The 576,716-nt window shown below is 47.0% G+C and overlaps 4 protein-coding genes and 1 long non-coding RNA gene across 7 annotated transcripts in view; 2 read left to right on the top strand and 3 right to left on the bottom strand.

Moving 5' to 3' along the window:
• LOC119965250 (CCR4-NOT transcription complex subunit 6) overlaps window positions 1–34,038 on the top strand; it is a 143,931-nt gene extending 109,893 nt beyond the window's left edge. For 2 of the 3 annotated variants that reach the window (XM_038795740.1, XM_038795741.1), the window contains 4 exons: window positions 14–168; window positions 7,028–7,261; window positions 28,804–29,006; window positions 30,226–30,438. In XM_038795740.1, the coding sequence (XP_038651668.1) occupies window positions 14–168; window positions 7,028–7,261; window positions 28,804–29,006; window positions 30,226–30,438 (805 nt within the window). Of the gene's footprint in view, window positions 1–13; window positions 169–7,027; window positions 7,262–28,803; window positions 29,007–30,225 lie in introns of all 3 variants that reach the window. The other variant, XM_038795742.1, reaches the window with a different exon arrangement.
• Window positions 34,039–58,229: 24,191 nt separating this feature from the next.
• Window positions 58,230–60,093, bottom strand: LOC119965248 (C-X-C motif chemokine 10-like). Its single transcript, XM_038795734.1, has 4 exons — window positions 59,956–60,093; window positions 59,643–59,772; window positions 59,475–59,555; window positions 58,230–58,977 (listed from the first exon to the last, which is right to left on the bottom strand). The coding sequence occupies exons 1-4, from the start codon at window positions 60,017–60,019 to the stop codon at window positions 58,950–58,952; spliced, it is 303 nt and encodes a 100-aa protein (XP_038651662.1). The 5' UTR covers window positions 60,020–60,093; the 3' UTR covers window positions 58,230–58,949.
• Window positions 60,094–77,708: 17,615 nt separating this feature from the next.
• On the bottom strand, window positions 77,709–80,198 carry LOC119965247 (C-X-C motif chemokine 10-like). Its single transcript, XM_038795733.1, has 4 exons — window positions 80,027–80,198; window positions 79,746–79,875; window positions 79,574–79,651; window positions 77,709–78,324 (listed from the first exon to the last, which is right to left on the bottom strand). The coding sequence occupies exons 1-4, from the start codon at window positions 80,088–80,090 to the stop codon at window positions 78,309–78,311; spliced, it is 288 nt and encodes a 95-aa protein (XP_038651661.1). The 5' UTR covers window positions 80,091–80,198; the 3' UTR covers window positions 77,709–78,308.
• Window positions 80,199–282,622: 202,424 nt separating this feature from the next.
• LOC119965246 lies at window positions 282,623–288,546 on the top strand. The gene is made up of 3 exons (XR_005460477.1): window positions 282,623–282,756; window positions 286,896–286,941; window positions 288,467–288,546. It is a non-coding gene; the product is annotated as an uncharacterized LOC119965246 (long non-coding RNA).
• On the bottom strand, window positions 284,992–559,951 carry LOC119965245 (A disintegrin and metalloproteinase with thrombospondin motifs 2-like). Its single transcript, XM_038795731.1, has 22 exons — window positions 559,267–559,951; window positions 558,489–558,847; window positions 476,762–476,921; window positions 393,132–393,331; window positions 370,963–371,046; window positions 351,219–351,375; window positions 349,585–349,690; window positions 336,389–336,532; window positions 334,030–334,162; window positions 331,698–331,811; window positions 330,172–330,317; window positions 326,984–327,159; window positions 321,852–321,985; window positions 317,041–317,164; window positions 314,713–314,793; window positions 313,513–313,676; window positions 309,080–309,239; window positions 298,862–298,994; window positions 290,349–290,556; window positions 289,394–289,523; window positions 288,446–288,550; window positions 284,992–286,034 (listed from the first exon to the last, which is right to left on the bottom strand). The coding sequence occupies exons 1-22, from the start codon at window positions 559,346–559,348 to the stop codon at window positions 285,580–285,582; spliced, it is 3,555 nt and encodes a 1,184-aa protein (XP_038651659.1). The 5' UTR covers window positions 559,349–559,951; the 3' UTR covers window positions 284,992–285,579.
• Between the last annotated feature and the right edge of the window lie 16,765 nt (window positions 559,952–576,716).

Raw genomic sequence — 576,716 nt, 5'->3', positions numbered from 1 at the left:
TTTTCTCTTGTAGATTTTGTCTGATTCAGAACCATACTGTTGAATTCAACCAGTTGGCCATGGCAAACTCAGATGGCTCAGAAGCTATGTTGAACAGAGTTATGACAAAAGACAACATTGGTGTTGCTGTACTCTTGGAGTTGCAGAAGGATTCTTTTGAACTATCCCGTAAGTCCATCTCTGTAAAGCGTGAATGCAGCTCAGTGCTATTAATAATTATTGTGAACTATTCTTCCTAATTTATTCAACATAAATAAATTCAATTCTCCACCATGAGCGTGTAAAAAGAGAATGGTACTAGACTACTACCCCTATTTTAAGAAGTTGGTGCTTTAAAATGTTGTTTCTTTGTCTCCCTCCACACTGTCTTTACTTTGCTGTACTTTAACCCTTAAGTCTTGGCTCAGTTCTCACTCTTTCGTCAAAGATATCTCGTATTTCTTGTTGTCCAACTGAGGTGCTGGATTATGACTTGGGTCTAGGTTTTTAAATTTTGTTCGGCCAGTGTATTGGAAGTAATTGGTGAATTAAATAATATTTATTTATATAACACCTTTTAATAGTGAATCATTTTGAATCAAAGTGGTTCATTTTGGCAGGAAGAATGAGAAGAGGCAAAATGAACGGAATCATTCAATTTTAAAGGAAGTGCAGAAAGACCTGGGGTGTAAGTACACATCTTTGAAAGTGGCAGGAGAAGTTGAGAATGCTGTTAAAAAGGCATACTGGATCCTTGGCTTCAGAGAGTGAGGCAAGGAATTCATGCTAAACCTTTTATAAATATTGGACCTCAAATGGAGTATTGTGGTCAATTCTTGGTTCCACACTTAGGACTGTCAAGTCCTAAGGGAGGGTGCAGAAAGATTTACCAGAATGATGGGGGGGCAGAAAGATTTACCATAATGATGTGAGGGGCTTAGTTATGAGGAGATATCAAAGAAACTGGCATTATCCTTGGAGCAGGGAAAGTTAAGGAAAGATTTGACCGTTGTATTCCAAATCATGATTGGGGCCTCACGGTAGCATGGTGGTTAGCATCAATGCTTCACAGCTCCAGGGTCCCAGGTTCGATTCCCGGCTGGGTCACTGTCTGTGTGGAGTCTGCACGTCCTCCCTGTGTGTGCGTGGGTTTCCTCCGGGTGCTCCGGCTTCCTCCCACAGTCCAAAGATGTGCGGGTTAGGTGGATTGGCCATGCTAAATTGCCCGTAGTGTAAGGTTAATGGGGGGATTGTTGGGTTACGGGTATACGGGTTACGTGGGTTTAAGTAGGGTGATCATTGCTCAGCACAACATCGAGGGCCAAAGGGCCTGTTCTGTGCTATGTTCTATGATGGGTTTTAATAAGAATAAATAAGGAGAAACTGTTTTGTGTGGCTGACACATCGGTGACCAGAGAGCTGAGATTTACAGCAGCAGATGGGCAATGAAGGGGAAATAAATTATGCATGCATTATGTGCAGCCTGAAATAGTGGTGGTTGCATGTTAAATTAAATTTCATGCCAGAGTTAGAAAGGTGCTGCTACAGAGGGGAAGGCAGGCAGGGGGCTTGGGTCTTCCAAACCTGATTTATTACTACTGTGGAAAATGTGGAGAAGGTGCGGAGCTGGGTCAGAGGGGTTGATTCCCAGTGGGTCAGAATGGAGGAGAGTTTGTGCAGGGGGTCGGAATTGAGCCCACTAGCAACAGCGCCGCTCCCGATAGCCCCGGGAAAATACTCGGGGATACCGGTAATAATAGCTTCATTGAGAATATGGAGGCAGTTTTGCGAACACTTTGGGTTGTGGGCAGGATCAAGGGAAATGTCGATTCGGGGGCACCACAGATTTGAGCCAGGGAGGTGGGTTGGAAATTTTCGAAATTGGGAGGAGATGGGGATTAAGACACTAAAAGATTTGTTTCTTATGGGGTTGGTTTGCAGGATTGAAGGAGCTGGAAGCGAAATATGGGCTGGAGCAGGGGGAAATGTTTAGATACATGCAGGTTCGAGATTTTGCGAGAAAGGAGATACAGAACTTCCCGGTGGAGCCGGCCTCCATACTACTGGAGGAGGTGCGGTTTACGGAGTTATTTTGGAAGAGGAGAAAGCACCACTGGAAGGGATCAAAGCAAAGTGGGAGGAAAAGTTGGGAGAGGATATGGAGGATGGGTTCTGGTGTGAGGTGCTCCGGAGAGTGAATGCCTCCACCTCGTGCACGGGGTTGGGGCTGATACAGCTGAAGGTGGTATACAGAACACACCTCACGAGGGCGAGGATGACCCGATTCTTTGAAGGAATAGAAGATGTGTGTGAACGTTGGGGGGGGGGGTGCTCATCACGTTCATATGTTTTGGTCCTATCCAAAGCTGGAGGATTACTGGAAGGAGGTTTTTAGGGTAATTTCTAAAGTGGTGCACGTGAAACTGGACCCGGGCCCTAGGGAGGCCATATTCGGGGTGTCGGACCAGCCAGGGTTGGAAACGGGTGCGGAGGCAGATGTTGTAGCCTTCACCTCATTGATCGCCTGAAGGCGGATCCTGATAGGTTGAGGATCAACCTCTCCACCCTGTGCCCTGGCGTGGCGGGGGTGCCTGTTGGAATTCTTGACTCTTGAAGGTGAAGTTTGAACTGAGGGGAAGGATGGAGAGGTTCTACAATTCATGGGCATTATTCATCATGCACTTTCAAGAACTGGATAACATCGAACATTAGTTGGGGCGTGTGGGTGGGGGGGGGGGGGGGGGGGCTGTGTGTGTTAATGGCGACTATGGGTGATTCATAATTCTTTTTTGTCATTTGTGTGAACATGCGTGCTAATGTTTGGTGGGAGGATGGGATTGTTGTTATTGATATGGGGATTGACATATTTGTTACTGATTATTGTTTATTGTTGGTGGGTGTAAATTTGGGAGAAAATGTGAAAAATGCAGAGTATAAAAATTATTTTAAAAAAACAAAACAATTCAAAAGGGAATTGGATGAATGTTTGAAGGGAAAATATGTGTGGGTGAATGCGGAAAGAGTGGGACTAATTGTACAGCTTTTTTAAATGTACAGTGCACTAAATGGTTATGCCCCGTATCATTCTGTGAATGTATGGAAAATGTCCCAAGGCAATTTCAGAGGCATTATCAAAAGATATAGTACCAAGAGGAAAAAGGTGCTATTAGTGATGACTAGCTTGGCCAACAAGTAAGTTTTGAAGAACCACAAGTTTTGATGGCACTAATTGTAAGCAAGTGACCTAACTTTGGGGTTTTAACTCTGAGTGAATGTCATCCTGAGTGATGCCTAGACAATCATTGGCTTCATCTGCACAAACTCTAGTATTGCCAATTCTGGCTCTGGAAGCATAATCAATGTAAGTGTTTGAGTGGGATTGATATTGTGCTGCCAATTCTAACATACTGAAGCATTGAAGTAAGGCATCAACTGAGGAGCTGCTAGTTTTGGAGGTAAAAGTTTAAGAATATGAGGTCCCGGGCAGCATGTGGCGCAGTGGATAGCACTGGGACTGTGGTGCTGAGGACCTGGGTTCGAATCCCGGCTCTGGGTCACTGTCCGTAGGGAGTTTGCACATTTTCCTCATGTCTGCGTGGGTTTCACCCCCACAACCCAAAGATGTGCAGGTTAGGTGGATTGGCCTTGCTAAATTGCCCCTTAATTGGAAAAAAAAATACAGAATTGAGTACTATAAATTTATATTAAAAAAAGAATATGAGGGCCCAATGCAAAAAAAGCCCTGATAATTCCAAAATGAGTGGGAACGATTAGATACGAGACTGTAAGCGTGATGTTGAAGAAACATTTCAAGTCCTCTCCTAATGTGGAAGTAGTTCGTCATATTTGACGACAGAAATGCAGATCCTGCAGGGGAAGCGAGGTCAAGGCAAACATGGTTGTTGTTCATGGAAGTTGCAAAGTCGTTGCAGGCATTCGGGCCTGCAAAGCAGTACTTTGTATTACTCTGGATCCTTGGTTCCATCGCATTGCAGATAGAGATCCAGGTAATATGAGAATAATAATCTTTATTATTGTAACTGCAGTGAAGTATTAGGAATACGTCCAAGTAAGAGCCTTATTTGAGCCCCTGGCCTTTGGAAGCACCTGTCTCTTAATACCATATTACCTGTGCTGATTACATTGGCCAATATGGAGAGAGCTATACTCTGCATTGTGGTGTAGCTAACCCAGGGGTGCTTGGTATGAACACGAGTTTAGCATGATAAGAATTAAACTCCCTGTACTAATATGTGTTGAAGCGCAGAATCTATTTTGAAACGGGTATAAACCATTAATCTGAATGGGAAAGCTGCAGAGTTTCCGTTCAAATTGAAATTTGATACTTTTAAATATTAATGTTTGTTTATCGGGGGGGGGGGCAATAAAGCAACTTTTATAATGTTAACGGAGAATCAAGGTTAAGTGTGGTCTTCAGGTGAAGCAGGGTTAGAGTGTAAGCAACATTTTGACTTTGGTAAGTAAAATGCCTTTTAGTCTCATTAAAGTTGTACATTTTAGCCTATAAAATCAAAGTATTATTGAAAATAAAAACAGAAAATGCTGGGCAATCTCAGCAGGTCTAACAGCATCTGTGGAGAGAGAAAGGAGCTAATCTTTTGAGTCTGGGTGACTCTTTGTCAAAGCTAGAGAGAACTGGAAATAAGATGAGATTTTTACTATTGTGGGGTTGGGGCAGGGGTGGTGCAGTGGGGCTGGATAGAGGGTCAGCGATGGGTGGAGATTGACGAAGATGTCATGGACAAAAGACAAAGAGAATGTAAATGTTGGTGATCATGATAATACGAGATCAGAATGTGTTAAAGGCAGAACAAAAGTAAGCAGTGTGTCAAAGGACAACTTGGAACAGGAAACCTGGCCCTGGTGGGGTGGGGGTGGGACACAATGGTAATGGAAAAAACTGATCAATGGAATGAAAATAAATTGATGGAAATAGAAATGGGGTGAAGGTGGGCGAGCAAGTTCACAGTCTGAAATTGTTGAACTCCACACAGTCCGGACGGCTATACTTTAAAAAAATAAATAAATAAATAATTCATGAAATGTGGACGTGATGGGAAGAAGACGTTTTGTTTCTCCAGTTTTGTGTTGGGCTTCACTGGAACATTGCAGCAGACCAAGGACGTACATGTGGACATGAGAGCAAGACGTGAGTTGAAATAGCAAGCGACAGGAAGGTCTGGATCCTGCTTGCAGACGTACTGAAGGTGTTCTGCACAGCGGTCACCCAATCTGCGTTTAGACTCTCCAGTGTAGAGTTTACCCCATTGGGAGCAGCTGCAATAGACCAGATTGAAGGAGGTGCACGTAAAGTCCTACGTCACCTGAAAATAACGTTTAGGCCCGTTGATGATGAGCAGGGAGGAGGTAGGAGCAGGTTTTCCACCTTCTGTGATTGCATGGGAAGGTGCAGTAGGATGAGTGAGGTGTTGGGTGATGGAGTAGTGGACTAGGGTATCTCTGAGGGAACGGTTCCTGTGGAATGTTGACGTGAGAGTGAGGGAAAGATGTGTTTGGTGGTGGTATCATGCTGGAGTTGGCGGAACTAGTGGAGAATTATCCTTTGAATGTGGAAGCTGGTAGGGTGAAAAATGAGGATAAGGGGGTCCCTTAGCCTGATTCTGGGAGGGAGTCAAAGGGCTGAGAGCAGATGTGCAGGAGATCAGTTGGACACTATTGAGAGCCTGTCAACCACAGTGGGTGGGAAGCCATGATTAGGGAAGAATTAAAACATGTTATCAGCACTGCTTTGTAAAGTGGCATCTTCTGAACAGACGCGACCAAGGTAGAGGAACTGGGAGAATGGAATGAAATCCTTTCAGGCTCTGGGGTGTGAAGAGCTCTAGCCGAGGTTGCTGTGGGAGTCAGTGGGCTTGTAATGGATAGAGTGGACAGTCTTTCCCCAAAAATGGAGATAAAGCGGTCAAGGAAGGGAAAAGAAGTTTCAGAGATGGACTATGTGAAGGTGATAGAGGGGTGGAAACTGGAAGAAAAATTGATTAAAAAAATTCCAGGCTAGATGGGAACATGAAGCAGCACTGAAACAGTCGTCAGTGTACAAGAGTTGTGGGATGGGGTCAGAGTAGGACTGGAACAGGGAATTTTCCACGTACCCCATGAAGAAACTGGCAAAACTGGGACCCATATGGGTATCCATAGCCACACCTTTAGTTCGGAGGAAGTGAGACAAGTTAAAGGTGAACTTGTTCAGTGAGAGGCAAGTTCAGCCACTATCACCCTTCTTAGTCTAGATCACCATGTACATCCTTTGTCCTTTTTCGTCCACAAGCTCTTTGTCAGTCTCCACCTATCGTTGACCCTCTATCCAGCATCCCATCACCACCCCCCGTCCCACACACACACAACAGTATAAATCTCATATTATTTCCACTTCTCTCTAGTTTTGGCAAAGTCATCCAAACTCGCAAAGTTTGCTCCATTCTCTCCCACAGATGCTGGCAGACCTACTGCGATTGTCCAGCATTTTGTGTATTTGTTTCAGATTCCAGCATCTGCAGTAATTTGCTTTTATGTAGAAAAGATAAACTGAATAACCATTTGAAATGTACACATATACAGTCAGTTGCAGCACAGGAGTTTCTTGAGCCTTCCGAACAGCACTGTTGCTGTACCTACATTATTTGGACTGCAGCAGTTCAAGAAAGCGATTCACCACTATCCTCTGAAGGGGAAGTAGGGTTGGGCAACAAATGGTGACCTAGCCAATGACGCCCACATTCCATGAACTAATTTTTTTTTTTTTAAAGTGCACACCGAACAACGGGACGACAAAACTAAGATATATGCAGCTTATGTGGGCAGATACTTTATAAGTGCAGACATTGGGATAAAGCTAACAAAGTTAGACAAAACTATGCCAAAGTAATGTTATACAAGTTTTAAAATTTTTAGACTTGTAGATATGTTCATTTGAGAACAATTTTAAGGCTATCAGCTTACTGGTTTTACTTATCTTGAACAAGATTTTATTTGAATCCTGACATTTGGCATTTTTTTCCAATCTTAGCTGGCAAGTCATTTCATGGTATGGAAAAGCAGCTTGTTCTTATTGCAAATGCACATATGCATTGGGATCCTGAATATTCTGATGTGAAACTGATACAAACTATGATGTTCCTATCTGAGGTGAAGAACATAATTGAAAAGGCTTCTCGCACACTTAGACCTGGTGCGGTCACAGGAGACCTTAATGTCATTCCTCTTGTACTGTGTGCAGATCTCAATTCACTGCCAGATTCAGGTAAGGATTGCTAATCCGCTTTGAGTTATGTTATCATGACTGCCAGTACTTCTGTACATCAAATTAATTGGTTAATTTCTCTCCAGAATGTTGAGCATTGTCCAGACATAAATCTTGTGAATTATGAATGAAAGTTAATTACACTTAGAATTTTAGAATGAGTGCGTCCATAGTGATGAGCTGCATATGTGTCTTCAATCTGCTTCAAAAATGTAATTTGTCCAAAGTATAAAAGTAAGAAAATTGTGACTGCCAAACTATTGTCCATTTCTGCCACCTCAAAGTTAACATTCCCCAGGCATTTACTTATATACTCCAAGGTCCTGTTTCTTCCACCTACACTCCTCCAGTTCCATGTTCATACTTTTGTTGCATTCTTCCAAAGCTGTTTTACTAAGCATCCTCCACTTTTCTTTATCTTTAGGAGCAGTTCTTTGCCATCTCCCCTTCTCAACCCCCATGCTCTCAAACTCTCTTCCTAAACCCATGCATGAAATCACTTGAGTGTCTTTAGATAGATAGGTTCTTGATTAATAAAGGGATCAGGGGTTATGGGGAGAAGGCAGAGGAATGGGGATGAGAAAAATATCAGCCATGATTGAATGGCGGAGCAGACTCCATGGGCTGAATGGCCTAATTCTGCTCCTAAATCTTATGGTCTTATTTCCCCCCACCCACTTACTTCCTTTCTGTGTCTTGGCGACCACCCCTTATCTTCGGGTTCCTAGTTGTTGGCTACAAACATATCTTGGAACAACGGAGTGAGTGGCTCCCACGTTTTGTAGAAGCCTTTTTCCGACCCTCAGATGGCGGATTTGATTTTCTCTATTTGGAGAAATTCTGACAGGTCGGACAGCCAGTCTGCAGCTTTGGGTGGTGATGCTGACCACGATCAGGGAGGCAAAGGCAAGGGCGTTGGCCCTCCTCCCCATGAAGAGATCTGGCTGTTCTGATATCCCGAAGACTGTCACTCGGGCTTGGCTCCGCCCTCACCCCCACCACTTTGGACATTGCCTCAAGGAAGGCTGTCCAGAACACAGCAAGTCTGGGGCAAGACTAGAACATGTGGGTGTGATTGGCCGGGCCTCCTTGGCACCCTTCGTATCTGTCCTCCACCTCCGGGAAGAGCCTGTTCATTCGGATTTTGGTTAAGTAGACTCTATGTACCACTTTTAGCTGCGCAACTGTGGTTGTTGCACATGGGGGCTTTGTCGGGCATTTCGGTTAACCCAAAATGCTGTCGCAGTTGATTGCACAACTGGAGTGACACCACCACCACTGTGCTCGTTGAATATTTCTTGGGTGGGGATGGGAGTGCTGCCATGGCTCGGGCCCGGAGGGAGATCCTTTGCAGGGGTCCTCCTCCATAAGCACCCATTCTGCTTTGTCTCCTTCATCAGCCCCTTCACTCGCTCTGCAGCCGCTGCCCAGTGGTAGTACTGTAAGACTGGGAGGACTCGGTCCCCATGGATCTCGTTCTCTGCAGTGCGTTCGAAAGGATCCTTGCACTCTCTCTCCCCCTCCTCTCTCTCTCTCTCTCTCTCTCTCTCTCTCTCTCTCTCTCTCTCTCTCTCTCTCTCTCTCTCTCTCTCTCTCTCTCTCTCTCTCTCTCTCTCTCTCTCTCTCTCTCCACACCCCCTCCCCCCGCCATAATCGGTTTGCCCAATGAGTTGAAAAAGGCCTTGGGGATGTAGATCGGGATGGATCTAAATAAGACGAGGTACCTGGGCAGTACTTTAATTTTGATCGTCTGCACCTTCCCTGCCAGAGAGAGTGTTCCATCTCTGCGGGTCCTTCCTCCGTCAGGCTGGTCAGGTTCCATTTGTGGGTCCCTGTCCAGTCGTGGCCGATTTCGATCCCCCAGGTAGCGGAATTTGTGTTGGGAATGTTTAAACAGCAGGTCCTCCAGCTCTGCCCCTCCCCCTTGCAGGCTCAGCGGGAAGATCTCGCTTTTGCTCAACTTGAGTTTGGAGCCCGAGAAGGCTCCAAGCTCTTTCAAGACCGCCATGATTCCTTCCATACTGCTCCACGGGTCCGAAATGTAAAGGAGTAGGTCATCTGCATAGACCGAGACTCGCCTCCTCTTGGATCCCTTTCCAATTCTTTGCCGCCCTGAGCATCATCGCTAATGGCTCGATTGCTAAGGCGAATAGCAATAGGGAACTGCTCCAGTACTCCTTGAGGCACTTCCATTCGACTCTGTTGAAGGGATTTTCTGCGTCCAGGGAGACGACCATCTCGGGTGTTCTCTTCCCCGGATGGGGTCATGATCACGTTCAGCAGGCGCCTGATGTTTGAAGTTGGCTGTCTACCTTTGACAAAGCCTGTCTGGTCGTCTGCAACCACCTCTGGCACATAATCATCTAGCCTTTTGGCTAGGATTTTGGACAGTATTTTTGCGTCTAACGTTAGTGGCGGGATGGGTCTGTAAGATCCGCATTCTGTTGGGTCTTTGTCTTTCTTGGGTATCAGCAAGATTGAGGGTTGTGCGACCGTAGGCGGCAGTGTGCCCCTCACCCTCGAGTCTGTGAACATCTGCAGGTGCGGGGCCAGTGCAGTTGCAAATCTTTTGTAGAAGTTAGCCGGGCGACCTTCAGATCCCGACGCCTTCCCCGCCTGCATGAAGCTAATACTCTCCCATGATCTCTCCCAGTTCTTGCAGTGCTTCCAGGCCCTGTTTCCTGTCATCCCCCATGTCCGGCATGTCCAGTCTGTCAAGGAATTGCTTCATCCCTGGGGGCCCGGAGGTGTAGAGCCCCTGGTAGAAGGTCGCAAAGGCTTTGTTAACCTTATCAGGTTCCACTACTAATTTGCCTCTGCTATCCCTAATTTGGGCAATCTCCCTCGTGGCTGCCTGCTTTCTCAGCTGGTGAGCCAGCAGGCGGCTGGCCTTGCCTCCATGTTTGCATAGGGTCCCCCATGTCTGGCGGAGTTGGTGCACTGCTTTCCTTGTGGAGACCAGATCAAAGTCCACCTGGAGCTTTTTCCTCTCTGCCAGGAGCTCTACGGTCGAGGCCCCAGAGTATCACCAGTCCACCTCCAGTATGGAGTCAACCAGCTGTTGCCTAGCCACCCTCTCTTCCTTGTCTCTTCATTCTTTAAAAGCGATAATTTCTCCCCTGGTCACAGCCTTCAGCGCATCCCAGAATGTGGAGGGTGAGACCTCTCCATTCTGATTATTGGTAATATACTAGTCTCAGGCCAGTGATATTCTCTCGCAGAAAGCCTTATCAGCCAGTAAGGCCATGTCCAACCTCCATGGGGGGTGTTGGGCACGGCCCGTCTCCAATCTCGCATCCATATAGTGTGGTGCATGGTCGGAGATTATGATCCCGGAGTACTCCACTCTCACCAGCACTGGAAGCACCGATTCTCCCACTACAAAGAAGTCGATCCGAGAATAGTAATTATTTACTTGGGAGAAGAAGAAGAACTCCTTCTCCCCTGGGTGGGTGAATCACCATGGGTCCACTGCCCCCATCAGCTCCATAAATAGACCAGAGTTCTTTCGGGATTTCCGCTATGGTGTTCTTTATAAATTCCGTGTCGTCTCAGCTGCGAGCGATGCGTGTACCAGGACTACCATCCCTATAGGTCTGTAACCGTCTTTGTCGCCGTGAACTTCGTCCTCTTATTTAGCAAAATGGCTACAACCCCGGCCCTCGTCGCGTAGCCGGCATGGTAGGTCTGACCGACCCAGACCTTCTTACCCTCAGTCGGTCCTTCTCCCTCGGGTGCGTCTCTTGGAGGAAGACTATGTGAACTTTCATATTTCTCAGGTTGGTGAGGACTCTGGATCTTTTCACTGGGCTGAAAAGTCCCCCAACGTTCCTGGTGGGGGATTTTGCCCCCACGCTCCTGCAGGATCACATATTACCTGGTGGACACGCCCTTGCATGCCGGGGTTTCCCATCGTTAGGGGACCGTACAGAATGGCCACGGTCACTGTTCTCCCCACTGTTCTCTCCTGCACTCCGAGGTTTCCCTTTTGTCCAGGTGACAACTAACATGGCCGCCAACTGTGCCTCGTGGGTAAGCCCCTGGGCTCCAGGGTTTCCCTTTGCCCAGAGACCCTCGCAAGTGGTTGCTTGCAGCACCATTTTGTTCCACGTCACCACGTGTGGCCTGCTGTGGCCAGTCTAATTCCCTCCATCTTTCCTCATCTATTTCTCCCTTACGGTTATCCCCCCGTTCCCTCCCGTCCTCTTTCCCCCGCCTCCCAAGTTGCTGGTCATCACTGCCCCTGCTGCCGTTTTTCCAGCCTGTGCTCTCATCTGCAGGGACTGTGAGAAAGTGCTCACAGCATTCCGAACCTTACACCGATCTTTTACAGCACAGCTTTCATTTTGTTGAATTCGGCCTGGCGCTTGACCAGGTTAGCCCCAATGTCCTGGTATATCCAGATTTTGTGCCATCCCAGCTGCAGTTTTTGGACTGCCTGGCCCAGCACAGGATTCTCTCCCGGTCTAGGTACTGGTGCATTTTCGCAATTATCGCCCTCGGCTGGTCCCTGGCTTTGAACTTTGGTTGGAGCGATCGGTGTGCTCTGTCGATTTATGGTGGGTTAGGAAAGCTCTCCCTTTCCACCAGGTTATCCAGCATTTGGGCCACGTATTTTGTGGGGTCCCTACCTTTGATCCCCTCCTGTCGGCCTACGATTCGCAAGTTCTGCCACCTTGACCGTTTCTCTGCCTCTTCAACCTTTCCTTTCAGGTTGACTTGTGTCGCAGACATCCTCGCCACCTCCTTTTCCAGGGTGACGATCCGGTAGTTCTGGTCCTCTGTGGCTTTTTCCAGGTATTTGATTGTCGCCTGCTGGGCCTCCAATCGCTTTTCGCCTCTGTCCAGGGCCAACCACATGTGCAGCAGAGCTTCGGTCACCGCAGCCTGGATGTCCGACTTTGTCTCGTCTCTATATTCCCTCAACACTCTCGAGAGCAACATTCCCCAACCATACCCTGGTATGTGGGGGGACGGACGACTTCTTGTGCTGCTGGTCGGACCCTCTTGCTCTGGTGAAGTCCGGGTTTTGCCACCTTGTGCTGGTCGGCACACCGGTCTGCAGCTTGTCCAGGCTCTTCCCACCCCTGGTCTCCGCCCGAACCCTGTGCTGGCTCTTATTTGGCATCCTTCTCTCTTCCATTGTCCTGCTCATGCTATAGGGATGGAATGCTCGGTGTGCAACAGTTTTTCAGGTAGAAAGTGCATGTTTTTCAAATTTGCAGGAGGAGAGATACGTGATGTTCGACTTATCAGCACGTCCTCATCACCGGAAGTCACCACTAGCATTTATCACTGAACCACAAAATCTGAGGAATAAATAATGAGCAGAAAATCATATAATCATATCCTCCAGTTATATTTATATCATTTAATATCCAGTACCTACCAAAAAAGAATTAAAGTTTCATAAATTCCTCAATTTGTCTTGACATTTTCCGTCATCACTTTTCATTATATGTAGCATTGTAAATGGATAAGAAGCACTGTCCTAGAAAATCACTGAATAAGCTTATAAGTTTGGTTAATTAATGTTCCGTAATTTCCCCTACTTAGTCTGTGCTTCCATCTGGAGCCTGACCTCCAGTTGCAAATTTTACATATGTCTGCAGTCGGATTGTGTGTAAAAGATGCATCTTCAGCGTTGCCATGATCTAAAATTAAGTTGCCTTTTTCGTGGCTTTAGCATCAGTTATTTGTAAATTTACTTCCTATTGCGATGGTGTACTTTTCAGTATTTTATGAGTAGAATAGTGATGCATTACCCAGAGTAAGCCACTGTGCCTGGGCAACTAATTTACAATTAACTGATGCCAAAGCAATCTAAACTATGTTAGAAATAAATGTAATTCTTATTTCAATAGTAGTATCTTTGTCAAATTGATGGGCTGAATCAAGGACTAAAATAATTGATAATCAACGGGAGTCTAGATTCCTGAGGTTCAGTGTTGACGATGGGGCAGGATTCGTGGACTTCCGTGACAGAAAAACTGATGCCGATTCAGTGACTGTGCAGGGGCTAGCACCGTGTGTGCCACATGGAATGCAGTCGCTTCCAATGAGAAACGGTGCGGGATTTGCGATTGACACTCAGGAGGCTGACGAGCTGCAGCCGCATATACACATCGCATTCCCCACAAACACGCAGTCCAGCCGACAAGATGGCACTGGTTGTGCTGGAGCTCACCCATCCTACTGATGAGGCCGGCTGGGGCCAGAGGGTACCGGAGGGGGCAGGCAGTCAGCGGCATGCGCAGCTGCATGGCTGCCTTGCAAGCTGCGGCAATGGTGCTCCGTGCCCATTCACCCTAGCCCTGCAACTCACTTCCTCCTGGTCACCCCTTGCTACTCCCCCCAGCTCTTGCAGAAGGCCCCTGGCTATCTGCACAACTGTCAGCAAACTATGGCGATGTTGGGCACTTTCCGTACCCCCCGCTCTCTCCCTCAGCAGCCACGGTGCCTGTTTTGCAATTTTTAAAAGCACAAGTGAACCTGTCGTTGGGAGGATCGCCGAGGCCCCAGAGAATACCGGTTCAGGCCCGCTAATGATATGCCAACAGCTTTTGCTGTACATGCGTTCTGGAACGCATTGACGCCACTGTCGAGGTACCGGAGAATTGCGATTTGGTGTGAAAATGGCGGTCGCCACAATTTCAGCGTAAAAACTGATTATCCGCCCAGTCGCGTTTCGCGATTCCGTCGTCATATTTCGGTTTATTGCATTGTTGCTTTAGCTCTATCTGGCTCTCTATTGCTAAGTTTCATTTCTCTACATCTCCTGTATCCAACTTTATATTTAACATTAATCTTTTCAAGATCTGTAAGAGGTGTTGGGTAGCATCACAGACTCTACGGCATGGAGACGGGCCTTTCAGCCCAAACTGGTCCATGCCAACCAAAAGTTATTTATGATCTCAATAGAATTGAGGTGTCTTTCTTTATCCCCATAAATAACTTCAGTGTTGTTAATGTCATTTCTATATTCTACATGACTTCTATTTCCCATGGAGTACTCTCCCTGGCATAGTGATTGCTTGGAACTTGGTTAATTCTGCCTTTATATTAGAAATAAACAATTGGTGACCAATGGTGGCTAGTACATCTATTTCGACTTGTTACATTAATGGACCCTTTCCAAGCATTCTGTACTATCAGCTATTCTGAACACCAAATACTTAAGACATGCGTTAAGTTATTTTGACTGTACCATATTATCCAGCTAAAAGATTAGTTGTAAGTATCACTCTTGAACAGTGCAATGCAGTACTTCATCACCAAAGCAATGTTCATTTTCTGTGAGTATATGCCTTCACTTATCCTTGTGGAACCCGTGAGGACAATCATAATGTCTGAATCATCCTATTGTTTATACATAGCTTCCATTATCCACCTATTTTTTAGCACTTGAATAATTTTACAAAATGATATTCAAATCAAGCTTTTGGAGAAATTTTAAAAGTTTAAATGTTTATCCTTTTGCCTCTAATTTTCAGTAGCATATATTCTCGACTCAATGTCTCTGGCGTTATTGGAGTAACTATAATAATTTAATTGTAGCTAGGCAGTTTTTGAAATCTAGCAAATGACTTGTATCGCTCCTCACCATAAATCAGTGAATACGTTATTTTATGGCATACAGTGTTTAAAGACAGGAAACTTTTACCATCCAAAATGCAGTAGATTGTTCTGCTAAAGAGCAGGTATGTCTTTTAAGGTTGAAAAATGTAGTTGTGTAGTAATCACCGAATGAGCTCTTGGATATCAAGACGAGAGGTTCCAGACTTTATGGTCCCAGTATCTTTCGTTAAGAATCCCACTGATGTTAAATGCAAGGGTGGGTATCCCAAAACCCAGAAGGGTAACTTGGAACACTGGTTCTTAGTGATACATTTTCAGTTTGGTGTACTGCTAGAAAAGATATGCAAACCAGGGAGGAATCGTCCAATAGTTTTTTGATCAGTTAATAAATAATATTTCTTAACTTAAAAGAAAAACACATGGCAGTGGGGACTATAATCCACAACAACAGTACACTTTACACTGATGGCTTTACACACATTATTAAATTAAGTTGCCCCTTTGTCCCCCAGCTATCTACCTTCCCTGAACTCGTGAGACACCTGTTGTTCCCAAACAATATCCAGTATTATTTGATTCGTATGAACTAAATCCAGCAGATAATCACCATGCACAGGTTATTTGTCCATGTTTGGGAAAACCGTCTTCAATTTGAGTGAAGGCGTAATCTTCTCTTTGGATTTTAACCAGCTGCCCTTTTATCATTTATTTTCAGTGGAGATTGTTCTCTGTAGCTGGGTATGGCTGTGATGGTAGCTGCCTCTACTGTCTCCCTTTCCCCAATTCTTCCCTCTTTTTTTATTTGAATGAAACGTCATAATTTGAAAGACTTTTATTTCTCAACCGTTTCTCATCAGTTCTACATTATAAAGATTTAAAGTACACATTAACATATGAAATATTTTCACACATGGTTCCCAATTTCTCTTTTACACTTGTGATAATGCATCAATGATATTTTCTCTTCCAGCCACAAGAATAATTTTCAAATTAAACAGTTGCAGTAACAAACTCCATCTAAACAACCTGGTGTTCCAATTTTGAAACCTCTCTAGCAATTGTAGGGGATTCTGGTCTATATATATATATATATATATATATATATATATATGATTGTCTCCACACAGACAGTGACCCGGGATCGAACCCAGGACCTCGGCGTTGTGATGCAGCAGTGCTAACCATTGTGCCACGGTGCCACCCTATTCCCAGGAAACTTTATCTCTTTTCTTATAGGTTCTGGAAATCCCAAATGACCTGCATTCTCACATCCTGTGGAGCCATCTAACTATGTCCTAAAATACGTCCTAAATATGAAATTTGAGCTTGAGAATATTCACTTTTGCCAAATTCATGACTAGATTAGCTTCTTTTAAGCATTCAAACAGTAATTTTCGGTGTTGCAGATATTCTTCCTAACTTAGACTAAACACCACTAATAGTCAATGTACATTGCACAGTGTTTCAGTCCCTGAATGACTTTATTCATTAGCCTCTGAAATGTTGCGGGCGTGATCTTCATCCTGAATGACAACTTTATATTGTTAAAAGTCCTTTTGGCGTCACCAATGCTGAGATTTCCCTTGTGTCTTGGACAGTGGCACTTACCAATATCCCTAGGACCAGTCTATTTTCGTGATGAATTTAGACTGTCCAACTCTTTCAGTGCAATCCCCCAGCCATGGTACAAATCTGGTTGAAACAAATCGCTCTTGATAATGACATTCACTTTCCTGTAGTCCACAAAGTTAGATCTAGCTTCGGCACCATTAAGATAGGTGATCTCCAATCATGAGAACTCAATTAAATAATATCATTTTGGAGCATATATTTAATTTCCCTCTGTACTTGTGATACCGTTGCTGGATTTAACTTGTATGGACATTGCTTTTTTGGAGCAGTTTCCCCCACATCTACATCATGCATCGTGATTTCAGTGCTACCTAATTTATATCCACAAATACATTAATAAGACTGCAGTAACTCTTCTAATTCGCCTCTGCTCTTATCTGGAAGAAAACTTAACCAGTTGTTTAAATTTCCCAGTACTTCTCCATTATCTAAATGAATTCGAGGAAGAATTCCTCTTCTCCCTGTTTCATTATTACTAAGACCTCAGGCTCGTCCTCATCTCCTCTATTCCAATATCTCTTTGAGTATGTCATATTAACATGATTAAAATTTATGTCTATCTGGTGTGTGTACTGGATAGCTCCGGTGTTTTTTTTGGGGATTTTTCCAATTAAGGGGCAATTCAGCGTGGCCAATCCACCTACTCTGCATATCTTTTAGTTGTTGGGGTGAGACCCATGCAGACACTGGAAGAATGTACAAACTCCACACGGGCAGTGACCCGGGGCTGGGATCGAACTTGGGTCCTCAGCACCGTAAGGCAGTAGTGCTAAGCATTGGGCCACCATGCCATCCTCCAGTTTTCTTTCAATCTGATATGGTCCACTAAATCGCGAGGTTTCGATGGTTCGCCTGACACTGGTGATAACACTAGCACTTTCTCGCCTACTTCAAAAATGAATCTGTGCTCTCCTATCGCTTTCATGCCTTTCTGTGCTATCTTTAAATGTTTCCTTGGCACTGCCCCCTTCAGTCCTTCTCTGAAATTCAATACGTTGTCCAAAAGCATAATCTCTGTTTTCTTACTCAGTAACTTTTCTTGGATTAATTTCAGTGGTCCTCTAACTTCATGTCCATAAACTAATTCCAAAGGACCAAATCATGTGGAATCATTTGGTGCATTCTTTATGACAAATAATAAAAATGTAATTCCCTTTATCCCAATCAAGAGTGTAATCTTGACTATACTCTCTCACCGTTGTTTTCAAAGTTTGATGCCATTTTTCTAATATTCCCTGTAACGCTGGATGATGTGCCAATGATGTGGATCGTTTTATTTCCAAGCTGTTCATGACTTAAATAATCCTGTCCTGAAATTTGACCCTTGATCCAATTTATATCTTTCGGTAAGCCATATCCAGTAAAGAACTTGGTTAATTAATCTACCACTCTCTTGGCTACCATGGGCGCGATTCTCTGCACCCGTGGAAAATCGCGAAGTTGGCCGTGAAAACGGCCGACTTTTGCGACGGCCCGACACGGCCCATTTCCCGAGGTATTCACGTCCGGGAAATGGGCTAGGATCGGGGCCACGTCAATCATGTGCACGATGACGCCGGAACGCGGCGAAGCTACGAACATGCCCACGTGACGCCGCCCGACGCTGTAAAAGGGCGTGGGCGAGCACAGAAACTGTAGGCCAGGATGTCGGAGCTCAGGAGAGCAGCCCCGTGATTCGTTGAGGCTGACGTGGAGATGCTGCTCGAATCAATCGAGCAGAGGAGGGGCATCATCTGCCTGCGTAGAGGGCATCGCCACCCTGCCAGCGCGGTGCGCCACGCCACGCCTGGCGTGAGGTGGCTGCTGCTGTTAGTGCTGTGGGGCAGACCCCTCGCTCTGCAGACCAATGTCGGAAGAAGATGCACGACCTCACCAGGGCTGCCAGGGTAAGTGCCAAGAGGGTGCCCCCGGGTCACAACCATCCCTCCCCCCTTAACTTAATCACCCACCTCCCCCCCCCCCCCCCCCGCACGGGGAGTGGAGGGGGATTGGGGCAGAGTGAGTTGAGGGTGGTTCACTAAGTAGTCACAGACCCAGCGCTCTGGCCCCCATGGAGAGATGCAATGGTCTTATTACAACTTGACCCCCAAACCGCCAGTATCTGAACGGCCTGCTGACACCTGCCGTATTGTAATGATATACCTATGCCCCCTCCCCCAACAGGACAAGACCGCTCACAACACCCGTGAGCGGAACAAGACTGGAGGGGGTTCGCCCATCCTGTGCCCCCTCACCACGTTTGAGCAGAGGGCACTGGACCTTGTTGGGGGATCTGCCACCCGGGAGATCGCGCAATGCGAGGTTGGCGGAGCTGCAACAAGTGAGACAACCCTACATGACAAACAACCCTCCCCCATCCTCTGTCCCTTCACACCCTGCCCACTGGGTCACCGTCCAGCGCCCGGCCGAGCGAATCTAAATAACCCGTTTCATTCTCTTCCCCAGGACGTGATGCCGAACGACCAGGGTCATCTGCCTCCAGGCAGACACAGGCATCTGCCCCCACCTCACCCAGGGCCGCACAAGATCAGCGGGGAGTCCCATCCTCCCCAACCGAATCTGTGGAGCAGGACGCCCAGAGGGCGGCGACAGAGCAACAGAGAGAAATGGCCCGTGAACGCCCTGCGGCCTCTCAGCGGGCCGATGACATAGAGGAGGCGTCAACACAAGACGACCTCGAGCTTGCGGCACAGCTATCTCCCACACCATCCACCATCCCAGAGACACTCACCCCGGTTGGCCTATTTAGTGATGAGGCTCCTGGGTCACAGTCTGGGTCGCACTATGTACATCACAGCTGAGCAGGTACAGCAGGTGGAGGTCGGAGCAGCCGAGGGCCCGGACTGGCGGAGGCCAGACCAGGCCCAGCATGCAGCTGGCTCCCAGACGTTTTCCGAGTTCCTGGACTTTCTCAACCCACCCGCACAGCCGATGCATCAAGAAACCCAGGGAAACAATGACGGGATACCGATGGTGCAGGGGGCAATCGATTGTGTTCACGTCCCCATGCGCCCGCCTGCAGGGGACAGGGACGTGTTCACAAACAGGAGGGGGACATACTCCATGAATATCCAGGTAGTATGCGACCCCCACATGAGGATCATGAACGTCTGTGCAAGGTTCCCAGGGAGTGTGCATGACTCCTACATACTGGCGAGTCGTTCATCCCTGCGATGTTTGAGGGACGTCCCCCCCCGGCTGAGGGGCTGGTTGCTAGGCGACAGGGGTTATCCGCTGAGGTCTTGGCTGATGACACCTATACGGAGGCCTCAGACCAATGTGGAAACGATGCCCATGCAGCAACCAGGGGTGTGGTGGAGCGCTGCCTTGGCCTCCTGAAGATGAGATTCAGGTGCCTGGACCGCTCCGGAGAGGTCCCCGCTCGGAGACTGGAAGGAGTCGGTCGCATAGAAGTTAAGAGCGACCGTCACCTTGATGGCAACCGGGATCGCGTGTCCTCCCCCCGTTCCACGTGGGGCGAAGTGCGCCACGAGGTGACAGATATGTATCACCGTCTGCCTACTCAGCCGGAGTCTCCTCCTGCAGGTGATGTCCATCATTGTTAGGAAAGAGATCCGGGCACGGTACACCCTCGGCCTTGGTCGTCGCCTCTGGCGCCGTGGCTGCACCCTCACTCTCTCCCCCTCCTCCTCCTCCTCCCCCCTCCATGCTGCTCGACGACTGGCAACTCCTCGGCCCTTCCCTCTGCTGCTGCAGCTTGCCCTGCATCCACTGCAGGTTGTGGCTGTGGATGCTGCTGCATCTCCAAATGCAGTACTGCGGCCCCAACCACTGCGCAGAACATAGCCGTTCTGTTCGCAGACATTGTGCTAACCTACAGAAGGGTGGTGGGGGACAGAGAAACGGGACATGTTAGACGGACATTTTAGACGGAGGTTAGTCGACACCTCGGCAGCCGCCTGCCACGGGATACCTGTGTGTCCCGGTGGCCTGGTCGCGCTGCTGACACGCGGGCAGCCTAACCCCTGGTCACTTTCTGCATCCAACGGGCAGTTAACTACGTCCTCTTAACCAGTGCGTCAGTGGCCTGTGGCCGTAAGCCACAGGGGAACCAGCGGCCGTGTCCTCGTGACCGCCACGCCATGGCATGGTGGCAGACATTTTGTAACGGGGTTGGACGGGTCACTCGCTCACTCTCTCAGTCTCCCCCCCTCCCCCCCTCAGTCTCCCCCACTCCCCCCCTCAGTCTCCCCCACTCCCCCCTCAGTCTCCCCCACTCCCCCCTCAGTCTCCCCCACTCCCCCCCTCCGTCTCCCCCACTCCCCCCCTCCGTCTCCCCCACTCCCCCTCTCCGTCTCCCCCACTCCCCCCCTCCGTCTCCCCCACTCCCCCCCTCCGTCTCCCCCACTCCCCCCCTCCGTCTCCCCCACTCCCCCCCTCAGACTCCTCCCCCCCCCCCCCCCCCCCTCGCTCTGGACCCCCCTCCCGTTCTCGGGATGCCTTCCCCGTTGTGGCCAGACTCCAGCAGTGCGCTCGCCTAATCGAAGCTCTCGTCAGCCAGCACGACTGGTTGACGAACTTGAAAAGCAGGTGTGTTGGCCGGCGTGAAACAGTGCGTGATGACGTCGGGAGTTCGGCCCATGCGGGCTGGAGAATAGCGGGGGGCCAATAAGTAGCGATTCTGGTCGTGTCGGGGGCGCGTTCGAGGCCTTTGCCGGGAATCCCGACGTGTAGTTTGTGCGGGGTTCGGAGAATAGCGGGAGGGCGTCGGACCTGCGTCACCGTGAAAATTTGCGCGGCCCGCTATTCTCCGAACCGTCGTGAGTGCGGAGAATCGCACCCCATGTTTCTTAGCAGTATGACTTATGGAAATCTAGTGGATATATCCATAATAGTTGATTTGTATTGATTTCTACTTTGCATTTTCGAAAGTGGTCCAAGACAGTCGACTAGAACCCTTGTAAAAGATTTGTCAAAAGTTGTAATAGGTATCAAAGGTGCTTGCTTTCTTGCAGCTTGTGGTTTCCCTATTACATGACGTGTGACTTGTTCAACAAAATGTAACTACATCCTTATGTAGTCCCAACCAGTAAAACTGTTCCTGTATCTTTGCTTGTGTTTTCTTTATTCCTAGATATCCTCCTAATTGAATTTCATGAGCTATCCTTAGAATTTTTTCATAGAATCATAGAACTTACAGTGTAGAAGGAGGCCATTCGGCCCATCAAGTCTGTACCGGCCCTTGGAAAGAGCACCCTACCTAAGCCCTTAACTCCACCCTATCCCCACACCTCCACCGTAACCCCACCTAACTTTCCTATGCTCAGGAGGTAAAACAATTTGATGTATTTCTGCCCATTTTCCACCTGCACCAATATGAGTAGGACTTCATTTTCTCATTAATATGTCATTCTTTACATAATAACATTCGGGAATACACTTCGTTTTCAATTCCAGATAAGCTGGTTTATTGTGCAATCGCTCTGCTGTAATTGTATCAAACCCTTTGAGCTAAACACATCTGCTTCTTCCCTTCATCTTTTCCATCTTCATTCAACTTTAACTAAAGATAGTAGCAGGCAACCATATCTTACTTTTCTCATCCTGTGCTCTAAACTCTTCATTCTCTTGTCTTATCCTATGTGCCTGTGATCCTGTTACCACATAATCAGAAAATATCCCAGGATCATCCATTTGCAATTTTTCTGTTGCTTGATTTTCTACCAGCTGTTCAACCACAGTGAGCATCATTACTATTTGTAATCCAGCTGTATCATTCCCGAGAATGAATTGAATCTCTGCAATGGACAATGTTTCTGCCACTCCTACGACCACTTCTCCTGTCTTCAAGCTACTCTACAAGTTTACTTTCACCAGAGGAATTTCTTTAGTCTCTCCATGAATACTACTAACCAGGACCTCTTCCTTCATTATCCCGTCTGAACAACAATTATCTTTATTCCACAATATTAGGGATTGACCCGTTCCTGTATCTCTCAAAATATTGATATATTTTCCCATTCCATTTTGTACACGTGCAAAATTTCCTTTCACATACAAAATCCTTAAACACATCAGCTAACTGCTGTTCACTCCACCCCTGTGCAAGTTAGGCACATACTTTCACCCCTATTGCTTTTCCCTGTATACAAACCCTACCAGCTTCTCGTGTCATCCAGTCTCTGATTTAATGTTTCCTTTCTTAAGACTTAGAACTCCACTGGTTTGCCATTTAACTCTCACATAATGATTTTGAATGGCCCAGTTTATTACAATGAAAGCATCTAACTTTCCTCGTATCCCTCATTCCCTCCATACCACCTTTTTTACTTTGAGACGAAGCCTACTTGAATTTTCGACCGCTCCCTCCTGCTTGACTGTCTTTTCTTGCACCTTCCCACTTTCTTTCTCAGCTTTAAGTGTGTCGAAAAAAGGCTTTGACTTGTGTGCTAAATGAAATGAAATGAAAATTACATTGAAAAGCCCCTAGTCGCCACATTCCGGCGCCTGTTCGGGGAGGCTGGTATGGGAATTGAACTGTGCTGCTGGCCTGCCTTGGTCTGTTTTCAAAGCCAGTGATTTAGCCCTGTGCTAAACCAGTTTGTAGTCCTCTGCAAGATCTGCGGCTTACCTCTCAGTTTTAAACCTTTGTTCCTCCACATAAGCTGTTCTCACTGCCGGGAATGAATCTTTGAATTCCTCCATCAAAATTAATTAAGCGTCTCATAGGTTCCTTCTAATTTAATTCTCTGACCCACCTATCAAAACTACTTGTTTAACCCTTTAAAATTCAATATATGTCTGTCCAGACTGCTTTTTTACACTTCAAAACTTCTGTCTGTAAGTCTCCAGTACTAATTCGTAAGCACCCAATATAGCTTTCACTCCCCAAGATCTTTCTTGTGACAAAGATGCACAGACATCACTAGTCTTACCTGTGAGTTTACTCTTAAGATCAGCCTCCAAATATCATGTGACCATTTCATTTGTCTAGCTATTTTCTCAAATTAATTAAAACATCCTTTACCTCAAATTTTGGAAGTGCCTGTACAAATCTGAACATCTCCCACTAGGTTCATGCCTGGATCTATGCCCTTCCTCCACCCACTCTGGTGTCTCTGCTTTAACTTGCAGCATTTTAAGTTGAAATGCTCTCTTTTTCTCCATTTCCCTTTCTGCCATTATCATTCTCCATTTCCAAATACCTTTGAAAAGCTCTCTCTTTGTCTCTTTCCATTTTTCTCTGCCTCCAATTCAATTTTCTTAATTTCTAGTTCTTTCTCTTTATCTTTCATCTTCATTTCGAATTGTTTCATTTGTAATTGAATTTTAGCTCATTCAATTTCCTCACTTTTCGAAGAAGTTGGTTTACCTTGCAACTCTTGTACATGCTTGGTTATTCTTTCAATTACCTCAGCTTTCTTAGTCCCTGCTGGTAACCCTAATTGTAACGTATTCGCCAATTCCATCAATTTAGCATTAGGTACAATTTCAGATTTTCCAAAGTATAGTGTCTACTCCCAAACAAGTCTTAGCCATTGCAAGAGTCCTGTTGCAGTCAACATATTTTAAATCACACACCTCCTCACTTGTTCCACACTTTCCTCACTATCACATTTAAGAGCCCAGGAATTATGCTTTTCAAAATCCTGCCGAAGAGCCCCGAGGAATAGCCCAGTCATTTTGAGATCAATTAATAAAGAATATTTATTTACTTATGATACTATGATACACTGCAACACAGTATTACATGAAGTTGTCTCTTTGTTCCCAACTACCTATGTTTCCTGTACTCTGAGAAACGTCTTGTTTCCAGACGGTACCCAATATTATATAACTCTGAGGTAAATCCGGAAGATAATTACCACGCACACGTGCATTGGCTAAGTTTGGGAAAACAGTTGTTTTCAGTTTCAGCGAAGGTGTAATCTTGTTCCAGTTTTTGATTTTAACTGGCTGTCCTGTTTTGGGGGATACTGTTTTCTGCTGCTGGATGTGACTGTGATGGTAGCTCCCTCTAATGTGTCCCTTTCTTCATTTATGGTGATGGATATATCATTCTTTCCCTTTGATGTTACCCACCCTGTGGCCCAGCTTTTTAGCATATAAGTGCCAATTTCCTTATCTCTCCACTCTGAAGTTAACTATTCTACACGCAATTGTTTTGGCCTTGTTACATAGGTAAACACTTGCTTTTTTTACTGGTATGCTATTTTGCAGATCAAAACCCTCTTCAGACATCTGCTCTCATCAGTTCCCCTTTTTTATTTTATCCCAATTTCATTTTTTAATCTTAATTTTGCCCAGTTATTAACACTTTGGTTGCTACAATGTGCTTTTTTTGATGTGATGTTTAACCGACAAGAAATATATCTCAGACATGCATTTTTATAATAAAACTAGCTGGTTTCACACAGCCTTGCTCATAGACAGATCCAGGCTCTGAAGGAACAAGAGGGATTATGCCAAAATGATGATATGAGCGCTGCTTTATCAGCATTTGGAGCAGCCCTGCTGATACTATGTTCTTGTGATGAGGTTTCACGGCTACTAAGCCATTGAGGGAATGTTTTTGTGTTTGGTGTTCTTTGGAGATGGACGTTCTGCTGGCATTGGGATTGAGCTTTGACTAGGAAATCATGAGGCATGGAAATTTAGAGCATTGACAATAGCATCAGGAAGAATTGGGGACCCATGTGTTAACTTCTTGGGCATTTTAAACTTACTATTTAACTTTGTTGATTACTTGTAAATTTAAACTATTGTGTATCCCATATTCATTGCTTGCCCTAACACTGCAGATTACTTACAAATTACTGCGGATGCCAGAATCTGAAAAAAAAACTGAAAATACTGCACATTTCTCAGCAGGTCTGGCAACATCTGTGGAGATAAAACGGAGCTAACGTTTTGAGGCTGGATGAGTGTTTGTCAAAGCTATAGAGAACGAGAAATGGGGTCAGCTTTATACTGTTGTGTGGGGTGGGGCTGAATAGGGGGCCAGCGATAGGTTGAGATTGACGAGGATGTGGAGGTCAGAAGACAAAAGGAATGGGAATGGAGGTGATTAAGGCTAACAGGGTGCTGATAGTGGCACATCAAGAGATTGGAATGTGTGAATGGCAGAACAAAGTTGAGCAGTATGCAGACGGACTGGAAGTGTTCTGCAAAGCGGTCACCCAGTCTGCAGTTAGTCTCTCCAATGTAAAGTAGACCACATTGGAAGTAGCAAATGAAATAGACCAGATTGAAAGAGGTGCACTTGAAAAGAGTGTTCAGGACCTGAGATGGTGAGCAGGGAGGAGGTAAAGGGGCAGGGACCTGCTGAGATTGTCAAGTATTTTCAGTTTTTATTTCATACTTTGTTTTTGCCTGTGCAACAAGACACTTAAAACATGTTTCAAACATAGACATAGAACATTTATGCAGAAGGAGGCCATTCGATCCATTGAGTCTGCACCGGCCAACATAAGCCCTCATTTCCACCCAATCCCCGTAACCCAATAACCCCTCCTAACCTTTTTGGTCACTAAGGGTAATTTAGCATGGCCAATCCACCTAACCTGTACGTCTTTGGACTGTGGAAGGAAACCAGAGCACCCGGAGGAAACCCACGCAGACACGGAGAGAACATGCAGACTCCGCACAGACAGTGACCCAGCGGGGAATCAAACCTGGGACCCTGGCACTGTGAAGCCACAGTGCTAGCCACTTGTGCTACCGTGCTGCCCTTTAAACTGCTTGAGTAACTAGATGTCCAAGCTGTCACCTCAGAGTATTACTAACCATTAAAATCCTGACATTTCATTAGTTAAGGAGATGCTATTGAGTTTGTTGTTCACCAGGATCACCAGTTCCACTGTAGACCTTGCCTCCCCATTATTAATTTGCACTTCCAGCAATTGGATTTTAAGAGTGATGGAAAAAATCCAGCCCGTGGCCCATGCAGTGTGCAAATTCTGGGTCAATTGCTTTTGTATCTGATTCTGTATATGGGTTTCCAATGAACTGCATTATGTTGCTATTTGCTTTGCACCACTGGATGGTGCTGTATGTAACCAGACCTGCATCATTGCTTTGTTTCTGTACTGTTAGTCTAGAGGTAGAATGTGTGTGGGGGACGATTTATGGGGTTTGCAGAGCTGGCTTCATCTCTAGCCACAAAACCGCTTCGTTTGAGCCTCCGATTGCCTGATGTTTTGTCATTGTTTTCTTATTACATTGCAGATCTTCTGTTATTTGTTTATGGGCCCACATGTTTTACTAATTATTGTCTAGCCCATTAGGAGATGTCTAAAAGATCTTCCTCATATGTTTGTAAAATGACCTTCAAGCGAGATCACTAGGTTTTTGTTAGCTGAAGGTATTGTGACAATTGGAAGATGTTTGGAAGATTGGATTCTAAATGCAGGGGGCAATTTAAGGTTTAAAAGCTTGGGGTTGGAGTGTGTTTTCTTTTAGAAGAATTCTGTTATGCAGGGTCTTGGTCGGTTTAGCAGCCAGCATGTGAAATTGACAAAGGAATATGTTTTTCACTCTGGGCTGATGCATAGTGGTTTGCCTGGGGAAGTCCCTGGGGAGTTAATATGCTTTGCAGCCTGCAGAGATAAGTTATTTTTCAACTTGGGAGGTGGAGCCAAGGAATTCAGATAGATAGTTTGAAAGCGGTCGAGAGACAGTTGGTGGAATAACCTGGGAGAGAGGAGTTGCCTTCTGATCGGCCTGATGCTGAGTCCACAATTCTTCCACAGTAAGATAGATTGAGATCTTGTGTTTCTTGTTGTTTAATGGGAAATTGATTATTAGTCTTTAAGGTGCAAATTGTAAGCTGTTCTTTTTGGGTGAAGTTAAAAGGTGTAATGTAGTTAAAGTTTTGTTTTAAAAATAAGCAAGCCCTGTTTCTTCAATCAATCACTCCTGGAGCGAATCATTCTACACAGTCTTTCAAATAAACTAAAATATTGGGGTTGTGGTTCAGTATCGTGGCCACTTTTGGGGTCTGGTCTGCTCAAAGAATATGGAACAACCGTGAACAAGGAGTTGAGTAGGTTGTTTGGTGGCCTTTTGTGCCAGCTCCACCATTCAACAAGAACATGGTTAATAATTTATCTCTGCCTTCTTGCAGTAGATTTGAGGATTTAAATCTTTATAAAATAAAATCAAATCTAAATAAAATAAAGGACTTATTCTTGTTCCTAAATACCTACCTGTCCTTTGCACAGTCATTCACAGCCCAGGGCAGATGCCTACTGACAAAAGGGTTCCTTGAAACATAAAGATTTATATAAATTTCCAAAGATACTTGCTGGAAAGTAATCCTTTCTGGACACCCAGTTAAGGAGAGGATTGAAAGTCGATTGCGTCACGTTGTCAGTAGTCTGCCATTAATTACCATCTTGGCTCTATGCATGGTTTTCGTGAAGGAACGAGATTGAAACCAGTAAACGTGAAATTATTGTGTTCATGAGCTGGGGTAGGGAGAGAAATTTGAATGTACTGGAGGAACAAAACTGATTGCTATTTGACATTAAAGTAGAATATTTTGTTGTTTTCTGAATGGTCAACAATTTTCAAGAACGGCTAGATACCATGTCTTGTTGCCATTATTACTATGTGGACTTACACTTGAGGACTTCATGAGGCTGAAACAACTTAAGTGCTTTCACTAAGCATTTGCTCTGCTCTCAAAGTCATGTCAATATTTTAGGTTTTCTTAAACCCACTTCCCAAGTTTTATATTATTGAAGATAGTTCTGAGGTATGTGGAGGTTTATTTAATTAGGATTAATGCCCTTTCTGCCAAACATAGAGGTCATTTTAAGAACCTGAGTCTCGACAATGGAGCTTCATCTGCCCGCAATGAAAATTGAAAATTAAGTTCTCCACTCTGCTCCCCCTGTCCCTGCTTATATGATCTAAATTTTGTAACGCTTTTCACATTTCATTTACACAACTTAAACCAGACCTGGCTGTCAATACCTTTTTTTAGCTGCTACCTATCCCAGTTAAAGATTAAAAATCTAGCTCAGATTAAGATTTTGCACAGAGTGCAGTTGAATACCAAATGACGGTAGTCGGTTATGGAGCAAAGCGCATCACCTCCCTCCACATGCTTGCTCGCTCCTGTGGTGCCTCCTGCTCATCCTCACCTGTGGCCCAACCCTCACCCCTGCAAAGCACTTTAGAATGATTTAAAAACAGAAGATGGTAAAAAAGTTCAGCAGGCCTGGTGGCATACGTGGAGAGAGAAACAGAGTTAATGGTCAAGTCTGTATGACTTCTTCCGAACAAATTTCCAGATAATAGGTGTCATCTAAACCAAAATTGTTTTATTTTGTCACTAAAGATTTGTTTGTTTTTCTGATCTTCAGGTGTTGTAGAATACTTGGCCACTGGAGGAGTTGATACAAACCACAAGGATTTTAAAGAGCTGAGATATAGTGACTGTCTAATGAAATTCAGTAATATTGGAAAAAATGGAACGCCAAGTGCAAGGATCACTCATGGCTTTAAGCTGAAGAGTGCCTATGAGAATGGCCTGATGCCTTATACAAATTATACCTTTGACTTCAAAGTAAGTACCACATTATCAGTTTCTCGTCAACTATTCGAGTCAAATATTACAACAAATATTATAATAATATTAAATATTAATATTAAAATTTGTTTTGATATTTGGTTAACTTTGACATTTGGGGATCAGTGATTTTTTGGGTTTAGTGGATTTTTCAATGTAATCCCAGCTGTTGGGTTGCCAATTTTTAATAACCTTTTTTGATTTAATCCTGCTTTATTTTCTCCCTCATGTACATTTGTGTTGTCCTACTCCCTATGGTTTAAATATTGTGTAGATTCTCGTCTCTATAATAAGTTTTGACGGCCTGGACCTCTTGCTCAATAGCCACTCTTTCCCCCTAAATACAAACTTCAGTTTGAAAATACTCCGTATAATTGAAAAAGGAGTGACAAAAGGCCATATGAGGGCTGTAAATTATGATATTCCACTGTGAATAACCAGCTTTGTTAGATTAAGCATCTGATCCTTCTGTTGCTGATGTGGGCAATCCATGGACTAAAGCTTGTCTGTAATAATTGCCTTCCATGTTGGGAGCGGAAACAAATCACACCACAGAAAATATCTGCAAGTGTGATATAAGGATTTCCAGATTCTGTGTTTTTAAAGCATATGAAGAATTCCTGTATGTGAAAACAAATTGTAAAAACAATGGGCTTTTCGAACAGATGCCCCTTGGGTACTGTCTCTGCCATCCGATCGCACCCTAGCCTGTCCAATTTCATAGCAGAGCATGGGTTCATATTTGGTCAAAGAGAGTCAGATAGGACAGCATGGATTCAGAACAAAGAACGTTCAGCTAGTCTATCCTTATTGACTGCTACCCACTTCAAGCTGAAATTCGACATTGGGAGGAGACTATTGATATTTATGACATGGAAATACTATTCTCTCAATGTTTTGCTTTAAAGGCAACTGATAGGAAATGTACTTAATAGTTTACATGGATTGTTTGAATCAAAGAATAGCTCTCAAGCTGGTCTGATTGCATTTTTTGCAAAAAGTTTGGTGTCAGCATTTTTTTGCTCTCATCAATCCTCATAATTTGTCAAATGGTGTAATGTGATGCACGTAGAGTTGTTTTCCAGTTTGATACTGATTTGCGTATTTGGTTACTTCAGGTTATATGTGGTATCAATAACCTTTTGTACAAACCAGAAGAGAAACTGAAGTTCATTGTGACTGTCGAAAGTTGATTATATTTTTTACTTGACTGCAGGGTATTATTGACTACATCTTCTACTCAAAGCCTCACATTAACATACTGGGTGTTCTTGGACCTTTGGATCCTAATTGGCTGATTGAAAACAGCATCAGTGGCTGTCCACATCCACATGTTCCATCTGACCATTTCTCACTTTTTGCACAACTGGAGCTTTTACTGCCCTTTGTGTCACCAGTAAATGGTATCCATCTGCCAGGCAGAAGGTAGTTGTGTGTGTACTCTTTGGAGGGAAGCCTCTTAAACAATCTTGTAAAATTGTAAAATCAAAGTACTGAGGAGTGAAGTATGGCCAGTAGGATTGTTGTCTAAATTATGTTCTTAATCAATTTTTAAATTTGTTTCTTGGATAGCTTGTCTCAGTAATAAACAATAGTAGTCTGGTGCTATTTACAGATAATGAAATTCTGAGCCCTGTTTCCTACTTTGTAAACAGTAGACAAATGCCGAAAATGGGTTTCTTTACAAAGCTTCTACTGCTTTTTGCTGCTTCATTTTTGGTGTAAAATGAAGCAAAATCTCCAGTCTCTATACATAAGTTATACAGTTGATTCCTATTAGAGTGGGTGGGTGGATAGGAAGAGAGGTGCGGGGGGGGGGTGGTGAGTGAGGAGGCAATTTGCTGCAATGTTTTATTTTCGTAGGAATGTTCACAGAACAGAAACTCACACTTTGAAATGCAACTGTGCACTTTGAAATCCAACTAAGTGAATGAAACATTTTACATTGTCACCGTTTATCTGAACATTTTGTAATATGGTGGAAAGTTTAATAAATAGCTACATAGGGTATAGAGTGCAATTGACTTTGAAATGGGGACAAAAGAACTGTAATCTGACAATATTTAATTGCTTAAAGGCATGTTCAATGGTGAAAGTAAGGATTTAATCTGCAAATGTTGACAAAAAAATTATTTTCCAACTGTTCCCCTGAATTTAATTTAAATATCAATTAAAATTATCATGTGGTTATCTCATCCTGGTCAGGGCAACAGTTTTTTTTTCCCTTGCCTAGATGTGTAAATATGGATTCTTTCCCCTCCCACTCATTTGAAAAAAAATACTGCCTCAATGCCTAGTAGCTCACAAGTGCGCTTCTTTTCTCTCAGTAGAAACTTGGGAGTGCTTCAAGCCAAAGTTAAACAAGAAGAAACTAAAATGTTTCAGTAATGCCCTTGTAAACCTCACAAAACTGACTGCTCTGTGGGGGTCTTAACCCTGGAGTGTTTCATTACATGTTAATTCAAAGTAAATATGCAGGTGTAAAAGAACTGTGAGTTTGGTTTTTAAATTGCCTACTTGTCAAAACAGTAAACTATTTTACTGAAGTGGAATCAACTGTGTATTGTTGCACAAAAATCCTGTCTAGCACTACCTTTTCAGGCCAGTAGTAGCCATTGAGGACCTTTCTTTCCATACTTCACTCCCACAATTTTGAGAAGTGTTTGTATAAATTTGAATTTGAATTTAGCCTTTAATGATTGTATATGAACCATAGAAGACCTGATTTAGTGAGTTTTGTACTTAAAAAGATTTAAAACAGATTTGGAAAAATGATTGTATTGTAAACTAAGGCTAAATTTTTATCTGTTTCATGCTTTAAAAAACCATTTGTAAAGAAAAAAGAAGTTGCAACAGGTTTCCTCTGCTAATATTTGCACTGTTCTGGGTTTGTAACTCGTGTACTATTACAGTTGAGGACATTGTTGATTTAAATTCAAGTATTTCACTCCTCAGGATTTGGTATCAGCATTCGAACCTTATAATCTCTGAATTTCCCCAAGTTCCTCTGATTTAATTTTTTTACATGACGTGCCTCATCAACCTTTTTTATTTTTTGAGGGGTTTTTTGGAACCAGCACTGCCTGTGCACGCGGAGAAATCCTGAGCATCTTCTTTTGAGATTTTTTTAAAAAATAAAAACTGTTAAGATTTGTGAGATTTTATGAAGACACTTTTGTATAAGCTCTGTGGCATTTTTTTTTCTTGTGGAGCAATGAACACCACATTGTTGATCAGGTTGGGTACAGTAGGGTGCAGAGTATAACTTTAGCCCATTGTACCCTAGCACTGCTTCTGTCCCTTTGCACAGTGCTACTTTTCACCAAGGAAAGCTGCATCATGTGAGACCATACACCATCAATATTGTGTGCTTTGATCTTGTAGAGAAGTAGCATTCCTTGGTAGGAATTTTAATGTTCTGAAGCAGTGTAAACTAGAACTGAGCTATATTTTGCATGCAGGTCTTCCAGACAAAGTTTCAAATCCATTATTTTTTTAAATAGTCATGATTTTGTGTTTTTTCAGCTGGACCAGAGCTATATCTCTACTCTCTGTTCATTGTGCCATTGGTAGCATATTCTTAAAGCCAAGTGTGCAAGCTTTAGTAGGTTAGCTTTTGCTGTGCTTTTTGTTTAAGGTGCTAGGGGGAAGAAGGGGAACCTTTGGAGTTAGCTTGTACTATATTATGCATTGAATGAGCCAGAGGTATAGTTTGATCTAGCTTTTTAGTTTCGACTGCAGGCAGAGAGACAAAAGAACACAACATGACACTAAAAAAAAATTGGACCAGTCTTCATTCCAGTTTACAGTTAATGTGGAATGCAGCTAAGTGGATTGTGACAAATTTTAACTTTTAAAACGTTTAACTAAAAAGACAAAGCACTTAAATAAAGATGGTGCAGACAAAACCAGGATGGAATGAACAATTTGGGGAAACTCGCTAAGTTTAAAAAATGTAGTAAATACCCATAATAGAGTAATGATGAACCCTTGTCTGGGACCTGCAGTCGTCTTTGTTTGTATAATTAGCAAACATGTCCAATTTATAATCAGTAAACTAATTACTGGTAGTATTGTTTGTAGTAGATTTAATGAGTAGCTTTTTGTAAAGTGTGAATAAAAGGTGTTTACTCATGTTTTCCTTGCTTTACCATTTTATTAATGTACATCATGAAACCCCAAACTGAAGTAAATTAGGCAAAGTGGCCAATCAGTATTGATTTCGTTATTCCAGCTTCATGGTCACTTAGAATGGATATATACAGTTCACAGTTCAAAGGGACTGTTAATTCACAGACCAATCCAAATGCTATTGTATACTTCATTTCTGTGACTGTTTGAAGTGTGGTGTCTTATTTAAATTCTGTACTGAAATTAAATTTTATCTCTTTGGTAGGGTATTTGTGGGAATTTTTATATGCAGTATTTTTTTGCATAGTCCTACAAATGTAGAGATGTTTGGATTTACAGAATGCAAAAAAAACTCAAATCGGTGCATTTTATGTAAGTTTAAAACACCCCTTTACATCTATTCAAGAAAGTAACAGACCAGGTTACTTTTGTGTACAGTCAAATTCACTCCCATGTCCAAATTAAATGTATTCCAGTGAGTCCTTGATGGTAACTTGTAGGCTACATAAATCTGAACCTTCTCCACATTTTCTTTAGTGATGATCACTACTCAGGATAGAAGGACATCTTTAGTTCTGTGCTAAACCTATTTCTACAGATTTCACTATATAATGCACTGCAGCAACTCTTGTTTACCATTTTTCATGGGTGCACTGATCAAACCAGCAATTACATCTGCACTAAGTAATTTTTTTAAAATTACAGCTACCTAGGCAGCTCTAAAGTCAAATTTGAGATGAAGTGGTAAACGAGGGCTTTTTAAATGTTATGTGAACTTTTTGGCTTGAATAGCAGTTGATAGCACGATGTTTTCCATAAACAGGGTCTGCTTGTTCCTGTGCACAGGTGTATTTTTCCTACTCACAGCTTGGACAATAAATTGTATATCTATTTCAAAGTTTGTTTGCTGTGTTTATTCACATTACAAATATAGTAGTACAAGCCCAAAATTTCTACATCCACAACCTGAAATTGTGTAGAACCTGTACAAATATTTCATGGAGACATTAGGAATGCCGGCTGAAACAAGAGCAGAAGTTAGGAGGTATGTTGGAAAGCTTGAAGGAAAAAGTTTTTAAGATTGGTGCTTTTCATCTATGGGTATACTTCCCAATGTAGCTGAAACATTATTTCCTCACTTGAAGTCCTAGTTAGGTTCTCTGATATCAAAACTTCATAAGTGAAATGATTGCAAGTAACTCACAGGTTCCCATAAGAATCAGTGTTAAAACAAAGTTTGGTTCTTTTGGGTATTTCTCACCCAGATAAACCAATATACAATAAAAATAAATAATCGCTTATTGTCACAACTAGGCTTCAGTGAAGTGACTGTGAAAAGCCCCTAGTCGCACCAGTATGGGAATTGAACCCGCGCTGCTGACCTTGGCCTGCATTACAAGCCAGCTGTTTTGCCCACTGTGCTAAACCAGCCCCAATTTGAAATACTGTCCTGTACTTTACAGTACTGTGCATTCCCAACTGAACTAACTTAAGTACAGTAAATTACTTATGGAAAAAATACTACATAAAGTCAAATGCCAGACTTTCATCAGTTTACAGGGTATTTTTGTCAAATGAAGAAATGGTAGAGAATATAATGTCTATGCGCTTTTACAGGGTTGCCCCTGTTTACGGAAGGAAGTAATAGTCATGCCATGTCAAGTCTCAAAATACTGGGCAGGATTTTCCAGCCCTGCCCGGCCCAAGTTCAGAAATTCCCACCCGAGGTCAATGGACCTTCATTCGGTCTGTCAAGTTATCCGTCCTGACATCGCCGATGCCCGCCATGACTGGGACTGGAAAATTTACCCAACTGTTAACGGTGGCTAATACTTTAAATAAACTGGCATGCTTCCAAACAAATTGTATTTTCATTAAAGCATCAATTTTCTCTTCATATAGTAAATCTTGTGTAGCATGCTTTCTTCTATGAATGAGCAGTGTTCTTTTTCCTCTCCTCCTTCCCAACTCATTCATTCCCACCTTTTGTAGAGAATTTGGAAGTCAGAATGATGCTATAATAAACATCACAACTTTAAAGGCGTGTACACTCAACGTGCAGTGTGGATTTTCTGTACCTCTATTATTGTGAGAACAAGGGATGATTAGAAGGCCAGAATCAGGAAAACAATATTCAGAAACCACTGGAAGATGCCACGGAGCAAGATTGGTATTTATAAACCAGGAAAGGAATTTATGTTTGATTTATTGGGAGAATAAAGTCAGTGATGGACCAGTGAGATTTCGTGCAAGCTAAACACAAATGTCAAAGCTTTAGCCAAGCTGGATTTTATGAGCCAAGGAGAATGTCAAACCAGAGGAGACAACTCGAGCAATTGAGCCTGGAAGTGACAAGTGTGCACAAAACAAGTACTTCAGCAGTGGAAGGGCTGTAAGACAAGCAGACACGAGTAATATTACAGTGCTGGATGTAAGCTTGGTGATGGATAGGATGTTGAGATTAAAGCTTGGCTCAGAATCAAATATTGTGCTACATCAACGTTACTCATGGCATCACTTTGGGAAAATAATTGGCAAGGCAGCAGAATCGGGAAGATTCAAATTTGGCTCTTGGGATTTAATGGTAGAATGTTTGACAGCACAGGCATTTAAAGAAGAGCGATACATTATGATTACAAAGAACAGTTTGAGAATTTTAAAGGAGGGGTGACACGTGCAAACAAAAGATCTTTCACATGCCTCTTCGATCAAGAGCGCGAAGGGCTTTGGAGATGGAAGGTGAGGAAGAAAATGTTGATGGTTATAGACTTGAATGTGCAGGAGGCAAGAACATTTTGCGGCACAGATCCATGAAGCAGTAAAGACAGTTGAAAATTCCATCAGTTCCTTGCACTTTTGTGAGTGATACTAACGGTGCAGGACGTTCTGATGAAAGGTCATCAATCCAAAATGTTAACTTTGTTTCTCTCCACAGATGCTGCCCGACATTTTGCATATTGCCGGCATTTTCCATATTCCAGATTTCTGCAGTTTTGATTGTATTAGAGCCTTTTGCATTAAAAACAAACTGGCACTGATGTAACTGATTCCCATGATATTGCATATAAGGAAACAAGATCAACTAAGCTTTAGAACATAGAACAGTACAGCACAGAACAGGCCCTTGAGCCCTCAATGCTGTGCCGAGCCATGATCACCCTACTCAAGCCCACGTATCCACCCTATACCCGTAACCGAACAACCCCCCCCCCTTAACCTTACTTTTATTAGGACACTACGGGCAATTTAGCATGGCCAATCCACCTAACCCGCACATCTTTGGACTGTGGGAGGAAACCGGAGCACCCGGAGGAAACCCACGCACACAGGGGGAGGACGTGCAGACTCCACACAGACAGTGACCCAGCCGGGAATCGAACCTGGGACCCTGGAGCTGTGAAGCATTTATGCTAACCACCATGCTACCCTGCTGCCCCCTAGGGTAAAGGTTCGACTGGAGACTGGGAATCATTGCTGTTTGAGTACATCAGACATATACCACAGAACCAGACCATTCAGCCCAACCAGTCCATGCTGCTGCTTGAGCTCCACTCTAGTCTCTTCACATCTTTCTTGATCTGAATCTACCATTGCAAGCCATTATTCCATTCTCCTTTGTGATTGTCCAGCTTCCCCTTAAATGTATTCACCGACGCTGAAGACCCGTGTTCGATCCCGGCACCAGGTCACTGTCCGTGTGGAGTTGGCACATTCTCCCCGTGTTTGCGTGGGTCTCACCACCACAACCAAAGATGTGCAGGGTAGGTGGATTGGCCATGCTAAATTGCCCCTTATAGAATCATAGAATTTACAGTGCAGAAGGAAGCCATTCGGCCCATCGAATCTGAACCGGCCCTCAGAATGAGCATCCTACTTAAGCCCACACCTCCACACTATCCCAGTAACCCCACCTAACCTTTTTGGACACTTTAAGGGCAATTTTTTAGCATAGCCAATCCACTTAACCTGCACATCTTTGGACTGTGGGAGGAAACTGGAGCACCCAGAGGAAACCCACGCAGACACTGGAAGAATGTGCAGACTCCACACAGTGACCCAAGCCAGGAATCGAACCTGGGGCCCAGGAGCTGTGAAGTGACAGTGCTAACCACTGTGCTATCGTGCCGCCCAACAAGCTGCGTATCGAACCTGGAACACTGGCACTGTGAAGTAACAGTGCTAACCCTTAATTAGAAACATTTTTTAAAAAAGCTTTCACTTCAACCACTCTGGTAATGAATTCCACATTCTCACCACTCTCTGGGTAAAGAAATTTCCTATTGGATTTCTTAGTGATGGTCTTATTGATGACCTCTAGTTATCCTCTTTCCCACAAGAGGAAACATTACATGTATCCACTCTCAAAATATTTCACAGTTTTACATATCTCCATTAGGTAATCCTCTCAGCCTCTCTTAAAGAGAAGAGACCTAACCAGTCAATCCTTTCCTGATGCGTATGCCCACACTTTTCTGGCATCGTCCTCCTCTAAGCTTAGTTATCGGTTTGTTAATTGGGACGATGAAAGATGTTAGGAATAATTGGATAATAAATATAGCGGGCAGGACTTCCGGTGGTGACCATGGAGCGACCGGTCACACATTTGGTGGCTTCTGCTCAAGGCAGATATCTTCAGTCTTTTCCCTGCCCGAATGGCAATGTATTTGCGTGCAAGAAGTGCAGGACTGCCTGGGGAAGGTTTTCCTTCTCTGGTGTGGCTGGTGGTTGGATCCACAGACTAGGAGTGGGGCAAGAAGGAAAGAGCTGCTGGAACAGGAGAGCCTTTGTGGTACACCACAAGATAAGATGGCGGAGGGCTAGGGAGCTGCTCTGCCCGCCTAATGGTCAACCGAGCAGTTAATAGAATTCCTTAATGGAAAGTTCTTCCAGTAGAGGAAAGAGGCCCTGCAAGACCTAGCAAGGTGGTGGAACCGGAAGTCGGGGATTGAGAGGGTGGATGATGAGGAGGTTGCAGGCGGGTGAATCACCAAGGGCGATGGTGGTGCTGTTGGACCACTTTCTGGACAAGGAGAAGATTCTCCGATGGGCAAGACAGATCAGGAAATGCACCTGGGAAGGGAACGAGCTGCGGGTGTATCAAGACCTGGGAGCAGAACTGGCGAAGAGGAAGGCTGGGTTCAACTGGATCAAGGTGGCCATCTTTAAAAGGGGGTGAAGTTCAGAGTATTGTACCCGGCCTGTCTGGATGACATCAGAAGCGAGTACTATTTCAGAATGCCTGAAGAAGCGAAATGAGGGACAATGAACTTGGAGGAGAGTGAGGACATTGAACTTTGGAGAAGTTTGTGTTTTTTCGAAGCCTTTGATGGTGCGTTTCCTGGAGGGCGGTATTTTATGGGGGAATAATGAGGGTGAGTGCACCCATAGTTACTCTTCAGGGGAGTATAGTTAGAGGGATAGTTGGGGGTGGTAGGGAAGTTGGAGGCCTTGGGCGGGGGTCCACCATGCTCGCTGGGCGGGCTAGTTGACGGAGTGAAGTGCATTGCCAGGAGGCAGGCACGGGGGGGTTAGGATTGGTGTTTTGTTCAAGGGTGGAGGGGGGGTTTGCTGACAAGGGTATGGTTGATGTGGCGCAGTTGGAAAAAGATCAAGGATGGTGGGCATCCAAGCGTGGACCTGGAGGGTCACATGACACAGACGGGGGCTTGCTCAAAAAGGTATGTGGCTGAACAGCAAGGAAGGGGGGGGGCAGGGCAGGGAGCCCCCTGACCAGGCTGGGCACATGGAACGAGAGGTGGCTGAATGGGCTGGTCAAACGGTCACGTGTTCGTGCACCTGAGTTGTCTGAAGGCGGATATGGCCTTTCTGCAGGTGATGCACCTGAAGATAAGGGACCAGACAATGTTGAGGAAAGGATGGGTGGGGCAGGTGTTCCACTCGGGACTGGACATGAAGACGAGAGGGGTGGCAGTGTTGGTGAATAAGCGGTTGATGTTCGAGGTGGGGAACATTGTGACAGGTTCGGGGGGAGGTTTGAAATGGTAAGTGGAAAGCTGCAGGGATGCCGGTGGTTTTGGTAAATGTTTATGCTCCAAATTGAGATGATGTAGATTGTGTGAGGTGCATGTTAGGAAAGATTCCTGACTTTAACTAGCACCAGTTGATTATGCGGGGATTATAATATGGTTATAGAACCGAGCTTGGACCGGTTGGGTCCCAAGTGAGCGAAGGAGTTATGTACATGGTGGGGGTGGTCCCGTAGAGGTTTGGGAGAGGGGGGTGGACCCGTGGAGGTTTGGGAGGGGGTCGGGTGAACCCGTGGAGGTGTGGGAGGCCGAGGGCGAAGGAATTTTCATACTTCTGCCATGTGCACCAGGTGTACTCCCGGACTGATTTCTTCGTGTTAGACAAGGCATTGCTGGTGGGGATGATTGACTCGGAGTATGGCAAGGCTGGTGGACAGGATTTTGAGGGTAGACAGTAGGTGTTCGGGGACTGTTGAAGGAGAGGCAGAGGCTATGGATGGAGCTTGGGCTAGTGTCTACGGGGAAGGCGATGGGGTAGTTATAGATGGCCGAGGGGCAGTGTATGAGTATAAGGCGAAGGCAAGCAGGATGTTGGCCCACCAGTTGAGGGAGCAAGAGGCGGCGAGGGTGATTAGCAGAATAAGGATGATGAGGATAGGGTGGTGTTGGACCTGGAGGGGGTGGACTTGGGGCCACTGCTAGCGAGGACGTATAATGAAGCAAGGGAGAAGGGGGAACTCCCCACTACATTGTCGCAGGCTTCTATCTCCCTGATATTAAAAAACGACAAGGATCCGGAGCAGTGTGTGTCATACCACCTGATATTGTTACTGAATGTAGACGCCAAGCTGTTGGTAAGAGCGTTGGCCTTGCGAATCGAGGACTGTTGCCCGGGGGTGATGGGTGTTATTTTACTGGGTCTAATAATATATATTGTTACTAGTTGCTGTTAATGCAGATGGTCTGATGGTGTGAACCTGAAGAAACCATGAGTCTTCAACTGAAGCAAACTAATTTATTAAAGTAACAATTGATTATATCTGAGTTCGACACTGCGGAACTAGCTCTAGAAATCAAGTAATAAAATATGATTCAATTAACTGATTCACAACTAAAAATACTAACTACACTGAGAGCTATCTGTCATGCACTACTGCTTACTAAACACTCCTGGGTAGAAAGAGACCAATATCGTTTAGGAACTGCTATTTATACTTGTAATGGCTTCTAGTGGTAGGGTTACAACTAGATGTTATAATTAACCCTTTAGTTACATATACGTATAGATGTCATTACAATAGGCAAAGATCAAACGGGGTTTGTGAAGGGGAGGCAGTTGACGGTGAAGTGAGGAGGCTGCTTAATGTAATCATGATGCCTTCTGAGGGGCAGGACGTAGTGGTGGTGATGGACGTGTTCGATCAGGTGGAGTGGGGATGTCTGCAGGAAGGGTTGGGACGGTTTGGGTCGGGCAGTGATTTGGACTGGGTCCGGTTGCTTTTCATGGCGCTGGTCGCAAGTGTGCAGACGAACTGAGTGAGTTTGGGGTATTTTGGGCTGCATTAGGGACGAGGCAGGGTTGCCCCCGCTCGCCGTTGCCTTAACGGTTGAGCCGCTGGAAATGGTGCTTAGGGTATCGAGGGACTGGAGAGTGATTGAGCCAGGGGGGTGGGGGTGTGGGTGGGCGTTGAGTACAGGGTCTGTCTCATTTAATGCAGACAACCTATTCTATATCACAGACCCGTTGGGCCGTATCAGCGACATAATGGGGATTTTGGAAGAGTTTTTTGCCGGTTTTCCAGGTGTACGTTGAATATGGGAAAGAGCGAGGTGTTTCCGATTGAGACGAGAGGTCAGGAGGGGAGATTGGGGGAGCTGCTGTTCAGGGTGCTGGGGGCGAGTTTCAGATATTCGGGGTTGGGTGCAGCTGCACAAGTGGAACCTTGCTCTGCTGGGGGAGCAGATGAAAGCGGACTTTAGGAGGTGGGATGTGCTGTTGCTGGCGGGGCGGGTGCAGACAGTTAAAAATAACGGTGCTGCCAAGGTTTCTGTTCGTTTTCCAGAACCTCCCAACTTTCATCCCGAAATCATTTTTCAAGAAGGTTAATGCGCTGACCTCTGGGTTTGTGTGGGCATTAGGAGGGTTTTTCTGGAGCGAGGGGGCTTGCCCAGCTGATTGTGATGGACTTCTATTGGGTAGCAATTATATGGTGAGGAAATGGGTCGTGGGGGAAGCACCGAGTGCAGAAGTGGTGATATTTGGGGTGTTGGAAGATCCGGGAGTTCAGGGGATGAGAGAGGCTGATGTTTTGGTCTTTGCCTCCCTGATAGCCCGGAGTCGGATTTTAAAAATAACAACGCCCTATTTCTTCCTGCAATCACTCTTGAAGCGAATCTTTCTTTCCACACAGTCTTTCAAATAAACGAAAACATTGGGGTTTCAGTCATGTATCCGAGTCACAGTTATGGCCTAGTCTGAGATCTTAATAAAATTGAGGACTTGTCTGAGATTCTTAAAATATAATTCCTTGTTTGGCTTGGGATAATTGAAATTAAGACCGTGAGTGTGTGTGGAATGATTGCATCCTTTCAGGTTTTGGAATTTAAATAGGAATGACTGGTGTAGCCACCTGGGTTGGCCACTTCCCGATTTTAAAATGGAGATTCGCAAAGAACGCAGGGAAAATTGGACAGTATGAGAAAACAAGCAGTTTGCAGAGTTCTTCTGTATATTCGAGTTGCAGAAAGCAGACAGCATTGAAACCAGCAAACTGAATATTAATGAGCGATTCCCAGGCACAATAGCAACAGTTAGGATAATTGAGGTAAAACCAGACTTCTCGGCGCCAGCAGGAGTCCAAGACAAAAGAGGCTAACGAGCACCCAAGGACTGCCCAGCGATCAGGAAACAACCCCAATATTGGGGAATTCAAACCGATCGATTGGTACGTGATCCAATCGATTGGAGTCAGGTACGGGGTCCGCCCAAAAGGGCGCGAAGCCCCTGGGGCCTATAAAAGACAGGTCCCAAGTTCAATTCGCTCTCTTGGCAGTTTCTCTCGATAGACTTCTCAGCAGGGTCACGCAACAGACCGAAACAACATTTGACCCTGAACTGCCTTGCAGCTGCACCAACAAGTAAGTGTCCAGTCAACACACGCTACGAGATAAGCGCTCCTGACCCTTAGTCCGTGCCAGGTGGAAGCCTGCAGTCTCAGGATTAAACAAGAGGCCATTGTTCCCTGACCCAGTGGGTTCCTTTTCCAGAAGATAAGTATTGGCCTTTAGTGGTAGAAGTAGCTTAGTTTTGTAGTATTTATGCATGAGTAGCGATTGACTGTATATAATAAATGTGTTTTGATTTGAACCTTACTAACTGGTGTATTGAGTTATTGATCAGCACTTGAACTTGAACCTCGTGGTGGTATCATAAAGATACCTGGCGATTCTAGAGCAAGGTAATAAAACAGAGCCAATTGAGTGTAAAGCACACTCACCACAAATGAAGATTGCTCTTTCAGTTGCAAATATTTTCCTGGGTGTGGAAGCAATTACTTTATGTGGTTTCCAAAGGGAGACTAAAGCAAAATGTTATGGTTTGGTGACGAAGCTGCAGTTAACCTTGACAAAAAGGGTGAGGAAGGTTGAGGCAAAGCAAGCAATTGCTCAATATTTAAGTTTGCCAGAGAGACAGTCTGAATCATTAGAATTAGGTCAAATTTGATTACCAATAGAAATGAAGAAATTGGAAATAGAAGCAAAGGAAAAGGAGAGATTAGCAATGGCAGAAGCAAAGGAAAACAAAGAGGGCTTTTCAAAAGGAAATGAAAAGGAGGAAGAAATGGAAAGATTTGCAAAGGAATAAGGTAAAAGAATTTGAACTTAGAAACTGGCACTCCAACATCAACTTAAAAGGTTGGAGTTAAAGGCAAAAGCTGAGGACGGTCCAGAGGAAGAGGAAATACTTCCTCGTCAAAAGTTTAGTAGGGTTTTGTTCAAATAGATTCAAGCATTGCCAACATTTGATGAGAAAGATGTGGAAGCCTTTTTAAATTCATTTGAGAAATGGCTAAACAATTGAATTGGCCAAAGACCACGTGGGTAGTATTTGTTCAAACAAAGTTAGTAGGTAAAGCTAATGAAGCATTTGCGTCACTATCAAAGGGAGTATACAGGGATTAAGATAAGGTGAGAAAAAACATTAAGTGCACATGAATTAGTGCCAGAAGTCTGGAGACAGAAGTTTAGAAAAATCTACGGCAAGAACAAGGTCAGACGTATAGAATTAGAAAAAATGAAACACAATAATTTTGATAGGCAGATAAGAGCATTAAAAATAGACCAAACATATGAGGCTCTTAGAGGGATAATGTACTTTCACATTGTTCATACCATCATTTGATATCATAAAACATAGGAGCAGAATTGGGTCACAAGGCCCATTTGAGTCTGCTCCACCATTCAATCATTGCTGATATTTTTCTCATCCCCATTCCACTGCCTTCTCCCCATAACCCCTGATCCCTTTATTGATAAAGAACCTATCCATCTCTGTCTTAAATATCATCTTGTTCTCCTCCCTCTCAATACTAAAGCAAGATAATTGTTTAACATTTCTGCCATCTCTATGATTACCGATGGAATAATTCCTTTAATGGTCCATTCCCATTCCACTCTTCCATTTTTTTTATTGAGCTCGTAAAATCTTTTGCTCAGTTTACACTTTAAATTGCCCACTATATTTATTTACTTATTTTGAATGTTTCCCATTACCATTCTACATCTTTGTTGCTAATTTTCCCATGATCTATTCTGAGCCTCTCAAAATTAGCTTTTCTTCAAAGGATTAACTAACTTTTTGTCATACTTGTGTCTTCTCTATCATCAATGGGCAGCATAGCAGACAAAGGCGGCATGGTAGCACAATGGCTAGCACTGTTGCTTTACAGTGCCAGGGACCCGGGTTCGAATCCCGGCTTGGGTCACCGTCTGTGCGGAATCTGCACATTCTCCCTGTGTCTGCATGGGTTTCCTCTGGGTGCTCCGGTTTCCTCCCGCAAGTCGAAAGACTTTGATTTGATTTGATTTATTGTCACATGTACCGAAGTACAGTGAAAAGTATTTTTATGCGGCTGAGAAACGTACACAGTACGTGCTTGTTAGGTGAATTCGACATTCTGAATTCTCCCTCGGTGTGCCCAAACAGGCGCTGGAGTGTGGCAACTACGGGATTTTCACAGTAACTTCATTGCGGTGTTAATGTAAGCCTATTTGTGACACTAATAAAGATTATTATTATTATTGTCAGCGTAAAATGAATATGGTCACCGTAAACTAGATGTTTCCCTACATGTGCCTTCTTATCTGCTCCGGTTCATTTTCTGTTACTAGATCCGATATTGAATCTTCTCTCTATTTTATATATTGGATTAGAAGATGTTCCATGCTATAGCGATTCCATTCCCTTATATCCTTTACCTAACGCTGACCCCCCCCCCCCCCCCAACCGACATGATTATTATTCTGCTTTTTACTAATTTGTCTGCATGTTTCCTCCTCCACCTCCCACTATTGGGTGGTCTGTAGATTTCACATATTAGTTTGATTGATCCTTTATTATTTTCGATGTCTATCCAGATGGATTTTATTTGCACTTTGTTGATGCCTCCTTCTGCTATTGTTATCCTTAATAAGTACAGCTACTCCACCTCGCCATGTTTCCCATCTATCTTTTCTAACTCTATGATCTTGCGATTCTTTTGTCCATGTTTGCACCAAGGCTGTAATGTGATCAAGAAACGTGTGGCCCAAGCGAATCCCAAATTGAGCGTCCAGTGAATAGGTTGTCGCTGAGTAAGTACCACTTGATTGCATTGTCAATGATATTTTCCATTACTTTGTTGATGAATAAGACAAGACTAATGGAGGTGGTGGTGGGGGGTTGTAATTAGCGCATTGGATTAGTCTTGCTTTTTAGGACATAACTGGGCAATCTTCCACATTGTCGGGTAGATGCCAGTGTCATAGCTGTGCTAGAATAGCTTGGCTAGAAGAGTGGCCCATTCTGGATCACAGGTCTTCAGTGGTATCATCAGAATATGTCAGGATCCTCAGCCTTTGAGATATTCAGTGTCTTCAACTGTTTCTTGATATCACTTTGAGTGAATCGAGTTGGCTGAAGATCGGAATCTGAGATGCCGGGGACCTCAGGAGGAGGCTGAGATGGATCACCCACTTGGCACTTCTGACTGAAGGTGGTTGCAAATGCTTCAGTCTTGCCTATCAAGCTGATATGCTAGGTTCATCCATCACTGAGGATGGGGATTTTGTGGAGCCACCTCCTCCCATTTAGTTATTTAATTGTCCACCCCCGAAACCTTTGGAAATAATGGAAATTCCCTGTGATATCACTGCAGGTGATACACATACACATTTGTGTATATCTTTTTCATATCTTTTTAAGCCATTTCTCTTGAGGTTACAGCAGTGTCTGGGATTAGAGAGCCCCATGCAATTTACTGGCACAAGTATTTACCAGTTCCTGGGAAAGAGAAGTGGAGTTTATCTTCACTGAGTTTCTGCTAGCACTGGATATATCACACAAAATTGTTTCCAGAATAACGTGCACACCACCTTTCTAACCACTTCTGCTGGCATTTGCTGTAACATGTATTAACATGTCCTAGCCAATATTTATACCTTGACCAATATCACTTTTCTGATCATTAACACATTGCTTTTTGTGGGAGCTAGCTGTGTGCAAATTAACTATCGCGCTTTCAACTTTACAAGAGTGCTGACTGCTCACTTGAAGTATTTTCGTCTCACTCAAATGTGCCGCAATTTATTCAGAGCAGTGACAAACATCAGTGGCATATTCCTTTACTTTGTACTGTAAATGCAAATTCTGACCTATTTCCAAAACCTCCCAATGAAGTAGGGACAAGCTGTTGTCATACTGGAAATGTGTAGTATTTTGCCATTCCATCAATACTTTTGATCTAAATATTCAAACATAAGACAAACTTGTTTACGGGAAGGGTGACATCTTCTATTTCTCTGTTTACTCTGATGTCTGTGCGAAGTAACATTATGAATGCAATAATTTATTCTGAAATTTGTAAAATTAATAGTCCTAAAACTTTTTTTTAAAAATGTATATTTTCTGAGGTTTTGAATAATTCCTGTTCCAATGATTCATAATATTTTTATTAATCACACATAGTATCAGCTATCCTGTTCTGGGAACTGTTTTATGGCACTTGGTGTTCCAACAACACTGCTACATATTTTGTGTGAATGTTTTACTTGTGGGATCCTAAATATTTGTAGTCTGAAAAGGATATAAATATTCATCTGTTGGTCAAATTTAAAAAATAGTGTCGACAGGCACAACCCAAGAATCTCCACAACATTGCACGGCATTAGGTGCACAGAAACAGGCCATTCTACCAGTAGGCTCATGACTTAATGCTCTGCATGAGCCTCTTCCCAGCCTCCTTCATGTAATCCCATCAATATATGCTTATCTTGTGCTCCCTTGTGCTTATCTAGATTCTCCTGAATGCATCGATGCTAGTTGCATCAACTAATCCCTGTGATAGGTCTTTCCACATACTAAGCACTCTGAGTAAAGACGTTTCACTTGAATTCCCGATTGAATTTATTGGCCACTATCTTGTTTTCATGGCCCCTAGTTCTGGTGTCCCCTGCAAGTGGAAACATCCTCTCTGCAGACTATCAAAGACTTTCATTATTTTAAAAACCTCATATCACCTCTCAATTTTCTCTTTTCACAAGAAAATAGTTTGAGCATGCTCATATTTTAGTAATAGCTTCAGTGCAGCTATCCCAGTAAATTGTTTTTGTATCTTCTCCAGTGCTTCTACATCCTTGTTATAACATGGAGAGCAGAACTGTTTGCAAAACTCTCAATCAAACGTGGTCTAATCATGGATTTATTGGCCTGCATTGTAATTTAGTGATTTGTGTGACTGAACCCCAAGATCAGTCTGCTCGCTGATCTAGGAAGCAGACTTCCTAAATCTGCTAGGATCTAGCAAATCCTAGCTCTGCTCCCCTACCCCGTCAAATAGTTATTCGCCAAGGAGTATATGGTATCCTTATTCTCCCCACCTAAATGCGCTACTTCACACTTTTATATCCTGCATTGATGTTCATTTGCTCATTACATGTTTTTTCATAGAATCATAGAATTGACAGTGCAGAAGGAAGACATTCGGCCCATCAAGTCTGCACCGACCCTTGGGAAGAGCACCCTACCCAAGCCTATACCTCCACCCTCCCCGTAACCCAGTAACCCCACCCAACCTTTTTGAATGCTAAGGGCAATTTAGCATGGCCAATCCACAGAACCTGAACATCTTTGGACTGTGGGAGAAAACTGGAGCACCCGGAGGAAACCCACGCAGACATGGGGAGAAAGTGCAAACTCCGCACAGACATTGACCCAAGCCGGGAATCGAACCAAGGACCCTGGAACTGTGAAGCAACTGGGCTAACAACTGTGCTACCATGCCGTCCCCGGGAATACCAGGGCAGGCCGTCTAATGACATGCAAACGTTCTTTACTGTACCTGCGTTCCAGACTGCGTTGACGCTGCTGTCGAGGTGACGGAGAATCGCGATTTGGCGTCAAATTGGCGGCCACCACAATTTTGGCGTCGGAACTGATTCTCCACCCAATCGTGTGTTGCGATTTCATTATCAGCCAACGGAGAATCTTGCCCCACATGCCTGACAATTATGTTTATTGCTAATTATTGCTCGTTTTATATTTATTCAAGAAAAATTCAATGAAATACACTCTGATTTCAAGCTGCATCTGATTAATGCCTAATGTAAAAGATAAATCTGTTCTATAAAGTTTGCATAGTGGTCAATTCCAACTGTTATATCCTAATGGCCAAAAACTTATCTGGAGTTGCTCTGACTCTGCTTCCATACATTCACTGAGTACCATGGTGTAGCCACCGAAGTTGGCCATTCCCTGGATACAAAATGGAGGAACGCAAAGCATATAGGATAAAATGGACAATGTTTGCAGTGCCAGCAGGCTGCACCTAGCAGGTGTGGATTCTGTCTGCTAAGAAAGCAGACAGCCCCGAAACGAACATTCCGCATACTAATGAGGCAATCTCCGGGATAGTTTACATGTTAATGGAACGATTCCAGAGACAATGGACACAAATGGGGAAGCAACTGCAACATTGTAAAGGATACCAGACACTCGGGCACCAGCAAGGTTCGAAAACGAAGAGCCTGAAAGCCCGCCCAGTAGCTAAGGAACAGCCTCGGTATTGGGGGGATTCAAACATATCGATTGGGAAGAGACCCAATCGATTCCAAGCAGGGTAAGGGAGTCCGCTCAAAGGGGCGCGGATCCCTGGGACCTATAAAATGGTTCAGTCTTCTCGTCCAGCCCGCCTCTCTCCTTGACCAGCACTCCTCCGTGGACCAGCACCTCGACCAGCTTTTGCCAAGAAGACCTTGAGAGAGAGGAGAGGGTTCAGACAGCAGCCGCCAGCAAGTAAGTGTCTCACAACGATCGCTACCAGAGATAGACACGCCTGACCCCTTTTTAACTTATACCAACATGAAGTCTGCAGACCAGAGCAGAGCAAGAGGCCTTGTTCTCTGACCCGGCAGTTCCTTTGAGATAAGTATTAGTTTATTTAGCGGTAGGAATAGCTTAATCCTTTTAGCGTGTGCATGGGTAGTTATTATAATTGTATTATAATAAACTTAGTTGTTTGAACTTACTAATTGGTGTATGGTTTTATTGCTTTGAACTTCACCTTGAACTTGTGGCGGTATCTTAATGATACCTGGCGACTCCAGAGCTAAGTAAAGAAACAGAGCCAAATTGAGTGTTAAGCACACTCACCCAGAACTACCAACATTTAGTGGCGAGATCCGGACGGGACTCGATTAGAAGTGGCCCCCCCACTCCGAGAGAACCCAGAAATTTGAATTGGAAATCCAATTGGGAAAAAGGAAAAACCACAGGTGTTCAAGGAGTTCAAATCAATAGTCATAATTCGGAAGTGTGTTTTTGCATGCGTAACTAACAGGGCTGTAAGGTTAAACCGAGAGATTTTTGTGGCGTCAAACTGTCGGGAGTTTTATAATCGGAACATAGCGAAAGCCGTACCCATATTTAAAAGCATTACCTTATTATCCCCGTTCTAAATTATAGAGAGCATAGAGAAAGAGAAAATGGCCATGCAGGCAATGGAACGCCTCATGAACCCAGAGCAGTTCGTGGTCGCAGCGACCAGCAGTAGCAGAGTAGGCCAGTGTCCCGTATGGGAGCTGGAACTCAGGAAGTACCTCAAAGGGAAAGGATGGCCCCTTTGGAGTGAATTTTGTTTGAATGAGGAGACAGGTCCCGGGAGTATAGGACACACTTGGTGGGAGAACCTATCTCAAATTCATTAAAAGAGTTTAGGAAAAGCATGCAAGCCGATGGCAATTGTGTCCTGCTTGGCACAATTGCGAGGCACAGAGGAGGTCGTTCGGACGCTCCGCAAAGAATTAGAAGAAAGGAATAGGATGAGTCAAGTGGATGTCGGGGACATCGAAAAGGAAAACCTAGGTTTGAGACAACGACTGGCAGAGAAGGATAGAGAGGTGGATGGTGCCAAGAGGGCACATCAGTCTTGTCTAGCCCATCTGAGCAGTTCCCAAACCCAGTATGAGAAAGCCTATCAGGATGTGCAGCGAGCAGTTCTGATAAGAGAAGATTCAGAGAAGCAGGTAGAGGCACTGCAAAGGCAATGCTCTGACCTAAAGGCAGCTTTAAGAGCACTCCATGCTGCCACCACTGAGCAAAGGCAAAGCACAGTGGATCACGCGAAGTGTAGGAAGCAGATTGCGCAGCTGCAATCTCTGCTTTCCGTACAGAATGGGTTCCAAGAGATATTTGGAACCCAGTTAGATGAGGAAAATGCCCCAGATTGGCAAGAATTGAGCGAAACAGCGCAGCGCTATGTTCAGGGAACATGTGCGCCAGCAGCGCAACAGAAAAGGAAAGCGCCCCAACCCCCCACAGATCAGATAGCACCCGCACCTATGAACCTAGTCACCACCCAAAGAAAGACAACCACAGAAGGCGCACCCGAGGTCATATACACCACCCCCTTAACTGTAACATAACTCAGGGACGCGTGTGAGAAAATCACCCCGTTCCTCACCACTGCAGACCCCCACCAATTTTTCGCGAAAGTGAAGCAACAGGCTACCATGTACGGCCTGGATGAGCGAGAGCAAGTAAAGCTCAGTGTTGAGTTTAGACTCATCAGGAGTTGCAGCCCTCCCCGACCCACAGAACGTTGGAGGAGGCACATTAGAGGAAATGCATACATCTATTTTAGATGCAATAGGGTACAATAGAGGAGACCCAGTCAAAGGCCTAAATAAGTGTAGGCAGAAGAGGACAGAGCACCCCACAGCATTCGCAGGAAGGCTGTGGATTCATTTCACTGCCATTTTTGGCGATTTAGACCGAGCTCATTTAACCCGCGATAATATGGTTAAATGGACCCGCACCATAATCTCCCACGCCACAGATGCAGGACAGTCTACAGTAGTTATGACCCCTCAGAAGAGGCCCATAATGAAAAATGGGTATTGAAAAGATTGTCCCGCGCTTGGGAGCAATCCGTCCAAGGCAAGGTTAAAGGAAAGACCCCAGAAGAAGCTCAGGCTGCAGCAGATATACAGGCAGTAAGAGCGCACCAAAACCCCGCATGGGTAAATGAAGGAAAGAACAGCCTCCCACAGAAGTCGCAGGAATGTTACAACTGCGGACAGTTAGGGCATTTCGCAAGGGAATGCAACGGCCCACAGAAATCTCAGAGAGGCCAGCAGACAGGCACTCTGACCAGGAACAAAGCAAAGCCAATCCATAGTATAGAGACGCAGTCAGGACAGACCAATGTGGATGGAACGGACTGACGGTGTTCGGGCTCCCCCACTTGGGTCTGTGACAAACTCTGGGACCGATCCGGAAGACCGGTGGTCACAGCAAAGATTAGAGGGAAGCCCATAGAATTACTTTGGGACACAGGAGGGTCCCGCACAACCATTAATTCCTCCACTACAGCACAGGCAGACATGTGGCCCACCACATCCACAATTACACTCAGCGGATTTACAGGTCACTCACAGCAGGGACACATTACAGCCCCTGTATCAATTCAGCTAGGGAACATCTCCACCAGACACCCTGTCGTTTTAGTTAATCCCGCACAGCAGAACACATACTGGGTATTGACTTCATGAATGCCCATAGCCTGTCGTTTGATCCAGTCAATCAGTGTGTCTGGAGAATGGCAAAATCGGACAGAGCACCCGCAACCCACACAGTGGGAGAGTATGCGAACAGGATTAGCGCAGTAGGCGACTATTGTTTTGACCCGACCACGCTTAGCACGGACAAACAGGTTAGGGCAGTTTTGAATAAACACAGGACAGCATTTGCCAGTCATCGGCACGACTGCGGCAGAATGACTGGACAAGTTCAAGTTACTGGACCTGACCCGAGACCACAGAGACAGTATCGATTTCCCCTAGAAGCAGAGGGAGAAATTGGAAAAGTTATAGAGAGCTTATTAGAGCAGGGTGTACTTAGGACCGTAGCCTCAACTAATAATGCACCTATTTGGCCAGTGAGGAAGCCCGACGGATCAAGGCGTCTGACCATTGATTATCGGGAACTCAACAAAGTAACCCCAGCAGTAGCCCCCACGGTAGCAACAAGTCCCGAGACCATGCTCAAGCAGGGTCTCCACTCCAAATATTTCACGGTATTGGACATTAGCAATGGCTTCTGGTCAATCCCATTGGCAAAGGCGTGCCAGTACAAATTTGCCTTCACATTTAAAGGACAGCAGTATACGTGGACATGCCTCCCACAAGGATTCCACAATTCACCCTCCATTTTCCACCGACAGCTGGCAAATGGATTAGCAAAATTTTCCCGACCCGAATGTCTGATACAGTATGTGGACGACCTATTACTGCAGACAGACACCAAGGCGGAGCACATCACGCTTCTGTCCGAGCTCCTGGAAATTTTACAAGAGATTGGATGTAAAGTTAACCCCAGAAAGGCCCAAATATTAGAGAATCAAGTGATGTATTTGGGTACAGTCATCACGCACGGCAAACGCGAGATCGAGTTCGCATGGTGGTTAGCATAAATGCTTCACAGCTCCAGGGTCCCAGGTTCGATTCCCAGCTGGGTCACTGTCTGCGTGGAGTCTGCACGTCCTCCCCCTGTGTGCGTGGGTTTCCTCCGGGTGCTCCGGTTTCCTCCCACAGTCCAAAGATGTGCGGGTTAGGTGGATTGGCCATGCTAAATTGCCCGTAGTGTCCTAATAAAAGTAAGGTTAAGGGGGGGTTGTTGGGTTACGGGTATAGGGTGGATACGTGGGTTTGAGTAGGGTAATCATGGCTCGGCACAACATTGAGGGCTGAAGGGCCTGTTCTGTGCTGTACTGTTCTATGTTCTATATAAAAGAATTGAATCGATTGTCAAATTGCCCCTTCCCCAAAATGTTTCAGCCCTCTGGTCGTTTTTAGGACTGGTTAGGTACTGTCGGAACCATATCGATGGTTTTGCGACAAAGGCAGCTCCACTTCCAGACCTCCTTAAGAAAGGAGCCCCTTGGGAATGGCTTCCACAGCATACAGAGGCTGTGGAAGAGTTAAAGAAAGCCCTTAGCGCAGCACCCGCGCTACAAGTTCCAAACCAACTCTCCCCCTATGCAATAGAGGTTGCTAGCACCGATCTGACCCTCTCGGCCGTGCTCCTTCAGGAACGGCACAAGCAGCTACGACCAGTGGCTTATGCCTCACGACTTTTAGACCCCGTGGAACAAGAATTTTCAGCCTGCGAGAGGCACCTACTAGCAGTTTTTTAGGCAGTTTAGTACTTCTCGTACATTACCGGACTTAATCCCATCACCATTTTGACCATTTTGAATCGAAGATTTAGTACAGGCACAGAAGCAGGACGAAAATCTCCGGGAGATTTTCAAAGGAAACTCTGTGGCCCAGTACGATAAATTCAAACACGCTTTGACCACACATGAGGGTGTGATCATAAAAGATAAATTGTATGTGGTTCCTGAACAGGACAGGAATCAAATGATTGCCTTATTGCATGACGGCCATGGACATCAAGGGATCGACCCTACCACAATACACCATAGATAACTCTGTTGGTGGCCCAACTTAAGACAAGATGTAACCCACTATATAGAGAATTGTTTAATTTGTGCGCAGAATAACCCGGAGAGGTATTCAAAGAAGGCACAACTCAGCCACACTCGCCCCGTTAATGGCCCCTGGACAAACCTCCAGATCGATTTTATAGGACCATTGCCCCCTTGCAGGAATGGCTATAAATATGTTCTGGTGGTCATAGACACCTTTACCAAATGGGTAGAGGCATTCCCTTCACGCACCAACACAGCAAAGACAGCCGCAAAGATCCTGACCCACCACATCTTTACGAGATGGGGTCCCCCAGAAGTATAGAGTCAGATCGGGGATCTCACTTTACAGGACGGGTCATGAAGAATGTCCTGACCATATTCGGAATAAAACAGAATTTTCACATTGCGTATCACCCCCAGTCAAGCGGGATAGTAGAACGCATGAATCGGACCTTAAAATCGACCCGTAGGAAGATGGTACAGGAGAACAATTCGACTTGGGATTCAGTGCTCCCATTCGCACTAATGTTCATCCGAAATACAGTTTCATCATCTACAGGTTTCACCCCACACACACTCATGACCGGACGACCTATGAAAGGATCAGAATTCCTTTTAGGAATGGACATGACCAGCCCAGAAGTGACAGCCCTCACACACGAGAAAGCAGTCAAAGAATTAGTTGAGACTGTGAGGTCTGCACAGTTAGCAGCCGCAGTAAAATTGGGAAAAAGACGGAAACAGAGCAGGGCCTGTTACAACAAGAATGTACACCCCACAGAATTTCAGGTTGGGCAACAGGTTATGCTATCTGTTTATAACCCCAGCATGTTTTTGGCTCCTAAATTTTCCGGCCCGTACTCAATTTCGGACAAAATCAGCCACTCAGTTTATAGGATTAAGTACCCCAACGGTAAGACTGCATGGATTCATATTAACCAGCTAAAGGCTTATGGAACACAGTCAAACCACTCGCACCATGTCCTGCTCGATGCAGCAGAACACCTTGCTCCGACCACAAGAGACACATTTCCACCCTCCCCCTCACAGACCAGTTCCTCATCGGACTCGACCTCAACTCCGCCCACTGACTCCAGACCACTCCCCGGAACGCCCACAAGCTGCCACAGCAGAGACAGTAACAGTGACTGTGAGACTGAGGACAGCCACAACACTCCACCCTACAGCCCCCACTTCAGCGACTACGATCCCGACTCCAGTGACCCCATGGAGATCACTTACATTAAGAATTCAAACCCACCACCCAACACTGACGACCCCGACAACGCTCCTTCAATTCTAGACCCCACGATTTGGCACAGTGACAATTCATGGAGACTTGTCCGCAATGACGAGAGTGACCCCCGGTCACACAATGCAAAGATTGCATGCCTGATCCATACAAGGGTATGGGATCTGGGAGAAGAGGATGACTTGATGTCTGACTCCCGACACAGCAACCCCTTTGCGACCCTGTTCGCAGAGAATGATGAGAAGTGAGGTGTCCAGATGATGTAAAAAGAGGAACCGCTTGAGAGAAGCGCTGTCCTTTCTGATGGAACCTGCACGTATGTTTGTCTGTATGTTTGTTAAATGTTTGATTTGGAGGTTGGCCACTTACTTTTCAGCTGAAAAGCTTGTGACCACCTCACACGCACGTTAGTTTGTCCGCAGATATTTCTGAGAACTTGACTCATCTGAAATGTCTGGAGCCCAGCTCAACTTTTCACAAGGAGCATCTTGGCTCCTCCCGCTTTTTTTTTAGGTGCCCCTCTATTCTGGAAATAGAGGCTGCAATTCCACTACGACTACATTCTTGCCCGTTCATTTCAGGTTGCTCAGGCAGTGGAGAAACGGCATTGAGGACCCGCCCTGTCTGAGGACCCCCCTTTGGTCAGCTAAGCTCGGGTACAGCACAGCACGCCCTACCCGGCAATCCCATACAACTCTTACCCGTCGCGGCCCATACGCAACTCATTAGACCTTTTATTTCTAAAACTTGGTTTCATTTTGTTTAAGGTAGCCCTTCGGCCACCACTCCATATGCTATTTACATCCAAGAACATTTGGGATGGTAAATTGCGACACTCTGCGAGACGGCTCGCACTGGTTTAAGATAAGTATGTGTCTGGTCCTAAATCCGTTTTTGAAAAAAAAAATGAGGGAGTCACATGGAGGTGACCACCATAAAGGGAAAATTGGAACAAGAGGACAGATATACTTAAAGTCAAGATATTAAGCTGAACACTAACAGATAATATGCTTGATCCCCTTAGCTTTTGGACGTTCAGGAAAGTAACCGAAGCAACAACACAGCAAGTTCCCAAAAGAGAAGAGAAGATGAAGAGCACTCAAATTGCTATGTTTTTAGCTGTTGTGGCATCTGTGTGGTTGCGCGTGGATGCGGACCCCCTTTCCCACAGTACAACGTTTGCTAACTTCTCCCAAACCCAGACCACCCCCAGCCCAGTCAATGGTACTAAACAGTACCCCGACCTGGTGTACCAAGTTTCTGACATGGTACTCCTTGTCATATGTAATAGAATCACTCTTGGTGATGCAGCCCCATGTATCATAGTCCAGACCCTCAGGATGAGGAAATGGAGAAGGAGAGCCCACTGCTCACGTGCCTCAACAGTGTACAGAGTACAATCCCCCATTTTCGGATTCCACCAATCCCCCCCAACCCCTTGATGTATATTAAAGGATTTAATTTTGATACGATCTGTAAATAAAGATTATTGCGGATGTATTATAATGTTCTGTGCTCGACTGCCGAGTCAGAAAACAAAATGTAAAGATGCTGTTGTATGAATGAGGAAGGGTTTAGAATGTTATAGAATGTTTTAAATGTGAGATGAGAATAGTTTATTGAGATAGTTAGAGGTTCCCGATTCGAATTGGTAATGCATGTCCCCTTTGACATAGCGCCAATCAGAAACTGTTAGTTAAAATTATTTTGCTATACATGCGTCGATACGGTCTGGGGGTGTTACAGTTATTATGGGTTATTTTGTTGCATTTCATTGTTTGTCGTTATGTTTTATATTTTCTGTAAAAAATTCCAATAAAAATTATATTAAAAAAAAAAAATTATTTTGCCATAGTTGAGGAAAGATAGAAGCAATGGAACTCGCTGAGGTCAGGGGACCCAAAGACTCGCTGAGGTCAGGGGACCCAAAGACACCATAGTTAGGTGATCCTTCATGATTTCTCATTCGTCCCTCAGCTAACATTGCTATATAGCATATTACCTGTCTATTTCATATTCTGTATGCAGGACTTTGCTATATGTGGAAGCATACAGAAATTGGCCATCATATTTGCCAAACGAACAACACTGACTACAGCTCAAAAATAAAGGACTAGCTGTGAAGTGTTTTAGGATATCATGAGGTCTCAAAAGGTGCCAAAAAGGGTTGATAAGTGAATTTATAAATTGAGAGTACAAACTTACAGAAAATAAGAACATATATAATTTGAAAAGAAAGAAACTAATGTCTGTCTGATTTGTTTTAGTTCTTCAGAAGCTGGAGTAAAAGGCATAAATGTAACATGATTATTTTGTTGACGACAGCCATTAATTGCACTAAGTTGTGAAAGTGTCTGTGATGAATGGTGTCAATAGTTGCTGTAACGGTACCTTACCTTTAATACATTGGCACTTTAAGACCGGGCTTGGAACCCTGGGGGACTCTGCCTCTGACTCCGCCCCCAGGAAACGGTATATAAGATGAGGATCACTCGGCAGCATGTGATGAGCACACTTCTCGGCTGCTGTTCAGTTCTCTGTTGATTAAAGCCTTTGAATTACTAATCTTCTCTCCTGTGTCGTAATTGAGGGTATCTCAGTGTCTCACTTCATACAGTGGCTTGCTCAGAGAGAAATGTTATTAATGTTAGACGTAAGCCTGAAGGAGATGTGAATCATTGATTTTTTTTCTTCAATTTCTTCCAGCAACATATCGTTCAGCAATTTTTATCGTCATCCTGCTTCAGCACTCGTACTTTCACTGTAGAATTGCCAAAGAGATAAACCATTTTCCATAAAAGAAAAACTTGTGTATTAATAGTTGAGAGAAATCCAGTGTGTAATTGAAGACTTACTACCTGATCTTCTACATAACATGAATGCCTAATGGACAACAGCCCTTAGGAAATTCACAGGACAGGCACAGAAATTAAAGCCATTTATATTTCTGCTTAGTTACTCCATTTGAGAGCATTTCCAACACCATCCACTTAATTATTGAGAGCCACCTCAGCCATTGTTCTATGATACTATGCCAGTAGTTATGATTTTTCTATCAAGATCACCCATGCTTCACTGAAGGGGGAAATCCATGGGCATCAACTACATTCAGTAACTCACGACTGCAAAACATGAGATCTTGACTTTCAAAATTCCAGCTCTTAAAGTTTTTTTATTTTAATTAAGGCACCGTATTTATTCTATATAGTTTAACTTTTCAAAAGAGTATAAGGGGGCTGGTTTAGCTCACCAGGCTAAATCGCTGGCTTTTAAAGCAAACCAAGCAGGCCAGCAGCACGGTTCAATTCCCGTACCAGCCTCCCCGAACAGGCGCTGGAATGTGGCGACTAGGGGCTTTTCACAGTAACTTCATTGAAGCCTACTCGTGACAATAAGCGATTTTCATTTAGGGGCTGGTTTAGCTCACCAGGCTAAATCGCTGGCTTTTAAAGCAGACCAAGCAGGCCAGCAGCACGGTTCGATTCCCGTACCAGCCTCCCCGGACAGGCGCCAGAATGTGGCGACTAGGGGCTTTTCACAGTAACTTAATTGAAGCCTACGCGTGACAATAAGCTATTTTCATTTTTCATTTCAATTACAATACTCTTTTTTTTTTTTAATGATCATTTTATTCAATAGGTGAACACATTAAACAATACTACATTTGGAACATGAAAATGTGATTTCATTACTGTGCCCATCGTTCAATTCAAACTTTGATTTCTGAATGATCACAAATTAATTTAGTACATGCAAGCAATGCAGTCACTGATTTTTAAAATGGTTTAATTACAGTTATATAGCAATTACAGAAATATAGATTTTTTTTCAAAAATTATTTTAAAAAATTCCACTCATGATTTGACTTGATATAATTAATTAAACAAGTGATAAGTTGACAGTACAAAGGAATGTATCTCAGGAACATTCACAGAGCAATCCTCTTATGATAAACACGTAAATAATAATAGATAGAATTTTGACAATGAATTGATGTTGTTTTGCTTTAACAAACAATAATACCATCAACTATTATCTAACATAGCTTATTTGAGCAGAAAATAGCATAATTAATTTTGTTTCTAATTAATTAACTTGACAAATAATCTAGAAGAAAATATGCTTAGATGAGACATTGCAGATAACTTTGTTAGCTATTATTTGTAAGGGCTACAATCCCGAGACCATAATTGTAAATTTGATTTCATTCGCTTAAAAACTGTCAATCTTAAAACATCAGCTTTGCAATTCTTTACAAATGAGAAAATAATGGTTCATCTAGCTAATTTCTTCAGTTTCCTCGTTTCAGCAGTATTCACTTTTGTCAGTTCTCTTTTGTAGTTCTCTTCATGCTGTAGAGATGATTTTTTTTATTGTAAATATGAGCAGTCATGAAAAGTTGAGTAAATTAAAATTTTTGCTTTCGAAAAACCTATTTTGCTATTTTATTTTAAATTTAACTTTAACCCGAGGCTATTTTTTAAAGTCAATTTATCATCACCAGTTGATTAGAAAAGTTCTGTATAGGTGTCAATGGACAAATAGCTGGCACCTCTGCCAGTATGATTTAGAACATCTGCACCTATTTTTATTTGTGCAGTACAAGTAAACTATTATGTCCCGATTATAAAGCGCAGCTTTTATATTTAGCGCCTGTATAGATTATATAACTGTTCATCTTGTCAAGTCAGAAACAAGGTAAAGGTTTATAGCCTATCCTTGGAGCTATGCTACTGCCCGCAAACTGGTGAACAATTTAGTGCCACCATAAAGTCATATTCATTTTTCATAAATTTCTGCAAGAAGCTTTAAAAATGTAAAATGAGGAGTGAATATATATTTACTGTACCTCTCCATATAGTTAATGATATTCTTTCCAATTTCAGACTCCGGGTTCAAACAGGTTCTTCTACCATTTCTCAAGGTGACACTGCAAGGTGAGGGGCAAGGATAATTAATGAAAGTTTTATTTCATCTTGAATTCATTTTATGGTGAAACAGATAAATGATGGCTTACATGATTTCCACATTTTCACAAAAATTCTGTTTCAACAGGATTTTAACATTGCTCATTTTCATTGAAGAGTGTAACCCGTTTATAGTCTCGATGCATTTACAACGACTCTTGTTAGGCAGGCGAGGTTGAGCTGAAAAAGAAAATAAAAAAGACATTAAATAGCTACTACCGAGTCTTTGTCAACCAAATTCATTCATCTCGAGTAACAGTAATTTTTTCCACCTGAAGTTAGAATCTAGTTTAATGTTTATCAGAACTTTTCAAAATATTTTTTAAAAAGCAGAATACAAAAGTTAAATCCACACCACCTTACCTTCTGCAAATGCCAGACATAAAACAATAAAAGGCAACACATTGAGTAACACTTTGCTGACCATTTTCTGTTAAATCCCTTCTACTTCCTCTTCAGCTTCAGATGTTTTTGGTAATGAGTTGAAACCCAGTAGTTGAGCCTCCTTTTATATAGACTGTGTGGTTACGTTTGCCAAGACAATTAGATAACATCAAATGCTTACGTAATTGGAAATATGCAGTGGGGGCAAATTTCATTTTTGCAATGGAAATTCTATCATAAAATCAAAATTACCTCCATGACTAGGAAAATAGATAGTTTAAAATGAACGTCGATGATGTGATTATTAAATGCATTGTTATTTAAAAGAAATCAATTAAATAAGTTAACATTGAGGTTGGTTATGAGTTTTGTTTAATATTGTCATGTACAAGTTCCAATCCAACAAAAAACTGAACGATGTAATGGCACCCAAGTGATATGTAAAACTATGTGAGCTTAGTTTTGAGTTTATTATTAGATTATGAAACTTAACATTCAAAGAAGTGAGGAGGCAGTGGCATAGTGATAATATCATTCAACTACTAATCCAGAGATCCAGGGTTCTAATACCTCCGTGACTAATGGTGAAATTTGAATTCCGTGAAAACCTAGAACGAAAAGTCTAATGTTGACCATGAAGCCATTGTCAATTGTTGTAAAATCCCAACTGGTTCACTAATGTTTTTAGAGAAGGAAATTGCCATCCTTACCTGGTCTGGCTTACATGTGACTCTAGGTCCAATGTGATTGACTCTAAAATGCCCTCTGAAATGTAGACCAGTTAGGGATGGGTAATATTAAATGCCAGTGAAGCCCATGTCCCCTAAATGATTTTTTAAAAATTTACTCTAATTACTCCAACATGCTTTAATATGGATATATACTGTGTGATGTCGCCTAATTTAAATTTTATGAACTTTTTGAAAAAATTATTTTGGTGAATATTTAACTATAGCTCTTATTCTATCTGCAATGCCAGTCTTTTTATTAACTAGAAAGAGTTTATATCAACTATATCATGGGGTGGAATCTTGTTGCAGTGTTGGGGGTCTCGCCTGCCAGCTGGAGAGTCAGTGAGAGTCCTCCAGTGCATCTTTTTACGAAATTTGTCAAACCACATGCCAATTGGGCAATGGTGGTCCTTACCCTAGAATCAAGACCCTGGATGTGGAATTCCTACCTAGCGAGAACTGCTGGCTAATCTGAGGCTGGCAGCTCTCGTACTCAGCAGCACCACTGAAGAGGCCATGGCTACTGCCAGATGGGCATACTGGGAATCCCAGGTGGCAGAATACTCAGACCTCACAGGTAAGTATTGTGGGGAGGATTTGTATTTTTGCAGGGTTGGGGTGACTGGGAGAGGAGTAGGGGATTCGGAACCAAGAGCAGGGGTTGACTCTGTCTCCCGCCCTTCACCGTCGCAATATCCAATCTCTCAATCTGGTTGCCTTTGGGTGAAGGGCTATTCCCCCACCCCTCAATCTGAGATGACAAGTGGTCTGCACAGTTTCACCTGTTGTGCACACCACATGGTGACAAGTCATTAATTAGCCACTTGTGTGCCTCAATTAGTCGTAAACTAGGAAGGTCGACAATGGACTCTTCCCCTTAATCCACCCCATGGTCCCGCCTCCCCACCACTACAACCAGACCTTGCTTCTGGTGGAGGCAGAAAGGCAGCGGAGTTCAAATTTGTCACCATCTGGACAAGATGAATGTCCTTCCAAGTTTGCGACCAACAAAAGTAGAATATTTCGCCCCATAAAGTGAGCCTTTTAACAAAATTTGTTAAGTACAAAGTTTGACATCTATAAATTATATTTCCTTTGAAAATTATTTTAATGTTGGTTTTAAAAGCTAAGTGCAAACTTTTTAACTAAAAAATATTCAACTAACAAAACAGAACAAAATACGTTCTGAATTTATAATTTGCCGGGACTTAATTACATAACTTCAACTTTAATCGATGGCTTGGTTAAAATTATTTTTATTTTTAGTGATTGTGCATAATGTAATTACATTTTTGGTCACAAATAGCGATCATGTTTGAATTAGAGATAGCATTTTGACCCTCACAGCCAGGGGGCAATAAAGACCTGCTGCAACCAATTTGTGCAAGTTTAAAAAGTTCAAAACATTTATAAGGTCTACACAAACAACAGTTAACGTGCTTTTCAGTGCGATAAAGTATAATGATTTATGCAATTAACATTTTAAAATGTTGACATTTCTGCCTTTGCCTATTTGTTAAAGATGGGTCAAAATAATATCATTAAAAACACATGTAAATGTCTCTACCTAAAATTTATCAGGCTAAGTATAAGCCACTTGGTAGCCAAAATACCCTACGAATGTGCATCTATTCTTTCACTCCATTGATAATGCTTTCAGTTATCCAATTTTCCTTGGTTACACTGAGTCTCTTTGAGTTTTATTTAATGCCATTTGCAAATATTATACATAAAACATGCACTGGCAGTATGTTTTTTCTTTTCGATTAATTAACATTTAGGGTGTTTTGTCTATTCTTTCATGGGGTGTGGGGATTGTTGGCTAGGTGATAGAAATCTAACTTTTTAATATGTAATAAGTTTAAAGGAAGAAATGGTTTAGAAGTAAAATGGTTTATTAAAATTGTTTATTAAAGTCACACATTTCAAACATGACAGTGAAAGCTGCTGAATAGCATGGGAATGATCGGATTAAAATAGGCCAGACCGAAGCAAGGACACATTTTGTTAGTATGACAATCTGAGCAACGTTCCTGGTCCAATTTTCATGGCAACAGATAAAGCTTGGTGGGAAAGCAATATCTCAGTCACACCATATCAAAATTTGATGGTCAGACATTTCAATCGAATTGAATGAACTATAATTATTATGACCCAATCACAACCAGAAAGGAGACAGAACATTGATGATAGCAATTACCTTAAAGCTAGGTGCCGGTTTTGAACAATTCATCCCGGGATCATCTTACTTCATTTCGGAAACTATTTCCTGTGCTTGCTTTGAAAGCTGCCATTTTGTCTATTTCCAACTTCTCTGTATTGTGTATTTTGATTTGAAGAAATTATCACGAACTGTAATCTGTATTGAATTCAACTCAGTCATCTGTATTTGCTTAGACAAAACAAACTTTCTAAAACTGACCTGATCAATAGGTATTTTAAAACTGACTGAATAAAGCTACAATTTACTCCAGGCATGAAGATCTATTTTATGTTGTGTCGAATGATATATGAGTGCGGCAGCACATGGATCTGTATTTGGTTAATATATCTATCATTAGGTCAGTATTTATATTCCCATTCCTAATTGTCCTCAAAGGTGCTGGGCCACCTTCTTGAACCACTGCAGTCCACGTCGTGTAGGTACACCCACAGTGCTGTTAGCGTGGGTGTTCCAGAATTTTGACCTACCTGTTTTCCAGCTCTGTTTGAACATTTCATGTTTCTCCCATCAAATTTCAAACCATTAAGAACATTTCAGAAATCAGCAATTTCTGAAAATATGCATTCACTAGCAGGCACAAAGGACCTGCAGTAAGAGTCTTCTAATACTTTTCAGTAAACCAACAGTGAAGTGCGCAATGTTAGAAATAGATTGGTGCCAAAGATAAAACACAGATGAAAAGCAATTTATTGCAGGAAGCCTATAACACAAACCAGCTTGTTCTCTTTTTGGAAATGGTTGCCAAGTTATTGAGAAGGAAGGATTTGAAAGAGTAGGATCATTTGTATTTGAAAGGAAGTTAAGTGTATAGCTATTCTATTATCTGTATAACATCAGCGAGTCTAACACATTGAAGTGTGTATAATTGCACTTAATACCAATACAGTACCTAAATGAGTATGATGATTACTCAAATGTACAACCTGCTTTTTCAGGTGGCAAAGTGAAATCATTCACTCTTAATCAAGATTTGAAGTTTAGGGGTGAAATTCTCCCAAAAAATGACTAAGTGTCATTTTGGGCAGGAATCACCCTGTAAACCAGGTTGTGATTCACCCACACTTAGTCAGTCTCTTGGTGCTTGTGGAAGTTTTCACTGAAATATCCCACACTTGGATTTTTTCTGGAGTGGGGAACTAAAGATGCCTGCAAGACCAGCTCCTCCGAGTTCGGGGTGCCCAGAGCTCAAAGTTGAGTTGGAGGTTCCTCACAGTCCACACCACAGACATGTGAACAGTAAATTCCCCCACCCCACCGCTGACATGGGCAACAATCCCAACTCTCGACTCTATAGGGGCAATCTCCACACATCACTAAATGACCGTGTCACCAACCATCCCCGCCTGCACAACCACGCAGACACGTGGGTCACCAGCCCCACCCCCATCTATCCTCATAGATCATCCACCCTCGATTATCAGGACTCCCTATGTACACACTTCAGCCCCCCTTCACCTTCTCACCTTTCATACCCCCTTCACATCCCCTTCATACACACCTTTCCCCTCCCCATTCATATCCCTCCTCATTTACACCACCTCCCCATTCACAGGCTCTTCCCATCCATGCCCCCTCCACCCTTCGCAGCCCCCTCCACCCTTCGCAGCCCCCTCCACCCTTCGCAGCCCCCTCCACCCTTCGCAGCCCCCTCCACCCTTCGCAGCCCCCTCCACCCTTCGCAGCCCCCTCCACCCTTCGCAGCCCCCTCCACCCTTCGCAGCCCCCTCCACCCTTCGCAGCCCCCTCCACCCTTCGCAGCCCCCTCCACCCTTCGCAGCCCCCTCCACCCTTCGCAGCCCCCTCCACCCTTCGCAGCCCCCTCCACCCTTCGCAGCCCCCTCCACCCTTCGCAGCCCCCTCCACCCTTCGCAGCCCCCTCCACCCTTCGCAGCCCCCTCCACCCTTCGCAGCCCCCTCCACCCTTCGCAGCCCCCTCCACCCTTCGCAGCCCCCTCCACCCTTCGCAGCCCCCTCCACCCTTCGCAGCCCCCTCCACCCTTCGCAGCCCCCTCCACCCTTCGCAGCGCCCTCCACCCTTCGCAGCCCCCTCCACCCTTCGCAGCCCCCTCCACCTTTCGCAGCCCCCTCCACCCTTCGCAGCCCCTTCTACCCTTCGGAGCCCCCTCCACCCTTCGCTGACCCCTCCACCCTTCGCAGCCCCCTCCACCCTTCGCAGCCCCCTCCACCCTTCGGAGCCCCCTCCACCCTTCGCAGCCCCTTCTACCCTTCGCAGCCCCTTCTACCCTTCGCAGCCCCTTCTACCCTTCGCAGCCCCTTCTACCCTTCGCAGCCCCTTCTACCCTTCGCAGCCCCTTCTACCCTTCGCAGCCCCCTCCACTCTTCGCAGCCCCTTCTACCCTTCGCAGCCCCTCCTACCCTTCGCAGCCCCTCCTACCCTTCGCAGCCCCTTCTACCCTTCGCAGCCCCTCCTACACTTCGCTGCCCCTCTACCCTCTTCGCAGCCCCCTCTACCCTCTTCGCAGCCCCCTCTACCCTCTTCGCAGCCCCTTCTACCCTTCGCTGCCCCTTCTACCCTTCGCTGCCCCTTCTACCCTTCGCTGCCCCCTGTACCCTTCGCAGCCCCCTCCACCCTTCGCAGCCCCCTCCACCCTTCGCAACCCCCTCCACCCTTCGCAGCCCCCTCCACCCTTCGCAGCCCCCTCCACCCTTCGCAGCCCCCTCCACCCTTCGCAGCCCCCTCCACCCTTCGCAGCCCACCCCACCCTTCGCAGCCCACCCCACCCTTCGCAGCCCCCTCCACCCTTCGCAGTCCCCTCCACCCTACGCAGCCCCCCCCCACCCTTCGCAGCCCCCTCCACCCTTCGCAGCCCCCTCCACCCTTCGCTGCCCCCTCTACCCTCTTCGCAGCCCCTTCTACCCTTCGCTGCCCCCTCTACCCTCTTCGCAGCCCCCTCTACCCTCTTCGCAGCCCCTTCTACCCTTCGCAGCCCCTTCTACCCTTCGCAGCCCCTTCTACCCTTCGCTGCCCCTTCTACCCTTCGCTGCCCCGTCTACCCTTCGCAGCCCCCTCTACCCTTCGCAGCCCCCTCTACCCTTCGCAGCCCCCTCTACCCTTCGCAGCCCCCTCTACCCTTCGCAGCCCCCTCTACACCCTTCGCTGCCCCCTCTACCCTCTTCGCAATCCCCTCCACCCTTCGCAGCCCCCTCCACCCTTCGCATCCCCCTCCACCCTTCGCAGCCCCCTCCACCCTTCGCAGCCCCCTCCACCCTTCGCAGCCCCCTCCACCCTTCGCAGCCCCTTCTACCCTTTGCTGCCCCTTCTGCCCTTCGCAGCCCCTTCTACCCTTCGCAATCCCCTCCACCCTTCGCAGCCCCTTCAACCCTTCGCAGCCCCCTCCACCCTTCGCACCCCCTTCTACCCTTCGCAGCCCCTCCTACCCTTCGCAGCCCCTTCTACCCTTCGCAGCCCCTCCTACCCTTCGCAGCCCCTCCTACCCTTCGCAGCCCCTCCTACCCTTCGCAGCCCCTTCTACCCTTCGCTGCCCCCTCCACCCTTCGCAATCCCCTCCACCCTTCACAGCCCCTTCTACCCTTCGCAGCCCCCTCCACCCTTCGCTGCCCCCTCCACCCTTCCCAGCCCCCTCCACCCTTCGCAATCCCCTCCACCCTTCGCAGCCCCCTCCACCCTTCGCAGCCCCTTCTACCCTTCGCAGCCCCTTCTACCCTTCGCAGCCCCCTCCACCCTTCGCAGTCCCCTCCACCCTTCGCTGCCCCCTCCACCCTTCGCTGACCCCTCCACCCTTCGCTGCCCCCTCCACCCTTCACAGCCCCCTCCACCCTTCACAGCCCCCCTTATTCCCCTGGAAGAAAGCCTGTTCAGCCACAGCCGAGAGAGGGCATGCAGGTTTCATCATCATTGAATGGGGCTGCTCGTGATGACGCCTCTGCTATGTCTCAAAAAAATAGCAAAACCACGGCGGGTGAAGTTCTGAGAAAGACATTTTATTTATGGTGAGAGACTTGAAAGCAGTGCGCAAAGTAATCAAAAAAGCCAATGGAATGTTAGCTGTTAAGAGGTGGGAGCATAAGGGTGAGAAAAAAATCCTTCATTGAAACAGAACCTTGTTCAAATTTGGACACTACCTCAGGAAGGATTTATTGACCTTGAAGGGAGTATAGCACAAATTGACCAGATTTATACCAGGGATTAAAGGATAAATAATCCAGACAAATTGGACAAATCTGATTTTCCTTCCCTTCAGTTTAAACACTTGAAGGGTCTAATCAATGTCTTTAAAATGGTAAAATGCTCTGGTAGAGAAGATACAGAGACATTTTTCCTCTGGCAGAGAATCCTGAACAAGGGTTATGATCTTAGAGCAAGATCGTTTTGGACTGAAATCAGGAAGCATAGCCTTTCACAGGAAAGAACAGTGGAGGTTTGGATTTCACTTTCCTAAAGACGCAGATAGACTTTTATTCGTTATTGCTGAAAAGAGAGACACGTTGTTGAAGCTTGACAGCTTACGCTCGTCAGGACCAATGCAAGAAAGCCAAATTTCAAACTATCACAACAGTTACACTACAGGAGAAAAGAGTGCTGATTAGTTGGCAGGGTTACCAGCTTCACCAATCAATATACATGTTGGGATTTGTACAGCTCCACATGATATAAGGTTGACCTTATTAGCAATCTTGCAAATCAGGTCCTATCCATTTTTTCCCCTTGCAAATCGTTTTGCTGATACAGAACGTGAATATTGCTGAAGCTTTTCATCTTGCATTCATCAGGACAAACAAAACAATGCCAACTTTCAAATCATTACAACAATTTATACTACAGGACAAAAATGTACTGATTAGTTGGCAAGTCAACTCTGATTGACCGTGGTGTTGTCGTGGAGAAAGCAACAAGGAACTACAGGCTTCCCAAGGTGTGCAGAAACCGAGCACATCAAAGCTATCTTGTGGAACAATGGCTATCCTGATCAGACCATTATTTGTCATGTATCACATTTGTAAATGGGTCAAAGACCACCACTTTCAGGCATATGAAGTGTCTAGTTTATCTTCAATTAACCTGGAAAGGTGAAGTATGACAAAATTTGAACAAAAGGTTCAGGAAGCGGTTTCATGCTGCCATTATGCCGTGGCAATGCGAGTGACATTTTCCACTAACAGAGTGCTGCCATCAGCCTAAAATCATGTTCGGTCTACCACACAATTGAGAAATGTCATGTATGAATTTCAGTGCCTGCGAGATACCAGGTAGGTAGGCTTTTATGTCCCAACAAATGCTGATTGAATCAAGTAATATGTTCCTTTGGCTCTTCATAATAGGCAGAGTACAGATTGTACTCAACGACTTGCAAAACTCAAAATAAAACATCTACTGTTTGATGAGATCCCACTACTAGACAGCACTTTCTGAATAATCCTGAGTATGTTAATACATACACGAACAACTAATTTAAGATAATCAGTGGACCTTGCAATGTTGCTCATTTCCACTTGCTAGAAGCAACATGCATTCATACGTAGGGACCCATTCTCTGATAACTAAAGGAACATGTTCAAGCCGTGTGCCTTTTTTGAATTACCTGGGACCTTGGAAAGCCTATAGTCCCCTGTTGCTTTCTCCATGGCAACACCTCAGCCGATCTAAGTTGATTTGCCAACTATTCAGTACCCTTTTGTCCTGTAGTATAAATTGTTGCAATAATTTGAAATTTGGCATTCTTTTGTTTGTTCTCATGAGTGCAAGATGAAAAGCTTCAGCGACATGTCTCTTTTTTCAGCAACATTCAAGTTCTGTGCTAGCAAGTAAATTTGTAGATGAGACAAATCTGGGTGGGAGGGTGAGCTGCGAGGAGGCTGCAGAGTTGCTTCAGTGTAATTTGGACAAGTTGAGTGAGTGGGCAAATGGAGGGCAGATGCAGAATAATGTGAATAAATGTGAGGTTATAACTTTAGCAAAAACAGGAAGGCAGATTATTATCTGAATGGCTATAGATTGAGAGTTGGGTATGGTCAACAAGACCTGGATATCTTTGTACACCAGTGGCTGAACGTAAGCATGCAGAGGCACCAGGCAGTAAAGACGGCAAATGGTATGCTGACTTACATAGCGAGAGGATTCGAGTACAGGGGTGTGTTTCTGCAATTATACAGGGCCTTGGTGGGATCATGCCTCCAATACTGTGTGCAGTTTTGGTTTCCTTATCTGAGGAAGGATGTTCTGGTTGTAGAGAGAGTACAGTGAAGGTTTACCAGACTGATTCCTAAGATGGCAGGACTGAGAGCTTGAGTCGGTTATAGAACAGTACAGCACAGAACAGGCCCTTCGGCCCTCGATGTTGTGCCGAGCAATCATCACCCTACTCAAACACACGTATCCACCCTATACCCGTAACCCAACAACCCCCCCCCCCCCCCCCCCCCCCCCCCTCCCTCCCTCCTTAACCTTACTTTTTAGGACACTACGGGCAATTTAGCATGGCCAATCCACCTAACCCGCACATCTTTGGACTGTGGGAGGAAACCGGAGCACCCGGAGGAAACCCACGCACACACGGGGAGGACGTACAGACTCCGCACAGACAGTGACCCAGCCGGGAATCGAACCTGGTTAGAATTATATTTGCTGGAGTTCAGAAGAATGAGGGGAATCTCATAGAAACCTATAAAATTCTAACTGGACTAGACAGGGTCGATGCAGGAAGGATGTTCCTGATGGCGGGGGAGACCAGAACCAGGGCTCACAGTCTAAGGGTATGGATAACCTATTTAGGAATGAGATGAGGAGAAATGTTATCACCCAGAGTGGTGAGCCTGTGGAATTTTCAACCACAGAGCAGTTGAGTCCAAAACAGTGTATGTTTTCAAGAAGGATTTAGATATAGCTCTTGGGGCTAAGGGGATCAAAGGATATGGGGGCGGGGTTGGGGGGGGGGGGGGGGGAGGAGGAAGGCCGGAACAAGTTACTGAGTTGGATGATCAGCCATGATCATTTTGAATGGCAAAGCTAGCTTGAAGTACTGAATGACCTCCTACTCCTATTTTCTATGTTTCTCTGTTAACTGTTTTAATTAAGTGTATCAATTAATCTAAAGCAAACATGGTTAAACAGAGTTGAGGTACAGATCAGCCATTATCTAATTGATGGGTGGAATATTTTTGAAGGACTGAATAATCTGCTACTGTTCTTATCTTCCATCAATGTCAATTGCACAGTATAGTTCCTCAACGGTGGAACCAATTTTTGCATTATGCCCCTTCAAAGAGCTATGTCACACTTAATTGCCTTTGTGTTGAAACATCACACACAATTCCAAGAAATATCCCTTTGTTATTCATTATCTTCAGGGCAGGAACACATAGTATTTGAAAACTTATTCTTCAGTATTCCACTGGGTAAATGTGAACACATTAAAGCTGTAGATGCTTGCGAAGTACCCTGTGGCTGCCTGGAAGGATCCTGTGGCTATCAAGTTGAGACCAACATTGACCTTGAATATCACTATTAATAGAGATCAAAGGATTAATTATCAATGATTGAATCAGATGGTATATCTCAGTCACAGTGTTTTGGGTGAGCCTAATTCTCATAATGCATTATTCTTCTGAGATACTCAGTTGGCTCTGTTTTGGTGGATGTGTTGCTGGGATGACATGTTTTTGCCAGTTGTAGGCCTCCTATTTCCTCTGCATTGATGGACTGATTTCTCCCGCTCCTCATACTAATGTGTGCATGCTCTCAGATATAAAAAAAACACTCTGTGGCAACATTCAACTTTGGCAAGAAATGAAAAAGAGAGTTGGATAATTGTACGGTCTGCCTAATTTCATTTTTGTTGAAACTAAAGGATGAAGATCCAGGTAGGGTGTATATTGTGTGGCTGATTCACCCATTTTACAGCCGTGCCCAGGATGAATTTCACTCTCTCTATCTTACAAATTTCTGATATGGTTGATGTGAAACTTCAAAACCGTTGGTCCATAACTTCCTGACTCCCCAAGGTCGGATTTTGGGGGGGGTATCCTAAAGATGCCTCTCCGAATTTTCCAGGTAAGGCTGTACCCAGCAATTGCCCGGAAGCGCTAAATTCCCCTGGACAATTGCACTGGGCTGGCAACCATCCGACAAAGCAATTTAAATCGCTAACTTCGGATGGTTCTGCCAGTTTAACACTCATAGTTACACTGATAGAGTTAAAAGGGGAGAAAAAGCACTTGAAACTTCAGAGTAACAATTTGAAAGACCCAGACCAAGCCCCACGTGGGACCATCCCCCCCCACCCCCCAACGACCCAAATGGACCTGCCCACTCCCCACAACTCGGCCATCCCCTGCCAACCCAAACGACGCTCACCTCCCAACCTAACCCACACCCCCACAGATGTCTGACTCCCCTCTCCAAGTCAGGAAGGTCGGGTGAGGTGAGACAGGTGCTTAAGAATTTAAGCACAGTTAAGTGAATACGGGGTGGTAGGCCTCCGCTGATTGCCACTTCGAGGAAGTTATGGCCCTTTCTCACTAATGTTAGCAGTGCCAGGTCTGCTCTTGAGCCAAGAACACTTTTTTTGAACATAGTATTCCCCTCCACCTTAATCTTTGGCCTCATCTGGGGCCTCATCTACGGGCTGATTTAGCACAGTGGTCTAAATAGCTGGCTTGTAAAGCAGACCAAGGCCAGCAGCACGGGTTCAATTCCCATACCAGCCTCCCCTAGCAGGCGCTGCAATGTGGCAACTAGGGACATTTCACAGTAACTTCATTTGAAGCCTATTTGTGACAATTAGCGATTTCCATTTGAAATGAAATGAAATGAAAATCGCTTATTGTCACGAGTAGGCTTCAATGAAGTTACTGTGAAAAGCCCCTAGTCGCCACATTCCGGCGCCTGTCCGGGGAGGCTGGTACGGGAATCGAACCGTGCTGCTGGCCTGCTTGGTCTGCTTTTAAAAGCCAGCGATTTAGCCTTGTGAGCTAAACCAGCCCCATTTCATGTCATTTCATCTTTCTCTCAAGCTCACGCCAGCAAACCACCCTAAGTTAATGTCCAGCCAGCACCCTGCGCTGCTACAGTCTCATAAATTCCCCTCCCCTGCTCTGAAGGTCTCGCCCTCTCCTTGAGTCTAGCCAAGACCCCATATCCCCATTCTCAAGTTATCACCAGCACCACCCACCCCTTCCCTGCCCAACACCGCTCCCACCACCTCCCCCCCCCCCCCCCCCACCCCCAGCTAACAAGGTCCAACTAGCACCCATGAAACTTCAGAGTAACTTCATGACTTTTATTTCACCGAGTTGTTAACCTTGAGGAGACCTCTGATTTTTAAACTGTACCCCTGAGTTCCAGATTCTCCCAAGAGGGGAAACACCCTCACCACATCGACCCTGTCAGTCCCCCTCAGAATTTTATGTTTCAGTAAGATCACCTCTCATTCCTTAAACTCCAATGATGGTAGGCCCAGCCTTTCCTCATATGACAATCCCTTCATTCCAGGAACCAGCCTGCTTTGAACAGCATTAGCTCAGTGGGCTAGACAGCTGGTTTGTGATACAGAAAAAGCCCAGCAGCACGCGTTCAATTCCCATACCAGCTGAGAATTCTGAATTCTCCCTCTGTGTAACCAAACAGGTGCCAGAATGTGGCGACTAGGGGCTTTTCACAGTAACTTCATTGCAGTGTTAATGTAAGCCTACTGTGACATTAAAAATATTATTATGATGCAAATATTTCCCTCAAGTACCAAGACCAAAACTGGACACCGTACTCGAGGTGGGGTCTCACCAATGCCCTGTATAGTTATAGCAAGGCTTTGCTACTTTGGCGGCACAGTGGTTAGTGCTTTGCCTCAGCACCAGTGACCCAGGTTCGATTCCAAACTCGGCCGACTGTCTATGTGGAGTTTGCACATTTTTCCCGTGCCAGCTTGTGTCTCCTCTAGGTGCTCCGGTTTCCCGCCACAGCCCAAAGGTGTGCAAGTTAGGTGGATTGGAGATGCTAAAGGTTTGGTTACAGGGAGAGAGTGGGAATTGGGCCTAGGTTAGGGCACTCTTTCAGGGGGTTGGTGCAGATGGACTGAATGGTCTACTTCTGCACTGTAGGGATTTTATGATTCCATGTAATACCGACCAACATTCCATTTGCATTCCTAACTACTTGCTGTGCTTGCATACTAACCTCTCGTGATTCAAATACTAGGACACCTTGATTGTGCTGTACCTCAGAATTTTGCAATCCCTCTTTAACTCTTGGCCTAAATCTTCCCATCTGCATTGGATCCCCTATTTCCGGATCTCATAAGACAATGAAATACTAATTTACCAATCTCCTGATGGAGAATCCTGTGGTACTCAATCAAGCAGAAAACCTTGGAGACATTAGCAAATGGTCATTCCCTGTCCTGTGAACACCACCTAACCTGCGCATCCCGGGACACTAAAGAGCAATTTTAACATAGCCAATCCACCTAACCTGCGTGTCGTTAGACTGTGGGAGGAAACCGGAACACCCGGAGGAAACCCACGCAAACACAGGGAGACTGTGCAGACTCCGCTCAGACAGTCACCCAAGTGCAAAATTGAACCCCGGCCCCTAGCGCTGTGAGGCAGCGGTGCTAACCATTTTGCCACCATGCCTGTCGTGTTCTGATACATATTCGGCACGAATCTCCGGACATGTAGGGCTCTCGCTTAAGCCCAACGTAGCCAGTGATTGCGGGGAAAGTCCTCCAACGAGCCTCTGAACTGCCACCGTGCCTCTTTAGGTTCTCCGATGCCCCGCAAAGCGTGAAGTCGGAACCCCGCCCCAAATGAGTGGGACTGAATGATGCTCACGGAAGTAGGTCGTAAACCTACTTACGACTTACCTGAGCGGCATCCACTGGCCTCCCTCAATTCTTCGGCCTCCCCAGGGAGGCTGTAGCCGGGTGTCAATCAGTGCTGGTCCACACAAACGTGGACCAGGCGGAACGGCACTCTGGGTTGGGGGGGGGGGGGGGGGGGGGTGTGGTGGTGTGTCACCCGGGCCACTGGAGACCTGTCGTAGTCAAGGTCAGTGCAGGGTGGTTCCCTGGCCTTAACCCAGAACATGGGCACTGCCACCCTGGCACTGCCAATGTGTCTGGGTGGCACTGCCTGGGTGCAAGGATGGCACAGCCAAGAGCCAGAGAGCGAGGTGGGCCTTGCCCATGAAATGATTGGGGGGGGGGGGTGGCCTTGAAAGGTGGGGGAGTGCAGGGCAGGCAAGTAGGAACCTCCAAGAAGTTGGGTGATGGGTGGGGGTTCCTGGAAAGGAGGAGGTGCTGTAAGGGGCATTGGGGGTAGCTGAAGAGAGGGGACCCCATAGAGGGGTGTCCTCACTTGGGGTGTGTGGGGTAGTGTCCATGTGTGTGGTGGGTGAAATTGCCGATGGGTAGTGGGTGTAGCTCACTTACAGATCGGGTTTAGTTCCCCAGTACTAAAGTTGATCCCTTCACAAAGTCAGGAATATAGATTGTAAATAGTTGATGGTGCAGCATTAATCCCATTTGTTACAGTAGTTACATCATGAAAATTATCCATTTATCCTGATGCTCTGGCATGACTTTAATTCAGTGACATGTCTCACCCTTCAGCTGGAGTGCTGGCAAGAAGCCTGCATTACCTCTGGTGGGAAAGACCTGCCTTAACTCACCAGCAGCAAGCCTTCCCTGGGATAAATCCCACTCCCTGATAATGCCTCCTTCTTGTAGAGTCTTTCTTTCTCAATTGAATAGTTCTTAGTTGAGAGTCATGAAATATCTCCTGAAATATTTACAACTGCTTCATTAATCCTGTTACGTTATCGGCTTTTTTCCTCTTCCACTATGGACGACTCCTTCTTCATACCATTGTAATTGTCTTTGTTTAAGTTCAAAACTCAATTTTCAGACCCACATTGCTTACCCTCAAGTTGAATGTGGGGCTGGATTCTCCATTATTGGGACTATGTCCCCATGCTGGCGTCAAAACCGTGGCAATTTACTCCTGAAAATCCTGGATTAAAGGGACACAAATTCCCAGCCCTGCAGAGGGCTAGTATGAGACCCGGAGTAAATCCCGTAGCTTTTGCTACAGATACGCGCCCTCGCACATCTGGGTCAGAGGCCGCGCATGCACACTTCGGCTGCCTCCAGCGTCCGAGCTGTGCTCCATGGCGATTCGGACCGCTAAGGTAGACCCACAAAGGAGACCCCTCCCAATCGGCTGTGCGCCCTACCCTCAACCCTCACCGAAAATTCCCCAGCTGCCTATTAAGGCCCCCCCCAGCCTCTGATCCAGTCGCCCCTGGCTAAGTGAGTATCCCGACCGGCTGGACTAGGTTAGATGCACGGTGTCGGGACTTTGGCCGGTCGGGGGCGGAGGATGTCGGAGCGGGCCTCTGGCAATGGCCCGAGGTGACGCGGCATACTCTCCAATGACGCCACTTTTTGGTGCCCGGAGAATCGGCGAACCGCCGCCGGCCCCAATTTCTGCATCAAACTGGATTCTCCGCCTCGGCACAGTCCGCGATTTCGGCGTTGGGGTTCAGAGAATCTAGCCCATGAAATTCCATTATGTTATGATCACCTTGCCAAGAAAATCCTTTAATATGATGCTACAAAAGCTGCAATCGTTATGTTTTAAACTCTCCCCTTTAATCCAAGATGAAATTAAATAATTTGGAAAGGGGGTTGTGTCCTCTTATGAAATCTTCCCAAAGACAAGCCTATAAGACATTCTCACAACAGGGATAGGAGTCCAGGCCAAAACGTACTGAAACTAAGGTGCCAGTTTTAATACCTGTACACAGAAAAGGAGGCAATGTTCTACACACAGACACACAGACTCTCGGAGGCAGTCAGCCAGGGCGATTTGAGGAACAACACCGGCATTGCTATGCCTCGCAGAGGAAAACATTGTTTCCAGGTTAACCATCAAGCAGCATTTGAAGAAATTAAATTTGTTGAAGGTTAAAGACCAAGGAATTGCCAGAAGGTTCCTTGCTACCAATCCTCGCTTTGAAGATCGGGTGAAAGGGACTTTGTTTAAAAGAATGCTGGAAGATTCACCCTGGAAAGGCAGGGAGAAGAGATCTGTTTAAAGTCAGGAGTGTGGGATTTTAAAATAAGACTATATTGCAGCTGAGATTGCAGTTTAATTTATAAATGGTGCAGGGTTTTTGATTGTGTAAAGAATTTAATGGGACATACTTTTACTGTCATTTAGTCTATAATTTACCAACTTAATGTTTAGTCAGTGTTGATTTTAATGAGTTTTCTACAGTAAAAGTGTTGAAACACAATATCTTGTTTGTGTTGTTATTGGTGTCGGTCACTGGGATGTTCATCTCTTTTTAAAAGTTATCATTCTGTATGGGAGCATAACATAACAATGTGGTAATTAATTAATCCTGTCTCATTACACATAACCAGGTCTGAAAAATCTTGATAAAAGCAAATTACTGCGGATGCTGGAATCTGCAACCAAAACAGAAAATACTGGACAAACGCAGCAGGTCTGACAGCATCTGTGGAGAGAAAAGGGAGCTAACGTTTTGAGTCTCTTGACCAAGGTCAGCTTTGACAAAGAGTCATCCAGACTCGAAACATTAGCTCCCTTCTCTCTCCACAGATGCTGTCAGACATGCTCAGATTGTCCAGCATTTTCTGTTTTTGTCTATAAAGCTTGTTGGTTCCAGAATGTATTGCTCTAAGAAACTTTCTCAAATACAGTCAATGGATTTATCCTCTCGATCACTTTTGTCAATTTACTTTGTCCAATCTTTCCAAAGGTTAAAAGCTCCCACAATAATTGAAGTACCTTTCTTATCAGCCACCTTTACTTTTTAAATGTTTTGACTCCAGCGTTGTAGGGAGGCTTCAAATTACTCCCACCAGTGACTTACTTCCTTTACTATTTCTTGCCTCCACCCAAACTGATTCTACATTTTGATCCTCTGAACCAATTTAATTTATCACTCATGTACTGATCTCATCCTTTGTTAAGAGTTACCCCAATCATTTTTCCTTTCTCCCTGTGTTTCTGAAATGTCCAAAAAGCCTTTAATGTTCAGGGCCAGCCATGTCACTTTGCAACCATGGGTGCAATTTAATTCAGCCTGTTGCGGCAGGAACCATGGCAGCCAGGCCCACCTACTGGCAATCAATTATTACAGCTGAATTCTCATTGGAACTTTCCATCCATTTGATTCTTTTATAACCTGTCAAAAATGTTTTCACAAGCGATTCTTGGAGTGGATTTATTTTTTCTGAAAAAAGTCTGTGGTAAATTGACCAAAAACAACTTTCTGGTCAGTAGGGCAGCACGGTAGCACAGTGGGTAGCACTGTTGCTTCGCAGCTCCAGGTTCGATTCCCGGCTTGGGTCACTGTCTGTGTGGAGTCTGCACGTTCTCCCCGTGTCTGCGTGGGTTTTCATCGGATGCTCTGGTTTCCTCCCACAAGTCCCAAAAGATGTGCTGTTAGGTGAATTAGACATTCTGAATTCTCCCTATGTGTACCCGAACAGGCGCCGGAGTGTGACCACTAGGAGCTTTAAACAGTAACTTCATTGCAGTGTTAATGTACGCCTACTTGTGACAATAAAGATTATTATAAAGATTATTATTATAATTTGTGAGATCCCGTCTCTTTTAATTTTCTTGGTGCTCTTGCTAATTCAAGTTATACCCAATTGAAAACGGAATAGAAAATGATGAGTAATGACAATTTGATAAAGCATGCTGCATTTGTCAAATTGGATTGTCAAAATATTACAATTATGTATTAAATACAAGAACACCATCAATGATCATCAATTGTCCTTTAATACAATACAAACATCACAATAATTCCAAAAGTTACATAATATATTTTCTTACAAGAATACCATAAAACTGACACAATATAAAAGTAACCATTCACTTCAAAGGTCACAGCATGTCATGAACAGTGACAAAAACCAGGAAAATTCGGAACTTGAAAGCTTTTGGGCAAAAAAACCCAGCTGGAATCCTAGGGATTAATGTGAGGCTTAAACCTTTATTATTTTGTTGTACCTAATCTAAAATAGCTTATTTGTACCAAAATCTGTGTCAGCATAATTATAAACGAAAAAGTGCAGCCACTGAAAAAGACAACAAATTGGGGTTTTATAACTGCTTAAGAGGCAGCCAATTTGTGTTGCACACAGGTGCCTGAATGACACTGAGTTGTCAATCAGCAATGATTGTCCAATCTTTTCGCTACAGGCAGCTCAATTAATTAAATGTAAAAGTAAGAATTCAAAGCTTATACGAAATCAATGATTTTTTTCAAGCATCTTCTGATGAACAGATGGATTTCAAATTTCTGTGCAATTGGAGCACTCAGCCAGCAATATAAGAATTCCCATTCGTCTGCAATTTGTTCACTGGTTGATTTTCCTGTGAAGAAATGTTGGATTAGTATATTGAAAAAATAATAATTCCAATGATCGAATGTAATTAATTTTTCAGATATCTTTTCTAGTACAGTTTTTTAATTCAGTTGAAAATGAGTTGATCACCAAAAAAAAGCCTTTCCTAATGATAATCTTTATTCGTGTCACAAGTAATCTTACACTAATTCCGCAATGAAGTTACTGTGGAAATCCTCTAGTCGCCACATTCCTGTGCCTGTTTGGGTAGACTGAGGGGGAATTCAGAATGGCCAATTCACCTAACAAGCACATCTTTCAGGACTTGTGAGAGGAAACAGGAGCACCAGGAGGAAACCCACGCAGACACGGGGAGAACGTGCACACTCCGCACAGACAGTGACCCAAGCTGGGAATCGAACCTGAATCCCTGGTTCTGGGAAGCAGTAGTGCTAACTAAACCTCATTTGACTGCACCTTCCAAACATGTGACCTCTACCACTGTGAAAGATGAGGGGAGTTGATGCATGGGAGCATCATCACCTGCACATTCACTTCCCAGCCACACATCATACTGGCTTGGAATTATAGCGGCATTCCTTCACTGTTGCGGTGTCAACATCCTGGAAATCCCTCCCTAACAACATTTTCATATGGAATGCAACATTTCAAGAAGGCGGCTCATCACCACCTTCTCATGAACAATAAAGGGATGGACAATAAATGTTGGCCTCACAAGGTTCCCAAGAATAAATTAGAAATAAGGGGCCTCAGTCTCCAATTGTCATTAACCCAATTAATATGAAATTGAACCAATAAAACAAAAACATTAATACTGAACAATTTAATAGTTTCATTGGTATATTCCAGTTTCCAGTCCATTTCTTTGCAAAGTAAATACTTTATTAATATAGCGAGCTTTGAAAAAGTGCCCACTAATAGTACCGTTGAGCCAAAGAAAATGAATACAATTTTAAAAGCCTTCCTTAACTAGTACAATCATCAGAATAAGACCATTTCTTCCTGGGGTTGTGGTTAATGTTGTTGCTATGGCCCAATTTAGGCAAATTAAATCTGCAATCGTCATAAAATCGTGGAAAACATGAATGCAAGAGGTATCCGTCTTAACTCACATTTAAAATCTCTGATCTTTTATGTTGTTTTGAATGATTTCACCTAGATTGTACTGATTTTAATTGTGTAAACAATCTAGCCTGTTAAATCGCTCCTGTTTACAACATTACGCACAAATATGTTTACATTTCTTACATACTTACTTTCTCATAAGAGCAATCATTTTCCTTCCGACATTGGAGTCAGGGTTCAAGCATATCCTGCGATTTTGCAAGTTGACACTTTGGGAAGATTAAACCACAATTAATTGAAAGTCATTTCATCTTAATATCTGTTTATTAAGTACAACCGTAAATAAGAAAAACAGTGACTTACATGATCTCAATGTTTGGGCACAGACCCTGTTTAAAGAAAATTTTAACATTGGTGATCCCCATAGATGGTTGCAACTCTTCTGCATGCTTAATGCATCTGCAACGTCTCTGATTAGGCAAGCGTGGTAGAGCTGCAATAGGAAACAACAGGCTCTTAAACTTTCATTGACAATTCGTAAAACCCAGTTGTGTTAAAATACAACAGAATTGTAATCCATAACATTGTATTTTTACTGTTAAATTCAGAATTAAAAGGATCCTATAATCCTAAAAGATCCTTACCATCTGCAAACACCAGGCACAGAGCAATGATTGAAAAAACAGTGACTGAGGTTTTGCTGACCATTTTTCTACCAAGTCACTCCTACTTTCCCTTCGGTGTGAGATTCTTCTGTGCAGAAGCAAGAGGTGAGAGGTTTTTTATATACTGTCTTTGGGGTTGTAATGACATCAAGTGTTCCACACATACCAAGATTAAATTTGTCATCGGAATTTTTTTTTTAAACTACAGCAGATATCACTAGGTTGGTGATTAGAAAATATTCCAAATCCCAGTATGGGTGAGATTTGAACTCATTCAAAACCTACCCATTTGCATTTCCTGCTATTAAAATTAAGGGTTAAAATGAAATAGTGAGATTCTTTGTCACGTTGAAATGACATAAATGGTAAACAAAATAGCATTGCTGCTATGAAATTTGCTTGCCAATTCATTATACTTAAAATTAAACCAACAGAAGGCCATTGAGCATCCATAGCAATGCATGAAGTGCTGTGCGTCTTGTAATCAGGAGCTGAATTCTGGGATCCGCTTGGTGCCTCTTCTACTTCATAGCATTATAGAGCTCACAGTGCAGAAGGAGGCCATTCAGCCCATCGAGTCTGCACCAGCCTTGGAAAGAGCACCCTAATTAAGCTCAAACCTCAATCCTATCCCCATAACCCTGTAACCCCACCTAACATTTTGGACACTAAGGGGCAATTTAGCATGACCAACCCACCTAATCTGCACACCTTTGGACTGTGGGAGGAACCGGAACACCCGGAGGAAACCCACGCAGACACAACGAGAAAATGCAAATTCCACACAGACAGTCACCCAAGGGTGGAATTGAACCTGGGTCCCTGGAGCTGTGAGGCAGCAGTGCTAACCACTGTGCCACCCTGTCGCCCCTTTCATGATTTCTAATGAGGACCAGAAGAATGTGTGCTTTCACTGAGAGTCTGTGCACTTGTAATGTGCTATTAAGGCCCTGAGGAAAATGCAATTGGGGTAATAGTTGCATAATATAGCCACAGTACCTGAACAAATCTCCACTCAGCATCCTTATGAAATGCAAGCTGCCGTGATATCATGGTTGTGTTATAATTTGCTGACTGACCTCCAAGGGTCTCATTAGTATATAAATGAATGTTAGAGTCGGGTGACCTCAGACTGACTAGGGAGCTGGGAGAGAGATAGCAGTTTGTGAATGTTCATACTGCTGTTCATCTATTGTTTTATATACATTTGACCCACAGTTAAAGTTAATAAATCATTTATAGCTTTAGCTACAAGTGTTCTTGTAATATAAATCAGGCCATCCGGCTAGCTCAGTGGTCAACACTGTTGCTTCACAGCGCCACGGTCCCAGGTTCGATTCCCGGCTTGGGTCACTGTGCGGAGACTGCACATTTTATCCGTGTTTGCGTGGGTTTCTTCCAGGGTGCTCTGGTTTCCGCCCACAAGTCCCAAAAGAAGTATTGTTAGGTAGTTTGGATATTCCTAATTCTCCCTCGGTGTACATGATCAGGTGCCGGAGTGTGGCGAGTAGGGAATTTTCACAGTAACTTCATTGCAGAGTTAATGTAAGCCTACTTGTGACACGAATAAAGATTATTATTATTGTAATTATACATGGTACCAGGGTTGGATGGTATTAAACACTGAGAAAAAGCTATCAGCCTGCTATGAGGTCCACAAAGATTTGAAGATTTTGCAGTCTGCAAGAATGAACCACATGGAGCCATTGAAGCCACCAATGAGTCTCAAATGTCATGGAAATGTGGACAGCAACTGCCGTGTGTTTAAACAACAATTTAGTCTGTTTCTTACTGCAGTAAATTTAGGAGATCAATCAGAATCGTGTACCGTAGCGATGCTCCTAACAGCCGCAAGGCCCGAAGCAATTGCGTTTAATACGTTTAAGTTTGCAAATGATGAAGATAGGAATAATTTTAATGAAATATTGCAAAGATTTGATGAACATTGCACCCCCAGAAAGAATGAAATTTATGAACGCTATCTGTTTAGATCATATTTACAGAAGACAGATGAATCCATAAATCATTTCATCACTGATATAAAGTTAAAACCTGTACTCTTTCTGCGATGGAATCTTCCATTCCAGGGAATGGTTGCTGAGGGAATCGGAGCTGACCTTGGAACAAACAGTTAAGATTTGTCAGGCTCACGAACTAGCAGCATAGCATTCTAAAATGTTTCTCAGTAATGGTGATGTATTCTTGGAGGGAAGCTCTCCGGTTGCTGCCCTTTTTCATAAAAGGTGGGATACTTCCTGAAAATGGTGGGAAAGTTGCTGCAGCTGCTCGCACACCAACAAACCGGTTAAAGATCAGGACAAAATAGTTCTGTGTGAAAGATGTAGCCAAAGACACAAATTAAGACACTGTCCAACGTTTGGCAAGTTTTGTTCCAGATGCAAAGAACAAAAATCACCTTGCTCAGAAATGTTACTCTAAGTTCAACCCCAGATCAGTACCACAATGGAAGACACAGTCTCCAGTGAGGGAACATCACAAAAAATTCTCCCGCACTTAAAAAATGCAAATTGATGCTCCATTTAAAGTAAATGCAGTTGATGAGGACAAATGGCTGCTACCACGTGACGTGAACGGTACAGTGGTCCAAGTGAAATTAGATACTGGTGCCAAAGCAATTTAATCAGCATGCCTGATTTTAAAAATCAGCCAATTGGAAGAAATCACAAAATACCTCAGAGATTATAATAGTTCAAGCATTAAAGGTTATGGTGCTTGTGAACTGAGTGTGGTGGTGAAGAACACCATTTATTTTGTCCGATTCTGCATTGTCCGAAGGCTTAGATTCATTATTAAGTCATCAGTCCTGTGAAGAATTAGGTCTAGTACAGTTGGCATATAGCATCCAAAAAGGATTGGATCAACACTTCAATGATTCTGAGAACATTATCAGCAAATTCAGCGATGTGTTCACAGGTTTTAGTGCACTGCTATTCACCAACTAAGTACAATTTGAAGAAGATGCATTATCTAAAGCACCGATATAAACTAAGTATTGACATTGCTTAAGTTGTAGGTCTGCATGTCAATCTCATTTATACCCTACCACCCATATCAGATATGAAACCACAAGTTTGTCAAGAAGATAGAAGAACCTACCAATGGGGTAAATGCCATGGTATGTGTGGAACAACAAAATGGTGATACTCATATAGGCATGGATCCCAATGATCGCAACGAAAAAGTGTACATATTGTAAAACAATCATTACAGAAAGCAATGGACAGCCAATCTGATCCATATTTCATGAAATACGTTACAAAGCGTTACCATTGTCACATGGTAGATCGCCAGCAGAGTTACTCATGAATAGTAGGTTGCGTAGCACACTTCCCTATTTGGAAAAGGATGAGAATGCAGAGGTACTCCAGGAAATGCAAAACATTAAAGCAAAACAGAAACAGTTCTATGATAGGGTGTCTAGAATGTTACCACCTCTGAGTAGTGATGACATTGTGAGAATAGAAAATTCAGGCAATTGGTCGAGAAAAGCCATTGTACTTGAAGTAGCCCCTCATTCCCACAATGTACAGGCAGAGAAAGGGTTGGTTTTAAGAAGAAATTGTTGAGCACTCTTGAAAACCAGAGAAGACTTTCACAACAACGTGATGGATGACGAATCTGAGCAGCCCGGTCAAACTTTGAGAAGATCAACCAGACTCAGAGGAAAACCTGATCGACTCAATTTGTAGATTTGGACTATTTGTACATGAAATGAAATGAAAAATGAAAATGAAAATGAAAATCACTTATTGTCACGAGTAGGCTTCAATGAAGTTACTGTGAAAAGCCCCTAGTCGCCACATTCCGGCGCCTGTCCGGGGAGGCTGGCACGGGAATCGAACCGTGCTGCTGGCCTGCTTGGTCTGCTTTAAAAGCCAGCGATTTAGCTGAGTGAACTAAACCAGCTCACATATTATGTTTGCTGTTCTTCTGTGTGTATGTTTTATATATATTTATTTGTTAAACCAGATTTTAAAATATTTAAAGAAAACAATTAATACTGTTAGACTCTCAGGCTAATGATATCTCATGTAAATATATTGATGATAATATATTAATTTATTCCTTCAAAGGGAAGGGGATGTCGTAATATCACGGTTGTGTTGCAATTCACCGACTGACCACTAGGAGTCTCATAGAACATAGAACAGTACAGCACAGAACAGGCCCTTCGGCCCTCAATGTTGTGCCGAGCCATGATCACCCTACTCAAACCCACACATCCACCCTATACCCGTAACCCAACCCCCCCCTTAACCGTACATTTATTAGGACACTACGGGCAATTTAGCATGGCCAATCCACCTAACCCGCACATCTTTGGACTGTGGGAGGAAACCGGAGCACCCGGAGGAAACCCACGCACACAGGGGGAGGACGTGCAGACTCCACACAGACAGTGACCCAGCCGGGAATCGAACCTGGGACCCTGGAGCTGTGAAGCATTTATGCTAACCACCATGCTACCCTGCTGCCCCTGTGTATCATCGGTATATAAGTGAATGATAGTCAGGTGACCTCAGATTGATTAGCGAGCTGGGAGGGAGGTTGCTTGTGCATGTTCATACTGTAATTCATCTGTTGTTAAACAGGGCATGTACTTTGTTAGTTTGTTGTCAGTCGCTGCTGAGTTTGTTTCCACTGACTTCAAAATTGTTTTGAGGTTTCCAAAACTGAAATTACTCAGATTCTCCAGACTGCACCCCATCTGCTTTCTTTGGCAATTTCTCCAGGGAATAATATTGGTGCCTCCTTTGTATGAACGAAGGCTATTCCTCTGGGATTCCTCTCTTTTTGAGGGTTCTGTAGGAGATGGATCAGAGAAAGTTTGCTCAAAGGTGTGTTTAAAAACTGAAGCAATTAGGGAAGAATTATGCTGTTATCTAGTCATCTGAAAATGGCTGGAAAATCTGAAATGTTGTACGAGCTGGAGCTGCTTGAGGAGGAGGGCGAGCTGCAGCAGTCTGCAGCAACGGAGCGTGCAGCAGTGGAGCATGATGGGAGGCAACCGCTGAGGATGGAGATCTGGCTGCCCAATAGGCTGAGGAGGAGGAGGTGCAAAGGAGGGCCTCCATGAGGCCTCATGTGTATCGGCAGCCCCTGTCATTCGAGGATCTGCCGGTCCGGGCATGCCGTCGAAGACTCCAGCTGAGCAGGGGGACAGTGCGACATATCTGCCAGGTACACCTGGCACAGTGGGTGAATGGAGGAGGACACCCGTTCCCGGTGGCCACCAAGATGACGGTCGCGCTGAACCTTTATGCCACGGGGTCCTTCCAGGAGCCAAGTGGGGGCTTGTCCGGGATCTCACCGAGCTCGGTGTACAGGTGCATCTGCGCTGTCATGGAGGCCCTAAATGCCCAGAGAGCATCCATTTCAAAGTGGACGAGCCCACCAGGATACCCAGGTAGCATGGTTCGACGCCATCAACAGGATACAGGCCGGGGGGGTGGGGGGTGGGGGTGGGGGGGGGGGGGGATGATTGACGGGTGCATGTCACTTTATGAGCACCTGCAGTTGACTGGCCACTCTACACAAAGGGGTTCTACTTGACGACCGTGCAGCTGATATATGACCATCAGGTGCACATCATGCACGTCTGCGCCCAATACCCGGGTAGTGTGCACAACGCCTTTGTCCTGGCACATTCAATGATTTCCGGCCTCTTCAAGGCGCACCCCCAGCTGGGAGGTTGGCTCCTGGGTGACATGAGTTATCCACTGTTGACGTGGCTGATGATGCCTACCCGGAGGCCACAGACATACGCAGAGATCCGTTAGAATGATGCCCACGCCCCGACCAAGGGAGCGAAGGAGCAGTGCTTCGGCATCCTGAAGATGTGGTTCAGGACCGCTCTGCAGGGGCCCTCCAGTATAACGCTTAGCAGTTGGATAGCATTGTGGTGGCCTGCTGTGTTCTCCTCAAAATTGCATAGCAGAAGGTGATGTACTGGAGGAGGATGAACATCAATCCTCATTGGATGAGGAGGATGGGCAGATTATGGGGCCTGGGAAGGCAAGGGAGGCCACACAACGTATGCACCATGGCCAATGCGCACGGGACGCTCTGATCACCTTCAGGTTCACCGACTCGTGGGGGGTAAAGGCCAGGGGCAGCGGCACTGCATTCTGTGCCCCCGCCTGCAGCCCTCTCCGTGATGTATACATACCATATGATGGGGTTGCAGGTTCTGGGTTGGGAACATAACAGTGGGTATGGCCCACGGAATGGAGGACGGTGTCAACCCGCTCTGCGATGAGAGCTGGTGCTCCGCATCGATCGACCGACAACGCTGACTCCTGCCCATGGTAGCACTTTTCACCAGACAACTGGGTGGTCACTGCATGTGGGCTGGCCATTCCATCACACGGTCCCATTGAATTCCTGGGTGGGGGGGGGGGTGGATGGGGTGGAACACTGGAGGGGTGAGCACTGGCTGAACTGCGGCCCCTAAGCCCAGCCCACCCCCAACATCCAGCCAGCCCAGACTAGCCCACCCCTCACACCCATCTGACAGAGCACCGAGGCAGGTGGTAACATTGTGAACAGGTGTTTATAAATTCAAAAGATATAGGAGTCGAATTAGGCCATTCGGCTCATCGCGTCTGCTCCACCATTCTATCACGGCTGATATGTTCCTCATCTGCTACCTACAGTGCTACAATGAAATCGATTGTGTTCCACGTGGCGCTGGTGCGAGCCCCTCAACAGTCGCTGAATTGGTCCAGGTGCGACACCAGTTTTGCTGTTGTGGATGTCCACGAATTCCTCCTCGGTATTAACACTTAGTCTCAGGAACAGAGAATCCGCCCCTTGGGTTGAATGGGGTGGGGGGTGGTTGGGGGTGGGGAGTGATCGACACCTTATCGACCACTACCAATGCAAGCTCACCTGTTCCAATGAGAAGAAGGTCTTGTTCCAGGAGGCTGTATATGGCAGCAGTGTCATCCTGGGAAATCCTGAGTGTCCTGAGTCACCGGTGCTCAGAATGCAACTGGTGCTCGTGCTGATGTTGCTGCTGCTGGTATTTTTGGTGGTAGTGTTGCTTGTCATCTTGTCCCTCATCAGAGCTACAAGGTAGAGCTGCATACGTTGCTGCCATGTACTGGTGAAGGCTTGCAGTCGGGAGGTGCAGCTGAAGATAAATGAAGTTCAGGGCAGGTGAAGCAGCTTCACTCACCTGTCAAGAATTCTCAGAGAGAAAAGTGCTTTGCACAACAATCGTTCACCTGGCCATGGCTGGAGCTGTTCAGTGTAAATACAGCCTTTCAGTCTTGTTAGTTTCAGTAAAGAAGCTCTTCTCACTGTGCACTCATCTTGGTGACAAAGCCGGAGTCACTGACTGGTTGGGAAACAAGTGCCCTTGCTCAGAAATCCGTAATTGAGGATTAAAACAGAATTTAATTACCTATTATGGTATTTAAATGCCTCACCAGGCAGATGAACAGGGACTCCCTTCTGACCGGCAATCCAGCCTCAAGAAACCCAAAGTAGGTGTGTTGATATTGGGATCCAGGCCTGGTGTCACTTTTTAAGGCATTCAACCCCACAAACACACCTAAAGCTGCTTCTGTGAAAATTCCACCCCAGGAGTCCCATTTCTTCCAGTCAGTGTCTATACTTTCTTTAATTATTCAAGTGATGTGGGTTTCACTGGCTAGGCCAGTGCTTGTATTACCCATCCCTAATTGCCCTTGAGAAGGTGGTGGTGAGCTGCCTTCTTGAACCGCTGCGGCCCATGTGGTGTAGGTGCACCCTCAGCTCTGTTAGGGAGGGCGCTCCAGGATTCTGACTCAGTGACAGTGAAAGAAGAATGATATATTTCCAAGGCAGGGTGATAAGTGGCTCAGAGTGAAACTTCCAGGTGGTGGTGTATCTGCTGCCCTTGTTCTTCTAGATGGTGGGGGTCAAAGGTTTGGAAGGTGATGTCTAAGAAGCCTTGATGAATTTCTGCAGGGCATCTTGTAGATGGGATGCATTTTTGCTACCGTGCCCCTGTGATGGAGGATTTCCAATGCAGCTCTTCCAAAGTGATCAGGCTGCAGGACCATGTCCATTTTTCAGATTCTCATTGAAGTTGTAAACTTTCATTTCCTGCAATGAAAGAATTTGGAGGGTTCGGAGTGTGAGAAGTGAAACATGTGGAGAGGCTGGAACGATAACATTTGGGGAGTACAGTTGTGAGGGATGGATGCGAAATGGCGCATAGGTAAGTGTGAGTGTCAGTGTTGGCTTTTCAGGTCGGGATTTATGGCTGTGCCTGGAGACAAACGAATGAGTGAGTTTTCTGATGTGTTGAGTAGAGGAGTGCTGTCCAGAGGAATGCTGGGCAATTCAGAAAAATGTTGGTGGGCACCTGATCTATTGGCATCTTGCCAAACTAAATGAGGTCATTGAATCTTTTGTGGCACTGAATCCTGGTAAGTGGTATCACACTCCTTCTGCTCGCAGCCTCAGCAACCGTCAGTCATGTCTGCTTTGTGAGAGCTGCACACCTCTTCCTTCTGGAGGATTGGACCAGATCTTCTGCAAAATGTCAATCATTGTCAGATAGTTGTTCTACTCAAACGTTTCCTTGCCTATACGCTGCTCCGCATTTCTTGTTGGGTCCTCCAAGTCCAGCTCCTTCAGAAACGCGGACAGCAGTGTTCCATTGCACTGCTGTAGGGTTGGGTGGGGCTGGATGACACGCCCCTTTTCCATGGTACTAGCTGCCATGTGGTAAATTTAAATATCAAGTGTGAATGTTTGTGAATGGGTAAATGCGTGAAAGGGTGAGTGAATGAATGAATGGGTTGGGCGGTAGGATGGTTAGGTGGGTGAGGTAAGTGAACAAGGGTAGGGGAGAAAGGTAAGTGAACAAGGGTACGGGAGAAAGGTGAGTGAGGTTGTAGGTGGCTCGGATGCAGGTAGGTGAGGTGACAGGTGGGTAAGGTAGCAGATGTGCAGGGTTGTATGTGAGTAGGTTGGCAGCTGGGAGGATGGCCGTTGGGTGCAGTGACAGATTGGTACTAGTGGCTGATGGGTAGGGTGGCAGGTGGCTGTGATGGGTCGGAGGTAGTCGGGTTTGGCCGAGTCAGGTGAGCTAGTCAGGGTAGGTTGTGGGATTAGTCAGGTGTTTGGGGGGGGGTGTGAGGGGAATAGTCCGGTCTGTATGGAGGTGTAGTTGGGTTGGGTCAAGTGGGGGGGGGGGGGTAGTTGGGATGTCGGGTGGTATTGCGGGGGCTGGGGGGGCTCAGGAGGACTTCGGCGGGGGAGGGGGGTGCTGGGGCAGTCATTGGGAATGATTACTAGGATTTTTCTGTTTAACATTTCCTGGATAACTACTCAGGTAAGTCTCACGGAACTGTCTGAAGTATCTAACTCCAGCTCAGAGTAGGAGACATTCACGAAGGCTACTAGGGAGCAGGGTAATTGCCTGTCATAAATTCAAGTGTTCCGGACAATTACCACAGATGTCAGTATGCTGGGACCTCTGCTGGGTCCTGATGGCCACTTTAGGTCCTGGGATTCCTGGGGTCCAGTCCTGCTGTTGGATGTATGATTGGGGTGGAATCTTTAGAGAACTGATTGCTCTGACCTGACTTTTCCCAAACATTGGAGGTTGGCTGATTTGGTCTCAGTCGATGCAGAGACCAGAATATCTGGGCCATTACTTCCCTTCATGCCTCCAACATGATGTCCAGGGAAGAGTCCAAGAGTCGGGTGGGGCAAGCTTTCCCCGTTCTTGCCATGCCTGCACTTCTCACATTCCCTGAGAGTGGAGAATTTGGAATTGGCATTTTGCCATTCTCTTGCAGGAGTGGCCTTGTGGACAACCCAAAGACACATGGAAAATTTGAAAAAACTAAGGATTTCTAAGCAATTCCTTGAATGATTCCCATTAGGTAAATGGACGCAGTGACTCACACTTAGGTCATACTTTCATGTATTCCAGCATCTTGCTGGTCTACTTTTCCCTAGCCAGCGAAAAGGTAATGAAAATCTCATGGGATTTCTGTTGGAAAGTTTAATTCAGAATCACACCCCAATATTACCCCCCCCCCCCCCCCCCCCCACCCCATTACCCAACTTAAGCGGATTACTCCTAAGCTCAAAAACGTGGGATCCAATGCTTTGAAAAGTAAAAAAATCAAGTCAATCTTTATTTAGTGCCAGGTTCATCTCTGTATGACTAATTAACGCTGAATTAACTTTGTTTTGGAAGAACATGATGTAGTCATTTGGGATAGCCACTCACAAAGGGAAATATGGCCACTTGCAAAGAATCACGGGAAATATGGCCAATGCAGGATCCAGACAAACTCAGAGCTGAAGTGTATATTTGCCACCAGAGAATCAGACACTATCGAAACCCCCAGCCGATTTGCATTCTAATGGCCCATTTCCCCAGGACAAAAGACTTGTACTCAGGTATCAGATACAGATCGGCGCCACTTCCTCCACCCAGGAAGCCCAAACAGCCAAGGTCAATGAGCGTTCAGGACACGCCCAGCCATCAAGGCACCCGCCTCTTTATTGGCTCAAATCGAAGGCAGTAATCGAAGCCTGCCAAATTATTGGGTCCAAAGCTAAGGACCACCCAAAAGAGCGCAAACCCCCCCAAAGGATAAAGAGAGACACTGCCATGTGTTCGATCTCTTTTGGCCCTGGCACACCGGCACTCTTCGGCCCGGCCTATACCTGAAGCCAACCGCAGCACCACGACCGGAGGCAAGTTCAAGATCAACGATCGCTACCAAACGAATGAGCCCAGAAGAACCGAAGTTACTTCTCCAGACCCAGCCACTCCAGATCCGAACAAAGGCCTTGTTCCTCTGCCAAAGCAGGTGCTTGAAGTTAAGTACAGGTTGTTGTAGTGTTAGGTATAATTTAGCTTGTAGTGTTTTTCTGTTGCATGTGTGAGTTAATCTTGTGTGTAAATAAACTATTATTGAACTTGAACTAACTGACTGGTTGTTGGGTCTTCGATCGATATCCAGTTGAACCTTGTGGTGGTATCATTTAATACCTGGCGACTCTGAAAGCAGTATCCTCATTAATAACGGTCAGACTAATATCTGACTAAAGTAGATACCCCAGACTTGGCAACACTAAAGATTTAAATCGCTTATTGTCACGAGTAGGCTTCAATGAAGTTACTGTGAAAAGCCCCTAGTCGCCACATTCCGGCGCCTGTCCGGGGAGGCTGGTACGGCGCCTGTCCGGGGAGGCTGGTACTATCCCACTATTGGCGATGCCGGTGGGATAGTATTCCACTCATTAAAAAGAGCAACATTATTGGCGTCTCCCGTGCGAATTGGTAACAATGATTACTAAGAAGCAAAACGATGACTAAATATTCACTGGAGTTTCCCATCAATAGAAACAGCATGAATATGCATCAAGTCTGATCAACATCAGATAGATAGATAGAGAAATACAGCACAGAACAGGCCCTTCGGCCCACGATGTTGTGCCGAACTTTTGTCCTAGGTTAATCATAGAATTTTGGACACTAAGGGCAATTTTTCATGGCCAATCCACCCAACCTGCACATCTTTGGACTGTGGGAGGAAACCGGAGTACCCGGAGGAAACCCACGCGCACACAGGGAGGATGTGCGGACTCCACACAGACAGTGACCCAAGTCGAAATCGAACTTGGGACCCTGGAGCTGTGAAGAAATTGTGCTATCCACAATGCTACCGTGCTGCCCTTAAGAAGAATTTAATCTACACTCCATTATTCTACCCTAATCCATGTACCGATCCAATAGCCGCTTGAAGGATCCTAACGTTTCCGACTCAACTACTTCCACAGGCAGTGCATTCCATGCCCCCACTGCTCTCTGGGTAAAGAACCTACCTCTGACATCCCCTCTATATCTTCCACCATTTATCTTAAATTTATGTCCCCTTGTAATGGTGTGTTCCACCCGGGGAAAAAGTCTCTGACTGTCTACTCTATCTATTCCCCTGATCATCTTATAAACCTCTATCAAATCGCCCCTCATCCTTCTCCGTTCTAATGAGAAAAGGCCTAGCACCCTGAACCTTTCCTCGTATGACCTACTCTCCATTCCAGGCAACATCCTGGTAAATCTCCTTTGCACCTTTTCCAAAGCTTCCACATCCTTCCTAAAATGAGGCGACCAGAACTGCACACAGTACTCCAAATGTGGCCTGACCAAGGTTTTGTACAGCTGCATCATCACCTCACGGCTCTTAAATTCAATCCCTCTGCTAATGAACGCTAGCACACCATAGGCCTTCTTCACAGCTCTATCCACTTGAGTGGCAACTTTCAAAGATCTATGAACATAGACCCCAAGATCTCTCTGCTCCTCCACATTGCCAAGAACCCTACCGTTAACCCTGTATTCCGCATTCATATTTGTCCTTCCAAAATGGACAACCTCACACTTGTCAGGGTTAAACTCCATCTGCCACTTCTCAGCCCAGCTCTGCATCCTATCTATGTCTCTTTGAAGCCAACAACAGCCCTCCTCTCTATCCACAACTCCACCAATCTTCGTATCATCTGCAAATTTACTGACCCACCCTTCAACTCCCTCATCCAAGCCGTTAATGAAAATCACAAACAGCAGAGGACCCAGAACTGATCCCTGCGGTACACCACTGGTAACAGGGCTCAAGGCTGAATATTTGCCATCCACCACCACTCTCTGTCTTCTATCGGTTAGCCAGTTCGTTATCCAACTGGCCAAATTTCCCACTATCCCATGCCTCCTTACTTTCTGCAAAAGCCTACCATGGGGAACCTTATCAAATGCCTTACTAAAATCCATGTACACTACATCCACTGCTTTACCTTCATCCACATGCTTGGTCACCTCCTCAAAGAAGTCAATAAGACTTGTAAGGCAAGACCTACCCCTCACAAATCCGTGCTGGCTATCCCTAATCAAGCAGTGTCTTTCCAGATGCTCAGAAATCCTATCCCTCAGTACCCTTTCCATTACTTTGCCTACCACCGAAGTAAGACTAACTGGCCTGTAATTCCCAGGGTTATCCCTATTCCCTTTTTTGAACAGGGCCATGACATTCGCCACTCTCCAATCCTCTGGTACCACCCCTGTTGACAGCGAGGACGAAAAGATCATTGCCAACGGCTCTGCAATTTCATTTCTTGCTTCCCATAGAATCCTTGGATATATCCGGTCAGGCCCGGGGGACTTGTCTATCCTCAAGTTTTTCAAAACGCGCAACACATCTTCCTTCCTGACAAGTATCTCCTTGAGCTTATCAGTCTGTTTCACACTGTCCTCTCCAACAATATGGCCCCTCTCGTTTGTAAATACTGAAGAAAAATACTTGTTCAAGACCTCTCCTATCTCTTCAGACTCAATACACAATCTCCTACTCCTGTCCTTGATTGGACCTACCCTTGCTCTAGTCATTCTCATATTTCTCACATATGTGTAAAAGGCCTTGGGGTTTTCCTTGATCCTACCTGCTAAAGATTTTTCATGTTCTCTCTTAGCTCTCCTAATCCCTTTCTTCAGTTCCTCCTGGCTATCTTGTATCCCTCCAGTGCCCTGTCTGAACCCTGTTTCTTCAGCCTTACATAAGTCTCCTTCTTCCTCTTAATAAGACATTCAACCTCTCTTGTCAACCATGGTTCCCTCACTCGACCATTTCTTCCCTGCCTGACAGGGACATACATATCAAAGACACGCAGTACCTGTTCCTTGAACAAGTTCCACATTTAACTTGTGTCCTTCCCTGACAGCCTATGTTCCCAATTTCTGCACTTCAATTCTTGTCTGACAGCATTGATCGAGGGCAGATCCCCCTCGAACTGCCTTTCTGCAGCTGTTATACCATCTCTAATTAATAATACCACCCCCCCCCCCCCCCCCCCCCCCCCCACCTCTTTTACCATCCTCCCTAATCTTGTTGAAACATAAGGTTAGGTGGCTTGGCCATGCTAAATTGCCCCTTAGGGTGGGTTTGCAGGAATAGGGCCGGGGAATGGGCCTAGGTAGGGTGGTTTTCGAAGGGTCGGTGCTGACTCGATGGGCTGAATGACCTTCTTCTGCACAGTAGGTATTCTATGATTTACTTCTGCTATTGTAACAAAAGAGTACTAAAAGCAAGTGTTAGCACTATGAAGAATTATGAAGACTGTTGTCTCTTAACGTACATTTATATATTGTGGCCAAGTTTCCAGGGGACAAATCAGTGATGCCAGAAGCATTTGCCTCAAACTGGCAGTTACCTGTCACTTCTTACTCCCCTCCCACTTCAGCCTTGCCAAAGGCTACTAATGAGCTGGAATATGGCTTCTGACTTTTTACAAATGCTTTCAAAAACTTATCTCCTATTCTGCCACATCCTTGGGTTGACAAGAAATATTGGCATTCAGGCCACATAAATGCCAAATAAGACTAATTCCCATAAGAAAATGCCCAACCGCCTGACCTGACCTTCAAATGACCTTCATTGTCAAGACCCACAAGAGCAATACCTTTTGAGTTCACCACTGTGGGATAATGGTGGCATAATGGTCATGTCATTGGAATCTCAAGACCAAGGCTAATACCCTCGGGACATGGGTTCAAATTTCATCACAACAGCTGGTGGAATTTGAATTCAACTAAACTCAATTGATTAATAACAAACCTGGAGTTGAAAGCTGGTCTCGATAATGACACCATGGCTACAAAACACCCATCTGGTTCACTAATGTCTCTTCAGGAAAGGAGCTCCGCCATCCTTTCTTGGTCTGGCCTCCAGGTGACTCCTGACCCACAGCAATGTGTTTGACTCTGAAATGACCTAGCAAGTCACTCAAATCAAGGGCAGTTAAAGCTGGGCAGCACAAGCTCTCCTTGCCAGTGATGCCCAGATTCCAAGAAAGCATATTTGAAAAAGCCCAGGTATTTTAATTGCACTAACTTCATCAACATTGTGACTACAACAGCAGCACAGAGACTTGGGTACTCGGACGAACAGCTCAAATCCTCCATAGAATCCCTGCAGGGCATTTGGCTCATCGAGTCTGCACCGACACTATCCAGGCCTAGTCCCCTCCCTATCCCCATAACCGTGCCTAATCTGCACCTCTTTTGGACACTCAGGGCAATTTAGCATGGCCAATCCACCTAACCTGCACATCTTTGGGCTGTGGGAAGAAACCCAGGCAGACACCGGGAGCATGTGCAAACTCCACAGTCACCCAAAGCTGTAATCGAACCCCGGTCTCTGGCACTGTGAGACAGCAGTGTTAACCACTGCGCCATTGTGCCTCCCCTCCAGAACCTGCACTTCCTGCCTCCCCTTTGCCCACTCCTTCCCTATCCACACACCCACAACAAAAGCCTTTCCATCATTTACAAGGCTCAAGTCTGTGGAATGTTCACCACTCAACTGGATGGGTCCAGCTGAAGAGAATATCCAGAACAAAGGAATCTTCCATTTGACTCAATGTCTTCCTTCTCAAGAATAACCACTGAAGACCAATAAAGGTCACCCTTGTCAGCAATGGCCACATCATCAGAATGAACAAAAGAATTGCAGAAGTCTAGCTATGACTTTTTTTGATTATGAGTAGGCATGAATCTATTGAAATTAGTCAGTGTGTTTTTTTAACCAGTGAGAAAAGTGTTAAACTTGCTGAAATATGTGACGTTTGTTTGGTGGGTTTATATGCTTGATAACGATACAGCAAAATAAATATTTGGTTCTAAATATGGCCACAATAAATTTGAATGTAGTATATGGTCATGAAGAAAAATTATGTGAATTAGAATTTGATCTTCCGTAGAAATCTGAAGTACAGCGACTTTATTACTATTTTGGACTCCGATAATCATTTGCTTTTTCAATGTGTAACAATATTTATAAAACCGTATTACAAAAAATGTTTTGCCATCAGCAGGATCAACTGGAATTAAGCTGGTATTCAGCATCAATCAGTAATTATAACTATCTGGGAGAGACAAGTGGAAAATATTTTAGATAAATATATCAAGATGCTGTGGTAATTTTTAGCCAATGGAACAGATCATGCAGTTGCTGTCTGAGCATTTCCTTTCTGGTTGCCATCTGCAAAAAGGTGTGAAAAGCATCTCTGCTATCAGTTCCTGTGCTAATGACAGCACAACTTTTTTTAAGAACTACGTTGTGGAGAACATTTAAAAAATCTTCTCTATTTTAAGTTAAATGTACGATATGAAGTATATAGTAACACAATGTTATTTGGATCTATGTGTGCATTTTTTGCTTTCACTCCACCTTCACATATATATTTTAAAATAAAATATCCAATCTCTTTTGACCTGTTACAATTTAGAATCTTCTGCTCGGTGATTGACATAAAAATGCCTTTTGCCCAGTATTATTGTTCATCTGAGACTTTACCAGCAAAATGACATTTGCAACGTTATTTTTGTTTCAATGGTTATTCTAGAAGAATGTAGTTGGCTGTTTTGGAGGAAATGGGAGAAAACAATTCTGTGTACTGAGCACCACAAAAATGTTTACAGGTGCAACAAATGTCTGGTGTACAAGACTGTTACGAAGCTGGTTGCACAAGCAGTTTGCAGCGGCAACCACAGCAAAATTCACTGCCCTCCCAAAAGATCACCAGTAATCACAATTGTGATTCTAAAGTTTTAGTACATCTTTCAAAATGGTCTGTGTCTCCCTTAAGACCAGCATTGCTGATGGCCACACACTGACACAGTATAATCTATGCTGTGACTTTTTAAAATGTATTTACTTAAATTTTACTACCCAAGCATGTAGTACAAAGGCAGACAAAATTATATAATTGTTGGCAGCAGGGATAGGATATTTTATTATCTACTGACCTGCTAAGTTACAAATTAAATAAATTAAAATAAACAAAGTTTAAAGAAGGGAATTATGAGGCTAGTCGTACAATAGTTTGGAACATTAAAATCAAAATTGTAAAATAATAAAGAAAGTTTCTTTGGCAATCAGATATCAATAGTGAATATATGTAATCGTGATAATAGCCCTGAATTGTTTTTTTGTTTCCGGAGCTGGAATGACTTAGTATTTTTTTCAGGGAAGCTGTTCTGGTATATGATGTGGAGATGCCGGCGTTGGACTGGGGTGAGCACAGTAAGAAGTCTTACAACACCAGGTTAAAGTCCAACAGGTTTGTTTCAAACACGAGCTTTCGGAGCACGGCTCCTTCTTCACCTGAAGAAGGAGCCGTGCTCCGAAAGCTCGTGTTTGAAACAAACCTGTTGGACTTTAACCTGGTGTTGTAAGACTTCTTACTGGTATATGAGGCAGCTCAGTTCCTTTGTGATCCTGGAAGTGACTACAGCTCAGTTCCTTTGTGATCCTGGAGCTATTCTCTGATTCTCTCACTAACTACTGACTTTATTTTGTGTGCCTCTGCCTGAATATCAGTAGTGTAAGAACAGGGGTTTCCTGGACTCAAATTACTCTTGGGGTCAGTTGCACATTTTGAGATGAGACACAACGGATGTCAGGATCAACTGTTAAAGTGGAAGTGAAATATTCTTACAGTGGAAGGCGCGGATGATCTGTAATTGAATAATTCTGAAGTAGGAAATATTGAGGAAAACACTTGTACTTGTTCTTGACTGCTTCTCAAAGAATCAGAGCATGAGCAGATTTTTCGACCCTTAGACCCACCACTCAAAGACATGAGCAGGAAAGGCAAGAGCTCAGGATGTTCAAACAAGGATCTTGTTTTTTAATAAGCCGCTCCTTCTTTCAAAATAATGTGACAGTGATCACTTGGAAGGACTCAGAAATGATCAATGTTCTTCCAGAGTTAGTGGGGAATGTATTGGATAGCTGCTAAAGTCGGGTGTGTCGGTGGTTTGCAATACATGATTACCCCACACCCGATCAAAGCAATGCAGATAAGAGGCAAACTTCTTGCTATCTACTTATTTCCATGATCATGGCATGCAATCCAGCACTGGTCTGCAGTACTTGAAGCCAGACTGCATCTCTTAAAAGTGAGGTGCATTCTGAGTGCAGCAGTTTAACATCGGTCGGACCCAAAATGGAGTTGCAGGAAAGAGAGTGAGCCCCTAGGTTTTCAGTTACCACATTCTAGAGTTGCTGGTGCATGAAGTAGTCCAGAGGAGAGAGGTTCCTTTCCCTCAGGAGAGCCTCCAGGCAAGCACGCCGAATGCAGTGAGAGCAGGTGGTCTTGGCAAAGTCTAGCATTGAGGGCCTGCATGCAATACTGCAAGAAAATTAATGACTTCACACCAGTAGTCAAGGTCAGTAAATACATCTTTACATGCCTAATCCTACAAACTGCACCATTAGTCTCACACACTTGTGATGAATACAGGTAATTGCCATATTTGTAGTTTGTATTTTTGCATTAAACTACTAAAACCTAGATTAAAATGTTTCCAGACAGTATGTCTACTAGAGCTGTGATTAAAAGTGAGGTAATCAGTTATTTTTCAGGAGAAATGTTTTGCCAATAGATATTAAAAGCCATTTACCTGTTTGCAGATCGAGAGCTAATGTAATGTTGTAACAGTTTGAGCCTGGCTAAACAAATCAAGGCACATCTTGTAACAAGAGACAAAGAATGCCTTGTGCTTTGAATGCAGCTGCTGCAGCTAATGAGAAGAGTCGGACTAACTGGAAAAGAGAGTTGCTTCCAGAACTGTAAGCTGAGCAGAAAGTTTTCAACTTGGTCCTAAAACAAGGTTTATCCCTCCATTGATTCTGCATCAAGATAAGCAAGTACAACCTGGTTGTTAACTTTATACATAAGTGCTATTTGAAATATATGGGTTTGCTTAATTGGAATGTAGAGGCAGGTTTCAAGAAGCAAGTTAGGAAGTTTCATCTGTTAACTGTAAATCTATTTCTTTGTTTCTAATGTGCTTAACTCTGCATTCAAATTAGTTTGTTTTAATATAAAAGCTGTCTACTGGTCAGTATTATCACTCCTGTGATGCAGTAACATTTCTTTCCAGTTTGCAAATGCAAATAGTTGGGCTCTAATTCGGGATCTTAACCAAAATTGGGATTCTGGTCCAGACCCATAACACACTATTTCATTCACGTACCTTTCATCTTATAAACCGCAACTCAAACTTCGCATTTATATACTTCACCTCACTCTCAGCTGTTCACATTGCTGGAAGCTGCCTGTTCACATTTCACAGCTTCCACATCCTGCTAACTATTCAAATAAGGCAGGCATATCACCCAAACAGATGGCAACACATTCATTAACACTTCCCCCTCTCTTAAAAGACAAGGCAATGCCTAATAGGTGACAACAGCAGCAAGCATGACTGTATGTCATACATGCTGGTGATGGTGCTGGACATAATTGGAGCGGCCATCAATGAAGCAGTGACCAGTGACATTGCTGAAACCATCGAGGATGATGGTCTGCTCCTGCATAATGCACTTTCTCAAATCCCATTTCACTCCCATCCCACAATCTGTTATTATGCACATCTTGCATGCAGCTCTTGCATTCCCTTCTTTCTTTACCCTAACTCTGTCTTTGTGCATTCTTGCTTTCAGATACCCAAGAGATGTGACCAGACCAGTCAGTGATAGTTAGCACTGAAGACCTAGAGGGAGAGCATAAACCTCTGAGGAATATACACTGATATTTAATCAGATATCAGCAACCACCAGCTCAGATATTGGCACTTCACGTTCGTTAGTGGGTAGCTTAGAAGGGGGATCTGGAAGAGGTGAGTCACCAAATACAATGGGCTGCAGTAAGGCCATGGGGAAAGTATGGCACCTGGAGCAACTCCACGAAGGACGAGCTCACAAAATAAATGGGGCAGTGCATGAAAAAGACTAATGGGCATGGACACCAAAACACTTGGTTCATTAGGAGCCTCCCTTTTTTTTCCTTTAGTCTTTCATGGGACGTGGCAAGGTCAGCATTTGTTGCCCATTCGGAATTGCTCTTGAACTGAGTGGCAGTTAAGAGTCACCACATTGCTGTGGATCTGGACTCATGTGTAAGCCAGGCCAGGTAAGGGTGACAGATTTCCTCCCCGAAGGGGGCATTAGTGAACCAGATGGTTTTTTACAATCAACAATTGTTTCATGGTCATTAATTAGACTTGTAATTCCAGATTTTTATTGGATTCAAAGTTCACTATCTGTTGTGGTGGGATTTGGACCTGGGTCCCCAGGTCTGTACCTTGGATCTCTAGATTACCTGTTCAATGACAATACCACTCCGCCCACTGCCACCTGCTTCCAGAAAGCCTATTGCCATTGTCAAGCAGCACAGAGGATCTGGCTCCAACCCAGCACAGAGCCTGGAGTCCATCCTCTCCAGTGTGAAAGTGGTGGCCAACCCCATAATAACACTTACAAAACCAAACATGATGCAGCATCTATTGTCAATGCCTCAGTTTCTGTTGTAGCGCAGACAGAGCCACACAATGTCTAAATGCTGCAGGGAAAGCTTAGACTGAGATCACAAAATGCAAGCCCATCTTGATATCATGCCGACCAGTGAAGAGTGTAACAATAGCCTCCATTACTGGGAGCAGCTAGGTACTCAGAGGCCTTCCAGTAACAAACAACACCTATCTCACATGTAGTACTTCTCCCTACCGACTTGACCAACTTTTAAAAACTGTTTCAACAACTTCGAATTCTTACAAACTTTGCTTAAGCCAGAAGATATTAATAAGGAACTAATCTGCAATTTGGATGGATTCCTTTAAATAGTGCTGGTGATATATCCCTTGCATAGCTGAACTCAATTTACATTTTTAACATCTCCAACAGTTAAAACTTGTAATAGTTAATTTTCGGCACCAAGGGGTTATTTGGCAGAAACTACCACCTATCACATTGTTAAAGGAGTACTTAGGCAAGAATGCGCAAGACTTAATTTTCTGTGGCATGCTTAGTTCATACAATTACGGTAACTTCACACAATTCAATGCATTTTAAAGGTGAAACAGACAATTAAATGCTATTTTTGAAAAGCTTTGGCAAAATGGCACAACTTACACAAAATCTTTCTAGTATTTGAGTTTAACTGAGCATTTGTCTTTGACCTGAAGCTGCTGCAATATTTATGCATAAATAACAGTGAAGACCATGAGCTTCACCACTATTTCAACAGGAAAATTATACCAATTTGAAAAATAAATTGGCAATGGTTTCAAGAAGTAAATAACTATTCAGATTTTTAGTGGTTTGGAAGTTCAACTAAATAAACCAAAAGTAACGGATATGGTTTGTTAAACTTTAAAATTTGGCCACTAGACAATTATTGCATAGTTTGATGGTACTGATTCAGTATTAGGAACTGTTTAATCTTGCAGGTGGTTAGAACTCCTCAGAGATACCAATCAAACATTGCTTTCTATTACTTTAAGATATTTCTCATGATCATTTCATCATTTAACACTTTTTAGCTAACTCAAACCAACTTACACCACAATGATATCTGTGTTTTCCCCAGTGATGGTTTAGTTTGTGCATTGTGAAGTTATTGGATCTCTGTTCCAAGAAACACAACCAAAAAGTACCTGAGGTGCAAAGCTTGGGATGCAAGGTCAGCACGAGTGTTTTCTATAATTTGTCAGTGATTTTGCGAATGTACCTCAGTTTAGTCTTGTATTTTCTTGAGGTGCATTTTTTCTAGTGCTTCATTTAGTTTGGAAAATTTTGGTTGCATGCACTGAAATCATTAAAAGTGAATGTGGGTGCAAATAGGCAAACTAATATAGTGCAATGTTGGCTTTCAACTTGAGCAGATTGGAATGTAAAGGGGAGGAATTTATGCTTCAGTTGTATAGAGACTTGATCGGATCTCATCACACCTCAGGAACACATACTGGCCTTGGAAAGGGTATAGTACACATTCGTCATGGTAATGGAGCATAGTGGGTTCAATTAAAAACACACATTGCAGGAAGTAAAAGAAGAAACTATTGGAGATACTCAACAGGACAGGCAGCATCTGAGGAGACAGAAATAGAGTTAACGGATGGAATCTAATGGTCACAGCAGTGGGCCCATCCCGGTCTCTGGGAGCTGTGGTCAATCTCCTGGGCTGACCGGAAGCAGTGGCCACTGCCAAAACTACAAGACGCCCGAGGAGGATGTTCAGCGCAGGACAGCGCAGGATGTTCGGAAGCTGTGACAGTGGATATGGGTGTATGGGGGTTGGCATAAAGGGCAGGGGGTGTCGATCCCTGAATCACTCTATTTGGCAGAGGGAGATAGATCGGTGTGATGATCGGTATTTACCTTTAATACCTTGCCCCTTTAAGAGGCTTGGAACCCTGGGGGACTCCGCCTCTGGCTACGCCCCCAGGAAACAGTATATAGGATAAGGCTCCATGTTGCGAGCACACTTCTCTCGAATGCAGTCCTGTTCTCTGTATATTAAAGCCTTTGATTACTGACCTCGCTCTCACGTCGTAATTGAGAGTGCCTCAATTTAATATACAGACACATCAAGATGGACAGTGCTCTAAAACCGGAGAAGCTCAACCTGGACGCCAGGTCGCCGGAAGCCCGGAAATGTTTAAACATTGGCTCCGGTGTTTCGAGGACTATCTGGACTCCTCAACGACTGATGTCGACAGCATTCGCAAGCTGCGCTTACTACATGGCCGGGTGAGCCACCGACTCTCCGCCGTGATCGAAACCGCTACGACCTATGAGGCGGCGGTTGAAATATTGAAGAAACGCTTCATAAAACCTACTAACGAGGTACACGCCAGACATTTGCTCTCAACCTGCAGCCAGCGTTCCGATCGAAACGCTGGACGAGTTCGTGGAAAGACTCAGTGCGCTCGCGAGGAACTGCGACCACAAAGCAGTGACGGCAGAAGAACACAGGAACTTACATATTCACGACGCCCTTGTGTCTGGTATCAGGTCCTCATACATCTGGCAGCGGCTCCTAGAAGACGGGGCAAAGGATCTCCAGGGCACGGTAACGCTTGCCTCTTCTCTCGAAACGGCCCACCGTAACCTCCGTACGTTCTCCGTGGACCTTGCGAACCCCTCTCGATCCCCTCCAGACTCGGCCACGCTACAGGCCTGTGCCACGTGACGATCCACTCACTCCGGGGGTTCCCCATGCTTTTTCTGTGGCCAAGGCCAGCACCCACGTCAGCATTGCCCGGCCCGATCCGCGATCTGCAACGACTGCGGGAAGAAAGGGCACTTCGCGAAAGTCTGCCTGGCTGGGCCCAAAGGCCACAAACAAAACCCTCATCAGGCCCAGAAATCAAGCTCCCGGTCTCACAGACGCGTCATCGACCTCATGCGAGTCATGGGAGCGGCCATCTTGGCGGCGGCCATCTTCGAAACCCGACACGTTCGACCGGCGGCGGCGGCCATCTTGTGACTCCGGGCGGCCATTTTGTGAGTTCGACTCTGACGGCCTGCAACTAGGAGCGATCACACTCGATCAATCGCAGCTGAAACACCTGCAAAACTCAATGATGCGGGTGCGAATCAACGGCCACGAAACTCCCTGCCTATTCGACTCCGGGAGCACGGAGAGCTTTATCTATCCAGACACCGTAAGGCGCTGCTCCCTGTGCACCCACCCCACCTCCCAAACTATCGCCCTCGCCTCAGGGTCCCATTTGGTTCAAATCACGGGGTATTGTGTCGCTGACCTCGCAATTCAAGGCGCTAAATACTCCCGTTTTAAGCTTTACATCTTTCCTCAACTCTGCGCCCCCCTGCTGCTCGGCCTGGACTTTCAGTGCAGCCACCGGAGCCTGACACTGAAGTTCGGCGGACCCCTGCCCCCACTCACGGTATGCAGCCTGGCGACACTCAAAGTTGCGCCACCCCGCCTCTTCGCGAACCTCACTCCCGACTGTAAGCCCGTCGCCACCAAGAGTCGCCAGTACAGTACCCAAGACATGACTTTTATCAAGTCAGAGGTTCAGCGGCTACTAAAAGAGGGGGTCATAGAGGCCAGCAACAGCCCTTGGAGGGCTCAAGTATTGGTAGTCCGCTCCAGGGAAAAGCAACGAATGGTAGTGGATTATAGCCAGACCATAAACCGCTTTACACAACTCGATGCTTACCCACTTCCCCGCATAGCAGAAATGGTGACTCAAATCGCCCAGTATCGGGTATTCTCCACGGTTGACCTCAAATCGGCCTATCATCAACTCCCTATCCGCCCAGAGGACCGCCCCTACATGGCTTTTGAAGCAGCGGGTCGGCTGTTTCACTTCCTCAGGGTCCCCTTTGGTGTCACAAACGGAGTCTCCATTTTCCAGAGGGCGATGGATCAAATGGTGGACCAGTACGGCTTACGGGCTACCTTCCCGTACTTGGACAACGTCACCATCTGCGGCCATGACCAGCAGGACCACGACGCAAACCTGAGGAAGTTCCTCAAGACTGCCCGGGCCCTCAACCTCACGTACAACAAAGAGAAATGCGTGTTCCACACAACCCGGCTAGCCATCCTCGGCTACGTTGTGGAAAACGGGGTCCTAGGCCCAGACCCCGACCGCATGCGTCCCCTTAAGGAACTCCCCCTCCCCCATAGCCTCAAGGCACTCAAACGGTGCTTGGGGCTTTTCTCCTATTACGCCCAGTGGGTCCCCAGATATGCGGACAAAGCCCGGCCACTCATTAAGACCACGGTTTTTCCCCTGACGGATGAGGCCCAGTCGGCTTTCGACCGGATCCAGGCCGGCATCATCAAGGCCGCCATGCACGCGGTGGACGAAGCCATTCTCTTCCAAATAGAAAGCGATGCACCAGACGTCGCCCTGGCTGCTACCCTCAACCAGGCGGGCAGACCAGTACCGTTCTTCTCCCGAACCCTCAATGCCTCGGAAATTCGGCACTCTGCAGTCGAGAAGGAGGCACAAGCCATTGTGGAGGCCGTGCGACACTGGAGGCACTACCTAGCTAGTAGGAGGTTCACCCTCATCACCGACCAACGGTCGGTCGCCTTTATGTTCGATAACGCACAACAGGGCAAAATAAAGAACGACAAAATTCTGAGGTGGAGAATAGAGCTCTCCACCTATACGTACGATATTAAATATCGCCCGGGGAAGCTCAACGAGTCCCCAGATGCCCTGTCTTGCGGCACGTGCGCCAACGCGCAATTGGACCGCCTGAGATCCATCCACAATGACCTCTGCCACCCGGGGGTCACCCGGCTTGCCCACTTCATCAAGTCCCGCAACCTACCCTACTCCACAGGGGAGGTCAAGGCCATGACTAAGGCATGCCAGATCTGTGCGGAATGCAAACCGCAATTCTATCGACCAGACAAGACCCGCCTGATAAAGGCCTCTGGGCCCTTTGAGCGACTAAGCGTGGACTTCAAAGGGCCCCTCCCGCCCACCAACCGCAACATCTATTTCCTCACCGTCATCGACGAATTCTCCCGCTTCCCTTTTGCTGTCCCCTGCCCCGATACTACCTTGGCCTCCGTGATCAAGGCACTGCGCAGCATCTTCGCTCTGTTTGGTTTCCCCGCTTATATCCACAGCGACCGGGTTACATCATTCATGAGCGATGAGCTGCGTCGTTACCTGCTCAGCAAGGGCATCGCCTCGAGCAGAACGACGAGCTATAACCCGCGGGGAAATGGGCAAGTGGTGAGGGAGAACGCGACAGTTTGAAAGGCCGTCCTCCTAGCCCTACGGTCAAGGAGTCTCCCTATCGCCCGCTGGCAGGAGGTCCTACCCGATGCCCTGCACTCCATTAGGTCGCTGCTCTGTACGCCCACGAACGAGACCCCTCAATCGTTTGTTTGTCTTCCCCAGGAAGTCCACCTCTGGGGTCTCGCTTCCACTCTGGCTGACGACTCCGGGACCAGTCCTACTCCGGAGGCACGTGAGGAGCCATAAATCCGATCCCGTAGTCGAGAGGGTCCAACTGCTACACGCAAACCCTCAATACGCCTACGTCGAGCACCCCAACGGCAGGCAGGATACCGCCTCCCTGCGAGACCTGGCACCCGCTGGCTCTCCCACCGACCCCACCGACTCCCCCACCAACCCCGACATTTTCCCCACTGACCCCCCCCCTTCTACCGACGCTCCCCGCCCCGCACCGACCGCCGACTCCGACAGTGCCTCCCCCATAGCGCCCCCTGCCCCCCAGCCGGCGCCGGCACCGACCACCCTAATCACCCCTGATACCCCCCCCCCCCCCCCCCTCTCCAAGGCGGGCAAAGGCTCAGTCAACCGTGCTCCCGGATAGACCACCATCGGAACCGACCGCACCACGGCGCCACCACCGGAGCAGCGAAAGTCAGCACGGACGATCAGACCACCACAAAGACTGAACTTATAATTTAAAACACTTCACGCCCGACGGACTATGTGTTTTTTTTAAAACCGGGGATGAATGTGATGATTGGTATTTACCTTTAATACCTTGCCCCTTTAAGAGGCTTGAAACCCTGGGGGACTCCGCCCCCAGGAAACAGTATATAGGATAAGGCTCCATGTTGCGAGCACACTTCTCTCGAATGCAGTCCTGTTCTCTGTATATTAAAGTCTTTGATTACTGACCTCGCTCTCTCGTCGTAATTGAGAGTGCCTCAATGGGTCTGATTAATAAGTGGATCAGGGGTTATGGGGAGAAGGCAGGAGAATGGGGATGAGAGACTATCAGGCATGATTGAATGGCGGAGCAGACTCGATGGGCCGAGTGGCTTAATTCTGCTCCTATGTGTAATGGTCTTATGATGCCTGAGAAAGAGGGATTCCCCATGGGGCCACAGAACGGCTCAGAAGGGTTTAGCTGGCGGCTTGCCGAAATGGTATGGCCCTTGCCCACTGCTGCTTGAATACGGCAATGAAGGATGTGACTCTTAAGTGGCCATTCTCAAACATTTCCACCCCAGACTTAACTGGAGGGAACTGGGGATTTTGGGATGGTGTTGGTTGCAGAATGTGTCTCTTTAAGAAGACTTCATTAGTCTTATGTATATTAACAAAAAATCAACTACTGTTATCAACTACTTGTAGCTATATACATATATACAGTAAAGGGTACAGGCAGGGAGCTATCTCCATATCTAGGTTTTAACATGTGTCTGCTCAATATCACAGTGACCCTTGTCTGGATAATGTATATCCTTACATCACTGTGTGTGTGGTACTGAACTCAGTCCCACATTAACTCTGTGTGTGCCATACTACAGGAATGGCGTGGGCTCTCCAACCGGGGTCTTTACAACACTCCCCTACCTTCCAGCCCACTCCACTCTGGGGAAACATTAAATTCAACCCAATGTTTCCGGTTGATGACCTATCATCAGAACTGTGAAATCAGGAAGTACATTTTCACAACAGGTTAGTGAAAAACCAAAAGCCTTTGCCCCAAAAGTTAATTGAAAGTTTCAAGACTTTAGAGAATAGGGGCTGGATTCTCTGATTCTGCGGCTAAGTCCGCAGGATCCACCTGGTCTTACGACCAAAAAGTCTAGGCCGCCCCTGCATTGATGCTCCGTCCGGTGGAGGGGGGGGGGGGGGGGGGGCTAGCAACCGCACCGGGTAAAGCCCCTGGCTTTACCTGCTGATACGGACGCAGAACAGCCGGGTCCGTGGCCACGCAAGCTCACCGTGGAGGCCTGCGGCGGCTGCACGTGCAACATGGCGCCGGCTGCGTGCAGACCCAGCCTGCTAAAAACTGCTCCCCTGTAACCCCCATCACCACCCTTGGAGCATCCCAGGCCCCACCAATCCCCCGCCCCCCAACCGACTTTGGGGGCGCTGGACACATCAGGCTTATGAAAATTCAGAGGGCACGTGACCGACTCCGTTGGGAAGTTGGCCCTTGATTTTGCCGTAAAAATTTCAGCCTCCCGGGGGAGCAGTGGATTGGGTCATACCATATCTGCGGGTGGGGTGGGAGGGGGCCACCAAGGAAATCCGGGGGTTTGTTGCATCGGGCTGTGTGATGCGCAGGTTGTTGGGCTCCGGGTTGGGGCTGGGACCGGGGCTGGGGTTGGGGCCGGGGCCCGAGCCAATATGCGGTGCGGCGTGGGGAGGATTGAGCCTCTGATGGATTCTACCATCGTGGTCCTGGCGTGGTGGACCTCAGGGTGGGCCAAGGTGGCTCCCTTGGCCCACTGTGAGGTCCACCACACCAGGGCACGATTGTAGAGACCACACGTGAACTGCGCCCGCATAATTCCTGGCTGTAGGGACCACCGAATCACGGAAGGGCGGAGCATAGGGGGCTCCATTTGCATTTATTTACATGCTCCCACTAGCAGGCGGTGTGGAACTTGTTCACGCTGCCAGTGGGCGGTTCGGACGCCTGATTCACTGTCCCATCGGGAAATGCATTCCGGGTGTCCTGGGGCAGAGAATCCAGCCCAGGATGTTTTAGCAAATGAGGAAGTTAACGAATATGGTGCCAAAGCAGATAAATGGAGTTGAGGCAAGGATCAACCATGATCTATTCAAATGGCAGAACAAACTCAAGTGGTTCAATAGACATCTCCTCTTCTTTTGTAACTGTTTCTAAGGACAGTGGTAGCCAATTACACGGAGCTTTGGACTTGATTGGGATTATTCAGTCTGTGATGACATCAACCAATAGCATTCCTGAGCCTGCCTATCCAGCACCACCATGCTACAAGGAATTGTCAAAGATGTCACTGTTGCTCTGGATTTTGACATTGAACTTGCTTATGTTTGACAGCCTCTAATGTCTTCACATGAGATAGCTTTGAGCATTGGTCATTGAAAGACAAAAGATGCCAGAAGGTGAATAACGTGCTGTTCTTTTAGTTTGCATTGAGCAGGAGAACAACACCTCAAGAAATTACTTTTCTTTGTTTCCCACCATCTCACGTTCACTTGCTTAAGGTCACAGACCGGGAACATTTTTTTCTCTCTCCACAAATGCTATTTGACCTGACATGGAACATAGAACATAGAAAAATACAGCACAGAACAGGCCCTTCGGCCTACGATGTTGTGCCGAACTTTTGTCCTAGATTAAGAACAAATTAATCTGCACCCCATCATTCTACCGTAATCCATGTACCTATCCAATAGCCGCTTGAAGGTCCCTAATGTTTCCGACTCCACTACTTCCACAGGCAGTGCATTCCAGGCCCCCACTACTCTCTGGGTAAAGAACCTACCTCTGACATTCCCCCTATATCTTCCTCCATTCACCTTAAATTTATGTCCTCTTGTAATGGATTGTTCACCCCGGGGAAAAAGTCTCTGACTGTCTACTCCAGTGTTCTTCAAAGTCGGGGGCGCGACCCGCGGGTGGGTCGCGGGCGGGTGTCGGGATGGTCGCGGAGCCGTTGTCCGCGACACTCCCGATTGCGCAAATCCCCGCGCAGCAGCCGGCTTTTCAGAACGCCGGCTGCATGCGGCCGCGACCATGTTAATAAAACAATTCGGCTGCATTGCGCATGCGCGTCGATAATCGGGGACACATGCACAGTATGGCCGCTATTTTTTTTAAACGGTTGCAGCTTTTTGTTTCACAAGTTCTGTAGTGGTTTTTATTTATTTATTCATTTATTTTACTCATTTTATTTTTATTTTTTTTACAAGTTCGGGGCGGGGGTTTATTTGATAAAACTTTACAAGGAAAAAAAATCAGAATTTTGGACAGATGGAGACTCCATACTTCCGACACAGGAAGGCTTCACCTTTATCCAACAGGTTCCATTGGAGGAGTGTGTACGAGGGCCAAAGGGACCCAAAACCATTTCCTCCATTTTTGGCAGCAGCAGAAAAGGTAAGAGAAAATGGTGGGTCGCGCAGGTTGGCCGGCGTGGGTCGCGAAGGTCGGCTGGCGTGGGTCGCGAAGGTCGGCCGGCATGGGTCGCGAAGGTTGGCCGGCGTGGGTCACGAAGGTCGGCTGGGTTGGGTCCCGAAGGTTGACAGGTTGGTAAAAATGGGTCCCCGGAAAAAAAGTTTGAAGAACACTGGTCTACTTATCTATTCCCCTGATCATCTTATAAACCTCTATCAAGTCTCCCCTCATCCTTCTCCGTTCTAATGAGAAAAGGCTGAGCACCCTTAACCTTTCCTCGTAAGACCTACTCTCCATTCCAGGCAACATCCAATAATTTCTAGAATTTTCTGTTTTTATTTTGGGCTCACTTTATGTTATCAATCTACGTTATAGGGAGAAAAGTTTGGAAACATGTAGAATATGACAGGGAACCAATTTTCCCACAAGAATCAGAGGTGAATCAAGATTTGTACTGATGGAAACACAGTTTCCAACACGTTTTAAAAATGCCTTCTCTGCAAAATGCGCCACTCAGTAATTCAGTCGCACTGTGCTCTGCACATGTTTCTATGACCTGTGGCTTTGAGTCAAAAGTGGAACCTGGTGGAAGAGCAGGTAAGAATTGTGTCCTTTAAAGTTTGTTGGAGTTTTTCGTATCGGTTGGAAAGTTTCATTATTTCTGCCATATTACATCACTTCAAGAGTGTACAATATTACTTCCGGTTGCTATATACCACTCATATTTTTGCTGCAGTCTTTTATTTAAAAGTCTATTTGCAATAGTTGCTTCCAGTCGCGAATTCATTTACAGCCAGATGAATGATGGGTCAGAATACTTAAGTTGGTGCTCTAAACCGGTGGACTCATTTTAGGGGGATGTGGTTCCTCAATGCTCCCATGTAAACTTCCATGTAATTAAAAACAGAATTAGATTTACTCAGTCTAGTAAAGATCACTGGGAGACTGGCTAAAGCTGGCCTGAGGTTAGTTTAGAAATATAGAAAATAGGTGCAGGAGTTGGCCTCTTGGCCCTTTGAGCCTGCACCACCATTCCATATGATCATGGCTGATCATGCAAGTTCAATATCCCACTCCCACGTTCTCTCCATACCCCTTGATCCCTTTAGCCGCAAGGGCTACATCCAGCTACCTCTTGAATATATGCAACAAACTGGCCCCAACAGATTCTACAAGTTCACAACTCTCTAAGAGAAGAAGTTCTTCCTCATCTCAGTCCTGAATGGCTTACCCCTTATTTTAGGCTGTGACTCCTAATTCTGGACAACCCTAACATCGGGAACATTCTTCCCACATCTAGCCTGTCCAGTCCCATCATGATTTTATATGCTTCTATGAGATTCCCTCTCATTCTTCTGTGCCGAATTTCGGAGGCATGGAGGCTGCGGGAAACGAATGCCATGGGCCTGCCTACCTGGTTGAGGGTGGCAGCCAGAGCGACGTCTGATGCAACGCTCTCGACTTGGAAAGAGAACGTCTCATCGACCGCGTGCATTGCGACCGTGGCGATGACGGCTTTGATACGGTTGAAGGCATGGTGAGCCTCGGCCGTCAGGGGGAAAGCGGTGGAGTGGATGAGTGGGTGGCCTTTGTCTGCATAGTTAGGAACTGTAGCTTGGGAAGAACCCCAGGCATCGTTTGAGGGCCTTAGGGCAGTGGGGGAGGGGGAGTTCCATGAGGGGGCGCATGCGATCGGGGTCGGGCTCTAGAACTCCATTTTGCACCACATAGCCGAGGATGGCTAAGCGGTTGGTGCTGAATACACACGTACGTTAGGTTGAGGAGTTTGGCGGTGTGGAGGAATTTTGAAAGGTTAGTGGCGTCGTCCTGTTGGTCATGGCCACAGGAGGTGATGTTATCCAGGTACGGGAAGGTGGCCCGCCGTCAGTACCGGTCAACCATTCGGTCCATCTCCCGTTGGAAGACTGAGACCCCATTAGTGACGCCGAAGGGAACCCTAAGGAAGTGGTAAAGGCGGCCGTCCGCTTTAAACGCAATGTACGGTCAGTCCACCTTGCAAATGGCGAGCTGGTGGTAGCCAGATTTCAGGTCCATTGTCGAGAAGACCCGGTACTGTGCAATCTGATTGACCATATCAGATATGCGTGGGAGGGGGTACACGTCGAGCTGCGTGTACCGATTGATGGTCTGACTGTAGTCAACGACCATCCTGTTTTTCTCCCCAGTTTTCACAACTACCACTTGGGCTCTCCAGGGACTGTTGCTGGCCTCGATGATACCTTCCCATAGCAGCCGCTGGACCTCAGACCTGAAGAAGGTCCTGTCCTGGGCGCTGTACCGTCTGCTCCTGGTGGTGACGGGTTTGAAATCCAGTTTGAGGTTTGCAAACAGAGAAGGCGGGTCAACCTTAAGGGTCGTGAGACCGCAAACAGTAAGGGGTGGTAAGGGCCCGCCAAATTTCAGAGTGAGACTTTGGAGGTTGCACTGGAAGTCCAGGCCGAGTAGCAAGGCAGCGCAGAGGTTAGGGAGGACGTAGAACCAGAAGCCGCTGAACTCTACGCCCTGAATGGTGAGGGTGGCGGTGCAGTACCCCCGGATCGCCGCGGAGTGGGATCCGGAGGCCAGGGAGATTCGTTGTGTGATGGGATGCACCGCGAGGGAGCAGCGCCTTACCGTATCGGGGTGGATGAAGCTCTCTGTGCTCCCAGAGTCAAGAAGGCATGATGTCTTGAGAAACGCTGGCGGATGTACGCCGACCCTATGCCCATAACAAAAGCGTCCCTGATTAGGAGTTCGGAATGTTCAACGGCCAAAACGGCCTGGCAATCGCAGTCCCTCGTCAGGGCATGCAGGGCACCCAGAAATCTTCCACAGACTCATTGGGGAGTTGATGCCATGTGGACAGGAGGTGCCTGGCGTAGAGTTTGTTGGTCTGCTGGGTGTAGTTCTCTTTCAGAAGTGCCATGGCCTCAGCGTAGGTGGGCGCGTTCCGGATGAGGGGAATGATATCGGAGCTCAGCCGTGTATACAGGATCTGGCGTTCCTGTGCCTCTGTGGGTTATTCTGTCGCAGATCCGATGGAGGCTTCAAAGCAAGCTAGCCAGTGGGCGAAGGCAGACTTGGCGTTGTCTGCTTGAGGGTGCAGCTGCAGGCGATCCGGCTTGATGCGGAGATCCATCGTTGTAAAATCTCTGCTTAATAAATTGATGCACTATCAATTACAATGAGACGAGAGTAGAGAGTAATCGAGGCTTTATTACGCAGAGATGTCTAGCCTCCTGCAGCTGCTGCCGAAATGGCTGCAGCTCGCTGAGCACACACATTTATACTCCGCCTACTGGGAGGGGCTAGCAGGCAGGGATCTACCCCCGTACCTATAGTACAGGAGCCTTACCATATGACATCTCGTATGTGATATATACAACAGTGGTGACTACCACATTCCCACTCTCTGCTCCCTGTCTGCCAACCAATTCTCTATCCACGTCAATATATTACCCCAATATCATGAGCTTTAATTTTGCTCACTAATCTCTTGTGTGGGACCTTGTCAAAAGCCTTTAGAAAGTCCAGATACACAACATCCACTGGTTCACCCTTGTCCACTCTACTGGTCACATCCTCAAAAAATTCCAGAGTATTTGTCAAGCATGATTTCCCTTTAGTGAATCCATGCTGGCTTGGATCGATCCTGTCCCCACTTTCGAAATGCTGAGTTATTTCATTCTTAATAATTGACTCCAGCATTTTCCCCACCACCGATATCGGGCTAACCGGTCTGTAATTCCCCGTTTTCTCTCTCCCTCCTTTTTTAAAAAGTGGGGTTACATTAGCTACCCTCCAATCCACTGGAATTCTTCCAAAGTCTATAGAATGCTGGAAAATGATCACCAATGTGTCCACTATTTCTACGGCCACTTCCTTAAGTATTCTGGGATGCAGAGCATCAGGCCCTGGGGACTTATCGGGCTTTAATCCCATCAATTTCCCCAATACAATTTCCTGGCTAAGAATGATTTCCTTCAGTTCCTCCTTCATGCTAGACCCTTTGACCCCTAGTATTTCTGGAAGATTATTTGTGTCCTCCTTCGTGAAGACATTTTCAAAGTATTTGTTCAACTGGTCTGTCATCCCTTTGTTGCCCATTATGAATTCACCTGATTTTAACTGTAAGGGAGCTACATTTTTTTTCACCAGTCTTTTTCTCTTCACATATCTATAGAAGCTTTTGCAGTCAGTTTTTATGTTTTAACATAAAAACATAGAACATACAGTGCAGAAGGAGGCCGTTCGACCCATCAAGTCTGCACCAGCCCACTTAAGCCCTCACTTCCACCCTATCCCCGTAACCCAATAACCCCTCCTAACCTTTTTGGTCACGAAGGGCAATTTATCATGGCCAATCCACATCTTTGGACTGTGGGAGGAAACCGGAGCACCCGGAGGAAACCCACGCAGACACGGGAGAATGTGTAGACTCCGCACAGACAGAGACCCTGCGGAGAATCGAACCTGGTGGGACCCAGGCGCTGTGAAGCCACAGTGCTATCCACTTGTGCTACCCTGCTGCCCCTTTCTGTAAGCTTACCCACGTATTCTATTTTCCCCCTCCGAATGAAATCTTTTGTCCTCCTCTGCTGAATGTTAAAGTTCTCCCAGTCCTCAGGCTTGCTGCTTTTTCTGGCTAATTTATATGCCTCCTCTTTGGCTTTGACACTATTCCTGATTTTCCTTGTTGGCTATGGTTGAGCCACATTCCCGTCTTGTTCTTGCGCCAATCAGGGATGTACAATTGTTGACACTCTTCCATGTGTTCTTTAAATGTCTGTCATTGCCTATCCACCATCAAACCCTTAAGTATCCTTTGCCAGCTAATCCTAGCCAATGCATATCTCATACCATCAAAATTAGCTTTCTTTAAATTCAGGACCCTAGTCTCAGACTTAGCTGTGTCACTCTCCATCTTAATGAAGAATTCTACCATATTATGGGCACTCTTCCCTAAAAGATCTTGCACCAAAATGTTGCTAACTAATCCTTTCTTATTGCACAATACCAGTCTAGGATGGCCTGCTCTCTAGTTGGTTCCTCAACATACAGGTCGTGAAAACCATCCCTTATATAATCAAGGAAATCCACCTCCATCGCATTGCTACCAGTTTGATTAGCCCAATTAATATGCAGATTGAAGTCACCCATAATATTTGCTGTACCCTTACTGCATGCACTTCTAATTTCCTGTTTGATACCATCCCCAACCTCACAACTCCTGTTTGGTGGTCCGTACACAAGTCCCACTAATGTTTTTGCCCTTTGGTGTTCTGCATCTCCACCCGTACAGATTCCACATTGTCTAGGCTAATGTCCTTCGTTAGTATTGTGCTAATCTCCTCTTTCACCAGCAACACTATCCCACCTATATTTCCTTTCCTTCTATCTTTCTTGAATACTGAATACCCCTGAATGTTGAGTTCCCATCCTTGGTCACACTGGAGTCCATCTCCTTGAGTGACAAGGCATTGACATGAGAGGTTACAGAACCCACTAACATTGCCATATCATTCAACCCTGTGCTTTTAACCAAAATTTCAGTGTCCTAAGCAGCAGCAGGCAATCCTATGTGGCTACATGGTAGCCAGCTGAGATCCAAACCCTGACCACAGCATCTTGGGCTGTCACCCACATTACCCACCTGTAAGGGCAACCTTACTTTGTAAGAGCTTTCACCTTTATTTCACAGACTCCTGGGTGTTGATAAAGACGTTCCTGTGTCTGTGGACCACAGTTTGAGAATCTGTTCTCTATGCTCACCTGCCAGTACTCGTGCATTACACATCTACAAGAGAAGTAGCCCGCCCTAACTTTCGTAGGTTATCAGGGAAGGTGAAGATTGTCATTCGTAGAGCAATCTGGGATTGTGGACCCACTGAGCTGTTGAGATTTGTGAGTACCTTGCCAGTTATAAAGTTGCATTTCCCCTTGGAAACTGTTCAATTACAGTGTGCTAGGATTTCAGTGGCAGTGCATGAAATAAGGCAGGTCAGAGTGTACTCTGACTGGCGTCACATACCAAGATACCAATAATGATCACCTTTCATTTGAGTCATTGAAGCACTAACAATCCTCCTGATCTGACTCTCCTGATGCACATGTCTTTTCCTGACCACATACCAGTTTGGAGTTGGAGGGATATCACTAGTAGTATTGAGCATGAGACATTAGGTGAGCCCCAGTGCCTGAGGAAGGTGGCAGAGTGGGAAATGGGTGAGGAAGTGGCAATTACTTCCCACCTGAGGAAAAGGCTGTCAATAGCTTCAGAGTCATGAGACACAGATCTTAAAAGAGGAATGGTCAAGGATATCATGCCTAGATATAGGTTCTGAGTTCAATCTCTGAGAATGTGCGTCAACAATTAATCAGGTGTGAAACGTGTCTAAAGTTCTCATTTGCAGCCGCATCAAGGGAAGGCTTTTCATTGTTCCAGATATCTATAGAGTGTATTGCACATGATTATAATCTGCAGAAGACAAAGCAGCAAACAACTGGTGACGTCTCCACGTCTGTGAAAGCACAAATTGCTGTACTATTGCTCGTTGGGAATAAAATAGATAGCACCCTGGCATCTGGACCATGACGACCAAGATACCTTTTAAAGACTGGCTGTCTTTGATAGCTGGCATTAGATCAGCCAGTCTGCATTCAGGGAGCCACATGAAATGGGCCCATTGAAATGGGTAGAGACAACATGCCGAAGGACACAATTCAGCGGGCTGCAGCACTGAGAAACACCCGGCTATTCAACGACACTGCCATTTGTTTTGACTTTGGGGAGATTTCCTCCACTGAGGCTGCATTTAGAGGGTTGTAATGCACAATAGGGCAAGAATTGCTCTCAATTCTCACTAGCAGAGTGTTGGACTATTTGCATATCCTGATCCAATTATCGAATTGCGCTGCCAATGGAAGTGCAAATTGCACGCTTTTCAATCACGGCGGCAACGCTTTGTCTCCCAATTGGAGAATTCTGGCCGATATTTTGTACAGAATTTGGTCAATTCTTCTCCATTCCTCTTTGTTGTGATTTCCCAATGGTATTGCTTGTTGGAATCTCGCGGACACATCCATGATTGTCAGCAAGTACTGATTTGCACTAAGTGAGGGGTCCTGCAAAATCAAATAGGACCCTAATAAAAGGTTCCTCAAATGCTGGAATAGGAATTAAAGGTACAGGTTTAGTTACTGCTTGAGGTTTTCCCATCACCTGACATGTATGGCATGTATGACAGAACTTGACTACATCTTTATGCTGTTCAGGCCGGTAAAAACATTTTTTGTATTTTAGCTTGGGTTTTCCTTATGATGAGACCATCAATTCACTCGAAACACGATTGGAAGTAAACTGTGGTTTTAATAGTCTTACAACTGAGCCTGCCTGCGACCAGAAGAACTGTGGGCACGCTCACATGGCTGCAGCACTTTATATTTCCGGTAGTGGGAGGGGCCATGGGTGGAGCCATGGGTGGAGCTCTGTACAAGCTCCTCATCTCCACCTATGGGCAGAGCCGCGCAACGGCTCACAGACAGAGCCCACAAGGACATAATACAATACAATACAGTGTGAATTACATTCACCACACCTTATTCCTAAATGCCCCACCTACTGGAACTTCATAAGCGACTCATAAAATCTCCTTTCAGTATCTATTACTACCTGATGCACCTTCTCTCCACTTTTCATTTTCCTGAACATGAGAAGGCCTTCATTTCCTCATTGATACATTATCCTTAAGGTAATAACATTCGGGACCATACTTTACCTCTGTTTCTGAGTAAGCTGTCTCGTATAACTACATAATTTTGGGTCTTTTGCTGGAGGTGTGTGCCCATTTCCAGGGGAATATCAATTGCACCTACATTCTCGGATGCACATAAATCCTCGCTGTCTTCGAGGGAGAGCAGCGGCTGGTGGGATGGCTCCTTGGTGACAGAGGGTACCCACTCAGGAGGTGGCTGATGTCGCCCGTGCGGCAGCCACAAATTCCCACTGAGATTCGATACAATGAGGTTCATGCATCTGCACGTGAGCTGGTCGTGTTGGCAATCAGCCTGCTAAAGATACAATTCCAGTGCCTGGCCAAGTTGGAGACAGCCCTCCAGTACATCCCTCAGAGGGAGTCCCACATCATTGTAGTGCACTGTGCTGGGCACAATCTGGATGAGGAAGACTGGAGGAGTGCCACATCTCAGATGAGGCGGAAGTTGAGGATGGCAGAAAGATGCAATCCAGGAGCAGGTGAAGTAAGGGCGTTGGGCAATGACCAGGGCCTGAATGGAACCCAGGGCTAGGGAAGCCCTTATTGCCTCTTATGTTGGGAACAACCAGGACTAGGGTGCCTAGATTTGTTCACTAAATGGCGTGAGACCAACGTCCTTACTTTGCCAGCAGGAGCTCATCGTCTTGATCGCTCCTTTCATGTGCAGGGTGCAAAATCAGTTTGAACAGATGATGCAGGAGAGTGCTGATGACTTGTGGTGAAGACGGAGCAATGATGCTCATACCTGCTGTGAATGTCTGACTCTTGTCTGACAGAACCCTGTGCAAGACCTGCCACTGAATAGGGTGATCTGATGCCCTGCCAACTTCTGCCACTGAAACTCATGGATTCCTAAAAGTGCCAGCACCATGCAGTTAATGCCCTGCACCATGCAGCTCATGTCCTCAGCCATGGAGGGCATGATTTGAACCATGGTGTAGACATCCCCCACCATGGAGTGCATATCCTGAGCCATGGTCTCCATTGTGGATGCCACCCTTGCATTGTTGGCCTTTTTGTGTCGGAGTGGCGGCACCATCTCCTTGGACAGAAGGTGATGGGACTCCTTGAGTTGGCCTTGAAGACTGAAGAGAGTGCTCACATCCCTTCCCGATATTCATGATTCTGCCTTAGTAGCCCAGGGACATATCACCGCACTGAGTTCCAGCAGAGTCCTGGGCTCCTGCTGAGTCCACTAGTGCTGGGATGCAAATCCGGAAGCCATTCAAAATCCCTTCCCATGCATATTTATGGGAATGATAGTGAATGACCTGGTGGTTGCCCCTCCCCCCCCCCCCCCGCCCCGCCCCCACACAGTGCAATTCCAACCCCCTCCCATAGGATTTTCTGGGTCACCCCTCCTCAACAATAGAAGGGAGACCAGAGACCCCCCCCCCCCCCCCCCACAGTAGCAGAGACACCCCACCAAACACTCTCCCATGAGAGGAAGCCCTATCGAATACCACCCCCCCCTCCCCCCAATTACAGATGCCCCCACTGGAGACCGGCAAATTACAGACCCCCACAAGAGACCCTCCAAATTACAGAAACCCCTGCCTGGAAGCCCCCATGAGTGAGATCAAAGATCTGAGGGGGTTTAAACCCAGCTGACTGGTTTTCTCGTTCCAGGAATTGACAGGTGCTGCTTCCTCTGCCTGAGCCAGCAGGTATGTTGTGCAGGTGAGTTTTAAAGCAGTGATCTTTTTCACTGCCTCTATCTAGACAATGCTCCAGCTTCCAGGCAAGAGTCTCCCTTATGTGGGAGTTACTGGTGGTGGTCTCTCTAATTGGGGGATCTCTGGTGGGGATCTTTGTATTTGGGGGTCGATGTGGGGGCCTCTTTTATGGGGGGCTTCCAGGCAAAGCTCTCTGTAATTGGAGGTGTCTCTGGGGGGGGGGGGGTCTGTCTTATGGAAGCTTCCAGGCTGAGGCAGGGGTCTCGTTTATGGGTGGGTGTGTGGTGGGAGTGGGATGTATTTGTTTTATGGGAGGAGTGTGGATCGCCAATGGACTTTGGGCAGTTCACCGCGAGGTCCACCACATCAGAGCCATGCTTATAAATACCTGAACCAATTCTCGCCCACATGCATCACGGTCCAGAGAACTGGAGAGTCACACAAGCTTGGAGAATATGATGCCCAGCCTGTTAATAGGATGCTGGCACGGGGCACAAACCTTGATGCCACTGCCAGCTGGGGACTGGAGCATCGGAACAAGGTTTTTATCCGATGCTGGATTCTCCGCCGCATCAGGAACTCCGCTACCGGCGGCACGAGGCTGAGTTTCGACCCCACTATTTCACTGCCCAAAATAAGTGCCTAATTTACAGAAACAAAACGGCAAAAACAGTGACAATTCAGGGCCATTCTATTTGCTAGGCATGATATTGCACAATAAAGCACACTATGCTGGATGAGTATACTGGATTGATACAATTTGCAATCGCCAGAGTGAGATGATTAATACAGGGGTGAATCAACAATGGGAGTTTGTTTCAATTCCTTTGATCTGAATAATAGACTTTCAGAATGACCTGTTTTGATGCTCAGTCTATTTAACTTGATGTACTTTCCTTATCCAGCAGAATTACTTTGTAAGTATTTATTTCTTACTTTTGAGATACAGTTTGCTTTAAAAGACCTCTGTACTAACCTGTCTATAAAAAAAACTCCACAGTCAAGTGAATAAACAGAACTTGGGACTAAATTTCCATTGTATTTCACTCATCTCCCACTATAGCTCTTCTAAAAGGCCAGTGAAACCGAAAAAGACGACAAGGTTTTTTGCACCGATCTCCATTATTTCTGTGAGTTCCTTCCTGCCTTGAATGGAATCGCGCCTCAGTCCACCCTTGCAAGTAAAATAACAGCTCGAGGCAGAGCCGGGGATGGGAAATCCCCCCAACCCAAGCTTTCGGTTTTAAGCCAGAAAGTTTACATTTTAACTAAATATTTGAAATTCTCCTTCAGTAGTCTGACTGGATTATGGCAACCTCACCAACAGGCATCACCATGTCAGGTAGAAACGGACACAAGGACACCAAAGATGCTGGATTTGTGGCACAATTGGGTTTGGGATCTGAGGAATTTCAGGACCAGTTTCCTTAAGGTTCCCACTCAGAACACAATTACAACTCTAGATCTATTTTTTTACAACAACTTAATTGGAATTGATATTCAACACAATGCTAATTCCTCTCTCATTATGTGAGGACTTTTGTTAAGTTTCAGCTGATAATATAACAATGTTGATTTCTTCTCAATATTTCTTACCCATTCTCAATGCAAAATTCAACTTTGAGGCAGGTTCATACTTCCAATGCATTGGTACTTAATCCTGTCATAACTTACATATTGAATAGTTTATCCCTGTACCGCCCGAGCATGTAATAGCGCTTAATTTAGATTTATATTGTTGAACCATTTCAGCTTCATAGCTGCAATTTTATTTCCCCCCAGGTATGGGATGGAAGAAGACAGGGCAGTAAAATGGTTGCCATGGCAGTGACACTGTGAACGGTCCCTACCCACCTCCGCCCACCCTGCTGCTATTTCACCAGTGACAGGGAAGCGTCGGGCAGCCTGTTCACCCATGGGCCAATTTAGGCGCTTAAGTGGTCAATTATGGTTCAATATATTTGGGCGATGTACCTTTCTTAGCTCAATAGAAACATAGAAGATAGGAGCAGGAGGAGGCCATTCGGCCCTTGGAGCCTGCTCCGCCATTCGTCATGATCATGGCTGATTGTCCAACTCAATAGCCTAATCCTGCTTTCTCCCCATAACCCTTGATCCCATTTGCCTCAAGTGCCATATCTAGCCACCTCTTGAATGTATTCAGTGTCTTAGCCTCAATGACTTCCTGGTATATTTTAAATAACAACTTATCTAAAATATATATGTTACTCTTGAATCCACCAGGATGATAAAATGACCCAATAATCGTCTTGTTGAAAGATGAACTATTTAATGAATAATAAAAGAATGAACTGTGAGTTCTTTTACTCAACACTAAACTAACATTAAATAAATAAAGTACAATACAGATAACTATATAACTATACACTATTATAATAAACTAGTTTTAACTTCTCTCACTCTAGCTATTCTATGTCTTGCTTGTTCACTGTTCTGAATCATCTGCATCATTATCTGACTTAGAAAAGGCGGAATCCAGTTTTTATAGTATCTGAATGTGAAACATCTAGTGTTGAAATGACTGTACTACATTTACATACATTGATCATGTATATTGATATATGAATATCACTACACTTCTGTGGTGAATTCCACGGGCTCACCACTCTTTGGATGAAGAAATGTGTCTGATACAAGAATGGATTTCAGACAAGAAGGCCAACACTCTGTGAAGTCATGGAATTGAGGGAGATAAAGAGGTGTCCTTCACACCACACCACACCATTCTCCTCCAACAGTTCTCCATTATTGTTAAGCTGAGTGGGACGGCATTCTCTTGGTTCCACTCTTATCTAGCCAATCATAACCAGAGAATCAATTGAAATGGCTTATCTTCCCGCTCTTGCACTGTTACCACTTGTGTCCCCCCAAGGATACATCCTTAGCTTCCTGCGCTGTCCCTTTGCCACATCTTCCAAAAGCACAGCGTCAATCTTCAAATATACATTGATGACACCCAGCTCTGCCTCATCGCCACCTCTCTTGATTCCTCCACTGTCTCTTAAATTTTCAAAATGAATTATCCAACAACAATAAGGGATGAGCAAAAACTTTGTCCAACTAAATATTGGGAAGCCTGAAATCATTGTCTTTGGTCCCCACCACAAACACCCCCTTGCCTCAGCCCATTTGCTGCTGAAACTCTCAAGAGTGAAATTCATCTTTCTGTTCTTTCGCGTTGATCTTTTCACTCTCACTTGTTACTACTTATGGTTTCAGCAGGTTTTTACTATTGGTTGAGTAGTTTGGATAGGCCGTGACAGTCTCTAGACTGGTGAACATTCCATGTCTTCAGTTGATGTGTTTCTCCACTCGAGGATTGCCTTGTATACATCTGTGCTAGATTTACTTGATTTCCTGATCATCCTATTGCCGATTTTCACTGCAGCCTGTCTTTCCATTCGACTGGGGATAGTGCAGAGGTGATATGTGGTGTTGAATTTCCTACTCCGTTGTGAATCAGCTGAAACTTTCACCAGTGAACTGAGGACCATTGTCACTCATCAGTGTCTGGAATGCTGTACTGACTGAAGTGGCATTTCAAGCATTCTAATATTTTGCGAAATCAACTGGTCTTACTCCCTATAGTCAGAACAGTAGTCTACAGTGACAAGGAGCCCGATCTTCTGGCCGCGCTGTGCCAGATAAGCACCTCACCATGGCAGCGCATGGCCAGTGAAAGCGGGATACTCAACTCGTGGGATCCACCCGGCTGGCAACGCCTCGCGAGATTCAACGCAATCTCGAGTGACGTTGTAGGAGAATCCCGGCCAAAATAGGCAGGATCAGTTTTTGGCAAATCTCATGTTAGAGAGATGCAACAAACCTTATTCTAATGTACAGATTTCCAAAGTACCTGAGGCTTTGGGATTCAATCCCTTCCCACAAACGGGGACCAGACGGAACGGCACTCATGGGGATCGGAGTACCCCAGGTGCATGCCCTTAGGGCAGGCTGGTGCCTGGAACTGCTGGTGCCACCTGGATACTCTGGCAGTGCCAATGCCACTCTGGCAGTGCCACCTGGGTGCCAGCCTGGCACTACCAAGGTGCTCAGATGGCACTGTCAGCTGGCAGGGGCACCGCCACAGAGCCATGTTGGCACTGCCAAGGTGCCAAGCTGACAATTTTTGCACATGCGCAATTGGGGTGTTGGGGAGAGGGTGCAGTAGGGTGCAGGAGACCCTCCCATGCTGTGTTCGGGCTGGGGGGAGGTCAGGGACTTTTTTGTGGGCCTCGGAGATCAGGATGCTCCAACTCTCGCTACAGCGGAGCTCCCTGTTATAAAGAAACGGGGCTATTGTTCAGCCTCGTCCATGCATTCCCCAATTAGGCTCCTTATTCAATGCCGAGAAGCACGCAGCTAAACGCACTTACTCAGGGACTTTGTTCCCTTTTGGGAAGATCACGGCCAAGTTCTTTTTAAAATTTAGAGTAACCAATTTCTTTTTCAATTTAAGGGCAATTTAGCGTGGCCAATTCATCTACCCTGCACATCCTTTTGGGTTGTGGGAGTGAGACCCACTCAGAAACGGGAAGAATGTGCAAACTCCACACAGACAGTGGCCCGGGGCCGGGATCAAACCCAGATCCTCAGCGCCGTGAGGCAGCAATGCTAACCACTGCGCCCCCCCCCCTCCCCCGTGCTGCCCCTACAGTGACAAGATGATCAGTTCCTGTCAAAGTGAAACGGTCTCCTTCCAGCTACATCCATGGTCTGTCTGGGATGTTATGTGTTGTCAATGTCTCTCCAGCTTGTTCAGCTTGGTACTCGTTACACGTACTGCATTGGCTAATGTGGTCTTTAATTGCATTGCTCAAAGTTGGCCAGTAAAGCACTTTGTGATGTACCTGTCTTAGCTGAGTATCATGGCACCCCGATGACACCCAGGCAGCTTGGCACTGCCACCCTGGCAGGGGCACCTCTAGTTTTCCCACTTACCAGCTTGCCTGTGCTAAAGATTGAGCCGAGGTGGGATGAAGGGAGCTTGAGGAACCCCTAATCCGTAAATTGGGGCATTGGGGGGAATCTGGAGTTCATGGTGGGGGCTTGAGAGATCAGGGCAGCATTTTAAAAATGGTGCCCAGTGAGCTGATCTTGGGGTCATTTGCAATGTTACCAATGCTGCAGGCTCCGATTAAAAACCCTGATATTCACGTCCAAAATGGGACTCTAACTTTTTTTTGTTAAATAGTGCCCACTGTCTCTGCTGGGTTGATAACTTCCAAAGTATGTTGAGCTGCTGATTCATCTTGAATCTGGAAGCTTTCACATTCTGTTGCAGCTTACCTGAATTTTTTCATGGGAAACACTGCTCTCGACAGTAGTTATGCGATGTACATCTGGTTCTCTTGCTAGTATGTCATGTCCAAATGAAAACTTTGTAAACAAACTAAGATTCTTTGCAGTCGCTTTGGAGCAGATAGTAACAGTTTGCAAAAAATACTTTGAAGCAGTTTGTAGTTGGACTCCATTTTTTAAATTCAATATTTTAATTAAATTTCATAAACAAACGTTAACCACATTATCAACAAACCAACAACCAAAAAATAGAAATACAGAGTCCAATATATAAATTTTCCCTTGTGATTGTAGCAACAAATTAACCTCGGGGGAGGTGGTGGAGTAGTGGTATTGTCACTGAACTAGTAATCTCGAAATCCAGAGTACTCTGGGATCCCATGTTCAAATCTTGCCACTGCAGGGTCTGATGAAAGGATAAGGCCATGCAAATCTGAAATAGATCCCCTGTCATGTTGTACAAAGGACAAGACCCTCCCCAGCAAGGGAGAAAAAAGCTGACGAGAGAAATCTCAAATTTACAAATAATGAAAAAGGTTCAAACTGGGCAAGTGAAATTTGTCGGTGAGCTTTTCAAAGCTAGAAAATCCCCCCTCTAAGTAAGAATAGATTACCCAAAATGCAGAAGCCCCCTTGCCCCCCAAGACCTGAATGCTAGATCCATGCTTGAAGGCAAAAAGAAGTGGGAGGTGGGTTACCACAAATCAGGGCCAAAGGCGACAGGGAGAGAGGGTTCAAATGGTGCTGAAATTGTTCCAAATCCTGAGGGAGGAAATCTCCACAGGATTCAAGGAAAAACCTATGGGGGAGAAGGGCAGCAGTGCAGTAATTATGGTGTGAAGTGCTGAGGTGGTGGTGCACGATCAAGCCTCCATTTTGCCTCAGATCGAATCAGGGTCGCTAAGCCATTGCAGGGTTTTCTGTATTTTGGCAACTCAATAATAAAACAGAAGATTCGGGAGGGTCAAACCTCCTGATCTCCTGTCTCTTTGAAGCAGAGAGCTGCAGATCTGCCCGCCCAAATAAAAGCCAAAATCAATTTGTGGACCATAATAAAAAATGATTTGGGCAAATAAAATGGGAATACATTGAAAGAGAAAGAGAAATCCATGAAACACGTTTGTTTTAATTGCTTGGATCCTACCTGCCAGGGATAAAGGAAGGATACTCCACCTCTGCAGATCTGCTTTAATATGACTGCTGAAGCTTGAGTAATTCTATTTGTGAAGTAATGCCCAGTTATGGGCTACATGGGCCCTCAAGTAACGGAAACTAGTGTTAGGGAGGCAAAAAGGTAATAAACTATGTTGAGCTCCTCTAGCAGGTAGATTCACTGGAAAACACTCATTCTTACTTACATTTAGTCTGTAACCAGAGAAGGCACCCAATGTAGTGAATACCTTTGTTATGATATCCATGGAGGGAGCCAGGTCTGTAATGTACAGAAATAGGTCATCTGCATAAAGCGATACCTGATGCTTCACTCCGTCCCGATAAATACCACTCACCGATCAGATGCGCTCAACGCTATTGGGAGAGGCTCTATAGCGAAGGCAAAGAGTAGTGGGGAGTGAGGACAGCCCACGCATGGTGGTTCCCCCAGCGCAAGGCCTCAGTCGCAGAAAGCGATGAGCCCAGCCCAGCTCAGCGGGGACGCAAACACACCCTCACCCATCACTTTATATGACAGACTAGAAAAGTAATCAGTAGGGTGTTATCCTCTATCCCCTCTGGTAAACCCACAATGCGGCCATTTTGCCTTCACCGGGTCGCTTATTTTAACCCTCAGATTTTTATTAGTCTCGATTACTGAGAACAAGTCGGCTTTTAAGCATGTGAGCGGATCACTATGGTCCAGTAGGGCTGTTTCAATGCTTTTCACTTTGGCACTATGTGCTTCATCAATTCATCATTTTATTCATTTTTTTCTAATTTTACATTCATGTTTGCCAGAGCTTCATCAAAAGATTTTTTGCATTCTGCCACCAAACATTGCTGATGTTTTTCTCTTTTTTAATAAATTTAGAGTATCCATTTTTTTTCCCCCAACTAAGGGGCAATTTAGTGTGGCCAATCTACCAATCCACCTCCCCTACACATCTTTGGGTTGTGGGGGTGAGACCTATGCAGACACGGGGAGAATGTGCAAACTCCCCACGGACAGTGACCCAGGGTCGGGATTGCACCTGGGACCTCGGTGCTAACCACTGCGCTACTGTGCCACCCGGCGATGTTTTTCTAATTCCATCGCCACTGTACGGCCGATATCGGTCGGGGGTGGAGAACCTTACCCCGCTATTTTACTTAGTACCGAGACCTGCGCCGCCTCAGAGTCTGATTATGGCCTGAATACTTCTTACTTTGAACTCTTTTTGGCATTTTTATAAGATAAGTGCCTTCCTACGCTGAGTTGTTGGGCGGGATCCTCCATTGGCCGACGCCAAAATCGGGAACGGCGATTGGGTGGAAATAGCTTTCGATGCCAAAATTGCGGCAGGCGCCGATTTGATGCCAAATCGCGACTTCCCGTCACCTCAAAAACGGCGTCAACGCGAAGTGAGTGGGTGGGTGTGTGTGTGGCAGTGAGAGAGTGAGTGGGGGAGGGGGGGGGGTGGAGGTGATTGAGTGAATATTTACCTTACACCCAGTCTCAGGTTTCTCACCCACTCGCACCACTACACATCAACACATCCAAACAAAGTGGGTGAGGGCGAGTGAGTGTGCACCCTGAGACTGGGAGTGAGGCTGTCACACACATTCCGACCCTCTCTCACTTTGCTCATTTTTAATAAATTCTCTTTTCTGACTTAACTTATTGTTTTGACACTGCTTCATTTTTGCTCAGCCAACTGTTTCTTTTATTAACACCACAACTTTAAAGTGGTGCGGTTTAATGTACCAAACTTTACCTTTCTGAAATGTTCTTATCGGCCCTTTGAGTGGTGTAAGTGTAGCGGGGTGAGGTGGAGACTCTGAGTCCAGGGGAGAGAAATGGGAAGAGAAGTCACTGGAGGAGGGAGTGACGAACAAGATATGGAAGATTGTGAGTAAAGAAAGATAAAGGGTGGGGGGGGGGTGGTGTTGAGGGAAGAGATTGTGTCAGGCTAACTTAGGGGATCTCTATTAATGCTGAATATTTCAAGTACTGTCTGTTTACTTTCCAGATTTCCAGCACCTACAGTATTTTGCTTTGAAATGAATGTGAGTGCACTGTTTGTACTCAGCACTGTTCATGTCCTTGGTCAATAAATTCATGCAGGAGGTTAGATAATGGTGTATGATGTATTCCTGTGACAGTAATGTGTTGGCTGCGAGATCTTGCTGCAGTCACATTGATCTTTAGCACGTAATGTCATACCTGTGATTTGTAGGGAATGCAAGTTTGTTTTGTGAGGAGTGAGAGACATTTGTTTTTAATAAATATCTTTATTCTCCTACTTTTTCACATTTTCATCATATTTACAACAACAAATAATTAACAAGAACAACAAATACAATGGCAATCCCCTCGCCAACAATCCCCTCATCCCACCCACCCTCAAACAGCTCCCAACATTTTGAATACAAAACACCAATGAAAAAGAATCATCATTAACTTATACATCCGAAACCCCCCCAACACCCCCGCCCTAATGTTCGATGTCATCAATTCGTGAAAATGCATGATTAACAAGGCCTATCAGTTGTAAAACCCTTCCATCCTCCCCCCTCAACTCAAACTTTACTTTCTCGAGTGTTAGGAACTCCAGCAGGTACCCCCCACCACGCCGAGGCACAGGGCGGAGAAGCCAACTTCCACCCCAACAAAATCTGCCTTTGGGCAATCAGCAAGGCGAAGGCTAAGGCATCTGCCTTCGCACCCGCTTCCAACCCCGGCCGATCCGACACCCCGAATATGGCTTCTAAGGGACCTGATTCGAGTCTCACATGCACCACCCTTGAGATTACCCTAAAGACCTCCCTCCAATACCCCTCCAGTTTTAGGCAGGACCAAAACATATAAACGTGATTTGCGGGACCCACCCCACAGCGTTCACAAACATCCTCCACCCCCTCAAAAAGTCGGCACATTCTTGCGCCCTATACGCCACCTTCAACTGTATCAACCCCAACCTCGCGCACGTATTTGAGGCATTCACCCTCCGAAGCACCTCACACCACAACCCCTCCTCCATGCCCTCCCCCAACTCTTCCTCCCACTTTGCCTTAATCCCATCCAGTGATACCTTATCTTCTCCCAGAATAACCCAATAAATCGCTGTCACCACCCATTTCACCAATCCCCCGCCGTTAATGTCTCTTCCAACAGTGTGGGGGCCGGAAATCTCTGTACCTCCTTCCTGGCAAAATTTCAGACCTGCATATATCTAAACATCCCCCTCCTGCCCCAACCCATATTTCTCCCCCAGCTCGAACACCTTTGCAAACTGGCCTCCCAGAAATAAATCCTTTAATACCCTAACTCCCCTCTCCTCCCATCTCCAAAATTTCCCATCCCGCCTCCCAGGTTCAAATTTATGATTCCCTCAAATCGGCATTTCTCTTGAACCCGCCCACAAACTAAAGTGCTGGCGAAACTGCCTCCAGATCCTGAGCGTCGCCATGACCACCGGACTCCCTGAGTATTTCCCTGGGGCCATCAGGAACGGCGCTATTGCCAACACCTCAACCCCAGCCCCCTGCATAGATTCTTCTCTATTCTAGCCCACTGGGAGTCCCCCTCCCCCTCTCACCCAGCCCCGCACTAAATTCGGGAGACCCAACCCCTCTGACTGCCGTCCTCTCTGCAACAGCACCTTCCTAATCCTGGCCACCTTCCCCATCAAATAATTGAAGTAATCATCTTCTCTACTTCCTTAAAAAAACACCTTTGATTAAAAGATTGGCAGGCACTGAAAAATGGACAAAAACCGCGGCAATACATTCATCTTAATTGCCTGCACCCGAACTGCCAACGATAGGGGAAGATAATCCCATCTTGCCAAATCCGCTTTCACCCTCCCCACCAAACTAGTGATGTTATATCTCCGGAGCTCCCCCCAATCCCGTGCCACCTGCTCCCCCAGATATCTAAAATGCGTTACCGCCCGACGGAATGACAGCACCGCCCCCCCCACCCCTGATCCCATCCCTGGCCGGGGCACCACAAAGTATTCTCTTTTGTTCAAATCTATTTTACAGTTGAGAGACATTTAACAGAAGGATATCTGTAGGGCGTGATTTAACCACCACAGGGCACCTGGCGCGGATCTGGGCATGCCGGTTAATTAGCGGGAAAGGCCAAAACCGAGATTCAGTTTGATATTGAACCGGCGTGTTTCCAATGGCGAGTTTTGTGTCACGCCCGGGAATTAACTGGCTCCCCAGTGAGAAATTACACGGGTGTCGTTTAGCACTCCTTTTTAAAAATGTGAAGCTGGCGCAATAGCTACTGAGGGGAAATGAGGAGGTGAGTAGCCATTTCCATTTTCTGGCATGCAGCTCAAGGGCACTGGAGCTATTGCCCCAGTGCTCGGGAGGGGGCCTTGGAGGTTGGTACAGAGTAGGCGGGCAAGGGGGCAGTGGGGCGCCCCCTGCGGGGAAGAGACACAGCAGGGGGTTGGGCTTGGTCAGGGGCCTGAAGCGTTCCAGTTAGGGGGTTATCTCTTGGTCGGGGGGGGGGGGAGAGCTTGGGGTAAGGGGCTTTTCGTCTATGAGGCCTTCAAGCCTTCTTTAAATATCGTGGATACCCATAACAAGGGCAACTACAGCTGCTGCCTGTCTGTCCTGCCAAACACTTCCAGGACAGAGCCCTGCTCTTGGTTCTATGCTGAAGATGACTTTAACTCCCTTTGACCGTGAGCAGCCTCCAGCTTCACAGCTGAAGGCTATTGCTCATGAGGAATTGACCTTGTTAATCGTGAGAGTACATCAGACGTCTGGTGGAGACCATGGTGTGAGTGATCGCACATTTGATAGCTCCCATTCATGGTGGACCTTTTGAACCTTTTCCCCTGATTTATGGTGGATTTGATCGATAAAACAAGTGTATGGATTCGTGGGCCAGAAGTGGTCTGAAAAGACGAGAACGTTGGTCAGGTACGGGAGTGCAGCCTGCGACACAGGGGAATATAGCGGAAGGTCAGGGACTGAAACTGCCGGCCCAGTGGTTGACGGAGCAACTTGTGGCCTTTCTCCATGAGTAATTTGCTCAGCAGAGAAAAGAATATCTGGAAGACTTGGCCAGGGTGGTGGATGGTAAAGGCGGGGATTGATCGTATGGAACAGAGATTGGAAACCCAGGGCCAGGCGATCCAGAAGGTGGAAGAGGCGGTGGCTGAGCACACCGATCAGCTAGCCACGATGGTGGTGGAGGTAGGACTGATGAAGGACCACCAGAAGAGGCTCCAAGTTGAAGTGGAGGACCTGGAACAAAGATCGCATAGACAGAATCTGCGGATTGTCGGCCTGCCGGAGGGCAGCGAGGGATCAGATGCAGGTGCATATGTGGCGCGCATGTTTGAGAAGTTGCTGGGAGAAGATGCATTTGTTTGGCCTTTGAAATGAAATGAAATGAAAATCGCTTATTGTCACAAGTAGGCCTCAAATGAAGTTACTGTGAAAAGCCCCTAGTCACCACATTCTGGCGCCTGTTCGGGGAGGCTGGTTTGGGAATCGAACCGTGCTGCTGGCCTGCTTGGTCTGCTTTCAAAGCCTATGAACCGCCGAGGGCGATGGTGGTACAAATGCACCGGTTCCTAGACAAGGAACAGATCTTGAGGTGGGCCAGGCAGACGAGAATCCCTCTACTCCGCCAATCCCTCCTTTCCCCAATCTCCCCTCCCCATTCCCTCCTTCCCACCCAAACCCCTCGCCCAATTCCTCCTTCCCCACAATCTCGCTATGCCACCCATCCATCCTTTCCCCCAATCGCCCCTCCCTCATTCCCCTCCTTTCCACCAATTCCCCCCCTCATCCCCCTCCTTCCTACCCAATCCTCCCTTCATCAATTCCTCCTTCCCACCAATCCTCCCCCAATCCCCTCCTTCCCACCTATTTCCCTTCTTCCTCCGCCACCTCCATTCCTCGGCCCTTCCACATTGCCACTGCCCCCTTTCCCGCCTACTCTGTACCAACCTCCGAGTCTGTGTAACATCACCCCAGGGTGATGGGTCTGTGTTGGCACTGCCAGCAGGTCAATATACAGACAGGAGAATGATGATAATTCACTGTGAGGTTAGCTCTGGTATTCCTCAGTAATGGAAAATTCTTTTTTTTTTCAAATTTAAAGTACCAATTCATTTTTTTCCGATTAAGGGGGAATTTAGCGTGGTTAATCCACCTAGCCTGCACATCTTTGTGTTGTGGGGACAAAACCCACGCAAACACGGGGAGAATGTGCAAACTCCACACGGCCAGTGACCCAGAGCCGGGATCGAACCTGGGACCTAGGCGCTGTGAGGTGGCTGTGCTAACCACGGTGCCACCGTGCTGCCCATTAATGGCAAATGCTGACAACTTGCTCACACCCATCCTCTGAATGGGATCTGCACCCGGGGTGTTTGACCTTGGACCACAATGCCCAGGAACGGGGGTGTGGGGAGCGGAGGGCAACAGGGGGAGGGGGTGCAGGCACACTGTGCCAAATCAATGACCCTCTCTTTCCTTGATCTTTCGTGGTCTGCTGCTGTGTTTAGGTGTGTCCCCAGGGTGCACACCAGAGTTGGAGGTGATCTGCTGCTTTCCGTGCCCTGAGGATTTGATGCCCTTGGTGGGCATTCCCTGGAGGGCCTGGAGCTGGCGGGCCCCGGAAAGCCTACTGGTGTCCCTGGCATCGCCGTGCCACCCTGTTCTGTCTGCTACCCTTGAAATGCCCTGGTATCAGGAGGGGGTATTCGGAAGAACTGGATACCACCATCGTCTCCTTGATTGCAGGTCCCGGATTGGTCTCCAGAACTTTCTTCTCGGTGACGGTGTCCACAGGGCCCTGAGGGACTCCATGGGATGGAGGAGCAGCTGATGTGAGGTCCAGAGGCCTCCTAAGTCTTCTGGCTTCTTGACTTCTCCCGATTGTTTGCACCATGGTGTCGAGACCCTCAGCAATGTTTCTCAGTGACAAGCCATGCTCTGCAGTGCCCCAGCAATGTCCTTCTGTGTCTGGGACACATCCCTCAATGAGATGATGTCGAGGCCCTCAGCCACGGTCATCATAGACTGAGCCATGCTTTGGGCATCACCATGTTGTGCTCCAGGCTCTCCACTACGGTTGACACCCCAGCAGTGTTGGCTTAGTGCCACGCATTGTTGGTGTCATGACCTGCCCTCGAGCCTTTGCGATTCCTCCAATCGGCTATACGCTCGCTGGAATGTCGCTGACATCCCCTCGTGAATGTCACGGCTGTGTCCAATCAGCCTCATCAGCTCTGGTAGAACCTTGTCCAGAGGTTCAGCATCTAACTGGGACCCAACTGAGTCCTGGGTCCGACAGACCTCTGACTGCTCACCAGATTGTGCCCCATTAGCCTGTCCACTAATGTCGCCCACCGAGGTCTCTGTCTCTGCGCTGGTGGAAGGTGGTTGTGATAGTTGTGATGAGCTCTCCTCCGAGGTGGTCTCTTGGGTGGTAGAGGGGGAACGACTCCAGTTAGCACAGCCCCATCAGATGGAGATCCTGAGAGAAAATGGACATGTGGTCAGTGAGAGGGAAGGGTCATTTTGTCTGACTCACATGAGACTGGTCATCTCAGTGAAGGGGCAATGGATCCTCACCCCTGCAGCGCAGGCCAACCTCGCTGTCGGTGCCTGCTCTCTCCTTGGTCAACCCCGTGGTCTCCAGGGCGGTTCCTCATAGGAGGTGGGGACTCGGATCTCTGATACTCCTCCAACCGCCTTGGCCCTTTCCCGCTTATTGTGGGCTATCACACTTGATGGGTCAAGGGGGATCTTTGGTAACATACAATATAATAATAATCTTTATTAGTGTCACAGGTAGGCTTACATTAACACTGCAATGAAGTTACTGTGAAAATCCCCGAGTCGCCACACTCCGGCGCCTATTCGGGTACACTGAGGGAGAATTCAGAATGCCCAATTTCCCCTAACAGCACGTCTTTGCGGACTTTTAGGAGGAAACCGGAACACCGGGAGGAAAACCACGCAGAGTAGGAGAGAACATGCTGACTCCGCAGACAGTGACCCAAGTCGCAAATCGAACCCGGGTCCCTGGTGCTGCGAAGCGATAGTGCTAACCACTGTGCTTCCGTGCACAATCATGAGACTGTTTGAAAGATGTGATGCAGCAACACTCTTGCTTTAATTCTCTACATTAGTTCAGGTTCCATTTCCTTTCGCTGGACCACCCGAACCTTGCTGTTTACTTGTTGTTTGTGGTCTTGTCAACAATCTATGTTGCAATTCTGCTGTGAGCAGGAAACAACGACATTACATTTTCCACTGCACGTAGAAAGTAAATGATCGATCATTTTGTACAAAACCCCAAATTTATCCCCCTTTTGCTTTTCCGATGGAAACGCTTTGACATAATGGCTCCGATTTTTGAGGTTGTTCGTTCAGTTCGTTTACCGAAGGATATCAGCAATGAATTACTTTTCCACTTACCCACTGACTTTCTATGGACTTTTGGAAGGGAATTTGTGGTGCTTCAAAATCCATTTTGGTGTGGCAGCCTCTGCTTGAGATCAGGGACCAGCAAATGTGTATTTTCATAAATAATTAGAATTGAGAACTTTTTAATGTCTTAAAGGGAAGCTGTGAGTTAAAAGAGTTAATTCAAGACCCAATCCTCCATTTAGTTTATTGCGTGTGGTGCTAAAAACTTTTTAATGTCTTAAAGGGAAGCTGTGAGTTAAAAGAGTTAATTCAAGACCTAATCCTCCATTTAGTGTATTGCGTGTGGTGCTAAAACCGTAAATAAAATGCTGGTTTTGAATTGTTAAACACTTTCTTCCTGTGATATACCATTAAAACAACATTAATGTTTAAAACTCCAAAATGTGGTCAGTTTTGGTTAGAGTGTGTTTCACAAGAGTGTGGTAGCTGAATGACATTCCAAGCCAATTAGCAAAAGCAAAATCAAACTGGTCCACATGATGGCAGTAGAGCTCCCTTCTGGCTGAGGAAACCAACCTTTATTACCGATTCCAGCGCACTGGCCAGCTGAATGAATGCATTAATGTTACATTTTAAATGAAAAAAATCAATTAAAGTTTTATTGCCATATTTGGACCCGGCATAATACAAGGCTTAACTTCCAAATAGCACAATGTTTTTCATGCAATGGGGTTTTTCCCAGGAAATGATAACACTCGCTATGTTATTCATTTTACCTTCAGTGTCTGGTAGCTGACTCATTTTGATTACACATTTCATTTTTTTCTATCTTGTTTATATTTGTGAGAAGTTCTGGCACGAACCAGATTAACTTGTTTTTGGTTTCTCATAGAAATAATTCCAAGTTTAGAAAAATATTTCACTGCCTATATTCTTTTTTTTTCAAATTTAGAGCGCCCAATTCATTTTTCCAATTAAGGGGCAATTTAAGCGTGGCCAATCCACCTACCCTGCACATTTTTGGGTTGTGGGGGCGAAACCCACGTAAACACTGGGAGAATGTGCAAACTCCACACAGACAGTGACCCAGAGGCGGGATCGAACCTGGGACCTCGGCGCCGTGAGGCAGCAGTGATAGCCACTGCGCCACCCCACTGTCTATATTCTGTGGCTCCGAGGAATGGAAATTAATTTGCCCTTTGTTGTTTTTAGTAGTCGTGCCTTCAGCTGCCTAGGACTGAAGCTCTTGAATTCCCTCCCTAAACCTCTCTGCCTTTATTTCTTTAAGAGGCTCCTTAAAACTTACCACTTTGACCAATATTTTGGTCACCTGCCCTATGTCAATCTGTGTCTAATCACAGTCCTATGAAAAGCCTTGCAATGTTTTACAATGTTAAAAACACTATCTAAATTAATGTTGTTGTTGCCTGTTATTCAAATCAATCATTCTTATTGTGGAATTATTAATGGCATTTTTGACCCCAGCTGCACCACTGAAACCAGGTGGGTGTATAGTTAAAATTGGCCAGCACATACAGCGGTTCTGGAGATGCTGAGAGATGACTTGCAATTATTTTAACCTGCTTCTTCGAAGAGGTGGCATAGAAACATGCCCTCTGTTGGAGTGATTTTAACACACATTTGGTAGATCCCAATGACACCATTTTCTGTCATTAGATAACCTTGGTAATGTGAAGGAATGGGTGTCCTAGTGCATGAATCATAAAAAGCTAGTATACAGGTACATCAAGTAATTAGGAAAGTTAATAGAAATTATCCTTTATTGTGAGGGGAATTGGTTACAAAATTAGGGAGGTTATCCTTCAGTTGTACAGGGCATTGGTGAGACCACATTTGGAGTATTGTATACAGTATTGGTCTCCTTATGTAATGAAAGATATAAATGCATTAGAAGCCGTTCAGAGAAGGTCAACTGGACTAATACCAGGAATGGGCGGCTTGTCTAATGAGGGAAGGTTGGAGAGGTTAGGTTTGTATCCACCAGATTTTAGAAGAGTTAGAGACAACTTGATGAAAACCATTAATATCCTGAAGGGTATTGACAGGATGGACGTTTGTTTTGGATTGGTTTATTGTCACGTGTACTGAGGTACAGTGAAAAGTATTGTTCTGCATGCAACTCAAACAGATCATTCCATATATGAAAAGAAAATACATAATAGGGTAAACACAAAATACACAATGTAAATACATAGGCATTGAGTGAAGCATACAGGTGTGTAGTACTACTCAGTAGAGAAGATGTGTGAAGAGATAGATCAGTCCATAAGTCCATCAGTCCATGAGAGGGTCGTTTTCTCTTATGGGAGATGGAGAACAAGAGGTGACTGTTTAAGAATAAGGGGTCTCTCATTTAAGATGAGAAGAATTTTTTTCTCTGAGGATTATGAGTCTTTGGAACTCTCTCCCTCAAAAGGTAGTGGAAGCAGAGCCTTTATTTTTAAGGCCGCACTAGATAGATTGTTGATTAACAAGGAGGTGAAAGGTTATCAGTGGTAGGCAGGAATGCGGGGTTAAGTTTACAATCAGATCAGGTGTGATCTTATTGAATAGCACAGCAGGCTCGAGGGGCCGAGTGGCCTACTCCTCCTAATTTGTATGCTTGTATGTATGTTCATCTGTTTGTATGTAATGGAAATGGTGTGGCCACATTTGGAATGAAGGAGAAACTGCTCCATCTATCCAGAGAAAACTTCCGAAGAAAGGGAAGAAATATATCAGTGGGGGTGAAGAATTGGCTGCAATTTACAGATGAAGTTGGTACTTTGCACTCGGAGGCATGAAGGGAAAGAGCAGTGAGTTTACTGGAAAGCAGACTAACCGATATGGCTCTGCATAAGTGCCTTAAGAGGTCAGAAAAGAGGAGCAGGAATGCTCTAGTGGGCGAATGAAGACTGTGCACCACAGACAAGGGTGTTTCTTCTGTGACTCTGGAGTCTGAGCGATTCAACTCCTGAAGCTAAGTTAACAAAATATTATTTGCACTTGGGTTTCATATTTGCCGGATTGTTCTTTACATTTTGCGAACAGAAGGTTTGGAAAATATTGTTTCTCGTGCTCCATGTACCCTAGTGGATTTTCACAGTAACTTCATTGCAGTGTTAATATAAGACTACTTGTGACACTAATAAAGATTATCATTTTTTTGTTCCCACCTGATGAACATGAGTGAGATCAAATCAGCAATTTGAGATCACATGAAACATATGAGGAAGATCACACAGTTCATCTAACTTTATCAACCAAGAACAACCTGACACCTTCCCCTCCATTTCTCTATCTTTTAAAAAAAATTATCTTTATTGCCACAAGTAGGCTTACATTAACACTGCAATGAAGTTACTGTGAAAAGCCCCTCGTCGCCACATTCTGGCGCCTGTGTGGATACACAGAGGGAGAATTCAGAATGTCCAAATTCCCTAGCAGCACATCTTTCGGGACTTGTGGGAGGAACCCGGAGCACCTGGAGGAAACCCACACAGACACGGGGAGAACGTGCAGATTCCGCACAGACAGTGACCCAAGCCGGGAATCGAACCTGGGACCCTGGCGCTGTGAAGCAATAGTGCTACCCACTGTGCTACTGTGCCGCCTATCTCGATGTTTCATAAACATTTCAAGGATTTTTCTCTCCGCTGTTCTGACCACTCTGTGTGAAGAAGATTGTCCTGATAGCAATCCTAATATATTCACTTATAGTTTCACACTGGTGGTGATGTGATGTCGCTGTTTGTTCAGTGTGTACTGATGTCTGGGATCAAAGGAAGTGAGATACTCTAGAGGAGGCAGTCTCACTTCATGGATCTGGCACCATATGGAGTGTAAATCCTAACCTAACTGTAAATTAAATTTATAGAAAGCAGTGTTCCCGGTTCCTTACTCTTTGGATATGTGCATTTTAAGCTATTGTATATGTGGTCTGTAGCGAGGCAGAATGATTTGAATTTGAGCTGGGCAGAAGCCACGTATTGTAAATACACTGCTACCTGCTGAAACTTAGGGTGCATTCTACTGGCTGTGCTGTGGTCCCGGTCAGCCGAATGGCGGTGCAGCCGGTAGATGCATGGAGATCCCTCTTCCGGGATCTACCCGGCTCGACACGCCTCGCGAGATCTAATGGGATATTGCAAAATGCCGCAATCTAAATCCCGCTCTTAATGTGTGGAATCAGTATTTGACAAATCTGCATATTAGAGTGAGACAGCTCATCCCACTCTAACATGTGCTCGGCTGATCTACGGGGCACACAAATGGGGACCAGACTGAACGGCACTATGGGGGAGCCCCAGGGGATCGGAGGCTCCCAGGTAGTTGTCCTCTGGGTAGATTGGCACCCTGGCACTGGTGCCACCCAGGCACCTTGGCACTGCCAGCCTCGCACCCAGGTAGTGTCACCTGGGTGCCAGTCTGGTACTTCCAAAGTGCCCAGGTGGCACTGCCAGGCTCACAGGGACACCGCCAGGCTGCCAGTGCTAAGGTGCCAGACTGGCAGTTTTCCCACAGCAGGGATCGGGCCTGGGGGTGCCCTACCCATGTGAGATGGAGTGCGGGGAAGTGCCCTACCCATGTGAGATGGAGTGGGGGTGGCGAGTACCAAGGGGTTGTGTCGGGAGAGGGGGGGGGGGGGGGGTCGATAGATGGGTACGTCATTTAAAAATGGCGTCCCAATCTCCTCCTGCTCTGAGGAGTGTAGGCTAGCAAAGCTCCTCAGTGCAGAATTGGGACTAAGTGCAACCTTGGGGGGCCTAGACCCCTGTGGCCCGGGATGACAACAAAGTCCCCTTAGATGGTGCGGTGTTTCTCGGCGCTGCGAGCACCGGGCAATACCCGGCTAAACACACTGGACATGGGACACTGTAGCAATTCGATTGGATCACGCCCCGAGACTGCAGTTACCAGTCTCAGTCCAGTCAGTGTATTTTAATTACACTTTTGATGTGCCCCAAGAGAATGTTTCACCTCCAATATTCCAACATCGTTCTGTACACAGATACAAAAACATGCAGGTACTTCATTAATTTCTATATTTTCAGTGCATTATAATTCTTAAAAGTGTAGGATGGGACACTTTCCATTTTTTTTTTATTTGTGCATGGGATGTGGGTGAAACTGGAAAAGCAAGTACTCATTGCCCACCCTGAACTGCCCTTTGGAAGGCAACCTTTAAAAATCGTGTTGAATAATACATTCTGAATACTTCGGCATGTGATATGTAAAAATCCATAGACTGCAGTTAATAATAATAATCTTTATTGTCACAAGTAGGTTGACATTAACACTGGAATGAAGTTACTGTGAAAGCACCTATTCGCCACATTCCGGCGCCTGTTCGGGTACACAGAGGGAGAATTCAGAATGTCCAATTCACCTAACAGCATGTTTTGTGAAGGAAACCGGAGCGCCTGGAGGAAACCCACGCAGACACAGGGAGAACATGCAGACTCCACGCAGACAGTGACCCAAAGCCGCAACTGAATCCGGGTCCCGTGGCGAATCCAGTGTGAATACGTCGATGAGTTTCCAGCTCAGATGGGAATCGACATTCCTTCCCACAGTCCCCACATTTCCACACTTTCTCCATGATGCTGGTGTCTTTGTGTCTCTCCAAGTTCAGCGATCAGCTGAAGGCCTGTCCACACACACAAGACGGGCAATGTCTTTCCCTGTTCCAAAGTATGCCAAGTTTTTTTCAGGCTGTGTAACAAGTTAAAGCTCTGTGCAAAGTTAGTGCAGTGGAACAGTCTCATTCGGGTTTTGGTGCTTTTCCAGTCACACTTGAGGTTTGAACTCTTTGGAGGTAAACCAAACAGACAAACATTTCTCCTTCTAGATTCAAAGACCGATGATAATCGGGTCCTGATGAATTGAGTGACTGAGTCAGATCGTGACATGAGGTTTGGATTGACATGACGATCAGTAAATCCATTCTCACCTTCTCATCTCCTGTAAAAGGAATTTGCAAATGTCAATACAAGGTAGAACAAACAATCCTCATTGCTAAGCCACATTCCTTCCTCTCTATTTTTCATTCTTTCATGGTACCTGGGCTGGGCCACAATATTTTCCCCATTCCTATTCGCCCTTCAGAAGTTGGTGGTGAGCTGCCTTCCTGAAACTCAGGAGTTGGATGAGGCCATTTTGTCCATTAAACATTTTGCAAAATCCTCTCCCACTCCCTCAGCTGGCAGCCCAGTATGCGGGCACACAGTATTAAAAATAATAAGGTAGTGATATTGTCACTGGCCGAATAATCCAGAGACCCAGGTTAGCGCTCTGAATTGCACCATTACAGACAGTGAAATTAGAATTCCATAAAAATATGGGATTAAGTCTAATGGTGACCATGAAATCATTGTTGAATATTGTAAAAACCCGGTTCAATGTCCTTTTGGGGGGAAATCTGCTGTCCTTACCCAGTCTGGCCTACATGTGAATCCCGATCCACAGTAATGTGGTTGACTCTAACCACTGTGTTACCATGCCGTTTGTGCTAATTGTAACAATAGCACACACAAATGTTTACTGTAATTTCTTTCTGGTGCCTGTTCGATATGCTCAAAATAGATTCCATTAGAAAAATGATTCAGATTCTCCGATAAGCGTGGTTTTGTCACTTGTGAGGGTTTGAGATCCTGATATGATAGCTTTGCATCCCACTCATTTTATGTTCAATCTGCTTTGTCTCCAAAAATTGTTACAGTTGGGGGGGGGGGGGGGGGGGGGGGGGGGGGGTAAATATGATTCACTCTAGTTTATTTTTTAAAATTAGGAATGGATAATTACAGAATTTTTAAAAATCAAAGCTACAAAGCATAAAGAAAACTTTAAAAATTGGCACAATTTTCTTTGCACTTCCTAAAACATTTTCTCATATACTTTTACTCCTTGTATTCATTTATAGCTCAGAGGACTAGGTGACACCGTGTAATACTGAGAAAAAAAAATGAAATGAAGACTATGTCCACTTGTGGTAAATGATAATCTGTATTTCTTGATGGCTCACGTTTTCAGTTTTGTACATTTCCCATATCCTTGCGAGGTACAAAATGTGCTACAACTGAAAGGTTTTCATTTCACTCTTCAGCTGGTGAAGTCGCTAACTTAAGGAACGTGTGGCACTGTTCTGCTGTACCAGCAAACCATTTTATGTTTGTTAAAATTGTTTCTTTCTAATTGATTTAGTTCCCACTGTCTTTATGAAAAAAATGGTAAGCTATTCTTTTATGCAGTTAAAATGCAGAAGAATAAAAATATTGGGCCCAATTTCAACCTATTCAAAGCCGATCCACTTTCACAGGGTTAAAGTCACCCCAAACTGTTGTTTTAAGTGAAAATTCAAACCTAATGTCTGAAATATCACAGGTTATAATCTTGTGGCTGTATTGTGTTTTTTGCAGTTCTGACTTAGACACTATAGAAAGCTGTGGTTAAGTATTATCAACTCTTCATCAAACAGCCTTATCTGTACAACGGTGTAAGAATGTGTTGAATAATACTTTGAGAATGTCCTTTGATCCCGTATATTGAACACTGAATTCAATTTTAAAAATACATTTACCTTCATTTTAGTGTTGTTAAATACAAACCATTATACATTCATCCTTCATTTAATTAAGTGACAAGATAATATATTTTTTATTCTCTGGTGTTCGCTAATACCCAGCAGTCAGCAGCCAGCATGATGCTAGTTAAACTAGTTCAACTGTTTTTAACTATCACTGTTAATTATTTCACCACCCAAGCTTCACACCATAGTAATCACTCTGTTTTCAATATCAAAAACCAAACATTGTGTTGTGACATTTGACGCAAAGCAGTGCAGTGAAAACATTTTGTAATGTCTTAAAAATTTGTGTGGCGTCTGTAATTGTTTGAAGAATGCTTTAAAAAGTATTTTAAGAATTTGTAATCAATTGTAATTTCCTTGAAAAATAAGAAATACTGGTCAATGTGACCAAGCGACCCTTGACCTGGAAGCAGTGCCAGCAGGATGGAAGTTAGCATATGAAAGTCATTTGGCTGGCAGGCACAACAGAGTGCTGGAGGCAGAAGGCAATCAGCACACGGATACTGGAGCTCTTGGAGGCACTGTACGAGTGGGCGACAAATGTCCCAACCTGGAAAACTGTAATAAGCACGGCTATGCCAAAAGTAGGCGTTTGACCAAATGTGGCCAAATCATGAACCAGGATGTTTTCGGCTGGTCAGATGAAAAGGAACTCTAAAACACTACACCGTCAGGACTGTCATTACTCGAGGGAGAGAGGCTTTGTAGAGGTGTGCTTTGCTGATGATATTCGTACCGATGAAACCTGATGATGAAAGCTGTTGTTCATGAAGATTCCTAATCTACCCTGCGTGAATAAAGAACAGCATATTGTAGCTATGTCATATATTTGTGCAGAGATTGATGCGAATGTTTGTGAGTGATTAAGATGTATCTTTGTTTTACTGACAATTTAAAGTGAAATTATGCTTGTATTTGAAGTATCATGGGCAGGATTCTCTAATCCCGCGGCAGAGTGTCCACGCTGTCATAAACGGCGTTGCGTTTTACGACGGCGTGAACGGGCCGCTGCCAGGACTAATTCTGTCCCCTACAGCAGTCCAGCACGGTGCTGGAGCGGTTTTCGCTGCACCAGCTGCCGATCCTGGCGCGAACTGCGCCGCGGGATCCGCACATGCGCAGTGGCGCTGGCGCCAATCGGTAGGCCCCGATCGCGGACCAGGCCACATTGGAGGCCCCCCTCGGGGTTGCACCCCCCCTCCTCCCCCACAGGCTGCCACCTGGCCCTTCAATGCCGAGGTCCCGCCGGCTCAGAGCAGGTTAGAATGGTGCCGGTGGGACTCATTTTTTTTCTACGGCCGCTCGGCCCATCCGGGCCGGAGAATCACGGGGGGGGGGGGGGGGGCGTAGAGCGGCCTGTGACCAGCGCCACACCCAACCATGCCAGCACCAATGGCGCCGATTCTCCGCAGAGGATGTTGGTACTTTCTTCATTTTGAGGACATTCAGTAAATTTTAGTTATTTTAGCTTATGGTTTCACAATGGGGATCGGAACAGCGTTAAATAAATGGAGTGTGGCAAATCAGTTGTTACATTATCAAACATCCTGCAATAAAGCAACTGCATTTAAGTTGTGGTTCCATCAGAACAGACTTGCGTATACAGCAGTATTCTAAGATACTTCTTCAGTTTTCACCTTGCTGCTCTCCTGAATTAGAGAGTTCCCGAAGAATTTTTATTTTGAAGATAATGGGCGGGATTTACTGGCCATTCCTTCTGACTGTATTTTCTGGTCCCACTGATGGTGACCCCCCCACCCTGGGTTCCCCAGTGGCAGAGGGTGTGAACCCTGGGGAAACCCCATTGACAGTAGCGGGACAACAAGATCCCATCGCTGGCCACTGGCGGGTCCTCTCTGCCTCCGCAAAATATGCCACGGGGATGGTGGGAAAATCTTGCCCAATCAATTCAAAAGAGAAAAGGAAATAGTCAAAGATGCACAGGAAGAAGGCACTTGGCTGATTGCGTCTGTGCTAGCACTAGATTTCTCAATAGAATTAATGCTCTTTTTTTCTTTTCCTTAATATCCGATAGTGGTCCATAATTTACTGTGACCAGCAAAGGTGAATGCCATTTGTTAGACTTGGCCTTTTCCATTTAAACGCTTTGAACCTTTGGATAATAGGTTCCTGCAAGTCAGATATGAAAATGGGGCGCTGCTTTCTACAGGGACCTGCGTCCTATGTGATCAGAGCAAGCAAATGTGTATCTCCTTAACCAAACACCTTGAAGAAAGTTTAAGGAACAACGCAGATTCTGAGCCAGTAAGTGCAAGTTAGAATAGTGAATTTAGTATCAATTCAAGTATGAAAAGTCAAGCAAAGAGAAGGAAAGAACGATTTAATTAAAAGAGAGAGAAAAGAATCAGAAAGAAAAGGATTTTTTTAAAAATCCCTTTTCTCTAAATATACAACAATAATTAAAAGATGAAGGGTTGAGGCCCCACTATTGTTATAAAGCCATAAGACATAGGAGCAGAATTAGGCCACTTGGCCCATCGAGTCTGCTCCGCCATTCAATCATGGCTGATATTTTCTCATCCCCATTCTCCTGCCTTCTCCCCATAACCCCTGATCCCCTTATTAATCAAGTTATGGTTAATTTTAGTGCCAGGAAAACTGTTTGTCAATAGTTACAACTTACCATGTTGTTAAACAGGTAATTAGGCTGGAATATACAAGACTTAATTTTCTGTACTGAGTTCAGTTCATATTTACTGCAAAAACACAACCACTTCACACCACTGTAGTCTCTTACAATTTGGAGATAGCGCAATGTCAATCATGAAGAGCTAATGGCGGAGCAGCACAGCTTGGACAGCACCTTCAGAAAACTTGGGCAAAAGTCTCCCCTACCCGGCGGGACGGGAGGTCCTGGCGTAGCGGAGTGGCACCAACCACTCCGGCGTCGGGCCTCCCCAAAGGTGCGGATTTCTTTGCACCTTTAGGGGCTAGGCCCGCGCCGGAGTGGCTCCCGCTCCGCCGACTGGCGCCAACGACTTTTGGCGCCATGCCGATCGGCGTCGGGGCTGGCCGAAAGGCCTTCGCCGGTCGGCGTGAGTCTGCGCATGCGCCGGAGCGTCAGTGGCCGATGATGTCACCACCGGCGGATGCGTGGTGGAGGGGGTCTCTTCCGCCTCCACCATGGTGGAGGCCGTGGTGGTGGCAGAAGAAAAAGAGTGCCCCCATGGCACTGGCCCGCCCGCTGATCGTGGGCCTCGATCGCGGGCCAGGGGCGGAACTCTCCGACCCCCCGGGACCGGTGTAAATCACGCCCCCACCGTGGCCGGAATTCTCCGCCATCCGGGAAACGACGGGGGCAGAAATCGCGCCCCGCCGGTCGGCGGGCCACCCATGCCGATCGGCAGGCCACCCCGTGGCGATTATTCGGCCCGCGATGGGCCGAAGTCCCGCCGCTGTCAGGCCTCTCCCACCGGCGTGGTTTAAACCACCTCTGTGCCGGTGGGAGCAGGAGGCGCGAGCGGGCCCCGGGGTCCTGGGGGGGGGGGGACAATCGGACCTCGGGGGCTGCCCCGCCGGTGGCCTAGCCCGCAATCGGGGCCCACCGATCGGCATGCAGGCCTGTGCCATGGGGGCACTCTTTTTCTTCCGCCGCCGCCATGGCCTCCACCATGGCGGAGGCGGAAGAGACCCCCTCCACCACGCATCTACCAGCCGTTGACGCTCGGGCGCATGCGCGGACTCACACCGACCGGCGAAGGCCTTTCGGCCAGCCCTGACGCCGGGCGGTGTGGCGCCAAAGGCCGTTGGCGCCAGTCGGCGGAGTGGGAGTCACTCCGGCGCGGGCTTAGCCCCTAAAGGTGCGGAGAATTCCACACCTTTGGTGAGGCCCGACGCCGGAGTGGTTGGCGCCACTCCACTACGCTGGAACCCCCCCCCCACCCCGCCGGGCAGGGGTGAATTTTGCCCCAGGCCACCGTGGGGGCACCCCCGGGGTCCGATCGGCCCGTGCCCCCCCCCCAGGATCCCAGGGCCCGCTCCCGCCGCCTGCTCCTGCCGCCACAGAGGTGGTTTAAACCACGTCGGCGGGAGAGGTCTGACAGCGGCGGGACTTCGGCCCATCGCGGGCCGGAGAATCGCCGTGGGGGGCCTGCCGACTGATTTGGTGAAACTGTAATTGAGTTTTCATGAAAAGGATTCACATAATTTGTTCACTATAACATGGTTAATATTTTATTATTGATGAAGAGATTGTTATGGATAATTAAGTGCTTAGTGATGCAACGTAACAAATGGTGTAACTGTGCTAGGCCCACTTCAAGCCCAGTAAATACATTGGATAAAAGCAATTTACTGCGGATGCTGGAATCTGAAACCAAAAGACAAAATTCTGGAAAGTCTCAGCAGGTCTGGCAGCACCTGTAGGGAGAGAAAAGAGCTAACGTTTCGAGTCCAGATGACCCTTTGTCAAAGATGACCAGTAAATATTATTACTGTCTGCATATTTAAAAAAAAAAAAAAATTTAGATTACCCAATTATTTTTTCTATTAAGGGGCAATTTAGCGTGGCCAATCCACCTACTCTGCACATTTTTGGGTTGTGGGGGCGAAACCCACGCAGACACTGGGAGAATGTGGAAGCTCCACACGGACAGTGACCCAGAGCCGGGATCGAACCTGGGACCTCAGCGCCGTGAGGCGGTTGTGCTAACCACTAGACCACCGTGCTGCCCTCACTGTCTGCATATTTACGCAGATATTGGGCGGGAGTTTCTAAGTGTTATTTGTGGCAGGGTTTGCCGGGAGTTTTCCATCGGCTCTGTTGGCGAGCTCCCCATCACCATATAGCCACTTTTTTGGGCCCAGGGAAGTTTCTCACCAGTTTAGGCCACACTTAGTATTATTTTCATTGGGACAGCATGGTGGCAAAGTGGTTAGCATTGCTGCCTCATTGCGGCGACGACCCGGGTTCCATCCCAGCCCCGGGTCACTGTCCGCGTGGGGTTTGCACATTCTCCCCATTTCTGCGTGGGTCTCACCTTCACAACCCAAAAAGATGGGCAGGGTGGGTGAATTGGCCACGCTAAATTGCCCCTTAATTGGAAAAAAATAATTGGGTACTCTACATTTGTATTAAAAAAAAAATTATTTTCATCACTGGGGAGCTGAACTCACTGGCCAGACTGGTTCTTCAGAGATCAGGCCGCCATTTTGAAAGGGTGCTCCGATCTCGAAGTGAGCTTGAGGATCCCTCACACCCCCCCACCCATGGGCAATGTCACCCCCCCACCACACATGGGCATTACCCCACAGCCACCCAAGTGAGGACACCCCGTGATGAGGGCCCTCCTCTTCAGGCCCTCCTCCACACTCCATTACAGACCCCTCTGAGGACCTCCACCCTTCACCCCCAACCTCCCAGAGACCCCTAATTACCTTTCCTCAACCCCCCCAACCCTTCATAGCCTGCTCAGGCCTGGACCCGTGACAGTGCTACCCTGGCACTGCCATCCTGGCAGTGCTCCTGCTAGATTTGCAGTGCTACCCAGGCACCTGATAGTTCTAGGGTGGCAGTGACAAGGTGCCCGCATTCCGGGGGACGAGTACTGAATGCCGCACGGCTGGATTTCCCGGATCATGGGTAAGCACATTTAAGTACGTTAAACCCTATTTAAGTGCGCATGGCCTGCTCCCGCCCATTGTGGGCAGGATTGTGGTTGCGCCACCTTGTGGGGCTTGGGTAGATCCTGCAAGGCGTTGTGGCTGCTGGGAAGCCGGGGACGGGCACACAAAGCATCTACCGGCCACGCCAGGTTCCCGATCAGGCGCGACGCGGCCAGTAGATGGAGCCCATTAGGGGAAAATAGCAATGATGCAAAATAGTAATGATGCAAAATGCACTCCCATTATTACACAGCAACTTCTTGTGACTGCACTCTACCAGCATATTGCTAAGGGACATTGAATGTGTGAATTTGTGGATCATACCCATTAACACATGAGAAAAGGTTATGGGGTGTCCATTCAACTGTAAATGAATTTTAAGACTCCATTAAGTCTTAATTACTGATAAACAGCCTCTCTGGCTGAACATTAACTTTTATATGGATCTTTATTCTTTCAAATGTTAATTATTGTTGGAGATTCTTTACAAAATTAAGTTTTTTTTAAATACTTTTTCTTTCTGTCTCTTCACTTCCTTTCTGAATCATGGGCTGGATTCTCTGTTCCCCGACGTGTTCGGCGACGGGGCGGAGAATCCGTTTTGCGCCGAAATTGGAAGCGGCGGCAGTTTTTAAATTCTCCGCCCCTTTACGCCAAGCCGAGTATCCACCGCCTCAGGCAATTGCCTGAGGCTCGCCCTGCGATTCTCCGTTGCCAACCAGCCGAATTCCCGACCGCGTAGCTTACGTGTACTCACACCGTCCAGGAACCTCGCGGGGCAGCTGCGGACTCAGTCCGGGGCCGCCACAGTCGGGGGAGAGCTGATCGGCGGGCAGGGGGTCTTCATTCAGGGGGCCGGGGGCAATGTGGGCGGGTGGTCTGGGGCGTGCAAGCGGCAGATACGGGGCACTACTTTGGCGGTCCAGGTCCGCGGGCTGAGTCCTCCATGCAGCACGGCGTGGCCGCTGCAGGCCGCCGTAGTGCGCGTGCACCGCTTCTGAACCGGAAGTGCTGGGGGCCGTATTGGCAGCTACAGCTGTGAGCTCTATGACGGCTCCCTGCTAGCCCCCAGCGGGGAATCGGTGGCCTTTTGACACCAGTATTCCTGGTGTAAAAGACCACTGTTTACACAATGGCATCAGCACTTAGTCTCAAAATTGGAGAATCCAACCCCATATCTTTCTCCCCCGCCCCCTCCCCCCCTCTATTATTTCTAAATGAAATTATACTTTCTCAGACTTTCACATATACTGGTGTGATGTAAAAAACAATCAGAAACTATTACAATGGGCAATTTTTGAGACCACTTCCTGGACTTACTCTATTCACCTATTGACACAATTACCCACGTGTTTCCCTGTTTTAAATGGCAACTGCATTTGCATTCTACGAAAATAGAACCTCACAAAATGTCACCCACTCTAACACCCCATATTTGGTCTTAGAAAGAACAATTATACTTATTTACTTTTTAATAATGAAGGGACTTAACGTGCCATTTTTTTGTTAATTGCAATAAAGATGCATTTTTACAGAATTTGGTTTGATGTGTTTGAAAAGTAGCGGAAGCTGGGAATGTAATATTGAAACATCTTGCAATTGGGATTTGCAATCTTTTCAATCTTGCCAAAGGTGAGGGTTGACACTCAGGGAGGCCCTCTGCCAGGTGGAGTTCAGTATTGGTCCACACCAATGTTAACCAGGTGGAATGGCACCCGGGGGGGGGGGGGTCTCCATGGCCATTGGAGGCCCCTTCCTGGTCAGGATCAGGGCAGCAAGCCCCCCTGGCTATCCCCCTGGAATGTGGGCACCTTGGCACTGCCCAGCTGGCACCTTGACACTGCCACCCTGGCACTATCAAGAACCGTAAAGCTAGTAGAAGCACTCCCAGGGTGCCAGGGTGGCAGTGCCAGGATGCCTAGGCGGCAGGGTAACACTGTCAAGGGTCAGGGCCTGAGTTGACACTCATTTAGTTCAGTTCGGAAGTCGTGGATGTTTTATTCCACAATAGATAACACATACAGAACACAAGAATCATGAAACTGGTTTGGCACAATCTAATCAACTTCTGGTTACCAAAATAGATGAACACTATTTCATCTGTTGCCATTTGCCAACCCGAACTCATTTCAGTTGGCCTCTTTTACTTCATGGCTCGGATGTTGTGGGAGAAGTAAAGGTGAGGCTATCAGCCAGGAATGAATTAGACATCAAATCTGGTGCCCATTTGTGCAATTATACATAGAAATCAGGACATTGCAGTCCAATATGTCCTGCTCTTGCACTTTTTGCTGTTCTAGGAACTCACCAAGATACTTAAGATTCAAATACATGAAGGACATGATATTGTGCATTTTACCCACTAGTTACCCGGATGGACCAGTCTGTGCTGGGCCCTCGTGAGCAATGCAACCCAGTACAGAACCGAGCTGGCTGCCTTCACATCGGTTGCAATCACAGAGGTAACACCATGTAAGAGTCCAAGGAAGACAACATGAAAATGGTCCTAGTTGAGAATCATTTGGGTGCCTTATTTTTAATGCCACTATCATGTTAATGTATTTTATTGCAATTAAACTATTTATTTTAGCTGATAGGGGGCAGGTAGTTCTTAGTGGCTGGTTGCACATTAAACATGAAGAACAGACTGGATGTCATGGATCACAGTGTTAAAGTTAAAGGGATGTTGGCATGGGATGTCATAAGGCAAGGAGATCTGTACGTTGTGTGGGCTTGCGATTATGGCCACACCTTCTGTAACAGTACACCAGTGGACAAGAGTGTAGCTCCTACACTCAGGTGAACCTTGATTGTTCAGGATGCCCTGGATGTTTCTGATCTGCAGGACAATGGGCACTGGTGTCAATGGGACATATGGATGGGCATACTCTGCCAACTCCGAGGAAGCTGAGTGAACATCACCATCCTCCGGTGCTGTAAGAGCAGGTTGTACAGAGAGCAGCACAGCACAACTATAGTGAGACCCTTGTAGGGTTCTACTGGAGGACGCTCCCAGGCTGGTCAAGACACTGAAATAGCATTTGAAGCAGGCCTATGGCCTAGTTAGGTCTTGCCTTGGTTGAAGAACAGCAATGGTTGTGTCACTTGTGGGCCTCTGAGGCAGGAATCCGTACTGGTGTTGTACATTCTATCTTCGGCAGACACCCCTTGTCACCCAGAGCCACCCAGAGAGGCTGCCCTGTGGCCTGAACAGTTGAGGCACCTGAGCCTCCCTCAAGATGGAGGAGTCATGGCAGCTGCGCAGGATCCTTGCTCCAACTCACAAGATTGTGTTGAGGTGGTTGCATTTCAGCTGCTCTGTGAAGGAGTGGAATAGTTTCCTGTTCACAAATGCACCTGAGAGTTTTAACTGAGTCTTGGTGATCACATAGATACAGTCTATCAAACCGGCACCTGAGGGAACCCTTTCATGGAGGCAGAGCTGACAACCGTCTGGGCCTGACTGGTAGCACCTATTTGGAACCTGATGTAGCTCACTGCAGTCATATACAAGGCATCCGTCAGCTGAGTGCTGAAGCTATATGTGGCAGATTATGATCCAGAATGATTTGGATGGAAGGAAATTCATCACCATGGTTACTTGCACTGCTACTGGCAATGGGTGGCCACCCACTGTTTCGGGCCTCAGACCCTCCACCAGGAGGTGCAGGAGTCTGCGACCAGTTGATGTTAGAGCCACTGCCTTCAGAGGCACTCCTGTACCGAGGAGGTCCAGGAAGCTGACACTTAGCCTGTACACCTTCTGCTGAGGGTTGAGGCTTTTTCTATCTCCTGGTCCTTTTCCAACCCCTCTCTGCAGCTCAGCTGTATGTGAGTGTTTTGCTTATTACAGGTGTTGCTGATGATCCTCCAGAAGCTGTTCCTCTGTGGCTGCTGAGGTGGATCTCGTTGCTGCTCCTTCTCAATGGTCCATGCAATCGCAGGATAGCTGAAAGTCACCTCCCTACATAGAGCCTCAAATACACAAGGGAAGGCTGTAAGAAGTTTCAGCAATCTCTTTCCTCCTAACGTAATCAGTTTCAACATTCTGACTATGCTACTCCTGTAACCTTAGGTTACAGTTAACCTCAGCCTTGCCATTTCCCCCATTATTGTATTGATTACAAGTCAGTTCTGTGGCACAGCGGTTAGCACTGCTGCCTCACAGTCTCAGGGACCCGGGTTCATGCATTGGACGTGCTAAATTGCCCCTTAGTATCCAAAGGTTGGGTGGGGCTGCGGCAAAGTAGGCCAAGGTGCTCTTTCAGAGGGTTGGTGCCGACTCGCTGGGCCAAAGAGCTTCCTTCTGCACTGTAAGGATTTTATGATTCAATGTCTTCCCATGTGCTCTTACCATAGAATCCATAGAATGAATAGAATAGAATCCCTACACTGACCCTCCCTGCCCTAATCCCATAACCCCGCGCATTGATCATGATCAATCCACGTAACCTGCATCCACGCATTGATCATGATCAATCCACCTAACCTGCACACCTTTGGACTGGAAGGAAACCTGGGGACAATGTGCAAGCTCTACACACACAGTTACCCAAGGCCAGAATTGAACCCGGGGCTCTGGCATTGCGAAGCAGCAGTACTTTGCCACTGTTATTTCCTCTGAGCTCACAAATTCCACGCACCATGTGGTTCCCTGCTCTGCTGCTTTATTGCCAAGGAAAAATGGCTATTGATTGCCTCAATAGTAAGTTCAATTGGTTTCCTGCCACTACCTTGGCAAATTACCAACAGCACCCACAAGCCACCATTGGGAAAACGGAGAGGAGGAGAAAGATACTCTGAAAATCTGCCCAATACAAATTCAAAGAATTTTATCAGATGCCACTCCCACCCCCAACAAATCAAGAATCGAGGACAAATCCAACCCCCCTACCTCCGTGACTCGGTAAGTATTCCTCAATCTGACTGGTTGAATAGGCATGCTGTTGCTTATTCTGTTTACACAGGTCCCTGACACAATGACCATAGGTTGCTGCGCAAAAGCCTAATCAATGTCAGTGGGCACTTACTGCAAAATTCAGGCCATTTGCAGCCTGCTGCTGTTTATCTGATTTTCAGTTGTTTGGCCTTGATATTTTTAAAGTCTCTTTACCCTGATTCACGGAGATGGTTAGAGTTTATCTCTACCAACATGCACAATATCTTCCAATATGGCCAGACATTGCTAATCATTTGGCAATTTATTTTTAGGATTTATGTAAAACAATGGTCCAGTCTGCATTTTAATCATCCCTTCTTGTCCCTGATTATGTTAGGTCAATCCAGCCTGCCACTCCTTGGGGAGACTGCTTTCTTTTGAGACAAATTTCTGCCTGAAGTGCGTACGGTTTTAAAATCTGTTAAACCCAAGATTTCTTTTTTGCCGGCTGAAGAATTCTGAACTGTCACAGTGAAGGTTGTGTGGCTTCTTCCAAAAATCGCCTCAGGCGATCTATTAAGAAAAAGCAACAGGAGTTGGAATGTATAAGTGGACCAGCAGAAACACAGAATGTTTCTGCTCCGCCACGGGTGTCTGGGTTAACTGACCAAACAAAGGCAGAGGAAGCTGCTGCTTCTGATGATAATTTAATTTTCATTACTAAGTAGCTCTTTAAATTGAGTCAAATCAATTGTTTGCCACGTGTATAGGAACAGGAGCGAGAGTCTTCAGCCCCTCGAGTTCCCTGTGCCCTGATAACTTAGAACTAAAAAATACATCAATATCTGTTGGTACCTCGGCTTGGAAAGACAAATTGCCTTTTTGAAAATAAATTTGAGAGTGCCCAATTGTTTTTATTTCCAATTGAGGGGCATTTTGGCGTGGCCAATCCACCTACCCTGCACATCTTTGGGTGGTGCAAACCACACGGACAGTGACCCAGGGCTGGGATCGAACCGGGTTCTCAGCTCCGTAGGAAGCAGTGCTAACCACTGCGCCACCATGCCGCCCGATAAATTGCCTTAATTCAAATTTAAAACTGAATTCTAGGGCGGCGCAGTGGTTAGCACTGGCACTACGGTGCTGCGAGCCCGGGTTCGAGTCCAGGCTCTGGGTCACTGTCTGTGTGGAGTTTGCACATTTTCCACGTGTTTGCGTGGGTTTCACCCCCACAACCCAAAGATGTGCAGGGTAGGTAGATTGGCCACACTGGGTTGCCCCTTAATTGGAAAGAAATAGTAATTGGGTACTTTAGATTTATAAACAAAAAAAATAGAATTTTTTTCAGGGGCAGCATGGTAGCACAAGTGGATAACACTGTGGCTTCACAGCGCCAGGGTCCCAGGTTCGATTCTCCGCTGGGTCACTGTCTGTGCGGAGTCTGCACGTTCTCCCCGTCTCTGCGTGGGTTTTCTCTGGGTGCTTCGGTTTCCTCCCACAATCCAAAGATGTGCAGGTTAGGTGGATTGGCCACGATAAATTGCCCCTTAGTGTCCAAAAAGGTGAGGCGGGGCTATTGGGTTACGGGGATAGGGTGGAAGTAAGGGCTGAAGTGGGTCGGTGCAGACTCGATGGGCCAAATGGCCTCCTTCTGCACTGTATGTTCTATGTTTAAGATAATTTATGAATATGTCATTCTGCCTTTTTCTGATGGAATCACATTTCATTTTCATTTTCAACCATTCAGAAAGATTCAGCTTTAGTGTATCCCATGTTTCTCCAGGATGTTAAGTCTTATGTAACCATAGCAACTCAAAACTCATGGGCGCGATTCTCCGCAAATGCGGCGAGTCGTAAAGGCTGCCGTGAAACTGGTCGTGTTTCACGGCAGCCTCCTCGCCCCCTCCCGGGACCCGATTCTCCCCCCCGGGCGGGGCTAGCAGCGGGTCCCCGTGAAGCACGGCATCGCGGCCTTAGCGACGGTCGCTATAATCCGCACGCCAAGCGTCACGCCGGCTGACGCGCACAATGATGTCAGCTGCACATGCGCGGATTGGACGGCTCCAACCCGCGCATGCGCGGGGCCGTCATCTCCCTCGGCCGCCCCGCGGACTGATCCTGCGGGGCGGCGGAGACAGAAAGAGTGCGTCCGTTACGGATGCACTGCCCGCGATCGGTGCCCACTGATCGCGGGCCCATGCCCCCCTTGGCACGGCCGTGGTACTGCCGTGCCAATCGGGGCTCTGAATGCCCAGAACAGGCATGTTGCGGCCGTTTTTATGATGGCAGCAAGCAGGTGTGTTTGCTGCCGTAAAAACGGCCGTAAAGGCCTGGGAACTCGGCCCATCGGCCTGGGGAGAATCGCTGTTCGCCGTAAAAAACGGCGAGCAGCGATTCGTGTCGTGGGGCGGCCGTGGGGGGGGGGGGGGGGGGGGGGGGGGGGAGAATAGCGGGAGGGCAGGAAAAATGTCGGGGATGCGCTCCCGCTATTTTCCGACCCGTCGTGGGCAGCGGAGAATCGCGCCCCATACATATATAGTATACAAAGGAGATGACCCTAAATATATGCAAAGATATAATGGTATATAATAGACTTCATTAGAAACACAAAAGGTACTTAATAATAAGAACTGCACAGCAGTATAACAGCCACATGGCTGCCCCTTTCCCCTACTACATGCCTCCTGTCACACAACCCCCCCCCCACCCACCCAAGGGGTGAATCCCAATTGGTCACAGAAGCCATGTGACCCTTACTCTGCTGTGTTGCCCTTAAAGAGACAATCACCACAATGTATTACAGAGCTTTGATTGGTTTACATATAATCTCTACAGTGCAGAACGAGGCCATTCAGCCCATTGAATCTGCACCAACCCTCTGAAAGTGAACGATACCTGGGCCCATTACCCACTAGGGGCTGGTTTAGCATAGTGGGCTAAACAGCTGGCTTGTAATGCAGAACAATACCAGAAGCGTGGGTTCAATTCCCATACCGGCCTCCCCGAACAGGCGCCGGAATGTGGTGACTAGGGGCTTTTCACAGTAACTTCATTGAAGTGACTAAGCGATTATTATTATTACCCTGCTGTATTTCCGTAACTCCACCTAACCTGCACATCTTTGGGTCGTGGGAGGCAACCAGAGCACCCAGAGGGAATCCACGCAGACACGAGGAGAATGTGCAAATTCTACACAGGCAGGATTTGGCAGTTATCTTGTCTTTGGCCCTTATAAACACTGACCTGCCTATCAACACAGGAACTCAACTAAGGATGGATGAACGTTTTGAGTTTTGTACTCTTCTAAAAATATGGCATTAATGAATATTACATGTGAAATATATTATACACCTAGGAGACAAGTCTAGATATAAACAAATTGTTTTTAATTCAGATTGCAATCCATTTAAAGTGTGGCTAAAATGAATCTAGTTTTAACTCTAAATCAAACCGAGAATAATATGTTCAATTTTTTCTCTAGGCAATCCATGTTATTTGTGCGGTGTTATTAATTGTGCACTTTCATTCAAGTACTCCTTTAATGCTCAATTAGTCTGCATTAACTTTGATCGAATGGAACTGCCATCTTTTAATGACAGTCCTTTCTCTATGTTCCAGTTGTGGCTCACATGGTAGCCCTGTGGCCTTTCAGTTAGAAGGTTTTGGATTAATGTCTCACTCTAGAGCTTAAATGTACAAATGAGGACTGATGCTCCAGGCTGGTAATAAGGGACTACTGCATTGTTGGAGGTGCAGACTTTTGGGTGAGGCATTAACCTGAAGCCCTAACCGCCCTCTCAATTTGGTGTACAAAGATCCAATGGCACCTTTCAGCTGCAGGGAATGTGCTGAGCAGAAGCAGGGAAGGTGGCTCCCTTCCCTGCCTAAAAATGACACATCTTGCACGAAAATAGCCAGCCAAACCAGTTAAACCCTCCCCCCCACCCCACTCTCCCGCACAATGGCCTCAACTACCGAGAAATGCCCGCCAATAACTCCAGGACCCGAAAGGATGGCGAACCAGCAAAAGCCTGGAGAGGAGGAACGGGACGATGACAAATATGAGGAGCGAGTTGGAGCCTGCCACATCCAAGCGGGCTGGGTCACTGGGACCCACGCCGGACTATCCACTGATAAGTGAGTGGATGGATCACATGACTCAGGAGCTCCAGAGATGCCATCAAGCTGGAAATGATGGTGAGGGTGAAGGTGGTGCTCGCGGATGCCCTGGCCCCCTTCAAGGTGCCTTTGGAGAAAACAGGGCGATGACTGGAACCACGGGAGGCAACAATCCGGAACTTCGTAGAAGTGCCGGCCGATCAGAGTGACTGAATTGCCTCCCTGGAAACAGAAGTGGTGGCAGCGCAAGGGCCACTGAAGGGGAAGGTGGAGGACCAGGAGAAGTGGTTGCCCTGCCAGTGAGGATGTGAAGCAAGGGTAAAGAGCCAGAATGAATGGGATACATTAGTGGAAAATCACAAGTGGAGGAGCTTGTTATTGAAGCCATTGAAGGAGAATGAACTTGCTGAGATAAGGGAGTTGATATTTGAAGTCGTGAGCCGACTCATGGCTGTAAGCCGAATAGCCTTGAGAAACAAGGAGCATGGCCGGATGACAGGATATGAAATGTAGGAGCCGCTTGCAACTATAGCTAACACCTGCTAATTAAGCTAAGACTGCTACATACTCATGTGCCAATAGATAACCTCAAAGTCTGTAAAATCATGTATTGGAACTATGGCAATAACAAATGTATGCTTTGTAATGGGGGCGAGCTCAAGTGAATGTAAGGGACAGCCCCCTAATAATACATATAAAAAAAGGATGTTTTGAGCAAAACTTTGGCACTCTCCAAGGTGGTTCTCTGGAATACCTAGAGAGCGGCCCCGATCGTAATAAAGAATATTCTGAAGTACGGACGTGTTCGAGAGTACTTTCTTCCGGACTGAGAGACGAGTAAATAAATCAGATTCACACCAGAATCTTCATATCATTCGACTACCGGAGGACATCAAGGGCAGGAATCCCATGGAATATGTGGCCCAGATGCTGGGTAACCTGGTCGGAAGGGAGAGCTTTCCCAAACCCACGGCAATAGACAGAGCCCACAGGTCACTCCGGACAAAACCTAAAGCAGGGGCCGTAATAGCCCAAGATCGGGAGAAGACCTGAACTGGGCAAAGCACACTTGGTCCTGCCAGTGGGAAGGCCATTCAATCAATCCGAGTTTACCGAGAAATTGGGGCAGTCCTGCCCATATCCAGGGTTGTGGGAGTGAGGGTAGAGCCATACCCAAAAGTGACAGGGCGGAATTCTCTGCTCCCCACGCAGCATGGGAGAATCGCGGGAGGGCCTCCCGACATTTTTTACGTCCCCCTGGCGCCCCCAGTGATTCTCCCCCCCCCGGCTCGGAAAAATCGCCGCTCGCCGCTTTTCACGGAGAACAGCGATTCTCCGAGCCCGATGGGCCGAGCGGCCGGCCCTTCACGTCCGTTTCAGCACGGCAGCAACCACATCTGGTCGCTGCATTCGTGAAACGGGCGCCAGATGCCCGTTTGGGGCATCTAAGGGCCCGATTGGCGCGGGAGCACAATGACTCTGCTCGGGAGGGGACAGGCCCGCGATCGGTGCCCACCGATTGTCGGGCCAGCGTCCAAAACGGATGCACTCTCTCCCCTTCACCGCCCAGCAAGATCAAGCCGCCACGTCTTGCCGGGTGGCAGAGGAGAAAGACGGCCACTGCGCATGCGCGGTTCGCACCGTCTGCGCGATGAAGTCATCCGCGCATGCGCGGGTTGGAACCAGCAACCCGCGCATGTGCGGATGACCTCACAAATGCGCCGTTTTGCATGTCATTTCGCGGCCGGGAGAGACGGAGGCCCGCTCTTAGCCCCCCGGGTGGGGGTGAATTAGGTGCGGGGAGCGGGCCCCGAGGCCATCGTGAACCTCGGCCGAGTTCACGACGGCCTCCACGATTTTGGCCACCAGCGGAGAATTCCGCCCACAGTCTTTGGCGTATCAGATTAGCCAGAACTCTTCATGGGGGGGGGGGGGGGGGGGGGCCTGATACCCTAGCCTTTCCCTCCTGATCGCCTGCTGCGAATCCAGCTTGGCTGGCGATGGGCATCCAAGGCTGCAGACTGGCTGTCTGACCTGGTGGAATTTCTCAGGCTGGAGAAAATAAAATTTGCCATCCGTAGGTTGGGAGAAGGTTTCCACAGGACATGGAAGCCATTCACCAACTTGTTTCAAGACCTGTTCGTAGCCAGCCACCAGTCGAACAAGGGAGGGAGGGGAGGAGGGAAGACACGGGTGAGCCATGGGACAGAGAGGTAAAGGGGGTGGGGGAGGAGGAAGGGGAAGGGAGGTAGTGGGAGGGGGGAGCAAATGCACATAAAAGAAACGCAAGGGGCACGCAGGAGGGACAAAGACGCAAGGGACTGGTCCGAGTGCAATCTAAAGCCAAGCGGCACGGTAGCACAGTGGTTAGCAGTGTTGCAGCGCCAGGGTCTCGGGTTCAATTCCTGGCTTGGGTCACTGTGCGGAGTCTGCACATTCTCCCTGTGTCTGCATGGGTTTCGTTCGGGTACTCTATTTCCCTCCCACAAGTGCCGAAAGACGTGTGTTTGATAATTTGGACATTCTGAATTCTCCCTCTGTGTACCCGAACAGGCGCCGGATGTGGTGATGAGGGGCTTTTCACAGTAACTTCATTGCAGTGTTAATGTAAGCCTACCTGTGACAATAAAGATTATTATTATAATTATTATTATAAACCAAATTGTACATAAGTCCCTGTAAATATGTGTGTTGGCCATATTGGAGAATGTAAAATCTGTATGTCAACTAAAAGGGGGTCACAGCCACAGTTGTGAAGATACTCGCTTGTGAATATGTGCGTTGATTTTTGGCACGGTTTTGTAATTTATAAATTGGATATAAAATATGAAAACTTAATAAAAAACATTTAAAAAAAATCCATTGGCAGTATTTTGAAGAAAAGCAATAGAGTTGAACCTAGGGTTTTGATCAACATTCATTCTTCGATCATCATTGCAGAACAAAACGCTTACCTGGTCATTAGCACATAGCTGCTTGTGGGAGCTTGCTCTGTACAAATGGCTGCCACATTTCCTACATAACAACCATGATTTCATTTCTAAAGTATTTAAATGGCTGTAAAGCACTTTGTGACATCCAGTGGTTTGGAAGGTGATGCATAAATGCGACTTTCTTTTCTTCCCTCTAGGTAAATAAATAATCTTCCAAATAAAAAAATTGACAATTAACACTTGCTGTTCTATTTTATTGAAGTACAGTTGATTATCTTTACATCACACCCATTAGATGATCGTATATAAATAGCATAATGAGGACATACAATTCAGTTTACATGTCTTGTACAGATGAAGCAAGACTTGAGGATCTCGGGATTTTCCATTAGAATGGAAATATGTGAGAAATCATCATATCCAATCGCTCCAAGTCTGAAATCCCTGAATAATATTATTTATTCCAAAGTCCACTGCATCTTCCTATTATGATCCTGATGCATGTTGTCAGATTTGGTTTCTTCTATTATCAGCTAATATTCAACTCAATTCCTGTCTGTAAGGGGAATGTATGGAAGTCTTTGAGAGTGTTATCGGCATTGAAAAGTTAGCCTGATATATTTGTTTTTAATTAAACTGCTGAAGAAGAATAAGGGAACAGAGATTCAAATTAGTAAAGATCATTATAGGACAGATATCACAAAGTTCTTTGCACAGGGACTGTGGAATATGCTTTCAGATAGATTAGTGAAGGCAACATGATAGAATAACTTGAACAAATTAACACAATAATGAAGGGTAAATAGAGTCTCTCTTGATAGACTGAGTCACCTCCCTCATTGATAATTATCCTGTGGCCCTGCGATCAGACAATCTCCTGACTGGGCCATGTTGATGTTGTCAATACATGCTTGAGTCCATTGTCGTAAAGTAATCAAAATCGTATCCAGTATTAAAGCATGGGTCAGACCCATGTTTTGTAGAAGCTGGTGAAGTTAATGTCCTATTTTCTTTAGTGCTGCTGCATGCTGTCTCAAAATATTTCTTCTGTGTTTTTCCCTGTGGGCAGCTTCCAATTGCCCAATCTTAGCACCTTTGCATTTATCCATTGAAGTATTGTCAACTCTGAGCTAAACCTCCTCATTTATATATAAATCTCTTTTTCAGATTACCCTTTTTTCCATACTATTTGCAAGGCTACCATCTTCAATGAGGCATTTTCATTGAACTTTGTTTTGTGTCAAATTTTTTGAACCATTATGCATGTTTTCAATATCTGAACACTGATCTCTGAGGCTCCTCACTGTTGTGATATGATGACATGCACCTATAAGGGAACATATCAGGATATGATGCATTAGTCACATGACTTTGAGTCAGTCCCCGGGGGTTGGGGGAGGGGGGGGGGGGCTCCCGGCTCCCGGCTCCCGGCTCCCGATTACAGGGATCCTTGGGGGCTCCCCATTACAGGGATACCTGGGGGGGGGGGTCTCCCTATATTAAGAGAGATTATTAGTGGTTTCCTTATTACAGAGGTCCCCGTGGAGGGCTCCCTATTACAGGGGTCACTGTGGGGGGTTCTCCCTATTACAGGGGGGGGGGGGGGAGTTTGGGGAGGTCTGGTAGAGGAGACGTGGGCAGGCAGTGCATTGTTGGGGCGGGGGGGGATGTCCCTCGGATGGTCTCTACCAGCATGGCCCTGTCATGGTGGGCCTCGCAGTGGGCCAAGGGTGTAACCATTCCATTAGCATTTATTTACACACTCCCATTGGCATGTGGTATGGGCCTGCCGCCAGCCAGCAGGGTGTCGGAGCATCGCGATTGGCCGGCACCCATTGGGGAATGCGATCCGGGAATTCTGGGACAGAGAATCCCGCCCATTATATATGTATACATATATATTATTAGGCAAGTTTGTCTTTCTTGTAAATATGTAGCATCCACTGCATTCTCTCTCTCCATCATTTCTTCAAAGAATTTCAGCAGATTTGTCAAAGATAACCAGCCAGCCTCAATAATATGCTGACCCCTTGGGCTGAACTTTAATCTTAAAATGTTTCCTGAACCGCAAAACCGCCTTTAACTGCCCATTTCCAGTTTTAACAGAGGCAAGGATCCAACCTGGTCCAAGGAGGCGGGTTGCAGCTTTGAATATGAAGCTGTGACCCTCATTGTCACAGATGAATATACAAATTAGGAGCAGTAGTAGGCCACTCAGTCCCTTGTTATGCAGATTTTCAACTAAGTGTCCCGTCAACCTGGTTTCCCGAGCATTTGACTACCTGACAGCTTTATTCAGGTGAGAACATGGTGGATTCAGGAGCTGAGTGCCTTTACACTTACCTCTTGGTGCCTGAACTGAAAAGCCTCCATTGACTGGGAGCGACATCAATTATTCCTCCTGAGTCTCTGAGCCCACCATGAGGGCCCTGATTACCCCTCTCACTATCACCAAGCCCCTATACCACCTATCTGGCATCTGAAGGCTGATGCCGCCTGGGCTCTCCAACCCAATCCTCACTGTGAATCTTGTTGCGGCCTTCAGTGACCTTTTCCCTGTCTGACTGCAGGCCCAGCTGTCAATCAGACTGCCCTCTGGGCGAGGATTCAATCAGTGACACTGATGACGTGCTGTGGCATTAAAATTCCATATTGCGTTAGAGAATCCCAAATTGAGAGTTCTGACCAGCCCATTCCCTGTGGAACAGGTGAGTAAAACATCCCCCCTTTGCTGCAAGTGCGACATTCCCCCCTCCTTCAGGATGTTGTGTAATGTGTGCCTTGGAGCAGCACAAGAGTTTGGGGCTGCTTCCTAACCTTACTGTAGCAAATGCAGTAGTAGGCTGAAACAGGGGATAGAAGATCAGAAGCCTTATTCTGCACAGAAGCATTCTCATAGTACCAGGAAACAGAACAGTTTATGTTTTAAATTTAAGTGAAATAGCCATTTCATTTAATATAATAAATATTTCAATCCAGTTGGACTCGTCAATGAAATTAATCCACATAAAACTTCAAGATACTTCAAGTTTGTTGATTATTAATCAAGTGCTGGTTTTGAAAGAAGTGATTTCACAAGAACAGTTAGAATAGTAAGTTTTTGATGCAATAATCTGCTGTAAAGATGGTTGTGTTGTTCCATATCAAAAATAAAACATTACCAGGAGATTTTAAGAAATGATTTACGAAAGGCAATCTTCAAGTTTAGTTTCATGCCACGATTCCTAATTCACCTATTAGATGGACTTGTCAGGTAACAGTTGTAGAAACACCATCAGCAATGACAAATTTGGACGGGTTTGAAAGGTAACTTTTTGCAGAAGTACAGATTGCTGTTAGATTTCAGTAATTGCTGGGAGTGAGCAGGCTCCCTTTAGGCCGTCTTTCCAGGCATCTTTGCAGTGAGACAACCAATTGCTAATCATGATCTGCTTATCTGTTATGTTATTTCCTTGGGGGATCTGAGAGCCTGTCGAGGTTCTGAGGGTATCGTTGAAATGCTCCATAGGGTCCAGCTGTTTGAATCCAGCATCACCGACCGATGAAGCAAATGGTGTTTGCAGCTTTCTATGCATCCTCCGGACCATAACATTCAGAATAATTTCCCTGGATGGCTGAGGCCAGGTCCTGTTGAGCGTTATAATATTCATCTTAGTGTTTGAGACTCTCATTGTCTCTGTGCTTGGATTAGTGTTGCGTCGCCTTGAGCCTGACTTCCGTAAACTCAATTCAGGGAAGCACATTTCGTTTTGTAAAACTTCTGAGGAGGAAATTTGTGGGAAACAAAATATTTTTGTAAAATATTGCTCTTTTATTAACTTAGCGCCGTTATTATATGTATCAGATTTTTTTCTGCAACATTATTTTCTCAATGATCTTGCTGTGAGGGTGATGGATTAGACTTGTTTTGGAAATATCTGGCTGTGGTCCTTCCCAGATTTTTCTCTGCCCGCACAGTCCTTCCAAGGGGTCGGATTTGACATGGGAAGAAGTTTTTTTTGTTCTTCTCAAACATGGCGATGATATTGTTGAAGGAAGTTACATTGGCAGCACAATAATTTTTAGTATTCTTCAAAGAAACCTTAGGCGAGACAGAACGGACTTGTGAAAGCAACCTTTGGTCTTGTCGGAGAAAGTTGAGTTTGCTTACGTCCGGAATTTCGTATGAGCTTTCCTGTGGTGCATGAAATGTTGGCTTTGCTAGCTGATAAATAGACTGCAGATAGTCATCCCCTGATGCAGAATGAGAATTGCCATCGTACCTTGGAGGGAATTTTGCATTATTATCCTGCAACTCGTCCTCATCGGATTCATTAATCATTGGCAGGTGCTGAGCCGAGAGTAATCTAGCACTTGGCTGCATGGCTTCGGGAAGAACAGAAAGTTTATTTTCATGTAAAACAATCTATGTATGCACCATTTAACATTATAAAATAAAAATATATCTCTTTTAAATTAATCTTATCATCTATTTCAGGACTCTCTTCTGGTGGCTGGACACCTGATTTTTAATAATAAATACAGAAATTGCAGGAAAAACTTAGTAGGTCTCGCAACACCTGCAGAGAGAGAAACAGAGTCAATGTTTTGAGTCCATATGACTGTTCTTCAGAGCCTGATTTTTAACTTGGACAAACATCTATCATCTTGATTTTTCCCCCTTAAATAAATCTTTTTTTTTCTTTAAATTTAGTATACCCATTTCATTTTTTTTCCAATTCAGCGGCTAAATTGCGTGGCCAATCCACCTACCTTGCACATTTTTGGGTTGTGGGGGCGATACCCACACAGACACGGGGAGAATGTGCAAGCTCCACACAGACAGTGACCCAGAGCCGGGATCGAACCTGGGACCTCGGCGCCGTGAGGCACAGTGCTAACCACTGCGCCACCATGCTGCCCGCAAATACATTTTTTATTTTACCTTCCTCCAGTCTTTCCTACGGCAATTTTCTTTCTCGTGCCTGTCAACGGAATCTGGCGAGACGTCACGATCGGAATCTTGCCTTCACTGGGCGAGACCCAGATTAGCATATTTAAATAATCCATTAGGTTTAGTTAAATATGTCTGCGTCTCATTCCTCCAGGCTTCGGGACCTTCATGATCTTAAGGCATCCCAAAGTGATTCAAAGTAAATGAAGTACTTTTGAAATGCGTCATTGTTATTACATAGGGAAACACAGCAGCCAATTTGTGTGCAGCAACTTCCCACAAACTGCAATCAAATAAATTACCATATAATCTGTGTTAATGGCGTTCGTTGAGGGGTAATTGTTAACCTAAACACTGAGAGAACTCCATGCTTTTTTCCCAATGGAGTTATGGGATATAATTTCCATTTACAAAAATCCAGGTTGACATTCCAGTACAATACTGAGCTAGTGCTGCATTGTCAGATGAAACGTAAACTCCTTTTTTAATTCATTCACTGGATGTGGGTGTCACTGGCTGGGTGTGCATTCATTTACCACCCTAATCTTCCTTGAGAAGGTGGTGGTGAGCTCCCTTCTTGAACCGCTGCAGTCATTGTGGTATAGACTTACTCACAATATTGTTATTGATTTTGCCCGCACCAGGGATTGGGCTGCGAGGGGGTGGGGGGGGGGGGGGGGGGCACTCGATGACCCCATTATAGGTGAGTTGTGGGGGTCCAGGGGTTACGCTAGCAGAGTCTCGGGATCGGGGTGGCATTTTGAAATGGCTCCTCGATCTCTTCCTGCACTGGCGAGCGGATCTCTTCAGTGTAGGAAACGGGACCAAGCCAAGCTGTTCCAGTACAGCTACAACACTGGAATTTATCCAGCAATGTGAAAAATTGTCCAGACATGTCCTGTCGAAAAAGACAAATCCAACAAATTGCTCTCCTCTTGATCATTGGCAAAGTGACGGAAGGTGTTACTGACAGTACTATCAAGCAGCACTTACTCAGCGATAATGCTGATGTTAATCTGGGTTCTAACAGGACCACTCAGCTTCTGACTTCATGACAGTGTTCGTTCAAACATGGACAAAAGAGTTAAACTCTGGAGGTCAGGTGAGAGTGACTGCCCTTGACATCAAGATGGCATTTGACCAAGTGCAGCATCAAGGAACTCTATCAAAGCTGCAGGCAGTGGGAATCAGTGGAGAAACCCCCATTGGTTATAGTCATATCTGACACAAAGGAAGATGGCTGTGGTTGTTGGCAGTCAATTATTTCGTCCAAGGACATCACTGCAGGAGTCCCTCAACCCTAAACCTAACTATCTTCAGTCGCTTCACCAAAGATTTTCCTTCCATTAGACGGTCAGAAATGGACATGTTCGCTGATGATTACACAATGTGCAGGACCATTCATAGCTCCTCAAATACTGAGGCAATCTGTGTCCATATGTAGCCAGTTAGCTTAACTTTAGTAGTAGGGAAAATGCTAGAATCTATCATTAAGGAAGAAATAGCAAGGCATCTGGATGGAAATTATCCCGTTGGACAGACGCAGCATGGGTTCATGAAGGGCAGGTCGTGCCTAACTAATTTAGTGGAATTTTTGAGGACATTACCAGTGCGGTAGACAACGGGGAGCCAATGAATATGCTTTATCTGGATTTCATTTCCAGAAAGCTTTTGACAAGGTGCCACACAAAAGGTTGCTGCATAAGATAATGGTGCATGGCATTAAGGGTAAAGTAGTAGCCTGGATAGAGGATTGGTTAATTAATAGAAAACAAAGAGTTGGGATTAATGGGTGTTTCTCTGGTTGGCAATCAGTAGCTAGTGGTGTCCCTCAGGGATCAGTGTTGGGCCCACAATTGTTCACAATTTACATAGATGATTTGGAGTTGGGGACCAAGTGAATGTGTCCAAGTTTGCATACGACTCTAAGATGAGTGGTAAAGCAAAAAGTGCAGAGGCTATTGGAAGTCTGCAGAGGGATTTGGAAAGTTTAAGTGAATGGGCTCGGGTCTGGCAGATGGAACACAATGTTGATAAATGTGAGGTTATCCATTATGGTAGGAATAACAGCAAAAGGAATTATTATTTAAATGATAAAATACTAAAACATGCTGCTGTGCAGAGGGACCTGGGTGTCCAAGTGCATGAGTCGCAAAAAGTTGGTTTATAGGTGCAACAGGTGATTAAGAAGGCAAATGGAATTTTGTCCTTCATTGCTAGAGGGATTGAGGTTAATACGAGGGGGGTTATGCTACAACTGTATAAGGTGTTAGTGAGGCCACACCTGGAGTACTGTGTTCAGTTTTGGTCTCCTTACTTGAGAAAGGACGTACTGGCACTGGAGGGTGTGCAGAGGAGTTTCACTAGGTTAATCCCAGAGTTGAGGGGGTTGGATTATGAGGAGAGGTTGAGTAGACTGGGACTGTACTCATTGGAATTTAGAAGGATGAGGGGGGAATCTTATAGAAACATTTAAAATTATGAAGGGAATAGATAGGATAGATGCGGGGAGGTTGTTTCCACTGGCGGGTGAAAGCAGAACTAGGGGACATAGCCTCAAAATAAGGGGAAGTAGATTTAGGACTGAGTTTAGGAGGAATTTCTTCACCCAAAGAGTTGTGAATCTATGGAATTCCCTGCCCAGTGAAGCAGTTGAGGCTCCTTCATTAAATGTTTACAAGATAAAGGTAGTTTATTGAAGAATAAAGGAATAAATGGTAATGGTGTTTGGGTGGGAAAGTGGAGCTGAGTCCACAAAAGGTCAGCCATGATCTCTTTGAATGGCGGAGCAGGCTCGAAGGGCAAGATGGCCGACTCCTGCTCCTAGTTCTCATGTTCTTATGTTCTTATGTAGCAAGACCTGGACAATATCCAGGCTCAGGCTGATAAGTGACAAGTAACATTCGCTTCACACAAGTGCCAGGCAATGGCCACCTCTGACAAGAGAGAATCTAATCATCTCCTCTTGCCATTTAATGACATTGGCTGTATCCCCCACTATCAGCCTCCTTGTAGTTACCATTGACCAGAAACTGAACTGAACCAGCTATATAAATAAAAGCAAATTACTGCTTTTATGCTGGAATCTGAAACCAAAAGAGAAAATGCTGGAAAATCTCAGCAGGTCTGGCAGCATCTGTAAGGAGAGAAAAGAGCTAACGTTTCTAGTCCGATGACTCTTTGTCAAAGCTAAAAGGCATAGAAGGTGGTATATATTTATACTGTAGGGTGAGGGATTGAAAGATGAGTCATAGCCACAGAAGCCAGGGGAAAGCGTGCTAATGGCAGACCCAGAGAGAACAAGAAGTGTGAAAGGCCAAACATCAGGAAAACTAAAATCAGAGGGTAACTGTGACAGATGTAGATGTGGGGGAGGGGGGACATGGGCGGGAGAGAGCTATATAAATAGCATGTCTATAAGAATATGTCAGAGGCTGGTAATCCTATGGAGAGTAACTCGCCCCCTGACTCCCCAAAGCCTGACCACCAGCACGGTAGCATTGTGGATAGCACAATTGCTTCACAGCTCCAGGGTCCCAGATTCGATTCCGGCTTGGGTCACTGTCTGTACAGAGTCTGTACATCCTTCCCGTGTGTGCGTGGGTTTCCTCCGGGTGCTCCGGTTTCCTCTCACAGTCCAAAGATGTGCAGGTTAGGTGGATTGGCCATGATCAATTGCCCTTAGTGTCCAAAATTGTCCGTAGTGTTGGGTGGGGTTACTGGGTTATGGGGATAGGGTGGAGGTGTTGACCTTGGGTAGGGTGCTCTTTCCAGCAGCTGGTGCAGACTCGATGGGCCGAATGGCCTCCTTCTGCACTGTAAATTCTATGATAAATCTACAAGGCACAAGTCAGGAGTGTAATGAAATACTCTCGACTTGCCTGGATGAGCACAGCTCCAACAACACTCAATAAGCCCCATAACCTACTTGATTAACACCCAATCCACAAACATTCACTCCTTCCATCACCGATGCAGAGTGGCAGCTATTGATTAAGGAGAAACATCAAACAAGACTGCATATGGTTCAGGAAAATCAGTACGCAGTCAGTGTAAGCTTCCTGCTACTAAATTTGGATTTCTGGACCTTGAGAATAGATATTTGAAGAATGGGCTATCACGATGATGAGGGAGCGTAAGAAATCAACAGTTCAATATTTACAGTACTCTCAGTTCAAATGTAATTACAAATCATCAGTTGAGCCCTTGTGTTATATTAACACATTAAGCATTGGATAAACCATCAATCTTTTTAAATTTCATCCTGCATTTATACAATAGTTTGCAAGTCCTTCTAATATCTGACCAAATCTATTTCAGACTCATCAATATATCCTTAATTACTAAATCACTAAACAATATGGTCAAATACTATCTTATGGGAAAGTAGAATGTTCCTTTTACCCTATCGTTTATACCAGATTATCAACTGATGTTAATGTTACTAACGTGCAACGATGTTTTTGTCTATAATCTATGGCCAGAATTTGTATGATAGTGGGGTCTTGGCCAGCCAAAGAAAAGGGAGAACAGATCCCCACCAACTCCAGGAGTCTTGCTGCCATTTTACACTCTAACGTATGTTGATTGGCAATAGGGGGAACCTCCACCCCTCACTTGTGAGGGCATCCCAACTTGGAGAGCTGCAGACCAATTAGATTAGTCGACAGCACTCCAGCCTCCAGACACAGCGCTGCAGTGACCGGAAGAAACACTGCATGAAGCCTTCTGAGACTACGTCGAGAGGAAATTGGAGAAAAAGGTAAGTGTCAGGGAACCCTGTGGGGAAGTTAGTGAAGGCCTGGGGGTTTGAGAGGGAGGTGATCGGGATTTCAGGGGCAAGGAAGGGATGCAAGTCCACTGGTCATCGGGCCTAAAAGGAAGGGTGTCCCCAGTCAGGAGGAAGCATCTAAGAGATCCTGCCCAGAATGGGGAGGCAACTTATTATCTAAATGGAGAGAAACATCGGGATTCTCCGTTGCAAAGGGATCTGGGGGTCCTTGTTCATGTGTCACAGAAAGCTAGCGTGCCGGCACAGCAGATAATAAAGAAAGCAAACAGAATGTTGGCATTTATAGCTAAAGAAATAGAGTATAAAGGTAAGGAAGTATGGCTGTAACTATACAAGGCATTGGTGAGACCACACCTAGAGTATTGTGCATAGTTTTGGCCACCTTATTTGAGGAAAGATGATGTGGAGATGCCAGTGTTGGACTGGGGTGGGCACAGTAAGAAGTCTTACAACACCAGGTTAAAATCCAACAGGTTTGTTTCAAATCACTAGCTTTCGGAGCAGAGCTTCATCAGTTGAATGAAGAGGTGGGTTCCACAACCACATATATAGACAAAGTCAATGATGCAAGGTGATACTTTGAATGTGTGTCTTTGCAGGTAATTAAGTCTTAAGGAGAGAGGGATAATCACAGGTTAAAGAGGTGTGAATTGTCTCAAGCCAGGACAGTTGGTAGGATTTCGTAAACCCAGGCCAGATGGTGGGGGGTAAATGTATTGAGACATGCATCCAAAGTCCCAGTTGAGGCCATATACATGCGTTTGGAACTTGGCTATCAGTTTCTGCTCTGGATTCTGCATTGTCACGCGTCCTGAAGGCCGCCTTGGAGAAAGCTTACCCGAAGATCAGAGACTGAATGCACTTGACTGCTGACGTGTTCCTCGACTGGAAGGGAAGATTCCTGCCTGGTGATTGTCGCACAATGTCCGTTCATACGTTGTCGCAGTGTCTGCATGGTCTCGCCAATGTACCACGCCTCAGGATATTGAGGAAAGATGTAATGGCATTTGAGGCACTGACTGCCCCCAAACTCAAATCTCGACCCCTGACATGTTCCGATACCAAATATTCCAAATCCCGTCACGAATCCCCCCGAATCGACGACCACCCGACCTATCTCAAATCCCCCTATCCCTGACCCAAATCCTCCCGAACCCGACTACCCCCAGACATGAACTGCCCAGCACCAGATCTGTCCCAAAGCCCCCCAGCGAAAACCAGAATCCCCCCCTCCCAACTATTCACACATGCACGCCCCACACTTACTCACCCATTCATTTACCCACCTACTCACTCACATCGCAGCCACTCACTCACCCCCCCAGCCAATCACTCACTCACGCACCCAATCACACACTCACTCACACACTAACTCTTTCACTCACTCATTGATGTTTACAGCATGGAAACAGGCCCTTTGGCCCAGCTTGTCCATGCCGCCTAGTTTTTATCACTAAGCTAGTCCCAATTGCCCGCATTTGGCCCATATCCCTCTATACCCATCTTTCCCATATAACTGTCTAAATGCTTTTCAAAAGACAAAATTGTACCCGTCTCTACCACTGTCTCTGGCAACTCGTTCCAGGCACTCACCACCCTCTGTGTGAAAAAAGTGCCTCTCTGGACCCTTTTGTATCTCTCCTCTCACCTTAGACCTATGCCCTCTAGTTTTAGACTCCCCTACCTTTGGGAAAAGCTGTTGACTATCTACCTTATCTATGCCCCTCATTATTTTATAGACCTCTACAAGATCACCCCTAAGCCTCCTGCATTCCAGGGAAACAAATCCCAATCTATCCAGCCTCACCTTCTAATTCAAACCGTCAAGTCCCGGTAGCGTCCTAGTAAATCTTTTCTGCATTCTTTCTAGTTTAATAATATCCTTTCTATAATAGTGCGACCAGAACTGTACACAGCATTTCAAATGTGACCTTACAACTCTTGAGTCACTCTTGTGACTCTTGTACAACTTCAACAAGACATCCCAACTCCTGTATTCAATGTTGACCAATAAAACCTAGCATGCCAAATGCCTTCTTCACCACCCTGTCCACTTGTGACTCCACTTTCAAGGAGCTATGAACCTGTACCCCTAGATCTCTTTGTTCTGTAACTCTCCCCAACACCTTATCATTAACTGAGTAGATCCTGCCCCGATTTGATCTACCAAAATGCATCACCTCACATTTATCTAAATTAAACTCCACCTGCCATTCATCAGCCCACTGGCCCAATTGATCAAGGTCTCTTTGCAATCCTCAATCACCTTCTTCTCTGTCCACTATGCCACCTATCTTGGTGTCATCTGCTAACTTGCTAACCATGCCTCCTAAATTCTCATCCAAATCATTAATTTAAATAACAAATAACAGTGGCACAGCACTGATCTCTGAGGCACACCGCTGGCCACAGGCCTCCAGTTTGAAAAACAACCTTCTACAACCACCCTTTGTCTTCTGTCGTCAAGCCAATTTTGTATCCAATTGGCTACCTCACCCTCACTCACGCCTCACCCACTCAGTAAGTCAGTCACTCACCTAACGACTCAATCATTCACCCTTGCACTCACTCAATCACTCACTCAATCACTCGCTCACTCACCCAATCACTCGTTCACTCACTCAGCATCTCACACGCTGCCACTCACACCTCATCACTCACTCACACACACCCACCCACACATCTACCCACACACACACACTCACACACCCACTCACACACACTACCCACTCACACCCACTCACACACCCACTCACACATCCACCCACTCACACACCCATTCTCACACCCACACTCAAACACTCACACACCCACTCACACTCACACTGACTCACACACCCACACTCACACCCACACTAACACCCACTCTCACACTCAAACTCACACACCCACTCACCAATCACTCAGTCAGTCAGTCACTCACTCACCTAACCACACACTTATTCACACACTCACCACCCACTCACACACTCACCATCCACTCAATCAGTCAGTCAGTCAGTCACCAACTCAGTCATTCACTCACCCAATCACTTACTCATTCAAGAATCCATTCAGTATCTCACTCACACTCACCCACTCACTTGTTCACTCACACATTCAGCACATATGAACTCACCACCCACTCACTCACACTCACGCAACCACTCACTCACACATTCACCACCCACTCACTCATTTAGCAACTCACTCACTCACTCAATTCAACTGAGCAGATTGCTGAAGGTATGAAAAACTGTTTTTGCCGATTGCTGGTGACCTTATTGTACTGTTGTCTATTTAATGTTTAATGCCTGGAAGCTGTGTGTCTGCCTGCTGCTGCCTCATTTGTCTGTCTGCTGCTGCCTCTTTTGCTTCTGTGGCCTAGAGCAAGGAAAGGGAGGAAGTAAGATGAGACACTACCCAATGCTGGGGAGGGGGAAGGGGTGGCAGACTGATTTGACTGAGCAACTTGATGAAGGTATTGAAGAAATGCTTTTACAGATTGCTGGTGACCTTATTGTAATGTTGGCTGTTCAGTGTTTAATGTCTGGAAGCCATGTGTTTGTTTTCTGCCACCTCCTTTGCTCCTGTGGCTTGGAATGAGGAATGGGAGGAAGTAATTTGACCCACTACCAGTGTTGGAGAAGGGGAAGGGGTGCTCTTTCACTCTTCTGACATACTCTTCATCGGTGTGACTCTCTGGTATATTATTACGCTACACCTGAGCAACTTTCCACTGATGCGAGTCTACTGCTGAAATCTGAGGTGGGGGAAAAGAGTTATTGTAGTATTGATTGTTTACTGTTTAATGCCTGGAGGTTGTATGTTTGGATTCTGCCCCCCGTCCCCCCACCCCACCTGTGGTGATTGTGTATCAGTGTCGATGCAATACAACTGAGCAAGCACTAGAGGGAGCACGGGAGAGCTATAAATACAGAGGGACAGGAAGTGAGGACACACTTCACAGAAGGGGGACTTGGCAGCAGGACAGGCAGGCAGCATTTGAGGTAGCTGTAAGTTAAGCTCTGAAGACAGAACAAATTCACAATGAAGCATCTTCTCCAACTTTGAGACTATGACCTTTATTAAGACACAAGGAACAACACATGGTACCAAGAAGTGACTTCAGACGCTTACTACAAGACAACTCAGCTGCAGACACAGAAAGACCAAAATGGCAAGAAGAACTCCTACCGGGCATTGGACCTGGGAAGATCTCTCTTATTCGATGATGTGGGTTGGAACCCCATCTCAGCTGGACCTAACCGGTAATGAAAGTAATGTCTGGAAAAGATTTAAACAAGTGTTCGATATATATATATCGTAGCTAATGATTTAGCTGCAGCCTCAAACGAAATGAAAATAGCAATGCTCATCACAGGACATGCAGCTCGAAAAGTATATAATGGCTTTAAATACTCAAAAGCTGAAGACAGCAACAACTTACAAATAATACTAAAAAAATTTGGAAGAGTACTGTATGGAATTTGAACAGCACTGTATGCTCAGAGGCCAAACTGCACAGAGACTGAGTGATGCAAAACTCAAACAATCACTATAAGAACAGAAAGGGTTCAGTCAAGAAATCGCGAGTGAAAAGTACAGATCAATAGGAAGAATTAATTTTTCACAGAGACGAAACACTGAGGTCCAGTTCAGATCAAAAGGAAAAAGTAACATGAACTTTTCACATAAACAAAACGCTGAAATCCAGTTGAGATCAAAAGGAAGAAGTAACTTGAATTTTTCACAAAGCCAAAACGCTGAAATCCAGTACAGATCGAAAGGAAAAGGTAACTTACACTTTGTAGGAAAAAAAACGCTGAAATCCGCTGTAAAATGGCGTCGGAGCACATTTTACAGTCTCTGGGGGGACAAAGAACGAAAATCTGCGTCAGCGCATGCGCAGGAAACAGAAGCCGCGCATGCGCAGTTACAATCACCCGTTTTGCATTCTGCACATGCGCAAGACTCGCATGCGCAGTTTAAAACAGTTCTTGTTGCTGATCGTTCTGCGCATGCGCAAGCCGCGCATGCGCAGTCTCAAAACGTTTTGGTCACGGATCGTTATGCGTATGCGCAATGGACACAAAACCGCACAGTAAAGGAAGGCCGATTTGCGCATGCGTGATTGATTCCTACGCATGACGTCACGAGCGTCATGATGTCTGAGGATCCGGACCACGCCCACTTAAAAGGGAAATGCCCAAAAATTGAAAACAAGATACTTAAAGCTGTAAAACCAAATTTTCTTGCCTCAGAACACAAAAAAACGCCTGAACTTAAACCAGCAGTTGAAAATAACTCTCACAACACCCTGGAAAAAGCAGTCTGCACCACCCAAATAGAAGAGAACAAAACAAAATCCAAAACTAAAATAGATGATTTGTTTTTCGAACAATACTACTCAGTCATGGCTGAGTTATTCGGATATGCAAAAAATGATGAAGCCAATGATACCAAATCCGAAGCAAAAAAAGATGATTTGTTTTTCGAACAATACTACTCAGACATGGCTGAGTTATTCGGATATGCTAATCACAGCATCAGCGACACGGTCGCAAAGCTCAACACGACTATACTTGTGGTAGATGAATCCAACACCATGGTGCCAGGGCAGATCGTCGATACATTGGATGACAGCAATACCCAAGATGAAGACGACCCCACACAGAGAGCACAGAAAGACTCCACACAGAGAGCGATGACAGGCTCCACAGTGAGAGTGATGAAAGACTCCACAAAGAGAGTGACGCGACATGAGATCATTCTCACCATTCTCGAGACGAAACGTTCAATGTAACAGATTCCACAAAGGACACTCGCACCAATAACTGTGACAATGACTCAAATTATCCACACGGGACACTCATTGAGCACAACAAGAAAAACAACAACCACAAGAAGCAGAGCAGAAACAAGAACGACAACAGCAAGAACAAAAGCAACATGAAGCGCGATAAGAACAACAAAAATCGCAAGAAGCACTGCAGAAACAAGAACAACAGCAACAACAAAAACTACAAGAAGAACAACAAAACCAACAAGAAGCATAACAAAGATAGTGACAACAACAAAGACAGAAATGACAAAAACAGCAACAAGAGCGACAACGAAAACAACAAAGACAGGAACGACAGAAACAACAGCAATGAAACAACGACTTGTACAAAATGGTACAACTCTGCACATGAAGGACAATGCCACAGCACACTGCAAAATAATGACAAGACTACAAACGTGCCATGGGATGACAACAAATCTCACAAACTCACATCTGCTCCAGAACAAGCAAGCACAATAGCTTTCAAGGCAGATGACATACCAAATCGATACCACAAGCACAGAAAAAAGTCCATGTCAGTCAACATCAGTGGTTCAACCATGCAAACACCTCGGGATGACGTATTGGTTACTTAAAATAACGAGAACACCGACAACATTCACAACAGAGTTGCAATATCAATATCACCACGTCAACAACAAAAAAAGAAAAAAACTCAATGAACAAATTCATCAAGTTTGGACTCATAAATGTTTTTATTATGATTGGACTCATAAATATAAATTGGCTTTGTAAAATATGCAATAGCACCATTACTTGTATAGATACACATATCGTAAGTAATCTAATTGTACAATTTTCTTTAACGATGTACAGAAAATATGTGAAGAAAAAAGGGGGGATGTGGTGATTGTGTATCAGTGTAGATGCAATACAACTGAGTAAGCACTAGAGGGGGCACGGGAGAGCTATAAATACAGAAGGGACAGGAAGTGAGGACACACTTCACAGAAGGGGGACTTGGCAGCAGGACAGGAAGGCAGCATTTGAGGTAGCTGTAAGTTAAGCTCTGAAGGCAGAACAATTCACACTAAAGCATCTTCTCCAACTTTGAGACTAAGAGCTTTATTAAGACACAAGGAACAACACACTACCTTTTTTGCTTCTGTGTCTTGGAGCAAGGGAGGTAGTGAGGTGACCTGCTACCAGTGCTGGAGAGTGGGAGGGGCGCTCTTTCACTATTCTGGTGTGACATTTCCAGTGTATTATTACCCTCAAGCAACTTTCAATTGATGTGAGTCTACAGCTGGGAGCTGCAGGATTGGGAGAGAGTGGCAGGTTGATTCGGATTCTAGTGACTTCATCGTACTGTTGACTGTTTTATATTTAAAGTGGGGTTGGTTTTCTTTGTTTAAATACACTGTTGTAGTTTTGTGTTTGTACCGATATTATGTAGTGAAAAGGTGCTTGTATACATGGCACGGTGCCTTTCCCTTGTTGGTTGATGGTTAATGTGATAAATTTACTGTTACTTTGTTTATTTTTATCTTTTGTAGAAAGATATTGTTGACCGTTTAATAAACAAAATATTCTCAAGGACATTCCTTTTTTTTAAAATCATTTTTATTGAGAAATTTTGATTTTATACAACATTGACGCACCTTAGTAAAATACCGAAAATAACAATAATATTAACAATCATATACATTCGCCCCATCCCCATGAACAACCCAGCATTTTAACAACAACGCATATTAACACACTATAAAGTTACAGAATAAACACTACAATAATGCACCCCCCCCCCCCCCCCCCCCCCCCGGGTTGCTGCTGCTATTGACCCAGTTACCTATCTCTGAGCCAGGAAGTCCAAAAAAGGCTGCCATCGTTTATAGAACCCTTGTATTGATCCTCTCAGGGCAAATTTGACCTTTTCCAATTTTATAAATCCCGCCATGTCACTGATCCAGGTCTCCACACTTGGGGGCCTTGCATCCTTCCATTGTAACAGAATCCTTCGACGGGCTACTAGGGACGCAAAGGCCAGGACACCGGCCTCTTTCGCCTCCTGCACTCCCGGCTCTACCGCAACTCCAAAAATCGCGAGTCCCCACCCTGGTTTGACCCTGGATCCAACCACCCTCGACTCCGTCCCCGCCACCCCCTTCCAGAATTCTTCCAGTGCTGGGCATGCCCAGAACATATAGGCGTGGTTCGCAGGACTCCCCGAACATCTGGTGCACCTGTCCTCACTCCCGAAGAACCTACTCATCCTAGTCCCGGATATATGGGCCCGGTATCTGAACATGTTCCCCTGGGGAAGGCCAAATTTATCTTCCAGTTCCCCCAGGCCCGCAAACCTCCCGCCAATAAACAGGTCCCTCAATTTGCTGATGCCCGCCCTTTGCCACCCCCTGAATCCCCCATCCGTGTTCCCCGGGATGAACCGATGGTTCTCAAGGACATTCCTGTGGGTGCACGTGCCATCTCTCCCAGCATTCCAAACTGCGAGGCCTGGACACATTTCCTGAACCCAGGAAGGATCAGCAGCACAAAGGCAGCAGACAACAATCAAACACCCAAGAGCTGGCCATCAGCACTGCGGATATCCCGACATCCAGAGAGTGAGTGTGTAGATCAGCCTGTGCACGGTCTCCGTAATGTTCCGGTAGGGGTCTGGGGTCTAGGGACTCCTGATGTGGCCGGGGTGAGTGTGCAGAGCGAGGCTCTCCAGCATAACTGGCTCTCTGGATGATGCTTTGTGAGCAGGTGTGACACATAGGGGTGGGAGAGGCTTATGAGGAAACCAGAGGGGGACGCCAGTGACAGCCCAAGGTATACAGGCATAGTTGGATATACACGGAAATGACAGACATCATGTGCTGCAGGAGACTCCGTCTCATAAGAACATAAGAACGTAAGAACTAGGAGCAGGAGTAGGCCATCTGGCCCCTCGAGCCTGCTCCGCCATTCAATGAGATCATGGCTGATCTTTTGTGGACTCAGCTCCACTTTCCGGCCCGAACACCATAACCCTTAATCCCTTTATTCTTCAAAAAACTATCTATCTTTACCTTAAAAACATTTAACGAAGGAGCCTCAACTGCTTCACTGGGCAAGGAATTCCATAGATTCACAACCCTTTGGGTGAAGAAGTTCCTCCTAAACTCAGTCCTAAATCTACTTCCCCTTATTTTGAGGCTATGTCCCCTAGTTCTGCTTTCACCCGCCAGTGGAAACAACCTGCCTGCATCTATCCTATCTATTCCCTTCATAATTTTATATGTTTCTATAAGATCCCCCCTCATCCTTCTAAATTCCAACGAGTACAGTGCCAGTCTACTCAACCTCTCCTCATAATTCAACCCCTTCAGCTCTGGAATTAACCTAGTGAATCTCCTATGCACACCCTCCAGTGCCAGTATGTCCTTTCTCAAAACTGAACACAATACTCCAGGTGTGGCCTCACTAACACCTTATACAATTGCAACATTACCTCCCTAGTCTTAAACTCCATCCCTCTAGCAATGAAGGACAAAATTCCATTTGCCTTCTTAATCACCTGTTGCACCTGTAAACCAACTTTCTGTGACTCATGCACTAGCACACCCAGGTCTCTGCACAGCGGCATACTTTAATATTTTATTGTTTAAATAATAATCCCATTTGCTGTTATTCCTACCAAAATGGATAACCTCACATTTGTCAACATTGTATTCCATCTGCCAGACCCTAGCCCATTCACTTAACCTATCCAGATCCCTCTGCAGACTTCCGGTATCCTCTGCACTTTTCGCTTTACCACTCATCTTAGTGTCATCTGCCATCAGGAAGCTCTTCATTAACAGGAAGGGGTTCTGTTCCCTGAATGTTCAACTTGTGTGTGACCACCACTCCCGGATCATGCACGTGCATTACAGATACATCCTCAGACCTCAAGAGATCCCCAGCGTTTTCGAAGATCACCACAGGATGACAGGTTGGCTCCTGGGTGATAAGTGGTACCGTGAGGTCCTGGCTGATAGCTCTATTGCGGAGGCAATAGACCGAGGCAGAGACCCGATGTAACAAGGCCCAAGTTGTCACCCATACTGTGATTGAGAGGTGCAATGGACTGCTGAAAGTGCAGTTCCAATGCCTGGACTGCTCTTGTGATGGACCGCACTACACCCACCTGAGGGTCTCCTGCTTTGTGGTGATCTACTGTGCCCTCCACAACCTAGACCCCAGACCCCTACTGGGGACATTAGGGAGATCCCCTGCAGTGGGGCAACATGCTGGAGGAGAAGGGATTCAGAAGAACTGGAATCCGCCTTGTTCTCCTTGGTGGAATGCCAGGGTTGGTGTCCAGCATCTTCTCCCTTCTGAGGGTGCCCATAGGGCCCTGGCTGACTCCATGGGGCAGAGACAGCTGGAGTGAGCTCCAGAAGCCTCTGGAGCCTTCAGTGATGTTCCTCAATGACTGGGCCACCCTCTGGAATACCTCTGGAATGTCTATTTGCATCTGGGACATGTCCGTCATTGACCGGGATATGACGTTGAGGCCCTCAGCCATGGCCGTCACAGGCTGAGCATGCCTTGGACATGACCCAACTCAAGGCGCAGATATCGTGCTCCAGATTTTCCATTGCGGTTGCCACCCTAGTGGTGTTGGCCTGAGTGTTACATATTGTGGGCACCATCTCCTGCACCTGAAGACTTTGGTATTCCTCCAGTCAGCCTTGCAATCACTGGAATGTTGCTGACACCCTCTCCTGAATGTCATGGCTGTGTCCTATCATCTGCATCAGCTCTGGGAGGACCTTATCCAGAGGTTTGAACCTGGCTGAGATCCAGTTGAGTCCTGGGATCCAGCAGACCTCTGACTGTTGTCTCCCCTGGATTTCCAGCCTCCATCTAATGTGGGTCGGCAACTGTGTGGTGCTCACCAGATAATGCCCCCAATGCCTGTACACTAATGTCCACCCACCGAGGTGTGTGTCTCTGCGCTGTTGGGAGGTACAGGTGATAGCTGTGATGCATATTCTCCTTGGAACTTTCCTCCATGGTGTTATCTTGGGTGGCTGAGGGGAGCACGACTCCGGATGGTCCAGTTTCATCATATCGTGATCCTGCAAGACCTGTGATCAGTGAAAAGGAATGATAATTTAGTCGGAGATCAACAACTCACTTGAGACAAGTGATGTGGATGTAGCGGTAGTGGATCCCCACATCTCTGGTGCAGGCCGACCTCACTGTTAGTCAATACTCTCCCCTTGATCAAATCTGCAATCTACAGGGCCCATTCCTCATAGGGTGTGAAGATGCGGATCTCTGGGACCCCCGCCAACTTTCACCCTTTTCCTCTTATTATGGACTATCTTCTCCTGCAGGGTCAAAGAGAGGACATTGTGAACCACATGCTTGATGGGTCGGGAGGTTAGTAGCAGGTGGCATGTGTTGGCACTGCATCTAGACATGAAGAGGTTGTGCTGGTGGGTGCCAGGAGGTTCTGAGGAACAAGCTTGAAGAACGGATGTTGGAAGAGTGCATGGTGTCAGCCAGTGAACTGGGGGAGTGTGGGGGGGGGGGGTAGTCTGGGAAATTGAGGGGAGTCCTTGCAGCTCGGTGGAGGTCGTTCGTCTTCTTCCGACGTTGGACAGTGGTCCTCCTGGTCACGATGCCCAAACTCACTGCAGAAGCAACTGCCTCCCAGGTGGCACTGTTGACCTTGCTGCTGGTTTTCCAACCCCCTCAGGGGCTCTCATCCACTGTGGCATCCCAAAGTGAGGAGCAGGTCTCCGTGCTGCCATCCTTGTTTCTTGCCTGGGAGTGAGTGGCGAGGGAGCATTTAAAAGCAGCTCCCCCATGTTCGTAGCGAGCAGTTGAGGGGCAGGTTATGCGAATCAGACCCGTGAAGGAGCCAGGCTTGGCGAGATTCACGTGGGGGCTCACTTTTGGAACTAAGTGCAGGTGAATACAGGCCATGATCTCGCCATTGCAGCGGGGAGAGCAGACCCTGCCAAACTCACCCAAAATGACACTTAGAAATATTTTGATTGAATCAGGCTCAAGATTTGTCCATACATCATGTGCACCCTGAGGTGCTTCAATACTGTAAAAGAAATGTTACAGACATTTCAAAATGGTCATCACAAATGGTACAAAGGCATTTGAATTGCCTAAATAGATCAAATTTCACTCTGGGGTGCTTCAATACAATTGGGATACATGTAATATTCACCGTATACATTCAATGCGAGTCATACAGCCCGAGGGGGTTCTATACAATTCCCAGCCCCTCAGTTATAAAGGGTGTGACATCTTTACATGTGAATGGCTGCTGACCAGATTCAGTTAGTGCCCAACTGGGTGAGCGGGTAGAAGGTGTTTGTGGAGCCATGCTACAGCGTCTGAATCATGAAATGAAATGAAAATTGCTTATTGTCACGAGTAGGCTTCAATGAAGTTACTGTGAAAAGCCCCTAGTCGCCACATTCCGGCGTCTGTTCGAGGAGGTTGTTACGGGAATCGAACCGTGCTGCTGGCCTGCTTGGTCTGCTTTAAAAGCCAGCGATCTAGCCCTGTGCTAAACAGCCCACAGGACAAGTGGAGAAAATAGAGAGCAAAAACAATTTTTTTAAAATCTTGGACTATTTTAAAAGACATTCTGAAATATGAAGCATTGTTTTGATATACCATTGGTTTGAGTCAATGTTAATAAGTTATAAGTATTTCATTAGTACAGGTTTTGAATGTCATCTTAACTATTTGATATTTCGAGAAGTAACCAACCACATCTCTAACATTTCCCTCGAGTGCCAGCAGCAGAAGCAGTGGCTTGAGACTGATTGATCATTTTTTATTAATAGCCAACAGTTCGAGGTTGCTAGAAGAATAAGTAGTAATTTGCATATTTTCATCATGAATATTGCATGCCCAGGCTTGCCTGAATGAACAGAATTAATAAACCATTTAATAGCAGTTTACCATTCAAAATACCAAGCAGTGTGGCATATTTTCAAATGAGAAATGATCAGTTATCACGAAGTAAGAACAGTAAATTTTTATCACTTGAAGTAATAAAATTGACTTAATTAACTTGCGTGACATCTGCGCTGAGCACATAATCAGACCATGTTATGCAAAGACAGATTTTATGTATAAAATGAAGATAGATATGTTCCATTTTTTAAAGGCTAGATCATTCAGATTACAATGGACACTCTGGCAGCCCCATTAGGAACAGCAGACCTGTAAGAGTGCATCCAAAGTTTTCTGATATTTCAAAAGGAGGTGGTGAGAGTATGGTGACATCTTTAATTCATGGAAAGTGAATAGTGGTACACCTCAGTAAATGTAAAGTGCAAGTTTAATACTTTAGATGAGGATGTACTCATGCTAAGATATCAACAGAACTAATGAAATGTCCCTTGGATATTTTCAATAATTTTGCAGTGGATCAATGTTTCACACCATTTCCTCTGGGGGTCATATTGGGGGGGTGAAAAGGGGGTGAATAAAATTCAGTGACCTCTCCCCTTTGTCATTTGGAACTTCCCAAGTCTTCCATTCTATCCTAACCATACAGATAGACAATGGGCAGCTAGCAACCTTTAACATGATAAAATGGTCTTGCACTTTTGGCATGTTGGGAGAAATGTGCTGGGAGCACCAATGAATCAAACTGATGAAGGTTATGGTAGAAGGTCAACTTTCATGTGAAGCTGGAGAGCGCTGGCACTGTCCAGGGGTAGCAAGATTTACTTCAGGTTAGACAGGCCACACTTCCTGGGCCCAACCCTTCATACTTAAATTGGGGTCGGTTAGCTCAGTTGGCTGGACGGCTGGTTTGTGATGCGGAGCAGCACCAACAGCGTGGGTTTGTGGTAGTATGACTAGGGAGATTACGGTACCCTAGAACCAAGCTGCCATTGGTGCAGAAGACTCGCTGCACATTGGCCCAGGCAAGTCATGTGCCTCTCTGCCAATTGGCTGAGGCTAGTCATGTGACTCCCCACCGATTGGCTGAGAGGTTGGTAGCTCCGCCTATGAGGCAGGGTATAAAAACCAGTACCGGCTGGCAGTAGGCCTTTCTCTGTATGTCTACTGCCGGGCACACATCTAGTGTATTAAAGCCTGTTGTTTGGAACTACTTCACGACTCGAGTCCAATTGATGGTGCATCAATTTAATACACTAGAATTTTGAAATGGAGCTACGGATCAAGCGAGAATGTCTCAGCATCAGCTCGCATGCTGCAAATGCGTCAGCAACGTTTAAACATTGACTAGCAGGTTTCAACAGCTACCTCACCACAGCAGAAAACCGCCCGACAAGGGAACAGAAACTCCACATCCTCCACTCGTGCGTGGGCACCGCCGTCTACTCTCTGATAGAGGACGAACTGGACTATGATGCCGCTATGGACCTGCTGAAGGGACATTTCATCAGGTCAGTGAATCAGGTCTACGCGCGGCACCTCCTGGCTACGAGGCAACAATTCCCCGGTGAGTCCCTCGACGAATTCTATCCGGCTCTCATTGTCCTGGGGAGAAATTGCGCCTGCCCGCAAGTCACTGCGGCTGAGCACACCGAACTCTTGATCAGGGACGCCTTCGTTGCGGGTATGCAATCATCCCAGATACGCCAGAGGCTTCTGGAAAAGGACACTTTAAGCCTCGCTGAGGCACGGACCCTCACATCCTCCTTAGAGGTCGCTGACCGCAACGCCCGCACGTATGCCCCTGGCCGTGCGGTGGCCCCTTGGGCAACGTGGCACACGACCCCCCTCACCCCCGCCAACTCTGACCCCCTCCCAGACCTGCGCCGCGGGACGCCCTGATAAACCCACGGGCCCCCACTGCTACTTTTGCGGCCAGGCCAAGCACCCCCGCCCGCGCTGTCCGGCCCGCACCGCAACCTGTAAAAACTGCGGCAAGAAGGGCCACTTTGCGGCCGTCTGCCAATCAAAATCGGTCGCTGCCGTCCCGAAGTGCGACCGGGGTCCCCCCCCCCACTGCGCTCTTCTAGGGCCCCAAGAGGCCCGTGGACCTCGCTGCCTCCACCCCCCACCGCCACGGGTGATCCCCGGACGCTGCCATTTTGGGCCCCCGACGCCACATACGACCCTCGGGCGCCGCCGTTGTGGGTCCCCGACTCCACGTGCGACCCTCGGGCGCTGCCATCTTGTTCACCCCCCACCACGTGCAGCCGACCTGCCTCAGGAAGCCCCTGCCCATGACCCAGGACCCCCAAAATGGCGGATACCCCACGAGGACCTGAACGCGCTGCAAGGTATTCCTGTGCCCGTAGAATGCCGGGACCCGACCGGATCGCAAACATGCCCCCCTAGCAACCTCTCTACCTCAACCGGCACCCGGGACCCTGTCAGACCGACCCCGGAAACATAACCAGTGCCCTGGTCCCCGTCAGACGCAACCACCTACCTTCCACAAGGTCAGACTTCTCCCGTCGAATCCCAGGACCATCCAGCCGCAGCCGCCGACCGAGGAAGTGAGGGAAACATGGCAGTCTGCAGGTTAGACTGAAGCAACGCGGTTTCAAGACCCCTCTCCCCAGTATACTCCTGATAAACGTCCAAGCGATCGAAAACAAGCTGGATGAACTTAACGCCAGAATGACCTCTCAGAGGGAAGTGAGAGACTGCTTTGTGCTTGCTCACCTCCGCCTCACTGGACTGTGGCATATAACCTGAAGGCTTCTCAATTTACCGGGCGGACCGCATCGTCATCAGGCAAAGCGAAGGGTGGAGGGGTTTCCTTCTCATCAACACCTCCTGGTGTTTGAATGTGGCGACCCTGCTCCCCGGACCTGGAATACCTGACTGTGAAATGCTGCCCACACTATCTTCCACGTGAGTTCACTTCAGCCATTATCACAGCGGTCTACATCCCATCCCAGGCAGAAGTGAGGAAGGCGCTGGACGAACTGTACACAGTTATAAACAACTACGAAACAGAACACCCAGAGGCCTTGTTCATTGTGGCCGGAGACTTCAACAAAGCCAACCTCAAGAGTGTACTGCCAAAATTCCACCAGCACATCTCCGTCCCACCAGGGGCGACAACACCCTTGACCACTGCTACTCAAAAATCACGGGCGCCTACCGTTCCATCCCCCGACTGCACTTTAGGAAATCAAACCATAAGACGGTGTTCCTTCTCCCGGCATACAAGCAGAAACTCAAGTGGGAGAATCCAGCTAAGAAGGTCGTGCAGTGCTGGTCTGAGGAATCAGAAGAGCTTCTACATGACTGCTTAGAGACAGTGGACTGGTCCATATTTAAGAACTCAGTGACCAACTTAAATGAGTATGCCACCACCGTCACAGACTTCGTCAGCAAATGTGTGGATGACTGCGTGCCAAAGAAAGCAGTATGTACGTTCCCCAATCAGAAACCACGACTCAATTGCGAGACTGACTCCCTACTGAAGGACAGGTCTCCCTCCCCGATGAACTCAATGCATTCTACGTTCGGTTCAAGCAGGAAACCAACAATCCGCTGTTGAGTGCCCCAGTAGGACATAGCACAAATATACCCACTGTCACAGCTTCCGAAGTCAGATCGGCCTGCCTGAAAGTGAACCCTCAGAAGACGACTGGCCCGGACGGGTTCCCTGGTCATGCACTCAGAGCCTGCGCGGACCAGCTGGCAATGGTATTCGTGGACATCTTTAACCTATCCCTACTTCACTCTGAGGTCCCCACCTGCTTCAAGAAGACCACCACCAAACCAGTGCCAAAGAAGAACCAGGCAACGTGCCTCAATGACTACCGCCCGGTGGCCCTGACTTCAGTCGTAATGAAGTGCTTTGAGAGACTGGTCATGAAGCGCATCACCTCCATACTCCCAGAACGCCTTGATCCACTGCAATTCGGATACCATCACAACCGGTCCACAGCAGACGCCATTTCCCTTGCCCGACACTCATCCCGGGAGCATCTCGACAACAAGGACTCCTACATCAGACTCCTATTTATTGACTACAGCTCCGCCTTCAACACCATAATCCCAGCCAAGCTGATATCAAAGCTCCAAAACCTAGGACTTGGCTCCTCACTCTGCAACTGGATCCTCGACTTTCTGACCCACAGACCACAATCAGTAAGAATAAACAACACCACCTCCTCCACAATAGTCCTCAATACAGGGGCCCCGCAAGGCTGCGTACTTTGCCCCCTACTCTACTCCCTGTACACACATGACTGCGTGGGAAAATTTGGTTCCAACTCCATCTACAAGTTTGCTTACGACACGACCATAGTGGGCCTAGAACATAGAACATAGAACGATACAGCGCAGTACAGGCCCTTCGGCCCTCGATGTTGCACCGACATGGAAAAAATCTAAAGGCCATCTAACCTACACTATGCCCTTATCATCCATATGCTTATCCAATAAATTTTTAAATGCCCTCAATGTTGGCGAGTTCACTACTGTTGCAGGTAGGGCATTCCACGGCCTCACCACTCTTTGCGTAAAAAACCCACCTCTGACCTCTGTCCTATATCTATTACCCCTCAATTTAAGGCTATGTCCCCTCGTGCTAGCCACCTCCATCCGTGGGCCTGATCTCGAATAACAATGAGTCAGAATACAGGAAGGAGACAAAGAACCTAGTGGAGTCATGCAGTGACATCAAACTCTCCCTTAATGCCAGCAAAACTAAAGAGCTGGTCATTGACTTCAGAAAGCAAGGTACTGTACACACCCCTGTCAGCATCAACGGGGCCGAGGTGGAGATGGTTAGCAGTTTCAAATTCCTCAGGGTGCACAGCTACAAAAATCTGTCCTGGTCCACCCACGTCAATGTTACCACCAAGAAAGCACAACAGCGCCTGTAATTCCTCAGGAAACTAAGGAAATTCGGCATGTCCACATTAACACTTACCAACGTTTACAGATGCACCATAGAAAGCATCCTATCGGGCTGCATCACAGCCTGGTATGGCAACTGCTCGGCCCAGGACCGCAAGAAATTTCAGAGAGTCGTGAACACAGCACCCAGTCCATCACACAAACTTGCCTCCCATCCATTGACTCCTTCTACACCTACTGCTGCCTGGGGAAAGCAGGCAGCATAATCAAACACCCCTTCCACCCGGCTTACTCACTCTTCCAACTTCTTCCATCAGGCAGGAGGTACAGAACTCTGAGAACACACACGAACAGACTCAAAAACAACTTCTTCCCCGCTGTTACCAGACTCATGAACAACCCTCTTATGGACTGACCTCATTAACACTACACCCCTGTATGCTTCACCTGATGCCGGTGTTTATGTAGTTACACTGTGTACCTTGTGTTGCCCTATTATGTATTTTCTTTTATTTCCTTTTTTTTCATGTACTTAATGATCTGTTGAGATGCTCACAGAAAAATATTTTTCACTGTTCCTCGGTACACATGACAATAAACAAATCCAATCCAATCCAATCCTCAATTTAATCAGACGCTTTTCTCTCCATCCAACCTTGTTTAAACTAGCACCTTAACCACGCACACCCCCACCACACCCTGCTACTTGGGAGTTGCCCACCAGATGTCAATCCAGAATTCAAAGCCAGAGTTCACGATTTGGGTTTGCATCTTGCATTACCTGATTCAGAGGCACTTAATGTCTACGTAAGGGATTCATCCCATTAAATTACAATGCTGAGAGGCACCCAGGACAAGCACCAATCTTGGCAGGTTTTCCTGCATAGGTTGATCACGAGAGGCAGGACCTCCCCCCAAGGTGTTACCCCACCCAGGTTCCCCTTCCTCCTGATCCTCCCCATGGTCTGCCAGCTTGGCACTGGCAAGATCCCCAAATAACTACAAAGTTGCGATCCAGCACAGCTCACTTCCTCAAGCCCTGAGTACAGTACCGGCAGTAGTCACCTTTCCACATGATGCTACCACGATTGATGAGCTGTCGGCCTCTTACTTGCCAGCAACTCTCTGAGGTGGGCTTTCCTGACCCTGAGGGGCGGATGTCTTGCCTCCAGTCCATGAACAGTCAATTGGCCTTTAAAGACCATAGAGCTCCTGCCCTTTACCTGGGTGAGCTACCCCCCTCCTGACCTGTGAGCTAGCAGGTAAGAAAGGGCCCTGTAAAAGCCAGCCCAATGATTCTAATGCTGTGACCTCACCACATTCATTGCCGAACAACCAGATGAAAAGACTGTTGACTTGTAATTGGGTATCGGTGCCTTAAGAGACAGATAATTATTATTTGCCCCACTAGTCTAGATTAATTGAACATGGTTTATACTTAACAATCAATGGTTTGCCTGTTTCCTGAGAGATGCAAAAATACTTTTATTTTATCGCAGTCATCTAACACAGTAGAATGATTCCTGGGAGACTAGGATAACCCCTGAAACCAGGTCTACAGACATCTATTAACAATCATGACAGGGAGACTAGCTGCTCCACCAAGGCTCTCCCATACCGTTTTTGATCACTTTAAGAAATTCCTACATGGTACATGGTCACCAGGAAGATCAAAAACCCAAAGCATGGTTACAATCAGGATTACGATAGAGTAGATGAATGGTACCTTGAGAGTATACTTTAGTTATTTTAACATAGCAGAAAACATGGTTAAAGTCCGGTTTTGGGCGCATTTGGTAGGGTGTTTCGCGACGGCTTCGTTGGCGAGATCGGGTCCGTATTCAACGCCCTTAGTGTGAAAAATGAGCCCCAACGAGAATCCCGACATTACTGACTCCCTTGCCCGACTCATGCCTCAGCTGCTTGCCACTAACAAGAGGGAAACGCTATAGATCGAGTACTATAGATGGGTCCGTTTTTGTCCAATGTGTGCAGGAGGGTTTTCTGACACAGTATGTAGATAGGCCAACTAGAGGCGAGGCCACATTGGATTTGGTACTGGGTAATGAACCAGGACAGGTGCTAGATTTGGAGGTAGGTGAGCACTTTGGTGATAGTGACCACAATTCAGTTCCGTTTACTTTAGCGATGGAAAGGGATAGGTGTATACAGCAGGGCAAGAGTTATAGCTGGGGGAAAGGCAATTATGATGCGATAAAGCAGGACCTAGGATGCATAGGATGGGGAAGGAAACTGCAGGGGATGGGCACAATTGAAATGTGGAACTCGTTCAAGGAATTGCTACTGTGTGTCCTTGATAAGTATGTACCTGTCAGGCAGGGAGGAAGTGGTCGAGCGAGGGAACCGTGGTTTACTAAAGTAGTTGAATCACTTGTCAAGAGGAAGAAGGAGGCTTATGTAAAGATGAGACGTGAAGGTTCAGTTAGTGCGCTCAAGAGTTACAAGTTAGCTAGGAAGGACCTAAAGAGAGAGCCAAGAAGAGCCAGGAGGGGACATGAGAAGTCTTTGGCAGGTAGGATCAAGGATAACCCTAAAGCTTTCTATAGCTTTCAGGAATAAAAGAATGACGGGAAAGAGTAGGGCCAGTCAAGGACAGTAGTGGGAAGTTGTGTGTGGAGTCAGAGGAGATAGGAGAGGTGCTAAATGAATATTTTTTGTCAGTATTCACGCAGGAAAAAGACAATGTTGTTAAGGAGAATACTGAGATACAGGCTACTAGACTAGAAGGGCTTGAGGTTCATAAGGAGGAGGTGTTAGCAATTCTGGAAAGTGTGAAAATAGATAAGTCCTCTGGGCCGGATGGGATTTATCCTAGGATTCTCTGGGAAGCTAGGGAGGAGATTGCTGAGCCTTTGGCTTAGATCTTTATGTCGTCATTGTCTACAGGAATAGTGCCAGAAGACTGGAGGACAGCAAATGTTGTCCCCTTGTTCAAGAAGGGGGGGGGAGGTAGAGACAACCCCGGTAACTATAGACCAGTGAGCCTTACTTCTGTTATGGGCAGTCTTGGAAAGGTTTATAAGAGATAGGATTTATAATCATCTGGAAAGGAATAATTTGATTAGGAATAGTCAACACAGTTTTGTGAAGGGTAGGTCGTGCCTCACAAACCTTATTGAGTTATTTGAGAAGGTGGCCAAACAGGTGGACGAGGGTAAAGTAGTTGTTGTGGTGTGTATGGATTTCAGTAAAGCATTTGATAAGGTTCCCCATGGTAGGCTATTGCAGAAAATACAGAGGCATGGGATTCAGGGTGATTTAGCAGTTTGGATCAGAAATTGGCTCGCTGTAAGAAGACAGAGGGTGGTGGTTGATGGGAAATGTTCTGACTGGTGTCCAGTTACTAGTGGTGTACCACAAGGATCTGTTTTGGGGCCACTGCTGTTTGTCATTTTTATAAATGACCTGGAGGAGAGCGTAGAACGATGGGTGAGTAAATTTGCAGATGACACTAAAGTCGGTGGAGTTGTGGACAGTGCGGAAGGATGTTGCAGGTTACAGAGGGACATAGATAAGCTGCAGAGCTGGGCTGAGAGGTAGCAAATGGAGTTTAATGCAGAAAAGTGTGATGTGATTCATTTTGGAAGGAGTAACAGGAAGGCAGAATACTGGACTAATGGTAAGATTCTTGGTAGTGTGGATGAGCAGAGAGATCTCGGTGTCCATGTACATAGATCCCTGAAAGTTGCCACCCAAGTCGATTGGGTTGTTAAGAAGGCGTGCGGTGTGTTAGCTTTTATTGGTAGAGGAATTGAGTTTCGGAGCCATGAGGTCATGTTGCAGTTGTACAAAACTCTGGTGCGGCCGCATTTGGAGTATTGCTTGCAGTTCTGGTCGCCACATTATAGGAAGGATGTGGAAGCATTGGAAAGGGTACAGAGGAGATTTACAAGGATGTTGCCTGGTATGGAGGGAAGATTTTATGAGGAAAGGCTGAAGGACTTGAGGCTGTTTTCGTTAGAGAGAAGAAGGTTAAGAGGTAACTTAATTGAGGCATACAAGATGATCAGAGGATTAGATAGGGTGGACATTGAGAGCCTTTTTCCTTGGATGGTGATGGCTAGCACGAGGGGACATAGCTTTAAATTGAGGGGAGATAGATATAGGACAGATGTCGGAGGTAGGTTCTTTACTCAGAGAGTAGTAAGGGCGTGGAATGCCCTGCCTGCAACAGTAGTGGACTCGTCAACATTAAGGGCATTTAAATGGTCATTGGATAACCATATGGATGATAAGGGAATAGTGTTGATGGGTTTTAGAGTGGTTTCAGAGGTCAGCGCAACATCGAGCTCCGAAGGCCTGTACTGCGTTGTAATGTTCTATGTTCTAAATGCTCTCTCACCACTCACTTCCAGTGAAGAAGCAAGGATGGCAGCACACAGGTGTGCCCCTCGCTTTGGGAATAGTGACCTGGCCAGGCTTCACGATGCTGTGGATGAGAGGTGGTGGTCCCTGCTCCCCTGAGGGGTCAGAGGACGAGCAGCAGAGTGAGTAACGCTATCTGGGAGACCGTGGTATCGGCAGTCAGTGTGGACAACATGACCAGGAGGGTCGTTGTCCAATGTAGGAAGAAGACCAATGACCTCCAACGAGCTGCAAAGGTAAATTACCACCTTTCTCCTGGCATCAGTTCCACCTGCGATCCCTCAAATTCCCAACCCCACCCCCGAAATCCACTGGCTTACACATGGCACCTCCCCCAGAGTCAATCTTCGTGCTTGTTCGAGGAGTACTTTCCCCCAGGAATAGTATGTTTCTTGGTTATCAGACCCTCAGAAACAGTGCAAGATTGGGCTGAAGCAGTAGTAGACAAAAGCCTCTGCAAGCATGCAGGCGGGGGAAGGGCCAGCTTAGAGGCCTCAAGCTGACTTGAGGGCCTTTATGAAAGCTGAATTCTAGCAGCAGAGGGAAGAACTGTGAATAGATCTCACCAAGGCCATTGAAGAAGCGGGGACGAACTTCCAGTAGCGGTGATGCGGAGCTAAGCCGCACGTTCAGTGGCTCCCGCTATTTTCGGACTTTGGGGCTCTTTTAAGGGCTCGTAGTGGTGCTGTTTGGACTTTTCCCCGTGTGGGAACACTCCTTCTCAGATTCTCCACCGGTGGATGGCCTGGACTAGGAGTGGAGCGGTCAGAAAATCGGCTTTGGAAACTTCCGGTTGCGGCTATGTGGAGCTAAGCCGCACCGCAGCTCCCGCTACTTAAGGACATTTGGGCCGATTTGAGGGCCCCAAACGGCGCTGTCTCGACGAATCCCGGTGGGGGAAGGTGTCTAGAGGAGCATTCCCCATACTTTATGGTGCTCACCCGGAGTGGGGCAAAGGAAAAAGCTGCAGCAGCTCCCCAAGAAAAGCGGGGGAAGAAGGGCAAAATGGCGGCCGGCGGAACACCCGAGGACTGGCAGGAGCAGCAAGCCTCTCTTCTGCGCTGTTTTGCGGAGCTGAAGGCTGAGTTGCTGGACTCCCTGAGTGCGACTACCAACAAGCTGCTTGAGACCCAGGCGGCCCAGGAGGTGTCCATTCGGGAGTTGCAGCAGCAGGCCGCTGAGAGGGAGGAGGAGGCCGTGGTCCTCGTGGGGAAAGTGGAGTTGCACGAGGCACTTCACAAAAAGTGGCAAGACCGCTTGGAGGAGCTGGACGTTCGCACGAGGCGAACAAATTTGAGGATCCTGGGCCTGGCGGAGGGGCTGGAGGGGTCGGATCTCCCGTCGTACGTGACCACGATGTTGAGCTCGTTGATGGGAGCGGGGGCTTTCCATTTGCCCCTGGAGCTTGAGGGAGCCCACAGAGTGCTGGCCAGGAGGCCCAAGACAAATGAACCCCCGTGGGCAGTGCTGGAGCGGTTCCATCAATTTAGTGCCCGGGAGTGTGTGCTGCGCTGGGCCAAGAAAGAGAGGAGCAGCAAGTGGGAGAATTCGGTAGTGCGAATCTACCAGGACTGGAGTGCGGAGGTGGCAAAGCGGCGGGCCGGGTTCAACCGGACGAAGGCGGTGCTGCATGCCAAGCAGGTCAGATTTGGAATGCTGCAGCCTGCGCTCCTGTGGGTGACATATAAGGACCGGCACCACTACTTCGTGTCCCCGGAGGAGGCGTGGGCCTTTGTACAGGCGGAGAAGCTGGACTCGATCTAGGGTCTGGGGACACACTATGGCCGTTGCTGTTTTCGCTGTTGCTGTTCTTCAATTTTGACACGTGTTTTTTTTATGCTGGTTTTCGTTTTGCTCTGTTTCCGGGTGGGTTTGTCTGTTGGGTATGGGTGTGGGGTATGTGGGGAACGTTGGGGGTATGTATTTTATATGTTCTCTTCTGTACGTGGCTGGGGGTTGGGGTGAAACTGGATTTTGGGGAGTTGTGTCAGAAGGGTGGGGTGTGGCAGTGTGAAAGCGCGGGCTTTCCTCTGGTTTCCCGCGCTGTGGGGCGGGGGGGCGGAGCTGGAGGTGGGGGCGTGGCCTCTACTGGTTTTCTTTCCCGCGCTGAAGCGGTGCCAAGGAGGTGTGGCAAGAGAGGGATGACCCCATGCCGGGAGGAGATGGGTTTTGGCGGGAGCTGCCGGGTCAGCAGAAGTCAGCTGACTCACGGAAGTACCATGGAGGGTGCGTCGCGGCTAGGAGGGGTCCTAGCCTGGGGGGTGGGGGGGGGGGGGGGGGGGGGGGCGGTGGGAGGATACCGGGTTGCTGCTGGAATGGCCAGGAAGGAGCTGGTGTGGGCTGGGGGGGTAGAGGAGAGGCGTTATCGCCATGGGGAATGGGTCAGGCGGGGCGAGCTGGCCTGGGGCGAGCAGTCGATAAGCTATGGCTAGCCGACGGGGGAGAGGGGCAGGTTGCCCTCTGATCCGGCTGATTACCTGGAACGTGAGGGGGCTGAATGGGCCGGTTAAGAGAACTAGGGTTTTTTCTCATCTGAAGGGGCTGAAGGCGGACGTGGCTATGCTCCAGGAGACCCACTTGAAGGTGGCAGACCAGGTTCGTCTGAGGAAGGGGTGGGTGGGGCAGGTTTTTCACTCAGGATTGGATGCGAAGAACCGGGGGTGGCGATTCTGGTGGGTAAGAGGGTGGCGTTCGAGGCGGCTGAGGTGCTGTCGGACAAGGAGGGCAGATATATTATAGTGAAGGGTAGGCTGCAGGGAGAGAAGGTGGTGCTGGTGAACGTATATGCCCCGAATTGGGATGATGCCGGCTTCATGAGGCGCTTGTTGGGCCGCATTCCGGACCTGGAGACGGGGGGCCTGATCATGGGGAGGGACTTTAACACAGTGCTGGATCCCCCACTGGACCGGTCCAGTTCAAGGACGGGTAGGAGACCGGCGGCAGCCAAAGTGCTGAGGGGTTTATGGACCAGATGGGAGGGGTGAATCCCTGGAGGTTTGGGAGGCCGAGAGCGTGGGAGTATTCCTTTTTCTCCCATGTCCATAGGGTCTATTCCCGAATAGATTTTTTCGTCCTGAGCAGGGGATTGATCCCGAAGGTGCAGGATGCCGAGTATTCGGCCATAGCGATTTCAGACCATGCTCCGCACTGGGTTGATCTGGAGATGGGGGAGGCGCGGGACCAGCGCCCGCTCTGGCGCCTGGATGTGGGGATGCTGGCTGATGAGGAGGTGTGTAGGAGGGTCCGGGGAAGTATTGAGGGGTATCTTAATACCAACGACATGGGGGAGGTCCGGGTGGGGATGGTCTGGGAGGCTCTGAAAGCAGTGAACCGGGGGGAGCTGATCTCCATCCGGGCCCATAGGGAAAGGAGGGAGAGGAAGGAGAGGGAGAGACTGGTGGGGGAGCTCCTGGACATGGAGGAAGGAGAGGGAGAGACTGGTGGGGGAGCTCCTGGATGTGGACAGGAGATACACGGAGGCACCGGAGGAGAGGTTGCTGGGGGAACGGCGTAGTTTGCAGGCCAAATTTGACTTGTTGACCACCAGAAAGGTGGAAACACAGTGGAGGAGGGCGCAGGGTGCGGTATATGAGTATGGGGAGAAGGCGAGCAGGATGGTGGCGCATCAGCTCCGCAGGCGAGATGCGGCTAGGGAAATTGGTGGAGTGACGGATGGGGGTGGGAATGTAGTGCAGAAGGGGACAGAAGTAAATGGGGTCTTTAGGGACTTCTACGAGGAACTGTACCGGTCGGAACCCCCGATGGGGAGAGGGGGGATGGAGAGCTTCATGAACAGGCTATGGTTCCCAAGGGTTCAAGAGGAGCTGGTAGAGGGGCTGGGGACGCCGATAGAGTTGGAGGAGCTAGTCAGGGGGATTGGACAAATGCAGTCAGGTAAGGTGCCGGGGCCGGACGGGTTCCCGGTGGAATTCTATAAAAAGTATGCTGATCTGGTGGGCCCCTGTTGGTGCGAGCCTTCAATGAGGCATGGGAGGGGGGGGCTTTGCCCCCGATGATGTCGCGGGCACTGATCTCTCTGATCCTGAAGCAGGATAAGGACCCCTTGCAGTGTGGATCACACAGGCCTATCTCGCTCCTCAATGTTGACGCTGAGTTGCTGGCGAAGATCCTGGCCACCAGGATAGAGGACTGTGTGCCAGGGGTGATACACGAGGATCAGGCAGGATTTGTCAAGGGACGGCAGCTCAACACGAATGTACGGAGACTGCTAAATGTTATTATGATGCCGGCAGTGGAGGGGGAGGCGGAGATAGTGGTGGCGCTGGATGAGGAGAAAGCGTTTGATACAGTTGAGTGGGGGTACCTGTGGGAGGTGCTGGAGCAGTTCGGATTCGGGGAGGGATTCATCAAATGGGTGAGGCTGCTCTACGCGGCTCCGATGGCAAGTGTAGTTACCAATGGAAGGAGATCGGAGTACTTTAGGCTCTACCGTGGGACCAGGCAGGGGTGCCCCCTGTCCCCCTTGCTCTTTGCACTGGCGATTGAACCTTTAGCTATGGCGTTGAGGGAGTCAGGGAGAGGGAGGGGTCTGGTGCGGGGTGGGGAGGAACATCGGATATCGCTGTATGCGGACGACCTGCTGTTGTATGTGGCGGATCCAGAAGGGGGAATGCCGGGGGTGATGGAGCTGTTAGCGGAATTTGGGGGCTCCTCGGGTTATAATTTAAATTTAGGCAAGAGCGAGGTATTTGTAGTATACCCGGGTGATCAGGAGGAGGGAATTGGGAGACTCCCATTTAAGAGGGCAGTGAAGAGTTTCAGATACCTGGGGGTGCAGGTGGCCAGGAGTTGGGGGACTCTCCATAAGCTTAATTTTACCAGGCTGGTGGAGCAGATGGAGGAGGAATTTAAAAGGTGGGACATGGTGCCGCTATCGTTGGCGGGTAGAGTGCAGTCCATCAAAATTATGGTTCTCCCGAGGTTCTTGTTCCTTTTTCAGTGTTTGCCCATCTTTATCCCTAGGGCCTTTTTTTAGAAGGGTTACGAGCAGCATCATGAGCTTTGTTTGGGCGCATGGGACCCCGAGGGTGAAGAGGGTCTTCTTGGAGCGGGGTAGAGATGGGGGGGGGGGGGCTGGCGTTACCCAATCTCTCGGGGTATTATTGGGCGGCCAATGTGTCGATGGTGCGTAAGTGGGTGATGGAGGGGGAGGGGGCAGCATGGAAACGGATGGAGAGGGCGTCCTGTGGAGATACAAGCCTGGGGGCCCTGGTAACGGCGCCGTGGCCGCTCTCTCCCACGAGGTATACCACGAGTCCGGTGGTGGTGGCTACCCTCAAGATTTGGGGGCAGTGGAGGCGACATAGGGGAGAAGTGGGGGGCTCGATGGAGGCTCCGTTAAGGGGGAACCATAGGTTCGTCCCGGGGAACATTGATGGGGGATTTCAGGGTTGGCACAGAGCGGGCATCAGACAGCTGAGGGACCTGTTTATTGATGGGAGGTTTGCAAGCCTGGGGGAGTTGGAGGAGAAATTTGGGCTCCCCCCGGGAAACATGTTCAGGTATCTGCAGGTAAAGGCATTTGCTAGACGGCAGGTGGAGGGATTCCCTTCGCTTCCCGCAAGGGGGGTGAGTGACAGGGTGCTCTCGGGGGTCTGGGTCGGAGAGGGGAAGATATCTGATATCTACAAGGTTATGCAGGAGGCGGAGGAGGCGTCAGTAGAGAAGCTAAGTGGGAGGGGGAACTGGGGGAACAGATCGAAGACGGGACATGGGCTGATGCCCTGGAGAGGGTTAATTCTTCCTCCTCGTGTGCGCGGCTTAGCCTCATCCAGTTCAAGGTGCTGCACCGGGCCCACATGACTGGGACGAGGATGAGTAGGTTCTTTGGGGGTGAAGACAGGTGTGTCAGGTGTTCGGGGAGTCCAGCGAACCATGCCCATATGTTCTGGGCATGCCCGGCACTGGAGGAGTTCTGGAAGGGGGTGGCGAGGACAGTGTCGAGGGTGGTGGGATCCAGGGTCAAGCCAGGATGGGGACTCGCGATTTTTGGGGTTGGGGTGGAGCCGGGAGTGCAGGAGGCGAAAGAGGCCGGTGTGCTGGCCTTTGCGTCCCTCGTAGCCCGGCGAAGGATCTTGCTACAATGGAAGGATGCGAGGCCCCCAAGCGTGGAGACCTGGATCAATGACATGGCGGGTTTCATTAAGCTAGAGAAGGTCAAATTCGCCCCGAGAGGGTCGGTAGAAGGGTTCTTTAGGCGGTGGCAACCTTTCCTCGACTTTCTGGCTCAACGATAGGGTACGGGGACAGTAGCAGCAGCAACCCGGGGTGGGGGGGGGGGGGGGGGGGGGGGTGGGGGAAAGGGGAAGGGGGAGGGGAAAGGGGGGGGGGGATGATGACTATGTTTGTTTATTTAATTTTAATTTATTTTTAAGTTCTTTTGTTGTTCATTGGGGTTGGGGGGGGGGGGGTGGGGGGATGTGATACATGCGTCGATACGGTCTGGGGGGTGTTACAGTTATTATGGGTTATTTTGTTGCATTTCATTGTTTGTCGTCATGTTTTATATTTTCTGTAAAAAATTCCAATAAAAATTATTTTAAAAAAATAAAATAAAGGAGGACCCACGGTCGCTGTGGATGTACGCGGGGTAACCGAACAGGGAGAAGATGGATAGGAGGGCCTTTATGATGGTTGTCGTGGTCGGGACAGGGAATGGCGAAAGGGAAGCGGGAGTATTCGTCGATAACACTCAAGAAATATGTGTTACGGTTGGTGGAGGGGAGGGGACCCTTGAAGTCTATACTGAGACGGTCAAAGGGGCGAGATGCCTTGATCAGATGCGCTTGTTCGGGGCGGTAGAAGTGCGGTTTGCACTCGGCGCAGACGTGGCAGTCCCTAGAGACAGTCCTGACTTCCTCAACGGAGTAGGGCAGGTTGCGGGTCTTAATAAAGTGGTAAAAACGGGTGACCCCTGGATGGCAGAGGTCCGTGTGGAGGGAGCGGAGGCGATCAATCTGCACGCTGGCGCAGGTACCGCGGGATAGGGCATCGCAAGGCTCGTTGAGCTTCCCAGGATGATACAAGATATCGTAGTTGTACGTGGGCAACTCGATCCGCCACCACAAGATCTTGGGCGTAATATGAGATCTTGTGCATTATCGAACATGAAAGCTACTGACCGTCTGTGAGGAGGGCCTTTTCCACCGAGGAATGGCGGATTTCAGAAGCGTGGAGGGTTCGTGAAATGAAGGCCACGGGTCTGCCCGCTTGATTCAGGGTGGTCGCCAGAGCTACGTCAGACGCGTCGCTCTCGACCTGGAATGGGAGGGACTCGTCAATAGCACACATCGTGGCCTTTGCGATATCCGCTTTGATGCGACTAAAGGCCTGGCGGGCCTCCATCGACAGTGGAAAGGAGGTGGACTGGATGAGAAGAAGCCTAGGCAGCGTTTGAGGGATTTGAGGGAGTTGGGGAGAGGGAGTTCCATCAGGGGGCGCATGCTTTCCGGATCGGGGCCTATCACTCCGTTATGCACTACGTAGCTGTGGTGAATGTGATTCACACCGGATTATAATCTGTATATACATGTGTCTGTATTGTAAGTGCAGTTTTGTGTCCATTGAGCTGGACCATTGTCGTAGTCTTGGCGAGCGTGCGGGGTCGCGACTGGTCGAGTTTGATGGAAGCAAGTCGTGGTGAGAGTTCCAGATCCTCCTCGGTGGCGGAGTAATCGCTGGCAGGGCCTTCCGTGTTGGCCCAAAATGGTGGCGCCCAGGACCCGCACGTGGATTCGGGGTCCCAAGATGGCAGCGCCCAGGACCCGCACGTGGAGCCGGGGCCCCAAGATGGCGGCACCCATGGCCCGCACATGGCATCCGGGGCCCAAGATGGTGGCGCCCGTGGGAACCTTGTGGCGGCTGGGGGCAGTGTCAGCGGCATCTGGGGGCAGCGGGAGTGAGGGTCGGGAGGCCTGTGGGGCCGTTGCGGGGGCCAGGAGGCGGGCCGGAGAGGTCGCTTTAATTAGCAAGTTGTTAGCCCAGTGGTCGACTACAGAGAATGGCCGACCGCCGGGAACTCTGGGTACTTATACCCCGCCTCAGAGGCGGGGCCTACATGCCTCTCGACCAATTGGAGAGCGGTCACGTGACTAGTCCCAACCAATCGGACGAGAGGCACATGACCAGCCAGAGACAATGGGAAGCCAGTGCTCTGCACCAATGGCACTGCTCATATCCATACCACCACACACCCACTAGCACCCCCCCCCCGCATGCGCAGTTGCGGTGCCCACACATTCCACCACCTATAGACACCCCTGACTGATCAAGCATCTAGCTCACAATGCCCTCTCTTTGTCCCTGCAAGAGATGATAGCCCATATTAAATGGGAAAGAGACAAGATGGGGGAAGGAATCCCAAAGATTCGAGTCTTTGGGAATTCAGGACCTGAAATCAGGGGGTTGCCCAAGGAGAGAGCAGTCACTGACAGTGAGAGGTGAGGATCCACTGCCCCTTCATCCAGATATCATAAGCGAGTTGTTCATGTCAGACTAAATGATCCTTCCCTCTCACTGACCACATGTCCATTGTCTTCCAGGATGACCATCTGATGAGGCCCTCCCCCTGCCATTCAAGAGACTACCTCAGAGGAGAGCTCCGAGGGACCACCGACGAGTTTATGGAACAGATGGGGAGAGTAGACCCATGGAAGTTTGCATGGCCAAGGACGAAGGTGTTTTCCTTTTTCTCACATGTCCACAAGGTTTAATCTCGCATCGGCTTTTTTGTTCTGAGCAGGGCGCTAATACCGGAGGTGGGGGATACTGATCACTCGGCAATTGCAGTGTAGGATCATGCCCCGCACTGGGTGGATCTACGGGTTTGTGTGGAGAGAGGGCAATTCCCGCTGTGGAGACTGGATGTGGGGTTGCTAGTGGGCGAAGCGATCTGTGGGCGGGTGAACAAGTCCATCCAAAACTACCTAGAAACAAATGATATGGGGGAGATCACCGCAGTGACAGTTTGAGAAACTCTGAAGGTAGTGGTCAGAGGGGAATTAATTTTGATACGGGCCCACAGAGAAAGGGCGCAACAGGCTGAGAGGGATAGATTAGAGGAGGGGATACTCCAGGTGGACAAGAGATACTCGGAGGCCCCGGACGCGGGGCTACTGAGGGAGCGGCGGAGGTTACAGGCGGAGTTTGGGCTGTTGACCACAGGGAAAGTGGTGGAACAGTTGAGGAAGGCAAGGGGGACGATTTATGAGTACCTGGAAAAGGCAAGCAGAATGTTGGCGCACCAGCTCAGGAAAAGGGAGGCGGCGAGGGCGATAGGTAAAGAGTAGAGGTGGGAATACTGTCCTGGACCCAGCGGGGGTGAACGAGGTGTTTAAAGACTTTTATAGTAAATTATATGAGTCGGAACCCCCGGCTGGGGTGGAGGGGATGAGGCAGTTTTTGGATCAGTTGAGGTTCCCAAGGGGAGATGAGGATCTGGTGGAAGGGCTGGGAGCCCCAATTGAGATTGAGGAAATAATCAAGGGGCTGGAGGGCATGCAGTCGGGCAAGGCCCCGGGGCCTGATGGCTACCCGGTGGAATTCTATAAGACGTTTTCAGAGATATTGAGCCCAGTGTTGGTGAGGATATTTAATGAAGCAACAGAGAAGGGAGACCTCCCCCCAACAATGTCGCAGGCCTCGATTTCATTGATCCTGAAACGGGAAAAGAATCCGGAGCAATGCGGGTCATTCAGGCCAATTTCTCGACTGAATGTGGACGCCAAACTGCTGGCTAAGATACTGGCCACAAGGATAGAGGACTGTGTCCCGGGGGTGATAGGGGAAGACCAGATGGGATTTGTAAAGGGCAGGCAACTTAAGGCCAATGTTCAAAGGCTTTTGAATGTTATTATGATGCCCTCAGAAGGAGAGGAGGTGGAGGTGGTGATAGCGATGGATGTGGAGAAGACTTTTGATCGGGTGGAGTAGAATTACCTATGGGAGGCGCTGGGAACGCTTGGGTTTGGTGAGGGCTTTATTGACTGTGTGCGGTTGCTCTATCAGGCGCCACTAGCGAGTGTGCGTATGAACCGGCTGAGGTTGGGGTACTTTAAACTACACCGAGGGATGAGGCAAGGGTGCCGTCTCTCCCCGTTACTGTTTGCTCTGGCCATAGAGCCATTGGCCATGGCGTTAAGAGCCTCTAGGAACTGGAAAGGGCTGGTGCGGGGTGGGTGGGGGGGGGGCACCGGGTCTTGCTTTACGCAGATTACCTGCTCTTGTATATTTCAGACCCGTTGGAAGGGATGGGGGCAGTAATGCGAATCCTGGGGGAATTTGGCAATTTTTCGGGGTCTAAATTGAACATGGGGAAAAGCGAGATGTTCGCGATCCAGGCAAGGGACAGAAGAGACTGGGAGAACTGCCGCTCAGAATGGTAGGAAAGAGCTTTCGGTGTCTGGGAATCCAGGTGGCCCAGGAATAGGAGGCACTGCACAAGTTAAACCCATCCCGGTTGGTAGAACAAATGGAAGGGGACTTTAAGAGATTGGACATGCTCCCGCTATCACTGGCAGGGAGGGTACAGATCGTGAAAATGACGGTCCTCCCCAGATTTGTGTTTGTCTTTGAGTGCCTCCCCATCTTCATCTCAAAGGCCTTTTTCAAGCAGATGAATAAGGTTATTTTGGGCTTTGTGTGGGCGGGTAAAACCCCGCGAGTGAAGAAAGTGTTGCTGGAGCGCAGTCAGGGGGTGGGTGGGTTGGCGCTGCCGAACTTCTGCAATTACTACTGGGCGGCTAATATAGCCATGATTATGAAGTGGGTGGTGGGGGAGGGGTCGGCATGGGAGTGGATGGCAGCGACGTCATGCAAAGATACGAGTTTGGGAGCACTGATAATGGCACCTCCTCCGTTCTCGCCGGCCTGTTACTCCACAAGTCCGGTGGTGGTGACGGCTCTGAGAATCTGGGGGCAATGGAGGATATGAGAGTGGAGGGAGCATCGGTTTGGACCCCGATTTATAATAATCATAGGTTTGTACCGGGTAGGTTAGATGGTGGGTTCCAGAGTTGGCAAAGGGCAGGAATTAGAAGGATGGAGGATCTATTTATAGATGGGAGCTTTACCAGCTTGAAAGCCTTGGAAGATAAATTTGAATTTTCAGCAGGGTTTAGGTATTTGCAGGTGCGAGACTTCCTGAGAAAACAGGTGCCGGTCTTTCCGCTGCTGCCGCCACGAGGGATACAGGATAGAATAGTCTCCAGTACCTGGGTGGGAGAGGGGAAGGTTTCAGATATTTACCAGGAACTTTCGGAGACGGAGGAAACTCTGGTGGAGGAGCTTAAGGGCAAATGGGAGGACGAGCTAGGAGGAATGATAGAGGCGGGTCTATGGGCAGATGCTCTAAGCAAGGTTAATACCTCCTCATCATGTGCCAGCCTGATACAATTTAAGGTAGTCCACCGGGCACACATGACAGCGGCTAGGATGAGCAGGTTTTTCAGGGTGCGCGGGTATCCCAGCAAATCATGTCCACATGTTTTGGGCATGCCCGAAGCTTGGAGGGTTTTGGCAGGGTTTTGCTCAGGCAATGTCCACGGTGCTAAAAACACAGGTAGTGCCGAGTCCGGAGGTAATGATCTTTGGAGTGTTGGAAGAGCCGGGAGTTCAGGGGGTGCAAGAGGCTTGGCCTTTGCCTCCCTGGTAGCCCGGAGACGGATCTTGTTAACGTGGAGGGACTCAAAGTCCCCGAGTATAGACACCTGGGTGAGTGACATGGCTGAGTTTCTCAGTCTCGAGAAAATAAAGTTTGCCTTAAGAGGGTCAATGGTCGGGTTTACCTGGAGGTGGCAGCCTTTCGTCGATTTTCTCAGGGAAAATTAAAATGTCAGCAGATGCAGTATTCCGGGGGGGGGGGGGGGGGGGGGGGGGATGGTGGAGGGCCAGATTGTTGTTGTATGGATGGGATGTGCGAAGATTGAGATGGGGGGAAAATGTTTATGATACCATGTTGATGTCATTGTCTATGTTATTTTTATTAAAAATTTCAAATACCTTAATAAAAATATTTTTAAATAAGTTAAATGTTCCATCCCGGGAAACTTCTGGTGAATCTTCTCTGCACCCCCTCCAGTGCAATTACATCCCTCCTATAATGTGGCGACCAGAATTGCACACAGTACTCCCCAGCTGTGGCCTCACTGAAGTTCTATCATGACCTCCTCGCTTTTGTAATCTATGCCCTGATTGATGAAAGCGAGTGTCCCAAACCTTGTCTGCAATCTGCAAGGCACAAGTTAGGAGTATGATGGAATACTCGCCACTTGCCTCGATTAGTGCCACTCAAACATCACTCAAAAAGCTCAACACTATCCGGGACAAACGCACTTGATTCCTCCCCCTTCCCCAAACATTCAATCCCTCCACCAACGCAGTGGTAGCAGTGTGCATCATGTATAAGATGCACGGCAGGAACACACCAGAATTCCTTATGCAGCACCTTCCAAACCAACAACCACCACCATATCGAAGGACAACAGGTACCTGGGAACCCCACCTCCTCTAAGCCACTTACCATCCTGACTGAAAATGAAAATGAAAATGAAAATCGCTTATTGTCACAAGTAGGCTTCAAATGAAGTTACTGTGAAAAGCCCCTAGTCGCCACATTCCGGCACCTGTTCGGGGACTTGGAACTATATCACTTTTCCTTCACAATCACTGGGTCAAACTCCTCGAGCTCCCTCCCCAACAGCACTGTGGGTGTACCTATGCCACATGGACTACAGCAGTTCAAGAAGGCAGCTCACCACCACCTTCTCAAGGGCAATTAGCGATGTGTAATAAATGCTGGCCTAACCAGCAGAATCCACATCCCATAAATGAACAAAAAAAAATACACCATGAAGATCAAATGGTAACTGAAACATTGTGAAGCTCCAATGGTCACTAATTGCAAAGTGAAGATGTAAAGATAATAATCAGTGTCAGGATCTACTGATGACAGAATGCACTTAAGGTGTTATGGTGACTGAATACACTGTGAAGATTTAATGGTGTTATGGGCCAGGGTTTAGAGAACCCCAAAATGTATCATGGAGTTCACCTGACCCACAACTTTTAATAGATTGTGGTATGAGGAGCACACGGCCCACTCTACATGTGTGGTACAGCAGAAATGGAAAAGTATTTTTTAAAGCAAAACAATGTTTATTCTTTGAACTCAAGTTAACCTTGTTAAAACATACAGTGAACATCTTAGCAACCATCAATTCAAATACAACCCCCAAAGAATACAACACTAAGTAATCCTTAGTAACTTCCCAAACAACATCCAGAAGACAAAAGAAACACCTTTTAACAGAAGCACATTAGGTTAACATTCACTACTGAGAACATTTAGAATTCCGAATTCACCAAATGATCAAGAGATAGTCTTTTCATGGCTGAGAGAACAGCAGTACATCTGCTTTGTCTGGCTTCAGCTCCAACACAGAAAAGAAAACTAAAGCATTCACTCTATAACAGCCTAACATAAAAAATGAAAGTATAAAGCTGACAGACAGCCCAGCTCCACCCACACTCTGACATCACTGATAAACACTAATTTCTTAAAGGTACATTTCTTAAACACCCATTTCTTAAAGGTACTCTCACATGACAATGGTTGTGAGAATCTCTTGGCAGCTGAGTGCATCAAATGGTGACTGAAGAATACACTATGAAGATATGATAGTGATGAACACAGTGTGAGGATCTTACATTTTTAAAGGGGTGCGGATCAGCTGGCAGAATTCTGCATGGTTGATTTTAATATTTTCTTGTTTAACTTTGAGCTGATGTGAGTGAAGGGTTGATACCATTCCAGTGCTGTGTTCTGCTTCATGGAATATGTTTAATACACCAAATTAATTCCCATAAAATCAAAGTACTTAATCTGTGGAAAGTATGGTATAAAATCTAGGTCGGACTGGTTTAAATACATTTTAATCTCTTATCAAAGATTGAACATTAACTTGCAGGAAAATGAAATAACTCCGTGTTTGGTGTTAAATGTTGTCTTTTAAAATATAAAGTCATGGTAAAATGTCAGAATAATCAAGAAAAACTGTTTCTATTGTTACAATTTATATTTACAATAATACATGATTATCTCTCTAATTCCCTTACTTAAATCTGTAATGCTATACGGAAGTTGCTGTTTATACTCAAAATGCCTTGCACCTTGGAGTTTTAGCCTAATCGATTGCATCAGTTGGTTTTTGGCACGGCTGTTTCATTTACATAAGAACATAAGAACTAGGAGCAGGAGTAGGCCATCTGGCCCCTCAAGCCTGCTCCGCCATTCAATGAGATCATGGCTGATGTCTTTTGGACTCAGCTCCACTTTCCGGCCCGAACACCATAACCCTTAATCCCTTTATTCTTCAACAAACTCACATTTGTCAACATTGTATTCCATCTGCCAGACCCGAGCCCATTCACTTAACCTATCCCTCTGCAGACTTTCGGTATCCTCTGCACTTTTTGCTTCACCACTCATCCTAGTGTCGTGTGCAAACTTGGACACATTGCACTTGGTCCCCAACTCCAAATCGTCTATGTAAATTGTGAACAATTGTGGGCCCAATACTGAACCCTGAGGGATACCACTAGCTACTGATTGCCAACCAGAGAAACACCCATTAATCCCCACTCTTTGCTTTCTATTAATTAACCAATCCTCTATCCATGCTACTACTTTACCCTTAATGCCATGCATCTTTATCTTATGCAGCAATCTTTTGTGTGGCACTTTGTCAAAAGCTTTCTGGAAATCCAGATATACCACATCCATTGGCTTCCCGTTATCTACTGCACTGGTAATGTCCTCAAAAAATTCCACTAAATTAGTTAGGCATGACCTGCCCTTTATGAACTCATGCTGCCTCTGCCCAATGGGACAATTTCTATCCAGATGCCTCGCTGTTTCTTCCTTGATGATAGATTCCAGCATCTTCCCTACTACCAAAGTTAAGCTAACTGGCCTATAATGACCCGCTTTCTGCCTACCTACTTTTTTAAACAATGGTGTCACATTTGCTAATTTCCAATCTGCAGGGACCACCCTAGAGTTTAGTGAATTTTGGTAAATTATCACTAGTGCATTTGCAATTTCCCGAGCCATCTCTTTTAGCACTCTGGGATGCATTCCATCAGGGCCAGGAGACTTGTCTACCTTTAGCCCCATTAGCTTGCCCATCACTACCTCCTTAGTGATAACAATCCTCTCAAGGTCCTCACCTGTCATAGCCTCATTTCTATCAGTCGCTGGCATGTTATTTGTGTCTTCCACTGTGAAGACCGACCCAAAAAACCAGTTCAGTTTGGCTGGGGTGCTCTCCGTCCATTTGGGCAGAAGCACAGCATGGTGCAACTCCCAAATATGTACACCAGGTGACCAGAAGTATGAAGTCAGAAAATCACCTTTTATTAAATGTCAGAAAGGTTCACAAACTGGCTACCTTTTGAAGATGTTTCATTCAGATAGTATGTCAAGATAAAGGTATGTCTTCTAATGGACGTTAGGTTTACAGAGCACACACAGATCAACTTTGCAGTGTAGAGCAATTGAAAAGCTGGTACAAAATTAATGAATGAAATCAGACCCTCCTGAGATTCTTTATAACTCTGTTGGAGGTCTCTCCCTTGACTGTGATCATTCCTCCCTTCAGTAAATTTGTACCAATTGGATAATTTATTGCTTCAACAGTTAGAAAAAGGCTTTCCCTTCAATTTGAAGATCAGTGGAATGGGTTTCATTCCTTTAAAATCTTTTTGTGCACATAGTTTTCACTTAACTCAATGTAGGTGTTATGAATCCTTTTATCATAAATATACAACACTGCTGACGTGTAATAATTGCCTTGCTAACTAATGTTTCTCAGATGCTCTTTTCTGGAATTTGCTGATATTAGCAGGTTTCTTGGAAAACAGTCCAAGCTAACAGTAAACTGCCAATTTCTGGATCAAACTCCACAGGGCTCCTCTATGCAATTGCCCTGATTTTCATTAATTTTCTAATAAAAGAAAAGTGGCTGCTGTTGTGCTGAGTGGTTTTATTTCTAAAGATTTATGAGCTCTGTAAAAAGTAATTGCTTTTTGTTGGTCACTTCACATTTACAAAGACTATGCTGAATTACGCTGCATGAACTCTTTTCACAGCACTGCAACAGTCTCAGAGCTGAGCCAAGTCAGACAAACATACCCCAAAGTGGGGACACCCACTAGATATCAGCAGTGATCCTCAAAGTCAAATCCTATAGCAGCATGGTGCCAATGTTTTTCCCGGTTTACAGAATTGTGAATTGTTGAAATGACTCTGTTTATATCTTTAAGTTCCATTGCCTGGAACTTTCCACGGTGTTTTCCTAATCTACCCGTGGCCCTGGAGAAATGATATCAATGTTTAAAAACAATTCACATCGCCTATTTGTGGGAGTGTTGATGATTTACACTGAATTCAGGGCAGTGGAGCGAGCACAAAGATTGGAGTTTCAGGGCCTTGGTTCAGTCATGTATGGGCTGCCAGAAGACAGGTCCTCGGCTTACTACCCGCAGATGCTTCGTTTTCTCAGCCAATTTGTGTCATTGGTGGTTTTCCGTTGCCTTCCACGCTCAGGGCAGAGCGAAGAGGTAGGTTCCAAATCTACCTCAACTGGAACTATAATTAGACCCGTGCTGTGAAGCACACATTAGCCAAATAAGCTAAAGGTCCCTAACACCTCCCCACCCCCCCCCCCCCCCCCCCCCCCCCCCCCCCCCCCCCCCAAGGTTGTCCTATCATGGCAAGAAGCAAATTAGTAAACTCCCACACAATTTAACTGTAGACCCCCCCCCCCCCCCCCCACACACACAATCTGGGTACTGGCATAGAGTACAGGCACTGGAGTGGGATGGTGGCCCAGTGGTTAGCACTGCTGCTTCACAGTGCGAGGTTCGATATTGGCTCTGGGTGACCGTCTGAGTGGAGTTTGCACATTCTCGCTGATTCTGCGTGGGTTACCTCTGGGTGCTCCAGTTTTCTCCCACAGTTCAAAGATGTGCAGGTTAGATGGAATGGCCATGATCAATGCGCAGGGTTATGAGGATGGGGCGGGTGAGTGGGCTTAGGTGGAGTGCACTAGGGGAGTGTCGATGCTGACCCGTTGGGCCAAATGGCGTCCTTCTGCACTGTGGGGATTCTATGATTCCATGAAAAGCTTCCCGATGTATCATATCTTTGCCAGCCCTCATCAACCTTCACTTGACTCGTCAATTCCAAACTTAACATATCCCTTTCCAAACTCTTTTTTAAGTTCAGTTTTTATGGGATGTGGGCATCACTGGCTAGGCCAGCATTTATTGCCTATCCTTGGTTGCCCTTCAAAGGTGGTGATCAGCTGCTTCCTTGAACTGCGGCAGTCTTTGAGTGTAGGTAGACCCACTGTGCTGTCAGGGCGGGAGTTCCATGATTCTCACCCAGCGACAGTGAAGAAACAGCAATATATTTCCAAGTCAGCATGGTGAGTGACTTGGAGGGCTCCAGTGGTGGAGTTCCCAGGTATCTGCTGTTCCTGTCCTTCTGGTTGTGAGTTTGGAAGGAGCTGCCTAAGAAACCTTGGTGAGTTGCTGCAGTGCATCTCGTAGGTGGTACTATTTGTAGGTGCTGCTACTGTTCATCGGTGACAGAGGGATTAAATGTTTTTGGAAGGGGTGCCAATCAAACAAGCTGCTTTGTTGTGGATGATCTCAAGCTTCTTGAGTGTTGTTGGAGCTGCACTCATCCAGGCAAGTGGAGAGTATTCCAATACACCCTTGACTGTGCCTTGTAGATGGTGGACAGGCTTTGAGGGGTCAAGAAGTGAGTTACTCGTCACAGGATTCCTAGCCTCTGCTCCGCTCTTGTAGCCACAATATTTAAATGGCTAGTCCAGTTCTGTTTCTGGTCAGTGGTATGCCCCAGGATGTTAATAGCGGGGATTCAGTGATGGTAATTCCATTCAATGTCAAGGGATGATGGTTAGATCCTCTCTTGTTGGAGATGGTCATTGCCTGGCACTTCTGTGGTGTGAATGTTGCTTGCAACTTGTCAGCCCAAGCCTGGATATTGTCCAGGCTGGTTGTGTTTGGACATGGATTGCTTCAGTGTTTGAGGAAACGCGAAGGGTACTGAACATTGTGCAGTCATCAGCGAACGTTCCCACCTCCGACCTTATGATGGAAGGGAAGTCAGTGATCAAGCAGATTAAAATAGTTGGGCCTAGGACAGTACCCTGAGGAACTCCTGCAGTGATGTCCTGGAGCTGAGATGATTGACCGCCAACCACCACCACCATCTTCCTTTGTGCCAGGTATGACTCCAACCAGCAGAGAGTTTTGCCCCTGATTCTCATTGACTCCAGTTTAGCCGGGGCTCCTTGATGCCATACTTGGTCCAATGCTGCTTTGATGTCAATGTCATGCTCACCTCACCTCTGGCATTCAGTTCTTTTGTCCATATTTGAACAAGGCTGTAATGATGTCAGGAGATGAGTGACCCTGGCGGTACCCAAACTGAGCGTCCGTGAGCAGGTTATTGCTGAGTAAGTGCCGCTTGATAGCACTGTCGATGACTCCTTCCATCACTTTGCTGATGATAGAGAGTAGACTAATAGCGTGGTCATTGGCTGGTGTGGATTTGTCCTGATTCTTCTGTATAGGACATACCTGGGCAATGTTCCACATTGCCGGGTAGATGCCAATGTTGTAGCTGTCCTGGAGCAGCCTGGCTAGGGGTGTGGCAAGTTCTGGAGTACAGGTCTTCAGCACTATTGCCGAGATATTGCCAGGGCCCATAGCCTTTGCAGCATCCAGTGCCTTTAGCTATTTCTTGATATGGTGGGTGCAATTCACCCGAAAAATGATGGAGTGTCATTTTGGGTGGTATTTGCGGGGTGATTTGCGCCAGCTGTAATTGTGCAATTGGAACTGGTATTCACCCACACTTAGTGCAAAAAAACGAGCCCCCACGTGAAACTTGCCATGCCTGAGTCCCCAGGTGTCTGATTCGCCCGACTCGCTCCTCCGCTGCTCGCAGCTAACAAGGGGGAGCGTGATTTAAATGTCCCTCAGCTCTCGCTCCCAGTCAGGCCAGGAGGATGGCATCGTGGAGACTTGTTCCTCAATTTGTGGATGCCGACCTGGCCTGGCCTCTGGACACCATGGAGGAGAGATGGGGAACCCTGTACCTGTGAGGTGGTAGGTGAACCAGAAGCACAATAACAAATGCCACCTGGGAGGCAGTGGCAGCTGCAGTTAATGCAGACAGCGTGACCAGGAGGACCAGTGTAGGAAGAAGATGAGTGACCTCCCATGTCACCCCTCCTGACATCAGTCCAGCCTGCCACCCTTCAATTCCCAAATCTCTCCGCCTCCAACCCCGCACCCCTTCCCTTGCTGTTATAGTGCGGGACGCAGTGGCTGCTGGTTAAGTGTTATGGGCCCGTGCAAACAATTTAAATCTGTACTACTTACCCAGCAGTCACTCTGTCCTCACTCCGACAGAATTCAGTTGTAAACCCCCAACGGTAAGTTTTTAAAAATTCACTCACCTTCCCAGCAACCACTCAGCAACCACGGTAGCATTGTGGATAGCACAATCACTTCACAGCTCCAGGGTCCCGGATTTGATTCCCCGCTGGGTCACTGTCTGTGTGGAGTCTGCACGTTCTCCCCGTGTCTGCGTGGGTTTACTCCGGGTGCTCCGGTTTCCTCCCACAGTCCAAAGATGTGCAGGTTAGGTGGATTGGCCGTGCTAAATTGCCCTCAGGGCCCAAATTGCCCTTAGTGTTAGGTGGGGTTACTGGGATATGGGGATATGGGGATAGGGTGAAGATGTTAACCTTGGATAGGGTGCTCTTTCCAAGAGCCGGTGCAGACTCTATGGGCTGAATGGCCTCCTTCTGCACTGTAAATTCTATGATCTATGAACCACTGCGTCCCGCACTATTTAAGTTGGATGGTTGCTAAACCCGAGGCACTATACTTGTAGTGCCCCCCACCCTTCCACCTCCTCTAACCTAAGGGGGTGAGTGAATATCAGGTGAGCTCTTTCTTTTTCTTGTTTTTACCGCAAGTTATCTAGAGGGGATGGCAGGGAAGGCAGTGCAATGTTCCTCCTGCAGAATGTTTGAGGTGAGGGACGCTGTCAGTGTCCCTGCTGATTTCACCTGTGGGAAGTCCACCCATCTCCAGCTCCTCAGAAACAGTGTTAGGGAGATGGAGCTCGAGCTGGATGAACTTTGGATCATTCGGGAGGCAGAGGTGGTCATAGATAGTAGCTTCAGGGATGTAGTTACTCCAAAGAATGAAGATAGATGGGTGACGGTGAGAGGGACTGGGAGGAAGCAGTCAGTGCAGGGATCCTCTGCGGTCGTTCCCCTTACAAACAAGTATACCGTTTTGGATACTGGTGGGACGACGGCTTACCAGGGGTAAGCCACGGTGACCGGATCTCTAGCACTGAGTCCATCCCTGTGGCTCAGAAGGGAAGGGGGAGAGCAGGAGAGCAATAGTTATTGGGGACTCGATAGTTAGAGGGACAGATGGACGGTTCTGTAGCAATGAAAGAGACTCACGGATGGTATGTTGCCTCCCGGATGCCAGGGTCCGTGATGTCTCGGACCGTGTTTTCAGAATCCTTAAGGGGGAGGGGGAACAGTCACTAGTCGTGGTACACATCGGTACCAATGACATAGGTAAGAGAAGGGACGGGGATTTAAAACAGGAATTTAGGGAGCTAGGGTGGAAGCTGAGAGCTAGGACAAATCATGTTGTCATCTCTGGTTTGTTGCCGGTGCCACGTGCTAGCGAGTTGAGGAACAGGAAGAGAGTGCAGATAAACACGTGGCTGCAGGGATGGTGTAGGATGGAGGGTTTCAGTTACGTGGATAATTGGAGCACATTCTGGGGAAGGTGGGACCTGCACAAACAGGATGGTTTGCACCTGAACCAGAGGGGCACCAATACCCTGGGAGGAAAATTTGTTACGGCTCTTCGAGAGGGTTTAAACTAATTTGTCAGGGGGTTGGGAAAACGAGCTGTAGTCCAGAAGCCAGTGTTGAGAGTAGTGAGGTATTGAGGAAGGTATCAAAGTCGCAGGAGTGTACCGGCAAACAGGAAGGTGGGTTGAAGTGTGTCTACTTTAATACAAGGAGCATCCGGAATAAGGTAGGTGAACTTGAAGCGTTGATTGGTACTTGGGACTACAATGTTGTGGCCATTACGGAGACATGGACAGGAATGGTTGTTGGGAATAAGAGTAGGGAATGTGGTAAAAGAGGTGGAGGAGTAGCATTGTTAATCAAGGGTAGTTTAACGGCTGCAGAACGGCAGTTCGAGGGGGATCTGCCTACTGAGGTAATATGGGCTGAAGTTAGAAATAGGAAAGGAGCGGTCACATTGTTAGGAGTTTTGTATAGGCCCCCAAATAGTAATAGAGATGTGGCAGAAGAAATTGCAAAGCAGATTATGGATAGGTGTGGAGGTCTCAGGGAAGTTGTCATAGGTGACTTTAACTTTCCAAATATTGATTGGAACCTCTATAGGTCGAACAGTTTGGATGGGGCAGTTTTTGTACAGAGTGTGCAGGAAGGTTTCCTGACACAATACGTGGATAGGCCGACAAGACGTGGGGCCACATTGGATTTGGTACTGGGTAATGAACCGGGCCAAGTGTTAGATTTGTTTGTAGGAGAACACTTTGGAGATAGTGACCACAATTCGGTGTCTTTCACTATTGCAATGGAGAGGGATGGGGCCATACGGCAGGGCAAGGTTTATAATTGGGGTAGGGGTTATTATGATGCGATTAGGCAAGAATTAGGGAGCATAAGATGGGAACAGAAACTGTCAGGGAAAGGCACAAATGAAAAGTAGAGCTTGTTCAAAGAACAAATACTGTGTGTCCTTGATAGGTATGCCCCTGTCAGGCAGGGAGGAAATGGCTGTGTGAGGGAACCATGGTTCACAAAAGAGGTTGAATGACTTGTCAAGAGGAAAAAGGAAGAGTATGTAAGGATGAGAAAACAAGGTTCAGTTGGGTCACTTGAGGGTTACAAGGTAGCAAGAAATTAGCTTAAAAAAGGGCTTAGGAGAGCTAGGAGGGGGCATGAGAAGTCCTTGGTGGGTCAGATCAAGGAAAACCCCAAGGCTTTTTACTCTTATGTGAGAAATAAAAGAATGACCAGGGTGAGGTTAGAGCCGGTCAAGGACAGTAGTGGGAACTTGTGCATGGAGTCAGAAGAGATAGGAAAGGTGTCGAATTAATACTTTTCTTCAGTGTTCACCAAGGAGAGGGGCTATGTTTTTGAGAATGTCAGTGTGATACAGGCAGGTATGCTGGAGGAGGTAGATGTTCTGAGGGAAGATTTATTAGCAATTTTGAAAAACCTGAGGGTCGACAAGTTCCCTGGGCCAGATGGGATATATCCTAGGATTCTTTGGGAGGCAAGGGATGAGATTGCAGAGCCTTTGGCTTTGATCTTTGGGCCCTCACTGTCCAGGGGGATGTTGCCAGAGGTCTGGAGAGTGGCGAATGTGGGAGGTACTTTGAATATGCATGGTGGCAAATGGCAGAACAGTACTGGGGCCAGTGCTGAGGCTCCATTACACACAGAGGCACGGTTCTTAGCTCTGAGCCCCATCAGTGTCATAGAGCCTACTTTACAAGTCAACAACTCCTCCCCTTAACATCTCCCCCACTCCCTGCTCAAACACTCCCCAAGTGTTCAATGACTCTCACCAACACCCATCCTTTATATTCCCCTCACTCCCCCTTCCCTAGACCCCCTTCCAACTATCAGCCTGTGGTTGCACCAATTTTCAAGCATTGAAATGGGGTAAATGGGAAGACATTTGCGAGGTGGTGGTTTAATATTGTCCGAGCCTGATCCTCCATCTGTCACTTACTTTGATCGTCTTTGTGAAGCATATGACAAGTCTAAACCCACATCCTGGCTGAGTCAAAAAAAAACACATCCTGATTCAATTGAAAAACCTATTGTAGCCAATGGTTTATGTGAATACAGTGCGGTACCGCCAAGATCCACCATTATACATTAACACTCGTAAGGCCTTAAGGACTTGACACACAACTTTCTTCTTACAGCATTCTATATAATTGGATTTGGTTTTCTAAAGTTAAACCATCATAAGATTCATAAGGGGAGGCAGTGGTATAGTGGTATTGTCACTCGACTAATAATCCACAGACCCACAGTCATCCCCTGGGAACCCGGGTTCAAATCCCGCCAAGATGGTGAAGTTTGAATTCAATAAAAAAATCTGAAGTTAAAGTTCTAAAGAAGACCATGAAACCATTGTCGATTGATGTTAAAAAACCCATCTGGTTCATTAATCTGTTGTCCTTACCCTGATAAGTGCGCGGTGATTCATTTTGGTCGGACAAATTTGAATGCGGATTACAGGGTCAATGGCAGGGTTCTGAGGAATGTGGAGGAACAGAGAGATCTTGGGGTTCATGTCCACAGATGTCTGAAGGTTGCCACTCAAGTGGATAGAGCCGTGAAGAAGGCCTATAGTCCGTTAGCGTTTATTAACAGGGGGCTTGAGTTTAAGAGCCGCGGGGTTATGCTGCAACTGTACAGGACCCTGGTGAGACCACATTTGGAGTATTGTGTGCAGTTCTGGTCACCTCATTATAGGAAGGATGTGGAAGCATTGGAAAGATGCAAAGGAGATTTACCAGGATGCTGCCTGGTTTGGAGGGTAGGTCTTATGAGGAAAGATTGAGGGAGCTAGTGCTTTTCTCATTGGAGCGAAGGAGGATGAGAGGCGACTTAATAGAGGTTTATAAGATGATGAGGGAGATAGATAGAGTGGACGTTCAGAGACTATTTCCTCGGGTGGATGTAGCTGTTACAAGGGGGCATAACTATAAGGTTCAGGGTGGGAGATATAGGAGGGATATCCGATGTAGGTTCTTTACTCAGAGAGTGGTTAGGGTGTGGAATGGACTGCCTGCTGTGATAATGGAGTCGTACACTTTAGGAACTTTCCAGTGGTTATTGGGTAGGCACATGGAGCACACCAGAATGACAGGGAGTGGGATAGCTTGATCTTGGTTTCGGACATAGTTCAGCACAACATCGAGGGCCAACGGGCCTGTTCTGTGCTGTACTGTTCTCTGTTCTATGTTCCCAATCCACAGGCTGACACCTCGCACCCTCCCAACATCTGACCTCCAAGCTTGTCCCTCATAACGCCTTGGCACTGACCATCACAAACTCTTAATGTCTCAATGCCACCTGTTAGTAACCTCCTGACCCATCAAGCGTGCAGTTCACAATGTCCTCTTTGTGAGGACGTGGCACAGGCACCGCATTGTCTCCCTCTTGAGACGTGATCTTCTTCAGCACATGTGTCAGAATATTGTAGGACCATCGCCTCCTGTACACCCTGGCCCGCCATTGGTCTCCCCTTCCAGCCCGAAGTGTAGCCGAAAGACCAAAACATCAACATGAACAAAAACCACAAATCCCCAGCCTCCCTGGATACAAACAGCCCACCACACCCCACCTACCTAATTTTACCCCCTTATCCAACCCCCCACGCCTCCCATCCCCACAACACAATCCACCTTGAAGAAACCAATGAACGGCTTCCAACTCTGGGTGAATCCCTCCTCTGACCCCTGCAAAACGAACTTGACCTTCTTCAATTGCAGGAATTCTGCGAGGTCACTCACCCATGCCCCTCGCCTTTGGCGGCTCCGAGTCCCGACAACACAACAAAACCCGTCACCAGGCTATCAGGGGGGCAAAGGCCAAAACATCGGCCTCTCTCCCACCTGGTCCCCCGGGTCTTTCGACACACCGAATATCGCCACCTCCAGACTTGGGGCCACCCTAACATCCAGAATCTCGGACATCTGAGAACCTCTGCCAGAACACCTTCAGCTTTGGACATGTTCAAAATATGTGGATGTGATTCATGCCCCCCAACCCCCTCTACGTTCCTCCTGATGACCCCCCACTTCAGCCCCGTTAACTCGCCTACCCAGCTAGCATGGTGGCCCCCGCCAAGGGCTCTGGCTTCCCCACATTGTCCCTATTCACCATCCCAAACCTCCCAACTACCAACAAACAAAGAGAAACAAAAGGCACATCACCATCACCTCTTCCACGTCGTACCCTGCCGCAATCCACCCACCCAATTTGCCCCACAATTTTCTCAGAACTCCTCTCTAAAGTTCCTCCCACTTCTTGCACTCCATGGTCCCTCATAAAGTCTATTGCCTCTTCCAGCGAGTCAAAATGGAATTCCTGCTTTTGCATCACCCACAAGCGGGCAGGGTACAAAATCCCAAACTTCATCCCCTTCTGCCTCTGCTCCACCTACTCGATCGTCACCCTAAGTGGCTCCAACACTTTGGCCAAATCCTCTAAGGCCTCCTTCCTCTGCCGCTGGAATTTGCCATGAAGGAACTCCACCAGCTGCTCCGTCGACCATTAGACGGGCAGCGCTGCCCCTTGCCCTCCGCCACCTTCACCTGTATCACACCACAAAAACGTTCCTGCTCCAACTGCTCACTCTCTTTCGTGGCACTCCTCGTCCGCTGTTCCATATACCAACCTCACCAGAGGAGTAATTAAGGGGCGCATGATAGCACAATGGTTAGCATTGTTGCTTCACAGCGCTAAGGTCCCAGGTTTGATTCCTGCTTGGCTCATTGTGTGGAGTCTGCACGTTCTCCCGTGTCTGTGTGGGTTTGTGACAATAATAAAGATTGTTATTACTACCTTCCCTCATACATCTTTTGCCCACAACATTCGGGTGGGGAAGGACCGAAACAATCCACTCCCTTGATGGTCACCACCAGAAGAATCCCACTCATTGCAGATGTGGTGCAATCTCCAGTCTGCGATGGTCTTGGTACTTTTGGCAATGTCTGACTGCCTCGGCTACAACAAGCAGAGAAATAGCAACCTCCACGGGATCAATGCCAACATTTATCTTTGAATCTGAAAGGATTTGGAGAAGGAGAGAGACCAACACTCAGTTAGATATTCCATCCCAGGACTCTCAAATCCCCCAAGACTCCCTCAACCTGATCATGACTGTCCCGCCTTCTCTCAGAGTGCCATCCAGTGAGGCAGTTGTCCTGACAAACCTTGCTCTGCACACTCCCTCTCGGCCAGTTCAGAAGCCCCTAGATCCCTGACCTCTGTCAGCTCTATTCGGGAGGTCGGGCTCAGCTGTCATCTGCTCATCCAGACACTTACCCTTTGGCCATGAGAGGGTCCTCTGTGGTGTATCCTTGCACTTTACTGTTTGATTTTTGGCAGCTGCCTCTATGTTGCTGAGGCACCTAAAATACAGACACCCTGTTCAGGTATCCGAGGTTGCAGGACACCCAGTCGGCAAATCATCCTCTCTGACAGGGCACCGTTCTTTCGAGGAGGCACTTTAGATTTCAGGGACCTTTGAAACGCTACTAACAAAGCTAATCCCACATTTGAGATAGTTTTCAGCTGTCAAGCTAGAGGCAAGTACAAAGGTAGAAAAGAAGACAGACAGCAACATTGAAACCACAAAGCCTTTTGGAACCTCAAAGGGGGGTGGAATAGACTGCCATAATACAAGCAGCAGCATAGCTCTGTCCTATGAAGGTTTGCTGTAGGCAAGCTGCAGCTGTGGCTGGCCACGTTATGGCTCTCCACAATATTTAAAGATGGCTTGAATGCCTCATACCCATATTTATGTATGTAACAAAACAGATTTCATTAACAATTTGACAGTGAAGGGGAATCTCGCAAATTGTGACCCTGAAGTAGTTGATATTAGTTTTGAGAGAGAGAAGGAAGAGTCATAAAGTTTCAAATTAAGTGAGGCAAACTTGCAAGCAATGAGAAATAAAGTGACCACAGTAAACTGTTAACAGGTAAATCTACATGCAGTCAGTGGGAAGTATTCAAAGAACCATTTGGTACAATAGAACACCAGTGTTTACCTCTAAAAGGCTCAGCTTATGTAGCTAAGCAACCATGGTCGAAAAATGAGTTAAGAAGTGCCATGCAAAACAGAAAAAGGATAAGTGTGGAGATTAGGATAGCTATAAAAAACAGCACATTGCAACAACAAAGATAGAAAGCTGCAAATTAAAGCCTGTGTGCCTGGGACCTTTATGAACCTCCTTGTCCCTTGATGTTGCCTGGTCAGAAATGCTCGGAGTGCATCCATGATGTGCACTGAGAAGCAAGGCCTCTATCCCAGTTTTCCATGTCTCCAATACCAAGCTCATAGTATTGCCATAAGTGATGGAGCTTTACTGTTTGTGTAGTTTGCATTTCATATTGGATCAATATTTTTAAGCCTTTAACGTGCTGTTGCTTTGATATTAACCGGAATGCTTGCTCAATGGGGAATGGAGTTACTTTGCATGTAATGGTTTAAATGGTTACAGTCTTCAATTGCTATGACATAGGGATGTGATTTTTAAAATTATTTCATGAGATGCGGGCATCACTGACAAGGCCAGCATTGGTTGCCCACCCCTATTTGCCCTTTGACAAAGTGATGGCGAGCCACCTGTTTGAATTGCTACGGTCCCTCTGATTTCTGTAGTAGTTTGGTCCACGTGAGTGATTTTCTGGGCCATTTCAGAGGGCAATTAAGAGTCAACTATATTGTGTTGGGTCTGAAGTCACACGTAGGCCAGACCAGGTAACGACGGCAGATTTTCTTCCCTAAAGGGCACAGACTATTTTTAATGATGATCAATGATAGTTTCATGGGCTCCATCACTGAAACTAGTTTTCAATTCCAGATTTATTAATTCAATTTCAACCCCCCCCCCCCCACCCCTTTGGCCTTCTGGATTAATAACCCAATTACGTAACCGTTATGCCATCATCTCTCTCAGTGGATCAGAAGGATGTGATTGTGATTGCACTGGTGGGGTTGGAGAGACAATTCATCAGGATGTTGCCTGGGATGGAACATTTGAGTTATGAAGCGAGGTTGTATAGACTTGGGTTGCTTTTGCTGGAACAGAGAAGACTGAGGGGGGACCTGATTGAGGTGTACAAGATTATGAGGGGCATGGGCAGGGTGGATAGGGAGCTGCTGTTCCCCTTAGTTGAAGGACCAGTTATGAGGGGGCACAAGTTCAAGGTCAGGGGCAGGAGATTTAGGAGGGGGATGTAAGGAAAAACATTTTTTTACCAGAGGGTGGTGACGGTCTGGAATGCACTGCCTGAGGGGGTGGTAGAAGTGGGTTGCCTCATATCCTTTAAAAAGTACCTGGATGAGCACTTAGCACATTATAACATTCAAGTCTATGGGCCAAGTGCTGGCCAATGGGATTAGGTAGGCAGGTCAGGTGTTTTGCGTCAGAGCAGGCTCAATGGGCCGAAGGGCCTCTTCTATGCTGTATTATTCTGTGATATGTCAACTTCTCAAGACATCAAGAAATGGAAGAATGCATGCGTAAAGTAAGTCTAACATCAAAAGTTACCCAAACCATGAGTCGTTACTCCTGTTGGGGGTTACGGGCAGATCATTTGCAGGCACAAGGTCTGAGGCAGAAGTGATAACTGTCTCTTGGAGACTCTGGCTGGGATGTGAATTTTTTCCCCTAAATGGTTTGCCAATGGGACAGCTTTCAGTGCCCTGACTGGCTATTCAGTTCAGTGCTCCGATTGGTTAATTGGAGGCTTCCTTGCATGGGTTTATAATGGAGGAGGTACTTTGAATATGCATGGTGGCAAACGGCAGAACAGTACTGGGGCCAGTGCTGAGGCTCCATTACACACAGAGGCACGGTTCTTAGCTCTGAGCCCCATCAGTGTCATAGAGCCCACTTTACAAGTCAACAACTCCTCTCCTTAACATCTCCCCCACTCCCTGCTCAAGCACTCCCCAAGTGTTCAATGACTCTCACCAACACCCATCCTTTATATTCCCCTCACTCCCCCTTCCCCATCCCCCCTCCCAACTATCAGCCTGTGGTTGCACCAATTTTCAAGCATTGAAATGGGGTAAATGAGAAGACATTTGCGAGGTGCTGGTTTAATATTGTCCGAGCCTGAGCCTCCATCTGTCACTTACTTTGATCGTCTTTGTGAAGCATATGACAAGTCTAAACCCACATCCTGGCTGAGTCAAAAAAAAAAACACCACATCCTGATTCAATTGAAAAACCTATTATAGAACATAGAACATAGAACAGTACAGCACAGAACAGGCCCTTCGGCCCTCAATGTTGTGCCGAGCCATGATCACCCTACTCAAACCCACATATCCACCCTATACCCGTAACCCAACAACCCCCCCCCCCCCCCCCCCCCAACCTTACATTTACTAGGACACTACGGGCAATTTAGCATGGCCAATCCACCTAACCCGCACATCTTTGGACTGTGGGAGGAAACCGGAGCACCCGGAGGAAACCCACGCACACAGGGGGAGGACGTGCAGACTCCGCACAGACAGTGACCCAGCCGGGAATCGAACCTGGGACCCTGGAGCTGTGAAGCATTTATGCTAACCACCATGCTACCCTGCTGCCCTATTGTAGCCAATGGTTTATGTGAATACAGTGCGGTACCGCCAAGATCCACCATTATACATTAACACTCGTAAGGCCTTAAGGACTTGACACATGACTATCTTCTTACAGCATTCTATATAATTGGATTTGGTTTTCTAAAGTTAAGCCATCATAAGATTCATAAGGGGAGGCAGTGGTATAGTGGTATTGTCACTCGACTAATAACCCACAGACCCACAGTCATTCCCTGGGAACCCGGGTTCAAATCCCGCCATGGCAGATATATTCATAGAATTTACAGTGCAGAAGGAGGCCATTTGGCCCATCAAGTCTGCACCGGCTCTTGGAAAGAGCACCCTACCCAAGCCCACACTTCCAGCCTATCCCTATAACCCAGCAATCCCACCCAACACTAAGGGCAATTTTGGGTACTAAGGGCAATTTATCATGGCCAATCCATCTAACCTGCACATCTTTGGACTGTGGGAGGAAACCACAGCACCCGGAGGAAACCCACGCGCACACGGGCACACACAGATCATAGAATTTACAGTGCAGAAGGAGGCCATTCAGCCCATCAAGTCTGCACCGGCTCTTGGAAAGAGCACCCTACCCAAGGTCAACAACTCCACCCTATCCCCATAATCCAGTAACCCCACCCAACACTAAGGGCAATTTATCATGGCCAATCCACCTAACCTGCACATCTTTGGACTGTGGGAGGAAACCGGAGCACCCGGAGGAAACCCACGCACACACGGGGAGGATGTGCAGACTCCGCACAGACAGTGACCCAAGCCGGAATCGAACCTGGGACCCTGGAGCTGTGAAGCGATTGTGCTATCCACAATGCTACCGTGCTGCCCGGTGAAGTTTGAATTCAATAAAAAAATCTGAATTTAAAATTCTAAAGATGACCATGAAACCATTGTCGATTGATGTTAAAAAAACCCATCTGGTTCATTAATCTGTTGTCCTTACCTGGTCTGGCCTACATGTGACTCCAACTTCACATTGCAGTGTGGTTGGCTCTTAAATGCCCTCAGGATGCTGACCCAGCCAGCGATGCCCACATCCCATGAACAAATCAAAGATACATGATTATGGTAGGACAACTCTAGAGATTACTATTTGTCCCATTAGCAACACTTCATGTGGTTATATGGCATCCCATGCATTTAATTTAACAGTAATATTAATCCATTATCCTGGAGCTTACAGCCAATGATGAAGTGACGAAGAAAAGAAAATCAGGCATGTGCAAGAGGCCAACATTACATGAGTACACATACCTCAGAGGTATACCGAAAACCCAAGATTCACGGATATGAGTGTTTACAACATAAAACTGGGCCAACCATTCACCCCCAGGTCATCCGGACCACATAAAATATGAATGGAATATCTCAGTCTTGGCAACAAAGAAGTATGGGTTTCCTGCATTTGTTGGATGTAAGTGTGGAGTAAGCAGGGGAGATGGGTTTAAGGCAGTTTGTAAAGGCAAAGAGAGGCCAGAGGTTGAATGATCCTGGAATAATGATCGTAGAATAATGAAGAGTGTTGGCAGAGGAGACCAGGATCTTGTAGTGTTTCATGTGGTCCGGATGGACCTGGAGGTAAATGGTTACACCAGTTTTATGCTGTAAACACTCATATCCTTGAATCTTGGATTTTTGGAAGTGGAGTTGTAGCTGGAGCAGGGACAGAATATAATGGTTTTAACAGGGACAAGAGTAACAAAGGTGGAGGTAAGGGTATGATTCGGCAGATAGTGGTGAATGGAGGTCCAAAGGTAAGACAATGGTAAATTACATGGAGCATGAGATTGAAGGAGAATAGCAGATCAGTGAAATCAGGAGAGTATTACCACCAGGTGAGGAAGAATGAGCTGGCTCCCTATTTATTCAACACTCTCGGATGGTTGTAACAAAGGTTTGTTTAAAATTATTTTGCCAGTGGATACATTTTCCAGATCAAGAGCAGGATTCTCCGATTAGGAGACTATGGGCGGGATAATATGTTGACCGATGCCGAAATTGGGAAACGCGATTGGGCGGAGAATAGGTTCTGACGCCAAAATCGCAGTGGGCGCCGATTTGACGCCAAATCGCAATTCTCCAATACCTCAACAGCGGCGTCAATGCTGTCCGGATCGAACGTACAGTAAACATTGTTTGCATATCATTAGCAGGCCCAACCCGGTATTCTCCAGGGCCTCTGTGATTCTCCGCCCCCCCCCCATGGGCTGAGTTCACGATGGCGAGTTTCACTTGAACTTTTTAAAATCGTGATACCGATGTGGCTGCTGACGGAGGGAGAGGGGGCACGGAAAGTGCCCAACATTGCCATAGTTTGCTGACAGTTGTGTCGCTGGCTGGGGGGGCTTCTGCCCGGGCCGGGGGGAGTAACGGGGGGAGGCCAGGAATGTTGGATGTAGGGTTGGGGTGGACGGGCACGGAACACCATTGCCACGACCTGCCAGGCAGCCATGCAGCTATACATGCCGCTGACTGCCCAATGTGAACAAAGGGCCACGGGTCATATAGGTGTCCCCCTCGGGCTGCCCCCCGAGGTGCCCTCTGGTCCAGCCAACCATCAGTCATATGGGCGCGCTCCAGCACAACCAGTGCCACTTTGTTGGCTGGGATGAGTGTGTGTGGGGAGTGTAATGTGTTTATGTGGCTGCAGCTTGTCAGCCCCCTGAGTGACAATCACAGACCTGGCGAATCCTGAACTGTTTTTCATTGGAATTGATTGTGTTCCACGTGGCACACGGTGCTAACCCCTTCACAGTCACTGAATCGGTCCAGATTCGGCGCCAGTTTTGCTGTCGTGAAAGTCGACGAATCCTGTCCTGGCGTCAGTACTTAGGGCGCGATTCTCCGCCCCCCACGACGGGTCGGAGAATAGCGGGAGGGCCTTCCCGACATTTTTCCCGACCTCCCGCTATTCTCCCACCCCCCACGGCCGCCCCACGACACGAATCGCTGCTCGCCATTTTTTTACGGCAATTCTCCCCTATCCAATGGCCCGAGTTCCCAGGCCTTTCCAGCCGTTTTCACGAATTTAAACATACCTGCTCTCACCATTCGTGAAAACGGCTGCAAAGTGCCGTTCTGCACAACCATGGCACCGATTGGCACGGCCGCACCACGGCCGTGCCAAGGGTGGCATGGGCCCGTGATCGGTGCCCACCGATCGCGGGCAGCGGGTCCGATACCCACGCACTCTTTGTCCCTCCGCCGCCCCGCAGGATCAGTCCGCGGGGCGGCTGAGGGGCATGACGGACCGCGCATGCGCGGGTTGGACCCGTCCAATCCACGCATGCGCGACTGATGTCATCGTGTGCGTCAGCCGCCGTGAGTCTTGGCGGCCGGGCTTAGCGAATGTTCGCTAAGTCCGCGATGCCGTTCTTCACGGGGCCGCGATGCTAGCCCCGACGGGGGGGTGAATCGGGTCCCGGGAGGGGGCGCGGAGGCTGCCGTGAAAAACGGCCGGTTTCAAGGCAGCCTTTACGACTCTCCGCATTTGCGGAGAATCGCGCCCTAGTCTCAGGAATGGACAATACAGCCTGATGTTCCCTCGCTGGAGCAGAATCGCTTCTGTTTCACGTTGGCGCTGGGAGAAACACCCAGAAGCGGTTCAGTGTCCTTGCCATGCAAGTCACTGCATGGTGGGGATCACAGGCATTCTGTCACGAATCCCACTATTGGACTGCCATTTTGAGCAGGTGGCCTGATAGTGAGATCCGGCAGAGGCCCCCTTCAGCCCCGCAATGCAAACCCTGCTCTACCCCCAACAAATAGGGGTACCACCCTACAATGCAAATTGCTGGGTCACCCCTTCCTCAGAACGCATGCATGTGGGTAGCCCAACCCCCCTCACAACCTCCCATCAGGGACCCCAATCAGAGACCCCCTTCAGACCAACCCACCAGAGACCCCATCAGCCCCCCTCCACTAGAGACCCCCATCAGACTCCCCAAAATAGGGTACCCCATATCAGAGAGCCCCCCCATAAAGGGAACCCCCCTCCAAAACAGAGAACCCCCAATATCTGAGAACCCCCCCAGCTCATAGCAGAGAACCCTCCCCTAAAGAGCAGTCCAGGCAGCAGAAACAGTGAATAAAATCATATGGCGGGATTCTCCCCTACCCGGCAGGGCGGGGGGGGGGGTATCCTGGCACCGAGGAGTGGTGTGAGTTGGCGCATGCGCAGGAGCGCCAGCACGTGCTGGTGTCATCCCCGCGCATGCGCAGAGGGCTTCGTTTCCGCACCGGCAATGGCAAACCACTACAGCCGCCGGTGCGGAATAGAGCGCCCCCACGGCACAGGCCCGCCCACAGATCGGTGGGCCCTGATCGCGGGCCAGGCCACCTAGGGGGCACCTCCTGGGGCCAGATCCCCCCGCGCCCCCCGAAGAACCCCGGAGGCCGCCCGTGCCGCCAGATCCCGCCGGTAAGGACCTACTCCAATTTACGCCGGCGGGACTGGGAAAAAACGGGCGGGACTACGGCCCATCGGGGGCTGGAGAATTCGGGCGGCCCCAGGGCCCAGTTGCCAGACTGGCAGGTGTCGCACCGGTCTCCGCCATTCTCTGAGGCAGGTGGCGCGATTCACACCGGGGCGATTTTTGGGGGGGCCGGAGAATTCGGAGGACGGCGGGATTCATGAAGAACCTCTTCTATAGAGGTTTCTCGGATATCAGGGCTTCCTTTATGGGGGTTCTCTGATATGGTGGTGGTCTCTAGTGGGGATCTCTGGTAGGGGAGTCCAATATAGATTTCTGGTGAGGATCTCTGATAGGGGGATCTGATGGGAGTCTTTAGGAGGGGTCTGATGGGGATATCTGGTAGGGGTCTCTGGTAGGGAGGTCTGATGAGTGTCTCTGGTGGGAAGGTCTGATGGGGATACCTGGTGGGGGTCTGATAGTTGTCTCTTGTGGGGGTCTAGTGGTGGGTCTGATGGGGGTCTCGATGGGAGTTTCTGGTGGGTCTCTGATGGATCTCTGGTTTTGGTCTCGAATGAGGATTTCTGGTGGACGTCTCTCATGGGAGTCTCTGGTGGGTGTCTGGAGGGTGGCTCTGGTGGGGGGGTTTGATAGAGGTCTCTGGCAGGGCCTCTGGGGGGGGTCTCTGGTTTGGGTCTCTGGTAGGGGTTCTGATGAAGGTCTCTGGTGGTGGGGGTCTCTGGTAGGAGTCTCTGGTAGGAATCTGATGGGGGGAGTCCAGTGGGGAACCATAGGGGTGTCCCTGGAGGGTATCCTCCAGAAGGGGGGTCTGATGTGAGAGAATCTGATGGCGTGTCTAGTGGGGGGGGGGGGGGGGCTGGAGTGAGCAGGATTTGCCTTGTGGGGGGGGAGGAGGGAGCCCTCCAATGAAATTGGGGGACACGTAGCTTAAATACGTACCCTCTTGGCTCAGCATAAGGTCCACCATGTCGGGCCATGCTGGGAAATACTTGTCCCAATCCATGCCCGCGTGAATCCCGGCGCAGAAGGCCGGAGAATTTCAGAGGCATGGAGAATCCAGGGCCCAGTACGTTGATAGGATGCAAATGGGTTATTTTGACCTATTTGCAGCCTGTCACTGACACAGGGCCTGATCCTCAATGCCAGCCGCCAGCGGGAGACGGGGCATCAGAAACGGATTGGCACGCGACGCGGATCCCGTTTTTTCACCGACGTTGGATTCTCTGCCGCATCGGGAACTCCCCTACTGCTGGCGGGTGAAGAGAATCTCGCCCCAAATGTATTTTTTTTTTGAGTCAAAGAAAGAGGAATTTTATTTGTTACCAAGATCTGAGGAAAAAAAATAAAAATGCAACATTCATTCATTCACTAAGTCACTCAGTAAGGATAAACAACAACACCTCCTCCACTATAGTCCTCAATACTGGGGCCCAACAAGGCTGCATACTTAGCCTACTGCTATACTCCTTATACATACTCACAACTGTGTGGCAAAATCTGGCTCCAACTCCACCTACAAGTTTGCTGATGACATGACCGTAGTGGATCGGATCTCGAACAATGATGAGTCAGAATATAGGAAGGAGAGGTGGTGGCATAGTGGTATTGTCACTGGACTAGTAATCCAGAGAGCCAGGATAATGATCTGGGGACCTAGATTGCAATCCCACTATGGCAGGCGATGGAATTTGAAAAGCAATAAAATATCTGGAATTAAAAAGTCGAGTGATGACTATGAAACCATTGTCGCTTGTTGTAAAAACCCATCTAGTTCACTAATGTCCTTCAGAGAAGGAAATCTGCCATCCTTACCTGGTCTGGCCTACATGTGACTCCAGATCCACAGCAATGTGGTTGACTCTTAACTGCCCTCTCAAGGGCAATTAGGAACGGCAATAAATGCAGGCGCAGTCTGCGACGTCCCATACATTGACTCTGTCTACACCTCCCGCTGCCTTGGGAAAGCAAGCAACATAATCAAAGACCCCTCCCACCCAGGTTATTGTCTCTTCCAACCTCTTCCATTGGGTAGAAGATAGACAAAAGTTTGAGAACACGCACTAACAGATTCAAAAACAGCTTCTTCCCCACAGTTACCAGACTCCTGAATGGCCCTCTTATGGACTGAACTGATCTCTTCACGCATCTTCTCTACTGTGTAGCAATACACTCCGTCTGCTTCACCTGATATCTATGTCTATGCATTTACATTGTGTATTTATCTTATGTCCTTTGTTTTTCATGAATGCAACGATCTGCCTGGACTTTACTCAGAACAATACTTCTCACTGTACCTCGGTACACTTGACAATAAATCTAAATCTGACTCACTGTTACTGTCACACACACACACCGCGCACACACTCACTCTCACTCCCACACACTCTCACTCCCACACGCATACATGCTCTAAGTCCCACACACACTCACTCCCCCACAAACACACGATCGAGATGGCCTGGACTTCATACAGGAGAAGGAGCGAGCAAAGAAACAAGCCCTGCACCAGACAACGCAACGAGTTGTAGTCATTCTTAGGACTCATGAATTATTATAGGAGGTTTATCCCTAACCTGATAGCATTGCATGCGCCACTGAAGAAGCATCAAGAATAGTCATGGAGAGCCAGGGTAAAGTGGCGGCTGCAATCGTCAGGGTTGTTGACCCATTCTGACCACTCAAAGCCCCGTTTGGTCACTTGCAATGGCTGACCTTACGGAATCGGGGCAGTATTATCCCACCGCATGGATGATGGTCAGGAGAGACCGATAACCTATGCTCTACGGACTTTGACCGCTGCGGAGCACAGCTATGCCCAGATTGAGAAAGAAGGGCTGGTCATCGTCTTTGCGGTGAAGAAATTTCACCAACGTGTGTATGGGCGTCAGTTCACCGTTGTGAGACGACAAGCTAATGCTTGGATTGTTTAAAGAAGACAAGGTGAATCCGCCAATAGCATCTTGCTAGTGTATGAGTAAGTGTTTGAGCATAGCCCGGGCACGCAGATTGCAAATGCAGATGCTCTGAGCTGGCTCCTGTTGCTGACACAGCCCCCCCATCTCCACCAAGGACTGACAAAGTCTTATCGACCCGAAGCTTTACGGAACCTTACCGGTAACCTCCGCTCAGATACTTGACTGGACACAGAAGGATCCAGTACTGGCAGAGGTACGCCATGTCGTCTTATACAGGGGTCAGCAAGATAAACTGCCCAAGGAGCTGCAGGCTTTTGACACCAAGCAGAAAGAGCTCAGTGTGGAGGACGGCATCCTCCTCTGGGGAGCTCACATCGTGATCCCAAGCCAGGGCAGGCAGGCCATACTTCAAGACCTGCACAATGGACACCTGGAGGTGCCAGAAGTGGAAACGCTAGCCAGAAGCGACATGTGGTGGCTGTGACATTATACAAATGTACAGCATGTGAAGAGTTAATGTTATGTTAAAGCTAGCCACTGGATGGAGCTAGACAGTACTGTATATTGCACTGGCTCTTGGATTTCTGGGGAAATCCAGAGGGAATTCCAAAGGAGTGGATTAGAACGAAATGAGGCAAGATTCAAAGTATTGTAGAGCTAGTTAAGATATAGTTATAGTTAGTAGATAGAGATAGTGTTAGTGAGTGTAGTTAAATTCTTATATATGTGTTTACTATTTACAATAAGTGTCAAACTCAAATTTAGTAGTCTTAATAAAATTAGTTTAGTAGGGCAGCACGGTAGCATAGTGGTTAGCACACCTGCTTCACAGTTCCAGGGTCCCAGGTTCAATTCCCGGCTTGGGTCACTGTGCGGAGTCTGCACATTCTGCACATTCTCCCCGTGTGTGCGTGGGTTTCCTCCGGGTGCTCCGGTTTCCTCCCACAGTCCAAAGATGTGCAGGTTAGGTGGATTGGCCATGCTAAATTGCCCCTTAGTGTTCAAAATTGCCCTTAGTGTTGGGTGGGGTTGCTGGGTTATGGGGATAGGGTGGGATGTGTTAGGCAGGTTGGTTCGACGTTGACTGCAACTGGATGATGTGAAGATAGAAACAAACGTCTGACACAGGAGATGATCCAACACTGTTTTATTTAACTAGTGGACTGCTGTACATGTTAAGCTGTGGGTTGACACTCTACTAATCCAACTGATGACCACTTACTGGCTTGACCAGACTTACTAGCTACCGCATGGTAATAGTGCTCACTAGCTTGTGCACTCTGACTGTCTCAGTAGCTGGGTTCTGAGAGAGGGAGAGTCTTATGCCCTGTGGGCTTTATAGTGGTGGCATCCTGTCTGGTGATTGGTTGTTCTGTGTTGTGTGTTCATTGGTCATCCTGTGTGTCAATCACTGCCTGTCTGCATCTCATTATATACATGAGTGGATATTATGACAGGATGGAGGTGTGGACTTGGGTAGGGTGTTCTTTCCAAGAGCCGGTGCAGACTCGATGGACTGAATGGCCTCCTTCTGCACTGTAAGTTCTATGATTCTTCAAAAGAGCTTTATATGTCTTTGTGATGACTACGCCTTCCATTCTGGAGATCCCTCACAAAGATCACCAAAGTGGCCAGGCCTGGATGGCAAGGTTGAGCGGCTGGCCCAGAAATGCACCACATGCCAGGAGCATCGGAAGCCTCCGCCAGCTGCACCCATGGGATTGGCCAGGCCGTCTTGGGTGCGCATACAAGCTGATTTTGCCAGACTTTTCCAAGACTTGATGTTCTTGTTGATAGTGGACGCCCATTTCAAATGGCTAGGCACCCATCGAATGTCGTGCACCACTTCAGAGGCCACCGTTGTGAAGCTACGACTCGCTTTCAGCACCCACAGCATCTCAGAGGTACTAGTCACAAACAACAGTACCCGTTCACCAGTGAAGAGCTCAAACACTTCATGAAAACAAATGGGGTGAAACACATCCGGGCGGCCCTATACCACCCTTCGTCAAATGGTCTAGTTGAGTGAACAGTGCAGATTTTAAAGAAGGGTATGAGGAAACAGGTTACGGGATCCATAGAGATGAGGTGAGCACAGCTACTGGACCAAACCATACGTTACAACCAGAGTGGACCGGCTGAATTGTTGATGGGTCAGATGCTCCGAACCCATCTGAGCCTAACTCAGAGCGGGAGATAATGAGTGAGGGAGTGTGTGAGAGAAAGGGAGAGAATGAGTGTGTGTGTATGAGAGAAAGAGTGCATGTGTGTGAAAGAATATGCGTGTATATTTGTGTCGGTGTGCGAAGCAGCGATTGAGTATGTGTGAAAATAAGAGAAAGCAAGTGTGTGCATGTGAGAAGGAGCAATTGAGTGTGTCTGAGTGGGAAAGTGAGAGAGTGTGTGTGTGTGTGAAGGAGAGGGAGAGACTGAGTGTGTGTGTATGTGTGAGAGAGAGAATGTGTGTGTGAGACAGTGTGTGAGAGTCTGTGTGTGTGCGTGTGTGCGTGTGTGTGTGTGTGCTTGTGTGTGTGCGTGTGTGTGTGCGTGTGTGTGTGCGTGTGTGTGTGTGTGCGTGTGTGCGTGCGTACAGAGTGTGTGAGAGTGAGAGAGAAAAGGGTGGGATTCTCCCGTGCCTGGCGGGGTGGGGGGTCCCGGCGGGATGGAGTGGTGTGAACCACTCCTGTGTCGGCCGCCCCAAAGGTGAGGAATCCTCAGCACCTTCAGGGGCTAGGCCGGCGCCGGAGTGGTTTGCGCCCCGCCGGCCGGCGTGGAAGGCCTTTGGCGTCGCGCCAGCCGGGGCTGAAGGGACTCCACCAGCTGGTGTGGGTCCGTGCATGCGCGGACGCGTCAGCGGCAGCTGATGTCATCCCCGCGCATGCGCGGGGGGGGGTCACCTTCGCACCGGCCATCACGGAGGACCCCATGGCTGGCGCGTAGGAAAAGAGTGCCCCCACATCACAGGCCAGCCCGCGGATCGGTGGGCCCCAATCGTGGGCTAGGCCACCGTGGGGGCACCCCCCGGGGTCAGATCGCCCCGCATCCCCCTCCCCCCCCAGGACCCCAGAGCCCGCCCGCGCCGCCTGGTCCCGCCGGAAGGGACCTAGTCCAATTTACGCCGGTGGGACCTGCATAGAACGTGCGGGACTTCGGCCCATCGTGGGTCTGAGAATCGTTGGAGGGGGGGGGCACTGCGAGCAGCCTCCGACTGGCGCTGCGCGATTCCCGCCCCCGCCGAATCTCCAGTGCCGGAGACTTCGGCAGCCGGCGGGGGCAGGATTCACGCCGCACCCCGGGCGATTCTCCGACCCGGCGGGGGGGGTCGGAGAATCCCGCCCAAAGTGTGTGTGAGGAAGATGTGTGAGTGTGTGTGTGTGTGTGAGAGACAGAATGTGTGTGAGGCAGAGTGTGAGATTTTGTGTGTGTGAGACAGTGTGTGTGTGAGACAGAGTGTGTGAGTGTGTGTGTGTGAGAGACAGAATGTGTGTGAGGCAGAGTGTGAGATTTTGTGTGTGTGAGACAGTGTGTGTGTGTGAGACAGAGTGTGTGAGTGTGTGTGTGTGTGAAAGAATGTGTGTGTGAGGCAGTGTGACTGTGAGAGAGATAAAGTGGGCATGAGGCAGTGTGTGAGATTTTGTGTGTGTGAGACAGTGTGTGAGTGTGTGAGAGAATGTGGGTGTGAGACAGAGTGTGTGTGTGTGTGCGAGAGAGAATGTGTGTGTGAGACAGAGTGTGTGAGTGTGTGTGCGAGAGAGAATGTGTGTGTGAGACAGAGTGTGTGAGTGTGTGTGTGAGAGAATGTGTGTGTGAAACAGAGTGTGTAAGTGTGTGAGACAGAGTGTGTGTGTGTGTGCGAGAGAGAATGTGTATGTGAGACAGTGTGTGAGTGTGTGTGTGAGAGAATGTGTGTGTGAGACAGAGTGTGTAAGTATGTGAGACAGAGTGTGTGAATGTGTGTGCGAGAGAGAATGTGTGTGTGAGACAGAGTGTATGAGTGTGTGTGTGAGAGAAAGTGTGTGTGAGACAGAGTGTGTAAGTGTGTGTGCGAGAGAGAATGTGTGTGTGAGACAGTGTGTGTGTGTGTGAGAGAGAATGTGTTTGTGAGACAGAGTGTGTGAGTGTATGTGAGAGAGAGAATGTGTGTGAGAGAGAATGTGTGTGTGAGACAGAGTGTGTGAGTGAGTGTGAGACACTGTGAGTGTGTGTGAGAGAATGTGTGTGTGAGACAGTGTGTGAGTGAGTGAGACAGAGTGTGTGTGTGTGTGAGACAGAGTGTGTGAGAGTGTGTGTGTGAGACAGTGTGTGAGTGAGTGTGAGACAGAGTGTGTGTGTGTGTGAGACAGTGTGTGTGAGTGTGTGTGTGTGTGAGACAGAGTGTGTGTGTATGTGAGACAGTGTGTGAGAGAATGTGTGTGTGAGACAGAGTGTGTGAGTGAGTGAGACAGAGTGTGTGTGTGTGAGACAGAGTGTATGTGTATGTGAGATGGAGGGTGTGAGTGAATGTGAGACAGAGTGTGTGAGAGTGTGTGTGTGAGACAGAGTGTGTGAGTGAGTGTGAGACAGAGTGTGTGTGTGTGTGTGAGACAGTGTGTGTGAGTGTGTGTGTGTGAGACAGTGTGTGTGAGTGTGTGTGTGTGTGAGACAGAGTGTGTGAGTGTGCGTGAGACAGAGTGTGTGAGTGTGTGTGAGACAGAGTGTGTGAGTGAGTGTGAGACACTGTGTGAGTGTGTGTGAGAGAATGTGTGTGTGAGACAGTGTGTGAGTGTGTGAGACAGAGTGTGTGAGTGTGTGTGTGTGTGAGACAGTGTGTGAGTGAGTGTGAGACAGTGTGTGTGAGTGTGTGTGTGTGAGACAGTGTGTGTGAGTGTGTGTGTGTGAGACAGAGTGTGTGAGTGAGTGTGAGACAGAGTGTGTGTGTGTGTGTGTGTGAGACAGTGTGTGTGAGTGTGAGTGTGTGTGTGAGACGGAGTGTGTGAGAGTGTGTGTGTGAGACAGTGTGTGTGAGTGAGTGTGAGACAGTGTGTGTGTGTGTGTGTGAGACAGTGTGTGTGAGTGTGTGTGTGTGTGAGACAGAGTGTATGTGTATGTGAGATGGAGGGTGTGCGTGTCTAAGAGAATGGAAGAGTGTGTGTTACAGAGAGAGTGGGCGGGATTTTCTGGCGGGATTCTCCCTTGCACCGGTAGTGCACCCGCAGCCGTGAATTCCCGGTGGCATGGGGTGGCCGCAATGGGAAATCCCATTGACAGGTGGCGGGAAAGGAGACTCCTGCTGCCGGCGAGGGGGTGCTGCCCTGAACAATGGGGCTGGTGGACCAGCGAAACCTGCCCAGTGTGTCTGTGAGAGAGAGTCGGCTGGATTCTCCGTTTCTGCGGCTAAGTGCCGACGCCAACAGAGGACCCGTGGTGTTGCATCATCCATCACACACACACCGGTATTAGTGAGGGGCTAGCACCGGTGCCGCGTAAAATACCCACGGATAGGACGGAAAACGGTCGGAGAATCGCCGGGACCGCACATGCGCAGAGCTGAAAAGCTGCAGCCACGCACACCGGCACCTCCACACGGGTCGTGTCGGGAAAACATGGAGCCGGCCATGCTGGACCGCGTACCCACCCACCCCCACCCCACAGCACACCCCCTGGCCATCCCCCACCACTCTCCCCAGCCCTAGCAGAAGCTCCCTGGCCAGCGGCACGGATCTCGGCCGAATGTGGCGGCGATGGACACTGTCCGCAGCCGGCAAGCCAGGCTCACAACCACTGGGATCGGCGTCAGGCGACGGAGAATTCCGCCCAGTGTGCCTGGGAGAGAGGGGGAATATGTGAGTGTGAGTGAGGGAGATTGTGTGTGTGAGAGAGAAAGAGAGAGTGCTTGAGTGTGAGAGGGAGAGTGTGTGAGAGAGTCTGTTTGTGAGAGAAAGAGAAAGTGTGAGAAAGACATATGAAACGACACAAGGGCAGCCTCAATGGGGCATTCCTCACCGAGGCCATAAAAAACGGCAAAGTGCGGTTGGATAGCATGGCCTTTCTCGGTGCTGTGGGTGCCTGAAACAGGACAAGGAAACATTTTGGTTGAATCATGCCCCCAATCTCAGGCTTCTCAGTCACCCTCATCCCCACACACCAGCACATCACAGACGGTGAGTGTGTGAGTGAACATTCTGAGGCTGTGAGTGACCGAGACACACCAGCACATCACAGTGGGTGAGTGTGTGAGTGAACATTCTGAGGCTGTGAGTGACCGAGACACACCAGCACATCACAGTCGGTGAGTGTGTGAGTGAACATTCTGAGGCTGTGTGGCCGAGACACACACAATCTCACCCTCTTACACTCAACTGGTCATTTTTATTAATTCCTCTTTTTTTTTCTAAATGATCAATTTATTGATTTAGTTTTGTTCAACAAGTTGTTTACTTTCTTTATATTTAACTTTAAAAAAAATTCATGTCTCTTTCTGAAATCTCAGCGGCCCATCGAGTGAGAAAAAAATGGGAATGTGGCCCACCTCACAACAAAGGGTGGATAATGCTGGCTTTGAGAATTCAGCATTTCAATTGTCTCGGAGACTTTTGGGAAAACGATACAAAGGAACTCACAAGTCCTTGATCAGCACAAGAGTCAGCTCAAAGTTACTGGTGCATGTGCTCAGAATACACAGACGTGGTTGGAAATCTCTCTCAACACTTTGAAACGAAATAAATCTGGTCAATCGTGGAAACATAAACAGAAAATGCTGGAAATACTCAGCAAGTCAGGCAGCATCTACAGAGCTAATTTTAACTTTCCAGCCCACTTGTAGTGGGGCAGCTCAGCGAAACGTCAGCAAACCCGGGATTTCGAGCACCGTATTTGTGTCTTTTACCCAGTAATTCATTTGCATGTTAATTGATTGGGCACAGTCAGCGTGGATTTGCGAATGGGAAATCATGTTTTACAAATTTGTTGGTGTTTTTTGAGGATGTTACTGTCAAAAGTGACAAAGGGGAGTCGATGGGCATAGTGGGTGAGATTCTCCGTTGCTCGACGCCAAAATCGTAACGGACGGAGAATTCCCTGTCTACGACCAAATCGGGGGCAGCGCCCGTTTACAGATGCTCTGCCCCCTCCGAAACGGCTTCATCAAGGAGCACTCCACACAGCGTTGGGACGGCCTCATGATGTTCCCTGAACGGCCTCCACCGATGCTCCGTCCTCGATAACCCGAGTTCCCGATGGCGTGGGACACGTGTGCTCTCGGTTTTCGTGAACCCGGCGTGGTGGCTGCGGATTGTGTCCAGCTGACTGGGGTGGAGGGGGGGCTTCAGCAAGGGCTGGGGGGACTGGTGGGGGGTGGCCCGGGGGGGGTGGGTCCAGAGAGGCACTACCTGGAAGGTCTGGTCTGCTCACGCCCGGCGCCAACGTTGCAGTCGTCGCTGTACACATGTGCAGCCACGCACCGGCCAATTATACAGGTGTTTATATCGGGAAGGTCGTGCTCTTTACGAGCTGCTAGCCCCTCACTGGTCAGAGCATCGGTGCGAGGGCGGCGCCAACTATTTTGTCGTAAAACCAGACACTTTCTCTGGACATAGCCTCAAAATCGGGGAATCCAGCCCAGGATATTTAGATTTCCACAAGGCTTTTGATAAAGCCACCCACCAAAAATTGATTAGCAAAATAAAATAATAATCTTTATTAGTGTCATATGTAGGCTTACATTAACACAGCAATGAAATTACTGTGAAAATCCCGTAGTCGCCATACTCCGGCACCTGTTTGGGTTACAGGGGGAGAATTCAAGATGTCCAATTTCGGGACTTGTGGAAGGATACTGGAGCACCCGGAGGAAACCCACGCAGATACGGGGAGAACACGCAGACTCTGCACAGACAGTGGCCCAAGTTGGGAATCAAACCCGGGTCCCTGGTGCGGCAAAGCAACAGTGCTAACCACTGTGCAACCAAAGTACATAGGATAGGCGACAATATACTGGCATGGATTCAGGATTGGCCGACAGGCAGAAAACAGACAGTGAATAAACGGGTCATTTGCATGTTGGCGCGCTGTGACTAGTGTGGTACTACAAGGATCTCCTTGGCCTGCCGCTGTTCACAATATATCTCAATGATTTGGATGTGGGGATCAGAAGTATTATTTGCAAGGTCGCAGATGATATAAAGCGAGGCAGGAATGTGTGTTGTGACAAAGATGTAAAGCGACTACGAGAAGATTTGGACAGACTTACTGATTGGACAAGAACATGGCAGATGAAATACAATGCTGAAAAATGTGAGGTAATCCAGTTTTGTAGAAGGAATCGATGTGTAGAGTATTTCCTAAATGGTAAGAAATTAGAAAGTGCAGGGGCTGGATTCTTTGCTTTGCAACGCTGGAACTTAGATTCAAGATCAGGCGGAGAATCACGCAAAATGGAAATAATCCATTTTGCACCTGTCTCCATGCTCTGGTCCTGCAAAGACTGATATTAATGGTTTGGACACCCAATGCTCCGTCCTTCTTAGGCGGAAACTCGAGGGCGCAAGTTAGTGCAAGTATTTACAAGTCAGGACTGCTCGCCATGCCTGGGGAGGGGAGTGGGAGGCTACAAAATCTCTCGAAAAGCCTCATAATTTGTCAGATTTGCCTGGGCCGGGGGCAGTAGCAAGGAACAACTTGGTGACAAGTCCATGGACTCCGGGTGTCCTATCAGGATCGGGTGGCTCAGACTGCCTTTGTTGCAGTGTGTGCTATTTACAAGCCCCTGGCCGCTCACACTGCTGAGTGCTGCCTGTATCCTTTGAATGCTCAGAGCGCCTCTGGTCATCTGGGAGCCAACCCAGGCCGCCCCTCTGGAAATCCTCATACCCCGGCTGTTTTATCAATGGGATGGGCTTAGCCAAGCTCAATCAGGGCCCATCAGGTTTTGGCACCCCTCAGTAGCGCTGTCCCATTGCAGAGGATGCAGGGCATCAGCAGAGCTCACCCCAACCAGAGGACACCTGCACCATGACCTTTGGAACCCTCCCTGATTCGCGGCCCCTCTCAGATCAGAGGCCTCACCACTGACCTCCCCCACCTCCGGATCACCAGCTGTCTCCCCCTGGTGAGACTGACATCACTCCCTGCCTCTGCCACCACCTCCCAGGAGGGCAGGCTTAAGTCTGCAGCCCACCCTGGGGAAGAGGTGCTCCCTCCGCTCCTCACTGGCTTGGAGCTGTGCATCCACCTCAGACTCCCAAACTCTGGGTGGGGGGCAGGTCTTCTTGGAACCATCTCGGTGGCTGCAGTGAGCGTGTGGTAAGCGGAGCGCTTAAAAACAGCTCCAGACGCTAACTCTTTGGCGCTAATTCCGGCCCCAGCAGCTAGAATGCCAGCTGGGCCAGGAATTGCTCTCAATTCATGCCGGTAGACTGCTGGCCTATTTGCATGTCATGATTCGCGACCGAATAATGCCCCCGACAGAGGTGTGAATAGCATGTTATTCAGACCTGACGGGAACACTTTGGGCTGGATTCTCCCATTTTGGGGCTATGTCCGGAGCAGGTGCCTAGCTGTAGCTCTGTGGAGTGGCAAGAGGGTGGGGTGAAGACTGCTGCTCAGCTGCTGATGCTGTTCCTCCAGTGCCTCATTTGAGCACCAAGGCCGAGCCATTTATGCGCCATCCTTCTCATATTGGTAGCTGGGGAGTGCACATCAAGCCCAACAGGAAAAAAGCAGTTCAGACCCGTCTTCTTATTTCCCAGCTTTTACCATCTTTTTCCAATTCTGACTCCAAGATAGCAGAAGTCATCTCTGAAATGTTCGAAATCTACCTCTAAAACAATGAAAGCAGTCTCTCAGAACAGGTCCTGTGGGCAAATGTCTTTCACAAATGTTGTGTTCTCTATTTTGCTTTACCTGGATGGCTTGGAGGCGTAGTGTTGAATGAAGAACAGAAAGCTTTGTTAATGAACAACTATAGATTTATTACACTACTAAGATTTGTTGACATTCCTAAAGTATAAGGTTTCGCTATTAAACTATGCTATCTCTAACTAGCAGACTTTCTCAAGTACACAACTGCTCTCTATGCCTGATCCTCTTCCAGCTCTCTCCTTACTCATGACTCCCAGAATCCCCAAAGTCACACGATATATATATATACATGACTGTTCTGTGGTTCCCTCTAGTGGTAAGAAGTATTAACTTGTTAACTCTTTACATCCCAGTCAATATACATATCCTTACAACAAAGGCAAGGGAGCAGGTGTGAGGTCTCAATGTTCAAAGCATTTTTTTCCCGTGTCAATTCAGCTCCCTCTAAGTCCATTGTTGTCCCACTGCGATTTCCCATCTCGGCCAAGCTTAAGGGCGTCTGGAAAACCGGTGCACACTTGCTTAAGGTCAGCGAAGCAGATAATTAGCATTTTATGTATTTAAATAGCCGACTCACCTGGCCCACAGGGTTTTCCTCTGAGCTGCAGAGCGCTGTCAGGTTAAAGGTGAAAGTTGGCGGTTTCCTGTCGGCTTCCCGATACAACAGCAATTTCAGCACTTTCAATCTGCAAACACACCCGCCTCTCAGCTTCAAATTCCCCTCAATGTTTCAGGCCAGTGACCTTTCTTTAGAACTGGAAAATGTTACAGATGTAACAGGTTTTAAGCAAGTAGGCAGGAGAGATTAAATGACACAAGGGGTGATGCTGCTAAAGGGGGTGGTAATGGGACAAGCAGAGAGACACTGTGGGGTCTGGAGAACGTGTAAATACCAAGAGCAACTCCCACTGGTTGACAAAAATAGGGGCAGTAGGTACAATCAGTCATGAAAGGCCAGATTTTGAGAGTTTGAAACTTGAGTCAAAGACTTAAGAATGTATTAAAAGACAGAAATTGTCATTCATTGGGTGACTTTGATCACGTTTTTTGAAATAGGCACTTCACAGTAACTTCATTGAAGCCTACTCGTGACAATAAGCGATTTTCATTTTTTCATTTCATTTTTGTTTGAAACTTCATGGTTGCACGTTACTGAAATAGATTCACTTAAATGTGGATGAGTCTAAAAGGCTTTTGAAATGGGGCCACAGGATGATGCGCAAGATAAGGGCTCATGGGGTTGGGAGTGATATATTAGCATGGACAGAGGATTGTTTAATGGGCAGGAAGTAGAGGATGGAGATAAACAGAGCATTTTAAAATTGGCGGGTTGTGATGAGTGGAATGCTGCAAAGATCAGTTATTTACAATCTATTATCTAACTGCGGACTATATAATGCTATGTGGGAATGCAAGCTGTGAGGAGGACACAAACAGGCTACAAAGAGATACAACAGGTTAAGTGAGTGTGCAACGAGGTGGCAAATGGAGTATAATGTGAGGGTGTGCGAGGTTATCCACTTAGTTAAGAGGAATAGAAAAGCTGAATACTTAACAGGCACCAAACCTGTGAATTTTGATGTTCAAAGGAACTTGGGTGTACTCAAAGAAGTACACAAAGTTAGCATGGAGGTACAGCAAGGAAATAGGAGGGAATATAACATGTTAGCTTTTATTGCCAAGGGATTTGGAGCATGAGAATCAGGAAGCCATGCTACAATTGTACAGGATTTTGGCAAGACCACATCTGGAATAATGTGCACAAGTTTGGTCTCCATGTGTAAGAAAGGATTGACTGGCATTGGAGGCAATACAGAGAAGATTCATTAAATTGGGTCCTGGGATGAGTGGAAAGTCCCATGATGATGCTGAGAAAATTTGGCCTATATTGTGGAGTTTAGAAAAATGAGAGGTGATTTCTTTGATTTGATGTGATTTATTATTGTCACATGGTATACAGTGAAAAGTATTGTTTCTTGCATGTTATACAGACAAGGCATACTGTACATAAGGAAGGATGGAGAGACTACAGAATGTAAGTTTTAGAAGCATAGAACAAGAGTAAAAGATAGAATTAGAGAGTATGATGGGCCCAGCTTGCAAGAAGTCGACTCGCTCCGGCGCCATCTTGGATTTTCATTGAAACATAGAAGATTCTGAAGGGGTTTGATATGGTAGAAATTGAGAGGTTGTTTCCCTTAGCTGGGGAATCTAGAATACAGGGGGACACAGTCTCACAATAAGGGACAAAGTTAGGAACAGGAGGAGGCCATTCGGCCCCTCGAGCCTGTTCCACCATTCAATAAGATCACGGTTGATCTGATTCGAACTTCAACCCCACATCCCTGCCTACTGCCCATAGCCTTTTACTGCCTTGCTCATCACGAAACTATCTATCTTGACCTGAGAAATACTCAAAGACTCTGTATCCACTGCCTTTTGAGGAAGAGGATTCCAGAGACTCACGATCCTCTGAGAGAAAAATATTTCTCCCATCTCCGTTTTAAATGGGCGAACCCTTATTTTTAAACAGTGACTCCTAGTTTTAGATTCTGCCCCAAGAAGACACATATTTTCACCATCCACCCGGTCAAGACCCCCAGGATCTTATATGTTTCAATCAAGTCACCTCGTAATCTTCTAAACTCTAGCGGATACAGCATTTAGGACTGAGATGAGGAGGATGGTCATCCAAAGGATTGGGATCTTTGGAATTCTGAGCCACAGGGATTTTGGTTTCTCCACTGTTGAAGATATTTAAGCTCGGGAGAGAAAGGATTCTCCAATCTGCCAGCCACGTCTTCCTGGGCTGCGTGCCCTTGCTGGCATCGGGATTCTCCATTTCCAGCATCTGCCAATGGGATTTCCCATTGTGGCCACCCCTCGCCGCAGGGAGACCCCGCGGGCGTGGGTGCGCTGCCGGCGTAACAGAGAAGCCCACCGGCAGAGAATCCCGCCCCGGGTTTCTTTCTGTCTCTCAGGGACTCGATGGTTTGTTTGTGGGTGGGAAAGTGGAGTTGAGGCAGATGACTCTATTTGATAGTTTATCCTGAATTACCTCTCACTTTGAAAGAAAAATAGAATGCCAAAGTTGCGAGGAAATCAATAAGTTTGTAATTCATCAACATCCACATTGTTATTTGGCTTAATAAGAATATTGATAACTTTTACAAACATCTCTTGGAATGTGGTGGCATTATTTCTTCGGTTTAGTTACATGTTTGGAATGGCAATATTTCATTCCCATTCTTGACTGGAGATGCCTTTTCACTATCTTACACATATTTCCTTGGCTTTTTCTATTTATTTCAGACTTGTCTTGTTCAATCTTGATGTGGTTGTTCCTGGATTTAGGTGTTCAGCACTGACCAACACCGCCATCTGGTGGCCACAAGTATAGCACATGCCATTATGAATATTCTGTCCAAATAACAGGCATGTAGGGCGCGATTTTCCAACCGTGTTGCGCCAGACACTGATCTTGTTGCGCAGGGGACATAGTGGGAGAGGCAATTAAGGGGTTCTGTGCCAGACGCAGAGTCGAGTGTGATGCACCCGACACGCTACTCGGGTAAGAAGGCGAATGGAATTTTGTCCTTCATTGCTAGAGGGATGGAGTTTAAGACGAGGGAGGTTATGCTGCAATTGTATACGGTGTTAGTGAGGCCACACCTGGAGTATTGTGTTCAGTTTTGGTCTCCTTACTTGAGAAAGGACGTACTGGCGCTGGAGGGTGTGCAGAGGAGATTCACTAGGTTAATCCCAGAGTTGAAGGGGTTGGATTATGAGGAGAGGTTGAGTAGACTGGGACTGTACTCATTGGAATTTAGAAGGATGCGGGGGAATCTTATAGAAACATTTAAAATTATGAAGGGAATAGATAGGATAGATGTGGGTAGGTTGTTTCCACTGGCGGGTGACAGCAGAACTAGGGGGCATAGCCTCAAAATAAGGGGAAGTAGATTTAGGACGGAGTTTAGGAGGAACTTCTTGACCCAAAGGGTTGTGAATCTATGGAATTCCTTGCCCAGTGAAGCAGTAGAGGCTCCTTCATTAAATGTTTTTAAGGTAAAGATAGATAGTGTTTTGAAGAATAAAGGGATTAAGGGTTATGGTGTTCGGGCCGGAAAGTGGAGCTCAGTCCACAAAAGATCAGCCATGATCTCATTGAATGGCGGAGCAGGCTCGAGGGGCCAGATGGCCTACTCCTGCTCCTAGTTCTTATGTACTCCCGGTGCAATCCGGTTCACGGCCTCACTGGACATGATTCATATAATCATTTTTAAATTATGCATTAGACCCGCTTGAGGCTGCAGTCTCCCGGTAGTCACCGGCCGAATTGGCCAAGTCTCACGTGACACAAATTGGTACTCGTCTCCAAAAACATAGTCCACATGCGATGGCTACACCCGAGGGCTCGGCGGCCATTGGAGCTCCTGGGTGGTCGGCATCAGGGCTGGAAAATGCCCTGTCACCCGGGCAGTGCAACCCTGTACGGGTACCAGCTCGGCCCTGCAGGGTTGGGGGTTTTGTCCATGTCTGCAGGGTGTCACGATGTCCGTGGGTATGGTGGGGGATCTCTTGAGGAGTCGCTCTTGCCGGCGACTTTAAGTTTCCCAATTAAGTGTGGAATTTCCCAGTGAGAAACTCCCCAAGCTCCAGGAAATGGCTGTGAGGGTGAATACCGGTTTACACTGCACCCAGCGAGAATCACCCTGCCAAGGGCGCGATTCTCTGGAACAATTTCTAAGTGCGGTGGTGAGCGGGAACTGCCACGAGCTTCCTGGCTCTCGGCCTAGCCAGGCCGCCAACACTATCCAACCTTTTAATGGATCCATTTAACAAGGCTCCATGGCCTCTCGCTGCAAATTAAAGCTCGCCAGCAGATTCGCCGGTACCGCGCTTGCCAGCCCCCCCCGCTAACAAGGTCAAGCAAGGGCGGCACGTGGCACAGTGGTTAGCACTGGGACGACGGCGCTGAAGACCCGGGTTCGAATCCCGGCCCTGGGTCACTGTCCGTGTGGAGTTTGCACATTCTCCCCGTGTCTGTCTGAGTTTCACCCCCACAACCCAAAGATATGCAGACTTAGGTGGATTGGCCACGCTAAATTGCCCCTTAATTGGAAAATAAAAATAATTGGGTACTCTAAATATATTTTTAAAAAAGAAGAAAAAAAAACAAGGTCAAGCAGCACTTAAACAGCACTTGCACCGAGAGGTCCGGCTCCAGGATTCGGGGATGCAGACCTAGGGAGGCTCCTCAATGCGGTGGAGGGCAGGAGGGATATTCTGTTCCCCCGACCATGCCAGAGAGTGAGCCACAGGATGGTCCGTGCCGCCTGGGACGAGGTGGTGCCGACCGTGAGCCCTGGACCAGGAGGACTGGCCTCCAGTGTTGCAATAAGGCCAAGGACCTACGATGGCAACATGGGCGAATTGACCCCAACCCTCTGATACCTTTCTGTCCCCACGCACCCCCCAAACCCTCTATGCGGTACCGAACCATCCCTTCACCCCCCCTCTCCTTTTAGCACCCCTCCAACCCTTCCTTCACCACCACCACCCCACCCCCGTGTACCACGCGTGAGACTATGGATGCCCTCTGTGTCTCCACAGAAAAAGCTCTCCCACAATCGGTGGGAGAAATGGTGGAGGGGTGCCAGACATTAGAATTCTCACCACCTTTGACAATGGGCTCTTGAGGTGAGGGAGTGGCCAAGGACAGAGAAATGAACAATGCAGAGGTAGGCGGACGCCACATTGGACCCCACCCGGAGGATCTATCACACGTGAGTTGTTATTGGCATACCGACTGACCCATCCCTCCCACTGACCACATGTTCATTCTCCTGCAGGACCTCCAGCCGACGGTGCTGGCCCATCTGGGCAGCATCCACTTCTGACTCCCAGGAGAACACCTTGGAGGAGAGTTCTGTGGATGCCACGATCAACGTCAGAGGGAGATGTCAGCGACACTCAGCAGGTTCATAGCTACTTGGAGGAGTCCCAGAGGCTGCGGACGCAGGAGATGTCGCCGGCAATGCGTGGCACTGAGGCCAACACTGCTAGGGTGGCGAATGCAGTGGAAAACCTGGAGCACAATGTCAATAGCATGAGTGGAGGTGTTCAAGGCATGGCACAGTCGGCGATGGCCATGGCTGAGGGCCCCGGTAGACTGTCCGACTCGCTGGGGGATGTGACCCAGTACCAGGCCGACCTTAATGAGGTTCTGCAGGACATGCCCCACTCTCAGATGGGCATTGCCGAGGCGTTGCAGAGCATGTCCCAGTCATTGAGGACCATCACCCAGGGCATCGGGGAGCCACCAAGGCTGGCAGAGCCAGATGATGTAGGTGCAGCCGGGGCTTGAACCAGCTGCTCCTCTATCCTGGTGAACCCCAAGGCCTGTGGACACTGAGCGGGAGGAGAGGATGCTGGGTGCCAAGCAGGACCTGTCCCATGGAGTGGGGCTGGTGGCCACCAGCTCCCTTGAGTTCCAACCCTCTGATGAGGCCGCGTCTCAGGGTCAGCACAAGGGACAGAGCAGCACGGCTGTGTATGGGCCGTCCACAAGTGTGCCAAGGTCCCTGGCCCCAGAGCCCTCAGAGGACGCCCGCCAGGGGCATCCAAAGCCATGGGACATGGTACGCTGTTGGCTGCCTCCACCACATATGTATCTTGGGAACACACCTGGACATAGCGCTCGAGCTAGGAGGGCGAAGCACATTGAGGATCACTGAGGGCACTGGTGGAGGGGGTAGGTAGGGTGTGGGTGAGGGGTGAGTGGGTAGTGGGGAGAGTGGACCAGCAGTTTTGGGAGAGTGGGGAATTGTTGGACACCTGTGACACATTAAAAACCCTTGACCACAACCAGTATGACGATCTGTCACTTTCTACCGCAATGTGGGCTGACCTCCGAACCCTTGGCCCATCTCTCCAGGCATCCCACCCTCCCCAGGCACATCTCATGCAGGTTATGAGTGTGAGCGAGGACTCAGCAAACAGGCAGGGGTCAGACTACAGCATAGATTGAGGAGCTCCAGCGCTCAGCTCTCTGAAGGTTAACATCACCCCCCCCCCTGCCCTCGACTGTGACCCACTGACAGTGCCAACACAGTCCCAGCGCCCTGGACTGATGTGACACAGACCCTGGGAGATGGGGGTGGGTAAGGTATCGATGACGGACCAGACCAGGTCCAATGTGAGGCGGGCGAGTACGAGGGCCTCCCTGGCCCTCTGGGCTGGCTGGACATTGACACTGCTGCCCGTCCTGCAGCCTCAAGCTGGTCCTGCAATTCCTCCCTCGGATCGTCCGCCAGCCCCTGGTGGTCCGGCACCACCTCATCATCCGCGTGCAGCCCGTGGGCGCCGCCGTCCGCCAGACCTTGGTGGTCCGGCATCGCCTCATCATCTGCGTCGTCCCTGCTCGGAGGTGGGCATACGTTCGTCATCCCCAGTCTCCAGCACGTTGCCCCGCTGTTGTGACAGGTTGTGGAGGACACAGCAGACCACCAGAAAGTGTGCGATGTACTGCAGGGTACAGAGCGATCGAGGGATCAGAAATGAATTTTGAGCAGACCGATGCACGACTAAATCTCAGCCCGGATGGCCACATGCTGCTTATTGTTTCCGGTCATTTATAATCATTTATAGGGAATGAGTTGAGCCTCCACACACAGAAAACTCATATTGGATAATTTGGTTTGCAAATTTAACAGTAAATACTTGCGAAAATGAGAGGCAAGTCCTGGAACTGTTGATGTGAGTAGGAGGAATGGATACATGGTGGGATGTGAGTAGGAGGAATGGATACATGGTGGGATGTGAGTAGGAGGAATGGATACATGGTGGGATGTGAGTAGGAGGAATGGATACATGGTGGGATGTGAGTAGGAGGAATGGATACATGGTGGGATGTGAGTAGGAGGAATGGATACATGGTGGGATGTGAGTAGGAGGAATGGATACACGGTGGGATGTGAGTAGGAGGAATGGATACATGGTGGGATGTGAGTAGAGCATGGGGATGTGAGTAGGAGGAATGGATACATGGTGGGATGTGTGGTACGGAGTAATGATACATGTGGGATGTGAGTAGGAGGAATGGATACATGGTGGGATGTGAGTAGGAGGAATGGATACATGGTGGGATGTAAGTAGGAGGGAATGGATACATGGTGGGATGTGAGTAGGAGGAATGGATACATGGTGGGATGTGAGTAGGAGGAATGGATACATGGTGGGATGTGAGTAGGAGGAATGGATACATGGTGTGGGGGGGGGATTTTGCCCCATGTTCATTGTGAGCGCAAAATCTCATGAGAATCGGAAAGCGAGGTTCTCGTTGGCGACACATCTTTTCCAATTTTCCAGGCCCCTGCCGGTGACGTAACGATTTCATTAAAATTGTAATAAATTCAAATATAACTAACGAACTTCCCTACCATATAACCCCTCCCTTCATTGAATATTCATACCTTGCCGACGTAACGTTGCCCCGGTGCTTGTAGTGGCGGGTGGGAGGGGGTATTTGCCCCGATGCTCATGGGGATGGGGACGGAGGGGACGGGGGGACGGAGGGGACGGGGGGACGGGGGGACGGGGGGGGGGGGTCCCTGTGCGATGCTGGCTCCATCAAGCCCTGCCCTGCCAGAGTGACGGCAGAACCACACCCCCAGATTGTCTGCACACGGAGTGCCAGAGAACCTGGTCAAATCTCAACTGTGCAGCTGGGGAGCTACACGTTGGTTTCCTCACTGAAACCGAAACTAACAAATGATCAGAAGATTCCACCCATGAAGTTCCCAGATCTCACCGGTCCTTCCGCTACGATTGTTTTTAACAGCACGGCTTGAATGAGTGTGGTGAACCACTGTGTGCACCTGTATTAGGGGATGTACGGTAGGACCTGCATTACAGGTTCGCCGGTAGCCACTGCCGGCTAGCTCCGCCCACAAGGAGCCGTATAAATATGCGTGACCTCCTCTTGATCAGCCATTCTGCCAGCTGCAGTCGGAGGCCACGCATCTGACTGTAATAAAGCCACAATTGTACCAATCTGAGTCTTTCATACAATTAATCGCGCATCAATGAGATGTTCAGATTTTGCCTTGTTGTTGAACTACATGAAGGCACTCGAAAAGCTAGCGCTTTTCCAGGAGACACATCCGGAGTGAGACTCATCCAGAGTGGGGATTGCAACTTGGTAATTTGGTGCAGTGAGGTAATTCGGTGCAGAGTGTGAGAAGGTGCTTTTTAACCCTGGTAAGTTTCTCTTTTTCTTTTCATTGTCTAATTTATTTATTTTTACTTTGAAATTCTAGTTGTTTAAGTTTACCTAGGGTTTAAGACATGGCAGGAGATCCCAGACCCGTGTCATGCTCCTCGTGTGCGATGTGGGAGCTCAGGGACACGCCCACTGTCCCTGACTGATTCACGTGTAAGAAGTGTGTTCAGTTGCAGCTCTTGTTAGACCGCTTGACGGCTCTGGAGCTGCGGATGGACTCACTTTGGAGCATCCGCGATGCTGAGGAGGTCGTGGATAGCACGTTTAGCGAGTTGGTCACACCGCAGGTGAAAATTAATGAGGGAGATAGAAAATGGGTGACCAAAAGAAAGAGCAAGAGTAGGAGTACAGGTGTCCCCTGCGGTCATCTCCCTGCAAAACAGATATACCGCTTTGAATACTGTTGAGGGAGATGGCTCACCAGGGGAAGGCAGCAGCAGCCAGGTTCATGGCACCGTGGCTGGCTCTGCTGCACAGCAGGGCAGGAAGAAAAATGGCAGGGCTATAGTGATAGGGGACTCGATCGTAAGGGGAATAGACAGGCGGTTCTGTGGACGCAATCGAGACTCTCCAGGATGGTATGTTGCCTCCCTGGTGCAAGGGTCAAGGGTGTCAAGGGGGGGGGGGGGGGCGGGGAGGGTGAACAGCCAGCTGTCGTGGTGCACATAGGCACCAACAATATAGGTAAAAAATGGGATGAGGTCCTACAAGCGGAATTCAGGGAGTTAGGAGTTAAACTAAAAAGTAGGACCTCAAAGGTAGTAATCTCAGGATTGCTACCAGTGCCACGAGCTAGTCAGAGTAGGAATGTCAGGATAGATAGGATGAATGCGTGGCTTGAGAGATGGTACAAGAGGGAGGGATTCAAATTCCTGGGGCATTGGGACCGGTTCTGGGTGAGGTGGGACCAGTACAAACCGGAGGGTCTGCACCTGGGCAGGACTGGAACCGATGTCCTGGGGGGGGGGGGGGGGGGTTTTCTAGAGCTGTTGGGGAGGGTTTAAACTAATGTGGCAGGGGGATGGGAACTGATGCAGGAAGTTGGAAGGTAGTAAAACAGGGACAGAAGCAAAAGGAAGTAAGGGGAAAAGTGCAAGGCAGAGAAGACATAGTCAAAAATCTAAAAGGGCGACAGTACAAGGTACAGTGACTGAGGGGAGCTCAGTGAATAGGTCCCAGTAATAACAAAAGGAATAAAACTGGAGATGTTAAGATTCAAAACAGAGGTAAAAAAACCAACATAAGTGTACTTTACCTGAATGCTCGTAGTATTCGGAATAAAGTAAATGAGTTGATGGCACAAATCATCGTGAATGACTATGATTTAGTGGCCATTACTGAAACATGGTTAAAGGATGGTCACGACTGGGAGTTAAATATCCGAGGGTATCAAACTATTCGGAAGGACAGAGTGGATGGTAAGGGAGGTGGTGTTGCCCTGTTATTTAAGGATGACATCCGGACAATAGTAAGGGATGACATCGGTGCTATGGAGGATAAGGTTGAATCCATTTGGGTGGAAATCAGGAATAGTAAGGCGAAAAAGTCACTGATAGGAGTAGTTTATCGGCCACCAAATAGTAACGTTATGGTGGGGCAGGCAATAAACAAAGAAATAACTGATGCATGTAGAAATGGTACAGCAGTTATCATGGGGGATTTTAATCTACATGTCGACTGGTTTAACCAGGTCAGTCAAAGCAACCTTGAGGAGGAGTTTATAGAATGTATCCGCGATAGTTTCCTAGAACAGTATGTAATGGAACCTACGAGGGAACAAGCGGTCCTAGATCTTGTCCTGTGTAATGAGACAGGATTGATTCATGATCTCATAGTTAGGGATCCTCTCGGAAGGAGTGATCACAATATGGTGGAATTTAAAATACAGATGGAGGGTGAGAAAGTAAAATCAAATACTAGTGTTTTGTGTTTAAACAAAGGAGAGTACAAGGGGATGAGAGAAGAACTAGCTAAGGTAGACTGGGAGCTAAGACTTTATGGTGGAACAGTTGAGGAACAGTGGAGAACCATCCAAGCGATTTTTCACAGTGCTCAGCAAAGGTTTATACCAACAAAAAGGAAGGACGGTAGAAAGAGGGAAAATCGACCGTGGATATCTAAGGAAATAAGGGAGAGTATCAAATTGAAGGAAAAAGCATATAAAGTGGCAAAGATTGATGGGAGATTACAGGACTGGGAAATCTTTAGGGGGCAACAGAAAGCTACTAAAAAAGCTATAAAGAAGAGTAAGGTAGAGTATGAGAGTAAACTTGCTCAGTACATAAAAACAGACAGTAAAAGTTTTTACAAATATATAAAACAAAAAAGAGAGGCTAAGGTAAATATTGGTCCTTTAGAGGATGAGAAGGGAGTTTTAATAATGGGAAATTAAGAAATGGCTGAGGAACTGAACAGGTTTTTTGGGTCGGTCTTCACAGTGGAAGACACAAATAACATGCCAGCGACTGATAGAAATGAGGCTATGGCAGGTGAGGACCTTGAGAGGATTGTTATCACTAAGGAGGTAGTGATGGGCAAGCTAATGGGGCTAAAGGATAGACAAGTCTCCTGGCCCTGATGGAATGCATCCCAGAGTGCTAAAAGAGGTGGCTAGGGAAATTGCAGATGCACTAGTGATAATTTACCGAAATTCACTAGACTCTGGGGTGGTCCCGGTGGATTGGAAATTAGCAAACGTGACGCCACTGTTTAAAAAAGGAGGTAGGCAGAAAGCAGGAAATTATAGGCCAGTGAGCTTAACTTCGGTAGTAGGGAAGATGCTGGAATCTATCATCAAGGAAGAAATTGCGAGGCATCTGGATAGAAATTGTCCCATTGGGCAGACGCAGCATGGGTTCGTGAAGGGCAGGTCATGCCTAACTAATTTAGTGGAATTGTTTGAGGACATTACAAGTGCAGTAGATAACGGGGAGCCGATGGATGTGGTATATCTGGATTTCCAGAAAGCCTTTGACAAGGTGCCACACAAAAGGTTGCTGCATAAGATAAAGATGCATGGCATTAAGGGTAAAGTAGTAGCATGGATAGAGGATTGGTTATTTAATAGAAAGCAAAGAGTGGGGATTAATGGGTGTTTCTCTGGTTGGCAATCAGTAGCTAGTGGTGTCCCTCAGGGATCCGTGTTGGGCCCACAATTGTTCACAATTTACATAGATGATTTGGAGTTGGGGACCAAGGGCAATGTGTCCAAGTTTGCAGATGACACTAAGATGAGTGGTAAAGCGAAAAGTGCAGAGGATACTGGAAGTCTGCAGAGGGATTTGGATAGGTTAAGTGAATGGGCTAGGGTCTGGCAGATAGAATACAATGTTGACAAATGTGAGGTTATCTATTTTGGTAGGAATAACAGCAAATGGGATTATTATTTAAACGATAAAATATTAAAGCATGCCGCTGTTCAGAGAGACTTGGGTGTGCTAGTGCATGAGTCACAGAAGGTTGGTTTACAAGTGCAACAGGTGATTAAGAAGGCAAATGGAATTTTGTCCTTCATTGCTAGAGGGATGGAGTTTAAGACTAGGGAGGTTATGTTGCAATTGTATAAGGTGCTAGTGAGGCCACACCTGGAGTATTGTGTTCAGCTTTGGTCTCCTTACTTGAGAAAGGACGTACTGGCGCTGGAGGGTGTGCAGAGGAGATTCACTAGGTTAATCCCAGAGCTGAAGGGGTTGGATTATGAGGAGAGGTTGAGTAGACTGGGACTGTACTCGTTGGAATTTAGAAGGATGAGGGGGGATCTTATTGAAACATTTAAAATTATGAAGGGAATAGATAGGATAGATGCGGGCAGATTGTTTCCACTGGCGGGTGACAGCAGAACTAGGGGACATAGCCTCAAAATAAGGGGAAGTAGATTTAGGACTGAGTTTAGGAGGAACTTCTTGCACCCAAAGGGTTGTGAATCTATGCAATTCCTTGCCCAGTGAAGCAGTTGAGGCTCCTTCATTACATGTTTTTAAGGTAAAGATAGATAGTTTTTTGAAGAATAAAGGGATTAAGGGTTATGGTGTTTGGGCCGGAAAGTGGAGGTGAGTCCACAAAAGATCAGCCATGATCTCATTGAATGGTGGAGCAGGCTCGAGGGGCCAGATGGCCTACTCCTGCTCCTAGTTCTTATGTTCTTATGTTCTTATGAATTCAAAATATAATGGCCAAGATTATCATTCAATTGAGGCAAATGAAACTTACCGTTATCTCTGCGCAAACATCAAGAGGGGGGCAGGTGCGCAGTTAAACTCATAAATCCGGAAGTTGCTGTCTGAGATGAACTGCTCCCCATTAACTTCATGGAAAGGGAATCTTCCTATCTGCCACCCCTTGATAGGTATTAAATGGCACGAAGGTGTTGTATGCATGAGGCAGGTACTTGCCAATTTTTATACTGAATGCCCCGGCCAATGAAGGCAAGCATGCCGTATGCCTTCTTGGCTACCTTCTCCACCTGCGTTGCCCCTTTCAGTGACCTGTGGGCCAATACACCTAGATCTCTCTGACTGTCAATACTCTTGAGGGTTCTACCATTCACTGTATATTCCCTACCTGCATTAGACCTTCCAAAATGCATTACCTCACATTTGTCTGGATTAAACTCCATCTGCCATCTCTCCGCCCAAGTCTCCAAATGATCTAAATCCTGCTGTATTCTCTGACAGTCCTCATCGCTATCCGCAATTCCACCAACCTTTGTGTCGTCCGCAAACTTACTAATCAGACCAGTTAGGGGCTTTTCACAGTAACTTCATTTGAAGCCTACTTGTTACAATACATGATTTTCATTTTTTCATTTCAGTTACATATTCCTCCAAATCATTTATGTATACTATGAACAACAAAGGTCCCAGCACGGATCCCTGTGGAACACCACTAGTCACAGCCCTCCAATCAGAAAAGCACCCTTCCATTGCTACTCTCTGCCTTCTATGACCTAGCCAATTCTGTATCCATCTTGCCAGCTTACCCCTGATCCCATGTGACTTCACCTTTTGTGCCAGTCTGCCATGAGGAACCTTGTCAAAGGCCTTACTGAAGCCCATATAGACACTATCCACTGCCTGACCTGCATCAATCATCTTTGTAACCCCCTCGAAAAACTCTACCATGTTAGTGAGACCCGACCTCCACTTCACAAAACCGTGCTGCCTCTCGCTAATATGTCCATTTGCTTCCAAATGGGAGCAGATCCTGTCTCGAAGAATTCTCTCCAGTAATTTCCCTACTACTGACTCACCAGGCTGTAGTTCTATGAATTATCCTTGCTACCTTTCTTAAACAAAGGAACAACATTGGCTATTCTCCAGCCCTCCGGAACATCACCTGAAGACAGTGAGGATCCAAAGATTTCTGTCAAGGCCTCAGCAATTTCCTCTCTAGCCTCCTTCAGTATTCTGGGGTAGATCCCATCAGGCCCTGGGGACCTATCTACCGTAATATTTTTCAAGACGCCAAACACCTCATCTTTTTGGATCTCAATGTGACCCAGGTTATTTAAACACCCTTCTCAAGACTCAACATCCACCAATTCCTTCTCTTTGGTGAATGCTGATGTGAAGTATTCATTTAGTACCCCGCCCATTTCCTCTGGCTCCACACATAGATTCCCTTGCCTATCCTTCAGTGGGCCAACCCTTTCCCTAGCTACCCTCTTGCTTTTTATGTACGTGTAAAAAGCCTTGGGGCTTTCCTTAACCCGATTTGCCAATGACTTTTTGTGACCCCTTTTAGCCCTCCTGACTCCTTGCTTAAGGTCCTTCCTACTTTTCTTATATTCCATACAGGCTTTGTCTGTCCCCAGCCTTCCAGCCCTGACAAATGCCTCCTTTTCTTTTAGACGAGGCCTACAATATCTCTCGTTATCCAAGGATCGCAAAATTTGCTGTATTTATCCTTCTTCCTCACAGGAACATGCCGGTCCTGAGTTCCTTCAAACTACTAAAACTTAAAATAAAATAATTTTCTCCTTCTTTATGTCTTTTTTTTCTCTCTTAATCCAATCCTTCTCACCTTTTACTTCTCTGTATCTACCTGTTCCCTGTTTTGACATTGAATTCATCCACTATAATTTGCATTTCCTTCTCAGTTCCTGTGCTGTTGTTTTCGCATTCCCTTGATCGAATTGGTTAAGGTCTGACTATCTGGCTTTCCTCACTTATCAGCTCACACTTTCAATAATTTGCCACGCAGATAAAAAAAATGAGAAAAACCTAACAATGACAGATGCTTTGAGTGGACCCAGGATCGTGTCTGTACAATGCTACAAAAATAAAATATTGAAGACTTTGGAAAGCTGGAAAAAAAAATCAGAAAATGCTGGAAATACTTTGCAGGCATCTTCTATTTTCATTCTATTCTACGCATAGTTTTCTGATGCTCAGAAGTTCATTCTCACAGTGCACGTGTGAAAAATGTTAAATTAAATTGACATTTACAAGCGCAGGTTTCAGATGTGCCCATTGCCAATGCCGTTTATAGAACTGTGCTTTAGTCAGGGACTCAATATATCCAGATCAGGTCAATTCTTCTATCCGGAAGGTGAAACAGTCTGCTTTGTGTATCTTCACATGCTTTTCTACCCTTGCAGTTTGACTGGAGCATTGTAAGGATTTACAGGCTGAACAACCTGCTGAACAGCGTCATGATGTGATGTTGTACGAAGTAAATAATGGCATGATGGGAAAACTGGATACACTGAAATAAAAACTGACTTCGCATGACCTAAAGCACGGTAGCATGGTGGTTAGCATAAATGCTCCACAGTTGTTGGGTTACGGGTATAGCGTGGGTTTGAGTAGGGTGATCATTGTTCAGCACAACATTGAGGGCCGAAGGGCCTGTTCTGTGCTGTACCGTTCTAATACAATCAGAGAAGGTCAAGTTGTTCCGAAGTGCCTGGACTCTGTAAATTCTGATAAGACTAACTCGTCATAACCCAAAGCAGTCTAAATACGACAAGATAGAGTCAGGACAAGTCTCCTCCGATTCTTAAACATGCGATCATTTTCATTTCATTTTTCATCAAAAGACAAGATAATGATATGAGACCCAGCATCCTGAAGGGTCAGCAAGGTGACGCCTGTTTTATGATATTGTTTATGTTTGTACTTCTGATCGAATTCCTGACCAAACTGTAGTTACGTAATCTTGATTCTGATAATGTATAAATGCTGAGCTGATTCTCTGTGAAAGCGCAAAACTTGAGAAGGAAATAGCAGTCGTGCTGACTGCTCCCTGACTTCAAGTTTCAGCCATTTCTGCATGCAGCTGTAATTCGTAAATAAAGCTTTGTTTTGTTTTCTTAACGAGCGTTGTTGAATCTTTCTATCACAGTCCAGAAGCGGGAAAAATATTGACTTCGACAATGAGCACCCCCTCCATAGATATTTAGCCAATGGAATGAGACTTAACTGAACCACAACACCTCCATAATGTCAGGAATTAAGTTCTATCAAAATAGCATTCATAAAGATGGTCCTTATAAACAAATAATTATTGGGAAAGATATATGGAAAGTGGAGTTTCCTCAAAGCAAAGTTGCCATAGTCCCAGATGACCATAGGCTGCTTTGCCCTTTGAGGAGGAGAGCTGTCTGATGGTGGATCACCACACCTCAGATACAAGGTTGGAAATGTGGGGCCTTTATGAATAACTTTAGCCAGTACGGGAATTGATCCCACGCTGCTGGCCTCATTCTACGTCACAAACCAGCTGTACAGAAAACTGAGCTAAATTGGCCCCCAGAGAGGACTTTTCTCAACTCCCTCCCCGGAGGCAGTGCATTGTGGCATTGTCACTGGACTAGTAATCCAGAGATTCAGGATAATGCTCTGGGGGTCCCGGGTTTGAATCGCACCATGGCAGATGGTGAAATTTGAATTCAACAAAAATCTGGGCAGGGATTCTTCCCTACCCGGCGGGGCGGGGGGTCCCGGCGTGTCGGAGTGGCGTGAATTCTCCACACCTTTTGGGGCTAGGCCCGCGCCGGAGTGGTTTCCACTCCGCTGGTTGGCGTGAACGGCCTTTGGCGCCACGCCAGCTGGGGCCGAAAGGCATCGCTGGCCGGCATAAGTCCGCGCATTCGCCGGAGCGTCAGTGGCTGCTGACGTCATACCGGCACATGCGCAGGGGAGGGGGTCTCTTCCGCCCCCGCCATGGTGAAGACCATGGCGGGAGCTGAAGAAAAAGAGTGCCCCCACGGCATAGTCCCGCCCGCTGATCGGTGGGCCCCGAGCACGGGCCAGGCCACCGTGGGGGTACCCCCCCGGGGTCAGATCGCCCCGCTCCCTCCCCCCCCCCCCCCCCCCCCCCCCCAGGACCCCGGAGTCCGCTAGCGTCGCCAATCCCACTGGTACCAGACGTGGCTTAAACCACGCCGGTGGGAAAGGACTGTCAGCGGCGGGACTTCGGCCCATTGTGGGCCGGAGAATCGCCGTGGGGGACCCGCCGACCGGCGTGACCCCCGGGGGGGTCGGAGAATTCCGCCCTGGAATTAAAGGTCTAATAATGACCAATGAAACAATTGTCGATAGTTGTAAAAACCCATCTGGTTCACTAATGTCCTTCAGGGAAGGAAATCTGTCGTCCTTACCTGGTGTGGCCTACATGTGACAACAGACCCACAGTGTGATGTGGACAACTTGCCCCCCCCCCCCCCCCCCCATTGAAATGGCCAAGCTAATCCACTCAGTTCAAGGCAATTAGGGATGGGCAATGATATCCACATCCCAAAAACAAACAAAAGAAACGATCCCCTTAAGTATCAGGGCCATATTCTCAAGATCAAAGATTGTTTTCATTATTGCATCAATCTTTTGGACCTGGATAACAAATTACCGCACTTTATTTACAAAAGTAAAATATTGTTGGCACCGGAAACCTGAAATCAAGGCAGAAAAAAAGTCTGGAGATTGAAAAGGGCCAAAGTGGCAGCAAGGCGGAGCAGACTCAGCCCAGTTGGATTGAACAGCAGGATCTTATTATCATGTTTGCTTCAATTTCCCTGCCAGTATACAAGCCAACTGCTGTGCACAAAATACAACTGCAGGAGGCTGCAGCCAACTTTCTTTGGGAATAGTCCCTGCCACTCATCAGCGAGCACACTGCAGGGGCTACTGAGCGGGGAGTACCCAGCGTTGAGTACACAGCAAGGAGTACGCAGTGGGGGTACGCAGCGGGGAGTAAGCAGCGAGGAGTACGCAGCGGGGAGTACGCAGCGGGGAGTACGCAGCGGGGAGTACGGAGCGGGGAGTACGCAGTGGGGAGTAAGCAGCGGGGAGTACGCAGCGGGGAGTACGCAGCGGGGAGTACGCAGCGGGGAGTACGCAGCGGGGAGTACGCAGCGGGGAGTACGCAGCAGAGAGTAAGCAGCGGGGAGTAAGCAGCGGGGAGTACGCAGCGAGGAGTACGCAGCGGGGAGTAAGCAGCGGGCAGTACGCAGCGGGGAGTACGCAGCGGGGAGTAAGCAGCGGGGAGTACGCAGCGAGGAGTACGCAGCGGGGAGTAAGCAGCGGGCAGTACGCAGCGGGGAGTGAGCAGTGGGGGTATGCAGCGGGGAGTAAGCAGCGAGGAGTACGCAGCGGGGAGTACGCAGCGGGGAGTACGCAGCGGGGAGTACGCAGCGGGGAGTACGCAGCAGAGAGTAAGCAGCGGGGAGTAAGCAGCGGGGAGTACGCAGCGAGGAGTACGCAGCGGGGAGTAAGCAGCGGGCAGTACGCAGCGGGGAGTACGCAGCGGGGAGTACGCAGTGGGGAGTACGCAGCGGGGAGTACGCAGCAGAGAGTAAGCAGCGGGGAGTACGCAGCGAGGAGTACGCAGCGAGGAGTACGCAGCGGGGAGTACGCAGCAGGGAGTACGCAGCGGGGAGTACGCAGCGGGGAGTACGCAGCGAGGAGTAAGCAGCGGGGAGTAAGCAGTGGGGAGTACGCAGCGAGGAGTAAGCAGCGGGGAGTAAGCAGCGGGGAGTACGCAGCGGGGAGTACGCAGCGAGGAGTACGCAGCGAGGAGTACGCAGCGGGGAGTACGCAGCGGGGAGTACGCAGCAGAGAGTAAGCAGCGGGGAGTACGCAGTGGGGAGTACGCAGCGGGGAGTAAGCAGCGGGGAGTACGCAGCGAGGAGTACGCAGCGAGGAGTACGCAGCGGGGAGTACGCAGCAGAGAGTAAGCAGCGGGGAGTAAGCAGCGGGGAGTACGCAGCGAGGAGTAAGCAGCGGGGAGTAAGCAGTGGGGAGTAAGCAGCGGGGAGTACGCAGCGAGGAGAACGCAGCGGGGAGTACGCAGCGGGGAGTAAGCAGCGGGGAGTACGCAGCGAGGAGAACGCAGCGGGGAGTACGCAGCGGGGAGTACGCAGCGGGGAGTACGCAGCGAGGAGTACGCAGCGGGGAGTACGCAGCGGGGAGTACGCAGCGAGGAGTACGCAGCGGGGAGTACGCAGCGGGGAGTAAGCAGCGGGGGGTACGCAGAGGGGAGTAAGCAGCGAGGAGTACGCAGCGGGGAGTACGCAGCGGGGAGTACGCAGCGGGGAGTACGCAGTGGGGAGTAAGCAGCGGGGAGTACGCAGCGGGGAGTGAGCAGTGGGGGTATGCAGCGGGGAGTAAGCAGCGAGGAGTACGCAGCGGGGAGTACGCAGCGGGGAGTACGCAGCGGGGAGTACGCAGCAGAGAGTAAGCAGCGGGGAGTAAGCAGCGGGGAGTACGCAGCGAGGAGTACGCAGCGGGGAGTACGCAGCGGGGAGTACGCAGCGGGGAGTACGCAGCGGGGAGTACGCAGCGGGGAGTACGCAGCGGGGAGTACGCAGCGGGGAGTACGCAGCAGAGAGTAAGCAGCGGGGAGTACGCAGCGAGGAGTACGCAGCGGGGAGTAAGCAGCGGGGAGTACGCAGCAGGGAGTAAGCAGCGGGGAGTACGCAGCGAGGAGTACGCAGCGGGGAGTAAGCAGCGGGGAGTACGCAGCGGGGAGTACGCAGCGGGGAGTACGCAGTGGGGAGTACGCAGCGGGGAGTACGCAGCAGAGAGTAAGCAGCGGGGAGTACGCAGCGAGGAGTACGCAGCGAGGAGTACGCAGCGGGGAGTACGCAGCAGGGAGTACGCAGCGGGGAGTACGCAGTGGGGAGTACGCAGCGAGGAGTAAGCAGCGGGGAGTAAGCAGTGGGGAGTACGCAGCGAGGAGTAAGCAGCGGGGAGTAAGCAGCGGGGTGTACGCAGCGGGGAGTACGCAGCGGGGAGTGAGCAGTGGGGGTATGCAGCGGGGAGTAAGCAGCGAGGAGTACGCAGCGGGGAGTACGCAGCGGGGAGTACGCAGCGAGGAGTACGCAGCGGGGAGTAAGCAGCGGGGAGTACGCAGCGGGGAGTACGCAGCGGGGAGTACGCAGCGGGGAGTACGCAGCGGGGAGTACGCAGCGGGGAGTACGCAGCAGAGAGTAAGCAGCGGGGAGTAAGCAGCGGGGAGTACGCAGCGAGGAGTACGCAGCGAGGAGTACGCAGCGGGGAGTACGCAGCGGGGAGTACGCAGCGGGGAGTACGCAATGGGGAGTACGCAGCGAGGAGTAAGCAGCGGGGAGTAAGCAGTGGGGAGTACGCAGCGAGGAGTAAGCAGCGGGGAGTAAGCAGCGGGGAGTACGCAGCGGGGATTATGCAGCGAGGAGTACGCAGCGGGGAGTACGCAGCGGGGAGTACGCAGCAGGGAGTACGCAGCAGAGAGTAAGCAGCGGGGAGTACGCAGCGAGGAGTACGCAGCGGGGAGTAAGCAGCGGGGAGTACGCAGCGGGGAGTACGCAGTGGGGAGTACGCAGCGGGGAGTACGCAGTGGGGAGTACGCAGCGGGGAGTACGCAGCGGAGAGTAAGCAGCGGGGAGTACGCAGCGAGGAGTACGCAGCGGGGAGTACGCAGCGGGGAGTACGCAGTGGGGAGTACGCAGCGGGGAGTAAGCAGCGGGGGGTACGCAGCGGGGAGTAAGCAGCGAGGAGTACGCAGCGGGGAGTAAGCAGCGGGGAGTAAGCAGCGGGGAGTACGCAGCGGGGAGTAAGCAGCGGGGAGTAAGCAGCGGGGAGTAAGCAGCGGGGAGTAAGCAGCGGGGAGTACGCAGCGGGGAGTACGCAGCGGGGAGTAAGCAGCGGGGAGTACGCAGCGGGGAGTGAGCAGTGGGGGTATGCAGCGGGGAGTAAGCAGCGAGGAGTACGCAGCGGGGAGTACGCAGCGGGGAGTACGCAGCGGGGAGTACGCAGCGGGGAGTACGCAGCGGGGAGTACGCAGCGGGGAGTAAGCAGCGGGGAGTACGCAGCGGGGAGTACGCAGCGGGGAGTACGCAGCGAGGAGTACGCAGTGGGGAGTACGCAGCGGGGAGTACGCAGCGGGGAGTACGCAGCAGAGAGTAAGCAGCGGGGAGTAAGCAGCGGGGAGTACGCAGCGAGGAGTACGCAGCGGGGAGTAAGCAGCGGGGAGTACGCAGCGGGGAGTACGCAGCGGGGAGTACGCAGTGGGGAGTACGCAGCGGGGAGTACGCAGCAGAGAGTAAGCAGCGGGGAGTGAGCAGTGGGGGTATGCAGCGGGGAGTAAGCAGCGGGGAGTACGCAGCGGGGAGTACGCAGCGAGGAGTACGCAGCGGGGAGTACGCAGCGGGGAGTACGCAGCGGGGAGTACGCAGCAGAGAGTAAGCAGCGGGGAGTAAGCAGCGGGGAGTACGCAGCGAGGAGTACGCAGCGGGGAGTAAGCAGCGGGGAGTAAGCAGCGGGGAGTAAGCAGCGGGGAGTAAGCAGCGGGGAGTAAGTAGCGGGGAGTAAGCAGCGGGGAGTAAGCAGCGGGGAGTAAGCAGCGGGGAGTAAGCAGCGGGGAGTAAGCAGCGGGGAGTACGCAGCGAGGAGTACGCAGTGGGGAGTACGCAGCGAGGAGTAAGCAGCGGGGAGTAAGCAGTGGGGAGTACGCAGCGAGGAGTACGCAGCGGGGAGTAAGCAGCGGGGAGTACGCAGCAGAGAGTAAGCAGCGGGGAGTAAGCAGCGGGGAGTACGCAGCGAGGAGTACGCAGCGGGGAGTACGCAGCAGGGAGTACGCAGCGGGGAGTACGCAGTGGGGAGTACGCAGCGAGGAGTAAGAAGCGGGGAGTACGCAGCGGGGAGTACGCAGCGAGGAGTACGCAGCGGGGAGTAAGCAGCGGGGAGTACGCAGCGGGGAGGATGCAGCGGGGGGTACGCAGCGGGGAGTACGCAGCGGGGAGTAAACAGCGGGGAGTACGCAGCGGGGAGTACGCAGCGGTGAGTAAGCAGCGGGGAGTAAGCAGCGGGGAGTAAGCAGCGGGGAGTAAGCAGCGGGGAGAAAGCAGCGGGGAGAACGCAGCGGGGAGTAAACAGCGGGGAGTACGCAGCGGGGAGTAAACAGCGGGGAGTAAGCAGCAAGGAGTAAGCAGCGGGGAGTACGCAGCGGGGAGTACGCAGCGGGGAGTAAGCAGCGGGGAGAAAGCAGCGGGGAGTACGCAGCGGGGAGTAAACAGCGGGGAGTAAGCAGCGGGGAGTATGCAGCGGGGAGTAAACAGCGGGGAGTAACCAGCGGGGAGTACGCAGCGGGGAGTACGCAGCGGGGAGTGAGCAGTGGGGGTATGCAGCGGGGAGTAAGCAGCGGGGAGTACGCAGCGGGGAGTACGCAGCGAGGAGTACGCAGCGGGGAGTACGCAGCGGGGAGTACGCAGCGGGGAGTACGCAGCAGAGAGTAAGCAGCGGGGAGTAAGCAGCGGGGAGTACGCAGCGAGGAGTACGCAGCGGGGAGTAAGCAGCGGGGAGTACGCAGCGGGGAGTACGCAGTGGGGAGTACGCAGCGGGGAGTACGCAGCAGAGAGTAAGCAGCGGGGAGTACGCAGCGAGGAGTACGCAGCGAGGAGTACGCAGCGGGGAGTACGCAGCAGGGAGTACGCAGCGGGGAGTACGCAGTGGGGAGTACGCAGCGAGGAGTAAGAAGCGGGGAGTAAGCAGTGGGGAGTACGCAGCGAGGAGTAAGCAGCGGGGAGTAAGCAGCGGGGAGTACGCAGCGGGGAGTACGCAGCGAGGAGTACGCAGTGGGGAGTACGCAGCGGGGAGTACGCAGCGGGGAGTACGCAGCGAGGAGTACGCAGCGGGGAGTAAGCAGCGGGGAGTACGCAGCGAGGAGTACGCAGCGGGGAGTAAGCAGCGGGGAGTACGCAGCGGGGAGTAAACAGTGGGGAGTACGCAGCGGGGAGTAAACAGTGGGGGTATGCAGCGGGGAGTAAGCAGCGGGGAGTAAGCAGCGGGGAGTACGCAGCGGGGAGTAAACAGTGGGGAGTACGCAGCGGGTGTATGCAGCGGGGAGTACACAGCGGGGAGTAAGCAGCGGGGAGTAAGCAGCGGGCAGTACGCAGCGGGGAGTACGCAGCGGGGAGTACGCAGCGGGGAGTACGCAGCGGGGAGTACGCAGCGGGGAGTACGCAGCGGGGAGTACGCAGTGGGGAGTACGCAGCGGGGAGTACGCAGCAGAGAGTAAGCAGCGGGGAGTACGCAGCGAGGAGTACGCAGCGAGGAGTACGCAGCGGGGAGTACGCAGCAGGGAGTACGCAGCGGGGAGTACGCAGTGGGGAGTACGCAGCGAGGAGTAAGCAGCGGGGAGTAAGCAGCGGGGAGTACGCAGCGGGGAGTACGCAGCGAGGAGTACGCAGCGGGGAGTACGCAGCGAGGAGTACGCAGCGGGGAGTAAGCAGCGGGGAGTACGCAGCGGGGAGGATGCAGCGGGGGGTACGCAGCGGGGAGTACGCAGCGGGGAGTACGCAGCGGGGAGTAAACAGCGGGGAGTACGCAGCGGGGAGTACGCAGCGGTGAGTAAGCAGCGGGGAGTAAGCAGCGGGGAGTAAGCAGCGGGGAGAAAGCAGCGGGGAGAACGCAGCGGGGAGTACGCAGTGGGGAATAAGCAGCGGGGAGAAAGCAGCGGGGAGTACGCAGCGGGGAGTACGCAGCGGGGAGTAAACAGCGGGGAGTACGCAGCGGGGAGTAAACAGCGGGGAGTAAGCAGCAAGGAGTAAGCAGCGGGGAGTACGCAGCGGGGAGTACGCAGCGGGGAGTAAGCAGCGGGGAGAAAGCAGCGGGGAGTACGCAGCGGGGAGTAAACAGCGGGGAGTAAGCAGCGGGGAGTATGCAGCGGGGAGTAAACAGCGGGGAGTAACCAGCGGGGAGTACGCAGCGGGGAGTACGCAGCGGGTGTATGCAGCGGGGAGTACGCAGTGGGTGTACGCAGCGGGGAGTACGCAGCGGGGAGTATGGTAATTGATAATATGGAAAGATGTGTCATTTGAAACATGGTCTTCACCATGGCGGAGGCGGAAGAGACCCCCTCCCCTGCGCATGCGCCGGGATGACGTCAGTAGCCGCTGAAGCTCCAGCGCATGCGCAGACTTACGCCGGCCGGCGAAGTCCTTTCGGCCCTGGCTGGCGTGGCGTCAATGGCCGTTCATGCCAGCCGGTGGAGCGGGAACCACTCTGGCATGGCACAGCCCCTCAATGTGAGGGCTTGGCCCCTATAGGTGCGGAGACTCATGCCACTCCAACACGCCGGGACCCCCTGCCCCGCCGGACACTATTCCAGAAGCACAGGAGCTCCAGATCCTTTACACGCGGCTGAGCTACAACGTCTTTCCCCTCATCCAGGATGCGCTAACCTACGCAGAGGCCATGGCGCTACTGACGGAAAACTACACTCAGTGGACTAACAAACTCTATGCCAGACACCTGCTCTCCACGTGGCGCCAACTTCCCGGTGAATCTGTGGAAGATTTCTGGCGCGCCCTGCTTGCCCTAGTTAGAGACTGTGATTGTCAGACCGTTTTAGCCACGGAACACTCGAATTTGCTAATGAGAGACGCATTTGTTATGGGCATAGGGTCTGACTACATCCGCCACATCACGCCGGGACCCCCCCCGCCCCACCAAGTAGGGGTAAATTAGTAGGGCCAGATAAATTAAAAAAAATTGGAGACTATCAGTCTACAAGAACATAATTTAAAGCTAAAATCAAAGTCAAAATTATGAGCTGGGGACACAATTGGAAAACAAAACTATAGAAATGACAGGAACCAAATTTCACACCCCTATTGAAACCAAAGCATTTTTGGATATCACAAAGGAACTTTGAACATCACAAAGGAAGAATGGAATCAGATCTATGGGCTGAGGTCATGCCCAAAATGAATACTTAGTCGTGTTAGAAAAATTCAGATTAAAGGTAACTTTTACAATCCAAGTGAAATAAAAATTACTTTACAATAAAGTCATAAAAGCTTAATAACTGTTAGAAAGAGAATATAAACCCAGAGACCAGAGCAGGAACTAGCAGAACCAGAAGGAGAGAGAGAGAGAGAGAGGCAGAGAAGGAACAAGAGAAGCAAGCAGAGTAAGTTTACAGTTAGCTCGGTCATGGGAAAGGGACAGAGCCAAGTAGCCGAGCTAAAACAGCTAATACATCTAAGGAAGACCAGAATTTAGAGGAGGCAGAGTCAGCTCAGAGTCGATAGCCGATCGGTGGGCCCCGATCGCAGGCCAGGCCATCGTGGTGGCACCCCCCCAGGACTCTGGCACCCGCCCGCGCCGCCTGCTCCTGCCGGTAAGGTAGGTGGTTTAATCCACGCCGGCGGGAGAGGCCCATCGCAGGCCAGAGAATCGCTGCGGGGGGCCCGCCGACCGGCGCAGTGCGATTCCCGCCCTGGCCGAATCTCTGGTGGCGGAGAATTCGGGACCCGGCGGGGGGGTCGGAGAATCCCACCCCTGATGTTTGCTTCAAAACAGGCTAGCTAATGTTCAAAGTCCTTTTTGGCATTGTCTGCTTGAGGGTGCAGCTGCAGGCGATCCGGCTTGATGCGGAGGCTCATCTCTGAAAAACTCAGGGTAATAAATTGATGCACTATCAATTAAGCAAAGATGAGAGTAGGATGTAATCAAGGCTTTTTTACACTGAGATGTGTGGCCTCCTACGGCAGCCATTTTGTCAGCACACATATTTATACTCTGCCTACTGGGCGGAGCCAGCAGGCAGCGATCTACCCCCGTACCTGTAGTACAGGGTCCTTACCGTAAAGCACCTATATCGACATCCTATATATACAATATATACATCAGTAGTGACTACCACAGCTGTAAAGTAAAATGAGAAGGTAGTAAAGAAACAATACAGGATCCTGAAATTCTACAGGGACAGACATGTTTTCTCAAAGCAACATGAGGCTCCGACCAGAATTCCCCAGAAGCCAGCAAAAAACAATCTTTTCACTGCTTGAGGCATTTGTGTGGCATTTCAATTGATTCCTTGCTGAAGTTATGGCTGAAGACCATGGTGAAATTTCAGGAATATATTTTCTGTTGTGGTACAGACCCTAACACTCAAAAGTGACAAAGCCTCAATGCGTTCATCCTCCCAATCCAGACACCCATGTGGGGTTTTCCTCCCCTTCAGTCTGCCTCTCTGGATCCAATGCAAACCCTACCTATTTCCCAGGATCATTTGTACAGTAAGATTCCAGCAAGAGGCACCACCACCAGGAGGGAGCCCTTCAGTACCAGTGTATAAAATGTTTCAATTATAAAGAGGGCAGGCTTCTTCCGTGTGTATCCAGTCAGAGGTCATAATTGATCCTAAGATGTCTGCATTCAGAGGCAGAATGCTTCATGGCAAAGTCACATGACTATGGCAAGTCAGTGCAGGATTGCATTTCCAAAACCCAAACATCCCCTATTTCATATTTAATAAATACAAACATACCTTTTCTCCCAGTGAACAAAGACATATTTGCAAACACGATTCTGTGTGACTATGAATTGCCCAATGTACCACTGTTATCATGGATTAACAACTGTTTGGTCGACTAGTTAATCTTGGCACATACATTGCACACATAGGGCAGAATTCTCCCAAGCTGACAAGTTAAATGGTGGGCAGGGAGGGGGGTTTCCGCGGGAAGCCCAAAATTTATGCAAGAGTGAATTTACAACGGGCCCCTCCGCTGGTTCCCACCATGGCAGACCGCGAAACCCACTGGAGGCCCATGTGAAACTCATTTGCATCCCGTTAATGGGATGCAGATGAAGGCCTGCCCACCCATGTCTGATTCTCCGTGGAGCCAGCGGGAAAACACGCCAGTATGAAACACATGTGGAGCAACGTGGCGGGTAGGTATTAGAGCTCACTGAACAATGCTTGGGATTGCCTCTGGAGTTCAGGACAGAGGCTTCCCATGACCATGGGCCCTGCAACACCACAGCAGTGGGCAGGGGAGCAACTGCAGGTGGATCTCCTGCAGCCATTTTTTAAATGGCTACCTGCAAAGGACTATGAGAATTATGGTCAAGTTGGGACACAGGCAGGTACACAGCCTCTGTGTATTGTGCAAAGAAACTAGGCCTGGTAACAAACCCCCAGTTCATTAAAGATGGATCACCATTTTCCCCAAGACAATAGCATTCGCATTAAGGACCATCAACAATAGCAGACTAACCGGCGGCCTTATTTGGAAAGGCCCACGTGCCTGGGACAATGATAGCTAGGACCCACCCAGCCATCGAGGCATCCGCCCCCTAATTGGCTGAGATCGATGAAGGTGATCGAAACCCGATCGGTCCATTGGACCTGGAGTAAGGACCGTCCAAAAGGGCGCAAAAGAGACGAAGGGTAAAAACCCTGCGCACAAGGGATCGGTCTCTTTTGAAACCGGCCTGTGCGCAACCAACTGTAGCAGAACAACCAGGTTCAAGGACCCGTGACTAATCCTGAAGGACGAGCCCAGCTGAGACAAACCCAACAACTTCCAACCGACCCGGATAAAGGCCTTATCTCACACAGTGCCGGTCACTCGAAGTTAAGGAAAGATCATCTTAGTTGTTGTGTGGTTATTTGGTCAATATAAGAAACAGCTTGTGGTTCACCTAAAGGGTAAAGACAAAGGCTACACTTCCTACCATATTTGGTGTTCTGGAGGGAATCCATCTGCATTTTCAGGAGGCCCACCTTCTTTCTTCAATAGTAGATCGGTGATGTTGGGCGTCTTTTCAATATGATGCTCGGTTAGGAGATGTAAAGGGATATGATTATAGTTGGGATTACGAAGACATGGCTCCAAGGTGACCAAGGATGGGAAGTAAACATTGAGGGCCATTCAGTTTTTAGGAAGGACAGACAGAAAGGAAAAGGTGGTGGAGTTGCATTGTTCATTAAAGAAGATATTGATACAATATTGAGGAAATATAATCGCACAAATGATGTGGAATCTGTATGGGTCGTGCTGAGAAACATCAAGGGGCAAAAAACATTCGTAGGGGTGGTATACAGACCACCAAACTGCAGTGGTAATGTTGGGAGTAGGATTATTCAGGAAATCAGAGATGCATGTGGTAAAGGGACATGTGTGATCATGGTGACTTTAATCTGCATATAGATTGGGTGAGTCAAATTAGTCACAGTACAATAGTTTCTGGAGTGTATGGTTTTCTGGACCAGTATGTTGAGGAACCAACAAGGGAACAGGCCATCCTGGATTGGGTGTTGTGCAATGAGAAAGGATTATTTGGCTATCTAGTTGTGTGAGAACCCTTGGGGATGAGTGATCATAATATGGTAGATCCCTTATCAAGGTGAATAGTGAGGTAATTGATTCTGAGATCAAGGTCCTGAACCTCAATAAAGGTAACTGTGCATGAGGCATGAGCTGGCTATGACGGACTGGGAAACATTACTGAAAGGAAGGACAGTGGGCAGGCAATGATAGGCATTCAAGGAAAGAATAAGTGCACTCAAAAAGTTGTTTATTCCAATTTGGCGCAAGAGTAGAAAGGGAACTGTGGCCAAGCATGGCTTACAAGAAAAATTAGATCAAGTATTAGATTCAAAGAAGAGGCATACAAAATAGCAAGAAAAAGCAATAGACCTGAGGATTGGGAACAGTTTAAAATTCAGACAAAGGGATTGATTAAGAAGGAGAAAATACTTGGGGGTTTCAAGAAAGTTCCCCAGGTTGTAGAGGTACACCGTGCTGGAGTGACAGCTGCTTCCAGATGTGGAAGGGGAAGGCAGAATTGGAGCTCGGAGGGGAGATGAACTGGGGAGTATGGAGTGAGGCACTGCAAATGGTAAATGTGCAAGGATGAGTCTGATACAGTTCAAGATGGTACGCAGGGTACACAGGACGCAGGCAAGAATGAGTGGGTTCTTTCAGGGGATGGCAGACGAGTGTGAGAACTGTGGGTGGGGGGCCAGCGAATCAGGCACATATGTTTTGGGGCTGCGAAAAGTTGGTGAGATTCTGGGCGGGAGTGTTTGCGATGCTAACAAGGATAGGTTGAGCTGGGCCCATTGGTGCCAATATTTGGGATACCGGAGAAGCTGGAGCAAGGTGGAGGGGAGGAAGGCTAATATTGTGGCCTTCGCTTCTGTGATCGGCAGGCGATGAATTTTGTTGGAGTGGCAGTCAGCAATGCCACCTGGGGTAGCGGCCTGGCTGGGTGACTTAAAAAATTTGCACCAACTGTATAGTTGTGTGTTGGGCAGTTTGTTACTCGAACTGTGTGTTGTAACTTTTCATATGCTTTTGGAATAAAATACATTTTTTTTAAAAAGGGGAAAATACAATTTGAAGGTTAACTAGCAGGGAACAAAAAAACTGACTGTAAAAGTTTTTATAGGTGTGCAAACAGAAAAAGATTAATAAAAACTAAAGTAGGGTCTTTACAGTCAAAAATGGGGGAATTCATAACAGGGAACAAAGAAATAGCTGAGGAACTAAATTCATACTTTGCTTCTGTCTTCAGAAAGGAAGTCATGATTAACGTACTGGAAGTCCTGAGAAGAACAAGTTTTAGTGAGGAGCTGAAGGAAATTAGTGTTAGTGAAGAAATGGTTTGGGGGTCATTGATGAGATTGAAGACAGACAAATCTCCAGGGCCTGATAATTTTTATCCCAGGGTGCTCTGGTTTCCTCCCACAGTCCAAAAAATGTGCAGATTAGGTGGATTGGCCATGCTAAATTGCCTTTAGTGTCTAAAAAGGTTGGTGGGGTTACGGGGATAGGCTGGAGGCGTGGGCTTAGGCAGCCTGCTCTTTCCAAGGGCTGGTGCCCTTCTGCACTGTAAATTCTATTTTAAAAAGTACCCTAGAAATAGTAGATCCATTGGTGGTCATTTTCCAAAATTCTTTGGGCTCTGGAATGGTTTCTACAGATTGGAGTGTAGCGAATGTAATCCTGCTACTCAAAAAGGGAGGTAGAGAGAAAATGGAATTCTAGACCAGTGAGCCCAACATCGTTAGTGAAAGTTGTTAGAGTCCATTATCAAGGATATCACAGCACAGCATTTGGAAAGCAGTGATGTAATCAGACAAAGTCAGCATGGATTTACGAAAGGAAAATCATGCTTGACAAATCTACTAGAATTCTTTGAAAATGTAACTAGTAGAGTTGACCAGGGAAAACTGGTGGATGTGGTTTATTTAGACTGTCAGAAGGCTTTCGACAAGGTCTCACATAGCAGATTAATATGTAAAGTTCACATGGAGAGATTACGGATAGTGTCTTGAGATGGATAGAAAGCTGGTTAGCAGATAGGAAGCTGCTAACTAAATGGGTCTTTTTCTGATTGGCAGGCAGTGACTAGTGGGGTACCACAAGGATCTGTGTTAGGACCCCAACTGTTCACATTATATATTAATAATTTAGACGAGGGAACTAAATATATTATCTCCAAATTTGTAGATGATACAAAGTTGGGTGGGAGGGTGAGCTGTGAGGAGGATGCAGAGATGCTTCAGCGCGATTTGGACAGGCTGAGTGAGTGGGCACATGTATGGCAAATGCAGTATAATGTGCAGAAATTATGTTTTACGCTTCGGTAGCAAAAATAGTGAGGCAGATTATTATTTGAATGGGTACAAATTGAGAGAGGTGGATACTCAGCGAGACCTTGGTGTCCTCGTGCATCAGTCACTGAAAGTAAGACCACAGGTACAGCAGGCAGTAAAGAAAGCAAATGGTATGTTGGCCATCATAGCAAAAGGATTTGAGTACAGGAGTAGAGATGTTTTACTGCAATTGTATAGGGCATTGTGAGGCCACACCTGGAATATTGCACACAGTTTTTTGTGTCCTTATCTGAGGAAGGATGTTCTTGCTATGGAGGGAGTGCAGCGAAGGTTTACCAGGCTAATTCCTCGGATGGCGGGACTGTCATATGAAGAGAAAATAAATCGGTTAGGATTAGTTTCATTGGAGTTTAGAAGAGCGAGAGGGGTTTTCATAGAAACTTACAAAATTCTAACAGGATTAGACAGGGTAGATTCAGAAAGAATGTTCCCAATGGTGGGGAGTCCATAACTAGGAGTCATAGTTTGAGGATAAGGAGTAAACCTTTTAGGACTGAGGTGAGAAGAAATTTCTTCATCCAGAGAGAGGTGAATCTGTGTAACTCACTACCACAAAAAGGAGTAGCGGCCAAAACGTGGATTTTCAAGAAGAAATTAGGTATGGTTCTTGGGGCTAAAGGGATCAAGGAATATTGGGGAAAAGCGGGATCAGGGTGTGGTGATATGATCTGCATACTCGTCTGCCATTGGGCCAGAACGTCGGCTTACCAATGGCCCTGGTCGGTCATGTGCCTCTCGACCGATTGGCCGAGAGGCTTGGTTAACCACGCCTCTATTAACGAGGTATAAATGCTCAGACGCCTGACGATCGTCCCTTTCCACTGTAGACGATCGCAGAGCTGTGTTCTAGTCAATTAAAGCCAGACTTTGGTAAATCACTCGCCTCGCGTACAATCGATGGTACATCAATTTAATTGACTACGACTTTGAAGATGGAGTTCCGCATCAAGCCCGAATGCCTCCGCATCAGCCCGCAAACTCTGAACTCTGCAGAACTTTTCCAACTCTGGCTGACTTGCCTCGAAGGGTTCCTAGCATCTACAACCACCCCCCCCACCGGGGCACAGAAGCTGCACGTCCTCCACTCCAGCGTGGGTATTGACGCTTACGCAATAATCAAAGAGGAAACGGATTATGATAACGCTATACAAAAGCTAAAAGGACAATTCATCAAACAGGTCAACAGGGTATTCGCTCGACATCTGCTGGCCACCAGAAAGCAGGTCCCCGGTGATTCTCTAGACCAATACGCCCGGGCCCTCTATGCCCTGGGGAGAGGTTGCTCCTGTGTAGCGGTGTCCGCTACAGAGCACATGGAGCTACTCATCAGAGATGCTTACGTGGCTGGGATGCTGTCTCCCGTGATCCGCCAGCGGATGCTGGAAAGAGACAAACTCAGTTTAACGGAGACGCTGACTCTCTCCGCCTCCCTGGAGGTCGCAGATCTAAGCGCTCGTACCTATGACCCTGGCCAGGCCGCCTCCTGGCACGCTTCCCACCCGCCAACCGCCGCTCCCGGCCTCCCTCAGGCTTGTGCCGCGGGGCGCCCCGATAAATCCGCGGGGCCCCGCTGCTACTTTTGCGGGTACGCTAAACACCCTCGCTCGCGCTGCCCAGCCCGCTCCGCCCTCTGTAAGAGCTGCGGGAAGAAGGGCCACTACTCCACGGTCTGCCAGGCCAAAACGCTGGCTGCAGCGCTTCTGGAAGCTGCACAGCACTCTCCCCCCCTCCCCCAGGCCTCTGCGAATGGCCTGTGTGCCTCTCTCTCTCCCCCAGGGCCGCCCCAGCCGCTCCCGACTTGCGCCCCGCGGGCCAACAAGCGCACCTCCCCGGCCCCTCCAGGCCTCTGCCAGCCTGCCCCGCACGTTTCTCCCCCCCGCCCCCGAGCCCCGGCGCCCGACTGGCTCGCCTCTCCGGGCCCTCCCGGTCCCTGCCTGCCCGCAGTGCGACTCTGCTCCCCTCGCCCCCGGCCCCCCGCACCCGGCCTGCGCGCCTTACCTCCTCTCGCAGCTGCTGCACCTAACCGGCGTCCTGGAGCCGGCCTGCGCGTCCCCACAGCTGATGCATGTTACTCACCTCCTGGAGCCGGCCTGCGCGTCCCCACAGCTGCTACACCCGGCTCGCCTCCTGGAGCCGGCCTGCGCGTCCCCACAGCTGATGCACCTGGCTCGCCTCCTGGAGCCGGCCTGCGCGCCTCACCTCATCAGCTCGCAGCGCCGGCAACGCTAGCTCCGCCACCGGCGGCCACGAGGGCTTCCTGGGCGCCGCCATCTTGGGGTGCCGACCCCACGTGTGGGTCCTGGGCGCCGCCATCTTGGGGCCCCGACCCCACGTGCGGGTCCTGGGCGCCGCCATCTTGGGGAACAGACCTCACATGTGGATCCTGGCCACCGACTTCCAGGTCTGCCACGCAAGGTCCCTCCAGCATCGACTCGGACGGCGACAACGGATTTTCTCCACGGCTCGCGGCCATTCAACTCGACCAGTCTCAACCACGCACGCTCGCCAAAACGACTACGCTGATCCACCTCAACGGCCACGAGACGGACTGCCTGCTGGACTCCGGGAGCACGGAAAGCTTCGTTCACCCTGACACGGTAAGACGCTGCGCGCTCCCTGTCCATCCCGTAACACGCAAAATCGGTTTAGCCTCAGGTTCGCACTCCGTCCACATCACCGGGTGCTGCATCGCGGACCTCACGGTCCAAGGGAAGGTTTTTAAAAATTATAAATTCCTTGTCCTCCCTGACCTTTGCGCACCGGCACTCCTAGGACTGGACTTCCAGTGCAACCTGCAGAGCTTGACCTTTCAATTCGGCGGCCCTATACCCCCCCTCACTGTCTGCAGCCTCGCGTCCCTCAAAGTGGACCCTCCCTCCCTGTTTGCTAACCTCACCCCCGATTGCAAACCCGTCGCCACACGGAGCAGATGGTACAGCGCCCAGGACCGATCCTTCATCAGGTCCGAGGTCCAGAGGTTGCTGACGTAAGGGGTCATCGAGGCCAGCAACAGTCCCTGGCGAGCCCAAGTGCTGGTGGTCCGGACGGGGGAGATAAACCGGATGGTCATCGATTATAGCCAAACCATCAATCGGTTTACGCAACTGGACGCGTATCCTCTTCCCCGTATTTCTACCATGGTAAACGAGATCGCGACATACAAGGTCTTCTCAACTGTGGACCTTAAGTCCGCTTACCACCAGCTCCCCATCCGCGCGAGTGACCGACTGTACACCGCGTTCGAGGCTGACGGGCGCCTCTACCACTTCCTTAGGGTTCCGTTTGGTGTCACAAATGGGGTCTCGGTCTTCCAACGGGAGATGGACCGAACGGTCGACAAGTACGGATTACAGGCTACCTTCCCGTATCTTGATAATGTCACCATCTGCGGCCACGACCAGCAGGACCATGACGCCAACCTCCAGAAATTCCTCCAAACCGCAAAACTCCTTAACCTCACGTACAATAAGGATAAATGCGTGTTCAGCACCGGCCGTCTAGCCATCCTTGGCTACGTAGTGCGTAACGGAGTGATAGGCCCCGACCCCGAACGCATGCGCCCCCTGATGGAACTCCCTCTCCCCAATACCCTCAAATCCCTCAAACGCTGCCTGGGGTTTTTCGCATACTACGCCCAATGGGTTCCCAACTACGCGGACAAGGCCCGTCCCCTCATGCAAACCACGACCTTCCCGCCGTCGACGGAGGCCTGCCAGGCCTTTAGCCACATCAAAGCGGACATCGCAAAGGGCACAATGCGCGCCATCGACGAGGCCCTCCCCTTCCAGGTCAAGAGCGACGCTTCAGAAGTAGCTCTGGCGGCCACCCTGAACCAAGCGGGCAGACCCGTGGCCTTCTTCTCCAGAACTCTCCAGGATTCCGAACTCCGCCACCCCTCTGTGGAAAAGGAAGCCCAGGCCATAGTCGAAGCTGTGCGACATTGGAGGCACTATTTGGCCGGCAGGAGGTTTACCCTCCTCACAGACCAACGGTCAGTAGCCTTCATGTTTGATAATGCACAAAGGAGCAAGATCAAAAATGACAAGATTTTACGGTGGCGGATCGAGTTGTCCACGTACAACTATGATATCTTGTATCGTCCTGGGAAGCTCAATGAGCCTCCTGATGCCCTGTCCCGCGGTACCTGCGCCTGCGCGCAGATAGACCGCCTCCGCTCCCATCACGCAGACCTCTGCCATCCAGGGGTGACCCGCCTACACCATTTCATTAAGGCCCGCAACCTGCCCTACTCCATCGAGGAAGTCAGGTCAGTAACCCGTGACTGCCACATCTGCGCCGAGTGCAAACCGCACTTCTACCGCCCCGAGCGCGCACGCCTGATCAAAGCATCCCGCCCCTTCGAACGTCTTAGCATTGACTTCAAGGGGCCCCTTCCCTCTAACAACCGCAATATTTACTTCCTGGCGGTTATCGACGAACACTCCCGCTTCCCCTTCGCCATTCCCTGTCCCGACATGACCACATCGACCGTCATTAAGGCCCTACTCTCCATCTTCTCACTGTTCGGCTACCCCGCATACATACACAGCGATCGGGGGTCCTCATTTATGAGCGACGAGCTGCGTCAATTCCTGCTCGACAGGGGCATCGCCTCTAGCAGGACGACCAGCTATAACCCTCGGGGTAACGGACAGGTCGAGCGGGAGAATGGTACCATCTGGAAGACTATACTACTGGCCCTCCGGTCTAGAAATCTCCCTATTTCCCGATGGCAAGAGGTGATCCCCGTTGCACTGCACTCTATCTGCTCACTCCTCTGTACTGCAACTAATCAGACACCTCATGAGCGTCTTCTTGTTTTCCCCAGGAAGTCGTCCTCCGGATCCCCTCTCCCGACCTGGCTGGTCACCCCCGGGCCCATCTTGCTCCGGAAGCATGTGCGGGTGCACAAGTCCGACCCGTTGGTGGAGTATGTCCAGTTACTCCACGCTAACCCGCAGTACGCGTATGTGGAGTACCCCGACGGTTGGCAGGACACGGTCTCCCTCCGGGACCTGGCACCCGCCGGCGTGCGGCCCCCCCCCCCCCCACCACAGACCCCCCCTTTCCTTTTTCACCCCAGCACCCCACTCAGCTTCCCCATCCCTCATCCATGGCGTCTCCGCGGCCAGCTCAGGTGACGGAGACTACTCGGTCTATCGCTCCCGGACTCCAGGACATCAGCAGGACCATCAGCCGACCTGACGACAACTCCTCCACTGCGGCACTCGGCCAGGACGTCAAGGACCACCAAAAGACTGATCGAATCCTTCTAGAGTTCTACAGCCCCATGGACTTTCTTTTTGTAAATATCGTTATGTCTGGGCCAGTGGGAAGCCCCCAAATTCGATAAGGGTACGGAGAGAAAATTATTCTCCCGACGGCTACTCATATCACCAGTTCTCCCCCCCCCCCACCCCACCCCACCCTGGGTCTCGTTCACACCCCTCCCCGCCTTCCTTCTCCGTGAGGGGTGAATGTGGTGATCTGCATACTCGTCTGCCATTGGGCCAGAACGTCGGCTTACCATTGGCCCTGGTCGGTCATGTGCCTCTCGACCGATTGGCCGAGAGGCTGAGTTAACCACGCCTCTATTAACGAGGTATAAATGCTCAGACGCCTGACGATCGTCCCTTTCCACTGTAGACAATCGCAGAGCTGTGTTCTAGTCAATTAAAGTCAGACTTTGGTAAATCACTCGCCTCGCGTACAATCGATGGTACATCACAGGGTATTGAGCTTAATGATCAGCCATGATCATAATGAAAGGCAGAGCAGGCATGAAGGGCCAAATGGCCTTCCCCTGCTTCTATTTTCTATGTTTCTATGTTCCAATCGCCATCAGGCCGCTCCTGCTATGGCATGTGGCTGCATAATAATAAGGTCAGCGCCAGAAGATTTAGCCGGGATTCTCTGACCCGGCACCGTGTCAGAGAATCCCCGGGGTGGGGGGCACGAGAATTGCTCCCCTCCGCCCCGACTTCCCCATTCTCCAGCAACGTTTTTCAGGGGCCGGCGGGATTGCCGCCACGCCGGCCGGGTGCCGTTGACAGCGGACCCCCCAGCGATTCTCCGGGCCTCGATGAGCGAGGGGTTTGGCCGAGTTCCGCCGGCGTGGATTACTCACCTCCCATACGGCGGGACCCGGCAGGTGAGTATGCGGGGGCCGTCCTGGAGAGGGGAGGGCGGGGGGGGGATCCGACACTGGGGGGGGGCCCTACAGTGGCCTGGCCCGCGATCGGGGCCTAACGATCAGCTTGTGGACTGGTTCCGTGCGGGCCTACTTTGCTCCGCGCTGGGCCCCTAAAGGGCTCCGCATATTGCCCGGGGGCCATCGTGGAGAAGGGAACCCCCGTGCATGTGTGAGAATACGGCGGCTGTTCCGCGCATGCGCGGACCCCCGCGGGCCGTTTCTCGGCCGGCTGGAGCAGCGGGGACAACTCTAACAGTAACTTAGCCCCCTAGAAAGGTGAGAAGTCCTCACTTTCGGGGGCCATTGTCACTGGAGTCGTTGGCGCCGGTCTTGCCGCATTTTTAGAGAATCCTGCCCTCCATGTTCCAACCACCAACACGAGACTTAGCCCCAGATGAGAGAATTCTGCCCAGAGTCTTTAATTCGTTCAGGTCTCTTAATGGAACACCTGTGTCTTGGCATTAGCTGTTTTTCCGAGTCATGTTCTTTGTCCAGAGAGCATTGATCATGTGGCCCTTGTTGCCTTGGTTACTGTTTTTGTTCCACTGTGGTCGCTGGGGACTTGTGGACCTCTGGGATTGATGGTAGTTCTGTACTCAGTACAGTTGGTGAGATTCCTTCTGCCCCTTTTGCTGCAAAGGATCAGCATCACTAGTACATGCCTGTGCCTGCGGCTGTATATCTGGCTGAGTGTGTTCAATTCCCGCTATGACTGCTCAACTGTAGTATTGTGGGTCACTCTTTTCCCCTGGTGTTGTCCCTGAAATTTGTTTGATCAGATCTTGCACAGCTTGATTCACCAAAGACTTCAGTTTATCGTGCTTTTGCAAAGTTATAGGGTGGGATTTACCTATCAACCCACCCCGTGTCTTTCAGCAGCGGAGGCAGCCCGCCAGTGGGATTTTCTGAACTCGTCATTGGGAAGTCCATGTGCCACCGTGAGACCGGAATATCCCGTCGGCATGAACAGCCGGTAAATCCCACCCACAGACTCAGCTGGAATCTTGCCCCTCAATCCTTCCAGTTCAGCTTTGATGTGAACATTTTCCTGTGGAACATTTACCGTCGGCTCGTGTATTTCATTGCACAGTGATGGTCGGCAATCACTTTGTGGTTTACCTGAATATTGTCTTCCTCTCTCTGGAGTTTTTCTTGTTTCCCTCTCTCTGGGGTCTTTTATTGTCCACGTTCAGGGTTACCAGTCCAAGCTTTAGACTTGCTCCATCTGAGATGAGTGGCCATTGTGTCCCATATATGATCTGGAACCGGAGATCTTCCTTCTTGTCATTTAAAAAACTCTTTTATTGGAATTACTCAGGGTTACAGAGTTTGTTTTGGGCGTTGTACATGGCGGCTTCTCTCCAAGGATGTTTCCTGTCATGATATGCACTCATGCACATAATGAGATACAGACAGGCAGTGACAGACACTCAGTACAGATAGTCAACACACAGGACAGAACACAACCAATCATCAGACAGAACACTAGAAGGTGGTCTCCCACTATAAAACACACGAGGTATCAACACTCAGCATCTTTCCACTGGTGACAACTGTAGTGACAGTCAGGGTGTATATATCAGTTAGCACCTCTACACGTGGCTCAGAGATAGTCTGGTCTAGTTAGTCATAGTAAGCATGCTTAGATTAGTAGAGTGTCAAACCCACAGCGAGCTGTGTGCACTGCTAAACAAGTTCAACAAAGCGTATTGAACTAACATCAAAGTTTGGAGTCTACTTTCAAGTACAACTGCATCCAGTTGCAGTCTGTGTTACCCCAGGGTGATTAACACGACATGGTACCGGTAGTCTACTATCTCTAAGTGGTTTACCTCGAGTGATTCCGTGACGACCAGCAAATTCCTTCCAGTGGCATGGAGAAGATCCAGGCCCCTCCACAGCTACGGATCTCCGGCAATCTCAGCGCAAACTGGCAGGTCTTCAAGCAAAGGTTCCTTCTCTACATTGATGCCTCAGACCTCGAGGATGCATCTGATGCCAGAAAAATCGCGCTGCTCCTATCAATTGCGGGGGACCAAGCCATCCACATTTTCAACTCACCTAATTTTACCGACGGCCAGGACAAGACCAAGTTCAAGACCGTTTTGGAGAAGTTCGACAGTCGCTGTGAAGTCGAAACAAATGAGAGCTTTGAGCGCTATATCTTCCAGCAACGCTTTCAGGGTAAGGATGAACCTTTCCAATCCTTTCAAACTCATCTCCGTATATTAGCGCAGTCCTGCAATTATGATGCAGCCGCTGATTCCATGATCAGGGATCAGATCATGTTTGGGGTGCACTCCGATTCCTTGCGGGCGCAACTCCTCAAAATTAAGCACATGACCCTGCCAGTCGCAAACGATGTGTGTATTGCATGACCATGCGAGAAATCGGTACTCCCGTTTCAAATCGGCAGAATAAGAAAAACTTGCCTCCCACGAGGCAGAGAGTGTACAGGCCATCGCCAGGATGCTGCGCCTCAGTATCGATGAAAGCGGCCATTTGCGCGCTTTTCCTGGGTCCCACGCATGCGCAACACGAACGGGAGAACGAAGCGGCCGAAAACCTAACAGCGCAGGTGCGAACGTTGACTGACCGCACTGCGCATGTGCGACGACGCACGCAACGTAATGACGTCAACGTCATGACATGCCTGAATTGCGGCACTGCCCACTTAAAATGCCAATGCCCGGCAAAAGGCAGGCGATGTTTAAATTGCGGGAAGCCTGGACATTATGCAGCCTTGTGCAGGTCTGCACCACCGGTCAAAGGCCAGCGATCCCAATTCCAACGCCAGCGTGTTCGATATGTACAGCAAGGTTTACTGGATTCTGATCCTGGTAGCACTACTGATCCAGAGGACGACTGCCTGGAGTCCCCCTATTGTGTGGGCACCATGTGAGTATGCCTCCTCAAATTCAGCAAGACGCCTATCTATCCTCAATATGGATTCCGCGACAAATGGCGCGCTGTCATACAAGTAAATCAATGCAGCATCCAGTTCAAGCTGGACACTGGTGCTTCTGCCAAATTCATCTCTCGAGCTGATTTTGACCGCATTAAAAAACAACCCAAAATTCTTCCGCCAGCCTGCCAGCTCCTTGATTATAATGGCAATGCCATAAATGCACTAGGATCTTGTCATCTATTCGTCTCCAACAAGACCATCAATGTCAAACTCCGATTCAAAATCGTCAAGCCTGATAAGGCATCCCTGCTACGGTGCCCATGCAGGCAAGCTGCTCAACCTCGTACAGCGAGTCCATGCCATGGCTTCTTCCAATGTGGATCGTCAAGCTGACATTGATGACATCCTTGCTCAATATCCGGATGTGTTTGATGGAATGGGCACTCTGCCATACTGCGACAAGATCCTACTCAAGCCTGATGCCACGTCTGTAATCCATGCACGACGTCGGGTGCTGGCTCCTCTGAAGGAACATTTAATGGCACAGCTACAAGAGCACCAAGACCAGGGCATCATCTCCAGAGTGATGGAACCGACTGATTGGGTCAGCTCGATGGTCTTTGTGAAGAAACCCTCAAGAGAATTGCGGATATGCATAGATCCCAAAGATCTTAACCAGAACATAATGCAGGAACACTACCCGATCCCGAAGCGGGAGGAACTGACCAGTGAGATGACACATGTCAAATTCTTCACGAAGCTAGATGCATCGCATGGTTTCTGGCAAATACAACTGGACGAGTCCAGCAGGAAGCTCTGCACGTTCAACACACCATTTGGCGGGTACTGTTATAACCGTATGCTGTTCAATGTTGTATCAGCCTCTGAAATCTTCCACAGGATCATGGAGCAGATGATGGAGGGCATTGAGGGTGTGAGTGTCTACATAGATGATGTAATCATATGGTCCACGACCCCCGAGGAACACGTATTTCGTCTCAAACAAGTCTTTTGACGTGTCCATGCAAACGGCCTCAAGCTGAACAAGGCCAAGTGCGCCTTTAGCATGTCAACCATCAAGTTCTTGGGCGACCAGATATCCAAGAAGGGTGTACGACCAGATTCGGACAAGGTCAAGGCCATTAACGCCATGAAGACCCCGGAAGACAAGAAGGCGGTACTACGCTTCCTCGGAATGGTGAACCTGCTCAAACAAAAGAAACACTCCAGCAACAGGAGATCGTGACCTCTACGTGGTGCAAGGTGGGAATCGACCTTTTTGACGCCAATGTGCGTGACTATGTGCTCATCATAGATTACTTCTCAAATTACGTGGAAGTTGTGAAGCTGACAGATCTCACATCAAGAACAGTCATCAAGGCCTGCAAGGAAACATTTGCTAGGCATGGTATTCCACTCACTGTCATGAGTGACAATGGTCCCTGCTTCCACAGCCAAGAGTGGTCCAATTTCGCCAAGTCATACCAATTCACCCACATTACCTCAAGCCCACACTACCCACAGACCAATGGGAAGGTTGAGAAAGGGGTCCATATAGTGAATCAACTGTTCTGCAAGGCTGCGGACTCTGCTTCTGACTTCAACTTTGCGCTGTTGGCGTACAGGGCAACCCCTCTGTCCACCGGTATGTCTCCGGCTCAACTCCTCATCAATAGAGACCTGCGGATGACTGTTCCAGCCATACACTTACCAGACCTGGATCACCTCCCAGTGCTGCAAAAGGTGCAGCAACTCAGGAACCGGTAAAAGCTGACGTACAATGCTCACGCTACCGATATTCCTATGCTATCTCCGGAAGATGCTGTTTGGATCAAGCTACCTGATGGGGGCTGGTCAGCTCCAACTGTTGTTGTTCGACAGGCTGCTCCCAGATTGTTTGTAGTTCATATGGCTGATGGCTCCGTTGTCAGGCGCAACAGAAGGGCACTGCGCAAAATTGCCTGCCCACCACCAGATCCTACTTTTCCATTTGTTGTTATGCCTCCTCCGGACACCTCGCACCACGAGGCCACCAATCTGGCAGCAATCCCGCCTGTCAAGGCGCCGTCGTCCCCACCTTCACCTTTCAGGTGGTCGATAAGGATCAGACACAAAGTTTGGAGTATACTTTCATGTACAACTGCATTCAGTTGCAGTCCGTGTTACCCTAAAGTGATTGACACAACATATCCTTTGGATGGTTGGGTGATTTTTGGATTCCTCTGGTGGCTGAAACCTCTGTTTGGCTCCCCCATCGCCAGCTTTCACGTGGTGACAATTTCAATTATTTATTATTTCTTTGGGGGCCTACAAATGGTGTTTGTCTACCTCATCCCCAGTTTTTCTGTGGTGGACTCATAATCGAGTAAACAGGCCTTGGAGGTCCAACCAAAATGTAGAACTTTATTTAGAACCGTGTTTTTCAAACTTTTTTCACGGGACGCACTTTTACCAACTGGCTGACCTTTGGTACCCATAACGACCTTTGTGACCCACGCCGGCTGACTTGTCGACACACCATTATTGCTTACCTTTAATGTCATAGGTGAGCCTGCTTGGTCCTCATGATCTCACTTTCTTTGTCACACAATGTTACATTTCTGCTAATGACTTCAGCTCACAATTTAAGTTTTCACTGCATCCTTTGAAAAAAACCAAGAGGCTTGTCCTTGAACTTGCCATGCTTAGTCTTCAACTGCCTTTGAAGTTGAAGGTTTCAGTTGCCAGTACTTCCCTGCATACAACACACAAAGGGCGGGATGCCCCGCCCCATCGAGCCACATTTCTGTTTCACCCCGCCGGCCGGTCAATGGGGTTTCCCTTTGTCGGGCAGCTCCATGCCAGCGGGAAACCCCCAGGCTGCTGGTAAAACAGAGCATCCCGCCAGCAGAGAATCCTGCCCATGGACTTCGCATCCCGATTTGCATTGGCACAATTAACAAAGCCATACCTCAAGAAATCATCTTTTTCCTGCTTTGTTCACGATTTTGTGTGTCTCTCTAATTGTTTGTTCACCAGAGGCCCTGGAGCTCTGGATACACTCACACCAGCACTGCTTTGTCCTGATGTGGACTCTCCTGTTAAGCTCTCTCCAGCAGATTCAATTGTGAGATCCTGGCCTGTCTGTTTCTCCAGCCCTCTCTTTCTTTATTACAAAATGACCCCTCTTCAGTTATTCACACAGTTCAATTGCTTGCTTGCTGGCAAAGTGGAGGAATCTTTCCTCCGTGATTTCCCACCGAGAGCACGTGACGTCAGTATACAGAGCCCTTGACCTGCTCGCTGCCGCCGCTTCTGGTGGGAAGACTCCATTGACTTAAAAAAACTCTGGTCCTGGAACAGGGCACCTATGTCAGGAGGAGGCGGACTGGCCGGCTGAGCTCTGGGCCTACGCTCTGCTAGATCTGGCTGAGGGAGGTGCATATGCGCAGGGCAGCTGGCATTTTTGAAAGCAAGTCATGGGTGGCATTTTAAAAAGTCAGTCACGGACGTTGGGCATTTCTTTCTGCGATCGGGAATGGCACAATCGATTGGTCCGTGACCCTCCTGACACCCCTCCCAAACCTAACCGCTCCCGACCCACCGGTGGGTCGCAATCCTGAGTTTGAAAATGACTGATTTAGAAGATGTTAACACCGGAGGTTGTGATGTTAGACTGCCTGTTTGCCCACGCAAACAGCTGATGAGGTACAGCCTCGTCGCACCCAAACCAGTGACGTGTCGAAGCCACTAAATCGCCTGAGATTTAATATGTTCGGGTTGCCTTGCGAGATCAATGAGGTCTCGTGAGACATCATGATCTGGATATTGCCCTCACTGGGTGGGTCCAGATTTGCATATTTAAATGACCAGTTAGCTTCACTTAAACACGTCTGCACTGGAGTATCCCAAGGCTCGGGATCAAACGCCCGTGACTGGGAGATCTTGCTGGGACGCGATTTAGTACTGGTTTCCACAAACGTTTACCAGGTGTAATGGCACTTGGGAGGGTCTCCCAGGCGATTGGAGGTTCCCAGGTTGTTGGGTTCTGGGTAAAGCAGTACCTTGGCACCACTGCTTTTGCACTGGCAGGATGTCAGGCGCATTGCCAGGATGTCAGCCTGGCAGTGCCAAGGTGCTCCAGTGCCAGGTTGCCTGTGCCAGGGATCGGACCTGGGGTGAAGTGCCCTTATGGGGTGGAGTGAGGGGGGGGCTCGAGGACGCCCTAACAGGTAAGTTGATGTTTTGGGGAGGGCCTGGGGAGTCAAGAGATCGGGTCAGCATTTCAGAGTGGTGGCTCGATCTCCAGGAAACAAAGATAAGTGCGGCCACGTTGGGGCTTTCCTCGCCGAGGCCTGAAAACAAGTCTAATTTAATAGCCGGGTCGTTCTGGGTGCTGCAGGTGCTGGAAAACACCATGCTAAATGCACCCAAACCGGGACTCTTTTTTTTCCTGTTAAGTCCCGTCCGTCATCTCTGATGATGTCACACAATCATTGTCTTAAAGTTCTCTTATTCAGCTACAAGGCTGCTTGTGAGGTAACATTAAAAACATTCTGAATACACAATACCCCCCAATTACCCCGATACCTGCGCGTTAAATTCTCAGTGGCCTCGGCTCACACAATGGCCACTCGACCACGGCTGAAAGCTGGCAGCCATGGAGCAATGCTATTTTGCCGGCTCTGATCTTTCCTCCACACAGCTATGAAAATTCACCCCACCGATCACAGGAGATTACACCCTATTCACTCAACCGCCTAGTGTTGTTTGGTTAGTTGTTGATTTTTCTGATGACCTGTCCTCATCTCACTGTTCAAAGTGGATAAATAGCGTGATTTATGCTGAAAATCCTCTAGCAAACCAACTCCATTTATTTCATAGGAACTATTATTTCTAGTACTGACCTGCACAATTTACGTGGGTCACACACCATTTGCTGCATGCTCTTCAATCCCGACAAATTATGACGCATGAGGATCTGTCTGTAATGAAATACCAGATAAATTGCCATAATATTACCAGCACTGTAACATTGGGTAGGAACATTCATAAATCAGTTACAGTTCCGAGACAAAAGGAGCAAAATGCCACAAATGTTCCAAGTTTAATAAATATTAAAAATAAAGGTTCTAACTCTTATATACAAATAATGTACAAAAGAGAGCTGCTGTAATAATTGCAAGTGTAATTGGTGTAGGTGATGTTATCCATACATACAGGAATAAGGCCAGTCAGTAGAGCAACTACTTCATGAAGGAAAATAACATATGCCATGAAGTAAGATTAAAGCATTGGATCTCAACTCATGAACCACTTTTACATTTCAAAGTAGAATGTCAGCATTCGATATGCAATAAAATAACTGTTTGAATAAAGTGAAGCACAAATTTTGTCACACCCCTTCACAATTGGGAAGAACAAACCCTAACCGAGGGTTAAAGACAAATATCTCAAAATATGTAATCTATAAACTAGTCAGAATGAGTACTTTGCTAAACTGATAACACTGCTTTATGATGCGGAGATGCCGGCGTTGGACTGGGGTGAGCACAGTAAGAAGTCTTACAACACCAGGTTAAAGTCCAACAGGTTTGTTTCAAACACGAGCTTTCGGAGCACGGCTCCTTCTTCACCTGAAGAAGGAGCCGTGCTCCGAAAGCTCGTGTTTGAAACAAACCTGTTGGACTTTAACCTGGTGTTGTAAGACTTCTTACTGTGCTCACACTGCTTTATTAGACCAATGAATTTTAGCGAGCGAATGATGAGGGATTGCTTTCAGTGTTAGATGGCATCTGTAATATGGCATTGAATTGCCAGGAATCTTTGTTACGATGAGGTATTCTGAAATTCATGTCGGTTTGAAACTACAGAAAATCACTTCAGACTGCGTCTGGCACATGTCTACCATAGCTGTGTAAATGCACAAATCAATCAGTATCCGAAAGACAGATACAGGTTTATGTTTCAAGCAGGACTCATGTCCTGGCGTATCCAAATCACTGGTCCACATTTTCTGAGGTTCCTGGCCACCATAACCTTATCATAAAATCCCTGACCAGGCGCATATGATTTCCCGATGGCAGCAGGCAATGTTCCTGGGAAGTTTGGGTCATCAGCTTAGCTTTCTCTTTTCAGATGTTGACTGACCTGTGGTCACCATTTTTATTTCTGCTATTGCATTTATTTTTGCAAGAATTATTGTTAAATGTAGTCCCAAATGACCACAATTCCAGAGACCTACAAGTAACATTGTCATTCATATAATTATGTTTAGCACAGGAATGAGGAGTCTTTGATTACATGATTTTCTTCTTTATACTATAATTACTATTTTTGGATGAAATCTGTTGCCCTGAACTCAAATGAAGGGGAAACATAATTCAGATGACTAGGACAAATGACTATTACATTATGGAAAGTATGACTAACTTGGTGACCTAAACGCACAAGAAAATTATTCTTGAGCACAGCCATGAGAAGCTTTCACTGTAATTCATAAAAGATGCCAAAAGAATACTGTAATGAGATTAAACATGTTAAAACACTGATGTTTAGGCTCCTTTCAAAAGGTTAAAATAACATAAGTGGTTACCTTGTCAAGCCAAATGTGATGGCAGAAAGTGTAAATCTGCCAGTGAAGATGTTTCTGGGCAGTTTCAAATTTGAAGTTTTAACATTATACATAAACACATTAATTAGGACAATCACAATGGGTATACCTTCCAGACACCATCTTTCACATTAGATGCTATAGGTTGCTACAGGAATTCCTTTAGTCCCTTAAAGATCATAGGAATAGTCTTTGGAATCAAAAACAAAAGGTTTGTAATAATGTTATTTTGTAGAAAATAGTGCAAATTAATTATTTTGTGGTTCTATCCATGTGTAAACGTAAGAAATACTTTTTTGTAGATTTTACTTAATCTACAACTTCATCTGAGGAATGTCTCGAGGAAACCAGCACCGTAAATTTCAACATTTAAGAAACTCTAAGAATACAGCATCTAAAGCAAAACCTGCATAACATGCTGGTAATGTTTATCTGTAAAGAACACCACAAATAACCTTTTTTTTAAACATAATCTCACAGTCAGGAGCTAAACGAGAACCTGAGGAGACTATGTCCCCGTTAGGTACAATATGGTCCCAAGAGGAATGAATCTTATGTGCCACTAATACAGTACATTGGTATAATGGGAATGTTCAGCACCATTCTTCCAGGCAATTTACTGCAATTTATAAAGAAGTAATGCTGGTGAAAATACTATGTTAAGTGCATTATAGTGCAGCATTGAGCCACAAAGAGGAAGCCAGCAGAAGGAATCCATGGCTGGTAAAACCAGACCACTCACTATTAAGATGCGTATCTGTGTCTGTCTGCGTCTGAGGGAAGCCAGGCAAAGCTGTGAGACAAATGCTTCATGCTGACTTTTTATAAGGTAGATTACTAAAGTTAGAAGTGTTTGCATTATAACTGTGTTAACACCGCTAAAATAAATTCTGCCGCTCATTTCCAGTCCCGTTTCGGTCATATCGTGAGTGAAGCACTCGATAACATTTTTCTTTGGTTCTCCGTTGACAGATGATCTATACTCATATCTCTGCATGAGGTAAACGGTTGTCCTTTACAGGTGAAACTTTTTTGTCCAAAGAATTGTTCAGCATTTCTTTTCTCTTCTGGTCGAGCAGAAACTGGAGTCTGTGGTTACTTACTATATTTGGCCGTCTTGGACTTATAATTTCACGTTGTGGTTTTTTACTGTTACCATTTTCTGTCTTGTGCGTCTGCCCAACTGCATTTTTCTCGGCGCTGTCATTTGTTCCATTCACTTGCTGAGAGGTAACAACCCTTGGCTTCTTTGTGGTCTCAGGTAGTGTGGTTGGTTTAACATGCTTCAAGGATTCAGAGTTATTGGTCTTGTTTGCAAACTGTTGAGACACTGAATTGCAGTACTTGCAACAGAGCTTGTTGTAGCCAGGAATAGAGCAATACCGGGAAAGTACTTCCATACGGCAGAAGATTGACTTGTCCCCATGACAAATTGCTTCTGCGAAGATATTAAGGTGAAAAGAAAATTAGACTGGTGAAGGATATCATGCCATCATTTAACAGGTTTTTATTTTGCAGCTGATTCGTGCAACAGCTACTCGTAGATTTAGTTGGTTTATTGAATTTCTAAAGAGTTATGTATTTTAATAGCCAGATAAATAAGTTACATTAAAAAATAAAGTGAATGAAATGCTTTTCTGGCTATCCCTATTATAAATGTTTAAATGCTAGTTAAGGTTTTGTAATCAGATATCTGAGCTGGTTTGTTGGTTGTGCTTGTATTTTTTACCAAATAAGTAGTTTTATCATTTACAGTTTGCAAAAATACATTGTTTTTGAAACACTGAATTCACTAGAGATCTTCACTCAAGATAAAGTGGAACTCGCTGCATCCCTTGCTTACAGCTTCTTAAACTGCTTCAGTCAGTTGAATGGATTTTTCTCTCTCGCTTTTTATACACATTCTTCCTAGTTTGTACAAAGTGAAATTGCAGTCTTTATTCTCAAATATTTTGTTTCCTCAGAGGCCAAACCGAACATAAAAGCCATTTGCTTAGAAAAATGCCTTTAAAATCCAGAATATTTGTGTTAGGATCTTTTTTTGCAATGCCCAAAAATTAGTTCTGTATATGGTACCACTGGGACATATGTTTAGTAAGTCCCATTGAATGTTTCGTATTCAAGGTTAGAATAATTGCATAAAGTGTGAGTCGTTCAACATAGAAAGTCAAAAACAGAAGAAATAAGGGTAAAGATACAGGAATTTCCTGGTGACTGTCTGATATTTTCCTTTGGTAACAAAAAAATTGAAAAATAGACAATGTTTTATTTCTTGACATAGGTTTTCATTTATTTGCAGAAACTAATGACAAACTGGAGGAACACAAGTCCCCAGATCTCCATTGGTAAGAAAATGCATCTGAATGTACAAGATCACAGTTACCTGGTAACACGGTCACCAATCTTACAAAAAAAAATCGAGAATTGAATGATGGAAACTGAAATGGTACATCCTCACAGTTATATTAAATGTTTACTAAATATCAATAAATTATCCCTGATAAACCAAAGTGCTTACAGATGTAGTGCACATTACTGAGTACAATATTGCACTGTCTGTAGCCATTGAGCATGGTTAATCTAGTTAAATCTTTGTGACTTTATGGTAACAGAATTTACAATGGAGCACATCGGTACAAACACCAATTATGTCACATATAACACTTTCAGTGCAATAGTTGTGGCTCATCAGTTCTCCATGTTTGTCAGATTTATCACATCCTAAAACTTCCACTGAAATACTCACAACAAAAGCTGGTTATGTGATCACATGACAATGACATGGTCAAAGTGCTTTTCACTTTTCCCTCCCAAACTAAATAATTGAATTGTTTATATGACCATGTTTTCAGTAGTTTTATTTTTCAGCATTTAATTCCAAACCATGATACCTAAAATGTTGCATTTTTGATTTTCAATTTTTAAAAATTATCCCTGGCACTGGTAATTGTCTGCATCAACAGCGAGACATGGCAGTGATTATCATTGCAGTGTACTGGGGAAGGGCTCAGTACATGGGCTGCTTCCTGTTTTATTTCTCGTTGCCTGTAGTAGTAACAAAAACTATTACATTCCTCCTTAAATAAGGCATTTTTCTAAACAAAAGAAATTTTATGAGGTACTGTATCGTAATTAGCCCAGTCAAATATATGTGACTGATGACATTAGCCAATTAACACAAGCAGATGCTCACTCATGCACAATAACTCAATTATCAAACATGCCACAGATGAAAATGGAACCATGCACCTGCTATCTATAAATAGACCACGATCCATTAATCCCCATTCTGCACAGTGAAATGCAACAGCACAATGTCAAGCAATAGAAATCTATCTCGGACAGCAACGCATGAGAGAAGGAAAGGAAGTTACTGCAACTACTATTAATTTAGGTCATAGCACAAACTATTCTAGAAATTCTAAAAAAGTATAGGAGATTTAGAGAGGAGGAAATAATAGCACAAGAAGATGTTATTGTGATGTGATCACATTCACAATAAATTTCTCAGTTTCTGTCAAACTGAGGCTGTGTTTCATTAGAGCCTGTTATCAAACAAATCAAACAGTAAGCAAGCCGGAGACAGCTCCCATTGAGAGGCCTGCAACGTACTGTAGAATTCCTCCATCGAAGTGTGAAGTCACTCATGTGGACTTCCATCGCTAGTGCTGCACAAGCTCTGGAGAAGAGGCAGGCTGTGCACCAGGGCCCAGTAGAAGTATTAGAATCATAATGCAGTTGCTAATCAGAGAAATGCACTATGAAGAGAAAAGGACACAAGGAAGGGCAAAATCCACGTGAGAAACAGCATGCATTTAAAGCCAGGATCAGAGTTATAATGTGATTTACTTGTTGAAACTTTCTGAATAGGGTATGCTGGATCTGGACGCGAGAGCCATTGGATTAAAGACTTTCCTTTGGAGGACGTGAGTGATGTTTGCAGAGAAGAGTTTTCTAGAAAGAATGGAACATGTAAATCATAACTAACATATTAAACAGAATGAATGAAATAAAATTCTGTGACTGTTACACTTCACTATTTAAGTTGTTGCTACTCACAATAATATTTATTTTCACTTCTATCAAAACAGTTTATGCTTTTGTCTTTTGTGTTCAAATAGATATTCATGAAGCGATTCTGCAACATGTACATGTTCAACAATATTTTTAAATCATAGTGTTATTGCCAAATTCTAATACTTTTAAGGGTTAATGGAAATGTTTAAACTTTATATTTGGTGGTATAAGATGGAGGATGAATTCCCTTATTTCCTGCTCCCAAATGAAAAGAACCATAGAATCATATAATCTCTACAGTTCAGAAGGAGGTCATTCGGCCCATCGAGTCGGCATCGACCCTTGGAAAGTGTACCTACCTAGGCCCATGCCCTAAACCAATCCCCATAACCCAGTAACCCCACCTAACCTTTAAGGGGCAATTTAGAATGGACAATCCACCTAACCTGCATATCTGTGGTCTGTGGGGGGAACTGGATCACCCGGAGGAAACCCACCTGGACACGGGGAGAAAGTGCAAACTTCACACAGTCACCCAAGGCTGGAACTGAACCTGGCGCTGTGAGGCAGCAGTGCTAACCATGGGCTGACCATGAGTCAGAAATAGGACTAAAAACACTGTAGCCTCAATTCTCTGATTGATGTTTCCTGTGAAAATAGCCCTGATTGAGTGTGCAGGAGTTTGCCTTCATTACTGGGGGAAATGATCCACATTCTTCTGAAGGTTAACATTAATCACCGAATTCTCACTATAACTTCAATGTAGTCCAAGTGACTTACTCTGACATGAAGGCATTCTACATATCTGGATGGAATCTGGCTTTCCCTCTTTACAGTGGCCAATCATATTGTCCCTTGTTCGGCACACGACCTGTCTCTCCTGTGTTCCATTGCTGCAGGTTACAGAACACTAACAAAACAACAAATTGAACATTTGGGAAAGAAAACAGGAAAGCCATAACATGTACATGAGTGCTGCCATATAAGGAGAAGGTAGAAACATTTGAGCAGGTAAACATGTGCAAGTAGCACATTGATCAATAAAGAGCAACGACTTGATGAAACATTTTTAATAACGGCAATGTCTATGCAAATGGAAAATAAACAGTAGCAGAATGGGATCGAGCTCAGTACCAGGTTGGAAATTGGTGCGAGACTGTAACAACCAATTAAATTAGACTGAAATTCTTGCTAATTAACCAGTTTTTCTGAGAAATGTGTGCGCACACTGCTGAAAACACACTGCCAAAACTACACCAGTAATAAAGCACTAAAATCCAATTCAATTGGGTGCGCTCAGCAGCAGATTATTGATCTGCAAAAGCAGAATTGCTACCTACTCATCTCTTAGTTTAAAAAAGAGCAAAGCTAAAGTAAAACATTTCCAGGAATCAAGCACAAAGCTGTTTTGATCAGCGGTGTCTGCCAAGAGTCTATCGAATTGTTGACCGTTTTGCTCCTACCAAGAATATATCAGCAGGTCTCTGCCAATTTCAATACCAAAACCGAATCACAAAGCAAAGAACAAAGAAAAGTACAGCACAGGAACAGGCCCTTCGGCCCTCCATGTCTGCGCCGACCATGCTGCCCGTCTAAAATAAAATCTTCTACACTTCAGAGTGGCTTGCAAGTGGTATTCAGTAACACTGAGTCACAACAGTTCTCCAGACACACAGTGAGGTTTCTAGCGTAATCTTAAACGAGAAACAAGAAATACCAATAACCCTTAATTTACCTGTGACCAAGGTCCTATCCTCCATTGTGCAGGGCAGAGTTCTCGATTACAAGGTTTTCTGGTCTCAGGCCGATCCTCATTGCAGTACTTACTGTGCACTGAGCGGTTGGTACCATCATGGAGTGGCTGCACACACCTGACAGTACGAATCTGATATCCTGACTTGCCACAAGATCTAGTGCATGGTTCCCAATCTCCAGTAATCCATCTGCAAAATACAAATTAAATTACCAGAAAGTCAAAGCATTTATAATACCTATATGGCATGTTGTGATCTCACCACACTAATTAGTATGGTGTTCAAATTCTGCTGAGTACTATTTTTAATGAACTTAAGAAAATAGGAATTTTAAGCAATGCATCAACCAAATAGACATTGGCGGAATGTCCCGTAACCCCACTTAAATAATTGAAGGCACAGCTTTCAAAATTGCAAAATAAATAAACCAGTGAGAAAACACTAATTTAAAGTAATACACGCATGCCAACATATTCCACGATGGTCAGTGCGGATTGCTTTAGAGCGTGAATAATGTACGGAGATTGGTTGAATTGTACGGGGTGGGAGGGGGCACGTTGCTTGCTCCCGACATTAGATTTTTGGTCAAGTCAGGATTGGGTATTCTAGGGAGGGGAGAAGGGAGTAGAGTTTGAGTTTTGGAGGTCAGGCAGGGAGGCATGAAGTGAGGGATACAATCTTGTGGGAGAAGGGGGGTGGGGGTGCTCCTGATGTGCACAGGGTATCCCTCCCAAAAAGGAGAAAAGGGAAAAGGATGGTCACCCCTCTTTTCTGCTCTTTCAACAACTTTGGTGGAAGAACAGCCTTCCTGCTCCCGCCTGTCTTCCAGTGCAAGTGCATTTTGCCAGTGCAGGTGAATTGAAATCCTTAAGTAGCCATTTTAATGGTTTCCGGCCCACCTCCCAAACTATGAGAACAGGGCATGGATGGGAAGATTGTCGGCTACCCAATTGTCGTATTTTACGAGTCCCTTCTCCCCCCACCCCCACTTCCATACACTGAAAACATGCCTGGTGGAGGGAGTGGGGGGGGGGGGCTGTAATATCCCATGAGTAAAAGTGATCTATCAAACACTTTTTTTCCCTTCACTTCCAACAGCATGTAACAGATTAACAGATAGAATTGTAATTCTCGCTTTCCCCAAATTTGGACATGGTAAACAACAGGCACAGAATAATTCTCAAGAAGCAAAATTAATTCACTTATTTTGAACAGAAAAGGCAAAGGAAGACTTGCACTTACACAATGCCTTTCACGACCAAAGCCCATCGTTAAGCATTTCACAGCCAATTAAGTACTTTTGACTACCTGTTCTAATGTAGGAAACACAGCGGCCAAGTTAGGCACAGCAAGCTCCCACAAGCAGCAATGAGACATTGACCAGATAATCTGCGTAACAGGCAGAAATAAACAATTGGTGGAGCAGTACCTTCTTCTAAAGCCTGGTTCGTTTGCAGGGTCAGGAATAAAACAAAAGAAGCACTGGCTTCATCAAAAGAATGTTTCATTGACCTTTTCACCAATTGTTCAGCATGGAACGCCGTGGATCACAAGGTAACAACCTTGCTTCAGTGGTGGCAACTCTTGCCTTGGAATTGGGAATATGTGAGTATGAGAGCCATTACAGAAACAAGCAAGTAATCTAGGCTGCCACCTCAGTGCAGTTGTGAGGAAGGACTGCACTTTCAAAGCTGTTGTCCTTTGCCGTGTTAAACCGAGATATTATCTACCCGCTCACAAAGTAAAAGACCATGTTGCACTATTCAAAGACAATTGGTGGAGTATACTGACCTGCATCACTAAAACAGATTATCTGGTCTTTTGTTCATTGCCATTTGTGAGACCTTCTATTCACAAATTATAAATTTGTAAGATATAGGAGCAGAATTAGGCCCATCGAGTCTATTCCACCATTCGGCATGGAAATACGTTGCTCATCTGTTATCTACAATGCTACAGACCAAGAGCTGAATTGCGATATCTGCCAGTGCATTTCTTCTCTAGAACAGATGGAGTAGGAGCAGGAGTAGGCAATTTAGCCTCCCGAGCCTAAAAACCTTCAATGTGATCCTGGCTAATCCTACCATGGCCTCAATTCCACTTTCTCCATAACTCTTCAACCCATACCAGTTAAAAATCTGTCCTCCATAAATCGACTCACTGTCCCTGCATCCACTGAACTCTGGGGTAGTGAATTCCACAGATCCACAACACTTTGGGAGAAGTAGTTTCTCCTCAAATCTGTTTTAAATTTGCTACCTCGTATTCTAAGATTCTGGCCACTCATTTTAGAATGCCCCGCAAGAGGAAGCACCTGCTCCACGTCTACTTCATCCGTGCCTTTTAGCATCTTGTAAAGCTCAATTAGATCTCCCTTTATTCTTCTAAACTCTAGAGAGTATAGGCCTAAACAGTTCAATCGCTCCTCACACAACAAACCCCTTATTTCTAAAATCAATCTAGTGAACATCCTTTGAACTCCCTCCACAATGCCACTACATCTTTCTTCAAATACGGGGACCAAAACTGTGCATAATACTCCAGGTGCATACTCACCAATGCCTTGTACAGTTTTAACAACATTTCCTTACCTTTATATTCAGTTCATTTGCTATGAAGGAACTGGTTTAGCACACTGGGCTAAATTGCTTGCTTTTAAAGCAGACCAAGGCAGGCCAGCAGCACAGTTCAATTCCCGTACCGGCCTCCTCGAACAGGCACCGGAATGTGCGACTAGGGGCTTTTCACAGTAACTTCATTGAAGCCTACTTGTGACAATAAGCGATTTTCATTTTCATTTCATAAATGCCAACTTTTTAAGGAATTTGCTTTCCTTATTACCTGCTGCACGTGCATGCTAGTTTTCTCGTGACTCACACACGAAGATACCCAGGTCCCACTGCACCAGAGCACCCCAAAGTCTCTCCCCATTTAGATAATAAGTTGCCGTCCCATTTTTCTGACCTAAATACCAAAACCTCACACGCTACCCATATTAAACTCCATCTGCAACATTTTGGCCCACTCTCCTAACCTATCAATATACATTTGTAAGGTTCTTATTTCCTCATGCAACTTACTGTCTCACCTATTTTTGTGTCATCTGTGAATTTGGCCAAAGTACCTTCTATCCCTGTATCCAAGCCATCAATATAGATGGTAATTAGCCCAAGGAACGAACCCTGTGGCGCCCCACTAGTTATATCTTGTCATCCTGAAAAGATCCATTTATCACGATTCTCTGTCTCCTGTCCATCAGCCAGTCTTCTATCCAAGCTAATAAGTTACCCCTAACCCCATGTGATCTCACCTTGTGAATTAACCTTCTGTGAGGCATCTTGTCAAACGCCTTCCAGAAGTCCAGATATACTACATCTACAGGATTCCCATTATCCACTTTGCTTGTTATATTTTCAAAGAACTCCAGCAAATTAGTCAAGATGATTTGCCCTTCATGCTGACTCTGATGGATAGTGCTTTGGCTTGACGAATGTTTTGATATTACATCTTTAATAATTGATTCTAACAATTTTCCAACAACAAATGTTAAATTAACTGGTTCCAACATTCTGCCTCCCTTCCTGGGGCATTACATTAGCATGTTTCCAAACCACTGGAATCTTTCCTATGTCTAGGGAATTTGGGAATATTATAACCAATGGATCCACTATCTCTGCAGCCACTTCCTTTAGTAGCCTAGGATGTAGGTCATCAGGCCCGGGGAACTTGTCTGCCCTCAATCCCAAGAGTTTGTTGAGTACTGTTTCCCTATTGATGCCAACTGTTCCAAGTTCCAGCCTTTCTATTACCTCCGAATTGCCCATTCCTATCGGAATGGTACTAGTGTCCTCCACAGTGAAAACTGAGGCAAAGTATTGATTTAGCATCGCTGCCATATCTGTCTTTCCCCACTACCAACTCACCAGTTACATCTTCCAAGGGACCAACATACCGAGAACATAGAACATTACAGCGCAGTACAGGCCCTTCGGCCCTCGATGTTGCGCCGACCGGTGAAACCACTCTAAAGCCCATCTACACTATTCCCTTATCATCCATATGTTTATCCAATGACCATTTAAATGCTCTTAATATTGGTGAGTCCACTACTGTTGCAGGCAGGGCATTCCACGCCCTTACTACTCTCTGAGTAAAGAACTTACCTCTGACATCTGTCCTATATCTATCTCCCCTCAATTTAAAGCTATGTCCCCTCGTGCTAGCCATCACCACCGAGGAAAAAGGCTCTCACTGTCCATCCTAACTAATCCTCTGATCATTTTGTATGCCTCAATTAAGTCACCTCTTAACCTTCTTCTCTCTAACGAAAACAGCCTTAGTCCTTCAACCTTTCCTCATAAGATCGTCACTCCATACCAGGCAACATGCTGGTAAATCTCCTCTGCACCCTTTCCTGTGCTTCCACATCCTTCCTGTAATGCGGCGACCAGAACCAACATTGACCTTAGCGACTCTCTTCTATCTATAGAAGCTTTTGCTATCCTTCTTGATCTTCTGTGCTAGTTTTATTTTTCCTGTAATTTACCCTAGCTCTTTCTATTACTTTTTTAACGTCCCTTTATTTATGTTTGAAAGTTTCTCAATCTTCCAGCCTGCCACTGGCCTTTGCAATATGACATACCTTAGTTTTTATCTATATAATGTCCTTGACCTCCTTGTTTAGCCATGGATGGTTTTTTTATCCCTCTTACCATCTTTCTTCCTCACTATATATATTTTATTTGTGAGGAATAGAGTATCTCCTTAAACAACTGCCACTGCTCATCAGTTGTCCTACCTATTAGCCTTCCTGCCCAGTTTACATGGGCCAAATAATAATCTTTATTGTCACAAAATCTGTCTTCATGCCAATGTAATTTCCTTTGTTTAACTCCACTTTCTCACCCCAAACTGAATCTTGAATTCTACCATACTATGGTCACTACTCCAGAGTGGATCCTTAACTGTGAGGTCATTAATTAATCCCTCCTCATTGGAGAGTACCAAATCCAGAGTCGCCTCCTCCCTGGCTGGTTCCCCAACATACTGTTCCAGGAAACAATCTCTAATACATTCAATGAACTCTACCTTCGGGCTATCCTTGCCAATTTGATTCCTCCAGTCTACTTGCATATTAAAATCACCCATTATTATTGGTGTACATTTCTTGCAAGCCTCCAGTATTTCCTGGTCCGAAGATGTTCAGGTTAGATGGATTGCCACGCTAAATTTCCCCTTAGTGTCCAAAAGGTTAGGTAGGATTACTGGGTTACGAGGATAGGGTGGAGGCATGGGCTTAAGTAGGGTGCTCTTTCAAAGGAACGGTGCAGATTTGATGGGCTGAATGGCCTCCTTTTGCACTGTAGAGATTTTATACTGTGCACCACTCTTTGGGGACCTTTATATTAATAATAATAATAATATTTATTGTCACAAGTAGGCTTACATTAACACTGCCATGAAGTTACTGTGAAAAGCTCCTAGTCACCACATTCTGGCACCTGTTCGGGTAAACTCCTGCCAAGGACTTCTTCCCTTTGTTATTTCATATTTCTACCCAGACTGATTCCACATCTTGATCTCCAGTGCTTATGTCATTTCTCATTCCAGCACTGATCCCTTTCCCTCACCAGCAGGGTTATGCCACCTCCTTTTCCTTTCAGCCTATCTTTCCGAAATACTGCGTACCCTTGGAATTTAAATTCCCAGACCTGGCCTCCCTGTAACCATGTTTCAGTAATCCCCATTAAATCATAACCTTTTGTTTCTATTTACCATTAGCTCATTAGTTATTATGTTTCCCTACATGAAAACAGGGACGGCATTTCAAAACGTAATTCATCGGCTGTGAAACATTTTGATCACTCAGGACTGTGGTGAGGAGAAATTGCTTCATTCAAAAGATTGTGAATCTTTAGGAATTCACTGCCTGAGAGAGTTCATCATTGATTATTTTCAAATAAAAGGTTGATACATTTTTGAAAGCTAAGTGAATTAAGAGATATGGAGATATTGCAGGAAGGTGGGGTTGAGAAAAATAATCACACATGATCTTCCTGGATGTTGGAACAGGAATGAAGAGCCAAATTGCCTGCACCTTCTTCTAATCCTCATGTCCTTTGGTTGAGACTGAGCCGAGCCAAGAGAGCGCTGGAGTAGCAAACAATAACTGCAGCAGCTTATATTTATACAGCGACAAGAACAGTTTGTACTTATTGTTAGGAATATGGGAAATTAACAAGACTAACAATGAATTTGAGATGAAAAGAAAATAACAGACAACAAGACTAGCAGGTATCTAGAGGAATAATGAGATGCAATTTTCCCAGTAACAAGATTATCAGGAGTCGAGAGACATCCAATGACCATATTAGAAAGGTTGTTTACCAGAGATCAGTAGGGCTATACAAATTAAAATTTCTGAAGACAAGGGGCTGGAATCACTGCTGTCGGGATTCTCTGTTACGCTGGCAGCCCGGAGATCTCCCGAGGCGTGGGGCTACTCACAATGGGAAATCCCATTGACCGGGTGGCGAGACAGAGAATTCCAGGGGCGCACCGCACCAGAAATCTGGTGCGGCGGGACGAAGAATCCCACCCAAGGAATTTGTGAGAAGTAGACAGCAGAACCCACAGAGGGGAATGTCAAAGAGACTAAACAGTGCGAGCACCTCATGGGGAGAGAATCTAGTTCTCCATCTAACAGAGAGATAGGTCTGTTCCATCTGTGATCAGAGCCATGGAGGCCATCTAAAATTTAGAACCATGGCAGGTTGTAGATATTGTCCACTAAAAGAAACAGTTTTGTGCCTTTGTTGATGATTTCCCAGGTTTGGTCACCTGAGCAGTATTGTGTGGTAACTATTGACTGGATTTGACCTATAGAGTTACTATATATTGGACGTTGCTTGGGAAAAGGGATATCTCAGTGAGTTCAGGGAATGTGAGTCTATTTTAGGAACATGGGGTAATTTTAGCTGTTTAGTTATTCATATCCTTAAATGCCATAATGTATACTAGTCTTCTGTCATGTGCTTTTTCTTTTACTTTAATAAATATTCTTTATTAATTGTTTACACAATGACTGGACTGGTTCCTCACCGAGGTTGTATATTGTTTCCTCACATTATTCCAAACAAAAATACACTAATAAGTACCAGTGTTATCCTTCGGGGCTTTGAGACAGGTAGTAACAGTGGGGTTCTTAAAAAAATTGGGGGCTCTTGGCCAGGATTTTAAAAATCATAATTCCTTTTGGGTGTAGGGGATTTGTGTTTTTTTAAAAACGTAATGAGATTTACCAAATGGGAACGTGCTATTTAAAATAAGGAAACTGCAAAGTTGGCTGTTGCTCTAGCCAGGCATATTTGGAAGTAGACAATATAACCTTAGCAAATTTGAAAAGTGTACCTAAAGCTATACTGATGGAATTAGTAGGTAAATTGGATTTATGATCGTCTACAGAGGCTTAGAATACTGAAGCAATTGAAAGCAGAGCAACCATTTAATTATGCAAGCGATGTCAGACAGACCCAGTACTTTGAGAAGTGGGGAAATTTAATTAGCTAACATCTAATTACAAAGAGAAATAGAAATTACGAAATGAGAAATGCAATAAAGACACAAAGAGGGAGCATTCAAATGGAAGAAGGGGAAAGAGAGAGCTTTGGAAAGGTGGGAGTTCGCAATGGCAAAAAGAGAAAAGGATAAAGGGAGGGAACATCGAATTAAAATACCGCAAATTTCAGACAGAACAATAGAGCTGATAATTCAGAGGGGTTTACAGGGGTGGTGGGGAAGCACAGCTAGCTGGATGTCATTGGATTGCAGAACCAGGTTTAGAGCAGGGGGAAGAGTTTCACATGGGAAACCCGAAAATATTTTCCCTATGGGATATGTCAAGTCTCCTCGACAGGTTCTCTCCCTGGGAGTCAGTCTGATTGACAATCTTGGCTTTCCATCGGGAATGACGGACTGTGGAGAAGGATTCAGGAGTAGGTGTAATTTCCAGCGGGAAGGGGAGGTTGGGACCCAGTGGAGTATCCGATTCCCAATTCGGGGGGGGGGTCTTTATATGGAGGGGAGAGTATGGCGGTTAGGGGAAGCACTCCCGCACCTCCTGGCCCACAAGCAGTGTTGTAAAGGCAATTCCCTTCTCCACAAAGCTGACCTGAACCACCCCCACCCCCTTTCAGTTGCTGGGTTTAATAGCCCCCGGTTAGACATGAAACAGGTTTAAATGAGAGGCTGCCAGCCTCATTAAAGCATCTGAATTTGCAAGCTACCAGGAGGGAGCAGGTAAGCTGCAAAACACCATTAAACATGAAATGGATGGGTTTTGGTTGGCTTTTAAAAATGCTAACATCTCACTCCACCCCAACCCAAACATTTTGGGTGGATTAAAGTTCACTCCTACGTCTTCAGGTGATGTGGCCTAATGGAAGCACGTAATTAAGAAACAGAACAGAGGAGCTGGTTCTTTCTGTTCACTTACATCGGCTGGGAGCACTCGTGTAAGTTGCACATTCGACGGATTGGCTTTGGTTTTTTACTTGCATCACAGAAGCTGCGATGAATCATCTTGGCATCAGCCTTCCTGCGACAGCCGTATCTTGTAAACTGAGCACCTTCACAAAATCAATCACCTCTGTCAGAATAAAATCTTAAATACCTCATTTTCACACAACATCCATGGGTTCTTCTAGTTGCTTGGATTAAATATTGATTACCACCCAATTTAACTGGCAATGCAAACATAATGCCTAATAGCTGAGAAGCTGACATGTGCAGAGATAGAATGGTTATTGATCATGTCGAGCATTCATATTTATTGAGCATTATTTCATCTTGCAGTAGTAGCATTGCGACAATAATAATGCAAGCTTATTGAATCTTACCATTACAATGATCATTAAAGTTCACTAACATTTGATGATTTTGTGCATCACCTAGTAATGGAAAGTAAGGTTAATTTGAATTTCAGGCTTGGCTTTGGAAAGGCCACAGTTTGTGCCCTTTGCTTCTAAAGCATTAATATTAAAATCATGACATGCACTTCAAAATGATATCAGTTCTTCCTTGGCAAAAATAAACCTTTATGGAACAGTTAATCTATATCAAGGAACGATGGATTTTACCTTATCTATATCTATAAGGTCACCTGGATCCTCCATTCTAAGTTACAACCAGTAGCAGAAGGTCATTTAATACCATCTCCAATAAACCAGAATTAATCAGAGTCTTTGCTATTGCACCAGGAATCTCAATTCACAGATACTTAATTGACCAAGAACAGTTTATGGTTTGTTGTTGCGACTAGCACCACCTGTGGAAGTTATTTACAAATCATTCACTATTCATTGGTGAAATATACATGAAAGAACTCAGAGTCATGGGTCAGAGTCCAGTAGAGCGGGTAGAGTTATACAGCACAGTGGTTAGCACTGCTGCCTCAGAGCTCCAGGGACCCAGGACCAATCCCGGCCTTGGGTGACTGTGTGGGGCCTGCACATTATCCACGTGGTCTGCTTGGGTTTCCTCTGGGTGCTCCGGTTTCTTCCCACAGCCCAAAGATGTGCAGGTAAGGTGGATTGGCCATGCTAAATTTCCCTTAGTGTCAAAATATTTGCAGGTTAGGTGGGCTACGAGGATAAGGCGGGAGAGTGGGCCAAGGAGGGTGCTCTTTCATAGGGTTGGTGCAAAATTGATGGGCTGAATGGCCTCCTTCTGCATTGTAGGGATTCTATAGAAAGTTCCCATGGGAACGAGCAGGAGCATTTCAGTGTGCAGGAAGCAAAGTGTCAGTTTTCCAATGGCGGGATGAAAATTGGGAACTAAACTGGGCAGATGGTGATTTGAGTTGTAATGTCACTCGACTGGCAATCGAGAGGCCTAGGCTAATGTTTTGGGCAGACGGCGGCTGGTGGAATTTAAGTTCAATTAATAAATTTGGAATTGAAAGCTATTCTCTGTAATGGTGACCATAATGGGCAGCACGGTAGCATAGTGGTTAGCACAGTGGCTTCACAGCTCTAGGATCCCAGGTTCGATTCCCAGCTTGGGTCATTGTCTGTGTGGAGTCTGCACGTTCTCCCCGTGTCTGCGTGAGTTTCCTCCGGGTGCTCTGGTTTCCTCTCACAGTCCAAAGATATGCAGGTTAGGTGGATTGGCCATGCTAAATTGCCCTTAGGTTAGGTGGGGTTACTGGGTTACGGGGATAGGATGGAGGTGTGGGTTTAAGTGGGCTGGTATTTCCAAGAGCCAGTGCAGACTTGGCGGGCCGAATGGCCTCCTTCTGCACTGTAAATTCTATGAATCTATGAAACCATGACACTTATCATTAATTGTTGTAAAGGGAAGGAAGTCTGCTGTCCTAACCTGGCCTGGCCTACATGTGACTCCAGATCAAGAGCAATTTAGGGTGGGCAACAAATGCTGGCCCTTGCCAGTGACGCTCACATCTCATAAAATAATAAAATAATTAATTGGCAGCAGATTTAAGGCGGATCATGTTTCCCGACACCAAGAGGCGAGAACCTATTTTTAATACATTAGCATGTCATGCATGTTAAAACAGGTGGTCAGCGGATTCAACTGTATGTTTCTGATTAAACCAGCCGCAAACGAGAAACAAGTGCCTTCAAATTCATAACCTATTCAAGGTGGCATGCATCAGGCGAGATAGGTCTTCCTCCTAGTGGATTATTCGGAGTGACCTGGCGGAGAGAAGGCTGAGCTGTGACATTGAGTTTGGTAGGCAGTTGCTGTCCAGGGAGGCTGGGGCATGGCTGACATTGAAGGGGTCGGGTGGTGGCTGTCCAAAAGGAGGAAGGTCTGGTTGTGGAGGTCAAAAGGGTCGCTCAAGAGATAGGGAACATGATGACAAATGGAAGGTCAATCTCTACTGAAGGTAGCTCAAGCATGACAGAGGGAACATCAAGAGTGATTGAGGGCAAGTCAATGGTGACTTATTCCTTGTACCATCTACTGGGAATAGCATTTCTTTGTTACCTTATCTACACCTGTCTTATTCTTGTACAGTCGATAAAATCACTCCTCAATCTATTCTGCTCCAAGGAGAACAACTCCAGCTTTTCCAACTTAATTTTGTAGCTAAAATCCCTCATCCCTGGATCTCCTCTGCAGCCTGTCAAGGCCGCTCACATCTTTCCTAAAGTGTGGTGACCAAAACTGATGCAATACTCTAATCGTCGCCTTAACAGAGCGTTATATGTCTGCAGTATAACTCCCCTACTTCAAAAGCTAATTAGGCCCTGCCATTGCACGCATTCTTCCTCAGTTCCTGACTACTAATACAAGTTGATATCAGGTTGTAGACATTTTCATGTGATAGCATTTAATATTTAGATTTTTAAACTGAGTTCTTGAACTGCCATGGTGGGGTTTGAATTTACATTCTCTGTATTCCAAGTCCAAGTAACATAACCACTGCACAACCAGAGCATTTTGCCTCAGTTCAGGTAGATTGGCACGTTTTCTAAAAGATTGCGAAATGTTAGTATTATGAGACTGAACCTGATTGACTGGACAGGATATTCTGTGCACCCTACAGCGTATTTCATGGCGGCAGATGCGACTCACCATTGGCTGGTGGCTGGATCTTCTGGCCCACCAGGATTTCCTGTTCAATGAACCCCCCCCCCCCCCCCCCCCCCCCCCCCACCACCAGGATGGCTGAAGCTGGGGTGGACTATCAGCAGGACTAGAAGATCGCACCACAGGAATGGTGTAAAGGTCTTCCTGTTTAAACTGTGTTTGTTCCCTGTTTTCCCAATCCTTTAATTTTTTAATTACCATTTAGATCCATGGATTAGTAATGGACATGTTTCTTTAATGCAACCTGTATCTTTAACTCAAGCAGAAGCAATGGCCTCTATCTTGAAATCAGCAGGAAGGATCTGGAAGGCATCAGTGAAGACTCGCATTGACTTGGCCGGTGGCCAGTGAATTGGCTCAAATGCCTGTGCGCTGCCTAGTAGTCAGTGGTGATTGGTTCTGGTCCCACTGACAGGTTTCTCAGCGTTGTAAGGCTGGAGTTCATTTCACTTTCGATTCTGCAGGCTGGATGGAGGAAACTAATCAATTCGCTCCAGAAACATCCAGTTAGTTCTCACCACAAAGCCACTGTGAGAATCTGATAACTCTCCAGGGAAGGTTGATGTGAAGTAGAATCCAGAACCTGATAAATCTCTCTCTGCTAAAAAGGTTCATGTGAAGCAGAGACCAGATTATGATAACACTCTCTAAGAGAAGGTTGTTGTGAAGTCAGAGGCCTCTCCTGGCAAATATAAGATATACTGTTGAAATTCAAGGAAAATCACTGCGGGCCGTTGGCCAGAGACTTTAAAGCACACTCATACTGTGAAGGTGCTGCAAAGAACACATCATCTGAAGGAAGAACTCTTGCCTTTTGACGCTAATCTTTATTTTGTTACCCCTTTCCACCCCTCTGTGTTTGTCTGTCCTGTGTGTGGGGGTAGAGGGTGGGACAGTTAAAGGGGGCAGTAGATTAGCATGTTTGTTATCCAGCAGTAATTAATGCACATTCCATCTTTATTCATGTTAGACGTAAAAGAGTAATTGTGTTCCAGCTCATAAACCTGGTGACTGTAATTATTGGGCAGCTAAGGGCCAAATATTTCTGGAATTTTTAGAAGAATTATTGGTTAATTCCAGGAGGAGTGGGGCTTGAATTGACCGTGCACTTGCCCAGGGTGTTGTAACATACATTGGGGGCTCGAGTCCGAGTTTTTTGGAATGGTAGATGGCAAATTAGGGTTACAGTATAAATTAAAAAGAGACACCAGGTTTGTAGTAATATTACAGGATAGCTCTGGAAACTGCTTGGGGTTTTCTTAAGGTAGAAGACTTATCTCTGGTTTATTTAAAAGAGCTTTGCAAGGCCAAGCTAGTTGAACTGGTAGGTGTATGAAAAATAAAGGTACCGGCTCGAGTTAGGAAGGCAGAGATAATGGAAGCAATTTCTCAACATTTAAATTTGAAAGAGATGCTAGGAACACAGATGATGCAACATCAAGGATATTATCTGGTGGGGATGTAGAGCTGGAGAGAGTTTAGTTGCAGTTAGAGCATGAAAGGGAATTAAAAAGAATAGAAATGGAGCTGAGGCACAGAGAAAAAGGAAAAAGGAGATGAAGCAGAAATAATGGAGATGGAAATAAGGAGCGAGGAGAAGAAAGAGGAAAAAGAAAGAAAAAGAGAGAAGAAGAACAGAGTGAAATGGAGATGGAAATGAGGAAGTTGAAATTGGAGACAAACCTACAGTTTAAGGCGCTAGAAATGAGTGGGGAGTGGCCAGAGGGGTGTTTAATCCTAGAACGGAACCCAGTGGCGATATGTTTAAATTTATACAGGCCCTCCCAAATTTTGAAGAGAAGGAGGTAGAAAGCTTTTTGAAGGCTTATGAGAAAATAGCAACCCAAGTGGAATGGCCAAGAGAAACGTGGACATTACCCATGCAGGGTAAGCTGACGGGGCGGTCACAGGAATGGCTACTCTGGATGTATACGAATTAGTCCCCGAAGCATAAAGGCAAATGTTTTGGCATTTAAGGAGACAGCCAAGGCAGACTTATGCAGAATTTGAAAGGGTTAAGCAGAACAATTCTAATAGGTGGGTATGACCATTGGGAATTGAAACTACCTATGAGGCTCTCAGAGAGATCATCCTCTTAGAGGAATTTAAGAATTCCCTACATTCTATAGTAAGAACCCATGTTGAAGACCAGAGGTTGAAGACTGCTAGGCAAGCAGCAATTATGGCTGATGATTATGAGCTAATCCATAAATGTAAACCTTTGTTCCATCACCCCCATCATTTTCAAAAGGAAAGGAAGTGTGAGAGTGAAAGGAAGGCAGGTAGTCAAGATGCAGAATGGATAGCTGGGACTGCTGAGAGATCTCCTCCTCAGAACAGGGAGGAGGGTACTGAGGATGGAGGTGAGACTTGGAAGCCTAGGTATTACCATTGTAACAAGGTGGGGCACGTTCGTTCAGCATGTTGGAAGTTGCACGGAAAACCTGGGAACTTGTGGAGGTTCATAAGGAGGATTCCGAAAAGGGAACAAAAATGGAAGCTGGGATTCTCCGGTATCCGGCGGGCGGGCCATACTGGCGTCAAAGAATGGCGTGAACCACTCCGGCGTCGGACCGGCCGGAAGGTGCGGAATCCTCCAGGCCTTCGGGGGCTAGGCTGGCGCTGGACTGATTGTCGCCGCCCCAACCGGCGCCAAAGAGCCTCTGCAGCCGGCACGAGTTGGCGTATGCGCAGGAGCGCCAGCGTGTTCCCAGAACTACTGCCGTGATTCCTGCGCATGCGCAGGGGGTTTCTTCTCCGCGCCGGGCATGGCGAAGCTTTACAGTGGCCGGTGCGGAGGGAAAGAGTGCCTCCACGGCACAGGCTCGCCTGCAGATCGGTAGGCCCCGATCATGGGCCCGGCCACCGTGGTTCCCCCCCCCCCCCCCCCCCCACCCCCCAAACCGGGCCAGATGCCCCCCCCCCTCCCGAGGACTCCGCAGGCCACCCGCAGAGCCAGGTCCCGCCGGTAAGAACCTCGTGTAATTTATGGGCTGGCGGGACTGGCCGAAAACGGGCGGCCGCTCGGCTCATCGTGGAGTGGAGAATCACCGGCGGGGCCGCTACCAATGGCCCCCGACCTGCGCGATTCCAACCCCCGCCAAAAAACCGGCGCTGGAGAATTCTGCAACTGGCGTCGGGGCAGGATTCACGCCGCTCCCTGCAATTCTCCAGCCCAGCAGGGGGTCGGAGAACCCGCCCAGAGAATATTACATGGCAGACTGTAGCTTTGACTGGACTGAGGTAAACACTGTTGTGGGAGAAGGTGTGAGGAATGAGATAGATGAGAGATATGCTGGGTTTTTGTCTAAGGGGGAGGTCAACCCAATTTCCTCAACTGATGTAGCCAAACTCACAACAATTTTAAGAGAAACAGGTTACTCAAACTCTTGTATTGGGGAAGGATTTGGTTTCCCCTCCAGGGAGCTCAATAAAAGCGGAGGTATTAGTTAATGGGATAGATAGAAATTATATTTCAGTTCCATTGTATAAAGCACAATCAGAGTGTGGTTTGGTGCCAGGTCCAGTCATTGCTGGAGTGGTTAAGGAATTCCCAGTGGAAGGAATAGACATGCTTTTGGGGAATGATTTGGCAGGAGTGAAGGTTATAGCTTCACACATGATTATCGAGATTCTGATGAAGTACAGCAGATAACACATGATATGCCAACGGTAGGGCATGTGGGAGTAAGGGAAACTCATTGGGCAGTAAGTGACTCAAAGAAAGAAATGTTGACAGATGTAGATCACGTACCAAAGAACAGTGGTAGTGAACCAGATTCTGTGAATTCTAAGCACAAAGGTGCCGATAGGAATGAGGAGTCCAAATTTAATAGTAGTGACAGGGATAAGGGGCGGTATTCTCCAACCCCCCCGCAGGGTCGGAGTATCACCCGGGGCCAGCATAAATCCCGTCCCCGCCGTGGCCGGAATTCTCCGCCACCCGGGCATCGGCGTGCCCCCCATGGCGATTCTCCGGCCCGCGAAGGGCCGAAGTCCCGCCGCTGTCAGGCCTCTCCTGGCGCCATGGTTTAAACCACCTCTGTGCCGGTGAGATTGGCGGCGCGAGCGGGCCCCCTGGGTCCTGGGGGAGGCGCGGGGCGATCGGACCCCGGGGGGGTGCCCCCACAGTGGCCTGGCCCGCGATCGGGGCCCACCGATGGGCGGGCGGGCCAGTGCCGTGGGGGCACTCTTTTTCTTCCGCTGTCACAGCCTCCACCACGGCGGAGGCGGAAGAGACCCAGACGTCAGTGGCTGCTGATGCTCCGGCGCATGCGCGGACTCACGCCGACCGGCAAAGGCCTTTCGGCCAGCCCCGGCGCCAATCGACATTGCGCCAAAGGCCGTTGGCGCCAGTTTTGCAGCCAGTCAGCGGAGCGGGAGCCACTTCAGCACGGGCCTAGCTCCTAAAGGTGTGGAGAATTCCGCACCTTTGGGGAGGCCCGACGCCGGGACCCCCCGCCCCGCCGGGTAGGGGAGAATTTCGCCCAAGGAGTCAGACAAGAGTTTTGAATTCGATCTTAGTTCTGATTATGAGGTAATGATAAACAGCAACTACCTGTCACTAAATAATCTTCAATAACTGGCAAGTAATTCTTCCAAAGCTTGGTAAAGAAGACAGCAAATCGGAAGAAGAAAGTGACTAGAACTTTTCTAAAAGTAATTGGTTACTGCTTTTGTAGTAAACCCATTGCCATTCACTGCAGGTGGCAATATTTTACAGAGCATTTCTGCTTTGAAGTAAAGTACACATGTTAGCTAGGATGAGGACAGTAAGGACTGTGAAGTGATACCAAGCGAACGACCGGTTATCCCACGTCCTTTTCAAGGTCCACAGTGGCACTTTGAGATAAAAGAAGCAGATAGCAAGGGAGGTGAAATAATCAGTAATCAATTCTAGTTGAAAAATAAGAGGAAGGTGAATGGGGAACCATGCAGTGGTTCTGGACAATCAGGGAAGACTGACTACATTACATGAGGGACATAAAGAGACAGATGCAACAGAGACACTGAAAAGAGTACAGAAGGAGTTTTAGGGAAAGACCTGGGGATCTCTGTTAACTGATTATGATGTCGACATAAGAAACTTTGAACCATTAAAGCCACATTCCTCTCAATTAAAACCAAGGAGACTGGCTGTGTTAGAGGCTCAAACACAGTGCATGTTGCACATGTGGTAGAAACAAGCTTAGCCGCTGTCACCCAGTAGAGTTTGGGAGATCGACGGAACACCAAGTAGAGTTTTGGAGATCGACGGCCAAATTGGAGGACAAAGCGGTGCTGGCTGCCCCGGACCTTTCCAGACAATAATCCATATTCGTTTATAAAGAAAATTCTGGAGACTGCCTCAGTTAGAGACTGAAACACAATGCATGCTGAACATGTGGCAGAAACAAGCAAAGCTGCTGTGATCCACGGAATGCCAAGTAGAGTTTGAGAGATTGACAGCCAAGTTAGAGGAAGAACCAGTGGACTTTTTCAGACCATAATCCACTTGCGTTTATAGAGAAGTGTAAAACCAGGAACCCACGGTTATTCTGTTGGAGTTTACTATTACACAGATTTAATGTTAAAATTGTACATATTCCCGGAAAGGATAATGTGATTGCGGATACTTTGTCATACGTTTAAAAGTTGATTCATTACCAATGTGAAGACTGGGGAGGGGACTTGTATAATGGGGATGATTTAGATGGGCATGTGTTTGTGATTTTTGTCTTGCATACCTCATAATGAAAAGTCCATGCCCTGAAGTTTCATTCTTTTCGGAGAGAGGTATGCAAGGGTCCTCCTGTTTAAACCCTGTTTGTTCCCTGTTTTCTTTCTTTTATTTTTGCTATTACCATTTTGATCCATGGATGAGTAATGGACATGTGACTTTAATGCAGCTTGTATCTTTAACTTAAGAAGAGGCAATGGCCTGTATCTTGAAATCAAGCAGGAAGAAACCGGAAGGCATCAGTGAAAACTCGCTTTGATTAACTTAGCTGGTGGCCAATGAATTGGCTCAATTATTTGTGCCTTGCCCGGTGGCCAGCAGTGATTGGTTCTGGTCCCACTGATATGTTTCTCAGTGTCACAAGGCTGGAGTTCATTTCACTTTTGATTCTGCAGGCTGGATGGAGGAAACTAACCAACTCGCTCCAGAAACATCCAGTTAGTTCTCACCAAAAAGCCACTGTGAGAATCTGATAACTCTCCAGAAAAGGTTGATGTGAAGCAGACACCAGAATGTGATAACCTTATCGAAGAGCAGATTCATCAGCGGCCTCTCCTGGAACAGTTGTGAGTAAGATATACTGCTGAAATGCAAGAAAGATCATTATGGGCTGTAGCCCAGAGACTTCAAACCACACTAATAGTGTGAAGAAGATGAGGCAAATAACTCATCATCTGAAGCAAGAACTCTTACCTTTTGACCTTAATCCTTTTTTTAACCCCTTTCCACCCCTCTGTGTTTGACTGTCCTGTGTGTGTGAGGGTAGAGGGTGGGACAGTTAAAGGGAGGTTGTGGGTTAGCTTGCTTGTTATCCAGCTGTAATTATTGCACTTTAAAAAAATAAATAAACAGTAATTGTGTTTCAACTTACAAACCTGGTGACTGTAATTATTGGGCAGCTAAGGGCCAAAGACTTTGGGAATTTTTACAATAATTATTGATTGATTGACTTGTGTTATGGCTCCAGGACGAGTGGGCTGAAATTGGCCGCACACTTGCCCAAGGTGTTGTAACAACGGCCAGAAAATGAAGGCCATTATTTAGTTTTTCCGGCCGCTCCCGCCAGCTGGGTCTTCCAATCCTGCCGTTGGTGACCCCCCCCCCCCCCTCCACATTCCCCAGCGGTGGGTGGTGCTAAGAATGGGAAACTCCATCGACAGTGGCAGGACCGCAAGAATGATGGGCTGCCTCCAACACTGCAAAACACACACCACGGTGGGGAAGGAAATCCCACCATTAAAGTGTGATCAAAATTAGTATATGGTTAGGTGCTGGTCTGAAACTTCCCAAGAACATATTTATGATTTATTAATTATAACCAATAACCTGTTGGTTCACAGAAACTATATTCTTGTGTATTTTCCAGCTATGAGTTACCTCCTCCACACGGTTTGGAGCACTGAGACCATCTCTTCAAGGCCCACTCAAATGTAGCCATGTCTTCCTGTAAAACTTCATTAGTCATGGTGGCCAAGTAGTCTTCATGAATTGTGTACTTATAAGTCAGGGTGGATTTGGTATTATCACTTGGCATAATCTATTTTTAAAAAATCATAAAGATACACAAGTAATTCACATTCACAAAGCCTATTGCTGCAAATCGTCACATTTATGATGTAACAGGCAGTACACATGCACATTAACAATTACAATAAAAAATTAACTGATATAGACATGAGGGAATTATGCATTGGAACACCAACATGCCACTCAAATTGTGCTTCGTCCCTGATCAGAACAAGGAGAACCCGAGTACAAATGAAATCTCTCAATGGAAGGAAAAGCCCCCATACATGGTTTCATAGAAAATAGGAAAAGGTCTATTTCAACGCCATATTCTAGCTCCATACCCCTAGAAATAGACATTAAGTAACTTGCCCTCCACAGCCGTCTGTGTTAGAGAATTCCACCTACATGCTTCTTTTCAGTGATTAGGACACCCACATCCCTTCACACATCCACATTTCCCAATCTATCACCATTTAAACAATCACCATCTGCCACTTATGGATCCATTTATGCCTACTCTATGTTTTCTGTCTGTTAACCAATTCTCAATCCATGCCAATGTAATGCCCCCAATCCCTTGCACTTTAATTTCTGCATACTAACCACTTCCGTGCGACTTTATCAAGAGCTTTCTGAAAAATGCTCACATTTACAGGCAAAGATGAACTAATTAATAATTATTCATCACTGCAACTGTGTATAAAGGAGCAAGAATTTCATAAGCTGTACAAGGGCGGTTCAGATTAAAGAAGACCTTTTGGTCTATTTAAATATTTCCTTCCAGAAGACCAACCAAATAATGTTACCATTACAACACTTTTGTTAAAATAACAGTGCTGAGGCCTTGAAGCCAGTTAAAAATAAGGAGGAAAATTTCAAATGAAAGGCTTTCGGAAACTGGAAGTCAAGGTAGACTAGTGAGGGCAGAGGTGATGGATTCGCAGGACAGTATGCCCTACAGACAGTCCTTGGATTGATGAGAACACAATGGGTTCTTGAAAACCACTTCTTAAGTCAAAACATCGTAAGTTGGAACCGATTTCCCCGCAAGAAGAATTTCATACATGGGGAATGGTCGCTGAACCAAAATCCGATATCCTATTTTCACCAAAATAACCCAGAATTATGTACTCAATCCATTATGACAAAAGTGATACTGCAATAAATATAAGTTTTAAGAAATGTTTGGACACACAAAGATTCGCGAAGTAAAAATGCGTCAGAACAGCAACGGAGCATCGTGAGTCTGGGCGATGGGCAGCGCAGAAGATTGTGAATGTTTGAGCTTGCTCACTGGCATGGTGTCGTAAAGTCGAAACTTGCGATGTAAAGTCAAACCAGGATGTCAATTTATAAACGTCGTCAGTATCATTTATTGTAACTTGAATATCGTTAAGTCGAGGTCTGTCTGTACAATCTGTGATTACCAGAGTTTTAGATAAGCTAAATAAAGTTTATTAATGATCTGGAGATGCCAGTGTTTGACTGGGGTAGCACAATAAGAAGTCTTACAACACCAGGTTAAAGTCCATCAGGTTTGTTTTGAATCACTAGCTTTCGGCGCGCAGCTCCTTCTTCAGGTGAATGAAGAGGTGGGCTCCAGAAACACATATATAGACAAAGTCAATGATGCAAGACGATGCTTTGAATGAGAGTCTTTGCAGGTAATTAAGACTTTACAGGTCCAGACAGAGAGACTGGTGAGAGGGATAATCACAGGTTAAAGAGGTGTGAATTGTCTCAAGCCAGGACAGTTGGTAGGATTTCACAAGCCCAGGTCAGGGGGGGGGCGGGGGTGTGTGTGAATGTAATGCGACATGAATCCAAGGTCCGGGTTGAGGCAGTACATATGTGTGCGGAACTTGTCTATCAGTTTCTGCTCGGCCATTCTGCGTTGCTGTGCATCCTGAAGGCCGCCTTGCAGAACGCTTACCCGAAGATCAGAGGCTGAATGCTCTTATAGCCATTTATATGGCTGGTCGAGACAATTTCAATTTCTGGTCAATGGTAACTCCTAGGATGTTGATAGTGGGCGATTCAGAGATGGTAATGCCATTGAATGGCAAGGGATGATGGTTAGATTCTTTCTTGTTGGAGATAGTCATTGTCTGGCAGTTGCCCATCCTGAATATTAATTGCCACTTATTGGCCCAAGCCTGACTGCTTCAGTAACTGAGGAGTTAGGAATGGTACTGAGCATTGTGCAATCTTCAGCGAACATCCTCACTCCTTTTTTAAAAATAAATTTTGTGTGCCCAATTCATTTTTTCCAATTAAGGGGCAATTTAGCATGTTCAATCCACCTATCCTGCACATCTTTGGGTTGTGGGGGCGAAATCCATGCAAACACGGGGGGAACGTGCAAACTCCACACAAACAGTGACCTGGGACCCCGGCGCCATGAGGCCCAGAGCTAACCCACTGCGCCACGATGCTGCCCTTAACATCCTCACTCCTGACCTTAAATGATGGAGGGGCAGTCGTTAATGAATCATCTGCTGTCTGTGTGGAGTTTGCACATTCTCCCCGTGTTTGCATGGGTTTCGCCCCCACAACCCAAAGGTGGGCAGGTTAGGTGGATTGGCCATGCCAAATTGTCCCTTAATTGGAAAAATGAATTGGGTACTCTAAATTATTAAAAAATAAATAAATTAATTAATTAATCAACTGAAGATGATTGGACCTTGGACACCACTGTGCAGAGTATGTGCAGTGATGTCCTAGGACTGAGATTACCTCAACAATTACAACCATAACCACCTTCCTTTGTGGAAAGCTTTCCAACTGATTCCTGGTGACTTTGATTTTACCAGGGCTCCTTGATGGCACACTCTGTTAAATGCTACCTTGATGTGAAGGGCAGTGTCTCTCGCCTCCCTTCCAGAGTTCAGGGGCGAAATTCTCCGACCCCCCGCAGGGTCGGAGAATCGCCCGGGGCTGCCGAAAATCCCGCCCCCGCCGTGGCAGAAATTCTCCGCCACCAGGGAATTGCTGGGGCGGGAATCACGCCCCGCCGATCGGCGAGTCCCCTGCGTAGATTCTCCCTCCCCTGGGTTGGGCCGATGTCACGCCGCTGAGAGGCCAATCCCGCCGCTGTGGTTTGAACCACCTCTGGTGGCGGCGGGATCGGCGGCGCGAGCGGGCCCCGCGCCCCTCCCAGGATCCCGGGGAGTGCCCCCACGGTGGCCAGGCCAGCGATCGGGGCCCACCGATCGGCGGGCGGGCCAGTACCGTAGGAGCACTCTTTTTCTTCCGCCGCCGCCACGGCCTCCACCATGGCGGAGGCGGAAGAGAATCCCCCAGCGTGCATGCGCCAGTGGTGACGTCAGAGGCAGCGGACGCACTGGCGCATGCGCGAACCGGCGAAGGCCTTTCGACCAACCCCGGCGCCGAGCGGCAGGCGTCAAAGGCCGTTGGTGCCGGCGACTGGTGCCAACTACTCCGGCGCGGGCCTAGCCCCTCAATGTGAGGGCTTGGCCCCTAAAGGAGCGGAGAATTCTGCACCTTTGGGGAGGCCCGACGCCAGAGTGGTTGGCGCCACTCCACTACGCCGGGACCCCCCCGCCCCGCCGGGTAGGGGAGAATCCGCCCCAGCTCTTTTGTCCCAGTTTGAACAAAAGATGCAATGGGTTCAGGTGTTGAGTGGCCTTGGTGGAATCCAAATCAGTTATAGAAATACTTACAGGTCAAAGAAATACTTACTGAAGCAAGGGAGAGGCTAGAGTGTTGTTTTATTGGGCAGAGAAAGCAGCACTTCAGGTGATGGTGGAGTAAGGTAAATGGAAAAAGGCATGCTTTGGGGAATGGGAGAGCACAAGAAGATAGGCACAAAAATCTACGTCCTTGTCCCTGACTGCAACTCTCTGGTGCCACTGAAAGTGAATTGGGTTTTGGCTGGAACACTAAATTCTCCGTTTTCACTTGCAGTGGGTTGGCCAAGGCCACCCACCTGGGAGCGTACAAATAAATCACCAGCTGGCAAAAACAGTGGTCGTGTAAGGATTTCGGAGAAATATGAACAAATCAAAACTGCTTATATTCAAACTGTCTCGTGTTCAACTTTCTTTCTTTTTGTATTCCACATATCGTGGTTTTTCTGCCTCCAGCAATCTAATAAACAGCAGTGGGTCATCTTCAGAGTCTCTTCAGAGTTCTTGCCCTTTTTCACCTTTCCCAGATTTTGTCTCAATTCCTGTTTAGTGTCTACATTTGCTCCTGCTAGTAAGGATGTTACATTGTGTTAATGCCGCTAACCAAGTGTAATTGTGTCCATACCAGAAGTAACTGGAGTGTAATCTTACCAGTGCAACTATTCCGTCATGGAGGGGTCCAACAGTTTGCAAAGATTCCTTGTCATCATTGTTAGAATACTCCCATATCACCCCCATTTCAATGAAAGTTTTAGAATCAGGCAAATCATTCCCTCCATTCAAAATAAAATGTCCTGTGACTTGGTTCTTGATTACTTCGTAAATGAAACAAAATAATTATTAGAGTTTGTGTCAAGTAAGCGTCATAATTACATTAACTTCAAACCGCAAAATTAACTTCTCTAACATCAGGTAAATTTTAATACTAACTTTCACTAAAAATAGCATTTGAAATACTTTAAAAATATTAAACACAAAAAACACTGGGAAAATCCTCCTGCTGCGCTGTGAATCTTAAATAGAATGGTTTCTTTTGCTGATGTTGTAAATACCTATTAACACATTTCAAAGTGGAATCCTCCGCACTTCCGGGGGCTAGGCCGGCGCTAGAGGAGTTGGTGCCGCGCCAATTGGCGCCGAACGGCCGCCGCCGGCCAGCCCGAGTTGGCACATACGCAGGACTGCCGGCGTGTTCTGGCACATGCACAGAACCGCCGGCGTCTTTCCTGCGCATGCGCAGGGGGTTTCTTCTCTGTGCCGGCCATGGCGGACCCTTACTGAGGCCAGCGCGGAGGGAAAGAGTGCCCCCACGGCACAGGCCCGCCGCAGATTGGTTGGCCCTGATCACGTGCCAGGCCACCGTGGGGGCCCCCCTCGGGGCCGGATCCCCCCGCACCCCCCGAGGACCCCTCTAGACAGCCGACAAGCCAGGTCCCGCCGGGATGAACCATGTCTATTTCACGCCGGCGGGACCTGATGGCGGACCTGGTGGGTGGCTGCTCGGCCCATCGGGGCCCGGAGGTTTGCCGGGGGGCTGCTGCCAACGACCCCCGACCGACACTGTGCGATCCCCGCCCGAAAATCGCTGCCGGAGAATTCAGCAGCTGGCGTCGGAGCGACGGGGCGGGATTCACGCCGCCCCCCGGCGATTCTCCGACCCAGTGGGAGGGTCGGAGAATCCCACCCCTGTATTTTGCAAAGAACATTATAGTTGGGGAGAATTATGTTTAAATAAACATGGTCGATTCAAATTAGCTCTTCAAGCAGAATTGGTTTCCCTTATTACTTCTGGAATTCTTATGAGGTTTCATACTTAAGGTTCAGTTTGGGGAAGACTTAGGGTAGACTTACCAATGGAATGCGGAGATGCACTTATTTCCTGAATAGACAGATGTCTCGCTCCGGCTGGAATTTCAAACATCTTCACATAGCCTTTCAGATCAGAGGAAAATAGTAACCAAATATAATGTTAAAAGGTACGTCAAACATTTTATGTGAAATGACTTGTCTTAACATTCGAACAAAATACCAAAATTATCATTGAGGTGACAAGTGAACTGCCAATATCCTGGGGTTAATATTCTTCCGGGATATGGATGTGAAGTTGCCTTGTATTTTCTCCTTATCTTCAGTACAGTAATTACACCCTTGTTACACTGTAATTTGACCTAAAAGATTGCAGAAATTTTAAGCTTTGCAAATTTGGATCAATTTATATCCTTACTGCTCTAGTTTCAAGTTTTCTTAACGTTTTAATATTAAAAATTTTACACCTATCAGAGTCCTACAAGGCTAATTGACATAAATTCACTGTTCAAATATAGAGAGGTTTCCTTGCTTTATGCAGCCGGTGTAATCAGTTTAATCCTACACCCAAAGTAACTGCTCTGGCAGTACATAACAATTCAAATAGGCCTACACTAAGAGATGGTGTACTGAAGGGGCTCTTATTGATTTATTAACCCTTACTTCAAGTGTCAATGCTGGTTCAGTGTTTAGCACTCTTGTAGCTGAGTCATTAGATGGTGGGGTTAACACTTCAGTTCATTGCTGAGAGAGTGCTGCACTCTCAGAGATGAATTTCGGATGAGATGTGAAATAGAGGTCTTCTCAGGTGAACATAAATGGTCCCGTGACATTAATTTGAAGTAGAACATGGGAGTTATCTCCATTGTCCTGACTAATATTTGTCCCTCAATCAACATCAAAAATGAAAAGGGTTTCTGGTCATTATCACATTGCTGCTTGTGGGAGCTTGTTGTGTGATAACTGGTTGCCACATCTGCAACATTACAATAGTGACCACACTTCAGGAGTACCTCATTAGCTGTAAAGGACGTTTACGATGTTCTGAGATCCTGAAAGGCCTTTATATAAATGTAAGCCTTTCCTTTGTTATTTGTAAAGCTGAAGATTATGTAACTGTACTGATTTTCTTTCCTCTGAGAGTTGATTCCAACCTGTCCGGCTCCTAATACTTCTGATGAGACTTTTGCTTTGTACCGAGCTATGTCTATCCTTTTGCTGTGTTGAAATGCTCCGGGGGCTTGTACTGCAAGAAGCTTCGCTGCTCACTCTGTGCAATGAGTTGTCTGCTGGCTCAAGGCAGCTAATTCCGGAGAGGGAGCATCACTGAAGGGTGATCTTGGGCAGCTTGGTCTTGCTAGCCACCGTACACTGGCATAGTGTCCTGAGGATGATTGCAAACGTCTTATTGTGCTGCTCAACATCAGGCACACAGGGGTGGATTCTCTGTTTGGGAGACTATATTCTCCCGCCGGAGCTGAATTGCGGCAGTTTTATAATCCCCCTGCGGTTGTAAAGCGAGATGCCATGCCATGCAAATTTTCCCAGGGAATCCCGCTATCGGGCCGTCATCTTCAGCGGGCGGCCCGATATGAAGGTACCCAGCCAGTACCCAGCCCCGCACCGCAAATCGGCAGTTTGATCTCGGCTGGAAAGGGTAGTGAGGGGTGGGTTTGGAGGAGGGGCACCTCCATCAGAAGGTCCTTCTGACCGGGGACACCCTCACCTTAAAGCCCAGTGAACATCCTGCATGCACCTCCCCCCAGTCTATCTCCTGAGATCCTGATCGGCCCCCTCGCAAACCCCCCAGAAGTTCTCTATACCCCCTGCCCTGGGAACCCTGCCACTTATTTATCTTTCAGTTTCTGGGACTCCAGATAGCTCCCTGCAGTACCTCTTCTGATCACTGCAGCGCTGTGACTGGAGTGCTTCTAGGCAATCTTGATTGACTGGTAAGCTCATCAAGTCCTTCCTCATGCCAATCAATGCTCATTAGTGTGTGGTATAGCATTAGGGCTGCTAGAATCAGTGAGGATGTGTTTTGGCCATAATCTCTCACCCACCGTACATGACACTGTTATAACCCCCATGTGGACGACCCGATTAATCTCCCCATGAACCTCATGGAGTACAAGTTCCCCCGCTGAGGGTATAGTTAACTCTGGACTTTAAAAGTCGGCCGAGGTTGGAGCCAAGCTGCAGAGCAGTCCTGACTGGGACTGGGACTGTTACTTGTATATACGTTACCTTGGTAATAAACCAATCGTTTCAACTCTCCTTTCCGGACTTAATTTTTATTTTTGAATGATCAGAGGTGCTGTGTTCCAGTTTTATTTTTGAAAATTTTAAAGATATAAATAATAACACGCTGACCTGGCTTCTTTGCTGCTCTGGAAAAAGTCCCTTTGATCACGTTGCAGTGAGAATTATCGCCGCCACACACCCCACATTTGTCTTCCTTCTTAATGGAACCCAGGACTTTATCACAGCCCACTTTCTGAAACATCAAAAGAGCACTAGACATTACATTTTGCAGCGTTTGAGAGTATTATTAACAGGCTCTTTATAAAGATAAGCATTAATATCAAAGAAAGCCATTAATGCCAGACATACTCGCTGAGATAGAGTTACCCCTGTTTTAGTCTAGCAATAGTAGATGTTGAAACTAGCTAATCATTTTCTAATGAATTTCACATCCGTGGACCCCTCTGCAATTCCCAAGATCCTTCCATTTTATCCATTGCACTCTGTAAAGATCTGGCAGATAAATATCCTCAGACTGTGTCCCATTATCCAGTATAGTTTACTACTTTGAAATGAAATGAAAATGAAAATCACTTTATTGTCACGAGTAGGCTTCAATGAAGTTACTGTGAAAAGCCCCTAGTCGCCACATTCAGGTGCCTGTCCGGGGAGGCGAACGGGAATCGAACCGTGCTGCTGGCCTGCTTTAAAAGCCAGCGATTTAGCCCAGTGAGCTAAACCAGCCCCTGGAGATATATTCAAACAACTCAGTACATATGCAAAGTACATATATTATTTTAATCAGTTATTTCACTCTGAAATTTGCCAGGGACAAGTTTAAAACTAAAAATAAGCCTAAATCCACTGCTGGTTAGCGGGCACACTCTATGCTGGGTATTCTTTGCAAGGCCACTACCTATATGATTGCTGACCTCAAAGAAATTGAACAATTTTCCAATCATTAGTGCAGACAGGATCCAAGGAGGCATACAAAAAAATTGCATCAATATTTTAACAATACTGCTTCATCCTATTACTCAATCATCTTTCTAGCTGCCTCATAAGGCCAGTCACCACGAAATGTTGAGAAAAAGGAAATATTGGCAAGTCTTTATTTTGTGTGTTGGAACCGAGTCCAATTGGCAACAGACTATCTTTAAGTTTCCAAATATTTAAGAAAAAATTTAAATGCTTTCCCAGGTAGAGCACAAATGTATGTCTGATCAACAAAACCTAGTTAGAGTCCCAGTTAGCGATGCATTGAGAAAAAGAGTTAATTGCGAGCTATTACAGCTGTACACTAAACATTCCTCATTTACATGCGGCAGCACTAAGCTAGTATTTCTATTGTAAAAATAAAGCAGAAATGTTTTTGTGGGATTGTGTGGATTCCTTTTCTATCAGAGAAGGGAGATCAATTTGTATGATATGGATAAATAACATCTGAGGTGTAAACCTGTTCAGAGGCTTTTCAGGAAATGGTAGAACTGACCTAACTGTAACTAGTCCAAAAATGTTGTCAAAATATTAAAGTGAGTAAATAAATATATCATAAAATAAAAATTCTCACTGAATTCTTCCTTTCCGCCTTATGCTCTCTAACTAACTAAAGTTGGGCATCAGGAGGATGTAATAGGTTTGTGTTCTACCTTTGTCGAATGTATAATATTGTTCAAAGCAGACCAATTAAGCAGGCTGCCATGCACCCAATCTGTGCTAGAAAATCACACGCTTGCCTGAAACAGATGTTTGGCTCTTTAAACATGTTACTAAGGGCCCAAATATATGTTTAAGACCCCTCTATAAAATTAATTATTGATAACCAAGGCACATGCTGGGTTTGTTTCAGTCTGGATTCTTTGGTAGCTACTTGGGCTGCCAAAAATAGGTAAATGTTAGACGCATTTTAAAATTACATTTTCTGTAGAGCCAAGGGGATGAGCAAGAATTATACCCTCCGACTCCGCAGTCGCTGAAGCCAACCCCTCTCACTATTATCTGATCTAGCCCTCCTCCCAGAACTTACTTCAGGGCCACTATCAGGAAGCCAAAACTGCTTTTTCTCATGGGGCAAGCTGCCTATGAAGGTGGGACAACCTCCCCCAATTTGTAGTTTTGGTTTCTTTACCTAAGGGAATATATACTGGCATTGGAGGCAGTCCTAAGAAGGTTCATTAGGTTGATCCTAGGTATGGAGGGATTTTCTTATGCAGAGAGGTTGGGCCTGTACTTATTGATGTTTAGAAGAATGAGAGGTGATCTTATAGAGACATATAGGATTCTCAGGGGGCTTCGCACAGTAGATGCTGAGAAGTTGTTTTCTCTTGTGAGAGAGGGCATAATTTTAGAGTAAGGAGTCACCCATTTAAGACAGATGTGAGGAGGAATTTCTTCTCTCAGATGGTAATGAATCAATGGAATCCTTTACTGCAGAGGCTGGGTAATAAAGTATGTTCAAGGCAGGGCGGCACAGTGGTGCAGTAGTTGGCACTGCTGCCTATGGCACTGAGAACCCGGGTTCGATCCTTGTCCCAGGTCACTGTCTGTGCGGAGTTGGCACAATCTCCCTGTGTCTGCGTGGATCTCACCCCATAACCCAAAGATGTGCAGGTTAGGTGGATTGACAGTGGGTTAGCCCTGCGGCCTCACGGTGCCGAGGTCCCAGGTTCGATCCCGGCTCTGGGTCACTGTTCGTGTGGAGTTTGCATGTTCTCCCCGTGTTTGCGTGGGTTTCGCCCCCACAACCCAAGGATGTGCAGGATAGGTGGATTGGCCAAGCTAAATTGTTCCTTAATTGGAAAAAAATAATTGGGTACTCTAAATTTATTAAAAGAAAGTATGTTCAAAGCTGAGATAGACAGATTTTTAATCAGTGACGGAATCAAAGGTTATGGGGGTAAGGCAGGAAAGTGGAGTTGAGGACTGTCATTTCAGTTCAGTCATGATCTCATTGAATGGTGGAGCAGACTCGATAGGCTGAATGGCCTACTCTGCTCCTGAATCTTATGGCCTTAAGGTCTTATGGAGCTGAGGTGAGACCCGAAGCTCAATTTCAGAATAGCCCAACCTTTCCCTTGAGGCTGTTTTATAACTATTTATAAACCTTATAAACCTTGTTTTATAAACCTTAAATTTTTGTGGCAAGGCAGTCCTGTAGATGAAAAATTATTCTGAATCCCATTTGAATTTTTATTAGACCTAATTCAATGTTCACAAAGAAAGAAACAGATCCTTGATGGGCTTAGTTTTGCCAAGAATATTTGAGTTGAAGGAAATATTTTGCTCCTGTCTTTATTAACTAAAGATGCTGTGGTTTTTCACTTTCAAAAGCACTACTTCCTTGGCTCTATTCTCTAAAAACTGGCACAGTCTCCCAAGCAGACGGCTGACAAGATGGTGCACATATATTATCTGGGTATATATAGAGGTTACACTTTATTTTAGTTAGTTTTCTTTTATTACTATAATGGGAAAGTATTTGGCCAATTTGAAACGATTGAAAAATACAAACTTTAGTAGTGTGAAGAGCTTCCTACGCTGATATTCCACTACTGCAGTTAGTGAATCTGACCAAAATAACTAAATGTATATTTTATCTACAGGAAATGGCTAAATAAGGCTTTTCTTTAAAGCAGGAGAAAAAAAAAACAGGATGAGAATTAAAAGAAACGTGGCACTTCCAGATTAAGCCAGAAATTTAGATTTCATGGCAGAGGCTTTCTGGGCCATTTAGGAAGAGTCACCAGCAGAGGATAAACAGCTGCAGGGGCGGCACCTCATTCTGGGGTGATGTGGTTTAAAATTCCAACCCTAATGTCGTTCCTTCATCTATCAACATATGAACCTCCTTGAGGAATTCAATCAGTTTGCTAAGACATGCCATTCTTTCCAAGATTCTCTCATCACATTTTCCCTACAGTGGTGAACAATTGTGCCCCATGAATAACTTTTCTACAACTGAAATGAAAAAATAAAAATCACTTATTGTCACGAGTAGGCTTCAATGAAGTTACTGTGAAAAGCCCCTAGTCACCACATTCCGGCGCCTGTCCGGGGAGGCTGGTACGGGAATGTCAACCAATGTCAACCAATAGTCCCATAACTGGATATGGGAGAAAACATTGTTTCACTTCTGTTAAACAGCAAGTTGCACATTTCACCGTATGATCAACCTGATTCACTATGAAGAAAGCCACAGAATTGGACGATGCTTTTTAAATAATAATAATCATTTTTGTTGTTCATCGGGTTTGGGGGGGGAGGGTGGGGGGCTCATTATATGCGTTGTAACGGGTCCGGGGGTGTTTATTATTGTTATCATTATTGTTTTGTTGTTATACATTTTTCAAAAATTTCAATAAAAATTATTTTTAAAAAAAAAAAATAATAATAATCTTTATTGTCACAAGTAGGTTTACATTAACACTGCAATGAAGTTACTGTGAAAATCCCCTAGTCGCCACATTCTGGCGCCTGTGTGGGTACACAGAGGGAGAATTCAGAATGTCCAATTCACCCAACAGCACATCTTTCGGGACTTGTGAGAGGAAGTCGGGACACCCGTGAGAAACCTACATAGACACAGGGAGAACATGCAGACTCCACACAGACAGTGACCCAAGCCGGGAATCGAACCTGGGTACCTGGTGCTGTGAAGCAACTGTACTAACCATGTACTACTGTAAATGGAAGGCTTCTTGTGTATGTGAATAGCACATAACAGATAATAATATGGAACAGCTTAAAATATTTACCTTCAGTAAAATTTCATTTATCAATTATGACCTTTAAATGATTGTTGTTTGTCTGTAGTATCAGTATCCATTTGAGTTATTGAGCACATAGTGGGCCAGGTAGAATGCTTGTTTGACAGAATCCGAGAAAAACTTGCGACTTTACATTATCTAATTCTACATTAACACAATGATCACATTACTCACCACACAATCACCTCGAACACAAATATCATGGTGATCGCTGTAGGAACAAAGTGTTCCATCATGGACGATTCGTTTCATGTATACAACTTCCTTAGTTTCTTTTGATTCACAGGTGAGGAAGCATCTTTGTTCAGCTGTTGAGAGATATTAATTATATTACATACAAATTTATCCTTGCCACATCATAGAATAACTCTTGCTTTATCATGTCTTTGAAGCTTCTTTTCTGACTGTAAGTGCATCTTACTTGATGCAGTAGATCAATACCAATTTTAGAAGACTTTTTGAAGAAAGCAAACGATCAAATATTTTAATGGCTTAACATTTAAATGTCAACTAACACACCGTTTTATGCCGTATTCATTGTCAGGGCTGACCTAGATGGTGTGAACCTCCAGGAACAATCTGAGGCTGGAAGATGGACTCCCTCCAGGACACCAAATCTGGTAGGTCCACCTGCAGATGCACCCCTCACCCACTGCTGTGCCGTTCCTAGATCCAGGGTTACAGGTTGCCTCCATCCTGAATGCCAGAGGCAGCCCCAAGCATTATTCACGTGAGTCCCGACATCTGCCCAACACGTTGTTCCAAACGTGTTTCATGCCAACGTATTTTCCTGCCGGCACTGCAGTGAATCTGGTGTGAGGAGTGGGGCATTCATCTGCATCCCATTAACGGGACACAAATGATGTTCAAGCTGGCCTCCTGCGGGTTTTCCAACCCACCATCGCGGACACCAGAAGATCCCACTGTAAATTCACGGCAGCATGAAACCGGTTTCTGGGTCAAGTTATCATCATTGTTTCCTTTGCCAATCACCTTAAATTTGTGCACTCTAATTTTTGACCCTTCTAACAATGGAAACCATTTCTAATTCTCTAATCTGTTGAGACCCCGCATGAGATTGAACAGCTCTATCAAGGCACCTCTCAATCTTCACTTCTCTAAAGAGACCGGGCTGGAAAGGTTGCACCTAAAGTATTCACTCACCTGCCTTTGACCAAGTCTGGTTCATGCGTGACATTTCCTTGCCTGTGTGCCTATACATTCCACTGCTTACCTTGCCCCAACCACTCTGGCGGTGCTGTGGCTTTTTTCACCTAAGTCAGATTTTAGTCTCTCTTCCCATCTTCAGGCATTTTCTGCTTCTTTACGCATCTAAATTTGTTATAACATTCAAGCAGGGCCGGATTTTCAGGGCCCAAATTGGGTCAAAATAGAGGCAGGAACCAAGAAAAATGCCAGTGCGATAATTTGTCTTGACTCCCTGTCTCTATTCCTGAAGGCATATAAGCTCCTGAAGGCAGGCAACGCGGGCCGGTGAAGCTCCGAAATAGGCCAGTTATGCCCATTGAGGGCTGGTTAAAAGCCTATCTCTATGAAGGGATTGTATTTTCCTGGGGGCAGCCAGTGCTTGGAGCACCTTGCCTCAGACCAGTTGAAGACAGACACAAAGTAGGTCAGGGGTGAGTCAAGAAGGTCAAAATAGTTTCAAAAGGTAAGTGTTCCTGCTTATTATAGGTTAAAGGGCTTACCCCCTAAAGTTGCAGCAACCTATTACAGGTTAAGGAATGAGATAGGGCCTTGCTGGTTCTTGGGTAATCACCCGCCTGGCAATTACTGGGCATCAGAACAGTGGGCAAGGCTGTTGGGGTACCACCGGAGCGCCAGCTGGAAATAGTTGCTGCACGCTCAGAAACTAAGGCCATTGGAGTTGCAGAACAACAGTATGTATGGAAAAGGCAGAGCACCTAGCACCATGGAGGCCAGATGAGAGGGAAAACCTGGCATCATGGAGGTTGGATGAGAGGGACAAGGGGCCCAAAGGAGAGGTAGACACCACCTCTGCATGTGCAGCTGGTCTCAGGATAATGATTCCTGTCAGACCTCATCAGCGTTTCACAGGTGTAATGACTTAGACCAGGTCTTTGCAATTGGCCAATTGGAATACAAATTCCCTGATTAGTGGGCCAATCAGGGAAGCTCTTCTTTGTATATGACAGGGAGTGTCAGATCCTCTGCACTCCCAGTGTAGACAGCAAGCTGAATGCACATGGTTGTACTGCTGTTGATTTTGTTAATAAAAGGGATTCTGGTGAAGGGTTTTCCGCCTCCGTATTATTACAACAGGCTACCTCACACTGGTGCATCATCCAGGTGACAAGCTTAGGCAACACATTAGATTCACATATGATGGGGCATTGCAAGCTCAGACGTCACTGCGTTTGGTGCCTGGACCGGTTAAGTGTTGCCATGTAACACCATCCAGCAAGGGTCTCGGTGATTATGGTGGTTTGCTGCGCTCTCTATGACATGGTCCTCCAGAGAGTTGTGGAACCTAAGAATGGTGAAACCCTGGAGGGGGACAGCTAATTGGGGAGGAGTAGGAGGAGGAGGTAGAATTGGGGAGAGAGAACAATGACACTGAACAGAGAGTGCCCCTGCTGCATGTTGGCACTGTGGTTAGCACTGCTGCCTCACAGCTTCAGGGACCCAGATTAAATTCCGGCCTGGGGTCACTGACTGTGTGGAGTTTGCACTTTCTCCCCGTGTCTGTGTGGGATTCGGTTTCCTCCCACAGTCCAAAGATGTGCAGGTTAGGTGAGTTGGCCATGATAATTTGCCCTTAGTGTCCAAAAGGTTAGGTGGGGTTACTGGGATAGGGAAGAGGTGTGGGCTTAAGTAGGATGCTCTTGCAGACTCGATGGGCTAAATGGCCTCTTTCTGCACTGTAGATTCTATGATGAGGTGGCCTCCTCCCACCAGGAGGAGGGAGATGCACCTCCCTCCTCTTGGTGCCAGGCAAGTTGTACAATTAATCTGAGCAAGCCCCTCGAGCTCAGAAGTGGCAATCTACCTTTGCTGCACCTAGTCCAGTGTCACCACGAGTGGTCTATCGATAAAGACGGCTTTCCTATCTGCCCCTGATGTTGTGTGTGTCCGGTTTATCTCCTTTGCTGCAGTAAATTCAAATTTTCTTTTATGATAACTTATATAACTATAATTATTGCTGCCATTTTTAAGGTATGGCAGTAATTTTTAAATCTGAAATTATTCTTGATATCCTAACCCTGCACCCTTCACATGTGATGCACGTTGTTTCACGAGTGACAAATCATGCAATTCTGTGCACACCCAACACAAGATTTACTTCTTGGTATCCTTGCAATGCCGTCCAAGTTGCTTCAGTTAAAGATCATAAGAAGCTGGAATGAGGAAAAATCAGTTAGCCAAACATGGTTCCTGTCTATTATGGGACCCAGAATGAACATTTCCATCTGTCTCTCGCTGGGAATAAATATTTGGATTATTTTAGAAGGGAACATTGAAATTGCTGGATGGGAAAAGATTAAGATCCATCGAGTTCACCTTCTGGCAACCTGTTATAATAATCTTTATTGAAAAAATGAAATGAAAATCGCTTATTGTCACGAGTAGGCTTCAATTAAGTTACTGTGAAAAGCCCCTAGTCGCCACATTCCGGCGCCTGTCCGGGAAGGCTGGTACGGGAATCGAACCGTGCTGCTGGCCTGCTTGGTCTGCTTTAAAAGCCAGCGATTTAGCCTGGTGAGCTAAACCAGCCCTATTGTCACAAGTAGGCTTACATTAACACTGCAATGAATTTACTGTGAAAAACACCTATCCGCCACATGTTCGGGTACAGAGAGGGAGAATTCAGAATGTCCAAATTACCAATCAGCACATCTTTGGACTGTGGGAGGAAACTGGAGCACCCGGAGGAAACCCACACAGACACAGGGAGAATGTGCGGACTCTGCACAGACAGTGACCCAAGCCGGGAATCGAACCTGGGACCCTGGTGCTGTGAAGCAACAGTACAACCCAGTGTGCTACCGTGCCACCTGATGTTAGTCAATGATGCAACCATAAGTAATTTGCTGACCAATCATGGCAAACAATTTCCATTATTTAGTGTACAAATGACAAATGAGATGAGGAAAACCTGCCATTGGTGAAAAACTTTGTGAACCATGGATAGAATGTTGTTGATGTGATGGATGTCTCTCCTGTCATCTGGAGGGGCCTTTACGAAGGCCTGTCAATCTACAAGGCAACCAGGCAGGGGCCAGGCCAGCAATGGGCCTTCAGCTGGAATCAAGACCCCAGGGGTGGAAGCTTTGCCTACTGACAGCTGCAAGCCAATCAGAAGCCAGCAGTTCTTCTGCTCAGCAGTGTCACTGGAAAGGCCTTGAATGCTGTCAGAAGGACAGTTGCAGGATCGCGGCGTGACTCAGGCTAGAGGTGAGTAATGTGAGAAGTATGGCAGCAAGGGTAGAGGGTGGCTTGCAGTGGGCTCCCCTTCCCATGTCTGGTCCAAAGATCAGACATTGAGTGTCATTGATCGTGGAACCCCTCTCCCCAGGAGGTGACAAGCAACCCACACAGGTTTATCTATCGTGCACACTGCATGGAAACTGGTCACGGGTTTAATCCCAGCAGCAGCGGGATGAGGCCCTTTACTGGTCATTAATTGCCACCATTGGTCAAATTACGTGCTCCTCTTGCCTCCAAACTCGTGCCAGCGAGGTGCATGGCCTCCACCCACTGCAGTAATTAACCAAAGGCAGGAATTTCCTCCTATCGGAGACCCTGTTTCCCTGGAGCCAGTGTTGGACTAGAGGCCATTTCACTGTGGAGGTTGAAGCTGTCCACAAGGAGGCTTTACTTGGGGGGTGCACGGGGGCTGTGTGGTGAAGGGGCTTTTATGGAGAGTCAAATGATTAGCAATATTTTTCACCATGGTGGACAGACGGGTGTTGGATGTTTTGATGACATAGGATACATGGGCACTATATATGTGCCAATAGTGGTCTAGCCATCCATCAACCCTGCACAGCTTTGATCCTTTTGCTGTTTATCCTGCAATATCCAATGTGGTCAGTGTTTAAGGGCATTGGTGGGCGTGATCAAGGTTCCAGCCAGGGATTTTCAGGCTCCACTGTGATGATCAGACTTTGTGCCATTTTTGGAGTACGTGTAACAAGTATTAAGTACACCTAGTTGTGTACATTATAGGCTGCACAGATTTCTATGCTGTGTGTGCTAACAGCATTTCAGGAACATTGGTAAAATTAAAATGTCATGGCCAAGGACATTGAAAGCTTCCTTACGGTCACGATGCTCATATGGCAGCCACTCGTGCATGCTGTGGTTATACTCAAAGTTGTTATTCAGTTGCCTGCATTGCTGCTCTCTAAAGTCTTCAAAATGCTCTGGACAGTCTTCTGTGTTACAAAGCTGATACTCGTAACTCTGACCAGAGCATTCTCGACCACCATTCGAAGGTCTGGGGAGGAAAGCAAACAGTTCAACAGACAGGGTATTGACTTGTAGCTGCAAAGTATTCTTGATTTAATCAAACCATCTAAATAAACGACAATTAGATTAGTTGTATAAATCACATCCTTACTTTGAAACATGCTACCTAAATTGCATCAATGGATGTAATTCTCAAACATTGTTCAGAGTATCTCCAGTTGCAGAGTAATAGGCAATAGACTGTTCTAATACGATGGTCAAATAGTCAATCATTTACTGAGTATGAAAGGCTATTATTAATTGGAAACATATTTTTAGCCCAAACGTAAATTCCTGGCAATAACATCAACCTAACTGTAACTGTTTTAAACTGTGAGGTATTGGATACAGGAGACGAATGGGGTGATCCGAAGAGGCAAGGAGGAGACAGGAGTGAGACTTTGATGGGAAAGAGAAGTAGGGGAGATGATTTCAGGCATCGCTTTTCCACTATGCCTTGTTGCTGTTGCACCAATCAGTTATCACTCCTAGCCAGGCACTTGCTCGCTACCAGAGCACAAAACCTGTTCTCAGATCGAAACAGGTGTCCCCCTGTCCCCCAGTAATTTCTCATACATCCTATTTAGCAACAACACTCCCATTGACAAACGAGTGAGGAAATGGACTGGAGAGAAAAACAAAGCTGAAATAAAATGAAACGAAAATCACTTATTGTCACAAGTAGGCTTCAAATGAAGTTACTGCGAAAAGCCATCCCAGATGCAGAGTTGGGAACAGGGTGGGATGTGATGGGGGAAGACAGCACGGGGGAAAGGATGGTATGGAAGGGGGGGGGAAACAGCATGCGAGTAAGGGAGGAACGCATGGGAAGTACGGAACGTGGGTTGAATGGGATGGCTTGGGAGGATATGAATGAGAAATGGGGGCGGCGTAGCAAAAATGGGCTGGGATGTGTAGAATAATTCAGTACATCAAGGGTTAACTTGGGAGTGAGTGCAATAGTGCCCACTGTTGATATTATAATAGATAGAGGTACAGTTCATAGTTGATTTTATTCTATTTCCAGACAGTATTTTTTCCATTTTTGCTGGTATTATACTGATGGATGGCAAGTTCCCATGATCAAATCAAATGATTCGAGCTACAACGACACACAGGGCGGGATTCTCCGACCCCCCCCCCCCCTCCCTTCCCCGCCCGCGCCCCCCCCCCCCCCCCCCCCCCGCCGGGTTGGACACTGGTAGAACAGGCAGGCAGCAGCTGTAGTTGCCCCTATCATGGGTATACACATTATTGGAGGATGGATTGTAGGCCTGCAGATGCTGTGCCCCTCACCCCTGCAGCCCAGAGCAACCCCTGACCTATCATGCCTGGCCCCCTCGACCAGGTTTCTCCTCCCAACCAAGTATCCATCCCACTCGAGCACTGGGGCAGCAGCTCCAAGGCCTCTGGGCCCCATGACGGGGAATGGAAATGGCCACTCACGGTCTCGGCTCCCCTTGGCAGCCGTTGCGCCAGCTCCCTGTTTTAAAAAAGCAGTGCTAAATGGCGTCCGTGTGACCACTCGCTCGGGAGCCAGTTAGTTCCCAGGGGCTGTTAGATTGGATTTACATCTCACTAATGAGATGGCGATTGCTCTTAATTGGTGTCGTGCCACGTCTGGATGGGATCCGGATCTGGATGGGATCCGGATCTGGATCGGAACCCGTCACTGGATCTGCGACAGGCACCGATCAGTGCCTGTCGCTGATCCCGATTTTGGCCTCTCCGGCTATTTAACCAATGCGCGATTTCTGCGCCGGGGGCAACACAGCTGATAAATTACGTCATTATTACTGCAGGACATCCAGAGACCCTCTTGACTTGTCGATTTAAATATTAGGAAAGGTAGATTGTGAGCAGCTTTCTTCAAGGTCAGTAGCGAGTGCTGTCACTAGTTGCTGACCACGAAATCAAGGTCATTAATTTCATGAATTGGTATTTTTACTCTTTACTCGCCTGTAAACAGCATCAATATCCATGTAAGACAACAATTTTTTAAAACATTTATTTATCAGACAAAATGGGCGCGATGTACCCAAATGGGGACAGAGTCCCGGAGCGCGATATTAGCACCGTGTTTCCCAGCGCTTAGAGTGCCGAGAAACACTCCGCTATCTAACGCCCATCCGGGTAGATCGGGGGCCTCAGCGGGGAATGTGCAGCCAAGACGGCACTTAGCCGCTTTTTTCTAGCCGCATTCACCAGAACTCCTCGGTGCAGCGAGGGATCGCGATGCTATTATTAAATGGCCTCCTGATTTCCCAACGCGACCCCTGATCCTCCCCAAACCCCAACTCACTATAAGGGGGTACCTGTGCACCCCCCCTCCGCAGCCCCCCACACCCGCAGAGAGCACCCCCAGGCCCGATCACCGCTGTACAAATAAATTCCAGCTTGGCACCTTGGCAATGCCCCTGCCAGCTAGCAATGCCACCTAGGCACCTTGGAAGTGCCAGGGTTCCACTCTGCCAGAGGGTATGTGCCTAGGGGTGCCAATCCCCTTGGAGACCCCATGAGTGCCATTCTGTATGGTCCTCATTTGTGGAGACCAGCACTGAATGGCACTCTTCCGAGGATCTATAGTGAAGAGGTTAGATCCCACGTCTTGGTTAGATCTCGGGAACGCATATTGGAGTGAGACTAGCTGTCTCATTCTAATATGCAGATTTGCCAGAACGGGGCGGGATTCACATACCGATGTCTCGTGAGATCATGTTAGATCTCGAGAGGCGTGGCAAGTCTTGTAGATCCCGGAAGTGTGATGTTCCGGCATCTACCAGTCACGTTGCGCTCCACTGCTTTTTGAGCACAAAGCAAACAGTAGATTCCGCCCAATAATTTCTATCACCAATATTTTGTGAGCTGCCTCCAAAAATGACATTGGGAACTTTTACAGAAAGTTTAAGTGAGTTATGTTGTTTATCAATAATTCCAATTTCGCCTTAACCACACTCAATAATAAAGTGTAACAAGATATTTGTATCAAAACCGTACTTACAGTGGGTTATCACACTGTCTTGTCCGGAAGCGTACACCAGTTCCACAGGTTCGAGAGCAGGATCCAAACTTGCTCCATCCCCCCCAGTTTCCATCATGTCTTAATATATCAGGAGTTAGCCAGATACAGTGACCTTTAAAGCAATGCTAGAAAGCAAAAAAGAAACAGAGACAGAGATAAACATTTTCACAAGATGATATTTTGGAGCTGATGGTTAGTGCTCAGTACTGTTAAACACAGAGAGCTCAGGCTTATGAACTGCACAATGGGCTCACTGCATCCATTGCAGCCGAGCAATGCATGGGGCACAAAGCTTATGCACAAACTCTATGCAATTAGAGCGGTGGAAATTACTCAATATGGGGAGTGTGGCAAAAATTATCTTGTCTAGTTTTGAAATTGTGCTTGTACCTTTATATCCTGTCACCTTTTTCTACAAAGGACTTTTCCCTTGGTATTGCTACTGACAGTAGCCTCTGAACAACAGGGCTCCTTCAGCCCTCAACATGGACAACTCCCTGAGCCTCCCACTGACTACTCTTTGATGGAGGAAAATAACTCCAAAAGGGGAAAGAAAGGCATGTACCCTCACATTTTAGGCAGCTGCTTCTTCTTCAGATGCACTTGAGGATTCAATTATTAATTTGCAGTTACAGCTAGGAAATGAATTCCTAGCATTCATTTCTGGAATGAATGGCCTGTCTGATGATACCTGCTCCTATTTAGATTTATTCATTTTAATGGATGGAAAATCATGGCCGCCCACTGGGAACGACTGAAACACTCCTTATTTGGTACACTGAATAAGCGAAGCCTGGTGACATGCCAGTGATTATATCGCATTGTCAATCCAGCAGTGTGTACTTCATCACAGTTTGATTGAATTCAGCACCCTGGACATGAATGACAATGACTAGCAAAAAAAGGAAGAAAAAAATGGCAATAACAGAATGAAACTAGAAAATACTGCATAAACTCCAAAGCACTACCGAGACAATATATGTTAAACAGTCACAATTTTGAGCAGTATTTTCACTTCAGGATTCGGAAACAGCTACAAACTAGAAGGTTTGCTTCAGCAATTCTTGTTCCCAGATCTCCTTGAAGATATTCCTGCCATGTAATTACTTTCCTCTTCTCAATGTAATCGCATTGGGTTATGTTAGTGGTGACGATCAAAGAAATCAGTTACTGACATCCCGCTTTTAGTAAAAATGTGTATGTCCTACTGCACTGCAAAGAGAGTAATGAAATTACCCAGGCATGCTGCAAGAGCCAAAAAGAAATAGTTCTAATGAATTATCTGAACACTGGCTGCAGCAACTCGCTGTTTGTTATCCTGTCGCATGCTATCTTCATGTATTCTTCATTCTCGTTTTCGCTTCAATGCTCAAAAAGAGCATTTGATATCCTTTCATACCTTTAATATGATGTTTCTCTGCCTGTTACGGTCAGGGGAAAGAGAACAGAACTATCCATAAAGAAAAAGGAGATCCAGCATCATCCAACAGGACACACAACTTTACCTTGCCAAGAGCACACATTGTCCCATCCAATGGAGGTCCTTTTTTCGTTTTGCAGAAGTATGGATTGTCAGGATGGCTACACCACAGCTGCTTGCAGGGGTCAAAGGTGCGAAACTGAAACCATGAAGATAAAACACGTGTTTACGCATAAAACGTTTCTTCTACAATGCTGTCACAGGATACTAAATAGTCTGTAAAATATTGAAGATGAATTTCACGAGGTGAAAACACATTTAGCCATGATTGATCATTTTTCTTTTGTAATCTAAGGATTATTGGCCAAACGGTTGAGTTGCTACAATCAGTTCTGAGTGAATCTTCCATAAATATGGTGAAGGATCCTTCACCTTCACAAAGACCATGGGCGGGTTCTCCATCCCGCTGCCCCCTAACCTTTAATTAATCTTTATTAGTGTCACAAGTAGGCTCATATTAACACTGCAATGAAGTTACTGTAAAAAGCCCCTAGTCGCCACATTCCTGTTTGAGTACACGGAGGGGGAATGCAGAATGTCCAATTCACCTAACAAGCACGTCTTTCGGGACTTGTGGGAGGAAACCGGAACACTTAGTGGAAACCCACGCAGACACAGGGAGAACGTGCAGACTCCGCACAGTGACCCAAGCCAGGAATCAAACCTGAGACCCTGGCGCTGTGAAGCAACAGTGCTAACCTGTGCTACCGTGACTGCCAGTTTTAGAGTATAAGTGGATACCCAAGATAAATATTTAGCGTTTGCAGTGTCGGATTCTAGTATGGTAAAAAAATCTCTTGTTTTAAACTATTGAATTGGATAGATTCATTAGTAAATAACTGGGACCTCGCATTTTGTTTAAAACAAATTTCATTAAAAATTACATTTTTTTAGGGATACTTTTAAATTTAGGAGTTAAATGAAACCACTGAAGTTTTAATTGTGTACATCAAGATGTCTGATTCCTTAGTTGGGATTCTCCGATCCCAAACCGCCCGCTACCAGCGAGAATGGAGAATTTGGCGCTCAGCCAAATCTCCATTCACTGCAGTAGGACTGGAGATTCCTGCAGATCAAGGAACAGAGAATTCTGCCCCTTTCTATCATTTTATGCAGTTTTGCACAGGAAATTTCAAGCTTCTTTACAGATCTTAAGAGGAAAAATATAAAGATTTTGAAAAATTCCTAGATCATGCACATATTGTCATCTGGACGTTTGCAGAAATCTTGAGGTTTATGCAGAAGGTACAGTGAGAAAGTAACTTCCACAGATATTCTAGCCCATATATGCCCGTTCCTGCATATCTGATACACGCTCTGCAGGTCTGTGTGCAGCCGAATGCAGCCTTTTAGATATATTGGATTATAAACATTTGGCAATTTAAGGGTTAGTAGCCTGGGGTTAGAGTGTGTTTAACTGCAGTAATCATATTTTTAAAAATAATCTTGTTTTGCAAGTCCAGAAAGCTTTTAGGAACCAGAGGTGAAATTGACCAGAGAAATGTATTTTCAGCCTGGGCTAAGGCAATGTTGTTTGACTAGGGGAGTCAATGTGTTTTCAACCTGGAGAGTTCATTTGTTTTCAGCTTGGGGAGATGATGTCATTGCTGTGCACAGCTATAGTATTCAGACATTCTGAGAAAGCTTTCTGAGTTGAGTTCTGATCTGACTAACCCTTTAGACCACAAGTATGGTATTTTGCTCAAAGTGGGATAATTTAAAAAGAGTAATAAGTATTTAAAGTAGAGCAGATTTGTCTGAGAAGAAGGGGAAAGCTGAAGCAAACCAGCTGAAAAAGCTTTTTGAAGACATCCAGCCCAGCCAGAGTCTACAGGGGTTCTAACAGGAGCCAAATCTGTTCTGGAAAGCAAATATTACTCTGTGCCATCGGAAGCTAGGATGAATTGAGAGCTTTATGTTTTCCTGTCTTGTTGTTTAATTGGGAATAGAGAGTATTGTTTAAGGGGCTATTGTAAGCTATTTTTGGGTGTGTTGGTAAGAATTTAATATTGTATAATTTGTTTTAATCCTAATCCAAATCCCTATTTCTTCGTGCAATCACTCCTGAAGTGACGTATTCTTTCTGCACAGTCTTACAAAATTAAATAAAATACTGGTGTTTCGGACCAGTATCCTAGGCACTGTTGGGATCTGGTCTGGAATAATAATAATAATCTTTTATTGTCGCAAGTATGAAGTTACTGTGAAAAGCCCCTAGTCACCATATTCCAGGTAGGTTAGGGTAAGCTGGTACGGGAATTGAACCCACGCTGCCTTGTTCTGCATTACAAACCAGCTATCTAGCCCACTGAGCTAAACCATCCCTTAATATCTGAAAGAACCTTGATCACACTTACTGCTGTACACATCATATAGCCCACTCCAAAGTCAAAGCGACATTGTTCATTCATAGAGTAGTCAATGCCTGGAAGTTGTGGCAACAATGGCCAATCATGTTCAAATGGATCGTCACGGAGACAGTCGTAGGAACTGCAATGGAAAAATATTTTCAAATTACTTTCATAGTTATCGCCCAGCCAAAAGATGTAAAATGTTCAAGCAGCCTTTCATGGGTTATGCCCTCAGCAATAACGATGGCATATCCAACATTCTCCCTTTCCTGCCCCTACCATACTGTTATTTTTCCGACTTTCCTGGGTTGGATCTTTATATGTGCATGCCAGCTGGCAGCAGGTTCCCAAATAGCCAGTGATTGCAATCAAGGGTGATTCTAGTGATGCTACGTGGAGACAAGGGATCTGAGGTCTGAATTGTTCTTGGACCTTGGCACGGATTTGAGGTTTAATGATAAAGGTGTTCCATCAGATCCATCACAGCTCTTGGGACTACCACCACTCAGAGTCATAGATAGAGTCATAGATGTTTACAGCATGGAAACAGGCCCATCGGCCCAGCTTGTCCATTCCGCCCAGTTTCTATCACTAAGCTAGTCCCACTTGCCAACATTTGGCCCATATCCCTCTGTACTCATCCTGCCCATGTAACTGTCTAACTGCTTTTTAAAGGACAAAATTGTACCCGCCTCTACCACTGCCTATGGCAGCCTGTTCCAGATGTTCACCACCCTTTGTGTGAAGAAATATCCTATCTGGTCTCTTTTGTATCTCTCCCCTTTCACCTTAAACCTATGCCCTCTAGTTCTAGACTCCTCTACCTTTGGGAAAAGATGTCGACTATCTACCTCATCTATGCTCCTCATTATTGTATAGACCTCCATCAGATCATACCTAAGCCTCCTACCCTCTTCTGCCAATGGTCACTGAAATGGGCCAATTCAATAGCTAACTATACTGCAAATGAATTCAAGGTAAATTCGAGAAAGTGAGGTTGCATTTTCCATTTTGGCATTTAATGCATCAGAAAGGTGGTAGGATAGGACTTCAAACTGCCACTCTGCTGTGGCTCTGATCCATTTTCTAAGCTTATCAAACTATAATCATGATGGGCAGGCTTCCAACAATAAAGCTGCCTGCCATAGTATGCTTGCAATGAGAGGTGGAGATAGTTAAATGAGATATCAAAGGTAGATTTTTGCATTGGTTTTATTCTGATCATGCCCCGAAATGGAGCCTTTGTGTCATGATACTCAAAGGGTGGAGGAACCCTGGCCAGGATTCTCCGTCTCGCCAGCCGGCCAATGGGATTTCCCATTGTGGGCAGCCCAAAGCTGGCGCAATGGAGAATCCCAACAGCGGAGGATCCAGTCCCTATGTTTGAAGTGAGCAAAATTGATTAACAAATGTGGATATAATCATAGGATTGGCCAAGAGTATGTATGGCCTTGTGTATCTCACTTTTAAGTTTTCGTTCTCGTTTTCAAATTCCATTGCATTCTTGAACCTCTAGAAATCTGTAACCTCCTCTGCCTCTCTAAACCTCTGAGATCTCTGTACTCCTCCTGTTATGGCCCTTTGTGCAACCCCGCTTTTAATCTCTCCACATTGGTGGCCAAACCTTTAGCAGTCTTGGCTCTAAAGTCTGGAATTCTCTCCCTACACCACGGTCTCTCCAACTGCCTCTTCTCACATTTGTCGCTCCTTAAAACCAACAACCTGGGCTATGTTTTGAACCATAGGTCTTCATATCCTCATATGTGGCTTTTGGCTGCTCCTTGCAGTTTTTGGGTTAATAGCGTTCCCACAGAAGGGTTAAGTAAGGGATTACAGAGTATTGTCCCACCAACCAAGAAGGAACATTATCTTAGTGCGTGCAAAAACTCACTGTTTTTGTATTATTTCCGTTCCCGCCATAATCTAGTGATTGGAACAAATTAAAAAGACAATGCCTGCACTTGTTTTTCTGTCTGGTAGTATGATTATTCTGAGGCAATGATAGACAGTGCAGGGAAGAGAAACCAACTGCAAAGAAGATCTTTTTTTAATTCGTTCTTGGGATTTGGGCATCGCTGGCTATGCCAGCATTTGTTGCCCAACCCTAGTTGCCTTTGAACTGAGTGGCTTACTATGCCATTTCAGTGCGGGGGGGGGGGGGAAAGAGTTAAGAAACAACCCACAACGCTGTGTGGATCTGGAGTCACATGTAGGCCAGACCACAATATTTTACAACATAGAAAATAGTAAATATGAAAAACTCAGCTAGATTCACTGATCTTTCAACATTTAACTGGACGAAGGTTATACGTCTGTAATCATTCACTTGGAGACCAGCAGCAATCAGTAATTATCTTCCACTCACTGCAAGTATCGGCTCAGTTCCTGTTGACTACACCGAGACCAGTGGAAACGATGAAATGCAGCCTGAACCAATGGTGCCATGATACTTCCCATTTTGATCTCATCACCACAATGATTGCCTTGACCATCATGCTCCATGCCTAACCTAGTAGATGGAAAAAACAAAAATCAGATTGTTCAGTACAACAAAACAAGAAGTAGTTTTGGGCTTTGCTACCATGGTTTTTAGTACACAATGGGCGGGATGCTGCGGTTCCCCCAGTCACTTGTTTCTTGGCAGTGCACTGTTCTTGGCGGTGGGATTCTCTCTTCCTGTTTGTCAACGGGATTTCCCACTGAAGCCACTGAGAAACCCATGGGTGGAGGTGCCCTGCCAGCAGGAAAAGAGAATCCCAATAGCTAGAGAATTCCAGCCAGTAGATACTCGAGCAGAAGGCAAAGCAAAATGCTCATTATTAAAAGAGTCACTGCAAAGACCAAATGAAGACTTGACTGAGAGTCCAAATTTTCACAATTAATAATTACGATGTCTATTTGTCCAACATGTTTCTTTTTGTTTTTCTTTGCAACTGCAGCGGCTAGGACCAATACACTTCAGAAAGGGATCACGTGTCATCAGCAAAGCGATGAAAGGCGTTATTGACAGTGCTATGAAGCAGTAATAACATACTCACCAGTGATCAGTTTGGTTTAACAAAGCGAATATTGGTTCTGTGGAAAGTGAGTATGGGGAGCTAATGATGGATGAATTGAAGTGGTATTTTCCATCAATTTTCACAATACAGGATACAAGTAACATCCCAGAAAAAACTGCAAATCAGGAGATGGGAGGGAGGAACTGAAGAAAATTACAATCACCAGGGAAGTGGTTCTGAGCAAATGGTTGAGACTGCAGGCTGACAAGTCCCTGGGTCCTGATGGATTTTATCCTAGGGTCTGAAAAGAAGTGACCAGTGAGATAGTTAGTGCATTGGCTTTAATTCACCAGATTCAGGGAAGGTTCCATTAGATTAGAAAATAGCAAAGGTAACTGCAAAAGACGTTGGGCACAAATTCTCCCTTTTTGACGGGAATGGAAACATGGAGTGATTCGCACTGCAGAGGCTGGCAGGAAAACAGGCCAAAGCCTCCAGCTCCAGCCTCATTAAATTATAAATATGGATGTTTTATGCCATATTCAGTGGCAGGGCAGCCCTGGATGGCATGTAGTCTGCCGTCCTATTTGGGTACAATATTGCAAAGATGCCCAACATCACTGACCCACCATTGAGGAAAGATGGTGGATCTCCTTAAAATGAAGATGGATCTCCAGGAACTTTGAGGCTGGAAAATGGAGAACCTTCAGGACATCGAATCTGGAAGGTCCATCTGCAGGTGCACACCCAACCCACTGCTGTTGTGTTCCTGGGTCCAGGATTGTCGGCAGTCTCCATCCCGAACTCCAGAGGCAGCCCCAGGCATTGTTTAGGTGAGTCCCAACATCTGCATGCCACATTGTTCCAGAAGTGTTTCAGGCTGGCCTATTTTCATGCCGCACGTTCATGTTGGCCTCTGGCGGGTTTTCTCGACCCGTCATGGCGGGCACCAGCGGAAGATCCCGCTGAAAATTTACACCAGCATTAAACAGATTTCTGAGCCTCCCGCCATATTCTTCCACCCCCCACCATTGAACACACCAGCAGGGGCTTAGAACAGGACACTTAGATAAATTCAAGGTAATCAGGTAGAGTGAACATGCTTTCTCATTTGCAAAACTTTGTTTAATCAATTTATTGGAGGTCTTTGAAGTGATAACAGGTTCTGTGGATAAAGGTGAACCAATCAGATGGCATTGGATAAGGTGCCCCATCAAAGGTTATTGCAGAAATTAAAAGTTCATGATGTATGGGGTAACATATTGACCTGGATAGAAGATAGGCAATGGAAAACAGCAAGCAGAAATCGGTCATTTTCAGGTTGGCAAGATAGAACGAGTGTGTCACAGGGATCAGAGCAGTAGCCTCAAATTTTTACAATTTATATCAACGATTTGGATGTTAGGACTGAAGGTATGGTGGATAAATTTGCTGAAGACACAAAGATAGGTAGGAGAGTAAATTGTGAAGAGGACACAAGGAGACAACAAAGGATACAGATAGGTTAGGTGAGTAGGTTAGGTGAGATAGGTTAGGTGAGTAAGCAAAGATCTGGCAAATGGATTATAATGTGGGAGACAGGACAAATAAAAAGAAGAAGCACATTATCTAAATGGTGAGAGATTGCAGAGCTCTGAGATGCAAAGGGGAAAAGGTGTACTGGTGAATAAATTGCAATGGTGCAGCAAGTCATTGGCGAAGTTATTAGAATGTTACCTGTTATTGCAAGGGAATTGAATAGAGTAAGGAGGTTTATGCTTCGGTTATACAGGGTATTAGTGAGACCACATCTGGAGTACTGTGTGCAGTACTGGTCTCGATATTTAAGGAAAAATGTAAATTCTTTGGAAGCAGTTCAGAGATGGTTTACTAATTAGTACCGGGAATGGGCGGGTTGTCTTATGAGAGAAGGACGGAGAGTCTAGGCTTGTAGGTGCTGGAGTTCAGACTTGATTAAAACATAAAGGGCACGATTCAACTGAAACATTTCTATGTCTGGTTTCGGGTGCATTTAATCAGAGAATAGAATTTACAGTGCAGAAGGAGGCCGTTCGGCCCATCGAGTCTGAATTTAGTGGAGTATTGCCGAAACCCCCCCCCCCCCCCCCCCCCCGTTATCTAATGCTACTTGGCTGTTTTTTGTCTGGGCGAGGGAGGTCCTGTTGGGGCGCCACTTTCAGCTCACCAGTGCAAGAAGACTGTTTGTGGATCGGAACGGATCTTTCAACTGCCCTCAGCAGCCACCAGACCCCGGCCCCACCACCTCCCACTTCACCCAACTTATCTCTTCCGGACCCTCAAGCCCTCCTCACCCGGCCAAGAGCCAGGTCCGACTCCTCACAAGGGCAAGCTGGCACCAAAGCACCTTGGCACTTCCAGCCAGGCTCCCTGGTATTAGCCACGCCAGCCTGGGAGTGCCCAGATCGAGATCCAGATCGCAGCATCTCACGAGACTGGTAAATCGCGCGAGATGTTTCGAGCATCGTAAAAGGTCTCTCATGAAATTCAACGGCCTCATCCCGACACCAAGTCAGGTGCGGCGAGACCATTGAATTGCACCCAAAGATTCTGAAGGGTCTGGACAGGGTGGGTGTTTCCTCTTGTGGGAGAATCTAGAACTAGAGGTCACTGTTTGAAATAAGACATTTAAGACCAAGATGAGGAAACATTTTTTCTCTCAAAGGTTTTGAGACATTAAAATTCTCTTCTTTCAAAGATGATTGAGGCAAAATCTTTGAATACCTTTAAGGCAGTGGTAGAGGTAGATAGATTCTTGATAAGCAAGGGGGGTGAAAGATTATCAGGATAGGCAGGAATATGAAGTGGAGGTTAAAATGAGACAGCCATGATCTTATTGAATGGTAGAGTAGGCTTGAGATAGATAGATAGATAGAACAGTACAGCACAGAACAGGCCCTTTGGCCCTCGATGTTGTGCCGAGCAATGATCACCCTACTCAAACCCATGTATCCACCCTATACCCGTAACCCAACAACCCCCCCCCTTAACCTTACTTTTTAGGACACTACGGGCAAGTTAGCATGGCCAAGCCACCTAACCCGCACATCTTTGGACTGTGGGAGGAAACCGGAGCACCCGGAGGAAACCCACGCACACACGGGGAGGACGTGCAGACTCCGCACAGACAGTGACCCAGCCGGGAATCGAACCTGGGACCCTGGAGCTGTGAAGCATTTATGCTAACCACCATGCTACCGTGCTGCCCACGGTAGCCCACAGGGGCTGAATAGCCCATTCCTGCTCCCAACTTACATGTTTGTTTCTTCTGCCAAAGCCAGTCAGCTCCAGACCTCATGACAGCCTTGTTTGAAGCATGGGCAGAAGGGCTGAATTCCAGAGGTGAGTTGATGGCTGCCCTTGAAATCAGGGCAGTATTGACTGAGAGTTTGGCATCAAGCAACCCGAGTAAAATTAAAGTCAATGGGAATCGGGTGGAAAATTCATTGGTAGATGGAATCATACGTAGCAAAAAGGAAGATGGTTTTGGTAGTTGGAGGCAACCATCCCAGTCCTAAAACTCCTACACTGCACGAGCTTGGTGCATGAAGGAGGGGCTGATTTGTCAGGCAGCAATAAACTTCCAGCCTTCAGAAAGGCAAGGAATTGTTTTAGCTGATATTTTAAGCATCTACAAATGCTGCCTGAGGAAGGGGCTGACCAAAAAAAAGGAAAAGTAAGAGCAAGTGAAGACAATCCCAATGTCCCAGGAATCTTTCGACACTGATCCTGTTTTACAAGGTAAAATGGGCATCGAAGTAATGAACATGAGCACAGCAAGAGTACACACATTCTGTGGAGGAAGTGTGATGTTTGTCATATTAGTTAAGGCGATAGTATAGGTGATCGAAGGTTCATGCGTTCAAAAGGCATTCGCCCCTTTACATATGCAGATGAAGAGCCTAATGTTTGTTGAAACACCTTCCTGAAACTGGGATAACAGGCTGGATTTTTACAGAGTCTTCAAAAATGGTGGACAGGTCCCGATTCTGGGATTCCCGGACCCATTTCCAGATATTTTGATTTGCAGGAGAGCATTTAAAGGGTGAAGCCTGGTTTGGCTTGTGAACGCGCACCCTGTACTCCCAACCTAGCCAGCTCTATTGCAGAGACCTAGTTCTCTGCAATTTGCATGGAGCCGGGCCAGCAAGGACTGTGGCTCACAACCCCTCAGAGGCGTCATAATCCATAGTCTGCATGAGGGAACATTTGAAGGCTAAATTCATAATGTCCTCCCAAGCCTCCCATGCCAAAATATGTAAACCCACTAACTCCCTTCGGCCTCTCATGCCACCCCCCCCCCCCCCCATGTCAAGTGATGACACTTTCATGACCATTGACTCACTCTAAATTGAAAATATGCGGTTAACCCTATAGCAACAGTAGGAAGTGTAAAGAAAAGTCTTTAAAAATAATTTATTAGTAACTTTCCACTTCCTGAAATTTTTTTTTTACTACAGCTCAATAATAGTGCCAATCATTTAGTTCCTTTAAGGTCTCACTAGCCCAAACTGCAAGCACTTAAAAGCTCTTTATCATTGTGAAATGAAATGAAATGAAAATCACTTATTGTCACAAGTAGGCTTCAAATGAAGTTACTGTGAAAAGCCCCTAGTCGCCACATTCCGGCGCCTGTTCGGGGAGGCTGTTACGGGAATTGAACCGTGCTGCTGGCCTGCCTTGGTCTGCTTTCAAAGCCAGCGATTTAGCCCTGTGCTAAACAGCCCCTTGACAGCAAAGATCAGAGAATCAGAGCTGTCAAGCAAGCAGTGTCTTACCAGAAGTTGATGTTTCAACAGGTTAATGAGTATCTGGTCTCTCAGGCAAGAATACATAATGAGGCTCAGCATGTGAGGCATTAGGGACCATAGTGGGTGTGGATAACTTGGTAAAGGGACCATAAGAATTGTTTGGAGGCCATATCTTGGAATTGGAGCATGAGGGGTCATGGGTATGAGTGGATGGCATGGGTGGGGCATGGCGAGTGTGTGGGGATGAGGAGCTGTGAGGGATGGTGGCTGTAGGGCCTGTTTTTATCAAAACTGGGACAAAGCCTTTTAAACAGCCCACTTCCACAAGCGGCAGACCGTGTGGTTGCCTCTGAACAATTTCCCAGGTCAGCTGCCCATATCCTTCAGGAGTCAGCACCGGCCACGCACACACATTGAAAATCCTGCCTTGCCGGCACATTTTCCTGACGCAGGTGGACCAAGTCAGGAATTATCCTGACTCCCGCCTCGGGGATGAAAATCAAGCCCAACATGACTCAATTTGTGGCCAAGCAAACTGTTAACTAAGGGACCACTGGGAGTCACTGCCAAATAAAGCAAAATACTTACCGACCGAATATAGAGCTTGGAAGAACATTTCACAGCAAATCATTGCCAAATACACACACCGTGCAATTTTCTTCTGTCTCCCCTCCCTTCTTCAGGATCGTCTCCCGTGCTTCCTAAGCATACTTGAAGGCTGTTGTGAGGGAAGCAGCTGGGCCAGCTTCATCCTCATGGAATTTGTAGGCTAGGCCAACATTTATTGCCCATTCCTAATTTCCCTTGAGAAGGTGGTGGTGAGCTGACTTCTTGAACCACTGCAGTCCATGTGCTGTAGGTGCACCTACAATGTTGTTAGGGACGGAGTTCCAGAATTTTGATCCAGCAGCAGTGAAGGAACGGTGATATACTTCCACGTCAGGGTGGTGAGTGGCTTAGAGGGGAACTTCCAGGTGGTGGTGTTCCCATGTATCTGCTGCCCTTGTCTTTCTAGATGATAGGGGTCGTGGGTTTGGAAGGTGCTACCTAAGGAGCCTTGGTGAGTTCCTGCAGTGCATCTTGTAGATGCTCACTGTTGCGACTGTGCGACAGTGGCGAAGGGAATGAATGTTTGTGGAAGGGATGCCGATCAAGCGGGATACTTTGTCTGGGATGGTGTCAAGCTTCTCGAGTGTTGTTGAAGTTGCCCTCACCCAGGCATGTGGAGAGGATTCCATCACACAACTTTTAGATTGTGAGCAATCTTTGGAGAATCAGGAGGTAAGTTACTCACAGCAGGGTTCCAAGCCTCTGACCTGCTCTTGTCGCAAACAATAGTTATATGGGTAGTCCAGTTCAGTTTCTGGTCAGTAGTAATGTCCAGGATGTCGATAATAATAATAATCATAATCACTTATTGTCACAAGTAGGCTTCAATGAGGTTACTGTGAAAAACCCCTAGTCGCCACATTCCGCCGCCTGTTCGGGGAGGCCAATATGGGATTTGAACCCGCGCTGCTGGCCTTGCTCTGCATTACAAGCCAGCTGTTTAGCCCACAGTGCTAAACCAGCCCCTCAGATAGTGGAGGATTCAGTGATAGAAATGCCATTGATTGTTATGGGGTAATAGTTAGATTCTCTCTTGTTGGAGATGGTCATTGCCTGGCATTTGTGTGGCAGGAATGTTACTTGGCACTTATCAGAAAAGCCTGGATATTGTCCAGGATTGCTGCATTTGGACATGGACTGCTTCAGTATCTGAGCATATGCGAATGGTGTTGAACATTTTACAGTCATCAGCGAATATCCCTACTTCTGATCTTATGTTGTACTTAGGGAATGTTATTGGAGATGCCATCTTTCAGAAAATAATGTCTGTCCTCGCGGGAATGTGAAAGATCCTATGGCATTATTCAGAGATTTCCTGAACCGAGGTCAATATTTATCCCTCAACTAAAATTGCGAAAATATTTAGTCATTGCTGTGTGTGGGATCTTGCTATGTGCAAGGTGGCTACCTCCTTTCCTAACATCAAAAATACTTTGATTTATTTTGAGTTTGATCTGAAATGTTAGTTGTTTTCTCTCTCCACAGATGCTGCTGAGTATTTTCAGCATTTTCTGTTTTGAGATCGAATTGCCATAGAAAGTTTTGGGGCATCCTGAAAGGCGCTAAATAAATGCAACTCATTTCCTAGAAGCAACTGCAATGGTGCGATGCACTATCAATTATCACAAAGACGAGAGTAGTGGAATAATCGAGGCTTTATTGAGCAAAGATGTTGTGGCTCCTGTAGCTGGAACCAGAATGGCTGCAGCACTGGCGAGCACACATATTTATACGCCACCTACTGGGCGGAGCCAGCAGGCAGGGATTTACCCATGTATCTCTAGTATCTGTGTCTTACCGTAATACATATAATGTCACCCCCTGTTAAAAAAAGAGTCCGGCGGGGGTAGTGGAAAATTTTTTTTACAAGTTCCGTCTGTCGGGGGCCTTGATCCTTCTCTGTGTTCGTCTCAGTCCTGGTGGTGATGTGGGCGCCGACTTGGTCACCTGTGACTCCGGGAGCGTGTTGTCCTCGTCTTCGTCACCCCTGAGTGGAACCAGTGGGAGGTTCCTCCTGGGGCGGGAGCTGTGGTGAGGTTTGCTGGGGGGAGGGTAAGTGGCGCAGGAGTGAACGAGGCAACCCGAATGGGGGGGGGGGGGGGGGGGGGGGGGGGTGACGGGTCGGGGGCCGTGGGTGGGGATCCAGCGGGTGCCAGGTCCCGGAGGGAGACTGTGTCCTGGCGCCCGTCGGGGTGCGCCACGTATGCGTACTGTGGGTTTGCTTGTAGGAGGTGGACCCTTTCGGCCAAAGGGTCCGACTTATGGGTCCGCACATGCTTGCGAAGGAGGACGGATCCAGGAACTGTCAGCCATGTTAGGAGCGAGATCCCGGAGGTGGACTTCCTGGGGAAGGCAAAGAGACGTTCATGGGGGGGTTTCGTTAGTCGCGGTGCAGAGGAGCGATCGGATGGAGTGGAGCGCGTTGGGGAGGACCTCCTGCCAGCGGGAGACCGGGAGATTTTTAGACTGCAGGGCCAGCAGGACGGCCTTCCAGACCATCCCGTTCTCCCTCTCCACCTGCCTGTTTCCCCGGGGGGTTGTACCTGGCCATCCTGCTCGAGGCGATGCCCTTGCTGAGCAGGAACTGACGCAGCTCATCACACATAAAAGAGGATCCCCGATCGCTGTGGACGTAGGTGGGTAAACCGAACAGAGAGTGAAGATACTGTGGAGGGCTTTAATGACCGTGGCAAAAGTCATATCGGGGTATGGGATAGCGAAAGGGAACCTGGAGTACTCATCGACCGCGTTCAGAAAGTACGTGCTGCGGTCGGTGGAGAGGAGGGGCCCATTGAAGTCCATGCTGAGGTGCTCAAAGGGGCGGGAGGCCTTCACCAGGTGCGCTCGATCTGGCCGGTAGAAGTGTGGCTTGCACTCTGCGCAGACTTGGCAGTCTCTGGTGACAGTCCTGACCTCCTCAATGGAGTAGGGAAGGTTGCAGGCCTTGATGAAATGGAAGAACCGGGTGACCCCCGGGTGGCAGAGGTTATCGTGGAGAGCCTGGAGTCAGTCCACTTGTGCGCTGGCACATGTACTGCGGGATAGGGCGTCAGGGGGCTCGTTGAGCTTCCTGGGGCGAAACAAAATCTCGTAATTATACGTAGAGAGCTCGATCCTCCACCTCAAGATCTTATTGTTTTTGATCTTGCCCCGCTGTGTATTATTGAACATGAAGGCAACCGACCATTGGTCAGTGAGGATAGTGAATCTCCTGCCAGCCAGGTGTTGCCTCCAATGCCGCACAGTTTCCACGGGCCGCACGTGGCCTGTGGGGAAGAAGATGGCGGCGCCCACAGGTCGCACGTGGCTTGTGAGGAGGAAAATGGCGGCGCCCCGGGTCGCACTTGGGGGGTGTAGGAATGCTGGGCCTAGAAACAGCGGCGACTGAACGGGCCTGGCACACAGAAACAAAGTGTCCTTTCTTTCCGCATCCGTTGCAGGTTGCACTCCGCGCCGGGTAGCGCTGCCGGGGGTGTTTGTTCTGCCTGCAAAAATAGCATTTGGGTACCCTGGGGTTGGCTGGCTGCCGTACAGCCCAGGCTTGCGGTGAGCTGGGGTCGGTAGTTGGTGGGACCCACGATGCCCACGAGGGTGCCACGCGGTCAGGGGCGTACGACTGGACATTACGGGAGGTCACTGTTAATGAGTTTGCGAGCTGTCTGGTTCCCACAAGATCAAGCGTACCCCCTTCCAATAGGCGCTGGTGGATGTACGGAGACCTCATGCCCATAACGAAGGCGTCTCGGATTAAAAGTTCTGTGTGCTGGACTGCCGAAACTGTCTGGCAGTCACAGTTCCTCCCCAGGATGTGCTGGGCATGCCAGAAATCATCCAGGGACTCACCGGGGAGTTGCTGTCTCGTGAACAGGAGGTGCCTGGCGTATAGTTGATTGACTGGCCGAACTAAATGTCCCTTCAGGAGCTTCATTGCTTCGGAGTAAGTGGGCGCATCCTGGATGAGAGGAAAAATGTCAGGGCTCACCCGAGAATAAAGGACTTGGAGCTTCTGCGCGTGCGAGGGTTCCTCAGCGGATGTTCGGAGGTGGCTTTCGAAGCAGGCTAGCCAGTGGTCAAAAGCGGATGTAGCGTTGGCTGCTTGAGGGCTCAGCTGTAGGTGATCAGACTTGATGCGAAGATCCATCGATTTAAAAATCTTTGTTCAATAAATTGGTGCACTATCAATTACCACAAAGACGAGAGTAGTGGAATAATCGAGGCTTTATTGAGCAAAGATGTGCCTCCTGTAGCTGCTACCAGAATGGCTGCAGCACCGGCGAGCACACACATTTATACACCGCCTACTGGGCGGAGCCAGCAGGCAGGGATTTACCCATGTACCTCTAGTATATGTGTATTACCGTAATACATATAATACAGCTAGTGGTGACTACCCCATGGTGTTTAGTTGGAGATGAGGTGGCGGTGCAAAATATGCTGATCTGAGCACCAGTTTGATCCATGTATGAGGTGCATGTTAGCTGATATTTAAGTGTTAGCCAGTGTGATCTATAAGTGTAACTGTTCGTCTGTTGTGATTTGGCTGCAAGTGTGCTAGCTGCAGATGGTGAAGCTCTGCAGCCAGCACCTGGCTAGCCCACTCGAAGCAGAAGCAATTGAACTCAGGTATTGAAAGGTCAGATTGCCAAGGGTACAGCAAATACTGAAAAAATACAAAGCTTCTGCCAATTTATGAATTTGCCTTCCCTATTTCCCATTCGAAATATAACTGTTGGATGAAAGAAACCCTGACAAATAGTACTTCAGGCTTCAAATATCTTTGCTTAACATTTTCACGGGATGTGGGCATCACCAACCGCACGGGAGAGGGGGAACATGTGGAAAATCCCATCCTTCACCTGTATATGACATATTGGGCTGAATGTTTGAACCTCAAACAGTATTGTTCTCAAAACCTATTACCACTGAAGTTTTTAGCAACCGAGATTTGTTAAATCACAGAATCACAGAATACTAATGTAGAAGAGGCCCTTCGGCCCATCGAGTCTTCACCGATGCATGAAAGGCCCTGACCTGCCCACCTAATCCCATTTGCCAGCACTTAGCCCATAGCCAGAACCACACTGACCAGACTGGTCTATGTCCCGTCATGGCACCAGTGTCCCATCAGGACCATAAATTGCTTGTTAGGCAAATAAAACCATCCCAAGAGTTTTCAGTGGCATCATAGCTGGAGCATTCAGGTAAATTGAAAACCCATCCTTCACATTTCCAGCATTACAACAGTGCACTAGAATTTCACATCTATCTCAACAACCTGCCTCCCATCTGCACAATTGCTGCTGACCACACTTTTGTCACCTTTGTGCTCAGTTTCAAAACCTTGGCCTTATTTCCGACTTTATTTCTGCAACGTTCTCCAGTCTCACTCGCATTCTCCAGTCCTTTGCATCTGGCCATCTGACAGTCAACCTTTCGATGAACTATTGCCAAGTTATAAAAGCTACTCGTCTAGAGCAAAGGTCAGGAAATCCAAGAACGACCAGACTTCAGAATCCACACATATGGGCTGTCCATGAGCAATGGACGGAGGTGAGGGACGGAGGTGTGAACAAAGGCAGCAGGGGATGGAGGCGGGAGACGGAGGCGGCAGGGAACAGAGGCAGGAAAGGAGGCAGCAAGGACTTAGGCAGGGGACGGACGGAGACGGGGGACGGAGATGGCGACGGGGGACAGCGACGGGGGACGGAGACTGGGGACGGAGACGGGGGACAGCGACGGGGGCCGGAGACGGGCCCCTATTAAATTAATGGAAAAAGAGGGGAGCAGAGAAACAGGCTCTATGCAACGAAAGGACTTAAGTTAGCAGATTGTAAGTGATTAGGGCTCAGGAGAAGTCCTAGTTGTTCTAAGAAGGCAGCAGAAGTTTGGTGACTCCATGCTGCGCGCTATTGGGGCAACAATACCCTTTTGCAGCAGTAGTATTCTGCTTGTAGTGGCCCAAGCACTGAAGTTATGTTTTCGAAGCGATACTTGAGTGCATAGTTGGGAATTCAGGGGTACAGAATATCAGGAGACGACATTGAAAAACTGTAAGATGGGACGTCATTGGGGCTGTCTGAGTTGGAGCGCCTTATGGAGAGAATTCCAAGGTTAGATCTTCGGAGGTGAAGACTGGAATCTCTTGTGAGAGGGACAGAGTTTTAACAAGATTGGTTGATTCACAGTGTTTACTGATGTCTGGGTGTGTTGAAAAATCCATTGACTCTGTCTTAAGTACATTTACTGTACATTGTGGAGCATTTGACCACAGTTTGTCTGTTAATTCAAATGTACCTCATATTAACCCTGAATGCAAGAGTACAAGATAGCCATTGTATATGGTTTTATCTTTCTGACTTTGTATAATAAAGTTAATTTTTGTCAGTTCAACACCTGTGGAATCTTGTGTTTTTCCCCCCATTAGCAAATGTCTTTAATCTCAAACTTTGTCTACTTTAACCCAGACATTCAGGGCAGCAGGGTAGCATGGTGGTTAGCATAAATGCTTCACAGCTCCAGGGTCCCAGGTTCGATTCCTGGCTGGGTCCCTGTCTGTGTGGAGTCTGCACGTCCTCCCCCTGTGTGCGTGAGTTTCCTCCGGGTGCTCCGGTTTCCTCCCACAGTCCAAAGATGTGCGGGTTAGGTGGATTGGCCATGCTAAATTGCCCGTAGTGTCCTAATAAAAGTAAGGTTAGGGGGGGGTTGTTGGGTTACGGGTATAGGGTGGATACGTGGGTTTGAGTAGGGTGATCATGGCTCGGCACAACATTGAGGGCCGAAGGGCCTGTTCTGTGCTGTACTGTTCTATGTTCTATTACTTATCCCTAACTGGGTCTTACCAGAAACATGAGAGTCTGACCTATGATCATAACAGGTATGTAACTTGGTCCCAATCTTCAGAAACTATCATCAAAACCTCTCTGACTCTCTAGGAAGCTTCCATCCACCTTTAAAATCTATCAAAAAATATACCCTTTATTGACCAACCTTTCATTCATCCTTACCAATTCTCCCATCAGGACTCTGAATCTGTTCCTTTGTATTTTTCCCTTTGCGATGTACCTTGCAACATCTTTTTGCAGTAAAGTTGCTGCTCTAATATTTAACACAATATTACTCTGGACAGCATCTTATGTTTTTGTGTTTTTCTTGTTTGTTTTTGAACCATAAGATTTAACACTTACACATGCCCAGTTTCATGAGCAACTACAAAGGCGGATGAAAAGCCATCTTCATGGTTCAGAGTGCAACTCCGGATTGGATGGCACATACCTGTAACTGGGGCATAACCTGTAAAAGATAGAAAATTATTGGAGAAGAATGCATGAAAAAACATGTAATTATCTACTGAAAACCATCAATTGTGCTTTTCTTACTTCAATATTGATCAGTGGGACCTTTTTCTTCAATTTCATGCATAGAAACATATGTTTTATCATAGTTATCTCCACCGTTTGTGCAATTTATATATTAATATTGGCTCAAGACCAATCAGATTTTATACTACTTTAATCTGTAAAATGATCTATCTAACCTCAAAAGGTATTTGAAATACCAAAACAAAAAAACAAAACAGAGGAAGTCCATAAATATATATCCCATTGATAAACTGGCTAGTGATGTATGTGTGCTGGACAGTTTTTGCAGTCTTGGCACTTGTAAGATAACAATCATGCACACTGTATTTAACGGTTGAGAAAACACCAAATATTAAAGTGCAGTAACTTAATTTTGGTCTTGGAAAATTTACAATAAGTAAAAGGTGCACAACTTTCCATTCATGAATCCCAGTTTTATCATTTATGTTCATGGTCATACATTTTCAAGTAACATAAACCGCATTAGGGGGCGGAATGGTGGCACAGTGGTTGGCACTGCTGCCTCACGTCAGCGAAGACCTGGGTTCGATCCCGGCCCCGGGTCACTGTCTGAGTGGAGTTTGCACATTCTCCCCGTGTCTGCGTGGGTCTTACCCCCACAACCCAAAGATGTGCAGGTTAGGTGGATTGGCAACGATAAATTGCCCCTCAATTGGAAATTTAAAAAAATATATATTTCAAAAAACATAAGTCGCCTTATGACTTATTGTGGATATTGTTCTAAACTATCTGACAGTGGCACAATATATGAAGTTACTAAGTGAAAGTATAGAGTAGACGCTGATGAGGCGTCAATTTGACAGGGGTAAAATGTAAAACATGGTGCGTGGTTTACAAACACATATTTGCAGATTGAAGTCACTACCAGCGATATCAGTATAGACATCAAAAGAAGCATTTGTCCCTTTTCTTATTAAACACCTGCTTTACAAATTGTTTTGCCCTGAATGTCACAGGTTGCAGGAAGGAAAGTCAGATCACCAAAAAGGGTAAGTTAAAGGATACGTACCTGAATTTGAATCAGGAGATGCAGGACCACATTATTACAACAATTGACTGCCAGCCACTGCCCTCTTGATCACTACCTCACCCTCCTCCCCTAATTGCCCCTACTCCAAATTGCCTTCCTCACTTCGTTGCTCACATTTCCCTTCTGATCACCCCCTCCTCTTCAAAATGCAATGTTGCTGACAGTAGCCCAAAATTCAAATAGCATTCTCTGCCCAGCCTTGTAGTTGCATTCTGAAGTAAGTGAGATCTGAGGCCCAATGCCAAATAGGTCCATTTAGGCCACCATACCTCCACACCATCTTGTACTTTTAAGACATTAGACTAGAAATTAGCATGCTAATGAATATGAAGTGTCTTGGATTATTTATAAACAAGTACGCTTAAGCACAATATAAAACTGTTCACCCAATCTGAATGGAATACAGTACCTTGCATACCAGATGGCCCAAAGTCCTGCCTTGTTAGAAAGATGGCATGGTCATGATATTCTGCATGGCTGGTATCAGACTTTTGCTGGGAGTAAGCCCACTGGCACACATTCTTCAAACTTTGTGCGGGGTTCCCAATTTCGATTAGGCTAACAGACTAAGAAAGAAAACAATTTCCTTTAAATCTAGGTGCAATTTCAACTGACTACAATGCAAGACTTAGAACATTCGATTTTTGAATATGTGGCATTATTTCTTGCTATTTTCTGAACTAATAGTTAGCAATTTGTCTCGTACTTCCACTGAATGTTTTTGATCCGAGTTTAGAAACACTTGATATATTTGTTATTTCCCATGGCGACTCTTGCTGAATTGTCTGTCTTTCATTGAGCAATCAAGAATCTGCTTGTATCCCACTTTCCAAATATTATCTGGCTCTGATTAGTGTTCCAGTCTGCCTGTCTCCTTATTCTCGGTATGGATCTCAGACATTTTGGCACGTAGATATTTCATGTGTTTGGCTGAAATTCTTTTCTCCTATATTTGCGAGGGTGCTTTAAACCAATTGAAATAAGTGGGGTAAATTGTCATCTTCACTGCAAAGGCAATAATCTGGATGGGCAGATGGCCTGTTGAATTGCTCAAATTTTCAGTCTATCGAAATGAGCTCCTGGTTTGGAACCTTACTCGCTAGCAATGGGTGTCAGAGTCTTAGCATTGACTGTGTATGAGTCTAAAATCATGCACGGTTCACACACACATCACTCACTTGCAACTCCCAATTGCAGGTTGAGGTTAAAAGATTTTGGGTGGGATTCTCCCGTCTCCCAGCTACGTGTTTCTCGGCGGCATACCGTTATTCTCTACTCTCGCTGCATGTCAATAGAATTTCCCACTGAAGCTGCCCCACGCCACCGGGAAACCAGGGGCGGGGTTGCCCTGCAGATAGCAAACGAGATTTAAAAATAAAATATATTTAGAGTACCCAGTTATTTATTTTCCCAATTAAGGGGCAATTTAGCGTGGCCAATCCACCTAACCTGCACATCTTTGGGTTGTGGGGGTGAAACACACGCAGACACATGGAGAATGTGCAAACTCCACACAGACAGTGACCCAGGGCCGGGATTCGAACCTGGGTCCTCAGCGCCGTAGTCTCAGTGCTAACCACTGTGCTGCCCTTGCAAAGGAGAATTTTTTATTCAAGTTTTAAAAAGTGCTTTGAACACATAAGAACCCTGGAGTTGGTAGGGGCCCTGCTTTAGTTAAGAGAACTCACTGCGACACAAGTGGTTTTACACTGAGGCCACCCAGAGTGCTGTGGTGAGATGGGGGTGGGGTGTTTTGATGGCAGGATGGAGGCAAGCCAGGACCTACACCCTGAGTGAAGAGTTGTGCTGTGAGAAATTAATTTTTATCTGGTCAGGCGGGAGGCAACAGCAGCCTCTGTGGGCTGAATTGCAATGTTTGAACCCACAACTGAGGCGGGCAGCATGTCTGTAACCTGCAAGTTCATGGAACCGGATTTTCCTTGGTTCTTTGACTGAGCTATGGAATTAGGAGGCTGCCTTTGGGTTTCATGACCATTGGGAGCAGGTGGGATACATTGTCACAAGACGTTGAGTAACCTAAGGGCAGAACGGTGGTGAGTGGTTAGCATTGCTGCCTCGCGGCGCTGAGGTCCCAGGTTCGATCCCGGCTCTGGGTCACTGTCCGTGTGGAGTTTGCACATTCTCCCCGTGTTTGCGTGGGTTTCACCCCCACAACCCAAAGATGGGCAGGGTAGGTGGATTGACCACATTAAATTGCCCCTCAATTGGAAACAAAAATGAACTGGGTACTGTAAATTCATTTTTAAAAAGTTCAGTGACCTCATTGGGGTAAGAAAGGCGAGTGGCATTCCACATTGAAATACAAATTCCCACATTCTCCTGCACAGCACTCCTCTGACATATACTCCTTGCAACACCAGCCATCCTTCTCTCTCAGGGCATCTCCTCACATTCCCTTCTGAACACTAATATTCACCCTCATTTCACACCCATCCCTCCAGTGGCTCTCCACAAATGTCAGTCCATTTTCTCAAAACATCAATCTCGCATTCATAACTTTTCCCTCTCACCTTGCAGAAAGATCCCAAAACACCAGAGAGAGAGAGAAAATCAGGATGGCCCTCAAGTCACAGCCACCCTAATCGCTGCAGAGGAAGATGCCCTGGAGATCAGCAGGGTTTCAGCCTGTATGAACATTGGCAATGGAAAGATGAAAGTCTCCCGGCTACCTGGTGACAGGGGTAGATAGCACACAGCCTCCTGACAACAATGCGCGAACAGATTGGCCTGATGCCAGGAGCCACTGAAATGCGATGATCTGCAAAATGTTGACCTTGAAACTTTTTTACTTTGTCAGCACTAATTCATGTCCTTCATCTTCAGTTGATACTTAAAGCATCACTCTGGAGTTGATGCTGGAGGACTAAAAGGATTCTTCAAAGGAGGCACACATGTACAATTCAGGAGCACCCTCCACCAGCTCTGACATGCGCATTGTGGTGGGGCCCTGACGACAGGGGTTGAGTTGTCACAAGGTGACGCATGTGGATCATCCACAAAGAGGGCAATTCTGGAGCAACAACAAAAACAATGTGCATGTTGGAGAGAGATTGGAGGAGTCAGTTTCATGAGTGCTATGATGCCTCCGTGGAAAGAGTGGCCACCTGTTTGGAGCATCAGATGAAGCTGGTAACAGAGTGTATGCTGGCCGTCACAACGGCCTGCACACTCAGGCTGCCAATTTAAGTAAGATGGAAGAAAGTCTCACTTTGATTGTCACTAAAATGCACAAAAGTGCTCTCCATGCACTGAGGGCAAACATGGAGAAAGGGAACATGGAACTGGTCAAAGTTCTCCCATTCCTCCATCCTTGCCCACACACCTTGACCACCCCCCCCCCCCCCCCCCCCCCCCCACCCCACCACAACCCCAGTCAGATTCCAACATGCTGCCTCCTGGCCTGATGGCTGAGTCTACCTCTGCACAGGTAGATGTGAGGAAATCTTCAGCAGAGCTCCAAAACCCAGAGGCCATTGGCCAAGTCAGACCAGAGATATGACTAGCTTGCCCCCTGCTCTGCCGTGAGAGATGGCACTACAGAGGAGTTGTACAAAAAGGACGAAAACATTTTTTTATTGTTTCACAAGTGAAATCACTTAGGTGTTTAAAAGTTTGTTACATTGTGACTTTTTCGTCAATATTTATGCAGCAGGAAGTTTATTTCAAAATTCCATTGTCCAGTCATTCCTTTTGTTGACTGTTGTCTCCTGTGAGCTGAAGCTCTGTTTCCATCCCCTCTGACCTGTGGAGAGGCAGATAGTTGAGGGGAAGGCAGCTGCTGCTGCTATTGGTGTTGCTGATGCTGTTACTCCAGCTCCTCATCAGGGGTTTAAGGTAGAGCTGCAAAAGCTGATCCCATGCTGAGCTACAACTGCCAGCTTGGAAGTCTGGATCAGAGTCAAAACGCTCCAAGGTTATAGAAACGTCTGCTAAAGTCTCGGAAATCAACTCCAGTGCAGTGAAAGAACACACTCCGATCAAGCCCTGCGAATAAAAGCCTTTCATCTGGGCAAAGTAGCAGCTATCATATCTCTGTATTTAAAGGCTTTCCAGCCTGTCAATTGTACCGTCCTGTCAATTCTCTGCTGTTCTCTCACCTAGTTTATCCTAATGAGTTCCACAAAGCCTGGGAAACCCTTGCAGTGTCAGTTAAAGCCAGAATCCATGATTAAAGGTGTAGTTAACGGGCATTTAGCATATGTTAACAGCAGACCCACCTGTCCTGACAGGGTTCCCCCGCATACTCACTAATACGCTAAGGTTAAATGTGGAAATCGGTAAGTTCCTGTCAGCTTTCTGACACACTGGAATTCTTTAGTGTTTTAACAGTGCATGCAGTCACATCCACCCACTTTGATAGGGTCGAACATTCCCCCCTATGCATCTGGCAGACAGGAGGCTGATCCGTTAAGTACAATTATAAAACTAACCTAATTGCTCCCAAAAAAACTCTGCCTTTCATGTAATGCAATCTTTGACTGATGAGGTATTAACAATGTTTTAAAAAAACTAACAATAAAATCTCCTTTATAAATGAACACTTTTAATGGAACTGTACCACAGTACCATACCTCTCATGGCCACCAGTAAATCATTGCAGGTATTTAGCAGCTTACCTTTGACCTTGCAGGGTCTTGGCACTACAAATAACCCAAGTCTCCCATCAGCAGTTGCCCGTGGTCCCATATAGGGATCTGTCTCAGGGCTTCATGGCACAGCTTTGACTGACTTTCTCAGCAAATAACACATCCAGAGCCCTATTCTGTGTGCCTATGGTGGACGCTGGCTCGAGATAGAAAAGGAACATCCCTGAGAGCAGGAAGTGCCAGGTATGAGAATTCCTGCCTTGGGAATGATCAGTGCTGTTTGATTGCTTTTAGTAGCCATTTCTGCCAGAACATTCAGGAAGCGGTGGGGGGGGGGGGGGGGGGGGGTAGTGTTGGTGCTCACCTCACTAATATGTATTTCTATCAGGGTTGAGGCTGGCAGGAGTAGCAAAGTCTCTGGTATGGCTGAGGGGCTGGACTGAGAGGAAGATTGAAAATCAGGTTGAGATAGAATCACAGAACGGTTACAGAACAATAGGAGGCCATTTGGTCTGCCATACCATAATGTACCGTACAAGCACATCAATTGTTTGTGTGGGGTTTCTTTATGTGTAGCCGTAAGACACTGGGTGTTAGCTGCACAAAGCAACAGAGAAACATCGATTTGTATTTGGGATTATTTATATAAGCCAATAGGTTGTGTTGGGTCAAGAGTGGGTGAGTTGTTGGAGAATTAAGGTGATTTGGCAAGTTTGTGAATTGCTCATTTTTAAAGTTTAGTGTGAGCTAAATTATATTTTCAGATGTATAAAATGGGCTGGGTGAGGGAAATCACAGCAGCTGTTATATTAAACAGATATTTTCCTTTAATTAGTTTGTGGAGCTTCCCTAGCCCTCACAGATTCTTTTTGCTGCAATATGGTCAGTGAAAAATATGAATGGTTTGGGTTTTAAAGAAGCCATGATTTCCACCACCACCCCGCTCCTACCACTCAGGGTGGCGGGGGACCCACCCACAGAAAGAATGGCTTCCCCACTGTAATTTACTAGCCAATTGATTGTTAATAGACTGAAGCTGGGATTTCCACCCCTCAGAGACCCAGGGGGTCCTACCATGGAGAACTGTTGGATCGCCGACAATCTCAGCAGTGTCAGGCGGGAGCGGTGGCCACTGCTGGGGCTATAGGCAATCTCCAGTGGAGTTTGTCCCTGGAGCAGGACACCAAGGTAAGTGGGCGAGGGGTCGATTTTACTGGGGTCAAGCTGGCAAGCCCCAGCAAGTTGGTGAGATGGTGAGAATATTGGGGAAATGGAACTAGGGGTTAGTTGGAGAAATTGTGGCCGGGGGGGGGGGGAGAAGAGGGATAAAGGAGAAAGTGTGATCTTGGGGCTGCATCAAATGGGCATAGGGGACCTGCAAAGGAGGTCCCACATAACTGCCACCAGCGTCCTCTTACAGACCCCTTCATGCTCTATACGGTGGGCAGGGTTTTCCTCGGCAAAGGTATTTAGGGTAACAGAGCAATGTAGGTAGGTGGATAGGTGAAGTTGATAAAGGTAAGCCATGATATTACTGAATGCTAGAATGGGCTCAAGTGGCTGAATGGCTTATTCTTTATTGTATGGTCTCAATAATAATAATTTTCCCTCATCTTCAGGCCACTCTCCTCAGCTGGATTCCTCACAAATTCTGTTTATCTGGAGATCACCTCACTTAGCGTTATGTTTAACTGCAGCCTCAGCGTCACACTTGGGTCATATTAAATGCATAAAATCTCAGTTCTAACAATCAGGAAGGTAGTGTACACATGCACATTGATCTTGCAATAATTACCATCCTAATCAAACAAAAACATTAATCTTGGATCATTACACAGAGGTTTTATCACTACATTGTTCGTGAATGTTACATTGTCGAACGTCCATAGCCTCTACACTGGATCATGACCGAGCAGGAATGGGAACTCGCAATGCAGAGGGTGCCCACTCCCGAGGTGCCCGTTGATGTTACTGGAATTGTAAGGGGTGTGTGGAGGTTCCGCTCCTTACAAGGACGACCCAAAAATCCCAGAAACAATGTGGATCCCTGTATTTCATGCCCTTGCTCAGGAGTTTGATGGATTCCTGCTAGTATTTTGCAAGAATTTGGCAGAAATTTGGAGGGAACTTGGGACCGAAGTCTCCTGAAGCTGCGGACAAATAACTTACACGCTGCTGCCAATATTGTGGGTTGGAAGCTTTTATAAACATATATCCAAGTATTTATTGCTTAAGTAATAGCCAGAACATCAATATAGGTTTTAAGCCAAATCAACTGTTTTTATCCATGTGTAAGATTGATATATAACAAAATACACTTGAAATTCTACATCCAAATGTTTTCACTGTTCACAACAGATTTTATTACAGAATTATCTCTTAGCTTACCATATAGATACTGTAGATAAAATATTATATTAAAGATTAGAAGAAGCTGCCTACTACTTCTAATAGCATTATGGTGTCTAGACGTTACAAGGGCCAATTCCACATGGAGGGCAAATCTTTCCTGACTCCAGTCCACTGGATAGGACAGGGAAGGAAAATGAAATATTGCTTCAATCTGCAGACTCTGCTGGGCAGTAAAAGTTGGGAATTCCCTGCACTATGTGGAAAATTGTAACATACATTTTGCTCACTTGAAGCTACTGTAAGTTCCTGATGATTCCCTCTTTCCCCTTTCTCTACTTTTGCTGTTGTCATTTTGATCCACAGATGCTTAATGGACATATCTCTTTAAATCGAGCTGGAGAAATGAGGAATTCAAAAAGTTACAACGTAGTACACTCTGCTAGCCTTGGACAGCAAAACTCAGACTCTTAGGCACCCAAGAGACGGGGTGGGACAGGGTTCGATTGGTGGGCTGGTTGCCAATGAACTGGCCGAAAGGCTGTATTTTGTCGCTAACAGGTGATGATTGGATCCTGGCTGAGTGAGATGATTTCCAGAGATATCTCTCGCTCTCTCTATCTATCTCTCTTTCTCTCCTCGTTCTCTCCAAAAAGGTTGCTGCATTTCTAAAATTGCAGAGACCTGAATGAATGCGCAGTGAAAACCTCGAACTGAAAGTAAAGTTTGAAGGGAAGATTGGAATGGTAGTAGAAGCAGCCATCTGAAACAAAGACTCTTATCTTTTTACATTAATCAGAATTATTTTCCTTCCTCTGTGTTTGTTTGTCTTGTGTGTATGTGTGTATAGAGGGTGGGGGCAAGTTATAGTGAGGAATTAGATCATCATTAACCAATTGCATTTGCTGCATATTTCATTATAGTTCTTGTTATTAATAAAAAGTTATTCTGTCTACATTTACTAAGCCTGTTAACTGTAATTATTGGGTAGCCAAAAGGCCAAACACTTTGGGTATTTTTCAAAGAATGATTGGTTAATTCAATTGTGTTACTACTCTGGGTCAAGGGGGGCTGGAATTGACTGCGCCCTAGCCCAGAATGTCATAACACTACCATACACGCTTGTAACAGCAGAAGGCGTGTGCAACAAAATAAATAAAAAGGGAGTCAAGCGGCTATGAATTTCAGGTCTCTTTGGCGGTTTCTCTCCCAAGAACCTCACAACGACGATGAGGATAGTGAAAAAAAAAGCATTCCTTCCAGGTGTGAATATTTTTGGATGTTTTATGCCTACTTTTGCTATAGACAAGACACCATTTAAACTTACAGTCTCAGAGACACGCTCTGAGGTTATATTAAATGCACAAAAGCTCAGATCTAATAGAAAAGCTTATATAATGTGCATAAACACACTCATGTTGCAAAAATGACCACCTATTCAAACAAAAACATTAATTTTGTTCAGTACAGAGACGTTTCATCACTGCGTTGCTGATGAATGTCACATTGTCTATTAACAATCTACCAGCTTTTGATTTGGAGCCTTCATCTCTATTCCCATGTTAGGAAAATTGGCTGTGATGTTTCAAAGGTGCAATGGCAGGTTTTGCAATCACAGAATACATAAGGAAAAAGACCTTACTTTTCGAATGTGGTGGTGAAGAGTTGGAAGATATTTTTAAGATACTGAGTAAAATGAGTACCACTCAGCAAAAAGTGCACAAACAACTTATTTTACTGCTGATAAAAATGCAATACACAAATTCTGACCCAGTAAGCAAGAAGCAAACAGGACTATTGACCGATATTACATAGGTGGAGACAACTACCACCCAAATGTGACTGGTGATGCTGAACATGTTGGAGAAATCAAAACGCAAATAAGCAAAGGTTATCTCTCGCATCAACTGCGCTGAAAAGCACTTGAGAAATCGGAAGCCAGTCAGAGCTGTCAGAAAGATGAAGCCATTGCAAATATTGCAGGTCCTACAAACATGCAGGAAGTCTGAAGTCTGTCAGGACTCACCTTAGCCACTTCATTCATGACCTTGCTGTGCTATCTTTTCTCCTACGTGATCTTTCAAAAGAGGCCACCTAGCGGGGGTGGACTACATCTCATAAACAGGGTGTACACCAGATGAAGGAATGATTGCCAGCTAGTTGCACAAATGCTTATTTTGACCCTGAGAAAACCACCCAGCTAGTTGTGGATGCAAGTCCGGTTGGCTTAGGTGCAGCTCTCATGCGAAACGGCAAGGCAGGAAACCCACTAATAGTTACAATGGTAAGTAAATCGCTAACATCCCATACAGTGATGTTCCTCACAAACATAGAGAGAAGCATTCTCAATCACATGGGGTATCCTGTACTTTCATCTCTACTTGTATAGAACTGAGTTTGAAGTCATAACATATCATAGACCACTAATAAGCTTGTTGAACAACTCAGATAGAACACCATCCACTCGAATAGCGTGTTGGATACTCATGCTACAAGACTATGAATTCCATGTTGAATATCAATAAGTCAAGTTCAATCCAATGAACTATATTTCACGACATCCATTGCCAAATATCAATCTTCCTGTTCTTGAGGAAATGCGAGGCAAACAACATCTTGGGCGGGATTCTCTGACCCCCCGCCGGGTCGGAGAATCGCCGGGGGCCGGCGTCAATCCCGCCCCCACCGTGTCCCGAATTCTCCGGCACCTGAGATTCGGCGGGGGCGAGAACCGTCCGCGCCGGTCGGTGGGCCACCCCGGCGATTCTCCGGCTCGCGATGGGCCGAAGTCCCGCCGCTGTCATCCCTCTCCCGCCGGCATGGATCAAACCACCTACCTTACCGGCGGGAGCAGGCGGCGCGGGGCGATCTGGCCCCGGGGGGTGCCCCCACAGTGGCCTGGCCCGCGATCGGGGCCCACCGATCGGCGGGCGGGCCTGTGCCGTGGGAGCACTCTTTTCCTTCCGCCTTCGCCATAGTCTTCACCATGGCGGAGGCGGAAGTGACCCCCCCTCCCTTGCGCATGCGGGGGGATGACATCAGCAGCCGCTGACGCTCCGGCGTATGCGCGGACTTCCGCCTGCCGGCAAATCCCTTCGCCCCCGGCTGGCGTGGCGCCAAAGGCCGTCCACGCCAGCCGGCAGAGCGCCAACCACTCCGGCGCGGGCCTAGCCCCTCAATGTTAGGGCTTGGCCCCTAAAGGTGTGGAGACTTTCGCACCTTTGGGACAGCCCGACGCTGGAGTGGTTCGCGTCACTCCATCACGCTGGGATCCCCGCCCCGCCGGGCAGGGGAGAATCCCGGCCCTTAAATATGCAAACATAAGTTGTGCCAAAGTCACGATAAGTAACTGGCATCGAAATGCCAAAACAAGATGAGTTTGGCAACTATGTATGACGGATATAAAATCACTAAAACTGAAATGACGTGATTGAAAGAGTGTCTACAAACAAAATTGCTCACACACTATGTCTTCACAATGTTATAAATGAGCTCACCGTTACAACCAAATCTAATCTCGGGAGCGATTCAGTGGACTGAAGTTAAAGTCCGCTGAACAGCGCATTTAGCGGGTGTCTCACGGCGGCTGCCGAGTTCGCACTTGGATTGATTTCCTGGCGGCAAGCTGAAGCAAAGTGAACTATGTTCAGTTGGTGAAAAAATCTTTCAACCTCTTCAAACCTACTGCTCTTGATTAACAGCTAATGGGGTGTCAGAAACAAAAACTTCAGCAGGATCTTGCAACTCAGTTTCAACAGCATCGGGGCTCTTGACAACATTGGCCGAAAGGAATGAGGGTGTTTCCTCTATCGCTCGTCTTTCTCATATGAACATTTAAAATAGCTACCAAATTAAAAAGTCAAGAATGGAGAGTAAGAAAACTTTGTTGCTTGTCTCCAGCAGATTGGTTGTTCGCAACACATAGTTGGTGATGATGTTGGAGTCTCACATCATTCCATTTATTGGCAAAATTCTGGTCTCTCCCAGAAATATAGCTGCAATACAGTGAAGGCCAATGTGACTTTCCACCTTATGTGGTAGAAGGTGAAAATCTGCCTGGCCCACCATGGCAAAAAGACAATCCAGAGAATACTCTTTAGGTTTGGTAGCATTTGGACTTCCCGTGACGGAATGTGAAAGCAGGTTTCCCAAAAAGGTGGCTCCTGCCAGGTTCCAGGTATTTTGATCTTCTTTGCCTGCTTATTTTCGGGAGATTTTGGATTCTAAACCAGTAGTTTGGTGTGGAGAACGGAATGGTTATTGAGGAATGTCAAAAGCCCCGTCGAAAAAAGGCCACGGGGAAGAAACGGCAGGTTGGCAGCCCAACACAAGAGTCTGGGGGAAACACGACAGCGGATGCGGCCGCACCCACCACGTTAGAATCATCGGTTGGGGTGATGGCGCAGGAGCTGGAGAAGTTTGGCAGGCAGATGGATGGCCAATTTGAGCGAAAAGGGAAGATTAAAGAGTCGTTAAAGCCATCATTGAGGAGACGTTGGACCTGATACTTAGGGGCAGCAGGGTAGCATGGTGGTTAGCATAAATGCTTCACAGCTCCAGGGTCCCAGGTTCGATTCCCGGCTGGGTCACTGTCTGTGCGGAGTCTGCACGTCCTCCCCCTGTGTGCGTGGGTTTCCTCCGGGTGCTCCGGTTTCCTCCCACAGTCCAAAGATGTGCGGGTGAGGTGGATTGGCCATGCTAAATTGCCCGTAGTGTCCTAATAAAAGTAAGGTTAAGGGCGGGTTGTTGGGTTACGGGTATAGGGTGGATACGTGGGTTTGAGTAGGGTGATCATGGCTCGGCACAACATTGAGGGCCGAAGGGCCTGTTCTGTGCTGAACTGTTCTATGTTCTATGTTCTATGATACGGGAGAAGCAGGGCGCGATTGTCAAAGCTGTGAATGAGCAAGGGCAGAAGCTGAAGGGCATGGAGGAGGCCTTGTCGAGGCACAAGGACCAGCTTGCCTCGTTGGAAGCTGAGATGCTACTCATGCCAAATGGGAATAAGGGCCTGAAGGCTGAAGTGGAAGATCTGGAGAACAGGTCGAGGTGCATCAACATCAGAGTGGTGGGCCTGCCGGAGGGCGTGCAGGGACCGAAACCAACCAAGTATTGTTCCGAAATGTTCTCTCCATCTGTGGGTGGAGATGAAGTGTTCTCCACTTCGGATATTGGAGAGGGACATCGAGCTCTGCAGCAGAAGCCGCTGCCGAATGTGCCACTGTGGGCGGTGATAGTCCGAATTCACAGTTACCAGAGGAAGAAGCGGGTCCTCGAATGGGCCAAGGAGAGTCAGTAAATCCGTTGGAGTGGGCACATGATGCGCATCTACCAAGACATTGGTACCGAACTGGTGAAATGGTGGGCAGCCTTCAATAAGTAGGTTCTGTACAATAAGGGCGTGCGGTATGGGACGGTGTATCCATGAGGCCTAGAGTCACGCTGGACTCCACAGATCATTATTATGACATGCTGGAGCAGGCTTAGGCCTTCTTCAAGCACAAAGGGCTGGGACTGGTTTGAGGAGGGTTAGTGGGATTTTTTTTTCTGTCTGTGAAAGTTGGGTTGGGGGTGACAGTAAATATTGCAATATATTGTGTTATGTTTTTCTTGGAAGATAGTGGGGCGATTTTCTTCCTGGAGACCAGGGTCATGGTGGCTGGTAGAGCAGGAAGGCTGATATGGTAATTGGGGGGCAATGGTGGGAATGCTGGGATTGGGACAAGGGAGTAGGGAGAATGGTTCTGGAGGATGAGGTTGTAGGCCTTTGTTCTGGTTGTTTATGGGCGAGGCCAGGGGCACACCTTGCTAGCACTAAAGGGTAGACTTGTGAATGGAAGTGGTGTGGGGTTAGGGGCTGAGACTTGTTGGGCCAGTTGGGTGAGGCTCGATGAGTCTGGAGAGTTTGTTTGGGAGGGTGTTAGTTGAGGTGGCATGCAGGAGGGTGCCGGTGTTGGAGGTCGGTCGGGAGCACTGTCGGGGGTGGTAGTTAGACGTAGGACTGCTATCGGACTTGGGTTCTGCGTGCGGATTGCGAAGGCCATATGGGAGTATGTGGAAAATAATGAGAAAGGGGAGGTTTCCGCCTCGATTTTGTGGGAGTCATTGAAGCTGGTGATCAGGGGAGAGATCATGGGCGGGATTCTCCCCTACCCGCAGGGCAGGGGGTCCCGACGCCGAAGAGTGGCGTGAACCACTCCGGCGACAGGCTGGCCCAAAGGTGTGGAATCCTCCGCACCTTCAGGGGCTAGGCTGGCCCCGGAATGATTTGCGCCACGCCAACTGGCACCGAAGGGCCTCTGCCGGTCGACGCGAGTTGGCGCATGTGCGAGAGCGTCAGCGTGTGCTGGCGTCATCCCAGCGCATGCGCAGGGGATCTACTCCGCGTCGGCCATCGCGGAGGACCACAGCGGCTGACACGGAACAATAGAGTGCCCCCACGGCCCAGGCCCGCCCGCGGATTGGTGCGCCCCGATCGCGGACCAGGCCACTGTGGGGGCACATCGAGGGGCCAGATCCCTTTGCGCGCCCCCCCGAGGACCCCCGAAGCCGCCCCGCTGCCAGGTCCCGCCAGTAAGGACCTACTCTAATTTACGCCGGCGGGACCGGCAAAAAAAAGGCGGCCACTTGGCCCAGAGAATCGCTGGGGGGGGCGCTGCTAGCAGCCGCCGACCGGCACAGCGCGATTCCCGCCCCTGCCAAATCCCCGGCACCCAAGAATTCGGCAGCCGGTGGGGGCGGGATTCACGCCGCCCTCCGGCGATTCTCCGACCCGGTTGGGGTTGGGGGGGGGGGGGGGGGGGGGGGGTCGGAGAATCCCACCCCATAGCATTTAAGGCACATGTGGACATGGCGGCTAGGGAGGAGAGACAAAATTTGGTGGATGAGATTCTAGTGTGGACCATAGGTGTGAGGGATATAAGCTTTGGGAGTACAGGAAAAAACTGCAAATGCAGTTTGACTTGCTGTCCATTGACAGGGCAGTGCGCTAACTGGGGCGGGCGAAAGGGGCGGTACATGAGTATGGGGGAAGGCTAGTCGTCTCTTGGCTCACCAATTAAAGCGGCAGGAGGCAGCCAGCAAGATTATTCAGGTTTGGGCTTTGGAGGGTAGGATGGTCTCCACCCCGGAGAAGGTGAATAGAGTGTTTAGGGCTTTTTATGAGAGGTTGTATAGGGCAGAGCCACCGGAGGGCAAACAAGAGATAGCAGAGTTTCTCAGTGGTTTGGAGTTTCCCAACGTAGGGGAAGATTTGTGGGAGGAGCTGGAGGCACTATCGAGTCTGGAGGAGATTCAGCCAGCAAAGGCACTGGGCCGGATGGGTTCCCGGTGGGATTTTATAAGAAGCATACAGATCAGTTGGGTCCGTTGTTGGGCATGTTTAGGGACTCTTTGTCACGGGGCTCCCTCCCAGAGACACTGGGGCAGGTGTCCAATACGCTGCTCCTGAACAAGGATCAGGACCCCACAGAGTGTGGGTTGCATCATCTGATCTCCTTGTTAAATGGTAAGTTACTAGCCGAGGTTGGAGCCTTGCCTTCTAGAGATAGTAGGGGAAGATCAGTTGGGGTTTATGAAGGGGCGGGGGTTGTTGTTGAACGTGCGTTGGTTGCTGATTGTGGTGTCTACCCCTGCGGCGGGACCGGTACCAGAGATACCGGAGATATTGGAACTGGAGAAGGCGTTCGAACGGGTGGAGTGAGTGTACCTTTTTGCAGTGTTGGAGAAGTTTGGGTTTGATCCTGGGTTTGTGTCGTCGGTGAGGTTGCTATATGTGGCCCCGTTTGCCAGTGTTTGTACCAAAACTATGATCTCCGGGTCCTTTCAGTTGTATCAGGGCACGAGGCAGGGGTGTCTGATGTCTCCTTCTTGCTTGTGTTGGCAACTGGATGTTGGGCATTGCTTTGAGGGCCTCAAATATGTGGGCCGGGATTCTCTCAGCCCACGCCGGGCCGGAGAGCCGCCAGGCCGGGCACGAATCAAGCGACGCGTCCTGCGCCGGTCCACCGATTCTCCGGTGAGTGGAGAATCGGCGCCATTGGCGCCGGCGCGGTCGGTGAGGTGCGGGTCAGGGGCCGCTTTACGCGGCCCTCTCGGCGATTCTCTGCCCAGAATGGGCCGAGTGGCCGCAAAAAAAATCCGAGTCCCGCCCGCACCGTCCACGTGTGGTCTTACCCGGAAGGACCTCGGCATGCATCCTTCCGGGGGTGGCCTCGTGGGGTGGGAGGGGGGCTCTGACCCCGGGATGGCCTCCGCTGTGGCTTGGGCCACGATCGGGCCCAACCAATCGGCGGGCCGGCCTCTCAGGCTGGGGGCCTCGTTTGCTCCGCGCCGGCTCCTGTAGCCCTACGCCATGTTGCGTCGGGGCTGGCGTGGACAAGGAAGCCACCGCGCATCTACGCAACTGTGCCGGTCGCATCAGCGGGTCTGTGAGTTGGAGGGGCGAGTGTTCAGGTTAGCGTTCGAGTTGGAGTTTTTAGTTTAAGCCAGGCAGACGTTCGCAATGTGTCCTTTCCGCCCGCAGCTGCTGCAGGTCGCGTTGCGGGCCGGGCAGTGCTGCCGGGAGTGTTGGGGCTGGCCACAAAAGTGGCACTATAGCCCTCTGTGATGGGCGGGTGACCACGCGGCGCAGGCCTGAGGCAGTCTCTGGTCAGGGGTCCACGATGTGGTCGCGTGATCGGCCGGGAATGAGTTTAAACTTTGAAAAGGTTACCGTGTCCTCCAGGTTCTGGGTCCCTTTTTCGAGGAGACGCTGGCGCACATAACTGGACCGGACCCCTGCAACATACACATCTCGGATGGCGAGTTCCATGTGCTGGGAGGCTGTCACAGCCTGGAAGTTACATTCTTGTGCTAGAGCTTTAAGGTCGTGCAGGTAGACTTCTAGCGACTCTGCAGGCGGCGGGGTTGTAAAGATGTGCCGTGTGTAAACTTCATTTACGGGCTGCACGTACAGGCGGTCGAGTATCGCGAGGGCCTCGGTGTAAGAGTCAGTAACATCAAGTTGAGTTGAAATATGATGGCTCACCCGTGCGTGTAGAAGACTGAGTTTCTGTTCTTCTGTAAAGCGGAGGTAGTCGACGCAGCCAGGTAGGCCTTGAAGCACCGAAGCCAATGCAAAAATATTTCCTTCACTTCTACGGCCTGTGGATCGAGTTCCAGTCGATCAGGTTTGAGGGCTGATTCCATGGTAGATTTTTTAAGTCGATTAATTTGATGTGACCATCAATTCACTCAGAGACACGAGTTGAAGTAAACTGTGGCTTTAATCGACTTACAACTGAGCCTGCCTGCGACTAACTGAACTGAAGGCAGGTTCGCAAGACCGCAGCACTTTATACTTCCAGTTGTGGGCGGAGCCAAGGGCGGAGCCCTGTACATGCTCCTCATCTCCCCCTGTAGGCAGAGCCGCGCAATGGCTCACAGATGGAGCCCACAGGGACACAGTGATATACAGTGTGGATTTATATGTTGTACATTCACCACAGCCATGTTGCGTCGGGGCTGGCGTGGACAAGGAAGCCGCCGCGCATCTATGCAACTGTGCCGGTCGCAGCGCACATGCGAAGACCTGCATTTGGCACCGGTATCGGCTGCTGGAGTGGCGTGGGTCGCTCCAGAGCTGTGCTGGCACCCTGTAGGGCTCGGAATAGCTGCTCCTGGGGGCCTGTTGACGCCGTTGTAAAACGTGACGGCATATACGACGGCGTCAACACTTAGCCTCAGGATCAGAGAATCCCGCCCAGAGTGATATTATAAGCTGATGATTTGCTGCTGTACGTTAGGGATCCGGGGTTGTCTACAGGGAATATTATGGGTATTTTGCAGCAGTTTGGTGCCTTCGCTGGTTACAAGTTGAACATAGGGAAGAGTGAATATTTTGTGTTTAGTGCATCAGGGAGGGGAGCCGGATTGGGGGGTTGCCGTTTTGGTTGGTAGGGATTAGTTTTCGATACCTAGTGGTCCAAGTGGCGGGGGCTGGGGGCAGCTTCGGAGATTGAACTGGTGAGTAGAGTTAAGGCGGACTTGCAGAAGTGGGATAGTCTCCCGTTATTGTTGCCGAGCCGAGTCCTATCGGTTAAGATGAACATCTTGCTGAGATTTCTGGTGTTCCTGCCCTCGTCGTTTTCCGAAAGGTTGAGTGGCTTATTTCCGATTTTACTTGGATGGGTAAGGCCCCAAGGATTTGGTGGGGGGTGCTTCAGAGAGAGAGAGGGAGAGACAGGCAGGTGTCAAATTTAACGTTGTCAAATTTGATGTACTATTCTTGGGCAGCCAATGCAGAGAAGGTGTTGGGGTGGTGCGGGGACCCTGGGCATTCTGGGTTCAGATGGAGTCGGGGTCATGTAGGGGACAAGTTTAGGGCATTGGCAACAGCACCACTTCCGTTAGCAGTGTCAAAGTACTCAATGAATCCATTGGTGGTGGCCATGCTAAAGATATGGAGGCAACGCGGGCAGCATTTTTAGTTTGGGTAGCTTCAAAACTGGCTCCCATTTGTGCTAACCATCTGTCTGAATCGAGAAGGTTAGCTGCCACATTTTATGCGTGGAGGGAGAGAGGGCTGGAGATATGGGGGGCGGGGGGGGGGGAGAGCTTTTTTGGAGGGGCGGTTTGCCAGCCTGGAGGAGCTGAAGGAAATGTTTGGGTTGTTAGGCTCAGATATGTTAAGGTACCTTTGAGCTTTGTTAAGAGCATTTTTTGTTTTTTCCACTGGTACCGTGACCATCTTCCTTATCGGAGCGGATTCTTTTCTGTTTGGAGTCAGAGGAGGGCAGTACTTCCAGTATGTACGCACAGATCGTAGGGGAGGAATCGAGTTCTGTGAAACGGATTAAAGGTAAATGGGTGGAGGAGTTGAGGGCGGGGGTCAATAGTGGAAGAGGAGGTGTGGAGTGAGGGGCCGTGGAGGGTGAATGCTACATTGTCGTGTACGAGACTTTGCCTCAGCCAGCTAAAGGTAGTGTTTTGAGCACACCTCACTAAAGGTGAGGATGAATCACTTTTTTGAGAGGGTGGAGGATAGGCGCGAGAGCTCTGCTCAAGGGGGCCCACACACCACGCACACGTGTTTTGGTCCTGCTCTAAGCTCAAGGCCCATTTTTGACAGCATGTTGATGATCCTAAATATCCCCCTGGCTGCTACTTTGGGGGTTTTGGGTGTGATGGAGCTGCGGACGGGTGCGGGGGTAGACGTCCTTGCCTTTGCTTCATTGGTGGCGCGGAGATGTATCCTGCTGGGTTGGTGGTTGGGGACACCGAAGGATGATTAGCTGGAGGGGTTCCTTTTCTTTTTTGTTTTTGTTGTTTCATGAGTCGGAAGGTTGTGGGGGAATTTGGATGGGGTTGGTGTTTGGTCAAAGGTATTTGTTTGTTTGTTTGTAATTTTGTAGAAAATGTAAAAAATTTTAATAAAAACATTTTCACAAACACAAAAGTTTGGTAGCATTCCGCAGGCGCTGTGTCATAATCATAATACCGCATTCACAGTGGCTGAAAGGATGACAACATGCTAACACTTAATGAAAGATTTGGTTCATTTCTCTTGTGGAAATGAATTTTAAACAGCTGAAATGAGAGGTTCAAGATTCAAGCCACCAGGTTTTAAAATCACATCTGGAGGCATTATCATCTTAATTGGGAGAAGCTAGAACTGGGTTTTGTTGAGAGGGCATCGTAATGCCAGAGGTGGGGTGGCGGGCAGGATGCATGTGTTTGTGTGTGAAAGTGGGAGGCTACCCTCACTTCAGTCAGTGGCAGGACACAGGGCAGCATACTGTCAACAGCAGAGGATACATTCCAGTTAAGGAGAGCCGTTTCAGAGGGCAGTTAAGAGTCTGTGGGTATTGTGTCACATAGAGGCCAGACAGATAAGGACAGCAGATTAGTGAATCAGATGGGTATTTAATGGTCATTGTGTGAGTATTGATTTCAGATACCAGTTTTTTAATTAATTGAATTTTAAATTTCCAGTGGCCGTGATGGGATTTGAATTCATGCCTCTTGAATATTAATCCAAGCCTCATGGATTACAAGGTAGTAACACAACTACTTTCATATCGTACCCCGGAACAACTCAAGAAGATTTGGCTCTAAGCAAGTAAAATGCTGGTGCAACATCAAAGCTGTGTTGGGAGCTCACTTTAAGTACTCAGATGATCTGACTTGATAAAGTTGCACACAGCTTTACCCATGCAGCCAATGATTCTCAGCCGAGATCTTGCCAATTTCTATTATCGAAAATTTGACAAATGCTTCTCAGCATCTTCACATACACGCGTAAAAGGAGAATCCAGGACATTACAAAAACAGATGCCTTCTCTGAATATGTAGATGTTAAACTAGGCCAGGCTTCTCATTGTAGAAATTAGATGGCCTTATTTAAGGTTGGCACAAAGATGATCTCAGGTTGGCACTTCTGGTATTACTGCTTGTGATGGAGTTGGAAAGTCCACTGTGATATGATAATTACATTTTCCATCTATTTAACTATTTCAATTAAAAAGCAATGGACCTCACAGAAAGAGATGAATTTTTGATCAGTATTCTCAATGGTATATAATAGGTGAGTGTAACAGCCTGTGCATGCTCAAATTCTGGCAGGAAATGTTATCAAATCTCAATTAGGCCTTGAACAGATGAAACCTTTTCTTCCTATATACAACCATAATGCTGAGAGGAATCGTGCCAAGAGAATGGATTTCTAATGTCCAGAATTTCTTTAGCCTTGGCTGCATTGCTACCTAGCTATCTGAAGATCAGAGATGATCCTGCCGTGCAGTCCAGTTCAGCAGTCGAACTGAGGCCCATCGACCAGAGCCGCCCCCTGCCCCATAATACAGGAAGCATTCGCAGTAGCAGCCCCTTTTCAAAGGGGATTATTGGGCAGCAAGGTTGACCAAAGAATAGTTTTCTATGGCAGTGTTTTCTGTCTCCTCTCAACTGGTACCCATGAAGTATCCATATTTGTAGAGACTCCTGTAAATATGTCCAAACTAGGCGATCCTGTCCTGACCTCTGGTAGTCCAGTGAGTTCAGGAGTGATGCCCGCTCTGCCAAACCAGAAGAGGGGCCAGGGGAATTTTGGTTTCTATTCTATAAACAACTCATTGATATGCTGGAACTACAAAAAGAGAAATGTATGTTTACTTTATTGGAGGATGCACATTTTCGCAAACAAAAGCTAATTTTCATTACCTTTGAATAGCCCAGCATGATTATTCGCACCAACACAACATTGACATGGGCTCCGAGAGACTCATCATGGTAAATCTCATTAACCTGTGGGAAAATAAAAATACATTTGACAGGGTGTATTAGATAACAATAAACTGTTTATATGAAAGCATTATAAAACCAGCTTGGCTCCAACATTATAACTTCCCATCCAACAATCAGATTTGTTTGTTGTTGCTCTTATTCTTCTTGGATCCAAAGACGAGATGCAATTTAAAGCTAAGGGTATCAGAGTCACATTAGAACTCCCAAAGGAAATTAATAAAATAAAATTGTGCAGCTCAATGGCAATAATATACCCCTAGTACTCAATAGGCTGTATCCCTCTTGTTCATGAAATGAATAATGTGTTTGCAAACAAAAAATTAATCCAAAAGAAATGAAATCTCATTAACAGTCATCTTCATTATGCTGAGGAATTATCTATTTCTCTTGAGAGTCACTATTACTAACAACTATCACAGCCAGAGTATTATTATTTCTTTCCATGATAAAATCTATAACATAACATAATCAAAAACCTGTAAGTGGCCTCAACTTCCTTGCATCCAAAAACTGTTAAAATGAAGTAAAAACTGTCAACAGTCTTCTGAGACTGAGATTTATGGTGAAGTTGTGACAATAACGGTGAAGGGCTGATTGGGATTATTAACCCTTGGCAAGCCGCGTGTAACATCAACATTTCCAGCGTTGCCAAAATGACATTAATTAGTATGGAACAAAGTAAAGCAAAGCAGGATTTCAGTCACTATTGCTTTGCACTTTCTAATTTTTTTTTTAAATGTCAGGAATTTGAAGGCAAATTTAAAATGAATGTGTGTACCTATAAGGGCCTGGTATTATGAACTGATTCATTATGCAAGCCACATCTTCAGCATATTGGATTATTTGAGGGCTTAAAGAACAGCCAATTTTGATTAAATGGCAAAAACTAGTTAGAAGCTCAGAATTGTAATATAAAATTACACAGCATTAGGGATTTACAATCACACTATGCAACTAACAGATTTTTTTATCCTTGTGCTTAAATAAGATGTCCAGCCATCTGTGGAGGTGGGGGGGGGGAGGGAGGCGGGGGGTCGAGCCCAGTAGGGTTGGGAGGCAGGTGGGGGAGGGGGATCCTGTGCGGGTGCGGAATACTTTGGAGGGTGAGGTGCTTGGTTGCGGGGGTCTGGGGGGTTAGGGGTGAGAGGGGGTGTCACACAGGCAGGGCACAGTTTGGGTCTTTAAAATAGTTACTCTTTCCGGGATGCAGTGGTGTTGTGGTATTGCTGCTGGACTAGTAATCCATAGACCTGGAGTAATGCTCAGGACATTAGGGTCCGAATCCCACCGTGGCAGATGGTGAAATTTGAATTCAATAAAACTCTAGAATTAAAAGTCGAATGATGACCTTGAAACCATTGTCGATTGTCATAAAAATCCATCTGGTTCACTAATGTCCTAGAGGGAAAGAAATCTGTCGTCCTTACCTGGTCTGGCCTATATGTGACTCCAGATCCTCAGCGACGTGGTTGAGCCTTAAAAACCCTCAGGGATGGGCAATAAATGCTGGCCCAGCCAGTGACACCCACATCCCATGAACAAATTTAGACAAAAGTTAGAAGTGCTTTACTTCCTTCTAATTCTTTCAGAGTAACTATGGATGATAAACTGGCAGAACCATCAATTTAAATCACTTTGTTGGATGGTTCCCAGTGCAGCGCAATGGGCTAGTGGAAGTTACTGCTTCTGGAAAATTCCTGGATAAGTCCATACCTGGAAACATCCAAGAGGAATTGTTATGGTCCAATATGTGTCAAAAACAAATGGACAGGTTTCAATGAAACTTAGTTTACAGGTAGGGAATGGCCCAAGAAAGACTTGGTTGGTTTTTGATGAAGACCGGATCCAGATCCTGGAATTTTTTAAAGGACCTGTTAACATTTGGAGATAGGGCAAATTCACTTTTTCTTTTGGAATGTTGTGTGTTGTTCTATTTAGAATGTTGATGATTGCTTTAGAATGTTGTGGATTGTCTCAGCTGCTGTGCTGGAACTTGTCACAGCTGTCAAAATATGACCAGAGTTTTCAGAGCACGTTGATGGATGTGGATTGACCTGAAGCTTCCTCAGTGAACTGGAAGATCTTCATAAAAATATATTTTTATTAGCTTTGTAGTTACAAAGCATCTGCCAGGCAGGGAAAAGCCTCAAGGAACGGCTGTGTAATTGTGATAATGTTGAGTCAACACAGCGTGACAGAGGTATGTGCTCTACTGAGAGTCCTCTTCAATTGTGTTGAACGTACTATTGGCATACACTGTAAAGCAGAATGTCTAACAGTTACTTCTTCTACTGACATCAGTATCCTCAAATTCACTCAAGCAACAATTGTAGCTACAATCTGTTTACTTTTCAAATATTTTCCAAATTTAATTTAAATTTCTGTCCTGTTTAACTCCAGCTCATCAATCATTACCTTACAGCATATTTTATGCTGCAACATAAACAAAGAACTAAATAAAGGGACTGGTTTAAAGAACAGAAAGAAAAAAAGAGGGGAAAATATTTTAAAGGATCAAAAAAATTAGCAAGAGAATAAGTTGAAATCTGAGAATGTACATATACAATGTAACTCTTGAGCGTAAGCAGAGGAACAGCTCTGATACCATCGGTCATATGGTATAATCTTAAATTGGTGTTCAACTTATTGCAGTGGTTGGGAACAGGTTGGACTATACACAACTTAGCTCATGCATTCCGGTAGACAGGCGGAAGTATTCACGTTTATCTATCAGATCAATGTGTTGTACGTAGAGCCTCAGCTGCACTGAAAAATAAAAGAGTTCCTTTTCTAAAATTGATCAGCATTTAAACTTATGAATGGATGCATTTTTCTCTACAGCATTGTAAATACTCAGTACTACTCTTAAGTCAAAAGAGCACATTTCTGAGGCAATTGTTATGGACAGAAGGGGAGTTAATTTAAACAGCACCAATTTCTCCTTTCACTACCCATCTGTAAACAGAAAGGTGTTTTTTATTTGCCTCCTCCTTTCTGAGCAGTGATGTATTTTGCAACCCCTCGGTTTTGATGTGATCTAATTTCTATTAATAATCCCACAGCAAACTTGAGATAGGATGAACGCAAATGGTTAGTTTATTTACACTGAAAATATGGGAGCAGGGTTGGAGGATATCTGGGGAAGGGTGGAGAGGGTATCCGAGGAAGGCTGGGGAGGGTGTCCGGAGAAGGGTGGGGAGGGTGGCCGGGGAAGGCTGGGGAGGGTGTCCAAGGAAGGCTGGAGAGGGTGTCTGGGGAAGGGTGAGGAGGGGACGATGGGGTAGGGGGCTGGGGAGAGATGTCCAGGGAAAGGGAAAAGTATCCCAGGAGGCAGGGTCAGTGGTGTCAATGGTGGGGTCCTGGGGGTGTGTAGAGAGAGAGAATTCAGAGTAATAGTGGTGGGACGAAACAGTGGGGGAAATGGATGCGGTGGGGTAGCAGGTTCAGCATAAGAGTCAGGTAAGTGCAGATGGGTCACAAAGAGAGGAAAAACAGGTAACTCAGATAATGGGAGGGGCAGGATAGGCATGGGGATGGTAAAGGGTGTCGGCTCTGGGGGATGGAATGAAAATTGAAGGTGGATCATTAAAGGGTCCAGGGTAATGGGTTGGGGGGGGGAGTTCAAGGGTGACACAAGAGAGAGGAGTGGTGATACTGAGTTGCTGCAGGTGGGTGGAAGTTGGTGGGTGACAGGAGGAGGGTAGGAGGTGGTGGAGAATGTCTGAACAGTTACGGACACCATTTTGTCAGGGCTATTCTTGATAACCTGTGTGAATCCTCAAAGTGAGAGGAAGGTCTTTTTGGGTCAGTGGAGCAACTAGATGTCAAAGATAAAAGCAAATTACTGCAGATGCTGGAATCTGAAACCAAAGAGAAAATGCCGGAAAGTGTCAGCAGGTCTGGCAGCATCTGTAGGGAGAGAAAAGAGTTACTGACAAAGCTTTGACAAAGGGTCATCGGGACTCAAAACGTTAGCTCTTTTCTCTCCCTGCAGATGCTGCCAGACCTGCTGAGATTTTCCAGCATTTTCTCTTTGAATGTCAAAGATGCTCACTTGTGCTCTTTTCCATGGTGAAGCCTATATTGCAGCAGATTTGTTTCTGACTCATGGGTCTCACATTATCAAAATCCCACCAAGGTGTGGAGCTGCTATTCATTCTGTGCCGTTAGGCATCAGCTGCAATCAGAGGCAGGTATGAAGGGAAAGAGGGAGGGAGGTGGATGCCTCCAAGGGGCACACCTGGTGGAGAGTACCTAACTTTTGACTCCAAACCTCCATTGCCTGGGTGAATAGTTATGGCTGACAAGGGGTCATGCAGTTAGTGTCTTATGTTGCCAAAGTGTGGTATTTTTCAGCCGCACCCACCGCACGTTTGCCACAGATGACAAAGGGCCGTTGACCCAGGGTGGGTATTTCCGGTCTCTGGGCGGGCACGGCCGAAAAATCCCACCCAAATCTGTACATATATTCCCGATGTGATCTAAACAAAGCCCTATGTAATTGTACCAAAACTTTCTTACTTGTATACTCTAACCCCCATGCAATACCATTTTCCTTCCTAATTCTTGCTGTACCTACATGTTATCGTTCTGGGCAGAATGGGCAGGCGATGAGGAGGAACTACTCAGAAAAAGGGCCTGAACTAGTCCAAGAGATGGACACCTGGCCTATTGCTGTTAAAGTGCCTGCAGAACGAGGTCCAAGGTCCCAGGTTCGATCCCGGCCCTGGGCCACTGTCCGTGTGGAGTTTTCACATTCTCCCCATGTTTGCGTGGGTTTCACCCCCACAACCCAAAGATGTGCAGGGTAGGTGCATTGGTCACACTAAATTGGCCCTTAACTGGAAAAATGAATTGGATACCCTAAATTTATAAAACGAAAAACATAAAGTACCTGCAGAGTTGGATAGGCAATGACATGACACTGCCATCTCACCCGATTTCATGCCCCCCTCCTCCCAGGCGGCTTAAAATTCCAGCCTTCCTTTCTTTACCATTTCAATCCTGAATGTGGCAAGGCCAGTATATTTTGTCCATTTCTAATTGCCCATGAACTGAATGGTTTGCTAGGCTACTCAGAGAGCAGTTAAATGTCAACCACATTGCTGTGGCTCTGCAGTCACATGTTGGCAGACCAGGTAAGGATGGCAGATTGCCCTTCCTGAAGGATATTAGTGAACCAGATGGTCTTTTTCAAAACAATTTACAATAGATGTCACGGTCACCATTCCTGAGACAGGTTTTTGTACATCAGATTTGTTCATTTAAATTACATCAGCTGACATGGTGGGATTTGAATCTGCGCTCCCAAAGCAATAGTCTGGCCCTCTGGACTACCAGTTTAGCCATGTTACTTTACACCTCCCCGTTTGTGCCATTAGTTTACCGTCCTGTTTGAAATGTTTCATGCATTCTGATATGCCACCTTACTTTTAACTTCTTGTTATTTTTCCAGATGTGGCCATAGTAGCTAATGTTTGTTGTTAAACTTTCTGATTCGTTGTGACACAATCTGTTTAATTTTTACCAAATTTGCTACTCTGCTCTACAGCCTTAATTTTCCTCTTCTGACTTATACAATTATCCTTACCTGAACCCTCCCTCCCGTATCAAAAGCTTTTCCATCTTTACTGTTCGGTGCTCTAAAAATTCTTGTGTTTCAACTAATCAGAGACTCTGGAAAATGCCTTAGTCCTTTTTTCAAATTGTCTAAATCCCACAGTGCAGGTATTTTTTGCAATAGTAAAAGCTGCCACTCAATAATCCTTTAACTTAAGACCAACCTTCAATGTAAGTTTACATTCAAACCCACAGTGAATTGTTCTGACATTTCTGTGTCCTTTCACTGTTTATTCTCCTGAGGCCTTCAGTCCTCTTCTCGGTCAATGCCGATTTTTCTTTTATTTGCTATTGACAGTGTACCTAAGGGCGAAAGGTCTTTTCATTGAAAAGTGCACCATCTCACCGTAGAAAATGTATTCCTCTTTCTTGCTCTCTTTTTTTCACCTTAACTGAAAAGTGCACACATACCGTTATACTTGGTTTAATCCACAGTTACTTGCAATCGCTCCATTCCAATAATAATACTCAGATTTTGTCTGTCTGGTCTGTTTCGATTGGTCAGTTTAAGATTTGAGTCTGGTGGCGGGTTTGTTTCGTGGGCAGTGCCCGGGGACCCGGAAGCAAATGAGGAATGGCGCGTGTGACACACGTGCCATTGCCAATGGTTATATAAGTGGGTGGCAGGGATTGGTGGGGAGGCAAAATCAATGACAGGAAATGAGAGCCAAATAAGAAAGTTATCCTGAGTAGATTGTTTCCATGAGGAATGGAACGTGATCGATGGGCGGAATGGGGTTGGCAAAAGTGGATCTGGATGGCAGAGAAGGGATGGCATGGTTAGGATGGAATAACATAGGAAGACATAGAAAAGGTGGCTGACTCGATGGAATTGGTTAAATGCGGCAAAATGGCAGGGGCAATAATTTGGTACAACTGATCAGTCAGTTATTTTGTTAAAAATGAAGATCCACTGGATGAGAATGAGAAACCTTCAGAAAAATTGTCGGGTGACAAAAATTAAATCTGTCGATCAAGGTGATGATAACAATTTATATCCAGAGTTTCCAAACAGCCTGACTCTAATACGAATGCCACCAGACAAACTTAACATAAGAACTAGGAGCAGGAGTAGGCCATCTGGCCCTTCGAGCCTGCTCCGCCATTCAATGAGATCATGGCTGATCTTTTGTGGACTCAGCTCCACTTTCCGGCCCGAACACCATAACCCTTAATCCCTTTATTCTTCAAAGAACTATCGATCTTTACCGTAAAAACATGTAATGAAGGAGCCTCAACTGCTACACTGGTCAAGGAATTCCATAGATTCACAACCCTTTGGGTGAAGAAGTTCCTCCCAAACTCAGTCCTAAATCTACTTCCCCTTATTTTGAGGCTATGTCCCCTAGTTCTGCTTTCACCCACCAGTGGAAACAACCTGCCCGCATCTATCCTATCTATTCCCTTCATAATTTTAAATGTTTCTATAAGATCCCCCCCTCATCCTTCTAAATTCCAACGAGTACAGTCCCAGTCTACTCAACCTCTCCTCATAATCCAACCCCTTCAGCTCTGGGATTAACCTACTGAATCTTCTCTGCACACCCTCCAGTGCTAGTATGTCCTTTCTCAAGTAAGGAGACCAAAACTGAACACAATACTCCAGGTGTGGCCTCACTAACACCTTATACAATTGCAACATAACCTCCCTAGTCTTAAACTCCATCCCTCTAGCAATGAAGGACAACATTCTATTTGCCTTCTTAGAATAGAATAGAACAGTACAGCACAGAACAGGCCCTTCGGCCCTCGATGTTGTGCCGAGCAATGATCACCCTACTTAAACCCACGTAACCCGTATACCCGTAACCCAACAATCCCCCCATTAACCTTACACTACGGGCAATTTAGCATGGCCAATCCACCTAACCCGCACATCTTTGGACTGTGGGAGGAAACCGGAGCACCCGGAGGAAACCCACGCACACACGGGGAGGACGTGCAGACTCCACACAGACAGTGACCCAGCCGGGAATCGAACCTGGGACCCTGGAGCTGTGAAGCATTGATGCTAACCACCATGCTACCGTGAGGCCCCTAATCACCTGTTGCACCTGTAAACCAACTTTCTGTGACTCATGCACTAGCACACCCAGGTCTCTCTGCACAGCGGCATGCTTTAATATTTTATCGTTTAAATAATAATCCCGTTTGCTGTTATTCCTACCAAAATGGATAACCTCACATTTGTCAACATTGTATTCCATCTGCCAGACCCTAGCCCATTCACTTAACCTATCCAAATCCCTCTGCAGACTTCCAGTATCCACTGCACTTTTCGCTTTACCACTCATCTTAGTGTCATCTGCAAACTTGGACACATTGCCCTTGGTCCCCAACTCCAAATCATCTATGTAAATTGTGAACAATTGTGGGCCCAACACGGATCCCCGAGGTACACCACTAGCTACTGATTACCAACCAGAGAAACACCCATTAATTCCCACTCTTTGCTTTCTATTAATTAACCAATCCTCTATCCATGCTACTACTTTACCCTTAATGCCATGCATCTTTATCTTATGCAGCAACCTTTTGTGTGGCACCTTGTCAAAGGCTTTCTGGAAATCCAGATATACCACATCCATTGGCTCCCCGTTATCTACTGCACTGGTAATGTCCTCAAAAAATTCCACTAAATTAGTTAGGCATGACCTGCCCTTTATGAACCCATGCTGTGTCTGCCCAATGGGACAATTTCCATCCAGATGCCTCGCTATTTCTTCCTTGATGATAGATTCCAGCATCTTCCCTACTACCGAAGTTAAGATCACTGGCCTATAATTTCCTGCTCTCTGCCTATCTCCTTTTTTAAACAGTGGTGTCACGTTTGCAAATAAATCACAAGGCCATGCTCTTGTTAAAATTGCTACTTATAATTCGAGGCCTGATTTTACATATGGAAAGCTTCTTTTGTTTTTTTCCCCAGAATGAGGAGTATTGATTCTGTTAAAGTTTTTCGCGAAAGAAGAACAAGAAATCCTGCATTCAGATAAGTGCTCTTGTAATTAAGATACCAATTTGATTGCAAATGTTTCATGTCTCTCGTTCGTCTTCTATAAAAAATACAAAAACATTTGATGGTAAATGTTTCTCTTCATTTAAGAAATATTCAGTAACTTAAAAAGTAATAGAGAAGAAACAATGTTTGTTGATAAATGCTTACTCATCAAATAGCTTAAACTATCCAAAGGATGTCTCCCATTCTTTGATACAACTTGTTTCCATAATGCTGTTGTCATGATATGCAAACATGCAACCAATGAACATTCAGACTAGGACACAACCAATGGGCAGTCAGGACACTCAGAGGTGGCATGACCACAAGGGGGCATGACATAAACACTATAAGAGGGATGAGGCACTCACTCTCTGCCTCTTTCCACAGACAGACATCTAGAGAGTTAGACAGCGTTGATCAGCAGCATCACACCCCAGCACATGGCTTAGAGCAAGCTGGTACAGTTAGACTGAGTTACTACAGTTAGATTAGTAGAGAGTCAAACTCATTTGAGAATTGTGTTAATAGTTAAATAAACACGTTGAACTAATTTCAGAGTCTGGAGCATCCTTTAGTTAAGACTGCATCAAGTAGCAGTCTGTGTTATCCGAAGCAGCATAATGCAGCATGATAGCAGGAGTGACTGTTCAATCTATTTAGTTCAACTCAGCAAGATCCGTGACAACCAGCTACTGAATACAGGCACAATGGACAAGATTCAGGCTCCTCATCAGCTCAGGACCACCGGCAATCTTAGTGCCAACTAGCGATCATTCAAGCAGAAATTTCAACTATACATGGAAGCATCGACCTCAATGGCGCGACCGATGCTCGGCAGATAGCTCTTCTACTCACCACTGTGAGTGACCATGCGATAGAGATCTTCAACTCCTTTCACTTTACCGAAGGGCAGGGCTAAACAAAGTAACAAACCATCCTGGACAAATTCAACACCCACTGCGAGGTGGGCACCAACGAAATCTTCGAGCGCTACATCTTCAAGCAGAGGATGCAAGGTAAAGACGAATCCTTCAACTCCTATCTAACTAACCTTAGACTGCTAGCGCAATCCTGCAACTTCGGTGATATCACTGACTCCATGATCAGAGACCAAATCATTTTTGGAGTCCACTCTGATCCTCTGCGAGAGCAATTGTTGAAAATCAAGCACATGGTCCTGCCAGTCGCGATTGAAACGTGTACTGTGCATGAGCACTCTAAAAATTGCTGTCACAGTACAAAACGGCAGAAAGTGAATAACAAAGCTCCCACGAGGTGGAGAGTGTTCAGGCCATCTCCTGCTTGCAGCGTCTCCACGTTGACGAACGCGGCCATTTCACGCGCTCTTCCTGGGGCCCGACGCATGGGTACTGCGATCGGGAACACGAAGCGGCCGTAAACCACACTGCGCAGGTGCAGACGTCCGAGAACTCCACCGCGCATGAGCAACGACGCACTGAGCGTCATGACGCCCATGTGCGAACTGCGGCACTGCCCATTTTTAACAAAACTGCCCTGCAAGAGGCAAACGCTGTTTAAACTGTGGGAAACCAAACCAATATGCAGCCCTGTGCAGATCTGCACCACCAGTCAGGAGCCAGCGCTCCCAATTCCGACAGCGGCGCATCAGAAGTGAGGGACACCTGGGTGTAGAAAAGTGCAGACTCGGATCCGGCAAGCTGTCTACTGGTCTGGCATCAAACAGAACATCACGAACATGGTCCTGAACTGTGAAACCTGTCAGAGGTTCCAACCAGTGCAGAGAAAGGAGACACTCCAACCACATGACCTAGAGACCTCTCCGTGGTCCAAGGTTAGCATTGACATATTCCACGCATGTGGTCGCGACTATATCTTAATCATCGATTATTTTTCGAACTATCCTGAGGTGAAGCTGCCAGACGTCACCTCACGGACCGTCATCAAAGCGTGTAAAGAGACATTCTCACGGCATGGTATCCCGAACACCGTCATGAGCGACAATGGCCCGTGCTTCCACAGTCGAGAATGGTCCACGTTTGCCAAGAGCTACAATTTCAGGCATGTCACCTCTAGTTCGCACTATCCACAGTCCAATGACAAAGTCAAAAAAGGGGTGCACATCGTTAAGCAGCTCATCCGCAAGGCCTTGCACTCCACATCCGACGTACACCTTGCACTACTTGCATACCGGGCGACTCCCTTGTCCACTGGCATGTCACCAGCTTAACTCCTGATGAACAGGGACCTGCGGACGACGCTTCCAGCCATACACCTGCCCAACCTTGATCACCTCCCGGTGCTGCAGAAGATGCAGCAGCTTCACGATAGCCAGAAGCAGGGCTATGACGCACATGCCACCAATCTGGATGTGCTATCCCCGGCAGACACAGTCAGGATCAAGATACCGGATGGTGGGTGGTCTGCTCCGGCTGTTGTTGTTCGACAGGCCTCGACCAGATCCTATGTATGGCTGATGGCTCCATTGTGCGAAGGAATCGAAGGACACTGCAAAATGTTGCTTGCCCACAGCCACTTCCTCCTCCATTTCCACATGTCGAATTGCCACCTCCACGAGGCCACCAGTCATGCCTCCCACTCGCCTGTCAAGACACCGTCATCCTCCACCACCTCTCCGGCAGTCGACGAGGATCAGACGCAAGCCTCAGAGACTGGACTTTTGAGCATTTGTTTTGTTTGTTCTGTTCTGTACTCCTCAGTCAGTCACATTAGACACACACATTCACATGTATATAAATCTAAAATAAAAGGGGGCGATGTCATGATATGCAAACATGCAACCAATGAACACTCAGAATAGGACACAATCAATGGGCAGTCAGGACACTCAGAGGTGGCATCACCACAAGGGGGCATGACATAAACACTATAAAGGCACTCACACCCTGCCTCTTTCCACAGACAGACATCTAAAGAGTTAGACAGCGTTGATCAGCAGCATCACACCTCAGCACGTGGCTTAGAGCAAGCAGGTGCAGTTAGACAAAGTTACTACAGTTAGATTAGCAGAGAGTCAAACTTATTTGAGAACTGTGTTAATAGTTCAATAAACACGTTGAACTCATTTCAGAGTCTGGAGCATCCTTTAGTTAAGACTGCATCAAGTAGCAGCCTGTGTTATCTAAAGTTGCGTAACACAACAGCTATCAAGCTGTTTTTTAATTTGAAGATGTGTTTCACAGCTTTCCAGTAGCAGATGTTAGATATTGGCTAGAGCTGAATCTTATTATGTCCCAAGAGAAATGCACCGCCAACTGCCTAAGTGGAGCTCTCATGCTAATGTTACAATTGAAGGAAATTGTGTGACATTTTGGCTTATGAATACGGGAATGGATTCCTCTTCATATCAAACCCTAGTCACTTTTGAGTATGTATTTTGTTGAGATTTATGTATTCGCTTTTGCACCTCGGAAATCCTCAGGAAACTAAGGAAATTCGGCATATCCACATTGACTCTTCCCAATTTTTACAGATGAACCATAGAAAGCATCACAGCCTGGTATGGCAACTGCTCTGCCCAAGACCGTAAAGAACTACAGAGAGTCGTGAACACAGCTCAGTTCATCACACAAAACAGCCTCCCATCCACTGACTCCATCTACATCTCCCACTGCCTTGGGAAAGCAGGCAACATAATCAAAGACCCCTCCCACCCGGGTTATTCGCTCTTCCAACCTCTTCCATCAGGTAGGAGATACAAAAGTCTGAGAACATGCATTATCAAAAACAGCTTCTTCCCCGCTATTAACAGACTCCTGAATGACCCTCTTATGGACTGAACTATTCTCTCCACACATCTTCTCTACTGAATAGTACTACACTCCATAAGACCATACGAAATAGGAGCAGAATTGGGCCACTCGGCCCATCAAGTCTGCTCCGCCATTCAATCACGGCTGATATTTTTCTCACCCCATTCTCCTGGCTTCTCCCAATAACCCCTGATGCCAAATCATGTTTCTGTTGGGGTGATATTCAAAGAAATACCCAATTAAATTATGCGCTACTTCTTTGAACTGGGTACTGTGTTCCTAAACAATATAAATAGGACCAATGTCGATGGGCTTCTGCTGCAACCCATTTAAAATAGTATACCTAATCTGCACAAAAGCATCATTTTATTACATAATTCAATAATTAACAAAGAACCAGAATTCAAATATTATTTATATCTGGCCACCAGCGATGGTTTTAATGATTGTTATTTGTGTTTAGCAAGAACTTTGACATGTTGAAATGTTCAATTTCCTGTGCACGTGAAAAGGGAGATAATGTCAATGCAGTCACTTTGTTAAACTTCAGGTCATGTATAAAAACCAAATCATTCAGAATTTGGTTTGATCAGCCTGATAATTCAATTCAGGCTCAGCCTTGGAAGAAAAACCACGACTATCATACACACGTTCAACCAATCACCTAATTCTCTCCCAAACAGCACAGCTCTGCTCCATGATTTTGCATGATAGCTGCATGTGCATTGAGCTGTGGAAGCGTGATGGTACAGGAATGTGCCAGCGATTTCCATCATTGAGTGTTTCATGCAGACTATCAGGTGGAGCTCAGCATTTCCCTGGATGGAGAGATGGAGTCATTCTCAACAGCTGTCAAGCAGCTCTCATCGCCCAGTTATCCAGCAGCGCTCGCAGAGGCCTGGAAACAGTTTAATTACTTTCAGCTGGAATTTCAGCAAAGCTGAAAAAAATGAAATGACCTCACCAGAGTTGCCAAGGTAAGACTGGATGTCACATGCTGTAATGCTTACTGCCTGCGCAACCTTGCAGCATTCAATTTCAGTCTGTGGCCATGAGCAATCAGCCCTTATATGTTAACATCTGCAAATATCTCACTGGCTCATACTTATATTCATTTTAAATACTAGGTTCTATTGATCCTATTAACTTATTTTTATATTCAGAGGCCAAAATTGGAAAATCAAACTTAGAATGACAAAATTACCTCTAGTTGACAAACTATTAGCCAAGCAGCTGGGGACCTAAACAGTCATTGAGGTGAGGCTCATGAAAGCTTACATTAAACTTAAAGTTCAACCAAATTTAACAAGGTGGTAATTTCTGAAATCTTGCCACAAATCTGAGTTATGAGACCAGGCAATTTTTGAGCTCCTGTATTTGCTCATCGCTTTTCCATCATCGCACAGGTTAACCTTTGGACAGAAGACCCTTGCTCCAAATTTCCATACCACAAGTTGCACCACTTTTACTCCAATAGAAAATGAATGGCACTAATGGATGCTCTGGAGAGCGATTCAGTCCAGAATTTTTTGGATGAGCTTATTTGCATATATATTGGAGTAGTGATTAGCATAAAACTAATGTAAAATAAGAGTATCCGTTGGTGTGGGTGAATAGGTTTTGCTGAAAACTGCAACAACAACAGGCTGAGGGAGCAGCAGATAAGTAAGGAATAATTCTTGACTCAGTGGCCTAACTTGGGTCTCAGGAAAAGCAGATATAAGAGTCCCTTGTGACTCTGTGCCCCCACGCCTGTCCACAACTGCACCTCCATGCCAATTCTCACCCGCACCCCCCAAATTCCATTCATACCTGCATACACACCCCATGCCCATGCACACTCGCATGCCCATTCACACCTGCAAACACCCCATGCCCATTTACACCTGCACACCCCCATGCCAATAAGCACCTCCCCATGCCTCTGCGCACCTGCACATCCCACATGCCCATTCACACCTGCACCCCCCCATGCAATTCACACCTCCCCATGCCCATGCACACTTGCACATCCCACATGCCCATTCACACCTGCACCCCCCCATGCAATTCACACCTCCCCATGCCCATGCACACCTGCACCCCCCCCCGTGCAATTCACACCTCCCCATGCCCATGCACACCTGCGCTCACTAAGGTGCCAAGGTGGCATTCTGCAAGCGGGTCTCTGGTGAGGATCTGGTCGAGGGTTGGTGGGGAGGAGTTGGGTCGCCCTCATGTGTGCATGCTTTGTGGGGTGACTAGCAATTCCCATGGTGGTGGGGGTGGGAGGAGGAGATGTCCCTACTTGTCAGCAGGGTGGGGGGCAGGATTTGTGTTGTGGGGGGGTTGGGAGGCAGCCGCCGGACATCGGTATCGGACTCTCGCTCAAAATGGTAGCCTGATTGCGGGATTTGGAATGGAATTCCAGGTGCTCCCCGCCATGCATAAATTAGCCTTGCTTGAGTGAACTGCTCCTGGGGCAGTGCAAACCAGGATTGATTTACTTCCAGCAGGAATTTTCATTTCATTTCAAAACACAGTCTACAGAATGCTACACTGACAATCAATCCCTTTGGGTAACGTACACTCCACAAAGTGTGTGAGTGGAAAAAGATTACTAATTGAGAATGCAAGTCTAAAGCAATTGGTGGAGAGAAAGGAAATCGCTTCGCTCCAACGAGTTTGTACAAGCGACCTGTTCCAGATTCTTACATCAAAAGGCCCGTCCATACTGAAAATTTGAGGTATTGGAAGGTGGGACAACTCAGGAAACTATGAGATGTATTGCTCTGACTTCAGTTTTATTTAGTAAATTCACATTTTTTTGTCATTGTGGAATTGTGCTGCAACTGAGCACATGATTATCAGGAGCAGCGGTCCCCATTTGGGGATGTTTTCGGGCTTTATTACAATGTGTTCAAATTGGGGGTTTGGGGGGAATTGGATGAGTCTGTACTCTGCAGGCTTTAGAAATAAACCTGCCTTAAGGTCTATGTTGACTTCAGACTCATTCCAACATATAATTATTAAAATTAACTTGCATCCTCCCATTTCACATCTTTATTTCACAGCTTTGCACGTGCATATATATGGTTGAACGTGCCCCTACCCAAATGAATCACACTCCATTCAGGTGTATTAAAATACATTTAGAAGTAATTCTCATATTAAACATATATCTGCCTGCAATATATGTTTTTCAGCTAAGGTCCTTACACCTACAGGGGCGGGATTCTCCGACCCACTGCTGGGTCGGAGAATCCCCAGGGGTATTCTCTGGCGGCCATTTATCAGGCGGGCCCGGGATTCCGGCCATGCCGGTCGGGGGCCGTTGGCATCGCCCACCCCTGCGATTCTCCAGGCCGTGATGGGCCGAGCGGCTGGCCATTTTTGGCCAGTCCCGCCAGTGTGGGTTACGTATGGTCCCACACGGCGAGACCTGGCGGGTAAGGTGGTGGGGGCAGTCCTCAGGGGGGTTTGGGGGGGATCCAACCCTGAGGGGGGGGCTCCCCCACGGTGGCCTGACCCGCAATAGGTGCCCACCGATCTGTGGGTGGGCCTGTTCCATGGGGGCCACGTCTTCCTTCCACGCCGGGCCCCTGTAGGACCTTGCCATGGCCGACGTGGAGAAGAGAACCCCTCGCGCATGTGCCAAAGTACGACGCATGCGCGGAATCATGGGGGCGGATGCGTGCACGCGCGAGATCACAACGGCCATTCTGCGCATGCGCGAACTCGCGCAGTCCCTTCGGCACTGGCTGGTGCGGCGCCAACCCCTCCGGGGTCCACCTAGCCCCCTAGACAGGTGAGAATTCCTCACCTTGGGGGCCCGTTGGCACCAGTTTTCCTGCCAACGTGGGGACTTAGTCCCCAGAAGGGAGAATCCCACTGCAGATATATTTCCGTCATCTAGCAGCCTGTCAGCAAGACCTCCAATGCGTTGCTTCAGGTTGTTGATACAGATCGTGAAGAGCAATCGCCCCGACATCGATCTCTCTAGGATTTCACTCGTGACTAACTCCTCACAAAGAACTTCTACCTTCTGTCTATGCAAATCCATCGGTTCCTATCCAGCCCAAAAAATCTGCCTGCCAATCCCACAGGATTTAACTTTGCTTTGTACAGCACTTTTTATCAAAGATGTTTTGAAAGTTAAGATGCACACTGTCAGTTGAGCTTCTGGTACCTGTCAACATTATAACTTTCTCAAAAAATTCTCCTAAATTGGTAAGACAGGACCTTCTTTTCCAGAATCCATGCTGAGATTCCTTAATAGCTCCTTCTCTTTCAAGGTGATAGTGCATCTCTAATGATCTCCCCTAGCAACGTACTGAAGGATCAATGGATATTATACACAGGATTATTAGAAGGCATTTGATAAGGTTTAGCAGAAGAGAATTGTACAAATGCAAAAGATGAGCTGCAGCAACCCACAAACTGGCTCTTCAGAATTCAACACCTGCAGCCTGTGGTGTTTTTTAAACTTGGGCAATTTCTCTTTGTTTTAAAAGGAACCACTTAAGGGTAACTCATGGACTGCAGCAGATCAAGAAGGTGGCTCACCACTACCTTTTGGGGTGGGGGGTGTGGTGAATTCATACTGTATTGTAATTCACACTGTATTGTATTGCAAAGTATTATGTCCTTGTGGGCTCTGTCTGTGAGCCGTTGCGCGGCTCTGCCCATAGGGGGAGATGAGGAGCTTGTACAAGGCTCCACCCTTGGCTCCGCCCATGGCTCTGCCCATGGCCCCTCCCACTACCGGAAGTATAAAGTGCTGCAGCCGTGAGCCTGCCCTCAGTTCTTCTGGTCGCAGGCAGGCTCAGTTGTAAGACTATTAAAACCACAGTTTACTTCCAATCGTGTTCCGAGTGAATTGATGGTCACATCAGGGGGACAAAAATTCCCAAATCATTTCCATGGACACGCAAAAGTCAAATCCCCAAAATAACTGCGACCTCCGTGGATTTGAAGGCAGGGACAGAGGAGCAGTGGCGTAGTGGTATTGACAATGGATTAGTAATCCAGACGGTAATTCTCCAGGGACCTATGTTCGAATCCCACCATGGTAGATGGTGAAATTTGAATTCAATAAAAAAGAAAATCTGGAATTAAAAGTCTAATGATGACCATTAAACCATTGTCATGAAACTGGTTCAACTGGTTCACTAATGTCCTTTCGGGAAGGAAACCTGCCATCCTTACCTGGTCTGGCCTACATGTGACTCCAGACCCACAGCAATGTGGTGTAGCCATCTGGGATGGCCACGTCACGATTACAAAATGCACACTTTGCAAAGAATGCAGGGAAAATGGACAATACTGAGAAAGCAAGCAGGTTCAAGGTTTGTCTGTTGATTGGAGCCGTAGCTCCCAGACAAGACCGATACTGCAAAGCCATTACCATACTAATGAGCCATCTCCGGGGACAAAAGGGTAACATTTAACAGACACCCCAGTGCCAGAGGAGACTAGAACAAAGCAGGCCAATGGACACGCCCAGCAATCAGGGCACCAACCCCTTTATTGGAGGAAATCGATAGGAACGATCGAGAAATGGCCCAATTAATTGGAGCCAAGTTCAAGGCCCGCCCAAAAGCGCGCGAAGCCCCTTTTGGGTATAAGAAGGATCCCCCAAGAGAGCCTTGGCTCTCAGCGAGGAGAGACCTGCCTAGCAGCTACACCAAAGCTACGAGATAGACGCTCTTAGCTGCTATTCCGTACCAAGTAAAACCAGCTGTCATTTTACACCAGCACATTCTAATCGATGAATCACTTCTGAAACGTAGACTAATACCGACGTGGATTGGTCGGGCTGAATGCCCTATTTTTATGTTTTATTTTCTATGTAATGTAAAACATGGTGATCAATTTATGCCTAAGAAGATGGGTGATTGTTTCGTGGTGTTGGTTCAGGGATAAATGTTGGCCAGGACAACAGAACTCTTTGTTCTTCTTTAGTGCCCTAGTTGATTATATCTAAATAGAGAGACAGCCCTCAGTTTAATATTTTATCTGTTTGGTAGTATCTCGCTCATGAACCTGCCTGGAGCCAGCTGTAGATAGTATTCAAAGGGGCCTCCATTGGTATGTGTCCCCAGGTAATGAGTTTCAAAAGGCAGATTAGATAATAAAGTATGAATAGCGTATGTGGAGGAGAAACAGATTCTAGATGATTGGGAATGTCCCTGAGATATACATATGTTAACGTATAATCAAGAAAGTTGATGGGAGCAGACAGCCAAATACACAGAAGGCATAACAAAGGTATAAATCCTCTAACCCTGAAAAGCCATAGAGAGGCCGTTACCCTCTAGCAGTCTCAGAAAGCGGGCAGGCCAGTTTCTAACCACCAAGCCTGAAGGCCAAGTTTACAGCAAATAGGCTTCTATGTCTTAAAGCCAAGGCAGTGCAGTAAACCTTTGTTGACACTAGTTTTAAAATATTTTTGCTGGACCAGGACAAAAAAAACAGTTCCCAGATTTGGATATCACCCCTGTATTGCGTGGTAACTATAGCTGGCTATTCAATTTGGAAGACGTTTGGCGAACCGGGGAAATCTTACAGAGTTCAGGTATCGGGAATATATTTTGTAACAAGAGGTACGTTCTATATATTAATAATTCATACATCGTAATTGCATGAGACAGCGTAGTCTTGGTTGTGTGTACTTGTTGTTCTTTACTTTAATAAATAGTCTTTAATAATTGTTACACGATGACTGGGCTATTCATTCTCACTATGGTTTCACTTGTCTCCTCACATCAAAACAAAACAAAACTATACACCCCCACGAGTCAGTGTTCCAAGTTGGGATGCCCTCGCAGTTAACATCAGCATGCTTCGTGACATATCTGACAATCCAGTGCTTCCTCAGTACTGTACATAAATGCTGCAGTAAACCTGAATCCACAAGCTTAGTTCTGAGTGCTATCTTTAAACCATGTTGACACTAGCTAAAGCAAATAAATGTTGAAATTCCTGGATGCAAAACAGGAATCTATAAGTTTGTGGATAATACAACTGTGATGGGTCGTAACTCAAACAATGACGAATCAGACTACAGAAGGGAGATAAATCACTTAGTTGCATGGTGTACTGAAAACAACCTCTCTCTAAATGTCAGCAATACCAAGGAACTGAACATCAATTTCCAGAATTGGAGCATGACACCCCCCCCACCCTGCCCCCCCCCCCCCCCCCCCCTCACCCCCCGGCATCAATGGCTCCGAAGTGGAGATGGTCAATAGCTTTAAGTTTCTGGGAGTCACCATCACCAACAGTCTGTAATGGTCCACTCACATTGATGCAACAGTCAAGAAAGCCCAACAACGTCTCTACTTCCTGTGGAAGCTAAAGAAATTTGGCACGTCTGCATCGACTTTCACAAACTTCTACAGATGTGCGATAGAGAGCATCCTATCCAGCTGCATCACAGCTTGGTATGGCAACTGCTCGTCCCAAGATCGCAAGAAACTGCAGGGTGTGGTGAACTCAATCCAACACATCACACAAACTTGCCGCCCCATATTGAATCTGTCCACACCTACCGCTGCCTCGGGAAGGCAAACAGAATTGCCAGAGACCCCTCCCACCCAAGCTTTGCCTTCTTCCAGACCCTTCCATCAGGCAGAAGATACAGAAGTCTGAAGACCGGCACATCCAGACATAGGAACAGTTTCTTCCCCACAGCTACTAGACTCCTCAACGACTCTCCCTGAGACTGATCTGATCCCTGTAAGAACACTATTCATGATGCCCTATGCTGCTCTTGTTCATGTATTTGCTTTGTTTGGCCCCTTGTTCCGTACTGTAACCAATCACTGTTTGTCGATGTACCATTTGCCAATGTACTTTGTCAATTATTCTTTTTTTGTCTACTATGTATTGTGTATTTCCCTTGGCCGCAGAAAAATACTTTTCACTGCACTTCGGTACATGTGACAATAAATCAAATCAAATAATAATCAACATTGTCTATGGAAGGAGCTGTTAGATCTTGGGGTGAACACAGATCTGATGGGCTTCCATTTATAGAATCATAGAATCTACAGTGCAGTAGGAGGCCATTCGATCCATCAGGTCTGCACCAGTTCTTGGAAAGAGCACCCTGCCCAAGCCCACGTCTCCACCCTATCCCCATAGTCCAGTAACCCCACCTAACCTAAGGGCAATTTAGCATGGCCAATCTACCTAACATGCAGATCTTTGGACTGTGGGAGGAAACCGGAGCACCCGGAGGAAACCCACGCAGACACGGGGAGAACATGCAGACTCTGCACAGACAGTGACCCAAGCCAGGAATCGAACCTGGGACCCTGGAGCTGTGAAGCAACTGTGCTAACCACTATTTACAATACTGTCCAAATTCTGAAAGAAGGGGATCTTTTCGGCTGTCCCTAGCTATGTGTTCAGGCTGCCCTGGAAATTCCACATGTTCGCCCACCCATAGGTTCAATGCTAGTAACACCTACGAAAAGTAGGCATTGGGCTGTAATGGATCACCCTGTAGGCCTCTCATAATTCAGAAAGGAAAATAATTCATCTGAAAGGCAATCACCTTACAATGCAGGCCACAGGGAAACATTATTCATATTAACATTTCTTCTTTGGTCTGTGTAGGGTCTCTACCAGTTAGAGCAGCAGGGTTCCGCACTAATTTGTATGCATTCCCTTGGGGCAGTTATTCCTGTTGTTCCTCTCCAGGCCAGCCACCTACCCTGATTATTAAAATGAGCCCATTCCTGAAAATTGGGATGGGCCAAGGCTGTATTCATCACACAGCACCAGGTGTTTCCGTCACTACACCTCTGGCAGCAGAACAGGCCATAATTTCAGGTGCACTACATTTTAGTAAAGGTTTGTGCTTTGTATCCATAGTTCACTGCGCTAAAAGAAACAACGTGGATGCTGCCCCCGCAATTTCTCACACCAACATCAGTGGAAGGATGGGGAAGAAGTTGATGAATGAGTAAAACTATGACACCTCCACAAAATCAACTGGAGCTTAGCTTTGTGAGCAGTTTGGAAATTGGTACATTGGAAATGTAGTGGCACAGTGGTTAGCATCAGGTACAAAGGTTCAATTGCAGCCTTGGGTAGCTGTCTGTGTGGAGTTTGAACGTTCTCCCAGTATCTGCGTGGGTTTCCTCCGGGTGCTCCTGTTTCCTCCCACAATCCAAAGATGTGCGGGTTAGGTGGACTGGTCATGCTAAATTGCCCCATAGTGTCCAAAGATGTGTAGATTAGGTGGGGTTATGAGTATGAGGCAGGGGAGAGGGTCGAGGTAGGGTGCTCTTTCAGAAGGTCGGTGCAGACTCGATGGGCCGAATGTAGGGTTGCTGTGATTCTATATGCTGACAAGGTGAGGTGTTAGTAGGTCTAGCTATGAGAAACAAAACAGATCAGGAAAATTAGTTAAGTAGAGAATAAGCATTTAGGAAAAATTAATGCAAAAACAATGGGCATCAGCAAGCTAGCTGAGCTAGAAATAAATTGAAGTATAAGGCAGATGGGGGTGGGTGTAACTGAATCAGGGAGAACATAACTGTAACTTAAAAGATGTGAATGGGGACAAGATATAACTGTTTAAAAAAAAATGATTGTAATCCATTATTGATGCCACACACACTTTGCTCATATATCTTTTTCAATTGTTCTTATTGCTAAAGTGTGAAAGATTGGACAAATTATCAAAACATACACATTAATTAATTACCAGAAGCACTTACTATATTCATTAGGGTCAGGAGGTAGTTCTGCACATGCTCTTGGCCATGAAAGTGCACGACTGTGTCATCAACTCCAAGGAGAACTTCTATATTATAGTCATTCTCCCGGTCATGTCTTCGTACTCTCCTGGTTTTGTTCAACTGTTGCTCAATTCCTTTGTATTTGGCTTCCAGGTCACGCAGTCCACTCAGTTCGGGTTCTGCCATAAAGACGTTGCTTTATTAGTCAAAATAAAAGCACAACACCGAGGTAAAAGCTATTTGCCTATTTCTTCTAACGTAACAAAATAGCAATAGTTTTATGTGCACTATTCAAAGTAGCAGTCCGTTCATTCAATCAAAAGATTTTTCTTCTGCATTTACTGTGAATTTTCTTGTGAATTCTGTGCTCAATAGGGTGACAATCGCTAGGGTTGTGGGGACCTTTTTTACCCCGCAGGTTCAGGGCCAGACCCGTGCATGTTGTCCGAACCATGGCTAGGGCTATATGGGCCCACCATGGCGTGTCGCCCCCTGGCAAATATGACAAGCCATTTCGATGGCCGTTCACTTCAGCGGGGCTATAATATTCGTGTGGGTGGCAGGGGCCATAAAATCCTGACCCACATCTTGGCCCCAGCCCAATGTCTTCAGCAAGTAAGGCACTGGGGCAAATTGAAAGGAGAGGAGGCCTTTATTCGGTCCTCCCTATCCATCTGGGGCCATTCCTGCTGCTACCCAGGATCTACTGACACCTACCATATAGCAGAGGAAACTCCACCACCTTTCAATGTGATTTAGGTCCAACTCCAAAGTCTGAATTCACCGGTGTAACATTTTTCCATTTCCCACCTCAGCGATCCCGTGATCCATTTGAGCGAAAATATTCTGTATAACCTCCAGCTCAATTAAGCATGGTTTGCACTGTAACCTCACAACAATTTGGAACCACACAAAACACTTCACGATGGAACCTTATTGCTCGTAAAAATAAGGCCTTTTGTTTTTAGCCGTCCAACTTAAATCATATTTCTTCAAAGCTATCACAGCATGCTCAGGTCAGGCCATTCTCCTTGCTATTTTTGTAAAAATGGAATGAGAAACTCAGGAACTGAGCTTTAGGTTTTATTGTACCACTGGGGAAAGCAAGCTGTTTTCGGTTTGGAAAATGCTACACATTAGGAAGTTGTGGGACGCAACATTAGGCTCAGTGGCACCAGTTGTTTAGATATCATTTAGGGACCAAAATGGCTGTGAATCACGGCGGATGCCATTTTGCTGAGGGCATTAGCACAGACTCAGGTAACATCCACTGGAGGTATAAAGAGCAGGCAATTTCTGAAGCCAATCAGCGTGCAATGTAGATTTGATGCCAGTGAAGACATTTTGGAATTCAAAGATCCTTCCAATGCCCTCTCTTAACCTCGCACAGCTGAACATGCATTAAGCAGCTGCCATAAGTTCAAACCCAGGTCTACTTGCCACACAGACTCAGTTTCATCAGTCAACTGAAGTGATGAAGAAGTACTTCAGACAAGTGTTTCCAGATGGGGGAGCAAGAGATTGGAGCAAAATTGAACCACTTTCTGGCTTCATGGTACGAACACAATGCTAGGTTAACACCAGCAGGTATTGTGACAGCCGTAGCAACACCCAAGTGTTAAGTAGTTTGGAGAGTGAAAATAAGAGTGACTGACGGAAAATTAGTTTTTTGTATACATTCTTAACTGTATATTTCTGGAGTGAAATAATTTTAGCTGATAAACACCAGAAATAATGGTAATCTGCTTAATTATTTTGCACCGTCTAAATAGATTTTTCCACAGTGCGAAAATAAATATTGTGCAGCACGACAATGAGTTAAGAGAGGGTGCAAAAAGCACGCAGAGTTCTAAATGAAAAGATTACAGTGATTAGCATGGTCAAGTCTCTGAAACACAGAATAAAATATCAATATGGTTGCCAGATGGCCTCAAGGACAGTTTGACAAACTGATCATTCTTTATGTATATTCATCAGCCCTCAACAGAAAATAATATTTTGTTAAAAAGGACACAATAGGACTGCTGGGTGCTGTATGGTAACGCTCAAAGAGATGCAAACACTTTCAAGCACTTCTAAATGCAAAACGAAAGCTATTTTTAAATGCCACCCTGATCTCCGTATCTCTGGACCCCCTCCCCACAGATTCCCCACCGCGGCCTCCGGACCCCCTCAACGCTCCAATTTACCTGTCAGGGGGTCCTCCAGCCCCCTCACCCCATCTTTTAAGGTTAGGGCACCACCAGGTCCGATCCCTGGCAGTGCCAACCTGATACTCCTGCTGGCACCCAAGCACCTTGGAACTGCCAGCCTGGCAGTGTCCCTGCCAGCCTGGCACCACCACCCAGGCATCCTGAAAGTGCCAGGCTGGCAGTGCCAAAGTACCCAGGTGCCAGCGGTAGTTCCAGGGCACCACCCTGCCCAGAGCCCGACCATCTGGGGGTCTCCGATGGCCTGGGTGACCCGCCCAGGTGCTATTCCGCCAGATCTATGTTTGTGTACCAGTGCTAAACCCCGACATTGCAAAATCTCCCAGGCACAGGTGTTCTATCCCGGGCCTTGATAGAATCCATTGCAGACATCCTTAAGTGAGCCAAACTGCTCACTTAAATATGAAACTATGGATCCTGCCCAGAGTGGGCAAGATCCAAATTGTGACGTCTTGCAAGATCGCATTAGATCTCATGAGGCACCCCGAGCATCGCAAATCATGCGGGAAGTCTCTTGTGAGATTTAATGGCCTCGTCGCGTCCTGAGTCGGTGCGGTGAGTCTGTTCGATCAGGCCCAAGGTTCTGATGGCAGAATGGCTATAGCTCTCGAGAAATTCTCAACTATTGTGCAGGTTATCGCATTCATAGTCATTGATATATAGGGGAATTACACATCAGGGGCGAAATTCTCCGACCCCGCGCAGGGTCGGAGAATCGCCCAGAGCCGCCGAAAATCCCTCCCCCGCCGTGGCAAAAATTCTCCGCCACCCGGGAATTGGTGGGGGCGGGAATCGCGCCATGTCGAGCGGCGAGCCCCCTGCGGCGATTCTCCGGCCCGAAGTCCCGCTACTAGGAGGCCTCTCCCGCCGCCGAGGTTTGAACCATCTCTGGTGGCGGTGGGATCGGCGGCGCGAGCGGGCCCCCGGGGTCCTGGGGGGGGGGGGAGGCGGCGGGCGATCGGACCCCGGGGGGTGCCCCCACGGTGGCCAGGCCCGCGATCGGGGCCCACCGATCGGCGGGCGGGCCAGTGCTGTGGGGGCACTCTTTCTCTTCCGCCGCCGCCACGGCCGACACCATGGTGGAGGCGGAAGAGAATCCTCCAGCACGCATGCGCCGGTGGTGACGTCAGCGTGGACGCATGCACGAACCGGCGAAGGCCTTTCGGCCGGCGCCGGGCGCCCAAGGCCGCTGGTTTTGGCACCAGTCGGCGTGGTGCCAACCGCTCCGGCGTGGGCCTAGCCCCCAAAGGTGCGGAGAATTCCGCACCTTTGGGGGAGGCCGATGCCGGAGTGGTTATGTGCCATTCCCCTATGCCGGGGCCCCCCGCCCCGCCGGGTAGGGGAGAATCCCGCCCCTGGGCTGGAAAGTGGCTTGAAAACAGTTCCAGCCGCCAGGCTGTTTGGTGCTAACTCCGGCTCCAGTCAATAGAACGCCTGCTGGGCCGAGAATTTATCTGAAGTTACGGCAGCAGATTGCTGGCCCATTAGCATGTCCTGAATTGCTCCAGAAATAGCGCCCCCAACGGGAACGCGAACATGAAGCAATTTAGTTCTGGCGTCAACATTTGGGGCGTGATTTAATGGGGAAAAAGCAGAGTCCCGTTTTGGGCGATTGCAGCATTGAGAATGATCCTGCTATCAAACGGGACTCTGCTTTTATTTTGACCTCATGGAGGAACACTCCAAAAAGAGGCTACACTTACCTCGCTTTCTGCACTGACGAGCTCAGCTCATCTCGACCTCCCTTGGACTCTCCCGCCCTGGGCCCAATCCCCAGCACAGGCAACCTGGCACCCTGACATGCTGGCAGTGTCCCTGCCAACCTGGACTGCTGTGGTGCTCAGGGAGAAGTGCCAAGGTGCCTGGGTGGCAAAGGGAGTGCCATGGTACTACACTGCTCAGAGCCCGACCACTCAGGGATGGCCTGGGAGACCACTCCAGGTGCTGTTACGCACTGTCCAAGTTTATAAGGCCTTGTGCTAAACCCACCATGGTGAGGTCTCCCAGGCGCAGCTGTTAGTTCCCGGGCCTCGGAGGCATCGAGCCCCGACACATTTAAGTGAGCCTAACTGCTCGCTTAAATATGCAAATCTGTACCTCACCCAGTGAGGACGAGATCCAGATTGCGAATACGAGCGAGATCTTGTTGGATGTCGAGAAGCGTCCCGAGCGTTGTACACCTCATGAGAGATCTCTCACAAGATATAACAGCCTCGTCACGTCACCGAATCAGGCGTGATGAGATCGTTCAATCATGCCCTTAGTCTCCCAAACTGAGAATCTCTCTCAAAATATCACTACTGAAGAGATGATCCAATTGCAGTCTGTCATTTTCAGACCAACCATAATTATTCACTTTGTCTTAAATTAATGAGTTATAGATTGCCCACTTAGCGATGATAAAAGTAACCAGCCCATCAATCAAGTTCTCCTTTCAGTACTGTACTTCACCTACTATTCAGGTCCTGGGGGAAAAACATTCGATAACAGAACATGGTGGAATGGATTTTAATCTGGGCCTAATTTTGCATCGAGATTTGGCATTGAGGAGGTAGCGAGTATCTGAACCAAGGATAAGTAGGCATTGATCCTCAGGCCTCATCTACAAATCTGAGACAAGCTGCAGGCACCCATCGTGCCTCTACAGGCAGCTCGCCCAACGGAAGAAAAACATTTCGGACTGGTCATTGTACCAGCAATAGTGTTTGTAGAAATACTGGGAGCATTGGACTATGGATTAGGGTGGGCTATGAGGAAAGGGACAACGATGCGATGGCGATGAAGTTGGCCAGGCGCTGCTGCTCCTCCTATATCCACAAGAAGACTTGAAAAAGCAAGTTGTTTTTGGGCAGGAGCTGATGAAATGTTCTGAGCGCAAAAGGCACAACATTGGCCCCACTCATCCTAAATTACATTTCGCAAAGGGTCTTTCAAGAGGGGGTCCTTTTTGGCTGCCACCGCGGCGGCCAGCAAATGGGCCAAAATCTAGTAGTGGGCTAAATGCCGATGATGAATGGGCGAAGTCCATGCCGCTGTCAAACTGGCGTGCACCATCTCTGCTTTCTGCACAAAATTCAGGTGTAATGCACACCAAATTGTATCCCAATGATTCAGAGCACGAAGAAGCTGCATTCACTGTCAAAAACTACAAATCAACACTGGCCTATTGCATTTATTATTGCAAGCATATATGTGTGAATTATTCCTAATATCTACCAGATATTTTTCTGTACACGTGACCTTCAGAAAAAAGTTCATAAGAAGTGTCAGGTAGATGTACCACATTTTAAAATTCTATTCGAGATAACAGACAGCACTAATTGCCCAATTACCTGCAGGTGTTAATCATGCTTCAGAGTACGCTGGAAATAAACAGTAGCTTGTTTTAAAAAAGTATCCTATTTATGTGTATTTGTAACCATCTTGCATCCTATTCCCTCGGCAGCAGCTTTCAACATTTCACACATAGCACAATATTTCCTTCACAACTCAGCAGGATGAAAACGTTTGTTTTATTCTTTGTTCATTTCTCTGGGCTTCTTCCCCAAGAGGATAGCTTGATAGAGGGCTCCCTCCCAAAATCAATTCGAGATCTATTCAGCAGGCACCTTTCTGACCACCAATGTGATCGTTGGTTATGTTCTTAACATATCAGCATCGTTAATTGTGCTTGTCACCTGGTGGAATAATTATTTAATGACCTTGTGTGGGATTCTCTAATTACAAACAACTAGTATCAACTAATGAAGAAAGTACAACAAATGCATCACGGTCAGAAGTGAAAGGAGTGTTGATTGGAAATGTTGAAGTGACCCAAAGACGAGGAAGATAAAAGAACACATCCCCTTGACAATATTAACATGCTAGGCACAGATGTAGGGTTTGACATATAGAGCGTAAAAATAAACTGCGAATTAGTTCAGAGATGCTCACAGCGAAATGGTTACAATCTAAATAGGTGCAGTGGGCCCATTGTCATCTCCAGCAAAAAAGGTGCCTTTGGCAAAACTGCAAAGCTATTCAACTGTGGAAATCAGAAACTCTCAGGCACCCCAAAAACATTTTGTGATGGCAAAACCGATTCAAAGGGCGTGATTCAATGAAAAACTCTCCAAGTGTGGTAGTGAGCGGGAACTGTCGCCAGCTTCCCGGTGCTCGGCCCAGCGAGACCATCACCACAATCCAAAGTTAATCGGTCCACTAACCGAGGCCCCACGGGCTTCATGCGCAAATCATGGATCGCTAGTCAATTAGCCGGGACCACGCTCCCAGCCCCCCGCTAACAAGGTTGAGCAGCACATAAACTGCTCTTGCACAGCCAACCCCAATCAGCTCGTAACCAAGGAGCCGTCACGGCCGAGTCCTGGAAGCGGTCAAGGCCAGGACGGGTGTCCTGCACTCCCGAGAGTCCCAGTGCACCGGGGTGACCACATGGACTTCGTTATATCGGGTCTCCACATTGGTCTCCGGCCTCCATTAAGGCGTCATTAGCCAAATCCTCAGTGGTTTCCCTCATCTCACAAGAGCCAACCACCATCCTGGGGTGGCCTTTGAAGAGGCCAGGGTTGTCTGACTGCCTCAGGATGTAGCTGTCATCATGCACACTCCCTGGGAAGTGTGCACACACATGCATGATTTTCATGTGGTGGTCGCACATGAGCTGGATGTTCAGGGAGTTGAACCTCTTCCTGTTGACGTAGGGCACTCGTAGATGGCCCAGTGAGCGCAAGGCGACATGGGTTGCAGTCTATCGGACCCAGACCTGGGACATCCTGGCGATCGTGGAGAATTCTACTGCCCGTGCATCTTGTTGGGTTTGGTCCGTGTCAAAGTTTATATAATTTTCTGCCCAGGCAAAAAAAGGCATCAGTGACCCGCGCCCCTCCCCAACACCCCCCACTCCCCCCGGTCCATTGCCTGTGAGCAAGGATGGCTACTCATCACCTCGATTCCCCATGGAAGCCCTTCCACCAGGTTCACATTTTTCAAAAGGCGTCCTAATCGTTGCCAACATGACCACTTGCTGGGGAGGCCGAATCGCGGGAGGCCGTTGGATTTGGGGTGGCTCCCGTTGATTGTATGGAGATGGGACTTAAGTGGTGATTATTGGTTTGTCGCCATGCTACGGCAAGATCCTGATGTAGCCTGCGGGAACAGGCTGGTTGCATCTCAAACGGATTGGTTCCCGGCACGGTTCTCGTTTTTGACCTCTCCATCATCATCGGCCTTGCCGCGCTCTCACTCGAGCGAACAAGGGCACTGAATCGCACCCAAAGTCTTTGATTTCTGCTGCTTTTACTTATTATTTAATAATAAGTTAACCTATTCAGGTTAGACGTGCTTGTACAACCCAAGAAATGTTGCTGCTGCCAGAAATCTGAGGAAAATAAAGCAGACGTGTGCACATCAGGTAAAAGGAGAGACTCTTTTTTTGGTCACACCACGTGACTGGTAATTGAAGACAGGGTTGAGTCCTGCACCGCCGTCCCTCAGACAAGGATGCTTGTTTGTCAAGCTGTAGTGCAATGCAATGATGAAAGCTAGGTGACCTCATCACCACTGACCTTAAAAACAGGAAAATTGAAAATGGATTGATAATTCAGCAGTTCTCAACTTGAAAGCTGATTCATGTTATCACAGGTGAAATCCATCATGGTCTAGGTCAGCCGGTGGATGCCAGTTCAACTATGATCAAGAATAAATCTCAATTAAGAAGAATTGTTAAAGTGTATTACAATATTAAAGACACTGTTCAAGGTTTTGACATGCCTATTTATGGAGAATTTTCAGCATTTTCTTTATTCTTTCTTGGGGTTTGGGCATTCCTAATTGCCCTTGAACTGACTGGCTTGCTGGGCCATTCCAGAATTAACCATAATGCTGTGGGCCTAGAGTCACATGTAGGCCAGGCCAGGTAAAGGTGGCAAATTACTTCCCTGAAGGAACATTTGTGAACCTGGTGGGTTTTTACATCAACAAACAATAGTTTCATGGTCACTAACATTAAATCCAAATTTAATTGTTTGAATTTAAATTTCACCAGGTGCCAGGTGGGATTTGTACCCACATCCCCAGAGTATGAGTTTGAGTCTCCGGATTACAAGTCCAGTGACATTACCACTGCACCACCATCTCTCCTATGTTCACTTCCAAGGGATTATGGTGCACTTTCAAGTGAAAAGTTGGTAAATTTCTGATGCAGTGTTTAAAATCTTAAATGATGGGTGGATTTTTCACCCCCGCTTTTGGTCAGTGGGTGGGGTGGGGAGGAAATCACAGGACTTTGCACATTCTCACTGTGTTTGCGTGGGTTTCACCCCCACAACCCAACGGTGTGCAACCTAGGTGAATTGGCAATGCTAAATTGCCCCTTAATTGGAAAAAATGAATTGGATACTCCAAATTCAAAAAAATGATTTAAAGGGAGCCCCAAGTTATTTTACCGGGAAGAAGTTGTAGGATGTTCACAGCTGTAAACAATGAACCGAACAGATGTGCTGACGGTGAATAGACTGTTAGGGCTGGACTTCTGCGGAGTCAGGGAGACAAACCCCACCACAGGGAAGTAGGAGGGCCCCTTAACCTGTCTAGAGCTCTGGCGCCCAGATCGGTCATCAGGAGATTACCTCTGGGCAGCCAAACTGTCCTTCATCAGAGGATACCTGAAGCCAACTGGAAAAGCCCATACAGCCTCTGACAATAAGCCTCAAAAGGCCGTTAACTATTTCAATTAGCTGGCTGGTGCTTGCAATTGGATCACCCCGCTGTCTCTAGGAAAATGGCTTGGGGCAGGATACAAGGGACTAAAAATCCTGCCCAATGTCTATATTTTAATCACTATGGTGGCAATTTACATTTTATTTATTTGAATGTGTCTGATGAGGCCAATAAGCCATTGTGGCCTGTGTGCCTGAATGTTTTTCTGAATGATTGGCTCTTTTGCAAGTTTGGTTCCAAATAGAAGCACCAACAACATGAACGTGGTAAAGAAAATAGTCCATACATTTGAACAACTTACTGTGAAAATTACTATTTCTGAAAAGCAGTTACACAAGCTGCAAATAGTTGGTATAAAACACATGTAGAGCAGAGAGACATGTCTAAATTATGGGGTGCGATCCAACAAAAAAAAGCAGAGTCCCGTTCTAGGTGGGTTAGCAGGGTCGCTTCTGGAACTTGTAGTGCTAAGAACAATCCTGCTATCAAAAGACACTGTAATTTTTTCAGGACCCAGCAGGGAGCGCCCTGCCGAGGCCACGCTCAGTCACATTTCTTGCACTGAGGAGCTTCGCTCTTGTTCTGACGAAGTGTAACGACTGTCGGGAATCCCATTAGAAGCCTCTCGTGGGATCTACTGGCCATGTCCCATTCTGATTCAGACGTGAGTCTGCCAGTATATCGTGCCCATAATATATATTAAATTATTGGTAATTTATATTAAAATGTTTGCGGTAGTCATCTCTCAAAAGGTTGTCTATAGAATATTGGCAGGTTCCTTCTCAAAACAAAAGAAAACTTAAGAGACATTAACAAGTTAAATTAACAAGTTAAGTTAAATTTAAGAGACATGTTAATGGTTTGCATCTTCACCTTTGTTACAAGAGTTCAACCCATTGAATTTGGAGATTATGGATGGTAGGAATAACCTGCAAGATGACACTTTCCTATATTCTGCACCCCCCCCCCCCCCCCCCCCCCACCCACTCCCCACTATGAGAAAGGTATTTAACTCTTGAAAGGAATTGTACTTTATAGAACAAAGTGATGTAATTGAGACGTTTTGGTTCTGACAAAGTCATATTAGTCTCAAAACTTTAACCCTGTTTCTCGCTTCACAGATGCTATCTGACCTGCTGAGTTTTTCCATAACTATATGCTTTTATTTCAGACCTTCAGCAGCCACAGCATTGATTTATCCCTTTAACTAGCTCTTGTTTGGTCTGTACACTTTTTAAATAACTGATCATAAGACTTTTGGAAGGGGTAACGAAAGGAGTCCACGCCGAGTTGTAGAGAAAAACAAAAATTATTTTAATGAACACATTAACTATTACTACAGTTCCAGAAGTTTGCTATTGGGTCTTCTCTAGCTGGTGCCTGACTGGCCGACTCTATTTATACAAAGGCACATGAACTGTGTTAAGGGACCCCCATATCTGGTGAGTTTGTATTCTGCAAGCTCGAGGGGGTAGTGGATCATCCCTATCCTGTGATATCCATGCAGGTTATAACAACAAATTTCACAGAGGACTGAAAGAAGTGATAAACCCCAGAGATTCGTACAATCACTGGGTTTACTACCAGTTTCAGGCAGGCGCAGCCCAGAGTATTGGGTGTCCTAACCAATATGGCATGCATGTGCTCATCTGACATGGAAATAATGCAAAATGCTTGAGCACAATATTGGGTTGGCAGCCTGTCTTACCATGAAAAATAAATATTCCGCAATCAAATCTGGAGCCCATATATTTTCATACATTAGAGCACAAAACATTATTCTCAGGCTAGTCTCTATGCTTAGCCTGATCTGCGTGCTACACTGTACAGTATTCTTGTTTCTCTTTCTTTTCAAACATACAACAGTACAATGGGGACTCATTAGTCTCTTCCTGTTTATTGTCTGGATAGATTACCTCTGAAATCAATACACAGTTGACTATGTTCAGGAATTGGCAGTATTAAATGATCTTATATTTGCAAATATTATCTGTTGTAAAGATATCTTGTACTGCAGAAGAGGTTTGGAAGTGGATAACTCTGACATGAGACGTTTAACAACTTACAGTTGTGCTCACAGGATTAATAGGTGCATCATTTATGGCAATAAACTAATGCGGAGATAAAAAAAATTGGCAATACTTTGATGATTCAGTCGAAAATTAGCAGAATTAAATAAATGATCTTTATGCAAGATGAGGAACATGAAAGGTTTTTCAATCATCTTACAAATCATAATTTTGGGGCACTGTAATGTTATAGTTTCTGATTAATTAACTAGCTTTTAAGCATCGTGACTTTCTGCCAAAATTATGGCCCAGTGCTATTTGTGATTTTTATCAATGACTTGGATGATGGAGTTGAAGGTTGGGTTAGTAAATTTGCTGATGACACCAAGATTGGTGGAGTAGTGGATAATGTGGAGGGCTGCTGTAGGCTGCAAAGAGACATTGATAGGATGCAGAGCTGGGCTCAAAAGTGGCAGATGGAGTTTAACCCCGATAAGTGTGAGGTGATTCATTTTGGTAGGACAAATTTGAATGCGGATTACAGGGTTAACAGCAGGGTTCTGAAGAACGTGGAGAAGCAGAGAGATCTCGGAGTTCATGTCCATCGATCTTTGAAAGTTGCCACGTGGATAGAGCCGTGAAGAAAGCCTATAATGTGTTAGCATTTATTAACAGGGGGATTGAGTTAAGAGCCATGAGGTTATGCTGCAACTGTACAAGCCCTTGGTTAGACCACATTGAGAGTATTGTGTGCAGTTCTGGTCACCACATTATACGAAGGTTGTGGAAGCATTGGAAAGGGTGCAAAGGAGATTTACAGGATGCTGCCTGGATTGGAGGGTAGGTCTTATTAGGAAAGGTTGAGGGAGCTAGGGCTTTTCTCATTGGAGCGAAGGAGGATGAGAGGTGACTTAATTGAGGTGTATAAGATGATGAGGGGGATAAATAGAGTGGACATTCAGCAACCTTTTCCTCGGGTGGATGTAGCTGTTACAAGGGGGCACAACTATAAGGTTCATGGTGGAAGATACAGGAGGGATGTCAGAGGTAGGTTCTTTACTAAGAGAGTGGTTGGGGCGTGGAACACACTCCCAGCTATGGTAGTGGAGTCGGACACTTTAGGAACTTCCAAGCGGTTATTGGATAGGCATATGGAGTGCACTAGAATGATTGGAGTAGGTTGATTTGATCTTAGTTTCCGACTAGTTCGGCACAACATCGTGGGCCTAAGGGTCTGTACTGTGCTGTACAGTTCTATGTTCTAAGTCAAAATATTGTCCATGCTGGTTCATGAGATTTTTGGGACTGTAAGAGTGGCGACAATGGTATATAAATGATCAAGAATGTCAGCATTAATATTAGATACATACAGGGAAAATTCCAGTTAGGGAAGAGAAGTGAGGCTGCTGTACAATCCTGCCGTGGGTTGTGATTTAGTGTGGAACTTCAATACACCCCCACCACACTATTTCCTCAGCATTGACGCAGGCTGGAATGTGTCTGATTGCGGAGTCAACATCGAGACTTGTGAATTTCTCCCTGGTCCCACCTCCACGTGACCGACGATTCTGCCTGATGGGAGCTGGAACAATCAGACACATTCCAGCCTTCAGGAATTTTACCGGAAGCAGTTGATCTCCAGCAATAGTTATCCATACATCACCGACGAATAGCTAATTTGAATGATTAACTGCCCATTTTTCATTTTCACTTGTGGGTTGATGGATGACGCTGCTAGATCTTCCTGGCGATGGATCCCAAAGCCAGGCAAGTGCTTGGAAGCAGTTTGCCAGTGACTGGCTGGTGGACCACAAGTCCTTCCCTTCTTACCAGCGGCTGAAGTTGCAGCCGCCCCCCCCCCCCCCCCCCCCCCCCCATCTTGAAGAGGGGCTTCCCTTCACGGGGTGACCTCTTGGCAGCTGTGGCTAGTGTTTATGAGTTTATTTCTAAAAAAGAATTAAAACCTCTCCCAAGGATTCCTCAAGGTGGAAGAGTTCTCAAAATCCCTATCCTGCGGCAGCAACATCTGCCGGTGGGGATATCAGCCTTTCCAAGGCTGCAGGGTCCTCAGATTGGGCCGGCTTCCTCAGGAACCCACCCGTCCTTAATTAGACAGCTGGCACCGAAACGGCGACGCAGAGGATCGCATTGGTGGGTGCATTACCAACAAGTGTGGTGTCAGGGCCTGGCAATGGTTTCACCCCTGGAGCATTTGTCAAGGGTAATAAGATTCTGTCCATTATGCCCAAGGACAGCTTTGCTGGCTCCTCTGGGGCCATTTTCAAGGTTATCCAGAAAGTCCATTCAGTTCAATTCAGAGACCCAGCAAGAAATACGTCTGCTAAGGATGGTGGAAGGTCTGTTCTGAGCCTCAAGAGAACCCACAAAACATTATGACAAAGACACGTGATCGCAGAGGCATTGATTAGGTTTCTTTAATAATAATGCCCTTTTCCCCCTGAAAGGAAATGTCAAAATTGCAAAGCCACTTTTATACAGCCCTCCCAGGGTCTCGTGTGTCTTTCCACCTTGTCAGCAGTGGAATATTTCAAGGTAGCACAGTGGTTAGCACCGTTGCTTTACAGCGCCAAGGTCCCAGGTTCGATTCCCGCTTGGGACACTGTCTGCGCGTTCTCCCCGTGTCTGCGTGGGTTTCCTCCGGGTGCTCCATTTCCTCCCGAAAGTCCCAAATTAAGTGAATTGGTCATTCTGAATTCTCCCTCAGTGTACACGAACAAGTGCTGGAGTGTGGCGACTAGAGGATTTCCACTGTAACTTCATTGCAGTGTTAATGTGAGCCTACATATGACACCAATAAAGATTATTATTATTATTTGGGATGAGGTCAACCGCTAGCCAGAACAGTAGACTGAAGTAGGCACACTCCCATCACTTAAACCTTACCTACTAAAACTACCTTCTACATTTACCTTCTCAAACTATACCCACTTCTAAATTTCCCCCAAAAAGCAATCTGCCGACATAACCAGCTTTACTGTAACCATCATTTTAATAGTCTGTATATTCCTCGCGTTTCTCATCATCAAGCACTACAGCATAATGAACATAACTGCTTATCAATATGTGGGTATATTCTTTACTGTGCAAAACCTCAGGGTAGAGGTAACACATCTTTTCATTGTTAAATTGTGGGGTAAAACATCTCAGCCAAGTAAATACTTTTATAGCCCTATTTTTATATATACTATAAAGAATCATGAGGAATCACAATTCTGAAGCATCTGTTTGAATACTGGGTGACTATATCACTCCTATTAATATGCACATTCTGTGTCTACACTGGGTTATTATGAATTTCCTGAATGATAAGTCAACAAAACGTTCCTCTGTGAGTTTACTGTAGATCATTGCAAAGCATATGAAACATTTCACTTAAACATTGGTTGTACAGATGAACTCCTACCATCAGCAAATACATCAGGGCTGTGAAACTAAACAACATGACACTTTTGCTTGTATAATATTTGAAAGCTAACAACACTGGGAGGAACCAGCTGTATTCAGCATCTGTCATAGAACGTAGGAGTTACAGCGCAGAAGGAGGCCATTCGACCCATCGAGTCTGCACCGGCTCTTGGAAAGAGCACCCCACTTAAGCCCCACACCTCCTATCCCCGTAACCCAACCTAACCTTTTTTGGACACCAAGGGCAATTTATCATGGCCAATCCATCTAACCTGCACATTCTTTGGACTGTGGGAGGAAACCGGAGCACCCGAAGAAAACGCACGCAGACAAGGGGAGAACGTGCAGACTCCACACAGTGTCCCAAGCCGGGAATCGAACCCGAGACCCTGGCGCTGTGAAGCAACCATGTTAACCACTATGCTACTGTGCTGCCCAAAGACTGCTGTCAAAACCAAATGTATCTGTATTTGGGAGCTAGTATAGAAAGCACAGCCAGAAAGTATACAACTCAGACATTTGAACAGCGACTTTTCGAGCATTGATAAGCATGCAACCTGCAGCTCAAATTGAATGGAGTATTTACTTCTCAATGCTGTGGTCCAGTCACACTTCATTTTCATAAACATCTTTATTCAGGACACCAATAAGTATTGTGATATAATTTAGGAATGACGAACATCAGCACTTACAATTTGAAACATTTTCCATAATTAGGACTTCAAATGAAATTAAGCGAGACTTATTTAATCAGTCACAAGCTTTCAGCTACACCAGCTTTGTTAAATTGTAACTTAACCTTAAGAGGCCCCTTTAAGCAAAGTCACAGCAGAGGCCAATAATCACAACTATATCTATTGCAAGCCATCGTCTTTGTGAGAGGGGAAGCAGGCCTGATACATGCCTGGGACAGTTTCCAACAATCTGCTACAATTGTTGGTCTGTTGTTGTCGAGTTCTTGGTAATGTAACTCGGGAAATCAGTTAGATAGGTGGACACTTGGCATCTTCATCCCTCTGGCGGACATCTTGCCAGACAGACAGGCTTTTCTTAGGCTAAATCCCTCAGCCACCTTCAAAACCAATCTAGATGTATTTATGTACCGTGGTTCCAAATCTACAGGTCAGTATATAAATAGATGATACAAGACTGGTTAAAATTAATAACTTTCAAAACGAACTTGCATTAATTGTTGCTCCGCTCAATGTTAGTGTCACGGCCCCTTTTGGGGGCCACGGACTGTGCTCTATACGATCTATCCCCCTTACACAGCGTAGTATGAACTCTCCTGGTAATTGGGGGCGGGGTTTCCCCTTAACAAGGGGGAACCACTCAGTATTAAAAACCCCGACCTGGGTGCAGGTCAGCGAGGGTGACCCATCGGGAAGAGAAGTTGTAGTTTTGTTATGTACGCATTCCATAATAAACCTTCTGTTCATTTCTACCCTACCGTGCGTTCCTGTTGTCTCTCCTGTCGGATTCTACATTGGCGACAAGGCTCGGATTCGAACCCACACGTGCCAAAAGGCGTTGCAAGAGGTCACGCAGCAGTTGTCATCTGAGAAGCTGACACACTTTTACCCAGAAAAAAAATTTCTGATGTGCGATGCTTCCCCTTACGCCGTCGGAGCCATTCTCGCAGGCTGGATGCCCAGTGGGTCAGAGCAGCCGATAGCTTTGGCGTGCGCACTGTGGCTGACGCTGAGTGGAACTATGCCCAAATCGGGAAGGTGGGTCTGGCTGTTGTATTTGGTGTAAGTAAGTTCCACCAGTATGTCTACGGCCACGCATTTACGGTTTATATCGACCACAAACCTTTACTTGGGCTATTCAAAGAGTGATTCCCCCGATCGGGTCCGCCAGGGTCCAGCGACGGGCATTATTCCGAGCAGTGTATGAGTTCACGCTGGAGCACTGCTCGGTCACGCGGATCCCACATGCCAACGTGTTGAGCCACCTGCCTTTCTGCACAAGACTGCCAGCATCCGCCTCAGCCGCAGAAGTAGCAGCGGACCTCCACTTCATGAATTCTTTGCCGTGCGGCTCGCATAACAGAGTGGACTCGGATGGACCCACAGCTATCTCGGGTCCCGGACATGGTCCAGCATGGGGAGCAACACAGAGCATAGCCCGATTATCTATGGGCCAATACGACAAAGCTCCCAGAGCTGAGCGTGGAGGACGGCGTTTTAGTGTGAGGGACACGGGTGGGCATCTCGGAACACGTTTGTGCGCTCTTGCTACAAGACCTCCGCACCGGACACCCAGGGGTATCCCAGATGAAGATGCTTGCCCGTAGCTATGTCTGGTGGCTCGGGATAGACTCAGACATCAAAGAGGTGGCCCAGCGCTGCGGCCCATGCCAGGAAAACCAGAACGCACCCCACTGGCTGCACCAATGAACCCTTGGGAATGGCCGGGAAAACCTCGGTCCCACGTTCACATTGACTTCGCCGAACCATTCCGCTAGCGACATTCCTCGTCAGGATAGACGCCCACTCGAAGTGGCTCAAGGTCCACAATGTGCAAAATGTGACCACAAAGACAACCATGGATAGGCTGCGGCCATGTTTCGTACCCATGGAATCCCTGAAGTGTTAGTGTTGGATAAAGGTGCCGCATTCACCAGCAAAGAGTTTGAGTCGTCCATGGCCTCGAATGGAATTAGGCATATACAGACCACCCTTTATCACCCAGCCTTGAATGGTTTGGCCGAGCAGGCAGTCCAAACCTTCAAAAGGGCAATGAAGAAACTGGCCACATGGTCTTGGGAGACAGGACTGGTCCGTTTTCTCTTCAGTTACCACACAACGCCTCATGTTACCACAGACGTGGCACCAGCAGAGTTGCTTATGGGATGTCGGCTCAGGACCCACCTCAGCCTCATCATTCCTGACATAGGCGCTCGGTTCCACAAGCGACAGGTCCGCTCCAAGACAGACACTGGTCAACCCTCGTAGCTGCGCGACTTCAAGCCAGGGAATGCTGTGTACGTGCGCAATTTTGGTGCTGGTGCCACATGGCTCCTGCCGTGGTGCTCCGCGCAACTGGTCCATTTTCCAATTCAGTCCAGACACAGGGACGTGAAGCCAGCTGCTACCTGGACCACATTCGCCATCACCCGTGGGAGCCTCTAGAACAGGCTCTGGATACACCAGGCCGTATCCGCCCGCGGTCCCCACTGCAGCCTGGGTTGCCTCACTGATTACCGTTGACTCAGCCCATTGAAGCCCAGGAAGCTGAGATGCCAGACCCCCTCATCAGAAACCTCTGACAGCAATTCGGACATGGACACAGGCCCTCCCGCAGTAGTCGCCCAGCCGCCCTAGACGCCAGCACTGCTGCCAGCACACCACCCCGCCTCGATGCTCCGCCTGAAAATGTCGGTCACCGGTGCGTCATCCCCCCCCCCCCCCCCCCCCCAACGACTACGGTCCGTCGCCCGCTCTCCAAACGAACAAGAGGGCATTGGTCTGTAGACATGGATGTTTCTCCGGACTTGGGGGTGGGGGGGGGGGGGGGGGTGGGGGGGGTGTAACAATGCCTTTGGGGCCCAAGGACTGTGTTCTATACAATTCCCCCCTTTCACAACTGAGTATGAACTCCTCCAGTAATTGGAGGGGCAGGGTGTCCCTTTAACAAGGGGATGTACTCCGTATAATAACACTGACCTGGGGGCAGGTCAGGGAGTGTGGCCCTACGGGAACAGGATTTATCGTTTTGTTACTTGTGTAAACCATAATAAACCTTTTGTTCATTTCTACCCTACCGTATGTTCCTGTTGCCTCGCCCATTGGATTCTACAGTTAGTCATTTAAGAACATAATGGTGACCATGACAATTAACATCAATTGTTGTAAAACCAATCTGGTTCACCTCCCAACAACTCTCTCTCCCTCACCGCACCTCCTGACCACGTTCACCATCACCTCTCACTTCTTGACAGTTTTCACCATCTCCCTGAACCTCCGAACAATCCTTCCTCCCTCACCGCACTCCCTGACCATATTCACCAACCTCCCTCAATTCCTGACAATACTATGCCCCTCCACCTCGACAATTCTCACCACCCCTGCACCGCCCAACAATGCTACCCGCTCCTCGCCGGACCCCTTGCCAATGTTCACAAATGTCCCACACCTCATGACAATGCACCCCGCTGCACCCCTGACAATGTTCTCACCCACACACTCTCTGGCACACCCTCTCACAATTCTCACCCGCACTGCAAACCCCAACAATACTCACCCACTCCCACAAGCTTGTCGACAACACAATGATGTGTGCTGGTGTCAAAACTGCTGAGGAGAAAAAAACAATTACAATCTAATCCAGATAGGATGGAAGAATGACCCACATCTGGCAAATTGGGCTAGATAGTAAGATATCAACCTATTATTAAGCTAGCATTAACCTTAATATTAGAATATTAACCTATTTCCACTGGTCCTCTGGCCACCACCATTCTCAAAGGAGCCTTCTATTGAGAGGGACAGTGGAAGACGCCACTGATGACTTGAACTCCTCCTCAAAATCTACCTTCATTCTGGCTAGATTGGCCTCTGATCTGCCATTAGCCTGGAGTAAACTAGTTGCTGACGGATCCCTGTTTGGTGTCCACAGCTTGATAGTAGCAAGATAATATGGTGACCATCAGCCATGGGCAGGGCTGGGCGGAGTCAGTACGTCCCATCGATTGACTTGCCTGACCATTAAAATCCATCCTATAATATTGATAATAGTAGTAGAAAGCAAGTTTGTTAGGCTAATGTAAAAAAAAATGAGAGCAGGTGATACACCTTCAGACTGAGTGTTATGGGGTTGTGGCATTGTCTTCCCTTATAATTGGCTGAGGTAGAAACATTGTTGGCATTCAAGATTAAACTGGCAAATGATGGAAAGGGGGTTGATGGGACATAGGAATTTTGTGGATAAAAGGGATTAGAAACATCCGTTCAACTAGAAAATAAATGGCAGCATGGACTGGACATGGCTGAATAGCCCATTTCTGATTTCTAGCTTCTCCATATGTTATAGAGTCATACAGCACAGAAAGTGGCCCTTCAGTCCACCATGTCTATGGTGACCAACAAATAACAATCTACACTCATCCCATTTACCAGCACTTGGTCAATAGACGTCTATGCCTTGGCGATTTAAGTGCTCGTCCAGATGCTTCTTAAATGTTGCGGGTGTACCTGTCTCCACCACCCTCTCAGGCAGCACGTTCCATATTTTCACCACCCTCTGGGTGAAAAAATGTTTCCTCAGGTCCCATTTAAACCACTTACTCCTCACCTTAAACCTACGCCCTCTGGTATTAAGACACCTGTGCCATGGGGAAAAGATTCTTACGATCTACCTTCTCTATGCATCTCATAATTTTGTTTATCTCTATCAGATACCCCTCCCCTCAGCCTTCTCGGCTCCAGGGAAAACAAACCCAGCCTATCCAGTCTCTCCTCATAGCTGAAACTTTCATTCCCAGGCAATATCCTGGTGAATCTCCTCTGCAACCCCTCCAGTGCAATCACGTCCTTCTAGAACATAGAACAGTACAGCACAGAACAGGCCCTTCGGCCCTCGATTTTGTGCCGAGCAATGATCACCCTACTCAAACCCACGTATCCACCCTATACCTGTAACCCAACAACTCCCCCCCTTAACCTTACTATTAGGACACTACGGGCAATTTAGCATGGCCAATCCACCTAACCCACACATCTTTGGACTGTGGGAGGAAACCGGAGCACCCGGAGGAAACCCACGCACACACGGGGAGGACGTGCAAACTCCGCACAGACAGAGACCCAGCCGGGAATCAAACCTGGGACCCTGGAGCTGTGAAGCATTTATGCTAACCAGCATGCTACCGTGCTGCCCGTTCTGATGGTGTGGCGTCCAGAACTGCACACAATGTTCCATTTGTGACCTAACCAATGTTTTACAAAGTTGTACCAAGACCTCCCTGCTCCTATATTCTATGCACTGGCTAATGAAGGCAAGCATTCTGTATGCCTTCTTCACCACCCTATCTACCTGTGCTGCAAGGGATCCATGGACTTGTATACCAAAATTCCTTTCTTCCTCAATACTCCCTCGGGACCTACCGTTCATTATGTATATCCCATCCTTATTAGACCTCCCAAAATGCATCGCTTCACACTTACCAGGATTAAGTTCCATCTGCCAGTGTTCTGAGCAATTTACCAGCTGACCAATATCAGTCTGTAGCATGTAACTAATCTCCTCACTATCAACAACACCACCAATTTTCATGTCATCTGCAAACTTACTAATTATACCTTCTACATTCACAACCAAGTCATTAATGTATAACAGCAAGGGTCCCAGCACCGACCCCTGTGGTACATCGGTCACAGGCTTCCATTCACAATGGCAACCCTCCACCATCACCCTTTACCTGATATAAACAAGCGATGGAAGACAAGTGCCACTCATTAAAATCAAGCTAAGGGCCCACTGGAATTGTTCCCAACACAAGCTAAGCACGCTGAGTTGGGGTTGGGTAGAAGGAGGTGGGGGGGGGGGGGGGGGGGGGGGGGTGCCTGGAGGAAACACTGACAACCAGCCATGTGCTCACCCTCAGCACAGTGTGGAACTTTATTAGCCTTGTTCTGCAATAGGTAACCATATACGTCACTAGTGACACGAGAGCCTGTTACAAGGTATGCAAAGGAGGGAACCTTTTCCTGACCACAGAAAGCCCACTAGGATTAACTGTAGATGTCCCACCAGGTGGAATTCCAGCATTGGGATGCAGACTCTGAGGAATTTCAGCTGCTAGTTCTTTGATGAATGTTATGTGGCAGAGTTATGAATACAAATTATTTGACTCCCCAAATGACTGAGTGCACACGACTGCCATAGAAAATGAAGATCGTAGGATTAACTCGCGGTCTCAGTTATTATAAACAGCTTACAACATCATCAGGGAAGGGAGAAAAGCAAGTAAAACAAAAACAGATGTCTGTTGGATTCTTCTGTTAAATAACGCTTTGCCAAGACTTTGCTGCACAAGCTGTATATCTAAAATTAATGCTAACCACATGCCTTTCACATGTTTTTTTCTTTTAATTATACAGCCTGCCTCTTCACTGGTCTTCATGAATGTGAATACTTTAGAATACTGGAAAGCAATTAATAATGCGTAATCAATACTTGCAAACTCAATCATTTCAGTCCTTCACTCAGATAGGCAAGTCGGGAACAAAAGTTCAGGGGATGTTGTGATTCAATTCCTATACAATATGCTGACGACGACTCAATTCATTTCCAGTCCTTATTAAGCCACAACATTTTAAGGGTTGATTTCCCCAAGGTTTTGTCCATGGCACGCAGCCTTGCAGTGTTCGTGTCTCTGCTGTGGCACTGTGAGCAATCAATCAGCAGCGTTTCTGCCACCATCATAACTTCCCCTTTAACGCTGAGCTGCAGCCCTTTAAGAACAGCTTTAAAAATGGATCTTACATTCTGCTACGATCCCAGTTGATGTTATAACTGGACGAGAAGATCTCAGAATAGAACCCAGGCTCAAAAGACACAACATGGAGGAACAGAATGACAGGACCGCTAATTAGTGTTAAGATCAAGAGAAAAACATAGAAAAATGGGATTATAATACAAAACTACCCCCCCCCCCCCCCACCGCTGCACCTTAGCTCAACAAATACACACAGATTTAAAGGTTAACATTGATTACAAAGTACATCTTAAGCTACAGTGGTTTCATTAATACAATTCTCCACTTTAAGCAGACAAGATAACTGTGGTAAGGCTCCTCTCTGAACCCAAGTGAATTTCTGTGGATGTCACCTAAAATCCCCCCAGATGAATCTTATGCGATGAACCACCACGTCTCACTGAACTCCAGCTTCCACAAGTGATTTCAGATTCCACTTTCAAAAGTTGCACTTTCAAATCCATAGAATCATGGAATTCCTGTAGTGAAGGAGGCCATTCGGCATATTGGGTCTGCACGAGCCTCTGAAAGAGCACCCTCCCTTAGCCCACTCCCCGCAACCCCACCTAACCTGCACATCTTTGGACTGTGGGAGGAAATCTTCATTTAAATTATGCTTTCCCTTCACTTCTTCCATCAAAATTTAGCTTTTGGGGCAGCACGGTGGCGCAGTGCAGCCTCATGGCGCCGAGGTCCCAGGTTTGATCCCTGCTCTGGGTCACTGTCTGTGTGGAGTTTGCACATTCTCTCCGTGTTTGCCTGGGTTTCGCCCCCACAACCCCAAGATATGCAGGCTAGGTGGATTGGCCACGCTACATTGCCCCTTATTTGGAAAAAATGAATTGGGTACTTAAATTAAAAAATGATTTTGCTTTCAGAATTTACATTTCTCCCTTCAGCTCTCCTTTGTCTAAAAGACTTTCACACAAACTTGGAGCTCCTGCCACCGATTTCCACAGTTATTTAAAATAATGTCTTCCAAACTAGTAATCTCTAAGGCTGCAAGCGCCGGGAAACACCCGGCTAAACGTGCTCGTCATGGGACCCTGTTCCAATTTGGTTAGATTGCGTCTTAAGTTTCCGGCATATGTTTTCTTAACCATTCTTCCAAAGTATAGCTTTTCTTCTAGCCAGGCTGAGAGAGATGTTCCCTCTTTAGCCTTCTAAAACCAACAGGTTTTTTTTCCTGCCCCTGTCCTAATCAAGATAAAAAAAAGGATTTTTGCAAAAAAAAAAAGATTTTTGTCCAAAAATGTGCAGGTTAGGTGGATTAGCCATGCTAAATTGTCCCTTCATGTCCAGGGATGTGCAGGTTAGATAAGGTTACGAGGATAGACAGGGGAACTGGGCCTGGGTAGGATGCTCATTTGAAGGGTTGGTGCAGATTTGATGGGCCAAATAGCCACCTTCTGCACTGTAGGGATTCTCTGGAACTTCTATGGAACAACCCACCTGGCAGAGTTAAAATTGATCAAATTACTCAGTCGCTGATTTCCAACCTAAATTCCACTCAATCTTTTCCTGTTCCGATAGGTGACAAAGGCCCTGGCTGAAGGCAGTGGGATCCTTCTTTGCATGTGCAGATCGGGGTTTGATATCAGTAGATGCCAATCATTATTAAACTCTGACGGTTGTGGTTTTCCAGCCAGGTGAGCTTAAGTCAGCAGAGGATCGGATGAAGCCCATTCAAGTCCTTTATTTTTCCTTGTCAGGTAACAAGGAGCAGGGATTCACCACCAGCCCTCATGTGAAAAGTTTAGGTTTCCCTTTCCTTGGCCTCTACCCATGATCCCTAACCCCCACCCCACATCCTGCCACAAAGCCCCTTCCTGGAACTTTACCCGAGTGATAATGGGCAGAACTTCGCCACCTGAATTTCCAAAGACAGTCTTTTCCTACTCATTTTCTATGGTCAGCAGAATTTCAACAGGGCCCAATGGCTGAGATTATGATGGTCTCAGTGAATCTCATTGAGACCAGTGAAACCAGCTGGCAGTGAAAATATGCAACACCCCACTCCTCCACCTCACCTGGACATCAAAACTGGTCAGTTTAGACATATACTGATGTATAAATGTGTAGTCCATCCATTTTCTGTAGGTAAATGCTGTTATAGGATGAATTGTGCGTGGCACGGTAGTACAGTGGTTAGCACTGTTGCTTCACAGCGCCAGGGACCTGGGTTTGATTCCCAATTTGGGTCACTATCTGTCTGGAGTCTGCACGTTCTCCCCATGTTTGCGTGGGTTTCCTCCGGCTACTCCGGTTTCCTCTCACAAGTTCCAAAGACGTGCTTGTTAGGTGAATTGGACATTCTGAATTCTCTCTCAGCATACCCGAACAGAATGTGGTGACCATGGGATTTTCACAGTAACTTAATTGCAGCATAAAGCTTTAGCTCAGCTGGCTGGACAGCTGGTTCATGCTGCACAGCACGGGTTCAATTCCCGTACCGGCTGAGGATATCCATGACGGACCCAGCCTTCTCAACCTTGCCTATTGCTGAGGTGTGGTGATCCTCGGGTTAAATCACCACTCCCCTTCAAAGGTGAAAGCAGCCTTTAGTCATCTGGGACTATGGCAACTTTACTTACTTTAATAAATAAGGTATTAAGTGAAGAGAAAATTGTCACTGATTTCTGGATACATGTTGGACATTGGCTAGTGTTAAATTATAGATTTACCGAATCTGTGTAAGCAGAAAAATGATCACAGAATCCCTACAGTGCAAAAGGAGGCCCTTCAGCCCATCGAGTCTGCACTGACCCTGCGAAAGACCACCCTACCCAGGCCTAATCCCCCGCCCTGTCCCATAACCTCGTAACCCCACCTAACCTTTGGACATTAGGAAAAATATAGCATGGCCAATTCACCTAACTTGTACATCTTTGGACTGAAATGTTCCAGTGTTTGGCGAGAATAAATTCTCATATTGCTGTCCACTTCATCGGAAGAGCTATATGTGCTGAATCTCAAAGAACTGCTCAGGAATAGAATGTGCTGACTTCCGGTGGCAGCTATGAATTGAGCGGTTTCACGAAAGGTGGCTCTCGTCCTAATACATCGATTAAGGCCTTTAACCCCCACATTTGGGGCAGCAGGGTAGCATGGTGGTTAGCATAAATGCTTCACAGCTCCAGGGTCCCAGGTTCGATTCCCGGCTGGGTCACTGTCTGTGTGGAGTCTGCACGTCCTCCCCCTGTGTGCGTGGGTTTCCTCCGGGTGCTCCGGTTTCCTCCCACAGTCCAAAGATGTGCGGGTTAGGTGGATTGGCCATGCTAAATTGCCCGTAGTGTCCTAATAAAAGTAAGATTAAGGGGGGGTTGTTGGGTTACGGGTATAGGGTGGATACGTGGGTTGAGTAGGGTGATCATGGCTCGGCACAGCATTGAGGGCCGAAGGGCCTGTTCTGTGCTGTACTGTTCTATGTTCTATGTTCTATCGGGCACCAAAAGTACTTATAATCCCCCATCGACCGCACTGCCAAGCAGTATGGAGAAGAATCAGCTGCCTAGCCAAAAAGCCAGTAGAGACGACGGGAGGGAAACCTCAGTCTCAAAGCCAGGAACCGCACGTGGAGGCACAGGACTGGCGAAGATCGACCCTGCAGAGCACTCAGCACAGACCCAGATGGACAAATTGATGTGCTTCATCACTTCCGAGCTCCAGAGACATAGGGAGGAGATGAAAGACCTCTTGCAGCCGTCGCGGTATCTCCATCAAGGACGGTAACCTCAGCACTTCGCTTTATCGCAATCCCACAGATAACTTCACGATGCTCCACTTCTCCAGCTTGCACCCTAAAGACATTAAAGAAGCCATCCCCTATGGACAAACCCTCCTTATACACAGTGTCATGAGACTGTCGCTTTAAGAAATGGTTAGCTGCTCACGTTACTGCAGTGATGTCAGATTGTGGGTGGAGCTGAGCTCTGGTTCTGCTTTTTAGTTTCACTTTGAGAAAAAGCTTCAGTGTGTCTGGGTTTTCCAGTGAGCTGCAGCTGAAGTTAAACAAAGAGCAGTCCTGTTGATCTCTGCCATCCAAAGACTATCTCTGGATCATTTGGTGAATTCAGAATTATAATTGTTCTCAATAGTGAATGTGAACCTAATGTGCTCCTGTTTAAAGGTTTGTTAAGTCTTTTGGATGTTAAAAGGAGAGCTTAAAGGATTACTTACTGATGTATTCTTTGGGGGTTATCTTTGAATTAATGGTTACTAAGATATTCACTGTTTGTTTTAAAAAGGTTAACTTGAGTTCATAGAATAAACATTGTTTTGTTTTACAAAATACTGGTCCATTTCTGCTGTACCATACCTGTAGAGTGAGCTGTGTGCTCCCCATACCGCAATCTATTAAAAGTTGTGGGTCAGGTGAACTCCATGATACACTTTGGGATTCCCTAAACCCTGACCCATAACATTGCTTAGACAAGGAGGAACGTAACAGATATCTACAGGCGCTGAAAGATGCCCTCGTACGATCAACTCATCGATCGACAGTTCCAATATGCCACAGCAAAAAACAGCATCGACCTCCTCAGAAGACAAACACGGGACACAACTGACAGAGTACCTTCGTCGTCCAGTACTTCCCTGGAGCAGAGAAACTACAACATCTTCTTCGCAGCCTTCAACACATTATTGATGAAGGCGAACATCTTGCCAAGGCCATCCCGACATCCCCAATACTTGCCTTCAAACAACCGTGCAACCTCATACAGACCATTGTTTGCAGCAAACTAAGCAGCCTAAAGGAGAACAGCGACCACAACACCACACAGCCCTGCCATGGCAACCTCTGCAAGAAATGACAGATCATTGACATGGGTACCACCATTACACGTGAGAACACCACCCACCAGGCCGCGGTACATACTAGTGCGACTCGGCCAACGTTGTCTACCTCATACGCTGCAGGAAAGGATGCCCCGAAGCGTGGTACATTGGCGAGACCATTCAGACGCTGCGAAAATAGATGAATGGACATCGCGCAACAATCGCCAGGCAGGAATGTTCCCTTCCAGTCGGGGAACACTTCACCAGTCAACGGCATTCAGCCTCTGATTTTCAGGTAAGCGTTTTCCAAGGCGGCCTTCAGGACGCGCAATGACGCAGAATTGCCAAGCAGAAACTGATAGCCAAGTTCCGCACACATGAGTACAGCTTCACCCCCGCCATGTGGCCTGGGTTTACAAAATCCTACCAACTGTCCTGGCTTGAGACAATTCACACAATTATCCCTCTCTCCAGTCGTTCCATCTGGACCTGTAAAGACTTAATTACCTGCAAAGACTCGCATTCAAAGTGTCGTGTTGCATCATTGACTGTGTCTATATGTGTGTTTCTGGAACTCACTTCTTCATTTACCTAAGGAAAAAAAGCTCGTGATTCGAAACAAACCTGTTGGACTTTAATAATAATAATCACTTATTGTCATTAACCTGGTGTTGTAAGACTTCTTACTGTGCCCACCCCAGTCCAACACCGGCATCGCCACATCATCTCCACATCATGGCTGCCACGCTATGGGTTACGTACTAGGGTAAAGAACACTACTTTGCCATCTGGAGGAGGCCAACAGGTTAGTTCAAAAAAATGGACTGGGTAACCAATGGTAGAGGGCAAAGGCCAGAACGTGGGCTGCTAGAATTCAAGAGGGGCAGGGGAGACCACAGGAAGAGGTGCGGAGAGAGGGGGATCCGATTGTTACGGGAGTGGCTACATTAGTGAGCAGGCTGATATATTGGGGTACAGTAAAGGAGGAGGTTGTGGCGTGACTCCCGGGAGGGAGGGAGCGCTTTGCAGAGGGGAAGGGAAACACAGAACTTCAGGGGAAACAAAGGCCGAAAATGCGGAAGGGAAGCACAACGATAGGGGTTGTACTGGAGGGAAACAGAGGGGTATAGGGAGAGGGGCAAGTGGGAGAGTAGAGCGCTGGTTGCAGCAGACAACACGTGAAAATGGCAAAAATTAGGACTTAGTAGCCATCTTGAATATCTATACGCAAGAGCAGGTCTTGACAAACAGGGCCAGGCTCTATGGGCCAGGTGAGTATGGCTGACCCCACAGGAGGGAGGGGTCAGGCGCCCCCCCATCCGGAGAGCAAGAATGATAGCCGAAAACTCGGACCTGGAGACCCACTGACCTATCATGGGGGGGGGGGGGGGGGGGGGGGGGGGGGGTTACTTTAACTGTGTACAGTACCCGACATTCGACAGATCCAACCCCAGAACAGGAATCATGTCACGTATGGCACGAGAATTGAACGCCTTTATGGAGCAGATTGGGGGGCGGGGTACTTGTGAAATGGGTGCTTCCATGGGTAACAAAGGCAGAATACTCCTTGATCGTAATTTGATTTGATTTGATGATTGATTTGATTTATTGTTACATGTACCGAAATATAGTGAAAAGTATTTTTCTGCAGCCAAGGGAACGTACACGTAGACAAAAGAAAATCGACAGAGTACATTGACAAATGGTACATCGCCAAATTGGGATTGGTTACAGTGCGGAACAAGGGGCCAAACAAAGCAAATATATGAGCAAGAGCAGCATAGGATGTCGGAACAGATCAGTCCGAGGGAGAGTCATTGAGGAGTCTAGTAGCTGTGGGGAAGAAGCTGTTCCTATGTCTGTCTGAGGTTGCAGAGTTTGGTCATAATAATGTCAGAATAATGGTGTTGAAGGCGGGGCTGTAGTCTATGAACAGCAGTCTCACGTGGGTGTCCTTGTTTTCGAGGTGTTGATTGTCGAGACAGGGAGACAGCATCTGCTGTGGACCGATTGCAGTGATAGGTGAATTGCAGTGGATCAAGACCGTCTGGGAGGCCTGCGTTGATTCGTATCAAGACTAGCCGCTTGAAGCATTTCATGATGACAGACGTCAGGGCCACCGGTTGATATTCGTTGAGGCAGGATACATTGTACTTCTTTGGCACTGCTATTATGATGATCTTCTTGAAGGAGATGGGGACCATGGAACGGAGGAGTGAGATGTTGAAGATGTCTGTGAATACACTCACCAGCTGGTCTGCGCAGACTCTGACCACATTACATGGGCACGATGTTGGAAAAGGGCAATGCCTAAAAAGAATTCCGTACAAAGATATCCCAAGTCATCGATGCTTATGTAACCTGCAACCAGAACGGGCTGGTCTCACCCTCCACGTTCTGGGAGGCACTGAAGACGGTGGTCAGGGACAAAATCATAGCTTATAGGGCCCTTAGGGACAGGAAAGAAAGGGCAGCCAAGCAGCGGCTGATCAACTCCATAATGGAAGTTGATTGACTGTACTCACCAGCCCAACCATGGAACTGCTGGCAGAGAGGAAAAAGCTGCAGATGGAATTTGATCTGCTTTCCACAAGGAAATCTCCACATCATCTCCACATCATGGCTGCCACGCTATGGGTTACGTACTAGGGTAAAGAACACTACTTTGCCATCTGGAGGAGGCCAACAGGTTAGTTCAAAAAAATGGACTGGGTAACCAATGGTAGAGGGCAAAGGCCAGAACGTGGGCTGCTAGAATTCAAGAGGGGCCCTAGAATTCAAGTCCACCAGCTCCACAAGGCACGGAGGGCCTTCTACAAACATGGAGACAAGACCAGCCGCATTCTGGCACACCGGCTAAGAAAGCAACCAGCACCAGTTAGCGACTGAAATGGTCGGATGATGGCAGACGCAAACGAGGTTAACAGAGCCTTTGCAAACTTTCACCGTGGGCTACACACCTCCGAACCCCCAGAGGGCGACTCGGTGATGGACCCGTTCCTCGCCAGAGTGGATATCCTGGTGGTGGGGGAGGACAGGAGACAAGGGTTGGAAGCACCACCAGAGCTGGGCAAAATCGTGGAATGCATTAATTCCATGCAGTCAGGGAAAGCACTGGAATCGGGTGGGTTCCTGGTAGACTTTTAATATTTGCAGCAGCGCTGTGTAGCCACCGAAGTTGGCCATTCCCTGAATACAAAATGGAGGAATGCAAAGCATATAGGATAAAATGGACAATGTTTACAGCCCCAGCAGGCTGCACCTAGCAAGTGTGGATTCTGTCTGCTAAGAAAGCAGACAGCACCGAAACAAACATTCTGCATACTAATGAGGCAATCACCAGGATAATTAGCATGTTAATGGAACGATTCCAGAGACATTGGACACAATTGTGGAAGCAATTGCAACATTGTAAAGGATACCAGACACTCAGGCACCAGCAAGGTTTGAAAACAAAGAGCCTGAGAGCCCGCCCAGTAGCTAAGGAACAGCCTCAGTATTGGGGGGATTCAAACATATCGATTGGGAAGAGACCCAATCGATTCCAAGCAGGTAAGGGAGTCCGCCCAAAGGGGCGCGGATCCCTGGGACCTATAAAAGACAGGTCCCACACATGGTTCAGTCTTCTGATCCAGCCCTCCTCTCCTTCTCGTCCAGCCCGCCTCTCTCCTCGACCATCACTCCTCCGTGGACCAGCACCTCGACCAGCTTTTGCCAAGAAGACCTTGAACGAGAGAGAGGAGGGGGTTCGGACAGCAGCCGCCAGCAAGTAAGTGCCTCACAACGATCGCTACCAGAGATAGACACTCCTGACCCCTTTTAACTTATACCAACCTGAAGTCTGCAGACCAGAGCAGAGCAAGAGGCCTTGTTCCCTGACCCGGCAGTTCCTTCGAGATAAGTATTAGTTTATTTAGCGGTAGGAATAAATTTAATCCTTTTAGCGTGTGCATGGGTAGTTATTATAATTGTATTATAATAAACTCAGTTGTTTGAACTTACTAATTGGTGTATGGTTTTATTGTTTTGAACTTCACCTTGAACTTGTGGCGGTGTCTTAACAATACCTGGCGACTCCAGAGCTAAGTAAAGAAACAGAGCCAAATTGAGTGTTAAGCACACTCACCCAGAACGACCAACAGCTGGCCCTGCACCGGCAGGAGATGTTAAACGACCCATCTCTCTCTTAAACACTAATGCAAAAGTCCTTGCGAAAGCACTGGCGAAGCGCCTGGAGAGCTGCCTGCCAGAGGTGATCGCGGAAGATCAGACCGGGTTTGTCAAGGGCTGACAACTAACAGCGAACATCAGATGCCTGCTGAATGTAATAATGACAACATCTGGGGAGAGGACACCAGAGGTGATTGTCTCCCTGGATGCTGAGAAAGCCTTTGATCGAGTTGAATGGAGGTACCTCATGGAGTCGTTTGAATGGTTGGGATTTAGACAAAGGTTCACCACGTGGGTGAAACTCTGTACACCGCTCCTACGGCGAGTGTTCAGACAAACGCCACCAGCTCCGAATACTTTTGGCTGCACAGGGGGAAACGAGGCAGAGGTGCCGCTTTCCCCGCTCCTGTTCGCACTGGCAATCAAACCACTGGCCATCGCCCTTAGATTGGCAGAGTGGTGGACGGGCATTTGGAAAAGGGGCGGACAGCATAGAGTCTTGCTCCATGTCGATGACCCGCTCCTCTGCATGTCAAACCACCTAGCACGGGAAAGATAACAGGACTCCTTAGAGGGTTTGCTACCTTCTCAGGTTGCAAATTCAACCTGGGGAAGAGCAAAACCTTCCCGTTGAAGCCCCGAGAGGGAGGAGCAGAGCTGGAAGAACTACCATTTAAAATAACCCAAACCAAGTTCAGGTACCTGGGGGTACAAGTGGCCCACACTTAGATGAATCTCCACAAATAGAACCTCTCCAACCTCGTGGAATAGGTGAAGAGGGACCCGTAAAGATGGGTCTCACTCCCTCTTTCACAAGACAGTCAAAATGAACATGCTGCCTAGGTTCCTCTTCGTATTCAGATGACCCTCGATCTTCAACGCCATATTCTTCTTCACCAGTGTTGACAAGTTAATCTTGGCCATCATCTGGGCGAGAAGAGTCCCTAAGTTATGCAAGACCATCTCACAGCGAGGGCGACACATGGGAGGCCTGGCACTACCGAACTTCCTGTTCTACCAATGGACAGCAAAATCGAAGAGGGTGAGGGGTGGCTAAGGGAACCCAAGGTGGACTGGGTCTGAACGGATGAGGCCTCCTTCACGGGGACGTCTCTCCGAGTACTGGCCACTGCGCCATTCCCGACTCCCTTCCCCACACTCCAGGATCCCGGTGGTAGTGTCCACACTAAGCACATGGAATCAGTTCAGGCGCCATTTCAAGCTTGGCGAATTGTCCATAGAGACCCCCATCTGCAACAACCTAGGTTCATACCAGCGAGGATAGACCACATATCTGGGATGTGGAGGGATGACAGAGGGACACTGAGTCGGAAGACATGTACGTGGATGATAGACTGGCAACCCTGGAAAACTCTCAGAGAGGCTCGAACTCCCGAAAGGGAATGAGCTCAGGTATCTGCAGCTGTGCAATTTTGTTCGCAAAGAGACAAAAACGTTTCCCCAGAGACCCAGACATATATTTCTGGACACAACGGTAGGGCTGGAAGAGTTAAGGAATGACAAATGTGCCAACATCTACGGACGACTCACAGAAAGGTCAGGTCCCTTTCTGGACGAGACCAGACAGAAATGGGAGGAGGAGCTGGGCATGGAGATGGGGAAGGACTTTGGATCGGGTTGCTGCACAGGCACGGATCCCATCTCGACCCCCACAACCCTTGACATGGCAGCACGGTAGCATGGTGGTTAGCACAATTATTTCACAGCTCCAGGGTCCCAGGTTCGATTCCTGGCTTGGGTCACTGTCTGTGTGGAGTCTGCACGTTCTCCCTGTGGGTGCGTTGGTTTCCTCCGGGTGCTCCGGTTTTCTCCCACAATCCAAAGATGTGCAGGTTAGGTGGATTGGCCATGCTAAATTGCCCTTGGTGTCCAAAATTGCCCTTAGTATTGGGTGGGGTCACTGGGTTATGGGTAGAGGTGTGGACTTGGGTAGGGTGCTCTTTCCAAGAGCCGGTGTAGACTCGATGGGCCAAATGGCCTCCTTCTCCAGTGTAACTTCTATGATCACCTCCACCTCCCCTTGCTCTGGGCTAAGCCTGATGCAGCTCAACGTGGTGCACAGAGCGCACCTTACTAAGACACACATTAGCCGGTTCTTCCCCGAGGTGGAGGATAAGTGCGAGCAATATCAGGGAGGGCCCAGCGAACCATATCCATGTTTTGGTCTTGCCCCAGACTCAGTGAGTTCTGGATGGCCTTTTTCAAGTCCATGTCAAAGGTTGTGGGGGTTGAGATGGGAGCCGTGCCTGTCTGTGGCAGACTTCAGGTGTCAGAGCATTCAGAGCTCTGGACAGGGAAGAGGGCGGACGCCCTAGACGTTGCCTCACTGATCGGCAGGCAGAGACTTCTGCAAAGCTGGAAGTCTGCACCTCATGGAAGTCGGCCCCAACCCCCCCCCCCCCCACCCCGCCCCTACTACACCGAATCCCTCCTCGAGTCCCCTGACCACACTTCTTGACATCACAACCAGCCCCTGACCTCCTAATCGCACCTCAACCCATACCCCCTGACCGACCCCGACATGACAGGCCTTCCCGACAATGCTACTCCTCCCAATCCCCGACCACCTGACCAGACTGGACTATCCCTACCACCATACACCAGGCCCAACTAGCCCCCGACCTGATTACCCCTCCGGACCCAACTACGTACTCATCCAGCAACCCACCTCACTCACCTTTGTGCATCATCCATCTATCTGCCTACCTACCTGCTACCAGACCCAACTACCCCCATGCATGTGCCACCTTATCCATCTGACACCTTACGTGTATATCACCCTACCTACCTAACTCCCTACTTACCTGCCAACTCAGCCACCTGCCACATTACTAAGCGACCCATTCAATCACTGGATAAAATTCACACTGGATATATAAGCTTGCCTTATGGCAGCTAGTATCTTTCCCCTGATGCTCCAACACTATGATGAAGCTTTTCATGGGATTAGAAGCTGGACTCGGAGGTCCAGGCCTGAAACGTGGACCAGAAGTGAGGCACAGAAAGTTAGGAGCCGCACGGCAATCTGACAATGATTGCTGCTTCTCAGAAAACCGGGGTCGAAATATTAAAACATATTTCCTGAATCACTCTCATCTATTTCCAATGACCGATACAAGGTCTTCCCACCTATGTCTTTCCCTCCCCTCCAATCCTGCACCCCCTCACCCAAGCCAGTAAACCAGGCCCTGACGTGCCAACTCCACCCCAACCATTACCTTTGCTGCCAACTCCATCGGCGATTGCTGTTGAGGACTGGGCGCAGTTCCAGCAGTGGCCACCGCTCTTGGCACTGCACTTGTGCCGGCAGCACAATCTTCCAGGAGACAGCCACCTAATTGGCTGACTCCATGTTTTCTGCCCAAACAAGGAGAGAAGGCGGGCTCCTGAGCCGGCAGACGGAATCAAAGGGCCTCCAGCCTGTTGCCGGGCAGCTACCCCACCCAGCAAGCCTGACAGCTGTCAATGGTTTTTCAGTGTTTTTTTTAGCTGCCCGCTTCCCCTCCGCAGCCATGCGCCCCGTCCCGTTTTTAAATGCTTGTAGTAAATTTCGCCGGTGTTACCTTCACACCTGAGAGGGGCCAGAACATTGCAGCAGGGAGAACACACTGGGTCCAACCTACTAATCATATTCAAATACATGCAAATGATGGTTTTGCATGCCCCCGCTGGCGCAGGGCGCAAACCTCATTTTCACCGTCAGAGAAGGACTAGAGCATAGCGCAGGAATCGGCACGGGCGCAGCTCTCCATTTTTACAGGACGCCTGATTCTCCTGCTGATCGCGATTCATGCTTCCGGTGTCGCGAGACGGAGAATCCAGCCCATAAAGTGTGTTGTACTACACATCACAAGAGCAGTTCAGCACCACAGCAAAAAACACAATTATTATGTTAAATCCAGATTTACACTTGGCACAACGGCAGAGAAAAACCTTGTTCAACAATATACCACGGGAGGTAAAGCAACAGCATCTTCACACAAAGGGGAATGTAGGACATCAGACGGAAATTGGACTGGTTTACGATTTAACACCGAAAGGCCGAGGAAATGTGCACAGGGTAACCGGTTTGTAAAGATGCTGTCTAAAGTAATTACCTTTCACCTTTGACTGATTGGTTAACTAAAGTTATGTCATTTTTATATCTAAAACCAGGAAAATAATTAAATCTGAGGTAAACTTTGTGTCAAGTTTCAGCACAATCACAATGTAATTCAAGTCTTTTTTTTATCATACTTACCTTCTTCTAAACATCTGAAACTGGAGAAAGCATCTCCCTTGGGACAAAGCAATCATTTATAAATGTTATCAGTTGCATCATCTCTCCCAGATTATTCCAAAATAAAAGCACACATCTCAAAATTGTCACAAATAACATTCAAACCAAGGGAAGCCCACGTAAACATTAACAGATGCCAATATTTTACATATGTATAATCCGAGAGGAAGGCCAAATGCTGATGAACTGCTTCAAACTATTTCCCCCCAAAAAGTGATAACTCATCAGACACACAAAGCTAGATAAACTTGCTAATTGTTTGGAAATATGGCATTCTCTTCTTCAATTCCCCAAATCGTCCTCTCTCCAATGAATATCTTGATGAATATACTTTAAAGAATTAACTGCATAGTGAAGAGCACTAAACAGTAACGTGGAAGAATTACTAACTTGCAGGAACATCGCAGTGGTACTGATCTTGCCATATCTAGAAAGTCTGCACATTTGAAACGCTGTCGCTCCCCAAACAAGGCATTCCAAACCTGGATTGGAATGGGAGGATGAGTGGCCAAACAGCTTTGGAGTCACTTTCACTTTTGTAAACTATAAAACTGTATCTTGGAATTGACTCTTCAACTTTATCCTGGCAAAGAAGGTACGCCAGAGCAACTGCAAATGACGTTTATATAAAAAAGACAGGGTGCAGTTTCCCAAATTCTAGTTCAAAACCAAGTTGAAAGTCATTTTCCCACCTAGGCTGCATAAGGAAGACTTCAGGCATCATTGCACATCTTTAATGAATCCAGTATACAAGCAGAATTGCATCAGTCGATTGTGTAATTAACAAATTAACTCCTTGAGTTATTCAAATAAAATTCAGATATGTTAATACAATGTAAATCCTTTGGGTTTAAAAGTCATTTCAGAATCCTGGATTGAAATGCACCTCAGCTTGTTTGAAAAGGTGTATTTTGCGCTTCATGTAAATCACTTTCCCAGCTGTCCTGTGCATGATTCAGTTAACCAAGGGCCGCAGCAACGTCTCGAGCTGTTCCACTTGTTCTCTGGTCACCCTTGCCATTTACGGGATTTTCTGCTGGAAGTGATGAAGGACTATATAATATGTCTACAAATTAATAGGAATGTTGTTGCGCTGTATTAATTAAGGAAATGCAACATTTCCATATTTTCAAATGTCTGTGACACAGTAATAGGAGGTGCCAGGGGCAGCTGTTCATCCCTCAAATCCAGTTTTGCTATTGCTGAGAAAAGTAGCTATTTAAGTTTTGATGAGCAGTGGCCCTGTGCATGCAATTGCAGGGCAATTTGAGTTGGCTTAGTTTGCTGTACTTAAAAAATGTGTTTTTCTTTTAAATTGACGCTGCTTACCACACTCCTCGTCACAGTCAAGCTCTGCCAATCTCTCCCCAATGGGGGCTAAAAAAAACCTGCATGAAAAATGCAAATGACGGTGAGGCCAGAAAATAAATTGGAGTGACAGGAAAATCCTTGCAAAGGGTTGAAGTCTCGCCCTGGCTAAGAAGTACCAGAATGCGGCGAACCCTGGAAAATCAATCCCTTTGAAAGGGGTACCTAAAGTTTATTAATGGATGAATTTACTTAAGTGTACACTGAAGCTGAACATGGCCGATTCAAAGTACCATGAAAAATTACTGTCTCAAGATTAATTGAAATATCAAATAAAACAAAATGTTTAAAAATCTGAAATATACTTTTGTCAACATACATATGTTCATATCACTCTTAGGGGTCAAGTTTTACTTCTGGGAAATCAATCCCTGGAGCATTGTAGCTGGCCACCCGGCCTGATGACAAAGAGACTTCTGCGGGATTGGGGTTCCATTTGATTTGACAGGTGTGCTTTGGGTGGACAAACAGGTGTGCCATTGTAGCTCATTTGGTCAAGACCTGTGGATCAAGCCAGGGTAGCACCAGTAAGGTAAACTGTTCCGTCACTCTTATAAAAGTGAGTGCCACAGGGCGCTGGCAGCCCAGGCTATTCTCATGTGCCTTAACTGACAGAGCACTGTTCCTCAGACACTTACTGTTAGTGGGTCTCTCTCTGGCACAATTGTCCATTAAACCGGTCAGTCACAAACCCCAGCTGTTTGCATCCAAAAATAGTAAGTATTGTCCTTTTTGGGTCACACAACCTCAATTTCCAAGTTCACAAAGGACCCGAGACGGGCAAGCGCTTTGGACACCCGGAGGCAGGACTCCATTCAGAATCTACATCATTTGTGTTAATGGGGCAATATAACTACTGATCATTTTTTGAGGCCTTAACCATGACAGGCAAAGGCAGTAAAAAGTGACCTCACTCGTGCCTAATGGGAGAATACCACTAATGTTGTTTTGAAAGAATAAACTTTTGAAGTGACAACTTAATGTTTTCGGAGACAAATGGTCAGCACAACCATTGAGGCAGGGGAAGGGGGAGAAAATGTGAACATGTAATTTAATGGTCTTTGAAACAATACACCGGTGTATGATTGATACAAGAAAGGAAAATCTTTGGCATATTTTAGTTTCTTGCTGCATGTGTCAAGTCAGGGTACAGTAGGTTGTAAAACTGACCATGAGTTGTCATGCAGACTGCCTGAGATGAATTTGCAGCTTTATCTCTGGGCTAGTGTTATTTCATGGATTTGTACAATTTGTTACTGGATTGAGAATACTGTTATATCCCTATAGGACTGCAGAGCTGCTTTGCCAGGAGGTTTTTTTCAAAGTTAATGTACAATATGTAATGGTTATTCTAGCTGAATATATTTCTAGAAAATGTGCACTCTCTTAAGCTGAGTTTCAAAACCAACTTTCTGTTTAAGGTTTAAAGCATTCCTCATCAGTCATTCAGTAAAAAAATGTAATCTCAGATTTCAATTTGTAGAATTCCGTTGAGCATATTGAAAGTAATTTGTTGATTTAAGACAGATTATTTGGGAAAAAAGATCAAACTTCTTAATTAAGGGAAATTCCTATTTATTCATTTGGTACTCAATAATGCACTCAGCAATATACACCGTAAACAATTTATTTCTTATTGTAATTACTGCTGAATATTGCAAACCAACATGTGAATAAAATCGAGCCAACTATAAATATTTTGCCATTATTGGGTAGATAGAAATCAGCTAAATCTCTCGTTCTCATTTTATAAGATTATGCTGCATTTTGAAAGCGTATTTGGAGAAGGTCCCATGCTGATCTAATTGAACAACACTACACGGAGCTTTGTCTCAGGCACAAAATCATTTTTTCCTCTTGGCCTGCCAATCCAGAGAGGCCACTTTCTATCTTGACCTGTAGCCTGGAAGTAATTTACTGTTGGAACAGTTTGTCTACGTGGTTCATTTCATGCTTGCCAAATAAAGCAGTCCCACATCACGACTGCAAGCTTTTATTTACAACTAGTAACCTGCTGGCCCCTAAATGTTTCTACATTATTACAATTCTTTACCTTGAACAAAGTGTAATCATTCCTTAAATATTATAGTCAAGTTAGTTTTGAAACTACATTTTGGCCCAAAATGCAAATTTACTTAATCTGCAACAGGAGTTCTGGCTCAATGGGGCAAATAAAACTACATTTTGAGTGGTATCTAATGCAGCCGATGGGGGGCATCAGCTAGAGAGCCGGCAAGAGCCCCTTCATTTGGGGAAGGCCGACTGTACTACGTGCCAAGTGGGCACTGGCCACTGGAAATCCCATCTGGCAAGTTGTTCATTGCAAGCAGCACCAACAACAGCGACGGCTGCTGCCAGTAATGCATGCAGAGAGAAGCCTCAGATTGCCAAGAGGCCCAGTTCACACGTGAGTGAGGGCCAGATAGGGAAGTGAGGGTATAAGGGGCCGAGAGGTAGATTGGCAGGAAGGCAGTAGGATGGCACTCAGCTGCCCCCCCCCCCCCCCCTCTTCCCAATGCTGGGCCCTTCAATAAAGCACTGAATATCTTTGGAAGAAAGACTCTCTCAATGCCCCCACTCACCAACCCACCGCTCCACCTGCCACCCCCAGAAGCCCAATGCAAACCCAACAGGGACAAATACCATGGCGGCAGGCTGAGAGTCTCAATTTGTGGCAAGGAGGGCATGCACAAGCCACAAGCCTTCCAGCCCCAGAATTAATTAGGGCAGAGGCGGAAGGTGGCCGGGCCCCAACTGATACCATACTGCATGAGATTAAGTGCACCCCGCCTCCAAATGCCCCTCAAGGGAGAGAATTAAATTCCACTTTGTTTCTGAATTCTCCTCAATTATCTATTGGTCATTATAATTTACCAACCTGCTTCTTCCAAAGAAACTTCTACTCCCTGGTTTTCTCCTGATTAAAAAAACCAAGGGCCTGTTGGGCCCGCACACTTAAGAGGGCCTGAAAGCAGGTGAAAGACCCGCTTCCAGCTGCAGTTGGGCCCAGAGCTCCATTTCACGCTGACTGGCCAATCAGCAGTGTGGAAGGCTGAGCGCTTCAGAGAAGGTCGGAAAAGGGAGTGTGCGGGATGGAGCTTCCATGGTGCTCCCTCAGGGGAACCGGCGCTGCAGAACTGTCTCAGGGTGCTGCCGACCCCTGAAAAATTAATATCCATGGAAAATGTATGCCACCTGTGTCTCGGCAGCACAATCTTGCAATGGGTTCAGCCCTGATACATTTGTTAATTTTATTTGAGCCCTGACCTTTTATCCAGTCCTGGGTCGAGGTTGCAGCTTAAATGTAAGGACCACCTTGCCAACTGGCACGCCCGCAAAATGCAACGGCAGATGGGCAATGAAATGCCAGTCAATTGGTGTCTAATTCATTTAAACTGGATCCTTGATTGTGCTTCCAATTCTGGCACACACCTGCTAACCGAAATACCATGCGTGTGCGCAACGATGCGGGCAGCATGCCCAAAGACTTCTCAGCTGCAGTTCGGGCATGCGCCCAAACTTTGAACGTAAAATTCTGGCCAAGACTTTTTTTTTCTATGGGCACGATTCAACTAAATGAGAACCAAGTTCCAGAGCGAGCGTGTTTTGCTGTGTGTTTCCCAGAGCTTGCAACGGCGAGAAACACATAGCAGTACAATGTCACTTGCGTTAAATAAGGAGCCTCAACGGGGAACCCACGACCAAGGCCGCACATTGCCCTGTTTTGTACAACAAGGCGCTCCGCTCACCGGAACTCCTCAGTGTAGTTAGACATCGAGAAGCTTTTTTAAAATGGTGTACAGATCTCAGAGCCCCCCCCCCCCCAACGTGATCCCCCACCCCCCAAGCCCCAACACACTATGGGAGGGCATAGCCCCTCGGCAGAGCCAACCTGGCACTCAGGCAGTGTCCCTGCCAGCTGGCAGTGCCACTGTGGCACCTTGGCAGTGCCAGCCTGGCAGTGCCAGGATGCTCACATGGCACCAGTGCCAGGGTACCACCCTGCCCAGAGGGCATGCAACTGGGGGTCTCTGATCCCCTGGGAGACCACCACGAGTGTCATTCCATCTACTGAATGGCGCTTGCCCGAGGTCTCCGAGGCAAAGGGGATAGGTGCCAAAGCTTCGGGTCCCGCGGGAATCTACACATTAAAGTGGGACTAGCTGTCTCGCTCTAATATGCTGATTTGGCAAAAATTGATGCCGCCGACAAATTGCGGTATCGTGGGAGCAGGGTCTCTCAGCTTTTACCGGCCACCCTGCACTGCGGCGAGCTGCTTTTCAGGCAGAGCGTGGCCACTAGATTGTGCCTTTTGGCTTTCTATGTTTTCACTTTTATATCCTTTATTGATTTCAGTCACTTTGTATTGTTTTAATTTTTATATCTCCACATTTAGGAGAGATTTGAAAATATGGTATACATGACCCACGAGGAAAAAGGAAAACTGAAAACACAAGTGATCGCAGCAATTAGGAGAATTTGGAGCATAAAATAAGAAGGCATAACAAAGTTGCTTAAACTAAAGAATAAGATTGTGAGAAACTAGAATAAAATGAGGGCGGCACAGTGACGCAGTAGTTTGCACTGCTGCCTGCGGCACTGAGGACCCGGGTTCAATCCCAACCCCAGGTCACTGTCTGTGTGAGATTTGCACATTCTCCCCGCGTCTATGTGGGTCTCACCGCACCCCCCCCCCCCCCCAACCCCAAAAGATGTGCAGGTTCGGTGGATTGGCCACACTTAATTGCCCCTTAATTTTAAAAAAATTCTAAATTTATATTAAAAATAACTGGAATAAAATTATACAATTCTATGACAGAGAATAGTGTAATGTTCATCGAGGCGTTTTAAAGGATCAGAAGAAAATTGAGATTGGTAATTTCACAAAATTTACAGTGCAGAAGGAGGCCATTCGGCCCATCGAGTCTGCACCGGCCCTTGGAAAGAGCACCCCACTTCAAACCACGTCTCCATCTTATCCCCGGCACCCAGTAACCCCACCTAACCTTTTTTGACATTAAGGGCAATTTAGCATGACCATTCCACCTAACCTGCACATCTTTGGACTGTGGGAGGAAACCGGGGCACCCGGAGGAAACCCACGCTGACAGGGGGAGAACGTGCAGACTCCACACAGGTAGTGACCCAAGCCAGACACGCCATTAAAAATTGAAGTGCCTGAATAAGTTAATGGAATGCATCCATGAGTACCAAAGAAAATAAGCAGAGAAGTAAGGAGAGTGGCGGTTGTATTTTTCACAGCTTATATAGTGATAGTACAAGAAAATCAATTGTTTTCTAATGTTTCATTAAAAAAAGAGAAGCCAAGATTCAGTATTTATAGACCAGGAATACATTGGAATAGAATCTGCAGCCTAGAAATCAATAACACCCAAAAACGGGCATGTTGGAGGGTCCTGAGAGACACTATTGCTTGTATGTTCCCATATTTTTATTTCCCTTATTTACTCGGGTCCATTCCCTATTACTAGATCCAGTAGTGAATCCTTCCTTGTTGGGCTTCATACATACTGGATTACAAAGGAGCCCTGTACATAGTATGGGACTTACATTCTCTGATCAGCTCCACCTAACTCTTTTGGCAAATTCATTATGGGGTGGTTGAAACCCCATGATTATTATTCTAGGTGTTTCACTCATTTTACTAATTTGTTTACCAATTTCATCCTCCACCCCCATTCCATTATTAGCTGGTCTGTCGATGACCCCAAATGATAATTTTATTCTCTTTTACACTAATCACATGCATTCAGTTTCTGTCTAATGGTTGCATCACTTGAACCTACTGCAATTTGTTACCACATACATAAGCTCACCTATTCAACCTCCCCTTTTCCCCTCTCTATCTTCTAAACATGTTGGGCACGGTACAGCAGACTTCATATTAAGTGCGGTTTTGGGTGCGTTTGGCAGGATGCCTCTCAGCGACGGCAGTGCCAAGATTCATCCCGCTATTCACCGGCACTTTGCCGGTTTTTTGTGCCTCGGGGAGATTCTCTCTGCCGAGGCCATACTTTCATTGATTTCCTGCTGGCGAGCTGAGCTGGGACTTTATCAAATAACAAGGGGATGGAAGTAAACAAACATTCTTCAGCGGAAAAAACAGTACATTCAACTGATCTCTTCCCAAGTCTAACACTGTGAATATAGTTAAAGAAATGCTTTAGAGTACATTTTAAGAGGTTGCTTAGCAACAACTTTTGCACATTCACTGTACATCTCTCATTTGATGCAAGGTCACACCAGAAGATACTAAGTACAGTTGTATGATTTTTCTCCCGAGTTATACAGCGGTTTCCATTATTACTCAGGTGAATAAGGTTGGGAATTTGGTCCACATCTCACTCTATCAGACCCTTGTCTGTCGGCTACCAGGATATTTTGGCTTGATTTCTCCTAGATACCAGGGGTTGAATTTTACCAGCCCTTTCGGCACAGGCTGGGAGGTCAGTGGTAAAAATTACGAGGCAAGGCAGGGGCTTGAGTGCTTGTCTGACACCATGGAATTTTAACAGTGGTTGGGTAAGTGGAGGATAGCTGTCCCACTAAAAGGCCAATTAAGGGTCGTTCCTGTCACTGCTGGAATTTTACCTTCATTGGTGGGCACCTATGGCAGACCGCCTGGTAAAAGCTGGCAGACTCGCTTTAGGCTGAGGAGGGTGGCCCTCCTGATCGGCATACTGTAATTAACAGAGGGACCGCCCCCTGCCAACAGTAAGGGTCACCACCATGGCAAAGGCCCCCACCTCGCCCTCACTCACGATCCCCCCACTTCTCGCTGGGCTCAGGCAGGCAGGCCCTGGTGATCGCCAAGCCCACTTACCTTGTGGAGAGTTTGGCATCCATTTCTGACACCTACAGTCCCCCAGCAGTGACCACCCCTCCTGGTAGCACTGCCGAGACAGGAGAGCAGACTGCCCTCCAATTGAGGTGGGCTCCCATTTATTAAAGGGACAGAAGCCCAAAGACAGGCAGATAATTGCCTGAGAAATGAAAAATACCATGGGGTCCTCTGAATGGCCGAGGCATGGTTGCTCCTAGGATTTCAGCCCATTAGGACACCTGCCACACCAACAGAATTTAGCTGCAATTGTGTGCATTCAAAATATATATTCTATTTAAATGATAATGATAGAATTATATCACTACTTATTTTTGCCATTGTCACCTTAACAACATTATGTTTTTAAAAATTCATTTATGGGATGTGGCCATCGCTGGTTAGGCCAGCATTTATTGCCCATCCCTAGTTGCCTTTCAGAATGTGGTTGCAAGCTGCCTTCTTGTACCGCTGCAGTATCGGAGGTGTAGGTACATCCACAGTGCTGTTAAGGAGGGAGTTTCAGGACTTTGACCCAGCGACAGTGAAGGAACGGCGATATACTTCCAAGTCAGGGTGGTGAGTAACTTGGAGGCGTACCTCCAGGTGGTGGAGTTCCCACGTGTCTGTGGCTCTTGCCCTTCTAGATGGTAGTGATCGTGGGTTTGGAAGGTGCTATCTAAGGAACCTTAGTGAGTTACTGCAATATGTCTTGTGAATGGTAAGCGCGGCTGCCACTGTTCATCAGTGGTGGAGGAATTGAATGTTTGTGGAAGGGGGAGCAATCAAGCGGGCTGATTTGTCCTAGATGTGTTTTCAGCTTCTTGAGAGTTGTTGGAGCTGCACTCATCCAGGCAAGTGGAGAGTATTCCATTACACTCCTGACTTGTGCCTTGTAGATGGTGTACAGGCTTTGGAGGTCAGGAGGTGAGTTACCTGCCATAGGATTCCTAACCGTTGACCTACCCTGGTAGCCAGTGTATTAATATGGCTAGTCCAGTTCAGTTACTGATCAATGGTAATCTTTAGGATGTTGATTGTGGGGGGTTCAGCAATGGTAATGCTATTGAATGTCATGGGGCTGTGGTTAGATCCTCTCTAGTAGGAGATGGCCATTGCCTGGCACTTGTGTGGCACAAATGTAACTTGCTACTTGTCAGCCCAGACCGGATATTGTCCAGGTCTTGCTGCATTTAGACATGGACTGCTTCATTATCTGAGGAGTCGTGAATGATGCTGAACATTGTGCAGTCATCCACAAACATCCCCATTTCTGACCTTATGACAGAAGGGAGGTCATTGATGAAGCAGCTGATGATGGTTGGGCCTAGGACACTACCCTTACGAACTCCTGCAGTGATGTCCTGGAGTTGAGATGATTGACCTCAAACCACCACAACCATCTTCCTTTGTGCCAGGTATGACTCCAACCAGCGGAGAGTTTCCCCCCTGATTCCTATTGACTCCAGTTTTGCTAGGGCTCCTTGATGCCATACACCGGTCAAATACTGCCTTGATGTCAAGGACGGTCACTCTCACCTCACCTCACCTCTGGCATTCATCTCTTTTGTCCATGTTTGAACCAAGGCTGTATTGAGGTCAGGAGCTGAGTGACCCTGGTGAAACCCAAACTGAGTATGCACGGGGCAGGTTATTGCTGAGTAAGTCTCGCTTGATAGCACTGTTGATGATTCCTTCCATCACTTTGCTGATGATGGAGATTAGACTGATAGGGTGGTAATTGGCTGGGTTGGATTTGTCCTGTTTCTTGTACACAGGACACACCTGAGCAACTTTTGAACAAGAGAACAATAGTCCAGCATTAATAAGTATAGGTGGAATTGCATCAAAATTTAAAATCAACAATTCCAGATGTTTGATCACTTTCTACTCAAAGAAGCAAATCTACCAATCAGCAAATTCTGCCACTTCATCAATAGAAGAAATTGATTTGCATTGTGGATCATGTGGGCCATCCCATCGTGACTGACTTCTGGATGTTTTGTTGCAGGATTCGAAAATAGTCATTGTTTGTCGAGGCTTGTATAACCATAGTTACTTTTCAATAGGTTGAATAGGTGTTACTTTGGGGCAGCCAATTCACAACGCGCGGGGATCCTGCACTTGTCAGTAAATCCACAGACAATTTGCCAGCTTTACTAAAAGATGAACCAGTAAGGCTTACTGCTTGGTAAATCCAGCAAGTTTAATGTGCCTGAGAGTTGCAGTTAGAGAGCAGCAGCCCAAACACCCAAATAAAAACAAATACATTTTATGTTCCTGATGCTGTCTGATATCTTCAAATATGCAAAGCCATAAAGAAAATGCAACACACAGTGATTAATTTACAATCATGAAATTCTTAATAGAATTACCTTTATTGATACTAAATTCAAAAATACTTAAAAGCATAAATTGCAATTGCAATTCAATGCAAACCAAAATCATTTTGAATTCATGCTACAGTTGGTCAGGTCTTGAAGGTGTAAAACATTATTTAACGGTGAAAATCATCTTCTGTAACCGTAATGCTTATGTCAAACCATTAACTTTTTATAAGAACCAAGTTGCTGGGAGAGGCAAAATAATGAGGTAGGCCATTATTCAGCATCCTATGGTCATGATTTGCTGATATTCAGGGTGTGATTCAGCAGACTTTAAACTATGTCCGCTTTCGGGGGGGTTTTATGGGATGATTGTCGGTGGCTGCAGTGCTGCTTTTATGACCTCGGGGAGTTTCTCCCCACCGAGGCCGTAATTAGAGAGATTTCCTGGTGGCGAACTGATCTCGACAACAGGGAAGTCTTCGCAAATTGGGGCACCATTTTGATCGGCTACCCATGCCCGCTTTGTGAACCTGCCCCTCAAACCTTGTCGCGATCTCTGGGAACTCCACTTCACCCTCCAATTGACAAGACTGTCCCCGGGCCTGACCCCAACCCCTGGCTGTGCCAACATGGCAGCCTTGCAGGGTGGCACTGCCAGGGTGCCTGGGGGTGGCAATGCCAAGGTACCATGCTGGCAGTGCCCAGGTGCCGGGGGGGGGTGCCGTTGTACCTCCCTGCCATGTCCTTGATATCCCTCGGGTCTATAATGTCCTGCAAGCCCCCCACCCCGAGGTGCCGCTGCACCCACTCAAAGTTTGTGTAGACCAGTAAGTACTAAAGGACGCTCTGACGAGGTCTCGCAGACGTGACCATTGAGTCCCGGGCGCAGAGTAAATCCAGCATCTAGGTATTTATATGAGCGATTAGGCTCATTTAAATATGCAGATCTGTATCGCGACCAGTGAATCCCGTGTGGAGCGAGTTGAGTAACTCGCGATCGGCCCGGCGTCCAGCTTAATGTGGAGCTCTCGCCCAATTCACTAGTCGTGCCCTGACCCACGCTCAGCACAACAGGGTCACTGAACTGCGGCCTCAGTCTTTTTGAAACAATCTGAATGCATTTATGAAATTCAACCAACTTCACAACAGTTAAGAACTTGTCAAATAGGAATTGTGCATGGATCACATTTTATTTTATAAGCCCTTTGACAAGCGCGATTGGGATTTGAAATTCATGTTGCTGGTTCAGGTAAGTTGCCAGCTAACATTGTTATTTATTAATCATCCCTTTACACACGAACCAACAGAGCAAGATGAATCCAAATGGACTTCCACGTAGTCCTGTAGGCAAAATAACTAACATGGTCATCTCCAATGCCAAACCCTTAAAACACAACAAGGAAAACAGACAATAGATTCATGTCACCAGCACTGAGCTTTCTACATACATTAGGTACTTATGAGGAAAAGAAAAACATTTCATTATGGATCTTTCAGTAGGTTACATTCCTTCACAAAGGCTTTTTTTTTTAAATTCCTTACGTTTTACTCATTAATCTTCTTGAAAGCAAAATCAAACAGCAAAGTATGTTTGCCCTATTATGTATTCTCATGTATTTTCTTGAATTTTGTTTAATTCCCTTTTCTTCCATGTAGTGAATGATCTGTTGAGCTGCTTGCAGAAAAATACTTTTCACTGTACCTCGGTACACGTGACAATAAACAAATCCAATCCAATCCAATCCAATGTTTTGAAATCACAGCTTTGACACAGACTGCTATTTTCTGCCATGCAGACTATCAGCACTGGAAGGACTGGGTGTCCCCAATGAGTAATTCACACAATTTTCTCAGATATTAACCCGTAATTACAAAAGGTGTCGGATATTCCTGTTACAGCCCAGCCTTGTTTATATAACTATGTAGAACTCTTCACTTGTATCATTGAGGGACTTTTTGAATGTGGTTAAACAGGAAATTACTGCAAATTATTTAATATCCAGTGCACATATATTAATAATATAGCGCACGATTTAATGGCCGCGCTGCTTTTCAGCGAGAGCGCGACGAGGCTGTTAGATTGTGTGAGATGTGAAACTCGAAAACTGTGTCGAGCGTCAATTGGTTTCCAATCTAACTGGCCCGCTCCCATTGGCGAAGCTGCTCCCATTGGCAAAATCAGGATTCTGCCGCAGCGTGGAGAGAAACCAATAATCACCACTTAAGGACAAATTCCATGCAATTAATGGGAACCACCCCTTCTTAATAGCCACCCGTGATCTAACCGCCACCCCAGTAAGTGGTCACGCGGGCGCCGATTCGTACACCTTTTTACAAATGTGAAGCTGGTGGAATGGCTGCTGCAGTACCCATTGAGAACCTGGTTAATGAGTCCATGTCGATGTCAGTAGCCAATGCGGAGATCCGAGACAAAGAGGCCCATGTGGCCACACTGTCATCGGACTCCTCAAAATGCGGTTCCGATGCCTCGACCGCTCAGGTGGTGCCCTGCAGTACACCCTCCGAAGGGTCGCCACTTTGCAGTGATCTGCTGTGCCCTCCACAGCCTGGCACAGCTAGGGGTGACATGTTGGAGGTGGCGGAACATGTGGTGACATGCTGGAGGTCGAGGAGTAGGACAAGAAGGCACTGGACCAGGAGGGGCTGTCGGACAAGCCTGGGGAGGACCCGCAGGACCAGCCGGAGGATGGAAAAGAGGCAGCAGTGGAGAGAGTCTAGAAAGCCTGGAGGGCCAGGGAAATCCTCATCCTCACCCTCTTCACATAGGACGTGATCCTTGACCTGTTAGCCTTCCATGCTCTGACCCTGTGTCCCCAGGATGCAGATTAAAGGTGAAGCCAGCCTGCTGCCTACCGTGTCACGTGACCTTCAATGCCCCTGGCGGGCGTCCTCTGGAGACCCCCGAGGCTGGAGGTCTCTGGCCCACTTTCCGGCAGAACATGCCCCGCCGTGCCACCCAGTTCAGAGGGCTGACTCCCGAGACGCGCTGTTGTTGGGGGTATGGAATTCGGGGCAGCTGGTGGCCACATTGCCACCCTAAAGGGTGACTCCAGGTTGGCATGCAGTGCCCCCTCCTCCCAGTTGTTGCCCTAAGGACCCTGGGGTTCACCTCAGGACCGAGGGGCTGCTGGATTGAGCTCCAGCTGCCCCTCCGTCATCTGGCTCTGCCAGCCCTAGCGGCTCCCCAATGTCTGCAGCATGGTATCGATGCCCTCGGTGATACTTCTCAGTGACTGGGACACACTCTGAAGTGCCTCGGCAATGCCCACCTGCAATTAGGACACCTTCCCCGGGTTTGGGGGGGGGGGGGTCGTGGGGCTGATCTCCTCAGTGGTATGGCTGCGAACTGTGAGGGGTTTGTTCTGCAGAATCAGTTTAAGTGCTGCTCCACTTTGTTAGCGGGGAGCTGGCTTGTGTGGTCCCAGCGTATCAGCTGACAGGACCGTTATGTGTTGCGTGAATCCCCTGTGGCCTCGTTAAGTGGACCAATTCCCGTTGGATTCCGGTGCCGACCTCACCGGACCGAGCGTCAGGAAGCTCACGGCTGTTCCCGCTCTCTACCACACTTAGAAACTTTTCCATTAAACTGCGCCATGTTTTCTATATAATGTTTCTATAATATATTCAGATTTTGATATGTATTTGACAACTGTTGATATTTACAACTCTGATATTATAACATTTAATCTGCATCGTTGTCTATCATCACCCCTGTCCTCAGAAAAAATCCTTTGTGAACTACCGTTTAATCAATCTCAGTTTCTGTCCCTACCCCTTGAACGTATTGTCATTCCCAAATCCATGCCCCATTTTCTAGAACTTCAGGTTATCATCTCTCCAATTTGGTTTCCGTCCCAGCCATAGAACCAAAATGGATCTTATCAAAGTAACAAGTAACATCTTATGTGACTGTGACAAAGGTAAACTGTTCCTCCTCGTCTTTCTAGATCTGTCTGCAGCTTTTGACACAGCTGACCACACATCCTCTTCCAATGTGACTCCACCTCACACACTGAGGCTGCACCCACCTGGGTCCAATCTTATCTATCTAATTGTAGCCAAAGAATGAATTGTCATGCTTATCTTTCGCTCCCACACCATTGCCTCTGGTGTCCTCCAAATGATCTATGCCAAACCCACCTCTATTTCCCAACTGCATAGAGCCCTTCAGTGACATCAAAGTTTTAACTCAATAAAAACTCCCCCACCCCACCATCCCTACATTGCCAGACTACTTGTCCAACATCCAGTACTGGGTGAACAGAAATTCCTGTCAACTAAATCCTGGGAAAACTGAAACCATTGTCTTCAGTTTCTGCTCCCGAGCAACCAACTCCACTCTTCTCCTTGGTAAGTGTCTGAGGCTCACACCAGACATTCAGAAGCTAATCCAATATGGCACCCAAGTTAGCAGACTGTTTGTCTGCACCAACATTGCCCTAGTCCGACATCATTTCTGCCTCAGCTCATGTGCTGCTAAAACCCACATCCATGCCTTCGTTTCACCTTGGCGAGGAGGCCTTGTGGCACGTGATAGCGCCTCTAGTACTGGACCAAAAGCTTCAGGTCTTGTTAGCCATGGAAGGAGCATTCAGCGCAATTCAACAGGTTCAACGCAGTTCAACAGGGTCAGCGCAGAAATCCTTCCGCCACTTCTTCCACGGTTCCCCAAAAGGGCAAAAAAGGTATGTGGGTGTGAAGATACAACAACAACCTCTAAGCTTGACTATTCCAATGCAGTCCTGGCTGGTCGCCTACATTCTACCCTTCCTAATCCTGAATTCATTCAGAAATCTGCTACCCATATCCAAATTCCCATCAAGTTCCGTTCACTCTTCATCCCTATTATCACAGGGCACATTCGCCCCCGCTTAAGCATAGCCGCAGCTTTAAAATTATCCTCCTCCAGCCCCACATCCCTCGAAATATCTGCGCTCCTCTAATTCTGGCTTCATCAGCATCCCAATTTTAATTGCTGCACCACTGGTGCTCATGTCGTCAGTTGCCTGGGTCCGAAGCCTTGAAATCTACAATAAACCTCTCGCCATCTCCACCTCCTTTAAGATGCTCCTTCTTTAAGATGCTCCTTTAAACCTACCTCTTTGATCAACTTTTTTCGTCACCTGCATTAAAATTTCATTATACAGGTGGTATATTTTGTTTTATAATGCTCCTGTGAAATGCCATTGATCATTTTACGTTAAAGGCACTAAATGCATACAAGTTGTTCTAATGGGCACTTGCAAGTATGTTTCAACCATGGCCATGGTGAGCACGAGTAATGGAAGTCCCAGCGTCATTGTGCACCCACGCGATAGTGGACATGTGCGAGAGTCAGAGGCAAGGCCACTGACAATCAAGAAGCCAATTTAAATTAATTTAACACCAATTGACTGGGATTTTACATCGCCCATCTGCCTTTATGGTTGGCAGGGGGCCGACTGGCGAGAGGAACTTCACATTTAAGCTGCAGTCTCGATCCAGGGCAGGATAAAAGGTCAAGGCTGAAATAAAATTAACAAATGTGCCTGGCCACTGACGTCTGTGAGTGACTGTGTTGCCGAGACACTGGTGGCATAGGTTTTTCATCGCTATTTATTTTTCATGGATCAGCAGCTTCCGGAGACAGCTCCGCAGCGGCTGCGCCCCTGAGGGAGAACATTGAAAATGCCAGCCCGCACCCTTTGTTTTATCCACACCCTCCCTCCTCTGGAGCTCTCGGCCTTTCATGGCATGAAATCGCACTCCAGGGCCGACGGCCGAATAATTAAGGCCCAAATCTCTTATTGAAAGTAGAAAAATTAGAATGTGAATCCAAATTCATTACTGAACATTCAATACTGGATCTCATTTGCTTTTATAGAAACTCAAGAAATTTAAAGTACCTGCAACTTCATCCAAATCTTGTTACAGTTAATAAAGGGCTGTTTTATTTGTAATGAGATGCATAAATGTGTCTCTCTCTCTCTCTGTTAATAACACTTTGTGCACAACAAAGAAAAAAGTGGCGTGTGCTAAAATTGCCAATGGGATAAAGCCTCGATCTACTGAGGCACGATGCAGCATAACAATAAAACACAATATCCAATTACTTCAGATTTTCAATATTGTTGTAATCTCATGATCACACTTTCCAAAGACAAAAGAGCTCTCTATGTGGTTGGGTGCACCAAGGACTCATGGGACATTGGCATGAATAGTGTTCTGGGACATAACAGGGGCAATGAGGATCAACTCCCAGGCGTTATGTTGCCCATTTTATTTCTTTCCTGTAGCACAGGCACCGTCAGGTAGGCAGATGCAGCAGCCGAGTATCTGTGGTCCTAACAGATACATGCCCTTTGCATATGCAAATAATGCCAAACATCTATTTTTGGCCTTTACCCAGAAACAGAACAAAAATTAGATGGATGATTGGACCTTTTAGTTATTATAGGACTATTATAATTTAAGAATAACTACTTGGTAGCACTCACCCCTGTATCTGAAAGCTGTGTGTTCAAGCACTGCTCTGATCGCACGCATCTATGCTTGAATTCTTAAACAGAGGGATTACTGCATTGTTAGGCTGAACCCCATTTTTCTGTCCAGTGGCTATAGAAATTACCATGGAACTGAAAAGCAATCAAAACTTCCCTGGTGTCCTGGCCTAAAATTATCCCTTATTCAACACCAGCAAAAGACGATTAACTGATAAATTATCTCATTATTATTTGTGGCACTTTGCTGTGTGAAAATTGGCTTCAGTATCCATTAATGCAACAACATTAAATGTGAGATGTTTTGGGGCATCCTGAGGAAATAAAATGAATTGCACAAATGTTTGTTCTTTTCTCTTTGGTTTTGGCTAAGGTTATTGGAGCTACATGCGAGTGAGTGACATCGCTTACAACGGTAATGGCGATTGAGCTCAAGTGATGACATTTGCACCCTGTCTAGAGGCACCTTAACAGTCTCCTGTGCTGGGAAATCGCTTCGAGATCATTAACAGCTGCCATGTCCCATAAATGGCATATATTTCACAACTTGTCCATTATAAATCAATGATACTGTTCTTCCCTCTTGTAAGCCCAACCCATCTACCAAGCTAAACAACTCTGCATTGTTTCAATATAGGTATACCAAGTCCAGGAGACAGAATTCACACAATCAGTGACACACATTCACTGCTTTCAGTCTGCCCTGAGACATTGTCTTCCGATGCCTGCCCAAGAACTAATGGGAGCCTGCAGTCATGACTGAGTCCAAAAACAGTGCTTTGTGCTGTTGCCTAGCAGCTATCACTGCAGACAGGTATAACTCACTATTCAGCTCATTATAATGAACTTTTAGTTTTTATATTCTAGTTAAATGCCCAATTATTGCCTTAGTATCTGGATAATTAGCTAGCTAATTAAGCAGTGGGCTTTTAATCTTCCAGAGAAAATAATATGGAAAAATCCATGCACAGATAGTTCGTCGAAGGATTCATAGAATCCCTACAGTGCAGAAGGTCATTTGGCCCATCGAGTCTGCACTGACCCTTCGAAAGACCCTACCTAGGCTCAATCTGCCACCTTATCCAGGAAACTCCACTCAACCTTTGGACACTTAGGGGAAAGTTAGCATGGCTAATCCATCTAGCCTGCACATTTTTGGATTATGCGAGGAAACAGGAGCACCCAGAGGAAACCCACACAGACACAGGGAGAATGTGCAAACTCCACACAGACAGTCACCCGAGTTCGGGTCTTTGGCGCTGTGAGGCAGCAGTGCTAACTACTGTGCCGCCACGTGAACTTGAAAATGAACTTTACAAACCAGAAATTCAATCAGTACAACATTTATAGAATTTACAGTGCAGAAGGAGGCCATTTGGCCCATCGAGTCTGCACCGGCTCTTGGAAAGAGCACCCTATCCAAACCTCCACCCTATCCCCATAACCCAGTAACCCCACCCAACACTAACGGCAATTTTGGACACTAAGGGCAATTTATCATGGCCAATCCACCTAACCTGCACATCTTTGGACTGTGGGAGGAAACCGGAGCACCCGTAGGAAACCCACGCACACACGGGGAGAACATGCAGACTCCACACAGACAGTGACCCAAGCCGGGAATCGAACCTGGGACCCTGGAGCTGTGAAGCAATTGTGCTAACCACTATGCTACCGTGCTGCCATTAATTTGACTGCTCACACCAACTCATTGAAACAGATTGTATAAAGCAGATATATTCTAAACTTGCTCTAGTTTAAGCAATGTGTAGTCAAGAGCAGTGAATGTTTATATTTTGGCACATTGCTACTAAAACAACACCTCAAAGATACATTAAAATTCAAGCAATGTCTAAACGTTCAAGGTGAGAGGAGGAAAGTTTAAGTGAGATGTTTGGGGTAAGTTTATAACGCAGAGAATGATGGGTGCCCGGAATGTGCTGCCAGGGTATGTGGTGGATGCAGGCACACTAGCAACATTTACGAGGCATCTGGATGGATACATGAATAGGGAGAAAATAGTGGTGTCGCAGTCAGCACGTTAGGTTTAGCACACGGCCAGCGCGATGTTGTACGGTGCGACCAGTGCAGGTCGTCAGCCATGCACATGCGTGGCCAGGGACCTGCCCATTCTCTGGCCGTTGTCGGTGCAGACGGCGGGTGTTTCAGTCACCGCCGGTGCTAGCCCCTCACCGGTACCGGAATCGGTGACGGATCGCACCGATTCTTTTTGCGTGAACCTCCCGCTGATTCTCTATTCGAGCCGGCACTTAGCCGCAGAAACGGAGAATCCAGCCCAATGTTTCAGGCCTGTGACCTTACATCAGAACTGGGAACCGTTAGAGATGTCATATGTGAAGTGTTAAAATAAGAGATTGTTGCAGCAGAGCTGGTTCATTTCAAGCAGTTCTGCCACCAAACAAAGAGCTCGCTTAACATCACTTCCCAGTCACAAAGAGAACACTAAAAACTATCAGTAGCCTAGATTTATTTGAACTTTAGTATTTGATTGAGTGCACAGTGGTCCAGGTAAACTGGCTGACTAATTTGTCTCCTACAAATTAGTGACCATAGGTAACAATGTCTGCTAAATCTGGGCCAGAATTCTATGTTTGGGGCCTTACAGTCCCATTGACTCCTCTCTCATCAGGCAACTCATATCTCCAACTGGTACAGCCAGCACTGACACTCTCTCACATCTTATCAGTGTCTCACTCCTATGCTTTACAGTCACAGTCTACAACTAGTGTCATTACTTCCTCTCCACACAATCCATCTCTCACACCCATAACTTTCTGCTTTCCTTCCTTGCAAAAGAGCGCAGGGCTCTCGCGATAGGCAGAGAACAGGGGCATGGCTATCCAGTGATAGTCACCTTGATGGCCATTGCCAATGCATGTTCACCATGTCCACAGCAAAGGACGGCTTAATTCTGAAGGCTGCTGTTGTCAGCAATGACTTTCCATGGAGGTCCAAGCCTCATGAGGCGCTGCTGCTCACTCATAGAACATAGAACAGTACAGCACAGAACAGGCCCTTCGGCCCTCGATGTTGTGCCGAGCAATGATCACCCTACTCAAACCCACGTATCCACCCTATACCCGTAACCCAACAACCCCCCCCCCCCTCCTTAACCTTACTTTTTAGGACACTATGGGCAATTTAGCATGGCCAATCCACCTAACCCGCACATCTTTGGACTGTGGGAGGAAACCGGAGCATCCGGAGGAAACCCACGCACACACGGGGAGGACGTGCAGACTCCGCACAGACAGTGACCCAAGCCGGAATCGAACCTGGGACCCTGGAGCTGTGAAGCATTTATGCTAACCACCATGCTACCGTGCTGCCCCTTATCAAGAAAACCACTCTTCGGCATATAAGCCCTATATGCCATTTCCAGGTGCCAACCCAGCTTGATCCATGGGCAAGAGAGATCTTCGAGGAGAGAGAGTCAATTAACAGACCACTTCTGCATTTGCCATCCAATTAAAAACAGAGACCCTGGGATCCCAATGGGAGGGCCCACAGGAATGTCCAGAAGAATGGAGGTACTCACGGAGTCCATTTACAAAACAACAAGGCCCAGAAATGTATTCGGTCTCAAATTGAAGAGGGATCTAAACTCCTATTGAGAGGCCACATCTGAAACATTGCCAGGTTCTTGAAACATTGGGAAGACTTCAAAACACTACAATTCCACTGTGAGAAAATGGCTCTGATGAGGCCCTTATTCTGTTGAATTACCTACTCCCATCCGTCAAAGAGATTGCTGATTTCAGTTTCAGCCTGCCCCTGAGGGTGGGGTCATGCACAAATCCCAACAATCCTGACCCACATCCAAGGGGCAGGGATGATTGTGGCCAATGTTTCAGATGAATGACCTTTATACCATTTCTCAGTATTTCCAGCATTTATAAACATTACCAAACTGACTTTATGGATTACATTGTCTTTTCTGATGATATTCCCAGAAATTGTAAATTTGGCATCAAGTAAAAAATAAAGAGAAGCCTTTGGGCTTGAACTTAACTGGCATAAAGACAAAGTCACAAATCCTCCTGTTTCCACCGCTCTGAACAACAAAACCAGAAAGACAGTTGATCATTTCAACTGATGTGGGAGTTTAATATACAGCACAGGTGTCTCAGAAGGAGGGGTACATCAGTAAATGATGATTGCCAGAGATGTTGTGCGATCTCTTGACAAAACCGTGTGGAAGTCATGAGTTCCAGTAGCATCCAACATCAGATGATAAAAATGTCTTCTTATTCCAGTCTTGTCCTGTGGAGCAGGTATATCGGGCCGGATTTTGCCAACTCGACGTGGAGCAATGCCGTATAGGGTGAACACAAAAGGAGTCAGAAGGGGGAAGAGGCAGGAAATCTGAATCGTCGTCTCATTCCTGCCAGCTGTCATTTTGACCAGCGGAGGAAATGTGGCTGGTCATGATGCAACACACATACAAACTGGCATCAGGACTGCCATATTGCTGCCCACCTCAATTTTACATTTCATTGAGTTGTAGATTTTCAGCAAGGCAGGTTGATTTTTGAAGCTTGTGTAAACCACGCAAGATCAGATGGGTGGTAAACCATGTGGAAAATATGTTCTGGAGTCAGGAACCTATTGACCGGTAAGTTTAAAAGTTATTGCCAACTTCACATGCCATAATTAGATGCTGTCATTTGAGTATCTTTTTAGCAAAGTGATTGATAATAGGGACTTGATCTTAAAAGATATATAAGCATTAAATTTATCAGCATTGGGAAAGTGTTCAAAGGCATTGAAGGGCATTATCTAGTAGAAAATACATTCACAAGCATTGAGATTCAGACTTGAATGTATCAGTTAGATCCTGTGCTTTGATCTTTACATTGATTGACAGCCCAACCATTTCTTGAACTTTTGAATTAACTGAAAATATGGCTGACTCCTTTGATTGATAGCTCGGCCACCTGATGAGCCTTTATAGCAGTGGAACAGATAGCTATCTGTTAGTAAAATCTTGAGCACATCAGGTGGGGTCAGCCTGTTCGAGTGTAAACCTGTTTCCAAAGGAATACATCCAACCAGGCCAGCTCAGCTGCTCAGCTCTGAGTTCCCCATCATCCTCTTCCCTGATTACTCAGCTCTCTTCACCAATTTATGCAAAGTTACTAGATACTCAGCTATATGTTCCACTACTTCAAAGTATTTAATATATTCAGCTCTGGACGTTTTGTTGGTGGAATTGTGAAATGGAATCTCAGTATAAATGTTTGTCTGAGCTCCAAACCCCACTACTGGATTCAGTTTAGCAGGAGTTGTTGATATGGCTGTCAAGGAGATTAAGAACTTTGTTTCAATTCACAGTTTTAGGAGTGCCTAAGAAGATTATATTTGTTTGAAAACGTTTCTGAATGGTCATTTATTTATTTTTGACAGTTTAGTAATTGGAGGATTGAGTTTTCTTTCAAGTGGAACTTGAATAGCTGTGTATTTGATTGACAAATTTATGAGCTCCGAAGATGATTTCTTAAAAAAAATTTTTTTGAACGGTTGGTTGTTTGTTTTGACAGTTTCATGAGTAACTCAAAGACTTTTATTATAGGGCTCATGAGCTCTGTCCATAATGGATACTAGGTGAGTGGACATGAGGAGATATGAAGGAGGCATGGGAGGGAGATGCTTGGAGGGGGTGAGGGTTGAGGGCTGGAGTGTCTAACAGTCATGCACAGAACTGGTCTAATTTTCCAGTGAACTGCAGCACCTTGCTCCATTCCCACCTTGGGTCTACTTTGGGAGGTGGCGGCTCCAGCTCCAGCCCATCCATGCCACCCCGCCATGATAATAGTATGGGCCAGCACTAAAGTGCAGGGCTATGACACTGGACAATTTCCTGACTCATGATTTTCACCTCAAAAGGGGAAAATTCATTCCACGGGCTACAACAATTTGTGACCCATCAAGACTGCTGCCTTTGACAGTTGACTAATATGCAAAAAAGGGGAGCCAGAAGGGGAAAGAGATAAGAGAACAAAAACAGTGGGAAGAGCACAGGGGAAGCCAACAATGGCAGCAGCCACAGTGCGGCGAGAGAACGCAAAGAAAGACAGGAAGGAGAAACGAGCAATGGCTGATGCCGAGGCAACTGCACAATAGAATGTAAAAAGCATTCTGGTGCCCCTCCATCCTAGTTAGATGATCTATAAAAAGGAGAGACTAGAAGAAAGGGGAGGAGAGACTAGAAGAAAGGGGAGGAAAGACACACCCCGCCCCCCCCCCGCCCGTCTGTTTATATTTCCCAGATCCTATGTGTTTTGCTTTGCGATATATATACCTGTACTTATAACTTGTACAAAACCCAATAAAAAACATTTTTGAAAAAACAGTCTTAATTCCCCCTTTAAAACTGTTTTCATATGTTAATCAAAAAGCTTTTAGGAAACAATGGTGCATGATATTGAATGTAAACAATGCAGTTCAAAACTTTTAGCCTTCTAGGCATAGAAACAGTCTTCAAAGGACAATGAAGGGATTACTTTAGCTTAATCTCACAGATCTTTGAATTTAGCATACTGACAAACCTTTTAAAAGAATCCAGATGGGAACACTTTCACTTCATTATGAGAGAACTTTAAATTTTAAGTACGACTGACTGTTTAAAGGGTTTAAAGCAGGGGTGGGCAAACTTTTCCGTGCAAGGGCCACATTCAGAAATTCACAATTTTAAAGGGCCGCATAGTATATTAAATAAAATAATTACTTCACCCAGTTATGATTCTGGGCGCCTCATATAGAACATAGAACAGTACAGCACAGAACAGGCCCTTCGGCCCTCGACGTTGTGCCGAGCAATGATCACCCTACTCAAGTCAACGTATCCACCCTATACCAGTAAGTAACCCAACAGGCCCCCCCCCCCCCCATTAACCTTAAAAAAAATAAAAAAAATAAAAATAATAATTAAAAAAAAAAAATTTTTTATATTTTTTTTAATGACTTGGTGGGCCGTATAAAGACCTTTGGCGGGCCGCATAAAGACCTTTGGCGGGCCGCATGCGGCCCGTGGGCCGTAGTTTGCCCACCCCTGGTTTAAAGGCTGCAGATGGGTAGAGCAGGCAACTGACCCCCATCCCAGCCAGAGCATCTCTAGCGCAGCATACCCACCTCCCCCCCTCGACCCCCATCTCCCATGAAAGACCCCTTTGGCACTCTGGAGGCAATTGTAGGGATGGTACTCATTTCCTTGCTACCACTTGGTCAACCATGGAGCGGAGCCTGAAGTGGAGAATGAGGGAGACTGAAGGGGGGACTGGGGTGTGAGGGAGGGCTGAAGGGGAGACTGGGGATTGGGGTGGCTAAAGGGGGCACCTGGGAGGGGGTACTGAAGAGGCAGGCGATTAGGGTGGGGGAGGGTCCATTGCCAGCGATCTGGAGGGTTGCAGTAGTATTTTGTGACAGCCACCCTTTAAAAATGGCGTTCTGCTCCAAGAGGACCAGGACCCATCAGAGAGACTAGGTCCTGCCCCTCTCACTTCCAACAAGAACCATGGAATGGCACTGAAAACCCGACTGAGGGTAAAAGAATATTTAAATGCCATTATATGGTATGTCGGCGTCGCTCCTAGCACCAGTGGGAATCACTCTGGTTTTTCTGCTGACCGGAGCACTTTGTTGACGATCGAGAGAATCATGCCATGAGTCTCGAATGACAACTGCAAATATTTGAGTAAATCACCAGGGGAGTTCTACAGGCACCCCACACAAACAATATCCCTTTAGATTGGCATAGACCTCAAGGGCAACAAAGACCACTTTTTAACCACATAGTGGTCGTGCAGGACCTAAATGTCCTCAACTTGGGCTTCCACATAGCACAAATTTATCGTAGCACAGAGAAGACTGAAAGCATCACACAAATACTACCACACTCCCATTGCTGGAGTAGGTAATCAGTAGTAGGTTCAATGGACAGAGTAAACATTCAATGGAAATGGGTTTAGCTTAAGGATACTGTTATATGAAAGTAGAATTTATAAAGTGCAGTATATATTGATAATGTAGAAAGAAAAGAATGCTGAAAGTATTGACTTAAGGTATTTAATATTATGAAAGGAATGGACAAAATTGATAGATACTTATAGTTTTGAGCAGTTGAGGGGAAGAGTCATACATACAAGATTAAATGTAGGGGAGACCTAGGACGGAGGACAGGAATAACCTCCATAGAGAGCTGTATGATTCTGGAATTCACTTCTGGGGTGAATAGTTAAGGTTGAAATTATATATGGAATTTAATGTTGGAAAAAGCGTCTCACCTAACTGCTGAAGAACTGCCACAGTTGAGGTCGGCCTGGTGGAATTAATGACCACCAAATACTTCAGTGCTGGGCCTTCCCCTGAATTTAAGACCCCGGAGATGGAAATTGGGTCCAATCAAGAGTCAGCAGGTCTTCGAAAATGTGCTCCTTCTTCCTCAACCATGAAAAAGGCTTTGACAAAGGGTCATCTGGATTCGAAACATTAGCTCTTTTCTCTCCCTACGGATGCTGCCAGACCTGCTGAGATTTTCCAGCATTTTCACTTTGGTTAGCAGGGCTCCATAGTTTGTCATCTCCACCAGTAGCATTCACCAAGAGACCCAGAGTGAGGTGAGATGGTAGATGGGGGAGGAAATGGCGGTGGTGATAGAAGGATGGAGAAAAGATCATGGATGGTTCTCACCCCCCCCCCCCCCGCCGCCAGTCATAAATTGCCCACTTAATGGCCTCAATGTGAATTCAGGCAGGAAGGCCATCCATGACTCTTCCCACCAAGGACTTAATTGGACCGAGACAGGGTGGTGATGGATTCACCAGCTTGCACCCTGCTGCCCGATTAAACGCTGCACTGCTAAGGTGAGTACAAAATTCCACCCTATGTCAGCATTCAGGGTTAGATTGGATAGATAAATGAAGGAAAAAGAGTTGAAGAACTATGGGAACAAATTGGTATGTATGATTGGAACTATTTTCTCATTTGGCGTGTAAATTGTGCTATGGACTGGTGGGGTCAAATGGCGTGTTTCCATGTTGTGGCTTCCATAAATTTCTATGTATTTCGTGCCCTCGGGAAATTCCAGTGACGCACATTTAAGGTGTAGCCATTATTGTAATGCAGGAAAAGACTTTGGCTAATTTCCAAACAAGCTTCCCCAAACAATAGTGAGATAAATAGTCAAATTCTATTTTTAATTATGTTTATTGAGGGATAAATGGTCAGGATGTCAGGAGAAGAATTTTCCTAAAATTGCCGTGGCATCTTCTGCATCCATCTGGAAGGTAGACAGGAACTCAGTTTGAAGTCCTATTCAAAAGAATGGCCGTTGACATGCAGCACTCCCCCCAATACTGCATTGAGGTTTAAACCTTGATCAGGCATTTAGGATGTGGTTTGAACCCATCACTTTCTCGGTTAGAATCATTTTATCACTGATTCAAGACTGGCACCATGGGAAATGAAGTTGTTTGCTTCATGATCACATAAATTGTTTTAAAATGTCAATACACTGGATCCAGCTTTAAAAATTCTGCAGTTGCGCAATTATTAAATAGCACTGAAGACAGAGATGAAATACTGTTAATTTAGTACAGCCTGCAACAAGTTAAATATAAACAGCTCCACTATTGCTCCTAAACGTAATTGTCAAGTTCTAAAAAAGGCTTGAATTTATCCAGTGCCTGACATAACCTCAGGTGTTCCAAAGCACTTCAGTCCAGTGACTACACTTCAAAAGTGCTTCATTGGCTGCAATGTTGCTGTGTTGTAATTAATCAAGCAGAACATGTACTTAACATGTATTGATTAAGTTTGGTGAAACGGTGACTTTCTTATTGGACTGTTCCTCTGCCAAAAAACTGACACAATGCATTGCAAATGTTGATGGCATAAAGCCAGGCTGCTGCAGACGTGTCACGATAGTTACCAAGTGTATTCCAGATGGGTTGAGATGAATAACAGAAGAAAGGGAGAATCAAAGGATGCAGGTTTCTTCAAAATGTGAATGCATTGCTTTGACAGTAAACAGCAATAGATAAGAGTTTGATGGATTATGCTCACTAAATCAGTATTGTCTGGAAGTTATCCCTCACGCCACCATAACTGTTGCTGTTATTGTAATTATGATGGATTTTCACTGCTCGGATTGTAAATTGGAGATATGAAGTACAGTTTGCAAACCATTTGAATTCAGCTTCAACTGGGAGTCTACAGATTGTTTTAACCAGCAGTGCAGATTGCTCTATTTACAACTCAGTCAGCAATAACACAAGTAATTCAAAACGGGTTAGAAAAGCATGTTGTTGAGTATAGATGTTGTTAAGAAAAGCCAACAAAGTCAGAGAGGATAGAAGTTGTATACAACAGATAAAAGTGGTTTGTATTCCGAAATATGCCCACAGAAAAGGCGGCACATAGCTAATGACCACAGAAAGTAGTCATGTCAGAGATAGTTTGGTGAGGAAAGCAGACAGTCCTGTGCCGTGGTGGCCCAGATTTTGGAGTAAATAGGCTCTAGAGTTGGTTGTAGAGAGTAAATTGGATAGCACTTCTGGTAACAGCATATGGGCAATTAAAAACTGAAGTTGCAACCTGAGTTTCCCTGGTCCTCTAGAAACGTTACTGTAATGGTATCTCACTGATCAACTCAGCATTAAAACACATGGAGGGAATTTTTACCAGCATTAAGAGATGTATTTAGCTGCGTGTGAGAATTGAGATCCTTTAAAAGCACCATTGGGTCAGGATCCTGAATTCTTCAAGGTTTCATTCAATGCAAGTGGAGAAACTCCTTGGAACTACCTGGAAGGTAATTAAATTATGCAAACAGGCAATACACGATGTGATTTAACCACCTTGTTCTGCCCAGCGCAGATCCGGGCATAAATAGTGGGAAAGGCCAAAATCGAGATTCAAGCCCAGTTTGCCATCTAACAAGCCTGCTCCCAATGGTGAATTTTGGATCATGCCCAAATATGGCGTGCATATCATTGGTCCCAATTAGCATCACTTCTATCTCATTAACGAGATTGAAGCCGAATGTAACGGCCTCCCGGAAATAAACTGGCTCACAGCGAGACATCACATGTTAAAAATGTAAAGCTGGTGCAGTGGCTGCTGAGGGAAACTGAGGAGCCACTTCCATTTTCAGGCATGCAGCTCGAGGACATCAGAGCTGCTGCCGCAGTGCCTGTGGCGGGGTGGGGGCGGGTGGATGTTGAAACAACCCCTCAGGGTGGTTGGGCTTGGTCAAGGGTTGAGAGAGGCCTTTAAGCCATCTCGGAATATTGTGGATACCATAACATGGGCAACTACAACTGTTGTATGTCTGTCGTACCAAAAACGTCCAGGACAGAGCCCTGCTCTTGATTCAATGCTGAAAGTCATTTTAACTTCCTTTGACATTGAGCAGCCTCTAGCTTCAGAGCTGAAGACTATTGCTAATAAGGAATTGGCCTTGTTAGTTGTGAGGGCACTTCACAGTTGCAGGTTGTATTTGTTGCTTGCTCCTGCTGGTGGCTGTAAATGCCTGGAGGCTGCTGTTGCTGTTTCCTTCCTTTTCTGTAGCTGGAAAAAAGGACAATTTTTTCTAAGATGCCTGGGTCCTGGAACGCCGGGCTCAGGGGATGTACGAGTCCAGAAGGCAATCCGGTCGAAAGCAAGAAGACGCTGCGGAACTGGTGGGCAACATTGTTCCAAACAGGCCAACTGCTAATCTCGTCGAAGAAATGCTTTCGCAGATTGCTGATGCCTTTAATTTAATTTGATAATCTTTACTAGTGTCACAAGTAGGCTTACGTTAACACCGCAATGAAGTTGCTGTGAAAATCCCCTGGTTGCCATATTCCGGCGCCTGTTCGGGTACACGGAGGGAGAATTCAAAATGTCCAAATCGTCTGACAGCACATCTTTCATGACTTCTAGGAGGAAACCGGAGCACCCGGATGAAACCCACGCAGACAAAGGCAGAACGTACAGACTCCAGACAGACAGTGATCCAAGCCGGGAATCAAAGCTGGGACCCTGGAACTGTGAAGCAACAGTGCTACCCACTGTGCTACCGTGCTACCCATTGTTGCTGGTGCGTTGAGTGCTGCATATAAGTGGCACATCACCGTGGGTATAATACACTGGAAATCAAGGATGTCCAACTGCACCTTAAGGGCCAGTGGAATATGTGGATGCCAGGTTTTGGTTCTGGTGAGATTGCCTAGACGGAGAATGAGGTGGAACAAATCACACATTGATGGACAGATCATTTCTACGATAAAGTTCTGCACATGATGACACATTCTCAGACTTATCCTCCGTTTCTGTTTTAGAACCTGCGAGAGGTGATGCCCTACATTTGTTTTTTTGTGACATTGAGCTGATATAGCTTTATATTGGTACTAATATGGAACAGTGATGCTTCCTTGTTGCTTAACGGTTAGTGTGATATGTGGAATGTTACATAGTTGATTTTGAAAACTTTGTTACTGTTGACCATTTAATAAACAAAATATTCTCTGGGCATTCTCATGGGCACACGTGCTGTGTCTCAGATGATGATTAATGTATCACATTTCAATCAAACTCTGAACCTTGAATTGTATGCCTGACCTCTGGAAGAGCTAGCACCACAGAGTCAGCAGCAACAATCAAACACTCAAGAGCTGGGTGTCAGCACTGGGGATATCCTCATGACCATAGGGCAAGTGTGTGGATCAGGAGAGGACACCTGAGCACGATCTCCTAATGTTCCCGGCTGGTGTCTGGGGTCTAGGCGTTCCTGTTGTGGCTGGGGGTGAGTGTGCAGTACGAGGATTTCCAGCACAACTGGCTCGGTGGATGACACTCTGAGAAGGCGAGACATGTAAGGGTGGAGTGGAGTTTGCGGATTTGAGGGGCCTGGGGTGGAAGCCCTAACTGATCGTCGGTGTCTTTCCTTCTCCAATTCCTTACAGATACCAAATTGGCTGGTGATGTTGATCTCTCAGAGGAAGCCCTTGTGGTGCTGGTGACAGCCCTGGCGACTCGACACTGGAGAAGCTGTCAGCGGTGTCGATACAGGCAGGAGGTGGCACCTCATGTGCAGGGGCTGCCGCACATCCTGAAGACCCGGCCACCCATCAGGCCAAGGAAGGAGCCAGAGGGGCAACCCCAGCGACGGCAACCCCAGCGACGGCCCAACGTGTACAGGCAGCGTTTGTCTTTTGAAGAGATGACGGACAGCATGAGCTGCATGAGACTCCGTCTCAACGAAGAGATAGCATGGCACCTGTGGCATGCTCACGTGTACTTGGCACCCTGTGGAAGAGGAGGACACCCCCCTCCTGGTGGCTACGAAGGTTACTGCAGCCCTGAAAATTTACAAAACCGATTAATTCTTGGGCTCGACCAGGACCTTTCTGGCATTTCCCAAGCTGGAGCCCACATGAGGATCCATGAGGTCACGAAGCCCTGTATTCCCGGGCAGCTGACCAGATCAACTCTGAATTGGACCACGCCCACCAAGAGCCCGAGCTGCATGATTCTCCGCCATCACCGGGGTACCCTAGGTCCAGAGGGTAACTGATGTCACACATGTTGCCTTGTGCGCACCAGGGCATCAGGGAGCAGCCTTCATTCACCGGAAGATCCCTGGAATCTTCAAACACCATCCCAGGATGATGGGTTGGCACTTGGAAAATAAGCAGGCAGGACGGATGTCCTGCCTGCTAACGCTAGTGCAGAGGCCGGAGAGTGAGGCGGAGACCTGATAAAATGAGGTCCATGATGCCATTGCACGGTGCTTCAGCTGCTCAAAATGACATTCTGATGCCTGGTCCGCTCCGGTGGTGCCTTGCAGTACAGCCCCCAGAGTGTCTCCCGCTTTGTGGTGTCCTGCTGTGCCCTCCACAACCTGGCTCAGCAGTGGGCAACATGCTGGAGGAGGAGACAGCGGTCCAGGAGGGGATGAGAATAGAGGGGATCCACATGAGGAGCTGGAGGATGGAGGACCGGCGTCGACAAGGATCTAGCATGCCCGGAGGACTAGGGAGGCCCTCATCATTGCCTGATTCTCATACAACGAGACTTTGTCCATCAGCTCGTCCTCTATTCCCCTCCATTCCCCTCCTTCTCCCCCTTTCCACTCCTTCACCCCCATTCCCCGACCCCCCCCCCCCCCCCCCCCCACATGGGCCTGTGTTGGCACTGTCAGCAGGTCACCATACAAGGCAGGAGAGTGATGATCACTCGCTGTGAGGTAAGCTCTGATGCTCCTCAGTTTATGCCAAAGTCTGACTCAGTCTTTTTGCTGACAGCCCGCTCAAACCCATCTTCTGAACGGGGTTTGCATCGGGTGTCTCCCCATTGACTGCGCCATGGTGATGGTGCCCTCAGCGATGCTCCTCAGTGACTGGGCCATGCTCTACAGTGCCTCAACAATGTCCATCTGCATCTGGGACACATTCCTCAGGGACATGATGTTGAGGCCCTCAGCCATGGTCATTACAGATTGAGCTGTGCCTTGCACACCACCATTCAAGGTGTTGACCTCGTGCTGCAATCAACTGCGAGCACCACCCTAGCAGTGTTGGCCTCAGTGCCACGCATTGTTGGCATCATCTCCTGCACCTGTAGCCTTTGGGACTCCTCTACGGATAAGCACTCCCCTCCTGGATCTCATGGCCACATCTTAGCATCTGCATCAGCTCTGCGATAACCCTGTCCAAAGACTCAGCATCTGACTGGACTCAGCCGAGTCTTGGGGTCCAGCTGACCTCCAACTGCTGACTCTCTTGGATGTTCCTGCCTCCACCTGATGTGCATCAGCAACTGCGTGGTGCTCACCAGACTGTACCCCAGACGCCTGTCCACTAATATCACCCACCAAAGTGTGTATATCCCTGTGCTGGCCAACCTCTCTGTCTGTGACTGCTCTCCTCGGTCAATCCCATGACCTCCAGGGCCTGTTCTTCATAGGGGATGAGCTGATCTCTGGTAATCCTCACCCCTCCCCCGTCTTGGTCCTTTCCCACCTATTATTGGCCATCTTCTCATGCGGGAACAAAGAGAGGGCATTGTGAGCCACACGCTTGATGGATCAAGGGGTCTATGGCAGGTGGCATGTCTGGGCACTGCAACTGGACATGAAGGGGTTGTGCTGGTGGGTGCCGGGGAGTGCTGAGGAACAAGCAAAAAGATTGGATCTGGGGAGGATGCGAGTTGTCAGCCACTGATTTGTTGGGGTTTGGGAATTTGAGGAGAGGCAGAACTGATGCCAAGAGAGAGATGGAAACTTACACTTGAAACGTGGTGGAGGTTGTTGATCTTCTTCCTAAATTGTACACTGGTCCTACTGGTCATGGTCTCTGAACTGGCAGTCGCTGCCACTGCCTCCCAGGCACCTCCGATCCCCTCGGAGGAACAGAATACGTCATCACACCTCCACTGCGACCAAAAGCCTGGCGAGGTTGGCATCGCCAAAGCGATGAGCAGGTCTGCACACTGCCATGCCCAGTGTTGCCTGAAAGTGAGGGTGGGGGAAAGTTTAAAAGCCCCCCCCTCCTTGTTCGTGATGAGTGCCATTAAATACGGGCTGTGATCTCTCCAACCCGGCCATCGAGAAACAACCTGCCAAAAAAGCCCAAAAGGGTGCCTCGGGCAGCACGGTAGCATAGTGGTTATCACAGTTGCTTCACAGCGCCAGGGTCCCAGGTTCAATTCACGGCTTGAGTCAGTGTGTGTGGAGTCTGCATGTTCTCCCCATGTCTGCATAGATTCCTTCCGGGTGCTTCGGTTTCCTCCCACAGCCCAAAGATGTGCAGGTTAAGTGGATTGGCCATTCTAAATTGCCATTAGTGTCCAAAAAACCAGTTAAGTAGGGGGTTACTGGGTTACGGGGATAAGGTAGATACGTGGGCTTGAGTAGGGTGCTCTTTATAAGGGCCGGTGCAGACTCGATGGGCCAAATGGCCTCCTTCTGCTCTGTAAATTCTATGAAAGAACTGTAAATTCTATAGTGGTTAGCACTGCTACCTCACAGCGTCAGGGACCAATCTTCCATTCTGACCTTGGGCAAATTCTCTGTGTGGAGTATGCGTCTGCGTGGGTTTTCTCCGGGTGCTCCGGTTTCTTCCCTTCCCCCCCCCCCCCCCCCCCCACAGTCCAAAAATTTGCAGGTTAGGTGGATTGATCATTCCAAATTATCCCTTAAGTGTTTAAAGGTAGGTGGGGTTACAGGGGTAGGGCAGGAAAGTGGGCCTTGGTTAGGGTGCTCTTTCGGAGGGTCGATGCAGACTCAATGGGCTGAATGGCCTACACCGCACTGTAAGGATTCCATGATTCTATGAAAATGACACGTCGAGATTTTTCTGTTAAATCACATCCAAAGTGTCTCTTTAGCCCTGTAATCTGGCTTTAACTGACAACAGACCTATTTCCCTGAGCTGTGTGAAGCTCAACAGGATGCCTGAGGGTGAGTGCACAGCAGGGAATGCTTCTTCAGTCCAATTTACAGGCTGGGAAGCCTTTGATCTGTCACACTGAAGAGCTCCAGCCATGGTCTGGTGAAAGGTTTGCTCCTTCTCAGGGAGTGCTTTCACTGACTGGCAGTGCGGAGTTTCATTCCTTTGAATTTTAATTGTTATTTGAAATGTAAAATAATAAAAATGTTGGTAAGTTTTATAAAATAACATTTTCTTTCTCTTTTGCCTCTCTCTTAATTGAATCCTTCTCTATCTTTCCTGATTTTGATTTCTTTCCCCAATTTGAAATAAAGTATTAATTCTAACTTGCACTTCCTCGTTCAGACTGTAGCTTTATTCCGAATATTTTAACCTGGTTGATTATGGAGTTACACAGCTTTCCTGTGTGACCCTGCTCACACAGATCCCCTATATAGGATGCTGTCCTGAAAGGGCTTTCCAATTGCATTAAATTTAAGTGGAAAACCCCACAGAAAGCCTGAATGCAAGTATGAATAATGGCTAGAGCCATTCATTCACCACTGACCATAAAGTCTACCCCCATTGCCTGTATTCTATAACAAGCTTAGCAGGTGAAAAACAACACCATTGGCTTATGCCTGCTTTGATCTTGTGTTGATAACTAGAATAAGCATTTAAATATGTTGACTAAAGAAATTTGTTGCACTTTTAGTCAAACAAGATTGCATTGTTAACTCTCAAATTCTCATTGACAATTTGTTAATGCAAGAAAAATTCACATTGTAAAATGATACAAATTAAAAGGCCCTCCCTGTTCAAGAGCTACGATTACAGAATGTTACCATGCTGCCATCTGAGCCCCGGCCTCATAAGAGTGTATTGACAAGGGGTGGATGAATTGGATTCACTAACCCACATGTCTCTGAATTGGAGCCTATGAAGCAACGCCAACCTACTTATAGGTACAAAGGACTCAAACTGAATTCAGATAAGTATGGTCGATTGTTCTAATTTTGTTTTGTGCTCATCATGGAAGAGTAAATTAGCACAAAGTAATGGGCATCCAATATCAGATCCAATGCCATGTCCAGATGCAGCTCAATGCTCCATCTACTCCAATACAACAATATGCTCAACTCTAACCTCCAAAGAGTATATCTTACAGAAGTTGATCATTTTGTATTTCCACATCACCCATCCTATGGCCAAACGTGACTGTAAATTCATACCAGCTTTGGGCTGAGGACTTATGTCCAGTAGAAACTGGATTGTGACTGCCCAAGTTCATTTTGCATAAAATTCCTTATAGGCGACAGACAGAAATTACACTTTCATCCTATCAAAGAGCAGGCTTTCAATCCAGGTCGCAGACGTGAAGATCGGTGTTTCATGCACTTCCCCACCATGACTCAGAACTAATTAAATCGCAATGACCAGCAGTACTCTCAATTAATAATAATAATAATAATAATAATCGCTTATTGTCACGAGCCGACTTCAATAAGGCTACTGTGAAAAGCCCCTAGTCGCCACATTACGCTGCCTGTTTGGGGAGGCCGGTACGGGAATTGAACCCACGCTGCTGGCATTGTTCTGCATTACAAGCCAGCTGTTTAGCCCACTGTGTTAAACCAGCCCCAATTAGCTTCTTCATTTGCTTTAAGGAATGAATTTTTAACCAGATCTTCCATTATATCTCCACCGCTATTCTCCTGCATCTGTAATTAGAAATTGAAGAATGAGAAAAGCATCTCAGTCAATAACTCAATTTCGACAAAATCCTATATGTAATTTGTCTTGTGCCTGGAATTCCAAGAAACAGCTGCAAACTAAAGCCTTAATATGGGAACAGAACCACGAAATCATAGAAAATGCAAGGCCCAGCATATCAGCGCTAGCCAAAAAACGAGAAAAAGATATCAAGCTGCTCATTTCAGTCCCAATTTCCAGCGCCTGGCCCATAGCCTTGCAGGTCACAGCACTTCAGGTACAGATCCAGGTAGCTTTTAAATGAGCTGAGTTTTTCAGCCTCAACCACCAATTTGGACAATGCATCCCAGGCTGCCACACTCCTCAGTTGTCACTGCCTCATCAGATGCGACTGTTGCTCGCAGTGCGTGGGCCTCCAGGTCAGAATGCAACCCCAGCAAACCCTGATTTACTTCCTGGAGCTGCCTCTCCACCACAGTCATCACACTCGCTGCGGAAGAAGTTGTACATTTCGAACTGTGTGGAACACCATTGATTCCCAAGAAAAATGGTGTCAGATTCGCTGGGTCTGTTATTGACACTCACCGGGCTGACAGCCACGCTTAAACTAACAATACGCCCCTCATACACACACCGATCGGAGACAAGAAAGGGGCAAGTTGTGCTGGAGAACCCATTCTGCTGTGGCCAGAGGGCACCCAGGGGGGTTTCTCGGGGGGGGGGGGCACCTATACAACCCAGGACACCAGGTTTAAAACGGGCTGTCAGCAGCATGCCCAGCCACATGGCTGCATTGCCAGCTGCGGTAATGGTGTTGAGTACCCGTCCACCCCGACCCCACAGCCCACCTCCTGGCCACCCCCCACTACTCTCTCCTCCAGCCCTGGCAGGAAGCCCCCTAGCCAGCCACATGGCTGTCGTCAAAGTATGGCGGTGCTGGGCACTGTCCATGCGCCCTCTCTCTCGCTCAGCAGCCACCACACGATTTGTGAGAGCACACATGGACTGCGCTGTCAGGAACTCGGGCCATTGGAGGCGGAGCATCGTGGGTGGGACCACTAATGGTGTTGCCACTATGCGCACCGTGCGCCGTTTTGATGCCGTTTTCGAGGAGACGGAGCATCGCAATTCGGGACCAAACTGGCACCTGCTGCGTTTTCAGCGTCGGGAGCTATTCTCCGCCTGATTGCACGCCCTGATTATGGCATCAGCGAAAGGAGAATCCTGCCCAGCATCTTGTAACCATTGCGGAGATGGAGCTGCAGGATGGCAAGGAAAGGATCCTGAATATTGTGGGATATATGACATTCAAGATGAATTAGCAGCAAGCTAAAGGTAAAGGGGTAGTCTGGGGTGCCCATAATCAAAGATGGCATTTATGCAATATCTAGAGATGACCTTGTTTCAAGAAATCAGGATGTAGAATAAGTTTGGGTGGAAATGAGGAATAGTAGGGAAAATAAGTCATTGCTGGTAATGGTCTACAGATGCTCTAAGAGTAACTTATGGACCTACTGTGCTTAGATTGCCACATGATAGAAGCTCATAGTGTAGAGGGTAACGTACTAGCATGGATAGAAGATTGGCTGGCTGGCATAAAACAGAGAGCATACATAAATAGATCTTTTCTGATTGGAAGGATGTTATTAGTGGAGTGCTGCAGGGGTCTGTGGAGGCCTCAATTATTTCCAACTTATATTAATGACTTAGATGAGGGGAGAGGAGGCATGGTAGTTAACTTTGCAGATGGCACAGAGATAGGCAGGAAAATATGATGAGAAGAAGACAAAGAGTTGCATAGATAGGTGAGGGAAGAGGCAAAAGTCTGGAAGGTGTCGTATAATGTGGGAAAATGTGAAGTTGTTAACTGGCAGGAAGAATAAAAAAAAACAGACTACTACTTAAATGGAGTAGGGTTGCAGAATTCCACGGTGCAGAGAGATCTGGCTATTCTATTGCATGATTCGCAAAAGGTTAGTAAGCAAGGCCAGCAAGTAATTAAGAAGACAATTTTGGTCTCCTTATTTAAGAAAGGATGTAAATGCATCATGAGGCAGTTCAGAAGAGTTTACCAGATTGATACCTGGAATAAGCAGGTTGGCTTATGAGGAAAGGTTGGACAGACTGGGTTCATTTCCACTGTAGTTTAGAAGCGTGAGGGGTGACCTGATTGAAGTAGAAAAGGTCCTGAATGGTCTTGACAAGTGGGTGTGGAAAAGATGGGTTTGGAGCTCTGCCTCAGAAGCTGATGGAGGTGGAGATCATTGAATAGATTAACGACGAAAGTAGCTAGATTCTTGTTAAGGAAGGGAATTGTAGTAAATCGGCAGTAGATGAGACTGCAGGATTTGAAACACAAACAGATCAACCATGATCCAATTAAATGCCGATCCAGGCTGGGGAGTGGATGGGGCGGCCTATTTCTGTCCCTATTTCATAATGTTGTTTGTTCATACATTCGAGGAAAAAATAAAAAAAAGCAAGGACTCTCGGCTCTGAGTAAAATCTTACAATTGAAGGTGTATTTTATTTTCTCCTTCTTACTTGCAGTGAAGCATTCCATATTCTAATCACTCTCTGCATGCACACAGCTTTCCCTTTTTATCTAATCTGCTCCCGCTTCATGGTAGAGATTTAATATTTGAATTGCAGTGTGACATATGGCTCGCTAACCCCTACATCTGTTATACATTCCAAACCAAAATGATTAGATCGGAGAGGAATTTGTTTACAGTTTTTGTTTGTGAATAATGATGCGAAGGATCCATTTAGCTCATCTGCAATTTCCTAGTCTCCTACAACATATCTGTCAAACTTCAGAATTTCTCAAGAGGCGAAAACACTTCTTGAAATGAAATGAAAATGAAAATGGCTTATTGTCACGAGTAGGCTTCAATGAAGTTACTGTGAAAAGCCCCTAGTCACCACATTCCGGCGCCTGTCCGGGGAGGCTGGTACGGGAATCGAACCGTGCTACTGGCCTGCTTGGTCTGCTTTAAAAGCCAGCGATTTAGCCTTGTGAGCTAAACCAGCCCCGGATAAACTTTGCCTCGGATTTGCCACAAATCAATTTCTGTTGTTTTCTTCCTTCTCATTGTTTCCTAATTACTGTGTAACTCCTCACTTCAGTACATTTCGTTTCATCCACTTGTTTTCCCTCTAATTTAAAATAATTTTGCTTCATCTTTGTTTGTTTTTTTCACCTGCTCATTCAGCCACAGCAGCACAAAAGCAGAATTACTGCGGAAGCTGGGGATCTGGAATGAGAAAATACTGAACTCTGGCAGCATCTGAGGAGAGAAACAGGAGATGGCCTTTCAGCTGGACCACCTTCCATCAGAATGCAGGGAACCCAAAACATGAATTCTCTGTTTCCCTCTGCAGATGCTGCCTGACCTGCTAAGTACTTCCAGTATATTTTATTTTTATTTCAGTCACAGCAGTACTGGAGCCCAAAGTTCCAGCACAGGGTCGGGAGCTGGGCGAATCACAAAGTGATGGCCAAAACGGAGGATGGGAGCCATTTTTCCAAAACTCTTCGCACTTTATTTGTTGCCCACATTCCAATGAAGGTGGGAGGAGAGACATTCCTTTTCTCATCCCCCTATATCAAAGCTGCATGTTTGGAAGACTTCCAAGGCTAACCCTGGAATTTCTGTGAATTTCACCGTCAGAAGGCTTCAGTGGAGCCTTCACTAGCTGAGAGCTAGTATGAGTAATGTCACAAAGCTCTGACCTGCTCATTCTGAAAAAAGTGATTTTTCAACTTTCAACTGACTGGAAATTTTGCAATTTGAAATGACAGAATTGTTTAAAATGCAAGGCCACCATCCAAGGTGAAGGTAAAAAACTAACTAAAAGACACACCCTCAGGGAAGTGTGAAGACAGACATTTCCAATAATTCAAAGATCCATTGAAACTCATCACCTTCGAAGGACTAGACATACATTCCAAAGTGCTGGATCTTGAAACAATGGCTCCCACAGGCAGGCCCATCCAAAACCCCTTGGGAATACACAATGGGTGAAGTACAACAGGTCAGGCTGCAGTCAGAGAGATTGAAAGTGACTCAGGGAATATCAAGAAAGCTTTTGGCAAAGGAAACAGGCTGAAAGGTTATGCTCTCTCGCTCTCTTCTCTTTTGGAAAATGTGCGTCACCCAGTTCAAGACATGAACTATTAGAAAATTACCAGCGAACCGAGATGTCATAACAATCTGCATCATCTACATCTGACCCCATCCACAAAACCAGCTACTCTAAATCGGCCACAACATTTAACAATCTACGCCTGAAGAACAATCAAAGGACACTTTACAAGATATTATTTTAACTGTTTTTATTGGACTCTAGCTTTCCTTATTTCTGCTACCTGTGTGTGACATTGCATTTTTATTACCTTTTCTTTTGGGTTTTGTGGTGAATACATTTACTCTTTCTTCAATGAAAAAAATTAAAATGAAAATCGCTTATTGTCACAAGTCGGCTTCAAATGAAGTTACTGTAAAAAGCCCCCCGAGTCGCCACATTCTGGCGCCTGTTCGAGGAGGCTGGCACGGGAATTGAACCCTGCTGCTGGCCTGCCTTGGTCTGCTTTAAAAGTCAGCTCTTTAGCCCTGTGCTAAACCAGCCCCGTAATTCAAGAAAATCTTGTTGTTTGGTTCCTTATTGGTCACTGCAGAAATATTTGGATTCGGAAAAAGAATATCCTCGTGAGAAAGAAACTTGAAACCTTTGTCGTGGCCAATCAAGCAGGCTGAATGCGGGGGGGAGGGGGGGGGCGGTTCAGTTCACTCCATCAGACCTGGTCTCAACAGTATCACTGAGGCTTTCTGCTGATGGGGGATTGGAGGGGGGGGGGGGGGGGGGGGGGGGGCGGTTCAGTTCACTCCATCAGACCTGGTCTCAACAGTATCACTGAGGCTTTCTGCTGATGGGGGATTGGGGGGGGGGGGGGGGGGGCGATCAATTGATCATCTCTTCCCAAAAGGTAAATTAGCTTATTTTAAGAGTTCAATGACAGTGTTATTTATTTTTTAAAATCTGGTCCAAAACAACCTCAAAGGAATTTCAGCTCCATTATAAGCATTCAGGTGGTTATTAAACCTCCACTGGCTCAGTAGGACACCTGGAATTTTGAGCCCTTGGTCTTTTCTCAATATTTACAAAGTTAGTCTGCTCTGAATGATTTTTAAATTACTTTTCTTTTTTTTTGCACTTCTCTCTCCAGGACTTAGTTGAAGGTGAAAAGCCTGTCGCAATCTCAGGAGGTCTCATAGCCCTTTACTGCCAATGAAGTTGTTTTGAAGTATAATGTAGGAAATGCAACAACCAACTTGGGCGCAGCAAGTTCTCTGAAACAGCAGTGCGATATTGCCGAGATAACGGGCGGGATTCTCTGCCCTCCCAACTGCGTGTTTCTCGGTAGCGTGCCGTTCGCTGGCGGGGGGGATTCTCCACTCCCGTCGCTATCAATTCAATTCCCATTGAAGCCACCCCACGCTGCCGGAAATTCCATGGGAGTTGGTGCGCTGCTGACTGGACCAGAGAATCCGGCCACCAGCGAACGGCCAGAGAATTCCATATCTTTTAGTGGTTTTGAATGAGGAATAAATATTGGTCAGGGCACCAGGAATTTCTCTCCCATCTCACCCACACCTTTTTTTCTTCAAAAGAGTGCCACCTGAGAGAGTAGATGGGGTCTTGTTCTCACATCGTACCATAAAGACACCACCTCTGACAGTGCAGCACTCTTTTAGCAGTGCCCTGGAGTATCAGCTTCACATTTCCATTGAAGTCCTGGACAGGAACTTGAACTTCAAACTCAGGAGAAAGAGTAACAGCTAACACCAATGGGTAAGGCTCCGCCTGTTGTTTGATTGCCATTTCACTGGGTAACCAATTGCTGAGAAATGTAGTGCAGCATGCAAAAGTGACCTCTCTACAGATTACAGTTTGATCAATTTTGGAAATAATCCTACAAAGTTCTGCACTTGCAACAATACCTAGACTAGGTCAGGGATTCACCAAAAGGGAAACAGAACTATGGTGCTCCTCAAATAATCGTTCCCATCCAGCACTTCATTAATAATACTTCCAAACGTAATTCACTATTTAATATCTCTGAGACCATTTACAATTCTGGTTTTGTACCCGGCCTGTTGAACAACTTTCTTTTCAATCAAGTAATGGAAGCCCCATTCTTAACCATGAACACAGAATACATCTCATCAACAAAGTTGCTTCAACTTTCAGGCTCCTGACTTTTTTCATATGTTCTTTTAAGCCATTTAGTACAATATATCACAGTAGACTGGTTAGCTATTAAACTTGACTGAACTGTGCTCGTCAAAAATTACGAGTTTGAGCCTCAGCCCAATACCTGAACAAATCTCGGCTGCAATGTGGCAGTTGGGATTTTCAGATGAGATATTAAAACAAGGCCCTGGCTGGTCCCTCAGGTGGTTATAAAAACATGCCAAGGCACCATTTTCTTTTTTTAAAAGTGGCCGTCTTCAACAGTTCAACACAAACATTAAAAACAAATTGTCTGGTAAGTTACAACTTTGCTTTGTGTATTTTTTTAATGAATTGAATGTGGGCATCATTGATTGGACCAGCATTTATTGGCCATCCCTTATTGCTGAGTGGTTTGCTATTTGGTTTTTCAGAGGGCACTTAAGAGACAATCATTTTACTTTGGATCTGGCGCCAGACGATGTAAAGATGGCAGATATCTTTCCCTAAAGGACAAGTGAACCAGATGTGTTTTCACAGCAAACAGCAATAGCTTCCTGGGTGCCGTTAGACTTTTAATTACAAGTTTTCATTGAGTTTAAATTTCACCATCTGCCAAGGTGTGATTCAAACCTAGGCCGAGAGTATTACATAGAAACAAGAAGAAGAAGGAGGCCATTCGGCCCTTCGAGCTTTCTCCGTCATTCATTATGATCATGGCTGATCATCAAGTTCAATACCCTGATGCCGCCTCCCCGCCCATATCTCTTGATCGCTTTAGCCCCAATAGCTTTATCTAATTCCTTCTTGAAATTACACAAAGTTTTGGCCTCAACTACTTTCTGTGGAAGTGAATTCCACAGATTCACCATTCTCTCAGTGAAGAAATTTCTCCTCATCTCAGTCCTAAAAGGTTTACCCCTTATCCTCGAACTACGACGCCTAGTTCTGGACTCCTCCACCATTGGGAACATTCTTTATGAATCTACCCCGTCTAATCCTGTTAGAATTTTGTAAGTCTCTGTGGAATCCCCTCTCACTCTTCCAAACGCCAATTAATATAACCCTAATCGGCTTAGTCTCTCCTCATATGACAGCTCTGCCATCCCAGGAATCAACCTGGTAAACCTGGCACTCCCTCCACAGCAAACAAATAAGGGCACCAAACTTCACACCATACTCCAGATGTGGCCTCAACAATGCCCTATACAATTGCAGTAAAACATCTTTATTCCTATACGCAAATCCTCTCGCTTCAAGACCAACATACCATTTGCCTTCTTTACTGCCTGCTGTACCTACACGCTTAATTTCAGCCACTGATCCATGAGGACACAAGGGCCGGGATTCTCCCCTACCCGGCGGGGTGGGGGGTCCTGGCGGGACGGAGTGGCGAGAACCACTCCGGCGACGGGCCTCCCCAAAGGTGCAGAATTCTCCGCACCTTTAGGGGCTAGGCCCGCACCGGAGTGGTTTCCGCTCCGCCGGCCGGCGCGAACGGCCTTTGGCGCCCCGCCAGCCGGGGCCGAAAGGCCTTCGCCGGCCAGCGGAAGTCCACGCATGCGCCGGAGCGTCAGCGGCTGCTGATGTCATACCGGCGCATGCGTGGGGGAGGGGTCTCTTCAATGGCGGAGACGGAAGAAAAGGAGTGCCCCCACGGCACAGGCCCGCCGGCCGATTGGTGGGCCCCGATAGCGGGCCAGGCCACCGTGGGGGCACCCCCCGGGCCAGATCGCCCCGGACACCTCACCAGGACCCCAGCGCCCACCCGTGCCGCCAATCCCGCCGGCACCAGACATGGTTTGATTCCCGCCGGCGGGAAAGGGTTGTCAGCGGCGGGACTTCGGCCCATCGCGGGCCGGAGAATTCCGCCCCTGGTCTCGCTGAGTATCCAACTCTCTCAATTTACACCCATTCAAATAATATCTGCCTTCCTACTTTTGCTACCTTTGGTCTCTCGATTAATAATCCAGTGACAATACCACTATGCCACCACTTCCCTGCATTTTTGCTGTTGTGTTTCTCTACAATACAACAGTGATTATACTTTAAAACACTTTATTGGCTGTAAATAATTTTTTGAACATCAAGACACGCAATATATTAAAATTACAACATGGACCATTTGGCCCAGCTAGTTCGTACCTACCCTCCCGTTTGTGCTCTAAGCGAGCAAGTAGCTCTAATCACATTTTTCCCTCTTGTTCCCATGCTACTTCAAACCTATCCTGTCTAATCTTGAATTTTCTTTTATTTTTCAAGTTAAGGGGCAATTAACGAGCCCGATATACCTGCCCTGCACATCTTTTGGGTTGTGGGGACGAGACCCACGCATACACGGAGAGAATGTGCAAACTCCACGCAGACAGTGACCCGGGGCCGGGATCGAACCCGGGCCCTCGGCACCGTGATGCAGCAGTGCTAATCACTTTGTCATGTGCCACCCTCTAATCTTGAATTTTGACACAGTTTCTGCTCAACCATGAAAGAGCCATGGAAGGAAGTTACAAAACTCTTGCCACTCTCTCATGTTAAGATATGTTTACTGTCTGCTGTTCTAAATCTCTTACATTTAAACATCTATCATTTTTGACCTTCCCAACATGTGGAACAAGTCTGCTTTTATCGAACAGGCTTGCAATGCAGTAACTCAGTGCAGAACTCGGCGAGTGTCGAGCAGTCAGAGATGGTGGCCGGAATTCTCTGGCCATTGAAATTCTCTTTTCCTGCTGGCAGCACACCCTTGCCCCCGGGTTTTCTGGTGGCATGGACTAGCTTCAATAGGAAATCCCATTGACAACCGACGGGAAGAGAGATTCCCTTTGCCAGCGAACGGCGTGCCACCGAGAAACACGCGGCTGGGGGACCAAAGAGTCCTGCCTGGTGTACTTCAAATTTCATTAAACTGAAGCATTACCTACTGTTTGGAGAAGGGTAGGGAAGACCTCCCGGTGCTTTGGCCAATATTTATCCCTCAATTATTCATCACAACAAGTTGGACCTTGCTGTTTGCAAACTGGTGCTGCATTTTCCTACAGTAACTGCTGAAGCAAGTCTGACTCCAATGAAGAAAAAAAAAAGAATCAGAAGTTAAGTACTTACATATTTGAAATTATGTAACTTGGTGATGGCTGGATTAGATCTGTGGAGGCTGATTTTTGTGTTTGTTTTTAAGTACCACACACAAAGACTTTTTTTTCCTTGCATAAATGTTGTATATTATCATAAAGCACACCCACAAATTACAAATGTTATAGAAATGGTTTACCCACTCAGCATAAATCGAGCCAATCACCGATATCAGTCAGGTGACTTTCCACTGATCAAGGTTTCTATTTTTAGAGAAAGGGGTTTTGGCTTTTCAATCCGAGATTATACAGAAATTCTGAATATGCCTGGTTACTATGGTGACAGAATCTTCTTTTCAGTAAATTAATGTTATTCTGTCAGACAAGTCTCATGTCACAAAGACTTGGAATTGAATGTTCCCTTCAGAGTTGTGCCAGTATATATATTCAGTCTCCAAAATAAAGCCTCGAGTCACTCCATTGGTGTCACGGCAGATGTTTATGAGTTCTGGATACAATTCAATCATTTACAAAAAAATGTTGGAATTTAATATCTTAAGTAATCAAAATATTTTTACCATAACAAAATCCATTTGGTTATATTAATCACAGATATATTCTCAGGCAAACAACCCTAGCCGTGATTTGAACAACTGGTTTGGAAAGATGATTTACGTAATCTGAAATGCTTTAGGCAATTTGAGAATTTTTTTTAAGCTTGTCTAAAGCTGAAATTGTACCGCAAGGAACATTTTGCCCTCAAATCAATTTTTGAGAGAGAGTTCATAATCCATACCGAGTCTCAGGCTTGCTTTAAATGTCTAATATGAATTAGCTATTGGGAATAGATGAAAAAAAACCCACATATAATAAAATACATTTTATCAATAAGCCAGGCATTGCATCATATCAGTGAAGGACTAAACTCTGGGCCATCTCTAATGTAAGGTTGCCAAAGGATCTTGTCCTGATGGAGTCCAACATCAAATGTTAACCTGACTTTTTGTTTTTTGGATGCTTAATGACATCCTGTGCATTTCTATTTTTACCTGATTTTATTTTACATGTCCGTCATATACAGTGTGTGCATGATAATGCCAAAGGATGATCTTCAGAACCCCCCCCCCCCCCCCAGCTCTCCTGCCATTGAACCTGTCGGTGTGGCCATGGGAGAATTCCACCCAGTGCTTCTGAAACTTTGAATGGATTGGGATGGGGAGCAGCAATTTTCTCCTATCTGTCCTTTCTTGCTTTTCCAGGCATTCCTGGTAGGTTACTATGCATTTCCATAAATCCAATAGATGCACTTTAATAGCAGCCAGTGGTACAAACATTGCAAAAAGCAGTCATTTTGGGCCCAAATAGAAACATAGATGCCACGGGACAACACGGTAGTGCAGTGGTTAGCACTGCTGCCTCGCGCTGCCGAGGACCCGGGTTCAATCCCTGCCCCGGGTCACTGTCCGTGTGGAGTTTTACATTCTCCCTGTATCTGCGTGGGTCTCACCCCCACAACCCAAAAAGATGCAGGATAGGTGGATTGGCCACGCTAAAGTGCTCCTTAATTGAAAAAAAAAGAATTGGGTGTACTAAATTAATATTTTAATAAAAAGAAATTTAGATGCTGCTCCTAAATTCCAGTTCTGTTCAGTAGGCTGCACTATGATGTCATGACAGTACAGGCACGTATCCGAATATGAGAATAAGCCCATCCCAGAATCTGAAACTAAGTCACTGGCAGAATAAAGATGTAGCTTGGCTATTAGCAGGTCGATTATTAGTCTAAGCTGGAGTCACAGGCTAACGGCACAGACTCACGTCTGTTGTGGCAAAGTAACAGGCTACAAAGCAAAGCAGAGTAGAATCTCCGGCAGCAGGGCACACCTCAGCCCAGCCACGTCGACGCTACCACCAAGTAACCCTATACTTTCTCAGGAAGCTAAAGAAATTCAGCATGTCCACATTGACTCTTACCCACTTTTACAGATGCACCATAGAAAGCATCCTATCTGGCTGCATCACACCTGGTATGGAAACTGCACGACCCAAGACCATAAAAAACTACAGTCGTGAACATAGCCCAGTCCATCAGGCGAACCTGCCTACTATCCATTGACCCTGGCTACACCTCCTGCTGCCTTGGGAACGTGGGCAGCATAATCGAAGACCCCTCCCACCTGGGTTATTCTCTCTTCCAACCTCTTCCATTGGACAAGAGATACAAAAGTCTGAGGCCACGCACTTAACAGATTCAAAATCAGCTTCTTCCCCGCTGTTACCAGACTCCTGAATGACCCTCTTATGGACTTAACTAATCTCTCCACACATCTTCTCTACTGAGTAGAACTGTACTCCTGTATGCTTCATACGAAACTGCATCTATGTATTTACATTGTGTATTTATGTATACCCTATGTTTTTTTTTCAGGTATGGAATGATCTGTCTGGACTGTATGCAGAACAATGGGCGGAATTCTCCGCTCCCGGGAAAAATCGGGAGGGCCGTCGTGAACTCGGCCGAGTTTCACGACGGCCTCGGAGGCCGCTCCTCACCCCCTATTCTCTCCTCCCGGCGGGGCTAGGAGCAGTGCTCCGTAACTCTCGGCCGCCGGGCGGCGCGCCGAGAGTGATGCGACGGCGGCGCCTATGTGACGTCAGCCACGCATGCGCAGGTTGGCCGGCTCCAACCCGCACATGCGCGGCTGACGTCACAACGGCTGACAGCTCGAACCCGCGCATGCGCGGTGGCCGTCTTTCCCTCAGCCACCCCGCAAGACATGGTGGCTTGATCTTGTGGGGCGGCGGAGGGGAAATAGTGCGTCCGATTGAGATGCCGGCCCGACGATCGGTGGGCACCGATCGCAGGCCTGTCCCCTCCCGAGCACAGTCGTGGTGCTCATTCCCCACCAGGCCCCCTACAAGCCCCAAAACGGGCGTCTCACGGCGATTTCATGACGGCAGCGACCAGGTATGGTTGCCGCCGTCGTGAAACGGTCGCGAACGGCAGGTCGCTCGGCCCATCCAGGTCGGAGAATCGGCAGTCGCCATGAAAAACGGCGAGCGGCGATTCTTCCGAGCGGGGGGTGGGAGAATCGCGGGGGGCGCCAGGGGGTCGTGAAATTAGTCGGGGGCCCTCCCGCGATTCTCCCACCCGGCGTGGGGAGCGGAGAATCACGCCCAATACTTTTCACTGTAAACAAATCTAAATCCATTTATTTTATTGTTTTTTTGAGGGGGGAACCTTACTGTCTACAAATTGCCTGCTGCAGCTGCCTGCAAAACAACAATGACGATAAGTAATTTGTTCCAAAATGTTCTGATGTCCTGAAGACATGAAAGGTGCTATACAAAAGGCATTTTTTTTAAAGACACAAGCAAAAACATGTTAGAAACCTTTGTACTCCCTTGCAAATGTTCTGATAATGATCACCAACCGTTTCACATTTCCAAACATTCCAACTGGTGGAATGGTACAGCTGACTTGAGAAAAAAAACAAGAAATGAATGATTTATAACAACAGAATCCATTCAGAAATTTTTTTTAAATCTCAATTTCCACCGAAGTTGTAGAATTGAGGAGTTCTAAACAAATGTTATATCAATTTATGAAGCAAAACATAGGTGCGGAATACAATTACAATTTGTAGTCATAGAACATCAGAATATAATGTTAGCTGAAATAAACAAAAGTGGATGCTATTTACCATGAGTCCTCACTCGAGGGGTTTATCTAGAAATCGCCAATGCGCGTTATATTTCAACTACATGCATTTTAATGAACGGAAGAGTCAAAAATCTATTTATTTTCTTTATTATTTCCAATCCACGGCAATATTTAACAGAGATCCAACATGTAGGTTCCGATAAAAATCCAAAAACTACATTTCAATGTTCGAATGAAGTTTTCCCAATATAAATGGCTTTAAATCGGCCTTCGGCTTGGCTGTACTCCACCTTCGATTCGTTCCAATTTTCTTTCAAAGCAGGTGAGTATTTTAATCTACAAAAGAAACCATGTGTTTACTGACCTTTTGAGTGGACATCGCTGGTCGAGGCAGCAAGCGGTGTCTTGGCGTCCGACCTCCGGTACACCACATGGACTCTCCCACTTTCTTCTTCCTGCTCTACTTTGTCTTTCTCCAGTGGTTCGATAAAGAATTCATCATTGTCTGTCCGAATCATACCAGCCTGAGTGACAGGATCAGAAATTAGACACTCTTAATTACTGGGGAATTGCTCATGCAGTTATCGTGCAGGTCAAGCTTTCATACACACAAATGCCCACTGGATTTCCATCGTTTGAGGATAGCTGAAGTTAAATACTTCATGAGAAATAATACAGCAGCCGTTCTTTAGTCTGACATTAAAAGCAATATAAAAGCAAAAACACACATTTCATCCCACAGGCCAACCTATAAAACTTGGAAATGTTGATGGACAGCTTCAATAATGCTGACTACTCGAAACACAATGTACAACTGAAAATCACTGCTGAGTAGGCCCAAGCCCAAGGTCACGGTTTCCAAGGTGGCTGAAGATGTTGTCAAATTCCTTTTCATTAGACTGGGTTTCAGGATTTTTATTACTGGAAGGGTATCGTATTCTGCTACTCAGTTTGTTTTGCCATGAAAACTGAAACCCAGTGGTCTCACGTCTGACATTCAAATTAGTTATATAGGGAGTTCACTAAAGCATGAACTTGTCATGACTCAAGCTGCAGTTGCACCCAATATTACATCAGTTTTATATCGGGGTGGGGGGGGGGGGGGGGGGTGGAGTGAAGTACATATTTTTGCAGTGATGAACTTGAAATATTTTAAATAAGAGCGCTGATGCTGCTAAATTTATTTACGAGGCATCTACATGTCCCCTAGAGAAAATTTAGATTTTTGACAATTTTATTTGTTGCATTTTCCTGACCCTTAAGTCACCCTTTCAAAAGGTTTCAAATGTCTGACATTATAATGCCAATTCTGGCTGCAGGCCTTGCTAAAAATGACCAACTCCAATCACTTTTTTTTTAATGTCTCATTAGGTCAGGTTTGCTGAGCTTTCTACTTTCTTCTAAAATATAATGTAGAAGAAATAAGAGTATAGAAAACTGCATGCACAGGATTATTAAAATTATTTGGCATTTTGGGTTATTTCCAATGACATAGTGACAATGTTTCCAAACCAGTGAAGCAGCATTCACTGATATTTTCGGAACACAAGTACCAGTCACACTCGCCATCCTACCCTCGAACAAGCTACCAACCTGGAAAGAGAGCTTCTGAGCTTGGAGCAGGCAGGGGCAAGTTGTGTACTGTACCTACCTCACCTGCCATTGTACTGCTGAGCTTTATTAGGAGGGAGGGTTAAAACAAAAGTGACATGATGGGGGCTCCAGCTATTCTCAATCTCTCAATGAGCTGCCATTCACTGGATCACTGTGGTGTGGGGGAGGCAGGGAGGGAGGGAAGAGGAGGATAAAAAAAGAGTGCACCCCATACTTTTGTGGTGGGGGCGGAGTCACCCCAAAGCTTGTAGGGGGTTCTCCATGGCCGTTGGGGGGAGGGGAAGTATTTTTTTGCAGATCGGGGCATTCTTTAAAGATGGTACCTGAATCTCCGTCGAGCTGAGTTGCTGGCTCTATCAGGCCCCTCCTGAGTGACGGCGTAAACGCATGCTCCCGGCCCAATTCTTTTTGACAGAGTGTCAGAAGATCGGGTCAGAGGTTTAGCTATGTTTCTGGACAGAAACACACTGGTTTTCAGTCAGAACCCAACACTGCCATTAAATTTTTTAAATGCCGCCTATTTAAAACAAAAACATTTAAATAGCAGATTGGTGAGTGTCACAATGAATGAATGGAGTGTTTGTCCAGTAATATCACATTATTTCTATGTTTTCTTCACAGAATATTAACCAAGGGACGCTGTCACTTGGTCTCAGTCATGTGCTGGTTCAACAGTACTTCAGCCATCTAAGAATTTCCTGTAACTAGAAACAGATTTTAACTATCTTGAAATAGATTGATCGTTGTAAGTTTGGTTGTAAATAATCACCTGGGAGAGGCTAACAGAGGAAAAATCAGACAGGAACAATCCCATAAAATGGACTGAAAATTGGATGGGCTCCTATACAATCTCTCAATCCCTTCCTCTCCCAATCCTTGCCTGATTTTTCAATATGTGCTCCAGCCGAACATTTATTTACACAATGCAAAAATGAGTATCTGCCTCATCGCTGATTGCACAAACTGTGCAACATTCAACGTGGCACTGGATCACCCAAGCAATGGAGTCTTCACTACTGCATGCCAGTTTCATGACTCCATATTCTGAAATGCCCATCCCATAACCTAAAAATTAGTGTTTAGGCTATGCGAGGAGCCGCAGAAAGCACTTAGAGCGTGGACCAGCATATTCTTACTTTAAAAAAGCACAATGATTATACATATTGTCAACAAGTTAATAAATGTGTGGTTAAACAATCCATTCCTTCAAGTACAAAAAGCATTCAATATTTGACAAAAATAAAAGCCACTGATTTCTGCTTAATGGACATGAGATAAACAAGGTTTTTTATTTCCTTAAATGGCCACCTGTAACAATCCATACCAAATTAACACTGACACTGGCATGTGTCACGTGTCATATAGAGCTGCACTCATTCACCTAATTAGAGTGTAACCGCTCTATCGCTGGCCCTTTATCATAATTAATATTCATCTGAATGTTAGAGGATAGGACAGACTTGAGTGATCAGACTTAATGTTGGTATCTGCTGTTATAATATAAAACTAGAGGCTGCAGTTTAGAATGTAGGTTCTGTGTTGTTACGTTACTTTGAGTAACATAAGCCGCTACTGGTATAGGCGTTGCTGAAGGATACTCCAGACTCTGAGGTAAGTTGAACGCATTTATTGAGTGGTTAACAAAGCTCCTAAATGAGTTCTACACTCTTACTAATCTGATTCTAGTAACACAGTATACTCTACTAACTATATGAACTTGCTCTAGACCACATGCTATGATGTAGTGGTGCTGCTAACCACACACGTTTTGCTCTCTAGGTTTCTGCCGGTGGAAGAGGCAGGGCCTGTGTGCCTTGTCCTTTTTATAGTGGTCATGTGGTGCCCTCTTGTGCTGATGCCACCTCTAGATGTCCTGATTACCCATTGGTTACGTCCTGTTCTGATGACCCATTGGTTACGTGTCCGCATATCATTATATCTCCTCCCCCCCCTACTATTTTTTCTATATGCCTGTGTAATGTGGTAATAGGAGCTGTGGTTGACAGTGCTAAAGAAAACAACCTGATTTGCATGACTTGTATATACAGTGGACATAAGAAGGTAAATGTTCATAAGTCCAGTCTCTGGCGTCTCCGTCTTATCCTTGATGACCTCTGGAAAGGAGGCTGAGGGGATGCCGGTGTCTTGATAGGTGTGTGGGAGTCATGACTGGTGGAATTGTGGTTTGTGGTGTCTTGAGGTGGCGCTTCAACAGACGGAAGTGGAGGGGGAATTGGTTGTGGGCGTATGATTTTCCAAAGTGCCCTTCGATTTTGTCGAACGATGGTGCCGTCAGCCGTTTTTATCACATAGGATCTGGGCACGGCCTGCCGAATGATGACAGCCAGGGCAGACCACCCATCATCAGCTGTTTTGATCCTGACAGTGTCTGCTGGGGATAGCGGGTCCAGATCGGTGGCATGTGCGTCATAGTTCTGTTTCTGACTGTTACGAAGCTGTTGCATCTTTTGTAGTACCGGTAGGTGATCTGGGTTGGGCAGGTGTAGGGCTGGAAGTGTTGTCCTCAGGTCCCTGTTCATCAGCAGTTGAGCTGGTGACATGCCAGTTGATAAGGGAGTCGTCTGGTACGCTAGCAGTGCAAGGTGTATGTCGGAGGCGGAGTGCGAGATTTTGTGGAGAAGATGCTTGACCCCCTTTTCGACTTTGCCATTGGACTGCGGGTAGTGCGGACTGGAGGTAATGTGTTTGAAGTTGTAGCTTTTAGCAAACGTGGTCCATTCTCGACTGTGGAAACAGGGGCCATTGTCGCTCATGACAGTATTCGGGATGCCATGCTGCAAGAACGTTTCTTTGCAACGCTTTGATGACGGTCTTTGATGTGAGGTCAGACAGCTTCAGCACCTCAGGATAGCTTGAGAACGGGCAGCTCGGTGGCCTATGGCGCTGAGGACCTGGGTTCGAATCCCGGCCCTGGGTCACTGTCCGTGTGGAGTTTGCACATTCTCCCCGTGTCTGCGTGGGTTTCACCCCCACAACCCAAAGATGTGCAGGGTAGGCGGATTGGCCACGCTAAATTGCCCCTTAATTGGAAAAAATAATTGGGTACTCTAAATTTATTTTTAAAAAAGGATAGCTTGAGAAGTAATCAATGAGTAGGATGTAGTCGCGACCATTCGCGTGGAATAGGTCATTGCCGACCTTGAACCATGGAGAGGTTTCCAGGTGGTATTGTTGGAGCATCTCCTTGCCCTGTGCTGGTTGGAACCTGTGACAGGTTTCGCAGACCAGGACCATGTCCGTGATGTCCTGGTTGATGCCGGGCCAGTAGACAGCTTGCCGGACCCCTGCGTCTGCACTTTTCTATGCCCAGGTGCCCCTTGTGAATTTGCCGCAGTTCCATGCACTAGAGACACAGCGGGATCACTATTCTGTTCATCTGTAGCTGGATTCCGTTGATCAGCGTTAGGTCATCTTTGATGTTGTAGAATTGAGGGCATGGCCCTTTCGGCCACCCATTATTGAGGCTGTGGATCTTTGGCCATTTCTTCTCTGATGAGAACGATTTTTTCGTCTGTCGTAGGGAGGTTTCTTGCGCACATTTGTACCTGCGATTCAATGTGCTGGATGATCTCCAGTGGCTCACTCGGTGAAGTGATGGAGCGGGGCAATGCATCGGCAATGATGAGCTCTTTGCCAGGGGTACACCAGATTGAAATCGTATCTCCGGAGTTTGAGCAGAATTCTCTGCAATCGGAGCGTCATGTCGTTCAGGTTCTTTTGGACGATGTGGACCAGAGGTCTGTGATTTGTTTCAACGGTAAATGTTGGCAGGCCGTAGATGTAGTCATGGAATTTGAGGATGCCGCTGAGAAGACCTAAACACTCCTTTTCAATCTGCGCGTACCTGGTCCATCGGTGTCATTGCCCGTGATGCGTATGCTACTGGGACCCATGATGATGTGTCGTTTTTATGTAGCAGAACCGCTCCAATGCCACCCTGACGTGCATTGGTCGAGATCTTAGTTGCTTGATCTGGCTCAAATAATTCGAGGACGGGTGCAGTGGTGAGTTTGGCCTTCAGCTCCAACCACCCTGTCTGGTGTTCCATCTTCCACTCAAAGGCGGTTGATTTATTGATTAGTTTTCTTAGGAACGTTGCGTGTGTGGCCAGATTCGGGATGAATTTGCCAAGGACGTTCACCACTCCAAGGCAGCGCAGTACTGCTTTCTTGTCCTCGGGGATTTTCATTGCCTCAATGGCGTTTATTTTGTCCATGTCCAGGCGTACACAGTGTTTCGATATCTGATCACCCAGGAACTTCAGCGTGGACATCTCAAAGCAGCACTTGGATTTGTTTAGCTTTAGGCCATGCTCATTTTTGAAGAAAATAATAGTCAGCACTTCGGTCCTTTATTTAACACAAAGTTCGTGGGGGATTAGATAGACCAAAGTCATTCCAAATGTCCCCCCTCTACAGAGGTAAGGCAAGGAATTTATATGTTACAGTAAGCAATATCTCGGACAAAATGCATTCTTTAGATAAGCAGAAAGACAGAAAAAACGAGCAGGCCTCGAGTTCCTCGCCTAAGAAAAATAATAATTGTCTGCTGTCAGCAAAACAGTGTGCAGCTGTCTGCTTATTTACATTGTATGACCTTCTGACTGTTTATTCAGAACCTCTTGACTAAAAAAATAAGGCAAAAGATCCATCATGCTTTGCCAAGTGCCTATTTCCATGAAATATAGTCAAGCAGCTGGTTAAAATGAATACAGAGTATTAAGGCAGCTAATCCACCAACTAAAGTCTCTTCTGCACTCATATACGCGTTAGAATACTCTCTTTAGTTGCGACACATGTCCCTCCGGAGTTGAAAACCAGATTATGACATTGTCAATGTAGACACGAACCCCATCTATTCCTTCCATCATCTGTTCCATGATGCGGTGGAATATTTCTGATGCCGAGTTGATGCCAAATGGCATTCGGTTGCAGCAGAATCTGCCAAAAGGCGTGTTGAAGGAGCAGAGCTTTCTTCTGGATTCTTCGAGTTCAATTTGCCAGAATCCTTGGGATACGTCCAGTTTTGTGAAGAAGCGCGCGTGTGCCATTTCGCTCGTGATTTCTGCCCTTTTTGGGATTGGATAATGTTCCCGCATAATTGTTTTTTAGATCCTTGGGATTGATGCAGATTCATAGGTCCCCTGAAGATTTTTTGACGCACACAATCGAGCTGACCCAGTCGGTTGGTTCAGTAACCTTAGAGATGATGCCTTTCATTCGTAGACTTGTGAGCTCTGCTTTCAATCGATCCCTCAGTGGAGCAGGGACTCTCCTTGGTGGGTGGACCACTGGTTTGGCGTCAGGCCGCAGTAGAATCTTGTACTCGTATGGAAGTGTGCTGAAGACATCTGGGTATTGGGTCAGTATGTCGTCGATGCTGGCCTGAAGATCCTGATGAGAGGGCATCATGGTGTAGACCCTTTGGATGAGGTTCAGTTGCTTGCAGGCTTGCGCACCTATCAGGGACGCCCTGTCTGGTTGGACAATCACAAATCTCAGGCTTGTCTCTATGTGTCGGTTGGACACTGTCAGATGGCATGACCCCAGTGTCGTAATTGCATTGCCATTGTAGCCCTGGAGTTGGCAAGCAGCTGGAAGGATTTTGGGAGCCTTCTTGATTTTCGTGAAGTCCAACTTCGAGATCAGGTTGGCGGAGGCACCCGTGTCCAGTTTGAACTGGATGGGGCATCGGTTGACATCCATCACTGCATCCATTCATCCTTGGAATCAACGGCAAGGATTGACGGGACTTGCGATGTGTCCGGTGTGGCGTATTCGCACTTCGTGATGATGCCTACTTGGTATGTTTTACCCAGGTAGTCATTATCTGGATCTGTAGCACTACCTTGATCAGAGTCATGCGTTTGGTGTTGCACACTTCTGATGCGATTCTATTTGAACTGTCGTCACTGACTCCTGAACTGTGGTGCAGATCTGCACAGGGCTGCATAGTGGTTGAGTTTCCCACATTGGAGACATGGTTTGCCTTTTGCAGGACATTTATTTCTAAAGTGGGCAGTTCCACAGTTTGCACATGTCATGATGTCAGCGTCATGACGTTCAGTGCGTTGTCGCGTATTCAAGGTGCGGTTCTCGGCCGTTTGCACATGCGCAGTGCGGTTCTTGGCCGCTTCGTATTCCCGGTCGTGTTGTGCATGCGCCGGGCCCCGGGAGGAGCGTGTGAAATGGCTGCCGTCGGAGATGTGGAGGCACTGCATCTGGGAGATGGCCTGAACACTCTCCACCTCGTGGGAGGTTTGTTTTTCACTCTCAGCATTTTTGTATTGTGAGTAGCGGTTTTTTGAATGTTCATTCACAGTGCACGTTTCAATAGTGATTTTTAAGGTCATGTGTTTGATTTTTAGCAATTGCTCTCGCAGAGGATCAGAGTGGATTCAAAAAACGATTTGGTCTCTGATCATGGAGTCCGTTATGTCACCAAAGTTGCAGCATTGCGCTAGCAGTCTAAGGTTAGTGAGATAACTATTGAAGGATTCATCTTTACCTTGCATCCTTTGTTTAAGGATGTAACGCTCAAATATTTTGTTTGTGTCAACCTCGCAGTGGCTGTCGAATTTTTCCAGGATAGTTTTGTATTTTCTGTCCTGCCCTACTGTGTATTGAAACGAGTTGAAGATCTCTATCGCATGGTCACCCGCAGTGGTCAGTAGGAGAGCTTTCTTCCAAGCATTGGTTTCACCATTCAAGTCAGATGCTTCTACAAATAGTTGGAATTTTTGTTTAAACAAACGCCAGTTAGCACTGAGATTACCGGTGGTCCCGAGTTGATGAGGAGCCTGTACCTTGTCCATCGTGCCTGGATTCGGTAGCTGTTTGACTGAGTTTGTCTCTAACCTTACTGAGTTGAACTAGGGAGATTGAGTAGCCACTCCTGCACCATGTGTTGTTAAAACATAAGTCGTTACTTGGTGTAGGCGTTGCTGAAGGATACCCCAGACTCTGAGGTAAGTTGAACGTATTTATTGAGCAATTAACAAAGCTCCTAAATGAGTTCTACACTCTACTAATCTGATTCTCGTAACACAGTATACTCTACTAAATATATGAACTTGCTCTAGACCACATGCTATGATGTAACGGTGCTGCTAACCACACACGTTTTGCTCTCTAGGTTTCTGCCGGTGGAAGAGGCAGGGCCTGTGTGCCTTGTCCTTTTTAGTGGTCATGTGGTGCCCTCTTGTGGTGATGCCACCTCTAGATGTCCTGATTACCCATTGGTTACGTCCTGTTCTGATGACCCATTGGTTATATGTCTGCATATCATTACAGGTTCCAGTGCTGCATATTAGTTTCCAATTTTGTGTATTTAAAATGTCACAAAATGTGGGAACAGAATTTCGTCCCCATAACTCTCCTGGGGTCCACAGAAATTCCTCAGTCCAGTCACCTGTCAATCATTCCCCTCCCCATCCTATTGATCTCTGGTCTATCTAAAAGATATAGGGCGCGATTCTCCCAACGGGAGACTGAGTGCCGACGCCGGAGTGAAACCCGGAGTGTTTCACTCCGATGTCGGAGGCCACTCCTCGCCCCCTATTCTCCACCCCCCCCCCCCCCCCAGGGGGCTAGGAGCGGCGGTTGGTGAATCCCGACCGCCCAGCCTTGACGCTTGCATGAAGTGGAGCGCCGGGAATGACGCGGCCGGCGGCACCGAAGTGACGTCAGCCGCGCACGCGCAGGTTGACCGGCTCCAACCCGCGCATGCACGGTTGCCGTCTTCCCCTCCACTGCCCCCGCAAGACATGGCTGCTTGATCTTGCGGGGCGGCGGAGGGAAAAGAGTGCGTCTCTTAGAGACGCCAGCCCGCCGATCGGTGGGCACTGATCGCGGGCCAGTCACCTCATGAGCACGCCCGTGGTGCTCGATCCTCCCTCCGCCCCCCCACAGGCCCCACACCTACTTGTCACGCGCTGTTCACGACGGCAGCGACCAGGTGTGGTTGGCGCCGGCGTGAACCAGTCGGGTTCGTCAGGCCGCTCAGACCGGGCCGGAGAATTGCCGGTCGCCGTGGAAAACAGCGAGCGGCGATTCTCCGAGCGGCCTGTCGAAAAACGCGACACGCCATTTTTTGGGGTGTGGGAGAATCGCGGGGTGTGCCAGGGCAGTGTGTCGTGATTCGCCCAGCCCTCCCGCAATTCTCCCACCCGGCATGGGGAGCGGAGAATCGCGCCCATAATACTTGCTGGTTCAGAGTCTGAGCCATATGATTTTGCAAAGACTCTTAACTATCAAGGTGCAAAATTGGGTCAGAATTTTCACCACACAGAATACTGCGAGGCCTGAATAAAATGGACATGGAGAGGATGTTTCCACTTGTAGGAAAACTAGAACTAGAGTACACAGTCTTAGACTAAAGGGACTATCCTTTAAAACAGGGGAGGAATTTCTTCAGCCAGAGGGTGATGAATCTGTGGAACTCTATGCCGCAGAAGGCTGTGGAGGCCAAATCACCGAGTGTCTTTAACACATTAAGACAGAGATAGACAGATTTTTGATCAATAAGGGCATCAGTGGTTATGGGGAGAAGGCAGGAGAATGGGGATGAGAAAAATATCAGCCATAATCAAATGGTGGAGCAGACTCAATGGGCCGAGTGGCTTAATTCTGCTCATTTGTCTTATGGATAATCAGATGCTCTTTCCTGCGGTAGGAGAGTCAAGTCTAGGGGACACAAGTTTAAAGTGCGTGAGGAAAAGTTTAGAACAGATGTGCGAGGCAAGAGTTTTTATTCAGAGGGTGGTAAATATATGGAATGCACTGCCTGGGAGGTGGTGTGAGCAGGTATGGTAGCAGCATTTAAGGGGCATCTAGGCAAATATATGTATAGGGTGGAATGTAAGGATACAGACTCCGTAAGTGCATACAGTTTTAGTTTAGGCAGGTTCCATGGTCGGTGCAAGCTTAGAGGGCCGAAGGGCCTGTTCCTGTGCTGTATTGTTCTTTGTACTCGATCAAGTTTGCTCAGTCCTTGTACTGTTTGCTTCACAATCCTTCAATCTGATTGGTTATGGGGATACACTGTTTTTTACCCTGTTTTCCAAGTCCCAAATGTCTTGGTTTCCTCCCTGCGAAGTTATCAGCTTGCACCATCAGCAACTTGTTTTGAACTGAACGGTGCAAAGGCACGTCTAGCTGACAGCAGACGCCATTGGGAACATGGGTCACAAAATCAGGCGTGGAGATCTGCATGCCTGATTCATCAGCCGTGTATTGTGAAGAAAGCATTTGAAAACTTTTTGGAACTTATGCTACAGGCCAACTCAAGCTACAATCTGCTGTAAATACCATGAAAATTTTTGGTAATTCACTGAATCTTACAATTTGTTCCATCGTGTTGTTCATCATAGCTCACGGGCAAATTATGATCTAATTTGTCTAGTTTTTGGAGTAGGCTTCTTTAAAGGTGAATCGGGCTTTTTTAGTGTTTTGAAAGTTTTTTTTCCTTGCTATGTGGTTTAAACTGCTGAGGTCTCGTGGCGCAATGGGTAGCATAGCAGCTCCACTACTGAGCCAAAAGCTCTGGTTTGGGTCCCACCCTGAGACTTGGTGGCCATTGAAGATGCATTCATAATGTGGTCAAACAAGTTATTAACTTGGAAACCCTTCCAATAAGCTTATGGTGGGTGATAGGAGCTAGCGTGTTCCTTTGTCAGCCAGTATCATGTGTTAGCTGCGGCGCAACATTCCCCACATTAAAAAGTTCCATACGCAAGCTTTTGCCACGGGCTGTACTCTGTGGAACGTGACCTCCCCTCATTGGCAATTTTGGCAGACTGCTCGTGTTGGCCAATAATGGCAAAAAAGGGACACATGTTAAAATCACAGCTTCATTGAGGCAAGTCATTTACTATGACGATCATTTTATATGGGTCAGATTATTAGTGCCAGCCAGTACCCGAAACTAATCAAACAACCTTGATTAGATTGCAGATTGAATTATTAGGTTAAAAATTGATAAGCAAGGACTTGTTAGATCTGCCGGGCTCGTCCTACCCGTGCTGGGGATCGGGCCCGGGGGTGCACTGCCCTTATGAGGTGCAGTGCGAGGGGCTTGATGACCCCCTAACTGGTGAGTTGAAGCATTCGGGGGTCCAGAGGCTGTGGTAGGGGGTCTAGAGTTTGGGCCGTCATTTTTAAATGAGACCCCCGATCTCTTCCTGCATTGCCGAGCAGAACTCGTTAGTGCAGGGAATGGGACTAAATACGACCTTGGCAGGGCAACCTCACCTAGGCCCAGAAATGAAGCCGAGCACCATTTAATAACAGCATCATTCTCGGCGCTGCCAAAGCCGGGAAACGCCTGGCTAAACGCTCCGAACACAGGACTCTTTTTCATCTCTGATTAATCACGCCCAGGTTTAACTAATGATTGAATTATTTGGTGAGGTGACAAAGAAGGTTGATGAGGGTAACACAGTTTATGTGATGTTGTGCACATAGCCTTCCAAAAGGCTTTTGATAAAGTGTCACATAAAGTTAAAGCCCATTAAATTAAAGAAACAGTAACAGCATGGACAGGAGTTTGGCCGAGTGACAGGAATAATGGTGAAGAGTTGATTTTCAGGCTGGAGGAAGATACATAGTGAGGTTCTCCAGGACTCAATGCTAGGCTTTTCGTAGTCTATATTAATGACCTAGACCTGGGTGTGTAGGGCACATAGTCAGCACTTGCAGATAACACAAAAGTTGGAAGTATTGTGAACTGTGCACAGGATAGTGATAGACTTCAGGAGGACATAGGTGGGCGGAATGGGCAGCGAGGTGTGAAGCAATAAATCTTTGTAGAAAGAACAAGGAGAATGTAAAAAAGAGACTTACATTCATATAGCTTTTTTCACAACCAACGGACACCGCCAAGCACTTTACAGCCAATGAAGTAAGTTTGTGATGTTTTTGATAAAATAAAGGATACAATTCTAAAGAGGATTAAGGAGCTGTAGGGGTAAATGTATACAAATTATTGAAGGTGGCAGGACAGGTTGACCAATCTGGTTAAACATTTTACAGGATTATGGACTTTATAGACAGAGGCATAGAATACAAAGCAATTTATGCACTGGTGAATCCTCAGCAGCACTCAGTCTCAACTGGAGTATTGTGTCCAATTCTGGGCACCAGAGTTTAGGAAGGACCTGAATGCATTAGGGAGGATGCAGAAATTATTTACAATAATGCTTCCAAGAACTAGGGAATTCAGTTACACGGATAGATTGGAGAAGCTGGGATATTCTCCTCAAAGCGCAGAAGGCTGAGAGGAGATTTGATAGTGGTGTTGAAAATCTTGAGAAATGTGGACCAAGTAGATAGGGAGAAAAACTGTTCCCATCAGCAGAAGGGATGAAAACCAGAGGACACAGATTTAAGGTGATTGGCATAAGCAACATGAGGAAAAACTGGTTAGAAAACACATGTGGAACACATGGCCTGAGATTGTGATGGAGGCAGAGAATTGGATAATTACCTGAAAGAAAAGAAAATTGCAGTGTATCCAGGGAAAAAGGGTGAGTGGAACTAGCAGAGTTTCTATTGGAGAGCGCCAGCACAGAGGCAGCAGGCCGAATGGCCTTATTCTGCGCTGCCCCGATTCTAAGATTCCATGTTGTCATTGATTTCATTTTCTGCTATTGCAATGGAATTGTGGACAAAATTGCAATGATATGTATAATCTAAGGAGAATAAGGAGAGATGATGTTCATATGTATATCAACACTAGATAGCATCACTGAGGAGTCTTGTAAAAGGCTGCATCTCTAAGTATTCTGGGAGAAGCTGATGGAGAAGGATACTGTGAGGCTGAGTTAGAGTGTTGGTTGTATTAGAGAGAGATAATGAATTACTATAACATAGATTCAATACTATTATTTTGTTAGCTGTTACTCAGTAGAGTGCGAACCATTTCAAGTAGTGTAAAATAAATTAAATTTGGTTTAATGGGCTGGTTTAGCACAGGGCTAAATAGCTGGCTTTTAAAGCAGACCAACAGCACAAGTTCAATTCCAGTACCAGCCTCCCCGAACAGGCGCCGGAATGTGGTGACTCGCGGTTTTTACACAATAACTTCATTTGAAGCCTACTTGTGACAAAAAGCGATTTTCATTTTTTCATTTTAAATACATCTCTTAATGTTCTTTGTAAACACTATGACATTTGGCTATCTTGGAGAACAATACAAGGAACATTACAAAAACCTCTGTGATCAGCCTTTGTACTGATTTCGACTGACGATAACCAGTTGCATCATCATATCTGATTAAGAAGTCAAAAACTGGGAGACGTATCTTCAATTTATGATGTCAACTGTACGGAGGCAAGTGAAAACTTCACCAAACATTAATATACTTTCCACTCCCTATGGTTTAGCTCAGGGTTACTGGCACATATGCTGACCAGATCAATGCTTCCTTACCACACTTCTTCTAAATTCCAGCTTTACATTTGGTATATCATGGCTCCTTAACATGCTCTTTTCATAAAATTACAGTAAACTTAAAATGCATAAAACTATAAAGATCATGCACTGAAAAAACTGATTCACCCCGGCACTGTGCAGTCAAACAATTAGAATCAAACAGCTGTCCAGCTCCAAACATTTTTGGCTTGTATCCAAAAGAAATTTAAACCAAACTCCAAAAGCTACGCCAGTGAAGACTGATGTTATGCCAAACGGAACATATGGTTTATATGAAGAAGCTGCTTTCAGACCACATTATATGCTACAAAGGATTTCACAGTGGGGAGAAAACAGAGGGAAAACAAGATGCTGTATATGTGCGCAGCCCAAAGCAACTCCTAGTTTTCAGCTCGTGGTGGGCGGGAAAAAGCATCAATGGCTCACCATCGTGGGCAAGTTTCTTGGCCAGCAGTACCAAATTCCATGCTGTGAGCTAATGCTGCACTGGTCGTGGAAAGGGGTCACCAAAAAAAATACTTTAAAAAGGAGCATGATGGAAAAATGAGGACACAAACAGCAATTTTGACCGTATACGTGAATAAATATAACTGTAAAGGTGGCATCCATTCATATAAACAACCTCTAAATCACAGTGCAAAGGAATTCTTTCAAATGTTGCCAAGTAACTTTATTACCAACTTTCCTAGTTTTACGATAAAAGATGTTTTCAACTATGTTCTTTTCAAAGTGCGAGTCAACCAAACCACAGCACTGATTATGTTACAGGTCACAAAAATAAAAGTGTTGGAGCATAAATTTACATATAAAAATCTGTGAAGAATAATAATCCAATATTTAAATATCTCTGCAGTTTTTAAAAGAATTTAAAGCTTAAAAATTCTGTTACATAAAAGAATGTACAAATGTTTACATTACACAGAATAGAGGAAAAAGAGAGGTGCACAGCCAGCACCCTCCAGAACATTTATGCTCTCTCGATGTCCCCATCAATACCTGGCCACCAAACATAACTCCAGGTCAATATTTTCATTTTCGACGCCCCGGATTGCCACTATGCTTTCGCCGCCCAGATTCCCAATATGCAAGTCCTGCAGCAGGGCCTCTAAACCCTGTGGGGGTGGTGGTGGGGGGGGGGGGGGGGTGGGGGGGGGGGGGGGGGTGACCACCCAAGCAACCCACAATGTAACTCTATCCTCTCAACTGAGCTCAGAGACCTTCTGAGCAAAACACCGAAGAGTCGCTGGGAGGGCCTCCTTTGTACTGCAGGACCCGAAGCTTCGCCAACTCCGGGTATCGCTGTGTCCACGCACACACCTGAGCAGTCATCTCCAGCAAGGTGTCCATAAAATATAGCTTCGCAATCACAGCCTCATGGCCAACGGCTGATGGCGTTGCATGGCCAATCTTAGTACCCGGCGGGCCTGAAAAGTGTATTCGTACATGTCAAGAGGCTGCGCCCAACGCTGGATCCTGAACGATGTGATTGGCAGGATGCCCTTATCCTCCCTGAAGAGACCGAGCAACAGCTTGTGGTCCACTAATCCCACCTTTGTTACCAGTATAATGAAGCAGAGGAGGCTGATGGTAAGCATAAGAGCATAACACAGCATCTCACTCCCGATGCAATCCTAGCTGGAAGGATTTATCTCACCAGGCGGCCCTGATCTGGGCCTGCTTTTAACCTTTGCTCATAATGAGCTCCAGGTGTTAGGCCTCCATCACTACCTGGGCAGCTCGCACTCCACGAGCCCATCAATGAAGGCTTCCCCGTGGTCTTCGTGGCAGTTACGACAGATGGAAATAAACTTTCGGAATACATTTGACGAACAGCAAGCAAATAAAGCAATCTGGCAGATCGATAAAAATTGGAAGACCATTGGCCACAACCAACATGATTTCCTGTAATATGCGTCAAGCTTCGCATGCCAGAACTCAGGCATCAGATATTCTTAAATAAAAATTTACGATAAGGCAGTTGGCTCATGAAATAACAATGAATTGCAACTGAAGAGTTAGCACCGCATCAACGAAAGAGCACCAAAACCACCAAAATGGGGAATTAAAATCAGTCAGTGTCTACTTGTGCCGCATCACTAGGGGGAGCACCTCTTACACATGCACAGAGGAAGAGTCGGTCACAGAAAGTGAGAAACGCTTTCAAGTGCAGCTGGTATCTTATGACTCATTTTAACATTTGCAATAGACAGGCAGCTGAAATTAAACTGAAACCTGTTATTAGGAGGGAAATTAAAACAGAATCACGTTACGTTGAAACATAAGATGCTGAGGTGATTTGGCATGGGGATGCGGAGAGGATATTTCCCCTTGCGAGGGAGTCCCCAACTAGGAGACAAAGTTTAGATAGAATAGAATAGAACAGTACAGCACAGAACAGGCCCTTCGGCCCTCGATGTTGTGCCGAGCCATGATCACCCTACTCAAACCCACGTATCCACCCTATACCCGTAACCCAACAACCCTCCCCCCTTAACCTTACTTTTTTTAAGGACACTACGGGCAATTTAGCATGGCCAATCCACCTAACCCGCACATCTTTGGACTGTGGGAGGAAACCGGAGCACCCGGAGGAAACCCACGCACACACAAAAAACCACGTTTCTGCCATTTAAGACTGAGATGAGGAGAATTGTTTTTTTTTCAGGGGGCCATTAATCTGAGGAATTCTCTCCCATGGAGGCTGGGTCATTGAATAAATTCAGAGCGGAGTTAAATAGATTTTTGGATCGACAAGGGGTCAAGGGTTATGGGAGGCAGACAAGAAAGTGGAGCTGAGATAACAATCAGTCATGATCTTATCGAATGGTGGAGCATGCCCAATGGGCCAAACGGCTACGTGTGTGTGTGTGTGTGTGTGTGTGTGTGGGGCAAACTGAGTGCGATGCTCCCAATCTGCGGCACCGTCCGTGTCATAATATACACACAAGTAAATGATGGTGCATAGACAGACACTGACTGATACACTGAATGACCAATCAACACACAGAACACAGCAGCCAATCACTAGACAGGACACGGCCACTATAAAGCCAGAGGTCACTAGTTTTCCCGCTCTGTTGGGATGCAGCCTCTGAGACAGCCAGAGCCCGTGATCAGCAACACGAACATCCACCATGTGCTAGCAGTATAGTCTGGTCAGGTTAGCCTCAGGTCTCCAGTCAACCTAACATAGTGTCAACCCACAGTGCAAGTATGTTTAACAGCTCATAGTTAAATAAAATAGAGTTGTACTTCTACAAGTGTTGGTAGCCTGTCTCAGTCACTGCTATGGTAAACGCAGTCCTCACAGACCCAGCATACCCAACACATCAGCCCGCGGCCCGGTTGAACCCCTTGCTGGGCCTGAACCAGATGAGCCTATTTGAGTGAACATTTAAGTATGCTCGGCTTTTTTCAAGATGAAGTCTTCGGGCTCCTGGGATTCTCCGGTGGGAATCACAACTGGTCTTCACCAACGGAGAACAGATGTGATGTGATAACTACGCCAGGAGCTGGTTTAGCTCACTCGGCTAAATCGCTGGCTTTTAAAGCAGATCAAGCAGGCCAGCAGCACGGTTCGATTCCCGTACCAGCCTCCCCGGACAGGCGCCGGAATGTGGCGACTAGGGGCTTTTCACAGTAACTTCATTGAAGCCTACTCGTGACAATAAGCGATTTTCATTTCATTTCAGGAGGCTCGGAGACCATTGGAGCCCCTGGGTGGTCGGTGGACAGGGCACACTGGCACCCTGGCAGTGCTGGGGGGTTGGAATTGAGGGGGGTGGAATTGAGGGGGAGGGGCGGAGAGATCATGAAAGGAGATGGCCACTAAAGGTGGCGCACTTAGCAACCCCGTATTGATGTGTTTCTCACCTTGGTGGAGGGACGGGGGTAACTTTCAGGGGGGGGGGGGGGGGGAGGAGGTAGCGCCTGATGCTGACTAGAAGGGAACAGGTCTGAAGGGAGACCCTTTGGAAGAGCCCCAATGCCAGTCATCCTGGCAGGTTGGGGTGGGGTGTGGCGAGAGAGAGGGAGAGAGAGGGAGAGAGAGAGAGAGAGAGAACGAGAGAGAGAGAGAGAGGGAGAACGAGAAAGAGAGAGGGAGAACGAGAGAGAGAGAGAGAGAGAGAGAGCGAGAGCGAGAGCGAGAGAGAGATTGGGGTAGCCTTCCGATCTGAGGCTGTGCTGCCAGAGTCTTCAGGTCCCACTTTCTTGCTGGGTTTCACGACACACTCCAAAAAATTGACAAGTGTGGGAGAATTGTGATGGAAATTACACCAGCAGTGGGATTCACACTGGTTTTCCGGGCCAAAATGACACTAAGGGTTGGTTTCTCCAGCCTCCCGGCTGCGTGTCTCCTGGCAGCAGGAGAAGTAATGCCTTTCGTTGACAGCAGGATTCTCTGCTCCTGTTGCCGTCAATGGGAATTCGCATTGAAGCTACCCTGTGCCACCTGTGGGGCATGTTTCCTGCAGTATCCAGACAAAATATTGTAAACCTAATTTTCAGAATAAAACAAATAAATGTCAACATCATTAAACTAGCGTTTGACAGAAACATAGGGTTGATTTTCCAACTGTGCTCCCAGCCTTGCCCACTGGGACACAAATCACAAATCTGGGCATGCATTTTCTCAACATTAATTTTCTCCCAACAGGTAGGGCGCCTCATAGGAAGTTGAATGTCTGATGATAATTCCAAGTGGTTATCTTTTCTGTTCTCAAAATGGCTCCATACAGATTCCCATGTTCACATCAGAAGTTTGGAACTTCCATTGAATTATCAAAGTCTGTGAATAAAGAGGTTAATTTAACTAGTTGGTTCCTCCGTCACTAAGCATGCAATGCTGATGGACTATGAGTGCCTGAATTTATCAGTGTCAATATGGTATCACTCTCATGAACTACAGACAATTCTCCCAAAACGGAATAAAGTCCACTAGAATGCACGTTTAGCCTTGTGTTTCCCGGAGCTCACAGTGCCGAGAAACACATGCTATTCAACGGAACTCATGTTGTTATAAGGTACCTGAATAAGGAACGTGCAGCCTATTCCGGACCGCCCCACCCCAGCCCAAACGCACTTTGGGAGGATCACCGGCCCCACCCACACCTCCTGACACCCATGTAGGGCACTCCCAACGAGATCAAAAAAATGTCAGGCTGGCATCTTGGCAGTGCCAGCGTAGCACCACCCATGCCATCTGGCAGTGCCACCTGGGCAGTGCAAGTCTGGCAGCCAGGTGACACTGCCAAGGTGCCAGGCTGGCACTGCCAGGGTGCCCAAATGGCACCATCAATGCCAGGGCACCACCCTGCCCGAAGGGCATTCAGCTGGGGGCCTCCAATCCCTGGGAGACACCCACAAGTGGCGTTCCACCTGATCCCTGTTTGTGGAGCCCAGTGCCCAATGGCACTCAACCCAGGTCTTCTAGGCAAAGGGGATAAATCCCAAAGCCTCAGGTACCTCGGGAATCTTCACATTAGAGTGAGGCTAGCTGTCTCGCTCTAATATGCAGATTTGCCAAAAAGATTGTACTGGATCTCATGAGGAATTGCAAGCCGGGTAGATCCCAGGAGCGGGGTCTCCCGGCTTTCATCGGACACACTGCGCCGCAGCGAGCTGCTTCTCAGGCACAGCGTGACCATGGGATCATGCCCGACAACTTTGGTGCTGCAGCAGACGTTTTTCTCCTTCGTTAAATAGAGCAATGGTCAGGTGCAAGAGCACAAAGTCATGACTCATCCTGCGAATTCCGGCCTTGAAATGCATGAAACAAAATCCTAGTACTCTAAAGGACATGTTCCAATTTTCTGACTGGAAACTGATGTACTCTGCCCCGTTCACAGTTGTGCATTACTCGCTGGCCCCCATTGTCCTCCTCCACAGGGCAGGTAAAGATAAACTATTTCTCACTGGTTGGAGATTCTAAAACTAGAGGGCACGGTCTAAAAATTAGGGCGAGATGTTTGAGGAGAGATGTTCGGAAGAACTGCTTCACTCGAAGGGTGGTAGAGGTTTGGAACTCTCTCACCCACAAACAGCAGTTTCAGCCAGATCAATTGGTAATTTAGAATCTGAGGTTTTGTTCAGCAAAGATATTAAGGGATATGAGCCAAAGGCAGGTATATGGAGTTAGGTCACAGATCAGCCATGATCTCATTCAATGGCGGTACAGGCTCGAGGGGCTGAATGGTCTACTTCTATATCTATGTTGCTATGTTCCACTATGCTCTAACCTTCTCCACAGTGCTGTCCAGGTCAAAATTAGACCATTCAAAGGATTACAAACATGCTCAATCCCACACATTGAATGGGATCACCCATGTCTACAGTGTTTTGCGTGGCTCGTCCATCCCACTACAGCGCTCGCCTTCGGCAGGACAGAAGATGCCGCCTGCGGGAAGGGCTGGGATATTTAATCCTTTTTTAAAAACATTAATTTTTGACAGAACGTGGATTAGGCCGGCATTTATTGCCCATCCCGAATTGCCCTGGAGAAGGTGGTGGTGAGCTGCCTTTTGAATCACGGCAAGTCCCTGTGGTGGTACACGCCCCCAATCCTGATAGGGAGGGAGTTCCAGGATTTTGACCCAGCGACAAAAAATAACTACAAACAACGTCAGGGTATTAAAGTTTTCTGTTGATAACTAAACAATATTACATTTTGAGCTAAACTGGAGAAATTCAGCACCTTGAAATATTGTACATCGTGTGTAAAATTACAAGGCAAGGCATATAGTTGTAGAACGAACAAATTCTCACTGCAAGATCAATGATCATCCCAGAATGCGGTCAGTCAAGCAAACGTTTTGAGTAGTTCTCTTTTACCTAACGTTTGTGAAAGATACTTTTAGATTGAAGCACCAGAATTAGGAGTCCTAGGATGTCATATTAGTTTTAAATAATAAAAAGTTTTAATGATCTGTAATAGGATGAGTTTAGTCTCCGTGAGTGCTGTGGACACAAAAAGCCACCCGCCTTCCCGACGACTTGGCATCTTTCGACTGGAGGGGAAAGGTGGAGAATAGCATTCCAAGCAACAAACCAATTGAACCTTTCAGCGGCCAATTAAGGGCCTCTTTCTACCAGTGGCAAGCAAACTCTGGCAGCCTCCCAGCATGCTCGGGGACCGCGGACTGATGGAGTGTGGGGGGAGTGGGGGTAAGGGAGAGGGTGATGCCCTCAATCTCCGGACATGCTTTTGGTCCACGGAGGCCCAACAATGGTAATGGTTCCCCCATGGCACATCACCCACCGCCCTCACTTGGACCCTTCTTGACTGGCCCCAGCACCATGACACAATATATCATTCCCGGTGGCAGCTCGGGTGACCACTACCTAACTGCCGGCACCTGAGAAAATGTAACTAGGAATCCCAGCTTTCCGACTCAGAGTGAGAACACCTGCTACGATGAATAAGCTCTGTTTGTTATCTCGGTTTCTTTCTCCGCCAGTTGCCGGACCTGCTGAGTATATCCAGTATTTTTATTTCAGATTTCCTGCATCTGCAGTAGGTTTCCCTGATCCTGAGACTGTGTCCCCGTGTTCTAAATTCTCCAGCCAGAGAAACTATCTCACAGTATCTACCCCGTCAAGCCCCTTCTGAATCTTGCATGTTTCAGTGAGATCACCTCACATTCTTTTAAATGTCAGAGAGTAAGGGCTCACTTTACTCAGCCCACCATCAGAGGACAACTCTCTCATCCCCGGAATTAACCTATTGAACCTCCACTGCACCACCTCCAAGTTAAGTATATTCTTCCTTCAAAATGGATAATAATACTGCACACAGCACTTCTGGTGTGGTCTCAGGGAAGCCCTGTAGAATTTATAAATATCCTTTCATTGGCTGTGAGCATTACTACCAAGGCCAGCATTCGTTCCAAATCCCTAACTGAATAAGAAACTGATGGTGAGCTACCTTCTGAACAACTGCAGCTAGCATTGTCCGGCAGTGCTTTTAGGAAGGGAGATCAAGGATTTTCATCCAGCCACAATGAAGGAATGATGTCCTTCAAGTCAGGATCATGTGTGGTTTGGAGGGGAACCTGCCGGTCGGTGGGTGTTTCCATGCCTCGCCTGCCCTTGTTCATTTGGGGAGTGAACGTTCCAGGTTTGAATGGCGCTGTTAAAAGGAGGCTTCATGACTTCCTGTAGTGCAACTTGTATGTGGGCACACACTGCTGCCGGTTGTGGAGGGAGCGAATGTTCAACAAAAACAGAAAATACTGGACAATCTCAGCAGGTCTGGCAGCATCTGTGGAGAGAAAAGGGAGCTAACATTTCGAGTCTGGATGATTCTTTGTCAAAACTTTGACTTTGGTCGATTTGAAGTTGGTGATTTAAATTAGTGGATGAGGTGTTAATCAAAAAGGGGTGCTTTGTCCTGGATGGTGTTGAGCTTCTCGACTTTGTTGGAATTGCACTCATCTAGGCAAATGGAGAATATTGCATCACACTCCTGACTTGTGCCTTGCAGATGATTGTCTGGCTTTGAGGAGTTAGGAGGTGAATTGCTTGCGATAGAATTCTCAGCCTCTGACTTATTCTTATAGCCACAGTATTTATATCGCTAGTCCAGTAACAGCCAGACTTCCTTACTTCTGTACTCCAATCCTCTTGCATTAAAGGTCAAAATGTCATATGCTTCCCCAATTGCTTACTGTACCAGCATGCTAATTTATTGTGTTCCTTCTATCAGTGCACTCATGTTTCTTTGAACCTCCACATCTAGAAGTTCTTTCTTGTAAAAATATTCTGCTATTCCATTTGTACTATCAAAGTGAATAATTTCACATTTCCCCACACTATACTCCATCTGCCACTGTTTATATCTCTTTGCAGTGTTCAACTCAGCTTTCCCACCTGTATTTGTACTGTCAGCAAACTTGGATACGTTACGCTCATTCCCTTTGTTTAAATAATTCATACTGATTGTCAACGGCTGAGGCCCTACCACTGATCCTTGCAGCACTCCACTGCAGCAGTTACAGACTGACAACTTGAAAATGCCACATTTATCCCTAATCGCTGCTGTTAAAAAAGATCCTCCATCAAAGCTAATATACAATACCTCTAACTCCATGAGCCTTTATCTTGTATTGTATCCAATATCTTTTGGAAATCTAAATATACTACATCCATTGGCTGGTCTTTACCTACCCTATTAGCTACATCTTCAAAGAACTAAAATTTGTTAAACACCATTTCCCTTTATAAAAACATGTTGAAACTATTTGATCAGACTACGATTTTCGAAACACATTGTTAGGATTTCCTTAATTTCCTAGATTCCAGCAATTTCCCGATGACTGATATCAGGTTAGCCCGGCCTGTAGCTCCATACAGCTGGCATCACAGGAATCATCCCCAGCAGTCGGGTCCTCGTGTTTGGGTCAGCTCACATGCAAACTGGGGACTGGGAAAGGGAAGCCTGTGGCAGGAAATTCTAAACAAATTTTAAAGTTAACTTTCCTATGCCTCTTCCGGCTCGGAATTCACTTGCAGGATCTCTGCAGCTGCATTTGAGAATATCGTTGTTGGATTATAACTTTATTACTTTAATGAGACCCCCATTGGCCAGGGTCTTAGGGGATTGGTTAAATATTCCTATAAAGGACGTGGGATCTGAAATGGACAAAAGCCTGCGAGATGAATACTAGGAATGGCTGCGGCAGACTGACAGCTTTATGAGAAGGTGAGAGGATCACTGCATTTCAATGAGAATATTGATTGGCTGTTTGGAATTCCCCACTGAGACTAGGGTTCCCCAGAGGTGCCGAAATCCAAGTCGACTAAGGAAGGGTCCCAACTTCAAAACTGTGCAGTAGGGAACTGTTGAAATGTCCATCCCGGCAATAGAACCGACAAAGGTGGGAATGCTGTGCGTATGCTGGCAACCCACATTCTTATCCTGCACCTGCCAAAATTGCCGGAAACAGGAACAAGGTCGGAATTTTGGAATTGGCCCCGACCCACCATTTCTAAAGGCCCCCTAGCTCAATGGAATCCGGGTTTTAGAGTTAACTATCCCTTCCTGCTACATTTTCCAACCACTTCACAAGATGTTCATCAATCCTTCACGAGGAGAAGTCGCACAGGACGCCAGGCAGCATCCTGTCACAGGGCAGGAAGAGCATACCTACAGATCTTGAAGATCCTGGCAGTCAGGGGAAGGGTCGTTGTGGAAACCATGGCCACTGGCAATTCTGCAGGAGATTCCTTGCAGGTTTCTTTATATCTAATCATCTTTGTCTCTGCACTCATCCCACACACTTTTCATGACAAGCTGCAGATACCTGTCAACGCCGCCTTTCCCTCTTCCATCAACCAATTGTCAGCTTCATACTATTCATGGAGCTAATGAGCTGCTAAATAATTGAGGGCTGCAAAAATGTTTGCAGTTTGCTCACCAAAATTGGAGAAATTGTGCTCAACAGGAAGAATATTTCATGGTTTATGGATTGGAATATTTACATTCTCCTTCCAAGTAAATGTGTGGAATTTTCTGTGACCCCACAAATAGCCTCATGTGAACCCCTATCTATAGCCATCGCCTGACCTGGAGTTCAACTCTTATTTAATTCTTGCATGGACTCTTCAGCTCACCTCTGTTTGCAGTTACCACTCTGCTGGTAGGTAAGTAACGTCGCCTTAGTCCCAGATTACCATTTGAGGGGGAGTGCTGACCAAAATCGATTTGGTGATTTATCCGGATCGTGGGTGATTTAACCGGAGGATCACCGCACCTCAGGCAAGGGACAAGGTTGAGAAGGCAGGGCCTTCGTGAATAACCTCAGCCAGTCTGGGAATTGAACCCACGCTGTTGGCCTTACTCTGCACCACAAACCAGCTGTCCAGCCAACTGAGCTAAACCCGCTCCTATAATATGCTACTCACCCCACTACACCAGTCCTCATTGGTAATCCCAATGGTAATATTCAGCGAGTCTCCCAATATCAATCAATACACACAAATGGATGAAGTTACAGCTGACAAGTCAAATCCATTAATAAATCCGTCTTTTGTATATATCTAAAACTAACACATATCCACGTTTACATCCATTCACCCCATTTAAAAATAACTGACCTCTCAGTTATCAGTTCCTAATATGAAAATAAGTAGGCTTGTTAAAGGGTTCATATCATAAATAATGAATGTCTTCATCAATGACTTTCTCACTCAAAGAGATTAAGTTGCAGCTGACTTTCAGCATTGACTGGGGTCATCTCAGAGAGCTGGCTGAATGTTGCACTGGGGGTGTTCCACGGAGAGGTATGCTGAGGCGCACATCTGGAACTCTGGTGGGAGCTGACCTTGGGAATTCCTCCGAGGACTAACATAAGAGGATTTGTTTTGGGGCTGGTTTAGTGGGACGAATCTCGTGTCGGTTATTGAGAACTATAGTCGGACCAGGTGAGGGCTATTTGCAAAGGTGAAATGCAGGCGGTTTGCATTTTTGCTGTCGCAGCGCAATTCAGGTAATTCCAATCTGTCTTTGTTATATCTCAACGCCCTTCACACTCACCCAGACATACAAACATCCACAGCATCTTGCAATGCAAATTCCGTTTTGCACTGTCTTTTGGGGGAAGCATGCTAACATATGTTTTGCTTTCACTGAGCACTGACTTTCCTTCTCCCAGTGACACACTTCTGCTATCTTACCTTTGTGCCACTATTAGCACCTTCTACAGTCCTTCGCACTGCCTACACAGTTCCTCTGTCCTGAGCCCTGTACATTGTTATGCAATCTCTCATAGTTCCCACCCATCACTGACCTTCCACTTCGCTCCACCTATATACAATCCATCAGATTTCTCCCTCTCTTTGGCTCTAACAGAGTCACATGGACTCAAAATGTTAACTCTGTTACTCTCGCAACAGATGTTGTCAGACCTGCTACGTTTTTCCTGCTTTTCAGCTTTTATGGCGGATTTCCAGCATCCGCGGTTTTTTATTTTTACTCTGACATATGTTTTTCTTCTGTAACTGTTGGCCTCACAGTGCAGCCTATTAACATTGCCAATGGACCAGAGTGAGCCAATCTCTCACAGAACTCTGCAGCACTAATATTTCCAAGGAATAGCACAACTACACACCTTTGCAGGATTCAAACAATGATCCTCAAGAGATAACATGTGATGTGCAAAGTGTTTCGGTGAGGAGCAACTGTTGGTAGCAGTGGGAGCAGCTGATGTCTGCCACCCAGATAAGCCATACCGATACGTCAAATGATCCCTCATTCTTGAGAGATGAAGCACAAGAGTGGAACTGGACCCACAAGTCATGCTGCGATTGCTGTTTTATGGAACAGGAGATAAAACCTATTCACATATTTCATAAATTTGTGCATAAGGAAGTGATTGTATCCTAGCCAGGTAGAAAGTAGAGGCCACAAGGTTGAAGGAGGAGGTGGCCTTAACCATCACTGTCATTCAATGTAGGTTGGCTGCTCTCTAACTGCATCACTGGAGAACTGAAGACTGTAGATCTAGTTCTCCCCTGTCACAGTCAGGTAGCTTTGTCTTGGCTAGTGGATACAGTTGCTGGAGTAATGCCCAAATGTATGCTATACTGCTTGGTGCCTTCTCAGTTCCCTAGCCTTCTTTGACCTTCATCCTTTATATCTGAAATCACACCATAGGGACACTTTGAAAGTAATCCTCACAGTTTAGAAGCCAGTTTAAAAATTGTTAATCCATATTGATCCCTTTCCAAAGGATGATATTCTTACTGGACATTAACATCCATTTTAACCAGATGGTGTTTGGGTTCGACTGGAAATACAGGAAATTATGCACTGCATCATAGCACCATTTTTTCCTGTGGTCCTGTTTCAATCTTACCTCCAGCCAGGGCCGGCTCAAGGCACCGGCAACTCGGGCGACTGCCCGGGGCGCCATGTGCTCGGGGGCGCCAGAGACTCGGGTCCCGCGCATGCGCAGTTGGGATGGTGCCAACCAGCGCATGCGCGGTGACCGCCCGCCCCCAGGGTGGCCCCCAGGCTCGGTCCGCCCCCCCGCTCAGTCCCCCCCCGCCCCACCCTCGGGTCCGCCCCCCCCGCCCCGCCCTCGGGTCCGCCCCCCCGCCCCGCCCTCGGGTCCGCCCCCCCGCGTCCGCCCCCCCGCGTGTCCGCCCCCCTCTCGGGTCCGCCCCCCCGCCCCGCCCTCGGGTCCGCCCCCCCTTCGGGTCCGCCCCCCCCCTCGCCCTCGGGTCCGCCCCCCCCTCTGGTCCCCCCCCCCACCCGCGCCCGCCCCCCCTCGGGTCCGCCCCCCCCCTCGGCCTCGCCCCCCCGCCCCTCCTCGGCCTCGCCCCCCCGCCCCTCCTCGGCCTCGCCCCCCCGCCGCCCCCCCCCCCCCCGCAAGGGCGCCGAAGTTCAGCTTGCCCGGGGCGCCAGCAACCCTAGAGCCGGCGCTGCCTCCAGCTGCCCATCATTTGTGTTCCTGGCCCAATCCAAGAACTGAGGCATTCAAATATTTCAGGCAGGCTCTAATGCCATGGAGCACAACAAAAGAAGCCCCAAGTTTGGGGAGGGATGGAATCCATTGCATCAATGCATCACGGTCGCAGAGGAAGGATAAATAAAGATGTTAAATTTGTCCAGTTCACCTTTAGATCAGTTTCTCCAATGCAGTCAAGTGTTCTTTATTAAACAAACTGACCTTTTAAAACTTAAATTTGCCAAAATCCTTAATAAAGTTGGAAATTAAGAAATACAGGTCACTATATATCGAGCATTGCTACGACAAAATTGACAGGATTGTGGACATGCAACCTCATCCCATCATTGTCCAACAGCCAGACAAACGGAGACTCACCTCCTGCAGAAACGGTCTGTTCTCAAACAAAAGTTAATGAAATTTTGCCTGTGGCCTGTCGAGATGATGTCAGCTTCATGCTGATTTCAGGCAGGTATTCAGGACAATGTCAAATGAAAATATTGCACAATGTGGAGGAAGGTGAGCACTGTTGTCAGGAGAACAGATAACACAAAACAATCAGTTTAAAGCAGGACACAAGTAAAGCACTGGTGAGTTTAGGGCCGTGCTATTTTCTGGCTTCTGCATGTCCAGTGACTGCTGCCAAAATTCGCATTCACTGGCCAGAATTGTAACCTCACTGACAGAATTGTCACGGTCAGAAATCATGGCCTGAATTTTCATCCTTTATCCAAATTTTTAAAAATAAATTTAGAGTACCCAATTCTTTTTTTCCTAATTAAGGGGCAATTTAGCATGGCCAATTCACCTATCCTGCACATCTTTGGGTTGTGGGAGTGAGAACCACACAAACACGGGGAGAATGTGCAAACGCCATATGGACAGTGACCCGGGGCCTCGCGGCCCGATAGCATGATTCGCAATGGAATCCCTTACAATCACCGCCATGCATAATTTGCATGGCAAGGGCCACTGAAATCGCTTCTGGACACTGCTCCAAGCACCAGCATGAAACAGAAGTGATTCAGCTCTGCCGGGAGAACATCGTCCGCCAAATGGAGAATCTAGCCCCAGATGTTGGAGCTCAGCGATTTCCCCCTGTATTGATTACCACCAGCTATTTGAGTAGCACAGTAAACATGGGAAAACAGTGATTTCGTGAAAACAACGCTTATAAAGCACAACTACAAGTATTTTATCTGACTAAACATTTACATTTTTTAAAAAAATTAACATATTGGATCAATCTCAATACCTGTTATGGTGATTTGAATATTGAGGAAGCTCTTGTCCGTTTAAGAAAACTTTAGTCAATAAAACAGTATTGCAACAACTATTGAAATGTTGGGTCCATTCACTGTGGTTGTGTACTAGTACGAGGGAACACTGATATCATTGGACAGAAAAATCACAGCAAATGCCTGTGATTTTCCAACACGCACTAAGAATCTCAACATTACCCGTTGTACCTGTTGCTATTTTTCTTCAAATTTATTTCACGAACAATGGTTTATTTAGATCAGTTCAAGTACAAGAAGGTGCCAGTTTAATCTGTCAGCAAATAAATTGCATTCGAGCTACAATTGATTGTTTTGATCCTCTTCAAGGTGACGATTGTTGCCCGGAAACATAGGGCGCGATTCTCCCAAAACGGGAGAAATCGTAAAGCTGGTGTCAAACCCGGGCGGGTTTGACGCCAGGGCGCCCCTTCCCGACCAGGAACCGATTCTGGTCCCCGGTCGGGGCTAGCAGCCCGACGCCGTAGGCTCCGGCATGACGGGCTTAACGAATATCGTTAAGCCCGCTTGCCGGAGTTAGCGCCGGCTGACGCGTCATATGACGTCAGCCGCGCATGCGCGGATTGGAAGACTCCAACCCGCGCATGCGCGGATGACGTCATCGCGTATTTGCGCGAAACCCGCGCATGCGCGGACCGGGTTGCCCCTCAGCCGCCCCGCGAATGGATACTGCGGGGCGGCGGAAGGAGAAAGAGTGCGCGGGCATCGGGCCCGCTGCCCGCGATCGGTGGGCACCGATCGCGGGCCCATGGCACCCTTGGCACGGCCGTGGTACTGCCGTGCCAATCGGTGCCATGGTTATGAAAAGTGAGTTTGTGACGCCGTTTTTACGAACGGCCAGACCAGGTGTGTTTGCTGTTCGTAAAAACGGCGTAAAGGGCTGGGACTTCGGCCCATCGAACAGCTGTGAATCGCTGCCGGCCGTAAAAAAACAGCGGCAGCGATTCGGGTCGGGAGTTGGGCGGGGGAGAATAGCGGGAGGGCGGGAAAAATGTCGGGAAGGCCCTCCCGCTATTCTCCGACCCGTCGTGGGGGTCGGAGAATTTCGCCCATAGATTTCCTTCCCACCTCGGTAGTTAATGGTGTTTCCCACGGCTTCCAATAAATTGGATGTTAATCTCAGAAATGTTCCCCAACATGCTATCTCCAATATGAGCCATTACTTTGATCTTTTTGGGTGAAATTGACAATTTAGTACCAATCTATGTTAAATTATGAGGATATGCCTGTCTTAAGACGGTGCTCTCTGGAAACTGACTGAAAGGAAGTACAAGTTAATTTTACATGGGATCCTTCCAGCTAGGAAAAAGATAGTTATGGTGTGGAAGTAAACCAAAGTTACAGAGCAGAATGAAGACTGTGTTTACCAATTGTGTCACTCAGTTTCCTCCCTTTCAATTCAACATGGATATTACTCTCTTCAGTTTTTCCGTTCCCTCGATCCACTTGTGCGTTTCTCTCACTATGTCTGAGCACCAATTTGTCAGACTTCACGGGCGGGATTCTCCCATACCCGGCGGGGCGAGAGGTCCCGGCAGGACGGAGTGCCGTGAACTACTCCGGCGTTGGCCCGCCCAAAGGTGCGGAATCCTCCGCTCCTTCAGGGGCTAGGCCAGCGCCGGAGTGGTTTGCGCCCCGCTGGCCAGCGTGGAAGGCCTTTGACGCCATGCCAGCTGGGGCCGAAGGGACTCCGCCGGCCAGAACGGGTCCACGCATGCGTGGGAGCATCAGCAGCTGCTGACGTCATCCCTGCACATGCGCAGGGGGGGTTCACCTACGCGTTGGCCATCGCAGAGACTGACACGGCCGGCGCGTAGGATAGGAGTGCCCCACGGCACAGGCCTGCCCGCGGATCTGTGGGCCCCGATCGCGGGCCAGGCCACCATGGGGGTACCCCCAGGGGGCCAGATCGCCCCGCGCGCCAACCAAGATCCCGGAGCCCGCCCGTGCCGCCAGGTCCCGCCGGTAAGGGACCTAGTCTAATTTACGCCCCCTGGGACTGGCAAAGAACCAGCGGGTCTTCGGCCCATCGCGGGCCGGAGAATTGTTGGGGGGCCGCTGCGAGCGGCCGCCAACAGGCGCGGCGTGATTCCCGCCCCCGCCGAATCTCCAGTTCTGGAGAATTCGGCGGCCAGCGGGAACGGGATTCACGCCACCCCCACCGGCGATTCTCCGGCCCGGCGAGGGGGTCGGAGAATCCAGCCCCACCTTCTCCTAAACAGCCTCCCAGAAAAATCGCGAGCAAGGAAGGAAACAAAGCCATATGTTCATAAATCTGCCATTGGCCAGCTTCACGGAGCTCCAGCTGACTATCTCCACCAGTGAAGGGCATCCTAGGCTAGTGATTGGGCCGCATGAGTGGCCCCCCTTCATGTCAAATTGGGAATTTGCACCAACCATGACCTATGAATAAGATTAAATACATTTAATACACACCATATTTCATTGCCAGTTACAGAAGACGCTTAAATAATCATACATATATTAATAGAACTGTCATCAACTTTAATTGGCAAAAACAAAGATATGGGCCGGGATTCTCCCCTACCCGGCAGGGCCCCTCAAAGGTGCGGAATTCTCCGCACCTTTAGGGGCTAGGCTCGCGCCGGAGTGGTTCCCGCTCCACCGGCCGGCGCCCGGCCAGCCGGGGCCGAAAGGCATTGGCCGGGCGGCAGAAGTCCGCACATGCGCCGGAGCGTCAGCGGCTGCTGACGTCATCCCGGCGCATGCGCAGGGGAGGGGTCTCTTCCGCCTCCACCATGGTGCAGACCATGGTGAAGGCGGAAGAAAAAGAGTGCCCCCACGGCACAGTCACGCCCGCCAATCGGTGGGCCCCGATCGCGGGCCAGGCCACCGTGGGGGCACCCCCCAGGGCCAGATCGCCCTGCGCCCCCCCCAGGACCCCGGCGCCCGCCCACGCCGCCAATCCCATCGGCACCAGAGGTGGTTTAATCCACTCCGGCGGAAAAGGCCCGTCAATGGTGTGACTTCGGCCCATCGCGGGCCGGAAAATCGCCACGGGCGCCCGCCGACCGGCGCGGCGCGATTCCCTCCCCCGCCGATTCCCAGGGTGGCGGAGAATTCGGGACACGGCGGGGGCAGGATTGACGCCGGCCCCGTGTGATTCTCCGACCTGGCGGGGGGGTCGGAGAATTCCGCCCCGGGTGCAATTTAATGGAAATGGAAGAGTCCCGTTTCGAGCGCGTTTAGTCAGTGTTCCCCAGCGTTGGCACTGCCGAGAACAATCCTGCTATTAAGCGGGACTCTGCTTCATTTCTGGGCCTTGGCAAGAAACACCTCCATGAGGTCGTATTTAGTCCACTTAAAAATGGCGGCCCAACCCCCAGAACCCCCACTGTGGTCTCTGGACCTGCCCAATGCACTAACTCACCAATAAGGGTGATCTAACCCCCCCCCCCCCCCCCCCCCCGCACCTCACCTCATAAGGGCAGGGCACACATGGGCCCGATCCCCAGCACAGGCATGATGACACCTGGGAACCTTGGGGAACCCTGGTACTGCCAGGCTGGCACCTGGGTGGTACTGCCCAGGTTCCCTGGCTGGAGGTGCCATGGTGCCCAGGTGGCCTCGAGGGTGCCAGGGGGTGCCCAGAGCCGGGCCTCTCCGGGCCCTCGATCACCTAGGAGACTCCCCAATGTGCCGGTACACCTGTTCCATGTTTGTGGAAACCAGTGAGAAAGGGCACCAGTCTCGGAGGCAAGGGTGTTAGGTCCCAGGTACTGGGTAGATCTGGCGTAGACATATTCAAGTGAGACTGGCTGCTCACATGAATATGCAAATCTGGTTCCCGACCACAATGGGCAGGATACAGATCACGACACCTCGTGACATCTTGTTAGATTTCACGTGGCACTGCGAGGCGCTAAATCCCGCGAGAGACCTCGAGATGGGCCGATAGATCGAGCCTGTAATATTTCGCCTGTAATATTTACACTTACGTTGTCTGTATTAATGCAACTTATGGGTGGATCTGCCCCTCCCTAAGATTTCTTAGATTAGGACTCAGGAATATGCGTCGCAATTCAGTGCTGAGATTTCCATCCATTAGTCTGTTTCAATTGATGTGTCCCATAGCAGACAATGTCTGCTCGAATGTGTATGTTGATCCAAATATTGCCATGAACTGTGCAACGCAATGCTGTAGCACTGGACTGGGCTATTCAATCAACATTCTTGTACATCTTTCCTGTTTAGCTGATTAATTTTGTCTTCATCCAGGGCACGAATATGAAGCAATTCCGCCTCAAACCTCTTTCAGCCCCTAAACCTTTGGCATACTATGTCACATTTGCTCAGATCAATTTCAAATGGATTTGAGAGCAATGAGAGGAAGGGCTTCAGATCACTCAGAGAAGAAAAGCAGTTCAGAAAACGTTCTGTCTGGGCAGACAACACTTGTACGTGTGCCAATGGACCATATTTAATTCCTTGATCGGAATGTTTTTCCAGTATTGTTTTCAAATCTGGGAAGCGAGTGTAGTCACATGAAGGTAACCGAGTGGACATTAACTGTAGGTGCAGTCTGAATTTTCTTACACAGGCATCTAGCGTGGGCCAGAGGTGATTTTTTTCCCCCACAATGACTCGTTCAACAAGTTTGGGTGACCAGTGATGTCTGCGAGAAAAGCCACATCCAAAACCCAGTTTTTATCTTCTAACTCTGGATATATTTGAGATTTCTGGGCAAAAAAGCATTGGATTTCCGTCTGAAATGCCAAGAAGGGGTACCATGGTGGCACAGTGGTTAGCATTGCTGCCTACGGCGCTGAGGACCCGGGTTCGAATCCCGGCTCTGGGTCACTGTCCGTGAGGAGTTTGCACATTCTCCCCGTGTCTGCGTGGGTTTCACCCCCACAACCCAAAAGATGTGCAGGATAGGTGGATTGGCCATGCTAAATTGCCCCTTAATTGGAAAAAATAATTGGGTACTCTAAATTTATTTTTAAAAAAGAAATGCCAAGAAGCGGTGCAATACTTTTCCACGGCTCAACCAGGTCACTTCAGTGAGCGTGACAACGTCTCCATATTCTGTTTCAATATAGTCCACAAATTCCACTGTGATGCAGTGGGCGAGCACATATGAAGTTAACAATCTGTCCATTAGAGATCCAGTCTGTCTCCCTTGTCAAGTTTAGCAGAGCACTTCTTGGTGCATTATGCAATGCTCAGCAAATATGTCAGGTGCACAAGCTTTCAACAAAGCTACAAATCCATGGTGTATTCCTGCCATGGAGGGGCACCCATCTGTTGTCACAATTTCAAAGGTAACTCATGCTTTTTAAGATAATCACTAAGTGCCTCGAAAAAGTCTGTTCTCGCACGTGTGTTGCCAAGAGATCTAAAAATTCTTGTCACGTTCAGTTCGTTGTCAACATAACAAACACATATGAAGAGCTGAGCAATGTCATTAATACCTTTGCATTCATCCAGTGCTACACTGATAGCCTTACTTGAACGTCCAGATCTGCCAGGCACGACCCCGGAAACGTAACCAGCGCCCTGGTCCCCATCAGCGCCCTGGACCCCGCCAGACGCAATCACCTACCTACCTTCCACAAGGTCAGACTTCTCCCATTGGATCTCAGGATCATCCAGCTGCAGCCATCGACCGAGGAAGCGAGGGAAACGCGGCAGTCTGCAGGTTAGACTGAAGCAACGTGGTTTCAAGACCCCTCTCCCCAGTATACTCCTGATAAACGTCCAAGCAATCGAAAGCTCCCGAGTATAAGAAGGAACCCCTGCCATATGTTCAGCCTCTTGGAATCGGCTCTCAACTGTAGAGACCCTTCCACCTGCACCACCAGAAGCAAGTAAGTTCAAGTTCAACGCTCGCTACCAGACGGACGACCATAGCAATACTCCTGCGACCTCTTCGAACCCAACAGCCTCAGATCTGAACAACGGCCATTGTTCCTCTGGCCTAAGCAGGCACTCGAAATTAAGTATAGGTGTTAGTGGTAGACATCGTTTAGCCTGTAGTGTTATTGTGCATGAGTAAACCATACTGTATGTAAATAAAGTAGCATTGACTTTGAACTAACTGGTGTATTGGTTCTTTAATCAGTATTTGGTTGAACCTTGTGGCGGTATCAAGAGATACCTGGCGACTCTGAAAGCATATTCATAATTAAGATTAAGAAAGGCGACCTTATTAACCACCATATTTATAGACACTAAAAGAGAGCAACAGGGGCAAAGATATAACTGCCAAAAAATGTATTTGTATAAAAAAACACAACCTCTCACAGGTGTGCTGACATCATGAATGCAACAATGTGCTGGCCGCCATCCCGGCATGAACTATAGCAGCTCCATCCCGGCATGAACTGTAGCAGCGCCATCCCGGCATGAACTGTAGCAGCTCCATCCCGGCATGAACTATAGCAGCGCGATCCCGGCACGAACTGTAGCAGCTCCATCCCGGCATGAACGGTAGCAGCTCCATCCCGGCATGAACTGTAGCAGCTCCATCCCGGCATGAACTGTAGCAGCTCCATCCCGGCATGAACTGTAGCAGCTCCATCCCGGCATGAACTGTAGCAGCTCCATCCCGGCATGACTGTAGCAGCTCCATCCCGGCATGAACTGTAGCAGCTCCATCCCGGCATGAACTGTAGCAGCTCCATCCCGGCATGAACTGTAGCAGCGCCATCCCGGCATGAACTGTAGCAGCTCCATCCCGGCATGAACTGTAGCAGCTCCATCCCGGCATGAACTGTAGCAGCGCCATCCCGGCATGAACTGTAGCAGCACCATCCCGGCATGAACTGTAGCAGCTCCATCCCGGCATGAACTGTAGCAGCTCCATCCCGGCATGAACTGTAGCAGCTCCATCCCGGCATGAACTGTAGCAGCTCCATCCCGGCATGAACTGTAGCAGCTCCATCCCGGCATGAACTGTAGCAGCTCCATCCCGGCATGAACTGTAGCAGCTCCATCCCGGCATGAACTGTAGCAGCTCCATCCCGGCATGAACTGTAGCAGCTCCATCCCGGCATGAACTGTAGCAGCTCCATCCCGGCATGAACTGTAGCAGCTCCATCCCGGCATGAACTGTAGCAGCTCCATCCCGGCATGAACTGTAGCAGCTCCATCCCGGCATGAACTGTAGCAGCTCCATCCCGGCATGAACTGTAGCAGCTCCATCCCGGCATGAACTGTAGCAGCTCCATCCCAGCATGAACTGTAGCAGCACGATACCGGCATGAACTGTAGCAGCTCCATCCCGGCATGAACTATAGCAGCTGCATCCCGGCATGAACTGTAGCAGCGCGATCCCGGCATGAACTGTAGCAGCTCCATCCCGGCATGAACTGTAGCAGCTCCATCCCGGCATGAACTGTAGCAGCTCCATCCCGGCATGAACTGTAGCAGCTCTATCCCGGCATGAACTGTAGCAGCTCCATCCCGGCATGAACTGTAGCAGCTCCATCCCGGCACGAACTGTAGCAGCTCCATCCCGGCATGAACTGTAGCAGCTCCATCCCGGCATTCTTGATTAATAAGGGGATCAGAGGTTATGGGGAAAAGGCAGGAGAATGGGGATGAGAAAAATATCAGCCATGATTGAATGGCGGAGCAGCCTCGATGGGCCGAGTGGCTTAATTTGCTCCCCTGCCTTATGCCATGACCTGTAGCAGTATGATTTTGACATGAACTGTAGATTCTCCAGAAAAACCTCTTGTGGTAGCAAGCACGAATTGCTGCGAGCTTTCTGACGCCCGGCCCAGCGAGGTTGGCATCGCAATTCAACGTTAATTGGTCCACTTAACGAGGCAATGTGGGCTTCTCACCACAAGTTGAGGCTCGCCAGCTGATTCACCGGGACTGCGCTCGCCAGCCCCCTGCTCACAAGGTCGAGCAGCACTTAAGCTGCACTTGCTCAGCCAACCCCAGCCAGTTCGCAACAATGGCAACGAGGAGATCAGCCTCAAGATTTGGGGAGCTCCTAGATGCAGTAGAGGCCAGAAGGGGTGCCCTGCTCCCCCAAGGGTCCCGGAGGATCAGCCAATGCTACCTGGGATGAGGTGGCGGCAGCTGTGAGCTTGTGGAGTGTGACCAGGTGGATTGGCCTCCAGTGCAGGAAAAAGATCAATGACCTACACCGGGTGGCAGCACGAGTGAGTAGATACCAATGCCGCCACGAGCCCCCCCACCTCCCCCTCCCCTCTCCCTCCCCTCTCCCTCCCCCCTCCCTCCCTCTCCCCCCTTTCTCCCTCCCCTCTCCACCCCCTCCTCTCCCCTCTCCACCCCCCTCCCCTCTCCACCCCCCCTCCCCTCTCCACCCCCCCTCCCCTCTCTCCCCTCGCTCCCCTCTCCACCCCCCCGCCCCTCTCTCCACCCCCCCGCCCCTCTCTACCCCCCTCCTCTCCCCCCCTCCCCTCTCTCCCCTCTCCACCCCCCTCCCCTCCCCCCCTCCCCTCTCTCCCCTCCTCTCCCTCCTCCCCCCCTCCCCTCTCCCCCTTCCCCTCCCTTCTTCCCCCCTCCCCCCATTCTTCCCCCCCCTCCCCTCTCCCCCTCTCCTCTCCCTTCTTCCCCCCCTCCCCTCTCCTCTCCCTTCTTCCCTTCTTCCCCCCCTCCCTCTCCCCTCTTCCCCTCTCCCCTCAACATTATTTATGAGCTTGGTCGGTAAGGTCCACACATTCTGAAGCTTTTAAATTTGGCTATTTGTGCAAAGGACTCTTCAGCTTTGTTCGTGTTAATTCCATTCGTTTAGTGATTAAGATTGGGTGAATGGGTCCTTTGCTGCCAAATACCTCTTTCTGAACATAGGAACTACAATTGCTTATTTCTAGTGTTACACCATAGTCGATTTTAAGACTGGAGCAGATGATCACAGAATGTAACCTTGGCACAAAAGACTGTAACTTCTGTTTTTTCTTTATAAAAGGCAACGACCAGAGACACAGGACCGCTAACTATGTTTAACATAAGAAACAAAACCTTTATTAAACAGGAAAATATTGAATTATGATACAATGCACCTTTACTCCTCCCCTTCCCCCTTAGCTTAACAAAGTCTTTATAATTAACATGGATTACAAAGTACATAAAATTGAAAATCCCCCCCCCCCCATTCCCATAATCAACCGGTGTGTATCCAGGTCTGGAACCTTCACCAACACCTTCTTCACAAATTCTGCATCGACCCAGTTGAGTCCTGATAAATGCGAACTGCGTGCCCTTCCTCTCTTGTCTCCTTTGTCCACCATGGGATCTCGCTCTAGGGCAGCCCGGATCGGCTCTGCTACCTTAGCCAAGTCCTCTAAGGCCGCTTTCCTCTGCTGCTGGAATTCAGCCATCAAAAACTCCACTAGTTGCTCTGTTGACCATTGTGTGGGCATTGGTGCCACAGATCTCTGTCATCCATTCCTCCGTCGCACCTCAAGAGTCCTCCTGGTCTGACTGTTGCCCTTTGTTGCACTCCTCGTTTGGTACGTCTTGGGCATTCCCTACTGAAGGCGAATCACTAATTCTCAATGCTCCTGCGTCTTCCATCTCCACAACACCCCACAAAATGGGCAAAAAGGACCAAACAAATCCAACCTCGGGCAGGAGCCAAGTAATGTGTGACCACTCGTTCCATCGGAAAACGTTGTGAGACTGTTTTGAGTTAGTTCACAGGAAATAAGTTATTGGTCTCCACGGGAATTATAACACTTTGTAACAAATGCAGCTGTCACATCGCATATTCACTTACAGACAAACTGAGGCTAAAAATATTTTTCCAGGAACAAATAAGACGAACAATTTTGTTGTCCGTTTCACAAAATGGATTTAAATATCTTTTTGTATGTCTCTTTCAGCCTTGAAAAATTGCTGAAGTACCTTATGCCCTCAAGGTTGGAATCTCTCCCCTACTATTCGACAAACTAATGCCTTTGTATAGCAGTAAATATCTTGTCAAGCATGCTATGCATGCTAAATATCAAATTTCATTTTGAGTCAGACAGCAGTTTACCGCACAATGAAACTTTGAGAAGAAACATTCACTGGCTGTCGGGAGTCTTGTCTTTCTGCTCCATGTAACCCAGCCTATCAAAACCCTGATCGGGAAAGTGGCAAAAGCTGAACAACTAACAGAGGGAAATCAACAGAAACTAGCTGATTTCTCTGGTGAACTGCATCTTTGGTTGATCAAACTCTGCCAATACCCATGCAAGCAAGAGGGGATCACTAAACCCCGGCTGACAAATTGCATCTGAAGTCTCTAGAGTTGGGTAAATGGATGTTTCCTTCTTGTGAAAATGTGCAACTAACATTTTGTAGCATCTTTAACATAAAAGGCCCCAAAGGATTTCACAGAGGCATTATCAAACATAGCATGATGCCCCATCACACAAACATATATGGGGGCAGATAAGCTTTATCATATGGGCAGGTCACAATAAACATCTTAAAAGAGGAAAGTGGGGGAGAGAAACGGAGAGTTTGAGGAGTAGAATTCCAGAAGTAGGGCACAGGCAGTGGGAGCCATGGCCATCAATGATGGAGCAATTAAAATCAGGAATGCTCAAGTGGCCACAATAATGTGGATATGTCTGAGATTGTGGGGTAAGAGGAAATTGCAGAGATAGAGAGTGGAGAGGCCATGGAAGGATTTGTAAACATGGCTGAAAATTTTAAAAATTGAGCCATTGCTTAAATGCCAACCAATGTAGATAAGCAATGTTGGCTGAGCGGGACTTGGTGTAAGTCCATGTCTTTGTTACCTCTAGGCCTAACTATTTCAACACACTCCTGGTTGGTCTCCTGATATAATTATGAGGTTTAAAAGCTTGTTATGTTTTGGGACTGTACCTTTAAATTAGGATAAATGGAAGGTAGTCAGGTGACCTGTTCTGAAGTCTGCCGGGCAACAGACCTGGGTGAGAGGGTTGCTAAAGATTAAAGGGAGGCCCAGATTATTTTGTTGGGAGGTGTAAGGTGTTCACAAATGGAGACAATGGCAGCAGCATTTGTGTTTTCAGTGATTAGACTGCTAGTTTCCAAAGTCCCGGCAACGTGATGATAATGTCAGGTTGCAAACAGTTGATTCTGTATACACCTCCCACTGCCTCAGGAAGGCAGACAGCATTATCAGAGACCCCTCCCACCCAGGCTTTGCCTTCTTCCAGACCCTTCCATCAGGCAGAAGGTACAGACGTCTGAAGACCCGCACATCCAGACATAGGAACAGCTTCTTCCCCACAGCTACAATACTCCTCGTCCTCTCGGACTGATCTGTTCCTTGTAAGAACATTATTCACGATGCCTCATGCTGCTCTTGCTCATGTATTTGCTTTGTTTGGCCCCTTGTTCCGCACTGTAGCCAATCACTGTTTGGCGATGTACCATTTGTCAATGTACTCTGTCGATTATTATTTTTTTGTCTACTATGCACATATTGTGTACGTTCCCTCTGCCACAGAAAAATACTTTTCACTGTACTTCAGTATATGTGACAAAAATCAAATCAAATCAAAAGTTATGCCTTAAATTGCCCACTTACTTCCGAGGTGCAAGTTGGGAGTGATGTGTTGAGTATGCTGGCAGGGGAGGGCGGATGCTGTCCATACTACCGGATGGCTGATGGCTGGTCAAAGGTAGACTATCTCAGGGTAGGTCCATCAAACTCTAACATCACGCGCTGGTACCATGATGTGTTGGGTATGCTGGGTCTGTGAGGACTGCGTTTACCATAGCAGTGACTGAGACAGGCTACCAACACTTGTAGAAGTACAACTCTATTTTATTTAACTATGAGCTGTCAAACATACTTGCACTGTGGGTTGACACTATGTTAAGTTCATTGGAGACCTGAGGCTAACCTGACCAGACTATACTGCTAGCACATGGTAGATGTTCGTGTTGCTGATCACGGGCACTGGCTGTCTCAGAGGCTGCATCCCAAGAGAGCGGGAAAACTAGTGCCCTCTGGCTTTATAGTGGCCGTGACCTGTCTGGTGATTGGCTGCTGTGTTCTGTGTGTTGAATGGTCATTCAGTGTGTCAGTCAGTATCTGTCTATGCACCATCATATACTTGTGTGGATATTATGACAGGGAGGTCCTGAGGAGAGATAATCAGCATTTTCACCTGGATGCAGGTTGGCATGGAGATAGGCTTTGAGAGGGATGGATTGCTCCGACATCCCCGAAACCTGTCATACAGAGACAAGTTGTAAGCAAGATGGAGCAGCTAGAGGCCAGAAGTTTTATGGTTCACCGTGCAAGAATGCAGTGGGAGCTTGCCCTTGGATTGAAAACACTAAATTCTTGAGGATTTGAAACAAGGCTGGAAGATTCATCCAGTTTGTGCTGGAGGGAGAATCACCCAGCAAAAAAAAAACTCAAAGTGTAAGACAGCGAAGCTAAAAAGTTACTAGGCTGAGAAAGGTAAGAACAGAAGTAAACCCTCAGGAACTAAGAATTACTTTGGACTGGTTCCAGGAGAATTAAATGCCTAAGTAGAGGATAGTGCACCAATGAAGTATGTTTTCAGTTGTGCTAAAAGTGAAAATGGGAAGGTTCTGTTCTGAGGTTTAAAATATACATTGCCTACAGAGATTAGTCAATAGGTTTTTTTTTACAGTAAAAGACTTAAAATGTGAAATCTTGTTATCCTTTCGTTACAAATTTCTTTCCAAACGTTATTGGTCATAACACTCCCACATTCTACCCTCCATAAACTTGAGGTCATCCAAAATTCTGCTGCTCGTGTCTTAACTCACCCCAAGTCCCATTCCCCTATCATCCCTGTGCTCACTGACCGACACCATAACCCAGTTAAGCAATTTGTCAATTTTAAAATTCTCACCCTTGTTTGCAAATTCCACCATGTCCTTGCCATTCCCAATCTCCATAACCTCCTCTTACCCCACCACCTCAGAGATATTTGCACACTCCTAATTCTGTCCTCTTGCTCATTCCCAATTTTAATCACTCTATCAATTGCCAGAGCCTCGAGCTCTGGAACACCCTCACTACATTTCTCTGTCTCTCTTATCCCCTCTAAGACACTCTTCACCCTTCCAAGTTTTTGGTCATCTGACTCAAAAGCCACTTTTGTGATTTGATGTATTATTTTATTTTCTAACGCTCCTGCAGAGCACCTGGAGACTTTTTGTTACATTAAAGGCATTACATAAATATCGGCTGTTATTGACATAGGCCCAAGTGCAATGTGTCCAAGTTTATAGACGACACTAAGATGAGTGGTAAAGCAAAAAGTGCAGAGGATACTGGAAGTCTGCAGAGGAATCTGGATAGTTTAAATGAATGGGCTAGGGTCTGACAGATGGAATACAATATTGACAAATGTGAGGTTATCCATTTTGGTAGGAATAACAGCAAAAGGGATTATTATTTAAATGATAAAATATTAAAACATGCTGCTGTGCAGAGAGACCTGGGTGTCCGAGTGGATGAGTTGCAAAAAGTTGGTTTACAGGTGGAACGGGTAATTAAGAAGGCGAATGGAGTTTTGTCCTTCATTGCTAGAGGGATGGGGTTTAAGACTAGGGAGGTTATGCTGCAACTGTATAAGGTGTTAGTGAGGCCAAACCTTGAGTATTGTGTTCAGTTTTGGTCTTCTTACCTGAGAAAGGACGGACTGGCGCTGGAGGGTGTGCAGAGGAGTTTCACAAGGTTAATCCCAGAGTTGAGGGGGTTTGATTATGAGGAGAGGTTGAGTAGACTGGGATTGTACTCATTGGAATTTAGAAGGATGAAGGGGAATTTTATAGAAACATATTAAATTATGAAGGGAATAGATAGGATAGATGCGGGCAGGTTGTTTCCACTGGCGGATGAAAGCAGAACGGGGGGGCATAGCCTCAAAATAAGGGGAAATAGATTTAGGACTGAGTTTAGGAGGAGGAACTTCTTCACCCAAAGGATGTGAATATATGGAATTCCCTGCCCAGTGAATGTTTTCAAGGTAAAGATAGACAGTTTTTTGAAGAATAAAGGGATTAAGGGTTATGGTGTTCAGGCCGGAAAGTGGAGCTCAGTCCACAAAAGATCAGCCATGATCTCATTGAATGGCGGAGCAGGCTTGAATGGGCATATAGCCTACTCCTGCTCCTAGTTCTTATGTTCCAGGACACAGCAGCAGAGTTATAATAATAATAATAATAATAATCTTTATTGTCACAAGTCAGCTTACATTAACACTGCAATGAAGTTACTGTGAAAAGCCCAGAGTGCAAACAGGCAAGTGTGGATTTCTCAGTAGCTTGAACATAATTCGGAGTTTTAAACAGCTAGATGATCCAAAGAAAATGGAACATTTCAAACATCTAAAGTTATAAACAAACACGTAGTTCCACAGTATTGAACTGAGGGCCAATGCGAGTCTTGTCCACAGCATCAAACTACTATGGTTATACAAAATTCAATGGCCAGAGGTAGAAAATAGGGTATCAGATGCAGAGCAAAAGCTATTCCCCCCCCTCCCCCCGCCCGCCCCAATGTACCCATTAGTTACCTGTGGGCAGCACGGTAGCATTGTGGTTAGCACAATTGCTTCACAGCTCCAGGGTCCCAGGTTCGATTCACGGCTTGGGTCACTGTCTGTGCGGAGTCTGCACATTCTCCCAGTGTCTGCATGGGTTTCCTCCGGGTGCTCCGGTTTCCTCCCATTGTCCAAAGATGTGCAGGTTAGGTGGATTGGCCATGCTAAATTGCCCTTAGTGTACAAAATTGCCCTTAGTGTTGGGTGGGGTTACTGCGTTATGGGGAAAGGTTGAAGGTGTGGACTGAGGCAGGGTGCTCTTTCCAAGAGCCGGTGCAGACTCCATTGGCTGAATGACCTCCTTCTGCACTGTAAATTCTATGATCTGTGGAAACAAGTTTGTGCCTCCCATGCATTGTATCATCTGGTGGTAAGGTAAGGTTCCCTGCACTTCCCGCAGCGATTTGCTCCTGATTTCAACATATGGAGATACTGAGAAAGGGACAGAAATTCCCCAAGGGAAAGCATTGTATGAATTGGAGGATCACTCGCATCCACACACCTCCAAGTGCTTCTGACACACACCTGGCATCAGGTCCTGTCTGCTGGGGACAGATTATAAGGGATAAGGCTAAGAAAAAGGAAAATGTACAAGGAACCAAATAAATGACTAAAGTGAGGAAAGGCTGCAGGTATTTAAAAGGTCCCTAAACAGAACTTAATCCACCCATTACTCTTTCTCAAACTCACTGTTCTCAAGCTGTGTTGATTAACACCAACATGTTACTGCCTTATTTGCTGCATTTCCCTTGTGCCAACCAGCCATATCCTCTCAAGTTAAGAAAACAACATTTCAGCTGAGCAGGAGAAATTATGTAATTTACTCCACTGCCAGGCTCAAACCAACTTCACCACTTCTCAAAATATTTTCACTCCGGCAGAAGATCGCACTTGTTTAGTGCAGATGTAATGTGCATACCAAATTGACAGGTTCAGTGGTGGTGTTGAACCCAGATCATCTTCACTAAGAGATCGATCAGACAGCAAAGTAGTCGTGTCACAAGGGCATCACAATGTAATGTAGGCTGGTATACAAATATAACAACATTGGTAATTAACTCCTACTTCAAGCATCTTTTCTGCTATACAGAATCTCAAATCTCAGTTGGGTGGTTTCAGACACCCAACCATTTCAGCATCCATCAAATGGCACTACAATCTCTTGTAGCCTCTATAAACTCTAACTAATAACACAGCAGTGTCCTGCACAGGCCTCCCACAAAGCAGGCTGCTGCAAATTTAGAATTATTGTGCACGTAACTAAATACACATTTAAAAGACTTCAACCAAGATTAAAGGCAAAAATCAGGCATTTTATCACTTTTCATTTTTAAAAGATTTTCTTCGCAAAATTCTGATTAATATTCTCCTTAAAAGTTTTTAAATATTTTAACTAATATTTAATAATATTAGTTTATCGAAAAAGAAAGTTATAATGCAAATGGAAACTGGAAGAAGCTCCTAAAAGGCAACATATTAGTAAATAAAAGCAATAATCACCGAATACCACAAAGGTTTCAAGTTCCAAAATTATATAGCACAACATTGATAACAAGCATATTAATGCTTCATATTAAATTTTACTATTTTAACAAAGGCATTATTTGTTTTAATGTGAACATCAAGAATAAAGATGTTGTATAATAGACCACTAAAGGAGATGGAATTAACTTTTCAGTTTTTTTTTTCCATTTTTGATTTGTCAACATGATTGGTTACATTCATAAACCTTGAAGAGATAATTTACCAACGGGCAGCTGTTAACATTCCTAACATGGTTATGTGCCTGGAAATACTTTTCCAATAAGCAATTGTCCTACATGAGCAGCAATAAGGATACCTACTCAGCACTCGGCCTACATTCACATTTTAGCACCTTAATAAGCAGGAAATGAGATTCTTGGCCCAGGTAATATACCAGACCAGCTGGAATCTTGTTGTATTGATTGAAAATGTGGATGAGTAGGATAGAGGACAAGACAAAGGTTACTAATCTGGAGGGAGGAAAGGAGAGAGGGAATGTCCTCATTCTACAGGAGATCCTGTTGAGGAGAGTGAGAGAACGCCATCCCGAGTACACAAACCTCCACCCCAACCAAGGAAGAAACTCTCCACAAACTGGTGGAGTTGAAGGAGGATTGAGCCATAGGGGGCAGCTGCAAATTACATGTTTTGTACAAATCATTCTGTAAGAGCAGAACAACAAATAAGATTTAATGTGGACAAACAGAAAGTATTGCACGCAAGATGGGAAAATGGGCAACATGTGTGACAAAATTATGTTTACATAAATATGAAGTTAAAAGAGGTAATTAGAAAATTAGTGAGGGGAACATCCAAGAATCAATAGGGTATTTTGTATGGATTGACTAAGATAGTCCCACAGCCAACAGATCATATCAAAGTTCTGCCATCCTGCTCCATCCAATCATGAATGGTGGTGGACAATTAAACAACTAACGAGAGAAAGAGGTTCCATGAACATCACCATCCTCAATTATGTTAGGACCTAGTTTGCCAGTGCAAAAGACAAAGTGAAGCATTTGCAATGATCTTCAGCCAAAATTGCCAAGTACATGATCCATCTTGGCCTTATCTTGAGATCCTCAGGAGCCAATCTTCAACCAACTCAATTCACTCCACACAAAATTAAGAAACACATGGGTTTACTGGATCCAGCAAAGGCTGTGGGCTTTCACAAAAGACTGGCTACAGTACTGAAGACTTGTATCCAGAGCTACTTAGACCACTAGCCAAGCTGTACCAGTACAGCTACAATACTGGTGTCTGCCCAACAATGTTGAAAATTTTACAGGTATCCCCAGTCTACTAAAAGCAGGAAAAAAAATCAATCCAACCAATTAATATACCAACAACTTACTCTAAACGAGCAAACAAATGGCAGAAGGGATGATCACTGGTGGTGCCATCAAGTGGAATTTCCTCAGCAATAACCTGCTTACCAATGCTCAGATTTGGTTCTGTTAGAACCACTCAGCACCAGGCCTTATCATAATCTTGGTCCAAACATAGGCAAAAGAGCTTCATTCCACAAATGAGATGGAATTATTGACTTTGCCATCAAGGCAGCATATGACTGAGGGGAGCATCAAGGAGCTAAACTGATGTCAATGGGAATCAGAGGAAAAACTCTCCATTGGTTGGAGGCATACCCAGCACAAAAGAAGATGGATGTGTTTGTTAGTTGTTAGAATCAGCTCTGTTCCAGGACATCACTGCATAAGCTCCTCAAGGTAATGTCCTAGGCCCAGCCATCTTCATTATTGACCTTCGCTCTATCATAAGGTCAGAAGTGGGAATGCTTGTTGATTATTGATTATGTAGAACCGATCATAACTCCTCAGATAATGACATTTTGTGTGCCCACATGCAGCAAGACATGGACAACGTGAAGGTTTGGGTTGAGAAATGGCAAGTAACATTTCCACCATGCAAGTGCCTGGCAATTATTATCTTCAACAAGGGAGCCTAATCTCCTCCCCTTGATATAGCTAAGTTCCGCACGCATGAATGCGGACTCAACCGGGATCTGGGATTCATGTCGCATTACATTCGGCCCCCACCAACAAGCCTGGACTTGCAGAGGCCTACCGACTGAACTGGCTTGGGACAATTCACACCTCTTTAACCTGGAGTTACCTCTCTCTCTGCATCTTTGATGATTTGATTGCCTGCAGGTGCTCGCATTCCGGGGCATCTCTGACTGTGTCTATATAAACATTTCTGGAACAAGCCTTTCCATTCACCTGAAGAAGGAGCCGTGCTCCGAAAGCTCGTGTTTGAAACAAACCTGTTGGACTTTAACCTGGTGTTGTAAGACTTCTTACTGTGCTCACCCCAGTCCAACGCCGGCATCTCCACATCATGGCTACCATTGACACCGCAAACTGCCGGCTCAAAGTGGAGAGGATCTCCAGGAAGATCGCGCATATAGACACTGACATTCAGTTTCTACAAAGATGCAAAAAAGCAGACAAGATCCCGAAAGGACTACAGATCAAAAACCCACTCAAGTCGACTTACAACACAGACTACGCTGAAAGACTCTGCCACCGCACCTCTGTCACACTCCTCAAACACCTCGTACACCAACTCTACAGCAGTCGACGCAACCTGGAAACCAAGAGAGAGGCCATATTCTCAACTTGCGCTCAGGACACAGCAGACCAGCTGCGGAACACCGCCAAACAGATGAGACAGCAATACTATGCCACCTACATGCACACCAAGAACAGGAAGCTTGAGAAACTTGGCATCACCACCAGCAGCAATCAAGCTTCTCCCGGTACAACAGTCGAAAACAATACAGGGAAATCCATTGTCAACTTGTCAGACTACACCCTTCAACCAGACGAAATCGAAGTCCTCAGCAGAGGGCTCAATTTCTGCACCACCACCAAAATGGACCCCATCAGTCTCGCGGCAGATACGGAGGAATTCATCAGGCGAATGAGGCTCCGGGAATTCTTCCACAGACCCCAAGAGGCCAACAGCGAACCCAGGGACACGACCAATGAACCGGAACAGCAGACCGCGAGATCTGCAGTGCAGCAACCGAAAAGGAAAGAGTCAAATTGGACCCCTCCGGAAGGCCGCTGCCCTAGACTCGACATGTATGCTCAAGCCGTCAGAAGTCGTGTCAATGCCAGATTCATCACTCGCAATCACAAGGCAGCCTCAAACGTCACCCAAGCACAACGCAACGCCATCCGCACTCTCAAGACCAACCGCAACATCGTCATCAAACCAGCAGACAAAGGAGGGGCCACCGTAATACTGAACAGAACAGACTACTGCAAAGAAGTATACCGACAACTCGACAACCAGGAACACTACAGGCAGTTACCCGCAGATCCAACCAAGGAACACATCCGCCAACTCAGCAGACTGATCAAGACCTTAGATCCAGACCTTCAGAACACCCTACGTGCTCTCATCCCACGTAATCCCCGCATTGGAGATCTCTACTGCCTCCCGAAAATACACAAGGCCAACACACCAGGCCGTCCTATCGTTTCAGGCAATGGGACCCTGTGTGAGAACCTCTCTGGCCACATCGAGGGCATCTTGAAACCCATCGTACAAGGTACACCCAGCTTCTGTCGCGACACGACGGACTTCCTACAGAAACTCAGCACCCATGGACCAGTTGAACCAGGAACATTCCTCGTCACAATGGATGTCTCGGCACTCTACACCAGCATCCCCCATGACGACGGCATTGCTGCAACAGCCTCAGTCCTCAACACCGACAACTGCCAATCTCCAGACGCAATTCTGCAACTCATCCGTTTCATTCTAGACCACAACGTCTTCACCTTCGACAACAAATTCTTCATCCAGACGCACGGAACAGCCATGGGGACCAAATTTGCACCTCAATATGCCAACATCTTCATGCACAAGTTTGAACAGGACTTCCTCACCACACAGGACTTTCAACCGATGCTATACACCAGATACATCGATGACATTTTTTTCCTTTGGACCCACGGCGAGACATCACTGAAACGACTACACGATGACATCAATAAGTTCCATCCCACCATCAAACTCACCATGGACTATTCTCCAAATTCAGTTCCATTCTTGGACACACTCGTCTCCATCAAGGACGGTCACCTCAGCACCTCGCTTTACCGCAAGCCCACAGATAATCTCACGATGCTCCACTTCTCCAGCTTTCACCCGAAACACATTAAAGAAGCCATCCCCTATGGACAAGCCCTCCGTATACACAGGATCTGCTCAGACAAGGAGGAGCGCAACAGACACCTACAGATGCTGAAAGATGCCCTCGTACGAACGGGATATGGCGCTCGACTCATTGATCGACAGTTCCACCGCGCCACAGCAAAAAACCGCACCGACCTCCTCAGAAGACAAACACGGGACACCACTGACAGAGTACCCTTCGTCGTCCAGTACTTTCCTGGGGCGGAGAAACTACGACATCTTCTTCGCAGCCTCCAACACATCATCAGCGAGGATGGACATCTTGCCAAGGTCATCCCCACACCCCCACTACTGGCCTTCAAACAACCGCGCAACCTCAAACAAACCATTGTTTGCAGCAAATTACCCAGCCTTCAGAACAGCAACCACAACACCACAAAACCCTGCCAGGGTAATCTCTGCAAGACATGCCAGATCATCGACATGGACACCACCATTACACGTGGAAACACCACCCACCAGGTACGCGGCGCATACTCGTGCGACTCGACCAATGTAGTCTACCTCATACGCTGCAGGAAAGGATGTCCCGAAGCGTGGTACATTGGCGAGACCATGCAGACACTGCGACAACGAATAAACGGGCATCGTGCGACTATCAACAGGCAGGACTGTTCCCTTCCAGTTGGGGAACACTTCAGCAGTCAAGGACATTCAGCCTCTGATCTCCGGGTCAGCATTCTACAAGGAGGCCTTCAGGAGACGCGACAACGCAAAATTGCTGAGCAAAAACTTATAGCTAAGTTCCGCACGCATGAATGCGGACTCAACCGGGATCTGGGATTCATGTCGCATTACATTCGGCCCCCACCAACAAGCCTGGACTTGCAGAGGCCTACCGACTGAACTGGCTTGGGACAATTCACACCTCTTTAACCTGGAGTTACCTCTCTCTCTCTGCATCTTTGATGATTTGATTGCCTGCAGGTGCTCGCATTCCGGGGCATCTCTGACTGTGTCTATATAAACATTTCTGGAACAAGCCTTTCCATTCACCTGAAGAAGGAGCCGTGCTCCGAAAGCTCGTGTTTGAAACAAACCTGTTGGACTTTAACCTGGTGTTGTAAGACTTCTTACTGTGCTCACCCCAGTCCAACGCCGGCATCTCCACATCATTGATATTAGATGACATTGCCATTGCTGAATCTATCAACATTCTGGGGGCTATCATTAATCTGACCAGAAATTTAATTGGACCAATATATAAATATTTGGCTGCAAGATCATGACAGAGACTGGGAATTCTGCAACAATTGCCTCACCTCCTGACTTCCCACCTCCTGACTCCCCAGAGTCTGTCCACCAGCGACAAGGCACAAGTCAGGAATATGGTGGAATACTCTCCATTTGCCTGGATGAGTGCAACTCCAACAACACTCAAAAAGCTGTACACCATCCAGGACAAAGCAGCCCACTTGACTGGGACTCCATACACCACCTTAAAATCCTTCCACCACCAACACTATGACTGTGTGTCCATCTGCAAGATGCACTGCAGCAACAGGCGAAGGCTCCTTCAACAGAACCTCCCAAACGCACAACTCCACCATCTAGAAGAACAGGGGTTGCAGGTGCACAGCAACACCACCACCAGAGAGTTCCCCTCCAAAGTCACCCATCCTTCTCCCTTGAAAATATATTCCTGTTCGTTCACGTTCATTGGTTAAAATCATAGAACTAGTTAATTAGCAATGAGAGAGTACCTTCACCAAAGAGACTGCAGCAGTTCAAGAGAGCGGCTCACCACCACCTTCTGAACAACAATTAGGGATGGGCAATAAATGTTGGCCTTGCTTGCGATGCCCACATCCAGTAAATGAATAAATAAAAGTGAATGGCCTATCTCATCCATAACTATCTTGTGATCTTTGAAATACCAACGTGTTTAGGCCTGATCTAAGCTGATAGGGGCACATAGCAGGAGGGCCAAACATACTTTCATGACAAAGAAACTCAGAAGGGCAGGATATTTTGAATGGCAGGATTTCCCCACCCCATTGAAAAGGCAAACACGTTCCTGCTCCCGAAATTGGGGAACACATCTCCATAAATTTGCAACCAAATCAGGTGCCAGCGGTAAGTGGCAGGACGTATACCCGCAGAATGTTCTGCACCCCCCCCCCCCCCCCCAACCCACCCCAGCCTGTGAAGCAGTCAGTGGATGGCCGTTAAATTCTGCCCATTATGAGAAGATAGCATCCAGTCCCTGGGCAAAGGAGCTAGAGCAACTGAAACTATCACAGCCAGAAAAAAAAGCTGTGTGAGGCTTCTTTACTCCAATGCCTGACAAGTTGTATGGGACGGTCTGTTCGCAAATCTACCACACATATTCATTTCATAGGATATTGTCCATTATACACTTAATTATATGAAGTTTATAGATGCCAACCAATACTGAGGAATGTTAAAGGATTCAGGCGAGGACATCCGCTTGTCACTAATGCAAAGAAACTTGGGCTGAAGCTACAATAATCCCATACATCGTGCTTCAAAGCTAATGAATTACTTTGAAAGTATAAACACTGTTGTTACGTAAGCAAGGAGAACAGCCAGTTTGGCCTGAAAAATAAACACTGGCCATGGCACTAGAAGAGCGACTCCACCCTTCTTATCGATCCATGCCATCGTCTATATCCATCTCAACAGGCACGTTGGCTGATCCAAACAACGGCAATTTCAGATAAAGTAGCACCGACCACCCTCCCTCAGGTTTGCAGCCTAGAATATTTAAATTGATCCTGAATTGGGGGCTTAACCAGCATTCGGAGGCAAGATTATCGCCACTGTGTCAAGCAAATACTTGAAGCTAAATTAGCTTAACTTAACTGGTCTAGTTTTATACCTGGAGCAATGCAACACTGTATTCCGAGTTCAATGAGTTAAGGATATGTAGCTCAATGTGCATTCACCAGTTGGTGGCTAAAACCTGATCCACTGAGGTGATTGCAAATCAGGCTAAAATGAGGTGACAAGCCCTCGGGGTCAAGTTTCTTTTGACAGGAATGCACCTCTAGTTGGTCAATCACACACAGCTGTGAAGAAGCTGATAGCCCAGGCCCACCAATGAGAAGAGGAAATGTGGTCCATACCATGCAGCAAGAGAACTTCTTTTAATCATGCTGTACATCCTGTATACTAGACCACTTAAGTTATTTTTACTGCTAAGTGCTTTGCTTATAAATGCAGACACTTTCAGTTTATGTACAAGAGCAGTGCTACTACAGTGTGCTTCTTCAGAAATGCACTGACTATCCAAAGTCATTTCACACAGGCTGCTAAAAAGAAAGCCAGAAAGAAAAAACCTTCTCTTGGTTTAGCTGACCTACTAAAAGGGCAGTATTTGTAAACAAAATGACATGCTAAGTTAGAATTATACACATGATATAGAATTTGTGGCATTACCTGTGAAACGTGCATATACTCAAACACGCCAGCTATGCAATGCAATTATTGTACAAGTGCACCATATTATGCAGGGCAACAAATGACATGTGCTGTTCAGAGGAGAGGTATATGGTCACATTTAGCTGTTCCAAGAACAAACCTTTCTTTATACCATAGATCCACACACCAGGTCCATGGCCAGAATCGCCCATGACCGTGCCAGCAGGTTCAATGGTGTGTGTGTGTGTGTGGGAGGGGGGGGGGGGGGGGGGGGGTGAGAATGGGGGGGTTCCGGAGGAAAGAGGTTGGCATGGGACAATCATTTTATGTTGATGTGGATTTCCCATGGGATCTTCCGCTGGTGCCCTCCATGGCAGATCGGGAAATCTGCTGGACGCCAGTGTGAAACTCTTTTGCATCCAGCATACACACCCACCACAGCGATTCTCCATGGCACCAGCAGGAAAACACGGCAGTATGAAACACATCTGAAACAATATGGTGTGCAGATGTCTGGACTCAACTGAACAATGCCCCGGGCTGCCTCTGGAATGCAGGATGGAGGCCACCGGCAATCTTAGATTCTGGAACACCACAGCAGTGGGTGGGGGGAGCATCTGCTGATGAACCTTCCAGATTCGGAGTCGTGGAGGAGGTCCATCCTCTCGCCTCAGAATGTTCCGGGATATCCATCTTCCTTCCCAGGAGGTCCTTCTTATTTCTTCAATAGTGGTCAGTGATGTGGGGCTCCTTTACAATATGTTGCCCAAATAGGATGGCGGGCTACACACCATCAGACCTGCTCCGCCATGGAACAAACTGCAAAACACCCAGTTGCATAATTAATGAAATCGGGATGGGGAGATTTGGTGTTTTCCTGCCAATCCTCTGCTGCGAGGAACACTCAACTTTATTGTCCTGCCAGGAGACTTGGTCCCAAAATGGGAGAATTCTGCCACATGTCACAATGAATAATTCCTGAAAGCATTTTCTTAAACTTAAAACATAACAGATATTTTTTTTTTCTCTAAACTTAGAGTGTCAAATTCATGTTTTCCATTTAAGGGGCAATTTTAGCATGGCCAATCCACCTAACCTGCAAATATTTTGGGTTGTGGGGGCAAAACCCACGCAAACACGGGGAGAATGTGCAAACTCCACAAGGGCAGTGACCCAGAATCGAACCTGGGACCTCAGCGCCGTGAGACAGCAATGCTAACCACAGCGCCACCGTGCTGCCCTAAAACACAACAGATATTTATGCTGTTGGTTATACTCAATATAACCAGAGGATGCTCTATATAGTGGATAAAACTGACAGCGCAACATGGTCATTAATTGTTATGTATTCTGCAAATTACTCTGTATACCGTTCTGAAGAAGTCATATGAAACCTGTTCTCTCCACATTTGCTGCCTGATCTGCTGCGGATTCCATTGCTTATGTTTCAGATTTCCAGAATCTGCAGTTCTTCTTTCATTCAACCTTGTTCCAGTGTTGCTGAGCTAGCTGTGAATAGACTGAATGTTTTGTTAACTACTTAAAACAAAAAAATCAACCTTCTCCTATTTACAGACACACTGGAAGAAATCACATCGATCCCCATCAATTTTGCTGCTGTGGCAACTTTCACAGGCAAATTAGTATTCAAACTAGTTTCTCCACATGCCAAGTTTTGTCTGATATTTAATTAATTCCAGAAGCAATTGCAGCATACTCAAAAACAAAATCTGCTTTGAGCTGTGTGTCCAATAAATAGATCCCAACTATCAAGCTAACATGATACTAATATTTAGGGAAAGTATGATAATAGTTGATTATCAGGGTTGGAGTGTTATGTAAAATCTGTAATGCAGGCAGTTACTCATAACGGAGTCTCTGTAATCCACAACTTCAAAATCTGAAATATTTGATTATCTGAAAATAGAGATACCATTTGTCCAAAATACTGTAGGATTTTTGATCTTGAGTAAAAGGCAAATACCCCATTTTCTTTTTTTCTTCATTCTTGGAATGTGGGCATTGCTGGTTCGGCCTGCATTTCTTGTCCATCCCTAATTCCCCTCATGAAAGCGTTGATGAGCGGCCTTCTTGAACTACTACAGTCCATGTGGTGTGGGTACATCCATAGTGCATGAACTCTTTGGCCGGGATTCTCCCCTACCTGGCGGGGCTGGGGGTTCCGTCATGTCGGAGTGGTGTGAACCACTCCGGCGTTGGGCCGCCACAAAGGTGCGGAAGTCTCTACACCTTTAGGGGCCAAGCCCTCACATTGAGGGGCTAGGCCCGCACTGGAGTGGTTCCCACTCCGCCGACTGGCGTGAACGGCCTTTGGCGCCACGCCAGCCGGGGCCGAAAGGACTTCGCCGGCCGGAGACGTCTGCGCATGCGCCGGTGCATCAGCGGCTGATGTCATACCGGTGCATGCGCAGGGGAGGGGGTCTCTTCCATCTCCGCCATGGTGAAGGCCATGGTGGGGGCGGACGAAAAAGAGTGTCCCCACAGCACAGGCCCGCCAGCGGATCGGTGGGCCCCGATCGCGGGCCAGGCCACCGTGGGGGCACCCCCCGGGGTCAGATCGCCCCGTGCTCCCCCCCCCCCCCCAGGACCCCGTAACCCGCCTGCGCCGCCAATTCCGCCGGTAAGAGAGGTGGTTTAAACCACGCCGGCGGAAAAGGCCTGTCAGCCGCGGGACTTCAGCCCATTACGGGCCGCAGAATCGCCGTGGGGGGCCCGCCGACCGGTGTGGGGGGCCCGCCGAACGGCACGGCGCGATTTCCGCCCCTGCTGAATCTCGGAGGACGGACAATTCGGGACACAGCGGGGGCGGGATTGACGCCGGCCCGGAGAATTCCATCCTTTATTTCTGACTTTTCTCTAGCAGTTTGATACAATTGAATTATTTGCGAGCCCATTTCAGGGAGCCATTAAGATTTAACCATATTACTATGGGCCAGGTTTCACATGCAGGCCAGCAAAACTGAAGAGCTGGTCATTGACTTCAGGAAACAAAGTACTATACACATCCCTGTCTGCACCAACGGGGCCGAGGTGACGATGGTTGACGGCTTCAAATACCTAGATGTGCACATCACCAAAAATCTGTCCTGGTCCATCCACATCGAGGCTATCATCAAGGAAGCACAACAACGCCTTTAATTCCTCAGGAAACTAAGGAAATACGGCATGTCCACACTGACTCTTACCAACTTTTACAGATGCACCATCGAAAGCATCTACAGATGCACCACTGAAAGCATCCTATCTGGCTTCATCGCAGCCTGGTATGGCAACTGCTCGTACCAAGACCGTAAGAAACTTCAAAGAGTCGTGAACACAGCCCAGTCCATCACACAAACCTGCCTCCCATCCATTGACTCTACCTACACCTTCCGCTGCCTGGGGAAAGCAGGCAACATAATCAAAGACCCCTCCACCCGGCTTACTCACTCTTCCAATTTCTTCCATCGGGAAGGAGATACGAAAGTCTGAGAACACGCACCAACAGATTCAAAAACAGCTTCTTCCCCGCTGTTACCAGACTCTTAAACGAACCCCTTGTGGATTGACCCGATTACTACTACACTCCTCTATGCTTCACACCATGCCTGTGTCTATGTATTTACATTGTGTACCTTTTGTTTCCCTATTATGTATTTTCTCTAAATTTACATATACTAAATTATCTGTTTGAGCTGCACGAAGAAAAATATGTTTCACTGTACCTCAGTACACGTGACAATAAACAAATCCAATTCAACTAGGTATGGATGTCAGATTTGTTCACAAAAGAACATTAGTGAACCAGAAGGGCTTTTATGATAATCTGGTAGTTTCACAGTCATTATTCTAGAAACTAACTTTTTAAATTCAGATTTACTGATTGATTGATTGATATTTATTGTCACATGTACCGAAGTACAGTGAAAAGTATATTTCTGCGGCCAAGGGAACATACACAGTACGTACATAGTAGACAAAAGAATAAGAATAATCGACAGAGTACATTGACAATGGTGCATCAACAACTGATAGATGAAATTAAATTCCACCAGTTGCCATGGTGTAATCTGCTGTCTTCAGCGCACAGGTCTGGGCTTCTTGATTACTACTTTAGTGACGTTGCTACTACACGACCAGTCCCATCATTTATCTCAACTGTTCTGCTCCCACACACATTTCCTGATGGAGGCACCATGCAATTGCACACGCTAAATATTCTCTTTTAACAAAATAATTATTAGCATGGCTAATAGTTAGCATTGCAAATGAAAAAGACACAAATGGCACTTGTAATATTGAGTTTAGTAAACAGCACCTGCAGTCATACAGTTAGAGTCATTTACTGCACAGGACAGGAGGAGGCCACTCGGTCCATTGTGTCCCTGCCAACTCTCCACGAAGCAATCCAGTTCCATTCCCCTGTCCAATCCCTGTAGCCCTGCTAGTTTATTTCCTTCAAGTAACAATGCAATTATGTTCTGCTTCCGCCGCCCTCATGGACAGTGTTTTCCAGGTCATTACCACTCACTGCAAAAAAACTTTAATCCTCACATTTCCCTCCTCTGCATCTCCTGTCTAAACCATAAATCTGTATCCTCAAGTCTTTCTACCATCAGCCAAAGGAAAAGGTTTTCCCCTGTCTACCTTATCCAAACCAGTCACAATCTTGTACACCCCTGTCAAATCGCCCCTCAATCTCCTCTGCGCCAACCCTAGGATGACTGTTTCCTTCTCCTGTTCGAAGTTAAGAAACACTGGGCATTTACTTGTGGGCATTCCATTATGATTCATTGTGCTCTATGACAGTTCCAAGGAGAAGTTTTCTTGCAATTACTGTCTACACTTTGATAAATCGGCACAGGCACTTAACATAACAATTGTCTTATTATCACCTACATGCCATACACTTAACATTGTTCATGTGTATCATCATACTCGGCACCATTTTCCTAATGTGCATTTAGTGCAAGATTGTTTTGGCTTCTCAATGGATTAATTAGCATTGGAAACAGCCATACTTCCCTTCTCATCCCACTTTCTTCCATTTGTCCCTGCCAAAAAAGTCTCATTTGGAAAAGATGTTAAGCAAGGTGGCTGGTCCAGCCAAAAACATATATTTCTTTGTCAGGGCAAGGTAGGAAGGTTACATGAACAAATAAGTCAAAAGATTCTTCTTTAACATTAAATTCTTCTGTGTTAGCATTAATAAGGTGCAATTCTCGTCAATAAACTATTTTTGTGTCCTTTACACCCATTGATCCTCAAGTACACTGAATGGCCACCTTCACATATCACTACCACCATGAAGCTCATGCATACCTACAACAAGGTGCAAAGCACAAGAAGCAACATGTGGCTCTAACATAGATTCATTGTATGTGCATGATTTATGGCCTTGTACTACGGACCACTGACTGCCCTTACTTCCCCAACTTATTGCTATGCTGTTACAATTATGAGATTTATAAAATCATTATAATTTGTGACAGTCGCTTTAAATTTAGGGTAAATAAAAGGGGTTATATGACCTGTTCTGCAGGTTGCTTGACTGCAAGCCTCGGTGGTGTGATTTTTGGAGATCAAAGCAGGACTTGGATTATTTTACTAAGGAAAAGGTGACAATTATTTAAACTCTGAGACAAAGGCAACATTCTCTAATTACCGTGAGTAGATGCCAAGTCTCCCAAAGTCCCAGAAAGGCCTTATGTGCATCAGGTTGTGAACAGTTGCGCTGTAGACTGTCCAAGATGAAAGGGAGTCGGGATCAAGATAGATAAATTGCATTTCTACCCAGACACACGGTGAATGCATTTCCTGTTGTAGTGGGTGAAGAGAACAGAGTACGCCATTTTTGAGACCAGGTTGTTGGCTTCCCTTCAAATCAGTGACTATCATCACAGACAGACTGTCGAGGTTCTGTGTGGTCAGCACAGAGAAAAAGGCTGCTGGACCTTGAAAGCTACCATAGGAGAAGATGGTATTTAGTTGAAGTGATAAGTCCTGCAGCCTTCTGCAATTTCCAAGAGATTTGTCCTGGCATGGCTAAGGGGAAGGATAATCACTGGAACAGGCTTTACTGGTGCCGGTAGATTTTTAAAAACTATGTGGTCATGGCATGCGCGCTGGCTAGGCCAGCATTTATTGTCCATTCCCAATTGCCCTCGAGAAAGGTGGTGGTGGAAAGCTGCCTTCTTGAATCATTGCAGTCTATGGCGGTGTAGGAACACCCACAATGCTGTTTGAAAGGAAGGAAGGGAGTTCTGGGATTTTGAGTGGGTGACAGCAAAGGAACAGAGATATAGTTCCAAGGCAAGCAAATTGCAGGTGGCAGTGTTCCCGTGCATTGGCCTTGTCCTTCTAGGTCATACAGGTCACAGGTTTGGACGGTGCAGCTGAAGGAGCCTTGGTGAGTTACATCAGTGCATCTTATAGATGGTGCACACTGCTGCCAGAATGTGACAGTGATGGAGGGAGTGCATGTTGAAGTGGGTAGAAGGGATGCCAATCAAGCAGCCTCTTTTGTCCTGGATGGTGCTGAGCTTCTTGGGTCTTGCACACATCCAGGTAAGTGGAGGGGATTCTATCACATTCCTGACTTGTGCCTTGTAGCTGGTGTACAAGCTTTCAGAGTCAGGAGGGGAGTCATCTCAGAATTCCCAGCCTCTCACCTGCACTTATAGTCACAGTATTTATTAGGACTGATCCAGCTGCGTTTTTGGTCAATGAAAACCCGCAGAATGTTAATAAGGAGGATTCAGTGATGGTAATGCCATTGAATGTCAAGGGGAAATGGCAAGATTCTCTCTTGTCGTAGATGGTCATTGCTTGCTACTTGTGTGGCGCAAATGTTTGTCAGCCAAGCCAAGCCAGGTGTCCTGACACGGACTACATCAGTATTTGAGGCATCACAAATGGCACTGAACATTGCATAATAACCCGTGAATGTCCCCACTTCTGACCTTACGATACAGGGAATATCATTGATGATGCAATTGAAAACGGTTGGATCGTGGTCACTACCCTGAGGAACTCCTGCAGCGATATCCTGGAACGGAGATGATTGATCTCCAGCAGCACAGCCATCTTCTTGTACCAGGTATGATTCTGACCAGCAGAGAGATTTCCCCCAGTTCCCATTGCCTTTGGTTTTTCTCGGGCTCCTTGATGATACTCTTGGTCAATATGTTTCCTTTATTTGAAGTGCAGTTACTCTCACCACAGATCTGGAGTTCAGCTCTTTTTAGCATGTTTGATCTAAGGTTGTGATGAGGTCTGAGTGGCCTGCCAAAACCCAAACTGAGCTTCGTGAGCAACGAGTTATTATTGAGTAAGTGACGCTTTATAGCATTTTTGACAACACTGTCCATCACTTTGCTGATGATTGAGAGTAGACCGATGGGGTGGTAATTGATCGAGTTGGATTTGATCTGCTTTGTGTGTACACATTGCTGGGCAATTTTCCACATTGCCGGGTAGATGCCAGTGTCACAACTGCACTGGAACAACTTGGCTAAGTGTGCAGCTAGTTCTGGAGCATAGGTCTTCAGTACTATTGTTGCAATGTTATCAGGGACCCTAGCCTTTGCAGTACCAAGTGCATTCAGCAGTTCTTGATATCACGTGGAAACATTGGCTGAAGACTGGCAACTGCTATGCTGGGGACCTTAGGATGAGGTTATGATGGATCATCCACATGGCATTTCTGACTGAAGGAGTTCTCTGAAAAGTGAGGAAAATGCATGGAGATAATCACTCAAAGTTACTATTTGGCAAAGGGGTGGTTTGAGAACCATTGGAAGATGGCAGCAATGATGGATTGTTAGCTAGAAAGCTGTAATTCCATGAGGACCGCAATGTGTGGTAAATGTATACATTTATGGTTCAAAGTATAAATTGCTCACAAAAAGAAAATTCTGGGTGGGATTTACCGTGCAACCCACTGCGTGTTTTTCAACGGAGGAGGTGGCTCGCTAGCGGGATTTTCTGGTCCTGCCGTTGTCAATCGGACAGCCAGTTAACTACACTGTTCATCGTCGGGAATCCCATGCGCTGTCGGTGGGACTGAAATATCCCACTGGCGTGAACAGCCAGTAAATTCGGTCTAGTGTTTGGTGTTTTTAGTAATTTGTTACAGTAAAAGTCTTAAAATGTGAAATCTTGTTGTGCCATTCTTTCAGCCAATAACTACATTGAAATCTCTGAGAAGTTATAAGTCTCCAAGGATATGGTGACAATAATTTGAGATCAGAGGGCAAATTACAGCCTGGAAAAAAAGTGTATACAGACAGTAATCCTGGTATAAATCATATCTCAACAGTACATATCTTCAAAACCAATTACATTAGGCACATGATTTGTTTTTTTGTTATGTAAGCTGCTTAGCCACAGAAAGCATTTACTGGCAGGGCAGCTTTCACATTTAGATGTTTTGTATAACTTAAATAGATTCATAATAGCCACACAGCATGAAGTGTACAGAGAATGATAGGAGTTTTATAATTCAGCATAAATGTGCTTTTATGGAAAATATGTCTTCAGAGAACATCTTTACAATTCAGTTCTATTTAATTATGCCATCGGTCAGCATAACCAAATACTGGAAAGATCCTCAATTTCTCTGCAATGCCCTTTGAAAGAAACTCCTTTTTTCTGTGCTGTGCATTCATCAATACAGAACATGTTCAAAATAATGCCTTGGATGACCTTGAATTTTAAATCTTTCCTGTAGACTGCCTGGCCTGCACCCACTTTTCTGTTGCTTTGTTTTTAGATTTATTATTTTCTCTTCAGTGTTTCACAAAAGACAACAAAATGAATTAAACTGTCAGAAATATTGCCTGCACCTCTAACATGGGCAAGCAGCTAATTTTAGGAAAATTGCATGACTCCCAGAATCTGTATATTATAACCAAATTAAACCTACTGGGATACCCTATCAGAAGGCATAGTTAAGTTACGATGAGGCAGACAAATAACAGAATGTGTATTTTGCAGACATCTGCAGTGTTCAACAACATCTTGGTTTAAATTGGTTCAGAGTTTGATTCATTCGCTCCCGTTTTAATCTTCTGTGGGCCATTTGTATCCACGTCGCTTCATGGCCTGGGAGCATGAGACACTCTGGGCCGCACTGCTATTTTTGTTGACAATGTCATTTTGTTGACAACAGAACATATGACTTAATGTATAAAAGTTGGGCAATGTCAGTCTTCCCTCTGTACATGCACAATACTTGTTTGGTAGCTCCATTTCTGACCCGATGAAGTGGAGCCACTATTGCTCCTCTGTAAGGATAAGATGGGAATCTCTACAATCTGTCCAGGTTGAAAGCAAAGAAAAAAATACGACACATTTTGACCAGAGAGCTCCTCCACGCTGATGATGCCATTTTAGTAGCCCACAAGGAAACCCAGTGACAAAAACATAGGGATTGTCTCTTCCCAGTCTGTAACTAGTCCTCCCTGAAACCATCATGAAAACTGGATATGCAGGGAAATTCCTGCCACATTTGTGGGAAAAGCAATGATCAGGAGCATGGCAAACAAAATGCGAAAGTGGGTCTAGGACACAGTTCTGCTCCACTCCATTCTTCGCCCTGAAATGGTGTCTAGGTACGCCAGCCTGACTGCTAGCCAACTTGCACACTATGGGCGGAATCTACCATTCGGAAGTCTAAGTTTGAGCTGGTCAGCTCATTGTGAATGCATCCACAAACAGTTCACCAAATCTCCTAATGGGGAAGACAGGAAGTCGCCGCCATTAACTCATTGGTTGAAACTCCAGACGCCATGTATAAAAGGGCACTGAGGCAGCCTGCATTATCACTTCCGCTTTTGCCCGGCCACTGCTCCATCCATCTCTGCTAAGCCCGCCTCCCTTCATCCTCATTTGGTCATCCTCCACTACCATCACCCAGTCTGAATACAGACACTCCCCAAAGGGGACAATGCAATGGTAACTCCCTGTTAATCACAGGAGGAGTGAAGTTTGTAGTGCATGCCACTTCTATATTCAAAAAAGTGAATGTTCCAATTTTTTGCTGGTAGGGAACGCAATTGCTTTTCACGAGCATGCATGACAACATGTGAATTTGTGCAAAAGGGTTTCCTGACATTGCTCGTCTGGAAGCTCAACCCACCAGTCTCAAGGACAGAATTCCTACAGATCATCCGGCCATGGGGAAACTAATTTTTGGCCTCACACCAAATGTCATAGAGGGTGGAGGAATCCTACTCTAACTTGTGTGGTGTCTTCATACAAGCATACAGTCAACCATCAGGTGAGCAATCAGTTGCATGAACCCAGTGTGGGAGCCTCTAATGGCAAGTGTGAAAGCTTCTATGGATGCTCAGACTGCTGTCATCTTAGTTCTGGAGTTCAGTATCATCTTTGAAGCATGAAGGAGTGTGTGAATAGCAGTTTCAAGAGTGTCAACCTCTAAATTTGGCCAGACAGCAGATCAGTTTAAAATACCATGGTCTGCTCTATCAGAGATCTGATGGAGCCTTGGTTGCAACAGTAGCTCACTGTACTCTAGTTCCTGACAGAACACATAAGACAAGTGGGTCAGATAGTTCTCCTTCTCCCCAAGCAGTCATCCTGACTTCCGATACTCCAGGTGAAAGAGAGGGGAGATTAATATCTGACACATGCTGAGAATATTGCGATTACTCCCAAGTAACTCCTGACAGATCTGTATGATACTCTGCCTGAATTCACATACAAGATGCTTTCTCAAAGAATGAAAGCACAGACTGCCATAGTGCATTGTTATTTGTTCATAGGAAGTGCATAGTGCTGTCAATGATTCCCTGCCTCTGAGAAATCCATCAAATCATGGAAATCTCACAGCTCTTTCCTTTTATGAAAAAATGAAATGAAATGAAAATCGCTTGTCACAAGAAGGCTTCAAATGAAATCACTGTGAAAAGCTCCTAGCCGCCACATTCCAGCGCCTGTTCAGGGAGGCTGTTACGGGAATTGAACCGTGCTGCTGGGTTGCCTTGGTCTGCTTTCAAAGCCAGCGATTTAGCCCTGTGCTAAACAGCCTTTTACTTGGCAACTTCAATGGGAAAGACAATGAAATCTTCAGCTCAGCAAAGAATGACTTGCCTAATGGAACTTCGCAAAATATAGTTGCATCTGGCCACCAAGACAATCTGCAGTGACCCTAATGCATAAGTATTAAGAGTGACAATTGCCTTAAAAGCAACAAGTAATGTGGTGCATTGGTGCTGGGCTTCAAGCGTTGCTGCAAGATGTGGCTGGATTCTCTGATGAAGCAAAGCAACCTGACCCACTGTAAGGATCAGGCAAGCCATGCAGATCCTAATGACACATGGTGTAAGGCTTCCCGTTCTTTCCTCCCCTTCTGGCAACATTCCCTGCAACAGCTTCTCCTCCTACTTATGTTACAACCTCTAGACAAGCCAAGCACCACACCCATCTTTTAACATCGCACTTAACCCCAGACCTCCCAAAAGCTGCAGCGCCTCCTCAAGTATGCTCTCCAAGATTTGTCAACAGTAAATAGAGCAGCCAACCAGTAGCCTATGAAAACTAACCACTCAACCTACTGAAGGTGAGATTCTCTTTAAATGTAATGCTGCAGCCTGCTTGTCGACTATTCCCACCATTATTTGACATAAAACCCCAAGGATTAATGAATCAGGCATTATCCAAACCAATATGTGAGAAAGGTCCTAAACAAGCCCTTATTAATTATTATGATTTAGCACCCCAGGGGCTGGTTTAGCACACTGGGCTAAATAGCTGACTTTTAAAGCAGACCAAGGCAGGCCAGCAGCACGGTTCAATTCCCGTACCAGCCTCCCCGAACAGGCGCCAGAATGTGGCTGGGTTAGGACACTGGGCTAAATAGCTGATTTTTAAAGCAGACCAAGGCAGGCCAGCAGCACGGTTCAATTCCCGTACCAGCCTCCCCGAACAGGCGCCAGAATGTGGCTGGGTTAGGACACTGGGCTAAATAGCTGACTTTTAAAGCAGACCGAGGCAGGCCAGCAGCACGGTTCAATTCCCGTACCAGCCTCCCCGAACAGGCGCCAGAATGTGGCTGGGTTAGGACACTGGGCTAAATAGCTGACTTTTAAAGCAGACCAAGGCAGGCCAGCAGCACGGTTCAATTCCCGTACCAGCCTCCCCGAACAGGCGCCAGAATGTGGCGACTACGGGCTTTTCACAGTAACCTCATTTGAAGCCTACTTTTGACAATAAGCGATTTTCATTTCATTTCTTTCACACCTTTAGTTGCCCAATCTAACGTAGCCGCTGAAAACATCTGGGGCTGTTCGGATCAGACGATCTCAGTCCAATTTTACTCTGAAAAATGAAGTTAAATTATGTTAACTTTCCAGCATATGGGGGTGGAGTTGCCCCAAAACTTGGAGCTATGCCTCATCACGGTGGGACTGCGGTCATGATCAAAAAGAGTGTCCAAATGTAGCTGATCAACTTTAGACCACTTCAATTTCAGGAAGGCCATGGTACCTCTCCAGTTTCTGGACCCTTAATCCTCTTCCTCCTCTCCCCTTCCTTTACACTCCCTCTCAATCGAGCAAGATATTTTTTCCCCTTTCAAGATTCACTAATCACCAAACAATCATTTGACGGTCGTAGTAAAATGATAACACCCATTTTTGATATTTGATTTCAAATATCATCCGATACATATGCAGCATGGATCATTAATATTAAGAGCAGTAACGATACAATGCAATGTTACTTTGTGTGAGTCTTATAGGTAATCCCACCATGACTATTAAACAAATCAGAAATTACATATTTTGCTTTAACAGCGCCGTGCAAAATTGTTAATTTGACAGGACAATATCCAGTTAATTATTTGTAACACTGTGCAGAAAATAACACTGATCTTGGTGACTGCCTCAGCCCTAATTAACATGTTCTGCACATTGCAACATGTGGACAGTGACAGTAAATTCATATTTGGGGGGAGTGGGGGGGAAGATTCAATAATTGCAAGCCTGATAAATTTCATACAGTGTTTTCCATTCTGTCGAACTAGAAGAAGACTTTCTTCTGTCTGAGTGCATGATATTATTCAATATAATTATTTCACACAGTCCTGACATCCCAGGAATCAGTCTGGTAAACCTTTGCTGCACTCCCTCTAAAGCTGGAACATCCTTCCTCAGATAAAGAGACCAAAACTGCACACACTATTCCAGGTGTGGCCTCACCGAGGCCCTGTATAATTGCAGCAAGACACCCCTGCTCCTGCACTCATCTTACCACTTTTGCTCCATCTTCTGGATCAAAATCTTCCATAATTTAAAAAAATTTTGTTTAACCTAACACTTCTGCAGTGATCTCGGAAAGTCGTCTAATCTATTCTTTGCACCCAAAAGTTGCAAATACAAGGTTGACCACTATTTGTTTCACTGGGATCAATGCACTGGTCTAAAAGAAATAAGTAGCTGACCAGTTGGTATTTTTATCAATAAATTCATAAGGAGGTGGGCGTCGCTGGCTGGGCCAGCATTTATTGCCCATCCCTAATTGCCCTTGAGAAGATGATGGTGAGCTACTTTCCTGAACCACTGCAGCCCATGTGATGTAGGTACACCCACAGTGCTGTTAGGGAGGGAGTGCCTGGATTCTGACCCAACAACAGTGAACAAACAGAGATGTATTTCCAAATCAGGATGGTGAGTGGCTTGGAGGGAAACCTCCAGGTGATGATGTTCCACCAGCTAGCAACTAAAAGATGGGCAGCTCTCCATTGCACTGAAGAGTTAGCCTGGATGATCTGTTCAGGTTTCTGATGTGGGTCTTGAACCTTTGACCTTGTAAAGCAGTTGCAAGAGTGAGAGATTAGATTGCAAATTGTACTCTGCCTGCTTATAGGTATAAATAAAGTTCCACTTCCCCAACAATTATTTTGGAATGTCATTGTGCTCAGGAGCCGAATCAGGACGCTGATCCCAGAGTTGGGAGAATCACGGAATTTACAGCTGGAAAGGAAGCTACTTGATCCATGTTAACTCGTCAACTGAAGTTGGAAAATCTAATCAGATTAAAATAATTGGTTGAAATATTATCGGTAATATCCATCCAAATTTCAGATTCGCCTTAGAAGCAGGGAAGGCTGCCAACCTGCAACCAAACTCAAAATTACCTCTTTTTACAGAGCTAAATTCATCTAAATTGCTTCACCTTTTATTACTTGATAAAATGGAAAAAAGTACTAATTTTCAATGCAGCCATATTGAACTTCAACTATCCCAGTGGTTCCTTTATGGAAGTTAGTTATCAACTGTGATTGAAGACTGCTTTTCACTCATTTAACTGGCCATAACACATCATGTACTCTTCGATGAAACCAATATTTTTTAAATGCAGAGCAATGTCTGGACTGCAAAGCTGATAAGGTTAAAGAACTAATTTCTAGTGCCTGCATCTGATGCAATTTGAATACCCCCCATTATTAGAGGCAGTCCAATCAGGTTTCAACCGCATCAACAGTATATTCAGATTATGAAGCATTGTGAGACAATTAAAGTCTTAATTTATTTATTTTATCACCTGAAGTGTTTTGCCCCTGAACTCCTGCACTGAAATCCAGGTATTTTAAATTGGTGTGATCCAGTAATCCAATGATTATCATCATTGCTAATTTATTATTTGAGTCCAATTTGTAGAACTGTTTCACATTTGCAGCAAATAGTGAGCAAGCTTATGCTTGAATTGATCGATTAGAAGCATCATACTGTAGTTAATCCTGTGCTTAGCATTATTCTGGTCAACAAATTTGTCATTCCTGCTCTGCAATTTTAATGCAATTTATGAACCCAAATAAAAAGCACATCATGCACAGTAGTGGATTCAATCTCCAGAATAGTCAAGTCAGAAAAAAATCTTTAGAATTGTTTCATATAAAACCACATCAGGGCTACAGACTAGTAAGTCAATGTAGGAGCTGTGAATATCACCCAAGTTTGTGGCACTTAACTTTATGCAACCCTGCATATTGACATTCATTTACTGCCCATTCATCAATTGTCAAGTATCCTAATCTGTAGGTATGCTTATAATGTAGGAATAGAAAAAAAAATTCCATATCGCCTGAATGAAACAAGATATTGGATCAAAGATTGACTTACTTCAATTTGGGGTTGCCACCTCAACAATCACAGCACAGGATCAAGCATTGTCCACACTGCTGGTTGCCTCTAGATCTAGGAGATCCTCAAGGACCGCTCTCAGAAGGCAGGGGAAGCAAATGGCCAGCAAAGTCAACTCACTGAGTCTGTAGACAAGGACCTGGCAGAAGGGGCCCAAGAAGTCTAAAGACCACCCACATATGATCAAAGTCAGTGAATGCATCTTCAAATGACATCTCCTACCTACCCATATCAGTAATCCCTCATGCTGCTCGATTCACCACGTCCCCATCACTCACCCAGCAGAACTCTCCAGGGCCCCTGCCAAATATTCAGAAATTCCCTTTCACCTATCTAACAAAGTTGCCAGCCTCATCCATCCCTCTCTGCCACCACATATCTCCAGCTATACAGCCACATACCATGGAACACAATCAGTGACACTCTGTTCTCTCTCTTGCTTGATGAAGCAGCACAAAACAGATGGGAACAGAGTAGAACCAGTAGGCTATACTTCAATTTCCCAAGCCCTTTCAATGAGATAGCTTGCTATATTATAAGACTGACTGCGAAGGGACATGCAGTATCTGATGCCGCTGAGAACATTGAAGATGTTTGTTCCCGATTCATGCTCCTTTTGAATTCCCAGCTCACCCCCATCTTGTGATCTGGCACAATGAACAAGCTGCTGATGGCGTGACCATGGACTTCTTTCTTCCCAATCCAATCTCTATCTCTCACCTTCCCCTTCTGATTTCCAAAAACGTGCAGGTTAGGTGGAACAGGCCCTTTGATCCTCCAAGTTTGCGCTGATCATGGTGCCTGTTTGAATTAAAACCTTCTGCACTTCTGGGATCCATATCCCTCGATTCCCAATCTATCCAAGTGTTTGTCGAGATGCTTCTTAAACATTGCTATCATACCTGCTTCAGCCACTTCCAGGCAATCACCACCCTCTGTGTAGAAAAACTTCCCTCGCACATCTCCTCTAAACTTTTCCACTCGCATCTTAAACCTATATCCCCTAATAATTGACGTTTCCACCCTGGAAAAAGGCTTCTGACTATTCACTCTGTTCATGCCCCTCATAATTGTGGGCAGCACGGTAGCATTGTGGATAGCACAATTGCTTCACAGCTTCAGGGTTCCAGGTTCGATTCCGGCTTGGGTCACTGCACAGCCTCCCAGTGTGTGCGTGGGTTTCCTCCGGGTGCTCCGGTTTCCTCCCACAGTCCAAAGATGTGCAGGTTAGGTGGATTGGCCTTGATAAATTGCCCTTAGAGTCCAAAATTGCCCTTAGTGTTGGGTGGGATTACTGGGTTATGGGGGTAGGATGGAGGTGTTGACCTTGGGTAGGGTGCTCTTTCCAAGAGCCGGTGCAGACTCGATGGGCCGAACGGCCTCCTTCTGCACTGTATATTCTATGATGATTGTGTAAACTTCTATCGAGTTGCCGACGTCCTTCCAGTGAAAAAATCCGAGTTTATCCAACCTCCCCTCATAGCTAATACCCTCCAGACGAGGCAACATCCTGGTAAGCCTCTTCTGTACCCTCTCCAAAGCCTCCACATCCCTCTGGTAGTGTGACAACTAGTGTTGTCTAACTAAGGTTTTTTTATAGCTGGAGCATGTCTTGCCAATTCTTATACTCAATGCCCCGATCAATGAACGCAAGCATGCCAGATGCCTTTTAACTACCTTATCCATCTGCGTTGTCACTTTCAGTGACCTGTGGACTTGAACACCCAGATCGCTCTGCCTGTCAATACTCAAAAGGGTTCTGCCATTTGCTATAAACTTCCCACCTGTGTTAGATCTTCCAAAATTACCTCACATTTGTCCGGATTAAACTCCATCTGCCATTTCTCTGCCCAAGTCTCCAACCAATCTACATCCTGTTGTAACCTCTGACAATCTTCATCACTATCTGAAACTCCACCAACCTTTGTGTCATCCACAAACTTACTAATCAGACCAGTTTTTTCCTCCAAATCATTTATATATACTACAAACAGCAAAGGTCTCAGCACTGACCCCTGTGCAACACCACTAGTCACAGCCCTCCATTCAGAAAACCACCCTTCTACTGCTACCCTCTGTCTTCTGTGACCATATCAGTTCGGTATCCATCTTGTCAGCTCTCCTCTGATCCTGTGAGACTTCAGCGTTTGTACCAATGCAAAGTAGTGCTTTTGTACCAGTGCACAACTAGTGCAAAGTTCCCTTTACCACGTGCACAAATCATAACATAAACCAATAACACAGAAATAAATGGTCATTTCTGCCATGTTACAACAATTTGAAAGTGAGAAATGTGTACGTAATGCTGTATTTCACTGTTATGATCATTCCATGGGAAATATCACAATCTGTAGTTCTGGCTGGTTGACTTGCTTTTCCTCATCTGTAATATAGATTTTACACTGGGAGAAACTTGCCTCTCCAGCAGTGTTCCATGCCTGTATTAGTGCAGTACTCATAGATTCATGGAGGAAAAGTGCTGGTCCATATCTAATATTGAAAAGTCAAACCTCTACAAGAGTGTGTATGCTGAGGTTTATAGACTGGTACCTATAGTAAACCTGCTCGGATTACTCCACAGAGCTTTACATATACAAGGGGCGAAATTCTCCCATCGGGAGACTAAATGCCGACGCCGGAGTGAAAACCAGAGTGTTTCACTCCAGCGTCGGAGGCCGCTCCTCGCCCCCTATTCTCCCACTCCCAGGGGGCTAGGAGCGGCGCTGCGTCAATTACGTGCGCCGGGCCTTGGCGCCGTGTGAAAGCGGCGCCGCGTAAATTACACGGCCGACACCGATCAAATGAAGTAACCCGCGCATGCGCGGTTGCCACCTCCCCGCGGACATGGAGGATTGTTCTTGCGGGGCGGCGGAGGAAAAGAGTGCGTCCTTTAGAGACGCCGGCCCGCCGATCGGTCACGGGCCAGACCCCTACTGAGCACCCCCCGATGCTCGATCCTCCCTCCCCCCCCACAGGCCGCACATGCAGCGTTGGTGCGCTTTTCACGCCGGCAGCGACCAGGTGTGGTTGGCGCCGGCATGAACCCGTCGGATTGGGTAGGCCGCTCGGCCCATCTGGGCCGGAGAATCGCCGCTTGCCTGCTACAAACTGCGAGCGGCGATTCTCCGAGCGGCCTGTCGTGAAACGCGGCACGCTGTTTGGGGGGGGGGGGGGGGGAGAGAATTGGGTGCCAGGGCGGCGTGGCGGGAATCGCCCAGCACTCCCACGATTCTCCCACCCGGCGTGGGGGTCGGAGAATTGCGCCCAAGATATTTTTTTATGCTGCCAACAAAATATGCGCCTGTTATGGAATTCCTATTTTATTAACTTTGCGACAAGAGCCTCAACATTTATGAACGATTGACAATTTCCCTTTAAATCTCTTGTTTTTTGGAACTTTGGCGATATTTTGGCCAAAGTTTGAAAACAGGTCCTAAATGGATACTGTGCTAATAAAACAAGTCTGAAGGTTTACTAAGTCCTAATTGCTAATTACAAAATTTGAACTTGCCTGCAGGTGCTTAAACAGAGACACCTGCAAGTTTAGCATCCAAGTGCTGATTGTATGGAGCAAAAATACATGAAGGTTCCACACATCCATTTCCACTGAAGGTGGAAGTGTTTTAACACACATTAGCAGGGTCCAGGGGCTGAGAGTACTCACTTACTCAGATGCAGCACTAAAGTCCCATTGGATAAAGTCCAAAGGAGGACTTCTGCACAGGAGTCTAGCTTGTTCTCGGTCTCCATCTCCTCCAGCAGCTGGTAATGTTCTGCCTGGCCTCACGTCCGTCTCACATTCCTTCTGCAAATCAGGTGCATTAATAGCAAGATGTCGATGGCCAAGAAGACCCTTTCACTCAGGAATTTCTGGATGGCATTGTGGCACAGTGGTTGGCACAGCTGCCTCATGGCGCTGAGGACCCAGGTTCGATCCCGGCTCCGGGTCCGATCCCGGCTCCGGGTCACTGACGATGTGGAGTTTGCACATTCTCCCTGTGTCTGTGTGGGTCTCACCCCCACAACCCAAAGATGTGCAGGGTAGGTGGACTGGCCATGCGAAATTGCCCCTTAATTTGGGGAAAAAAAAAGAATCGGGTACTCAAAATTTATGGGCGGCATGGTAGTACAGTGGTTAGCACAGTTGCTTCACAGCTCCAGGGTCCCAGGTTCGATTCCTGGCTTGGGTCACTGTCTGTGCGGAGTCTCACATTCTCCCAGTGTCTGCGTGGGTTTCCTCCGGGTGCTCCGGTTTCCTCCCACAGTCCCAAGATGTGCAGGTTAGGTGGATTGGCCATGATAAATTGCCCTCAGTGTCCAAAAAGGTGAGGTGGGGTTGCTGGGTTAAGGGGTAGGGTGCTCTTTCCAAGAGCTAGTGCAGACTTGATGGTCTGAATAGCCTCCTTACGCACTGTAGATTCTATGATTCTATGATCTTACAACACAGCATTTACTCCCTTTAGATGAAGTCCTCGGAGAATTTTCAAAATGAATGTTGATAGCGTTGAGGTTTTGACAGAAAATTTCCTAGAAAATTGCCTGATCTGTTTCAGCAGTTTTGGTTCTGCCATGGCCTCATTATGGCTTTGTCCGAAACATGCACAAAAAAGTTGAATCCCAAGGTGGAGTGAGAGTGACTGTCCTTGGCATCAAAGCAAAATTTGATTAGTGTGGCATCAAGGAACCTGAGCAAAATGGAGCTAAATGGGTATCAAGTGGAAACTCTCCAATGCTTGGAGTCATGCATAGCACTATTGTAGTTGTTCAATCATCTCAGTTGCTTCAGGATATTCTCAGGATAGTGACCGAGGACCAACGATCTTTGACAGCTTCATGAATGACCCCCCTGCATCAACAAGGTCAGAAGTGGAGATGTTCAATGATGTTTGCATATTATTTGCAATTCCTCAGATACTGAAGCAGTCCATGCCCTCATGAAACCAGACCTGGATAATATTCATGCTTCAGCTTATATTCTATTCATACCACACAAGCACCAGGCAATGACCATCTCCAACAAAAGAAACTCTAACCATCACCCATCGACATTCAAAGGGAACACATCACTGAATCTTCTTGCATCAACATTCTCAGAGTTACAGTTGACCAGGAACCTAACTGGACAAGCCCGTTTAGAAACTGTGGCTACAAGAGCAGGTCTGAGACTGGGAATTCTACGAGTAACTTCTCTCCTGACTCCCCAAAGCCCAATCATCTTCAAGGCACAGGTCAGGAGTGTGATGGAATCCTCCTCAGTTACTTGAATGAATTCAGCTGCAACAACACTCAGGAAGTTCGAAACCATCCAGAACAAAGCAGCCCACTGGATCAGGAACCCATCTAGCATCTGAATTACTCACTCCCTTTACCACAGTGCAGTGACAGGGGTATGTACCATCTACAAGGTGCATTGCAGCAACTCACCAAGACTCATTTAACAGCACCTTCCAAACCTTATCACTTGGAAAAGCAAGGGCTGCAAACTCATGGGAACACCATCACCTGCCAGTCCCCCCCCCCCAAGCCACAAACCATCCCGACTTGGCCCTTCCTTCACGGTCACTAGGTCAATATCCTCTACGTCCCTTTTACTGGCATGGAGGTAGACTTCAGCTGTTCCAGATGATGCCAAATGGCATTCGGTTGTAGCAGAATCTGCCAAAAGGCATGTTGAAGGTGCAGAGCCTTCTGCTGGATTCTTCAAGTTGGATTTGCCAAAATCCTTGGGATGCGTCCAATTTTGTGAAGAAGCACACGTTTCTTCGCTCTTCAGGATGGGTTAATGTTCCCGCATAATGTTTTTATTTAGATCCTTGGGGTCAATGCAGATGCGTAGGTCCCTGAAGGCTTCTTTACGCACACCGTCGAGCTGACCCAGTCGGTTGGTTCAGTGACCTTGGAGATGATGCCTTTTTGTTGTAGACCCGTGAGCTCTGCCTTCAGGCGCTTTCTCAGTGGAGCAGGGACTCGTCGTGGTGTGTGGACCACTGGCTTGGCATTGGGCCGCAGTAGAATCTTGTACTCGGACAGCAGCGTGCCCATCCCGCTAAATACATCTGGGTACTGGGTTAGGATGTCGTCGATGCTGGCCTGAAGATCCGAATGGGATGGCGTTGTGGTGTAGACTAGGCACTTTGAATGAGATTCAGTTGCTTGCAGGCGTGCGCACCTAGCAGGGACGCCCTGTCTGGTTTAACAATCTCAAAGCATAAGCTTGCTTGTGTGTGTCAGTTGGCCATCTGCAGATGGCAGGACCCCAGTGCCTTGATTGAGTTTCCATTGTAGTCCAGGAGTTTGCAGGCAGCTGGAAGGATTGTGGGCGGCTTCTTGATTCTCTTGAAGTCCACCTGCGAAATCAGGTTGGCGGAGGCACCTGTGTCCAGTTTGAACGGGATGGGGCTGTGGCTGACCTTCATCACTGCATGCCATTCGTCCTCGGAATCCACGGCCGGGATTGATTGGGTTTGCGATGTGTCCGGTGTGGTGCATTCGCACTTCGTAACAAAGCCCACTCGGTAAGTGTTGTCTGGATCCGTCACACTGCCTGGATCAGAGTCATGCATTCGGTGTTGCACACTTCTGATGCGCCGCTGTCGGAATTGGGAGTGCTGGCTCCTGACTGGTGGTGTAGATCTGCACAGGGCTGCATAGTGGTTTGGTTTCCCACAGTTTAAACAGCGTTTGCCTCTTGCAGGGCAGGTTTCTTTTTAATGGGCGGTGCCACAGTTCACACACTTCATGACGTCGGCGTCATGATGCTCAGTGCGCCGTTGTGCATGCACGGTGTGGTTCTCGGACGTCTGCACCTGCGCAGTGCGGTTTTCAGCCGCTTTGTGTTCCTGATTGCATTGCGCATGCGTCGGGCCCTGGGAAAAGCGCGCAAAATGGCCACTTTCATCAATGTGGAGGTCCTGCATCCAGAAGATGGCCTGAACACACTCCACCTCATGGGAGGTTTGTTTTTCACTTTCTACCGTTTTGTACTGTGATAGCGATTTTTAGAGTGCACATGCACGGTACACGTTTCAATCGTGGCTGGCAGGGTCATGTGCTTGATTTTCAACAATTGCTCTCACAGAGGATCAGAGTGGACTCCAAAAACGATTTGGTCTCTTATCATGGAGTCATTGATATCACCGAAGTTGCAGGAATGCGCTAGCAGTCTAAGGTTAGTTAGATAGGAGTTGAAGGATTCATCTTTACCTTGCATCCTCTGCTTGAAGATGTAGCTCTCGAAGATTTTGTTGGTGTCCACCTCGCAGTGGCTGTCGAATTTGTCCAGGATTGTTTGGTACTTCGTTTAGCCCTGCCCTTCGGTAAAGTGAAAGGAGTTGAAGATCTCTATTGCATGATCACCCGCAGTGGTGAGTAGAAGAGCTATCTTCCGAGCATCAGTCATTGAAGTTGGATGCTTCCACGTAAAGTTGAAATTTCTGCTTGAATGATTGCCAGTTGGCACTAAGATTGACGGTGGTCCTGAGCTGATGAGGAACCTGAATCGTGTCCATTGTGCCTGTATTCAGTAGCTGGTTGTCACGGATCTTGCTGAGTTGAACTAAATAGATTGAACAGTCACTCCTGCTATCATGTCGTGTTATGCTGCTTCGGATAACACAGACTGCTACTTGATGCAGTCTTAACTAAAGGATGCTCCAGGCTCTGAAATGAGTTCAACGTGTTTATTTAACTATTAACACAGTTCTCAAATGAGTTTGACTCTCTACTAATCTAACTGTAGTAACTCAGTCTAACTGTACCAGCTTGCTCTCAGCCATGTGCTGGGGTGTGATGCTGCTGATCAACCCTGTCTAACTCTCTAGATGTCTGTCTGTGGAAAGAGGCAGGGTGTGAGTGTCTCGTCCCTTTTGTAGTGTTTATGTCATGCCCCCTTGTGGTCATGCCACCTCTGAGTGTCCAGACTGCCCATTGGTTGTGTCCTATTCTGAGTGTTCATTGGTTGCATGTTTGCATATCATGACAGATCTGTGTATCCATTTGGTTCTATGGGAAATCCTGGGTTGAGATTTGAGACTTGGTGGTGCCGGTCCTCCCCTCATCATCCTGTAATTATATCATGGCTGTCTGTTCTAGCCTGGGCCTGGAGAATAATCCATTGAATCCCTACAGTGAAGAAGGGGGCTGTTCAGCCCATCAAGTCTGCACCGACCTGCCAAAAGAGCACCTTACCTAGGGCCACTCTCCCGGCCTATCCCCATAACGCCGCGCATTGATCATGGCCAATCCACCTAACCTACGCATCTTTAGACTGTGACAGGAAACCCTGGGGCACCCGGAGGAAACCAACACAGACACAGGGAGAATGTGTGAACTCCACATGGAGAGTCACCCTGGGCCGGAGTCCAATTTGGGTTCCTTGTGCTGTGAGGGAGCAGTGCTAATCACTGTGATACCATGCCTGCCTTCAGAGTGTCTTTGAACTGTGAGAATTAGTTGATTTCCCCTTGAGCTCTGGGGTTTTGAGCTCTGAGGTTTTCAGGATATTGTTTTCTTCCTTCTGTCATTTTGTTTTGTAGTTGTGGGTACAATGTAGGTCTGTGATGTTGCATGCATCTTGTTCTAGTGCAGATGGGTTATATATCTGTGAAGGAAATATACTGGGGATTTCATCCATGAACATAGAATCCCTACAGTGCAGAAGGCCATTCGGCCCATCAGATCTGCACCAACACTCTGGGAGAGCACCCTATCCCCATTACACCATAACCCCACCTAATCTGCACACTCCTGGACAGCAAGGGGCAATTTTTATCATGGCCAATCCACTTAACCTGGACATCCTTGGACTGGATTTATATGGTCTTATTGGTTCCCATTCTTGCATTGACTACTGTTGTGCGCTGCACCTATTGTACATTGTTACCCACGGCTATTCTTTTTTGTTTTTATTTTGTTTGATGCAATTCCCATTAAAATTGAAACTCCAATAGAAAGACTTACAGAATTGTACTTCTGAACCACACTGTTGTCAATTCTATTTAAAAACATAATCAGCACATATTTGCAATGTGTTTGTATTTCACGTGTCAGCACTGGTGACATCACTCAGATTTGAATCAGTGACAAGAGTAAACAAAATTGTTCTCAGTTCGACCATGATCACATGGTCTCTTCCCTTCTCCGCTAGAATGACATAGGCCTCTTTTCTTCCCCATCCCTTATATTGAGGTCACTGCACACCATAACCAAGATAAAACCAATCTATTCAATAACCCCTTGATAATTTTCACGAAGGGTTTATAAATGAGATTATGTTGGATTTCAAACCAGCATAAAGTAAGCATAAAAGCAGGTGTGTGTATGAAATCAGATTAAAGGATCAAAGCACGGAAGAATTATTTCTGCCACATGCAGAAATCTTTCAAATTTCCATCCCACTTCAGTGTGCAACAAGTTAAATCCAACATACAAGATGATCCATGTAACCAATCTAGAGAGCAGCACCCAAATTTCATACTTACTGACCACAACACACTTCAACCTACCCAATCTCAATAAGTGATTCTATCTTCAGGTCCCTTTTACGAATCCTAATTATTGGAAATTATCTAACCACTCACTAAATATTGGTAGATAATAAACTCCAGAACCAAGAATGACGTAGATTCACAAATTATCGGATGATCAGGGAATGCAGTATGACAGCATCAACACAAACACAAAAAAGCTGGTAAGTACCTCCAGAAGGAATACCTTCCTGTCTTGCCACAGTTTCAATCAGCCCCATCAGCAGAACCAGGGCAACCGAATTAAGCAGTGCCTAAGAACCAGCAATGGCTGAGACTATCGGGGGAATAGAACTCAGATATCAGGCAGAGGGAAAAATCTCAACAAATCTCAATCTCAAAGTTATAATCAGCAGAGTGTGAAGAAGCGCAAATAACTTACCGGGAAGTATTTAGACTATTGGTTAATATTTTTGATGAACGGGACCTCATAAATGGGAACCTCTCAAGTGAACCCAGTGTTTGCGAGTACAGGAACAGGATGAGTGGGCAGCACTGTAGCATAGTGGTTAGCACTGTGGCTTCACAGCACCAGGGTCCCAGGTTCGATTCCCTGCTGGATCACTGTCTGTGCAGAGTCTGCACGTTCTCCCCGTGTGTGCGTGGGTTTCCTCCGGGTGCTCCGGTTTCCTCCCACAGTCCAAAGACATGCAGGTTAGGTGGATTGGCCATGCTAAATTGCCCCAAGTGTCCTAAAAAGGTTAGATGGGGATATTGGGTTGGGAGGATAGGGAGGAAGTGAGGGCTTAAGTGGGTCGGTGCAGACTCAATGGGCCAAATGGCCTCTTTCTGCACTGTATGTTTTATGAGTGTAGAGGTGAATGAATGGGTGCCGAGGTGGTGCAAAAGTGAGGGATTCAGATTCTTGGGGTATTGGGATCAATGCTGGAGCAGCCAGGCCAGGCAGCTACACCACCAATGTCCTTGTGCTGAGGTTAACTCCTGGCATAGGGAAGAGTTTAAGCTAATTTTGAAGGGAGAGGAGAACCGGAATGCAGCAGCTGAATGGAGACAACAACATGCATAGAAGAAGGTACAAACAGCAACAGAACAGGGATTTATTTTCTTTATTTTTTCATGCGATGTGGGCAATGCTGGTAAGGTCAGCATTTGTTATCCATCCCTAATTGCCTTTGAACTGGGTGGCTTGCTAGGCCATTTTCGGAGGACGGGTTAAGAGTCAACCGCATTGCTGTAAATCTGGATTCACACGGAGGCCAGACCAGAAGAGGATGCCGGATTTCCTTCCTTAAAGGAAAGTGAACCAGATGGGTTTTTACAACAATCGACAATAGTTTCATTGTGTGTGTATAATGATTTAAAGCCACGAATCACTCATGCAAACACATTTGTGTTTTTAATTCTAGGCATATGTGAACAGAAACAAGAGTACATAAAGTTTGAAAATGTTGTAATATGCCTTTAAGAGGTAACGGCATGCCAGCATTTTAAGTGCATTTTATAACAACCATTATTGAACTAGATTTATATTTCAGATTTATTAATTGAGTGTAAAATCCACCAACTGACGTGATGAAATTTGAACCTATATCTTCAGAACAGACTGGGTCTCTGGATTATTGGCCCAATTATATTCCCACTACACCCCCGTCTTCCCCAAATATAGTGTAGAAAGAGCAGTAATAGATGAAAGAAAAAAGCCAAGCCAATTAACATCATGTCAGATTGTATATTGTGTTAATGCAAGAGTGTTACAAACAAGCTTGCTGGGTACAAGTGCAAATTGCAACATAGGGTTGTCATATAATGGAGGCCTGGCTTAAACATGAGTAGGTATGGGACGTAAACATTCCTGGCAACAATGTACTCAGGAGGGATAGGGAATTTTTGGAGGTGGGAAAGGAGTAAGTGGGGTGACAATATTGATCAGGAATATCTCCTACAGGAGATAATTCAAAGACTGAACCTAATTCATTAGAGTTAAGGAACAGAAAATGAGCTATACATTGCTGGGTGTATACAATAGACCCCCAATTGTGAGCCAGAGATGATAGTGGTACAAATCTGTAGACAATTTTAAAATGTAAAAAGTCGAGCACAAAATATTTTCCCAATCTGTGTGCGGGTACCTGAAGAGGATAAAGAGAAAGGAAGGTGCTAAATTTCACAAATGTTTATAGGAGAACTTGGGCTGTGTTGCCAGCCCAATAAGAATCAGTAGTGGATCTAGTTCTGGGGAATAAATTGGGCAAGTGGAGTGTGTTTCAGTGGGAAACATCTGAATGTTATGGAAAGGAACAAAGAAATCCACAGGTGAAAATAACCAATTAAGAGAGCCAATTTCAGTGAATTGAGAAGTTTAGCTGGACTGGAAACAAAGATGGGAAATCAGTAAATGAGTAATGGTGGGCCTTCCAGGTGGAGATTCATTTAAGGAGGAAACATGGGGCACTGGGACATCCAAAGCCACAACTGCCTGGATGACAAAGGGAATATAAGAGAAAATAAAGAAGAAAAAGGCTTATGTCAAAATGTTCGAACCAGAGTAGAAATCAAAACCAGGCAGGATACAGGCAGTGTTGGGGGAAATTAAAAGGATATAAGGAGATCAAAGAGAGAGTAAAATAAATGATTGGGGGTGGGGGTAACATAAAGACAACCTAAAAAATATCTTCTAAAAAGTAAAAGGATAATTAAAAGAATGGTGAGGCCGACCGAGGACAAATGAGGCCTGGAGTTGGCTGAAAGAGGGACACAAAATAAAATTATGATGAATCTGTTGCAGCACACCATTTTTGGGGGGGGAAGGAGCATGGTAAAGACATTGGATCGAATACAAATAGATGGAAAGGAGATTTTTAATGGGCTGGAATCACTCAAATTTAACAAGTCACTCAGTCTAGATGCATCTTTGGTTGTTTCGGAAGCCAAGGTGGAGATAGTAAAAGCTCTAATTACAAACTTTCAGTCTTCCTTGGATATGTTAGTGGTGCCAGAGGGCTAGAGAATTGCAAATAATACACACAGCTTATAAAAAGGGAAAAGGGAAAACCTTAGTGACTAAGGCAATTTAATCTAACATCAGTAGTGGGGAAATTAGTAGACACCATTATCAAAGGAGGAAATGACTTCTTCATTGGAGAAACATGGATAAATAGGAGCAGCCAGCTTGCATTTTTTTTAAATAAAGGTACAGCATCCAACTACCCTGATTGAGTTATAGATAGAATAGAACAGTACAGCACAGAACAGGCCCTTCGGCCCTCGATGTTGTGCCGAGCAATGATCACCCTACTCAAACCCACGTATCCACCCTATATCCGTAACCCAACAACCCTCCCCCCTTAACCTTACTTTTTTTAAGGACACTACAGGCAATTTAGCATGGCCAATCCACCTAACCCGCACATCTTTGGACTGTGGGAGGAAACCGGAGCACCCGGAGGAAACCCACGCACACACGGGGAGGACGTGCAGACTCCGCACAGACAGTGACCCAGCCGGGAACCGAACCTGGGACCCTGGAGCTGTAAAGCATTTATGCTAACCACCATGCTACCGTGCCGCCAGTTCTTTGATTAAGTCACTGGGAGGGTTGATCAAGGTAGTGAAGTAGATGTTGGATATCAAGACTTTTAAAAGACATTTTACAAGACTTATTCCAAAAATATAAACACATGAGGGATAGCGTAATTTGAGTACGTAATTGGCTAAGGAATGACAGAGATTATTAAAGGCAGAAATTATTAATGAACATAGGTCTTTCAGACCAATGCCATGTATGCATTGGGATTCCCCAAGAATCATCAGTGTTAAGACTACTGTATTTTTTATTAAATTAAAATGACTTGCATGTGTGTACATAAAAGTGAAATTTTGAAATTTGTAGATGATGACAAGACCTGGCAACATAGTAAATATGGAGCAGGATAGAAGACTTCAGGAGGACAGACTACTGAAACGGAAAGACACATAGCAGATGAGATTTAATGCAGATAATTGTAAAGTGATGCACTTTGGGAGAACTGATAAGGACATCTGTATAACTTAAATGGTAGTATTTTGAGGGGTTGCAAGAACATAGGGACCAGGAATTCAAATTTACAAATCCTTGAAGATCACAAAGCAAGTTAATAAAGCTAAAATGTATGGGATTTGCAAATAGGCTAGTTGAATACAAAAGCAAAGAAGCCACTGTAAAACATCACGAAACACTGGTGAGGCATCTGCTGGAGTATTGAGTATATTTCTGGGTACCACACTTTCTGAAGATTACCAAGATAAAAGGATGATATTTGGGACAATGGACTTTAGTTACGTGGAAAGATTGCTAATTGAACATCTTTTGGCTTTTTATGGCCATCAATAATCAAATACAAAATGTTTCAATTTTATAACTTATTGAAAGTCAGAACCTATCTCAGCCAAGGAATAACAACTTTTAAGGACACTTGTCCTCAGTTAAATTCAATTGCCTCATGTTTTAAAAATCACACCCACAGCTATTCATTGCATTAAAAATCAACGTTATTCCTTCGCTAAATTACATTAGTCCCTGTAATAAGTCAGCAGTTAAGTTTTCTTTTGAATAAATTCTCACCTGCTAATCGCTGACAGGGAATTAAATGTGAGCATGCTGATGTTGGGAATGGCAACCCAATAAAAACATTTATTTTTAAAAAATGTTAGGAATGGCAGAGGAAAACTTCAGGATCAACCATAAACTCGAATAAGTCTCAGCCAGTATAACGCCAAGAGTCCACATCTCCATTAATATTAATTTCTACGTTTTCTATTATATTTAAATCTAGCGTAATTATTGGCGAGATGATGAGAACCGTCGTTTCAATCATGCGTTATACCATCACATATAGAATTTAATGCTGCAATGTGCAGTGAGTTTCGGCAGGGAAGGGGTTAATATGTGAAGGTTGGCTTGTTGTGGAAGGCGTGCTGGAATGCCGCTTACCAGCCCATCACAGTTACTGATGGCGACCGAAGCCCCCGGTACATCAGTGATATCTCCGGAGTAGACGCAGTCTCCATGCAGAGGCTCCTTGCGAGTGACATTGCCGTCCTGCCACTCCACCGTCGCTCGAGGTGCCACCAGCCTGGAGTTGAGCTTCAGCCGGAGGTGAAACTGCTGTCCGAACACGGTGACATTGTAATACAACTGCCCATCAGCTGGAGCTTGCTGGAAACTCCCACTGTGCCTTTTAGACCGTCTTTTGCCAGATGCTGACACAGCGTGGGATAGAAATCTCCCCTGCACATCTGTGCTGCTTGGAGTCATCAGCTCATAGTTGTCCAATTTGTCCTGAAGTAAATCTGCAATTAGACAAGAGGCGCAAAAAAAACGCGGTGAACTTTCAAAAGCGACGCCTGCAATCACACCATCAAAACAAGGAGTTCATATGTTAAGTGTAAATATTTACACATCTCGGCTCTAAACTTCACAGCTGCACAGCCTCACTGGCATGGGATTGGCAAGTCGATACCATGCCTAAAATTGTACCAATGTTGTATCAATTTCGCAGTAACAAACTTAGTTCCGGATACAATCAAAGAGGCAGGAGATACACAAATGCCACTGCAGTCTCCAGGAAAATCCCGCTCCAATTGGTGTCCCTTATTCTTTTAAAAGAAAAGTATTGGAGATCAGATAAGGAAAGCGAGTGAAGGAAACCCCCCCAACCACCGACCGACCCACCCCACCACCACCACCACACACACACATACATACATACCTGTATACTGAGCGAGATAAAGGCCGTCAGCACCGAGAAAGGCTATAAGGGCAAAGTACAGCGTTCCGCACAAGTAATCCATCGCACGCTCCAAAGTGTCACAAACTTGTTGGGGTTTCGCATTAAAGTTGAGCGCTTGCTGTCGACTGCGGCTCCGGGCGGTGCCAGAGCAGCGGCGGGGGCGGGGGGCTGCCGGCAGGCGCTGCCTCAGTATCTCCTTCAACCAGTCCCTTAACTCGGTGTCACTGGATCGGAGGCAGCGAACCAGAGGCCGGGAGGTTGGGAGAAATATTGAAAGCACGGGACGTACAACATGAAGTCACTGTGATTGACAGATCGCGGCCACTGCACCGAGAGAGAGAGAGAGAGAGAGAGAATACGGGAGGAGGCAGTTTGGGCTCCACCACGTGTACATCTAGATCCTGCGAAGAAGCAGAAGATTTCAATGATCTTGTGTGAGAAGTTGAGAATTCCGCTTCCTTCCACTCCAGACTGCTTGAGCAAGGGCTCCCTCTAGGTTCGAGTGGAGCAGCCACCCAAAAGATTCCACCAAAAAAAGCTACATCGATACAGGCTAAAAACCGAAATCGCTGGGAAATCTCAGCAGGTCTGGCAGCATCTGCGGTGCTCCGAACGAGTGAGTTACCCGGACTCCAAACAAACTCTTCTCTCCCTCCCCGCAGATGCCACCAGACCTGCTGAGGTTTATTTCAGCGTTTTCTGTCTGTCAGATTTTCAGCGTCGGCAGCATTTTGCTTTCACACAAATGTGGGATCTGACCAGGTCGTCGGATCTATATATAATAAAAACAGAAACTCAGCAGATCTGGCCGCATCCCTGGAGAGAGTGGCAGAGTTCGCCTTTCAGCTCCATGTGGCCCTTCTACAGGACTGAAGAGGGATAGAAAGATGATGAATTATATACTTGGAGAGTGGAAGGGCAGACTGGAAGGTCAGGGATAGGGCAGAGCTAAGGAGAGACTGACAAAGATGTCAGAACATAAGAAAAAGGGGGGCATTGAGGATTAATTAAATGCTAATAGAATTATAGAATTCTGACTATGCAGGAGGCCATTTGGCCCATCGAGTCTGCACCAACCCTCCGAAAGAGCATTCTACCTAGGGCCACTCCCCTGGCCAGCCTGCCCGACCCCTGTCACCTCATATCCTAACCTGCACATCCCCCAGGACACTAAGGGGCAATTTAGCAGTGCCAGTTCCCCTAACCTGCACATTTTTGGACTGTGGGGGGAAACCGGAACACCCGGAGGAAACTCACACAGACATAGGGAAAATGTGCAAACTCCATACAGTCATCCCAGGCCAGAACCAAACACGGGTCCTGATGTGACCATCAATTCACTCGAGACACGATTGGAAGTAAACTGTGGTTTTAATAGACTTACAACTGAGCCTGCCTGCGACCAGAAGAACTGAGGGCAGGCTCACACGGCTGCAGCACTTTATACTTCTGGTAGTGGGAGGGGCCATGGGCAGAGCCATGGGCGGAGCCGAGGGTGGAGCCCTGTTCAAGCTCCTCATCTCCCTCTGTGGGCAGAGCTCAACGGCTCACAGACAGGGCCCACAAGGACGCAATACTATACAGTGTGAATTACATTCACCGCATTCACCCACTGTAAAAAAAATCAAGTCCGGCGGGGGTGACGGGTCTACAGGTTGAGCCGGTCCGGTGGCCGAGTCGTCCTTTGGGATCAGCGGAGCACCGGGGTTGCAGCCTCTTCGGGTGGCTGGGTGGTGACGGTCGGCGTGGATATGAGGGTGGACTCCGGGGGTGTTTCGGTCCGAGCTCCGTTCCTGACCGGTGTGACGGGCACAGGGGGGCACAGGAAACCTATAGGCGTGGGGGCACAGGGCGTGGAGGGTTGGGTGGCGTGTAGTGTGAGGGGTACCTCGGCGGTGGTTGTGGTAGTGATGGATCCTGCAAGCACCAGGTCCCGGAGGGAAACGGTGTCCTGACGGCCGTCGGGGTATTCAATAAAGGCGTAGTGGGGGTTTGAATGCAGTAGTAGGACCCTCTCTACTAGTGGGTCCATTTTGTGTGTCCGGACGTGCTTCCGGAGGAGAACCGGGCCCGGTGTCCTCAACCAAGATGGGAGCGAAGCCCCTGTGGTAGTGCCCCTAGGGAAAACAAATAGTCGTTCGTGAGGGGTCTGGTTGGTGGCAGTGCACAGGAGGGACCTAATTGCATGGAGCGCGTCGGGGACGACCTCCTGCCAGTGGGAGGTCGGGCGATTCCTGGACCAGAGGGTCAGTAGGACGGTCTTCCAGACCGTCGCGTTCTCCCTCTCCACCTGCCCGTTCCCCCTGGGGTTGTAGCTGGTAGTCCTGCTCGAGGCGATGCCCTTGTCGAGCAGGTACTGACGCAGCTCGTCGCTCATGAAGGACGAACCCCTGTCACTGTGTATGTAGCTGGGGAATCCAAACAGGGTGAAGACACTGTGCAGGGCTCTGATGACTATGTGGGAGGTCATATCGGGGCACGGGATGGCAAAGGGACAGCGGGAGAATTCGTCTATGATGTTGAGGAAGTACACATTTCGATTGGTCGAGGGGAGGGGCCCTTTGAAATCGATGCTCAGGCGTTCAAAGGGCCGGGATGCCTTTACCAGGTGGGCCTTGTCTGGTCTATAGAAGTGCGGTTTGCACTCTGCGCAGATCGGGCAATCCCTGGTGATGGTTTTTATCTCCTCGGTGGAGAAAGGCAGATTTCGGGCTTTGATGTAGTGGGCGAACCGGGTGACCCCCAGGTGGCAGAGGTTGTTGTGGATAGCCTTTAGGCGGTCGTTTTGCGCGCTGGCGCATGTGCCACGGGCAGGGCATCTGGGGGCTCGTTGAGCTTCCCCAGTCGATATATAATGTCATAATTATAGGTGGAGAGTTCGGTCCTCCACCTCAAGATTTTATTGTTTTTTATTTTGCCCCTTTGCGAGTTGTCGAAAATGAAGGCAACCGATCTTTGGTCGGTGATGAGGGTAAACCTCCTACCTGCGAGGTAGTGCCTCCAGTGCCGTACGGCTTCCACAATGGCTTGAGCTTCTTTTTCGACTGAGGAGTGTCGAAGTTCCGAAGTGGAGAGGGTTCGGGAGAAAAAAGCGACTGGTCTCCCTGCCTGATTCAGAGTGGCGGCGAGAGCGACCTCTGAGGAGTCGCTCTCCACCTGAAAGGGGACGGAATCATCCACCACCCGCATGGCGGCTTTGGCGATGTCCTCCTTGATGCAGTTGAAGGCCTGGCGGGCCTCTGCTGACAGTGGGAAGAGTGTGGTCTTAAATAGTGGGCGGGCTTTGTCCGCATACTGGGGGGACCCACTGGGCGTAATAAGAGAAGAATCCCAGGCACCTCTTGAGGGCCCTGGGACAATGAGGGAGAGGGAGTTGTAAGAGTTGCATACGGTCCGGGTTGGGGCCCAGGACTCCGTTTTCCACGACATAGCCGAGGATGGCTAGTCTGGTAGTGCGGAAAATGCATTTCTCCTTATTGTAGGTGAGATTGAGTTTCTGGGCGGTTTGGAGAAATCGGTGGAGGTTGGTGTCGTGGTCCTGCTGATCATGGCCACAGATAGTGACCATGATCATGGAAACGTGGCCCGCAGCCCGTACTGGTCCACCATTCGGTCCATTGCTCATTGGAACACCGAGACCCCATTCGTGATGCCAAAGGGGACCCGGAGGAAATGGAAGAGGCGGCCATCTGCCTCGAACGCCGTGTAGTGGCGGTCCTCCGGGCGGATTGGGAGCTGGTGGTAAGCAGACTTCAGATCCACCGTGGAGAATATGCGGTACTGGGTGATCTGGTTGACCATGTCTGCAATTCTGGGAAGGGGGTATGCATTGAGGTGCGTGAACCGGTTAATGGTTTGGCTGTAATCAACCACCATCTAGAACTTTTCCCCGGTCTTGACGACCACCACCTGAGCTCCCCAGGGGCTATTACTGGCCTCTATGACTCCCTCACGTAGGAGCCGCTGGACTTCGGCTCTAATGAATACTCTGTCCTGCAGGCTGTACCGCGTGCTGCGGGTGGCTACTGGTTTACAGTTAGCCGTTAGGTTAGCGAAGAGAGGAGGGAGGGTCGATTTTTTGAGTCGCTGAGCTGCATATAGTGAGAGGAGGTAGGGGTCCGCCGAAGCTGAGTGTGAGGCTCTTGAGGTTGCATTGGAAATCGAGCCTGTGTAAGAGTGGGGCGCAGAGGTCGGGGAGTATGTACAGCTGGAAATTAGAGTAGCTGGCATCCTGAATCGTTAGGGTCGCAACGGTGCGCCCTTGTATTATGACCGAGTGCGAACCCGAAGCGAGGGAGATAGTTTGCCGTGCAGAGAAGATAGGGAGCGAACAGCGTCTTACCAGGTCAGGATGTACGAAGCTCTCGGTGCTCCCGGAGTCGAAGAGACACGGTGTCTTCTATCCGTTGATTTGAACAGACATCATCGAGCTCTGGAGGTGGTTCGGACGCAACTGGTCCAACGTGACTGCGTTGAGTTGCGGGTAGTCGGCGGCTCGATCAGCAGTGCTGGAGTGGCCCTGTGATGACTGTCCGCTGAGGTCATAGTCGTCGAGGTGAACATCGGGTGATGGCCAAGATGGCGGCCCCCGTTGATCGCATGTGGTGGGTGATGAAGAAGATGGCGTCCAAGATGGCAGCCCCCGTGGATCACACATGGCGGGCGGCGAGGAAGATGGTGCCCAAGATGGTGGCCCCCCATGACTCGCACATGGCCGGCCGCGTGGGGGAGGATTCACAAGATGGCGGCCCCTATGAGTCGCACATGTCGGGCAGAGGCGGAGTCGGCAGTCACGCTGCAATGTTGCGGGGCCTATGGGCCTGCGAGTTGGGGGAGCGATTGTTCTGGACTGCGGGGGAGTTAGAGAGTTTTGATTTCGCCAGGCATAATTTGGCATAACGTCCTTTTCGCCCGCAGCTGCTGCAGGTCGCATTGCGGGCCGGGCAGTGCTGCCGTGGGTGTTGGGGCTGGCCACAAAAATGGCATGCTGGCGCTCCGTAGTGGGCGAGTGAGCGCGCGGCGCAGGCCTGGGGCAATCGCTGGTCGGGGGTCCACGATGGGGTCGCTTGGTCTGCGGGGAATGAGTTGAGACTTTGAAACGTGACCTCCATAGTGGTTGCTAGCGCTACCGTGTCCTCCAAGTTCTGGGCCCCTTTTTTGAGTAGTCGCTGGCGCACATAGTTAGACCGGACCCCCGCAAAGTACACATCATGGACAGCGAGTTCCATATGCTGGGAGGCAGTTACAGCCTGAAAGTTGCAGTCCCGAGCAAGGGCTTTTAAGTCGCGCAGGAAGTCCTCTCGCAACTCTGTGGGGCACTGGCGGCGGGTAGCGAAAATGTGCCGCGCATAGACCGTGTTTACCGGCCGCACGTATAATCGGTCGAGCATAGCGAGGGCCTCAGTATAGGAGTCGGTACAGTTGAGTTGCGTAGAGATGCGATGGCTCACCCGTGCGTGCAGTAGGCTGAGTTTCTGCTCCTCTGTAGTCTCGGAGGTGGTCAATGCAGCCAGGTAGGCCTTGAAACACCGAAGCCAGTGTAGAAAGATTTCCTTCGCCTCTGCAGCCTGCGGGTCGAGTTCTAGTCGATCAGGTTTGAGGGCTGATTCCATAGTAGTTTTCTTAAGTCTATTAAATTGACGTGACCATCAATTCACTCGAGACATGATTGGAAGTAAACTGTGGTTTTAATAGACTTACAACTGAGCCTGCCTGCGACCGGAAGAACTGAGGGTAGGCTCACACGGCTGCAGCACTTTATACTTCTGGTAGCGGGAGGGGCCATGGGCGGAGCCGAGGGTGGAGCCCTGTACAAGCTCCTCGTCTCCCCCTGTGGGCAGAGCCGCGCAACGGCTCACAGACAGGGCCCACAAGGACATAATACAATACAATACAGTGTGAATTACATTCACCATAGGTCCCGAGCACTCTGAGGCAGCAGTGCCAACTACTGTGCCACCGTGTTGCCCATAGTGGCCTGAAGGTAAGATAGGAGATCAAAGGTTGGTGCTCAGTGGGAGCAAAACTGAAAAACAAGGGGCAGGTGGCTCTGTGGGGGAGGGGTGGGGTTGTGTTGGGGCAAACTATGGGAACCAAAAAACAAAAAGCACGTCCAGATGGAGGGGAAAGTTCATAGGCTAAAATTGTTGAACTCAATGTTGAGTACAAAAGGCTGTAACATGCCTAATCAGAAGACACAATTTTGTTCTTCTAGTTTGCGTGGGGCATCACTGGAACATTGCAGTAGGCCAAGGTCAGATATGTCGGCATGAGAGCAAGATGCTGAATTCAAATGACAAGCGACAGTAAAGTTGGGGTCACATGTGCAGATGGAGCGAAGGAGTTCTGAAAAGCAGTCACTCAGTCTGCATTTAGTCTCCACAATGTAGAGAAGACCACATTGGGAGCAGTGAATACAGTAGAACACATTGAAGGAGGAGCAACTGAAATGTTGCTTCAGGTGAAAGGAGTGTTTGGGCGCTTGGACAGTGAGGAGGTAAAGGGACAGATGTTGTGCCTTCTGCAAATGCATGGGAAGGGGATAACAGGCTGGGAGCGATGGAGGACTTGACCAGGGTGTCACTGAGGGAGTGGTACCTGTGGAGTGCTGATGGGGGGCATTGAGGGAAAGATGCATTTAGTGGCGGCATCGTGCTGGAGTTGGCAGAAATGGCGGAGGATGGTCTTTTGAATGCAGAAGCTGGTGGTGTGAAAAGTGAAGACATGAGGAGCCCTGTCATGGTTTTGGGAGGAGGGCAAGGGATGAGGGCTGAGGTGTGGGGGATGGTTCAGACACAGTTGAGAGCCCTGTCGACCACAGAGGTGGGGGGGGGGGGGGGGGGGGGGGGGGGGGGGGGGGGACCTCGGTTGAGGAAAAAGGAAGATATGTCAGAAGCACTGTTTTTGAACATTGCTCCATTGGAGCAGATGTGACGGAGGTGGAGAAACTGAAAGAATAGGACGGAGTCTTTATAGGGAGCTGTAGTTGAGGGAGCTGTGGGAGTTGGTGGGTTTGTAATGAATATTGATGGTCAGTCTATCACCAGAAATGCAGACAGAGAGGTCCAGGAAGGGAAGGAAAGTGTTGAAGATGGACCATGTGAAGGTGAAAAAGGGGTGGAAATTGGAAACAAAATTGATAAATCTTTCCATGTGTAGACGTGAGGATGAAGGGGCAACAATAAAGTCATTGATGAAATGGAAAAAGAGTTGCGAGAGCAGACCTGAGTTGGACTCGAACAAGGAATAACCCACAAAAGACAGTTATTACTGGAGCCCATAGCCACACCTTTTATTTGCCCAAAGTGAGATAAGTTATCGGAGAAACTGTTGAGTGAGACAACAAGTTCAGCCAGGCGGAGGAGAGTGGTGGTGGATGGGGATTATTCGGGTTTCTGCTCAAGGAAGAAGTGGAGAGCCCTGAGATGCTGCTGGTGAGGGATGGAGGTGTAGAGGAATTGGACATCCATAGTAAAGAGGAGGCAGTTAGGTCCAGGAAACTGGAAATTGTGGATGTGTCATAAGGCACCAGAGGAATCGTGAACATCAATGAGAAGTGATTGGACAAAGGGAGTGAAAATGGAATTGAGAAAGGAGTTCCATGGGGCAGGAACCGGTTGCGATGAGTGGTCTACCTGGGCAGTCCTTTTAGTGGATTTTGGGAAGTAGGTAGAAGCGGACTGTACAGAGTTGGGATCTATGAGGCTAGAAGATGTGGAGGGAAGATCTCCAGAGGTGGAGGTGACTGATCATCCTGGAAACAAAGGCTTGATGTCGTCAAATCTATATCTGAAACAGTCCCAAATCTTTGAATGATGGCATTAATGTTGTTCATCTGTAAAAGAAAGGAAATTAAATGTTAGGAATTTAACATCATGCCAACCTCCCAGGTAAACCCCCAAACCCTCACCCAACAGATCCACCCCCCGACAACTGACACTCTCACCAACCCACCCCAACATGGGACACACCACCCACCAGCCGAATCCAATACCGGACACCGCTCCCCTCCTCCACCCCCCCCTCCCCTCCCCCCCCGCACCGCTGCAGGTCTGACTGCACACTACCCCCAACCCCCTACCCGCCTCCACCCCTCCCCCCCCCCCCCCCCACCGCTGCTGGTCTGACTGCACACTACCCCCAACCCCCTACCCGCCCCGCCTCCCCCCCCCCCCCCCCCACCGCTGCCGGTCTGACTGCACACTGCCCCCCAACCCCCTACCCTTTCCCATTAAGGGGCAGTTTAGCGTGGCCAATCCACCCTCGCTGCACATCTTTTGGGTTGTGAGGGTGAAACCCACGCAGACACGGGGAGAATGTGCAAACTCCACACAGACAGTGACCCTGGTCCGGGATTCGTACCCGGGTACTCAGCGCCATAGGCAGCAGTGTTAACCACTATGCCACCGTGTCACCCTCCATAACCCCCTTCCCTTCCTGACCCGACACGACACATACAGCATCCTCCCGCCAATGTTTGAACCGCCACACCCACATCCCATTCACTTACCTTTGAAACATACCTTCACTTCTCCTTTTCAATGGTCCTTTACCTGCTGTATGGCAGCTATTGCTGCAAAAAAGGGGCGTGTGCACCTTTGCTCCACTCCATTTACACCTTGCTGCTGGAGCCCCCAGGGCTGCTTCATTGTTTCAGTCTCACCCAGCTTGAATGAGGAAAGTCAGGCCAGACAGGGGCTTTGGAATTCTGTGACAATAAGTCACTACGAAATGGCAATTTGCTGCTGATTGCTACTCCGAGGAAGGTACGGATCAGAAAGTCTTGAAGAAACTTGCACCGTCAGGTTCCAACCAAACACACTTTCCACAAACACAGATGCACGATTAATTGCACAAAGACTCAGATTGGGTACAACTGTGGCTTTATTGCAGTCAGATGCGTGGCCTCTTGCTGTAGCTGGCGAAATGGCAGATCAATGGAGGACACGCATATTTATACAGCTCCTAGTAGGCGGAGCCAGCCGGCAGGGGCTACCGGCGAACCTGGAGTACAGGTTCTACCTTAATACAGGTGTACAGTGGTTCACCACAGTTATGTATTAGCCCTTTCTCCTATATTATTGTTATAATCCCCATGAAGACCATGGGGAAACAATCATTGATCTTCCTGTGGCACTCATGGAATACGAGCTCCCTAGGTAGGGGGCAGAGGCCAACCACCTGGGGCTTGTTAAGGCAGGAGGTAAAAGCAGGCACAAACCAGGACCTGGTCAGACCTATCCTCCCAGCGAGATCTGCACTGGGAGTGAGATGCTGCGCTAAGCATGTAATTGTAAATGTATAAATAAATTCACGTTTGTTAACAACAGCTTCCTTATGAGTTATTATAGTTGTTCCAGTTCAAATGGTGATTGTCAACTACATTTGAATTTTTCAATTCAAGAGACAATGTTCTCATTTACAGTGCTGTCTGAGAGATTTCCAAGGCGGGAGAAGTGATGTGTGAAGCCAGAATGTTGTGTTAACTCTTTTGGAGTGTTAATGCAAATTACTCTGATGAAGGGCACGCCTCTTCACAAGCAGCGCTCATAGTACTACAGAGGAAATACTGTCTAGCCATACTCACATCTAGCCATACTCCTCCAACATAGTGAAAAATCCTCTCTGGCACCCTCATCCTGCCCATTTTCTGCAAATGTTTAGACTAATATACTGAGTAGATACATTTTCTCTGGAGAGTTACTAATCGAATGTGCTCTCCACAGAACTGACACTAAAAGTCTTCTGAATTGCCTTGGTATTTGACTATTAAATAGATTCTACGAGATCAGGACATTCAGCCACATTACGGACATTGATTGCAGTGAAATCCGATTTTTATGAGATAATAATAATAATCTGCAATGACAGATACAAACTCAAAACTTATGCTTGCATACAAGAAACATTGAACGCAACTTGTCCTAACAATTCTGTTGTTGTAGATCAGGCCCTTCTGAGATTTGCAAATCACAAGTTTAATGAGTTCTCAATCATGCCATGAAAACAAACATGCATTTATATTGTGTCTTACCACATCCCAAAGCACCTGAAGCCAGTGGAGTGTTTCTGGGAAGTGCAGACATTGGTAGGAACATGTGGCAGCCTTACCTGCACAAAAATCAGATCTATGAATGACCAGTTAATCTGTTTTGATTGACAGGCATAGTGTGTTTGAGAATTCACTGCTCTTCTTTACTGTCATAGAATCTTTACATTCACCTGAATGTGCAGAAGGAATCACTATTTAAAATCTCAATCTTACACCTCTGGCAGTGCCGTAATAATCCCTCAGTACTACACTACAGTTTCAATCAAGATTGTACGCTAATATCCATAGTGGAGATTGAATCCACAGCCACTGACTCAGAGGTAAGTTTGAGAATTTCTGATAAAAGATCACATTTTAGATCAGGGTTTTTCAAAGTGCAGGTCGTGGCCCCGCTGCGGTTGGGTCATGGGCGAGTGTCAGAGCGATTGGCAGCACCATCCTGCAGTAGTCCCAATCGTGGGAGAAGCACCCCATGGCCACTACCGAATGTTACATTGAGAATGATGGTCGCTGCGCCTTTTAAATGAAAATATATGGGGTGGTAGAGTGGTTAGCATTGCTGCCTCACGCCATTGAGGACCTAGATTCAATCCCATCCCTGGGTCACTGTCTGTGTGGAGTTTTCACATTCTCCCCATGTCTGCATGGGTCTCACCCCCACAACCCAAAGATGCGCAGGGTAAGTGGATTGGCCATGCAAAATTGCCCCTTAATTGGAAAAAATTGGGTACTCTAAATTTATGGGAAAAAAATAAAATAAATGAGGCTGTGTGGAGTCTTCCAGTTAGAAGTGGCAACAGAGAGCAGGTCATGTGCCCTGCACACCTACCTGACGCGAAACACCTTTCTTGTATGTGCTTTTAGCACCAAACCACAGGGCAGAGTTGCTTTCATTTTTTGAGTTGCTGGCAAGAGGATTGTGAAGATGGATTGTTTTCTGAAAAGTAAGAGAAGGGTCAAATACCTCTCAGGCAGGTTCTAACAACTGAATCTGAGCTGCTTAGGAGAGTCCAGAGCAGGACAAAGCAGTGCTAGTGTTAGCTCTGTACAGAGCTCCAGGGCATTTGGTTAACGGTCTACAAAGAAGAAACTTAACTTAGGAACAAAGCAACATAAAGATGATTTCTTGAAGCATGGTTTTGTCAATTGTGCCAATACAAATCAGGATGCAAAGGCTGTGGGCGGGATTCTCCACCGGCGGGATTCTCCGTTTTGCCGGCTCCCGGGGGTTTCCCAATGGCGTGGGCTGCCCCACAATGGGAAACCCCATTGATTGGCCGGCGTAAGGGAGAATACCACTGGCGGGTCGAGGCAGAAATGTGGTGGGGCGGAGTATCCAGCCCCATGTGTGTTGTATGCAGTGAAGCAATGGCAAATGACAGAAGTTTCAGATTTTGAAAGAGAAGTGATGGGTGAAAAATTCCTTTTGTGGTTGAGACCCCAGAGTCAGTCAGTAACTTACGGCTGACTCCAAATTAAAAGACCATGCTGCTGTAGCTGACCTGTGATATCACATTGAAAACACGCCAAAGGCCCATAAGGATGCCAGCATTCTGGGGAAGCATCGCCCAGGAGTATCCAGTGCTGAGAAAAACAAGCATTTTGTTGCTCTTGCTCATCATGACGACCTGTCTGTGCGAGGTAGGACTTTCTGTTTTTATAAAGATGAAGACAGCACAAAGGAACTGGCTGATGTCTGCACCTGACATGCACATCGCCCTCTCCTCCTTTGAACCTGATTCAAATGAGATTGTGAAGACCAAGCGGGCTCCCCTTTCACATTAAAGGTAAACGAACATGACGTAGGTCAGCTGGCATGGGTCGCGAAGGTCGGTCGTTGGGCAAAAGTGGATCCCAGGAAATAAAGTTTGAAAAACACTACTTTAGATGACATTAATTAGGAAACCTTACATGGATTTTTCCTGGCATTTAAGATAGTTATTTCCACAGGAGCGGGTAGGGGTAGAAAGAGATGTAATAGTGGTTTCAAAATTATGAAGGGTTTTGTAAGGGAGAATAGGAAAAGATTATTTGCCCTAGTTTGGAAATCAGTGACAAGGGAGTCATCAGTTTTGAATTGCCATTCAGAGGAGAGGTCAAGGAGAAATGTCTTTTATACAGAGGTTGTTGGAGCATGGAATGCTGATTGGGTCGGCAAGACAGAGAATATTTTACATTTAAGGTGTGAATTAGATACACATTTGAAGCAGAAGAAGAACTATGGTAGCAAATGGAGCTGTATGACTTAGTTTTGGTTTGTTTAAGCATGGACAAGATAGGACAATTAGCATCTTTCTATACTGTAATAAATAGTTGTGTTTCATTATTAGCTCCAAGCGGAACATAGCAATAAAATGTTGAAGCATTTAACAGTACACCATATTCCTAATGACTGCTAAACAGCCTTATTAGCCCTGAAAGGACAGTTCAACATTTGTTGAATGTCAAACTTCTTCATTATGATCAGAAATTCCGCTAATTTTAATTTCAAACAAATGTTTATGATGTTTTGTTTTGAAATATTTTTATTAGTGTTTTCCAGTTTTTACAGAGGAACAGCTCATGTGTGTCTGGCATTTACAAAGAGGTTTGTGTCTTAATAACAAAGGTTTATAGATGAGGTAGTTTAGTTGCTCTCTTAGCGTTACTGTCTGCCCCGGGTGCTCTGTATTTTGCTCCACTTCTTTCTACTGGAGCTTTTAGTTTTTATTGTTGAGGGTGGGGGGGCGGGTCCTGCGTGTTGCTTCCCTCCTCCCCTTTTCCCCGTGCTTCGGTTTGTGCTTCCCTTGGGTTCCCTTCTCCCCCCTTCCCGCTCTGCCTTATTCTCTTGTGTGTGCCTTCTCTTGTCTTCCATCCTCTCTCTCTCTCTCCCCCCCCCCCCCCCCCCCCCCCCCCGCCTTCCTAGTCGCTATTGGCTTTGAACAGGTCTTGAAACAGGCTGATGAATGGCCCCCTATGCTTTTTGGTAGCCCTCGTCCGACCCTCGAATGGCGTATTTGATCTTCTCCAGCTGGAGAAATGTTGACAGGTCTGCGAGCCAGTCTGCAGCTGTGGGTGACGCTGCCGATCGCCAGCCAAGCAGGATTCACTGGCCTACGATTAGGGATGCAAAAGCCAGGGCGTCGGCCCTCTTCCCTACATGAAGATCTAGCTGGTCCGATACTCCGAAGACTGTCACTCTCGGGCACAGCTCCATCCTCACCCCGACAACCTTGGACATTGGCTCCAAGAAGGCTGTCCAGAACCCGGCAAGTCACAGGCAGGCCCAGAACATGTGGGCATAATTGGCCGGGCCTCCCTGGCACCGTCTACATTTATCCACCATCTTCTGGAAGAACCTGCTCATTCGGGTTCTGGTTAGGTGAGCTCTGTTCACCACTTTAAACTGCATGAGACTTATCATGGCTGCAGGAGGAGATGGAGATGGCCCTGCTCAGTGCTTCGCTCCAGAGTGCCCAACCCACTTCCGTCCCCAATTTGTCCTCCCACTTCCGCCTACCTTCGTCCAGTGGGAGCCTTGCCCTGTCTAGCAACCGTCCGTGTACATTCCCACAGTTCCCCCCCTTCCTTACTGTTTGTGTTGATTAGTTTCTCCAGCAGAGTGTCTCTCGGGACCCTGGGGTATTTTGCCATCTCCTTATGGAGATAGTGTTTAATTTGGAAGTGCCTGAGCTCCTGTCCAGTCAGCAGATCCAGTCCTCCGTCAGCTCGTCCAAGGTCACATGTCTGTCCCCTATGTAAAAGTTCCCGACCACTAGCATCTCCCCATCCTGACTCCATTTTGTAAAGGTGGCGTCAAGCATGGCTGGCGGGAAATTGTGGTTGCCACAGGTGGAGATCATGGGGACATCTCCGTTCAACCAAAATGCTGCCTCTTTTGGTTTCACGTCTTCAGTGTGGCTACCAGCACTGAGCAGGATGTGTACTTTGTTGGGGGGGGGGGGGGGGGAGCGATGCCGTGACAAGGTTCGAAGGGTATTCTCTTGCAGGAGGATTCCTCCAGCCTCATCCGTTCCATGTTTGATTCTCGTACCCATCCCCTCAACCTCTTGCCAGTGGCTGCCTAGTGGTAGTACTGTAGATTCGGCAGAGACACACCGCCCATGTTTATTCTCCTTTGCAGTGTCGACTCAGGGATCCACTGGTTCACACACACACAAATGCCCCCCCCCCCCCCCCAACCACACACACACACACACACACACAAATGCCCCCCCCCCCCAACCACACACACACACACACAAATGCCATTTTGTCTACTTTGTGGAAATAGGTGTTAGGGATGAAGATTAGTGTGGATCTCAACAGGAAGAGGAACCACGGCAGTCCATTCATTTTGATCATCTGCACTCTCCCCGCCAGGGAAAAAGGGAGTGCATCCCAAATCTATCGGTTCTTTTTACTTCCTCTGCCAGACTGATCAGATTCCACTTGCGGATCTGTGTCCAGTCCAGTCTGGATCCCCAGGTAGCAGAATTTGTTGAATGGTAGTTCCCCCCCCCCCCCCCCCCCCCCCCGTAGAGGAGCAGGTCATCCATGTAGTGATATGTATATATGATGGTATATAAAGAGTTAATGACTACATCATAGTGTAAGACAACCACTAGATGGCAACACTAGATTCATGTATAAACAAGTGAACATAAAGGATCTTGGGTCTCTTCGAGTGACCAGATAGCAGTTAGAGAGAGATAATAGCATAGTTAACACATGTAGTTAAATATAGTTAATACTTGTTCTGAATTACTTTATCACCAGTTATAGCTCTGTAAGAGTGAACAAACACAACATTATTTAATTCGTTATTCATTAAACCTATTTTGCTTTAAATTGAAGATTGGTAGTTTCTTTAGAATCTAACTATCAGACCATTCTGGAAGTACAGCAAAGAGTAACAACATATTACAAACAAGTAATATAACATGGTACCAGAGTTTGGTTTCAGTAAACTAGCTAGAGCAATACAGCAAGCTCAGAAAAAGAAGCAAACCTTAGCAGCTATTTGACTCGAGATGCATCGCAGCAAACAAAACCTTCAAAGACAAACGCCTCGATGGACAAAGTTCAAGTTCCTCGACACCTAAGGATAACCGGTAATTTGAAAGCAAACTGAAAGCTGTTTAATCATATTTTTATTTTTTTTTAAATTTTGAAACCCACGCAGACATGGGGCGAATGTGCAAACTCCACATGGACAGTGACCCAGGGCCGGGATTCGAACCCGGGTCCACAGCGCTGCAGTCCCAGTGCTAACCACTGCGCCACATGCCACCCCTAACTGGAATCTGTTTTAAACAGCAATTTCAAATTTATCTGGAAGCATCAGATTTTTAAATTTAAATTTAAAAATTGACCCAGAGCTGGGATCGAACCTGGGACCTCGGTGCCGTGAGGCAGCAGTGCTAACCCACAGTGCCGTCGTGCTGTCTGGAAGCATCAGATTTAACTAATGCTACCATTGCTCGCAAAATTGTGTGGCTTTTAACTGTGGCTGGTCAACATGCAATAGAAATTTATAACTCTTTCCAACATTCTGCTGATCAGGGCAAAGCTAAGTTTGATGTTATTCTCAACAAATTCCACGACCACTGTAAGATCCAGACAAATGAGACATTTGAACGCATCATTTTCATAAAAGATTACAAAACAAGGGGGATTTGTTTAATAGCTTTGTAACTGATCTGAGACTGCTAGCACAATCCTGTAACTTTTCAGCACTGCATGATTCTTTAATTCGAGACCAAATAGTGTTTGGTATCAATGATGAGCACCTCAGGGAACGATTACTGAGACAAAAGGATTTAATCTTAGAAATAGCGATTGAAAAATGCCTTGCTCATCAGCAATGTAAGAATCAGTACCTAGAGCATTATATCCGTGAAAAAGGCGCAAAACCCCACCTCTCTGTCCCCTCTTTGGATACCCTTCAGCTTTTTGCGTATCGCAGAGCAATTGTCAGTGGTTCGATTGCCAGGGACAGTGGGCATCCCGCCTTGTGCCTTTGTGCAGCTGGAAGTATTCAGAGCTGGTGGTGTTGGTCCAAACGCTCGCCTTATGGAACATACAGTGCAGAAGGAGGCCATTCGGCCCATCGAGTCTGCACCGACCCATTTAAGCCGTCACTTCCACCCTATCCCCGTAACCCAATAACCTCTCCTATCCTGTTTTTGGTCACCAGGGCAATTTAGCATGGCCAATCCACCTAACCTGCACGTCTTTGGACTGTGGGAGGAAACCGGAGCACCCGGAGGAAACCCACGCAGACATGGGGAGAACGTGCAGACTCCGCACAGACAGTGACCCAGCAGGGAATCGAACCTGGGACCCTGGCGCTGTGATGCCACAGTGCTAATCACTTGTGTTACCGTGCTGCCCTTGGGATACCTCGATGAGGTACTTCCATTCGACTCTGTTGGAGGCCTTTTCTGCGTCCAGGGGGACAATCACCTTTGGTGTTCTCTCCCCGGAAGGAATCATTATTACATTCATCAGCCGCCTGATGTTCGCAGTTAGCTGCCTACCCTTGACAAAACCTGTCTGGTCCTCTGTGACCACCTCCGGTACGGAGTTCTCTAGTCTCTTTTGCCAGGACTTGCGCGAGTATCTTCATGGCTACATTAAGCAGTGAAATTGGTCTGTATGATCTACGTTCCGTTGGGTCCTTGTCTTTTTTGGGTATCAGCGATATCGTGGCCTGTGTTAGTCTAGGAGGCAGGGTGCCCCTCGCTAGTGAGTCTGCGAACATGTTCCGTAGGTGTGGAGCCAGTTTCTCATAGAAGTCCACCGGGAACCCGTCAGGTCCTGACTCCTTCCCCACCTGCATGGAGCTGATACTCTCCATGATTTCTCCCAGTTCTATTGGTACTTTCAGCTTTCCCCGCCTATCGTCTCCCATGACTGGCATGTCCAGTCCACCGAGGAACCGTTTAATCTCCGCATCCCCGTAAGGGGGTTTGGAGGTGTACAGCCCTCAGTAGAAGGTCTCAAACGCTCGGTAGACCTCTTTTTGCTCGGTTACCAGTCTGCCTTTGCTATCCTTCACTTGCACTATCTCCCTCGTGGCTGCCTGCTTTCTCAGCTGGTGAGCCAGTAGGCAGACAGTCTTTTCCCCATGCCTGGCGGAGTTGGTGCACTGTTTTCCTGGTGGATAGCAGGTTAAAGTCCATCTGTAACTTCTTCCTCTCCGCCAGAAGCTCTACAGTCAGTGCCTCGAAATGCTTTCTGTCAACCTCCAGAATGGAGTCGATCAGTTGTTGCCCAGCTGTCCTCTCTCCCCCATCTTTTTGTGCCTTGTAGACTATAATCTTTCCCCTATTCACAGATTCAGTTCCTCACAGAAGGCAAGACTTCTCCATTCCGGTTATTTGTAACATACTCG

The sequence above is a fragment of the Scyliorhinus canicula genome, chromosome 4 (genome assembly GCF_902713615.1).
Source record: "Scyliorhinus canicula chromosome 4, sScyCan1.1, whole genome shotgun sequence".
NCBI lineage: Eukaryota > Metazoa > Chordata > Chondrichthyes > Carcharhiniformes > Scyliorhinidae > Scyliorhinus > Scyliorhinus canicula.
This window is presented reverse-complemented; position numbering and strand designations above follow the sequence as displayed.

Excerpts from the sequence above, each read along its gene's own strand:
- LOC119965247 (XM_038795733.1), bottom strand. The coding sequence starts at position 80,090 with ATGGTCAGCAAAACCTCAGTCACTGTTTTTTCAATCATTGCTCTGTGC. Across the intron at positions 79,876-80,026 it reads GTGCCTGGTGTTTGCAGATG|CTCTACCACGCTTGCCTAAT; the intron begins GTAAGGATCTTT and ends TTCCTATTGCAG. Across the intron at positions 79,652-79,745 it reads TGCCCAAACATTGAGATCAT|TGTCAACTTGCAAAATCGCA; the intron begins GTAAGTCACTGT and ends ATCTTCCCAAAG.
- LOC119965248 (XM_038795734.1), bottom strand. The coding sequence starts at position 60,019 with ATGGTCAGCAAAGTGTTACTCAATGTGTTGCCTTTTATTGTTTTATGT. Across the intron at positions 59,773-59,955 it reads ATGTCTGGCATTTGCAGAAG|CTCAACCTCGCCTGCCTAAC; the intron begins GTAAGGTGGTGT and ends TTTCTTTTTCAG. Across the intron at positions 58,978-59,474 it reads ATCATTAACTATATGGAGAG|CATGAAGAGAACTACAAAAG; the intron begins GTACAGTAAATA and ends TCATCTCTACAG.
- LOC119965245 (XM_038795731.1), bottom strand. The coding sequence starts at position 559,348 with ATGGATTACTTGTGCGGAACGCTGTACTTTGCCCTTATAGCCTTTCTC. Across the intron at positions 349,691-351,218 it reads TGGGCCATCTGGTATGCAAG|GTTATGCCCCAGTTACAGGT; the intron begins GTACTGTATTCC and ends TATCTTTTACAG. Across the intron at positions 290,557-298,861 it reads CACGAGTGCTCCCAGCCGAT|ATGGATTACTGGAGATTGGG; the intron begins GTAAGTGAACAG and ends TGTATTTTGCAG.